This window comes from Pristis pectinata, chromosome 11, assembly GCF_009764475.1.
Source record: "Pristis pectinata isolate sPriPec2 chromosome 11, sPriPec2.1.pri, whole genome shotgun sequence".
NCBI lineage: Eukaryota > Metazoa > Chordata > Chondrichthyes > Rhinopristiformes > Pristidae > Pristis > Pristis pectinata.
Genome location: NC_067415.1, coordinates 26316135 through 26797987, shown reverse-complemented (window position 1 = coordinate 26797987; position 481853 = coordinate 26316135). Strand labels below are relative to the sequence as shown.

The 481853-nt window shown below is 39.9% G+C and overlaps 3 protein-coding genes across 20 annotated transcripts; 1 reads left to right on the top strand and 2 right to left on the bottom strand.

Annotated features, from left to right (window-relative positions):
* Positions 1–10064: 10064 nt before the first annotated feature.
* LOC127576263 (solute carrier family 46 member 3-like) lies at positions 10065–31608 on the bottom strand. 3 transcript variants are annotated; one of them, XM_052026749.1, is made up of 6 exons: positions 31413–31604; positions 24364–24570; positions 17635–18502; positions 14229–14312; positions 13707–13863; positions 10065–11625 (listed from the first exon to the last, which is right to left on the bottom strand). In XM_052026749.1, exons 2-6 carry the CDS (start codon positions 24547–24549, stop codon positions 11556–11558), a joined length of 1365 nt encoding a protein of 454 aa, XP_051882709.1. In that variant the 5' UTR covers positions 24550–24570; positions 31413–31604; the 3' UTR covers positions 10065–11555. The 3 variants fall into 3 exon arrangements, with proteins under 3 accessions (XP_051882709.1, XP_051882708.1, XP_051882711.1); XM_052026748.1 differs by lacking the exon at positions 10065–11625 and adding an exon at positions 11645–12590 and having other exon boundaries at positions 31413–31608; XM_052026751.1 differs by lacking the exon at positions 10065–11625 and adding an exon at positions 12396–12486 and having other exon boundaries at positions 31413–31605.
* A 14097-nt stretch (positions 31609–45705) lies between these two features.
* Positions 45706–380481, top strand: LOC127576243 (microtubule-associated tumor suppressor candidate 2-like). Of its 7 annotated transcripts, none has more exons than XM_052026687.1 (16): positions 45706–45839; positions 46394–46461; positions 177490–180499; positions 200088–200328; positions 225343–225549; positions 295917–296063; positions 307290–307385; positions 316516–316733; positions 341376–341442; positions 355273–355487; positions 357110–357215; positions 358237–358310; positions 363698–363796; positions 366047–366166; positions 369940–370037; positions 375247–380481. In XM_052026687.1, the coding sequence occupies exons 3-16, from the start codon at positions 177884–177886 to the stop codon at positions 375452–375454; spliced, it is 4512 nt and encodes a 1503-aa protein (XP_051882647.1). In that variant the 5' UTR covers positions 45706–45839; positions 46394–46461; positions 177490–177883; the 3' UTR covers positions 375455–380481. The 7 variants fall into 7 exon arrangements, with proteins under 7 accessions (XP_051882647.1, XP_051882643.1, XP_051882650.1 ...); XM_052026683.1 differs by having other exon boundaries at positions 307287–307385; XM_052026685.1 differs by lacking the exon at positions 45706–45839 and adding an exon at positions 45896–46030 and having other exon boundaries at positions 307287–307385.
* An 810-nt stretch (positions 380482–381291) lies between these two features.
* On the bottom strand, positions 381292–437770 carry LOC127575771 (high affinity cationic amino acid transporter 1-like). Of its 10 annotated transcripts, none has more exons than XM_052025843.1 (15): positions 437512–437763; positions 436887–437082; positions 434676–434732; positions 423253–423424; positions 416354–416756; positions 413740–413898; positions 412099–412273; positions 410296–410426; positions 408200–408422; positions 403617–403756; positions 401477–401579; positions 396173–396387; positions 392064–392230; positions 391843–391951; positions 381293–389127 (listed from the first exon to the last, which is right to left on the bottom strand). In XM_052025843.1, the coding sequence occupies exons 5-15, from the start codon at positions 416721–416723 to the stop codon at positions 388925–388927; spliced, it is 1995 nt and encodes a 664-aa protein (XP_051881803.1). In that variant the 5' UTR covers positions 416724–416756; positions 423253–423424; positions 434676–434732; positions 436887–437082; positions 437512–437763; the 3' UTR covers positions 381293–388924. The 10 variants fall into 10 exon arrangements, with proteins under 10 accessions (XP_051881809.1, XP_051881807.1, XP_051881803.1 ...); XM_052025844.1 differs by having other exon boundaries at positions 436887–437070; XM_052025840.1 differs by having other exon boundaries at positions 436887–437054.
* Between the last annotated feature and the right edge of the window lie 44083 nt (positions 437771–481853).

The window sequence follows — 481853 nt, the reverse complement described above, 5'->3', positions numbered from 1 at the left end:
ACCTTCTTAACGGTTGCATCTGTGTGCTGGGCCCAGGATAGATCCTCTGAGATGTCGACACCCAGGAACTTGAAGCTGCCAATCTTTTTCTCTCCTCGTATTGATAGAAGCTTTTACAGTCAGTTTTTCAGATGCCCTGCAATCTTATTCTCATACTCCCATTTTCTCCCTCTTAATTAATCCCTTGGCCCTCCTTTGCTGTATTCTAAACTGATCCTAGTCCTCAGATTTGCTGCTTTTACAGGCCAAGATTTATGTCTTCGAATGTAATTTAGTTCCTAATCTTTGTTAGCTGTGGTTGAGTCACCCTTTCTGTTTTATTTTTGTTCCAAGACAGGAATAAACAACTGTTATAGTTCATCCATGTCTCCTTGCTATTGCTGATTCACCAATGATCCCCAGTCTCTCTTAGACAGCTCTCATCTTGTACATTATATTTTCAGTGGTTCAGGAGGGCCCGTTCCCAAAGAACAGTAAAAACTGTTACCTGACATATCCCAGACTTGGCAGATGCCCTTTAAGCCATTATGCCGGTAAACCAGATGTTGACCCAGAGGCTCCCGCAGCATTGCCCCGATGTTGGTACTATGGTGTCAGTTACTAGAGCATATAGGTTAATAAAATGCATAGACAACTAGGCTATGACTAAATAAGGCATTGCTTTTTGTTTGATTAGAGTCATAGAGTAATACAGCACAGAAACAGGCCCTTTGACCCAACTTGTCCATGCCGAATGTGTTGCCCAGCGAGCTAGTCCCATCTGCCCACATTTGGCCCAGAGCCCTCTAAAACTCTCCTATCCATATAGTTATCTAGATGATTTTTAAATGTTGCTAATGTGCCCACCTCAACCACTATCTTTGGCAGCTCATTGCAAATACACACCACCCTTTGCATGAAGAAGCTGCTCCTGATGTTTTTAAATCTCTCACCTCTGATCTTAAACCTCTTGTGTTTAGCACCCCTTCCCAGAGGAAAAGACTATGTGCTTTCACCCTGCTTATGCCCCTAATGATCTTATATACCCCCATCAGGTCACTCCTCAATCTCCTACATTCCAGGGAATAAAGACCTAGTCTACGCAACCTCTCCTTGTAACTCAGGCCGCCAAGTCCAGCCAAGATCCTGGTAAATCTTTTCTGCACACTTTCTAGTTTAATAACATCTTTCCTATAACAGGGTGACCAAAACTGTATACAATATTCCAAGTGTGGCCTCACCAATTCCTTATATAACTGCAATATAACAGCAACATAACTTACCAACTCCTATACTCAATGCCCAGACTGATGAATGCCTTCTTTCCCACCCTATCTGTGACACCACTTTCAGCGAACTATGCACTTGTACTCCTCTGTTCCATAATAATCCTCAGGGCCCTACCATTCACTGTAAAGTCCTATCCTGGTTTGATCTCCCAAAATGCACTTATCTGGATTGAAAGCCATTTGCCAGTCCTCAGTCCACATATCTAGCTGATCAAGATTCATAACCTTCTACACTATCTACACCACCACCTATTTTAGTTTCATTATATAACATCACCTATTTTAGATTCACTCTGGTTCCAAGGCCAATTTGAACCGGCCACAGATGCTCATCAATCTATAGACCAACAGTGGAGTCCAGCAGAAGACAGTGATATTTTCCAAGTATAGAGAAGTTTTTACCTGACCTCCTCCACTGTCTGGAATCATCTTATGCCTGCATTCTTTCTGATAGTCTCAGCAAAGATAGATTGCCTAACTCCAGATTTTATAAGAAAGCTCTTTGTTTCCAACACATTAATTATGACTACTACTGACATCTGTGCAGAGCAATTGTATCCACCAGCTCCATTACCATATCCATCAAATGCATTCTCCTGATCTAGGCTGACTGAGCAAGCCCTGACTGTTGTTTATGTGGGCAATCATACGCTGGAGTAGTGCAAGATTGTCAGAAGTCTTTCTGCCAAGTGACACCAGGTGGATCACCAGTCCCAAGAGAAAATATGATTCAACAGATAATGACCTGGGACAGCATCTGTAATCCACGTTTCCAGCAGGTTTCAACCAATGCAGTCCCAGAAAGCCAAAAACAACTCAGTTAGCAATAAACCTTGTTTACTCATCCAGAGTTAGTGGGTGCTCCAGACATTCCAAATAGAGGACAATAAGTTCTGGAAGGCTGTGCTGTTTGTGATCTTCAAATTTTATAGCCCAGAACAAAATGATAATCAGATTCTTAATATGTCAGCAAGGAGTCATCCATGTCCTTCAGGCTATAGTTCACAGAGCTCCCTCTGTAAACCTTTCGGAAGAAGTGAGTGCATCTCAGTTTGTTCCACCAAGCAGACACTGGAGGACTCTGCTCTTTACCTCTTGGAGCTCCTTCTTAACCTCCACCACCAAAGACTGCAGCATCAGATTCTGCCTTGAAGTTGTTACAATTCCCTCTAATTCTCCCTTGCTTTCTGAACAGCCCCAACTGATGATGTAGCAGCTCCTCAATCCACTACCTGGCTATTAGCTGAGATTCTGTGGGTACCAACAACCCTCTGACTCAGAGGTGAGAAGTGCAATTAACTGTTCACTCAGTTCAACAGTAAGAAATTTTTTTACATAGCTTTCCAAGTGAAAACATGTTCTAAGGATTATATTCTTGTCATATTAAATTAAATGGTTTTGCTGTTTTATTTGGCGATTCAAGTTTGTGTTTTATTTATGAATAGTGAATCAGCCCTTCACTGTTTCTCTATGGGTTGTTGGGATCATTATCTACCCTATTGACCTTGCTCACAGTGTGTAGGAATACCAATCAGGACTGAGTAGTACTTCAGAGGTAGAGCAAAGGTGACCCCAGTTGTCTTTACTCTAAATAACAAGAAAATCCTCAACTGCCAAAAGCATATATTTTTAAATGTATAATTTCACATTTATACATGCAGAATACAAACTATTCAGTTTCTGCCTTTAACCATTTGGCAAATTTGATATTATAGCAAATGTATATAGATATCAAATTTACCAAATGGTTAAAGGCAGAAACTGAATATTTTGTATTCTGCAGTGGCATCTTGTGGTTAGGATCAGTAAAGCAATTATTATGGTTATTGGTAATTTGCTGTTGATGAAAGCAAAATAAACCCAAGAAAATAACATGGAAAATAAAATTGAAACCATGCAAAGAGAGCAACTGTTTATAATTAGAAATATTTGGCTTCGGTTAGCAGTTTGTTTTAGATGAATAATTGAATAAATCAAGGAAGTAACCTTAACCAGTGATCAGAGGACTGGGACAATTTACAAGAGATAAGATATCTTTATTAGTCACATGTACATCAAAACACACAGTGAAATACATCTTTTTGCGTAGAGTGTTCTGGGGGCAGCCTGCAAGTGTCGCCACGCTCCCAGCGTCAACATAGCATGCCCACAGCTTCCTAACCTGTACGTCTTTGGAATGTGGGAGGAAACCAGAACACCCAGAGGAAACCCATGCAGACATGGGGAGAACGTACAAACTCCTTACAGACAGTGGCTGGATTTGAAACTGGGTCGCTGGTGCTATAAAGCGTTAGGCTAACCACTACACTACTGTGCCTGCCCAATGCCTTATTTTCCAACCAGAGAAGCTTTTGTCACTTTATTAAAAAAATGGAAATCCTTAGAATTCCATAAGATGCCTGCCAGAATTATTTATGTTTCAAAGATCACCTCTTATTCTTCCAAATTCTGGATAATACAAGCCCTTTCAGATCAACCTTTCATAGTTAATGATAACTCTCTCATCCCAGGAATCAATTTTCAGGTCCAGCATTTGTGTATAGAAAGTTGATCATGAAGTGTTATTTCTGCATTACATATTTATAAAGGAACATTTCCCAGGTGTAATAATGAATGTTTCCTGGTTGTTAGCATCACTGTGTGACTGAGTGGGCAGGCTGTATTGACAAGGCTCCCATGTGTTTGCTGCCCTTGTCTTCCTTGGTTATCACTTTGCAGGCTTGGAAAGTGCTGCTGGATAATTGCTTGCTCAATCACCCTATCAAGCCCCATGCTTATGAAAGATCTTGGCATGGTGACTAAGGAGTAACCATTTCTACTTGTGTATGACTCTATAAGAATGGGACACATATAGCATGGAGTCATGGAACGATATAGCACTGAAGAAGGTCATTTATCCATCATATATGTCTATCGATTCTTTGAAAAAGCTATCCAACTAATCCCATGCCCCTCTTTATCCCAACAGTCCTGCAAATCCTTCACTTCTGACTTTTATTTCCATTTTGAAAATCACTAAGAAATTTCCTTCCACTACACATTCAAGCAGTATATACCATATTAGAACAAATTGCTGTGTAAAAAAGTGTTTCCTTGCATCCTCTCTCATTCTTATATCAATCACCTTAATACCTCATACTTTAGTTAGTGATCCTTCTGCCCCTGGGAAAATTTACTCCTCTTTCAGTATCATGATTTTGAACCTTTATCAAATCTCTCCAACTTCTTTTGCTCGTAGAACTATCCCAACTTTTCTATTCCTATGTGAAGTTTTTTATTATGTTACGGACTCAGTGAAAGTCCCTTTAAGATAGAGAGTGCGTGTGTATGTGTGTGTGGGGCGTGCTTACGTCAATAGAAGATAAAGGACGTAATGACGTTGTTGAAGAAGTCAGAAGAAGAAGGAGAGAGAGAGAGAAGGGAGAGAGACACCAGCCTGCTTGTTTTCTCAATCGATGGATGAGAAACAATAACTGTGTTTGCCATAGAAATCCATGTATGGAAGTTGGAAGTAATCCGGTGGAGTTCACTTTGTTGCTGACCTGTAGAAGGAAACAGGTATTTATGTGTGGACGACCACGGTTCGGATGCTTTTCGGGGTGAGGAAGTCACTACCGAGTAAACACTGAAGTGTCGTTTGGGTTCCATCGTGGAACATTTGGATTTCGTATTTACTCTCTCTATGTTTCTCTACGTCTATGTCTTATCTTCAGACAACGGTGGTTGTTGAAGAAGCCCTTGCTCATGTTTCACCTTATGGCTTGCGGAACTGAACTTTAAGAACCATTCCGGAACTTGGAGTTTGGGACTTTGTCACAAACACACACGAAGAGTTTAGTTTTGGGGTTAACGTTCAAGGTTTAACATTTTTTGAATTCTAACATACTAACATTTTTACTTTTATTTTACGTATTATCATAAGTAGTAATTAATAAAATAGTTTTTAACACTAAATCATGCTCAGTGTGTTTTTTTTGTTGCTGGTTCGTGACAAAATTGGGGGCTCGTCCGGGATAGTTCCCAAGGTTAACGAGATTTGTCCGGGATCCAATCCAAAGATTAACGAGTGTCGTCTGGGATCGTTCCCCAGATTGACGAGATTTGTTCGGGATCCAATCCAAAGATTTTTGAGGGAGGTCTGATAAATTCTTTTTAATTGGCTTGTGTGTGTGGAAACCAGCAGCAATGGATATTAAGGCATTTTTGGAGTCACCAACCCAAAAGGGATTGGAGGTGGCGAAAAAGGATGATCTGATAAAGATTGCTACAAGGTTAAACCTTACAGAAGTAAAGCAGTCTATGAGAAAGGCAGATATTCAGAGACTGATAGCTGGCCATTATGTGGAAAAGAAGGTGTTTGAGAAGGAAGTGTTAAAACAGTTTCCTGGCAGTGAAATAGCAATTTCTGAGGCACAGGTGCAGCTGGCAAAGATAGAGGCTGAACGAGAGCAAACCCAGTTAAAGATAGAGGCTGAACGAGAGCAAACCCAGTTAAAGATAGAGGCTGAACGAGAGCAAAAGAGATTAGAGGCTGAACGAGAGCAAAAGAGATTAGAGGCCGAACAAGAGGAAAAGAGATTAGAGGCCGAACAAAAGAAATTAGAGACTGAACAAAAGATAACTCAGATGAAGATAGAGACTGATCTAGCAATGAAGCAGATGGAATTGAAGAGGATGGAGCTGGATAGTGAGGAGAAGGAGAAACAGAGGCAGCATGAGTTACAAATGAAGCGAAAGAGTTTGGAATCTGATTCTGATTATGGTTTTTCAGCCAGCAGGGAGGTTCGATTAGTCCCTCCTTTTGAGGAAGATCAGGTTGATCAGTATTTCCAACATTTTGAAAAGGTTGCTGTGAGTTCAAACTGGCCAAGGAAAGGATGGGCTCTTATGGTACAGAGTGTGATTAAAGGTAAAGCTCAAAAAGCTTATTCTGCTTTGTCTGCTGAGGATGCAGCTGATTATACCAAGGTAAAACAAGCTATATTGAAGGCCTATGAATTGGTACCTGAAGCTTATAGACAAAAATTTAGAGACTTGAGGAAATCTGCAGATCAGACTTATATGGAATTTGCCAACGGAAAGAGAATATGTTTTGAATGATGGTACATGGCTAAAAATGTAGATGGGGATTTTGATAAATTGAAAGAATTGATATTAGTGGAGGACTTTAAAAGATGTGTTCCAGCTGAATTAACAACATATTTAAATGAAAAGGCAGTGGAAACTTTACAAGAAACTGCTAGGTTGGCAGATGATTATGCTTTAACCCATAAATCCAAATGGGGACAACCTAAAACCTTTCAAAAGAGTTACAAGGACAATCCAGGTAAACCGGAGATTAAATTGGGAGGTAATCAAAAAGGAAAGGATGAAAAGAAGCCAGGGCTGGAGAAACCTGTTGAGCGTACTTGTTATTACTGTAGGAAACCTGGCCATGTGATATCTAATTGTGCCCTTTTGAAGAAAAGGAAGGAAGCTGTGCCCAATGCTTGCTTTCAGGCAATTAAAAATCGAAAAGGTTTAGGAGATGCTGTTAAAGATCAGTCCTTGCAAGAGGTAAAAGCGGAAAAGTTGGAGGAGGTGAGAAAGGAATTCCGTTCTTATGTATCAGAGGGTTTTGTTTCACTGAATGATGAGTCACCCCAGGTGCCAGTGAAAATTCTTAGAGATACTGGGGCTAGTCAATCTCTCTTGCTGGACAGTGTTTTAAATTTTGGTGAAGAAAGTGACACTGGTGAGGTAAATCTAATACGAGGCGTTACAGATGACACCATATCTGTCCCTTTACACAGGGTGATTTTAAAGTCAAAGTTCGTAGAAGGACCAGTCGAGATAGGGATAAGACCTAGGTTGCCAGTGGAAGGAGTTTCTTTGTTATTGGGAAATGACCTTGCAGATGGAGAAATTGTTCCTGTGGTACGGTTAACAACCAAACCAAGGATTGATGAGTGGTGACCCCGACATGATTCGAACACGTTTTGCCATTTGGAATGAAAAATGCTCCGGCAACATTTCAAAGAATGATTAATTCACTGATTCATGGGTTAAAACATACTGATGCCTACATTGACGACTTAGTGACTGGGAATGATACTTGGGAAGATCACATCTCTGCATTAGAAAGGTTGTTTGAAAGACTTTCCAAGGCTAACCTTACAGTTAACTTGGCTAAAAGTGAATTTGGCCATGCCACTGTGACATATCTTGGTTATGTTGTAGGTCAAAGCAAGCAAGCTCCTGTTCAGGCAAAAGTTCAAGCAATATCTGAGTTCCCTATTCCCACAGGTGCGAGGGCTGTTAGAAGATTTTTGGGAATGGTTGGATATTATCGAAAATTTTGTAAAAATTTTGCTGATATTGCTCTTCCCCTAACTAATCTTCTGAAGAAGGGAGTAAAGTTTGTTTGGACAGATTCTTGTCAAGGAGCATTTGAGAAGCTGAAAGCCATTTTATGCTACCATCCTGTGCTCAAAACACCTGACTATGAAAAGCCATTTTCATTAGCAGTAGATGCCAGTGATGATAACGCCAAGGTCGCGGGTTCGATCCCCGTATGGGCCACCAATTTTGTCACGAACCAGCAACAAAAGAAACACACTGAGCATGATTTAGTGTTAAAAACTATTTTATTAATTACTACTTATGATAATACGTAAAATAAAAGTAAAAATGTTAGTATGTTAGAATTCAAAAAATGTTAAACCTTGAACGTTAACCCCAAAACTAAACTCTTCGTGTGTGTGTGTGACAAAGTCCAAAACTCCCAGTTCTGGAATGGTTCTTAAAGTTCAGTTCCGCAAGCCATAAGGTGAAACATGAGCAAGGGCTTCTTCAACAACCACCGTTGTCTGAAGATAAGACATAGACGTAGAGAAACATAGAGAGAGTAAATACGAAATCCAAATGTTCCACGATGGAACCCAAACGACACTTCAGTGTTTACTCGGTAGTGACTTCCTCACCCCGAAAAGCATCCGAACCGTGGTCGTCCACACATAAATACCTGTTTCCTTCTACAGGTCAGCAACAAAGTGAACTCCACCGGATTACTTCCAACTTCCATACATGGATTTCTATGGCAAACACAGTTATTGTTTCTCATCCATCGATAGAGAAAACAAGCAGGCTGGTGTCTCTCTCCCTTCTCTCTCTCTCTCTCCTTCTTCTTCTGACTTCTTCAACAACGTCATTACGTCCTTTATCTTCTATTGACGTAAGCACGCCCCACACACACATACACACGCACTCTCTATCTTAAAGGGACTTTCACTGAGTCCGTAATAATTATGGTAAATCCCTTTTGTATCCTCTCTAAGGCCTGAGCATTCTTTCAAAATGTGTTGACAGAATGGAACAAATTAATCCAAAGTTGAGCTAATCAATGTTTTATAAATATGTAGCATAAATTTGTTGCTCTTATGCTCTGTACCTCTATTTATAAGGTAAGAAAGCTCTTTACAAAATGTGTGATGAGAATGTGGAAGCTGATGGCAAAATGTTTGGAGCAAATCAGGTTAGGATCAGATGACAATCAGATTAGCATGAGGTTCATGAAGTACAGAAATCAGTTTATAAGATTGTTGGTAGAATGGTCTACAGCTGTATCATACATTTCCTATGATTCTGCCTGTAATTCTGGTACAATTTATTTTGAGTTGTGAGTAAATATGGTAAATAGATCCTACAACCACAAAATTTCATCAGTCAACATGGTTTAGACAAATATGAGCCTTAACTATGTTGGCAGACAATGCCATTGTGGATGTACCACAGTTGAACTGATGCCATCTTTACTAAGTCAATGTGTGCAACCTTTTGGCACATTTCAAGATTGGTTCCTTACCGAGGAACACAAGATAACTGTACTCTTGCCAACTAAGATTAGCAAACACACTATGGACGAAAATAGTAAATCCACTTGTTGAATAAACAAGCTCAGGTCAAGAAATTGCCACATCACCCATCAAGGGAGAAATAGAACTGTGGGTGCAGTGAACAGCAAGATCTTAAATTTAGCTTCTTCAAAATATATACCCAGTTTCTTGGTTTTAAATTATATTCTGGTCTTGTGAGTTCCACAAGAATGCTTACCCAGGAAAAATACTATTAAGCCAACTGGTAAGGTCACACTCAAAATGCTTCAATTGAGTTTAAAAAAAACACATAACCTTGATTAGGGAATTTTGAATGCAAGAGGATTTAGTATGTTGCTAGAATAATTTCCTGCACCCAAACTGGCAACTGTAGAAGATGAGGAATCTCTGGAGAGAATGCATTATTCATGCATTTGTGTGAGTATCATTAGGTCTAGTGAATTCCATAAACTCTATTTAGAACTTCAATTTCAGGCACAGAGGCAACAGCTCCTAGCTAGTTTCTGCATCAGTATCAGCCTGTGTTATTTTAATAATCCATAATCAATCAGCCTAACTTTATCACCCCAAACTATATGGGTTAAATGAGGAAAATAATTCAGAGCATAAGAAAAATAAAACTATCATATTCTGAAATATTATGTTGAACAATATTTAAGTCATCTTGTTTTTGGAATTCACTTTCTCGAGAAAAAAAGATATTCCACAGTTGGCTTTTAAAATTACACCATTTACATCATGAATCAAGGGGAATCACTTTTAGATGTCACTATTCATCTCTTGCTGAGGTGCAATGCATTGCAACTTAAAAAAAATCTTTTATGGTTTGAAAAGTATAGTTTATTTCTATAATTATTCATGATTTTGTTGCTTTATTTGTGAAGTAGTAATGTAAGAGATTTTTAAACAAGGAAGAAGTTTTGGTGTACTGTTGATAAATATTTTAATTTGAGAACTGCTTAAAGTGAGCAAAACAGAAACCATTTTACACAAGTTTATCAATGAAAATTTGCAATCAAGGAACTAACATTGTTTTTTGAAAAGAACTTTAGTATTGCATTTTTGTTTGTAAAAAGTCTCCTATGTCTATTAAAGTAGAAATAATCAAAACTGTTGCATCTTGGTTATTATTAGAACAGCAGCACTGCTGCACACAGACACAGGAGCAGAAAATTGTCTAAAACTCTGACATGTTTAAAAGAGATGAATTTTACATATATCCAGTCAAAATGCCTTAACCAGTGATATCTTGACAGCCAGATGATCAGTAAAACATGTACTTCTTAACACCCGATTACATCATCAGCACTCATGACACTTTGTAACTTCATTGCAATATTGTTGTGGTTAGTGAAATACTCAAAAATATCATGCATTTCACAAAACTGAGAAATGTTTGTCCACACATAGAGCTTTACCCCATCTCTCAATTATTCTGTTTTTGTTGTACTGGTTGGGGGGGGAAGGACTTCATCCAGAATCGAGAATATAGACAAAATTTACAATATGGTGCTGTAGAATCTTGGATATTCAGTTGACTAAACTGAGATCCATCTGCTCAATGAGTGATCCAACGCTGCAAAATTGACCTGGTTTATGTTCCAGACTCTTGAAATTGGAATTGAACCTACAGCTGTGGAGTTTATGGACAAGCAATGGTTGTGCTTGAGGTTCTTCAGATTACTAACTGGCTTGCCCAACCTTGTTACTATGATCATTCATGCCCTGAATTTATTTCAGATTATTATTTGATTATGGCCAATTTTTAATGCAACAACATTTAACATCCTCTTTTCCATATCCCTTGCTATTCAGTTTAGATTTGATTAATTGAAATTGATCCAGTATCTACACCCTTTTAGGCTAGTCTGCTGCAGGTTTCCACTATGTTGTGTGGAAAAACTTTCCTGATTTCACAACTAACTGGCCTAGATTCTGCATCTCAGATACAATCTAGTTCTGGATTCAATTACCCCTCAAACTTCTTAATCAGGCAGATGCTTCACTTCAAGAAAATGGCTCAGGGCTACAAAAGATCAAAACCCTAAATTCAGCACTACATGGTCTGCCTGACAATTACATTTTATAATACGAACTTAGTGACAACATTTATATCCATTTTTCACTTTTCTACAAATAAGACTTTTTTTCAGATTTCTAGCATCTGCAGTATTTTGCTTCCAACCTGATGCATTATATTTTATTTACAGGGTCCTAGGAAGTTTATGTATTTCAAAACAGGTTGATTATTTAACTTTTTGTGTACCTTCCATTACCAAAAGGATTGTTCCAGGCAAGTAATTATATTTCTAAAAATAGGAACATACAGATATCCTGAATCGTAATGAGGCTCTAAAAGTGGTAAATCATCACATAATAATTTTTGTAATCTAAGTGAAAGAATGCATGAGAACTAACTGCTTTCTTCTTCTGTAATCAGTCTGGTGTACTCTTCCTCTTCAGGTTTCCACCAAAACAGAACACTTGGAGAAGGAACAATGTACAGAAAATTAATCAATTTCACTGTCACACAAACTCATTCATCAGAAATGTGGTAGAAGTTTGTCCATGAAAAATACAATTGTGGCTACATATTCTGCTTCTAAGATTAATTTCCACCATCTTCAATGAAACAGACTTTCAGAAGTGGATTAAAATTGGCAGTTTATACATCTAGCACATACAACCAAGGACAAACTTCTATCTTGCTTCGGTGTTTTGTTAGAGTGACAACTATAATTTAATAGATGTTGTATTTTCATCTGGGTTGGCAGCGTATACCTTTGTGATACCTCCTCCATGTTTACCAATTGCATACAGGGTTCCTATGAAACAGCACTGATCATATAGTGTTTAATTTTAGTGCATGATAAAGAGGAGTAATTTTGGGAGACCTGCACAACAGCTGAAACTAACTAGTGTTGATTAAAGTCATACCTCCATCTATTAAAGAGGTTATCAATGACTACAAAGCCAGCTGCAGGTCACTGTATAGTTTGAAAATTGAGTAAAAAGGGGCACAAGTCTGATGGAGGAGCTGGTATCTTTCTTCACAGACAGTAAACGGGGCATTCTTGTGGAAATCAAAGGAGAAGGTCTGCATGCATGGGGCCCAGGAAGCCATCCAAGACTGAGATGAAGCAGCAGAGGGATCACGTGAACAGAGAGATGCTCTAAAGAACATGTTTCAGTGCAGAACAAAGTTTAATGACTTTGTATGCATGTTCAAGATTGGTGAAAACAGCAACACTCCCATTTCATTTGGCCTAGCTGATCAGTCAATTTATCAATGAATGGCATGATACTGTAGCGCAAGACCCAAGGGGCAATAGTCAAAATATACTCTGTAAGAGAGAATTGAAGATAACAACTTACAAGCATTCCAAGAAGGGCTGGAGATTTCCATGCCACACAACACAATCCCAACATATGGTCAGCAGATATATCACTACAAGCAGTCATGGGGCAGAATTATCCTAGGATTTGTATCATCTGTTAGATGTATTCTTTCATTATATTCTTTGCACCTGTGAACTCCTTAAAAACACTAAAATACACAATTTCAAGAAGAGCTCCATTTTTTTCCTGGGTCAAAGCTAAAATCTATTTCACTGCTGGTTTCTGTAATCAGTACCTTTGCTAATACTCTTTATCAAGTTTGTATTTTCTGATGGAGTGCCTCTATTCCTATACCCAATTCTCTCTTGTAGTCTAATTTTTCTTCCCTTAAGCTGTAATTTTTAATTTTATGCTGTAATAAATCCTAAATCTACCTGCTGACTCCAGCACTGCTAAATGATCTGCATTTCTACTTCTAACTCTACTGATCACAGAACTTTTCTGCCCCCTACCCCCCACCACGATCTAGACCATCTTCGAGCTCCTACTACTATTTCTGATCATGTGCACTCCTCAGTCCCTTCAGAAGAGTTTTCCCAATCTGCACTGTTCCTTTGACCATTCAAAAGGACAACAAACTGCAGATGCTGGGAATCTGAAGTAAAAGCAGAAAATGTCCGTGGAGTTCCCTGCTCTCAGTTCTCGGTTTTCGTTGCTTCTAGTACACACTTCCTTACTGGTACATGTCTCTCCTAGACCTCTGGAGCAGCCTGTACTGGTCCGTGGTTAAGTACCTGCGTCATGGCACCACCCCCAGCCTTCCCAACAGCTAAATATTTTCCATTGTAAACATAGCGATAGGAATTTATCATGGAATTAGTTGATGTGAAGTGTAGAAGTCATTTCTAATTGGGAACTTTCAACTGAAAGAAAGGTAGGCAGGGACATCTTTAAGATTATTGATAAAAGAATCAGAGGGCAATAGAAATTTTATTAATGCAGAAAATTAAAGTAACCTGGTATATACTACCCAAACGTCTGATAAAGTAATTTCAATTGTAACTTAGGAGACTTGGGAGCAAATCTACAGAATGTGGAAAGGAGCAAGGAGCAGAGGATAGGACTAATTTGGCACTCCCCTCCCAAAAAAATGACAGCACTGACACAATATTGCCTACCAGTGCTGTGCTTAAATCATAGAATCTTACATTATACCATGACTTACCACAAAATGCCAAATGGAATGAGGCATAAGCAAGCCGCCAGCAAAAAGACAAACCCTGCAAATTGTTCAACAGTTGCAGCATAAACATTATTGAAAATTGTGGTGGAAATAGTACCACTTAGACTTTCAAGGCAAGCAACTAAGGCAAAAAGAGCACCTGCAAGAAGAACAAAAAAGATTCAAATAAATTAATTTACACAGCTCCAATCTCTTGAAAATCATATTATCAGACATTTTTGATATTAAAATAGTTATGTGGAGTATAAACATGGACACTAAACAAAGACCAAATGGCCTGTTTTCGTGCTGCAAATTTAAGGAAGTGAGGAAGTTACCATCAACAAGCAATATTCTCTTAAGCTAAAGTTATAAGTACAAATTTGGAATAGATACAAAATGGGAGAAGATATGACCCAGTAGATCTCCCAAATTCCTGAATGGAAAAAGTGACCCAAATCTGGAAATTCAAAGGAGAACTAACAAGTATACCCAAGGCAGAAAAATATTTTGAAATTAACCTACCTTGATCACTGGGCAAAACTGACTTGGACAGCATTGATCTTAGGACAGGGAATGGCATGAAAGCAAAGAGAGAAACCAGTCTCACTATATTAAAAGAAAGCAAGATAATCAGTCACAAATAGAGAACAGCCAGATTACATTTGTTTTGGAGTTCAAACCTAACTTCTCTTTAATTATACAGATCTGTTGTGACACCATCAAAGTGAATTACAAAGTTACTTGCAATTCCCCCCCCCCCCCCGGGTTTTAATATGTTAATAGACTGTTGACTTAACCTGACATTAAATCACCCAAAATTTGAAGAAACCAGAGACTTTGCTTAAATTACTTGGTCACAATGTTTACCAGAGGTTAAATTAAAGGGAAAGAATAAAAAAATTCCACTTGCCTCACACACGTTAAAAATGCAAAGTAACAATTTTTTTTTCCTCTGCCCATCAGGACTTTTTTCTATCATATCTCATTTCCAAATTTCCTCAAGTGCTAATTTAATCTTTGTTTCAGCAGCAATCAGACATTTCCATCCTTTAAGAATGATTGGTCAATAAAGGATTATCTTATCAGCTTTTTGTTCTGTCTTAGATCTACTGATTCAAGGGCCTGGAGATGGTTACGTTAAAGGGAAAGTGATTACAAAAATCAGTTTGAGTGTAACTAAAGGCGGCAAACCTCTGAAAAAGGAAAGTGGTATCTGGGCATTAGCTCCTGTATCCAGTCAACGTTTTCAGAATTATCAATTGGGTTGGTTTTAGTCTGAGTGAATGAAGTGCTTAGAAGTTTTAGTCTTTGGCACTTGGAGGTGAAGGACCATGCAAATAGGCAAGCAATTATATACTACATCTGGTTTGCTTTTTCATTAACTTCAGTGGAAAAGAACATCATTATGTTTTATTAAATGGATTGGTAATTTGCTATTGTCTTACTCCAATTTGGAATGACCTTGGGGGAAAAAAGATGCAAAGCATTCATCCACAAATCCACTCCAAGCATAAAATTGTAGAGAGCCTTCTCTAATTTGGTGTACTGCATTTGGTGCTCCAAGTGTGGCCTCCTCTACATTGGCAAGATGAAATGCAGACTAGGTGATCGTTTCGCATAACACCTGTGCTTCATCCGTATCGTGATCTGCATCTCCGTTGCCAGTCACTTCAACTCCCCCTCCATCACAGATATGTCAGTCCTCTGCCTCCTCCACTGCCAGAAGTCCAAGTGCAAACTGGAGGAACAGCACCTCATTTTCCATCTTGGAACCTTGTGGCCTAATGGCATGAACATTGAATTCTCCCACTTTAAGTAATCCCCACAACATTGCCCCCCCACCAACCATGCCTCTTCTTTTCTTCCCTTTCCTAGCCTCTCTCTTTTTCTACCCCCTCTTTTTTCCTCCTTACCTTTGACCCATCCCCCAGTGGATCTGCTTTCCACTCCTCCCCTGCACCTGCCTGTCACCATCTCTTACCTGCATCTACCTATCACCACCTTGCGTCCACCCTACCTCCCCTCTTTCGTCCACCTATCACTGTTCTGCTTTTCCCTCCTGTATATTGAGCTTCCCCTTTTCCTTTCTTCAGTCCTGAAGAAGGGTCCTTACCCAAAATATTGACTGCCTGCTTTTCTCCATGGATGCTGCCTGGCCAGCTGAGTTCCTCCAGCATCAGTGTTTTCCGTCTAGATTCCAGCATCTGCAGTCCTTTGTTGCTCTGTTGTGATATCATTCCAATATTGGCACAACATTTGTGCTTCATTTTTTAAGTAATTATAAACACTTTGAAATCAGGAAATACATGGATTATTGTTGCAAACAATCAATGCTTGGTTTTAATCAACACATTTTAATTCATTCAATGCAAATTGCTTGCATCAGGGCCAAATCTTGAATGGAAGCTATTGTTCCTAATTCAATTTTCCTTGCCTTTTCTTTTCAAATACCTAATATGTTGTTTTTAATCACCTAGTAAAACTAAGCGTATTTCTTCATTTTTCATCCAATGTAATCAGTGGAACAAAATAACAATTTATCCTCTGAAAACTTTTCATAGTGTTGAAAATTTCTATCAGATCTGCATTAATTTACTGCACAAGGAGTGAAGGAAACTCCAATGTTTCCAGCTCTTAATAATTATAAATGCTCATTCTTGGCAACCATACCGTTGTCAATCTACTGGTGAATCTTTGCATGGTTAACATCCTTCTAAATAGTTTTTTTCCAGTTGTGCCTTAGGCATTGAAAAATAAAAAAAAAGCTGTAGATGCTGGAAATCTGAAATAAAAACAGAGTGCTGAAAACACTCAGCAAGTCAAGTGGCATCTGTGGGAAGCTGTTACTGTTTCAGGTTGAAGACTCCTCATGCCCTAGTCAGTGTTGTGCACAGGTCTAACAGCATTTCATTGTGGAATATAGTGATGTTGTTTGTAAAAACTCACATCTTTTCTAATTTTGTTCCCAAGGTTAAACTTCTATGGAGTAAAATAGGTATTTGACGAAAATACAAAATAGACAAAAGCAAATCAGCATGCCATTTAAAAGTTTGTGGCTGCTGATTTCTTAATGCCAAAAATGTTTAATATAAAAACCATACTGCACCCATTTGTACCTTTCCCTCATTGTCCTATACATGTTACAGCTCCTTTCATTACTGTTTCCTCCTAAAGTGTACTAATCACATTTCTCTGCAATGTTCTTATTACCTCCGTACATAATGTGCACTTCTGCAATAGCCTATAAATTTTCTTTCTCCTCACAAGTTACTCAGCGTCAATTTTTTCCTTCTAGTTGTAATGTGGAATTTGGTGTCTCATCCTTCACCATGCCACCAATAATATTTCTATTTTTGAACTGCATAGCCACAGCAAACTTTATAAAAAGAAACTTAATCTTCCTCTCACTATTCATTAGTGATGTGCTGGAAATTGCATTCGATATCACAAATACAAAAGAACAGATCTTTACGAAAAAAAATTCAGAGGGGTAATTCCTCACCAAGTATACATAGGTTTCAAGGGAAATATTTGGAAATTACATGGTATGTTGATTCATTTTTACCTAATTGAAAGGCAGCAGCTGTCAATTATCTTCAGGCTTCCTGGTGATTTACTGCAGTTTCTGCGTTCCATTTAATTAAAATGTTTAACTTGTGATTTCCATCAGCTCTAAAATCTCTTGGTTTGTATTACATGCTGTAACATTTACACATTTAATTTACACTTTATAAGTTCTGGAGTTGTGACAATGGTTATACCAGAACAGGCTATATAAGAAATCGTACCTTCAAAACAATAGGAATCATGTAGGAACTAGGTGTATCTTAAATATAGTTTTGAGTAGCCACTTTTATGTCTAATTCTTATGTAAATTCTTCTTAGTTATCATCACATTTAATTCTATAAATAAAAAAGTTTAACATACCCAAGAACATGAGCAGAGTAGTTGTGGCAAAGAAAGCCATGATCATTCCTCCAACAAAGGAAAGTATTCCAATAAAAATGATAAAAATGTCTCCAAGATGATAGGAAAATATTGTCACTCCACAAAAACTCAGCAAAAATATGGCTAAGTCAGTTGCAGAGCCAGCTCCAATCAGAATTTCATTCCAACAAAGAGGTGCATTTAATTCATAGAGAGTATAAAGTCCTAAAGCACCAAATTCAGCAAGAGCAAATGTTGAAAGAGCAAGAAGCAATAAACCAATCTGGACACATTTTCTGAAATCAGAACTAGTAAAAATAATAAATATTCTGGATAATATTTCTTTGAATTTGTCAGAGAATGATATTTGGTCTTGCTCAGTTCTTGGCACCTGAGCACTCTCTTCAAAGAAGAAGATGATATAAACAATATTGGCCAGATTAATCAAGGTAATGGTCAAGAATGGCCAATTAAAGCCTGCTGCCTTTAAGTAGTATCCAGATGATAGTGCCCCTATGCCACCCATTACTCCTAAAATCATATCGAGCAACGCCATGCGCATATTCTTCTGCTTATTGGAAGAAACATCTGCCACATAAGCAAAAGCTCCAGCAAATAAAGCTGCGGGACCACCAAAACATGCAGTGAGAATCACTGATGGAAAAAGGATATAAAGAGACCAAGAAAAATAGGCCACTGCTAAATTAGCTAGGCTGTTAATCAGAGCACCAATAGAAGGAAGGAGGACAAATAGTTTGCGTCCATAGCGATCGCTGACTCCACCCAATACCAAGGTGATAATTAGGCCAGGAAAAAACTGTACCAAATTCATAGTCATAAAATAGTGAGAAGATTTTTCCTGGACCACCTAGGGAAAAAAAATCAAAGAATCAAGAAAGTCACAATGCAAACTTTTTTAAAAAACATGGAGAAATATTTCAATTAAATCAAGCGCAACTGCCTCCACTCACTGTTTATGGCATTAATGTCATGGCTGAGAAATTCATTGTTGGTCAGTAGCATGAAATAATCAATATAAACGTATCTGTGCATTCTATTTCATGTCTACAATTCAATTTCCAACTTCAATGGAACCAAACATAGGGAGCAGAGTACAATGTGCAACTACTACCATATAGAGTTTAGTGCTACCAACCAGGGACAAATTTCTAGGCATACACATTTTTTGTCACACAACTAAAAATTAAAATACTAGGAAGAAATCAGTGTTTCCACTAATGCAGAGATCTGTCTCAATATCAAATTTGCACTTATGGAAAGGTACCACAGAAATGTTTCTTCATTTTTTTTATATAATAAACTGAAAATAACTGTTGGCTTCAGTTTAATTTTACTTTTTAAGATTAAAATGCAATTCATAACTTGAAGTGCATAGTTTATCCTAATGTTATTTGTCAGTAAGAGAGGTATGGAATTTGCATTGGCAATGCATATATTTGGCAAGTATAGAATTAGGGTAAATGATATATTGTTCACACAGTGGCTTCCTAGAGTAAAGGTGAACTCGTATAGTGTCACATTTTAGTTAATAGGTTGATTAGCATTCAGGCTTTTGCTGACAAGAGTAGAGTAACATTTGTGTCACTCAAGTGTCCAACAAGAGATCCTATCAATTGACTCTGGCCAATCATCCCACCATCAATGTCCCAGTATTTCTACTGAACAGAACCTCAAAAGAAATAGCCACAAATGCCATGGCAACCCCAGCTGCTCAGAGAATGGCTTATCACCCAACTCTCTATATTATGTTAACTAGAAGGTATGAGTCAGGAGCAAGAGGCAATAGTTTCCATTTGCCTGAGTGAGTGCAGTTGACACCATAGCAGCTCTGCATCACAAAGTACAGAACACTCCACTTGAGTAGTCCTCCATACATTATTTACATATGCACTTCCTCACCAACTGATGTAACACAGGTATAACCTGTTCAAATCAACAAAAAATGTTCACAAGCACACACTTGACCATATTCACCCCAAAGTGACAAACGAATCTGATTCGGACACATATCAGTGTTCCTTCATCACTGAGCTAAAATCCCTAGCTCCTTATCCAACAATAAGACACCTTCAGTGCACCTACATCAATGTTTCACGAACAAACGCATAGGAAGGGGGAAATAATTGGTCAGGTCATCAGCAACACAAATACTCTGAACAAACCTTAGGTAAGAGAACAAGTAATTAGATCCAAATCACTACAACTTAACTGATGATTTTTTATATATCAGTCTAAATTTACATTTTAAAGATACTATACAAAATAACTGGAGCGGAGATTTCATTCATCAGTTTTGGTTCTTTACCCCAAACTACTGATCCTGGTCACTAAGTTTCATTCCTCACATTCAACAGAGTCTGAAAAAGACTATTCACAAACATGGCATTCTACTGACTCAAAGCTGTGGATTTGGTCCCATATCCTCTCCTTAACACTGACTTCCACCACTATTAACATTGTCAGACTCAGCTCATCTAATGCTGAAAGATCATCCTTATGTTTGTTACTTCCAAATTTGATTATTCCAAAGTTATCCTGAGTCAGGATAACTCACACACTTCACACTCTCCATAAACTTCAGATCATACAAATCTCTGCTGCTCAAATTCTAACTTAGGCCAAATCTTATATTCACTTGCCATGTTTTTAAATTGCTGACCTACACTGACTCCTTGTCCAAAGGCACCTCAAGTTTAAAATTTTGCATTTAGTTTTCCAAATCTTTTTCTGACTTTGCCATATTCCATCTCTGTCAAGACCTGCATTTCACAACACACAGAAATCTCTGCATTCCTCCAGATATAGTTGTTCCACCACTGGCAGCTATGCCTTCAGCTTGCAAATCCCCAAGATGAAGATGGATTTTCCTCTCAAAAGGGCTCGCCTTCTTCCTTTAGAAGTTACATTAAAAACTACCTCCTAACTCAGATAAGACAGTGGTTCACTTATATTTCTTCCAGTTTGATGTATTATATTAATTTCTCATTATGTAGTCCACAAGTGTGATCCCTGAGCTTACAGTTGCCTATCCTTTTAATCTTCAATACCAATTCCTCTCCAAGACTCCATCCTGAAGTTCATGGACTATTTCACTGAAACTCATTGGAGAGCATAGTGTCTTTTAACCTTTTCTTCTGTACTTTCCTCCCTCACCCTATTTCTCTGGAGTTGTATTTACTCAAAATCTAGTAATTTTTTGTTACATCACAGACCTGGAATGTTTTCTGTTTGTTGATTTCTAACCATGCCCTCCCACCATCTCCCCCCCACGTTTCCAGAACTCCCCCTATACTTTGAATTTCTAATATTTCCTTATGGATCAAATTTTGTGAAGATTACACATGTGCTTTGGTACATTTACCATGTTAAAGGCATGAAATGAATTTTTTTTAAAAATGTTAGGTGTACCTGTATATATCTTGCAAGAGTTCAGTTTATCTTAGAGTCATAGAGCAACAAGGGATGGATACAGTCCCTTCACCCAACCAGTCCAAGCTGACCAGTGCCCACCCAACTAGTCCCAATTTCCTGCGTTTGGCCCATAACCCTCCAAGCCCCGCCCCTCCATGTACCTATCCAAATGCTTCTTAAATGATACTGTTGTATCTGCCTCAACCACTTCCTCTGGCAGCTCATTCCATATACTCACCATCCTCTGTGGGAAAAAGTTGCCCCTCAGGTCCCTATTAAATCTTTCCCCTCTCACCTTAAACCTATGCCCCCGGTTTTAGACTCCCCTACCCTGGGGAAAAGACTGTTACGATCCACCTTATCTACACCTCTCATAATTTTAAACACTTCTATCAGGTTGCCCCTCATTCTCCTACGTTCCATGGAATAAAGATCTAGGCTGGCCAACCTCTCCCTATAACTCAGGCCCTCCAGTCCTGGCAACATCCTTGTAAATCTTCTCTACACTCTTTCCAGTTTAACTATGTCTTTTCTATAATAAGGCAACCAAAACTGTACACAGTACTCCAACTGCGGCCTCACCAATGACTCGTACAACTGCTATGTAATGTCCCAACTCCTATACTCAGTGCCCTGACTGATGAAGGCCAGTGTGCTAAATGCCTTTTTCACCACCCTGTCTACCTGTGATGCTGCTTTCAACAAACTATGCACTTGTATTCCCAGGTCCCTCTGTTCCATTACATTCCCTGGTGCCCTACCATTCATAGTATAAGCCCTATACCAGTTTGACTTTCCAAAATGTATTACCTTATACTCAGCTGTAATGAAATCCATTTGCCACTCCTCGGCCCACTTCCCTAACAGTTCAAGATCCCCCTGTAATCTACGATAACCTTCTTCACTATCAACAACACCTTCTAATTTCGTGTTATCCACAAATTTACTAATCAAGCCTTGTGCATTCGCATCCAAATTATTTATATAAATAATAAATAACAAGGGTCCCAACACGGACCTCTGTGGCACACCATTAGCCTCCATTCTGTGAAATAACCTGCAACTACCACCCTCCACTTCCTACCTCTGAGCTAAATTTGAATCCACCTGACTAGCTCTCCCTGGATTCCAGACCAGCCTACCATGTAGGACCTTGTCGAAGGTCTCGCTAAAGTCCAAATAGACAACACCCACTGCCCTACCTGGATCTATCTTTTCAGTTACCTCTTCAATAAACTGTAAAACATTCATCAAGCATGACTTTCCACGCTGACTCCACCTAAATCAGACTTTATCTATCCAAATGCTGGTCGATCCTGTCCCTCAGAATTCCCCCTCGTAACTTCCTCCCCACTGATGTCAGGCTGACCGGCTGTAGTTTCCTGGCTCGTCCTCACTACCCTTCTTAAACAACAGAACAATACAAGCCACCTTCCAGTCTTCGGGAACGTTGGTGGCTAACAATGAAGCAAATATCCCGCAAAGGTCTCCGCAATTTCTTCTCTACCCTCCCACAAAGTCTGAGGATGCGCTTGGTCAGGCTCTGGGAATTTATCCACTTTCATGTGCTGTAAGGCTGCAAATACCTCCTCCCTGGTAATATGAATGTTCTCCAAAACATCTCCACCTGTTTCCCTTATCTCTCGAGTAACCATGATTTTCTCCTCAGTAAACAGAGGAGAAATATTTATTGAAAATCCCACACATCTCCTGTGGCTTGAGACATAGGAGGCCCTGCTGCTTTCTAAGGGGACCTACTCTCTCCCTTGCCACCCTTTTACTCTTAATTTATCTATAGAACCTCTTGTATTTTCCTTAACCTTACTTACCAGATCTATCTCATACCCTCTCTTTGCCCTCCCGATTTCCCTCTTGTGTATTCTTAATCTTTTTATAGTCATTAAGGGATTCACTCATCCCCAATCTCCTAAACTCAATGTATGCTTCCTTCTTTTTCTTGACCAGAGCCTCAATATCCCTTGTCAGCCAGGGTTCCCTAAAGTTGCCAGGTTTACCCTTCAACCTAACAGGAACATACTGCCCCGAACTCTTGATAACACACTCTTAATAGCCTCCCACTTGCCATTGGTTCCTTTCCCTTCAAACAGGCTCACCCAATCAACCTCTGCTAGATCCTGCCTAGTTCCCCCAAAATTAGCCCTGCTCCAGTTTAGGACCAAACCTGTGGACCTGTCCTATCCTTTTCCATCACTATCTTAAAACTAATAGAATTATGGTCACCTGAACCGAAGTGCTCCCTGACTGCCACTTCAGTTACTTGCCCGCTTCATTCCCCAAGTAGAGTATTTCACCCTTCTGAGGAGGACCCTCTATGTATTAATTCAGGAAACTTTCCTGGACACATTTCACAAATTCCACCCCGCCCAGGCCCTTAACACTCTGGGTGACCCAGTTAATACCCAGGAAATTAAAATCTTCCACTAACGCAACCCTATTATCTTACAACTATGAGCAATTTCTCTACACACCTGCTCCTCAGGTTCCTGCTGACTATTGGGTGGTGTCTATAATATAGCCTCACTGGAGTGACCCTTCCTTTCTTGTTTTTAAGTTTACCCAATTGGCCTCACTGGACGATCCCCCCAAGAATATCATCTCCAAGCACTGCTGTTACATCCATCCTATCAAAAAAAGCAACACCCACTCCTCATTTACCTGTATCTCTACCACCCCGAAGCAATCTGTATTCTGAAACATTGAGCCACCAGTCATGCTTCTGTTATAACATCCCAGCCCCCAGAGCCAATCCACCCTCTGAGCTCATCTGCCTTACCTGCTAAGCCTCGTGCATTAAAATAAATGCAGTTTAACTGACTTTTCTTCCCTTTACTATGCCCCTAGCTATCCTGATTACTAAACTTACTCTTGCTGGCTGTTGCTCAGAGTCCCACTCCGCTGCCAATCTAGTTTAAACCCTCCCATGTAGCATTAATAAGTTTCCCTGCAAGGATATTGGTCCCTCCCTGGTTTAAGTGCAACTAATACCTCTTGTACAGGTCACCCCTGCCCCAGAAGAGATCCTAATGATCCAATAACCTGAATCCATGGCCCCTGCACCAGTTCCTCAGCCACACATCTTCATTTTCTAAATTATCCATTTTCGAATCTAAAGTGGCTCATTTAGTCTCAACCACATTCAAGTGCAGGAAATTGTTTAATAAAAGATAATCAAGTTGGTGCCACATATGTAAATATAGCTAATAGTGATATTATTACAGGATATTTACAATTCCACTTAAATTGCAGCTTGATAGAATAATATTTGTACACACTGACCTGTTGTTTCGAGTAGATACTGTCATTTTGGTAGCAGTTTGAACTATTTTCATTCTCAATGTAGCTGCTGTTAGTTTCATTCTCCCATATCTTACGATAAATATACTGCTGAATTAAGATAGAACCTGCCACATTAGCCAACATATAAAGAGCAACAATAGGCTCAACAGAAAAAAGCCGTTTCATTGCTCTCAAAGAAACAGGATCCTGCAGACAAGACAAAAACACAAAGAAAATGATTGTTAACAAAAACCTGGAGAAGGAAAAGTAGAATGCAAGGAAATCTGTACATTCATATGATTCTAAATCATTACATAAAACTGATGAGAAAACATAAGTAATGGCCAAACGATCCATTTTGCTTAAATGGAAGGATCCAATACCCCCTACTACTTTTCAATGATTTTCTCAAACTATATCATGTTTAAACTTGGAAAAAATTAGGAGTGGTACTGTTGATCCTTCGCTTAAATTTGAAGATATTTGGAGTCCATTTATTCAATATTTTCACATGATGTAGATCCCTTTCAATAACTTTCCAATTTAGAGGAACAGAGTTGACGACATAATATTGCTCTCTTTCTATTGAGAAATTTTAGCCCAGTTTTTTTTTCTTTTTTTGTTGTTTGTTTTTTTTGAAATATTTTTTGTTTAGTTTAGTTTATATTGTTTACAATTTTTCTTATTGATTTGGGCTTTTTAAAAAAAATTTATATAATAAATCTTTTCCTTTCCTTTCTTTTATATTATATTCATTTATTAAGAGATCATTGGATCTACAGATATTTTATTGTTCTTTATGACTATCTATGCTATGATTGTTATCCTGATCTCTTTGTATTACATGTATAAATATTGATGCTATATATCAATCTGTATTAATTTGAAAACTAATAAAAAGATTGAAAAAGGAAAGAGAAAACATAAGCAAATTACACAATAAAATAATCAACATTTTCTTTGCAAGAGAATACTGCATTGAGAATAGTTTATCCATTATATTTTGTTACTCCTAATGAATGGCAACATTTAGGCAGACAATATGTTTCAAAAGAAAATGGAAGTGGTTGATTTTGGAAAGAGGATATGACAAACTAACCGGAATGCTGGTTATTCTATGATTTTTAAGATGACATGGGTGTATGTAATAAATTGGGGAAGAGAGATATATTTGAGTAACAAGGAGATTATAGGAGGAAGGAAATGAGGACGAGAAGGAAATCTGCAACATAATGTGGAGCAGTAAGGAATGCAGATTTGTAATAAGTAATAAGCAGAGGCAGTACAGGTGGATTGAGGAAGTCAATCTAGAAAAATAACAGATGGTGCAGGCGTGGAGGGTGTTGGAAAGTCTTGGATTCTACACACAGCCACATACAGTATTAAGTGAATGTGGTGACAATTAATTAGTACATTGGATTCCACTGATTCACAAATACAAAATATAATTAATTGCTTGATCAGCTTTATTCACTCAGCCACACCTCAATTCGCTAGATTCCATTAACTGTGTTTGCTTCATTCCAATTTGCTGCCGCTTCACTTTCCCCAACTGACTGTCTAAGCTGTAGCTCAGGTGAATAGAACAAAATAAAACTAGGGATGCTGCCTGCTGCAAACTCACCATACTCATATTCACAGTATTCCACTCAGCATACTGGCATTCCCTTACACTACCAGCATTCCCCTACACTACCAGCATGCCCTTACACTACCCAGTGCCTCAAATATCCTTCTGACCAAATACTCAACTTTTGCCTCTGCCAACTATTCTCAACTTTCTGCAAATTGCTAACTAGCCCCATTATACATCTCACATATCTGCTGCCAAAGTCACTCCCACATATTATATTCCACCTTGTTCACCTACCCATTATAGTGCAGATTTCTGAAGAATTTATACCTTCTGATACTTCTATTTGTCTTGCATCAGATTTTTAACTGGAGGCTAATATATTGATCTTGTTTACATTCTCTGATGCATTTATTACAGTTATAAGTGGAGTTCCTCTCGAATCCAGAGACAACTGAACTCATTACTTATCTACCTTTCAAACTTCACCACAAAGAAAATTCACTTCCTTCAGACACAGACTGGAGCTGGTAATAGCTGAATGACCACAGCTGCAAGTTCTATTTCCTCTTACAGTCAAAGATTTTTTTGTTCTAACTGCTGAAAACAATACTTTTGTTTAACAGAGAGAGATTTGTCTATTCCCAACATGAAACAAATTCAAAAGTTTCATATGCTGGAAATAATCTTGATGCCATTCAGCCATCAGTGGAAATTAAAACCTTCTTCCCAAATCCAAGCATTATTACCCAAGCTAGGTAATAGCCCTCTTTGAATTAACTAAGAAAATAAGAACATAAGAAATAGAAGAAGTGGGTCACTTGGCTCCTTGCATCTGCTCCATCATCCAGAAAGATCAAAATTGATCTTTTACCTCAGTGCCACTTTCCTGCAAGAGCCCCCTTGATTCCACTTCATATCCAAAATTCTATCAATCTGTCTTGAATATACTCAGCTACTGAGCCTCCACAGCCTTTGGCAGAGAATTCAAAATATTCACCAGGCTCTGATGAAGAAATTTCTCCTCACCTACACCAAGGAGTACACGTGCATAGTTTGTTGAAAGCGGTATCACTGGTAGACAGGGTGGCGAAAAAGGCATTTAATGTGCTGGCCTTCATCAGTCAGGGCATTGAGTTTAGGAGTTGGAATATTATAATGCAGTGGTAAAGTCATTGGTGAGGCTGTACTTGGAGTACTATGTAGAGTTTTGGTCACCCTATTTTTGGAAAGATGTGGTTAAACTGGAAAGAGTGCAGAGAAGATTTGTGAGGATGTTGCCAGGACTATAAGGCCTTAGTTATAGGGAGAGGTTGGCCAGGCTAGATCTTTATTCTTCGGAACATAGGAGAATGAGGGGCGACCTTTTAGAGGTTTTTAAAATTATGAGAGGCATAGATAAGGTGATGGTAACAGTCTTTTCCCCAGGGAAGGGGAGTCCAAAATTAGGGGGCATAGGTTTGGGAAGCATAGGTGGGAGTGCACAGATTTAAAAGAGATCTGAGGGGCAACTTCTTCACACAGAGGGTGGTGAATATATGGAATGAACTGCCAGAGGAAGTGATTGAGGCAGGTACAATTGTAACATTTAAGAAGCACTTGGATAAGTACACTAAGGTGCAGGGCTTGGAGGGATATAGGCTGAATGCAGGAAGTTTGGACTTGATGGGTGGACGCCATGATTAGCACGGACTTGTTGGGCTGAGGGGCCTGTATCAGCGCTGTATTGCTCTATAACGCCTTAGTCCTGAATGGACGACTCCTTATTTTGAGGCTGAACCCTGGCTGTAGACACCAGACACAGGGGAGGTGGGGAAAGCATTATTCCTGCACCCCACTACTCAAAGCCTGCAAACACTACTTTCCATTTTCTGTCTGTTAACTAGTCCTCAAACCACATCAGCATACATTGTCCCAATCTCAAATGCTTTAATTTTGTTTAGTAAAAATCACCAAAAACCATAACATTCTGCTTGCTACAACTTCAAAAATTTACAACAGGTCTATCAAACACGATTTTCTTTTCATAAATCAATGCTGGCTATGCCCAATGCTATTATTATTTTCTAAGCATTCTGCTATCACTTCCTTAATAATAACAAATTCTAGCAATTTATCTTCTATTCATGTCGGGCTAATTGATCTGGAGTGGTACAGTCATAGAGTCATTGAATTGTAGAGCAGAGAAACAAGCCCTTTGGCCCACAACGTCCATGCCAACCTTTTTGCCCATCTTGATTCATCATATTTACCTGCTTTAGGGCCATATCCTTCTACACCATGCCTTTTTAAGTGTCTGTCTAAGTGCCTCTTAAACACAGTAAATTATATCTGATTTCTCTGCCTCCTCGACATCATATTCCAGATATCAACTACTCATTGTTGTCTCACCCTCCATTAAATAATGGGGTTACATTTGCCCATTTCCAATCTTAGGGAACTATTTTAGTATCTTTGAAAGAAGACAATCAGTACATCAACAATCTTCATAGGCGTAATGTGCCGTGTAAGAACATTTAAATTACACGTGTGAGGTAGGAAACAGAAAGTTAATAAGGTTTCATCATAAAGTTAAATTATGAGAAAATATAATCAGAGGATAAAGTGGCAGAAAATAAATAGAAAGAATAATTGAAGAGTCAAAGATGAAGTTTTGGATCGGTACAGAGTAAAACTAAGAAAGGATGGATAAAGTAGAAAGAAAAGATCTAGTCAAAATTTAAGATGCAGCAAGGTTAGTGGTTGACAGATCATATGAAAAAGAGATACAATTTTCCTTTCAGAATCAAATTTATTATCAGTGATTTAGATGATGTGAAATTTGTTGTTTTGCAACAGCAGTACAGTACAAAGATATAATATTACTATAAATTACAAAATAAATAGAGTGCAAAAAAAGGAACAACAAGGTAGTGTTCATGTTCCACCCACTTGCTTCCCCCACCCCCCCAAGTCTAATTCCCCTGATCTTAGATAGAATTTTATTTGGAATTTCAGGATGTCTTAAAGCAACTTGCAGTCAATGAACTACAGTTGGTATGTAGTCAGTATTGTAATGTCAGGGATGTCTTAAAGCAACTTGCAGTCAATGAACTACAGTTGGTACGTAGTCAATATTGTAATGTCAGGGAACACAACAGTCAAGGCCTCACATACAGCAAGGAGATGAATGACTAATGGTGTTTTTTATTTAGTGGTGTTGGTTGAGAAATAAGTTTTTACCTGGATACTGGGCTTTTCTTTAAAAATAGTGTCACAGGACCTTTTAAGTTCATCTGAGATGCATGCGTGCTCTTTATTAAATATCTTATCTGAAAGAAGTACTAGACAAACTGATCAGATTAAATTATGCCCCAAAACTCTCTGGAGATGGGTTGAGCCAGGAGACCTCACACTCAGAAGGTGCAAGTGCAACTTGTAAATCAAGGCAGAGTTCAAAATTGGCTAAAAGAAGTTATCACCCCATCGTAAACACTACATGTACTGCAGCGTAGCTTATAAGCTTTTAGTTATGCAAGTTTAGTATTCACAACAAGCTATTTACTTGGTTTCAAAGCAATCATTCTCCTTAAAATTCTAGTATTTGTAATGTTCTTCATCCTAAAATAAATAAAATCTTTTATTTTTCTTAATCATAAATTAACTGCTTTCATCCCTTATTTCACTAGATTCACAAATAGAATGGAAGTTTGGTAAAATGGCTCCCAGCATGAAAAAAAAGCAACACAGTTACATTCTCAAAAACCATGGGGAGATGGAATAAAAAGCACTAATTCACACAACAGCCAACTAGTAGAAGACCTACAAATGTAGTTTTTTTTCCTTGGCCGAAGATCTTTTATTTAAGCACTTATACAGTTAAAAGCAGATAATTCTGAGTTGGTCATGAGTTCTCTACTCTTTATCTTTCAGCACATTGATGAAAGACACCCAGCTGATCATTGAGCAACTTTCATCCAACCATTTTGTTTTTTTACATGAAAACTGGCATCTAGGGAGAAATTCTGGTGTGGAAACTGGATATCCATTTGTTCAACTGCATTTAAATGACCTCCCAACAAACCTGGCAAAACAGATGCAAGGCTGCCCTAATCCCTTGCCACAGATTTCTCTGATTAAAAAACTTTCTCTTTACGGATTTCAGCTGACCTGCTGTTTATTTCCCGTATTTTGAGTGGTTATCAAATTTGTCATTTTTGAGTTGTGAATCACTATTATTTGAACAGATAAGTGCAGTAATTAGAAGTCATTCAAATCTCAGTTTCAATTGCTGTTTTCAAAGTGAGGAATTACAGATCTACCAGCATAAATATCTGATTCAGCTGGTTTCTGCACATTCTGCCTTATTTAATGACTAATCATATTTTGTTCATGGCCTTTACAGCACAGCAAAAGAACCAAAGAAATAAGAGGTTGAAACTAAGAACTGTAAATTATGTTTAATTTTCACAGGCTGCAAGGAAGGATTTCTAGTGAAGAGATGTTATGTGCTATTTCTTCTTATTTAAATTTTTCAAATTATTCCAAGCTATTGTGATGGCGTCATTGCTCTTTCTGCCTACCTTATTTACTGCCTTCCAAAATTAGCATACTGTCAAATTAAAAAAGTAAAGCTCTTTTCAGGAAGTATGAAAGACTATATAAACTAAATGGTACGATTTGAAAAGAATACAGAAACTGTGCATACTGAGGTTGGGAGTAATCTTTGAATGTAGCATGATTAATTGGGAATGTTGTTAAAAAAAGCAGATAGAAAGCTATTAAACATCCCTAAAGCTAGCTCGAGGGCAGACGTCAAAATCTGAGAAGAGAACCACCACAATGTCACTAATTCCACGGAGTGACCAAAGAAATCAGAGTTACGGTTCTTAGAAGAGAGAATATTAAGAAGGCATTTGACTGAGATGATAAAACTTGTAAAGTTTTAGTCAAGTAAATATACAGAAAGTTTCTCTCTGAGAAAATGATTCTGCATATATATTTGACTAAAACTTCCACAAAAGCACACAAGTTGCAAGCTACTGGCAAAAAAAAGGGTGACACAAGGCCAAATAGTGCTTATGCAATGGATTATTGTGATATGGAATGCATTCCTTTTGCGATTGAACCAGTTCCAATCTGAACGCCAAAAAGATGATTAAAATATGTTGGGCCGCAAGGAAAGTACAAGGTAATGGGATTTACCATGTAGCTCCTTCATAGAGTATCGTTCCGTGAAATCCAAATGATTATAAGATTTTTAGTGCAAACTAGCCAGGAGACGCTTGGAATAATTTCAAACTTTGAATCCAAATGAACTGCAGTGGCCGACATTTGCAGCAAACGTCTTCCAGAGCAACTAAACTACATCGACACATCACAACAATCGGATAGACTGTCCTTTTTTTTCCCCCAAAACTAATGTGAACCTGCACCTTGACTATTCAGTAACGTCAATATCAGCATAGATAAAGCTTCGTTTCCTCAGTGTGTTTACCTCCAGGCAATCGTGACTGTCCACTTTATTAGATCGTCTCCACGCCAAAACTTCACGCTCCTTTCACGTTATACAGATGACAACCAGTTTAACCAAAGACTCCGTCCCCCGGACCGTCACCGAACGTTCCCCGGCGCCTATTGGAACGTCGGCCTGAAGTTCTCCATCACCCCCTCGCGTGCTTAATTCGTTGATCCACGACATACGTCCGCCGCCCACAGAGTCGCTATTGGGTGATTTGAATGTCAATCAAGGGGAGGGCGGGATGTCACCGGGGACGGTTGCGCCTGCTGCTCAGTTGATTCAGCTGAATGGGGGCGGGGAGCGTGTGATCAGGTTTGCCTTCAAAGATACGCCGTAGTAACGAGATAAGCGTTTTAGTCCGATTCGCCCGGTTTAAACTTGTGGTGAGTGACACACGGGGCTGTGAGGGCTGCTTTTATTTACATCGAGATGGCAACACGGAAGTTGACCATTGGACCTTACCAGTTAGTGTTGGTGATCGTCCAGTCCTAACCACATGTGCCCACCATCAGCCCATTATCCCCGTGCCTTCACCCACCGTTTTATTTGTAATGTGTGGGCATGAGGTCTAATCATAACTCCAATGAAATATTCCACAGCCGGGCTTGCCAACTTTAGTTCCTCTTTCTGCCAGAAGTGTAACTGCCTCGAAATTGTAGTGTACGCAAATGGATGAGGTGAGATGGTTGTAGCAGCAGAGTCCCAATACCATTTCAGTGTGGCGGTCGACCCACCACCGAATATAACTGAGGCTGTGATTGTAGCTGAAGGGGTAGAAGCAGGCAAAATTTGTAGGCTGAGGATCAAGCTGGGGTTGGGTAGCGGTCTAAGGTATGTCACTGATGAGGGGTCAGCAAGCAAGATCAGTTTTGGAGTGAGGGGAGGGTAATCTACTAAACTGCCAGAGATGATGGGTAATGGTTATAATGAGTTTGGGCTGCATTATGGGTTGGGTTCAGGGAGTTTGGCCCTGGCCTCGGTTTGTGGAGTGGGGATTAAAATTCTTTGCTGCATTGTGAAGTCCTGGTGGTCCTGGATATGTTCAGCTAATGCAAAATTACACTATGTGTGCAAGGTGAGCTGTGCCTGGAAATAAACTTTTTAAACATTCTACAGAGCAAAATAAAGATTGGGACACAAAAATAGATTATGTTACATAAAAATGTAAGGAATAGAAGCAGGAATGAAGCCAATCGACCCGTCATTTTCACTCTGTCATTCAATAGGATCATGCTGATCTACCTCAGTACCACTTTCCTTCATTTATCTCATATCTTTCAGGTCCCTACAAATTTGTTGATCTTCATCTCGAGTACATATGATGACTTAGCCTCTACATCCATCTAAGTTACAGAATTATAAAGATTTAGTGCCTTCTGGTTGAAGAATTTTCTTCTCATTTCTGTCCTGAATGGCTGATACTTATTTTGAAACTGTGACTCCTGGTTCAAGACACTCCAGTTAGGGAAACATCAACTCTGAATTTATCCTGTCAAGACTCGACCCTCCCTCTATTGCAAGCATATTCTTCTTTGAAGAGAGTGATAAGACCTGTTCTCATTATTTCAGATGAGATCTCACCAGGGCTTTATATAATTGGAACAAGACATCTCTACTCATGCAGTGAAGGTCAACATACTTCTTAGCTTTCTAAATGCTTTTCTTCTGACATGTTAACTTTCAGTGATTTGTGTACAAAAATATCCAATCTCTCTGAACGCCAACACTTTTCAATCTCTTACCATTTAAAAAGTCATCTGCTTTTTTTTCCGCTGAATTGGATGACCACATTTTCCACTAAGTATTCCATCTTCTCTCTAGACATGTAGTTCTCCACTATTTCTGGGAGGTTTTCTGTGTGTCTTCTTCCATGAACACAGATGGAAAATATTTGTTTAGTTTATTTCCCATTTCCTTATTCCCTAATGTAATTTCTGATATCTCAGTCAGTAATTTTATTTTATTATTCATTCATTCATTTCATTTTATTCATTCATTCATTCATTCATTCTCATTCATTTCAGCTAATATTATCCTATTTACAAATCTATGGAAGCTCTTATAGACTGTTTTTATGTTTCTTACTAGCCCACTTTTGTATTTTGCTTTTGCTTTTTTTTATTATTGCCTTGGTCCCCCTTTGCTGAATTCTGAAATTTTCCCAATCCTCAGTATTGCGGCTTTTGTTTGGCAGCATTTTATGTCTTTTCATTTTGATTTAATGTTGTTTTTAATTTCTCTTGAAGGACATGGGATTTTTCTTTTTTAATTTTGCTTTAAAGGGATATATAGAAGCTGAATTCCCACAAAGTTTAAAACAGGAATAAAAATTATTACTTTAAAATCCTTGGAACATTATCAGTTATGCAGGGAATGACAATCCATATAAAATGTTGGTTTTCATGGCAAAGGAGCTTGTTCAGTAGGAAATAGGCCAGTTAAATTCCCTCTCACACGTCATTCAACAAAGTATAATATTTTCAGTGTCTTGCAGAGCAAATAGTGAAAAAAATTAAAGCACATGACAATTCATTCTTCTGTCTCACTTGGTGAAAATTGCAGCTGTGGACCACAGAAACAGCTGTGAGTAAATTCTGGATTTCCATGTTTTATTATGCTCGTATGTAGTACTGAACTTGCTGTCAGCTTTCTTCCATTTTGAGTCACAATGGTTTCAGTTTTATTTTATGAAAATTAGTAAATGAACTATTATTACATAGTCCTTCAAGACTGAGGTTCTTAGATAGTCCCTCAAGACTGAGGATTACACTTCCACTCCAGTTTTGTTGGTTTTGAGATGGCTAGTCAGGTCAATGTGGGAACCACACATAGTTCCACAGATGGGGCAAGTGGTAGCTGTTGTAGTGGGCTAGTGGGTAGTTTGTGAGGTGCTACGCATCTTCTGCATGCTTAAGCTGGGCCTCTGTGTACTCTGGATGCGTAGCTTTGAAATTTTCCATACCGCCCCAAATGCTCATTCTCCACTTTGAGCAGCCATGGACCAGAGATCCCCAGCAATTAGTGGGGATGTTGAATTTCTTCAAGGAAGCTTAGAGCACTTCTTCAAATCTTTTCCTCTGTCCATCAGATAATCTCTTCCCATATAGAACTTAGAATATAGTGTCTGTTCAAGAGTATTGTATTCGGCAAGTGAATGACCAGGGCCTGCCCAACATAGCCAACTGTATCTAACCAGGGTCTCTTTACTGGGGGATATTGGCCTGGGAGAGGACAATGATATTGGTTTTTTTGTCCTTCCAGTGAATAGATATTATTTTTCCAGTGCCTGGAGTTGTCTGCTGTAGGCAGTCCAGATCTCAGAGGCATATAGAAGTGCAGGAATCACTGCTACCTGATAGACCATGAGTTTTGTGCTAGGTCTGAGGTCTTGATCTTCGGGTATCCTTTATTTCAATTAATGACACCCTACAATAAGATCATGGCTGATCCAGTACCTCATCCAATTTCCAGGAAAGCCAGGAAAGATATACTGGCTTTGGAGGCAGTGCAGAGCAGGTTCACCAGGTTGATTCCAGAGATGAGGGGGTTAGCCTATAAGAGACTGAGTCACCTGGGACTATACTTGCTGGAATTCAGAAGAATGAGAGGGGATTTTATGGAAACATATAAAATTGTGAAAGGGATAGATAAGATAGAGGCAGGAAGGTTGTTTCCACTGGTAGGTGAGATTAGAACCAGGGGACATAGCCTCAAGGTTCGGGGGAATAGATTTAGGATGGAGATGAGGAGAAACTGCTTTTCCCAGAGTGTAGTGAATCTGTGGAATTCTCTGCCCAGGGAAGCAGTGGAGACTATCTCATTAAATATATTTAAGACACAGTTAGATAGATTTTTGCATGGTAGGGGAATTAAGGATTATGGGGAAAAGGCAGGCAGGTGGATCTAAGTCCACGGCCAGATCAGCCATGATCTTATTGAATGGCAGAGCAGGCTCGACAGGCCAGATGGCCTACTCCTGCCCCTATTTCTTATGTTCATATGTTCCTGCTTGATCTCCTTATTTCTTGATTTCCTTAGTCAGAAAAAGATATTAGTCTCTGTCCTAAATATACTCAACCACTAAACAGCCACAGCCCTCTAGGTCAGAGGATTCTGAAGATTTACAGCCCTCTGCATAAAGAAGTTTCTCATCCCAGTGTTCATTCAGGCTCTGCCTCTTGGTTCTAGAATTTCCAGTCAAAGGAAGTAGTCTCTCTGCAGTAACCCTATCAGTTATTCCCACTTTATTCTGTGGTATCACCTCTCATTTTCACAAACTCTAGTAAATATAATAGTACAAGCCTTCTTGTTGTAAATTGTGGATTATTAGCATTGCCTACAACACTATAACAATACACCACGTGTAGGTTTTACGCTGGAAGCAGATGTCATGTGCTTGTGATTTAATAACAACATAACAGAACTTCAAAAAAATTTCCTTGACTGAAAGGTATGGTATTTCACAAAAATATTCCTTTATCTTGTTCCTATCTTTCCTCCGTGCTCACATTTGCACATTACTAATCTGTTAAGTATGCTGAAAAAAGCTTTAATTTTTCTTACAATTTTAATTTTGTCTTTTTACGTCGAGATCATTAAAATAGGAAAGTTAAAGTAAATTGGTAAATTGGCTTATTATTGACACATGTACTGAGGTACAGTGAAAAACTCTGTTTTGAATGGCATCCATACAGATCATTTCATCACATCAGTGCATTGAGGTCGTACAAGGGAAAAACAACAGAATGCAAAATAAAGTGTTACAGTAACAGAGAAAGTGCAATGAAGGCAGAGAATATAGTGCAAGGCCAAACGAGGTAAATTGTGAGGACAAGAGTCCATCTTATCGTACTTGGGGACCATTCAATAGTCTTAAAACAATGGGACAGAGGCAGTCCTTGAGTCTGGTTGTACGTGCTTTTGTACCTTTTGCTCGAGAGGAGGGAGAAGAGAGAATGTCTGGGGTGGGTGGGGTCTTTGATTGTGTTGGCTGTTTTACCGAGGCAGCAAGAAGTGTAGACCAGGAAGGGAGGTTGGTTTCCATGATGTGCTGAGCTGTGTCCACAACTCTGCAGTTTCTTGTGGCCTCAGGCAAAGCAGTTGTTATTCCAAGCTGTGATGCATCCAGATACGATGCTTTCTATGGTGCATCTATAAAAGTTGGTGAGGGTCAAAGGGGACATGCCAAATTTCTTTAACCTCCTGACGAAGCAGAGACACTGGTGCACTTTCTTGGCCATGGTGTTGACGTGGTTGGACCAGGACAGGCTATTGGTGATGTTCACTCCAAGGAACTTGAAACTCAACCTTTTTGAACTTGACACTGTTGATGTAAACAGGAGCATGTGCACTGCCCCCCTTCCATAAGCCAATGGCCAGCTCCTTTGTTTTGCTGACATTGAGGGAAAGGTTGTTGTCATGACACCATGCCACTAGGCTCTCTAAGTTAGTCAATGAAATCCAATGAACAAACTAAGATATCTTATTATAAATGTTTCTCTTTTGTAAATGGCCCCTTGTTGTTGGCTGCAGAAAAAAAGCATTCAGTAGGTTAAGTCAGTGTATTTTTTACCTAAGGTTGACTGTTTTGGCTTTAATCCAAATTTTATTAGATTTATTATATAAATCATGTGCACTTCCCCTGATAATTAATAAACAGCTGAACTTCTGTTGAGGTTTCAAGTGATGCATGGTAGAATTCCCACTGTCTCCATTAATATGTATTATGAAGCTTGAATCTTGAATACTTCCATATTAAAGTACAAAGCTTTAAAGTGGAATTTGATCGATTGAGATATTTTGTTTTGTTGAATTACCACCTTCCTGTAAAAAAGATAAACACAGTGGGCGGCACAGTGGCAAACTAATAAAGCTGCTGCTTCACAGCGTCAGAGAAATGGGTTCATTTCTGATGCCAGGTGCTGTCTGTGTGGAATTTACATGTTCTCCCTGTAACAGTGTGGATTTTTCCTGGTGGGATAGTAGGTTAATAGCCTTCTAGTGTGGAGTGAGTGCTAGAGTCTGGAGGTAGCTGATAATTAAAAAATGGGAGTTTGTAGAATTAGTGTAAAATGCATGGTTGACGGCCAGGGTGGATTTGATGTGCTGAAGGGCCTGTTTCCATGTTGTATCTCTCTATGACTCTAAATACAGCTGCTTTCACATATGTGCTTAGCCTTCCTGTATCAGATTATTTTTTTTTGTTCTTCTTTAGCATCTGCTTTAAAATAGACCTTAGCAAATTTATCTGCCTCATTTTCTTTATATAATTAATTTGGAGATGGAAGAAATTTCAGGCGCCCAAGCGGAAAATGTTTGAAGAGCTGTCAGGGTCAGGCATTGCAGAAATAACTATTGATTAGACCTGGGAGGATGCTACTTTAGCATTAACACTTTAATAGCAGTATCAAGTTGAGGAAGGATAATAAAAAAAAGCTGTTAAATATATCACCTAACAGTGAATTATTTTGTAAAATGTATAAAATACATAAAAAAGATACATAAAAATACATAATTTAATTGGAAAAACACTAGCCCAACAGAATAATTAATCATAGTTAATCAAAATCAAAATCTTTCTTATTGTCTTGTGTTAGGTGAGGGCAGAAGGTCAATTAACATCCAAGATAACATCCCAATATGCATAAGAAATGCCTCCCTTGACAAAATTGATAATTTAGTTCATTTATTCCTTCCCATATTATGGCCATGGAAAGCTATGATTGATATATTGTAGACTTTATTGATTTATATCCATTCATCCAGAAGCATGTGAAGAGTTCAATTAGATTATTATTCTGAGAACTGAAAACAGTATGATGACATGTAATAATTTGTCACTACTTGTTCAAATACTTGATTTAAATGTACGAATATTTTGTATTTATTAGCTTGGAAGCAAAATTAATGGGAGGAGAAAGTTAAGACAGATAGCAGAACAAGATTAGAGGGTTTGGAGGCAGAGTATAATTGGGGATTAGTCAAATGGCAGGTTGACAGATTGACAAACTCATAGACACCGGAGAATTCTGTGAAAAGTAATTCACTAATGTGGCATGCAAAGTGATGCTGAGGAATACCTAGGTTGAGCTTCTCTGTAGCATCTAGGAATTCAGCAAATCAAAATGACGTGTCTGAGACAGGAATAGAACTTCAATTTAAAATATTTTAACGGAGTCTGATAAAACATAGAAAAGGCAACTCTGTAGGAATAATTAACTGAATACTGCCCTTAGTGCAGAGCTTTATCCACCGTAAAATGCATTTCAGGAAATCAAAAATGTGCTCTCCACAATTTCACAAGTTAAATGTTGTGTATTAGTACTTATCTGTTTATTAAATGAGAAATGTTAGAAATGATTTTAGAATTGAAGTGCAGTGATGGTGTACATTATGCTTACCTTATGTATGCTGCATGTCTTGTGAACTTTGGCAAGGCTTACTAGTTTGAATAATCTTCCTACAATAGATATTTTTCCTTTATACCTGTTATCTGAGTTTGGCCAGAACCCTTCCATATGGGGTAAATATGAGCATAACTTAGAACTTCTTTTGAAATTGATTACAATTAAGTGGACACTTCAACTAATAAGATATAAGATTTCTTTATTAATTACATGTACATTGAAACACACAGTGAAATGCATCTATTTTGTGTAGTGTGTTCTGGGGGCAGCCCGCAAGTATCGCCACACTTCTGGCGCCAACATAGCATGCCCACAACTCCCAACCCACATGTCCTTGGAATGTGGGAGGAAACCGGAGCACGTGGAGGAAACCCACGAAGCCACGGGGAGAACGCACAAACTCTCCACAGACAGTGGCCGGAATTGAACCTGGGTCACTGGCACTGTAATAGGGCATACGCTAACCACTGTGCTACCATGCCGCCTTAATGTAATGCAAATCACTACAAATAATAAAAATAAAAAATTATAGGATACTACATGAAAGCTATCTTATATAAAGTTTATTTCCATCTGTACAGGTGATCAAGCTTGTTAGCAGTCTCTCGCAAGTTGCTTCCAAGCTTTGCTCCCAGTCACACCTTTTTATGATGCAGTAGTCACACCCATGACACCTGATTGGTATGTGCCTCCCTGTCAATAGTACCATTTATATCCAAAGAATTCCATGAAACTCCATAAATTTCTTGAATTAATTGATGTTTGTCATCAATTTTTACAGATAAGTTGTTTTGAGAGTGAAGTACTCTGAGTATATCAGCACCTAAAATGTTCTTGAAAAGTTCTTGCTTCAGTGTCGTGGAAAAATGAGAGGTGATCTTATTTAAACATATAAGATTCTGAGGGGGATTGGTAGGGTGAATGCTAGGAGGATGTTTCCCCTAGGGGACTAGGGGGAATTATAAGTTTCAGAATAAGTGGCCACCCATTTAAGACAGAGGAATTTCTTCTCCGAGCGTTGTGATTCTGGAATTCTCTACATCAGAGAGTTGTGGATCTGGAGAAACAAAGGACTGCAGATGCTGGAATCTAGATGAAAAACACTGATGCTGGAGAAACTCAGCAGGCCAGACAGCATCCGTGGAGAAAAGCAGGTGGTCAAGATTTCAGGTTAGAACCCTTCTTCAGGAACTGAAGACGAAAAGGGGAAGCCCAATATAAAGCAGGGAAAAGCTCAGCAGTGACAGGTGGACACCACCACCTTGTGTCCACCCCGCTTTCCCTCTTTTGTCCACCCAGCACCTTGTGACCATCCCGCCTCCCCTCTTTTGTCCACCTATCACTGCTCTGAGCAGTGTATGTAGGAAAACCTCTTCATGTCAGTAGCTGTCAGTGCTGCTAATGTCTGATAAATTTGAGCAATATTTCACACTTGTTCATATTAAACTTTATCCAAGTTTCATATTGTAAGTCCTAACTATTTAATAAAGCCCCTATAGATCTAAATTAGTAGTAATTGTATAATAGGTTGAGAATCTACTGACTAGGCATTTTAGAAATTATTAAACTAGGTCATAGAATTGGTTTCAAGATTAAATGTGCCTTTTAAATGTGCTGTTAAACAAGAAGTTTAAATATTTGTATTATACTTCATTGACTTCTGAAACATAAATTTTTCAAGGTGGTTCAAGTAGGATCCTTCAACAGAATTGGCATGATCTGCTTTATACCATAGAACCCTAAACATTTATGACATAGTAGTTTAGTCCTACTTTCCAACTTTCAGTCAATGTGCTTCACATTCTCACGTGTTCAAGTGTTTTGAGTGTTTCTCCCTCAACCATCCTTTCAGGTAGTAAGATCCATAAACTCACAAAAATTTGAGTGGAAAGAATTTTCCTCAACTTCTCTCCAATCCTTTTACCAGTGGACACAAATCTAAATCCCTTTATTATTTTCTCTGCCTGGGGGACTAGGTCTTTCATAGATTCATACAGCACAGAAACTGGCACTTCGGCCCAACTGATCCAAATGGGACCAAGATGCCTATCCAAGCTAGTCCCATTGTCCTGCATTTGGCCCATATTCTTCTAAACCTTTCCTGTCCATGTACCATTCCAACTCTCTTTTAAAAGTTGTTATTGTACCTGCCTCAACTACTTCCTTTGGCAGCTCATTCCACATACATACCACCCTATGTGTAAAAAAAAAAGTTGCCCCTTAAGTTCCTATTTAATCTTTCCCCTCTCACCTTAAACCTATGCCCCCTTGATTTCCCAGCTATGGGAAAAAGACTGAGTGCATTTACCCTATGTATGCACCTCATGATTTTATATGATCACCTTTCAGTCCTATCCTGCCCAGCCTCTCTCTATAACTCAATCCCCTGAGTCTTGGCAACATCCTTGTAAATCTCTTCTGTACTCTTTCCAGTGTAATAACATCTTTCCTAGAGCAGGGTGACCAAAACTGAACACAATACTCCAAGTGCAGCTTCACCATCATTTTGTACAACTGCAACATAACCTCCCAACTTCTTTCCTGTTTACTCTGTCTAGAACTCTCATTATTCCCCTGTGAACTATAATTTTATAACCCTGGCCAGCATCTGTACAAATCCCTCTGTTCCTCTTCTCTTTGGAGTATCCAAAATAAATAGAAAGGTGTCAATAATAACACAATGGAAAATGCAGATTCTAAATGATTGTATGATCTGCATTTCCCAACCTACTCATTCATTTCAACACTGTTGTTAGTAGAGAATTACACATGAGGATGATGATGATTTTAACTTTAAGGGACTTGGGGACATGGAGCTAATGTAGTTAATGGTTAATATGCTTGGGAAAGTTGTGGACAGTAGAGTCTTGGATGAACTAAAGTTTACAGAGAAGCAATGGGAGGCCAGAGAGCAGAATACAGGAGATGCCAACAGAAAGGATGAAAGTTTGAGCAGATGACCTGATGTATTGTACATGAAAAAGGCAATGTTTGTAATGCAGAGAATATGGGTTGAAAGCTCAGCTTAAAAACAAATATCAGAATTAGAATCAGGTTTATTATCACTGACATGTGTCATGAAATTTGTTGTTTTGCAGCAGCAGTAGAGTGCAAGGCATAAAGACAAAAAAAATTACCATAAGTTACACAAATGAATAAATAGTGCAAAAAGGAATAATGAGGTAGTGTTCCTGGGTTCATGGACCATTCAGAAATCTGATGGTGGAGGGGAAGAAGCTGTTCCTGAAACGTTGAGTGTGAGTCTTCAGGCTCCTGTACCTCCTCCCCAATGGTAGTAAAGTGAAGAGGGCAATCCCTAGTCAATCTTCATCCTGAGACAGGAGGAAAGAATTGGTGGCAAGGATGTGGAGTTTGTGGTCAAAGAGGAGAGGTAAGTGTGGCTGAAGATGATGGCTTGAGTCTTCCTAATAATTGAAGGAAGTCAATAGTTTATAAGCAGTCTTATCACTCAGAATTAATGGTTAAGCTGATAGTTGGTGGAGGATTGGAGCTGGTGTCACGAACCAGCAACAAAAGAAACACACTGAGCATGATTTAGTGTTAAAAACTATTTTATTAATTACTACTTATAATAATACGTAAAATAAAAGTAAAAATGTTAGTATGTTAGAATTCAAGAATGTTAAACCTCGAACGTTAACCCCAAAACTAAACTCGTTGTGTGTGTGTGTGTGACAAAGTCCCAAACTCCAAGTTCCGGAATGGTTCTTAAAGTTCAGTTCCGCAAGCCATAAGGTGAAACATGAGCAAGGGCTTCTTCAACAACCACCGTTGTCTGAAGATAAGACATAGACGTAGAGAAACATAGAGAGAGTAAATACGAAATCCAAATGTTCCACGATGGAACCCAAACGACACTTCAGTGTTTACTCGGTAGTGACTTCCTCACCCCGAAAAGCATCCGAACCGTGGCCGTCCACACACAAATACCTGTTTCCTTCTACAGGTCAGCAACAAAGTGAACTCCACCGGATTACTTCCAACTTCCATACATGGATTTCAGTGGCAAACACAGTTATTGTTTCTCATCCATCGATAGAGAAAACAAGCAGGCTGGTGTCTCTCTCCCTTCTCTCTCTCTCTCCTTCTTCTTCTTCTTCTGACTTCTTCAACAACGTCATTACGTCCTTTATCTTCTATTGACGTAAGCACGCCCCACACACACATACACACACACTCTCTATCTTAAAGGGACTTTCACTGAGTCCGTAACACCTCCCACCTAAAAAAAATTTTTCCCAAGAAAAATTTAACTGCGCATACAGTTAGTAATGTTAATAATTATCATGCTACACAACTACAGACTATCAGATTAGTACAGATACATGTTTCCCATTTAACATCGGGAAAGACAATCAGCAATCACATTATCTTTGCCTTTAATGTGAGTTATCATGAGATCAAACTCTTGCAAAATTAAACTCCAGTTTAACAGCCTTCTGTTCTTGTTTTTGACTCGGCTCAGAAACACCAATGGGTTATGATCTGTATATACAGTCAATGGTTTCTGAGTGGTGCAAACATATACACTGAAATGTTGCAAGGCTAAAACAAGCGACAGTAATTCTTTCTCTATGGTGGAATAATTCTTTTGATGCTCATTAAATTTCTTTGAAAAGTAAGCTACAGGATGGTCAATATCATCAAGGTCACCCTTCTGCAACAACACAGCTCCTGCAGCTTCATCACTGGCATCTACTGCTAATGAAAATGGCTTTTCAAAGTCAGGTGTTTTGAGCACAGGATGGTAGCATAAAATGGCTTTCAGCTTCACAAATGCTTCTTGACAAGAATCTGTCCAAACAAACTTCTAGAGATTCCACTGGGCCAGCTCCCGCGCGCCGATTCTTCTTCTACAGCATGGAGGAGGGTGTACCACAACAATACAGGGGGAAAACACTGGGTGCCATCAGAGTACACATATAAGACAATTACTTTTCAGTAAAAGACAACACAAAGTGGCAAGGAACTGAAAGGTCCACAGATGAATACTTGATTAATTCTAGAGGTGACTGTACAAGAGTGGGAGAAGAAATCATTGCTGAAGATGCTTTGGCTACCACAGGATGGGCAAGCGTGCAAACAAACAAATGCCTGGATTCACTAGATTGATTACTGGAATGCTGTCATCTGAGATAAAAGTAGGTTGGCCAATGGTTTCTGGACTTTAGTGGAATTAGAAGTGATCTCTTTGATGCTGAGAGGACTTTATGGGATAAATTCTATAAGACTGTTTCTGCTGGCTAGAATGTCTAGAACTAAGGACATTGTTCCATCATTTAACCTCTTTAGATTGTAAATACCTAAAGACCAAGTGCTTATGCTGGTGGTGATGCAAACAATCACTTTACATTGAGTTTCTAGAATGGCAATTTCCCAAGGGTTGCTTTATTTACTTAAATAGATGCTACGCTTGGAATATAGGTGGTCAATTTGAAACATAGACTGGATTAATTTGGGCCACTTGTCTAATGGGGCACAACCCAAAAATAAGTCCCAGAAGGAAACGAATGTACAAAGGGTGTAATCACTGAAGATCTGAAGGAATATTGCTGCTCCACCTGGCTCTGGGTCAAACCTTTAGTGTTAACTGGTTTCAGGCCGCATTCAATTCTGGAGTGGAGGAGGTCTGACATCCTGGATTTTTGCTAAGGGCTCCGAATACCCAATTTTGGCAGTAGCACCAAATATCTAAAAAATGACACATCATTATCATCAGGCATTCATAAAACTCAGAACATGGTTACTGAAATTGGGCATCATTCCACCTGGGTCTAAAACATAAATTTCTGATGTTCCCAGCATGAAGGATCCCCCACTCAAAAACAATTCCTCTCTCAAACAGCACTTTCTTTCATTTAGCTAGATTCTTACCCATTTTATATACAGGAAGTCCCCGACTTACGAACGCCCGTACTTACGAACCGACCTTCTAACGAACAGTCTCAAAAACGGAACTCCTTCGTAACCCGGGGACTTCCTGTATTTCAATAGCTTTGAGTTTAATTACTAGCTTTTCTTGTAGAATTTTTATCAAAAAAAGTCAACTACCATATATTGCATAAAAGGGCTTTCCAGGTCTCTAAATTATCAATTCTTCAAAGCAGTTGTTCGGGTGAGATCTGGAGCAAAAAATAAGCCGGTGGAGGAACTCAGCGGGTCAGGCAGCATCTGTGGAGGCAAAGAGTCTCGACCCGAAACATCAACTATCCCTTTGCCTCCACAGATGCTGCCTGACCCGCTGAGTTCCTCCAGCAGCTAGTTTTTTTTTCTTAAAAATTCATGGATTAGTTTCGTTCCCAGTCAATTTCTTTCATTTCAGACCTCTCGTTTGACTCAACTCTCAATTTTTTTTGCTAATTCAATTCTTAGATTTGTTTCCTTTCTCTCGGCAAGGTGCATACAACCTAATTTACTTCTTGAATCCATCTTTAATGTGCTAATCCAATTGGAATCATGTTTATTCGCTTTGAGTTGTTGGTTTTGCAAGGGGGGATATTCTTCCATTCTTCAAGGTGTAAATGTAATCCATTTGTTAAAATATTGATGCGCCATTGATAAAGTTGTGGCCATTTAAAAAAAGGAAATCTCTAATGAAACCTCTCTGTTTAGCAGTTTTGTGCCAAGTACTCATGCTTTTATAATGGTTGAAGTTGCAAGATAAATATCGTTATATCAATTGCATCAATTTCCATTACAAACAAGAATATTTAGTCAGGGGACTGGCTATTAAAATAAAGCGTTATTGGAGTCCTGCTATGTCGGTAGGAGACGCTGTTGTTTGCGTCTACATTGAGCCATTTGTTTGACAGTGGGATTTGGCGCGGATTGGGAGGCTACAACTGCTACAGGCTTGGTGATTACAGCGGGAGCGCCAGTCCTATTTAGTCTAGTCCGGTCTTTCCCGATCGGTCTACGGAGCGCAGGCCAAGCGGCTACTGTGATTTGCGTGTGACAACTCGGCACCGGAGCACAGGTATCTGCATGGTATTCACACTGATCTCAGCTCGTCCGCGGAGAGAGTATGGTCACGTTGGACACAGGATTGGTAGCCAGAAAAGGGTATTAAACGTTGATTTGCAGGAATCGGATCGAAGATCGCAGTGTGAGCAGGGTAACATCTGCAGAGACGCCACAGCTACCAGCTGGGATGCTTTGTGGACAGATGTGAGAAGTACAACAATAACTGCCCTGTCCTGTCATTTATTGTGGGGAAGCAACATTTGTTTTCAGTTTAATTTACATTATTAGAAGAGTCGAAATGTGATTGATCTTTAAATCTTGGGTTTCCTGGAGGGACCAATATTTTTAAAATTGCGGTTGAATTTCTCCAAATATTGGGATTCGAATGGGCCAAGCAAAAGCATAAAGAGCCTTAAGAAAAATTCAATAAGTGATTATCATTTTGGTTCTTCTTAATAGTGGAGGGAAAATAATAGTAGTTGGCTTGCGAATAAGTTCCACTGGATAACTTTATGAAGTTGTGACCTATTAATTTCTACCCCAATAATGTATTTTCCTTTGTTGCAGGAGTATAACGTTGTTTTTCGATCTGGAGGCTATCCTTCACCAATTAAGTATCCTTCTTACAATTCCTGGTAAGTTGTTTTTTGTGGGTCATGTGGAATTATTTGTACATTAATTGAATTTTGTAAGGTGTAATATATGTGAGCGCTTGAGATATGCGTGGGCTAATTTATTGAATGCTGGAGCAACTTGTGTTTGGGTTGTACAGCTTCCAGTTTCAGAATAGCATATCTTTCATTCTGTTGATGGTCAGTCATGATCTACTTGATGTATACTGTGACTTCAAACATAATGAACTGTTTATTTAATCCATTCGTTCTGCCCTAAGTTTGAAAAGTTCTATGACTAGGGTAAATAACAGAACAGTTAATGTAAATGTTTGAAGATGTTAATTATAGTAAAGCTAAATCTTATTATGTAACTGCAGTAAATTTATAAGATATTGAATTAGAATTCTCAAATTAGATTAAAAAGCCAGCCACTATTTCAGGAAATGGATTTCATTACACAACAGTATTTGCCATGTACTTTTCCAGTTTTTTGATTGCTTTAATTGAACATTTGTGCTATCATAGTTTATTTTCAAGATCTCGTGAATTGTTTTACAAAGTGTGCTGAAATGATAAGATAGTATTTATTCACTGACCACCACATGAACAAAGGCACATGTACATTAAAAGTGATTTATTTTATCCTTTGATTTCTGATAGAGAAGCTTGTTGACTGCTTCTCGGATGCTTATCTTTCACAGCTTTCAGACCCATTTAAACTTAGCGAGGTATGGTGTAATTGATTGACAGTGTAGTTTGTGCCTGATGTTTTTCCACAGAGATAACAGAAAATCAGAGGGTGTGTAATTCTGGGCTGCTCATAAACACTTTGGCATCCTGGTACAGAGATGCATTGGTAAGAGCAGATGCTTCATTTAGGATTACTTAGGATATGGGGCACAGAAACAGGACATTTGTCCCAACTAATCCATGCTGGTTTTTATGTTCCATTCAAGCTTTCTCCCATCATTCCTCATCAAAATATATCTGTTTGCCTTCTGATTCGTGTGCTTGTCCAGCATCACCTTCAGTACATTCATTTTGTTTGCATCAACCATTCCCTGTGGTAGCCAGTTCCACATTCTCACCACTCTTCTGTAACAAGATTTCCTCTGAATTCCCCATTAGATTTCTTGTCTTAGATTTCTTGTCTTAGATTGATTGCTTCTTTTTAAGTTGGTTATGCTCTTCCTCACAAATGAAAACATTCTCTCTGCCTCCACTCTATCAAAAGCCGTTGGTTTAAGAACATCCATTAGGCCATCTGCAGCCTCTCTTGCTCAGGAGAATAGAGTCCTGGTCTGTTCACCTCCCAGCCCACTTTGTTGGTTGGAAATGCAAGAGACAGGGTCTCGACCCAAAATGCTGACCATCTTTCTGCCTCCACAGATGCTGCCTGAGCTGCTGAGTTCCTCCAGCAGTTTGTTTTTTTGCTCCACTCTATTGGTGCTAATTGAATTCGGAGTAACAAAGAAGGGAGGAAAGTAAACAATATGCCTAAATAATGAGAAATATGATAATGGATACAAACTTTGATTTTGGGAACCTTTCCTAAAGATTGGAAGATAGCAAATGTAACTCCACTATTTAAAAAAAGAGAGAAGGTGGGGAACTACAAATGAGTTAGCTTAGCATCAGTAATAGCGAAAAAATGATGTGATCTGTTATTAAGGAATTACTAACAAGGCACTTAGAAAGTAGTAATAGGACAGTGCAAAGTTAGCATGGATTTATGAAAGGGAAATATATAAATCTTTTTGAGTTTTTTGTGATTGTGATGTGGTGTAATTTCACTTTCTGATTGTAACACACAAGATTATTGAACAAAGTAGGTGCATGTGGCAATGAAAATTAAATACAAATGTAGATGCTGGAAATCTGAAATAAAAACATGAAATGCCAGAAACACTCAACAGATAAGGCAGCACCTGTGGAAAGAGAAACAGAGATAATGTTTCAGTTCAAAGACTCTTCATCAGAATAGACCATGGAACATTTTTAACCTGAAGTGTGATTCCATTTTCACATTTCAGAATTTCTGATGACATAGGAGGAGGACATTTGGCTTATCGAATCCAAGCTGGCAATTAGAGCATTCTCATCAGTACTATTTCCCCACAGTTCCCTGTAATGTATACCCTCTCACATGTCCATCATCCTGCTGATTCTCCTGCCACCGACCTACATTGGCAATTTACAGTGGTCAACGATGAGATGTGGGAGGAAACCAGAACTCCTGTAGGAAAACCATGTAGTGAAAGGGGGAATATGTAAACCTCACACTGATAGCACTGAGCCAGGTTCAAACCCTGGTCACTGAAGCTGTGTGGCAGCAGCACTCTATGCTGTGCCATTGTGTTGCTCATCTCTCTTCAAAAATGCTACTTGACTTGCTGAATGTTTCCAGAATTTTCTTTTTTTATATTAGAGGACACGGGGTTGGGTAAAATATTTTCGCATGGATTGAGGATTGGTTACCTGATAGAAAACAGAATAAGTAAAAGTGGGTCATTTTGAATTGTGAAGCTGTGACTAGATGGGGTGCCTTAGGAATCAGTGCTAAGTCCCCATCTGTTCACAATCTATATCAATGATTTGGAAAGGGGATCAAATGTAATATATTAAAGTTTGCTGAGGACACAAATTTGGGTGGCAAAATAAATTGTGAGGAGGATGGAATCAAGGGTTATGGGGCAAGGGCTGGAAAGTGGACTTGAGGAATGTGAGATCAGCCATGATCCTGTTGAGCAGCAGAGTAGACAAGAAGCAGAATGGCCTTCTCCTGTTCCCACTGTGCGGTCTTTGGTCTTATGGAGAGGCTTCTTGGGGAAATAGTCAGAGTAAATGAGTAGGTGAGGAATGTGGGAAGTGTGAAGTCATCCCCTTTGATAGAAACATAGAACAGAAAATTTTTTTTAAACAATGAGAGATTGAAATGATGTTCAGATGGATCTTGCTGCCCTTGTACACAAATTAAGGTTCAAATGCAACAAGTGATTAGGGAGGCAACAGTATGTTGCCCTTAATTATGAGGGTTAGTGTACAAGGGGAAAGCCATGTTGAGACATCACCAGGATTATTGTGTACGGGTTTGTTCTCCCCACCTAAGGAACGTTATACTTACAGTGGATGAAGTCCAAGATGGTTCACCAATCTGATCCAAGTACGGGGGGATTGGACTGTGAGGAGAGGCTGAACAGACTGAGCTTACATTAAATAACCAGAGTTTATAAGAATGAGAGCTGATTTCACTGAAACATATGAGACTCAACTGGTAAATGTAGGAACTTTGTTTTTCTTGGCAAAGGGTCACATGCTCAAAATAAGTGTCAGACATTTAGGACTGAGATAAGGGGAAGTTTCTTCAGCTAGTGAGTAGTTAATCTGTGCAGTTCTCTACCTAAGAGAATTTTGGAGACACTGAATAGCAGAGCAGGCACAAGGGGCCAAAAGCATACCCCTGTTTCTATTTTTAATACACTTGTTCCCTCTTAAAGCTTACACCCTATTCCTTCAATCCCATTCTTATTAAAATGCTGGCTACCCAACTTTCTTAGGTCCCAAAGTGATATTGTAAACTATTCTCTCATCTCAAGTATTGTTTTCCTTCTACCTCTCAAAACTACCATTGTTATTTTGCTTCCTAAAAATAGCATCCTCTTCTCAACTCTATTTGTGGTCTATTGTCTTCCTACATTCTCTATTTCTCCAAAGGCTTGATCATGTTGTTACCTCCCAAAAAATCAGCTTTACTGGATTCCTTGCATTTTGTGAAAAGTCTCTTAGAAGTTTTCTTGGTATTCTCGGTTTTGTCGTTTCACTGCAGGTCTGTAAGTGATGGTGCCTTGTTTCAAAAGCTCCAAGCCTCATCAAGCACTGTACGTTTTACGGATATAAATTGTGGCCCATTATTAGTGCCAGGATGTCTGGTATTCCAAATCTATCTAATGTTATTTGAAGCTCTTTCAAAGCACTCCCAGTTGTAATTGAAATAAGTCTAACCACTTCAATCAAGTTATCGTACTAATCACACACAAGAAGAGTGTGATAGTGTAGCTCACAAAGATCAATCTTTGCCTGCCACCTAGCCACAATGTTGTGTGAATTAAAGGTTCCTTACGTGGTGAATTGTGATATTCCAAACAGCACTTTGAAATGAATTGTTTAATTTGGACATCATCCTCAGCCAGTAGAGACAATCTCAGACTCAGTGAATACAACCGTATATGCAATACGTATCAAATGAGAAACTGACATTGTTTACACTTACATTTATAATCACACAGAAGGACGTCATTCGGCCCATAAGATATTTGCCTGCACCTAGAGGAGCAATCTCGTTAGTCCTGCCCCCTATTTCTCTGCTGTGCCATCAGGCTGCTCTGTTAGCTTTCCTTGTAAAGTGATTTATTTCAAAAATCTAAGTATGGAGACACTTAGGTATCATTGATTAAACCCAATACCTGCAGCAATGTTATTAAGCTGTTCTCATTATGCAGCTTCAAATGAAAGTGCTTCACGATGATCAGTTTCTTTTGGCTCACTTGTAAATTAACCTCTGGTAGGTATGCACTTTACCTATTTTTTGTACATTACTTTCAAAGACAAGTTTTGTAATTTCAACAACATTATGTAAAGTTCTTAAGAGCATTGTGGTTTGAGAACAAGTGTTTGCAATGAACAATGATCTGTCTCAATTTTTGATGTTTTCAAACATGCCAACGGCAAACATAATTGCCTTGAGCCCCCATTTGTGCAAAGCTCAGCTCCATTTCTGTTCATGCCCTTGATACATTGGCAGCTAATTATGGGTTCTGCAGAATTGTTGCTTGATGTCCAGACTGAGATGCATCACATTTTACAATTACCTTTTTCTGAAGATTACAATATTTAAGAACTGGTCTGATGGTGATGACTCTTCAGAACCACTGCATGGAATTCTCCCTAGAACCCCTCTGCATCTTGTTGAGTCTCTAAGAGGTTTCGCATTGTCTGATGGCTGAGGGAGAAAATTACTCAGATATTGAGCAGGTCTCAAGAAATGTTGGACGCCTGCCATATCTGTCTATATTGGCATCTTTAAACCTGCTTTAACTTTGACATGATCTGCACAAAGTCCTTTGCCTGTAGCAATCTATCTAGTAAAAGCTACATCTTATCTCCAAAGTTTAACTTTATCTTTACTCAGCATTACTCTGCACCTTTGAATAAATGAATATACAGGGGGTCCCAGGGTTATGGAAGACCTGACTTATGAGTATCCCACTTTACACAAATTCACCCAGACTCTGCTCTCAGGTACAGTACTCGAATCTCATCACCAGGAAATAATGTCGATATTACCCATAGAAAAAGCCAATGCCTTCTCCAAATTTTCCTTCAGGTAAGATCAAACATTACAAATCCTGAGTTACCGTTAGTGCACGCTTTCATTTATTAAACTGCTGATAATTATCTAGCTGATTAGTAGCTCAGTTGCCCTGTCACTCCACCTGGGCTGCAAACATTTGTCGCAGTTCAATCACTGGTAACAACTCCTATCGCTTACTCTGACCTTCCCCAGTTTACTTTTTGCAAACCCCAAGGGGTCTCGAGGCCAAAGATTTCACGTTATAATTGGGGGGACATTGTTCATTTCTGACTTATGGAAAAATCAGTTTATAGACATTTCTCAGGAATGGAACCATTATGTAACCTGGGCACCCCCTGTAAATATTTATCATGGATTTGGATTTGCTCTTCCAGCTTTCCTCCAAAACCTACAGTGACAAAATCATCAGTAGTGATTTCTACTCTCTGAATTCCTTCTGTCACCTCATCTACTTTTCTCTGGAAAATGTCTGGCCAAAAGCTGATCCCAAATGGCATAAATTTCCAGCACAACTTCCCAAAGGCCAATGGAAAGTTGTTACATGTGATGACTGTTCATCTGAACTCACATGCCAAAAAATATTATGATCACCTACAATTGTAAAACATTACCAGTGGGGTTGAGGAAACCTGGCAGTTCTCTGAATACATACGCTCTTTCTTTTATCTCCATGAGATTGAAAATCTCAGTACAGGTAAGTTTTGCGTAAAACACTATTACTAACATCATTTCGGGGATTTTTATACCAGCAAAAGTGCTGGGAGGTAAAAAGATCCTGTCAAAAAATGAGGAGATAAATTTCTTGAAGGGCAGTAAAGTGCCCATAGATATGCACAAAATTGTACCACTGTTGGTTAATCTGATCTGTCCAGTGCACAGCACTGTTTTTTGGATTTTTTTTTATATGTAGACCCATGCATCTTTTGTAAATTACAGCAAATGTTGATAATATTTTGTTGGTAGTTAGTGATTGGCTGCTTTTTCTTATTTACTCATATGATGCAATTATATCAATTTTGTTGACTCTGTTAAGTTTAAGTTAAACATTAATCTTAAATGCAACTTATTTCAACTTGTATTATACAGAATATGGAAATTAGACATTCATTTTGCATTTGGTTAGCATAAAGTATGACAGGAAAGACCTGTTCCAAACACTTTAGTTTTAAAAAAACTGTTGATAATAGGAAGCTGAAAAGCACTTCTAACTCTGTGTGTGCTGCCTATTAACAGGCATTAATGAACTAATTAACCAGGTTGGCTAGCTAGGAGCATAACCTTTCAGGACTGCTAATTGGGAAGTAAATGGGAAGTAAAATACTCCCAAAATCATCTCTCAGTTTATAGATTTGACTGTATGGACGAAAGAATATTAAATTATGTATTTTTTAAAATTAGGTACAGGGAACTATCTTTCTTTTGACAAACCAGCAATTATTTATATATTTTGCTTATGAATTGTACTTTGTAACCATCATTTGGAACTGTCTTCAGAGTGGTGATGGCCAAATGTAAAATTAACTATTACTTGATGTCTTGATGTACTGGCATTGTACAGGAAAACAGGTGCTGCAAATTAATTTGGAGTTGTTCCTGTTAACTTGTGACATATTGTTTTAATTGATGCAATCTTTTTATGTTATTTATATAACCTATTAATCGTTTTGTATCTGTGTACACTGTCTTGGAATTCTTACTTCCTGTTACCTTATTGTCAATTTTTAGTGTTTTTTTTCCAATATAAATTCATGTCCATTATAAATCCTTATTTACAATGCAAACTGCCCATGTAAACTCATTATAATTATATCCATGCATTAATAATATTGTAGCGTTTTCCTTTGCTTTCACCACCCAGTTCCTCAATAAGTTCTGTTGAGCTATTGTATATCAACCATGTCTTTCTCCACTTCCCAAAGGCCAATCACTTTTTAATTTAACTACAGATAATTTAAAATCAGTGTCAAAGTAAGGAGTAAGCTTGGACTGAAATACATATGGATGTTGAGTTCTTTATTTTGCCTGTGATTTAAGCAACAGCCTTTGTTTATAATGTTATCCATCAGTTGCACATTCTGACCTCTGAAGTTCCAGTTATCTTGTTTTCATTTCATATTTTCCTTTTGTTTAGTAACCAAAATGCCTAATAAGATTTTAAACAAAAAAATTCAAAGACTGAAATACATAATTATACTCGCACATTGAGTTGTCGTTTGCGATTTTTACTTGAAGTCTCTAGACTCTCCCAGGAATTGATTTTGGTGCCTTTCTTAACAGTTGTTGTCTAAATCAATGGTTCTGTCCCTACATTTCCAGGATGCATTAATACTTTTCACTTAGTGGATCTGATTAAACATACCAGTAGTTTTTGTTCAGCTATCTCTCAAGACTATTTGAAAAACTGCCAGAGTATAACATTTAGTTTCATTATGGAAGGGCAAAATAGAACTTCTGTTACTTCTGTTTTCTGTGAGTTTTGGAAAATGTTAAGCTGATGGGTAGAAACCTGGTTAGACAGACCACTGCAAGTGAGAGACTGGAATGTCTTCCTTCACAATGGCTCAGTTTCAAAAAGAAGCTTGGAATTTGAACCTAATTTAATTATTTCATATATGTGTCGTTCATTTAGAATATATAATTGCTGATGACTAACACTTGGCAGATAGAAGGCTGAACTTTAAATCCCAAAACTGTGTGGGTTGCAATCATGGGTCATGTCAGAGTATAAACGACAATAAATCATGAACCATATCCTATTTGAGGCAAGGAGGAGGAAGTCAGTCGGCTTACAGGAAGTTGAACCTTTATTTAAATTTGATGAAGAAGCTGCCTGCTTTTATTCTCCTGGTCCCTCTCTTTTTACTCCAGTTAATTACTTTTCCTAGAAACTTGGCAGAAGAATACTGCTTATGGACAAGGAGGAACATGAATGTTTGGTCTAGGTTCTCAAGGTTTTCCACTAACCGCCACAACCTGTTTACTCCACCCCTCCCCCCAACAACATCTACTTTCACTTCCCCCCCACCCCATAAATTGCTCCCCCATCAAACTCTCTGATCACCACGGGCCCACCACCTCTTCCCACTTACACAATTGGAATCACCCCCAACCCCAAAATCAGGATCCAGAATTTAAGAAGAGGATTCCAAATATAAGAATATCCCATCCATCCTCTCACCACCCTCCCCCCTACTGTTATGCAGTTATTCAGGATACCCAGGATCAATACTTCCCCATAATCTACCTACCTATTGATTTGGCCTTCAATCTTCTGAAACAATCTTCTCACGCAGTAGGCCGCATGGCGAGCAATTAAGTTGTCGGTGGGCAGGAACATCACTTAAGGAAGTCCTGCTTTGAAGTTCTCCAAAGCATTCTGGGGAACCATTGCACTGGATCTCCTGGCCTTTCAGTACTTGCCATTGGTGAATAAGTACTATATGGGAATAGCTGAAGAACAAAAGGCAAATGAAGTAAATGGGGTGGGGGAGTTTTAAGAGAGTAGTTTTAAGGGAATGGGAAAGAGGGGAGTGGGAGTGATAATGGAGAAAGGGATTGAATGGCTGGAGGTAAGAAATGATGGGAGAGTGATACCTCACCAGCAGCAGCTGGTTTCAAGAAGCTGGAGGAAAGCTATGAACAGGAGGAAACAGAAAGTAGAGGAATCATGCATAGAGTGTGAAATAAATAGAGGGAAAGAAACAATAAGGTTGAGATAAAGGAGACAGAAGGAAAAGTTAACAGGAGGTAGATTGTCGAGAGAGTATTGATCCAGGGTATCACACTGGGGCAGATAGGATGGATGGGATGTTCTCCCTATATTTGGAGTCCTAATTTTGGGGATGGGAGTGGTTCCAATTATGTTAAGTGTAGGTTTTGAGGAGGTGTGCACATATTGATTTATTTAAATAAAACAGAAAATGTTGGAAACAGGTCTTTGACCTGAAATGTTAAATATAGTTCTCTTTCTGCAGCTGCTGACCAACTTGCTGATGGTTTCGAGCATTTTTTATTTTTATTTCAGATTTTCAGTGTCTTGTTTTTTACTTACACTTCTATATTTATTTTAATTTGTCTAAACTTTCACTGATAATGAAAATCTGAAGGAATGAGAATCCACACTTTTAAAAGTTCGTTTCGGTGCCATTGTCAATTGTTTGACAGTAATTAAGATTTGGCACATCTTCAAATATTCATTTAGAGTTGAAAGGTTAACCTACTTCTGGTCGGTTTGGCTAGCAAGTAAAGCAACATCAGGCCCATCTATGCTTTGATTTCTGAGTTTTTTGGCAAAATAATGTTAAAGCAAATCTTCTGGAGGAGGAGGTAGAGGGTAACTTGGACAGAAGCTTTCTGACTTTTGCAATAACTTGCTGAGTACAATCACTGGAAATTGGTTTCCAGTCTACCCTTCCACTGTTACGACACTGATAAATCTGGACCAATGTAATCAAAGTGAATTTTGAGGGTTGGTTTTGCTATGCCGATTTTATGTATTTTCATATATTTCTATGATCTGGATGTAGTAACGTACCAGAAAATGAAAGAATAGCACTTACATACATGAATTTATCTGCCAAAATGGTGGGTGGAAGTGGATTTAATTGTGGATTTTAAAAATGAATTGGGGGGAAAAGAACTTGAAAAGAAAACAATTCAAAAATTGCAAGGCAATGACAAATAGTGGTGAGCTGGTAAGAATAATTGGATAGCTGTTATCAAAGAACCAATACAACTATGTTGGGCTGAATAGCCTCTTTCTGAGCTACATAATTCTAAAAAACATCATAATATCATTTTAGGTATAGAACCACCAGCTTCTTCTTGCATCATGCAGTTTATTTAAATCAATGTAGAAACATACTTTCCAGAACAGCAAAATGTTGAATTATATTTTCAATCATTAAACATGTAATCTTTCCTTGCGTTCTTTCAAATTAAGAAACATGTTAGAACAGGTCATAATGTTGAGGAGATGGTAATTTAGAAGTTTAAGTTTTTCAGGTGAAAGGATTATTGGGAAAAAGGTAAATTGTTTTGCTTTTCCTAAGAACAAGTATGTTAGAGAGTTCAAGTTGAGATCTGTAATTTGATTGTTGACTGGGAAGTGAACAATATCTTTACAGATCCCACCATTTGTCTTGTAGCATGAAAATCATGGCAGCTTTAATCTATTTTTGCCATGGAGTTCTTTTAAGCTTATGAGGAGATTATGTTGGCTTTGCACACCTAAAATATTATTTCAAAAAATAAACAGGCAGCCATCAAAGTCAAGATGGTATTTTCATTATCTTCTGTACAATCTCCAGAGAAACAGAAATATTTGTCAAAACTGTGGAATTCTTTCAGTCATATAGTTGTCTGCACTTGTGTTTTGTGTTTATGATTCTACTCCTGTAACCAGTAGGTGCATTGTGATGCACACAAATTATGCTGGCTAAATTCCATAATCCTTTAACTATTATTTATATATGAACACATTAATCATCAGCTGCAGCTTACATGTATAATGCTTTTAATGTAGTAAAAATATTTAAAGGCACTTCACAATAACTTTATCAAATAAGATAGGATACTGAGCTATGTATTGATATCAGGACAGATGAGCAAAAGCTTGGTCAAAAAGAAGTGATTTGAAGGAAAAAAATCACAAGAAACAGAATTAGGAGTAGGTCATTTGACTTTTGGAGCCTTTTCTGCCACTTATCAAGAACATGGCTGATCTACCTCAATGACATTTTTTGTAATGTCTATTCATACTTTGATTTGCTTAATATCCAGAAATCTATCATTCTTGGTTTTGAATGGACTCATTGAATGAGGTGGGGAATTTCATGGAGTCACCACTATCTGGGTGAAGATAATTCTCCTCTACTCAGTCTAAATTGCCTACACCTTATTCTCAGATTGTGACACCTGGTTCTAGATACCTCATAAATTGGAAACAGAATATTTGAGAGACTAGAACTGGAGAAGATTAAAGCTGTGGATAGACTTGAATGAAAAATTAGAACTTTAAAATTCAAATGTTGGACTGATAGCCGACGTGGATCGATGAGTGGGGGATGATGGATGAATAAGGAGATATTTTTATGTCAGAATGAGTGTTGGGTGACAAAGGATCTGAAAGCTGTGTGAATTTCATAGATTTCTGCTGGGTGTAGTTAGAAACATGGGAATGAGATCACACAGTATCTGGTGCTTTTAAAACATTGGAGGAAAAATGGACATGTCCCAGGCACTTCCATTGCTGCTTGTTTTATGACCCAATGAAGTTCTGAAACATATTTGCTGTTAGGTAAATGCTATTTAATCTTGCCATATATGACTGATTATGCCTACAAAATAACAAGAAACATATGTGTGCTTTGGAATTTGAGCAGTGGAATTTCAGCAGCCTGGAAAGTGTGCAATGAGGTTTCTTAGAAGCTCTTTAGTGATACCTATTGATTAAGTAAAGGCAATAAATCATGCTCTTGCATTTACGTTTACTGACACATGATTCTGTGCATGCATATTCTTACATTACCTTATTTTGACTTGTATAGAGTGACAGCATGATATGGCAATCACATGAATATGTGCAATATCCAAATAACCTATGACATGCAATTATCATAAATTTCATGTAATATGAATATTTTGCACACTTTAATATGATAGATAATAAGTGATGATGAAGAAACAAGAATGATAAATTGTGTTAAAATTACATTTACATATGTATGAACTATATGTATATTTTGTACCATTGCAGTGAACATTTTTCACCCAGTGCCCACAGTGGAGGATGAGATTGTGATTAACCCCTGTCCTGTCACCATTATGTAAAGAATGAATTATGTTAACAGGTGGATGTTCAGTTTGTGTGACAGAAGCATCAGTTCATATTTGGGCATTAGATTAATGGATATCTTAAACCATTTATGTGGAGGCCTTGGTGTTTACTCTTTATGCATTCTATGTACAATACATGATTCAACTGTCACCAATGATAAATGCTTTATGTGAGTTTCTGCATGTAAAATCCACCTGCTTAGAAATAAGTTGTGCTTTATTTGTTGGAATGGAATGAGGAATGTACGTTTTTTTGTGATAATTGAGTTGGAAGGAAAATTTAACTTGCACTTCTGGTCCTGTGGCATGCTAACTCCCATCATGTATGTCCCTATTAATAACTTATAGTGATAAAGATTCAAAGAAGACAATGACTATGTGGCCATGGTGAGCCCATGGTGTTCTCTGTGGGAACAGCCAGTACTCATGCAGATGCATGTAGTGAGAATAGGATGATCAATTAAGGATTGTTTACGTGAGAGATTCAGAGATGGTTGAGATGCACCATTTTCTGTGGTCTGGGTTCTGCCAATCACCTTCCTGTGTGATGAAACAGGAAGCCTGGAAGTCAAACAGAAGACATAATTTCTAATTGCAACAAGGGCTGTTCTCCTTGTTTTTTTGTGTGTTGAGCTGCCTGTCTCTGTGTATGGGTGTGAGTGGCTGAGAAGGGATAATGGCATTAGCAGTGCAAAAGAGTATTTGGAGCAACGGCCACCATCGTGGGATAGGTGTGTGTACATGTATTTGTGTTTTGCAGGTGATTGCAGAACAAGTGAAGTCCAGTTGCAATTGCATCTTGATATATTCAGTCAGATCATGGAATTTTTTTTTGCAGCACTGCTCCATAGTGCAGACTGATTCATTTCTAGAAAGTGGCTCTCTGGCTTCCTCCAACGAGCTCCTCTTGATTCAAGCCCTGGATGGAGTCCTTGCGTTGCTGATAGAAAGCATTCTCTTTCTTGTTCATGAGGTTGTTGTCTCTACTCAAGCTCCTCTTTCTCATTCTCTTTTTTTCTTTTTCTTCTTTATCTTTTTTCTCTCTCTCTCTTTATCCCTCACTTTCTTTCTCTCTCTTTATCCCTCACTTTCTTTCTCTCTCCCCCTCTCTTGATGCTATCCACAATGTAGAACACTTGCTGCAGTTTAGCGGTTAATATTCTTTATTAAGGCCGGAAAGTTTTTGTAGATGCACTAAATTGACTCTTTATTGATTCATTTACTGGATGGGAGTATCACAAGTGAAGCCAGTGTTTAATGTCCATCTCTAATTATCCAGTTGCACTAGTGAAGATAACCAGTTACTCCTAGAGTTGAACCTAAGACAATGAAGGAACAAAGATACATTTCCAAGTCAGGATGAGTTGGAGGAAAACTTGCTGGAATTTGTGCCTGCTGCTCTTGTCCTTTTTGGTGACAGAGGTTATATATTTGGGAAGTGCTATCGAATTATCCCAGGAAAGGAATTGCAATGTATTTTGTAGATCTTACACACTGGAGCTGTGGTGTGCTGGTGGGGCAGTAAATGGGGCACCAATGAAGCAAGTGCTTTGACCTGGATTGTTTTCAAGTTCTTGATTGTTGGAACTTCTCTCATCTAGGCAAGTGGAGAATATTCCATGAAACTCTGTAGATGGTGAAAAGGCTTTGTGGTGTCAAGATTTAAGTTGTTTGTTGTAGGATGACCTACTTCTAACTTGCATTTGTAACCATATTTTTTGTTGTGGCTCATCCATCTGATCAAGGTTGACCCATTTCCCATTCCCCTATCCCTTGCCAATCAGGATGTTGGAGGTAGAGGATTTGGTGATGGTAATTTCAAAGGCAAGTAGGTAGACTCTTTCACTGTTAGAAGCAGTCATTGTGTCTTATACTTGTCTGGCATGACTATTGTTTGCAACTTATCAGCCCGTGTGTAAAAGTCAGTATTTTGCTAGATGTAGACATAGGCTGCTTCATTTTCTGAGGAGCTATGAATGCAAATGAACATAATAAAATCAACAGCAAAATCTCCACATCTGATCTTATGATGGGAAGAGGGTAATTGAAACAACTGAAGTTAATGGGATTTAGGAACTCCCGTAATGATGCCCTTGACTGAGATGATTGACCTCCAACAATGACAACAACCCTCTATTGTCCAAGGCATGACTTCTTGATTCCCATTGATGGTTTTACCAGGGCACCTTGATGCCACATTTATTCAAATGTTCATAGAGTCATAGGGTACTACAGCACAGAAACAGGCCCTTTTGGCCCATCTAGTCCATGCCAACCTGATCTTCTGCTTGGTCCTATCTATTTGCACCCAGATCATATCCCTCCAAACCCCTCCCATCCATGTACCTATCCAAACTTCTCTTAAATGTTACAATTGAACCCGCATCTACCACTTCCACTGGCAGCTCGTTCCACACTCGCACCACCCTTTGAGTGAAGAAGTTTCCCTTCAGATTCCCCTTAAATATTTCACCTTTCACCCTAAACCCATGTCCTCTAGTTCTAGTCTCACCCAACCTTAGGAGAAAAAGCTTACATGCATTCACCCTATCTCTACCTCTCATATTTTGTATACCTCTATTAGATCTCCCCTTATTCTCCTGTGCTCGAGGGAATAAAATCCTTACATATTCAACCATTCCCTATAACTTGGGTCCTCAAGTCCCAGCAACATCCTTGTAAATTCTCTGCACTCTTTCAAGCTTATTGATATCTTTCCAATAGGTAGGTGACTGGAATTGCACACAATACTCTTAAGTTCAGCCTCATCAACATCTTATATTACTTCAACATAACATCCCAACTCCTGTTCTCAATCTCTTGATTTTTGAAGGCCAAAGTGCCAAATGCTCTCTTAACGACCCTATCTACCTGTGATGCTACTTTCAAGGAACTATGGATCTGTATTCCCAGATCCCTTTTTCTACCACACAGCTCAGAGCCCTACCATTTACTGTGTAAATCTTACCCTGGTTTGTTCTCCAAAAGTGCAATACCTCACACTTGTCTGCATTAAATTCCATCTGCCATTTTTCAGCCCATTTACCAAGCTGGTCAAGATCACACTGCAAGCTTTGATAGCCTTTCTCACTGTCTACTATACCCCCACTCTTGGTGTCATTCGCAAATTTGCTGATCTAGTTTACCACATCATCATCTAAGTCATTAATATAGATGATGAACAACAACAGACCCATCACCAATCCCTGCGGCACACCACTAGACACAGGCCTCCAGTCAGAGAGACAACCATCCACTACCACTCTCTGGCTTCTCCCACTAAGCCAATGTTGAATCCAATTGGCTACTTCATGCAGAATGCCAAGCGAGTTAACCTTCTGGACCAGCCTCCCATGTGGGACTTTGTCAAAGGCCTTGCTAAAGTTTATGTAAACAATATCCACCACCTTTCCCTCATCGACCTTCTTGGTAACCTCCTTGAAAAACTTTAAGATTGGTTAGACATGACCTACCACGCACAAAGCCATGTTGACTATCCCTAATCAGGCCCCGTCTATCCAAATACTTAAATATCCTGTCCCTTAGAATTCCTTCCAATAATTTACCAACAACTGACGTCAGGTCCATAGGCCCATAATTTCCCGGTTTATTCTTAGAGCCTTTCTTGAACAACACAACAACATTAGCTATTCTCCAGTCCTCCAGCACCTTACCCATGGCTAAGGACATTCTAAATATCTCTGCCAGGGCCCCTGCAATTTCTGCCCTAGTCTCTCACAAGTTCCAAGGGGACACCCTGTCAGGCCCTGGGGATTTATCCACCTTCATTCGCCTCAAGACAGCCAGCACCTCCTCTTCTGTAATCTGGATACACTCCATGACCTCATGACTCTTTTGCCTCAGTTCTATAGTCTCCGAATCTGTCTCCAGAGTAAATATGGATGCAGAAAATTCATTTAAGATCTCCCACCTCTTTCAGCTCCATGCATAGATGATCACGCTAACCTTCAAGAGGACCAATTTTGTCCCTTGCCACCCTTTTGCTCTTGCTATAGCTATAGAAACCCTTGGGATTCTCTTTCACCCTGTTTGCCAGAGCAACCTCCTGTCCTCTTTTTGCCCTCCTGATTTCTCTCGAGTGATTTCTTGCATTTCTTATACTCCTCAAGCACCTCATTTGATCCTATCTGCCTATACCTGATATGCACCGCCTTCTTTTTCTTTATCAGGGCCTCAATATCCCTCCATAACCCAAGTTCCCTAAACCTGCTAGCCTTGCCTTTTATTCTAACAGGAACATACTGACTCTGTATCTCTATTGTACTTTTGAAATCCTCCCACTTACGAAGCATCTCTTTGCTGGAAAACAGCCTTTCCCAATCCACGCCAGCCAGATCCCTTCTGATGCCATCAAAATTGGCCTTACTCCAATTTAGAATCTCAATCTGAGGACCAATCCTATCCTTCTTCATAATTATCTTGAAACTAGTGGAATTATGATCACTAGATCCAAAGTGTTCCTCTAGACACACTTCTGTCACCTGCTCTGTCTTGTTCCCTAAGAGGAAGTCCAGTATCGTGCTGTCTCTAGTTGGGACCTCTATATATTGATTAAGGAAACTTCCCTGAACACATATTTGACAAACTCTATCCCATCTAATCCCTTTGAAGTATGGGAGTCCCAGTCAATATGTGTAAAGTTAAAGTCACCTACTATCACAACCTTTCTCTTGCAACTGTCTGCTATCCCTCTACAAATTTGCTCCTCTAAATATAGTCCCATTAACATGGTCATCCCTTTCTTATTCCTCAGTTCCACCCATATGGCCTCAGTAGATGAGCCCTCCACTATGTCCTCTTTGAGCACTGCCACGACATTTTCCCTGATGAGTAATGCCACCCCTCCACCTTTAATACCTCAGCGGTTAGCATAATGCTATTACAGCGCTAGTGACCCAGGTTCAATTCTGGCTGCTGTCTGGAAGGAGTTTGTATGTTCTCCCCGTGTCTGTGTGGGTTTCCTCTGGGTGCTCTGGCTTCCTCCTGCGTTCTAAACACGTATGGGTTAGGAAGTTGTGGGCATGCTATGTTGGTGCCAGAAGCATGGCAACACTTGTGGAGTGGCCCCAGAAGATGCATTTCACTGTGTGTTTTGATGTACATGTGACTAATAAAGATATCTATCATGTCTAAAGCATCACAACCCCGGAACATTGAGTTGCCAGTCCTGCCCCTCCTGCCACCAAGTCTCATTAATGGCTACAACATCATAATTCCATGTGCTGATCCATCCTCCAAGTTCATCTGCCTTACTTACAATGCTCCGTGCATTGAAATAGACACATCTCAGAACATTAATCCCACCATGCTCATCAACTAGTCGATTTCTATCTTTGCTTGTAGGTTAAACATCTGCTTTCCCCACAGCCACTCCACTTACTGCCCTGCCACTCTGGTTCCCAGCCCCTGAAACTCTAGTTTAAACTCCCTCAAGCAGCACTAGCAAACCTTCCCGCAAGGATATTGGTCCCCTTCCAGTTCAGGTGCAAACCATCCCGTTTGTACAGGTCCCACCTTCCCTGAAAGAGAGCCCAATAATCCAAAACTCTGAAGCCCTCCTTGTTGCACCATCTCCTTAGCCACATGTTAAACTGAACTATCTTCCTATTTCTTGCCTCACTAGCACGTGGCATGGGTAGCAATCCTGAGATCACCAACCTTGAGGTCTTGTCTTATAACTTAGCACCTAACTACCTGAACTCACTTTGCAAGATCTTGTCACCCTTCCTGCCCATGTCATTGGTACCGATGTGGACCATGACTTCTCACCCTCCCCCTTAAGAATGCTGTGGACTTAATCCAAGACGTGTCTGGCCCTAGCACCTAGAAGGCAACATACCATCTGGGAGTCTTGTTCTCGTCCACAGAATCTCCTATCTGTTCCCCTAACCCAGTGGTTTTCCACCTTTTTCATGCTGCGGACCCCCAGAACATGTCCTTGTTAGATGGTGGACTCCCAAAGTCCACAAAATCAAACAATCAATAATTCATGCATACAACACTTAAATTACTGCACATAGGCCCTATTGAAATAGTGACTATTTCAATCATCAATAATTACCAGCGGTGTCTTTCAGTGTTCAGTTCAATGTGAAGGTTGTGCCTGTTTTGCACTGCAGAGTTTGTTCAAATGTGGTGGTGTGTGCGACAAACATACACGTATGTCATCCTCAATATTCAGTCTTGATCTGTATTTGGTTTTCATGGCAGTGACTGCAGGAAATGCTATTTCGCACAAGTAAGTGGTTGCAAATGGTAACAGAACATTGACGGCTTTGCCGGACAGCAGTGGATACTCCTGGAAACATGCTATCCAGAATGACAACAGTGACATTCGGTTGAACTGCAAGCGCAAAGTCCTGTCAGATGACAGTTCAGCCAATTCTTCTTGTTCACGTCCAGTTAAATCAGTAAGCATGCATTCAAATGGATTTCGAATCCAATCAAACATGCTGCTGTCATCGTCGCTGAAATACTCATGGTAATATGACAGCTGTTGAATATGGTTCAAAACAGTGCTCACAGTGGCCTGTCTTGTCTCGTTCACTGTCAGAAAGTCAGCCAACAACAGAAACATACCATAGATGCCTTGCTCGTATCTTCCCTTCCAGATACGGAGTTTTTTCTGGAAGGCACTGATTTTGTCATGCGTTTTCAGAACATTTAAGCCAGGTCCTTGCAATGATAGATTTAACCTGTTCAAAATGTTGAAAATATCTGCGAGGTAAGCTAATCTGGCAACCCACATCTCATCTGTCAAGAACTGTGCCAATGATCTGTTATGCTCATTTAGAAAAATGAGCAGTTCATCTTGCAATTCATATACACGCTGCACAATGTGGCCTCTTGACAGCCATCTGACTTCTGTATGTAGCAACAAATGCTTATGCTCGGCTTCCATTTCATGGCATATGTTTTCAAACAAACGATGATTGAGTGGCCTGGCTTTGATAAAGTTAACAATTTTAATGCACGTGGAAAACACATCTGCAAGATTTTCATCCATATCCTTTGCAGCCAAAGCCTCACGGTGAATCATGCAGTGGGTTGCTGCTACATGTGGAGCTACTTCTTTCACGTGTGACTAGACCTGACTTCAGTCCCATCATTGCAGCAGCACCATCCGTGCATACTCCAATACACTGTGTCCATGCCAATGCCGATCGTACAAAAAAAGCGTCAAGCACATGGAAAAGTTCTTCACCGGTTGTACGCCCTGGGAGCGCCTTGCAAAGCAAAAAGTCTTCCAAAGCCTCTCCTTCCCAGCAATATCGAACTTTTATCGAGCTGGATCGCAAATCTGACTTGAAGACGTGCTATCAGCTGGCTCTGTATATCTTCCGCCATATCGCCAATTCTTCTGCTTACTGTCTTATCAGACAGTGGAATGGCTTTCAGTTTTTGACTGGATTCTTTTCCCAGTACAACTTCACACATATCTACTGCTGCAGGCAGTATAAGCTCTTCTCCAATTGTGTGAGGCTTTCTGGAACGTGCTATTCGTAATGCTACCAAATGTGATGCGCGAAGAGCCTTCTCATTTACAGTGGCACAGGCTGTCATTTTGTCTTTCTGCTTGAGGTACAGCTCCTTTTGCCGCTCAAAATATTCCTCCGGCTTACTGGCAATATCTGGATGCACTGTTGTTAAATGGTGCTTCATTTTCACTGGTTTCATTGCATCGTTGGACAGTGTTTGCAAACACGCAACACAGAGAGGTTGGTCCGCATTTGTCCCCACTGCGATGAAGCCATATGAAATGTATTCTGGATCGTACTTGCGTCATTTTCTCTTTTGGTCACCCTTATCCCCTTTGTCATCAGAATCTTCTGGTTTCTGGTCAGCTTTTCTCTTCAGAAATTTCTCCATACCCAGCAATACACGCTGGACAGTTTAATTACTATTACTGATAAACAAAATTATCAAAACAATCTAAAATTTGCACGCTTGCGCACTTTTCGTTTAAGTGATGTCACTGTGGCGTAAATACACGGTAAGTAAGCAATATTATTAAGGCACACCAATAACGTCACTCAGTCTCACTAACACTACGGTGCACAACAGAATAGTAGTGAGTAGTGAACACTACTGACTACTCTGACTACACAAATCGAATATTAAGCAGCAGCTTACCAGAAGGCAACACCGTCTAAGTCTCTAAGATTGTCGCCTTTAACAGATAAAATAGATATGGCCGATTTCCTGAATAGTGGAAAACTGGAGCAAGCAAGTAAGCTACACCTTTGTAACAGGTCACTTTTCCATTTTTTTCTTGGCTTGCTCGTGGACCCCCGGCAACCTGCCGGGGACCCCCAGGGGTCTGCGGACCACAGGTTGAAAACCTCTGCCCGAACCAATGAATCCCCTCTCACGACTGCACTCCCCTTCCATCCTCTTCCCTTCTGAGCCACAGAGCCAGACTCAGTGCCAGACACCTGGCTGCTGTGGCTTTCCCCTAGTAGGTCATTCCCCCCATAACAGTATCCAAAATGATGTATTTGTTATTGAGGGGTATGGCCACAGGCGTATCCTGCACTCACTGCCTATCCCCTTTCCCTCTCCTGACAGTCACCCAGCTACCTGCATCCTTCAATTTAGGTGTGATTGCCTCTCTGAAACTCCTGTCTATCATCTCCTCAGTCTCCCAAATGATCTGGAGTTCATCCAGTTCCAGTTCCCTAACGTAGTCAGTAAGGAGCTGCAGCTGGATGTACTTCTCACAGGTGTAGTCATTAGGGACACTGGAGGTCTCCCTGACTTCCCACATGCTACAAGAGGAGCATACCTCTGCCCTGACTGCCATTTCACTGATCTAACTGTGGAATAAGAGAAATAAAAGACCACACCTGAACCTCACCCTAGCCTTTGCTCACTGAAGCCTCCTGAACCAAAGCCAAATCAATGATAACAACAAAATAAAATAAAAACCTTACCTATTTTTACCTATGCCTTCTCTCTGAAGCCTTTTTTCCTAAAGAGCCGCTTTCACTCTCCAAACTTGGGCTTCTTACTCCACCCCTTCATGCTGAAGCCTCTTGAGCCAAAGCCTCAGCTCCCCTACTCTAACACTGGCCCACACCAACAATTCCCACTCTGCTTGACCCTAACTTCTTTTTATTGGCTGTGTCAATTAGCTAATTAGCCAATCAGCTATTAGCTAACAATTTGCAAATGTGCCAATTGCTGGGTCCTGCTAAGAAAAACTCAAAAAGTCCTGAGACTTAACTGTTTGAAACTTTTGCCTCTTGCACCAAGTCCTGTCTCCTGCTAAGTGAAATCAACAAGTCCCGAGACCTACCTGCTTGAAACTTTCACCTCTTGCTCTGAGTCCCATCACCTACTGAGTGAAATGTTGTCTCTATTTCTAGATCGGTCATTTTTTTCCTCATCTCTGGAATTCAACTCTTCAGTCCATGTTTGGACCAGGACTGGCAAAGCCTAATCTGAGCATTGTTGAGGTTTGTGGCTAATCACTGTATGATATCACTGTTGATGACATCTTCAGCTGACACTATGATTATGGGGCAGTAATTCATTGATTGGATTTAATGGAAGGCGTCGGACACTGCAAACTGGCTGCACCTTTTTAGGAGTATTGCAATCCAAATTACACGTGGGATGTATACTAATGTATTTGTATGAATTTATTCTGTTTCATTTCAACTGATTCTCTGCTAATTTATGTATAGGATTTGCAATGAATTCATATAGCTCACATCACATAACTCATTTTTTAATTTTATAAAATAAAATGGTCACTCATTTGTGACTTTAATTCAGTCCTTTAATTCAGTATTCAAATTATTAGTAAAAGTCCAGCCATTTTGTGCATTAAAGTTGTAATTTTCATCATTCACTATCAATAATCTCTGGTCCTAAGTCGCTTTGGAAAAGAATCCCAAAGGAAGTGGTAAGTGTTCAATGAAATTCTGAGTCTGCATGGATTTTCCTGTACCAGTTCCTCCATTTTGGTCCATGTATTGTTTTTGCCGGGTAGTACAACATTTTTCAACTTGTTTCTTTTCTGCCTGATTACTCTCTCAAACTCTGCAGTCACTTACAGTTTTTACTGCTCATGAAGTAAAAAATGCTGCCCCTTGGAAAAGGCAGAAATGTAATCCATGAAATTTGATATCCTTCTTTTGTTTTCGAGTTTATTCCACTCTGTCATTTAAATTAGTTTGGACCAGCCTTTAGGAAAAATTCCAGTTTAATGGAAAACGTAGGGAACTGATAAGCTGTCATCTGTGACAATTGATAGTCATGCACTTCATATAATGGTTTCATTTAAAGGGCTTGTTAACGAGAATTTATTTAGCTTGATAATGCAGATTAGGGCTAAGTTTGAGACAGGAGAAATATATTAGTTTAACAACTCAACAATTTATCCCTAGTTTTAACAAGAAATATCTAGCTTTTTACATTTTATGTTCTCCCTGACTAGATAATTCCATTATAGCAAACAGCTAATAGAATGTGTATCATCAAACATACTGAACAAATAATTCAAATATACTTTCCTTTGATGTGGAATTGTGTGTTTCCCCTGTAGTATTATGGATAAGACATTACAATGATAGCAAAAAACTTTGCCTATGCATATGATTACAACACAAAAGCACAAAGGTAGCAATTTTTGAGTAAAAATATACTGTTGATTCAAAGAATAAAATATATTTTACACTTCTTAAAAGCCTTGATCTTTCAAATAATTATTTTCATTTAATTATTATTGTGGATTCCTTTTGATTAAAATATTATACAGCATTGCATCCATTTTCTCTCAATACTGTCAAAAGATGACACTGGCTAGGGATCATTTCCATTCTGCTCTAAGCAGTTCAATTTTTAATGAACAGTAGTGATCAGCACCTGTTTCTTGGTGGTCGTCATACTAATTGGAGGGGGGGGGGAGATGTTTGGTAGTTACACCACAGGGGACTTTGCACATCGCTCCCCAATTTTAACAAATAGCAGAGCTGGTTTAGTTATTGTTTTCTGGGATTGCAGCCTGATGTGATAGTCAAGGATCCAATCGTTAATGTACTACGGCAGGGGCACTAATATAAAACAAATACTGAGTGCAAGATGCTTTATAAAGCTTTTTGCTGATCAGAAGGTAGCTTTGGGACCACTTCTTCAAAAAAATAAGTGATGTAAATATTAGAGCTCTTCCTTGACTTTTTTTTGTTAAAAGATGTGCAATTTTTATTGATCTTGGTGGGCAGGCACGGTAGTGTAGCAGTTAGCGTAATGCTATTACAGCGCTATCGCCCTGGGTTCAATTCCAGCCGCTGTATGTAAGGAGTTTGTACGTTCTCCCTGTGTCTGCGTGGCTTTCCTCTGGGTGCTCTGGTTTCCTCCCACATTCCAAAGACATATGGGTTAGGAAGTTGTGGGCATGCTATGTTGGCACCGAAACCGTGGCGACACTTGCGGGCTGCCCCCAGAACACTACGCAAAAGATGCATTTCACTATGTGTTTCGATGTACATGTGACTAAAAATATCTTTTTGTCAAAGATGATTTATACACGTCATATACCAATGCAAGTTAAATGTCAGAACAAGCATATAGAAATTATTTTTATATGGTGTAGCAGGATAACAGAATTGAAAAGGGATGAATGATTTGCTGCTACATCATATTGATTCTTTACATGATTTTGGTCATTTGTGGTCAAAATCTGATCAATTTCTCAAACTGTGCTGATAATTATTGTCACAAAGGAAGAATAATGCTCACTGTTATTCTTTCAGGTGCTTTTTTAGTTATTTGGATGAAGTAATAATTCACTGTTCAGCTTCTGAGCTAGAAATCAATAGTGTCCGTGAAGCTTTTGTGCTGAGAATGCACCATATACTGGTAGGAGGTATGTTAATAATTTTTTTTAACTCAAACCCTGCTGAGATCATATTCAAGTGCTGATAAATTTTTAAAGAGGTAAAAATCATTAGAATTGAAAATTAGTTTTACAGACTTGAATGACATTAGCATTAAATCCCCCATACATAAAATCTACATTGTCATAAAGTGAGAATAACAAATGATTTGAAAATGCATGTTGTACTTTAAATTGCTTTAGATTATATTTTAGTTATGATTATTTATATGTTGTATAAGAAACTTAACAATTTCATAATATTTTTACAGTTAGATCCATTTGCTCTGCCAAGTATGTTGTATTGAGCAATTGGTAGTTTCTACATTGATAGATGATATATATTGCCATTGAAATATTGCATGATGAGTAATGCAAATTATTCATTTTCTTAGTATAACACAAGCATTATATGGACAGCATGTGCAATAAAGTACAGTAAACAGACTGAATCTGGAAATGCTGATTAGTATGTGGTGCACGATAGAGTCATATGCCCAAGAGGGATCCTTGCAATATGGAAACTCTGGTAATACTTGTTAATAGGCATATGCTTGGGAGTGTCTTAAATGAAAACATTCAGGAGAATATGACAGTACTAATTTAATGAAAGCTACTTCTAAAACTGTTATGGAATCATGTCAGAAATATTACTTGACTATTATGTTATCTGTTTGCAGCTGTTTTTTGCAATGCTTTTTGTACATCTATGTGCTTGACATAGTGCTTTACTGCCTTCACCAGACAATTTTATTTTTGCACACACTATTGAAATTATTTTCAATAGAATAACTCAGCTTAAGTTCCTTTTGAAACAGAACACTGCCTTTTATCGGTTATTTCACACGCAAGATGTCAGGATCACAACTGTCCATTCTCCAAGTAACACTCACTATTATCTCCCACAGTCTCTAGGGGGGAGAAATATGGTTTTAACCCATGACTATGGAAGGTCATCGCTCCAAACCAAACTTCTGAATGAATGTTATTTTGAGCTTCATGAAGGAGGTGTTCATTTGTGCCTTTTGACATTTTCAACAAATGGATTTTGAAATGTTGGGATTGGACAATTGCTCATCTTGTTTAGTTTGCAATAAATTTCATTTCCCTGAAGGACTACAGTTCTATGATTTCTAATATCAGTAATATTTTGATTTTACACATATTACTTTTCATCTCCACTTATACTTTGACAACTTATTTTTTGGATGTAGCTTTTATGTACACCATTTGCTGACTTGGAATATAATGCTTTCCTTGGAGTTAGGAAAGTTTGGAGCAATCTGAGTGATGCTGTGTTGTCTACAGAGTATATGGTTGGTTTTGCACTTAATTTTGACTTTACCTGACTTTCTCCAAAACCATATCTAGCAAGACTTAAGTGACAAAATAATACAAGTGAAGAGGACAACTCCAGGTACAGGAGCCACTCCTGTTTATATGCTGTTGATGATATTGTATGCAATGTAGAACAGTACATCGAGGGAGTAAATTATTTAAAACTTCCTATTTTCCTCAAATACATGAGAAAAAATGAAATATGAGTTGAAAATCATCCCTCTTTACTTTAAGAGAACTTCAATTATAAATAAGTTGTTCTCACATTCATAGACTGATAAGCAGTTCATATTTTAAGAATCGTTGTTGGTGATCAAATATTTATTTTGGTAACTGCTGTTTTACAAGTTAACAAGGTAACGGGAAGGAGAATGGAAAAGGTGATAAGACATGTCTATCTGAGAACATATCAGCTAAGCATTAACTATCTACTTCACACAGAATTTCACAGAGAAAATGAGTTCTCACTGACCTTTGTCAGAGTTGCAGTATGATATTGCCATCTCTAACTCTAGTAGCATTTCCAATTGCATTGAAGGTTACAATTATTGTTTTATTTGGAGATTAATTTTCGATTATCCTTTTTGTTCTTGGCTCTATATATTGAATTATATTTTTTGGGGCCATAAATCAATTATCTTAAATTGAATACGAAAGTTCACTACTCAGGATAGGATCCCAGTACAGATATCTTTCCCAAAGCAGTGAGTAGCATAGAACTTTACACCTTTGTTTAATATAACAATATGTTGTGTTTATTGTTAGTAGTATTTTGCGATTCCATGACAATGACTTTATACTTTTGTGTGTTCATTTTATTTAACATTATTCATTTGTTTAACAGCATTTGGACAACTAAAAAGTCTTTATTATACTAACATCCTGTGGTCTTATTCCAAAGAAAAATGTATAACTATTTTCCTTCTAAATTGATGGCGTAAACATTTCCTTTATTTTTTATCAATAAGAGTTCTCCAGGACCTTTATCTCCATCACAGTCTGCTCCATCTCCATGTAATATTGCCTTTGTTAATTGTTCAATATTATCATCTCTTACGATTATTTGTCCCAATAATTAGCTTCCTTTAGATTATGCATCTTGCAAAGTTAAATTCCTTATAAACAGACAGATTTTCTTTCAGGTGCTAAATTACTTCCCCTTCAGTGGCTGCACTTTTAGGGGTCTTGCAGATCTGAATATCTGAATCTTTTTTGCTTCTCCACAAACCCTAGCTGGTAAGAAAATAAAGGTTATATAATTTGTGTAATGCTTGTGTTTGCCAGAACAGACTTTCAGAATAGAGGAATTTTATTTTGGACTAAATCAGAAACCAAATCCTTTAATTGTTTTGATGAGGTATGGTCTTTTACTGGTATTCCAGATAGTGGAACAAATGAAGATCGTTATGATCCACAAAAAGTGATGCCTATAAAGTGGTGAACTATTTAAAGAATCGTGAATTGCCTTTTAACTTAGTTTGACCCGACAAAAGCCTAACAGGCAAATGACATCTCGTTGCAAGAAAAAAAATAGACGTAATAGTTATAGATATATAACAAAAAGCATTGTGCCATAATTTCTAGAGAAATGCCAATGGTTTTCATGGCATTTACAACATTACTGTCTGGAAGCTCAGGACTACTCTACAAGCATACACAAATACAGAAGCCCCAAACTTGTAGACGAGTATTCACTAGAGTTTGCTGACTGCTTTGCTGGTGGACTCTGTCAGGATTGAAGCAGTTGATTGTCAGTGTGCAAAATCCAGAAATTCATCATGAAGTACACGAGCAGTGTGCCAACATTTTGTAAATCTCCAACATTTAGATTGATGAATTTGTTCATGGAACTTGCACTGGATTAGACTTGGCCTGGGTTCATTGACTTCATCCATTTCACTGAACAGCTGATTAAGTTTCAGGCAGCTGACATTTTTTTTGAATGACTTGAGTTTGCTTAAGTACTTTTAATTGTTTTGAAAGTACTACTAAAGAAAATTAAAACAATGTTTTTAATAATTTGACTAACCTTTGTAAGCTTTTAAATATTTCTGTATGTTCAGAATGTGGTCTTTTCTACATTGCAGAAGCCAAACACTGATCGGGTGATTGCTTTGTTGAGCTTGTGTTCAGTCCACAGGAGTAACTCTGAGCTTTTGGTTGGTTGCTACTTTAATTCTCCATCTTGCTCTCACTCCAATCTATTTGTCTGTGCCCTCTTACACAGTTGCAATGAGGCCGAGTGCAAGCTTGAGGAATAACAGCTCGAATTTTGTTTGAGCATGTCTGACTTAATATTGAATTCTTCAACTTTGATAACTCATTATTTCTGTCTGTATGAGAACTGGCCATTTTTGCCAGTGATCCATTTGTGATTTTGGCTCAGTTTCCTGTCTTCATTAGTATAGCCTGATCTGCTGGGCATGTCGCACAGCCCTGCTATTAGCAACGCACAACACAGAAAGAAGTACAATCATTAACTGTCCACTAACCTATTTGACATGGTCTCACCCTATCACATATGTTCCCTTTGTCTTATCCATTCCTCCCCTGCCTTCTCTGCAATCCAAAACTACCCTTTTTCAATCTCTCTTTCTCCATTCTGACAAAGTGTTTCTGACCTGAACCTTTAATTATGTTTCTCTTTCCACAAATGCTACTTGACCTGTGAGTGTTTTCAACATTTACTGTTTTTGTTTTGTGTCCATATTAGAGCTAGTAGAAGCCACATATATTAAAAGGAGACAGGGATTCTATATTGGGCCTTAAGGAGGCCTGTATGTATTAAGGAGAAAATATTTTTGCAATTTCACTCTTCAGTGCAGTTGGCTGGCATTTTGATTTTTATTATCACTTTCTCTGGACTTAATAGCAGCAGCCTGCCCACCTTGAATGGCCTTGTTTTGGATTCAGAATGCAGTAAACATCTTCAAGAGGAAAGAGTGGCTCAGGGATTCTGGAAGTTAAGGGATAGATTCTCTTGGAGGATGGTTATTGTAATCAATTAGAATGGTATCCTTTCAACTTTGCAGCCTTGACTAATAACTAATGTTTCTTGTTATAATTCTAGGTTATTCCTAATACTCATTTAAAAATATCAAGTTCCTTAGTTAGACTGCATCTCCTAACAACAGAAATTTGAATTAGGCTTGAAATATGTGAGAGATTCATACATATGCAATTTATACACTGTGCTATCCATGCTTTATGTGTAAGCAAAAAAAAATTCACTGACATGATGTTTGTGCCAAAAATTACTAAACAGGTTTAGTGAAAGAAGCAAATCACACAGTAGCAAGAATAAATCCATGACACACAAAATTCCATCTGCTCCAAAGTTCTGATATAATATCAGTTCTTTCCTGTAACTTTTGAACTGTAATTATTGATGAAAGAAATAGATTCATAGAGTGATACAGCACGGAAACAGTTCCTTTAGCTCACTAAGTCCACATCGACCATCAAACACCCACTTTTACACTAATCCCACCTTAATCAACTCTGTTCTCCCAACATTCCCATCAACTCTCCCCAGATTCTACCACTCATCTACACACTAGAGGCAATTTAAATGGCCAATTACTTTTTTTTTGTGCTGTGCCACTGTGCCACCCTAATGATTCTCACTGAAGCACTGCATGTGCAAATTTACAGAAATAAACAAGTAATTGCTTGAATATGGAGCACCAGCCTGGTTTTATGTATATACTGGAAAGGCTGAAATAGCGCAGGGGAAAATAAAGTTACCCTCCCCAATGCTGATCCTTTTTATACTTACACTCTGAAAGTAATTTAAGAGACTAAGGAATCCAAAATGTAAATAATTTTCATCCAACACAGCTCTCTAAATGAGACCTGATTTAATTTATTTAGGTCTTAGAATGTTTCCTCATGTTCTTATGACTTAGACATCAGTCACTTTTTGTAACAAGCTCTTGTATCAATTTGTCTGTAAGCTCACAGCTGAAATAAAAGCATTCTTAACTGCAGAAGCAGTGGCTTCCAGTTTAAACATTCCAGTTACTGGACCAAATTACAAGGTCGTAAATAAAGACACAGCATTGAAAAAATTCTTGTGGACTAAAACCAGCTAAGTCCTAGGACATCCAATGTTCCTCACAACCAGAAATAAAGATCTAGGTATTTCACTATGAAAGTGAATTCTATGCTCCTTAACTACATTTCCTGAGTATTGGCTCTTCAGGGTGGTTGTGATTTTTTTCATTGTTTCATCTTCATACTTCTTTTGCCCTTTTTAAATTGTCTGCATGATATGGTTTGAAAAATTTCATTTCAAAAAATGGGATTTATCTAACTGGAGGTGGGGGTGGGGTAGAATTTTGCCTTTAAACACAGACTAAATTTGATTTCATTGATTTCGCATTCATTCTCTGTGGAGAGAATGAATGTGAAATCAGTGGAATCAAATATCCTGAGATAAGTACATCTGATAGCTGATATTCTCAAACAAATTTAATGCTACAAACCAAAACACAGTGCTTTTCCCTTTTTCTTATAAAATTATGAGTAAGGTGCCTGTAGACATTTCCTCAAGAGGATTTGTGCAGCTTTCGCACAAAAGACACTAATCTAAAAACTAGTATTATGGTTGATGTATCCTCTAGTACTTTAAATAAAAAGTCTAACTGATCAAGAATGCACCTCCATCATTGTAGGATGTGCAGATTGTCTTGGTGATTATAATGCTACAGCTTTAACCAGTAAATATTTATTATGACCACTTGAGTCTAATGTCAAAAAAGTAACAGTTCATCAGATAAATATGATCAACAACATCTGCCTGTACTGACAAAAAGGTACCTTGACTGTGATCTTTTATACCCTGATGTTGAGCTTTTCAGCTTCAGAACTTATTGCATTTGGACATTTATCATGCATAACACATTTACTTTGGAATTGAATCAAATAAAATATATAAACTGATTCTGCCATAAGTTGGAAGATTTAGTGAAATGAAAAACTGAACAAGGTTAAGCTGTCTATTGCTGCAAGTTGTTAACATTTGCCAGATGAGTGATAGTCAACACAATCTAAGGGGTTTAAATATACAAAACCTTATATACAAAAATCATATTCACTAAAGGTAACTACAGTGAGAATCTTAATTTAGTATTTGAAAGGATTGATGGTGTTGCTATGATTAAAAATATTTAATATTCCTCCCAGAATCTCACTTCAGTGTGTAATAGATTTAAAATGTGTAAACTTTACTGAATGCTTCTTAAATGCATTTGGCTTTTTTAATATATGGATTAACAGAACCAAGAAAAATAGTCCAGTTTATATTAGATGCAGTTGCTGAATATGTGTTTACAGTGGATGAAAACTTGCAGGCCTAGAAACTTTAATATATGATGCAATTTATTTTCAATGCTGTGCACTTGGATTTTATCTAAAACCTCTCTGTCTCCATTCACAGTCTCCCTAGAGATTCAGAATCTGCTTCTTGATTTCCTTCTTGCTCTCTCTGAATTTCTCCTCAACCTTTCTCTGTCTTCTGTTTAACTACACTCCCCTCATTCTCCTCTCTGGCTCACTTCTATTTCTTCTCTATGCCATTCCAACATTCCCTTCTCCGATTATGTATATTCCTTGCCCTCAGTGGTCCTCTTCCCAGTCCTCCCAATTTTCTGCCTTTCACTACAGTCTTCTCCCTCTCACCAGTCTGCCTACTGCCCACCTCACAATCTCCTTCTCTGATCATTGTTCCAGCTCCCAAAGTGCTCTGTGCTATTCTGCCTTGATCTCCTCATTTAACAATCTTTCCATGGATGTCTTGGGGAGATCAATTGCAGCTGCGGTCTCAGGACCATGAGAACATAGTGGAAATTAACATTAGAATTCTTGGATATGATTCCTCTATCAAGATCACACAGTGGGAACCTTTACAGTTCTCTCCAGAGAGAACCTTGTGTTTCTTCATCACTGCTACATGTTATGCAGCCTCTCTAGAACAAGGACAGAGCCATGCCCTGTGTGCTGTAGCAGGAGGAGGAAAAAGGTGGGGAGCAACAATGTAGAGAGGCTCTCTTTAGATGTGCTGTCAATATGCACCATTCAGCCTTTGAGGTTCAATTGAGAGAGCCCAACAGAACCTGCACTGAGATGCCAAGTATGCTCAAAAGACCTTGCCACCATTTCTATGTGGAATGATATGTGGCAAGTTACCATTGGACCACACCATTGCCTGTCACCAACCAACTTATTCAAGTGGAATTTTAGTCATTTCTCTTTGACATTCAACGGCATTGCCTTTGTCCATTCTCCAGAGGACATTATAAGACATTAGCTGGATATAATTTGTACAATAAATTTCTTGGTCTTCATCCAACCATAGATACTGGAGAATGACTTAGTATCAAATCAAACCATCTTGCCAAGAGTGGTTGTAATTTGTGCTAGCTAGCTGATGGGCACTAGAGAGGGCACCATCAGAGTGGCATCTTGGGATCATGAATACTAACATCCTGACAGAGATAGCAGATTTGTACTCAACTATAAACCCCCCTCACCACACCCCCTCCACCACACCCCCTCCAACCATCTTTGCTGGTTCCCACAGCAATCCAGGATGGCAGCAGTGAAGTGGCCCCTAGCCTTTCTCTTGTGTCAGTAAGGAAAGAACATCGGAGGGCATCTTCCCTTCATTTGAAATTTTTGAATGTGCCAGGCAATCATGGGTTGAACCCTTTTCTCCTTCCCCATTTAACTCAGATGTAAAGCAATGAGACTCCATTCTTAATCCCTGAGGAAGTCAGAGTGTTGAGGTTCATATCTGCATGGTTCAGTACAAAGCACATGGTGCATTTTTCTTGCAACCATCAGGATCCTGGAATTATATTAGTTATTCTACTATTAGAAATAGTTATTAGAAATAAGTATCTTCAGTTTATTGTTAATGTTCGTAATCTAATTGAGTTTTGAAAGCATTGTTTGTTGGGAACAGAGCCTGTACTCGATCTTAACATTGTATCTCATTCTGTGATGTGCATCATCTGTCAAGTAATAAAAGGAAGACTTTAATTCCAATTTCTTTGTTGTTTAACATTTGTAACAGGATATTTCGAGCATGGAATAAGATAGCTCGTATTTTAATCTCTGCAACTGTAGTGTGCTTATATGGTAGCATGTGGTTGGCAAATTGTCATTAATATGACTTGGCGAAGATAACTGTTATTTTGTTTCTGTAGCAACTCAGAGGCATCGGTTGTGATGGTGTTGTAAATATAATCCTGAGATCATGTATAAATTTTCATATGTTACTGAGGTATAAAATGTTGATACTAATATTGGCTCTTGATAGGGAAGATTCTCCGCATAGACTGTCCTATTCTCTTGCATGTGACTTTAAAAAATATGTTGTAACTAATTTGATTTGGAGGAGAGAGGATGAATGGCTCCTTAAATGCTATAGTTGATTATAACAACATTACCTTTGGTGCTTCTGGGGTTTCATGTCAATATAGGATTGCCAGTTCCTCAGCTCCCATGCAATCCCAAGGAATTAGTTGCCCAGATAACAGTGCGTACAACTGGAAATAAATCAGCGAGGCATTAAAATATGTATAATTTTCTTCATTTTCCATGACTACATTAATTTATTAGTTATTGGAGATGAAAGGCAAAATCATAGGACTCAACGAATGTGAATGTATGGGCAGGGTTCTAGGGACATAAGGTTAAGTGATGAAATCTTTCAGAACAATCATTGTTGGACCAAATATATAAGAGGTTTTAAAGCAAAATGTAAATGTGCAGCCAGAAATAAAATGCACATTGTGCTGCATGAAAATTATTGCACAATGTGCAATGAAGCTGACAACACTTAACAATAATACAATATTACTTCAATCATTATATTATTGTATTGCAATTACATGTTTATATATACAACTAGCCGACTCTACAATGAGAAATCTGAAAAAGGAATAGCTGGAGTCAATACATCTAAGGATCATCAGTATTGTGTGATGATTTATGTTATACAATGGTGAACCTTCCAAAGCCAAGGATATCTCTTCTGCAGCTTTTTAAACAGCCCATTGCTCTCATGTTAGCTGATTTGCATGGAATAGTAAACAGTGAAAGAAATAGCAAACACTGGTAATTCTAATAATAGATTTTGATAGCTTCTTAATAATATGTCTAACATGAAATAGCTAAGCTTTTTATAACAATGTTTCATTGCCTGGCTGAGCAGAAATAGTAATCCAAGCTTTTAAATGTGATTGACTTAATAAGCACAGAGATAGGTGCCAACTTGTCTGGTTTACAGCATAGATCTTTTCATGGAAAGTAGAGCAGTTCTCAGTATTAAATTGCATTTGGTTACAAAATAATGTTGTAATTATAGTACCAAGTATCTATTTTGATAGGAAAGTGTGATGTAATAGATGTGCAGGGAACAATGCAAAATAAGACAATTGTTAAATGATTAAATGGTGATTTCTAGCACAGTTTATGACAGCTAACACAATGGTTTGTGTCTTCAGGTAAAAATAATAGGTCTGCTGTTCCTCCATGAATGTTAGTGATAAAGTAGACATGAGTAAAGTTTAGTGGAATGTTCAGAGAAAGCATCAAAAGAAGCCTGGAATTTCCGCTAGGTTTCACTGTTTATTGTAGTGCTGAAGATCAAGAAATTTAAAGTACAAATTATGTCCAGCTAATAATGAGATCTAGTAACCTTTTGTGCATGTTTAGTAACATTATGCTGAAACTTAGTACTTGCACACAAAATCTAGTCATGCTCTATTTGAATTAATCACTGTGGCAAACATCTAATTGCACTCAATTATGGGGCTTCTGGGAGTCTCTTAAGCAAGTGTGTGTTTTTAAGTGCCACAGACACTTTTCAAAAACGTTTAAAAAATATATATAATTTATTAAGAAAGTGATTGCTGAACACCAGTTAAAGTTCTCTGAATTCAGTTTTCTGGTTCAATCTGGTTTCTCCTAGGTGATGGACTTGACTATGATTAAAAATGCCTATCTTTTGTAATAGGTCCATTTTCACCTCTATTAATAAAACTGCATTGAGTTACCCTTTCTTAAATACGCATTATTTTTGCATGCAACGTAAGTACAAAAAAGACTATTGGGTTCTATAAATATGCCCATTTGCACTGTCCACGGGAGACTGCATTCAGGCTTGTACTAATGGTTTCAGTGTAAACTTGATTTAAAAAAATAACTTTGCAAAATCATGCCTATCAAGTCTTACCCATAGTTGTTACTTGTTTTCAATGTTTTGTAGTCTTACACTTGTAAGGTGAAAATTGTACTGAAAATCATGATGTGCTGCACATTCTAAGATAATAAGCCAGGGAACCAGTACGTGTGTCCTTCTTGAGGAGAGCATGTGGCCCAGGGGAATATTTGTGTGGGCTGTTGAAAGGGAATGCATGTTTTATGGGTGGATAAGCAGTGTAGTATGAGGACTGTGGCAACAAGAGAACCATGGGATCATTGGGAGGGGGATAAGAATGCTGTTGGATCACCGCTTTCTCCCGAGAGCAAAACACTGTCAGACCGCCATCCCCACTAGTCCACTGCCTTAAGGCAGAGGAACGAGAAGGCAAGAGGCGGGAAGGGATGGGGGCGGGGACAAATGAGGGTAGTAGAAAGAGAGGAGTGGGAAAGAGTCAAGGGGGAAGATTGGAATCAGAATCAGATTTATTATCACTGACATATGACATGAAATTTGTTGTTTTGTGGCAGCAGTACAGTGCAAAGATATAAAGTCTATAAAGTACAAAAGTAAATAAATAGTGCATAAAGAAAGGAATAACGAGGTGGTGTTCATGGACTGTTCAGAAATCTGATGGCCCAGGGGAAGAAGCTGTTCCTGAAACGTTGAGTTTGGGTCTTCAGGCTCCTGTACCTCCTTGCTGATGGTAGTAATGAGAAGAGGGCATGTCCTGGTTGGTGAGGGTCCTTAAAGATGGATGCTGCCTTCTTGAGGTACCGCCTCTTGTGTGATGGAGCTGGCTGAGTCTACAACCTCTGCAGCCTCTTGCAATCCTGTGCATTGGAGCCTCCACACCAGGCGGTGATGCAACCAGTCAGGATGCTCTCCACCGTACATCTGTAGAAATTTGCAAGTGTCTTTGGTGACATACCAAATCTCCTCAAACTCCTAACGAAGTAGAGCCACTGGCGTGCTGAGTAGGAGGTAGTCAAAATGAGAGATGGGAGTAAGAGAGAAAGGAGGAAGGGTGAAGGGAGGGAGAAAGAGTGAGGGGAGGGAGGAGGAGAGAGGGAGCAGGGTGAGAGGGAGAGTCAGTGCAGGCAGTGGGGAGAGACAGAGCAGCATAAGTGGGGGGGGTTATGAGAAAATGCTACAAAAGGTGTAGGTGAGAGTACAAGGCAGGGGGAAATGGAATAAGTGGAAAAGGAAGGAAAGGAGGGGTGAGTGGGAGGTAGATGGGGTGTTGATGTGGGAGGAAGGAGAAGGGAGGTAGCCAGCAGTGAGAATGATGTTAGGGGCAGAGATGCTCATTACATTTGTAATAAATTAAATGTGTTAATGAATACAGTAAAAGATGAAACTTTTTTCTAAAGATTTTAGTTAATCACCTGGTCCAAGTTTTGTACTTTTTCACATTATTTATGCTGTGATTGTGTATTCTTGTTATATTTCAAATTTTGTTTTTTCATTTGTAGCCAAATTTCTCAAGGCTTGGAGGAAAATTGGGTTCAAGTGGGTTAAGGGGTATTCAAAAGTCAGCACTGATTTGAGTAGTTAGTGCCTTGTTTGCAAATCTTACACAAAAGTAGAAAATCCACCACTAATTGCTTGTGTTTAGGGATTCTCTCATCTTCCTACCCTTCAAACGTGTTTTACTTTGAAGGATTTTCTTATTAAAAATTAGGAATGTAAAACACTATAGTTACTGAATAATATCTGAAATAAATCGAGAAAATACTGGAAATGGCAGGACAGACAGTATTAATGGAGAAAGAAACAAAAATAATGTTTTAGGATGATGACCTTTTAGAAGTGGAAAAAGTTAGCAATGTAACAGGTTTTAACACAGAACCAAAGGAAAGGATGATGAGAGAAGTAATTAATGGAAAGGAAGGTCATTGATTGGATGAAGGGCTGGAGAAGTTCAATACCAGAAGGAATAATGGTAAAGACAAAAGGGGATGATAATAAGATAAGTAAACAAAAGATAGAGAGTGGAAACAATACAATCAATACCAGCAGTTGCTGTCTGGAAAAAAAAAACAGGGGCAGTGATTATGATTGTAGACCATAGAACAGTACAGCACAATACAGGCCCTTCGGCCCACAATGTTGTGCCGACCTTTAAACCTCGCCTAAGACTGTCTAACCCCTTCCTCCCACATATCCCTCTATCTTAAATTCCTCCATATGCTTATCTAGTAATCTCTTGAATTTAACCAATGTACCTGCCTCCACCACTGCCCCAGACAGCACATTCCATGCCCCAACCACTCCATGGGTAAAAAAACCTTCTTCTGATATCTCCCTTGAACTTCCCCCCCATTACTTTAAAGCCATGCCCTCTTGTATTGAGTATTGGTGCCCTGGGAAAGAGGCGCTGGTTGTCCACTCTATCTATTCCTCTTAATATTTTGTACACCTCTATCATGTCTCCTCTCATCCTCCTTCTCTCCAAAGAGTAAAGCCCTAGCTTCCTTAGTCTCTCCTCATAATGCATACACTAAACCAGGCAGCATCCTGATAAATCTCCTCTGCACCCATTCCAATGCTTCCACATCCTTCCTATAATGAGGTGACCAGAACTGGATACAGTACTCTAAGTGTGGTCTAACCAGAGTTTTATACAGCTGCATCATTACCTCGTGGCTCTTAAACTCGATCCCTTAACTTATGAAAACTACATCCCATGAGCTTTCTTAACCACCCTATCCACCTGTGAGGCAACTTTCAGGGATCTGTGGATATGGACCCCCAGATCCCTCTGCTCCTCCACACTACCCAGAATCCTGCCATTAATTTTGTACTCTGCCTTGGAGTTTGTCCTTCCAAAGTGTATCACCTCACACTTCTCTGGATTGAACTCCATCTGCCACTTCTCAGCCCAGCTCTACATCCTATCAGTGTCCCTCTGCAGTCTTCGACAATCCTCTACACCATCCACAACACCACCAACTTTTGTGTCGTCTGCAAACTTGCCAACCCACCCTTCTACCCCCTCATCCAAGTCATTAATAAAAATCACGAAAAGCAGAGGTCCCAGAACCGATCCTTGTGAGACACCGCTAGTCACAGCCCTCTAATCTGACTGCACTCCCTCCACCACAACCCTCTGCTTTCTACAGGCAAGCCAATTCTGAATCCACATGGCCAAGCTTCCCTGGATCCCATGCTTTCTGACCTTCTGAAGAAGCCTACCATATGGAACCTTGTGAAGTGCCTTACTAAAATGCATGTAGTGTTACGGACTAGGTTACTATTGGTGAATGTCCCTTTAAGATAGAGTTGTGTGTGTGTGTGTGTGTGTGTGTGTGTGTGTGTGTGTGTGTGGGGCGTGATGACGTCAACAAAAGATAAGGACGTAATGACGTTGGTGGAGCAGACAGTGGGAGTCAGTGAGAAGAGAGAGAGAGGGAGAGAGACACCAGCCTGCTAGTTTCTCTATTGATGGATGAGAAACAATAACTGTGTCTGTCACTACAGTCTACATATGGATTTTTGGAGTAATCTGGTGGAGTCCACTTTGTCGTTAACCTGTAGAAGGAAAGAAGTATTTGTGTGGACGGCCACGATTCGAGTGCCTTTCGGGGTGGCAGATACTTCGGAACAAAGGAATGGAGCATCAGTGATTGAGGTGTCATATGGGTTACATCGTGGAACATTTGGATTTTGTAATTACTCTCTATTTTCTCTCTACATTTCTTCTTCAGTCAACAGTGGTTTTGAAGAAGCCTTTGCTCACGTTTCACCTAACGGCTTGCTGAACTGAACTTTGAGAACTATTCCTGTACTTGGAGTTTGGGAATTTGCCACACATACACTTTGAGTTTAGTTTTTGGGGTTAATGTTTAAGATCTAACATTTTTACTTCTAACACTCTAACATTTTTACGTTTATTTTTCTTATTATCGTAAGTAGTTATTAATTAAATAGTTTTTACCACTTATACATGACTCGGAGTGTTTCTTTTGTTGCTGGTAGTGACAAAATTTGGGGCTCGTCTGGGATCGATCCCAAGATTGACAAGGGGGGTCTGAAATCGAACTCAAGACTGGTGCTAGAGGTCTGGGTTTGAACAAATTGGGGTCTTAGTGGACGACTGATTGTGATCGGTCTGATAAAATTCTTTTTAATTGGTTTGTGTGCATGGAAACCAGCAACACTGGATACGTTTTTGAAAAAAACAACTCCTGGAGGATTGCAGAGGATGAAGAAGCCTGATTTGGTGAAAATTGCTGCAGAGCTACATCTTGAGGCAGTAACGCGATTTATGAAAAAGGCAGATACTCAGAGACTGATAGCTGGTCATTATGTGGAGAAGAAGGTGTTTAAGGAGGAGGTGTAAAAACAGTTTCCTGGCAGTGAACCAGCGATTTCTGAGGCCCAGGTTCAGCTAGCAAAGATAGAGGCTGAACGAGAACAAAGGAAACTAGAGTTAGAACAAACTCGGCTGAAGTTTGAGGCTGAGGCAGAACAAAGGAAACCAGAGCTGGAACAAAAGAAGATAGATGCTGAGTTAGAAATGAAGAAGATGGAGGCTGAGGAAAGGAAGAGACAGAGGTGGCATGAGTTAGCAATGAATTGAGGGAGTTCTGAATCTGATTCTGATTCTGATGATGGTTTCATAGCCAGTAGGGAGGTTCGATATAGGTCCCTCCTTTTGAGGAAGGTCAGGTTGATCAGTATTTCCAACATTTTGAAAAGGTTGCTGAGGGTTCAAATTGGCCAAGAGGAAGATGGGCTCTTATGTTACAGAGTGTAATTAAAGGTAAAGCTCAACAAGCTTATTCTGCTTTGTCTGTTGAGGATGCAGCTGATTATACAAAGGTAAAACAAGCTGTGTTGAAAGCTTACGAATTAGTACCTGAAGCTTACAGGCAAAAGCTTAGAGACCTGAAGAAGTCTGCAGATCAGATGTACATGCAATTTGCCAATGGAAAGAGAATATGTTTTGAACGATGGTACATGGCTAAAAATGTAGTTGGGGATTTTGATAAATTGAAAGAATTGATTTTAGTGGAAGACTTTAAAAGATGTGTCCCAGCTGAAATAACAACATGTCTAAATGAAAAGGAAGTGGAAACTTTGCAAGAAACTGCTAGGTTGGCAGATGATTATGCTTTAACCCATAAATCCAAATGGGGACAAACTAAAACCTTTCAAAAGAGTTATAAGGACAATCCAGGTAAACCGGAGATTAAATTGGGAAGTAATCAAAGGGAAGGATGAAAAGAAGTCAGTGCTGGAGAAACCTCCTGAGCGTACTTGTTATTACTGTAAGAAACCTGGTCATTCGATAGCTAATTGTTCCCTTTTGAAGAACAGGAAAGAGGCCGTGCCCAATGCTTGTTTTCAAGTAGTTAAACCTGAAAATCAAAAGGGTTTAGGAGATGTTGTTAAAGATCAGTCCTTGCCAGAGGTAAAGGCTGAAAAGTTGGATGAGGTGAGGAAGGAATTCCATTCTTATGTATCAGAGGGTTTTGTTTCACTGAATGATGGGTCACCCCAGGTGCCAGTGAAAATCCTTAGAGATACTGGCGCTTGCCAATCTCTCTTGCTGGACAGAGTTTTAAATTTTGGTGAAGAAACTGACACTGGTGAGGTAAATCTAGTGCGAGGTGTTACAGGTGACACTATGTCTGTACCTTTTCACAAGGTGATTTTAAAGTCAAAGTTCGTAGAAGGACCTGTTGAGATAGGGATACAACCTAATTTACCATTGGAAGGAGTTTCTTTGTTATTAGGGAATGACCTTGCAGATGGAGAATTTGTCCCTGTGGTACAGTTAATGACCAAACCAAGGGTTGATGAGTCTGAGAATGATCCAGATATTTACCCATCCTGTGCGGTGACTCGAGCTAGAGCTAAAGAATTAGCCAAGGCCGATAGGCCTGTGCAGCCTGATGTTGATCCCTGTGACAGCCCTAAACAGGAGGAAAATTATGATGACTTGTCTGAGACTTTTCTGTCTTCACTGGAGGATCAAAATCCTTGTATTGAGCCTGAATATAAAGATTTGTCTCTGTCCAAGAAAGAATTTATAGCGGAGCATTCAAAGACCCTGAGCTTACTGAATTGAGAGAAAAAGCACTCTCAAGTGATGAGATTAAGAAAGTGCCAGTTGGATATTATGTCAAAAATGGAGTGTTAATGAGGAAATGGAGACCTCCTCATGTCCCTGCTAATGAGGAATGCGAAGTTATTCATCAGGTTGTGGTTCCTAAAGTTTATAGGAATGAGATTTTGAACCTGGCCCATAGTATGCCTTTAGATGGTCATTTTGGTGTGAATAAAACTGTAAGGAAGATTTTGAAACAATTCTTTTGGCCTGGTTTGAGAAAAGATGTGGTGATGTTTTGTTGAACTTGTCACACATGTCAGATGGTAGGTAAACCATATCACCCCCTGTGGCTCTTTTGAAGCCTATTCCTGCTTTTGGTGAACCCTTTTCGAAGGTGATTGTGGACTGTGTTGGCCCATTGCCAAAGTCTAAAGCTGGGAATCAGTGTTTGTTGACCATCATGTGTGCAACTTCTAGATGTCCAGAGGCAATACCACTTAGAAATATTAAGGCCAAGACTGTGTCAAAGGCTCTTTTAAAATTTTTTTACTTTGGTTGGTTTGCTGAAAGAAATCCAATCTGATCAAGGCAGTAATTTTATGTCTGGTTTATTTCAGCAATTAGTCTATGAGCTGGGAGCAAAGCAGATTGTATCATCTGCATATCACCCAGAATCTCAGAGGACCTTTAGAATTGTTAAGAGAACAATGGGTTAATGAGGAAGTGCATTTGAGTTTGTTGGACTATGTCCAAAAATGTAAAACTCGGTTGGAAAGAGTTTGTCAGCTGGTGAGAGAGAATTTGAAAACCAGCCAGATGAGAATGAAGGCATGTTTTGATAAACATGCTTGGCCAAGGTCATTTACGGTAGGGCAAAAGGTGTTGATATTTTTCCCTAGTCAAAACAACCCATTGCAAGCTTGTTTTACCGGACCATATGTTGTTGAATCCAAATTAAATGATTTGAACTATGTAATCGAAACACCTGATAGATGCAAGAAAAAACAACTCTGTCATGTAAACATGCTTAAACCTTATTATGAGAGAAGTTCAGTTGTGGCCATGGTGGATGATGTGAATGTTGTTCCTAGGATATCTGATGTTGATATTGGGGAAGGCCAATTTAGACCAAATATTGTTTCATCGAAACTGAAAAACCAAAATATCCTGGAGAACCTTGAAACGAAGTTGGACCATTTACAAGTTTCACAAAAACAACAGATGAGAGAATTCATTTTAAAATTTAAAAATCTGTTCCTGGATGTTCCAAACAGAATGTCGATAATTACTCATGATGTTGACGTTGGGGAAGCAAAGCCAATTAAACAACACCCATATTGAATGAATGTGGAAAAGAGTAAACTTGTTGACCAAGAGATTGAATATATGTTAGAGAATGATATTATTAGATGTTCCACTTCAAATTGGAGTTCACCCTGTGTTATTGTGCCTAAGCCTGATGGAACTGTTAGATTTTGCACAGATTACAGAAAAGTGAATGCTGTAACAAAGTCTTAGGGTGGATGATTGCATAGATAGAGTGGGAAAGGCTAAGTTTCTTACAAAGATTGACCTATTAAAAGAGTACTGGTGTGTTCCATTACCAGATAGAGGAAGGGAGATTTCTGCCTTTGTAACCCCTTCTGGATTGTGTGAATACAATGTTTTGCCATTTGCAATGAAAAATGCTCCGGCAACATTTCAAAGAATGATTAATTCGGTGATTCATGGGTTAAAACATACAGATGCCTACATTGATGACTTAGTGACAGGGAATGATACATGGGAGGATCACATCTCTGCTTTAGAAAGGTTGTTTGAAAGACTTTCCGAAGCCAACCTTACAGTTAACTTGGCTAAAAGTGAATTTGGCCATGCCACTGTGACGTATCTTGGTTATGTTGTAGGTCAAGGCAAGTTAGCTCCTGTTCAGGTAAAAGTTCAAGCAATATCTGAGTTCCCCGTTCCCACAGGTACGAGAACTGTTAGAAGATTTTTGGATATTATCGTAAATGTTGTAAAAATTTTGCTGATATTGCTCTTCCCCTAACTAATCTTCTGAAGAAGAGAGTGAAGTTTGTTTGGACAGATCCTTGTCAAGGAGCATTTGAGAAGCTGAAAGCCATTTTATGCTAACATCCTGTGCTCAAATCACCTGACTTTGAAAAGCCATTTTCATTAGCAGTAGATGTTAGTGATGAAGCTGCAGGAGCTGTGTTGTTGCAGAAAGGTGACCGTGATAATATTGACCATCCTGTAGCTTACTTTTCAAAGAAATTTAATGAGCATCAAAATAATTATTCCACAATAGAGAAAAAATTACTGTCGCTTGTTTTAGCTTTGAAGCATTTTGGGGTATATGTTTGCAATGCTCAGAAACCACTGACTGTGTAGACAGATCATAACCCATTGGTGTTTCTGAGCCAAGTGAAAAACAAGAACAGAAGGCTGTTAAACTGGAGTTTAATTTTGCAAGAGTTTGATCTCACGATAACTCACATTAAAGGCAAAGATAACGTGATTGTCTTACCTGATGTTAAATGGGAGACATGTACCTTTAATAATCTGATATTCTGTAATTGTGTAGAATGATAATTATTAACATATTACTAACTGTGTGAGCAGTTAAAAAAATTTTTTGATCTTGAAGATAAATTTTTTTTTGAAAAAAATTATTTTTAGGTGGGAGGTGTGTTACGGACTAGGTTACTATTGGTGAATGTCCCTTTAAGATAGAGTAGCGTGTGTGTGTGCGTGTGTGCATGCATGCGTGTGTGCATGTGTGTGTGTGTGTGGTGTGATGATGTCAACAGAAGATAAGGACGTAATGACATTGGTGGGGCAGACAGTGGGAATCAGTGAGAAGAGAGAGAGAGGGAGAGAGACACCAGCCTGCTAGTTTCTCTATCGATGGATGAGAAACAATAACTGTGTCTGTCACTACAATCCACATATGGATTTTTGGAGTAATCCGGTGGAGTCCACTTTGTCGTTAACCTGTAGAAGGAAAGAAGTATTTGTGTGGACGGCCACGATTCGAGTGCCTTTCGGGGTGGCAGATACTTCGGAACAAAGGAATGGAGCATCAGTGATTGAGGTGTCATATGGGTTACATCGTGGAACATTTGGATTTTGTAATTACTCTCTATTTTCTCTCTACATTTCTTCTTCGGTCAACGGTGGTTGTTGAAGAAGCCTTTGCTCACGTTTCACCTAACAGCTTGCTGAACTGAACTTTGAGAACTATTCCTGGACTTGGAGTTTGGGAATTTGCCACACACACACTTTGAGTTTAGTTTTTGGGGTTAATGTTTAAGATCTAACAGTTTTACTTCTAACATTCTAACATTTTTACTTTTATTTTTCTTATTATCATAAGTAGTTACTAATAAAATAGTTTTTACCACTTATACATGACTCGGAGTGTTTCTTTTGTTGCTGGTATGTGACAGTAGACCACATCTACTGCACTACCCTCATCAATCTGTCTGGTCACCTCTTCAAAGAACACTATCAGGCTTGTGAGACATGATCTGCCCTTCACAAAGCCATGCTGGCTGTTCCTGATCAGACCATGATTCTCCAAATGCCCAGAGATCCTATTTCTAAGAATCATCATGAATTATTAAACTCATTGTTGAGTCATTCAAGTTGTAACATGCCTATTGAATTATAAGGTGCTGTTCCTCAAGCTTCCATTCAGCTTCATCAGAACAGAGTAGAATACTGAGAACAAAGTCTGCAGCTGTATCAGTTGGTGTGTGGACCCAAAGTATGTGGGCACCAAGTGTCACTACGTACTGAGGTCCAGGCATGGTAGTGTAGCAGTTAGCGTAACGCTTTACAGCGCCAGCGACCTGGGTTCAATTCCGGCCACTGTCTGTAAGGAGTTTGTACGTTCTCCCCGTGTCTGTGTGGGTTTCCTCTGGGTGCTCTGGTTTCCTCCCACATTCCAAAGACGTATGGGTTAGGAAGTTGTGGACATGCTATGTTGGCACTGGAAGTGTGGCGACACTTGTGGGCTGCCCCCATAACTCTATGCAGAAGATGTATTTCACTGTGTGTTTCGATGTACATGTTACTAATAAAGATATCTTAATCTTACCTGTCCCTGGTGTTGTGGAAGATAGGTGTGGCCCCTCTTCTGTGCAATGTCCCAGTCAGCTGGATGTTGCCGCACTATCTACTTTATGGGAGAGTTCTTCCAAGTAAACACCTTTGGCCACAAGTCCATCAGGCTGTGGTCATCATGGAACGTACTGCAGTCACTGTGGTTCAGGGACACTATGAATTCTGTGGGTTTGTTCCCTGAGCAAATGGTCCAGACCATATGACAGAATGCCTCAGCACCAGATCTGACCAACAAGCACCAAGACCTTGCTCAGCTGGCGGTGAGAGATGCCCTCCCAGTCAGAGCTTTCCTCTACAGATGACATAACATCCCCAATGTATGCTGTTCTTGGGATGGCTGCAGTGGGGGAGAAATGGTTACCCACCTCTTTGCAGACTGTGGATTTGCCAAGAGGGTGTGGAGATGGATGCAAGTGGCCATGTCCCAGTTCATCCCCAGCAGCTGCATAACAGAGGACTCCTGATCTACAGGCTTTCCTGGGGACACACGCCAAGACAGACATCAAGTGCTGCTGAAAGGTCATCAACTCGGTGAAGGACACCCTTTGGTCTGCCCGAAACTTGTTGGTCTTCCAGCACAGCGAGATGTCTGTAAGAGAATAATGCAGACTGGCACAGTCCAGGCTGCAAGAGTACATGCTGAGGGACGCACTGAATTTCGGTGCAACCAATGCTAAGGTTCGGTGGGGAAGGACCACAGCAGAGGCTCCTTCCACTACCACACATGAAGGGGCAGAGTTGGATGGGGAAGCCCCTTGAACAATGAAAGTGATATCACCTCAGGGAGCCACATGTGGCAATGGTCCTATGTTTGTTTTTTTTCAAGTTTACACTACTGAATGGAATGACCATAAACTTTTGTTTTTGCACTGTTTCTTCCTTTGTATTTATTTTTTATTATGAATAAAGATTATTTTTGAAAAGAGAGGTCAAAGTGGGAGTTATGCAGAGAATTAAAATGAAGACTGGAAGCTCAGGATCACACTCGAGGGTTGAATAGAGAAGCTCCATAAAATGATCACGTAGTGTTAGTACTGAAGAATGACAATGATATGCTAGCATTAAAATAAATATTTTGCTGATTTATGTGGAATATCTTGTATTCAAGAAGAAGTGTGGAATTGATGGCAAAGATATAATAATTAGATTTTCAGTCTTCCCAAGGTTTAGCTGAATGCATTTATGGCATGATCGACATTAGATATTATGCAAGTAGTTGAAGAAAATATGCAGTGAAAAAGACAGGGCAGATGATGTAAAGTTAGAGCTGAATATCAAAAAGATGATACATGTAAATTATTTTGTATTTCTGTGTGTTGTGTCAGAGTAGGAATTGATGTGGGCTGAGATGGATGGAGGTTGATGGGGAGCTTAAGAATCTGAGGGTGACAGTGCAGAGTAGGAAGAAATGACATTTCTAGAGATGAAAGTAATTCTCTATGACTGTGGTGCACAATCCCTTCTTGTGCTCCTTCTTCAGCTTTTAAAAATCAATTACACTGTCTTCATTCAAGTATTGTGATTAAAATGTCAGATGTGCACAAAAAGGCTAATGAATGTGGAGTCGGTATAGGAGACTGAGTTTTGAGCATGTAGGAGTAATCTACAGATATACAAAGCCCTGGTTTAGACCACTGCTGAGGTACTGAGTGCAGCTACAGAGCAGACACCTTAGAAAAAATATATTGGCTTGGATGGATACATAGCACAGATGATACCTGGACACTCAAGGTTAAATGAGAAAGAAAGGTAACCCAAACTAGGGCTCTGTTCTTAGAAATTTTAAAATAATTGAGTGATTGGATTGAACATTTCAATATACTAAGGGAACTCAGTGGGGTAAGTAGAAATTATACTTACTGCGAAATGTAGTTTTAGGGGACGTAATCTGAAAAAAGAGCTGGGCCTTTTAGATGTGAATTTAGGAAATGCTTCTACTTGCAGAGGCTGAACCCCTCTTGCTTCAACTGTCTTACTGAATCATAGTGGATTTAATTTATCTATTTTTCCAAAAATAAACATTCAATAAGATGCCACGTGATAGTTTAATGAAAGTGACCAGGGAGTGGAAAACAAGGATAGCTATTCAGTATGGTCGTAAGTTGCATCCCACTACGAGGTGTGTTAATAATTTATAGTAATGATTTAGATTTTAGAATCAAAAGCACAATTTATAACTTTTCACATGACATTAATTTGGTGTTAAGGAAGAGGCAGGAGCTTGTGTTGCTGAAAAGATACGTAATTGGAAAATGAATTTCAACACTAAATTTGGTTGCAAATTACTTGCAAAGTAAGGAATCAAAATGGGGTAGATGAACTGAGCGCTCTGACAGTAAAAGTACATGACACAATGTAACAATGTAAGTTCATGTTATAAATAAAGGCAAGCCAAGCAATCAGTGTTTAAAAAGTACAGAAATTCATGAAACCTATTATATTGGGAGTACTCTGTGCACTTCTGGTTTCTTTGTGATGAAGAAGATGTGGAGGCACCAGAGGTGGTGCAAAACAGTTTTTGCAAGGATGATACCAGAAATGTGAGGTTATATTCACTGTGGAAAAAAATGAACAGGCTCAATCAATTTCCTCTTGAAAAGAGATTGACTGGTGAACCAGTATAAATCTTTAGTAGGCACAGCGAAAGTGTTTCTACACGTGTGGAAGAATAAGATTAGAGGCCAACAATATAAGATAGTCACCAATAATTGAATTAGAGAAATAGAGTGGAGTATCTTTACCTAAAGTGTGGAGCTGCTATCTAGGAAAGTGTGTTAATAGTATAGATCTTTATAGAGGAAGTCTGGGTAGACAGTTGAGGGAGAAAGCTAGATCATAAACAGTGGCATAGACTGGTTGAGCTGAATTGCCTGTTTCTGTTCTGTACATTCTATATTTGCTTTTCACAGAAAAATAGTAAATCAACATGACTGAAGGGACCGATTCACTCATATATTGTAGTTTATTCAAATGTTTATTTAAATGTAAGTTAAGCCCTATTTGTTGGCCGCTGTATACTACATTATTGACCATTGTGCTTTGGCTATATATTAGAGATTATTTTGTTTTTCTAATGTAATTTCTGCTATTTATTTCAAACATGGTATTTTCATAGACTGGTTACAGCACAGAAGGAGGGCACTTGGCCCATTGAATCCATGCCCACTCATTTGTAAGAGCAATCCAGCTAGTCCCATTCCACAACTTCTCCCCATAGCCCTTAAGATTTTTTCCTTTCAGATACTTGCCCAATTCCCCATTTGAATCTGTCTCCACTGCTGCCCTTGGTACTACATTTCCATATTTCTTTATGATATAGAAAGTGGCCATTCAACTCATTGAGTCTATGCAGGCTCAAGCGCAATCCCATTCCCCAATAAATTTCCATGCATTCTTTCCCCCATATTTCTTACAATTCTATCACCCACCACATTAGTGGTAATTTACAGTGATCAATTCAGATAATATCCATGCTATTGGTCCATATCCCTCCATATTTTGTACGTGAACATTATTCAGCTATTTTAATTTTTTTCTGCACCCTTCTGTTAACCATCAAAATGGGTATAGTAGCACTGATTTATAATGGTTAATAATAATATGGTTGATGACATATTTGCATAACATTAATCTATTCCATTGTCTACTGTGACACCAAAGCCATCATTCAACTTGCTAAATTGGCAACTTATTAATTTTTTTTACCTCCTTGTGCATAGTCACAAAAGGAAAGACCATCTAAAAATGAAATGCGCTATACCTGTAGCATTTCCAGTTAGAGTTTGTAACGCAGTAAACGTGCCACCTTTCTAAGGAGCTTAAAGGAGAAAGCTGATTCCTGTAATTGATACGGATGCATCAATGAAATATCTACTTAAAAGATTATGAACTATGCTGATATTACCATTGCTGTGGAATCAATAGGGCAGTCCATACCCATAGCAGCTCTGGCAAAGAGACAGCAGTATGCTCAGAATACTTCTGGTCAGTTGGGCTGCACATTTTGCTAATGATGATCTTTGCTGAGTGGCCATCCAAAAACCTGCTGTTCTGAATGACCTTCGCATGCATCTCTGTAGGTAAGAAATCTCTCTTGCTCACTCACTCAGCTTGGATGGGATGAGAAGGTTGTGAACCTTTGTATTTCATTGTAATGGGGACCTAAGGTACTGGTTTACCCTCAGCTTTCACCTTGTTTTCAAATCGGTACCAAAGCTGGGTAAAAGCAAACAATGCCTGCACTGAACTAGCCTCTTTCATTAAAATAACATATGTTTATAATATACAGTATGTATTTTTGTAGCTTCATCACTCTAGTTTGGTTGAGAAGGAAAACATTTTATCAGATCAATTGGGTAGATACAGAATTGTATATGGCTTGATGAGCCAATGATATTATTTATTATGTAATGTACAGAACTTAAGGTTCCTATTTGTAGCTAATCAGACACATGAGATACAGGCTGAAACCAAATCTAATGCAGTTATTTAAAGCAGATTAGAGATGCTTGTAGCTGTTCCACAAGGAACAAATTTAGAAAAATGTTGTGCAATTTTAATGCATTCTGCCTCACAATATAGCATTTTGAAATTTATCCACAGGGGAATCTCTATTATAATGCGAGATATTAAACAATAGTTCATAGCTATCTTGCAGTTGTCACAATGAACCACAGCATTCTTGATAATGTTGCAATTCTAAGTAAGTTATACTGATTCAGCTTCGATTTTTGTTGAACTGTGGTCAGATAAATTCTTGAAAGGATGTGATCTACTGCCATCAGACAAATATAAAATCAAGATTCAAGATGTTCTGTCAGATGTATAACATAATTTCTTCTGACTTGTTCCAGTGTTCCATTCTTGTCTTAAAGCTTATTTCAAATGGCAGGACTGAGAAAGTGGTTTGCTGATACACTTAACAAAAGTAGAATACTATGGAAGTTGAAATTCAGAAATAAAAACAGAAAATGCTAAACATGGACATCAATCAGATTCCAGTCCTCAGTAACCTGCACATCATTCAGATTCTATTCTTAGCTTCCACGTTGATCAGTACTGTAATTGGTTCCTGTTAGGAACTGCACTCTACTGCAAAACTACTGTCATGACCCATTACCTGCATTTATCCCCTCTGCTTCTACAAGCAGCCATCACATCCCCAGAGACACAAAAATTCTGCAGATTGGTATTGGTTTATTATTGTAACTTGTACCAAGGTACAGTGAAAAACTTGTTTTGCATACCGATCATACAGGTCAGTTCATTACACAGTGCAATTACATTGAGTTAGTACAGAGTGTATTGAGGTAGTACAGGTAAAAACAATAACAGAACAGAGTAAAGTGTCACAACTACAGAGGAAGTGCAGTGCAGGTAGACAATAAGGTACAAGATCTCAATAAGGTAGATTGTGAGATTAAGAGTCCATCTCATAATATAAGGGAACTGTTCAATAGTCTTATCACCGTGGGATAGAAGCTGTCCTTGAGCCTGGTGGAATGTGCCCTCAGGCTCCTGTATCTTCTGCCTGATGGGAGAGGAGAGAAGAGAGAATGACCCGGGTAATTGGGGTCTTTGATTATGCTGGCTGCTTCACCAAGGCAACGAGAGGTAAAGACAGGGTCCAAGGAGGGGAGGCTGGTTTCCGTGATGTGTTGAGCTGTGCCCACAACTCTCTGCAATTTCTTGCGGTCCTGGGCGGAGCAGTTGCCATACCAAGCTGTGATGCATCCAGATAGGATGCTTTCTATGGGGTATCGATAAAAGTTGGTGAGTGTAAGAGGGGACATACCGAATTTCTTTAGCCTCCTGAGGAAGTAGAGGCGCTGGTGAGCTTTCTTGGCCGTGGCATCTACGATATTTGACCAGGACAGGCTATTGATGATGTTCACTCCCAGGAACTTGAAGCTCTCAACCCTCTCAACCTCGGCACCATTGATGTAGACAGGTGCATGTAAACCGCCCCCTTTGCTGAAGTCAATGACCAGCTCTTTTGTTTTGTTGACATTGAGGGAAAGGTTGTTGTCGTGACACCATGTCACTAAGCTCTTTATCTGCCTCCTGTACCCCGACTCATCGTTATTTGAGATACGGCCTACTATGGCAAACTTGTAGATGGAGTTCGAGCAGAATCTGGCCACATAGTCATGAGTATATAGGGAGTAGAGTAGAGGGCTGAGGATGCAGCCTTGTGGGGCACCAGTGTTGAAAATAATCATGCTGGAGGTATTGCTGCCTATCCTCACTGATTGCAGTCTGTTGGTCAGAAAGTCAAGGGTCCAGTTACAGAGGGAGGTGTTGAGTCCCAGGTCTCAGATTGCTTGGAATTATAGTATTGAAGGCAGAGCTGTAGTCAATAAACAATAGTCTAATGTAGGTGTTTTTACTGTCCAGATGCTCCAGAGTTGGTAGGGCCAGGGAGATGTCGTCCGCTGTAGACCTGTTTCAGCGATAGGTGAATTGCAGTGGGTCGAGCTTGTCTGGGAGACTGGAATTGATGCGTGCCATGACCAGCCTCTCAAAGCACTTCATGATGGTGGATGACAGAGCCACTGGTCGGTAGTCATTAAGGCATGTTACCTTGCTTTTCATCGGTACCGGGATGATAGTGGTCTTCTTACAACAGGTGGGAGCCTGAGATTCAAGCAGGGAGAGGTTAAGTATGTTTGCAAATACTCCCGCCAGCTGATCAGCACAAGATCTGAGAACTTGGCCAGGGACACCATCTGGGCCAGATGGAATCTGGAGCAATACACAAAAACTGCTGGAGGAGCTCAGCAGGTCAGGCAGCATCCATTGGAGGGAAATAAACACTCGATGTTTCAGGCCGAGACCCTTCATGAGGACTGGAAAGGAAGAGGGCAGAAGCCAGAATAAGGTGGGGGGGGGGGAGGGGGAGGAACACACGCAGGCAGGGGATAGGTGAGTTCAGGTGAGGGGGGAAGGTAGGTGGGTGTGGGAAGGGGAAAAGATGTAATAAGCTGAGAGGTGATAGGTAGAAGAGGCAAAGGGCTGAAGAAGAAGGAATCTGGTAGGAGAGGGCAGTGGACCATGGAATAAAGGATGGGGTAGGGGAGGAGAGGAGATGGGCAGGTCATCAAGGTGGGGGAAGGGAGCCACAGGAATAAGGGAAGACAAAGGAGTGGGGGGAGGGGGAGAAAAAGAAGGGGTGGAGTTCCAGGAAGTTAGAGAAATCGATGTTGAGGCCATGAGGTTGGAGACTCCCAAGGCGGAATATGAGGTGCTTGATGACCCAATTACATTTTAATTCAATTTCACTAAATCAGAATCTGAATTCACAGGGGATCCCGAGGGTGTCATTCATTCCATCCGGTGCGGCCTCCTTTACATCGGTGAGACCCGACGCAGATTGGGTGACTGCTTAGTTGAGCACCTTCGCTCCTTCCGCCGCAAAAGCCAGGATCTCTCAGTGGCCATCCACTTCAATTCCACATCACACTCCCACACGGCCTCCTCTACTAAGTCCACCTGAACTGACCTATCCCCTCCCTGCGTGTGCTCCTCCTCCACCTTTTTACTCTGGCTTCTGCCCTCTTCCTTTCCAGTCCTGATGAAGGGTCTCGGCCCGAAACGTCGACTGTTTATTTCCCTCCATAGATGCTGCCTGACCTGCTGAGTTCCTCCAGCACTTTTTGTGTATTGATCCCATCTCCAGATTTCCTTTCCATTTCATAGACTTAGGAGATGAAAGCATGTTTGAAGTCCTTGACCGTCCAAATATATACCCACATTTCCGACAATTCCAGGTTTGAATCTTTCCCATTGAGCTTCTGCCCTGCTATTAGCCAAATCAACACCATGAATGACAACATTTGTGGCTGCAACTAAGATGCAACATTCCTCCATGTGTTTATGAACCGTCTGCAACCTTTGATGCAAATCACCCACCATCTTCCGTTAGTGCCTATTCTTTATTCTCACTTCTTTCTAACTTAGCTTTTTCAGTTTCAGTCTTAACCTTTAGCCATTTTTATTGCATTTAAATCAACAGCTTATCTTCACTGCCATCTCTGGAATTCACCAAGGAAGAGGAGATACACCTTGCTGGCTTCCTCTTCCTAGTTTATACACTGCATTAAGGAAACCATGGATGTTATTCATTCCAAGTGTGCTGAATACATTTCTATCCAATCAGAGAGCGGCAGGTGATTTCCGTGGTGCATGGTGTCACTTCTGCACTTGTCCTCCTTTGTGGGCACTCAATGTCAAGCCAGTGGTTGAAGAGATTCCGCTTCTTCAGTGTCCATTCATGATTGACTTCGATATAGCCAACATGGAGGCTGGTGTCTAGTTTCTCAGCAGCAGTTATGATGCCTGAATTGTGAGAGCCAGCATGGACTCAACAAACCAAAAGGACTCCTTCTATATCATAATAAAATCCAATGCCACAAGCCAATGCCTAATCAACATTTCAAACCAAATTTATGAATCTTATATAAATATTCTATAAACATTTCTGGTTTTAATACAATATAGAAGGAGGCCATTTGGTTTGTTGAACCTTTGTTGGCTCTTACAATAATCCCATTCCTGCACTTATTTTCTGTAACCTATTCTGTCTCATATGCCCATCAACGCCAACCACCACCTATACTAGGGGTAATTTACAATAGCAAATGAACCTACCAACCAACACATCTTTGGTATGTAGGAGGGAAACGGAGCAGCTGGGAAAAACTCATGCAGTCACTGGGAGAACAGATAACACCAGAAGTCAGGACTGAATGTGGAATGCTGAAGCTGTGAGGCAGCAGCACTTCCTGCTGTGCCACTGTTGCACCCTAATCACACTTGTGGATTCCCTTTGGTCTCTTTTGAACTTCTCTTCATCCTGTGGCTGCAGTGTTGCTGGTGGAAGACATGATGGCAGCAGTTTGACTTTGAAAGTCAGCAAGCAGTCTGTTGTTAGGGTTGCCTACCATTCCTGTGTTGGAATGGATGGAGTTCAAGCTCTGCATAAACCCAAGCAAGTGTTGTGCTGGACTTCTACAGGCTCCATGAAGTAACATACAGGCTTCTGGTAGGTCAGTCAGTGAATCAGTCAGTATAGTATCATCTTCTTCCATAGGCTGCCCATCAGAGTCCTTATATGAATCATCTACAGCAAAACTCCTTGTGACTTCAACCTTTGGGAACCTGCTTTATCCTTTCCCCCCTTTCCCTGAAGTGCCACTCAGTCCCAATGATTCCCTTGTAGATCCCACTTCACATTTAGCTCAGCTTCTGCATTCCACAATCTGTCAGCATGTGAATTGGTGCCAGCAAGTGTTAAAGCTGCACTCTGTATCTTCATCTTCACTGTCTTCTATCTCTCCTGCCATGCTGTATGTAAGGAGAAAGGCACATTGGTAGGTTTGTGGTCAATCAATGGGGGCAAAGCAAAAGGTGTTTTCCTAATATGAACCCTGCAAATCAGAAGAGACTGTGGGATGATGGGAATTGGATGTGAGAAGGACTTTAGTATGAGCACGTCATCACCTTAATTGGCCTTGGCTTTTTTTTCATTCTTTCAGGAATGTGGGCTTTGCAGGCTGAACCAGCATTTAATTGCCAATTCCTAGTTGCCCTTGAGAAGGTGGCGGTGAGCTGCGTTCTTGAACTGCTACAGTCCTTGAGGTTTGGGTATACCCAAAATTCTGTTAGGGAGGGAGTTCCAGGACTTGAACCCAGCAACTGTGAAGGAACAGCGATATATTTCCAAGACAGGATGGTGGGCAACTACCAGAAGGCGTTCCCATGATTTTGCTGCCCTTGTCCTTCTAGCTGACAGAGGTTGTGGGTTTGGAAGGTGCTGTCTGAAGAGTCTTGGTGAGTTGCTGCAGTGCATCCTGTAGGTGGTACAAACTTTTGCTACAGTGTGTTGGTGGTGGAGTGAGTGAATCGTTGTGGATGAGTTGCCCGCCAAATGGGCTGCTATGTCCTGCATGATGTCGAGCTTCTTGAATGTTATTGAAGTAGCATTCATTCAGGCAAGTGGAGATATTCCATCACACTCCTGACTTGAGCATTAAAGATGGTGGACAGGCTTTAGGGAGTTAGGAGGTGAATTACTCACTGCAAAATTCCTAGCCTCTGATCCGCCCTGCAGTCATATTGCGTATATGGCTGTCCCAGTTCAATTGCTGGTGAATGGTTATCCCCAAGATATTGATAGTGAGGGATTCCATGATGATAATGCCATTGAATGTCAAGGTGTGATAGCTGAATTTTATCTTGTTGGATATCGTCATTACCTCGCCACTTGTGTGGCATAAATGGCACAGCAACTACTCCAGAGATAGGTCTGTCATCCAAGTGAGTAAGTGATCCAGGTTTATTGCACCCCATGATCCCCAGGCCCATTTTCATTTCCTGTTGAAGTTTGCTTCCTGTCACCTTTGCCCACAGCAACCACACCATCCTGCCATTGCCATTTCCCCATCCTTCTCTCCACAATTTGGGATACACAACTATTTTGAGAGCTTTCCTCCTTTAGTGCCAAAAGAATTTGTATTTCTGTCTCCGTTCTTTCATGCATTTATATTTCTTTCCCTTGCAATACAAGGAAAGGAATATTGGGTATGCCCTTTAGTGGGGGCTCAATTTTTTTTTGGATTTTACCAATTCTAACTGAAGAAACATCTCAGAAGACCCATTCAAAAAAATCAGTTTTTACTTTATTACACCATTAAAATTCTGTTTCTTTATAATACTAGCCATGAATTTTGGTTTAAGCATGAAGCTGTTTAAACGTAGATGTTGTGCATAGGCTATTGACCTGTCATATTGGTGTGATGACACATGCTTGTTGACAGAGTGTATGCCAGTCAGTGATGTGGTTGGGTAACTTTGTGGGGGGGGGGGGGGGTGGAATAACCCAATTTACAAAAAATATGGGCATCAGTGATGACTTTGAATGTGCAGTTACTACTTATTACCAAGTTAGTTGCAATTTATTATAAGAATCAAAAGTTGAAGTATTTGCCATAAAAAAAATCTGACTTTGCAAAACAACAATAATAATAACAACTGAAAAACACTCCTGAACTGAACCAGAAATTTAAAAATTCAAAAATTCAAGTTCTTCTTAGATGATGTCACACATCTTAGCATTACTATTCTTGAATTGTCAGTCATTTATTGTTGTATGCACAAGTACGTGTATGCACAAGTGCAATGAAAAACTTACTTGCAGCAGCATCACAGGCACACAGCATCATATAAGTAGCATTCACAAGAAAGACATAAATTAAACATAAATTATACACAATTTTTACAAGAAAGAACACAATTACAAGAACACAATTAGAACAAAAAAACAAAGTCCATTTTAGTGCAAAATGATCAAAGTGGTCATAGTGTTGCTAAACTGTAGTGATTAGGGTTGTGCCAGTTGGTTCAAGAACAGAATGGATGAAGGGAAGTAGCTGTTCTTGAACCTGGTGGTGTGGGTTCTGTGTCTCCTGCCTGATGATAGCTGCGAGAAGATGGTATTGCCCAGATGGTGGGGATCTTTGCTGATGGATCTTGCCTTCTTGAGGCAGTGCCTCCTGTAGATGCTACTGATGGTAGGGAGGGATGTGCCTGTGATATGTTGGGCTGAGTCCACTACTTTCTGCAGCTTCCTGTGCATTTGAATTGCCACATCAGACCATGATGCAACCAGTCAAGCTACTTTAAACAGTACAACTGTAGAAGTTTGTTAGAGTATTTGGTGACAAGTCAAATCTCCTTAACCTTCTAAGAAAGCAGATGCATTGGTGTGCCTTCCTTTTGATTGCATCTATGTGATGGGCCCAGAACAGGTCATCCGATTATGTTAATGTCCAGGAATTTAAATTGTCAGGTTTTATTGTGATCATTTTTACCTCTCTTGATCCTTTTGCTAATTTTCTGGATTGTCATCTGTAAGTGGTAATTGGGTTGTCTTTGAGTTTTAAAATTATTTAGTTTTAAAGAAAATTGTGTGTTGTGATTTAGTACTCTCAGCAATTTCTCATCATTTAGATTTCTGCAACTGACTTTAGTCTTGGAAACACCTCCAGCAGGAATAATCCATTCATAGAATGTTTCTACTCCAAGATCACTGCAAGTCCCAGAGACAATTCAAATATTTGGATGGAAGATCTAATATGGATATGTTAGAAAATTTATTAGCTGCTGCTTCATTTATTCATTTGCTACTTCACTTCTGAACAATGAGCCACAAGGTTCCTTCGAGTGGCAAATTTATGGCAATAACCAGGGAGGAAGTATATATCTACTGACTGTATCATAACGCATTTCTCACTGAAATGTACTAATATGCATGTTTTGCTATATTTCAGGATTTGTTGAGGCAGTGAAGTTACATAATTAACTTCATGTTGTGTAGCCAACCATTTCTTTTTTGTAAATATATCCCTGCCGCACCTTTTGTGCTCATGTTTTAGCTTATAATATTCTTGCTGTGATTTCAGCATAAAGGGTGATCCCTATTGAGCATTATCATTTATTCTCACCTCCTGGGGTGAAAGTTAATTAATTTTTGTAATAGCACAGATCAAGGGGAGTAGATTATCTGAATGTTCTGATGAATTTACTCACCAAATATGACAAATAAAACCAAGGGCTTTGTGCATTTCAGAAGAAATATGTTTCATTACAAGTTTATTACCACTGGAAGTTTATTGGTATTGGTATTGGTTTATTATTGTCACTTGTACCGAGGTACAGTGAAAAACTTGTCTTGCATACTGATGGTACAGGTCAATTCATTACACAGTGCAGTTACACTGGGTTAGTACAGAGTGCATTGAAGTAGTACAGGGAAAAACAATAACAGTACAGAGTAAAGTGTCACAGCTACAGAGAAACTATATACATTCTATCTACATTTAGAATCGAAATGGGAATTTTAATGTTATTCTGTTCCTTATCTCTGATATTTAATACGATTTAATAAATTCATTTGTGGTAGTGAGTGAAAAGCTCTCCAAAAAATTGTTTGTTCAGTAGCTTCAATTCTGATTTGGTTTTCTAATCAAGTTTTTACGTCACCCTGGTGAGTTCTCCTTGGCTTTCAACAGCAGTTTAGTCAATAAATGGAAATTGTCTTTTATCAGATTCTAGTAAGCTTCAGTGCACTTTAATGAACACTCAACTAATTATCATTTTAAATGTTTATATAAGAAAATAAGAAGATTTTATTCTTGTCTCTGTACATTTAAATATTTTCACTATTAAAAGATCACACTTCAGATTTTAAGTGCTTATATTCTGGCTCACCGTTATTCTAACTAGTCTTACCATTTTCCTTCATATGAACTAATTTAGGCTTTAAATAAAATTGACATTTGATAACTCATGAAAAAGCATAGAATTGCACCTGTTTTTACTGTTGCCGAAGATCTTTTTCATCATAGGCTTTTAGGGTTCTAGAGGTAACATAATTTTTCACATGTTAACCCAAATTGATAGTAAATCAGTGAAGCATATTCATCTCTGGCGAATTCTCTGTTAAATCTGTTCTTTTATGAGACCATATTTTTATGCTGATGAGCTATGAATGAATTAGTGGATCAGAAGAATTTCAAGAGTTTACAGTTTCGAGTTCAGTAAATGCAGCCTTTATGCTAAGGGTGTTGGTCCCATGGTAATATTGTGTTTCCCTCTCCTCAGTAATTGTTCTGCCACTTTCAAACCAAACATGTTATTCTGTTCCTTATTTCCATCACTACCATTCTCCTCAAAAATACATGACTGCATTGACCTTATAAATTACCAATCCACCTTCAACCTTCCTTTCCTATCTGGCCCACATTTAGTGTTCCCTCGGTCCTTCTAATCTGTTGTCTGATCCTGCCAAAATATTGAATGTCTGAATACTGAGAACTCATCATCAAAGTCACACATAGCATTCTCTGCAACCTCAACTGTGGTAATGTATTCCTCCTCATTCTTTTTGACCTGTCCGCAGCCTGTGACAGCATTGACCACTCATCTTGCAAAATCTTTTTTTTCAGCAGAGTGGAACAGCTGGTTATATTTGGTTATATATTTATTTAGTGTATTATATTCAGAGAATCATCTGCACTGACCTCTCTTCCAACTCCACAATGAATCTCTGGAATCTCGGAGGGGTTTGCCTTTGGCTCCCTTCTGTTTCTCATCTACATGCTACCTCTCAGTGTCATCATTTGAAAACTCGTCTGGTTCAAGTTGTGTGCTGACAACACTCGGTTCTATTTTACCAACATCTCTTCAGGTTATTCCAACATCTCATATCTGTCATAATTGAGAACTGGCATCTGGCATTGGTTAAACAGAAATGTTCTCAAATGCATTAATTAACAATGCCACTGCACCTTCCCTCCCCTCAACATTACCAGTCTCCAAAAGCTCTTTAAGGCCTATAAACACTTCAAAAACTCTCTGCACATCCAATTCTAACTTCGTGCATAGTCCTGATTTTAATTACTCCATTCTGCTTTCAACTTCCTAAACCCCAGAATTCCACCTTTGTCTCTACCTTGCCTAAGATGCTTCTTAAAACCTATCTCTTGGACCAAGAATTTGGGATGGTAGCACTTTCTGTGGGCAGTTATCAAGTTACAAAGGAAGCTATTGAAAAATATTAAAACTATAGAAGTAGGAGAAATGAAGTTGGTTTAAAAACTGACCTGTGGGGAAAAATATGAAAAGTAGAATTCAAGGACATTTGGTCAGAACAGTTGGAAATAGCTAATGGTGTCGCATTTGGAGCTGATCTGATGGTGCATCTGTTGTCTGTCTACATAAATAAATTAGATTTAAGGCTAGTGGAAGTGTTGCCCAAATTTACGGCTAATGTTAAAAAAGGAGACATGGTCAGTAAATTTGAAACCCAAAGTACTTGCATGGAGGTGGTGGTAAGATAATCAGGCAAGTATGTTGACAGAACTTAATGCAACTTTGAGGTTGTACAAGGTAGTTAAAGAAAAACAATGTGATTATTGTATCTTAAATGGAGAAAACTATATGAGGGAAGAGAATTGGAGTTCAGGTTACTAAAATATTATGGATAATGCCATAAAGTAAAATGTCTTGGAATATTGGGTTTCTCCACATGAAGTGTGAAAATAGGGATATATGGGTGAATCCATATAAAATATGGATCACATCTTGAGTACTATGCATAGTTTTGGTCTGCAGATTATATGACAATAAAGTACTGCACAGATTTAGTAGCATACTACCTAACATTAAGTACAGGTATACAGAAAAATGTGAATAATAGGAGCTGTCATAGGGTGCCATAGAATCATACAGCACGGAAACAGGCCATTTGGCCCAAATTGTCCACACCGAGTAATCGGCACCCTTCTACATCAATCGCATCTCCCAGCACTTGGTCCATAGCCTTCTATGCCTAAGTGATTCATCTAGTCACTTCAGTAATCCAGCTTCAGCCACTCTTTTAGGCTGTGCGTTCCAGGTACTTATTACTCCCTAACTCTCTTCTCCCTTACCCTAATCTATGTCCTCTAGTTTAATATGGGGAAATGTTGCCTGCAGCCTACCCTATCTCTCCCTTCATAATTTTATATACCTTAATCACATTCCCTCTTAACCTCCTCCACTCTAGAGAGGACAGACCTAGCTTCTCCAGTCTCTCTTCATAACTGAACTGCTCCATCCCTGGCAAAACTCCTCTGCACCCTTCTCTAATGCTGTCACATTCTTCCTATAGCATGGTGATCAGAACTGCACTCCAGTTGGAGATCTGACCAACATTTTATAAAGCTGGAGCATAACTTCCCTACTTCTGTATTCAGTGCCCCAACTAATGAAGACCAGTATCCCATATGCTTTCCTAACCATGATGTTCACCTGCATTGCCACCTTTAAGGAACTATTGACTTGTACTCTGAAATCATTGGCAAAGTAGAAAAGGGCACAGGAGATGTGGCAGCAAAAAAGTAGCAGAATGGCAGTCTGCAGAGCAGTGAGGAAATGGTGAGGGAGCAGTGAGGAAATGGTGAGGGAGCAGAAAGAAGGCAGTGAATCTAGCAGTGAAAGAAAATGTTTTTGAAATGACTAAAAATATCAGTCCCTGCTATGCATAGTTAAAATATACATATTTCTTGTTAGTGGGTTTGATTGTAAATCTGTCCCTTCCTTTCTTAAAAAGTTGTGCACTACTAATAGAGTCATAGTGTCATACAGCATGGAGACAGGCCCTTTGGCCCAACTGGTCCATGCTGACCAAGATTCCTGTCGAAGCTAGTTCCACTTGCCCGTGTTTGGCCCATATCTCTTTAACCCTTTCCTATCCATGTACCTGTCCAATTGCCTTTTAAATGTTGTTAATGTACCTGCCTCAACAACTTCCTCTGGCAGCTCAATCCATATATGGACAACCCTCTGGGTGAAAAAAATTGCCTCTCAGATTCCTTGTAAATCTCTTCCATCTCACCCTAAATCTATGTTCTCAAGTTCTTGATTCCCCAACCCTGGAAAAAAAGACTGAGTGGATTCACCCTATCTATGCCCCTCATGATTTTAGACACTTCTATAAGATCACCCCTCATTCTCCTACATTCCAGTGAATAAAGTCCAAGCCTGCTCAACCTCTCTTCATAACTCACTCCCTTGAGTCCTGGCAACATCCTCGTAAGTCTCCTCTGCATTCTCTTCAGCTTACTAGCTTCTTTCCTATAGCAGTGTGACCAAAACTGAACACAATATTCCAAATGCAGCCTCACCAACATCTTGTACAACTGCAACATGACATCCCAACTTCTATACACAATGCCCTGACCGATGAAGGCCAGTGAGCCAAAAGCCTTTTTCACCACCCTGCCTACCTGCGACACCACTTTCAAGGAACTATGTATTTGTACTCCTCAGTCCCTCTGTTTTACAACACTCCCCAGGGCCCTACCGTTCATTGTGAAAGTGCTACCCTCATTTGTCTTCCCACAGTGCAACACCTCGCACTTATCTGAATTAAACTCCATTTGCCGTCCCTCAGACCACTTACCCAGCTGATCAAGATCCCTTTATAATTTCTGATAACCAGCTTCACTGTCTATGACACCACCTATTTTAGTGTCATCTGCAAACTTACTAACTATATCCAAATCATTGATATAGATGACAAATAGTCATGGGCCTAGCACCAACCCCTGGGGAACACCACTAGTCACGAGCCTCCAGTCTGACACACAACCTTCCACCATCACCCTCTGCTTCCTACCATCAAGCCAATTGTGTATCTAATCAGCTAGCTCTCCCTGGATCCCATGCAATCTAACTTTCTATAGCAGCCTACCATGGGAAACCTTATCAAAGGCCATACTGAAGTCCATATAGACTATGTCTACCACCCTGCCCTCATTGACTTTCTTGGTTACTTCTTCAAACAACTCAAATCAAATTCGTGAGACATGATCTCCCATGCATAAAGCCGTCCTGACTATCCTAATTAGCCCCTGTCTTTCCAAATGCATGCATATCTTAACCCTCAGAATCCCCTCTAGTAAATTACCTACCACAGATGTTAGGCTCACTGGTCCATAGTTCCCAGATTTTTCTTTCCAGCTCTTGTTAAATAAAGGCACAACATTAGCCACCCTCCAGTCTTCTGGCACTTCACCCATCACTAACAATGATGTATATATCTCAGTCAGGGCTCCCACAATTTCTTCTCTAGCTTCACACAGTGTTCTTAGATATACCTGATCAGGTCCCAGAGATTTATCTACCTTCATACATTTTAAGACATCCAGCACCTCTTCTCCTCTAACCTAATGGAAAAATTATCAACATCAGGCCAAGCTCACACACTGAAGTAGTTTCTGCTTTGGAGGCAAAAATCTAAGAATGGCAACTAGCTTTAGGCAAAAAAAAATCAATATCCAAATCTATTTTCCACTGAGAAAAAAATTCCTTTTATTCCTCTCACCATTATAAAATCATCCAGAGAAACTATGTGTTCAAGGATAATTAATTACCTCTTAAGATTATTCAACTGGGAAGTAAGATGAAAAAAAAACAAGAAGAGTTTATATTTTATAGTCCCTTTCATAACCCAGATAGAGCACTATTAAGAACCACAAGATGACTGCATAATCTGTTTTGATGGTGGTGATTGAGAGATATATGTTGATGATAAACATTTCCCCTGTTCTTCTTTATCTGATATCATGGTCACTTAAGAGGGCTGACAGACCAGTAGTGACCAGAGAAATGGTATTTGAATGTTGTGAATCATTAGCAATACAATCAAATGTAAATGTAAATTATGTATTTATCTTTGGCATGGGGCTGGAATCTTTGATCTCCTGACTCAGAAGCAAGCATATTTAAATTGAGGAAAAACTGACACTAGTCAAAGGATACTCTTTCCTCTTTTACATTTTGAGTCAAGCTAATGAATCTTGCATTAATAAATGCATAAACCTCAAGGGGTTTGTAATGGGGCCACGGATCTGATGTATCGGTCTTGAAATTTCCTAGAGTTCAGTTCAGTGGGGCTTATGCCTACTGAATTCAGATGATCCCATGAGAAATTCCAGATTAAGAAAATATAGATAATGCTGTCAGAATAAGGGCAGGATACCAGGCAGTATGAAAGCAAATTGCCCAAGAAAGTAAGGAACACTTCTGAAAAGGCAGAATCAAAGACACAATTTCCCTATTTTGGGAAAGCATTACATGTAGCAATATGCAGTGAATGAGGCAAGGTGGCTATATCTGTGAGTGGACTATCCTTAATCAAGACATTTAATGATGCCAGTGGACCAGGCGATATGAAAAATATTTTTAAGTGAATTGCAAGGATTATGGTGTTGTAGCAATAACTGTGGGGAAAAAAAAGACCAGAATGGATTCTAAATATTTCTGGATACGAAGTGTTCAGGAAAGATAGGGAAATGGAGATTGGTAGGATTGATTAAGACCGGCATTGCTGGAGAGAGGGGATGTCCTGGAACAATCAAGAAGAAAATCTACTTACTTAGAGGTAGGAAACAGTGGAGGTGCATTTATACCACTGGGACTTTTCTACAGGATGCCAACTAGTGGGAAGGATTTTGAGGAGTAAATGTATAGGGAAATTACAAAGCCATAAAATAGTGATAATGGGGGGCATCAATTTTATCCAAATGTAATGTAGGATAGCGATAATATAAGGGTCAAGGAGAGGAAATAGTTTCTGAAGTGTTTCCAGGAGAACTTTATTGATCAACGTGCTTCTAAAAAAGAAAGTGGCTTTGTTGGGCTTGGTTTTGGCCAATGAGCTGGGCCAGTATCAGCAGAGGAACATTTAGGAAACAGCAATCATAATATTATGAGGTTTAGAATATCTATGGGAAAGGATAGATAACACTCCGAGGTAAAAGTAGTCAGTTGGAGAAGGACCAGTTTTATTAGTCTGAGGACAAATCTGGCTTGAGTAAATTGGAATCAAAAGTTAGCAGGCAAAACAGTTGTGAAAAGTAGGAAGCCCTTAAAGTGGCGATATTTCATCCATAGTCTAGGTATATTCCCGTGAGGAAGATGTTAAAGCCAAAGCTCCATTGATGATCAAAAAGATAGAGAGTAAAACAAGCAGTAAAAAACATGACATAAGTTTTTAACACGTGTGAGAACCAGACTAATTACAGAAAGTTCAGAGGGGAAGTAAACATGAAAGAGAAGTAAAGAAAGTACAGACTTGGATTGTTTTCTCTGGAGCATTGGAGGTTGAGGAGAGACCTGAAGGAAGTTTATAAAATGATGAGAGGCATAGATAGGGTTGATAGTTAGTATCTCTTTCCCAGGGTAGAAATGCCAAATTCTAGAGTGCATAGCTTTAAGGTGAGAGGGGGGAAGTTTTTTTACACAGAGAGTGGTAGGTGCCTGGAATGGGCTGCCAGGGGTGATGATGAAAGCAGATATGATAGTGGAATTTAAGAGGCATTTAGACAGACATGTGAACATGAAAGGAATGGAGGGACATGGCTCATGTGCAGGCAGATGGGATTAATTTCATTCGGCATCATGGTTGGCACAGACATTATGGGCCGAAGGGCCTGTTCCTGTTCTATGTTCTATGTAAATAACATAAAAAAAACTCTCAGCAAACATAAAAGGGAATCTAAAAATATTTAATGGGCATGTGAACAGGAAAAATGTTATGAGAGGAGAGGTGGAGCCAGTCAGAGACCTCAAATGAAATCTACTCAGATGCAGAGGGCATGGTTGATGTATGAAATCAGTAGATCACTCTTCACGAAGGAAGATGATGCTATTGAAGCTTTAGCAAGGAAAGGTGCAGCTGAGATTTTTGATGGGCTAAAATTGATAACGAGGAGGTACCAGAAAGGCTAGCCGTTCTTAAAGTCAGATACATCCTAGAATGCTAAAGGAAGTAAGAGAAGGAATTGAAGAAGCCCTGGCCATAATCTTTCCAATCTGTATATTTGGGGATAATGCCTAAGGACTGGACAACTGAAAACTGAAATTGTTACACCCTTGAGCAAAGAAATGTGTAGGAATATGCTACAGACTAGTCAGTTTAACCACAGTGGTGAGGAAAGTTCTTGAAACAGTAATCAGGAAAATAATTAGTAACAACTTGAACAAGTGTAGATTGATTAGAGGAGGTGACCGTGCATTTATTGAAAGCAAATTTATCTAGTAAACTCAATAGAGGTTGTCAATAAAGTAACAGAGAGAGTTGATGAGGGGAATGTAGTTGATATGGTATATGCAGACTTCCTATAGGAATTTGATAAGGTGGCATATAATAAGCTCGTATCAAGGTTGAAGGAAACGAAGAGAAGTGCAAGATTGGTTTTTCAGTGTGGAGTTCTTTGACACTGGGACCACTGCTTTTCTTAAGATATAGTAACGTGCAGGGTAGAATTTCCAAAATGAAAATGACATTAAACTTGGAGGCATCATGAACTGTGGAGAGGATAGTTATAGGCTTCAAGAAGAGGCTAATGAAGTGGGTGAACAGATGGTGGATGTATAGCTGAGAAATATGAAATGTTACAAAGAATGATAGGAGCCAATTTAAACTGCAGGATACAAATACAATAGGGGTACAGGAACTGAGAGATCTTGGGCTATGTGTGCATTGTTAATTGATAGTACTAGGGCAAGTTGACACAATGGTTAAAAAAGCCTAGGGGATTCTGGGCTTTATAACTAGGAGCATAGAGCACAACAGCAAGGAAGGCAAGACGAACCATTATATAAAACTGGTTTGGCTGCAAGTGGAACATTGTATACAGTTCTGGGTACCACATTTTGGGAAGGATGTGAAGGCTTTGGAGAGGGTACAGAATTGATGGACCAAAATGATTCCTGGGGTAAGGAAATTTAATTCTGTGCATAGAATGGAGAAACTGGGGTTGTTCTTCTTGGATCGGGGGATCTGATATTTAAAATTATGAAAGGTAAAGACAAAGTAACTTGAGAGAAACTGTTTCCATTAGTAAAAGGGCCAAGAATTAGGACACATGGTCGTTGAAAAAGAACCAAAGTTGACCTGAGGAAAAAAAATTACGGGTGAGTGGTTAGGGTCTGGAATGCACTGCTAGGGATAGTAGTAGGGGCAGAATCAATTGTAGTGTTCAAAGTGGGGCTGGTTATGAATTTGTAAGGAAAGATTTGCAGGGATCTGAGGAGAGGGCCTAGTTGGAGAAAACTAGTAAAGAGCTGACAGGCCGAATAACCTCCTTCCATGCTGTAATCCTTCTGTGATATGGTGGAAAACTGAATCACAGAGAGGTGCACTGGTATTTCCTAGGAGCATAGTCAAATATTGCACTCCAGGATATTACATAGCATTTTATACCTTAGTCCAGAAACTGAGGTTATTGACCTGGAATGTTATCTCTGTTTCTCTCTCCACAGATGCTGCCCAATCTGCTATTTCCAGCACTTTCTGTTGTTGTTTCTATTCTCCCTCAGACTGCTGATAGCCACATTTCTTTGTGCAAATTAGCAGGTGGAACACACCTTGTGAGAGTAGCACAGTGGAACAATGTATCGATTCCCACAGAAAATTTTATCTTTGGAGGACCTGCCACAAATGACCCTGTGACAATGAGTCAGAGATCCTGGGATTTAGAACCTCTGAAGGAAAGGCAACCACCACCCCATTTTGCAGCAATCTCAGATCACAGACCCTACGATTGTTTAAAAAAATTACAACAAAATAGGGATAAACCCTAGGACTGTGCATGGCGACTGAAGAAATAATCTTTTGTAATTAGCTGTATTTAGTTTGGGTATCTTCTGTTGTATGAAAGTAGCTAATGGGTAATGTGCCGATGTTAAGGCACAGAGTTAGGATGTGATGGCTAATGCTGAAAGGTAAGCGATTTTATATTCTCTGGTAGGAGAAGCTGGAGTTTGGATATTTTATTCTCAAAGTAATAGTAAAGTTGTAGCAATATAACCATATATCTCTCTTTCTTTCTCTCTCTGGTTTCTAAAAAATTGCTTTACATTTATGCAGTGTCTTTCATAAACTTGTGTCATTACAAGTGCTTTACAGCCAATGTATTGGAATTGGTTTATTATTGTCACTTGTACTAAGGTACAGTGAAAAACTTTTCTTGCATACCGGTCATACAGATCAATTCATTGTACAGTGCATTGAGGTAGTACAGGGTAAAACAATACAGAATGCAGAGTAAAGTGTCGTAGCTACAGAGAAAGTGCAGTGCAGGTAGACAATAAAGTGCAAGGTTATAAGGAGATCGTGAGGTCAAGAGTCCATCTTATTGTACTAGGGAACCATTCAATCATCTTATAACAGCGGGATAGAAGCCGTCTTTGATCCTGGTGGTACATGCTTGCAGGCTTTTGTGTCTTGTGCCTAATGGGAGAGGGGAGAAGAGAAAATGTCCCAGGTGGGTGGGGCCTTTGATTATGCTGGCTGCTTTACCGAGGCAGTGAGAACTACAGATAGAGAACATGGAGGGGAGGCTGGTTTCCATGATGTGCTGAGCTTTGTCCACAACTCTCTGCAGTCACAGGCAAAGCAGTTGCGATACCAAGCCATGATGCAACCTGATAGGATGCTTTCTATGGTGCATTGATAAAAGTTGGTGAATGTCAAAGGGAATACACCAAATTTCTTTAGTCTCCTGAGGAAGTAGAGGCGCTGGTGAGCTCTCCTGGTTGTGGCGTCTATGTGGTTGGACCAGTACAGGCTATTGGTGATGTTCACTCCTAGGAAAGCATGGTTCCATATGGGAAGTGTGCATTTCTGTGCACAAGTAATTCCAATAAGCAGTATTATCAGTCTTTGTGATGCTGATTAAGATAAATATTGGTCTGATTTTCTTAAAAACTGTTAAGTGGCGTTTTATGTCCAGATGAGAGGATGGATGGGACCTCTTTTTAATGTGTCAACTAAAACTAAAAAAGATTTATTGCTTGTCCAAAATCCTTTGCCCCAACCAATGGGTTTTAAGGTAAAATTTCTCATTCCTTTTTCCTCCTCCAGAGCACATGTAAAATAATTATTTCTCCGGCAAATGTATCCTACCATATTTTACTTCTATACACTGAAAATCTCTCCTTTAATTCTACTATTACTCCTTGCTGTCTGTTTCTCATCTGTGGAATATCTTGGTATGTAGTACTACATTTGTGTGCAATGTAATTACAAAGTGTTGCCAATTTACTAGTGAAATACATGATTTACAAAATTTACCTTAGTGCTAATTCACTTGAGAAACATGGAACTTAATTTCCCATATGGATTGAACATTAAAAAACTGCAGAATCCAGGATTCTTGACTAAATTGTGAATTTTAATAATATGGATTATGTATTTGTACTCCTACTAACATAGGAAACATAATATAATCTCTTTGCTTATTCTGGCAATGCTTAATTTCTTTCGTAATCAAATATTCATCTAGTCCATTCAAAAAGAATGAATATTATAATCTTAACATTTTTTTGTAAAACTTTCCAATTGCTAGTAGAATTAACCCAATGTAAATACAAATTCCTTCTCAGCTCAGGCATACAGAAAAATGTACATTGAAATGACTCCAAAGTTTTTTTTTACACCAAGCTAATTAAAATACTTTTACTCTTCAAGCAAAAATAAAAGCAGAAAATTCTGGTAATGCTCAGTGGGTCAAACAGCATCTGTGGAGGGAGTAACTTAGAAGGTTAATGTACTTCTACCTCCATTTGGAAAAATTAGAAATAAAACAGGTCTAAGTTGCAGAGAAAGAAGACTGGATAGAAACAGCATGTCTTCAACAGGGTGGAATCCAAGTGAGATGGAATGACATGAGTAATTGGTACCAGTTGAAAGCAGATGGTAAGGGCTGATGGATAATGAAATATATGTAAATAGGACACAAAGAAAATCTGAAATTACCAGAAAAAGAGAGAAAAAAGAAACAGATTGCTGAAAGTGTGAGAGAGAAGTTTTGAATAGCTGACTATCTGAAGTTGCTTAATTCAGTGCATTTTGCTGAAAGGAAAATATGAATCTGCTAGTTATTTTAGATTTGTGTTCTGACATATGTTGGGACAATAGTACATATTCATCAGGAAATCCTGACTCTTGGAGTGTATTCTTTATTTTGTAGAATTCCTTGTAATAAAGCTGTTTAACAATTTAGCTTGTTAATATAGGTCATGTTCTGTAAAGTGGGAAAATTCTTGTTTGAACCACTTATGGTGTGTGTTTCTGTTTTTGTATACCTATTTTAGGAAAACAATTAAAATGCCACATCCTCTTGTTCCACATTCCTAATTTTCAAATTGGTAGTTATACCAATTACTACAGATGAACTAAGGTTGTAGGTCAAGGGGGAGAAAAATAATTGCATGAGAAAAATTAATTGCAGTTTTTAGATGCAGGAGGTCTTGAGTTTAAGTGCTCCCAGCATCCATTAAACATATTTGCCACTGGCAAATTACCTGGAAAATTGACACAAATGAAAGTCTCCCATATAAGCATGTATATTCTGTATTTAGTGTTAGCATAGCAATACCTCCAAGACACTTAACAGAACCAGTTCTAAACAAGATTTCACACCAAGTCATGTAAGGAGATATCAGGACAGATTTGTCATGAAGGAGCACCTAAATGGAGGAAAGAAAGGCAGTTGGAGAAGGTTAGTGAGGGAATTCCGGTGTTTAAACAAGCACCCGAGAGGACATTCACCAATGAATGATAGAGTGATTAAAATTAGCAATAACCAGGTGACCAGGATTAGAGGAGCACTAATATCTCAAGGGTTGTAGGACTGGATAGTGCAACAAAATAGGGAGGGGGAAGTCCAGGAAGTGGTTTATAACCATGGATGAAAATTTTAAAATAGAGGCATTGCTGAACTGGAACACAGTAAATGTCAGTAAGCAAAATATTTGGTGCAAGTTAGAACACGCAGGTTACATTTTGGATGGCCCTATATCGCAGAGAGTAGAACAAGGAAAGCAGACCAATAACTGCATTGGAATGGTTAATTGTGGAAGCAACAAAGACAGTGATAAAGATTTCAATAGCAGAAATGTTAAGGCAGTTGGCAGTGTAGGGCTAGCAATAGCCTGTTTTGTGATGGTCCAGATATGTGCACCTTTGCTTTATTTTGTCAGATTTTGACTCCAAATTGCGAAGTTTGGTTGAACATCAGATAGTTGCTCAAAAAGAGGAACCATTCGGTGGCTCAGAAATGCACTTGTGTCAAGGCCTGAAAGTGATACCTCACATCATTATTTAATCAAACAGTGTTCCTTCTCATCTAGAATTGAAGGTTGGGCAAGCAGTCTGACAATTTAAAGGCAGTGAGGGGGCAGTTGAAAGATGTTGGAAGGTGGAGCTAGATATTGCCAGTGTACATGTGAAAATTGTTGCTGTGTTTTCAGATGATTTTTCTGACAGGGAGTACATAGACAAGAAAAAGACGGGGGGTGAGGATAGATCCTTAATCTTCTGATGCAGAGAGAGTGGGAAGAAAAGCCATTGCATGTGTTGCTATTGCTGCAAAAGGATGGTTAAAAATGGAATCAATTGAGTTTGATGATGATGAGGAGACATTGGAAAAAAATGGAGTTATGAACCATAAGATAAGATATCTTTATTAGTCACATGTACATTGAAACACACAGTGAAATGCATCTTTTGCATAGAGTGTTCTGGGGGCAGCCTGCAAGATTCGCCGCGCTTCTGGTGCCAATATAGCATGCCCACAACTTCCTAACTTGTACGTCTTTGGAATGTGGGAGGAAACCGGAGCACCCGGAGGAAACCCATGCAGACACGGGCAGAACATACAAACTCCTTACAGACAGTGGCCAGAATAGAACACGGGTTGCTGGCGCTGTAATAGTGTTATGCTAACCGCTACACTACCATGCCTGCCCTATGAAACCATATGAAAGACTGCAACTGGGTTAAGAATGAAAAAGATAGGATCTGTTTTTAAGGGAATAGCAGGTTTTCACCTAGATGAATTAGATGCATTGTACCCATTTGTCCACACAGTGTTAGTGTCTTAAAGAGTTCAAGGAAAGTTTATTACATTTAAATCTTGCAGGTTATCTGCATATCTTTCATGTGTGGTTCTATACACACACTAAATACTCTATGCCATCTAGGATTTTGCCCCAGGTTTGCTTTTAGTCTGCAAATATTCCATTGCAAATTAAAATAAGCTGCCATGAATGCTTTTCATACATTCCCATATGAATACTTGCAGATGTGATGTGGTAACTTGTAAGTGACAGGTGACTTGGGACTAACATTTCCGAAAATTCTTCACCTCTGAGCTTTTTCTCACATTATGTGTGAATATATTGTAGACTAATTACAAGGGATATTTTGCTATAATTAGTTAATAACACTTTTCTTATCATGTGACTATGAGAATGCCAGAAAGAAAACTAGATGGACTTTAGTTTTTTTTCAACAAGCGATTCCTAGGTTCTGATATTCCCCAAATATATTGTTTTTAGCCAGCAGATGGTAAACAGTTCATACATCTTCATAGAACCAATCTCCTTCTCAGAAGGCCTATCAGAAAACATGTTTGCGTGTTCTGAGAAGCACTTTATTTGTTCCAGCTGGGTGAATTTGATAGTAATGCATTCGTGCTATGCATTTGAAAGTCATGAGTTTTAAGGCCCACTCAGTGATTTGAGCACATTAATACTTAATTGCAGTATCAAGGGATAGGGATAATGCCAGAAGTGTTGCCTTTCTGATTACATATTTAAACCTAGTTCTGGTGGTTATAAAGAATATTTGATCAGGAACAAGGAATGCTTCTCAGCCAACATACCTCCTTCAACCAACAAAGAGTATTCGATCATTCTTTTCACTTGATGTTTATTGGATCTAAATGTGTGACAGTTTTGGAAGAGGTTACTGTTTTTCCTTATTCTGATAGTAATTGCATCTATAAAATACTTAATGTTTATGATTTGAGATTCCCTTTGCATATGATGAGGTTATGTTTCCTACTTTCCACAGCTAACTGACATTATCTATTGATTTGGTCAATGTAGCTCCAATCACATGATGAATCAAAAGATTATGTTTTGGTTCTCAGTGGTCTAACAACATCAAATAAATTTTGGTGTGGAGACCTGAGCTAAGTGGGATTATAACAAAGCTTCTGTTATCCTATCACAACATTGTTGAATCTTTCAATATTAATATAAATGTATCGCACTGGAATGTACTGTATTTAATCTAGAGCACAAAAGTTGTTCCTAGAATTAGGATAGTTCATTCTTACTGCAGAGAATTCTTACTTTCTAAAACTGAGACATTTATCTATGTTCTGCCCCAAGCAGAAACAGCTTATAACCACCCTCAGTGAGTTTACTGTATTATTTCCTGGGATTCTGTCCACTTAGATTTGAATTGAAACTATACCAGCTGATTTTAACTTAGCTGAACATTCGTCAGAGTCTGAAGATTTCACCTAATCCATGTGAACTGGATTCAAATCCAGATGCAAGAAGTCAGAGAGTAATATTCTAGTACTCAGTTGCATTTTGACCATCAATTGCAATTCTTTTTATTTATTATTAAAGGTAAGCTTCATCCGTCTCTAGTCTCAGAAATACATTTGAATATGAATGAATGTTTATGTGAAGGGTAGATTGTAATTCAAAGCATAATCAATCAAAGAGTAAAACAATGTTAACAATGATGTACTTTTGTTGCGCTTATGATTTTAAAACACTTCCGGTGCGGCAAAAGCACATCAATCAATGCCTTTGCACTTAAGCTAACACTATAATGGGCTTACTTAATTTATTCATCAATTGGAGATGACTGGAACAGGCAGTACAGAGAGGTCCAATGACCTAGTGAGTAGTCAGAGGAGGATCTGTGCACGTTATGAGATTGCGTTACTTATTCCTGAGACACAGTAAAACCCCAATAATCTATCATCTGACCATTCAGAAATCCCAATGGTCTGGCATCTGGCTCACCATGTGGTGTTTGCAATTTCCTCTCTCAGAGCCATGGGTCCTGAGTTTCACAACCACTCACTGGGGCTCCAAATCCCACGCTCTGTCACCACTTGCCTGAGTCCTGGTTTCTGTACTCCCCAATCATTCACTGGGTCCCCGATTCCCATGCTCTCTGACCACTCATCAGGGCCCAGGTACTGGTGGTCCCTGACCACCCATTGGGGCTCCAGTATCCATACTTCCTGACCACTTGCCTGGGCGCAGGTTCCCACACTTTGCTTTCTGATCTCACTAGGGACCCTCTCTGCAATTTCTTTAAACTCACTTGGATCTGTTGGCTGCATCCATTGAAATTTGGTTCTGTTTCCCACAATCCCTTTAAAATTATCAGGTTCACTGAAATGTGGCACAGTAGCATAGCGGTTAGCATGATGCTATTACAGCACCAGCGACCGGGGTTCGATTCCTGTCATTGTCTGTAAGGAGTTTGTATGTTCTCCCGTGTCTGCGTGGGTTTCCTCCGTGTGCTCTGGTTTCCTCCCACATTCTAAAGACGTACGGGTAGGTTAATATGGGTTTAAAATGGGTGGCGCAGGCTCGTTGGGCCGGAAGGGCCTGTTACCATGCTGTAAATAAAGTTTAAAAAAAAACATCTTTTAAAAAGGTGAATTAAAAGTGTGTCAGAGTAACATCCAGTAGTCCAGAAATTCTGCTCATTCAGCATGACCAAAGTCCCAAGCGTGCCAGATTAATGGAATTGTACTGTATATCTTTGCTCTAGTCATTGTATTAAAATTGATGCTAATTCATTGTTGTAAATCCTAATGAAATTTGAAGTAATCTAATTTAAACATGGTGGTGCTTTGGCATAGTTATTACCACAGACAATAAGTCTTACCTTGTAAATTCAAGGGCATGATCAAGAATGAGAATTCTAATCCAGGTGTGTTTTAAATCGAGACACAAGAGACTGCAGATGATGGAATCTGGAGCAAAAAACAAACTGCTGGAGGAACTCAGCAGGTCAAGTAGTGTCTGTGGTGGGAAAGGAATTGTTGATGTTTTGGGAGGACACCCTGCATCAGGACTGAGAGTGGAGAGGGAAGGTGGCCGGTATAAAGAAAAGAGGGGGAGGGGTGAGACTGGGGCAGTAGGTGATAGGTGGAAGCAGGCAAAGGAAAAAAAAGGCAGATGGAGTTCGGTGCAGGGTGGGGAGAGTGAAGATGGAGACGGCTGCTGGAGGGTGGTAAGCGGGGACACGAAAGCTACCAGTGATCAAATCTGATAAGTGAGGAAGGTGATAATGTGAACCATTAAGGGAGAGATGAAGGACAGATGGAACCAGATGGGGGAGGGGATCCGGTGGTGAAGTGTGTGGGTAGTCGGTGGGATGGAACCAGGAGAGAAAGGAGGAGGAAAATGGGTAATGGGGGTGCTGGAAGGAGGGGATGGAAAAGGGAACAAAAATGGGAGGACTGGAGGTGGATTGAAAGGAGAGCGAGAAGGGAACACAAGAGGTAAGGGGTACCTGAATTTGGAAAATTCGGTGTTCACGCCAGTGGTACCCAAGTGGAATATGTCTCATGTTCCTCTAGTCTGTGTTGGGCCTCACCCTGGCAGTGTAGAAGGCCAAGGATGGGCAGGACAGTGTGGGAATAGGAAGGGGAGTTGAAAGGACATGTGACCAGGAGCTCAAGATGGCCATTGCGGACAGAGTTCAGGTGTTCTGCGAACTGGTTGCCTAGACTATGCTTGGTCTTGCCGATGTAGAGGAGGCACATTGGGAGCTCCAAATGCAGTAGATGAGGTTGGCGGAGGTGCACGTGAATCTTTGCCTCACCTGATTTGCTGTTTAGGTACCTAGATGGTGGTGAGGGTTTAGGTGTAAGAACAAATGTTGCACCTCCTTCTGTTGCAGGGGAAAGTGGCGGAGGTGAGGGAGGGGTGGGTGGGGACGGATGAGTGGACCTGGGAGTCACAGAGACTCGGAAAGTGGAGGGGAGGGGAAGATGTGCCTAGTGGTGAGATCCCATTGCAGCTAGCGGGAATGATGAAGGATGATGTGCTGGGTGTGGTGGCTAGTAGGATGAAAGGTAAGAATTAGGAGAACTCTATATCTCTGTTCTTTTGGAGGGTGAGAGGATGAAAGCCTTCTCCCTCCAAAGGAAATGCGAGAGAGGGCTCCATCAACCACAGTAGAGGGAAAGCCACATTTCCTGAAAAAGGAGGACATTTCCAGTGTCCTGGAATGGAAGGCCTTGTCTTGAGAGCAGATGTGGTGGAGACGGAGAAACTTTGGGAGAGGGGTGGCATCTTTACAAGGGACAGGGTGGGAAGAGGTGTAGTCTAGGTAGCTGTGGGAGTCATTGGGTTTACCGTAAATGTCAGTGGATAGTTTGTCTCCTGGGATGAAGACAGAGAGATTCAGGAAAGGGAGAGAAGTGTTGCAAATAGTTCAAGTGAATTTCAGAGTGGGGAGGGGGGAAGTTAGTAATGAAGGTGATAAAATTGACGAGTTCTGCACAGGTGCAGGAAGCAGCAGCAATGCTGTCGTATATAACGGAGGAAGAGTTGGGGAGTAGTAGCAGAGAAGGTTTGGAACAAGAACTGTTCCATGTAGCCAAAGAAAAGACAGACGTAACTGGGGCCCATGTGAGTGCCCATGGCTAATTTTTGATTTGTAGGAAGTGAGGGGAATCAAAAGAGAAGTTGTTTAGGGTAAGAAGTTCTGCCAGGTGGATGGGACTGTTGGTTGTGAAGTCAGACAGCATGGAAACAGACCCTTCAGCCCAACTCATCCATGCTGACCAAAGTTGCCAACCTGAGCTAGTCCCACTTGCCTGCATTTGGTCCATATCCCTCGAAACCTTTCCATCTACCTCTCTAAATGTCTTTTAAACATTGTAAATGTACCCATCTCTACCACTTCCTCTGGCAGCTTGTTTCATTTACCCATCACCCTCTGTGTGAGAAAAGTTGCTCCTCAAGTCCCTTTTAAATCTTGCCCCTCTCAGCTTAAACCTATGCCCTCTAGTTTTAGACTCCCCAATTCTGGGAAAAAGACTATGACCATTCACTTTATTTATGCCCCTCGTGATATTGTATACTGCTATAAGGTCACTTTTCAGCCTCCTACGCTCTAGGGGAAAAAAAACCCAGCCTATCCAGTCTCTCCTTATTACTCAAATCCTCCAGTCCCGGTAACATTGTTGTGAATCTTTTCTGCTCCCCTTCCAGCTTAATGCCATTCTTCTTATAGCTAGGCTACCAGAACTGCACACAATACTCCGAGTGCAGTCCTACCAACATCTTGTACAGCTGTAACATTACGTCCCAACTCTTGTACTCAAGACCCTGACCGATAAAGGCAAGCGTGCCAAACACCTTCTTCACCACCCTGTCTACCTGTGTCGCCACTTTTAGGGAACTATATATTTGTACCCCTAGGTCTCTCTGTTCTGCAGCACTCTCCAGGGCCATGCCATTTACTGTGTAAGTTCTGCTGATTTGACTTCCGAAATTGCAACACTTTACACTTGTCCAAGTTAAATTCCATTTGCCATTCTTTGGCCCATTTTCCCAGTTGATCTAGATCCTATTGTCACCTTAGACAACCTTCTTCATTGTCCACTAGATCACCAATCTTGGTGTCATCCGTAAACTTACTCATCATGCCAACTACATTCTTATACAAATCGTTAATATAGATGACAAACAACAGTGGACCCAGCTCACCACTGGTCACAGGCCTCCAATCTGAAAAACAACCCTCCACTGCCATCCACTGATTTCTACCAGCAAGCTAATTTTGTATTCAATTGGCTAGCTGAGCCTGGATACCATGTGATTGAACCTTCTGCACCAGCCCACCATGTGGGATCTTGTCAAAGGCCTTGGCCATGTAGACAATGTCCACTACCCTGCCCTCTTTGTCAATCCTCTTGGTCACCTCTTCAAAAAACTCAATCAAATTTTTGAAACATGATTTCCTATGCACAAAGCCATGCAGAACATCCCTAATCAGTCCTTGCCTTTCCAAATGTGATGGTGGAGTGGAACTGGTTGTACCTTTGTTGCAGAAAGAAGCAGAGGGCTTTAAGACCTTCTTGATGGGGGATGAGGTGTAAAAAGACTGAATATCCATTCTACAGATGAGATGGTGGGGTGCAGGGAATTAGAATTTGTCAAAGTGGTGGTGGGCATGCGAGGTGTCCCGGATGTAGGTGGGAAGCGACTGGATAAGGGTGACAGGATGGAGTCAATGTATGAGGAGATAAGTTCAGTGGGGCAAGAGCAGGCATAGACAATGGGCCTACCAGCACAGTCTTGTTTGTGAATCTTAGATAAGAGATAGCAGTGGAAAGTGCAGGGTTGGGACATTATCAGGTTGGAGACTGTGGAAGGGAGATCGCCCGATGTGATGAGATCTGTGACAGTGCAGGAGACAGTGGACTGGTGTTTGTTGCCGGGGTCACGGTCCGGGGTAGGTATGAGGAGGTGTCCGATAACTGCTGTCTGGTCTTTGCAGAGTAGAGGTCAGTCTGCCAGACTACAATGGCACAGCCCCTGTCTGCATGGTTGATGACTAAGCTGGGATTGGTGCAAAGTGGGTGGAGTGCTATGCGTTCAGACGGGGTGAGGTGGGAGTGGGTGAGGGGAGGGGAAGGGAAATTGAGGTGGTTGATGTCATGATGGCAATTGGAAATGAAAAGGTCAAGAGAAGGCAGAAGGCCCAAAGGAGGTGTCCAAGAGGAAGGGGAGCATTGGAGTGCGAGAAGGGATCATCAGTGGTGGGTGAGGATTCCTTGCCAAAGAAATAGGCAATATGTTTTAAGTCAATTGAAATCAAATCCGCTAATTCAGCATAAACTACAAAACAATATTTGTAGCTCGATAGTACCCAGAAAGTGCAGTTATCTGCTGAACCATCAATGGAATTGTTTTTCACTTTTCTATATTAACATTATTTTCACATTTAGTTGAAAATGAAAGAAACAAGCTTTCACCTCTGGGTCTTGGTTGTCCAGGGATATGACTTACAATTTTTGGTGAGTGCTTGGTTTTAGAACTATGAATTTGTATTTGTTAATTTGTGACTTTCACACCCAGTTCATGGAGTTCTGTGTCAAAAGCTGTAAAGAACTTCTTTAAAAAGATGTTTTAAAAATGCTAAGTTATTTTGTTGCTCAGATATTTAATTCTAGAATGAATTAGGTTTATGGATATTTACAGTTTTTCAAGATCTACTGACTGCAACTTTGAAATGCTTATTACATTTATACACCACCCACACTCACAGCGGATGGTAACTTGTTTTCAACTGTAAAATTGCATGTTGAATTTGTGCTGTTGCACCAGTAGTAGTTTTGATCAGGGCCACAGGGAATGATTTTCCAGCACATGTGCCACCTAATGAGTTGTGCACGAGCTGCATGATAGACCCAAATAGGTACACAAAACATCGCAGGAGCAACCACCATTTGAATTGATGAGATTACCAGGACAGGGACTGGTGATGGTAGGGAGCACCTAGAAAGAAGAACCTACCTTGAAGGACAGCCTTATGACCATCCTGGAGGAATAAAGTAGAAAATTCACTCATAACTGTTTGGCTAAGAGAGTAGCAGGCCTGCACTCTCCAGGAAAGGCCTGCTTCTGAAATCATGTTTGGCCCTGTATATTTGTATTAGAAAATTGCAAGGGTGATGTCAATTGCTATTACATCCACTAGCCTTGATATACAAGCACCTTAATAGCACAACAAATTTGTGCTTCATGATAGAACTTCTAGGCTCATGCTTTTTAAAATGTGGTTGCCGTGGCTCCAGCCATAAACTCAAACAGCACATCCAGTTCTCATCAACATAGCAGGAAAACATAGTGTGGGATATGCAAAATAGGATGGATATCCAGAGGGAGGATTTGGGGTTGGAGTTAAGGGAAGGCAGCCTACCTCTTATATCCAATTTTAGATCAGAACAGGTTCCAATTTTAATTCATTGCTCATCCTCAGTATAAACAGTTTGATTTCAATTCTGGCAAATCTCCACAACTGTGACATTAACCACTACATACCTTAGACTGTAATTTGATATTGTCCAATTTATATTTGGTTTCCTGCCTCATTACCTTCCTAATCACTTCAAAAGATTTGTAAAGAGTAATAAAAAAAGTTGGTGAAAGTTATAAATCCTTCCTTCTATATTCCTCAAATCGGCAATGTTGGCCTTCATTCTTGGTGTAACTCAGGATTTTCAACCTTTGATGATCTATCCTGAGGACTGAATTATTTTAAATCTGGAATGTAAGCTTAGTGCAAAGATGGATTGCTCGTCTTAGAGGTAGGTTGTTGTAGCCAAATTGATTTGTGAGTGTCTGGTTTCATGTTGAGCATTCATTGGTTGAGATGCACAACATGTTTAAATATTTTCACTAGCCAAATATTTAAAGGGGAAATGATGTTCAAGTACATACATTGCAGTTTTTCGACTTTTGCAATTAAAAGAAAATAAAATTGAAAAGTTGAAGCAAAAATGTGATGAATTGCATTCCTATTATTAGTACTCATCCAGACCTTAATATAATACTCCTTTGATGCTTTGCCACATGCTGCTGCCACTGTTTTGTGGTCACTAGGGAGGAGTTAGCATGAAATTTGAATGTCACTATACTTAAAGTGCTGATTTGCTAATTCAGCCTAGTAGCTGCACAAATATCAATGGAGTCAGATTTCCTGCTTCAGTTTATTGTGGATGATAAGCATGGAAAGAGCAACATACCAGTAGTATTCCATAATATCCAACCAAGGTGATTCAAAGGATATAGTGGGTTTGGCTTTTATGGGAGATCACAAATATAAAATCTTGTTTGCAGCATTTGACATACAGCATCAGAGAGAATGTGCCATCGCTGCTGTCTCTTTTAATTTGGTCTAGAAAACCAATACCATCTTTAAAGGGAGGAGGGGAATCTCTGTTTATATCCTGTTGCGCAATGTAAGCAACATATGTTGTGGTGCTAAATTATTCTAGGAGCAATGTAACTGAAGCAGAATTCTGCCTTAGTTCCCATTTATTCTGATTATCAATGAGTGCCAAGGTTATTGTCCATATATCATTTATATTGCTTTAGTTTGACAGGTACACTTCAGGATAAAACTATTCCATGTTCAGAAATCAATGAATAAATTAACTGATGTGCTGAACTGGTGGGAAGTGTGTTAACATTAAACTTCCAAATATTCTTCAGCATTATGGATGTTTCATGATGTCTGTGAACATAATTCTTTGTAATTTTTTCCTTGGCCTGTGTTGACAATTACAATTGAGATGTTACAAACCATAAAATATTAGTCACAAATTTAGCAATAAATATTACAACAAGTAATAGGTACAACAGTTAAATACTCAGTGGAACTTGTTTATATAAATATTAGAAAAATCCTTGGTTATTGGAATAAGCTCTTTCACTGCTAAAATGGTTGTCAGCAAAATTTACTCATGTTTAAGGACAACTTCCCATAATTTTTTATGCCTTTTTCTATTTGGTTACGTTATATTATAATTTCAGGATTCACCAGTATTTCCTATTGCTGCCCCTTTTTTTGTATCTGGGAAACTTTAAATCAGATTAATGGTCGAGAGCTTTTGATGTGCCACATGTGGTGCCAGAATACTTTCTTATAATTTGTGCAACAGTCCTCACAAATATCTGTCCCTAATAAATTGAACATCATGAGGCATGTACTGCAATTTTTCAGAGAGTGCTTTTCACGAAAGAGAATATGCGTTGGGAGTGCATGCTTTTAATCTGGCTCTGTTAAGGCTATATTAGATAATGCAATATTTTAAATAGGTGCATAAGTATCCAGCAGAGGGAGCTACTTGTAGAAGTAATGTTTATGGTCCTACCTAAATTGTGGGATGAACTTAAGAAAAATTGTGACTGAGTTGCAAACTACTCAGATGAAATTATGGGAAAAGTAATATTTTATTAATTGCCATAATTTGCACAAAAAAAGTAGAGAGGGAGGCCAAAGCCCTTGGAGCAGCTGAGAGGAAGGCCAGAGACGCGGACCCAGGCCAAGAGAGAAGCTAGGGACCTTGAGAGTGGGAGTGCTTTTGACCTTTCCAAATGCAAGGATGGGAGATCAGACTATCCACACCACTGCTGTGGAGGACTGGTGTATGTGATACACAATTTCTGTAGTTTTATTAAGGCCAGATGTTTGTTAAAAGTAAAAAAAATGATTGTTGGTACAAATGGAATAAAGAGATGTACTGACTATTGGCATTATTCTTGGTTTCTTCAAAACTTGGGAGCATATAATCTTCACATTTTCATGTCAGTGTGGTGTAGCAGGTGAGATGTTACACTGTCCACCCTGCCTTTGCAGTGAAAATAAATGGTTCCACAGCACTGCATGGCAAAGAGCAGAAAAAGTTCTGTGGGAGTTTAGGGCAAAATCCCGCCCTCAGCCAAAGCCACTACATACCATTAATGAATGTTCATTCCTTTTGCTGCTTGTGAAACTCTGCTGTCTTCTAATTGGCTGCAACACTGAAATATTCCATGAAATATTTTGCTATAATTTTACTCATAATCCAGTCTCACATATGAGAAGAAAAGATAAATTTGGTGAATAAATAGCTTAGTGGTAGTAAGAACATCATATTAAAGCCATTTAATGGAAGTTGTACTGTAGAGAACTGGTTTGTTTTTTGTTTTTTGTGGTAAGGCCAATCTTTGCTATTAAATTCAACTGGGCATAGTGGATCTTTATTACAGTTGATATCAAGTGATTATGCTACAGTGTAACACACAAAATGCTGGAGGATCTCAGCGGGTCAAGCATCAATGAACAGTCGACGTTTCTGATGAGTCCAGATGAAGGGCCTCAACCCAAAATGTCAACTAGCCATTTCCCTCCATAGATGCTACCTGACCTGCTGAGTTCCTCCGGCATCTTGTGTGTTTTTCCAGAGTCCAGCATCTTGTGTGTTGCTCCAGAGTCCAGTATCTGCAGTCTCTTGTGTCTCCATGCTGCACTGTATGTTGGGATGTGAACATTTTGATAAGGTATCACCAATTGTGAGTTTGTAATCCACTGGTGCTCCCAACTGTAAAGTTCTGCATCAGGTGGTTGAGTCATAATAATGTCCTTGGATTCACTGTTGGTGGCTAGCAGCTCACAACTGGCATGTAGTATAAATCTTCAGACCTCACTATCTCCAAATGGCACCCACTTTCACACAGAACAGTGAAGAACAAAGAAGGGAGTTGTGCCACACATCAAAAGCAATCTGATTGCAGCAAACACATCAACAACCCAAGTAACAACCATTTGGCAACAATGGAAGAAAACTGCCTTTCCAGGCTCTGATTCAGCAGGGAGGCATGAACGAACACCACCATCTGTCGTGCCTAGTTAATCTCTGTCATAAGGACATAACTGCCAGTAACAAGTGACTTTGGCCTTCAGATGTTATGCTCCTTCCCTAAAAGAGAGTTAAAATATCATTCAGTTTACTGACAACACACACGTATTTTTCAGTCCTCCTATTTCCTCTTCCCTTGAGCAGTAACAGCAATATGCTGGGGCTGCCCAATTTTACCATATGTTTCACAAATTGGTGTAGTAAAATACCAGTAGCTGAAGGAGATGCACTTAGACATTTAAAGAGAGATGTGATCACAGGAAATCACAAAGTAGTTTACAGTGAAGAATAACAATATATTGATATGGCACTTTCAATGTAATATCTCGAGCTTCACGGAAAAGTAATTAAACATGAGATCTGATACCAGTACATGTAAACCAATACTAGGACAGGTTAGAAGTTTGGTTAAAGTTGCAAGGTTTACTGAATGTCTTAAAGGGAAAAAGAGAGTCAGAGAGATAGAATGGTTTAGGGCAGAAACTCAGCAGCTTGGAGCCATGGCAGCCAAAGGCACAGCCGTAGTTGTAAGGAAGATTGCTTTTGACAATGATTGAGAGACCATAATTGGAGGAGTGTGGATACCCTTGAGGAGTGTAGAATACAGAGATGTAGGGAGTGGTTGAGGCATGAAGGCATTTGAAAATCAGGAATGAGAATTTTAAAACAAAGGCATTGCTTAACTGGAGTCGATGTAGATTAGTAAGAGCACAAGAAATAGAAGCAGTAGGCCTTACAGCCCGTTGAGGTGACTCTGCCATTCAATATCATAGCTGATTCTCTACCATAGTTCTACTTTACCACCTGATCCCCAAAGTCTCCGATTTCCTTAGTGTCCAAAAATCTACTGATTTCAGACTTGAAAATGCTCAATAACTGAGCATCGACACCCCTCTGAAAGGGGAGTTCCAAAGATAGACAACTCTATGAGTAAACAAATTTCTCATTTCAATTCTAAATCACTGGCCTCTTATACCTGAAACGAAGTCTTTTACTGGGATTGGTATCTATCCTGTAAATCCCTCTCATAATCTTGCATTTCTTAATAATATCTACTCTCATTCTTTTAAAATTCCTCATCCCAGAGATCAATTTAATAAGCCTACATTGAACTCATCAAGACAATTATATTGATATGTACAGAGACTTAACACACCACTGAAGCTGTGCAGTACAATTTTATATTTATATTCCCAACCTCCTCACAATTTGTTGGTTGCTAGTCTGCACATTCCTGCTGAGTTCCTCCAGCACTTTTTGTGTATTGCTGCACATTAACTTCCTGCTTTTCATAAACAAGATTCCTTTGTACACCAAAGGCAAGGGATGAACAAGACTTGGCATGAATCAGGATATGGGCAGCAGAGATTTGGATGAGCTCAATATTACAGAGATTAGAAAGGGGGAGGCCAGCCAAGCAGGAGTGTATGGAATAGTCTAGTCTTGAGTTGAAATGTATTTATGTGGGCTTCAGCAGCAGATGATATGAGGCAGAGCTGGACTTGGGCATTGTTATGGTTGTGGAAATAAATGGCCTTTGAGATGTTACGATTTTGTGGTCAGAATCTCATCCTGGGATCAAATTGTTCAGTTTTAGGTAATTGCTAGGGAGAAGGGTGGGGTGGAGGTGGGAAAAAAGGGGGAGAGAGCGAGAGATAGAAAGATGTTTTTGATGGTGATCAAAGATTATCCAAATGTATGGTTGGAAGAAATTTCTGCTTATTCATTTTTTTATTCAGGAAAAACAATCTGATAATTTAGTGACAGTGTTGGGTCAGGAAAGAGCTGAATATTGTCAATTAAAACTATCACCATGTTTTTGGATAACATTTCTCGAGGAGGACATGGCTTTGAGAATTACGAGGGAGCCAAGGATAGATCTTTGCTACAGTGCAAGCATGGGAAAAGAAGTCAATACAGGTTGTGACTGGATGGATAACCATCAATTAAATATCACTTTTGTTATATACTTCAAAACACTCCAGTCATACCTAGACCATACTGGGAATGTTAAGAGAGTTATTTGCAAGGAAAATTGTTGGTAACCTGAGGTAATCCTTCTCAAGCTTACCAGCTCCTTCCTTGTTCACACCCAGTCCACTATTTTCATAGGAAGGATGTCTTAGCATAGCAAATATTGGTGCACTATTTTTCCTTGCTTCCCAGAGCACTAGCTCATGTTTTCCTTCTGGGTATATGAATGTGTGATGTTTAGGACTCAACATTTCATTGAAATCCTTTACCCTTCAGCTACTCGACATTGCCAGTCAGTGGAAAATGTAGCTCCATCTTTGGCCGTTAAGCCCTTTAAAAATTCTTGGCAGCATTTAGCCTGGTCAGACAGCCAGTCTATTGTGTGGGTAAAAAGCTCACCTTGAATCAGTGATTAAGGTCAGACCTGGAAATACTGGAGGAACTTTCTATTCTTGAAATTTGGCTGGTTGTCCCATCAAAGACCACAGTGTTTATAAAACATTTTCATTTAAAAATTGTATTTTCAGCAGAAATTCTTCCTTTACTGAAAAATAATGTCTAGCCAACCATATTAAAAAGGGTTTCTGTTCTTGAACCTGCCAAGAGATTTGTGAATGTTTTAATTATAGATGCACAGTACTGTATTCAACACTTTTGCTTTTCATTTCTGTTAAGCATCACACAGCAAGAGAAAAGTGAAAAGCTGACAAAGAAAACTGAAAGCATTGACTATATGGTAGCGTAGCGGTTTGCGCAATGCTATTACAGTGCCAGCAATCGGGGTTCGATTCCCGTCGCTGTCTGTAAGGAGTTTGTACGTTCTCCCGTGTCTGCGTGGGTTTCCTCCGGGTGCTCCGGTTTCCTCCCACATTCCAAAGATGTACGGGTAGGTTAATTTGGGTTTAAGAGAAAATGGACGGCGCAGACTCGTTGGGCTGGAAAGGCCTGTTACCACACTGTAGATAAAATACAAAAAAATTTAATATATATAAATAAAATGTAACTGGATCGGTAGAACATTATTAAAGAAATCCCCTTTTCAATGTTAAGGTGGTTTGACATATTCCTTTCAATATATGGCAGATAGAGTAAGAATAATCTGAAATATACTACAAAGTTAAGTGGTTGATATGATAAACCACAAATGTAAATTGAAGGCAGCTTGTAGACACCATTTCCGTACTGCCACCTTTATTTCACAGCATGAGGAAGATCTTTTGCATTTCTCACAAATTCCTAATGTCAGGTGTGTTTGATCCTGTAAGCAGACATTTGTATGACTGCTTTAGTCACTTTATCTGCACTGATAGACACTGAATATGAGACAAAGATTGAAGATGGTTTTAAAATTGACTTGGGCAATAAGAATAGGATTAACAGGTACAAAATTTAGAGGCCCTGTTTGCCCTTCCATGAGAGCAGAAACTTTGAGCAGTCATCTGCCAGAGGCTCCTAGGAGTCATTTGCATAATGTCGGAGGTTTGTAGGTGGATTAGTTTCAAAAAGTAAACTCTGAACAGCAATGAGGAGCGTCATTGAACTGAAAAATAAAAATCTGCAGAAGCCAGAAATCTGAAATAAAACAGCTTAAGGTATCCTACAGTGGGGTGAAGTAGGCTGCAGTGTATCCTTTTTGTAGAATTGCTGCAAACATAAGCAAATAAACAGAGGTGGATCTATAAGCAGAACATGCTTTATTCAAAGTAGTAACTCCAAATTAAAGAGTAGTGTCCATGTGCAACAATATAGCAGGGTCATATAACATGGTACATTCAGTTCTTAGAGATACCCTTAAACATATAGACTATATTACAACATCCAATAATCTGGAGAGATGAATTAAAGCAGTAACGGAAGCACAAGATCACTAAAGGCTCTGTGGAAGTTGTGACATGAAGGGAAGCAGATGTAATTTAAAAACACTAAGACACTATCTCTCTTTCTCAGTTCTGATGAAGAGTCTCAGACCTGAAACATTAACTGTTTCTCTTTCCACGGATGCTGTTCGAGTTTTTCCAGCATTTTCTATTTTTTATTTTGAATGCAATATAAGGCAGAAGGGAAAATTGAATTATTACATCCAAGAAGATTGGGAAATGAAGAAATAACAGGAAATGAAATCCATCCTTTTGGAATGAGGGACCAATCAATCTTTTTCTTCTGACACAGTTGTTCAGGATTGTGGATGACTTGCTTCCACTTTGGTTTTGTGGGTTCTGATTGGCTAATGAGACCAATATGGAAACCACAGATTCTTCCACAGATGGGGCAGGTGATGCCTAATGAGACTCGCGGATGGTTAATTTGTGAGATGGTGCATTCATTTCACTGCTTGCATAGGACTTCTGTGTTGCCCATTGCATGGCCTTAAGGTTTTTAATATCATCCAATGCTCCTTCTCCACTGAGTAGTAACGGGCCAGAAGTTCCCAGGAGTCAAAGGAGACATTGCATTTCTTCAAGGAGGCTTTGAGCATATCCTTGACTCTTCTTCAGTTCAGCTGGCAATCTCAACACACAAGGTCGCAGGAGATTGTTTTTGTTCCAGGTCTGAGGTCTTGATCTTCAAATCTCCCTGTTCCTCAGTCGATGAACAGTTTATTGAAGGCAGTGGTGAATTTCATCATTGGTATCCACCTTTGCCAAGTAGTGGCTCCTGAGATATAAGAGGTGGTCCATGAATTCCAGGGTCTTGTTATGAACCATTATTGTCAGACCTGTGGTGCAGCAGAGGCCCATCCTTTCGTAGGCTTGTGAATAAGTCAAGGCTGACTTGGAGCATGGCCTCCAAGCATGTGCAAACACAAATGTTGACTGCATATTGAAGCTGAACGACTGAGGTTTGTGTGACCTTGTTCTGGAGTGCAGTCTTCGTAGGTTGAACAGTTTCACATTAGTTTTGATGATTAGCTCTGCACTTGTGGAATCTTTGTTGGAGGTGAGATGCGAAATGTGACAAGAAAGAATGAAAAACATTCTGGAGCAATGCTGCTGCTTTATTAGACACTGGTCTTCACTAAGATTAGTTCTGTATACTCATTGGTCAACAGTTGCATGTCATTGTGGAACAAACGTAAGATTGAGGTGAATATTTGCGGGCAGACAAATTTGAGGAGGGCATTCCACAATATCTCCTTACTAACAGAGTTAAAGGCTTTAGTGAGGTCAAAAAAGCCCATGTATAGTGGTTGGTGCTATTCCTTGCATTTTCCTTGGAGGTAAAGATCATGTCCTCTATGCCTCCAGATGCATGAAATGCACACTGCAATTTTGGAAATAGCTCATCCGCTGCTGGGAGAAGGTAGTTCAGAAAGATGCTTGTGACGAACATCCCTGCAACAGGCAGCTGGGAACCCCCCCCCCCCCCCCCCCCCCCATAGATCCTTTCTTGAAGATGGTCATGATTATGGCATCTCTGATGTAATCTGGAATATCATTTTCTTCCTACATGTGGATGATGAGATTGTACATTTGTGACTGAAGTTCTTATCCACCAGGTTGTAGTATTTCACTAGGGATGTCCTCTGCTCCCAAGGCCTAAACAGTTTTTATTTGGTATTTGGTCTTCTTGACTTCTTCTCGATCGGGAGTAGTGGCAAAGTAGGCTCAAGTATTCTGCTGCAGATGGAATAAAATGCACTCATATCAAGAACAGAGTTATGGTTGATGAAGTCTTCAAAGTTTTTCTTCCAGTTTGCGTTGACTATCTCTCTGTCCCTGATGAGGTCATCCACTTCTGGGCTCTCGGTGGGGTGGGGTCTTAGGTGTTTGGGCCACAGATGGTTCTTACAGTGCTGAAGAATCCATGTATGCCATGGATGCCAATGAGATGCTGAGACTTCTGCACACTCTCCATCCATGATCAGTTTTTTGGTTCCAGGTTTTCTGCTCTCAGCTGTTTTTTTTTCCTTCGAGGAAAGGTGGAATTTCCAATTCAAAAACCCCACATGTTTGTAGTTAATTATCACTCTGAATTCCTAGTCATCCTCATCAAAACAATCCTGGTTCTTCTTGCTAGAGCAGCAAGGAGTCTCTATGCATTTGCCAGTTATGACGGAGTTCAAGGTAGCCCATAAGCTCTGGACACTTTATGGCTCCTATAGACTGGGATTTGTCAGGTTCTCTGTGAAATGCGAATGAGAAGAGGTAGCTTTGTTGGGTTCTTGAGAGCTTTGACATTGATCTTCTTGCAGCAACACTCCTGTTGACAGTAATGTGTTGGAGACAAAAGAACAGGTAAGGTGATGGTCACTCCAGCAGTCATTGGGTCTGTCATTGTGCAGGTGGTTCAGACATCTTTCAGTTCATCGCTCAAACAATGATATAATCTGATAATTCTTTAATTGATGTACTAGTTTGGTCTCTGAATTTTTGTGTCCAGGAGTGTTTATTGCAGTAGCTAATTCTCCTTATTAATGACACTAATTATTATTTTTTGCTCTGAAAATCTACCTTAAAAACCACATTTAATTTCTGTTCTGCTGAGTTAATGATTTTCCTTTATTTAGTGGTGATGATGTTTTACAGAATGCATGTTTATTTCATTATTAAGATGAAGCTACAAATCTTTTTGGAGTAATTTTAAACTAAAAATCATTTAAAACATTTTTGAGATTTTACTGTGTGGGCATGTGTGAGCACATATGTGTGCAGTTAAGTTGAGGAAAAATTATGGCTGCTGGCTGTGAACTTAATGAAGCTCAAAGTCTACTGTGCCACATAGTAATAGGACACAGATTTAAACTGGTGATACTCTAGATGGTGAATACTTCATCAGAATTTGAGATGGGTGAAGGATGGAAAACTAGAAGGCCGGCCAGTCCATTAAACATCTTTTTCTGGTCAACTGAAGAATGAGATCATTGGAAAGCATGGGGGTATTAACAGATGGCCTTTGAAAAAAAAGAGGAAGAACAATATTGAAAATTAACAGCATTGACTTTGCTAGAAAATAAAAATACATAATGTAGCTAAAATAATGCCAGTAGGGTGGTCTTTAAATACAATTTTTTGTGCAGATTGAGTCACAAATTCAGCTTCTGGAAGAATTGATTCAAAATGAAGTAGGTACTCAGTGAACTGTATTGCACCTCTAACTCATGAACATAAATATGTGCAAGACTGCCCTATTGTACATAACGCTGTTGGTCTGGTGCATTATAGCTTATTCCTTCCAGGGGCCATGGCCACATGCATTATATGCACCTTTTGAGATGTTGAAGAGTTCCTCAACCCAAATGTGTTATTTTAAGGACATGGCCAAATATAGAAACTCTGATTGGAATTAAAAGTAACACTGATATTCAAGCCTCTTTAAGACACCTAAGGGAAATGTACAGAAATAATGTTAGACAGCCAAGAAGTGGGTATAATGAGTAGGGAAGGTGAATGACAAGCTGGAAAATGGAAATACCATTTAGAGTAGTCCAGATAAGAAAAGGAATTTAAGTTAACACTCATGTTCGGCATCAACGTAAAATGCAGTGAGCCACTCCAGCACTGATTAAATCAAAGGACAAGAACCACTTATGACTAGGGAAGTGCAGACACATTCCTTGTGTTTGGGTCTCAATCTGATGACATCAATAATGACACATTGGGAGGAACGCATTAGAAAGGAAGGACAGTCCATTTTTTGAAACTGAAAGTTACTGTATGATCCAAACCATACAGTATGTTGCTAACCATTTGGTGATACCTTTCTAATTTTTTTCAATGGTGTTTAAGATTATCTGCACTTTTTACTAACCTGATGAGAAAGTATTGTTTGGTTCATGATGGTATAATATGTATAGAAATATGGTTGCGTAAAGGGTGATTTGTGTATAAGACAGTATCTCCAAGTTTCCACTCCAAAGCCTCAGAAGATAAAGTAGACAAAGATTAACACTACATAAACTGAAAAAGTGGATTTGAATTTACGTAACATCTTTCAATTTAGTATTTTTGAAGTGCAGTCTCTGTTGTAATGTGTGAATTATAGCAGCCAATATGTACACAATAAGCTTCCGCTAACAATCATGTGAAAATGATTAAATCATTTGTTCTTTTAGATATTGATGAGAGTTAATATCACCCCAAACAAAGGAGAGAACTTCCCATTGTTATTCAGAAAATTGCCCTGTCACCTTTACATCTACGTGAGAAGGCACGCTGGACCTCAGTTTAATATCTCACCCAAAAGACAGAACCTCTGACATCGCAGCAATTCCTTATTTCAGCTCTGAAACATTGGTCTAGGCCTTGTGCTCTGGAGCAACATTTGAATTTTCTCACTCAAGTAAGATCGTGCTACCCATCTAGCCATGGCTGATTACAATCTGAGTATAAAGCTGGAATTTACTCAAGGAAACTCATGGGTTCAACCTCTCTTCTGGGTACTTAAGTATATAATCTGGGCTGGGAGTTCATTGCAGTGAGCTAGCTGCTTAAGAAGTCAGAGTTGGGGGAATATAGAATTCTGGGAGTGTAGTAGGTCTGGTATCAATTGCTTTGATAAAGAAGAGTGGTGCCATGGGGAGATTTGAAAACAAGGATGAGAATTTTACATCAGAGACATTAATGGATCAAGAATCGTAGAGTCATAGAGTTCTACGGCATAGAAGTGGGCCCTTCGACCCCTAGTGTCCATGCTGATCTTATTGCCCATCCCTTTTGCCCATATTAGGACCGTAGCCTTTTATGCCTTGCCTATTTAAGTGTTTGTCTAATGTTGGTTCACAAAGCCAAAGTTGATGGGTGAGCAGTACTTGGTGTGACCTAGGATGCATACAGCAGAATTTTAGATGAGCTCAAGTTTGTGTACCATGGAGTAACAATTGGAACAGGATTGGACTAGTTGAATCAAGAGGCTATTAAAAATTTGACTGAGGGTTTCTGCATTAGATGGGCTGGGGCAAGGCTAGCGAAGGCCAGTGTCACACACAAGAAGTGGATGGACTTTGTGAAGTGAGGAACAGGGGTTTGGACCTAAGTTGAGGGCAAAAATTGGAAGCTGAGGCTAAGTTAAGTTTGTTTTTTTCTGATATTGAGATTGAAGTCGAGTCATTAGGAATATCATGTTATTGGCTTTGTCTCCTTCTTCATTTGCTAGGACTGAATGTCAAACAAGCCACTTTGGCAATATTGGGGAAATGGATAGATTGAGGGTGCTGGTGGGAGGTAGAGTTGTATGTCAAGATGGAACATTGCAACTGAGCAACTTGTTTTCAAAGAAAGTTGCCAAATGGCAGCAATAGATTAGAGGTAGAAGATAGCAAGAAGTTCTGACCAGGAGCAGCAAGGAAAGCCACTGCAGAACATTCTGTGTCCATAGTAAGAACTTACTTATCTCTGGAAAAGTAGGATTGGAACCAAGTGGAAGGAATCTACCCAGCTAAGAACAGAAAAACATCGTAACCTCCTTCAGCCCCAAAATCTTTTGAGAGGAATAAATGCTAGAAATAACTAGCAGTCCAGGCAACACTTGTAGAGAGAGAAACAGAGTTGATATTTCATATCATTGATCTTTTATCAGATGACCGGTAATTAAACTGAAATATTAACTCTATTTCTGTCTCCAGAGGTGCTGCCTGACCTCCTGAGTATTTCCCCAATTACATTTTTTAAAATTTTGCTATTTCCAACTTCTGTAGTTTTTTGGCTATTCTCTGCTGCTCCGCTTCTGTCCTAAGCATTTCCCTGATTTTAATTGCAACACCTTTAGACACCATATTTTCAGTTCCTTGGCCCTAAGCCCTGGAATTTCCTTATTAAATCTCTCCTCGTCTTTACACTTCTCTCCTCCTTTAAAAAGCTCCTTAAAAACTATTTTTAATCAAACCCATGGTCCCTGCACTGATATCTCCTCCAATAGCTTTGCATACTTTTTTTTCTATTGATATCTTGGTGAGTACATTGGGATGGCTTACTACCATAATGGCATTATACAGTGGAAATTCAAGTTATTGCTTAAAGAGTTATGAAGAGGATGATGTGCTAAATTCTGTTGCAGACGGTGGATTCAAAGCCTTTAGAGAGGTGATGGGGATTTGGCCCTAAAAGGGATATTCAGAATTGAAGATGTTTTTTATTCTGCAAGTATTTTGCCTTAAATTAATTCAACAAGTCAAAAATGGATAAAACTAAGAGATCAAGCTTTTTTATATGTTGGGCTCTCAGCACATTAACTGTTTTACCAAATACTGACCCAGCATTCACAATAGTAGTTTTTAAAGGGAAACATAAATATTGGAAGAAAACTTAAAAGGTCTTGGATAAAGGGCATGAGAGTGAATTTTTTTTCAGAGCAGACAATGATCTCTAGGATTGTGAAATGCTAAGACTGTTTAATAACTTCATGCCTGAATATTTTAACTGATCCATCAGTATTGGTATTAGTATTGGTTTATTATTGTCACTTGTACCGAGGTACAGTGAAAAACTTGTCTTGCATACCGATCGTACAGGTCAATTCATTTCACAGTGCAGTTACATTGAATTAGTACAGACTGCATTGATATAGTACAGGTAAAAACAATAACAGTACAGAGTAAAGTGTCACAGCTACAGAGAAAGTGCAGTGCAATAAGGTGCAAGGTCACAACAAGGTAGATCGTGAGGTCAGAGTCCATCTCATCGTATAAGGAAACCGTTCAATAATCTTATCACAGTGGGGTAGAAGCTGTCCTTAAGTCTGGTGGTACATGCCCTCAGGCTCCTGTATCTTCTACCTGATGGAAAAGGAGAGAAGGGAGAATGACCTGGATGGGTGGGGTCTTTGATTATGCTGGCTGCTTCGCCAAGGCAGCGAGAGGTAAAGACAAAGTCCAAGGGAGGGAGGCTGGTGCCCGTGATGCGCTGAGCTGTGTCCACAACTCTCTGCAGTTTCTTGCGGTCCTGGGCAGAGCAGTTGCCGTACCAAGCCGTGATGCATCCAGAAAGGATACCTTCTATGGTGCATCGATAAAAGTTGGTGAGTGTCAAAGGGGACAAACCAAATTTCTTTAGCATCCTGAGGAAGTAGAGGCGCTGGTGAGCTTTCTTGGCTGTGGCATCTACCTGATTTGACCAGGACAGGCTATTGGTGATGTTCACTCCCAGGAACCTGAAGCTCTCAACCCTCCCGACATCAGCACCGTTGATGTAGACAGGTGCATGTACACTGCCCCCTTTCCTGAAGTCAATGACCAGCTCTTTTGTTTTGTTGACATTGAGGGAAAGGTTGTTGTCATGACAACATGTCACTAAGCTCTCTATCTCCTTCCTGTACTCCGACTCATCGCTGTTTGAGATACAGCCTACAACGGTGGTATCATCTGCAAACTTGTAATCAGAGTTATACACATTTCCTTTGTTCATTAGGATCTTTGATATTCCAATTTATAGTACTTCACATTTATTTACTGTAATCTGCAGCCTAACCTCATGCTAAACCCTTTAAATTCTGACTTACTTCCACTTCTCACCTGTTTGCACCATTGGGTGTTGATATTGCCTTTTAATGTATTTGAAATAGTCTCTTCAATATCATTACAGAATAGATCGAGCACAGGATGTTTAGAATAAATCCTTACAGAATGTCACTTTCTTCAGCCAGACCCATCTTCATTTATTATTGATGGGCATTGGAATGTAGCATTGAAAAGGAGAGAAAAAAAATACAAAGGATTGAGAAAGGTAAATAGTATTATTATGTAGGACCAGACTAAGAGAAAATACAAGGAAATCTAAGAAAATGAATGTAAAAACACAAAATTTATTAAATTAGGTTGGAGAAGTGGAGGTGCAAATAGCCACATGGAATTAGAATACTGTGGCATTAACATAAATCTGGATTAGAAAAGGAGTATGATTGATAGTAGGGATCCTCTGATGGTAGGATACAATACTGGCTGATGGTAAGGGTATCCTTTTTTTCCCCTGATCCCTACCATCAGCCAGTGCTCTCCATATTTTCTGTTGGGAGTATGTGTATGGAATAGTATGTGTATACATAACTCCATGAAAATTGCACCTTCTTAGTGCTGAAGTGTTAAATGTGCAGGTCTCTGTTATAGAGCTTCCTGATGCATTGAAATCATGGTGACTAACAATTAGACCTAAGATTGCAGGCTGAAACTAGATATCTAAACATATGTGTCTTATTAGCACCAGTTTTCACTTTCTCCTCCAAATAACACCCCTTGCCTTTCAATGTGATGACAAATGTGAGGTATACTTATCAATCAAACGTGTGCATGTATTTCTAAAATATCTAACCTAAATGGACGCTGGAGTACACCCATGACAAAGTAGAATAAACCATAGGCATACCAAAAATCACTCTCTTTTCAAATTCATTCATGGGGTATGGTGTTGCCAACAAGGCTTATACATTGCCTTCAAATGTTGGTGGTGGAATGCTTTTAAGAACTATTGCATTATAAAGATTTGAATCAAGTGACCATCCAACTCACCTGTTTCAAAGGGCAGTTGTAAACCAACCGCATTACAGTTAAACTGGAGTTACATACAATCTAGATTGTATAAAGATCGCAAGCTTCCTCCCCGTTCTTAAATGACTCTGGTGGATTGATTGGGTATTACAACAGTCTAACTACTGCAAAGTCACTTCTACTCTTACCACTTTTACATATTTCCAGATTATTCTAACTGAAATTGAATTCCCAAAGTGGTATGGTGAGATTTAAATTTGGATTTTCTCAGTTTGTAGGATTTTAAATTATTCGTCCAGTTATAAAACTGCTGTAATAAATTACTAAATATATAACGAATGACTTAGCTGGGTTTTGTTTTTGTGTGCTGCTTCCTGGCACATACACAGATGGCATAAGGCTACAGGAATTTATTCTTATGCCAGAAGTCTGCTATGCAACCCAATTTGACTGCAGATGTCCAGCGAGAACACTGACAGTACAGTTCCTGGGTCTATCAGCGGGGCATTTTCTCAATCTGCTATGCAGGTGTGAAGGAGAGAACTTTTTGTCTTGGACCATTAGTGTTATCTGCTTAGCAAATGTCTTCCCAGAAAGCTGATAGCAATGATCTCTGACAGCTCGTCACACACAGGAATGGTCCAAGAGTAACTGTAATAGTGAGACACTATACCACAGAGCAGTGAACCATCATTTCAAGCTTTGCTATTTTATTAAAATGTCTTTTACAATGACAATTCCAAACAAAATTAGAAATTATTGCAACAATATCCTTTATATTATATATGTTTTTATATCCACACTTTAGAAAAGTGATTTAGAAGTGTCACATCTGAATATTCTCTATGCATAATTTGAATGGTCCGTAATGCCCATGATGGAGGTGATATGTGTGGGATGTCATGTTAGGGTTTTGTGAATGTATCCATCTCCCCCCCCCATGCTCCTGTTAGACTTTATTTCCAGAACTAAAGTTACTCTATACAGTGTAGTCACAGAACAAAAATAACCAATGTTCCTATGTGGAGCTCATCCATATTTTAGCTTGATGAAGGCTAGGGTCACTAGAAATATTGAGGGTAAATTTCAGCAGGGTATAACCCATTAGAGAGAGCTATACTGACCAATGGAGAGATAGATCATACTCACAAAAGAAGTCTGCCTCAACAGAGAGGTATGCAGTGACAGAAAGATAAGGTTACCCATCAAGAGAAAGGAAGACAGCCAAGATCAGTATAGAGAGCGAGAGAGAGCGAGAGAGAGCGAGAGAGAGAGAGAGAGAGAGAGAGAGAGAGAGAGAGAGAGAGAGAGAGAGAGAGAGAGAGAGCTAGCTGTATGTTGAAATGAAGAAAGATCACAACACTTAGTTAAGCACCAACTGAGAGAAAGAGCTAAACAGTGACTGGGATTTAAATGTAAAAGAATGCTTACTTAAGATAACTAAAGTGAATTCTGGGCACCTCATTTGTTTGACGAGATTGTTAATTCAGGAAATTTTACATGCAGGCTAAGAGTTAAAAAGGCATTGTAACTTCTTATGATAACTAAGGTACTGGGTTGTATCAGATGTGCTTCAGGGTATGGTCTTCTCACAGTTGAGATGGATGGTGTTAAATACAATTCCCAATCCAGAGATTTGAGCATAAACATGTGGACTGATTCTCTAGTGAGGTACTGAATGAGTGCTGCAGGGTCAGAAGGGCCAACTGTTAAATAAACTATTCAACAGAGGTCTTGTCTGTTGTCTCATGGGATGTAAAAGATCATAAGGTACTAATTCAAAGAAGGACAGGGAGTTAACCCCATGTCCCGGCCAGTATTTATTCCATTATTTGGTCACCATTACAATGCTGTTAGACATTATACTGCACAAATTTGCTGTCATTTTTTTCAATGTTACAACAATAATAGACCAAAGTAATTTGTTTCCTGAAAAATGTGTTGGGGCATCCTGAAAGGAATGCAATAAAAATATAAGTGTCTCTGTTTCAAATGTAACAATTTTAATCCATTCATTACAAGGTGGGAAAAGTACCACTGTTTACAATCAGGCAACTTATCATGTAACATCCTAAATTACTATGTGTCTAATTTGTCATTGAATCATGAAGCATTTAACTTCTGATCTGTGCACATTCCCTCTTGTCAATCAGTATTCTTCTGCCCTCCCACTATTCAACCACAATTCCATTCATGGTTTCATTCGTAACCATCTTCCATGACTTACTAAGCATTCTCTAAAGAGGATCATTATGGCAGCAGCCCATACTGCTGCATTCTCCACTTTTGTTGACCTTAACACCAGCATTCCCAAAGAATCCTAATTTCACCCTCCTTCCTACTGTTCTGCTCAATCCATCTGCCATTATTGTCTTCGACTCTGCCAGAGGATCAACAGTCATTAGATTCTTGTTATTCCAAATTCATATTGTGGTTGATTAAGTTATCAACCTGGTTTTGACTGAAACCTGGCTTATAGAGTAATACAGCATGGAAGCAGGCCTTTCGGCCCAACTTGTCCATGTTGACTATGTTGTCCAGAGAGCTAGTCCCATTTGCCTGCATTTGGCCCATAGTCTCAAAACCTCTTCTATCCATGTACTTATCTAAATAGCTTTTATATTTTGCTAATGTGCCCACCTTAACCACTATTTCTGGCAGCTCATTCCAAATACTCACCACCCTTTGCGTGAAGAAGCTGCCGCTGGAGATTTGGAGCGGGAGCTTTGAAAAGAAGTGAGTCTCTGTGCATGTGCTTGTGAGTTTCACTTTGCAAGAGTCTAAAAGAGGCACATTTGCAAATTGTTACTAGTTGATTGGCTAATTAACAGCAGCGAATAAAAGGAAGGTAGGTATAAGTGGAGGGGCCATTTTGGGAGCGGGCCAGTGTTAGAGTGGAGCACTTGAGGCTTTGGCACGAGGCTTCGGTGAGAGGAGGCGGAGGCTAAGGAAAGTCTCTGGTAAGTTTCTTTCTTTCTCTGATTTTTCCTTTAGTGTCAGGCTAGGGTAGTTAGAATGGCTCCAGGGCCAGTGGTGTGTTCATCCTTTTGAGATGTGAGAGTTCTGGGAGACCTCCAGCCTGCCTGATAGCTACATCTGCACGGGGTGCATCCAGCTGCAGCTCATTACAGACTGTGTTAGGGAACTGGAGATGCAGCTGGATGACCTTCAGCTCCTACAGCAGAACGAAGAGTTCATAGATAAGAGCTACAGGGAGGCAGTCACTCCAAAGCTGCAGGAGGCAGGTAGCTGGTTGACTGTTTGGAGAAGGAAGGAGAATAGGCAGGTATTGCAAGAGTATCCTTGTGGAAGTTCCCCTCAATGACAGGTATACCACTTTGGATACGGTTGGGGGTCGGGATGACTGACTAGGGGAAAGCCGCAGTGACCAGGTCTCTGGCACTGAGCCTGGTTGTGTGGTGCAGAAGGGAAGGGGGGAGCAGAGGAGAGTGGTAGTGATAGGGGATTCCATAGTAAGAGGGGGCAGACAGGAAATTCTGCGGACATGAAAGAGATTCCTGGATGGTATGTTGCCTCCCGGATGCCAGGGTCAGGGACGTCTCGGATCGAGTCCACAGCATTCTGAAGGGGGAGGACGAACAGCCAGAGGTTGTGGTACATATTGGTACCAATGACATATGTAGGAAAGGAGATGAGGTCCTGAAGATGGAATATAGGGGGCCAGGTAGGAAGATTAAAAGCAGGACCTCAAGGGTAGTAATCTCTGGATTACTACCTGTGCCACATGCCAGTGAGGGTAAGAATAGGTTGATTTAGCAGATGAATGCGTGACTGAGGAGTTGGTGCAAGGGGCAGGGTTTCAGATTTATGGATCATTGGGATTTCTTCTGGGGAAGATACAACCTGTACTAAAGGGACGGGGGGGGGCCAATATTCTTGTAGGCAGGTTTGCTGGATCTGTTGGGGAAGCTTTAAATTAGTTTGGCAGGGGGATGGGAACCCCACTGATAGGTCAGAGGTTGGTGCATTTAGTGTACAAGTAGATGCAACATGTAGAAAGACTGTGAGGAAGGATAGGCAGTTGAAAGGGAAAAATTGCAGTTGGTTGGATGGGCTGAAGTGTGTCTACTTTAATGCGAGAAGTATCAGGAACAAGGGTGATGAACTTAGAGCATGGGTAAGTACATGGAACTGTGACGTGGTGGCCATTACAGAGACTTGGCCATCACAAGGCAGGAATGGCTGCTGGATATTCTGGGGTTTAAATGTTTCAAAAGGGACAGGGATGGAGGTAAAAGTGGTGGGGGAGTGGCTTTGCTGCTCAGGGACATTGTCACAGCTATAGAAAGGGAGGACATCCTGGAGGGATCATCTACTGAGTCAGTGTGGGTGGAAGTCAAAAACAGGAAGGGAACAATCACTGTATTGGGAGTATTCTACAGAATACCCAATAACACCAGAGTCACTGAGGAGCAGAACGGAAGGCAGATTTTAGAAAGGTTCAAAAATGACAGGGTTGTTGGCATGGGTGATTTCAACTTCCCTAATGTTGATTGGCACCTCCTTAGTGTAAAGGGGATAGATGGGGCAGATTTTTTTAGATGTGTCCAGGAAGGATTCCTGACACAGTATGTGGACAGGCTGATTAGAGGAGAGGCCATTCTGGACCTGGTGCTGGGCAATGAGCCTGATCAGGTTTCAGATCTCTTGGTGGGAGAGCATCTTGGAGACAGTGAGCGTAACTCCTTGACCTTTACCATAACCTTGGAGAGGGATAGGAGCAGACAATATGGGAAAATCCTTAATTGGGGGAGGAGGAACTATGATACCATTAGGCAGGAACTTGGGAGTGTAAATTGGGAACAGATATTCTTGGGGAAGTGCACAATGGAAATATGGAGGTTGTTTAGGGAGTACTTGCATGGGGTTCTGGATAGGTTTGCCCCATTGAGGTAGGGTAAGGATGGTAGAGTGAAGGAACTGTGGTTGACACGAGATGTAGAATATCTTGTCAAGAGGAAGAAAGAAGCTTACCTAAGGCTTAGAAAGAAAGGATCAGACAGGGCTCTGGAGAGTCACAAGGTAGCCAGGAGGGAGCTTAAGAATGGACTTAGGAGAGCTAGAAGGGGGCATGAGAAGGCATTGGCGAGTAGGATTAAGGAAATCGCCAAGGTGTTCTACACATATGTGAAGAATATGACGATGACTAGAGTGACGGTAGGACTGATCAGGGATAAAAGAGGAAACATGTGCCTGGAGTGGGAAGAGGAAGGGGAGGTCCTTAATGAATACTTTGCTTCAGTATTCACCAGTGAGAGAGACCTTGACACTTGTGAGGATGGCATACAACAGGCTGATACGCTAGGGCATGTCGATGTGAGGATATGCTGGAACTTTTGAAAAACATTAGGATAGATAAGTCACCAGGGCTGGATGGGATATATCCAAGGTTATTATGGAAAGCAAGGGAAGAGATTGCTGAGCCTTTCGTGACGACCTTTGCATCCTCACTGGCCACAGGAGTAGTGCCAGATGATTGGAGGGTGGCAAATGTTGTTCCTTTGTTTAAGAAAGGGAGTGGGGATAACCCTGGGAATTACAGACCAGTGAGTCTTACTTCAGTGGTGGGCAAATTACTGGAGAAGATTCTTAGAGACAGGATTTATGGGCATTTGGAGAAGCATAGGCTGATTAGGGACAATCAACATGGCTTAGTGAGGGGCAGGTCGTGCCTCACGAGCCTGATTGAATTCTTCGAGGATGTGACAAAGCACATTGCTAAAGGTAGAGCAGTGGATATGGTGTACATGGATTTTAGTAAGGCGTTTGATAAGGTTCCTCATGGAAGGCTCATTCAGAAAGTCAGGAGGCATGGGATTCAGGGAAACTTGGCTGTGTGGATTCAGAATTGGCTAGTCCATAGGAGACAGAGGGTGGTTGTAGATGGAGCGTATTCTGATTGGAGGTCGGTGACCAGTGGTGTTCCACAGGGATCTGTTCTGGGAACCCTGCTCTTTGTGATTTTTATAAATGACTTGGATGAGGATGTGGAAGGGTGGGTTAGTAAGTTTGCAGATGACACGAAGGTTGGTGGTGTTATGGATAGTGTAGAAGGTTGCTGTAGGTTACAATAGGACATTGATAGGATGCAGAGCTGGGCTGAGAAGTGGCAGATGGACTTCAACATGGAAAAGTGTGAAGTTTTACACTTTGGAAGATTGAATTTGAAGGCAGAATACAAGGTTACAAGAATACAAGGACTCTTAGCAATCTGGAGGATGGACCCTCAAGGTTGCCGCACAAGTTGATAGGGTTGTTAAGAAGGCGTATGGCGTGTTGGCCTTCATTAGTCGGGGTATTGAGTTCAAGAGGCGCAAGGTAATGTTGCAGCTCTATAGAACTCTGGTTAGACCACACTTGGAGTATTGTGTTCAGTTCTGGTCGCCTCATTATAGGAAGGATTAGAGAGGATGCTTTAGAGAGCATCCTCTAAAGCTTTAGAGCGGATGCAGAGGAGATTTACCAGGATGCTGCCTGGATTGGAGAACATGTCTTCTGAGGATAGGTTGAGTGAGCTAGGGCTTTTCTCTTTGGCAAGGAGGAGGATGAGAGGTGACTTGATAGAGGTGTACAAGATGATACGAGGCATAGATTGAGTGGACAGTCAGAGGCTTTTTCCCAGGGCAAAAATGACTAATACAAGGGGCCATAATTTTAAGGTGACTGGAGGAAGGTACAGGGGGATGTCAGAGGTATGTGAGTGGGTGTGTGGAATGCACTGCTGGCAGAGGTGGTGGAGGCAGATACATTAGGGACATTTAAAAGAGTCTTAGACACATGAATGATAGAGAAATGGAAGGCTATGTGGGAGGGAAGGGTTAGATAGATCTTAGAGCAGGATAAAATGTCGGCACAACATCATGGGCCGAAGGGCCTGTACTGTGCTGTAATGTTCCATGTTCTAGGATGTTCCTTTTAAATCTCTCGGCTCCGATCTTAAACCCATGCCCTCTTGTTTTTAGCACCCCCTCCCTGGGAAAAAGACTGTGCTTTCACCCTGTCTGTGTCCCTCATGATCTTGTATACCTCTATCAGGTCACCCCTCAATCACCTGCGTTCCAGGGAATAAAGTCCTAGTCTACACAACCCCTCCTTGTAACTCAGGCCCCCAAATCCAGGCAACATTCTGATAAATCTTTTCCACAGCTCTTTCTAGTTTAATAACATCTTTCCTGTAACAAGGTGACCAAAACTGTATGGTGGTGACATCTTGTCTCTGTTAAATCCTCCTTGCCTTATTACACTTTCCATGACAACCCTCCCTCCCAACACTAACCAGCACCCTGTACCTCACTTCCCCATTGAAAATCCTACTTGCTCACTGGCCCCCTAAAGCTCTAGTTTGAATTTCACACCTCGTTTTCCTCCTTTTCCACCTTGAAGATTCAGACATCGGTAATTTTGTTCAGTGATCTTTTATTCTTCCTAAGTGCCTCCCCTTATATAAACTTTTCATTGTAAATAATTACCTAACCTCAAGCATCAGTCTTCTCCCTTTAAGACATAACACCATCAGACCCCATGTCATAAAACCCACTCCTGAGGCCTTTGTGAAGATGGTCACCTCATCTGCCAACCTCCCCTTCTTCTCCAAAATTCTTGAAGTTGTTGTCCCCTTGCACTGCCAACTTTGCTCACCATTGCATGTTTGAATCTCTTCAACCACGTTCCTGCTCTGCACCAGCACCAGATTGGCTATCTAAAATCTCAGATTACATTCCCTTTGACATTGACAGTGGTACTTACCTCTTCTCATTCTCCAAGACCTCTCTGAAGTGTCTGGAACAGTCAACCATATCATTCACTTCCTCCACCTTTCCTCTGTTCTCTGAGTTCATTTACCCCACTTTGTTTCAAGTTTTCCTACGTGATCATAGCCACCAGTCAGACTAAGTCTCTAAAAGTCTAAGTCAGACTAAGTGTATTTTCCTTCCTAGTATTATTAACTCCAGAATCTGTCAAGGACAATCTGCAATTAGGACTTAAACCTAATTATTGCCAGTACTAGTGCCACGAGTCTACAAACTTCATAATAAAGAAGGCCTTAGCTGTGCAGCTATACCCTTTCGGGGGTAGGCTTCATTCAGATCAGGAGTAGTCTGGAACTTGTTTACATGGCATGCATTACATTATCAAGCTTCCAAACTGAGACATAGCACTCATGCAGTGATGCTAGCACTTCCCACAGATTTTCAGTTATATCCCCGTGCAATAACAGGTGCAGTCAGAATGTAGGAGCAGATTTCAATAGTGTTGGTTTATTTGTGAGACTTTATAACAATAAGAAATGAAACCAAACATAAATATGATATAAAAATTTGTTTTGAAATTAACCACCCATTGCCACTTGCTTTTTGCTGCCTTATTTGTGAGTTTACAAATCCTAGCACTACATTGCTGTGCATTCTTTGTGGCTGCAAGCTGAGGACTGGAAGGCTGATCCCTATCAATTAGATTCCACACAGATGGCATAACTAACTGAAGTTCTTGCACTGTGGGGCTTGTTCTGGGTTGCTCTCTGAAACCAAAGTGGAGCAGTCTGGAATTGCAAGCTTGGGGTATGGTTGGGGGCACTGCCTGAGATACAGCAGTGCTAGGTGACTTGGAAGGCATCAGTGTATTGAACCTAAATACCAGGCATCCTCTTGCAAGACAATGGGTATAAAATGGTGTAACAATAGGTGGTAACCAGTCCACTCCAACTTTGTATCAACCTCCAGACAAGGAGCTGATCCATCTGACAAGACCCTGAAACATAGGTGTTTAGTTCCTGCTATCTTCCCCCCTCTGCACAATCAAAGCAGGACTCTGCTGACAATTAAGACTTGTGTGCATTGAAGGCATGCATGTCTTCTCCTGCATGTTAGGGAAGTGGCTTCCACAAGCCACTTCTCACCTTCTGGAGAGGGATGGGTTTAATTTGCTCATGCGTGGCATCTCTTTACTCATGCTGGAGAGTCATCTGCTGATGAGCAGCATCTCTTGTGCAGAAAAGCAAGCTGCTCCCAGGTGCTATCCATTTGCTTCTGAATAGGGCAAGCCTCTCATGCTCAGGGATAACATCCCTGTTTAGTCTGAAAGCAGCAATCTGCTCATGAATGACCATGAGAACATCAATCTGCTGATGTGTGGCACGTCTGCTTCAAAAGGACATGAAGCTACATGCAGATAGCATGTCACTGTTCCCTGCTCCGGTGTGGCAGAAATCTGGGCAGAAACACATCGATGTATTCGTAACCTCCACATGTGCCTCCATTACAGTTGTCACCTGTACAGGTTGGTGCTATGTGAGGGGATTGATTCTGTGTCTTTGCGTGGTAGTATTCCCAGGAGGTTATATGGAGCCTCCTGATGTTATCTCCTGCATTCAGTCATGCAGGCGTGATAATACACTTATAATCCAATATAAAATATCCCAATGATAGCCCTCATTTGAGTCCTCCAGGGCAGTACAGTTGTTTGATTAATCTCCAAACCCATTTTGCTTTAATTTACCATTTTCATCCCTTACAAAGCCAACCTCTGAGCTGATGTGTATTGTCACCATCCTCATCCTCTTCTCCTTACTGATTCTCTCCTCCCTCTTGAAATTTTCAGTAGTATATCTTGTAACCTTAGATTCCTGATCTCTGGGTACAAATTCCATGGACAGACTCATAAGCTGCCAGTTTGCAATTGCAAATTTGATATCAGCCCCACGTTTAACCTTCTCCACCTGACAAAAATAAGGTGGATAAATGGTGAGAATTACTTTTCACCCTCACCAGTTCCAAAGTTAAAGCTATTTTTGTGGGAAATACATCTGTGAAATTAAAAAGAGGCCTAATCTGCTTTTGGATAAATTTAAAATGAAATTAAATTCACCTGCTCAAAATTGACCAAGAATTAAATGGGGCCACAACTTTGCAAGAAGTAGCTCCTGCCACAGCAGTATAGTTAGTCAACAGAACTGAAAACAAAGACAAGAGGCACCAACATGTATGTAGGGTTTTCATTTTTAATTCATCATGCAAATATATTGCTCTCATTGTAGCTGCGAGGTCCAAAGCTGTTGAGCTTTCTCAAAACTGAAGGAAAATGATCTCCCAGCTAGCATTTGTAGAAACTTAGATGTACATCTATCTTTGCAATTGTTTGCATGGCTTGATGATACAAAGGTGACTAGATGAGGAAAAGAAAGGATTTGTTTCCTGTAAACCTGAAAATATTCAACAAATGGAAAGCAAGTTTAGTGCATTTCATTTTTATTCATAATAAGAAATGGCAATGTCTGTTTAATGTTAAAAGGCCTCCATAGAACTTATTACAGTAACTAAATTTTAGCTGCACAATGAGACCACTTTATTTTTGTATTTGTTCTTAGGTTTTGGAAGGATTACCATTTATTTTCCTTGAGAAGATGATGGTGAGCTTTCAAACACCACTTCAGTCCACTGCAGGTTTTTGATGCGACTGATAGGGCATTTTATAGGGCACAACATTGATCCGAGAATGGAGATAAAGGCCAAGCTTGGTTAAGTACAGCAGTTTTCCTTCCCTCAATGATATCCATGAACTAGTTGTGTTTTTATGATAGAACAGCAGTTTTGTGGTCACTTTTACTGAAACCAGTTTTTTTTACAGCTTAGTTCAATTTTTCAGTCTGGCCTGGTGGGAACCGAACCCTTGTTCTCTGTTATTGGCCCATTACTCTGGATTACTAGTATTATCCTGTACACTATACTGCTATGATGTAGTATTTCAATGAAAGAAAATCAAGTTGAATTCTAAAATGACTGATGATTGAGATTGATGTTGGTGATATACAGGCAACTGAGGACATAAATGCTCACACCATGCATAAAAGATTTAGGAAAGAAAACCATAAGCAGAACTCTCCTCTTTTTCAATGATCTGATGTAATTTCATGACATCATTAGGCAGCTGAGTTTCCTTTTATACATTAATGTTTAGTTAAATTATAGATTGCTATGTAATTAATTTTAAGCACATTCTTCATTTTTAGTTTTGTATAAATAAATTGGTGGAGAAAACAATTTTTTTCTTGTTGGGGGAATAGTCTTATATCGAATGTAGAATTCTTCAGGTAATTAACTGAAGACTATTTCCTCATAAGTAGTTAATATACTTATTTTTGAGCACAATTCATCTTGGATATGGAACACACACAAAACAGTCGATCCCCACACCATCAGATGCTGATAGCATTAGAATTGACCAAGGCAGTCTACACATGATAATTAAAACCATATATATTGTGTACTTCAGAGTGATGACAAGACTGTAATGTAATTTGAGTGTTTAGATGACATTTCTAAACACTTTAACTTTCTTTTGGCTTATGATCTCATATGAGTCCCTCACTTAGGTTGTGATCATGCCTGCTTCCCCAGATATCTATTTTAACTTTATTGCACATGAGTTATGAGTCTTCCTTGGAAGCGTGGAATGAATTTGGCATTCTTTGTTGATATCAGCAGGCAGTCAGGGAATATGCTGATCTGACAGATGGTCCTTTCACCTAAATGAGAAAGACACAGAGCAAATGTAACTCTCACATTTTTCCTATTGGCTGATAATAAAAGCTGATTAAACAAAGACTTGGAAGCAGATTGAATAACTAACCTCTGGAAAGGTGTGTGCCTAGAAAGGAACCCAAGAGAACTAAGAAACAACATAAATGGGTGAAACAAAACCTGCAGTGTGCATTGTGTGCTCCAGTAACTTCTATATTGTGTTTCTTCATGATTAATGATTCCTATATAATACTGGAAATCAAAATTACTGCTTGTACTGCTCTATCTTACTGCTTTAATTTTTCATATTTGTCAATCATATTTCAGAAACACATACAAATTTCTGTTTCTTACTTTAAAAAGTGTACGAAGACAATAATTTTATGCTGATCATTTCAATCTGCAGATTTTGTTCATTAATGTAATTACCTTAAAATTAACTTCAGATATTTCAATTCACAGCATTCAAACTGTGCCCCATTAGTTGGATGGGGTGGGTTGAAAAATGGCGGAAAAGTAAAACACTGCTGGAAATCTGAAATATAAAAAACATAAAATGCTTGGAAATACATGGGCTTTTTAATAGGATAATTTGCTAATTATTACATTGTGTAAGCATATCGTTTCTATAAAATAAGATAAATATTCTTTTTACTTTAAAGTTCACTGGTTTAATCAAGCAATTGCTTGAATTTTCTAGATGCCTAGCAAGCATTATTTTAGCTGAAATAAGAACAGAATGCTGAAACTACTCAGCATGTTAGGCAGCATCTGTGGAACCGCTGAAAAGTTTGGAGAGAGGTTAAGAAGTAGGATGTCAGAGATGGAAATCTCTTCTTTACTCCAATGAATATATTCAAGCTGGAGATCAATAGGATTTTAAATATTAGAGGAATCAATTGGTTAATGCAGCTAAGTGACAGTGAGGCAAAAGATCTGGCGTGATCTTATTGAATTCCAAAGCAGGCATGAGGGGTCGAATAGTTTACTCCTGCATTTGTTTTATCTTCTTACAGTATGTGTGCAGATGAAGAAATGCTGCTGGAGGGAGTGATTTAAATTCTAGAGGCATTGAGACCAGTTTTAGGGCAGTTGGGATATGTTACGGCTGGATGGATTGCATCCCAGCTCAGCTGAAACCAGTGTCCCTTGGAGATATTAGTTGGTGCTTTGGGGAAAGGTTTAAACTAATTTGGTAGGTGGCTAAGATGGCAGATGAGGCCAAATTGGGATTCAGAGATTCTGTCACAGATGGGCTAAGAAGTTTTGATGGATAGTTTGAGAGGTAGTAAACACTGTCATTTACACTGGGCTTCTGATGAATGGCCTCAAGGTTTTTAATGCCACCCACTATACTCCTTCTCCACTTTGAGCATGGATTGCTGACCCTTCTCTATCCCTCTACGCCTTTCCTATCCAAGTGTCTGTCCAGATGCCATTTTAAATATTGTAAATGTATTAAGATGGAGATGTTTCAGCACTATTTAAAGTATATTGCCATGAGAAAAAAGGGTAGGGAAATTAAAGCAGGAGTTCCTAAATGACAGAGGGTAGAAAAGGAATAAAACAGCTACCAGTGTCTTGTGTGGTGCGGGGGAGGTCTTGGAGAAACTGTAGTTTGGATCACTAAAAATAGTAAAAAGTTTATTAATTTGCAGTTGTTTTTCTAGGGGAGAGAGAAACCTGCTAACCATTTACCAACTAGGTTTCCCATCTTTTGGTCCCATGTGTTACTACAAAGTCAGCACTGGAATGTACTCACAGGTGTATTTTGCCCTAAGTGGCAAGATGATGGTGCCTGTAACCTCAAGACCAATCACTGTTTACAACATTGGTTTGACTTCTGATTTTTGAAACCCATTTTGATAGTTGCAATCAATTTTCAAAGCTTTACTTCAATTAATTTAATGTTTAATTGAATTGCACCTTCATAATTGACTGTAGTGCTTGGTCAAAATTCCAGGGTGGTGCAATTTGACTAGAAAATGGTCATGATCCTGCTCCACACTGGAAATAAACTATTTTCAGACTCGCAGTACTGGAGGGAGAAAGCTCCACACAACCAGGTAGCAGAAACACTGCAGAAGTCAAGACAATAAAATTTCACCCGTAGTCAATAAGTTCATTTAATTTTAAAACACAGAACAGGCCAAATAAATTCAGAAATGGTTGCTAAAGAAAGGGACATGGCTGTGGGATTTAGAGATTGATGGATTCTGAAGGCATGGTAGTGTAGCGGTTAGCGCAATGCTATTACAGTGCCAGCGATTGGGGTTCGATTCCCGTCGCTGTCTGTAAGGAGTTTGTATGTTCTCCCGTGTCTGCATGGGTTTCCTCCAGGTGCTCCGGTTTCCTCCCACATTCTAAAGACGTACGGGTAGGTTAATTTGGGTTTAAAATGGGTGGCACGGACTCGTTGGACCGGAAGGGCCTGTTACCATGCTGTAAATAAAATTTAAAAAGAAACATAACCATAAATTTGAATGTGATTATAATTTACAGGGAACCAATGGTTCTTATTCACCAGTGTAGATCTGTTATGATTTGAATAACTCCCAAATCATTAGCATGTGCCCCTTAACACACAAAGTGAATTGGTTTTAAAATTTTAAGTTAATGTAATCACTTTTAGCCTCATTGCACCATTGTGAGATTTTCATGTAAATTTAGGTCCTGTCTGAACTTAACAGAAGAAGAGGAACCAGTTTCTTGAAATACACAAGATGCAAATTCATGCCAAGTTATGATTCATTTACCACTAAAAAAAAGTACATAATCTACATTGACATGTTTATGTTAGTGAAGGTGCAGAATATGGCATGAAGACAAGTGACCTATTTTCTAACATACCAAATATCCTGCCAGTGACTGCAGAACACAAACTACATATTCCTGTTAAAACATACTTGGCCCAAATTTCCATGTGATAAATTACTCTGCTTTTAGAAAAGAGCATCATCAGCTGAGAAAGTTTATTTAGGGATTTTGTATGATGTTGCCCATTAAATGAAATACTGATTGCCATAAAACTTCTGAGAAACAGATTTCTAGTGAGTGCATGGATGTTTGCACCTTTCTGACTGAAGATTGTATCAGGTGATTAGGGGAGCACCACATCAGGCAAGGAAGGGTCATTGAAGCATTGTTAGAGAAATTAAATCAAGTTTTTTCTAAGGAGTGGGTGTAAATGGGCAGCGCGGGCTTGTTGGGCTGGAAGGGCCTGTTATTGTGCTGTATAAATAAAAGTTTTAAAGAGTGACTGTTGTTGGTTACTCCTAAAAGAATCTAAAGGCAACAATTTAAGGGGTTGTAATGGAGCAGGTGGCAGCCTAGGTTATTTTTTAAAAAAAGCCTGCACTCTTCATGGCCCTCCTGTTTCTTGCCACCTCTGCAAATACTTCCCAACGACCCCGATTCTCAAATCTCAGAGCCCAATTACTGGGCCTTTCCCTCTCACCCTCCCAACAAGGCCCTGATTGGGCACCCTTTTTCTTGGGACCAGTCTCTGGACTCACCATATTTTTCCTTACACACTATGTAGAGTGCAAAGGAGAGTGTGCAACATATGATCAATTGTGCCTAATGCTTTGGTGTTCAGGGTGCTGCTGAAAATTGCTGCAATGTGCCTATGATCAAAAGATGGCATACTGCACAACAACCTTTGGAATCCTTTAAAACATGGAAAATAAATTACTTGGCCTTCATGTGTGCCTTTTGAGGAATGCAGTGCTCTGTGTACGGCAGAACAAATAAGTAGCAAATAAGTATTAGTTCATGTCGTTCGAACTAGAATGTTAGAAAGATGGATTTGTCGGTCTGGAATGTAATTGTACCAAATTGCTTTGTCAAAGCATTGAGGGATACTGGTTTACATGCATCATTAACCCTTAGGCTGTTGATGAAAGATGACTAGCCAAGATTGACACAGGATTTTTGAACATTATTCATTCTAAGACATCCTCATTCACTTCCCAAAGTCCAGATTATAAATAGATTAACAGAAAGACGTTGTTCATTTATTCAAAACAGATAATGAAATTGAGAAATTAAACTGTATGCTAAAAACTAGATATAATCATGGATTTTAATATAAAAATATTTTAATTTGTGAAGGGATGCATTCTCTACAACAACAGATGGTCTCAGTGGCTTAGATCAATATGATGTAGTCTCTCAGAATCAAAGATAACATCTCCAGCCTGGTTTTGTGGGTTCTAGGTTGACTATTGAGGCCTATGTAGGAACTGTAAACTCTCCCATAGATGGGGCAGGAGGTGCCTGAGTGAGAGAATGGGTGGGTAGTTTGTGAGGCGTTGCGCTCCTTCCACTGCTTCTGCAGGATTTTTGTGTGCTTCCGATTATTGGTCTTGAGGTATTGGTTTATTATTGTCACTTGTACCGAGGTACAGTGGAAAAAACTTGTCTTGCATACCATTCGTACAGATCAATTCATTACACAGTGCATTGAGGTAGGACAGAGTGCACTGAGGTAGGACAGGGTAAAAGCAATAACAGAATACAGAGTAAAGTGTCATAGCTACAGGGAAGCGCATTGCAGGTAGACAATAAGGTGCAAGGTCAAACAAGGTAGATTGTGAGGTCAAGAGTCCATCTCATTGTATAAGGGAACAGTTCAATAGTCTTATCACCATGGGATAGAAGCTGTCCATGAGCCTGGTGGTATGTGCCCTCAGGCTCTTGTATCTTCTGCCTGATAGGAGAGGAGAGAAAAGAGAGGGTGGGGTCTTTGATTATGCTGGCTGCTTCACCAAGGCAGCGAGAGGTATAGACAGACTTCATGGAAGGGAGGCTGGTTTCTGTGCTGCACTGGGCTGTATCCATAACTCTCTGCAGTTTCTTGTGGTCTTGGGCAGAGCAGTTGCCATACCAAGCTGTGATGCATTCAGATAGGATGCTTTCTATAGTGTATCAATAAAAGTTGGTGAGGGTCAAAGGGGACATGCCAAATTTCATTAGCCTGGTTATCAAACTAACTCAAATGCTCCATCACCACTTTGAGTGCCATGGGCCAGGGGTACCCAAGAATTAGTTGGGATGTTGCATTTGAGCACATCCTTGAATCATTTCCTCCAGCAACCTGATAGTCTCTTTTCATGACAAAGTTTGGAATAGAGTGTCTTTATCTAGAGTCTGGTATCTGGCATGCAAAAGTCATGGCCTGCCCTATGTATCCAGCTGTGTGTGGATAACTATGGCCTGGGGATGTTAGCCAGGGAGAGTACACTAACATTGGTTAACTTACTTTCAGTAAGTCTGGTTGATTTTGCAGAGACAGCTTTAATGCTACTGCTGGTAGTATAGGTCTCAGAAGCATATAGGAGGGCAGGGATTACTGGTGCCCAGTAGCCCATGAGTTTTCTTCCAGATCTGAGATCTCGATCTTCAAATACTCTTCTCCTCATTGTGCTGTGTTGGTGCATTGAAGGCAATAGTCAATTTCATCATCGATGTCTGCCTTGGACAAAAGTTAGCTCCCAAGATATTGCCTTATTTTCCCATATTTCTTTGCAGCATGAAAGGCATCCATTTTGACCCATTGAGTCAATGATGGCTCACAGAACAATCTCATTCCCCACAAATTTTTCCATTAACCTCCGCAAATTCCCATCAGCTACCCCTAGATTCCACCAATCACCTACAAAATTGGGGCAATTTACATTGGCCAGTTAAGCTGCCGACCCACGTCTTTGGGATGTGGGGGGAAGCCAGGGTACACAGGGGAAATCCACCCAATCACAGGGAGAACAAGCATTCTTTACACAGACTTCACCCGAGGTTCTCTACTAGTTGTGCCACTGTGCTGCCCTCAGTGGTACAAGTTTTCCAGAGTCTCTCAGTTGTTTTCTGATAGGTCAGTTATACTGTTTGCTTTATGTTGCTGCAAGGCATACTGCCAGGAATTGCTACCCATTCATGTAAAATAAAATAAGTTTAAGCTGTACTCTTCTGTCTCCAGAAAGCATAATTTGATTGTGCTCAGACTCCGGGGTATGAGAGCCTGTGCAGATGCAAGTTGTGTGTGTGTGCATTTGTTACTTGACTACACAAAATATATTCAAATTTGTGTGATTTATAAAGTATCTCTTCCTGCCCCCACCCCAACGTGTTGAGTGGGGCGTTATACATGGAAGAGCTATCTGAAACCCAATTGCTACAGTTCTACCGAGGCACAAATGATGGGCAGATGGCCAACACACTGTCTGGAGAAGAACAGGTCTGTTTTAAGGAGGCTGTTTGACACTGGATTATGTTATAATGGCTGCAGACTTGTTTTCTCGGGCCTTGGGAAGCCCAGAGTTGAAGGGCAACATGAACACTCTTATCCATCACTATTTGTTGGGCAGTTGAAGCAGGAGTGTTTCCCCATACGCTGCAGTTGCTTGGACTGTACACCAGCCTTTGCATGACAGCTCCCCTAATGCCCAACTCCAGCAACTGGAACCCTTGTGATTGGGTTGCCAACTTCTCACCCCCTGGTCATGAGAACATTGCAGTGTTTGACTCTTGTCCCTTGTACTGGACTTAGCTCTGCCAAGTTCCTTCCCTTCCCACTGGCTCACGAATCTGTCTAGCTGCAGTTAACCAGTTGAAAAGGTCCTGCCATGAAATTTCTTCTGCAGGAAACACTTTTAGATTTTCTAGCCTCTTCTCACTCCATTCCTGCTTTGCAATTATTATCAGGGCAATTTTTATATTTCTTTAAATTTTTTGTAATACCTCAATATAGTTAGTTCTTGTGATTTTTAAAATGCTTTGTAATAAATGGTAAATTGGTTTATTATTGTCACATGTACTGAGATACAGTGAAAAAGTTTGTTTTGCATGCCATCCATACAGATCATTTCATTATAACAGTGCATAGAGGTAGTACAAGGGAAAACAATAACAGAGTGCAGAATAAAGTGTTACAGTTACAGAGAGAGTGCAGTGAATATGAGTAGTATTATCATGGTTGGTCGTAAAACTTGCTTCTATTTCTATAAGTTAACACTCAGTGTTTGCTATTTAGACTCCTAACACTAGTCTGGCTTTTTTGTGAGTCAACAACATTTCCTCTATCCTCACCAACCACCCCCTCACCACCCTCCGTGCAATCAAGCACTCTGTTTATCTCAATAAAAACTGAGTTAAACACATACATAGAAACATAGAAAACATAGAAAAACTACAGCACCATTCAGGCCCTTCGGCCCACAAAGCTGTGCGGAACATGTCCCTACCCTAGAAGTTACTAGGCTTACCCATAACCCTTTATTTTATTCAGCTCCATGTACCTATCTAACAGTCTCATGAAAGAACCTATCGTATCCGCCTCCACCACCGTTTCCGGCAGCCCATTCCACACACTCACTACTCTCTGAGTAAAAAAACTTACCCCTGACATCTCCTCTATATCTACTCCCCAGCACCTTAAACCTATGTCCTCTTGTGGCTACCATTTCAGCCGTGGGGAAAAGCCTCTATCTACTCGATCAATACCTCTCATCATCTTATACACCTCTATCAGGTCCCCCCTCATCCTCCATCTCTCCAAGGGGAAAAGGCCGAGTTCCCTCAGCCTGCTTTCATAAGGCATGCTCCGCATGCCAGGCAGCATCCTTGTAAATCTCCTCTGTACCCTCTCTATGGCTTCCACAACTTTCCTGTAGTGAGGCGACCAGAACTGAGCACAATACTCCAAGTGGGGTCTGACCAGGGACCTATATAGCTGCAACAATACCTCTCGCCTAAATTCAATTCCCCGACTGATGAAGGACAATACACTATATGCCTTCTTAACCACAGAGTCAACCTGCGCAGCCGCTTTGAGTGTCCTATGGACTCGGACCCCAAGATCCCTCTGATCCTCCACACTGCCAAGAGTCCTACCATTAATACTATATTCTGCCAACATATTTGACCTACCAAAATGAACCACTTCACACTTATCTGGGTTGAACTGCATCTGCCACTTCTCAGACCAACTTTGCATCCTATCTATGTCCCTCTGTAGCCTCTGACAGCCCTCCAAACTATCCACAACACCCCCAACCTTCGGGTCATCCGCAAACTTACTAACCCACCCCTCCACTTCCTCGTCCAGGTCGTTTATAAAAATCACAAAGAGCAAGGGTCCCAGTACAGACCCCTGAGGTACACCACTGATCACCGACCTCCACTCAGAATACGACCCTTCAACAACCACTCTTTGCCTTCTGTGGGCCAGCCAGTTCTGGATCCACACTGCAATGTCCCCTTGGATCCCATGTCTCTTCACCTTCTCCATAAGCCTTGCATGGGGTATCTTATCAAACGCCTTGCTGAAATCCATATACACTACATCTACTGCTCTCCCTTCATCGATGTGCTTAGTCACATCCTCAAAGAATTCAATCAGGCTCGTAAGGCAGGACCTGCCCTTGCCAAAGCCATGCTGACTATTCCTAATCGTATTATATCTCTCCAAATGTTCATAAATCCTGCCTCTCAGGATCTTCTCCATCAGCTTACCAACTACTGAGGTAAGACTCACTGGTCTGTAATTCCCTGGGCTATCCCTACTCTCCTTCTTTATCTTTATCTTATCTTTATCTTAACATCCACAACCCTCCAATCTTCCAGAACCTCTCCCGTCTCCATCGACGATGCAAAGATCATCGTCAGAGGGTCCGCAATCTCCTCCCTCACCTCCCACAGCAACCTGGGGTACATACGAGGACACATTTTACCCATATTGTCCTACTGTGCATTGCATTGGCTGGGTACAGCACTCAGAGAAATGTTGGATTGAACAATTGATTATCCATGATGGTGCCCACCTAATTTTCTACCCATATTCCTAAATATATTAACTTGTATAGGCTCCCTGCTTTTCAGTGAAATCTTTGTCTAATCCCTTTTACTTCCAAACTCTCAACCTTCAAAATTGTTATCAGAGGTCACATTTACATAGAATTGGTAATTGGTGATTGGTTCATTATTGTCACATGTATCAAGATACAGTGAAAACCTTTTGTTTGCATGCCATCCAGACAGATCGTTCCTTACATAAGTGTATTGAAGTAGAACAAAAGGAAAACAAAAATAAAATGCAGAATAAAGTGTTACAGTTACAGAGAAAGTGCAGTGTAGGTAGACAAATAAAGTGTAGGGGCCATGACGAGGTAGACTGAGATCAAGAGTTCATCTTTATCATATAAGAGGTCTGTTCAAGAATCTTTTGATAGCGGGATAGAAGCTGTTCTTGAACCTGCTGGTATGTGCATTCATTTCCATAGGAAATTTTGCTGAAACGCAAAATGAAAACTTCAGTGTATATGTAAAACATGGGTGTATTCGGAGAGGTGCTGACTATATAAGCTGGGCACCAAGCCTATGGCACTGAGGGTGAGGCACCATCACACACCTTCCTGCTGGCAGCGACCAACTCAAATGCTAACATGATATGCAATTTAAAGGACAGTACAGAGGTGGAATCTGCATGTGATGATTTGCAATACCTGAGTGGCCTGCAGTTAGGACGGGGGTCAATGACTCAGATTACTGAAGAAGCCAATTACTATACACAATGAAATGCTTGGTGTATTTGGAAGCCAATCTAAAAGTTGCTGTGCAGTATCACATATCAGGGAGCAGACCATCATCAATTTGATACAATAATTTGTGCAGACCTTGAACCCTTTCTGACCAGCATGCCAACTTGGCACACTTGTGGGGACACTGTTGGTACCATCTTTGCTGGCCAGTGCCCCAGCTTCCATTGGAGCTTAAGCAAACTCCACTCAGTGCTTGAGTGCTGCACCAGAAGCTTATACATCTGTCAGACAGAGTGAGCTCTTTTCACGCAGGCTGAGAGTACAGATAACAGTGTACGAGGGGTATCTGCAAGTTCTTATATATGTATATGTATCAAACAAGTTCTGAATAAAACAATTTTAAAAGCAAACAAATACAATCAAGTTGTTGCTTGCCAAAATTTTGCTCACAGAATTGTCAGTGTGAATTACTGGCATTTTGGAGCCCATCCTTTCCTGATTAGTGTTGTGAATTTGATCACAGTAAGAACACCATAGCTTTAAGTGATGACTGACTAGGAAAGGTAGGTGACAGGCTATCCATATTTGAGATGGATGTCACATAATTGTAAAATATGAATCTGAGGAGATTTTATGGATTTGTATTTCATATTTTTTTTACAACACAGGAAGAGGCCATTCGGACCATCAAGGCTATGCCAATTCTCAGTCCCATCAATCCCATTTCCCGATTTACTGACCTATTTTCCAATTTGCTTCCTTTTTTCTCTCCTACTGCCTCCCTTGCCCACCCCCCCCCCCCCCCAATCTACACTAGGAATAATTTACAGTATTCAATTAACGTACCAACCATCACATCCTTGGGATGTGGGAGGATGTAATTAACTCCATTGACACAACCTGCTGCACCAGTATGCAATCTAGAAAATGTTAAACTAGTACTCTTCATTAAAATAAATAGTGAGTAGGACATGGGGATACATTTCATGCTGGTAACAGTTTAATTTAGGGTATATGTATCATTTTAAAAAAAAGGAAAGATATATTCTACGAATAAACCATTATGCACAGTCCTTTATGCAAAAATCTCAGAATCATTGAAGTAATGATTTGGTATTCCACTGAGGACAATGCTGGGTTGTTCTGGATGTAAAGCTTAAGATGAGCTGAACAATCTTCTTGATCTGTACGCATCTAGAGATCTTGTAAATGCTGACTGAATTCAGAGTCAGTACCTGTCCTGACTCCAGGAGAAGCAATCTCACTCTGCTTTGTTTCCATTTGAGCATGAGCTGATTTGAATTCAGTGTGTATCCAAAACACCTTTGTATCCGTGCTGAGCTTACAGTGTGATTTCATTATAGTTCACTTTTCTTATAAGGATTAAGTTTAATATCACAACAACACACATTTTTCCTGGTTGTGAAGCTACCTCTTCAAGGTGACTTCTGGCGATGTGGAAAAAGTGCCATTTCTTCTAATGATAACTGAAGAAAATCTGTGATTATCAGAATACCCACGTCAGCATGGGGCAGTAAACCCTGCTTTAAGCATGGACAAGTTCTCACAGCCCTATGTAATGGAGGCAAATTTCTACTCAGGGAATGCAGTTAAGTTATTGCTAATGTCCAAAACATTACAATTTAATGAGTGAAATTATATATTGCCATGATTTCAGAAGGGTGAAGGTAATTGCACAGCCATTTGGTTAATAAAACTTAATACTTTCATTGATTGAAGGCAAAGGAATGAGGTACAGTATTTGTGGCAGTAGTAACCATTGGCTAGTCGCTGTAATCTTTGGAGGCTTTCATTTTGAATAATTGTCATGCGATTAAGCACAATTATTACAATCCATCTTTCTGAAATGATTGACAAAATTTCATTCATTATTTACTAGCAAAAAATGTACATTTCTTCTTATCAGTGCACTGAGGAAACAAAATATTTTATGTTAATGCAGTTGCTGTTTACACTTGAGCTGAGCAAGAGTGGTGATACAGATATATATTAGCTTGTTCACAGAAAAGCTTAATGGACAGTTTCCTTACTTCGGGCTCTCAAGTGCTGCTGAGAAGTTTAATTTTGCATTCCATAGTTCATATATTGGAGTGTACAGCATTTATATTTTCCTGAATGTTGGATAGCCATTTGTTATTCTTGATTTATGGAAAAAACTGCTACAGCTACAAATATAATGTATTTGTTTTGACAGTTCATACAACTGATGCTCTGCCATAAACCTCTAAATAATAAATTAAAATATACTGTAGGAAATGAATGTATTTGTTGCTGTGTAAAATTACAGTGTGATAATGTGCAACCTACAGACTGATGGTAACTTCTGTGTTGGCTGGCTGTAAGGATAAGAGGAATTTGCACAGACTCACTTCCTAGGGTCATGTGTCATGAAACAGACACTAATTTCACCTCACTTAAGAAGATCATAGGACAACTGCTGTGCAAGGTGAATAAAAGTCATTGGTGCAGTGGGGTGTTTTCCCACTGAAAGGGTAGATTAGAGAAGTCTGACTTTTTTTTTCTGTAGCTATTGTGATTTACTGATTGGCCAAAGTTAATGTTAAGGCAAACACCAAAAGATTGTGAGAATAGATGAGAGACTCAGTAATCTGCTAAAATGAGTCCAGTAAATATCATCAAATATGCGTTTACCCTTGGGAGACAGTTCTTTTCAAATTTTATGGTCATTTCATCACTTCCACTTTAGATTGTTCCACATGACTATTTGTAAAGTTGACCCCTCAAAGATGTGATTCCCCTGCATAATAATCATTTAACCATGTAAAAAGGTGGTTGCGAAGTGACTTGGCTGTAATTTTATAATTTGTCTATGCACCTTTAATGTTTCAGGTCTGCTTGCAGAACAAAGTAATAGAATAATAGCAGTACATTTAATAGAATTTTAAAAAAACTGCTCTCATCTTGTAGAAATGGCAAGCAGAGCTCTGAGAACTAGTGAGTCATTGAGGCATCTCCAAACCTTGATGTTTTTTTTAATATTGCTTCCTTTATTCACTTGTATTATGCCAGGCCATCATGATGCAATTTAATTATACATTATATCTGAGGAGATACTTTCCAACATATTCTTCTGTATCTGAGTTGTTGCCATAGAAGAAACCTCATGTCGAGTGACATTCACAAACCCAGTATCTCACACCAGTCAGTGTCAATCACAATCTCAATGAGAAACACATCAGATTGTAATGGCCTCTTTGATTTAGATACACTGAGTGAATCAGAGAATGTGTGAGCAGCAGCAGGTGGCGGAAGCACAGGAGAAATCTGCTCACATCCTCAGTTCAGAGCCCCCAGGATTTGGATCTCATGGGATCAACATTTAAAAAATGTTTTGGCTGAACAATAGACTTTCTGCTGTCCAGTCATTAAACAAGTGAGCCAAGCGTCTCTCAAACTAGTAATGAATGTGACAGAATACACTAACCGCATCACCACAATTACATAGAAACTGCAACATGGAAATAGGCTGGTTAGTCAATCAGACCATGTTTGTGATTATCCTTCATATGTACAGTTGCCCAGATTCATAAATCTGCTCTTTTTCCACATCCTTGTATTTCACTTTCCTTTCTGTTTATAAAATGTAGTTTTAAAATAGTGATGTGGTCTCAACTTGAATCACGTATTCCAATTGTTCATCCTACAGCTTCACATTCCTGTGTGAAAATGGTTCTCCTTTCTGTCCTAAATTTTTGATATTTAATCATATCTATATCCCCTTGTTCTACACCCATCTATCAGTGGAAACAATTTGTTTTCATCTGCTCTTATCTATCCACTCGAATTTTAAACTCTTTTCATTCACTGCATTCTTCTTTCGCCTTGTGAAAGTATGGCTAATGCTCAGGTATTTTTGTTTCCTGATAAGAGTTAAATTTGTAACAAATGTGTACTATACTCTCTCTCTATTGCCTTAACATTTTTGTTAATGAAACCCAAGATAGCACAGTAATCATGGAGTCATGCATCACAGGAAAACAGCCATTGCTAAGTTTATGTTGGGTCTAAAAGTTATCCAATTGGTTGCACTTCGATGATCTCTGCAATGTTTTTCTTTTCAGTTATTCTGCAGTGGGAGTCTCACTAAAGTTTTATTTAGAATAAGAAAATGTGTTCAACAGAACAGTAATTTCAGAATGAAATACTTGAAGTCTATATTCCCTTACATTTTCTTTCCAAATTGACACTGAGTCCTGAGTGATTGAGGTCCTAGGTCCATTTAGGGCATTTCTTCTAAATTCTGAGTGTGCATACTTTGCTGACCAAAGGTCAGTTTTCATGCTGTTCAATGGCCATAGTTAGACGCTATTCAGTAATTAAGTCATGACTAGAATAGGTACGGTGATGCTACTGTCTCTCTAGAGAATACCATGACCTTAAATTGACCTTCAACCCCAGAATGACACTTGAGATATAAAAGGGCAGGACTAGGCAGCCAACGGAACAATGTAAGCGGTGGAAACAATTACAGGACTGTCTGATGATCAAGCACAAAAAAAACTAGAGAGATAGTGGAATTCCATGGATCTCCCACTGACAGTCGCCAACCAATTATTTCACTTACTACTCCAAAGGACCACTTCTATGAATAATGAGTTTAATTTCTATAATCATTCAGAACATGCACAGTGGACATTTCAAGGCTTTGGAACAAGCATTATACAGATAATCATCTATTGAACATCAGGTTTGGTTATATGTTATCTTAATTGTGCTATGAGGTTTTTTTGCAATGGAATAGAGTAAGATAACATCAACCTAAAAGAAAGGTAGAGTGATCTGTGGCTTATAAGTGTTGTGTATAGTCTAGATAAGTGCAGGATTGTTGCTCTTTGGGATCTGATGCTTGGAAAATTTGAGTCTTATTTGAATGAAGCAAAAGATGAACATAGTTGTTTCAGTGAAATTTAGAGACACGATGAATCTGTAAACTGAAAACTGATTCTTTGAGTGTTATAGAATCATAGCTCTGTGGCAGCTTGATATGATACATGTTTTGAGTTGTAGTGACACTAACAGCACCAATAGTTGTCATTCATTTCTATTTGATTACGCAGTCCCTACCTGCAAAAATTAATTCCTGATCCTGTTCTACATGACTGAAAGATAGAGTTTGCCCCACAGTGACTGGGTCTGAATGTACTTCTCTCCAGTAACAATCCAGAGGAGGTAGCAATGACAGGAGCTGGGCAGTGAGAGAGGAATGGCACTAATAACTAGTACAGGGACTGTGCAGAGAGTGGTATTGGACTCAGTTGGACATTGAAAGATATAGAGATTTAGGGGAGACTGAAATTAGACTGGATGGGATATTGAAGAGCATAGGTATGAGGGGAGGGTGCAATTAAACTGAATATTACAATAAACTGGGCAAACCTCTATTGAGACAAATAAAGAACCAGTATATTATTAGTAGAGAACAACTTTGGATGTCATCTTCACTACTGTTCAGAAGCTCTTTAGGATGGGGTTGGGTGTTAAGGAAGGCAGTGGGGTGACGAACTGTCCCTATTTGTCAAGATGGTCCCATTCCACAAAGAGCCAATCCTGGCCCCATGGTGTTTGAGCACAGGGCAGTATTTCTGCAGAGGCAACAAGCTGAGGGGGCAGGCACAGCAACAGTGACATGCCAGGTTGGTGTAAACAGTGCTGGCAGAAACATTCCCACTGTCCATCCTCACCACCAACATCAGCAACCTGGGCATGGTGTGGCATGAATACTTGTTCCCATCGCTATAGCTTTGAATGTTGCCAATAGAGTTCGAGAAAAGTAGTTATTTGCAAAAATAAATAGTAATACCAGTGGGACAGCTGGGTGGAACATTGCCACAGCTGGTACAGTAACTGCCTTACAACACCAGAGACAGGGGTTCAGACCTGATTTCTGGTTCTGTCTGTGTGGAGTTTGCATGTTCTCCCTGTGACTGTATGGGTGTTGCATTTTCCTCCCACATTCTGAAGACGTGTGAATTGATATGGTAATTGGCCACTGTAAATTGCCCCCAGTGCGTAAGCGAGAGGTAGAATCTGGTGGAGTTGATGAAAATGTGGGCAGAATAAAACATGGGTTTAATGTAGGATTAGTGAAAAATGGATGTTTCCCATGTCTTCATATTGAAAAGATGATAAACCTAGGGTAGAGGGTAAAAGATAGCACAACCTCGGCTTCCCTGGTGAACTGTAGTCTGCAAAGGCAGGATTTCCTCCAGTCTACCAAGGGCTGTTAATATAGTTTCACTGGCAAGGGCTAAAGCATGCTTACTGTGCTGGGAAGCAGTTAAGCACAGATTGCTGTTCATGTTGCTATGGTGACTTGGAACAGATCACTGCAGCTGGACTGCTTTACACTGAACACGTGAACTTCGATTTTCACTGTCTGAGATGTATTAACAGCTGATTTATAATATCCTTCAATGCCATTTATATATACAAAAGCTACCTTAGTCCGCACTTGTAATATTCATAATGTTTGCCTCTGCAGTACTTGTACTGCTTATTTACTTTTGTGTTTTTGAGAGATTAAATCAAAACATTGTGGTACGTTTTCAATTTTATTGATCCTTTAATCCCTTGCGGATTGCAGGACCATTATGTTAAATTCACGATGTTAATATATTTCTGTATTAACAGAAAATTCTAAATATTGAAATAACTTTATAGTGCTGAGAGGATTCCTGATTTTACTCCCAATGGACATAAGGCAGAAAGGCCTTTTCAAACAGAGCTTATTGCATTGCCAATATTAATGGAGTATTATGGCTAATGACAATGTTTTGATGCCATTATTCTCCCTTAACACTAAATGGACGCAAACAACAGCATTGCCAATGTTTCTGGTGAGATGTTTCTTGATGTTAGTAGGTGGATTGTACCAGCTGGCTATGTAAAAATGGCATTACCTGAATAACTATGTGGCCTTAGAGCTTAGTTCACCTGAGGATAATAAAGAGACTACAGATGCTGGAATGTGGAGCAACACACGAGATGCTGGAGGAACTCAGCGGGTCAGGCAGCATCTATGGAGCAAAATGGACAGTCTATGTTTTGAGTCGAGACCCTTCATTTGGACTCAAGACCAGGTGAATACCTGGTCGAAGAACAGCAGAAATCACAGAGGGGGAGCAATGAGAGAGGGTCTCATAGAAATCCTGTCGAAACCTCTTCAAAGTTGGCATACTTTGAAGAGACTTCATAGTGGAGTAGCAAAAGTGGACACTCAAAAGACTGCAGATGCTGGAATCTGGAGCAACACATGAGATGCTGGAGGAGCTCAGCATGTCAGGCAGCATCTATGGAGGAAAATGTCCATTTCCTCCATAGATGCTGCCTGACCCGCTGAGTTTCTCCAGCATCTCATGTGTTAGTCCACCTGAGCCCTATTTTGACTCTGCTTGCCAAATGAAAGCTACTTGATACACTGATTTAAATCAGAGTAAAGTATTGGCTAAATGGACTGACATTTCACTGTGGGAATCATTAAATCCCCTTGGGCAGCTTTCTGCCGGATGTCATCAGGGATGCTGGTTTAAACAGCAATGATATAGAAGAAAAATCAAATGACTAGCATGGAAAAGTCAAACAGATGTTAATGCTTTTAAAAGATCAATGTTGAAAGTAAGTGCTGCAGCTGCAGTTGATTTCAGTCATGAAATTTCAAGGCCAAGTGATTACTGCTTCCACCTCTGCTAAAATGTATGACAATGAGCACTGTATGTTCTTAGATGTGGTGTATAATTTATGCCCACTCAATAGTTTGCACAAATTCTTCAATATGTTTTTTTTTTCTGTGAAGTAGCAAGCACAAAATTTGTGATTAAAAATAAATATTTGATAAGTATTTAATATCTGGCAGATTTCCAGGTTTGCTGAAGTAATAAAGGGGACAAAATAATGACTAATGAAAGAACCTCCAATATTCAAAGGCAACAGCTGATGAGTGTTAAGCAGAAGAGGTAGAAAAGGAAATCAATTTTTCTGCAATGCTGTCTAGCTGTAGAATTGTATTTAAATAGTTATGGGCTTGCCTATCAAGAAAAAAAATACACTGGTGGTAACTGATGATTCCTTTCCCTCCCCACCCCCATCATAGTACGCATACACACAAGTATACACCCATCCATACACACTTCCTCTTTAGAGTTTGCTCAGGATTCAATTAGAAGTCATCACAATAAGAAGAGAGCAGAGTTATTCTCCTACTTAATTTTCTCCTGGCAGTGGAATTACAACAGATTTATTCTTAGAGTAAGGAAGTGATGTAAATCTAAAGCAAAATAATAGTTATTGAGGAAGAATGCTTTCATTTTTTAATAGAAGGAAATCATTTTAAATCTGATCAGAAGCTTTTGAGTTGCTTTATTATCTAAGCAATGATTTTGAACATGGAGCAAAGAATGGAAATATGTATTGCAATGCAAACATATTTTGTGAATAAGTTGACATTGTGAATTCAGTGTCTTTTGCATTTGCTGTGCAGGTAAGTAGGTCTACATGACACAATGGAAAATACATGTCTCTGCTGCAATTATTCTTTTAATCATTAATTTGTGGAAATGTTTTGTATGTGATATTCACTTTGAAAAATGAATTAATTACCATGTTCCTGGATGAAAAACATTATTTTTATGTTTGCAGACAAAAAAATATGGATTTTGCTATTGTCCATTAAACAGAAGAAGAAAATGGTATACTGTTCGGTGTCTGAGATTATTTGAATGCCTGGATCTCATGTGAAATATATCATTGCCATAATTACTAGACTATGCGCAAATCAAAAAGTGATTTTTGCATTCATTGCAGTTTCAGATTGCTCTAATGTATTCTAATGCTTAGATTGTTATTTTTTCAGTAACATTCACGGAAGTCTTGTACACTGTGCCAAGCATGAAGGACTATAAGAGAATATTTCAATTGCAGCTACAGCTTTGGAAGTATTGTTTTGTTCCAGAGCATTATGGTGGTGAAAATTGATTGCATTGGGAAGTTTTAGAATCAGGTTTCTGCACAATATCTCCAGCAAGGAGCAACACCTTTTTATTCATTAGTGGGATGCAGGTGTCGCTGGCAAAGCCAGCATTTATTGGCTATCCCATAAATGCCCTTGAAAAGTTTGTGACTAACTGATTTTTTTTGAATTGCTGCAGTCCAAATTGTAAAGATACACATGTTGATGGATATGGAACTTCAGTGACAGAGGAGATACATTTCCAAGTCAGGATGATTTCTAAATAGTAATGTCCTCATGCATCAGCTGCCCTTGTGTTTTTTGGTAGTAGAGGCTTCAGTTTTGGGTGGTACTGTCAGTATGTCCTTGGGAAATGCCTGCAACACGTTTTGTAGATGATATTGCAATCATGGTGTGCCAATGATGGAAGGAATGAGTATTTAGAAAAGTGAATAACGTATCAATTAATTGGGATGAGTTGCTCTGGTTGACGTTAAGCTTCTTCAGTGTTTTATGGAGCTGACCTAATCCATTCAAGTGAAGATCATTTCATTACATTTCTGACTTGTGCCTTGTTGATGAGGGAAATACTTTTGGGAGACAGGAGGTGAGTCATTCACTAGAGGATACATAGCCCCTGACCTGCTCTTGTAACAACAGTATTTAGATAGCCGGTCCAGTTGATTTTCTGATAAAAGGTGATTTCAAGGTGTTGCTGGTGGGAGACTCGGCAATGGTTGATAAGACAAGATAAGATATCTTTATTAGTCACATGTACATCGGAACACACAGTGAAATGCATCTTTTGCATAGTGTTCTGGGGGCAGCCCACAAGTGTCGCCACGCTTCCGGTGCCGACATAGTGTGCCCACAACTTCCTAACCTGAACGTCTTTGGAATGTGGGAGGAAACCGGAGCACCCGGAAGAAACCCACGCAGACATGGGGAGAACGTACAAACTCCTTACAGACAGTGGCCAGAATTGAACACAGGTCACTGGCGCTGTAAAGTGTTATGCTAACCACTACACTATCGTGCATCAAGTGTAAACTGCTGAGCCCTCTGTTGCCAGAGATGGCCACTCTTCTAGCAAGGTTTTTATTTGCCATTATTATCAGTCCATGTATAAATGTTGTCTAAATCTTCCTGTATATAGGGGTGTGCCTGTTTCATTGTTTGAGGATTTGTGAATGGATCTGACATTATGCAGTCATCATTGAACATCCCCACTTTTGATTTTATGATGAGGGCAAGTTATTGAATGAAACAACTGAAGGCAGTTGGTCTTTGTCTTGTGACTGTGAGATAGACCTCTAACAACCACAGCCATCTTTCTTTGATTCCCATTGGTTCATTTTTACCAGAACTCCTTGACAGCTTCTATCCCACTGTTATAAGACTGTTGAATGGTCCCTAGTATGATAAAATGGAGTCTTGACCTCACAATCTACCTCGTTATGGCCTTGCATCTTATTGTCTGCCTGCACTGCACTTTCTCTGTAACCGTAACACTTTATTCTGCTTTCTGTTATTGTTTTTTCCTTGTATGACCTCATTGCACTGATGGATGAAATGATCTGTCTAGGTGGCATGCAAAACAGTTTTTCACTGTACGTCAGTACCTGTGACAATAATAAACCAATTTACCAATTTAATTTTATTTACCATTACATCCAGTCAAATGCTATCTTCACCCCTGGAATTCAGCTGTTTTGTCCATATTTGGACCAAGGCTGTATTGTGGTGTGGAGCAGAGTGTTCTGATGAAACCCAGGTTGAGCCTTGGTGAGCAGGTTATTGGTAAGTGCTCCTTAATAGCACTGTTGATGACACATTACATCTCTGTGATAAGAGCAAAGTGATGAATTGGAAATTAGCTGGACTGGAATTGTGCTGGTTTTTGTGGATAACCGAGTCCTGGGCAATTTTCCACAGTTAAGGTGGCTGCTTGTAGTTTTTTAACTGTGCAACAGCTTGGATAGAGAAGTAACTATAGTTTGTCTTTAGCATTGTAGTTGTGATGTTATATGGTCCCCCAATCCAGGATTCTCAGCCCTTTCTTGATACCACCTGGTGTGGAGACTGGCTTCTGCGATGAAGGGAATCTTGGGAAGAAACCAAGACAGACCATGCACTCTGACTGGAGATATTTGAAAATACTCCATTCTTGTCTTTTGCACTCACTTTCTTGGCTTTGTCATCATTGAGGATGGGTCTGTTCTTAGTGCCTTTCCTCATCAGCTGAGTAATAGTTCATCCCCATTCCTGACTAGCTGTGAGAGAACTCCAGAGTTTTGGTCTGATCTGATGATTGTGGATGGTTTCGCTCTGCATTACGCTGTATATTCGATTTGCAGTTGGAGCAGATGGGTGTCTAGTTTTTATGTTTGTTCAGTGCTTCTCCCAGCATGCCAATCTGCAGTACACATTGAAGCAAGTTTTATAGCCTAGCTTGATATGCCAAGCTGTTTCTGATGATGCACAGCATCTCTTGTGTCCATTTTTGAGGTGCCAGAGATGTGGGGGTGGAGTGTATGAGTGAGATTGGGTGGGGTGGGAAGGAATTAAAGAGGGAGTGAGTGGGGGAGGGATGGAGAAGAGAGATGGTGTAAGGAAGAGAAAAGAAAGAAGGAGTGTGAACAGAGAGAGACATACAAAGAGAAGAGGAATGCAGCAATGGCCTGAGCACTGGGTCATAATTAGACACCTGGACTCAGCTCCTTAGTTTGAAAGCTGGGGCTTGGTTTAATTCCCCACCTGACCCTCTGTCCACTGGCTTGAGGTAGCAGCAGATTAGCACAGTTGCTGCAGTTCTGTGATGAATGGAAATTGCTTTCACTTTGGGCCTACAGCTGCCCCCGAAATCTGGATCCATTTTCATCCAATGTTTGTTTATATCCTTTGCATTGCTCTGAAACTGCCTCTGGTTCATCTCAGTCCAGCTTAGTCACCAACACTTGGAGAGGTGGAGTGTAAGGGATGATCTCATATCCTCATCCAATGTAGAAAGAGGCCATTTGGCCCATTGTCTTTGTCAGTTTCAGAGTAATCCCATCAACCCCACTCACTCACTTATTTCCCTAGATCCTATTCTCCCTCACTTGCCTACCAACTCCTCCCAAATCTTCTGCTACCTGCCTATAATAGGGGAAATTCACAGTAGCTAATTAATTTACCGCAATGCCTTTGACATGTGGGAGGAAACCAAAGCACCTGGAGGAAACCAGTGGATTCATAGGGAGAACTTGCAAACTCCATACTGACAGCATTTGAGCTCAGGATTCCACTCTGAGCTTAGGACTCCACCCAGGCCTAAAATAAAAAGAGAAATTGCTGAAAGTACTTAGTAGTCAGGCTGCATCTGTGGGAAAAGAAACAGCCAATATTTCTGGTTGGAAACTCTTTGTCAAAACTGAAATGTTGACTCTGTTTCTCTTCCCAGTGATGCGGCCTGACCTGCTGAATACTTCCAGCAATTTTTGTTTTTGTTATAGATCTCCAGCATCCTCAATTTTTTTGATTCCACCCAAGTCACTGGAGCCGTGAGGCATAGCACTAACTGCTGCACCACTGTGCTGCCCAGTCAGACCCAGACATGCCTCCCTAGCTTCTTTGCTCCTCTACCAAGGCTCTGGGCTCCTCGGAACATCTCATTTAAAAAAGAAGCCATTTCTATTGTGTGAGCTTAGTAGTGAGTGTAACCAAGCTAGTTCATCATGGACCACACGATCAACAGAGGTGGGGAGAATGCACAAGAGGTCTGCATTGGATGAACTCAGAAACCTATGGATTGGAGGTGCTTACTGTGATACAAGAACATGCGAGTAGGAGCAGGACTAAGCCACCAAGCCCCTCAAGCCTGCCCCACCATTCAATATGATCAAGGCTGACTTATGCTGGCCTCAATTCCTCTTCTGTACCAGTTTCCCATAGCCCTCAATTCCTTGATCTTCCAAGTATATATCTATCTCTATTTTTTTCCTTGGAGCATAGGAGACTATCTTATAGAGGTATATAACATCATGAGGGGCATAGATAGGGTGAATATAAGGGTTTTTCCAAGGGTTGGGGAATAGAGGGCATAGGTTTAAGGTTTAAGACAGAGTGAAAGATTTAATAGGAACTTGAGGGGCAACTTTTTTTACATTGAGGATGGTACATATGTGGAATGAGTTGCCAGAGAAAGTGATTGATGTAGGTACAATAACAACTCTTAAAAGACATTTGGGCAGATACCTGGATAGGAAAGGTTCAGAAGGTTATGGGCCAAATGCGGGCAAATAGGATTAGCTTGGATGGGCTTCTTGGTCAGCATGGACAAGTTGGGTGAAGGGTATGACTCCATGACTCTTTAACTCTTAAATGTATCTCATGATCTGGCCTCCACCACCATCTGAGGCAGCGAATTCCAGAGGTTCACTATCCTCTGAGAGAAGAAATTTCTGTGCACCTCAACCAACCTCTTATTTTGTAGCTATGTCCCCATGTACGTGACTCTCTCACTAGTGAAAGCATCTCAACAACTACCCTTTCTAGCCCCCTTGGGATCTTATATGTTTGAGTAAACTTCAAGGAACATAGACCCAAACTGTCTAGTCTCTCTTGACGGGAGCTAGAGATTGCCAAGTTCATAAAGAGAAAAACAAGATGAGAATTTTAAACTACATCATTGGAGGTTGAAAAGGCAAAGGACCATTCGAAGACACTGATAACTGTTCAACAGTGCAATTAAAACCACAATTCATTGCAATTAATTTTTTTAAATCATGATTGATTTTACCAAATTGTTCAACAACCTGCTTATGAATTATAGCTAAATTTTGATGGGACAGTGTATGTTTTTTACCACTGATTTAATTTTCACCCTTGTCAAAAGTTCAATGTGATCACATAATATTGCTCTGTTTCTATTGAGAAATTTTAGTCGTTTTTTTTCTGTTTGTTTTTGAATTTTTTTTCTTTAGCTTAGTTTGGTTTGATATATTGTTTATAATTTTTTTATTGTTTTTTTTTCTTTTTTTATATTTTATAATAAATCTTTTTCTTTTATTATATTCATTCACTAACAGATCATTGGATCTACAGATTTTTTTATACTTTGTTCTTTATGATTATTCATGTCATGATTGTTCCCTTGATCTCTTTGTATTACATGTATAAACATTGCTATATTAATCTGTATTAATTTGAAAACTAAAAAAAAGATTGAAAAAGAAAGAAAGTTCCATGGATTTTTATTAGCTGAGCATTTTGACATGACCCATAACTTGGCCATTTTCTGGAATTGAGAGAACACAAGTATAGATTTTCAAGTGCTTAATAAGCACATTGTTAGTTTGATCTGAAGCAGTGCCATTTTCAAGGCCTTTCAACTACTCCAAAAAAAATTGTAACTGCTTTTAATTATTTATCCACTGTGGCACCTCATGTATGTTTTTGCAGTGCAAGCTGTTCTGTACTGTTTTTACTGTGCTGTTTTTACTGTGTTCAGAAATATTTTACATTAAAATAACAACGGCAACTTTGGGGACTATCCTAATACTCAATGGAAATAGCTTAAAAGATATGGAGTGGCATTTGAATGCTGCTGACAATTTGATATTATCAATATTTTGTGGAAAAGAATGAATGTTTGATCTTACCACGAATAGAGGGGAGCCATGGTCCACAATTATTTGTGTTACTAAACCAGTTAAAAGCTTGTTTTCCAGTACATTTAGGCTGAATTTTAGAATGTTATAGAATATTTAGAATATTTGGCATGTTAAATTCCACAGCATTTATCAGTTATTATGTTGCAAGTTGTTGGTTCAGTATGTTTTATGTACTTGGCAAGTATTCAGCACAGAGGGACTGATGGTCTGCTTCTCCATATAATTTTTACAGGTTCAATAAGTCAACTGACAATTGCATCAAGGAATAAACAGCAGAAACAAAGATAAAGAAGCCAATTTGTTGATTTGTTTTCAAGAGTGATAAAATTAATCGATGAATATGAAAGAAAAGAATAATACATGAATGAAGAATACTGGAGTGAGAAGAAGTCAAAAGTACTTGTGATCTTCCAAATTGGCTGAGGAAAGAACATTTATCAATATGTTATGTTGCATGAGGATCTTTTACTAATGAGTTATCAAAGAAATGAATACATTGTCAATGTGATGTTTTTATGTTCCTTTCTATTCTAAAAACACAAAAACATATTTGACGTTTATTCATCACTGACAATTGATTAAATGGCCTATTATTAAAATTAAAGTGACAGAAAGAAAGACAGAAAATGACTTCTTCAGTTATTAACAGCACGTTCTGCACTGACAAAGAGGGCAACAAACAGGAAAAAAAGAATAACAATGAGCAGCCAATCAGAACAGACGACGACACCAATGCAAATGAAATAGTATCCCCGAGTCCTATAACGGAAGAAAACGAAGAGAGACATAACATAGCAGCTGATAATATGAATGAACATCACCAGGCACCACAGAATATAATGCTGCCAACTGAAGTTCTGGATGTTCCTTTGAATCAAGATAGGGCTTCTCAACCAACAGACATAAGAGTTCATTTGCGCAAAAGTACCAATCTGGAGTTTTCAGAACATCATCTCCACAATATAATTGAAAGTACAGAACTCAAACACACAGAAGAAACCATGCACCATGAGAAAGCTTGTAGTCCACAGTGTCTTAACAAGGAAAACTGGAAATTTGCTACAGGTGAATCTACCGATGTTCCTCAAATTCAACAGGAATATTATTCTATAGGAAGGAATAGTTATGCTGCTGAAGCTGCTGTGGAACTACAATGTCTGAAAACAGAGGCTACAGCCAAAAATGAGAGAATGGATTTCAAACATTCATTTGTTCAGGACTCCTCATCTTCCAATTCTCTGGAGAAACCTAATAAAAAGAAGATGTCACCAGAGAATACTGCATCTGAAGAAAGTGGTGTTGGGTGTTTATCTGAGGATGTCTCAATGACTGGTTGTACTGCTGAATCTTTGAATTTTCAAGAAATCTGCATGGATGCCATTGGTACTCGTAATTCACAGCATGCCCCAGCCAATCTGGTCAGAGCCATTTCTCCATCTGATCCATTCAACCTGATCTCAGTTGTATATAATTCTAACTCATCTACCTCAGAAAATATGAAGTCAGTCCCAGAGATGCAAACAAATGTAGAAAGGCAACTTGATATTAAAAGCACAACTCAGTGTGAAAGAGCAGAATCTACTGTGTGTTCAGATGGTGAATTGCTGGTGCCCATTAATACATCAGAAGTTCAGGTAAACCTAAATGCATTATCTAACCAATGTAAAGTAAACGCTGCATACAATTGCCCCCCTGTGAGTGACCTGCAGGAAACAGCTGAATTTTTGCCTGAACTTCAAAACAAGATAAATATTTTTAAGGGAAAGGAGACTACAGGGTCTTGTGATGTTAGTCAACAATCAGCTCCATTTGAAACAGAAGAGAAAGTGCAGCAGAAACATCTACTAGACAGCGCAAAAGAGCAACATATTAAGAACCTCAGTTCTGAAGAACTACTATTGGAAAATTCTACCAATGGCAGCACAGTATCTAAAAACACGTCCTCAGTATTTATGAGGCAGGTTTGCAAAGATGGAAAGCAGGCTGAACTTGGTACCCAGCATTCCATAGCACCAACTAAACAACTTGGGAGTTCTTTTTCAAATGCTACTAATGAATTGACTGGTGCAGTTTCTGCTTCTGGAGTTCCAAACACTACCTGTGAGGCAGAAAACCATGTTGAAAGTGTTAAGCCACCATGTGCAAGAACTGATAAACTTGCTAAGCAAGAATTTGAAATCAGTGGGATTGAAAGAGAAGATGCAAAGCAGCCTTTAGGTACTGACAACAGTAAATTAAAACATGAAACAGGTCAAGTGAAAAACATGACTAAGATGACAGAAAAGGAAGAGTCCGATGAGCTGAAAATCACCAAGTCAGGCAAATCAAAGCAAGATATTTCTGAGCCAGCTTCAGTTATAGATGAGAAAGCATTGTTGGCATCAGAAGGTGGTCTTGGTCAGCACAGCAATGAATGTTCTACCAGAAAGGCACTATGTCCGATACAAAAGGAGGTGAATGAAATAAACACTAATTTAATCATAACTGGGGAAAATCAGCCAGCAACTGTTTCTGAGGACCCTCGACAGTCTGAAAGCCCAGTAATCTCAATGGCTTCAAATCCTACTCGTAGAAATTGCCCACAATTTCAGCAGATAATAAACATGCAAGTTACTGATCACACCTCAAATTCTGCTTTTCAGCAGCCCTCTCTATTACCTGCTGGGAAATTGCCTGAACCTGTACCTGTCCCTCAATTGGGGAATTCATTCTCTAGAGTACCCGATAAAGCTGTTTATAACAGTGGAATCCCAAAGCCAATACTACAGTATCCCAGGACTGTTCTAACAGACAAAGGAGAAGCAGAAACAAATGACCAGTCCAAGCATGAAGGGATGACTGAAGCTAAACTCATTCCAAAACCCAAATATGTAAGACCTAAAATTATAACATACATTCGAAAACCAATTCAGGTGAAACCACTTGATGCTATGCACAATGACATGGGACTGTCTCCAAAACTTTCTACATGGACTGAGTCAATTGCTAAATCCTCTATTTCAAAAGAAGTCAAGATATGTGAAAATAAACCTCTCTCAGTGCTCAATGTACCTGGTTCTCATGACAGATATAAACAAGAATTACAAAGAACTAAGATATATACTACTGGTTTGATGGTATCTGGAATCAAACCACCTGGTCGGAAAACATTTCCCAGGATGATGGGAAAGTCATTTCCTACTTCTGCTGATATCACATTAAAGAAGTCTACTGAAGCACGTATGCAGGAGAGCATTTCTGAGGTAAGAGCAGCCTTTAACATTTTGGATATAGGTATTTGAGTTCCAGATTGACAAAGTAGAATTGGTTAATATGCTGTTTTCCTCTGCAGATTGTCATGTTAGAGAGAAAACGTATGTTATTTATTTACATTTTGAACATACGGAATTCTGACTCATGGAAAATAAACTGTACAAGCTAAAACCAAATAGAAATGTTTGAAACAGATTAAAATGGTTGATTAGAGGCCTACAATAAATAGAACTCATGGTACAGCACAGGGATTGGTTAAACTGAAATAAATTCAATTTGACTGAACCAAGTGCCTATTACCAGAAGGGAGAAATTCCAACCAATGAGAATCAGAATGCCCAACTCAAGGATAAATTGGAGTTGCTGAGTTTATATGCAACAAGTGGCAGGTGAAGCTTAGTTCAAATAATTCTAAAATGATGGGATAGTCCAAAAGAAGCATATGTGGAATGTACTCAGTGAGAACTTTTTAGAACTGGAGGGAACCCTTGGTGGTATTAAAGAACTTGTTAATATGTACCCACAGTTCTCAGGGAATGGAGGAGGCATCCAAGCTATTGAACTTGACTGGATATTTAAAGTGAGATACTATTATAAGATTTTACAGGGTTATGGTGAGATCACTTTAAAACTTCTAATTAATAAGCTTCGTGAGTAAATGCTTATCACAGATGTCACCACATTCATTTTATTTCCTGTCATAAGGCCACATATTAATATTTCAATGGCAGAGATTCCTGCCCTCATATCTGGAGTATCATGTAGACATGGTTCCCTGTTTTTAGCTGAAACGCTTGTGTCCCATTCTCAAGCCTGGAACTTTCACATGGAACTCTAATTTGTCTTCTAAATCATGGATATTGCATTTATACTTGTATTTATTTTGTGCAATTTATCTGCATGTCTTTTTAGAGTGATAGAGTTGTATAGCATGGAGATGGCCCTTTTACCCAACAAGTTAGTGCTGACCAACAACCATCACTTACATCAGTTCTGCACCAATGCCCTTTTACATCCTCCACATTCCATCAATTCTTCCCAGATTCAACCACTCATTTAAACACTAGGGGCAATTTACAGTGGCCAGTTAACCTACCAACCTGCATGTCTTTGGGATGTGGAAAAAAACCAGAGCACCTAGAGGAAACCCACATGATCAGAGGAAGAATGTGCAAACTCCATGCAGTTAGCACTAAAGGTCGGGATTGAACCTGAGTTGCTAGAGCTGTGAGGCAATAGCTCTTCGAAAGATCTAACGGATTCACCATTTTGATGACCATTACAATGGTTAGAATTTGATTTGAAGAATAGATTTTATGAAGTAATTTTATTTTGCAGTTGTAATCGTCAAAATTTTAATCTTTAATGAGCCATTCAACTTGTACTGTATAATTTAATTTAGAGTTACTGAAATGTCATTTTTAAAGATTTGTAGTACTGTAATTATGAGGAGAGAATGACTAGGTTGGGGTTGTTTGCTTTAAGAACTTTGAGGCAAGATTTCACTGACATGCATAAGACTAGGAGGGTTGTCAAGAAGGATCTATTTCACTTGTTAGAAAGGACAACTGGGAATACAGATTTAACATAAGTATGGGAAGCTGTGGGATGAATATTTGAAGACCTATATCCTCTCAAACAAGGGACTGAGAGCTGGGAAATTGGAGAAACTTAAAGAAACATATCTAATTTTTGGCCATCTTGAACATAATGGGTTGAATGGCCTACATCTGCAATGTACATTTCTCTGATTTTCTCTCTCACCTTTCCCCCCCCAATCTTCCGTTCACCTACACTCTTTCTCCCTTCCCCCCCCCCCCCCATAAAATTGGCTATATACTGTATTCTGTCCAGTAGAACTGCTTCCGATAATTTGTACATCACTGATGTTTGGCTTGTTGGCTTATGATTACTTGGTCTATGCATTTTCCCTTTTTTAAACAAAAGTATCACATTATCCATACTCCTGCCCTATGGCAATGTCTGTGGCCAGAGCGGATTGGAAAATGACAGTTGGAGTCTGTTCCATTTCCTCCCTTGGTTCTTTAAAACGAATGGGGCACAGTTGATCAGGGTCTTTTGATGTAACTACTTAGAAAGAAGTTGGGCCCCATAATATGGTCCCAGAAGGTTTATCATTTCCATTGCTTAACGCTGTTTGTTAAATTGGTTTATTATTGTTACATGTACAGGTACAGTGAAAAACTTTGTTTTGCATGCCATCCATACAGATCATTTCATTACAACAGTGCATTGAGGTAGTACAAGGGAAAACAATAACAGAATGCAGAATAAAGTGTTACACATACAGAGAAAGTACAGTGCAGGCAGACAATAAGTTGCAAGGCCATAACAAGGTAGATTGTGAGGTCAAGAGTCCACCTTATTATAATAGGGGATGGTTCAATAGTCTTATAACAGTGGGATAGAAGCTGTCTTTGAGCCTGGTGGGATGTGCTTTCAGGCTTTTATGTCTTCTGCCCGATGGGAGGGGACAGAAGAGAGAATGTCCAGGGTGAGTGGGGTCTTTGATTATGTTGGCTGCTTTGCCAAGGCAGCGAGAAGTGTAGACAGAGTCCAAGGAGGTGAGGCTGGTTTCCGTGATGTGCTGAGCTGTGTCCACAACTCTCTGCAGTTTCTTGTGGTCTCGGACAGAGCAGTTGCCATACCAAGCCATGATGCATCTGGATAGGATGCTTTCTATGGTGCATTGATAAAAATGGTGAGTGTCAAAGGGGACATGCCAAATTTCTTTAGCCTCCTGAGGAAGTAGAGGTGCTAGTGAGCTTTCTTGGCCATGGCATCTATGTTGTTGGACCAGGACAGTCTATTGGTGATGTTCACTCCTAGGAATTTGTAACTTTCAATCCTTTGGACCTCAGCACCGTTGATGTAAACAGAAGTGTGTGCACTGCCTTCTTTCCTGAAGTCAATGACCGGCTCTTTTGTTTTGCTGACATTGTTTCTCCTTAATTTCAATGACTTCATCATTCCTCTTCTATTAAGTCTGATAAAAAGTGCATAATCAAAGACCCCACCCACCCAGGACATTCTTTCTTCTCTCCTCTTCCATCATGTAGAAGATACAGGAGCCTAAGGGCACGTACCACTAGACTTAAGGACAGCTTCTACCCCACTGTGATAAGACTATTGAATGGTTCCCTTATACAATGAGATGGACTGTGACCTCACGATCTACCTTGTTGTGACCTTACACCTTATTGCACTGCACTTTCTCTGTAGCTGTGACACTTTACTCTGTACTGTACTGTTATTGTTTTTACCTGTACTACATCAATGGACTCTGTACTAACTCAACGTAATGGCACTGTGTAATGAATTGACCTGTATGATTGGTATGCAAGACAAGTTTTTCACTGTACCTCGGTACAAGTGACAATAATAAACCAATACCGATACCAAGTGTTTATTGAGAACTATGCCCACATCTTCCAACTTCACACAGAGATGACTGTCTTCACTTCCAATAGGATCTTTTCTTTCCTTTGATTTTCTCTGTCCTTTATCTTCTCTTTCCTTTCATGTATTTAAATCATATATTAGTGTTTTTCTTGATCTTGCCCTGCCAATTTACTTCAGAGCTCATGATGAATCTCTGACCTTCCAAATCCTACTTTGCCTCTTCACCCTTCTGAAACTGTGCACAGTTTCTCATGCCCCTGCCGAGCTTCCAAATTTATCCTGGACCCAATTTACAAGATTCTGTATGGCACCAGGATACATTTGGAAGCTTGGCAGGGGCATGAGAAACTTGACAAAAGTGAGCCATGTAAATGGGTCAATAAAACTGCCGAGAACACAGCGAAAGAACTTGGCTGTGTTTAATAATATATACACTTGGGAGTTCAATCAGGAGATGCACAGCCACACTCCCAGCCTTGTCATTTGTCAATGCTATTGGAATGCTTGATATTCAGAAGCTTTCAAAAACTATTGAAAATGAAATACACAATTTAAAAAATCATTATTTTATTAGAAGAATAAGAAAATAGATCAGCTAAGAGCATGTAAAAACTTTCAAATAATTAACAATAACAAACACAGATAATTAAAATTGGAATTTAACTTATTCTTTACTTTCTTCCTTGTGTCATAAAAGCTGAGTTGAAATGAATTGGTTTGAGCATCCACTTCCAGGCCTAACTTGGCACAGAGTTTGAGCAGATTCTTCACATAAGTGCTGGGGAATCTCAGCAAGTTCACACCCCCAGTGATAGACTTACTGACAGATTTGCCACAGGAATCTGTCAGCAAGATTGGGAATTTTGCATTTGGTGCAAGCACACTGTCCCTTAACATGCTGGTGTTTATATGAGTATAAACGGGAGCAGTTTGCCATGGAGCTACTGAAGTTTCCTAGTAAGATTCAATTGAATGTTTTCTTATGGAGGAACTATGGCTGCACAGTACTAAATGTGCAAGTAATTCAAATACATTAAATAGTAAAGCAGGAACTGGAGAGAATCCTTCCCCTCCCAAAAAAAAATGCTGCAAGTTCCGGAAAGCCAGAAACAATCAGCAGGACATTCCACATCAGAACTATCTGAACTTCTAAAATTTCCTTTCCTGCTGCAGATGCTGCTCAATTTACAAAATATTTGCAGGATTTTCTGTATGTTTTTTCAATTATGGGAATTCAGTAATTATTTATTGCCAGAACAGTGTCACGTCTTTCTGCCATGGTTTGGAAGGAATGTTCTGAATTTTTGGATCTGTTGAAGCATCCTCTTAGGCCAGTTGAATCCCCAGTAAAGCCAATCAAGAAACCACAGGATAGAACACAAAGAAAAAAACCCACAAATACTGGAAATTTGTAATTAAGAACAGAGCATTATGGATATTCAGGTTATTATGCAATTTCAGTCCATCTGCCTCTTCAGCATTTCCAAGGGTTTAAGAACAATGGCCATTGGAAGTTCTGTGGAAATGCATCCTGCTGTGCACAAATTATATTTAATTAACTTTATGTGGTATTAAGGCCCCACAAATTAGTGCACCTAGTTGGTTCAATCCAAATCCCTATCACATTTTGTGTATAGAAATGTTCCCCTATCACAGAGGCTAGAAGTCCTTCATGTCCACTATAAATGCCGTGGTAATAATTCAGTCTGAGTTTTCTTGTGACTTATATGAGAACATCAGTGTTAACATGTGAATAAATTTTCAATGAAGAAATAGAAGGCTTTTCACTGTCATAGTTATACTTATGAAACTATGCACCTGAGAAATGCCACAGACATAACACATTCACATGCTCTGCTTCTGCAGTCCCTTGAAGGTATTCAATAAGTGTAATTTTTGACTAACAAATAGTAAACTTCGCCTGCATAATTGGGAAAAGTTGGGCCAAAGTCAAAAGAAGAATTCTGTGTCTTGAGACCGATATAATAAAACTTAAATTTAGCATCTATGGTTTAATTGTAGTTTGAGTCATCATTCTTTCTGACCCTTTCTTGATAACCAATAGTGGTCCAAAGTTGGATATTGCATGTTGAAGTATTCCATCCACACAGAATATGTTCTATTGGTTTGCATTAATATAAATCCCTTAAAATCCCTGGTTGAAATTTAAAATGCAATTAATGAATATTTAGTTTACCAATCCAAAATACTGGCAAAATAACCAACATTAAAGGGTTTTTTTTTCAAATCATCCTAGAGCAACAATTTTATTTGATCAAAGATTGCTTTATCCAGGGTTTGGTCCTTTGAGATTATGGTAATATGCAGCTAAAGATTACAGGCATGATTGCACAGTGAAGGATGCCTCTGTAATCCTTTTGAAGGCTGGTCGAGAAAGCACTTAGGAAGATAAGATCACACACAAAACACTTTAGCTGTTTTACTTTACAGCAGGTGTATAATATATAGAGCAACAGTTAGCTTTTGCGTACTCACATTGTACAAGCTACATATAGATCCATTTACTCCAGGTGGTGAAACTTGTAGTTAATAAAAAATGAACATGCCACAATTCTCCACGATGACATTGAGTGTTCCTGGTGATACACTTATCCAGACAAGTAGAGTGTATTCTGTTATGCTCCTGACTTTGCCTTGTGGATGGTGGAATTGCTTTTGGGAGCAATGAGGTGAGTTACTTGCCACAGGATATACAAGTTCTGACATGTACCTTAATTGCTTCATTTAAGTTTATGGGTGAATCCCCCAGAATGATGATGGTGAAGGACTTGGTGATGATAATGCTATTAAATGTCAAGGGTAGATATTTACATTCTCCTTTGTAGGAGCTGGCTGTTGTATGATACTTGTATAGATGTGGAATGCCACTTACCCACTCATGCTTGACTGTTTCTAAGTCTTGCTGCATGAAGGACTGCTTCATTTTCTTTGGAGCTGTGAATGGAATTTAATATTGTTCAATCATGAAGGAACAATGCCATTTCTGAACTTAGGGTGAATGGGGAGTCATTAATAAAGCAGTTGAGAATGAATGTGCCTAGCACACTGTTGTGAGACACTTGCAGCAATGAGCTGGAGCTGAAACAATTGGTCTCCAACAACTATGATCATCCTCCTCTGTGCGAGGTATGACTTCATCCATTCAAGTGTTTTTCCCTTGATGTCAGTCTTACCAGAGCTCCTTGAACAAAACTCTTGTCAAATTCTGCTTTAATGTTAAGAGCACGCATACTTGCCTGTCCTCTGCAATTCAACTCTTTGGTCTGTTCTTGTACATAGGCTGTGATGAGATCTTGAGTCAAAAGGTCCAGGCGAAACCTGAGCTAAGCATCGGCGAGCAGGTTATTGATGATTAAATGCTACTTGATTGCAATATGAGTGAGATTTTCCACTGCATTGCTGATGATTGTAAGTGAGATGACTGGACAGTAATGAATGGAATGAATTTATCCCGCTTTTTGCAAACTAGACATGCCCAGGCAATTTTTGACATTGTCAGCCAGGGGCCAGATTTGCAGTGGAACAGTTTGGATACAGGTGCACCTAGTGTCAGATGTTTGCCTGGTCCATATAGAATCAGAACCAGGTTTATTATCACTGACATATGTTGCGAAATTTGTTGTTTTGCAGCAGCTGTACAGTGCAAGACATAAAAAAATTACTATAAGTTACAAAAATAAATAAATAGTGCAAAGAGAAATGATGAGTTAATGTTCATGGGTTCATGGACCATTCAGAAATCTGATGGCCGAGGGGAAGAAATTGTTCCTGAATTGTTGAGTGTGGGTTTTCAGGCTCCTGTACCTCCTCCCCGATTGTAGTAACGAGAAGAGGGCATGTCCCGGATGGTGAGGGTCTTAATGATGGATGCACCTTCTTGAGGTGCCACTTCTTGAAGATGTCCTCGATGGTGGAGAGGGTTGTGCCTGTGATGGAACTGGCTGAGTCTATAACCCTCTGCAGCCTCTTTTGATCCTGCACATTGGAGCCTCCATTCCAGGCAGTAATGCAACCAGCCAGAATGCTCTCCACTGTACATCTATAGAAATTTGCAAGAATCTTTGGTGACAAACCAAATATCCTCAAACTCCTAATGGAGTAGAGCCACTGGCATGCCTTCATGATTGCATCAATGTGTTGGGCCCAGGATAAATCCTCTGAGTTGTTGCTGCCCAGGAACTTGAAGCCGCTCACCCTTTTCACCGCTGACCCCTCAGTGAGGACTGGTGTGTGTTCTCCCGACTTCCCCTTCCTTAAGTCCAGTTCCTTGGTCTTGCTGATGTTGAGTGCGAGGTTGTTGTTGCGACACCACTCAACCAGCCGAACTATCTCACTCTTGTACACCTCCTCATCACCATCTGAGATTCTGCCAATAACAGTGGTGTCATTGGTGAATGTATAGATACCATATGAGCTGTGCCTAGCCACACAGTCATGAGTGTAGAGAGAGTAGAGCAGTGGGCTAAGCACGCATCCTTGAGGTGCATCTATGTTGATTGTCAGCGAGGAGGAGATGTTATTACCAATCCACACTGACTGTGGTCTGCCAATAAGCAAGTCAAGGATCCAGTTGCAGAGGGAGGCACAGAAGCCCAGGTTTTGAAGTTTATTGATTAACAATGAGGGGATGACAGCATTGAATGCCAAGCTGTAATTGATAAACAGCAGCCTGATATATATTTTGCTGTTGTCTTAGTGCTCCAGAGTCGAGTGGAGAGGCAGTGAGATTGCATCCGCTGTAGACCTGTTGTGGCAGTAGGCAAATTGCAGCAGGTCCGGTTCTTGCTCAGGCAGGAGTTAATTCCAGCCATGACCAGCCTCTTAAAGCACTTCATCACAGTACATGTGAGTGCTACCAAGCGATAGTCGTTGAGGCAGCTCACTCTGTTCTTCTTGGGCACCGGTGGGATTGATGCCCTTTTGAAGTAGGTGGGAATCTCTGACTGCAGCAGTGAGAGGTTGAAGATGTCCTTGAACACTCCAGCCAGTTGGTTGGCACAGATCTTCAATATTCTGCCAGGTGCACCATCGGGGCCTGACGCCTTGCAGGGGTTCATCCTCTTGAAGGATGTTCTGACATCGCCAGATGCTGTGGGGATCTGCACAGGTGTAGTGTTATTCTCCCTTTCAAAGCGTGCATAAAAGGCATTGAGTTCATCAGGGAGTGAAGCATCACTCTCATTTATGCTGTTAGGTTTTGCCTTATAGGAAGTAATGGCATACAAACCCTGCCACAGCTGTCGTGCATCCGATTGTATCAAACTTCACATAGAATTGCCCTTTCACTCTCACGATGGCCTTCTGTAGGTCGTACCTGGACTGCTTGTAGGGTTCTGGATCACTGGTCTTGAACACCACAGATCTAGCCCTTAGCAGACTGTGAATCTCCTGGTTCATCCAGGGCTTCTGGTTTGGGAAAACTTGGTATGGTCTGGAAGGCACATGCTCATCCACGCAGGTCTTGAAGAAGTCAGTGACAGCCGTGGCATATTCATACAGATCTGAAGATGAATCCCTGAAGATGGTCCAGGCCACCAATTCAAAGCAGTCCTGTAAATGGTCCTCCACCTGCTTTGACCATACCTTCATGGTCCTCACCACTGGTGCTATGGTCCTCAGTCTCTGCCTATATCCCGGGAATAGAAGTACAGCCAGGTGATTGGAAGTGCGGGCGTGGGATGGCACGGTAAGCATTTTTGATGCTGGTATAACAGTGATCAAGTGTGTTGGCTCCTCTGGTTCCACAGGTGAAATGTTGGTGGTAGTTGATCAGAGACATCTTCAAGCTAGCCTGGTTGAAATCCCCCGCGATGATCGGGAAGGCATCAGGGTACGCTGTGTCCTGACTGTTGATCATGGTGCTCAGCTCCCCCAGTGCCAGCTTGACATCTGCCAGGGGTGGAACGTACACCACTACCTGGATGATGCTGGAGATCTCCCTTGGCAGATAGCCTTTGCTTTCATTCAGTGCTTTCATCTTTTTGTTTAATTCCATGTGGTCGAAATTGAATTGGCAGATTTTGTGATAGTGGAGATAAGTTGACCCTGTCATCACAGAAACCAGGAGAGTTGGTCAGAATGGAAGTTGGATCATTCACTTGTTGTTTCTGGCTGACAATAGTTGAAAATACTTTGCCCCGTCTCTGCAACTCACATGCTGTTCCATCATGGAACATACAACACTACAGCACAGTACAGGCCCTTCAGCCCACAATGTTGTGCTAGCATTTTATCCTGCTCTAAGAACTATCTAACCCTTACCTCCCACATTGCCCCCCATTTCTCCATCATTCATATGTCTACCTAAGAGTCTCTTAAATGTCCATAATTTATCTGCCCCCACAACCTTTGCTGGCAGTGCATTCCACACACCCACCACTCTCTGTGTTTAAAAAAAAAACTTACCCCTGACATCCCCCTTATACCTTCCTCTAATCATCTTAAAATTATGCCCCCTCGTATTAGCCATTGTCACCCTGGGAAAAAGTCTCTGACTGTCCACTTGATCTATGCCTCTCATCATCTTGTACACCTCTATCGTCACCTCTCACCCTCCTTCTCTCCAAAGAGAAAAGCCCTAGCTCTCGCAACCTATCCTCATAAGACATGCTCTCTAATCCAGGCAACATCCTGGAAAATCTCCTCTGCACCCTCTCTAAAGCTTCCACATCCTTCCTATAATGGGGCGACCAGAACTGAACACAATACTCCAGTGTGGTCTGACCAGAGTTCTATAGAGCTGCAACATTACCTTGCGGCCCTTGAACTCAATACCCCAATTAATGAAGGCCAACACTCCATACGCCTTCTTAACAGCCCTAATGACCTGCGCAGCAACCTTGAGGGACATTGTGTCGCTTTGTCAGGCTGTAGGCTTTTGTCAGATCCATTGTCTGTGTTGGTCACTTAGCTCTGTGTATGTTGCACTTGCTGTTTGCCATGCCTAAACCTTCACCAAGTTGACACATCATTTTTAGATCTGCCTGGTGCATCTCCTGGCATGCCCTTAAACACTACTCGCACAGAAGGAAGCTGCTCAGCCCATCAGATCCATGCTGGATCCCTTCAGTCCGGTTCTCCCTCTTCTTATTTCCCTGTAGTCCTCCAGCCTATTCACTCTTACATGCCTTTGATTCCTCTCTGATTCTTTTGCCTAGTAAGAATTCACAGTAGCCTTTTAATCTTATCAATATGACTTTATGCTGTGGGTGGAAACTGAAGCAGCTGGTAAAAACTCACGCAGTCTCACAGATCATCCAAGCTGTGCTGAGAGAGCACTTGAGGTGAAGATCAAACCTGGGCCCCTGGAGTTTTGAGGCAGCAGGACTAACTGCCATGCCACCGTACCACCCTTAAAACAGGGTTGGTTTCCTGAGGGAGGGATTTGCCAGACCACGAAGTTATAGATTGTGAAGGAATACAATATTCTACTGATGGTTCTCACTGCATTGTGGAAGCCTTGTATTGAGTAGATGGTAATCAGGACATGATTTCCTTGCCCACATTTGACTAGATACCGTGAGACTTCATGGAGTCAAGAGTTAATATTGAGGGTACCCAGGGTGACTCACTCCTGCTTGTATATCATTGGTGAGTCTGTCCTGCCTGAGGCACAGGGCATATCTAGGGGTAGTGGTGCAGAAACCTGGGACTTAAGCTATAAAGTTTGGTTCTTGAGCAAGTATATATTTGCTGCTCTCAGAGATCAGTGCCCAGATGTTTATTAGGAGGACTTTCCGAGGTCAAGTGAGCTGTTAGTAGCTTAACTATGTCCAAATACAGTGTTGCAATTGATACTAAATACAGTCCAGTTTTATGCTCATTGTGTTTCAGCATTTTGGTTTGATACAACTGAATGTCTTGCCAGGCTATTTCAGAGAGTAGTTAAGAGTCAAGCACATTGCTGTGGGTCTGAAACCAAACCAGATGAGAGAGTACATGGAACATAGAGCAGTACAGCACAGTACAGGCCCTTTGGCCCAGGATGTTGTGCCGACCTATATAAACCCATTCCACAATCAATCTAACCTTTTCCTCCTACACAGCCTATAACCCTCCATTTTTCTTACCCACGATTCTCTGTGTAAAAAAACCTACCTCTGACATCTCCCCTAAACTTTCCTCCACTCACCTTAAATGGATGTCCTCTGGTATTGGCCATTGCCGCCCTGGGAAAAAGATGCTGGCTATCCACTCTATCTATGCCACTCATAATCTTGTACACCTCTATCAAGTCGTCTCTCATCCTGTGTCATTCCAAAGAGAAAAGCCCTAGCTTGCTCAACCTTTCCTTATGAGACATGTTCTCTAATTCAGGCAGCATCCTGGTAAATCTCCTCTGCACCCTCTCTAAAGCTTTCACATCCTTCCTATAATGAGGCGAACAGAACTGAACACAGTATTTTAAGTGTGGTCTAACCAGAGTTTTATAGAGCCGCAACATTACATCGCAGCTCTTGAACTCAATCCCTTGACTAATGAAGGTCAGCACACCATACGCCTTCTTAACCACGCTATCAACGCGCGGCAACTTTGAGGGATCTATGGACTTGGACCCCAAGATCCCTCTGTTCCTCCACATTGCTAAGAATCGTACCATTAACCTTGTTTTCTGCCTTCAAGTTTGATCTTCCAAAGTGTATCACTTCACACTTTTCTGGATTGAACTCCACCTCCCACTTCTCTGCCCAACTCTGCATCCTGTCTATATTCCATTGTAATGAAACCCAAAACACGCCACTCCCCTCCTCCAGAGTACTGATTTCTCCTCACTTACCAATCTCCTTACTAACCCATTTTGTGTCATCTGCAAAAGATTTATTTTCCTGAACCAAATGGGTTTTTTAGTGATCCCACTCTAACTTCAAGTTCACCACTAATGCAACTAGTTTTGAAAAAAAATCAAAGTTAATTAACTGGATTTAAATTTGGACTGATTTCTCAAGATTGTTAGCCTAGAAGCGTCGATTACTAGTGCAGTAAGTTAACCATTAATCTATTATTCCCATTAAGATCACAAATATGATTTATAAAGAGTGTCGAACCTGGGAGTTTGAAACCTGGAAGCACTATCTCATGGAATGCGGACTATTCCGATTCTGAAGACTCAGTGAATGTTCGCTAGATGAACAGCTGCTCATTGAAAGTTGATTATATGCATCCTGATTCAGCAAATGGTCATGGCATAAATGATGACTCTAAGTTATGAGTGAATTAGTATCATTGGATGCTAGCACAACTGTCGCTGACCACATGTATGATGATTCATTGACTACTGAACCATTAAATGCATCATCAGTTATTGCTGACAGTGAACAGTAGTTCTTTGATGCTGAACTATGGAAATCTACAAAAATTAATTCTTTTAGCCCATCCAGACACAAATAACAAAAAGCATCGCACCTCATATTGAACCCTGTAGAACCTCACTACAGTCACTGAAACTCATTATCCATTGCATTCTATTACTGAGCCAGTTACTTTCCTGATCAATTTATCACAATGGACTTGTGAAGTGCCCTGCTTAGATTCCTGCAGACTACAATAAATGCTCTACCTTTATTGCCCCTCCTCTAAAAAATTTAGTCAGGTTAGTTAGACCCAAACATAGATCAAATTCCTGATGATCTTTGTAGGTTAACCTTTTCCCATCTAAATATTGAGTGGTACTGATCCACAAGTGCTTTTTCAACAATTTTCCCACCACTGTTGATGTTGGGCTGTCCAGGCAGCATTTACTTGTATTTTTAGAACATCAAAAGCTTTTCCTGAATTTGGCTGCCAGCAGTTTTCCTTATTTTAAACAATGGGTCCACATGAGTAGTCTTCCATTCCTCTGGAGCTAAGAGGAATGGAAAATGATAACAAGGCTTACACTAATTCCTTTTATGCATTTTTCTGTGTGTCTAACCACTCTCATCTATGTTAATTGGTAATTGGTTTACTATTGGTATTGGTTTATTATTGTCACTTGTACTGAGGTACAGTGAAAAACTTGTCTTACAAACTGATCTTACAGGTCAATTCATTACACAGTGCAGTTACATCAAGTTAGTACAAAGTGCATTGATGTAGTACAGGTAAAAACAATAACAGTACAGAGTAAAGTGTCACAGCTACAGAGAAAGTGCAGTGCAATAAAGTGCAAGGTCACAACAAAGTAGATTGTGAGGTCATGAGGTCATAGGTCATAGTCCATCTCATTGTATAAGGGAACTGTTCAATAGTCTTATCACAGTGGGGTAGAAGCTCTCCTTAAGTCTGATGGTATGTGCCCTCAGGCACCTGTATCTTCTACCCGATGGAAGAGTAGAGAAGAGAGAATGTCCTGGGTGGGTGGGGTCTTTGATTATGTTGGCTGCTTCAACAAGACAACGAGAGGTAAAGACAGAGTCCAAGGAGGAGAGACTGGTGTCTGTGATGTGCTGGGCTGTGTCCACAACTCTCTGCAGCTTCTTGCGGTCTTGAGCAGAGCAGTTGCTGTACCGAACTGTGATACATCCAGATAGGTAAAAGTTGGTGAGAGTCAAAGGGGACAAACCAAATTTCTTTAGCCTCCTGAGGAAGTAGAGGCGCTGGTGAGCTTTCTTGGCCATGGCATCCACGTGGTTTGTCCAGGACAGGTTGTTGGTGATGTTCACTCCCAGGAACTTGAAGCTCTCAACCCTCTCGACCTCAGCACCATTGATGTAGACAGGTGTATGTACACCGCCCCCTTTCCTGAAGTCAATGACCAGCTCTTTAGTTTTGTTGACATTGAGGGAAAGGTTGTCATGACACCATTCCACTAAGCTCTCTATCTCCTTCCTGTACTCCGATTCATCACTGTTTGAGATACAGCCTACAACGGTAGTATCATCTGCAAACTTGTAGATGGAGTTAGAGCAGAATCTGGCCACACAGTCATGAGTGTGTACCGATTATTGTCACATGTACCGAGATACCATGAAAAATTTTCTTTTGCATGCTATCCATACAGATCGTTTCAAAACATACCTGTAAGTACATCGAGGTAGTACAATGGGAAAAGCAATATCAGAATGCAGAATATGGTGTTATGTTTATAGAGAAAGTGCAGTGCAGGTAGATAGTAATGTGCAAGGGCCACAACAAGGTAGATTGTGAGATCAAGAGTTTATCTTTATCGTACAAGAGGTCCGTTCAAGAGTCTTTTAACAGCGGGATAGCAACTCTCCTTGAGCCTGATGGTGGGTGTTTTCAAGCTTTTGTATCTTCTGCCTGGTAGAAAGGGGGAGGAGAGAGAATGACTGGAGTAGGAGGGATCTTTGATTATGTTGGCTGCTTTCCCCAGGCAGTGGGAAGTGTAGGAAGAGTTCACGGAGGGGAGGCTGCCTTTCATATGGACTGAGCTGTGTCCACAACTCTCTCTGCAATGTCTTGCGGTCTTGGCACAGCATTTGCCATACCAAGCTGTGATGCATCTGGATAGGGTGCATCCATAAAAACGGGGACATGCTGAATTTCCTTCATCTTCTGAGGAAGAAGAGGCACTGGTGTTCTTTCTTGGACAATTACTAATTACATCATATCCCAGCCTGGTAAAATTGGCCTTATTCTGATCTAAAACTTTTATTCCTGTCATATTTCACCTTTTCCATAATAATACTAAATCTAACTGAACTGCCAGAGGAGATAGTGGAGCCAGACACAATTCCAACGTTCAAAAGGCATTTGGATAGGTACTTGGATAGGAAAATCATGGAAGGATACAAACCTAATGTGGGCAAATGGGATTAGTGAGGATAGGCATCATGGTGTGCATGGACAAGTTGGGACATGAGGGCCTGTTTCTATGCTGTAAGCTTTTATGATTCTCCGAATAATGATCACTGCCTCCAGTAACAACAACATAACAACATTGGATAACAACATAAGAAATAGAAGCAGGAGTAGGCCATTCACCCTGTGAGCTTTCTGTGTTATTTAATAACATTAGGAGAGAAGACTGGTGATGTTGGGTGGGAGGGGGTGCAGTCAGAACCTGGATCCATAGATAGGGCTTGAGGTTTGAAGATCAGTTAATAGGGTTGAGGTTTGAGGCCTGGGTACATTCGTGGGTTAGTAAGGAGATTGGTAAGTGAGGAGAAATCAGTACTCTGGAGGAGAGGAGGGGGGTGTTTTGGGTTGTGGAAGTGGAGGGAGTGCTTAATGTCTGAAAGATAAAACTATGGATGGGACTTAGCTAAGTGGTATTCCAGTCAGACATCTGTCTTATGAGATATTAAACTGAGAACCTTTTTGCTTTCTTAGGTAGGCCTAAAGGATCCCAGGGCTCTATTTTCAGGTGGAGAGTTATAATAGCCGAGTATAAATTAAATGCAAAAACCATTTTAAATATGTGACTGGTAACTTTAATTTGGCTATATTCCTTTTGATGTCTTAGCACTCAATGAGAAGAAACGTTATTTTTGCTGGCAATGACCTATCTTCTTCTGGTATAATATCTTGAGCTGACTCTGTGACCCAGATTCTTGTGTTTAATGTAATTCCCTGCATTGAAATATGTTGCTTATTCTTATGAAGCCACCCGTCCAATTGCTGAACATTATAAGGAACTTATAATTCTGTTCACTTGCTGACATTTGGAGCATTGCTGGGCATATAGGAAGGCTATTACACAATATTTAATGTCCTTTTGTGCATCTGTGGATAGCAGTATTATTTTGTGTTTAAAGGAAACCATATAGTATGAGTATGTGCAAATGTGGCTGATTTACTTAATCTGTAAACCAAATAGATAAAACAACAGCATAAGGAAGGCCACAAGGATCCAGAATGGAAGGGGAAAGATTTGTACATAAGAAACTACTTCTAATTGCGTTTCTAATACATTGATAGAAGGAACATTACCTTCCAATCTTACGTAACCTAGATGCTGCTTCTGTCAATATTCCTTTTCCTGAATTAGAAAGAAAAGCTCATTATTCTACCAATCTATTTTTTTTCACATTCTACACTAGTTGTACATAAAGAATCTCTTAAAGTCCTGCAATATCTTTAAGCATGATCACATAGGGACTCATTGAATAACCAGATCTACTTCATCTCCTTACATTCCATCTATTTTCCTAAATAAGGCCTTCCTTCCTGCCAATATAAATCATTAAAAAAATCAAATTGGAAAAGAAACCAATTGACTGTCATTCTGTCTATTTGTATTTTCTCTCTCCTTGACTGTGTGATAAAATTAGGATATTTGCCTCTCAGATGTGAGTTGTTTCTAATTGTTGACTGAAGAGAAGCAAAGTAATTAGCTAGCTTCAAAATTCAATCTTTTTTTTCAAAAGTTGAAGTGTGATGCACTTTTTTCTTCTGATCATCCCTTTCTCATTCCATTGTCTATGTCCAGCCCAGCCTCTGTTTTTCCCTTTCATTCTCCCCTTCTTTGCCCTTTCTCTCTGACACCCATCTCTATAGATACACACAAACACATGGAACTCTTTGGTTTAGAAAAGAAACACAATATAAACTTTACATCAGTGAAGTTTTGTCTTCTGAAATTTCTTCAGTAAATTTTGAAGAACCTTTTGAAATAGAAGCTGATGTATCCCAGGACATGAGATAAAAGTTGAGCTCAAACTGCACAATCTGAATTTAGAGTTTCACGTCTCCAATATCATCTTTTTGAGATGGAATGAGGCCTTTGGGTGAAATTTTTAATGAAAATGTCAAAAGATGCACTAAAAAAGGAATGCCTTTAATCATATTGGGAAATGCAACTTTTTTATGGTTTGGATTCATCATCATTACTTCAGATACTGTGATTTAAATTAATGAGGAAAGAATGGAGATTGGTAAAAAAATTAAGAGAGGATATGAGAGAACTGAAAGTTCAGTGCCAAACCAGGAAGCTGGATTATGCAGTCAGAATTGTGAGGTCACATAGTTCACATAATTGATGTAATGAGGACAAAGAAATTTATAATGGAAAGTTGTCATGAATATTGTGACTACAGGCTTGCATTGTTAATTTTGTATTCTGTCTGCCCATGGGGTTAATTTTAAAATACTCTTTGCCACTGCCCACGAGATTTCCAACCTTTCTGAACATTTTAAGACTTGATCAAAATTAATCTTATATTGCTGAAATCTCAATCTGGAATATAAATCTGAAATTTTAGGCGAGGTTTAAAGGTCGGCACAACAATACGAAAAAAGAACAACTTCAAAAACAAGTAGTAAAGATCTGAACCAGTGTTAATGTTATTACTTTAATTAATCTTCCATATGTTGTAATGTTGTCTGCTCATGCTTAAAAATAATCAACAATTTGTGAAATGTCTTACTGATGATCTTAAAAGCTTTATGGAATTATATTATTTTCTGGGGATGTCAAGACTTGAAGTTCAGTTAGTTCATTTTCCAAACAATAATAGTTCCCAGATAAGTAAATCATCTGTCTGATAGTAGAATGGTTATCAAATATTGAAGGCTAATTGAGTATAAAATTATGATATTTGAGAAGACAGTAATATTTATTAGTTCTGGACCTGAAATGTAACTATTTCTCTTTCCACAAATTCTACCCGACTGTTAAGTGTTTCCAGCATTTTTGGTTTTTATTTCAGACTTCCAACACCTGCTGTTTTTTTGATTTTCAATACTTACTGATGCAGATACTGACCTGTTTATCTATTTAGCTAACACGTTAAGTAAGTCAGCCACATTTGCACATGCTTATACACTGTTGTATATTAAACAAGGAATAAAGCCCTGGATTTTAACTATCAATTGATTATTTTCCCATCTGCCAATGGGAGAATGAACCCAGGTCAATTTTACAGGCTCGGTCTCATAAAATTGACTTCTCAGTCATCTGGCATAAAGTGGGAAAGAGGTGGAAGAAGTTTGCATGACCTGGAGGTTGCTCACTGAAACTATTTAAGTGGCGATTTGGGCTGTTGGGACTATTCTTTGGGAGATTGGTTGAAAAAAGATATGAGTCCTTGGTAGGAAGTCTAAAGTTTCTTTGAAAGGCCCAGAGGAGAATACCTATTTGTCATGATCTAGGATTGGAAACAGCCTCCACTTACCATAGAGTCATACAGCTGGAAACAGGCCATTCAGCCCATTGAGTCCGTGCTGACTATCAAGCACTATTTACCCCAATCCTATGCTAATCCCATTTTATTCTCCCCACATTCCCATCAACTCCCTGCAGTTTCTACCACACAGCAACACAATGGGGGCAGTTTGCAGTGGACAATTAACCTACCAATTTATGTCTTTTGTATCTAGGAGAAAACTGGAGCACCCGGGTGAAACTCATGTGGTCACAGGATTGAACCCAGATCACTGACAGGACTCCAATTTTCCCATAAATCCAAAAGGGGCTATGAGGCAGGGCCAGGAATCCTCAGGACAGTCACAACTCCTTAAAAGGAGTTGTAGGTAACATCATCACCCAGTTTATCATAATGATGGGGGAGTGTACAGTGGAGGCTACAGCTGAAGTAAGGACTCAACTCCTACGCTGTCTACCTGGAGCTCACCTAATGCTAGACCTGGATCCTTGGACCCCACATGATGCTGGACCCAGGGCTTCCCTGATGCCAGGCCTGGGCACCAGGGGACTAGCCGGTGCTTGGGACTGGGATGAGGGAGCAGTTTGGGTCTGGGTATCAGTTATCAACCTGGTCAGGGAAGATCTTGAGCTGTCATTGATCACATTCAAAGAGCCCTTTTAAGGACCAAATATGGGTCATAAGATTGTTTGAATTAATATCCCTGCCCTGAGCCCCCTCCCAGAGATGGGCCAACTTGAAGGATTCCCAGTTCAGTTGATGCTGCAAGCAAAAGTAGTACTGAACTGAGAAACATTTGCCCTTAGAGCTAGTGTTTTGAATATAACACTTCATTGTTAAAGTTTTCTTTTCTGAATGTTCTAGAGTGTTGCCTTCAGAGGTTAATGGTCAACTTTTAGATCAGGTAACTACAGTTAAAATTGACTTCGTGTGTTCCAGAGTATTATTCAATAGTTTTTTGCACTAAATGTTGATATAATCTGATGTATTGGTTGTTAAATATATACCAACCACATCTTGCTTCTTCATTTAAACTAATGTACTTATTATATGACAATGGATTAGATCATTTATTTTTGCTCATTTTCAGGGAGAGTCCCCAGCTGCTGGTCTGATTGGTTCTGAACAGGATATGGCTACAGTTACTGAAGAGTGCTTGAATCCTGTACCAAGTGTCTGTAGGTTACCCATGACTATCAGGCCTCCATTAGGTCTGGGAGCTATCTCGAGACTACCTGCAGCCAAAAGCAGACTTGCATTGCAGAGCCAGAGAACACCGATAAACTCCACAGCACTTCAAATTCAAGCACAAGTTGGCCAAGAAATTGCAGGTAATTAACCAGTAATTGAAATATTATATCATGAATAATTTGGGCATGTAAGTTTATGGCTACACCCATTTTGATCAATTCTCATCATAACATGTGAAATTGGTAGTTAAGAAAGATGAACTTGATAAAATTGCATAGAATTTACAGTGCACAAACTTCATTGAGTTTATTTATGATGGAATAAATAGAGAGAGTTGATGAAGAGGGTGAGTGCATCTGGACTTTCAAAAGTTGTTTAACAAAGAAGCCAAGTGATCTGTTTTCAAATTGAAAGTTTATGGTATTGGAGGGGCAGTGGCAAATGAAATAAAAACTTGAAAATATTGCAAACAGTAGGAAGGATGATAAGGGAATTCAGGAAAATGTGGGAAAGAAAATCAAGGTAGAATTGCTTGAGGTGATCATTCTGGTAGGAAGGATCAGGATAGGCAACATAAACCTAAATAGTCCACGAAGATAGTTGGAGGTTTATGTACACAAATCTTTTCAGAATGCAGATTAAGCTGATAAAGCTTTTTAAAAAACAGTTGGGATTTTTGACTTAATAACTAGAGACAAAAGTACAATGGTATGGATGTTATGCCTAGCGTTTATGGCTAGGCTTTGGTTCATGTACTGTGTGTAGTTCCAAGCATCACAATTAGGAAGGTCGTCGCTGTGTTAGAAGATTTACCTCTTCTATGTTGTGAGAAATATGGTAAATAATCGCAGATAGGATTAAATTCAAACTGGATTTTCTCTTCAGAGAAGTAAAACCTATGGGAAGATTTAGTGTAGTTCTTCAAAGTTGCAAGGAGCTTCAACAGAGTACATGTGGAGAAACTGTTTTCACTAGCCAGAAGGTTGGTAAGCAAAGGATGCAGATTTTAGGTAGTTGGCAAAAGAACTCGTAGGGTGATAAGAAGTTATTTTACACAACATGCAATGAACTGTAATATACAGTCTGAATGATCAGAGGAAATAAACTCAATATATCTTTACAAAGAAAGTTGAATATATAGTTAATTGACATGTTTTTGTGAAAGAGCAGGAAGAATGGTCTAACTAGATAGCTCTTTTTTTGGTTGCTTCCTCATTGAAATTTTACAAAGAAAGGCCAAAAAAAAGACTTTCCCTGTCTTCAGTTAAAATAAGTGGGGTAGGGTAAGAGAGACAGTAGAGACTGGGTTAGAAGGAGAGGAGAGGAGTGGACAGTGGGTTGGGAGGGAAGAGGAATGGAGGAAGCGGGGAATAAGCTGGTTGGGAGGGGAAGGAGTAGTGGTAGGGTTTGGTGGGGAGGGGGGAGGGGGCGGGGGTGTTGCAAGAAAATTGGGACACCCATTCTTTTCCTGTCTAGATTTGACCAACTACAATTGCACAAGGCAAGAATATTCCTCACAAGTCCTGGGACGGCTTTAAAGGTAGAGGTTGGCTGATTGGGATTGAATATAGACTTTATCTTGAGATCTGAGAAAGGATATAGTAATATTTTCCAAGGCTAAGTCTGGTCCCTGGTGGCTACCTTTGACTAGCTCAATTTAATGACTAGTAGCCTGCTTCTCATTAATTTTCTTGCCATTTATATCTAGAATTGGCAAGCAGCAAGCATTTGATAACTGGCTATTAAAATCAGTCAAACCTGCTTGCAGCCATATTCCAACAGGCATTTAAGCTCCCTTTTTGAGGCATTCCCACCGATGTTGTGCAAAATATTTAATCAGTGTTCCTGAGCCAACAGAAAATTCTGCAGATGTTGGATATGGAGCAATACATAAAAAAGTGCTGGAGGGAACTCAGCAGGTCAGAAAGCATCTGTGGAGGGAAATAAACAGTCGATGTTTTGGGCTGAGACCCTTCATCAGTACTGGAAAGGAAAGAGGGCCAGAAGCCAGAATAAAAAGGGGGGGGAGGGGAGGAGCACAGCAGGCAGGTGATAGGTGATTTCAGGTGGTACGGCGAGTGGGGAAGGTAGTGGTGGGGGGGGGGGGGGGGGGGGGGGGAGATGTAATAAGCTGAGAGGTGATAAGTAGAAGAGGCAAAGGGCTGAAGAAGAAGTAGGAATCCGGCAGGGGAGGGCAGTGGACCATGGAGTAAAGGATGGAGGAGGGGAGGAGAGGAGATGAGCAGGTCATCAAGGCAGGGGAAGAAGAGCCACAGGAATAAGGGAGACAAGAGTTTGGGGGGGGGGGAGGGGGAAGAAAAAGAGGGGTGGGGGTTACCAGAAGTTAGAGAAATTGATGTTGGAGACTCCTAAGGCAGAATATGAGGTGTTGTTCCTCCAACCGGCGCCTGGCCTCGACGTGGCAGTAGAGGAGGCCATGGATGGACATGTCAGTATGGGAGTGGGATGTGGAATTCAAGTGGGTGTCAGGGTCCCAGACGATCCTTCCAGGTGAGGCAGCACTTCACCTGTGAGTCCAAGGGTGTCATTTATTATTTCCAGTGCTCCAGGTGCAGCCTCCCGGTGAGACCTGACACACATTGGGTGACCGCTTAGTTGAGCACCTTCGCTCCGTCTGCTGCAACAGCCAGGACCTCCCAGTGGCCACCCACTGCAATTCCACATCCCACTCCCATACTGACTTGTCTATCCATGGCTTCCTTTACTGCCATGTTGAGGCCAGGTGCAGGTTGGAGGAACAACACCTCATATTCTGCCTTGGGAGTCTCCAACCTGATGGCATCAACATCGATTTCTCTAATTTCTGGTAACCATCCCCCCCCCCACTCCTTTGTCTCCCTTATTCCTGTGGCTCCCTTCCCCTGCCTTGATAACCTGCCCATCTCCTCTCCTCCTCTCCTCCCCTCCTCCATCCTTTATTCCGTGGTCCACTGCCCCTCTCCTACTGCATTCCTCCCTCCCTCCTCCAGCTCTTTTGCCTCTTATACCTATCCACTCTTCAGCTTATTACATCTTCCCCCCCCCTCCCCACCCACTTACCCTTCCCCACTCCCAGCCTAACACCTGAACTCACCTATCACCTGCCTGCGTGTGCTCCGCCCCCTCCCCCCACTTTCTTATTCTGGCTTCTGCCCTCTTCCTTTCCAGTCCTGATGAAGGGTCTTGGCCCGAAACAACATTGACAATTAGTATTCCTGCTGTGTCAGTAACATATCCCGTAAGTTATTCTTTTTCATTCTTTATTGGTCCTCTCCTTGTGTCTACTTTTGTTAATTCTTATAGTCTGATTTTTGAACTTTCTATGTCTCCATATTTCATGTTAATTTATATCACCTCAATATTTTTCACTTCCTCTTCTCTTCCCAGTTATCTATGTGCCTTCTCTGTTAAAGGATTTGACTCTTTATTGGGGTAAGGTTCTATGGCACCAAGCACCCTCTGGTTTCTTGACCTAATGCCATTAACATGTGATCATTGTTCATGTGAATTCTAGCACATTCCTACCAGGTGGTTTGTTTTAACTGACATTACAACCAAGCTGTTTTGCTGTTACTCAATATTATTATACACATACAGAGAAACGCACAAGGAAACACTGATATACCCACACAAGTACAGTTGCATAAATACACATGCCCACACAAAAACAGACATGTAAGATAAACACAGTTACACACACACATACATTGTTCTTTAACACCATCCCTGCCCCCCTTCCCCCAACCCCAAAGTTGGGACTCATTTTGTTCTGACTGGTCTTGTCTTACCAGTCAGAAGCTTAGAGATTTAATAAGAAACTTAAGCACTTGTGGACAAATGGATAGTACAAAAGGATGATTCTACAGTACTGAGAGAGTACTGCACCATCAGAAGTACTTTTGGATGAGTTGTTAAACAGAGCCCCCATGTGCTCTTTAAGGTGGATGTAAAAGACCCCATGCCATTATTTCAGAATCATGGGACCAGTCTTAAACATCTCGGCCAATAGTTACCCCTCAATTGTCATCTGTAAAATAAATTATCCGTTTAATATTGTATTGCTGTTTGTGGGAGCATGCTACGCACAAAGTATTTACTGCATTTTCTACATTACAACAGGATCTATATTTAAGTGTACTTCATCGGCTGTAAAGTACTTTGGAACATCTAGTACTTAAATAATAAGCTTTTTTTAATAGTCCTACTCCTAAGCTGAACTAACTCAGCTTAAATCTTGAAACTCTGCTTTGGATGGCTGAGAAACTCATTGAATTAATTTGCTTAGCTAACAGCTTTACAATGTACCTTTCTAAACTTATACCAAACTTGACATTGCAGTTTCCCGTGAACTGCCATCAACTGCTTGATGTTATTAATGTAGGTACATATGATTGGTAGCTGATTAAGTTGTATGAAGTGACCACTTACAGTTAACAATAGTTTTGTTCCAGTTCCATCTCTATCTTCAAAAGAGTTTTTGAGTATAATTAGCTGAACTTTTATCTTTTACATTTCAGGATTCTGGACTGTGTGAAGATAGGGTGGTATTTTGAAATCTCCTTTTATATTAGCTGTTTGTAACACTTGTCAATTTTGTTGCCTACATATGGCAATTAAAGCTCTTAATATGTTATCAATTAGGTGCAACACATTACGGGACAGATTGAGATTATAAAATAATATAATTTCGTGTTTTTTCTTTGGCAGGGCTTGGTTGAAGCTATTATAGGTAAATAGACTGGTTTGAAATACATTACGCACATTGATCAGAAATTTAGAGACATTAAATGAGTTGAAGTAGTACATGTTTGCTTACTATAATTATCAGAAAATTATGAAGTTTTAGTGGGAGAAATAACTTCTAATTGTGATTTATAATGAAATTGTAAATATGTGTAAATAATGGCTGTAAAATTGCACTATTTTATGCCATCTTCTCGGTGATGCATGCCATTTTGCTTCCAACATAGATATCTTTATTAGTCACATGTACATCGAAACACACAATGAAATACATCTTTGCGTAAAGTGTTCTGGGGGCAGCCTGCAAGTCTTGCCACGCTTCTGGCACCAATATAGCATGCCCATAACTTCCTACCCTGTATGTCTTTGGAATGTGGGAGGAAACCAGAGCACTTGGAGGAAACCCACAAAGTCACAGGGAGAACGTACAAACTCCTTACAGACAGCGGGCCGGAATTGAACCTAGCCGCTGGTGCTGTAATAGTGTTACGCTAACCGCTACACTACCATGCCTGCACTACTGTGCATTGCTTGTCAGTCACAAGCTGACAATTTTGGTGCAACTCCCAATGTTTGGAAAATTGAACAACATGTCTTTTAACTTATTCAGCTTCTAGTCCAATTCCCATTTCTTCTGTTTGCCTTTTTGTGCAATGAATTATCATTGGATACTAGGAACATGATCTTGATTTTAAATACATTCACTGATTGGGCAGCCACAGTCCACTAATAATTGCACCAGATTTACATGTAGCATCTGGTCCTAGAGGGATTAGGTGTGGATGGTACTATCTTGTCATGTTAACCACCTGAAAGGAAAAATGAGGAGACTATCTGAGTAGCAAAGGCAGAGGCATGAATACGGTCATTCTGAGAGAGTCCAGTATATTCATAATCTGTGAAGCTACTGACATTCTCCTGGGCTGGGCTATTAGATAGCTTTGCATTCTGCCGGACAGTGGATTGCCGGCAACAGTGGTACCCAGCATCTTGATGGCAACTATCTAAGCTTTCACTGCAGCACTGAGGAAGTAACTGACCTCTGCCTATGCTGCAATGAGATCTTTGCCACCACACACTAACCCCAGTTGTATCAATGACTACAGGTCAATGATTACCACTTCCAGCTGAAAATGATAGGCTCTAGATTCCTCTGTGCTTCTTGAACACCTCACGCAGACTTAAAGCTGGGCAGGATATTGTCCTAAACATCTCCATACGCTTTTGGTATTAGCCATCAGGGATATTAGCCTGGGGGAGGATGCTAATGCTGATTCGCTTATCCTTCCATTGAATTTGAAGGATTTTGCAGAGGCAGTTCTGGTGGTATCTTACCAGTGTCTTGAGATTCATGGCTGTGGATAGTCCAGGTATCAGAAGCATTTAGGAGGGCAGGGATCATTCCTGCCTAGTTTTGTGCTGGGTTGGAAGTTATGGTCTTCAGACATCCTTTCCTTAATTGACCAAAGGCTGTGCTGGCCCATGAAAGGTGATGGTCAATTTCATCATGAATTCCTGCCTTCAGAATCAAGTTTATTATCGCTGTCTTATATGATATGAAATTTGTTGTTTTACGGCAGCAGTACAGTGCAAAGATATAAAACTACTATAAATTACAAAATAAACAAATACTGCAAAAAAAAAAGGAACAATGAGGTAAGGTTCATGGACCGTTCAGAAATCTGACGACGAAGCAGAAGAAGCTGTTTCTGCATCATTGAGTGTGGGTCTTCAGGCTCCTGTACTTCGATGGTAGTTAAGTGAAGAGGGCATGTCCCGGGTAGTGAGGGTCCTTAATGATGGATGCCGCCGCCTTGAGGCACTGCCTCTTGAAGATGACCTCCATGGCAGGGATGTGCCCATGATGGAGCTGGCTGAGTCTACAACCCTCTGCAGCCTCTTTTGATCCTGCGTAATGGAGCCTCCATATCAGGCGGTGATGCAACCAGTCAGAATGCTCTCCACCACACATCTGTAGAAGTTTGCAAGAATCTTTGGTGACATGCCAAATCTTCTCAAACTCCTAACAAAGTAGAGATGCTGGCGTGCCTTCTTCATGATTGGATCAATGTATTGGGCCCAGGACAGATCCTCAGAGATGTTGACACCAGGAAATTGAAGCTGCTCACTCTTTCCACCGCTGGCCCTTCAATAAGGACTAGTGTGTGTTCTCCTGACTTCCCCTTCCTGAAATGCACAATCCATTCCTTGGTCTTGCTGACACTGAGTGCGAGGTTTTTGTTGCGACACCACTCAACCAGCCGATCTTTCTTACTCCTCTATGCCTCCTCATTGCCATCTGAGATTTTACCAACAACAGTGGTGTCATCTGCGAATTTATACATGACATTTGAACTGTGCTTAGCCACACAGTCATGAGTATAGATAGAGTAGAACCTTTGCTCAGAGGGTTCAAGTGAATTTTTTTGCATTCCTTTTTCAAATATGGGCATTGTTGGCATTTATTGCCCATCTCCAATTGCCCATGAGAAGGTGGTGGTAAGCCTCCTGTTTCAATTACTGCAGTCCTTTTGGTGAAGGTACTCCCACATTGTTTTTGCATAGGAACTTCCAGAATTTAGACCCAGCGATGAGGAAGGACTGGTGATACATTTACAAGTCAGAATGGTGTGTGACTTAGAGGGAGACCTGCAGGTGGCATGTTCCCATGTGCTTGCTTCCTTTGTCCTTCTTGGTGGTAGAGGTCATGGATTTGGGAGCTTCAGATGGAGCAGCCTGGGTAAGTAACTGCAGTGATTTTGTAGCTGGTACACACTGTAGCCAGTGAGTGCCAGTGGCGTAAGAAATAAATGTTCCGAGTGCCTCATGCGGTACCAATCAAGCAGGCTGCTTTGACCTGGATGGTGTCAAGCCTTTTAGGGGATTAATGAAACTCCACTCATCCAGGTATGTGGAGAGTATTCCATCATGTTTCTGTCTTGTGCTTTGTAGATGATAGAAAGGCCATGGGGTATCAGGGTGTGATCCATTCACCGTGGGATACCCAACCTCTGATCTGCTTTTCTAGCCAGGGTATTTATGTGGCTTGTCCACTTGTACTGCAGGATATTGATGGTGGGGGACTCTTGTGCAACCATGCCCTTTAAGGACCTGGTATCTGGCCTACCCATTCCCTCTGCCCAGGTAATAGGCCACTTGCATGTGGTGACTCAGTATTAAGATACCACGTCTACTTTGTAGAAACTTTCAGTATCTGTGTTACCAGCAGTGAGTAACAGAGTGCCACCTTCTTCATTCTCCCCTGCTCAATTGCTTCCACTGACCAGCTCCTAGTTATCTGAAAGGAGAAAAGTACAAGGGTATAGTGGTTGTAAGGGGGAAAGTGCAAGTAAGAGGTATATGCTTAAATGACATGCAGCTTATAAATCAGTAGAACTGATGGGATGAGGGAGAGGTGGAAAGGATGGAGGATTAGGTATAAGAATTTTCAATGATCTTTACACCATCCCTGTCCTTGGACTTGATTACCACTACACCAATACTTACCAATGCTCTGTTTTCTAGGTGGTAGGAGTGATGGACACGGGTGGTGCCAGTTACATGCTGTCTTCTGCAAGACAGATGGAGGTATATTTTATTGGTTGAGGTGCAATGTGTCATATTTTTGCTCTGGTTGAAGAGTTGGTAATAAGTTTAACTGTGAGGTAAAATGGGTGAGTTTTTGTAATATTTGTCCTTTGAGAGGATGTGGTGGGGAATATGACTATAAAATGGGAATCCAGACTGATAAAGGTCACCATTAGGTGAATGTGGGGTAGCATTGCATGGAGCAGTGTGTAAGACAAATGGTTAGAAGAATGGAATGTGATGATATCACTGACCTTGACCACACATCTGAAGTTATTAAATTTCTTGCTGCACAACATCCATCCTGGGAGCTCCACTCCTGGCATTCATCCTGTTAACCGCCTCTTTCCACTCATGTTTCAAGATCTGGACCTTGGATCCTTGCAAACATAGGAACTTGTTTCTCTCAACCTCAATCGATTAGCCACACAGAACTGCAAATGAAAATAGGAATGTCTGTCTCTTTGGTGCTGCGAGATGATTTCCATCATCCTTTCCAAATCTGTACAATGACATCCTTCAGCAATTGTGATACCTAATAAACCCTTGATAGAAGTATATAAAATTATGATTGGGACTGTCAGAATCTTTCCCCCAGGGGGAAATGTCAAACACTAAAGGTCATGAGTTTAAGGTGAGAGGGAAAAAGTGTAAAGGAGATGTGTGAGGCAAATTTTTTACACAGAGGGTGGTTGATGCCTTGACCATGCTCCAAGAGAGATGGTAGAGCACATACAATAGCAACACTTAAGTGGCATTTAGAGAGACACTTGAACAGACAAGGAATAGTGGGATACAGACCATCTGTAGACAGATGGGATTAGTTAGATCGTATCATGGTCGGCACAGATATGGTGGCTGAAGGGCCTGTTCCTGTGCTGTACTGTTCTATCATTTATGTTCTCAATGCATGCTGTGAGCATTTGCATTTTGAGAGATGCAAGTGTATCTTGAATCAGCTTCAGCAGGCTTCGGCTGCTGCCAGCCACACACATTTGACCTGTGGAAATGCTCTAAGGCATTAACTGCCACGGCTAGATTTGCTGAGATATAGAAATCATGATAATGAGGTGGGAGCCAATATTTTTGTGTGTTCTACACTGTCTTAAGCAGGTATGTGTGAATTATGCATCACAACTCCACTGCATGTTTTCTAAAGATATTCAATTTACCCCTAGTCTGTTGACTATTGACCTATAAATAATGAATAGGAAATATTTCTCCAAAATTATCCACACCCACATATTGGTTTTATAGATCTCTTTACTGAATATGACCATACATAGATTGCAGAGTAGGCTCAGGCAAATGTTATCATTGTTAGCAGTTGTAAAATGCTAATAGATGCATTTTCTATGAGTTTCATTTCTTTCAAACACAAAACTTTGAATCTCAGCTTTTAAATTACTGTATCTGTGATAGAGACCATAGTGAATAACAGATGATTAGAGAATGTGAGCATTGCTGAAGGCATGCTACTTTAATGCCTTTGGAGACTCTGAAATTGTAATATTCGACTTAAAGGTTTGCATAAATCAGAAGCACAAATGAGAAGAATGTGCATATATTGCTTTATGACTTCCAACTCTTGTTCGTTTGTATCCTGGACCAACTTTCATGATACTGAGTGAAATAGAGATAATCAGAGCTAAGCTTGCACTATACTGCAGATTTAACCATGAAAAGACACGTACATTGTAAAAAAAAGTAAAATTGTATTGCCTGCTAATTCAGTCTGTTGTTTCCTAGATCACAAATTACATATTACCATGAGAATTAAGAGCAAATACTTATTTGATACTGTGCTATTTTGCAGGCATATAACAGGTGTATTGGTATTGGTTTATTATTGTCTCTTGTATCGAGGTACAGTGAAAAACTTGTCTTGCATACTGTTTGTACAGATCAATTCATTACACAGTGCATTGAGGTAGTACAGGGTAAAAACAATAACAGAATACAGAGTAAAGTGTCACAGCTACAGGGAAATGCATTGCAGGTAGACAATAAGGTGCAAGGTCATAACAAGGTAGATTGTGAGGGCAAGATTCCATCTCATCGTGTAAGAGAACCATTCAGTAGTCTTATCACAGTGGGATAAAAGCTGTCTTTGAGCCTGGTGGTATGTGCCCTCGGGCTCCTGTATCTTCTACCTGAGGGGAGAGGGGAGAATGACCCGGGAGGGTGGGGTCTTTGATTATGCTGGCTACCAGCATATTCATAATGGGTAGTAAAAGAGGTTTACAGGGCCTCGCCCTTTGTGTATGCAAGTAAGAACATGAAGCTTGTGAGCTCCATCCAGTGTTCCCCCAGTATGTTTTGACAAAGCAGTCTCTCATGGTGACCTTCATGATATCCATGCAAATTATGCCCAGTTTCTGCTATTCCTCAGATGAACTTGCTTCTATTGCCAGCAAGTTTCTATCTGTACTGGTTACTTGTTATCTTCTACAGTCCTTGCTGAGGAGGCAGCTGGATTATCTTCTAGTTAGATGATTTCTGCATTATTTCTTCTCTTATGACACTTCCTTGCAAAAAAGGAACTTTCATAGTGACAGACCTTTGGATGCACAGATTTTTCAATCAAGGTACGCTCAAGCTGATCTTAACATCTGTAGGCTAGAAATAAAAGCATTTTGTCAATTGTAACACAGAATTTTAATAGTGATAGACATAGTGAGAGGGTGCAAAATGATATTTGGGTCGAATGATTATGGAAGCTCTCCTTGGGGCTCTCCTGGTTTTGCCACTGGCTTCATCGTGCTTTGAGGTTCATGAATGGTCATTCAGCGCTTTTGTATATTGTCAGGCATTGCTGAAGATTTTCAGATGACTGCACAAAGAGTTTTTGCTGTATGTAGCATATGTGTTCTGCATGGCTTTAACCCTCTTCTTTGTTGCTGTTTCTGTTACATCCATTTGCTATTCCTTATTGATGCTTCGTGCTTCACTTGAGTGTCTCACCTAATTTCCCCTCTTCCGTTCACAGAAAAGCCTATTGCTACCTCCTTTTACCAACTACTGTTATGAGAACAGGAACATGTATTAGTACAGGCTGTACATTCAATGTGCATCTACCCACACCAAAGAAGGAGCCTTGTAGTGTCTCAGAGAAGTGAAGCAAATGTGTGCCTTTGACTTTGAGTCTAGATGTTTAAATGTAGAAGAATTTAAAGCAAACTGGAACAAAAATGCAGATCTCCTGCCTAGACAGTTCAATCCAGACATCCTTCTTTGCCATTATTTGGGAGACTGCTTCTTGGACTTTACACAATTGGTTCACTTCCTACTAATATGCTGTGTTTCATGATTAAGTGTAGCCTTTTCCTTTTAAAAGAGAACAAACAAGCCAATTAACTGTGAAGAAGTAATATGGGATACATCCAAATGAGTTGCCCGGTTTGCCCTAAACATGAAAAGTAGAGTGAACAGTGTTCAAGAAGATCTAGAGCCATTTAGCACAATGGTGAGTAGATGCCACCAAACTGGAGATGTGTGCTCATATGTTTACATGGCAAAAGCAGTTAAAGTAGATCCATTAGTTTGCAGGCTGCTTTGCACATGTCACACCATTCTGTCAGTTGAGTACTTATTGTGTGTGTACACAAGCATCTCTTTGCTTTTAGTGGACATCTATCATTGGACATCAATGCTATCTTTCAATAGCATTCTTTCTTTTCTGAAGAACTTCCTTCTCATCTGTTTCCCTGAGCAATGTGCTGTAAAGATAACACTTATCCATATGATCTACCATGATTTCTAAACACTAGTTCTTCTTGGGGGATTTCATTATAAACATTTTTTATTGCCACCTTCTCCAGGAAAAGCTCCACACTCCTTTTGACAAGAGCAATTCTGGGAACTGCACTAGCTATTCAATTAAAATAGGTTTGTTTTCAGTTCATATTTTGGGATCTGGGCATCTCTGGCAAAGCCAGTATTTATTGCCCATCCCTAATTGTCGTTCAGAAGGTAATGGTGAGCCAGTTTCTTGAAACACTATAGTCCTGCTAGTGAATGTTCTCCTATAGCACTGTTGAGGAGAGAGTTCCAGGGATTAGATCCAGTGTTGATGAAGGAATAGTGTACATTTCCAAGTCAGGATGGTGTGTGACTTAGAGGGGAACCTGCAGTTGGCAGGATTACTATGTACATGCTGTCCTATTTATAGAGGTTGCTATTGGAGTCATCGAAGTAAGTAAATGCAGTGCATTTTGTTGATGGTACACTCAGCAGTCACTGTGTGCTGGTAGTGAAGAGAATGAATGTTTAGGGTGGTGAATGCAGAACCAATCATACAAGCTTCTTTGTCCTGGATAATTTCAATTGGCTTGAATTCTTGGAGTTCCATTCACCCAGGCAATTGGAGAGTATTCTATTACACTCCTGACTTGACCCTTGTCAATGGTGGGAAGGCTTTAGGGTGTCAGGAGGTGAGTGATTCACATAGGATATTCAGCCTCTGTCCTGCCTTCATAGTCTTTATCTGGCTGGTGTAGTTAAGTCTTTTTCTAAATAACGACTACCTCCCTTTAAGATTGAAGCAAACCTTTAAGAACCTCTCTCAATTCTTCGCTCATAAATGCATGGAACTTTTCCTGCATCCTTGAAAACCACAAGGGATTTATTAGTTTTTTCTATTATTAACCAACTCAACAGAATTTGATGAAGAATGGGTTGGTCTTTTACTTGCTTAGTACATGTGCATTGTTTATGCTGGGAAAGCGGACAATTAAAAACTATTTTAAGCACGGTAGTGTGGCGGTTAGCGTAATGCTTTACAGCGTCAGCGACCCGGGTTCAATTCCGGCTGCTGTCTGTAAGGAGTTTATACGTTGTCCCCATGTCTGTGTGGGTTTCCTCTGGGTGCTTCAGTTTCCTCCCACCTACCAAAAGACATACAGGTTAGGAAGTTGTGGGCATGCTATGTTGGCGCCGGAAGCATGGCGACACTTGAGGGCTGTCCCCAGAACACTACGCAAAAGATGCATTTCATTGTGTGTTTTGATGTACATGTGACCAATAAAGATAAAGGAATTCTTAAAGGAAATGGTTAGGATCTGGAATGACAACCAGGGTAGTATTGGAGAGAGCTTCAGTTGTGGCATTCAAAAGGAAGCTGGATAAGTATCTGAAATAAAATAATTTTCAGGTCATTGGGGATGTTTGGGGCAATGGGACTTACTAGGTTGCTCTTTCAAAGAGTTGGTGTGGACTTGACTGACAAAATGGCCTTTTTCCATGCTGTAACTTTTCTGTGATTCTGTTGGTTTATGGCTTAACTGTAGAATTGCCCCTGAGGTCGCGTGCTACTGAATATTCACGTAGCAGATATTTGTCAGAAAACAAGCAAAGTTATCAGAAATCTAAATAGAAGTTTATTTTTGGGGTCACTGAAATAGCACTGCTCTTTTTAAATTAAAGGACTATTTTTAGAAAATGAACAGATGACGCCAGGGATAAGAACAGAAAGCTACCAGCTGCTCTGCCAGAAACTCCAGATAATGACTTAAACTGTAAGACACAGCTTGAACAGTTTGAAAGATCAAATAACCAAACCAATCATAACTCCTAATGTTCTGCTTTCAAACCATTTTTTGTATTAATATACGAGCTATTAATCTTGTACAACAACTTCTTTTTCTTGTATAACTCTCTGGGTTCTGCACCATACCCCAACTAGAAGAAAAGACAGGCAGCCCCAACAGCAGGCTTCCCCTGAACCTGACAGGGTTGACTGTAATGAGATTTAGAAGAACAGCCCCCAGTGAATCACTTTCTTGTCTTCATGCGAAAAATGTCTGGTCTCCACTTCATGCTTTCTGCTGACAATGCAGCTCAAATTAGGCATTTGTGATATGTGGATCTGTAGCATACTTCATTAGTTTGTAGCAAAGGGTGTTTAAGGAGCAATGTTTTTTGACTTGAATTTCTATTTTTTATAATACTTAAGTTGCTTGCTTATAAAAATATGTAAAAGTCACAGCTAAGACTAAGAATACTGAATATAGATACAAAAGACTGCAGATGCTGGAATCTTGTTCATCTACTAGATGTTGTACAACATTCTGTTTTACTAATACAATTTTGAGAATATTTAAAATGAAGAATTCCTAAATATTCTAATGTTAGTGTGTTGTACATTGTTCTTCTAGCGAAGTGAATCACCAAACTGAGTTAAGTACATGGAAGACTATAGGCTTTTTCATTGAAATCTATGCCACCTTTTATTCGTCAACCAACCACCTTGCCATTATCTATTCATGGCATTTGTAGGATCTTGAAGTATGCATTTTGACTGTCATATTCCCTACATAACCAGCTACATATCAGAACTAATTAATGGCTGTAACGCTATTTGGGATGTTTGAATTAATTGGGGAGGCCAACAAGTGGCTTTGTCATCCTCCCCAGTGTTTTAGGTATATTTCTAGCTAGATTTTTTGGCTAGATCATTAGAAATATTTAAGATGGAGATAGATAAATACTTGAAAGATTGAGGGATTGTTGGTTATGGGTATCTGACACAGAAGAGGAGTTGAGGCAAGCATGGATCAGCCATGATCATCTGAAAAGTGGGGCAGGCTTGAGGAGCCTGATTGCCTACTTCTGCTCCTATTTTCCTGTGCTCTTGTGTTCAATTCGATCATTTCTGGCTTTGAAGGTCTGAAGGGAGTTGAGGTCTGGCATTTACTGTTTAGGCTTATTGAAAGGACTGCATTCATAACAGACAAAGGTAATTGATGCTGGAGGGAATTGAATGCATTAAAAAAAATGCTTGAGTCCCTTTGGGAACTGAGGATAAAGCAGAATTTTCTGCTTTGTTCAGAGATCATGCTTTACCATGTGTTCAATTTATTGTGGAAAAACAAGCTTATAATTAGAAAGTTGTGATTATGGTGTTACATCCCTTCTTATTCTTCTTTCATCTCTCAGCAGAACTTGACACAATTAATTTGGCCATCTTCCTCCTGAAATGCCTCTATCAGACTTCAGAAACGACCACTTTCCAGCACTAGACCCCCAAGACGACTTGGTTCAATTTTCCCTGCAGTACTCCAAAAGAACAATTGCATGGGGAATGACATCATGCTGTATGCAACTCGTGGGAATTGCACAGTCATGCATGGGTGACTCAGGCCAATTGAATTTTTGAAGTAATGCAAAATGACCCAGAAAATGTTATGTTGTTTCATTTAAGGAAATTTGTTTTTTTAGGATTGCATAATACTGAAAATTGCAGTGCTATGCATTTGAATTTCTAAGTCTGACTCCATCCAGAGCCACAATGTCAGTCGTCTGATGTCAACTTTCTCTGTCAAATCTTCAACTGCTCACATGCTATTAGGATGCTTGGCTGACTTCCAATTGTGATCAGTCATCACTCAGATCAATGCTGGAAAAAACAGCATCTTGCAATGATCTCTACTATGCCTGACAATCAAACCCTTTGCTGTTTGTTATTGCAGCATTTGCTCAGACTGTACAATATCTTATCTAAGATTATATGTTAAGGTTCTTTGTATGGAACTTAAACCTACAAACTTTTGACTTGGAAGTGAAGAGCATCATTACTTGAACCAAGATGACACAGCCTACCTTCAGTTTCGTATTTCTGCAGCAATGCATTATATGATAGAAAGCTTGTAGAAGAACTGAATCAGGATAAAATAATATCAGGTGATAGGTCCATCATGTTTTATTAAAAATGAGTGTGTGTTTATTGAGGCTGTAATTCTGTAGGCATTGTAGAATGCTGCAGAAGAGTGCTTGCTTATGGAGTTGGCATTTATTTTTGTATTAATAATTATATAACCGTTGTTAATTTGGGGTTAATAATCATAGTAGCATTATTGATAGATAAACAATAATTGCAAAAAGAAATAATATGGCTGTATTTAGTTTGTAAATTCTGAATAAAACTGCTCACAGGAAATGTATAGATTTTATCAAAGGGATTGTAATTGAAATTTTGATAAAATTGAAAGAGCATCGAAGAACAGTCAGATAATCAGAAGCACTGAAATGAGTGGTTAATAAAATTACATCATGATTTTGAGAAAGTGAGTGGCAGAAGGGAAGGCAGATAGCTCCTTTCATGTGCTGGCCAATTAACATTCTAAAGTGGGTGTGTAATTTTTTTGACAGCACAGCAGAATGTGTGAGATAACTGTAGATCATTGAAGTCCTTGAATATGTGTCTATTGGTTCATGAGCTTAACAGTTTCATTGAAGACATGAATTCCTGCTCCTTTCTCAGTCTTGTCTGAATATATACTTAGATAAATTTTATGTCACTCATATTTTAATCATATTTGCTTTTAATTATTTTTACAGTCCCATAGAGAATCACCTTCTGGATCCTGTGCCAGATCTAACCTGGATCAGCCTTCCACCCATGACACAATATTACCATCTGAAGCCAATGCTCCTAGGCCTAAGGCTGGTTTAGGTTGTCTTCCAGAACTCTGCAGCGAAAGTCAGCAGCCTTCCACCAGCCATACCACAGTCATTAAGTTGCACCATAATTGACATGCAGAAGGATAATAAGTTGACTTCTTGTGGAATATTACATGGTTTCATTTACAAATTTGAATCAGAATGTATATTTTGTGGTGGCTTTTGTTTTTGCACAGGGACCCAGCAGAAGCTATATAAGTGATGAAGGAAGGGTGTGAGTCTGTTGGTGAAGGGAGAATTGGTAATGTGGTTCTTGGAATTGGACTTAAAATACATTCTTGAAGGCAGCCTGACCAGAAAGGCACTTTCTAGATTGACCTCATTTTCCTTATTCTCATCTCTCTCTTTTCTCTTCTCTCCTCTCCCTCCTCCTCTCAGCTGCCTCCATATAGCTGTGAGCAGGTGCTAGGCCCTTATGATGAGAAGGTTGCGCAGCATTTGGCAGGCACCACAGACCTTGGAAACTGCCCTTTCAAGTATTGGAGAACCCCTCAAAAGTTTAAGGCAGTGAAAGCGTTATTTCATCATGTGAATTATCTTCTCTATTACATTTGGTGTGGCAGTATAATTTTATTCAAGTGCATAGTAACTACATGTATGTAAATGTGAACCAGGATTATGGGCATACTTTCATCAGGAATCTTCATCCAGTAGCTACACTTTTGTTTGCAACAGTGATTCAAATGTTGCTGTCAGGTTACAGTGCCACAGAATAAAGGTGTGATTATTGCAGCCAGGATACTGGGCATTGATTTGCATAACTGCTGAATGTTGAATGTATAGAATCAGTAAAGAACAGTTCTAGTATGGAACGGTGTTGACATGTAATGCCTGCAAAGCAACATCTGTGCAATCATTACCAAACTGCACTATGGGGAAGCCTGTAATCATGGCAAAGCTCCAATTTCTCCAAGTCTCCTGGCCTCTGCTCAGGGATTATGAAATTGGCTGACTTTGAGAGAACATGAATGATTTCCCTTCGGCAACTGAAAGATGTTACAAGTATTTCCAGCTCCACCTTGGAAGGAAATTCATCACCACAATTACCTTGACAACTGCTGGGAATGTTATTCTTCTCATTCTACGAGGGTTGCATTTATGGCTGCAGCAGGTAGGTAGATTGGGTAAAGGCACCCTCATGGATACGCCATTGACTTGCATGTTACTCCTCGCTGAGATTCAGAAAGGAAATTTGCTCCTGGAATCTGTGGACAGAAATTGCATCTTACTGAGAGCTCTTCTCCATGTCCTTCTCTTCTAGGAACTTTTTTGCTAATGCACAGCTTTAGCTCATTCTCCCAAACATGTCATATAACAAAAGAAATCCCTACTTGTGCATCCAACTCATTTGTGTAGAAGCCTGAAGTCAACTCTAAGCTTAACAGCACCTGATACACCACTCTCTATAGACTGACAATGAAACTCAACTCTTGAAGGCATCAAGGATTTGTAGAGTTGCAAAAATATCAAAAAGAAACCAGCCTGGAAGAAGTTGATGATATCTTTAAACAGTACCTTTAATCATTGGCAGCACAGCGGCATAGCTAATAAAGCTACTGCTTCACATCTCCAGCAACCTGGATTCAATCCTGACCTCTGATGTCTATGTGAAATTTGCACATTCTCGTTGTGACTACGTGGGTTTCATCCTGGTGTTGCAGTGTCCTCCCGTATGCCAAAGACGTGCTGGTTGATAGCTTAACTGGCCACTGTAAATTGTCCCTAGTGCATAGGTCAATGGCAGAATTGGGGGAGCATTGATGGGAATGTGGTGATTTGTGTAAATGGGTGCTTAATAGTGCTTACTTGTTGGACTCTATGAGCACTGATGACAGATGGTGTGGTGGAGTGGAATAAGGTGTGGAGGTGGTTGAGCGGTAAGGGATGCCTCTTGCTGCTGAATATATGTTCAGACATGCTTCTTTAAGGGAAGATGTAAGCTGGAGCATTGAGCCCCAAAATTGCTGTGCTGGCATCAGATCAGTGTTGCATGATAGTGATGTACTATTAATAGAATGATCTGACTACTTTGCATAGATCTGTTGGGCATTCAGAAAACACATGCTAGCTTTGCCATCTGGCACAACTGGTACCTCAAGTATGCTCACACTGCAGATCCCATTGGATCTCTGAGGCTTCTAAAAGAGTGAATATAGCAGAGATCAGTCTTATCCCCATGAGCTCATAATCCAAGCAACTCATTTCAGGTCTTTGATTCAGCACAATTGTACTTTAATGAGCTGTGGTGCCTGCAGCTAATTTGTAAGCTATCCTCATTAATGGCTTAAGACTGAAACAGAGAAAATAGCAATATAGGAAAGTACCTATTCAGAAAATACCCTGCAAACTGACTTTCCAATTCCACTGATTAATATTCATCAGTCATTCATTTCTTCAAGTTTTATTCAAATGTTTAAAATGAGGATCAGCTGTGGTTCATCCTTGAGTCTGAAGTTTGTGGGTATGAGTTTTATTCAGAAACAAAATATGTAGGTTGATATTCACTGAGCAATGCTGAGGGAGTGCTTGATTTTCAAGTGAAACATTAAACCAAGGCTCAATCTGCTCCCCCAGGCAAACGTAAAAGATCCTAAAGTTATTTTGTAGAAGTGTTTTGGAATTAAACTTAAGTGCCATGGCCAATATTTAGCCCTCATTAAACATTCCCTAACATGAATTATTTGGCTGTTCTATCATTGCTGTTTGTGGGACATTACACTGTGGAAATTGGCTGCCATGCTACCTACATTACAACAGTGACTGCATTTCAAGAGTGCTTCATTGTCTGTTAAGCATTTTATGATATCAAAAAGTCACAGAAGGTGCTATAAAAATGTTTTTTTTAGATGATTTATTCCATAATTCTGTCAAACTCATTTTCACTGCCCTCCTGTACATTGCACTCAAGAATATGATTAAGCTGGAGAGGTGCAGAAAAGATTCAGAAGGATGTTGCTGGGAGTGGAGGACTTGAATTATAAAGAGAGACTGGGCAGGCTAGGACTGTTTTCCCTGGAGCAAAGGAGACTGAGGGTGACCTTTAGAGGTTTATAAAATTATGAGGGGCACAGATAAAGTGGATGGTCACAGTCTTTTTCCCATGGTAGGAGAGTCTAAAAGTAGAGGTCATGGCTTAAACCTATGCCCTCTAGTTTTAGACTCCCCTACCCTGTGAGAGGGGAAAGATTTAAAGGAGATTTGTGGGGCAAGTTCACACAAAGGATGGTGGATATATGGAACAAGCTCCCACAGGAAGTGGTAGAGGTGGGTACAGTTACAATATCTGAAAAATATTTTGACAGGTTCATGGATAGGAAAGGTTGAGAGGAATATGGGCCAAATGTGGGCAAATGGGGCTCGCTCAGAAGGCACCTTGGTCAGCATGGAAGACTTGGGCCGAAGGGCATGTTTCTATGCTATGTGACTCTATAATTTGATTTGCCATTTGCAATATAAAACAGTTGGATTAGAAATTTGTCGTGGATGCAAAACATTTAGGTGTATTAGACTCCACTTTAGAAATTTGATTTGCTTGCTAATTAGAAAGGAAGCAACGGAAACACGATGTAGAACAGAGATTCTATTTGTCTTTATCTGTTATTTTCGCATCGCTGTCAGTACTTTAAGTGGAATTGTTTGTAAGATGTTATTTTTATGCAGAAATAAAAACAGAAAATGCTATTAAAACTCAACAAGTCAGGCTGTAGTTTGGAGAGAGAAACAATCAACTCTTTCTGTTGATTTGTCAGTTTTCCAGTATCTGTAGATGTTTTTACTTTTGTATAATAGTATATATACATCTGAAATAAACATTTTAGAAATGTTTCAGAGAATACATTTTTAACTTCTCAATGTGTTTGTTTAAAAGCATATGCGTGGGGTGATTGAAAATAAAGGGGAGCATGACAGACCATATTGGCAGTCCTTTGCTTGTCTTACTGTTAGTGACTTACAACTACCAATGAGTCAGCAGCAGAAAACAGCCATCTGCAGTATTGGCAGTAATATCATCAGTCAGTATGTTATATTGGAATGACACCACCAGCAAGGTCATCTCTGCTCTTAATAGTAAAGTTTAGGACTGATACGGTAGTGGGTAATGAGCAGCCCACATACAAATCAATCAGGTTAATGACCATGGCTCAAACTATTATCACCTTTATAACTCAAAAGCTGGCCAGTAAAACCATGCTGGACTATTTTCCATAGTGTAGGTTCACCCATTGTAACCATATGCCTAACCTAAAACACATCTATGGTGTTGGTAAATGATTTGTGGCTGCCATATGTATAAGCCTTTGCAGAATGTTATAATATGGGGCTATGTCAACTGTGCATTCCAAATCCGTACTCATCGGGTGCCACAGAGTTCAGTGTTGAGGCCTGAACTATTTACAATCAATATGAATATCTGAATATACTGTTGCCAGATTTGCTGTTGATACAAATATGGGTGGGCTAGCAAGTTTTGAGGAAGTCACAAAGAACCTGCAAAGGAATATGGATGGGTTATGTGTGTGAGCAGTAAGTTGGCAAATGGAGTACAGTACAGGAAAATGTGAGGTCACTTCCAAAGGAAGAATGAAAAATCAAATTAAGTAGGGTGAGATTATAGAATGTTGCAAAGGGATCTGGGGTCTCTAGCTCATGAACCACAGAGGGTTGGCATGCAGGTACAGCAAGTAATTAGGAAGCTAAAGGAATATTGGCCTTTATTGTAAGTGGTATATACTATAAAAGTCAGGAAGTATTAATACAATTTAACAGGACTTATTAAAGTCCTGATAAGACTGCACCTCATAGACTCATACAGCACAAAAAAAGGTCTTTCAACCTCCCAGCTCCATCCCAACCTTTTAATCCATTTACACTAATCCAAGTTGCCTGCATTAGGACCTTATCCTTTCACATCTTGCCTATTTAAGTGCCTGTCTAAATGTGTCTTGAACTTAGTAATTATATCTGATTGCACCACCTCCTTTGGCAGTGCATTTCCAGATATAAATCACACTGTATAAAAAAAAAACTTACTCCTAAGAACCCTTTTAAACCTCCTACCTCTCACCTTCAATATATACAATCTAGTTTTTGATACCCTTGCCATAGGAAAAAGACCTTGACTATCAATTCTATCTATGCCTCTCATAATCTTGTATACTTCAGCCTCCTTTCCTCCAGGGAAAACAAGCTCAGCCTGTTCAATCTCTCCTTATAACTAAGGTCCTTACATCTAGACAATATCCTGGTGAATCTTCTCTGCAATCTCTCCAGTGCAATCACCTCCTTCCTATAGTATGGTAACCAGAACTGCACACCGTAATCCAAGTGCGGCCTAACCATGCAGTATTGTGTATGGTTTTTGGTTTACGACTTAAAGGATATACTTGCATGCAGGCAGTGAAGAAAAGGTTCAACAGATTGATTCCTGAGATGAAGGGATAAACATATGAAGAGAGATTGAGCATGTTGGGCCTATACTTATTAGAGATGATCTTGCTAAAACATATAGGATTCTGAGAGGTTAGAAATGATGGATGTTGAGAGAATGTTTGCCTTAGTAGTATCTAGAACTATGGGGCATAGTTCCAGAATTATGACTTGCCCCATAGATAAAGAGGAATTTCTTCTCTCAGAAAGCTGTGGAGGCAGAGTCATGGAGTATATTCAAGGCAGAGACTGACAGACATTTGAACTATAAGGAAGCCAAAGGTTATGAGGAATGAATGGGAAAATGGTGCTAAAGGTAAGACTAGATTAGCCATAATCTTATTGAGTTGAGGAATAACCTTGAGGGATCAGTTGGCCTACTCCTCCTCCTATGTATTATGTTCCTATGTTCTTGTACTCATTTCCCCTTTAATTTTGAATGGAAACTCTTTAAGGACAGGGGTCCTCCATTAAGTGCAAGGTATGATGCACAATTGCACAAGCTAGGGTTTTCAAATGATATTCATAAATTGGCTTCCCAGCATCTGACAAAGCCATTTCAGCTGAGTAGAGGATTTGGGCCACATGCAACAGTGACATTGTAGCCAATACGTTACATTTTTAAAATTAGATTAATTCTAATTGAGCTTAGACTGTAAGTGCAAAATGAGGTATTTATTTATTTCTTCTACTAAAAAATGTCAGAACTTTGAGGTCCCAGTTCTGAAGTCTTGTGTCAAATTCTTGAACTGAGTTGAGAGAGTTATGGATTACTTAAGTGTGAGAGGTTGTACAGCAAACCTTTTGGCAACTATGGCCTGAATCTTCCTTCAGATAACTTTTTGCTGTAGTCCATTTCCAATAACTGAAATAACTAAAGGAAAATTATAATATGTTTCACTGTTTCTCTTTGCTGTTTTTGCTGAAAGCAGCTACTTTTTCCTATTCCTTCATTCTTTGCAAAAATCATGAATTAATGGTTATGCTTTACTTTCTGAGATATCTACATTCTTCCATTTCTGGCATCATTAACATTCCAGATTTTAATTATTGCACCTGTTTCAGCTGCCAAATAATGGAATTCTCTGTCATTCTGCTGAAGAATCTTCAACCTGAAACATTGCCTCTGTTTCTCTTTCCACAGATCCTGCCTGACCTGCTGACTGTTCCGGCATTTTTTATTTTCATTTCATATTTATAGCATCTGCAGTAATTTTTTTATTTTCAATGGGATTCCCCTTATAAACCTTACTATCTTTCAGCTGCTCCTCTAAGTTGTTCTTAAAACTTAGTTCTTAATTCTCTTAATATGGCTTTTCACAAATGAATTTTGTGGAAAGCAAGCAGGGTTGCTCCTTTGAAATAGGGATATCCCTGAGGTCCAGGTCTTGAGATCCCGGTGTATTTGGTGGCAGGACCTGTTTAGGATTTGTTGATCTATGTTTTCCAGACACAATCAAATTTATTTCAGAACTCTCCAAGTTGGAGCTGGAGTCTACAAACTACTACAATGGGACTTGCAAGTGAACTCTGGATCTTGGGATACTTTTCTCTTCTTTCCCTTTAAATCATGGGCAGAAAGGCACCCAAAGCAGTGATTCCTTTTAAAATTCATTTTTGGGATCAGTTATGTTGTTTGTAGCAATGGTACCAGTGTCCAATTAATGAGATCCCCAAATAAATGGGCGGGGGGGGGGGTGAGGTGAGGGAGGGAGGGAGGGAGGGATGGATCCAGATTGCCACTTACTCTGTGAATGCTTTACTGTCACGTGACCATCTTTGAATATCTTTTTAACAATGTTAAATCAAGCTTGTTTCTATGATGTAAAAGATTTCATGGAAGACTTTAGAGCTAAGCAGAGACATTCTCTGCATGTTCTAGCCACTTTTATCCTTTGATCAAACCCATCAAAGGGGATTTGCTGATTTATCCAATTGCTTTTTGTGGGACCTTGCCATGCCCAAATTGGCTGCTGTATTTTGCTGCATTATAACTGTGACTGCATTTCAAAGGTTTTAATTGACTCTGAAGTGTTTTGGGATTCTTTGATGACTTTGAGTTCACTTTACGGATGTTATGAATGTTGGAGTGTGTTGGATTTGATTGTTTTAATTAGTTTTTTAACATGTATAGTGTTTAATGTACCTCAAGTGGCTGCACAAGGAATGGCTGCTTACTAGCTTATTGGTTCGTCCATCAAGTGAATATGTGGTTTTTTCATTGGTTGGTTTGGCCACAAGTATCTAATAGGTTTCCTGATTGGACTATTGTTAGCTAAAGGAATACCTCTTATCTCAGGTTTAAAAGCTGTTGCTTTTTGTTAATCACTCTCTTGCTCTCCTCCCCCTGGCCCGAGCTCCTATTTTGTTCTTTTTGTCTCGGCTCATCTCCTTAGTAGGAAAGCTAGTGCCATGTGCTCTGTGACTGTTTCTTTGTTTTAAACTTTTCCAATAAAACTTTGTGAAGCACCAAGTTGTTTTCAACTCGTTCCTGGACTCCTGAAAGAACCTGCAGATTCAAAAATAACCGGATCCGACAAGTGTATGTGGAATGATTCTGTATTTATAATAAAGATAGATTATTTGTGTACTCAGCTCTGTGTGTTCTTCATGACCAAGGAAAACTTTAATTTCTCATAAATCATGAATGTGTAGTTACTTTGAATTATTAGCATATAATTATTAGCATTATGAATTGATCGTAGAGCTCTTTCAGTAATATTGTTTTCATATTGTTGTGATTTATCATTTTGTAAATCCTCTAACAATAACTTCTAATGAAATGACTGACAGACCTTCATGTGTCAATGATTGACACTCACATTCTAGAAATTTCCAATGTATGGATTTCTGTTATTTGATGCTTTATTTTTTTTTGAGTTTATTATGTCAGTTCATCTTTTAAAAATTATTACTCTTTTTTTTCTGTATTTTAGTGGAACAGAAGAAAAACACCATACCAATTGTCCAAAGATCAAGTCTACCCAAACCTGGGCACTCTGGACTTCGTCCTCCTGGTTACTCTCGATTGCCAGCAGCTAAACTTGTGGCTTTTGGATTTGTCAGAAGTTCAAGTCTGTCATCAGTATCAAGCAACCAGTCAAATGATAGTGTGCATAGCGACCACAGCAAAGCTGCAAATCGTAAGCGACATTTCAAATATTTTTTCATTTTATCATGAAAATGTCTCCTATTTTATTCATCTTAAAATCTTAAAGGAATCAGAATGGTCACCCTGAATTTTGATTAAACTGACATGAACTTCAGACTTCTGAAACAGGTAAAGTGGGGAAACCATTATACAGAGAGTTATTGGAATTAAACTTAATTATTTATTGGTATATCACTCTAAAATTTGATTCCTTAACATCTTAGGGCATTCCATATGTAACATTATGTAATATTAGTATTTTGGAGACACACGTTCCAGATGAATATTGTACAGAATGTTGTAAATCATTGAAGATCTTACAGACAGGGTTCAATGACCCTGCTAAGGACATAGTGTTGGAATTCAGAGACTTGGGTTGCAATTATATTGAATTCTAGCTCCAGTTTCAGGCTATTATCTATGAAGTGCATTGCTTAGCCAAAAAAAATCAAATTATGCTGCTGATTGTGCATTACTGAAGGATTGCTGTGTTTAGCCACAGAAGAGTTATGTGCATGCATAAAAGCCTTGAAGTGTAGAAATATGGTCCTGATTGTCCTGGCAAAAGAATTAAAATTAAATTAGATTTAAAATTAAATACAACTTTACGATGTCTAGATTATATTACACCTGTTCTGAATTCAAATCAAAATGAGACAGCTTCAGAAGATAAGCTAACATTCTTGCATCAATGCTAAATTGAAACTGCTCTGAATTGATGTGGAAATGATTAATTAGCTGCATTCTTGAATAAATGCACACACAACTAATGTAAGCAAGAGAATAAATTGTGGAAATGTGGAATTCACACTTTTATCTTTAAAGACTGACAGTAAACTCAGTGTCGATATATTTTATTCTCTAATTTATGAAAGGGAAGTATAAAGTATAATGTTTGTAGCTGAGAATTATTGCTGGTAATCAACGCACCTGTCTAGTCCGAACTTCAACCTTACTCTCATCACATTGTTAAAGTGCACGAATCAGAGACTCGCAAACATCAATTGCCCAAAAATTCATCCCTGGTAGTAACAAGAAATAGATGTAATACAAGAGACAGAAGCACAGAGAGGTCATATGTCTCCATGCAGCTTGTTCACCATTCAGTAAGACCATAGTTGATCATTTACTTCAGTACCACATTCCTGTATTCACATGTTCCTTTAGTCATTTTATATCCAAATATCCATCACTATCTAGCATATATTCAGCAACTGAGCCTCCACAGTCCTCTTGGGTAAACAATTCCAATGATTCACCACCCTCTGGGTGTGACCTCTGGTTGTGACATTTTAGCTAAGAGGAGCGTCATCCATGCTTTTACCCTGTCAAGCCTCATAAGAATTTTGTGTGTTTCAGTGAGATCACCTCTTATTCTACTAAACTTGAGATTATAAGTCCAGCCTGCTTAATCTCTTCCCATAGGACAAACCTATGAATCAATTATACTCCCTCCATCCTAAGCATATCCTTTCTTAGAACGGCAGATGCAATATTCCAGAAATACACTGTATAGTGTTGTCAGTCCATTGCAGCCTGCCTCTGAAATTTATTCAATTTATGGTAACAAATGGTATAGAATTTGCGGGGATAAATTTTACCCTGGATACTTAACACTAAATGCATATGTACAGTATCTGCTGTGCATTGTACTCTCGTTCTATAATTTAGTTCCATTAACTCAAATGGAGTCCAATTTCAGAAATGGATTGCATCACATAGCTGCTATTAGAAATGCCTACTTACCACAGACAACGGAATGAACATCTTTGAGAAGAAAATGTGCTTCAGCAGGATATCATATTTAAGAGTTTATATAAGTGTTTCCTCCACTGTGCTTTTTACATAGTTTTGTACATGATGAGCATAGTTTTATATTGAGAAAAATTCTGTTGCAAAAACTTTACCAGTGGATTTTTGTATGTAAAACTGTTAGGAAACCTAAGACAGACATGACTTTAACCCATTCATGCAAAGTTTATGAAGAGAAAATCTTGCATTTACCTGTATATTCTGTGATTCATGGTTTCTGGAGCCCACAAATTATTTTACAGCCAATTAAGTACTTTTTGAAAGGAAACTGTTGTTTTAATGCAGGAAATATGGCAGCCAATTTGTATACAGCAAAGTCCCATATATGCAAATTAGATAAATGACCAGATTATCTCTTTTAGGTTTAGACTGCAAGAAAGCATATGGTTTAACTTTCCCTCTGAAATACGTTAAAATAAAGGATAAAACTAGATTGTGGTGCTCTCAAGCTATCCGTTTTTTTTGAAGTATGACAATAGCAGTTTCAGGATTTATAGCAATGTAACTTAATAGCCAGAGTGTGCATCAGTTTTACACACATAGCTTCTGTATTTTCTGTATGAAAGAAATAAAGGACTTACCATCTTATTATACTGTTGGGAATATTCCAACATGCTTCACAACCGAAACTTACTTTTAAACTGCAGTTGTTATTGTATAAGAAAATATGGCAGATAACTTTTTATACAACAAGCTTCTATAAACAGCACTGAGAAGGCATGAACAACAGATGAATCTGTTTTTGGTTTTGATTAGGGCACCTGTAGAACTTCCATTCCTTTTTTTTAAATGGTGATGTTTCTTCTGTCACCTTTACCTGATTGGACTGACAAGCTTAGCTTAACTTCCCTGAACCAAAACACCCCCAATAATGCAGCACTCAGTTAATATTTCACTGAAGTGTCATCTTATGTTATGTGTAATAGCTTTAATGTGGGGAGTGAATGATAGCAGATTGCTGAACAGCTTAGGGATACAATTTTAAATATTATCCTCCTGCCAAATCTCTCAATTTACAGGAAGTTGTCCTGTGAAGCACACCAGCTTTTTGTGAACAACAAACTATCTGCTGGAGGAACTCAGCAGGACGCTCAGCATCTGTGGGAGGAAGGGAATTCTTGATGTTTCAGGTTGAAACCCTGCATCAGTGAGGTACCTGATGCACGGTCTCAACCTGAAATGTCGACAGTTCCTTTCCTCCCACAGATGCTGCACGACCTGCTGAGTTCCTCCAGCAGATTGTTTGTTGCTACAGATTCCAGCGTCTGCAGTCTCATGTGTCTCCAGCTTTTTGTCAATCCTGTTTAATGAATAGAGGTTGTAGGAGATAGGAGAGCTTGATTTGCTTCTGGATATTTTTTAGGTTGTCTAGCAATCAGCTGACATATGCAATGGAAATGCTAGTGAGAAAGTTTACAATAGTTCTGTGTACAGCTTTGCAGAAGAATCTCAGAACCACAGTAGGCTATTTGGTTAATTGATCTTGTTAATTGTGACAGCTCTATCTTTTTAATCTTAATTCTTTGTCTTTTCTCCATTATTTTAAACATCTCAGTTGATTTTGAATCAAGACCTTTGTAGTCCATTCTCAGAAGACTTTATCTTTGTTTTGGTCTTCATTGCAAAGGAATTGAAGTTCAAAAATAAGGAGGTTTCATTGCAATTATACAGAGCATTGGTGAAGCCTCATCTGGAATACTGCATACAGTTTTGGTCCCCTTATCTAAAAAAAAAGATATTCTAACATTGCAGGCAGTACAAAGGAGATTCACCAGACTAACTTCTGGGATGAGAGGATTGTCCTATCAAGAGAGACTAAATAATTTGGGCCTGTATTCCTTGGAGTTTAGAAGAATGAGGGTTAACCGGTTTGAAATATATAAGATCCCAAGGATGTTTGACAGGTTAAATGTTAGGATGTTTTCACTAGTGGGAGAATCTCAAATTAGGTGACGTAGCTACAAGATAAGGCACCGATCATTTAAAACAGAGGTACATAGAAATTTCTTCTCGCAGAGGTGGTGAATTTCTGGAATTCTCTGAGAAATGGCATGGAAGAGGAGTTAAGGCCAGCACAGATGATCCATGATCATTTTAAATGATGGGGCAGGCTCAGCGGGCCTGATGGCCTACTCCTTGTATTCTTTCGTGTTCTTGTATGTTCTTAGATTTTATTTCCGTTTAGCTCAAATATTAAGATAAGAATTACTCATCTGTTAGTTTCCTTACTTCACATGCTAATTATCAATTTTTTTTTAAAGTATAAAAAAATACTGGAGATACTCATCAGATGAGGCAATATCCGTGGAGATGGAGACACAGTTAACGTTTCGAGTTGATAATCTTACACCAGAACAAGAAATACTTTAAGATAAAATAAAGTGGAGTGGGCAAGTGAGATGTTTGGAGAATGAAAATGTCTGCAAAGATAAAAGCAAATTGAATGAATGGGCAAGAAGGGGATAATTCATTGTAGAATATGGGAAAGTGTGAGGTTATGCACTTTGGTTGGAAAAACAATTTCTTTCACACTTTGAGAAAGTAGTAGATACTGGGTGTACAAAGAGATCTTTGTGTGCTGGTTGGTAGGATTTGAACTCGTATCCCTAGATTGTTAGTGAAGGCTCCTGGCTTGCTACTCAGTAACCTAACCGCGAGAGTATGGTGAGGTTGGGTTGCAGTACAAGAGTGCTACAGTTAAAGAGGGTGGTGCTGAGACTATGCCTCGAATATGGAGAGCAGTTTTAGTCTCTGCACCATAGAAAATGATATACTTGACTTGGAGGTGGTACAACATCAATTCACTCAAATGAGATGAGGGAGTTGTCTTTGGAAGAAAAATTGAGTAAGGTTGGCCTATATTCATGGGAGTTCAGAAGAGTAAGAGTTGATCTCATTTGGAAGTACAAGATTCAAGAAAATGATTGACAGGAAAAATGCAGAGAGACTATTTATTCAGCCCCGAGGATCTGAAGCTTGGGTGAAATGGTCTCAGGATAAGAGTTGTCCATTTGGACTAAGATGAGAAGAAGACGGTCATGAATCTTTGTAATTTCAAACCTTAGAGGATTGTGGATAGTCCGTTGTTTAGAATATTTAAAGCTAAGATTGATAAATTTTTGGACTCTGAGAGAATCAAGGGACAGAGGTATTTAACACCTAAGAAGACATGACATAGAGGACCAACAATGATTTTAATGAACAATGGAGATGGCTTAAGGGGTCTTATGTCTACTTCTTCCTTTAGTTTTGAGGTCTTCAGTTCCAGAGTATTTATTGACAACTCTGTATCAATTGGTGATTTGGATCCTGGCAGCACATATGTCTAGAGTCAGGGCAAACAGTTGATCAATAAAGAGCATAGAAACAGAACTTATATTTCTAACCTAAGGAGGATATTTTCACCACCAATGCAAGGAATGGAGGATCGTTACACAAAAATTACTCATTTCATTCTCAGTTACTTACAACTATGCATGTAGTAGACGTGACTGACACTGATATTATTCAGTCATGTGCACGATGTGCTGCCTTTTAGGTTTTAAGATGCAGGGAAGAAAGGAATAGGGAGATGTAACAAAATGGAAGATCTTTGATAAAATGGGAGGCAAGAGAGATTGAATGATACTGAAAACCAAATAAAGATTACAATACTCAGCAAGTCAAGCAGCATCTAAGGAAAGAGAAAAATGGTTAGCATTTCAGGTTGATAACTTTTCAGAAATTCTGATGAAACTTCATTAGCTTTAATCATTACCACTTTTATTCTCTCCAGCATTTTTTGTTTTAATTTCAGATTTCCAGCATCTACAATATTTTGCTTTGTATTTGAAATTAAAAAAAGAAAAGAAATGATGGTGTAAGATAAGGGATGTTAATGTAATATCTAAAGATGATCTCGTGGAGGTAAAACTGGGGAACAAAGGCTTTTTATTTGAAATTGTTAAACTCAGTTTTGAGTTGCAGGGCTCTAATGTGACCCATAGGGAACTAAATTGCTGTTTATTGAGCTTATTTTAAGCCAGCATCTGCAGCATTTTGATTTTGTAAGATTTTAAAGATCTTAATCAGTTTATTCCATAATCACTTTGAGACCAGGCTATATAATACATATTGTCCCTAAGCCAGCATAACCTTCCTAAAACGGTCATCCAAGACTGAACGCCAAATAAGATCTGTTCATAATTGCATTGGTGTTTTGTTTTAAAGTCTGTGACCCTTGAAATTCTACCACAGCTCTAATAATAAGCAGTGCGGAAGTACTATATATCTATTATGCTGAAGCCAGCAACCCATTAGCCCTTCTGATCCTTTTTTCCACCTATGTGCTAACATTTAATCGCTTAATTACTCAGACCCTAAATCTTTGTTCATCAGCTCCCTGGAGTATATTGAACGCTGTGTTTACTATTCTTACAGAATGCACTGCTTCATGCTTTGTCACATTAAATTGCATCTGCTGTTGACAGTCTGTTCACTTCATCTTCAGTATACTTTTACAATTTGTTCTGTGCTGTAGGTGTAAGGCAAGTTAGGTTTACAGAAAGAGATGAGGATAAAAAAACGTGTGAAACAAATGCTAAACATCTTCAACAAAATAATTGAAATATAATATACAATCACTTTGATAAAAATACTTCTTTGTAGGGCATAACTTTTCTCTCTTTTTTTACATTCTTTGTGTGGAAAACAGGAGATAGTCATCTTACCTATCTATCATAAAATGAGATGGTTTTCAAGTTCTCCAAGTTACTTACTGACCATCAGTCCCAATTCTAATGAACACATGCAGGAAAGCAGCTAAGCTGTCTACCCAAAGCAGGCAGGGCCCTCGTTCACATAAGCTAATCAGGATCCAATAACACCATCAAACTTCGATTAGTTCAACTTGGCTGAATGAGGAAGTTTATAGTCAAGTTGATGTTCAGAGTATCATTTGACTGATATTATTCTTGTGAATTATTAATTTTTCTTGTGGGCTCTTTAAGAGGACCTGGAGTGTTCCTTCTGGTCCAACAAAGAAAGCTCCAGCATCCTTCTCTAGTGCCTTCATTGCCACATGAGAACATTTCAATATCCTCCTTACTGTGAGAGTTTAGAGCAACAAACACAAGTGTTCTCTTGTCCTGGCTCATGTCAGTCATGCTGAAGTTCTTGTTAAAATATAAACTCATGTGAGAATAGCACTTGTGTGCAGCCAACTGAGAGACCCTGCAGCTTCTTCCAGTGGAACCCTAGAATGATTCTGAAGCATTGAAGTTGACAGTAGTGGCCACATTGCAACTGGAGGCAGTGTATATCCACTGGGTCCACAAGGCAACAGACATTGGTCAAAGGGGCTGCAAAGATCTACCATAACCTTGTGTAATATTGTGAGCCTCCTGAGATTTTTGTATTGACATTCTGAGAAAACTGTATCTCTGTCTGTGTGCATCATGTGCAGGGTCTGGTCCTCTGTGAGCTGCTTCTGTCTTCTGAAATATTGTCTGTCATGTGACAGAAGATGGGTTAGCAATGGGCTGCTGTTGGTCCTTAGACTCCTGCAGTTGCCAAGTTTGCAGCGACACTGGGTTCACAGTATTCCTGCATGAGCAACAACCATTCTCTAATCTAGGTGGATATTTTGTTAATCTCAATTATTCAGTAGGCAGCTCCAGTAGTGGAGAGCAAAGTTAGCATCAACTTTCTTCCAATTTTTTAATGCATTGAATCGTGTGAAGAAAATCATTTACAAACTTATTCAGGAAATCAGAAAGGAAGCTGCTGTATCCATTGTGGATTTGCATTGTCAGTTGCTCAGCCCCCATCTAAAGCTCTTCTGCTGTCTCTGGGATTTCATTTGCCTCATTTCATTGATAATAAGTGATTAATATATTTCATTTATCAGCCTGCTTCTTCCTTGAGGATTTTGCCATTATTGCCTGAAACACTTGAGTTACATACAAAATCAATAGGTGCCCCTCATATTTCAAGCGTACTGTAAGTGAATTTAACCTTTACCCTCATGGAGGATTGTGTCTAAGGAGTATGAGACTCAGAATTTTGGTAAGTGGAGGAATGTAGTGCAGTGATGCGATGAGGTGCTCTTTCTTCTTTGTGAGTTAGCTGTGTACCCATGGCCGGCCATCACAAATCCATAGAAATGACATCCTGTGCCATGCGAGAACGTCAGGACACTTCTCTTGTCCCAGACAACCACAGGTACAAAAAGTGTCAGCAGCTGGAGGAGCTCCAACTTTGGAGCTTCAGTGAAACATAACATCGCTGCAATCTATCCCTGAAACAGATTGTTTAGTAGCTCGCATATTTCAAGAGGTGAATATACAGCCAGAAAGGGATTGAGTGACTCCAGTACTGTATATAATTCATATAAAGTTGAATATATGCAGTTAAAAATTGTTCTCTTCTAAGCCAACAGGGGGTCATGGTGCTTTTGGGGGCTTTCCTTCATCTCTCTTTTGATCTTTGGCAGATGCTATTTTTGTTGATCTTTGCAAGGATTGTGTTAGCAGACATGTACTGAGCAGGCTTGAAAAAGAAGATGAAACTCAGCATCCATCTTAACTTGTATGTTAAGATATAACGTATTGGTAATGAGGAAAATGTTCCTGAAGTCAGGTAGGACCAAAGAGAAACTCTTTTTCAATAAAAAAAGGTAAAGTGGAAAGTCTAACAATTATCTTATTTCTTGTTAATTTCACTTTTCCTGGAATCAGGAGCTAAGAGTGAGAGCGGGAATTTGTAAAAAGGCAAGTCTGATTGATTGGCTAATTGGACGGCACTTTAACCAATAAGAGGAAGGTGAGGTTAAGTGGAGCGGCCATTTTGAAGTGATCATTGGGAGAGTGGGCCAGTGTAAGAGTGGGGAACTGAGGCTTTGGCAAGGAGACACAGGTGAGGAGTAGGTAAGATTTTTATTTTCCTGTTAATCCAAGACCTTTGATTTAGTGTAGAAAAATGGCAGTCAGGGCAGTGGAATGCTCCTCCTGCAAGATGTGGGAAGTCAGGGAACTTCACGGTCTCCCTGATGACTACATCTGTGAGAAGTGCACCCAGCTCCACCTCCTGACAGACTGGGTCAATCAGAATCAGGTTTATTATCAGTGATATATATCATGAAGTTTGTTGTTTTGTGGAAGCAGTACAGTGCAAGACAAAAATTACTGTAAGTTACTAAAAAATAAATAAAATAGTGCAAAAGAGGAATAATGAGGTAGAGTTCTTGGGTTCATGGACTGTACAGAAATCTGATGGCAGAGGGGAAGAAGCTGTTCCTGAAACCTTGAGTGTGGGTCTTTAGGCTCCTGTACCTCCTCCCTGATGGTAGTAATGAGAAGAGGGCATGTCCTAGATGGTGAGGGTCCTTAATGATGGATGCCACCTTCTTGACGCACCGCCTCTTGAAGCTGTCCTAGATGTTGGGGAGGGTTGTACACATGATGGAGCTGGCTGAGTCTACAACCCTCTGCAGTCTCTTTCAATCCTGTACGTTCGCACCTCCATACTAGGCGGTGATGCAACCAGTCAGAATGCTCTCCACCGTACATCTGTAGAAATTTGCTAGAGTCTTTGGTGACATACCAAATCTCCTCAAACTCCTAATGAAGTAGAGCCACTGGCATGCCTTCTTTGTGATTGCATCAGTGTGTTGGTCCCAGGGAATATCCCCTGAGATGTTGACGCCCAGGAACTTGAAGCTTCTCACTCTTTTCAGCACTGACCTTAATGAGGACTGCTGTCTGTTCTCCCGACTTCCCCTTCCTGAAGTCCACAATCAATTCCTTGGTCTTGCTGATGTTGAGTGTGAGGTTATTGTTGCAACACCACACAACCAGCCAATCTATCTCACTCCTGTACGCCTCCACATCGCCCTCTGAGATTCTGCCAACAGTGGTGTCATCGGTGAATTTATAGATGGTGTTTAAGCTGTGCCTAGCCACACAGTCATGAGTGTAGAGAGAGTAGAGCAGTGAGCTAAGCACGCATCCTTGAGGTGCGCCTGTGTTGATTGTCAGCGAGGAGGAGATGTTGCTACCGATCTGCACTGACTGTGGTCTCCCAATAAGGAAGTCAAGGATCCAGTTGCAGAGGGAAGTACAGAGGCCCAGATTTTGAAGCTTGTTGATTAATAGTGAGGGGATGATGGTGTTGAACGCCAAGCTGTAATTGATGAACATCAGCCTGACGTATGTATTGCTGTTGTCTAGGTGCTCCAAGCTGAGTGAAGAGCCTGTGAGATTGCATCTGCTGTAGACCCGTTGTGGTGGTAGGCAAATTGCAGCAGATCCAGGTCCTTGCTCAGGCTAGAGTTAGTTTTCTCAACCTCTCAAAGCACTTCATCACAGTAGGTGTGAGTGCTACTGGGCGATAGTCATTGAGGCAACTCACCCTGCTCTTCTTGGGCACCTTGATGCCCTTTTGAAGCAGGTGGGAATCTCCAGCTGCAACAGTGAGAGGTTGAAGATGTCCTTGAATACTCCATCCAGTTGGTTGGCACAGGTTTTCAGTACCTGGCCATATACACCATCGGCACTTGACACCCTGCGGGGGTTCACCCTCTTGAAGAATGTTCTGATGTCAGCCTCCAAGACAGAGATCACAGGATCACAGGATGCTGTGGGAATTCATACAGGTTTAGTGTGATTTTCCCTTTTAAAGCGTGCATAGAAGGCGTTGAGCTCATCAGGGAGTGAAGCATCACTGCCATTTATGCTGTTAGGTTTTGCCTTGTAGGAAGTAATAGCATGCAAACCCTGCCACAGCTGTCATTCGTCTGATTGTGTCTCTAGCTCCAATGAAATTGCCTTTTCGCTCTCTCGATGGCCTTCATGTAGGTCATACCTGGACTTGTAGGGTTCTGGATCGCCGGTTTTGAACACCACAGATCTAGCCCGCAGCAGACTGTGAATCTCCTGGTTCATCCAGGGCTTCTGATTTGGGAAATCTTGGTATGTTCTCAACGGCATACATTCGTAAGGTTTAGGAAACTAAAATCAGACTGGTCCTTGTGGGATATAAAGGTAGCAAGAAGGTGCTCAAGCAGGCAATTAAGAAGGCCAAAAGGGGCCATGAAATGTCCATAGCAAGCAGGGTCAAGGTTAATCCAAAGGCATTTTATACTTGTGTTTTTTTTAAAAAAAGAGGATAACTAAGGAGAGAGTAGGTCTTCTCAAAGATAAGGAGGGAATTTGTTCATGGAGTGGCTGAGGTACTAAATGAGTACTTTGCATCGGTATTTACTGAGGAGAAGGAATTGGTGGATAGTGGAAACAGAATGGGGCATGCTAATAGAACCATAGAACAATACAGCACAATACAGGCCCTTCAGCCCACCATGTTGTGCCAAACTTCAAACCATTCCTAAGTCTATCTAACCCCTTCCTCCCACATATCCCTCTATCTTAAATTCCTCCATATGCTTACCTAACAATCTCTTGAACTTGACCAACGTATCAGCCTCCACCACCACCCCAGGCAGCACATTCCATGCACCAACCACACTCTGGGTGAAAAACCTCCCTCTGACATCTCCCTTGAACTTCCCACCCATTACCTTAAAGCCACGTCCTCTTGTTTTGAGCATTGGTGCCCTGGGAAAGAGGTGCTGGCTGTCTACTCTATCTATTCCTCTTAATATCTTGTATACCTCTATCATATCTCCCCTCATCCTCCTTCTCTCCACTGAGTAAAGCCCTAGCTCCTTTAGTCTCTCCTCATAGTCCATACTGTCTAATCCAGGCAGCATCTTGGTAGATCTCCTCTGCACCCTTTCCAATGCCTCCACATCCTTCCTATAATGAGGTGACCAGAACTGGACACAGTACTCTACACTGGACCCAGTGTGGCCTAACTAGTGTTTTGTAAAGCTGCATCATTACTTTGCGGCTCTTAAACTTAATCCCACGATTTATGAAAGCTAACATCCCATAAGCTTTCTTAACTACCCTATCTACCTGTGAGGTGACTTTCAGTGATCTGTGGATATGAACCCCCAGATCCCTCTGCTGCTCTACACTGCCCAGAATCCTGCCATTAACCTTGTACTCGACCTTCTCTGGATTGATGTGGATTTATTCTCTGGATAATGTGCTGCGACATTTTGAGATTAAGGAGGAGGTAGTGCTGGGTCTTCTGAAAAGCATTAACGTGGCTAAGTCCCCAGGGCCTGGTGGTATATATCCCAGAATATTGAAAGAAGCAAGCGAGGCGATTGCTAGTCCTCACTAGCAACAGGTGAGGTCCCAGAGAACTGGAGAGTAGCAAATGTTGTGCCTTTTTTCAAGTAGGGAAATAGGGAGAATCCAAGTAATTATTGGCTAGTGAGCCTCATGTCAGTGGTAGGGAAGATATTGGAGAGGATACTAAGGGCTAGGATTCATGCACATTTGCAAAGGCATGGCCTGCTTAGAGACAGTCAGCATGGCTTTGTGCAGGACAGGTCATGCCTTACAAACTTGATTGAGTTTTTTGAGGAGGTGGCAAAGGTGCTTGATGAGGGTGAGGCAGTGGATGTTATTTACGTGGACTTCAGTAAGGCATTTGATAAGTCCCTCATGGTAGATTGATTCAGAAGATAAAGATGCATAGGATCCAGGGTGAATTGCAAGTCTGGATTCTGAACTGGCTTGCCAATAGAAGACAGTAGGGGTGGAAGGCTGTTATTCTGGTTGGAGTGGTGACCAGTGGTGTTCCGCAATGATTGGTGCTGGGACCTCTGTTGTGTGTGATATATATCAATAATCTGGATGAAAATGTAGATGGGTGGATTAGCAAGTTTGCAAATGACACCACAATTGGTGGAGTTGTGGACAGTGTAAAGGACTATCAAAGAATACAATATATAGATCAGTTACAGATATGGGCAGCAAAGTGGCAGATGGAGTTTAATCAGGTCAAGTGTGACGTGTTGCAGCTTGGAGGTCAAATGAAAGGAGAAAGTATACAGTTAATGTAGGTCCCATATAGCATTGAGGTACAGAGGGATCTTGGGGTCCAGGTCCATGGTTCACTGATAGTGACTACACAAACGGATGAGATGTTAAAGAAGGCATATGGAATGCTCGCCTTAATTGGTAGCGGTGTTAAGTACAAGAGTAAGGAAGTCATGCTGCAGCTATATAAAACTTTGGTCAGACCACACTTGGAGTATTGTGTGCAGTTCTGGTCATCCCATTATTGGAAGGATGTGGAGACCGAGGAAAGGGTGAAGAAGAGATTTACCAGGATGCCGCCTGGATTGGAGGGTATGAGTCATAAGGAAAGGTTGGACAAACTTGGGTTGTGTTCTCCCTAGAACATCGAAGGCTGAGGGGAGACTTGATAGTGGTTTTTAAAATTATGAGAGGCATAGTTAGGGTAGACAGTCAGAATCTTTTCCCCAGGATAGAAATGTCAAATACCAGAGGTAATGCTTTTAAGGTTATGGGGGGGATGTTTAACGGTGATGTGAGGGGCATGTTAATCCTTCCCTCCCATTTCTCTATAATTCATCTGGCTATCTAAGAGCCTCTTAAATGTCGCTAATGAATCTGCCCCCACAACCTCTGCCGGCAATGCCTAAAGTCAAGCAACATCATGCAGAGGTTTGGTTAGCATTTGAAAGGCATCCCATCTACAACCATTCACTGACTCTATCACTAATGCACAGCAACAGTAGCAGTTTGTACCAGCTACAGGATATACAGCAGCAACTCACCAAGCCTCCTTAGACAGCACCTTCCAAACCCATGGCCTCTACCAGATAGGGCTGGGTTGGGCAAGGACAAGGGTAGCAAAAGCATGGGAACACCACCATCTGGAAGTTGTCTTCCAGGCCACACACCATTCTGACTTGTAAATATATTGTCTTTCCTTCACCATCACTGGGTCAAGATACTGGAACTCCTTCCCTAACAGCACTGTGGGTATACCCACATCTCAAGGACTACAGTGGTTCAGGAAGGTAGCTCAGCTCAAGGTCAGTTAGGGGGGGGGTTAGTAAATGTTGGCTCAGCCTGCAAAGCCCATATCCCTTGAATGAATAAAAAAAGTTAAGAAAACCTAATGAAACATTGCTGAGTATGTAGCTGAACTGATGAAATTATCACAAAGCAGTAATTATGCCAACACATTTTCTCAGATGCTTAGGAACAGATTAGTGTGCATGATGAGTAATGAACCGATTTAGAAGTGATTGCTATCAGAGGTGATTCTGACCTTTGAGAAGGCACTGAAAATTGCCTGAGCAGTTGAATTGGCAAGTAGAAACGCAAAGGACCTGCAAGTGAGACCAGCTCTTTCAAATAACAGTGTACAGGTGGGACAAGTGGCACAACACACTGTTCGGAACCAAACCAAATGTTATTTTAGAAAGGTAAATCTAGGCTTTTGCCAGTGCAGAAGGAAACCTGTGCCAAGAGACAGATGTGTTGCATGGGGAGCTAGACTTATTATTCCCCCACAAGGCTGGGAATTGCTTCGGTATTAGGCATTCCCAGGAATTACTAGGCTGAAGGGACTAGCCAGATCATACAGATGGTAACTTAAAATAGACTCTGACAACAAGTTAGAATTGTAGTCTTGCACCAGGTCTCAAGAAAACAGAAATGTATCTGCTTCTGCACTGCTGCACCTTAGGGAATGGCTCAAGCAGCCATGGAGTAGACTCCATGTTGTTAATGCTAGAACCTTCTTGGGGAAGATGTTCCTGCTGATAATTGATGCCCATTTGAATTGGACGGACATATTATCAAATGAATACTTCAATGTACTACAATTGAAAAGTTCAGACAGAGTTTCAGTGATCATGGATTACCTTACCTATTAGTCTCGGACAATAGATATTGCTTCACAAATCCTGAATTTGAGGGTTTCATAGAACTAACTGGCAAAGTCATGTGACATCTGTCCCAGTTCATTCTTTCTCTAATGGATTAGCAGCGAGAGCTGCCAGGATTCAAAGAAGGAGTCGTATAAATGAAAGGTGGCGGCATTAAAATCAAATTGTCTCGGTTCCTGTGGGGTTATCATGTTAAAGTTCAAATGCACAGTCTCTTGCAGAGTTGCTCATGGCAAGGAAATTGAGGTCAACTCTATTCATAACCTGAGAACTAAAATTCAGAAAGAGTAATTAGAAATGAAAGAATAGTAAGAGAGGAAGTATTAATTAATTTAGCAACACAGTGCTGCTGCAGGTAGTACAGCTGTGTAATAGCTCCAGCATCCCAGTTTCAATCTGACCTCCAGTACTGTCTATGTGGAGTTTGCATGTTCTCCATGTGATCGTGTGGGTTTACTCCAGGTGCTCCAGTTACCTCCCACATCCCAAAGGTTTGCTGGCTGTTAATTGAATTGGTGCCTGTAAATTATCCCTAGTGCAGGTGAATAGGAGAATCAACAAGTGTTAATGGGCACATGAGAGAATAGGTTACAGGGAAATAAGTGGAGGAATTGCATTGATGAGATTGCTCTGGGAGCTTGCATAGAGTCAATGGACCGAATAGCCTCATATGTTGTAAGGAAATATGAAATATTAAAATGGAAAAATCGACAGGTCCAGATGAAATGTATCTCAAACTGTTAAAAGAAGCAAGGAAGGAAAATACAAAGGATCTGAGTAAATTTTTTGATTTTCCCTGTGCCAGAGGATTGGGGGACAGCTGATATTCCATTTTTTAAAGGTGAGAAAGGGATAAACTGAGTAAGTGTAGGCCAGATAGTTTGAGTAAATTATTGAAATCAATTCTGAAGGGGTGTATAAACCTTCATTTATGAAGGCACAGATCAATCAAGGTCATTCAGCATCAGCTTGTTAGGGAATAGTTGTGATTGAATTTTTTTTTGAGAAGGTAGCACAGAGGGTTGATGAGGGCAATATGTTTGATGTAGTCTGTGTATTTTATCAAGGCTTTTGAGGAGATCTCATACAGCAGGCAGATCAAAGAAGGTAAAACCCCATGAGGTCCTAGGGAGAGTGACAAATTGCATCCAAAATTCTCAGTGGCAAGAAGCAAAGGGTAATGGTTAATGTGTGTTTTTGTTACCACAAAACAGTGACCAGTGGAGTTTCACAACACTCAATACTTAGTTCCTTGCTCTAGTAATACATATTTAATAAGTTAGACTTAAATACAGGGAATATGATAGAGGTTTTCAAATGATACAGAAAAGGCTGTGAAGTTGACAGGAGGAAAGTTTTGATCTGGTTTGTAGGACAGAAAAGTGGCAAATGAGGTAATTCATTTGAGAGGTGCAGTAAGGCAAGGGATTATATAATAAATGAGGGTGAGGATACAGAGTGGCGTGGAGAAACAGTGAGAGCTTGGATTGTGCGCCAGTTGATTAAAGGTAGCAGGACAGGTGAATAAGGGTGTTACAAAGGTAGTCAGGATGCTTTTATTAGCTAAGGCATAGCATATAAGAGCATGAAGGTTATGCTAGTATAGTATGCAACATTAAGTAGTCCACATCTTGGATACGCCATACAGTTTAGTGAAGATGTGATTGCATGGGAGAAGTGCAGAGGGCATTTGTTGTTGTCAAGACTGGAAAATGTTAGCGTTGAGGGAAGGTTGTATAAGCTAGGGTTGCTTTCTTTGGAATGGATGTTGGAAATGATTTATGTGAGATATTTAAAATTTTAACAGGCCTAGATGGAATAAATAGGAAGGACTATTTTCCTCAGCAGGGGGCTCAAAAACCAGAGGATAAAGATTTAAAAATAATTGGTAGAAGGATTAGTGCAAAATGAGGGGGAAAATCTCACCCAGCAGTTGGTAGGAGTTGAAGCTCAGTGGTTGAAAGCTGGGTAGTTCTTTTTTGATTTGTGCAGAATCAGTGCATTGAATGGCCTCCTTGTGTCTCCTCCTTGTGTCTCAGAAATTTTCTGTGATGCTCATTAGCAGAAATTGGCAAACCCACATATTTCCTGGACCGATGGTAAAGTAATGGAAAATAACAATATTCTGGCAGAAACTCGCTGCCAGTTAAAATCCCAGACCAGGAAGTAAGTCATGGTTTGATATCGTTGAAAGCTTTGGATTTGCACCTAATTTTAACATCTTTTCTGGAATATAACAAAAAAGTAATAATGTTTCAGTGAAAACTAACATACATTATATATTCAAAGATCTACCACATGCTTAGAATGGGACCTGGAGTTCCTCTGGTCAAATAACCTTCTTGAATCATTGGGAGTTAAAAAGTAACTGCAGATGCTTGAATTCTGAAATAAAACAGAAAATGCTAGAAGCTCTCAACAGGTCACGCAGCGTCTATGGAAAGAGAAATAGAGTTAATGTTCCAGGTGAGAACCTTCATCAGTTCTGAAGTGTCTCAGACCTGAAATTTCAACTTTGTTTCTCTATTCACAGATGCTGTCTGACCTGTTGGGTGTTTCCAGCATCTTCTGTTTTAACTTTTTGTCAACATTCTATATTTCCAACTTATAACTTTTCAGAATAATGATTCACTGACATTTTATTACATTTCAAGATAACTTGTGAGATCATAATAATGGAAAATATCTATCTTCAGCCCAAACTTATCTTGTACAACATTTTACCTTGTAATTACAAACTTATGACTTCATCTGAATCCATAATCTCAGATACTAAGGTTATACTTCTACATATTGTATATCCTAATGTGTAAAGCTGGTAGAATTTTAATTTTAAGACTTGAACTGGGAATAGAAAATAGTGAATGCTGTTTATCAGATCTGGGTATGAACTGCTAGTTTATACTGTAATAGAACCCAGTGGACATACCACAAATGTAAGGACATAAAATTAGAGGAATTTACTATTTTACTGCATGTTTTCAGCTGTAGGGACTGGGTTTAATTTCTACAGTTTCCTCAGTCCCTTAGCTTGCATATTCGTAGCTTCATATACCATCTGTTTACATGATTTGACACAAAGCCTGCTTAGCTTTCTAGTTCTGAGTTTCCAGCTGTATTAAGAAATAATTATGGTTTGTAGAGTTTCAATGTGGAAGTGAAATGAAACACAGAAATATAATATTTGTACTTGCAATCTCAGCAAGTCTAGTTTTAAATTATGTTTTTGTTTTACATTAGTTGCAGATTGTATTGAGCTGTTTAAGCACAAGAACAACTAGTATTTATATAACAAATACTACATAGGAAAATATCCCAGAATACATCATAAGGGTGCAATCAGAAATAAATGGATGTTGCTTAAAATATTGGAAGGTGCGGTCAATGAGTTGAGTTTTAAGGAGAAGTGGCAGGTGAAGACGTAGAGATGTTTAATGAAGAGATTCCAGAGTTTAGAGAAACCAAGTATGGGAGGGCGACTGAAGACAGAGAATGGTGAGGTCCTAGTGCAGTAACTTTCAATGGCCTCCTAATCTGACCTGCAAATTTTGCCTTGTATTGCTTTTTCCAACTTGTTTAGCGCCACCAACATTTATATTAGTATTATCCGTACAAAGTCCAACAAGTTTTCTATTGAGATAACTTTTCAGGATCAGTTAAGGAAGAAATTCACATCACAAGTCAAGCATCTCACTTGGTAGAGAAGTAAATGCTATGATTTTTGTTTTCACGTCAGTCATTGGGGAAAAAAATAATGCATCGGAACTGGGAACAACTTGTGGCTGTATTTGTTTGATGCTTTCAAGCTTAGAGAATAAATCACCCAATAGTTCTTTGGTTGACATTAGTGCCAATACATTGCAAATAAATGCCTCAGATTTTGAAAATTGTGATTGGTTAAGTTTTTTAACTAACTGTGATATACAATGACTAAATCCTAAACTTTGTCTTTAGCACCCAGAATGGTAGGCAAACTCTCACGTGAATACAATTAAGTTATGTATTTTGCTTTACAAAATAATGTGAAACACATGGAAAACATGCTGGAAATACTTAGCAGGTCAAACTACATCTGTGGGAAGAGAACAGGCTCAGAACTTCTCCAACCTGAAACATTTGACTCTTACTTTTCCCACAGATGCAGTCTGACCTGCTAGGTATTTCCAGCATTTTCTGCTTTTATTTTAAGATTTCCAGTATCAGGAAATTTTTTTGATTTTTCACTGAGTTGTACATTTACCTTGTTAAGCATTTTTGTGTTCTTTTGTTCAAAGGTGCTGAGAAATATCACTTTAGCTGTCCTGCAAAGAAAAACATTTTCTGTTCTCATTTTTGCTTGGAATGAACTCAGGTGCTGGAAATCTTAAATAAAAATAGAAAATGCTGGAAACACTGAGCAGCAGAAGCAGAGTTGACATTTGATGAAGGGCCTTTAACCTGAAACGTTAACTCTGTTTCTCTTTCCACAGATGCAGCCCTTTTTGTATTTATGACAAATTATATTTTTGTTGTCAGTAGCTGACATTTTTTTTAAATACTTAAATTCTTCATGGAGGTTTTTGTTAAAAGAACTGGTATACTTTTGTGACATGTTTGCAGGTTTACAATGCCCTTCACCTGGCACAGTGGTTTCTTTCAACATGGGATAGTGGTTGCACAACAGTTAGCATGCAAGGTCTTCACTTTGAGTATCCTCTTCCACTTCTGCTGTTTGACCTCTTCCTGCCTTCCCCCAGGCTCCTTCCTTTCAGCCCTTGTATCTGACTCTCTCTCTAGGCATATGGGCCCACATTCCTGGTCCTACTGCATCTGCTTACGTTCACCTGGCCCTGATTCTAGCCACTCTCTGTCCACATATATGGCTTTATTCCATCCATGCACCATCTGCACACTTGGCCACATTCTCATTATTCTCCGGCTGCAGACCTGACCCCACTCCCAGCTGAAGGCCACACTCCTGCCCATGTTTGCAGCCCTACATCCAGCTGCATACTTGACCCTGCTCCCAGCTTCAGGCAATTCTCCTCCTGGCACATTCCTGGTCAGGCAGTATCTGTGGAAAGAGAAACTGAGTTAATATGTCAAGTTGAAGATAGCAGTTTCTGTTTTTATTTCTTCTTGGAATGAATTCAATGACTAAACCTCCACAGCCCTCTGGGGTAAAGAAGTCCAAATATTCATTACCCTCAGAAATTTCTCCTCATCTTACTCCTAAACCACCTTCCCCTTATTTGCCACCGTGACCCCTGGTTCCAGACTCGTCAGTGAGGAGAATCATCCTCCCTGGCTCCAACCTATAAAGCTGTAAAGGAATTTTGTAAGTTTCAATGAGATCTCCTCTCATCCTTCTAAACTCCAGAGAATATAGGCTTGGTCTACTCAATCTATCCCTATTTAGCAATTCTGCCATCCCTGGAGCCAGTCCAGGGAATCTTCACTACACCCTCTCTATGGGAAGGACATCCTTTCCCAGGGAAAGAGACCAAAACTGTGCACAATCCTTCAGGTGTGTTCTCACTAAGCCCTACCCAGTTGCAAGAAGACTTTCTTCCTTCCATATTCCATATTCAAATCCTCCACTAATAGATATGCCATTTGCCTTTGTAATCACTTATTGCACTTGCATCTTGGCATCCAGTGACTTGTTGCAAGTTGTACTCAGGTTCCCTGGGACATCTGAGAGTGGTGGAAGCAGAACTGCTAACAGCATTTAAGAGGTGTCTAAGTGAGCACTTGAATCTCCTTGGCTTTGAAGGCTACAGCCCAAGTGCAGGAAGATGGAATTAACACGGGCTGATATGGACATGATGGGTCAAATGGCCTGTTTTGATGCTGTATGACTCTGACTTTTCTGTTTGTGCATTGCACCAGAGTAGACAACCTCACATTTTTCCATGTTATGTTCTTTATACAATGTTCTTGCCCACTTACTCAGATTGTCTTTATCCCCTTAAAGCCTTTTCTCTGTACTTACAACCCAGATTGGTATCATCAGCAATGTCAGATAATGACCAAATAATCAGCAATGTTAGTTGAGAAATAGATGTCCTCTTGGAAATCAAGAGGGGTCTCTTACTTTTCTTGAACTATTTTTAATATTTGCCTAAGTGGACAGAAAAAAACCTATGTTTAGCATCTGATCAAAAGCAGCATCTCTGATGATGCATCACTCCCTCGTTGCTGCGCTAGAGATGTTGGTCTAGATTATGTGTTTAAATCTAAGGAGAAGAGGTAATAGTACCACCAGTGAGCCTGAGATCTTGCAAATAAAAGCACAGGTTATCATTCAGTGATATCAAGACTATTTGGCATGCTCCAGGTTTCTCATCCATATATATGAACATCTGAATTTGGAGCAAGAGTATGCTATTCTGCCCTGGAGTGTGCTCTGACATTCAATGAGATCATGGCATTGCATTCTTGCCTACCCCCAAATAAACTTTCACTCCTGCTTTTCTACTTCTGCCTTATTTATAGACTCTGATTATGCCACCCTTGGAAGAAAAATTCCAAAAGCTCATAACTCTCAAATAGACAAAGTCACCACATCTCTCTCATAAATGGGCAAACTCTTATTTTTAAGCAGTGATCCCTGATCCTAGATTCTCCTACAAGAGAAAACATCCTCTCCACATCCACCCTGTTAAGACCCCTCATAATCTTGTGTTTTAATCAAGTAGCCTCTCACTCTTCTAAATCCCAGCAGATACAAATAAAAACAGAAAATGCTGGAAAACTCAGAAGGTCATGCAGCATCTATGGAAAGAGAAAGAATTGAGAATTTGGGTCCAGAACTCTTCACAACTTTCTTTCCTATCTGTCTTTGTGCAAACAGCAAATTTGGCAATAATACTTTCATCCAAGTCGTTTCAAAGGTGAGGCCCCAGCACCAGTCTCTGTGATACACTACTCATTACATCTTGCCAACCAAAGAAAAATCCATTCATGCCTACACTTTGCTTTCTGTTAGCCAACCTATCTTCTATTCATGCTGGTATGTTTGGCACCTGCGTAACTTGTTGACTTGGCACCTTATCAAATGCCTTAGGAAATCTAAGTATATTATGTCCACGTGTTCTTCTTTATGCACAATATGTTACTTCTTCAAAGAACTCCAATAAGTTGGTGAAGCTTGATTTCTCTTTCACAAAGCCTTGTTGACTTTGTCTGATCACATTAATTTTTTCCAATGTCCTGTTATAATGCCTTTAATAACAGCTTCTAACATTATATCTGTGACATATCTTAAACCAGCTGGTCTGTAGTTTCCTGCTTCCCCTCTCCCTCCCTTTTTGAATACATGTATTAGCTCCACGGAATCAGGTTTATTATCACTGACGTATGTCGTGAAATTTGTTTTGCAGCAGCAGTACAGTGCAAGACATAAAAATTACTATGAGTTACAAAATAAATAAATCATGCAAAAGAAAGTAGTGCAACTAGTGCAGTTTTCTGATCTAATAGAACCTTCACTGAATCTGGGGAATTTTGGAAAATTAAAAAAAAAAATCATCAGCTATATCATCAGCCAGCTCCTTTAAGAACCTAGGATGAAGTCCATCCAGACCTGGGGTCTTGTCAGACCGCAGCTCCAATAATTTGCTCAGAACCACTGCCTTGGTGATTGTAATTTTCCTGACTTCCTCCCTCTCTAACATTTCTTGATTTTACAGCTCCTTTTGGGATGTTACTTGCATCTTCTAGAGTGAAGACTTACTTCTCCCTTTTTCTATTATTTTCTATACTCATTTTCTACACTCACTTTGTTAATTATTTTAAACATATGAAGTTCCTACTATTTGCTTTTACACTTCTTGCAGGCTTTTCCATATTTTTTACTCTTTTAGTCATTCTTTATTGATTTTTGTATTCTGTCCAATCTTTAGACCCAGCACTGGGTATACTCAGGTGTACCATGCCAGAAATATCAGAATGAAACACATAAATAGGTCTACTTTTAACAGCTTCATCTTCAATCCGGAGTTCAATCCGGAGAAGTGTGAGGTGGTACACTTTGGAAGGACTAACTTCAGGGCAGAGTACTGGGTAAATGGCAAGGTACTTGGCAGTGTGGAGGAGCAGAGGGATCTGGGGGTTCATATTCACAGTTCATTGAAAGTTGCCTCACAGGTGGAAAGAGCATTTAAGAAGGCCAATGGGATGTTGGCTTTCATAAGTCGCGGGATTGAGTTTAAGAGCCGCGAGGTGATGATGCAGCTTTACAAAACTCTAGTTCGGCCACACTTAGAGTACTGTGTTCAGTTCTGGTCGCCTCATTATAGGAAGGATGTGGAGGCATTGGAGAGGGTGCAGAGGAGATTTACCAGGATGCTGCCTGGATTAGAGAGTATTGAATATGAGGAGAGGCTTAAGGTGCTAGGGCTTTATTCACTGGAAAGGAGGAGGATGAGAGGAGACATGATAGAGGTATATAAAATATTGAGAGGAATAGATAGAGTAGACAGTCAGCGCCTCCTTCCCAGGGCACCAATGCTCAAGACGAGAGGGCATGGCTTTAAGGTTACAGGTGGGAGGTTCAGGGGAGATGTCAGGGTTTTTCACCCAGAGAGTGGTTGGTGCATGGAATGCACTGCCTGGGGTGGTGGTGGAGGCAGATACATTGGACAGGTTCAAGAGCTTGTTGGATAGGCATATGGAGGAGTGTGGGATGGGGGGATATGCGGGAGGAAGGGGTTAGATAGTGTGAGGGTGGTTTGAGGGACGGCACAACATGGTGGGCCGAAGGGCCTGTTTTGTGCTGTATGGTTCTATGGTTCATAAAGTTCAACAAGATTAATTAAGTACATACTTTAATCTCTTACAGACATTTGTTTAATAAAAACAGGAAATGCAGGCATGTTCAGGCAGCATCTGTGAAAAGAAAACCTGTAACATTTCAAGTCAGGAATCCTTCATCAGAAGTGGGATTGACTGAGAACAAGCTAGTTTTCTCATACACCTCTGACCTTCCTCCCCTTCTCTTTCCTCTAACCCTATCTCTCTCCCCAGTTCTCTTTCATCGAGCAGAACATACAAGAGCTTGAAAGCACGTACCACCAGACTCGAGGACAACTTCCATCTTGCTGTAATCAGACACTTAAACGGACCTCTCAAATGCTAAAGATGAATTCTTGATTTCTCAATTTACCATATTGTGGCCCTTGCACTTTATTTGTTTACCTGCACTGCACTTTCTCTGTTGCTGCTATATTCTGCATTCTGTTTTCTTTTCACTACCTTAGTCTACCTATGTATGCTATGATCTGCCTGGATGGCATGCAAATAAAATAAAACTTTTCACTGTATCTCAGTACATGTGACAATAATAAACTAATTCCTAATTCCATCCCTTCTGATCTTCCCCTCTCTGATCCTATATGATCAGTCCACAGCAGAGGTCTCAGCTTCTTCCTCCTACATCTCCATCTTAACTAAAATTAACTTGTTTTCTCTCTGTCCCAGTTCTGATGAAGGGTCCTAGACCTGAAACAAATTTTTTCTCTTTCCACAGATACTGCCTGACCCACTGATTTGTTTCCAGCATCTGCAGTTTTTGATTTTCAGACATTCCTGTTTCTTTGGTAAACAAAACAGCAAATTTAGATTTGACACACACCTAGAACATACATCCTCTTATTTCAAAGCATCCAGTTTTCTTAATATATGTTAGCAGCTACAGAATGTTAGACATTTGAAAATAATACTTTTCTTACAGTTGAAGGCACCTACATTCTAGATGCGCTATTAGAAAACACTGAATAAATTCTCTGTAGCCATTAGTGCTTGTCTTGATTAAGATATAACTTCTCCAATTTTCTGCATTAAAGTAACTGACAAAGTATGAGATCTAATAAGTGCAAGAAACTTAAATGTATAGAGCTGCAATATCCTGAGATGTGAAAATGGCTAAAGGCCATTCATTTCATGAAGAATAAAAGCCTTACAAGGCAGTTAATCCAATGGAAGGACTTTGAAGTAATGAACCAAAAGAAATAAACTTAAGTGAACATGTCTGAAATTCATTATGGAATTACTCTCTTTAACTCAGATGCCACACATTTAATTAGTTTACTTTCAAATCAGGGAGCTCTGAAGATTTAATTTTGTTACTGAAGATTTAACTTTCATAACATCATGATGAGAGACGTGAGGACCTGACTTGGATTTTTACTTGGCTAATTTTTAAGCTGAAATATCACAACGAATGACAGATTCTGGATATTAAACAGAGTGATGGGTCAGTGGGTGGGGGTTGTATGGTGCTTATGGAGAATTTTTCTCATTAATGATGGACAAAAGAAACCTTTCCCCCAAGCAAATGTACTGAATTCCTGTTAGATTGAAATAAAATCTGTTATCACTGCTGCTCAAAAAAGATGCTTTACAAAAAGGAAAAGTAAACTAAGAATGCAGAGTTTGTAGAGATGCTTTTATCCTTTCTTATAAACCAAGAACAATATGTTTGAAGCAGCTGTGTCATCTCAGGTCTCAAATGGTTTTTGATAAACCAAGCTCTGACAATTTCTGAGCTCATTGATGTACTGGTGTCACATTACAAATCCCTGTGAAAAACTCTGTGTAATATTGCCTAGAAATTCATCTCCAGTCAACATCAGGAAATGCAATATACAGGCTCATCGGCTCACTGTGCTGTGTGTCTGAATTTCTTAACATTGATATACACTGATGGAATCCATCTCACAAGGCTATATATGAAGTGCATTACATAATTCTTATTAAGATATACCTGTTGTATGATACAGTTATTGGACATGGATGCTTGAATCTTGCTACAAAACAGGATACATAGCCATCTTTGCCGAACCACATCTCAGGTGAACACCAATATGACTGTTAGGACTAAATTGCCTGTTTCCATGTTGAAATTCCATGTAACCGTTTATCATCTGCTGTATTCAGTACTCTGCTTTATGTCTGCTACCGTATGATATGCTCTAATAGAGAAACAAAGAAAACAGGAGCAAAAGACCATTCAGCCCTTTGAGACTATCCTGCTATTTGATATGATCATGGCTGATTATCTGCCTCAATATCATATTCTCCCTTTCTCACCATACTCAATGATGCCTTTTGCATCTAGAAATTTATCTATCTCCTTCTTAAATATATTCAGTGATTTGGCTTCCACAGCCCTTTGCAATACGAATCACAAAGGTTCAGCACCCTCTGAATGAAGAAATTTCTCATCTCAGTCCTAAATCTCTTGCCCCATAACCTGTGACTGTGACACCTTGTTCTCAACACCCCAGCCAGGGGGAATATCCTCACTTAATCCAATCTAGATCTATCAGAATTCTGTAAGTTTCAAATAGATCTCCCCTCATTCTTCTGAACTCTAGTGAATGTAAACCTAGTCAACCCAATCTCTTCTCATACAGCATTCCTGCCATCTCAGGAATCAGCCTGGTGAATTTTTGTTTTGTTCCCTCTGTGGCAGCTACACCCATTCTTTGGTGAAGGGACCAAACCTGTACACAGTACTCCAGATGTGGTCTCACCTAGGCACTTGATAATTGTAGCAAGGCATCATTATTCCTGTACTCAAATCCTCTTGTTATAAAGACCGACATACCACTTACCATGTTCACTGCTTGCTTCACCTGCATGATTTGTCTCAGTGACGGGTATGCAAGAACACCATGTCTGTTTATACATCAATACATCCCAATGTTACCCTATTTAAAGGCTTTACCTTTTTTCCTACCAAAGTGGATAACTTCACATTTATTCATGTTTTCCTGCTTTTCCATGGTTTTGCCCACTTGCATAATCTATCTGTCACCTTGAAGCCTCTTTGCATCCTCCTCCTAATTCACAATCACACGATCCCTTCAAACTTTGAAATATTACATTCTGTTTCCTCATCTGAATCATTTTATATATAATTTTTTTTTTAAATATCTGGAGCCCAAGCGCTGATCCATGTGGTACCCCACCCTGCCTGCCCTGCTGAAAAGATTCATTCATTCCTACTCTCTATTTCCTGTCTGTCAACCAGTTTTTCAGTACATTCCCCCCAATACCATGCACTTTAATTTAACATACTAAGTTTCTTCAGTGGACTTTACTAAAGGCTTTCTGAAAGTCCTTTCACAGCATATCCACTGTTTTTTCCCTTATCTATTCTATCTCTTACTCCTCAAAAAAGTCTAGTAGGTTTGCCAAACGTAATTTCCCTCCCAGAAATCCATGTTGACTTTGTCTAATCCGATTGATATTTTCCGAGTGTCCTATTATCTCATCCTTTATAATAATCTCTAACTCTTTCCCCACTATGAATTTAAATGAATTAGTCTGTAATTTCCTGTTTTCTCTCCTTTATTAAATAGTGAGATTATATTTACCACCCTCATATTTTCAGGAACTATTCATAATCTGTAGAATTCTGGAAAATGATAACCCATGCATCCACTATTTCCACAATTATCCTCTTTAGTCCTCTGGGGTGTAAATTATCAGGCCCTGGGATTTGTTGGCTTCCAGTGCCATTACTTTCTCCAGCACTAATTTCCTTTAGTTCATCATCTGTGTTAATATGTCATTGAGCTGACATTGCCTTGTGGTGTGAGGTAAGATAGCACTGTATTGTCATATAGCACAGCATCTGAGAATCAGTCTTCCAAGCACTACCACTGCCTAGTACTTAGAAGACGATATGTACTTGGTCTTAACTTTTCCCTTGCTAGTGATAAGAAGAAAGCAAAGCTCAGTGCTATTCTTTTGATAAATAATTAATGCACCACACTTTGAAGAGAGAATTGTAGGTCTGTATATTTGAAGCAGACTGTGAAATTTGATGTTATTGAGAAACTAGATTATTTGTATCTAGATTTTTTACATAAAGTACCTCATCTATGTATCTAGAATCTCTTGATCTTAATTCTGCTGCTTCTTCACTAAATGTGACATTTGGATCATTAGTCTGGCAGAATGACTAACAAGTATCAATTTTCATACCAAAATCTTTTGAAATCCTTGATGCCAAGCTCCCATAGTTGATAAATGATGGCTTCCCAATTAAGGCAGAAAGAATAAAATATTTTGATGAACTTGTGCATATTCTACCACTGATGTTGGTAGCCATTGAGCGTTACCGGGCTATTTGGTGTTACTGATTGTATAATGTTGAAATAGAGGAGAGTGAATATAATCATTTAGATTTTCTTTCTTTTAATCAAATGGCATTAAGCATCTTTGGGTGGAGGGCAGAAATTAAATTGCTCAGGAGGATCACATGCTCCTTAAAAGGTTCACTGGATATTTGTGGCTTACTGGGAGCAATCTTGCCCTTGTGTCAGAAGGTTTTGGGTTCAAGGCTCAGTCCAAAAATGAGCACAAAATCTAAGTAGGCACTCCAGTGCCATAGTTAGGGAGTGCTGCATTATTTGAGGTCATTTCTTGAGATGAATATTTAAACTAACCACAGTTGAACGTAAAAGATTCCATGGGACGTTTGCAGAAGAGCACAGGCAATACCTTCAGGGTACTAGCCAATATTTATCCCTCATTCAACAATGCTAAAAACAGATTAGTTGGTTACAATCTCATTGGCATTTGAAGGGTTGTATTATACATAAATTTGCTGCTTCTGTTTCCCATATAACCCTTCTTTGAATGTTTAGAATATCAGAAGATTTCTGAAATATTTTATAACTGTTTTGACAGCTAGTTTAGCCAGGGATTTGTTTCACCAGCTAACAAAGTTTTCTTCAACATTTCTGTGAGCAGGGCTATGTCTGGCCTGCTATGTCATGGGATTTACAGCCTGAGGGCCTCATGCTGTGCAGGATTCAACAATGAGCATCAGGACAGCTTCTGCTAGGATGTTCTAAGTAATGGAGTTGCTCAAGTGGAGACTTGTGAACATGAGCAGTGGATACAAGGAGATTGCACTGCCAGGAAACACTGGATCAATACATCAAATATTTTGAATTAAGCAGGTATATGATAGTCCTGAGATGTGGAAAAGCAGTGCTGTCATGGGTTTGGGATTCTTTCAACAGAGTTCTGAATAATCCAATTAGCAAACATCCTAAAAGGTAGACATACTGGAGATCAGATGTGGACACATCTGATCAATCCCTCTCCCCCCTGGACTCAGCTCTGTAATCTACTGTGCTTAGCATCTGGCCCCTCAGCTTTACAGCAGCTAAAACTGGTACACCTAGAGTGGCCTCATCCATTTAAATATGGTTGCTGACCTGGATGGAAAATTTAAGTGAAGATAAGCGGTTTATATTTATTTTGCCTTTAATTTATTTTAATATTAATGTCTTTGATTATAATATCAAATATGTTTTAAAGGAATTTATCTTTTCCATTATTTATTCATTATTAATAATTTGAATTTTTAAAAAAATATTCAGAGAGCTTCTAATTGCTTCTAAGTGTCTCTGATCATTAAAGGCATTCGGAAACAGTGGAAAAGTTTAGTTTCTGCTGCATATGGCTAGTCATTGCTCCGGGAACACTCCACCTATAGTACAGCTGCAGCAGTGAAGCCAGCAACAGATGAGTGTAAGTTTTGAATAGCCATGAGCAACCTATGAGAGGCAACCTATGAAAATCAGGTCAAGCACAGTCAGGCCCATTAAAAAATATTGGCAGTGAAAAATTTTCCTGAGATTGTAGCAGTAATCCAGAATTATTGGATTTCTTATATGTGCTGCACTGAGCTGCTTTATTCACTAGTTGGAGCTCATGATTGTTCATTCCCATGGAGACAGAGTATTACACTGCAAGGTTAATCCTGTTTAATTTCCAAGCATTCCAGAATCAGCACCCTTTTTGAAGTGTCAATTAGATTTCATATTTTTAAATGCTTGTGACATTCCAACAGATTAATTTTGGTGATGTTATCCTACTCAATTATGTGTGGAAAATTAGTTTATTGAGTTACTATGGAATTATAGAGCAAATTCCAATCTTCCTGTCTGTAATTTGGAGGTTCAGTTTAAGTTTACCATATACAATTTAAGTTAGTAATTTGCTTATCTTAAAGATCCTGATTGTTGACTGAAAAATTACTTACCTGTAGATTATGGTGGCAAAATAATATTCTTCAGAGATTTGCAAAATTTACGCTTTCTTCTGCAATTATGGTAATTTCATTATATCCAGTTTGATGACATTGCTGATAAACTATTCTGATGACTGTGAAGTGCACTGGGGCAGAAGTATATTTACTTTCAAACTGTGAGATCCATTTACGTATTTTCAATTTGATGCTTTAAAATGCAATTATATCTTTTTCCAGTGATGATAATTACCAAAAGTCAAAGGCATGGGAGTGAAGTCACATAGTTGCTATAATATTATTTTAGTGAGAGGGCATTATGGGTTTACTTCTTTCCATGGTAACTTAGGAACAAGAGTAGACTATGCAGACTCTCAAGGTGTTGAACCTCCAAAAAATTCCATTTCTGAATTGATCCTTATTTAATATGGGTCTTGTAATGGCTAATTATGGATTTGCTGGATAGCAACAAGAATAGACCTTGGTTAGGTCATTGAATTGAATTAGGTCATGGTTGACCTGTCTCTTCCTTTGCTGCCTTTGCTCATTATGCTTGGATTCCATCACCTTAAAAAAAAACTATCGATTTCAGTTCTGAGTATTTTAATGACAATTTGGGTGACAGATTACCACTATCTTTTATCAGAAGGAGTCCTGCCCGACTTACTAAATAGCCTAGTTCTAATTTATTAAATTAAATCCCTTTATTGTGGATTCCTTCAGCAGAAGGAATAGCTTCCTAATTTTTGGTCTTTATCATTTAAGTTCACCTCGCAATCTTCTGAACTCTGTGGAATACAAATCAAATTTATTCAACCTGTCCTCAAAATTTAATTCTTTAGGTCCTAATATAAATTTGTGGTCTACCTTTCCAAAGTATAACGTGTAGGCCCAAAACTGAAGATAGTAACCAAGGTGGATTTGACCAAGAGTCTGTACAGATGAAGGATTGCTTCCTTTTGTCTTAAGATACAGGCCAACATTCCATTAACATTTCTGATGACTACTTGAAACTATACATTTGCTCTAACTACTTCAGGTACATGGGCATCTAAATTTTTTGAAATAAAAAAAAACTGCAGATGCTGGAAATCTGAAATAAAAACAGTAAATGCAGAAATACTCAGTAGGTTAGGCCACATCTGTGGGAAGAGAAGCAGTGCTAACGTTTCTGGTTGAAGTATTTCCAGCATTTTCAGTTTTTATTTCTTCTAAATCCCTTTTCTTTTTGACAACTTGATTCCTATCACCATTATGAAAATATTCTGTGCAGGCTTTGTTACTTTCAAAGTCAATGACCTCACACTTCTCCACATCGAACTTCATCTGCCACAGTCTGTCTACCTTATGAGCCTGGTCTGTTGGCAATGCATTTTATTCACAGCAGAAATTATTGCCATCAAAAATAATTTCATTGATTGGGAAAAGTTCAGTGTGTGAAATAAAACAGTTCTCAGCAGGTTCATTCTAGATGATGAGTGGATTTTTTTCAAATATATGTCATAAATCTGTCAATTATAAATACTGGAGAATGGAAACAGGAGGAATTAATTTTAAAAATAAGTGTTCTAGTCAGGTTAGATTGTTAGACTGCCACAGTAATTGTAGAACCACTCATTTAATTTTTAGTAGTTCTATTACAAGAATACTAATCCAAACATGGAGTTTTTGGCCTCAAAAACCATTGATTCAGTTTATCACATAGCAGCTGATGCAGAAAAATTATGATTCCAGTTTAAAATAGTTTAGCATCAGGGTTGTAACCACCTTCAGTTTAGGGCCATGGAGGACTTTTGGGATCCCACAGAAGTGAGGAATGGGTGTTTGTGGGAACAAAACCATAACGTTCCATGTGGAGCCCAGAGATGCTCCTCTGGGATTCACAAAAGAAGTTCTGTGGCTTTCCTAGAAAACTTTCATTCTTGCCTCATAGGAAAGCTGCAGAAGTTTACTTGCTCATGCTCTGATTAACATGTCAATAGGACTCCAATTTGCATAAAGTCATAAGGCTTTCATCTGTTTTAACCAGGTGCCTCATTCACAATTAATATTTCTGATAGTCAGAAAGGTCATATTTCGAGTGAGTAAATAGTTTGAGATAGAAACAGAAAATGTTGAAATATGCAGCAGGTCCAGTCTTCAACAACTTATTTTTACTTCAGATTACCATCGTGCCCAGTATTTTGCTTTTGTGGGAATAATCTGCTTGATCTCAACTGTCACTTGCCACCCATAAAAATGTATGTATTTTCTCTTGATAAACATTCTGCTGTAGTGTCAAATATGAAAAAAATGATAATGCGGACAGTTATAATGCCCCTCAAAAAACAATGTTTCTAAATGCAGGAAGACATTTTTATTGCCTAGCTTGGCAGTTTTCCAAGAGAATTGTTTTTATCCTCAGTAGATTATGTGATTGCCTTGTAAAAGGTACAAGAAATACCAGCATTCAGTGATAATTTGGTTCAGTTGTTACTCATGTCTGCTTTAGAACTCAGTGGCCTTCAAGCCCAAACAAAATCAGAAAGGAAATGAAGATTGCTTTCATGCATAATGTAAGAATTCTATCATTAATAATATGTAAATGAAATTATTATGAATATGTATTAAAAAGCTCAAGTTTTGCATGTTAAGGAAGTAAAGCAGCATGACTTGGCCCTATTTCAGGCTCATTATCTTGGTCCTAAGCCAGTAAAGTTAATGTAAATTCATACAAGCATTTTATCTGCAGTGTGACCCAGTTTCCCTGGCAACATAAATAGGGATAGATTGTTACACTAGCCATAGGCACATATTCTTTAACTTTTTCTTTCATTTTCATGAAACTATCAGGCATCAGGGTTTATTTTCCAATTGGATTCCTTCAACAAAAGAGCATAAATTGTGCTTTTGCAGCCAAAATATTAAAGCATCTTAATGCCAACTCTTAATTTTCTTCATGTATTTTGTGGCTGAAACTGACCTGTATCTTATTATAATATTTAAATGAATTTAGCCAATATATTTTTAATGTATACCCAATCCCCTAATGTTCCAGCATATATTATTCCCCACACCTGTGAATAATACATCCCAGGGATAATGGCCTTGCATGTTAGCACCCAAGACATTTAGTATCCACTTTTACATTCAGCCCTGCAGAATAGAGCTGTGAAAGACTGTGACAAATCTGATGGCACAAGTATAATATTTGAAAGCTTGGTTAACTCCATTTTGGGTGGATAATTACAGTAGGTAGTCCATTATATACTACCACAAGATAGCAGGTATTTTAGCATGAACAAGAGCCAGCAGAGTTTGACTGACAATCTCACCATGATGAAACCAGCCGTAACTGGTACAACTAGTGCGATGAGCTACCACTGGCTCCAACTGCAGAGTCATGGGGCCTGTTGAGAGGATAACACAGCAAGCATGCATCATAGAGCTAGTGAACCTTGAAGAAAGCTCCCCTCAAAAATATCATGATCTCTCTGGCACAGACTTCTCTTCTTTCAACAATGGTTGCTGCTTGGCATCAGTTCAAGAAATCCTTGGCATCCAACAGCTGTGATGTCAATAACTTTTAAAGCATTTTTCACTTAATAAATATTGGGCATGTATATGATTAATATAGATGTTGAAATGGCATGAAAACATTACTTAAACAATAAAATACATCATATTTTGAAATATTTATGTGAGGGAGTTACAACTAGACAAATATAAAGTTAGGCTTATAGGGCCAAAGAGTTTACTAAGCAGTAATTTTAAATTAAAACAACATTAAAAATTCACTTACAATTCAGGAAACTGAGCACATCATTTTACAGGTGTCTTACTATGAGACTAGTTTGCAAATATTTAAATTCAATTGATTTTATTTTATTCCATTGACAAATGAGTTACAACAATTTGGGATTTTCATGTTAAACTATATATGTGGGAAAATGTTTTTATGATATGATGACATCAAATGGTGATTGTTTTGTGATCATTAGAAGCTAAACATTTGAGCCAAGATAATAAGACAGTAGTATCAAGCTGAAACAATTTGCAGCACCCAATTTATTTATTATGTATGTTAGTGGTACACAACATTTTTGTTATATGTCAAACTGGCAATCTGAATCCCTTCTAAAGGTTGCTTAGATGAAGTGTTGGTCTAGAAGTAGTAATGCATAGTTATAGGGGAGCTGCATACCGAAGACTGTTTGGGTTTTGGGCTCATGACATGCTTTCCTGACCTGTGGGGAGTAATCAGAGCCATGAACAGATGAAAAGGGTTGGGGGGGGGGGGGGCGTCAGCGATTAAACATTCAGAGGATTGCAGCTAGGGAGAGCTGGAATTTGGTTTTCCATTGGGGGTATTAGGATCAGGCATTTGGGACATTGGGGTATTGGAAGACAAGTTAGCTGCAGAATGGAGTCTATCAAAAAGTGGACATGGGTGATGATGGGGCTCAAGGCTATGATTAATGTGAGAATGGGTGGAGGTAGTTGGTACTGCTCTGGTTAAGGGAGCTGAAGGATAGAAACTTAGTAAGGAACATAACTTGAAATGCAGGCAGAGTTCATACAGGAGAAACGTGTAATGACAGTCTGGTCCTAATGACCATTTTGGACATTCAAGTGTGGATTGAAAAGTGGTTTCTAACAGGCCAGATGTGGCCCATCGACATAACATTAGGTACCAAGGCTGTGTTGATCCTTTAATGGCAGTTCTTTAATCCTTCTAATGTTTTATATTACAGGACATGCATTCAGATTAAACTCCCGAATGTATGACACAAATTATCCCCTAGACTTGAATGTTTTTCTGAGTTCGGCCTTGAGAATAACTACATTTCTTTTTCCATGTTCATAATGGGTCTGCTTGATAACTACTCAGTTATCTGACTTTGTTTAGAGGCTTAAAGTAGTGATAAATGGGCTATTCTTTGTGTACATGTTGTGACTGTGGAACAATTAAAATTCCTGAACTAGTTCTGCATATGAAATAATCTCAAGAGTGTGAGACGAGGTATTAATAAACATAATGTGAGCATTAACATTATGTAAGGAAAGATTGTTTATTGTCATTAAAACCCCTGCACTGCCAAGTGTGAAATTCTTTAACAAAAGCATTATCATAAACTATTTCAGAATCTTAAAACAACAGTCACTATATAGATTTAAATTCTAATGAAATCTTTGCATTATCACATTTCCTTAGTATGTACATAATCCTCTTTTCCAGGCACTACAAAGTGCCATACATTGAAGAAAAACTCTATGTTAGCAATCAGTCTTAGTTGATATTGGTGGTGTAAGACATTTTTATTGGTAACATCCAGACAATCATTAAAGCTCATTTTTTCACTAAACTACTTTAAGAGCAGACTCACTTACATTGATAGATAGCATAGAGGAAGTTGCTGTCAATTGTGATTTTTTTCATATATACTTCATAAAGAAGTGGGATAAATTCTTTCTAATCTTTTTCTGTATAACGCTGGCAAATGTTTCTCTCAGTAACTGAATATGTCATGATGTTTTTTGACATGGGCTGCTCATTATTAAAGGACTTATCCATTGTAGATGTTATCATTACCACAGTTACTGATTAATCAGAGAGAATTAGTTGCAGCTGTATCTTGTGTTTGAGATGACTGGTTATTGGCAGTTCAGACCATCACCTCATAAGCTCAAGTATGATTTCAGGCCCTAAGGGGTTTTCAATTGACCTCATTGTCATGATTCTATATGCCATCTGATGTAGTGAGACTTTATAGGGTGCAAAATCAATGTTAAGAAAATTACCAGGGCTATGCCCACTTAGTTGATAACTATGTTGCCTTCACATTTTTGGATCTACTGTATAGTGGTGTAGTATGTAAGCAAGGATTATGGTAGAAAAATGTATGATGTTGGATAAAGCTATGATCCTCAGAGCACTGTTGTGTTAAATTATTGCTTGATTATTCTTTGGGACAGCCCTCTCAACTGGGGGCCAATTTCCAGATGTTGGTGAGGAAACTCCTCAGGTTAGGCAGAGTTGGAGATTGTGAATCCTCCTGAGCTGATGCCTATAATGTTGAAATTATGTGTGTATGATATTTCTTTTGGTTTTCTCTTTTGTGGTGGTCATTTTACAGCAAACCCAGACTGCATTATTGAGAGACAAAAGTACAAATCTGCTCTCAGGTTGATATATTATTAAATTTTAAAATAATGCATTTGAAATAAAAAGGTTAGTACTCAAGTTAAAATATAAAACAAAAAAGTATCATACAATCAGTGTGAATATGTGCCTCTTAATATCAGGAATTGCCTTATTTGTGCAGTGATTCAAGAAGCTAGATAAGAACACCAGCAATATGAAAGAAAGAGCCTCACTTACAGTGATGTAGAGCCCGGTTATGATTTTCTATCAATATTCACTCTCGTATTGCCTCTTTTATCAGTGAGAGAGATCTATCATTTTGCAGGCCGAGAAGACTTTAAGTGATTTGATGTACGTGCTTGGAAAAAAAACTCAACAGTTTTATGGTCGTGAACGTATATCAGTCATTTGATTTCATTCCCGAGATGAATGTTGTCATAAGATACCTCCCAGGTGTCTGCTCTTGAAACAAGAAATGCGATATGGAAAATTGATACCTGTAGGATTTAAAATGGTAAAAATGTCCTTTCATGCAAGGTGCTTTGCTGCATCCTAGAATTAGTCATGGCTGAGTCCCTATTTGGATTTGAACATCTAACTTGATTATGCAGTTTTGCTTCTGGGCATGTGATTGACAGTCTGATAATGGGAGGCCTTTTCAGATCTGATCTTTGTGCCTTGTTCCAATATACATGATTCCCAGAGATCTTCGTAGCAAGACCTGACCTACAACTAAAGCATGGTATTCCTACCCTGCCACACATGTTGTATGACAGCTGCCTGAAGAGTTTTAAATTGGCTTGCCTTGTCATTAGCTCTCAGTGTTTTCCTATTTATAATTATGGTATTTGAAAATACAGATAACTTACTAGGTTACTAGAGAATTGACCTCCTGCAGGGCAGTTTGTTTAGAAGCCTGTTCTTTTCATTGGCTAATTTGTCCTGGTTGTTATGCTCAACACTTCCTGACTTCACCGTGTACATTCAATGAATGTGACCAACAGATATGGCAAGGAACAAGCCACTTCAAAATTTATGAGGAGCAAATTAAGGAAGATTGGAATATGATTGCTATTAATGTCTCCACCAATTACTTTTTGCATGAAATACTGGGCATTCTCATTTACGCAATATGCTGGTATGGTGTGAGTTTCCTTTCAGCATTTTATGACAGAGTTTTTTATGGAAACAGAAAGCTTCAGAGGAGAAAATGTAAGTGTCAAACAATGGAATTGCCACTAAGTGCCATTGGATTAGTTTCATGATTAAGATTACTGTTTTATTTTGTCTTGCTGTGCATCAGAAGTTGGTTGCACTTTTTGTGTCCTTTGGTTCTTTTTAATTGTTACCTTATTCATTGCTGATCTTTTTAAACTGTGGCTTGTTCACTTATAATGCCTTCTACTGGATTGTTTATGCTTGCATTTCCAATATGTTACTGTACAAAATCAGGTAATGATTAAAGGTATGTGTAAAAGTGTTGCTTTACACTGTTACTTAAACATAGCACAGATGCATAGCTGAAAGCTGAATAGTCATAAATTTTAAAACAACAATTTGCACCACTTAAGAATCCTCTTAATAGAACTATGTTCATTCTTCACTACCTCTTAGCGTTTTCCTTCCCCTTCCTCTCTCATTGTTGAAGATACTAATGCAGACCAAAGGTTTACAAATGGGTCCAGGGATTCTAGGAGTCCACAGTATCAAATGGATTTCTGCCCTTGTCTGATCTTCTGTTTTCAACCATTTAGGAAATTTAAGAATTATCTTCCTTTTTGTGTTGACTACACTGCATTTTGGCAGTTAGCGATTTTTTTGGAGTGTATCATTGTAACAGTTTCTCTTGCAAAAAAGCTGGAATAATTCAGTTCAGAATGTGATTCCATTTTAGTGTTTTTTAGGCAGAGGACAAGAACTGAAAACATAATTTTACATGCTCTCTTCCATTTCCTAAGGGTATGTAAGATGCATCCAAAGCTATGTTGAGTATACAAGCTTCCTAGGCAGTTACCTAAAACAGGCATTAGGCTTCTTGCATATTATGTTAATCAGAGCCTAACTCTCGTTTTTGCATCTCCTGATGGAATGTTGGTAGGAATGATTATTCACTGTGCTCAGGTTTCTCATTCTTCAGTGGGTCTAAGCAGTTCTAGAAGGAGAATTGGAGATCATGATGCAACAGATACAGTGCAACTTCAATAATGACGCACCTTGTAATATCCCATTTTTGGATATACTGAGCATATTACCATGTCCCCAAGACAATATGCATTTTTATCCCAAGGTCACAGGGAGACGATAGTATTTCCAATAGAATGCAACAGATCTTTGTTTGTGAAAGTCCCTCTGATAATCAGTGCTGAGGAGGGAGCAATGGATTCTGGGAAAGGATCGGTAATCTAGCGATAGGGATCTGCTCAAGAAATTGTAGCTGTAGGATCTAGCGATGGAGAGAATGACAGTGGACATCAGGGAAATCTGTTCAATCTCTCTGATAAAAGGTCTCAGACCTGAAAATGTTAACTGTTTCTCTTTCCACAAATGCTGCCTGACCATCTGAGTTTTTCAAGCATTTTCCATTTTTATTTCAGATATCCAGCATCTACAGTATTTTACTTTTTTTTTACTTGCACCAAATATCTAACCACTGACCTCTTCTTATAAACACAATATTCGTATAGCTCATCCAACTAATTTTATGTTCAGTGGTGACACAAGTACATTGACACCAGCAATGCTGATGCTAATTAGGAGAGGGCAGTGTTTAGCATTTCTTTGTTGGGCAAGGCCTTTATGGAGCCAACTAACACCATTTGGGTTTCCAAGAAAACCCAGCCTACTGTTGTGATACAAATCAAACCATCTTGTTAACAAGTGCTTGTCAAATAAATACAACAGCAGACTCCTTGAGCTACACTTGGTCACCAAGTATACTTTTGCTTGGCTTAGAATACATGCAAATATTAAACAAAATTGGTTGGTTTAGTATGCATGAATGTTACTTGCCCATATATTAGTGCATCCCTGAATGTTGTTGTTGTAAGGTGGCATGGTAGTGTAGCAGTTAGCATAATACTATTACAGCGCCAGCGACCTGGGTTCAATTCTGCTGCTGTCTGTACGTTCTTCCCATGTCTGCGTGGGTTTCCTCCGTGTGTTCCGGTTTCCTCCCACATTCCAAAGACATACAGGTTAGGAGCTGTGGGCATGCTATGTTGGTGCCGGAAGAATGGCGACATTTGCGGGCTGCCCCCAGCACATTCTCAGTAATGCAAAAGATGCATTTCACTGTGTGTTTTGATGCACATGTGACTAATAAATAAATATCTTAGTATTTAGTGTTGCTGCATGTAGGCATGATCTCTTTCATTTTTTGAGCAGTTGTGAATGGACTTGAGCATTGACAAACGTCAGTGAATTTCTCCTGACCTTATTTGGGGGGAGCTTCAACATGTTCAAAGACTTGAAGAAAAGGAAATTTGAAATGGAACAATAGATTGAAAGGCAGTGAGATTAAGGGTCTTTTTAGATAAGGAATGATAACTGGACACTTGATCAGGAGAGAGTGCAGATTTTAGGACCTCAGTACAGTCAAAATATGTACCTTTGGTATTTACAGTATCTTCACAAAATCAACTTCTCTGATATAAAAGAAGTATAGCACTTGAAGAGAGGGAACCATTAACAATATGAGCTAATGTGAAGCAGGGAAAGGAAAGTGGGTGGTCCATATTTTAATTAGAATTGTTTCATGGGAGGAGAAGATGGGTCTTATCAACAAAAATATAAGAATGTAAGAACTAGAGTATGCCAGTTAGCCCCTTGAACTTGCTCTGTTGCTCAATAGGTTGCTTGAGCCAGACCTAGCTTCAACACCTCTTTCCCATCTCTACCCATACCCCTTGACTCCCTTGTAATATATAGTAAGTACAGGCTCAACCTGTTCAACAATTCTGGAATCAATTCAGTGAACCTTCTCTGCACTGCCTCCAATACGATTACTTCCTTTCCAAAATTTGGGGATCAAAGTGGTATACAATACTCCAGCTACAGTTTCACTAGCATCTGTTAAGTTGCATCAACATTACCCTACTTTTATACTTAATTCCCCTTGCAATAAAGACCAACATTCCATTGGCTTTCCTGACTACTTGCTGTACCTGCATGCCAATGTTTTGTTTCATGCAAAAGGCCTGCCCAACTTTGTACCACAGCAGTTTCACTCCAGTTGACATAATCAATATACTCTCTCATCCTTCCTTCCAAAATGGATTTTCCCACATTATGCTCTGTCTACCAACTTCTTGCTCAGTCACTTAACTATATCGTTTTCCATGTTCTTTATGTACTCATCACTATTTGAAGTGGCTAAGAGGTCAGATGGAAGAAAATTGAGAGAAATGAACTGCAGGATGAAACCTTAAAAGATGTTTGAATAAAAGTGCTAAGGCAAGGAAGGAGCAGAGGCAACTAGTGGGTTAGTCTTAGTCAAAGATGGGATAGTTGTAATTTTGAAAATTCAGTTGTAATGAATTTGGAAAGAGCTTTTCACAAAGACTTATAGAAATGGAAGTAGGGGTGGGAGGAAGAAGACAAATGGGGGTGGAAAGCATGTGAGGAAATGATCAGCGATGGCTTTTCTATGATTGAGAAAATGAATGTAGTGAAGTTATATGAGATAACAAGGTCAGGAGACTGGCTATACCTAAGAATTTATAATGCAGGGAGAGATTGAGGAAGGACTGAAGGGCTGTGAACTCGGGGCTAAAACCTATAGCAGAAAATAATGAGGTAGGAAGTTCAAGTTGATATACACAAATACGGTGAGGTACCAGTATAATGAGAAAATCGTTTGCAGCAGCATCGCGGACACAAATTCAGACAACATAAATTATACATGACAGTGCAGAAAAGACTGTGCAAAATAAGACATTAGTGCAAAAAAACCACAATCATGTTAGTGCCAGAGGTGGTCCATAGTGTTCCGTTGCTGAGGTAGGATTAGAGTTGTGCAGGTCAGTTCAAGAACTGAATGGATGTAGGAAAGTTGCTGTTTCTGAACCTGGCGGTGTGGGACTTCAGGCTTCTCTACCTTCTGCCTGACAGTAGCAGTGAGAAGAGGGCATGACTTGGATAGTGGGGATCCTTAATGACAGATGCCGCCTACTTGAGGTAGCACCTCATGTAGATGCTTTCAATGGTGGGGAAGGTTGTGCCGGGCTGTGTCCACTACTCTCTGCAGACTCTTGCGTTCCTGTGTATTGGAATTGCTGTACCAAGCCATGCTGCAACCAGTCAGGATACTTTCAACAGTGCATCTGTAGAAGTTTGTTAGAGTATTTAGTGACATTCTGAATCTCCTTAAGCTTCTAAGAAAGTAGAGGCACTGGTACGCCGCCTTTGTGATTCTCACAGTTTGTCAAAGTTCAAGACATTTTTCAGCACTACTGAACAGTGTCAATGCATAAGCAACATTTCTACTACCTCTCAAATTTAAAAAAATATTAAAAACAGAAAATGCTGGAAACACTTAGCAAGGTCAGAAAGCATCTGTCGAAAGAGAAAAAGAAAACTTCCAGATTGAAAACCTTTCATCAGAACATTATTGTTTATTTTGTTTTTGAGAATCATATTTTCCCTATTTCAATTTTTCCTTCAACCCTTTTTTTTCTTGGCCATTATCCAGCAAATGTTCCAAGGCCACTGTTAATATCTGATAGTTGTTGATGAGAATAGCCATGATTCTTCCTTGACCTATTTACATTAGGTAAAGTGATTGGCTTTTGTTCGACATCTCTCCATGGAGAGATTACATCCACTCATGGGCACAAACCCATCTGCTACCATTGCATTATGCAACTTGCCCCTGTGCTTTCCAGAATTCTGAAACATGGTCTCTAATAATAACATTAAATCCTCAGAAAAAGCAATTCAAATCATCAATATGTAGAGCAAATTATGATCCAAGTATAATCTACTTTCATACTATTTTTACCTCCCTAGTACCTCAGCAAATGTCAATGTTTCCAAAACACAGATTCCTCTCTATTCAATGCCTGTGTAATTTTCTCCTTTATATTCTTGTGGTAGTGATATATACCTCACATGGTAGTGCTATATATCTCAAGGCATGAAATGTGTCAAATTGCTTCATAAATATCTTTGTTTTTTTTCTACATCTTCTCAATTCAATAAAATAGGTGAACCTTTACTGATATACTCAGCAGTATATTTTATACAGTCTTTACAATTTTTCATGGCTAAAAGCTTATGTTTCCAAGATGTGTAGATTATGCTGTATTATTTTTAAACAGTAATGAGGTAGTTATTGTTTACTTTCTGCAGACCTGCCAGTTCCAAAGGATTTTGGCCCTGAAAATCCATTGGGGTTCAATCTCAGCAGCTAAGCCAGAATCAGTGCTAGTGGCCTCAAGCATGACTTTGTTGGTATTTATGTGATGGGTGGGAAGGCACCTCATTTGTATGGGCCTCAGGCATTATGGGAATATTTTCAGTGTTTGCCAGCCTATATGGTGGTTAACCTTGTTAAGTCAACATCAGGCAGGGAAGGTGCACAAGCTTTCCCCCATCTTCCACCCCCCCCCCCCCCCCCCCCCCCACCACCACCACCACCACCAACTAGATCTTTCTCTGCTCTAAACAAGCTCATGGAGGAACTCAAATGCTGATGCAGGGTCTCAACTTGAAACATCAACCATCCCTTTGTCTCCACAGATGCTGCCTGACTCGCTGAGTTCCTCCAGCAGTTTGTTCTTTGCTCTAGATTCTGCAGTCTCTTGTATCCCTCTGTTCTAGTTGCTCTTGTAAGAGGGTCAGTACAAATTTTAACCTTATTTTAAGCAATTCGTGTTCCCGACCATTTCCCTTTCATGGAATTCCAGCTAATGCCCATAATGCTTATCTTGTCTAAAATGAATCTTCGCTTGTTGTGATTCTTCTGTACAATACCAGGTTCTTTCTGTGCTGTGCATGTGCCTATGAATTCTTTGCACTGGGATTACAGTCCCGATTTAAAACACTTCATCTTATTTAGTTTAAGGTTAATGTACAGAATTTATGCCTGCTCTGGGCAAAAGTAAAGCCCAAAGTCAACTGAGGTCTTAATTTCTTTCCAATGAATTCTGCTGAACTGCTTGAGCTATAAGAGAAGTCCAGGGATAATTTGTGTAAAGCAAAATGATCTTTAAAGTTTCTATTTATTTTAAAATAAATTCCTTACTGAACAGAATATATAATCATCAATCATTCTATTCAAATAGAAATGCTTCTTGTGAACCATTTAAATTGTCTTTTTTCTTCTGTACTTAAATGCTTTTCCATATCTGTCTTTGTGTTACACTTCTTGCATTAATATGGAACTAAGATTTTCATCATGCCCAAGTAGTAGTATTCAGCACTTACGAGAAGTCTGATGCTCCCTCTTCCCTTCCTCGCCTCAAACTTCTCAATTTCTTTACCTCTGTTTTCCTTCTGGAAACCTATATTTTTTTACCATGATTATGGCTGTTTGTCCAAATATCTCTTTTGGTTTAGTGTCAAAATATGTTTGATGCTGCTTTGGTGAAGTAGTTTGGATTATTTTGGTACATTAAAGGCATTATCATTGCAAAAAAGCCCAACAAGGTGCCAGGTTTATACCCATATTTATGCAATGTTGGCTGTTCTCAGTAGTACTGCTATTTTAAAAGTAAAAGGTAAATACAGAATGACTCCTGGTGTTGTTTCATATGAACTACACCTCAAATCAAAATTAAGAAATGTCAAGAATATTTTCATGGTATTGGAGCTCTTGCTATTTTGTTCAAGATAATGAAGATCTGTTTATTATAAGAAGTATTATTGCTTGGGAGATATGTCAACAACTCATCTACTAAATGCAATTAATGGTTGTATAAACACAGAACTTAGAATATAGAACAGTAGAGCACAGGAACAGGCCCCTCAGCCCATGATGTCTGTGCTGAACACAATGCCAAATTAGAATACAAGAATGAAATATTGCTGTAGATAGAGATATCAAGGGGTTGAATGACATTATAGATTACCAGGTATGCCACATTGCAGCAATACTGATATCTTCATTCACGTTCCCTGTGTATTACCAGTCAAGACCATCTGTTAGTGACATTCTACAGCATATATATTTTCATTTTGATACTAGATGCCACATTAATAGCTTCTAACAGATCATCATACTGTTGAAAAGGTAAGATGTTCTAGTAGAAGAATTTGTTCACATTTACAGTGGAAATAATTATTACTTAAATCTGTACATAACAACATCTAACCTCAAAATGCCCCCTTTGAACAGAGCTTTGTACCAAAATTCATCATGAAAGCGGACTTGGAATCTTCCAGCAATATCACTTATAACACTCACTGTTTTATTGAACAGATCACAGGATGGGTATCCATAGCAATTGTGGAAAAGACTGCTGACGTATTACACAAACATGGCACATGGGTCTCTGCCTCATTTATGCCACCCTCCTGTGTTATACTTACTATCTGCAGCAGTGCCTTTCTGTGCCTTTGGCTGTGGGTGGGCCTCTAACATCTGCACTGTTGTTTAGTCTTTGGTTTAAAAGTTGTGAGACATGCAACAGATAATGTTAGAAATTATGGAGAAGCTGTATTTGAAGACCCTGCATGATCTGCAAAGACATCTGAAGCATTTCCTCCTGATACCTGCATTGTTTTGATGTTTTTCCTTTTAGCTACATCGTCTGTGTAGCTTTTCATGAACATCTGAAGCATTTCCTCCTGATACCTGCAGTGTTTTTTCCTTTCAGCTGCATTCTCAGTGTGTGGTTTTTCAAGGTTATCTCAATAATGCCATTCACAATGGCTGATTTAAAAAAAAAATAGATTTTGTTTTCTGAAGGTTGGCTTCTTATTCAAAAGAAGAGATCAAAAGAACTGACTTAAAATGAAGGTGTGCTGACTGCCATCCAAGGTGGATGGAACTCTTAGAAATAATGCAAATAACAGTCTTTAAATAATATATTTTTCCAGGTGGAGGCCGAAAGGTTAGGAATACATCTAGCAATATTACATAATTATTTTGGGTATCTTATGGTACTGTGAGGAAAAATAAAGTTGTTCCACGGAGTTTTTTTTATTTGATGTAATTTGATTAAGCAATTGTGGCAACAATTTATTACTCCAACTTGCAAGGTTGTTGAGATTTTCCAGTGAGTGACAGGGTACATGGAACCTAAAAAGGTTGCATTTCTTAGTAATCAGTAGTTGATGCAGCTAAAATTGCTCAGCTATCTGAGTTTTGGAACTTTCCCATTTTACAGAAAAAAAGCAGAAATTTAACATTTAACTGTAGTAAATGCAACTATTGTGCCAACATACAAACTGGTTTGTTGTTGTAATTTACACTCCAGGAATGTCTTTTCATTTGCCAATTGTTTCCAATGAATGTGGTATTTAGTATCCACACAAGTACCTTTTTTAATGTTTGGTTTCAGAGGTATTAAACAATAAATCTCTTACAGGGAAGATGAAGGGTGTTTTAGTAGCAGTATGCAAAATTGTGATGGGTTTTAATAGAGTAAATAGCAAATACACCTTTCACTGATGGACAGTGTCCTTAACCAGAGGAAATAAGATTTAAGATATTGGTTAAAAGAACAAGAGGAAAATTTAAGAGATTTTTTTTTAAAAACAGTGAGTTATAGCTTGGAATGGACAGTAGAGAAATTGGACTGGCATTATGGGGGAAGGACTGCCATCTGATTTGTTTTCTTGATTGTATACGTCGATTCCGAGAACATTTAATACTATGGAATAAATATAATTTTGACTGGCCTTCCCAAAGTAGTCACTGCACTCACTGACCAGGGAAGTCTGGATTAAATAATTTTGACTGGCCTTCCCAAAGTAGTCACTGCACTCACTGACCAGGGAAGTCTGGATTATCTATCTCTTCTGAGTTAGCTGATCTCAGCTGGATAGGCAATGAATCTGCTATAGTTTGCTAAACTCTGCTTGACCAGAAAGAAGATAATCCAGTTGGGGATTGCACTCAGGATAATGATCGATGAGCTGCAGAAGGCTCGACTACTGCTGTGCAAAGCCAATTTGCTGCCATTATTTTGTATTACAGTGTGCAAAGTGGCTTCATTTTCACAACAGCTCAGAAATCTGTGCTCCCATTAATTACTAGAGTTGGAATAAATGGATCCTTATTAATCTGGAAGGAGGTAACTGGTGGAGAACTGCAGTGACCAATTCTTGTCCCACAATTGTTCACTATTTACATTAATGGCCTGGAGAAAGAAACAGTATGTAAGGTTCCAAATTTGCTAATGATACAAAAATAGGCAGAAGGGCATTTTGTGATGAGGATACTGTGATTCTGCAACAGGATATAGATAGATTGAGTAAATGGGTAAAAGCCCAGCAGATGAGATTTAACTGTGAGGTGACTTCAAAAGGCAGATTATTATCTAAATGGAGAGAGACTGCAAGTGAATGACATACAGAGGGATCTAGTTGTTCTAGTGCCTGAAACACACAAAGCTAGCAGGCGGGTCCAATAAGTAGTTAAGAAGGTAAACAGCATTTTGGCCTTCATTGCAAAGAGTTTAAAAGTAGGGAGGTTCTGTTGCAATTGTACAGCATGATAGTGAGGTCTCACTTGGAATACTATGCACAGTTTAGGTCCTCTTACCTATAAAATGGTGTAGTAACTTTGGAGATGATACAAAGGAGATTCACCATGTTAATTCCTGAGATAAGAGGGTTGTCCTACCAAGAGAGACTAAATAGTTCAGGCCTGTATTCCTTGGAGTTTAGAAGAATGAGGGCTGACCTTACTCAAACATATAAGATCCTAAGGGACTATGAAAGGGTAGATGATGGGATATTTTTACGAGCAGGGAAGTCTCGAACAAGGGGAGATGACTACGAGATAAGGAGCCAGTCATTTAAAACTAAGGTACGTAGACATTTCTTCTCAGAGGGTGGCGAACCTCTGGAATTCTCTGCCGCAGCTGATGGTGGGAGCTGGATCATTAGAAGTATTTAAAGTGGAGATGGATAAATATTTGATAGATCAAGGAATGGAGGGGTATGGAGGTATGGCAGAAGAGGAGTTGAGGCCAACATAGATCAACTATGATCATATTAAATGGTGGGGCAGGCCTGAAGCCTATTCCTGTTCCTATTTTCTTTTTTTTTCTCTCTGTACTAGGATTGCTCACACGCCATCCTGTGAAATGTCAATGATTTCATGGATCACCCACCAGTTATCCTGTCACAGGAGGACAGCATTCACTCTCCTGCCACTGCTGTTCAGTCAGTGCCCTTGCACTTTGCTATCAGCCAGCTGGACTTCACTGCTGTCACAAATTCACACTGATATGAAGCACAATATCAACAGAGCCTTGTAGACCAGAATTGCTCAAGGTTGATTTCCAAAACTAGGTACAGTTTTGTCCAAAAGATCAACAACCTTCCACTAGACGTGCTGTACCCACTGCATTGGAGCACCAGGGTGCATAAACATACAGAACAGTAAGACAAGGAATGCCATTCACAATGGGATTAGTTCAATATAAAAGGAATGTGGCATAAATTTCATGCATAAATATGATTTGGTGTATTTATTTTATGGAATGCTTTTATTTTTTGCAACATGGCTACAAGGACTCTGTGATGCTCAGGAGTGAAGGCAGGCCAGCTGTGCAACCATTGGTGAATGGGAAATTTGGATTCTGTTTGCTGGGATTGCATTTGGATGAGTGCATTGACAGACTGGGAAGAAAGGACTGGTCTGGGTTACCTCTTCCTTTCCTTTCCCCTTCATTACTCAAGCTGCTGTTCAGCTGCTTGCTGTGTGCCTGAAGGTGAGGTTGTACAACATGCAACAGACCACCAAAATTTGTGTGCACCACAGGCTCCTCAGAGCATTGAAAATCAAAAAAAAGAGCTGTAGATCCTGGAAATCTAAAATTAAAACAGAAAAATTCTGGAATTACTCAGTAGGTGAGGATCTGCCTGACTTGGCGGGCATGTCCGCCTGCTCTGTATTTAACAATCCTATTTTTTTTTGCCTATGTTCTTTTGTCAATATTTTCAGTCTCTAATTGTTCCCATTCACTCATTTACCAGATAAACTTGCTTAAAGCTTATCCCAATCACCTCATTTTACCCTATCAGAGGCAGCCCCTCTGCCACCCTCCCTGCAGCTTAACAAGCTTTTTTCTCTCCTTCCCAGTTCTGAAACTCCATTTTTCTTCTCCAACTTCAAGTAACTTCAGTCTGTATCAGTCATCCAACTGTGATATTGGCTCTGCTTGTTTGTGTTCTTCCCCCCCCCCCCCTTTTTATCTATCTTCTAGGGGTGAAGGGCATACATAGCCTGACCTACTTTGTCTTCCTGCTCTGCATTTTGCAACTCCTATATTCTTTCCTGTACGTTCTCACTCTCTCTAACTGCTTTCATTCACTCAATGACCAGGTAACCTTGTTTACAGCTTATCCCCATGATTATACTGGTTTTACCCTATCAGAGACATCCCCCATCCTCCCTGCAGCTTAACAAGCTTCCAGTTCTGATGAAGGGACCTGAAATATTAGCTCTTTTCCCACAGATGGCAGGCTGGTCTGGAAGGTAAGGTTGCATGGGATCCAGGGCGAGGTGGTTGATTGGATTCCTAATTGGCTCAGTGGTAGGAAACAAAGGGTGATGGTCGAGGGCTATTTCTCAGATTGGAGGTCTATGTCCAGTGATGTGCCACAGGGGTCAGTGCTGGGACCTTTATTGTTTGTAATTTGTATAAACAATTCGGATGTAAATGTACAAGGCATGGTTAGTAAATTTGCAGATGATACTAAAATAGCTGGTGTGGTAGACAATGTAGAACGTTATGAAAAAATTACAAGGGGATAGTGATCAGCTAGGACTGTGGGCAAATGCCTTTCAATCCAGATAAATGTGAGTTATTGCATTTTGGGAGATCAAACCAGGGTAGGACTTGTACAGTGAATGGTAGGGCCCTGGGGAGTGTTATGGACAAAGGAACCTAAAAGTGCAAATGCATAGTTTGCTGAAAGCAGCATCTCAGGTAGATAGGGTGGAGAAGGCGGCGTTTGGCATGCTGACCTTCATTGGTTGGGCATTGAGTATAGGAGTTGGGAAGTTATGTTGCAGTTATACAAGACATTGGTGAGGCCTCACTTGGAGTATTGTGTACAGTTTTGGTCACCCTGTTATAGTAAAGATGTTATTAAACTAGAAAGAGTGCAGAAAAGATTTACCAGGATATTAACCGGACTTGGGGGCCTGAGTTACAAGGAGAGGTTGCATAAACTAGGACTTTATTCCCTGGAATGTAGGAAGTTGAGGGGTGACCTGATAGAGGTATCATAAGGGGCAGAGACAGGGTGAAAGCACAGTCTTTTTCCCTGGGGGGGGGGGGGGGTGCTAAAAACAAGAGGGCATAGGTTTAAGATCAGAGGAGAGACTTAAAAGGGACATCAGCTCCATGCAAAGGGTGGTGCATATTTGGAATGAGCTGCCAGAAATAGTGGTTGAGGCAGGCACATTAGCAACATTTGAAAGCCATCTAAATAAGTACATGGGTAGGAGAGGTTTAGAGGGCTATGGGCCAAACATAAGCAGGTGGGACTAGCTTGCTGGGGAACACAGCCGGCATGGACAAGTTGGGCCAAAGGGCCTGTTTCTATGCTGCAAGTCTGTACAACTCCATGAGATGCAGCCTGACCTGCTGAAAATTTCTTCCAGAGCATTCTGGGCTTTGTTTTGGCCTGGTAAGAGTTTGCTCCATCACTTTGTGTGGCAGTGTGACCCTCTTTGTATGCATGCCTGTGTCTACATGGCTTACACACAAAGGAAATCATCCATGCCATCAGTAGATAGCATATGTTGACAAACAACTCCCCTTTTTGGTTTGGGTTTGCATCTTAAATGCAAATGGATTAATGGACTGTCACAATGTGAATGTATTGCAATTATTGCTAGTATACATGTCATTCACCTGTATAATTTGCTGCCTATGGTTCCACACCAGCTGGATGTTGAGAAGTTAGAATTGTGTTCAGTTCTATTATTGGATGGAACTAATGTGGACATCCACTGTTTGGCCTGGCCTGGGAACATTCTTTGTCTCCCCCCAGAAAGGATTTGGGACAGAAAAATAATCATACACACTGACTTGAAAACTTGACTACTGCTTGGGCAATTCTTATTTCCAGGTTGATGCAACAGGGAGGTGGGAGAGGGTGCCATTTGTGAATTTCCCCACTTCACTTCAATACTTGTGTTGAGTCTGCACCTGTAGGAGATGTGGTGTCCAGTTCTATCAAATATCTTTGCCTATGCTACAAGTTTGATTAAATTCAGCATCTCTCATTTAGCCCAGTTAATCAATGCAGTATTAACTGTGCTCCCAAAGCAACACTGTAGGAAAACAGATGATGCTGGAGGAACTCAGCAGTGGAGAAAATAAGGCAGTCAAATGATGCTGCCTGGCCTGCTGAGTTCCTCCAGCATCATCGTGTTTTTCATCTAGATTCCAGCATCTGCAGTCCTTTGTTTCACTGTAGGAAAATATCAAATGTAAAAGTTCACCATAGCACTTTCCTTTTCACTATAGCTGAAAGCTGTTTTTGTCAGGTGCGGTGAGAAGGACACTCCCAACAACAACAATGTGCATTTGTATATGGCTTTATCATTGTAGAATACTCCAAGGCATTTCAAACAAGAATTATCAAATAAAATTTGGTATGTAACCACAAAAAAGACTGCTTAATCAGAAAGGAAGGTTTTAAAATGCATCACGAAACAGTTTTAAAAAAAGGAAGAGAGGTTTAATGGGAGAATTCCAGAACTGAATGCATGGCCACCAGTGATGAATTTGTATGTTTTTCAAGTTCTTGTCTCACATGAGGATTGCTGTTTATCTGTCATCCTCTGTTCAGTGCCTGCTTGCATTTGTTTGGAATGGTGTTCTTGCAGCAAGGAACTTCGTTCAGTAATAGTGAATTTGGGTGCATAAAGCTAAGCTTTCCAATGATTAAATGTACTGCTGAAAGACCAATGACAGAATGAAAGATCTTTCATTAAGTTCTCTTGTATCTTCCTACGATTTCTATGCAAGTCACCCCTTGGATGACTTGCTCTTTTTTTTTTTGAAGGTCAGCTTTTATTAATGATACCTGGATTAGGTGAAGGTGTCTGGAAATGACTGTCTCAGCTGTTTTTGCGTGCCTTCCACCTTGGTTTCTTCCTCACTGATAGAGATCGTTGCAATCCTGTGTGCTGTGACGTATTGTGATGGGCCCTATTATGCTAGAGATGTTAAAGTCACTCTTCACGTCTTAGTAAAAGATATCAAAAGAAAAGTGTGTAAACATATTCTGCCTGACAAAGTGAAATCGAGACTAAAGATATTTAAAGCTTCTGTATGCTTCTTAGTTTTGACAATTTCTTTCCATATATTCTAAATGACTAGAGCAGTAGCCTTCATACCATAACATTACATCCTCCTGTTCAAAGCATTTGTAACTTGAATTGTCTTTATTGCTAATTATGCCGGTTCTTGAGCTACTTTCAATAATGGGAGTAATAGAGACTCCCTTACAGTTCATTGTGATTGAAAAGACAAAAATTGTTTCCATGGGAATTGATCTTAGAATTAAAATGAGCAAGCTCCCACAATATTTGAAGTCAAATATCAGCACTTATGAACCCATGCTAATTCAAATTTAAATTATAGAATAGAAATAGAGCTTCTATAATTATCTTAATGTTTTCTAAGTATTGTCATGGCATAACTGTGTTATTACAGAAGGGAAAGCACAACGAAGAAGGAAAGAATTTGGCATTTCTTATCCAAAGTAATTATATTATTTTTCTCCCCCCACTAACGTCAGTAGCTTGCAGCTGCAAAACATAAATACTTCTGGGGATATGCTTTCAATCCATAGTTGATGGATGGTAAAGCTTGTAACAGGTGGAGCACAAAAAAACTCTTCCTGGATAACATGTAGATGAACAGCAGAGACAAGATATCACATAGTGCTGCTGTACTTTTTATCCTCTCTAATTTTGCCCAGCACAAATCCCAACTCATCAAAACTCTAGCATACTAAAAACCCAATAATCCATCTTCCCTATTCTTGCCAGTCTCATAACCATAAAATGGTTGCTTGTATCTTTAAGTACATGAGCCTCTATAAAATTGTGGCATTAGGGCATAAATGAATGGAGAAATTATACAAGAATATTCAAAGAAACTGCACAATAATTAGAGTTTTATGCAGATGATTATCAAAAGATGATATTTAGTCCAAGTCTTTTTTAAAATTGGGTAGAAAATGTGGATGGTCTTAATAGATTACCAAATAATCAGATATAAAATACAGGTTGAGAATTTGGCATCCTGGCATTTATAAATCAAAGTATTGAGTATAGGAGTTAGAATGTTTTGTTGAGGTTGTATAAGTCATTGGTGAGACCAAATTTAGAATATTGTGTGCAGTTCTGGTCGCCGAACTACAGGAAGGATGTCAGTAAGATTGAAAGAATGCAGAGGAGATTTACAAGAATGTTGCCGGGTCTTCAGGAGTTGAGTTACAGGGAAAGATTGAGAATATTAGGACTTTATTCCTTGGAGCGGAGAAGAATGAGGGGAGATATGATAGAGGTTTACAAAATGATGAGGGGCATAGACAGAGTTAATGCAAGTAGGCTCTTTCCACCTAGATTAGGAGAGATAAGTACGAGAGGACATGGCTTTAGGGTGAAAGGGGCAAGGTTTAGGCGGAACATTAGAGGGAACTTCTTCACTCAGGGTGGTGGGAGTGTGGAATGGGCTGCCATCTGATGTGGTAAATGCGGGCTCGCTCTTAACTTTTAAGAGTAAATTGGATAGATACATGGACGAGAGAGGTCTGGAGGGGTATGGGCTGGGGGCAGGTAAATGGGACTAGCAGAATAATGTTTCGGCACAGACTAGAAGGGCCAAATGGCCTGTTTTCTGTACTGTAGTTTTCTATGGTTTCTAATTATAGGTAATTCAAACAGATGCAAGTCTAATATAGCAGTAATAATTGGAAAAGCAAATTATCTAGGGATAGACTGGAATATTACCATCAAAAGGTACTCAAAGTGGAGAGGTTTCATAGAATACATTCAGGGAAATTTTCTAACTATAGTACATTAAATGCCCAGTGCTGAACTTATTGCTGGAAATAGACGAGCAAAGAAAATAAACGAGAACAAAGTGAGAAGTACATTTTAGGGCCAAAAGTCATAATGGGCTCACTTTTCACCTGATGCTCACACTCTGTTTGCACTCAGAGCTTAGCTGTTCAAAAAACCATAAAGCCAATCTTGCCAGCCCAGATGCCCTGGAGCCAAGCATTTCAGAAGTGTGAAGCAACCAAAGGAAAGAAAAGGCAATTTTGATGTAAGGAACAGCAGTGACCATTGGTTGTGCAGTACATTGGCATTTGATGCCAATACTTATATCAACTAATGCGATGAGAAATTCTGTTGCTATATGTGTACTTCATGCAATGAATGTGAATAATATCCATGTAGTTTCCAGTGACCATTCTTACAACACACAATTCTAAATTTGTATAGTTAGAAAGCTGAATGGCTTGAGGAAAATAATAAAAAATGTCACATTAGTTCTTTAAGGCAGTTATTTTCAAAATGGGGACTGTGACCCTTGGATATGAAAAATTGGGATACTAACCCTGTTACTGTAAATGCTGGTTTGCAGACTGCTGAACTTATTATATTTAGGTCACGTGGGTTTGGTTAAAATGGGTGGTCTGAAAAAAGGTTTGAAAGGTACTGTCACAGGGATTCTCTTCCGAGATCCACGGTTTTCATTTTGCTGGAGTTCAGACAACAGTGTTATTCCCTCAGAGGGTGACATACCCGACTTGAGAGCAAAATTGTATCCAAATTAGAAAGTGTTTTATTATCCAACACTTGCATCAGTTAACTTGATGAGCAGAAACAATTGAAAAATAATATTTACAAAGACCCTAGAATATCAGCAACAAACAGAAATGCCTGTATTTTACAACAGGGAAGATTGTACCCAAGGGGTATTTCTTAGTGGGGGGAGGAGGAGGAAAGATGAATGAAGCTGAGCGAGTGGCAGAGGATGGCTGGGGTGTTCATGAAAGGTGAAATGGTGATTGCTGTGGGAGAGAATTGGCACTTGTAGATCTGGATGCAGGTAAGCTTTGAGCTAGGAGAATTGTTCCAAATATTCATGACCCAAGAGCAATACTGTAAAGATCTAAATCACTGAATTTTTGTATCTAGTCCTGCTCTCCTCACTTTCCTAGTCAGTATTTCCAAATCTGGCTAAGATTGCTTAAAAATGGAAAACTTTAAAATGGAGGCATGTTGCCTTGATTAAAAATGTTACTGACCAATTTGCCTTCTAGTGGTAGATTGGTCATCTTTCCAGTTCCCATTCCTTCAAAAATCAGATTTGGACAGGTTCAAGACATTTGGCATTGGATTGATGGTTATTATAATTTTATACTTCACTTTGAGGGATTTAAAGTATCCCTAATGTGTTTCACAATGTGTTTTGTTCTCTTTGTGTAATTATGAAAATCTCTAATTTTTATAAATTCACCCAGTAAGAAGTGTTTTTTATGCCTTTGAATTTAAATTAACAAAATTGTGAATCTTCTTACAATTTTCTTACAAATTTGTTTACTTGAAGGCTTCCATTTTTTTTTACTTGAGTGAATTAATCCATTATTTGGTACCATTTACTTTTATGAAGGGTGTTGTCTTGTGTAATTTGATCTTTGAAACCCCCACATTAATAGCAGTACAAATGTTACTAATTAACCATGACTAATTTGGTTGTGCCAAAACCTAGATAAAAGCAAAAAACTCAATGAAACCTACAGTATTGTATCTGAAGTATTCTGTACTAGGTGCCCACACAACGAAGGCTTTTAGCTCTTGAGACCTTTCTGTCAAACTTACTTGTGATGACACTCTTATCAGTAAAGGGCCCTTTTTAAACATCAATCTGCTGTTTGAAAGAAAGTGTCAGTGATCGTCAAGTAACAAAACAAATGATTGAGAGTGAAGATAGATTGCCCCTTTTTCCATTCACTGACAAGTTAGAATGTTGTGTAGCTGGCATGCAGCTTTGGTTTGTAATTTTATCCATGTAAGCTTCCAGTTGCTAAAACAGTCCAGATATAATCGTCACGCTATGTGCAACACAAAAGCTTTCCATAGCATATTAGGACTATTTATAAAATAGGTTTCTGTCAGACTAATGCAAGGATAGTTGGAGTTTTACTGAGCCCTAAAGTCAAGTGCTGAGGCCCACCACCATTAATGTGAATATTTAGTTTTTTGTTAAAGCAAAGAGGTAGCATCATGTTCTTTTTAAAGTTGGAATAAAACTTTGATTTAAAATTTCAGAGTGCATTGTAATCTTGTGGAACACATTGTTGATACTGGATATGAAAGCAACATTAAAGCAAACTGCAGGATTTGTTAATTTTTGATTAATTTGGGGATCATATCTTTGTTGTTTCCAAAACATAATATCAATAAAATTAATGTTAATGGAAACAGCATCAGTCAATGATTTGCTTTAAGATAATGCACATAAACAGGGGAACTGGGGGTAATTATGAATAAGAGTGAAACGGGATTAAAAATGATTAGCGAACATACCTCAAGATCACCAGTTGAAGTATGGTGAAGACACTGAGGACCTGTGGTATTGTTTATGGCTATACAACTGCTAAATGCTTGTATTCACTGGAACCAGTGCCTCTGGCCAAAACTGTCACATTGGTATGAATATTGTATTGACCAAAGAGGCCAGTGAAAGTCCAAAGAAATAAGGACTAAATTGAGGAAATAAGGTTGATCTCACTCTCAGTTTGATCAAACTATAACCATGGTTATGGAAAATGAAAACAATATTAATAGGCATACAGCTGCTGCTGGAGGTTTTTATTAATGATTGTAAACATTATATGGCAAACTCAATTTGTTAAAGTATTACAAGTAGTTGGAGATGTTGGATTAGGTGATTGGGGTGCACAGATTTGCATTATTGCAAAATATTTTGCAAGATTGTTCAATAGCAGGGTGACTTTCAGAGATGATGATGAGGCAAATAATTAACATATTATTAGTGTTTCCAGTTTGTCTTAACTCTTTCTGAATAAAACTTAAAATATTTTAAATGCTTCACATTTATGACAATGACTTCAGGACAATAGGTGTGGGCAATAAATGTGTTTGCATCCCAAGAGGGTTGTCAGATATTCTTCTGCCAGGAATTAAAATGATAAGTCTGTGTGTGACAAAATAATGCTTTTGATATTTAGTTATATTTCTAAAACTTGAAACTATATATTATTTTGCTTTTGAATACCCTCTTTTTCCACATAGAATGCAACTGACAGAATGTAAATGACAGAACAAAGTTTAGTGGGAAAAAAAAATTTCACTGAAGTAATTTGGGATTGCCATATGGAATCAATCTAGTGCATTATGCTACAGAGTGAATGGATACAGGTGCAGTCCTTGTTTGTCATTCAAGAAAGTAGAAACATCAACTATCCCTTTGCCTCCACAGATGCTATCTGACCCACTGATTTCCTCCAGCAGCTTGTTCATTTTTCCTCCAAATCCCAAAATCTGCAGTCTTTTGTGTCTCCAAGTAGAGAACTTGTCTTGAGAAAATGTAGTGCGTCAAACTGCAACATTGGTACATACTGTAGTCGCTTGCAGAGAATAAGTGTAGCCTGAGTGACACAAACCTCCTTTGATATCTGGATTGAGGAGGGGAACATTATGGCCCAGAAATTAGTGTGCGCCATAACTCTTATCCATAATCTGTAATCCTTGCACAGGGTGCATACCTGGATTTTCCATCCATGATACAAGTATGCTGAGAGGTTGTTGAATTTGTGACACAATGTCATGCAAGTGGAGCAACACTTGTTTTGACATGAAAGGTGGTTGGGTATAAAAGTGTAGAAATCTTCCCACAAATAGTCAAGTCATTGGTAGACCACGCCTGGAGAACAATGTATAGTGTTGGTACCTTATTTATACTGTACTTGCATTGGATGCAATACAGAGAAGGTTCACTATGTTGATTCCTGAGTTAAGGTAATTATGAGCACAGGTTGAACAACTTGATCTACACTTTGTGTTTTAGAAGAATGACAAATAATCTTTCTGAAATACATAAGGTTCTGAGTGAGGTTGAAAAGGTATATGTGGAGAGAATGTTTCCCTTCATGAGAATCTGAAACTAGGGAGCATAGTTTCAGAATAAGGTATCTCCCGGTTGAGACAGAGCTAGAAATCGTGAATCTTTGGAAATCACTACCTCTGAGCTGTGGAAGTAGTGTCATTAAATATATTCATGACTATGACAGATTTTTGGACCCTGTCCTCATTGCACTGCTTAGGGTACATCTACTGAGATCTCCATTCTCTGCAGTGGGAGGAGTTGCAAAAGAAAAGGTTTTATTTTTGGTCCATTTGTGTGTGCAAGGTTCATTCTATTCTATGTGACACTTTTGACTTCATATACTGTATGATGGAATATTGGAGCTTGGCACCCTACACAAATGTCAAGAGGCTCCTGCACAGTGTCACATCAGTCCGTGTTTTCTTGTGCAAGAGAATTTCTCGGTCCCACAAGTAGAAATGGGGAATAGAGTAAAGAATCTACCGTGTTTGGCTCTATGCTACTAGAACTATTTAAATTGGCAACAGGGAATAATAAATTATCAAAACAAAAGAATCAAGTGTGCAGAAATATCAAAATCAACAGTTCCATTCTAATTCACAAGCAAAAGTGAATTTAGCTATCTGGAAGAAATTTTGTGTTTGTAAAAATTTGTGCAATATCATATGGATTGATCAAAAATACTAGAAATTAATACACTGAAGTTGGTAGATTTAGCTTCTGTAAGATCTTTAAATCAGTATGGGAGCTATAAAGTGCTCAGTCTGGGCATGATTCTTGCTTTGTTGTAGAGTATTTAAAATTAGCTTTGCAATGAATAGTGTCTTTCAATTAGCCAACAGAAACTGCAGTGTACTTTAGTTGCTGAGTTTCAAATTACAATATCTTCCACAACACCGATTCTACTTAAGCCTGTGTATAGCTGAGCTTCAGCTTGATTCCCATGAAGGTTTTTAGGAAATCCATCCAGGTTCATTTGATTTCTGTTTGCACATTTTCTCAGTATTGTAAAATGTGATGTAGAATCAGAAGTATGGAAAAATACAGCACAGAAACAGGCCCTTTTGGCCTATCTCACCCATGCTGACCATGATGCCCATCTGTACTAACCCAGTTTGCCCCATCAGGCCTCTATCCCTCTCCTATACAAGTACCTGTCCAAAAGCCTTTTAAACATTGAAATTGTATCTACCTCCATTACATCCTCTGACAGCTCATTCCAGATATTCACCACCCTCTGTGTGGAAAAACGTAATCCTCAGTTCCTTAAATTTCTCCCCTTAAACCTGTGCCTACCTAGACTCCCCTGCCCTTGGGGGGGGGAAGAACTGCCCCTCAGTTTTATAAACATCTACAAGGTCGCCACTTGGCCTCCTATGTTCCAGTGAGAATAAACCCAGCCTATTCAAGCTTTCCTTCTAACTACAGCCCTCCATTTCAGGCAACATCCTGGTGAATCTCAACTGTTACCACATCCTTCCTGTAATATGATGACCAGAACTGTACACAATACTAACTGCAACATTATGTTCTAACTGGTATACACAATGTCTCAGCCTATGAAAGCAAGTATACCAAATGCCTCTTCCACTACCCTGACCACCTGCATTGACACTTTCAGGGAGCTCTAGACTTGCACCCCAGGGTCTCTGTACATCAATGTTCCTAAGGTACCTGCTATTTACAAGTCTGAATCCACTTCAGATTTGCTTATGGTCTCATTGTAAGCCTCAGAAGTGATGATCTTGTTTTTATCCAGATTTTACACTTACTGAAGGTTTCTTTATACAGATCAGTGTACTCAATTATTTATTTGGTTGATCTCTACAAAACAAATTGATTGCCAATAAAACAAAATAATGATATCATTAAAATTGCTTCATACTGAAACATCCCAGAGTTTACCTGTTTTGGGTGGGAGGTCTACAGAGGGTGCTACACTTAGCAGGCCAGAAAGTGACATTGGAATCCCACATGTACAGATCAGATACATTTATGCATTCCAAACTTTTGATGGGTGGCTGACAATTTTAGAAAAGCTGGAAAATTTATCCAGTTTGGTAACAGCCCATATAACTGCATTGTCAGGTGCAGGATGCAATTGATGATGCCCAGCTATAACCCATTCAACTTTCTTATTCGTAAACAGTGCTCCTTGATAAATACCTAGTTTGTGTTGCAGTTGAAATGAAAACAAAAATGCTTAAACTCTTACTTTAGTGGTTTTAATGTGGAGTGTTATATATTCATAAACATTGCAACAAGCAGACTACACACGAAATGAATTTCTGGAGTTTGTTCAGCATTATTTACTGCAACAATATGTCCTGGAATCTATAAGGTGGTGAATCATTTTAGATTTGGCAGCAAATGGCAAGTCAGATTTACTTAATAGCCTAACCTTTATTTAAAGCAATGATTGAGTTTAATTTCATATTTGAAAGGGAAAAATACAAAACAACTATTGAATATTCTAGACGTGGGTAAGGCTACCTTCCACATGATGTGATCAAGTCTGCCCATGATACATCTTTTACTAAGACAAGTGTAGAGCAGTGGAGCATTCACAGCATAAGCACAAAAAACGAACATGATTAAGAACACCTTATAGCCCTAAGGAGCAGAAGTCTGTATTAAAACAAAGCCATGAATAACCAAAGAGGCAAGGAACAGTATTAAACTATACTCAAAAGTGCAAAAAAGACAGAAACTAGTGTAGATCTTAATGACTGGGAAGGATACAAAAATGAAAGGGTGGCAAAAGACAGACAGTAATATCTATAATATGGGAGTATGGAAAGTTGCAAGAGGCATCAAAATCAACATTTTTACAAATGTGAGATATTCCAGATGCTGGAAATCTGAAATAAACACAGAAAATACTGGAAGTACTTTGCTGGTCAAGCAGAAGTTTAATTTTTCGGATCTTTCATCCAACTTGGAAAAAGTTAAAAGTTTTAAAATTCAGATAAAGGGGCAAGCAGAAGAGGAAAAAGGGGGAAGATTTGTAATAGGATGGAAAACATGAGTGATTAAATGTTGAAAAGGGGATGAAGAAAAATATTGGCCTAAAGGAAGTATAAATGGGAATACATGAAATTACAAAGAAGTCCTGTGGTTGTTGGTGATTGAAGGAAAGCAGATTTGTTGGGAATTTGTATTATTTGAAATTGTTAAACTCAGTTTGAGTTCAGAAAGCTGTAATATAGAGTTGAAAGATGAGAAGTTGTTCCTTAAGTTTACACTGACTTTTGAAACAATGTAGGAGAGGAGTTCAAGCTATCTATCCAGGATTATCTAAATTTTGCAGTTTTTTTTCACAATTATTTCAAAAGTTCTGGTGTAATATGACCTCATCAAACAGGTAAGTGACTGTAAATGAAAGCAAGGAAATGGCAGATTCATTGAATGCTGATTTTGTGTCAGTATTTTCATTAGAAGAAAATGACAGCATCCCAGACGTTCTGAGGAAAGTAACATTGAACCTTAAGCAAAATAACATGAGTGAAGAAAATAATAGCATAAGTGTATGTCCATGTCTAAATAGATTTCAGGTTTTAAAGTATGTAGGTGAGCACATTCTAGATATCAGAACAATACAGCACAGTACAGGCCCTTCGGCCCACGAAGTTGTACTGACATTTTATCCTACTCTAAGATCTATCTAACCCTTCCCTCCCACATAGGCACATGAATGATAGAAAAATGGAGGGCTATCTAAGAGTCTCTTAAATATCCCTAACGTGCCTGCCTCCACCGGCAGTGCATTCCACACCCACCATGAGAAAACCTCACCTGACATCCCTTTTATATCTTCCTCCAATCACCTTAAAATTATGTCCCCTCATGTTAGCCATTGTCGTCCTGGGGAAAGGTCTCTGACTGTCCACTCAATCTATGCCTCTTATCATCTTGTACACCTCTATCAAGTCACCTCTCATCTTCCTTTGCTCCAAAGAGAAAAGCCCTAGCTCACGCATTCTATCCTCATAAGACATGGTCTCCAATCCAGGCAGCATCCTGGTAAATCTCCTCTGCACCCTTTCTTTAACCTTCCACATCCTTCCTATAATGAGGTGACCAGAACTGAACACATACTCCAACTGTGGTCTAACCAGAGTTCTGCAGAGCTGCAACATTACCTCACGGCTCTTGAACTCAATAGCCCGACTAATGAAGGCTAACACACCATACGCCGCCTTAACAACCCTATCAACCTGTGTGGCACTGTTGAGGGATCTATGGACATGGACCCCATGATCCTCTGTTCGTCCACACTGCTAAGAGTCCTTCCATTAACCTTGTATTCTGCCTTCAACTTCAATCTTCCAAAGTGTATCACTTCACACTTTTCTGGATTGAACTCCATCTGCCACTTCTCATCCCAGCTCTGCATCCTATCAATGTCCTGTTGTAATCTATAGCAACCTTCTACACATCCACAACACTACCAACCTTCATGTCATCAGCAAACTTACTAACCCACTTTTCCACATCCTCATCCAAGTCATTTATAAAAAAAATCACAGAGCAGGAGTCCCAGAACAAATCTCTGCAGAACACCACTGGTCACTAACCTCCAGGCAGATTGCTCTCCATCCACAACCACCCTATCTTCTATGGGCGAGCCAATTCTGAATCCACAGCCAAGTTTCCCTGGATCCCATGCCTCCTGACTTTCTGAATGAGCCTTATATGAGGAACTGTATCAAACACCTTACTAAAATCCATGTACACCACATCCACTGCTCTACCTTTAGTGTGCTCTGTCACATCCTCAGAAAATTCAAATCAGGCTCACGGGGCATGACCTGCCCCTCACAAAGCCATGCTGACTGTTCCTAATCAGCCTATGCTCCTCCAAATGCCCATAAATCCTATCTCTAAGAATCTTCTCCAATAATTTTCACACCACTGAATTAAGACTCACTGGTCTGTAATTCCCAGGGTTATCCATACTCCCTTCCTTGAGGAAGGGAACATTTGCCACCCTCCAATCATCGGGCACTACTCCTGTGGCCAGTGAGGATGCAAAGATCATCGCCAAAGGTGCAGCAATCTCTTACCTCACTTTCCTTAATAACCTTGGATATATCCTGTCTGGCCCCAGTGACTTATCTATCCTAATTTTTTTTTAAAAGGTTCCAACACATCCTCTTTCTTTATGTCAAGATACTCTAGCATAACAGCCTGTTGTACGCCATCATCACAAACATCAAGGTCTCTCTCACTGGTGAATACTGAAGCAAAGTATTCTTTAAGGACTCCCCTACCTCTGACTCTAGGCATGTTGCCTGTTTTATCCCTGATCGGTCCTACCCTCACTCCAGTCATCCTCCTATTCTTCACGTATGTGTAGAACGACTTGGGGTTTTCCTTATTCCTACTTGCCAAGAATTTCTCATGCCCCCTTCTAGCTCTCCTAAGTCCATCCTTAAGCTCCCTCCTGGCTACTTTGTAACTCTCCAGAGCCCTGTCTGATCCTTGCTTTCTAAACCTTTGACAAGATATTCTATGTCACTTGTCAAGCATGGTTCCTTAACTCTACCATCCTTACCCTGCCTCAATGGGACAACCCTATCCAGAACCCCATGCAAGTACTCCCTAAACAACCTCAACATTTCCATTGTGCACTTGCCCAAAAACATCTGTTCCCAGTTTACACTCCCAAGTTCCTGCCTAATGGCATCATAGTCTTGTGGTAAAGGTCAAGGAGTTATGGTCACTGTTTCCAAAATGCTCTCCCACTGAGATCTGAAACGTGTTCAGGCTCATTGCCTAGTACCCAGTTCAGTATGGCCTCTCCTCTAGTCGGCCTGTCCACATACTGTGTCAGGAATCCTTCCTGGGCACACCTAACAAACTCTGCCCCATCTATCCCCTTTACACTAAGGAGGTGACAATCCATATTAGGGAAGTTGAAATCACCCATGACAACAACCCTGTTATTTTTGCACCTTTCTGAAAACTGCCTCCTGATTTGCTCCTCGGCATCTCTGCTGCTATTGGGGGGGTCTGTAGAATACTACCAATAGAGTGATTGCTCCCTTCCTGTTTTTGACTTCCACCCATACTAACTCAGTAGATGATCCCTTCAGGATGCCCTCCCTTTCTACAGCTGTGACACTGTACCTGATCAGTAAAGCCACTTCCCCACTTCATTTACTTCCATCCCTGTCCCTTTTGAAACATCTAAACCCTGGAATATCCAGCAGCCATTCTTGCCCTTGTGACAGCCAAGTCTCTGTAATGGCCACCACGTTGTAGGTCCATGTACTTATCCATGCTTCAAGTTCATCACCCTTGTTCCTGATAGTTCTCACATTAAAGTAGATACACTTCAGCCCATCCGACTGACTGCAATTTTTCCCTTTCAACTGCCTATCCTTCCTCAGTCTTTCTACACACTGCATATACTTGTACAGTAAATGCACCAACCTCTAACCTATCGCTCAGGTTCCCATCCCCCGCCAAACTAGTTTAAACCCTCCCCAATAGCTCTAGCAAACCTACCTGCAAGAATATTGGTCCCCCTCCAGTTCAGGTGTAACCCGTCCTTTTTGTACAGGTCATACCTTCCCAAGAAAAGATCCTAATGATCCACAAATCTGAAACCCTGTCCCAACTCTTCAGCCACATATTCATCTGCCAAATCAACCTATTTCTAACCCTCAGTGGCACATGGCACAGGCAGCAATCCAGAGATTACTATCATTGAGGTCCTGCTTTTCAGCTTCCTATATTCAACTTCTCTATATTCCCTCTTCAGGACCTCATCTTTTTTCCTATCTATGTCATTGGTACCAATATGTACCATGACCCCTGGCTGTTCACCTTCCACCTTCGGAATGCTGTGGACCCGATCCAAGACGTCCCAGACACTGGCACCCAGGAGGCAACATACCATCCATCCAGGAGTCTCTTTCACATCCACAGAATCTCCTATCTGCCCCCTTTATTATTGAATCCCCTATCGTTACTGCTTTCCTCTTCTCCCCCCTTCCCTTCTGCGCCACAAACCAGGCTCAATGCCAGAGACCCAGTCACTGCAGCTTTCCCTGGAAGGTAGTTCCCCCCCCCCCCCCCAACAGTATCCAAAGCGATATAACTGTTATTCAGGGGAACGGCAGTACTCTGCACTACCTACCTATTCTCCTTCCTTCTCCTGACAGTCAACCAGCTATCTGCCTCCTGCAGCTTAGGAGTGACTACCTCCCTGTAGCTCTTGACTATGAACTCCTCATTCTTATGTAGGAGCTGTAGGTCATCCAGCTGCAGCTCCAGTTCCCTAACACAGTCTGTAAGGAGCTGAGCTGGATGCACCTCATGCAGATGTAGCTATCGGAGACTGGAGTTCTCCCAGAACTCCCACATCTCACAAGATGAACACGCCACTGGCCCTAGAGCTATTCTAACTACTCTAGTCTGGCACTAAAGGCAAAATCAAAGAAAGAAAGAAACTTACCAGCGATTTGCCTTAGCCTCCACCTCCTCTCGCCAAAGCCTCAAGTGCTCCACTCTAACACTGATCCACTCCCAAAATGGCTGCTACGCTTATACCTACCTTCCTTTTATTCGCTGCTGTTAAATGGACAATCAACAGGTAACAATTTGCAAATGTGCCTCTTGCAAAGCGAAACTCACAAGAACACGCACAGAGACTCACCTCTTTTCAAAGCTTGTGCTCCAAATCTCCTAACTGTAATCTTTCAAAATTCTTAAAATTCCACCCACTATCATCTCTGAATCAATGACAGAGTGGATTTTCAGGGACAGTCTCACTTTCCTCTTATTGTTTGTTACTTGTTACCTATATTATTTCCACCCCATCTGTTGTGAGCTCCTTTTTAAAGATGTGAACCTATTCAATACTTTGTTGCATCGCTAAATGCTGCTCTTTCAAGCTTTTCCTCTGTAAGAATGAAATCCACTTAATGTTCCTTAATTTATGTCTCATTGTTTACGAACCATTTGCCTATAGTAAGTTCAGAATTTTTGAGGAATTATCCCCAGCCTTTTTGTTTGTTTAATTGTAAATTTTACAGTCCTTGGGTTTACAAAGCACACTAAGTGCTCAAACAGTAAGTGAACTACAATTAGAGATCCCAAAGAAACATGAAGTTCCAGCAGGCTGACATGAAGGTGTGTACCAGGTGGGCATTTTTCCAGAACACCTGATGAGACCTTACTAAGTGCTGGTGTAATCATTTCAAGAAACCGCGAAGTACCAAAAGGTCAGAAAATCACCTCTTGAAGTCTGACAGCTGGCATCTGAGACTCTATATATAAAAATTAATGAATTAGAAAGCACAGGTTATTGGTAGCAGGAGGACAGTTTTAGCTCAAAAGCTCATGAAACGAATCAGCAAAAAAAAAACAGTTTAAATCAGCATTCTCTGTAACATGAGGATTAGTAAACACTGACCTGAAATTTAAAGAGAAAAATAATTTTGTCGCTATCGTTATTCAGTGTTATAATGGAGAAATCTGATAGCAACTTCTGGAATATGCACATGAGCCAATCAAACATGGAAACATGAATGTTGCTTCCCTGGTCTTCCACTTTCATTTGTACCCTACAATATCCTCAGGCAAGGGGAAAGTGCCGGCATCTGCTTTAGCAGTGCTTCATGATGCACTGATTTGTTGGTCTTAACTCAATTCTGCTCCTCTGACCTGGAATATCTATTCATAAAATGCCATCCTTTTTACTAACCAAGGGAATTCACCTCTACCATCTTGTCAGTGGTTTACATAACACCTCAAGCGAACATCAAGGTGGCATTGGACGAATTATATTTGACCATCAACTCCCTCAAGACAGCAAACCCTGATGCCCTATTCATCATCACTGGGGAATTCAATCAAACAAATTCCAGGAACATACTCCCTAAATACCACCAGCATACCTCCTGCCCCACACATCAAGAAAACACATCAGCTTATGTACTTTCTTAAGTGTCAGAAAAGATTTGGCTTGTCCATGAGGATTCTCTCAAACTTTTACAGATACACTATAGAAATTGTCCTGGCAAGTTGTATCTTAGCCTGGTATGGCAACTGCTCTGGTCTGGACTGACAGAACCTGCAGCGAGTGGTAAACACTATCCAGTCCATCACAGGCTTTTCACTTCCTTCCATCAGAAAGGCTAATAGTATCGTGAAGGATGCTGTCACCTTGGCCATTGCCTTTTCTCTCTTATACTTTCTGGAAGAAGATACAGGAGCTTGAAAGCCTGGGTGACCAGACCTATGAACAGCTTCTTCCCCACTGCTATCAGACTTCTGAAATAATTACCTTAATTCTAACTCTCTTGGTTATTCTGTTATTGTCACTTTAGCATTTCTTTATGCACTAGTTGAGTTTGCACTACTGTACTTTGCTCCATTCTGCTGTTTTGCGCTCTTTGCTCTATTTATTGCTGTACTTATTATTACCACGTATATTGTTTACTCTGTGAGGTTCACATGAACAAGGAATTTCATTGCACCCTGGTGCATATGACAGTAAACTAAACTGAATCTGAATGGTGAGTTGTTTTGCAGCTGCTTCTAATGTAATAGAAACATAGAAAATAGGAGCAGAAGTTATTTGGCCCTTTGAGCCTGTTTGGCCCTTCAATATGATCGTGGCTGATCCTCAGTATGATATTTCCCCTCTCTTCCCATATCTCTTAATGACTTCTGTGTCTCAAAATCCATATATCTCCTTCTTAAATATATTCAGAATTGTAAGATATTTCCAGTATTTATGAGTAACTTTTGCTGCCAAAAAACTGAAAATGATATACTTTGCTGCAAAGAGCATACGTTTTAATGATGTAGCAAACCATAATTAACTGCTTAATAACCACTATGGCTCTATAAAAGTAAACGTTACACATGAATAACTTTTTGCTCAGAGAGTATTTTAAAATTTTATAACTGTTTCAGATGATGAATTGTCTTATTTTAAAAGGTTGTGGATGTTTTTTGAGCTTCTACCTTACAATCTTTTGTGCTGTATCATGTGTACAACATTGGTTAAAAAAAATGCATGTACTTCCTTATTTGCTTTCAATGTGATAGGCTGCTCAACTTGCTTGATGACTTCATTAATATGCACCAGGGATCCCCCGCAAAGGTGAAATCTATATCAAAGAGATTGCTAGATCTTTGTGAGCAGCATTCTTCAAAGCCAAATCCAGGCCATTTTATTTTACTATTGTCACTGCTTCTGATGTTATGGCTTGAATTTGGGTTTGACCACCATCACCATGGGCTTGTGTAGCTAAGAGGAGCTTTTTCACATCTACATGTTATGGTAGTACCCATTTAACGGCAAAGTCCAATTTCTGAGCTAACATTCTTACAGATACTTGAACACAAAGAATGAATAGATATTTCTAATAGTTATCAATGAACAACTTATTTGATAAATTATTCCTGTTGTTTGCACGTTAAATACCTACATTTGTACTGGTGTATTAGCAGAAAATCCTAGGAGTACAATGGAAGAATGTGAAGCAGGCTGTGAACTCTCCGCTCCTGTGCAGTTAGGACTGAGGACCTCTGGATATTGCCTTTACCAACAAATTCATCAACTTTTGCAAACTTTGTTTCTCAAATATTGTATTGCAATCATTCAAAAACCATAAATACTGCTGTTCTTGAAAATGCAACTCAGGAAACTTCACATTTGTGTGTAGGAATTTGTATAATCCTGTAAAATGCACCCTTAGGAAAGAATTTTACATTAAATTTGAAAGTGATGTAGTTCCAGGATATTCCGTCTAAACAAGGGAAACTATAAGGGTATCAGGTGCAGGTTGGCTGTGGTAGATTGGGAAAATACGTTAAACATATGATAGTGGACAGGTAGCATTTTAAAGAAGTACATGATTTGCAACAAATGTACATTCATTTAAGGTACAAAAACATAATAGGAGTAGTATTACAACCTTGAATTGCAGCTGAAATTCAAGATAATATTAAATTTAAGGAAGAGGCTTATAAAGTTACCAGAGAGTAAAACTGTGTGCCTGAGAATTTTAGAATCAACAAAGGCTGACCAAGGAATTGATTTTAAAAAGGGCAAAATGGAATATGAGACTAAAGCAGCAGGAAACATGACAAAAGACTAAGTTCATCTATACATATGCAAGGGCAAATATGAGTCCCTTATAGGGAGATTTATAATGTGAAATAAGGAAATGGCAGATGAATTAGATAAATACTTTGTGTTTCTCTCAGAATAAAACAGAAAACGCCTCCCGGAAGTATTGGAGAACCAAGGGTTCAGCGCAAATGAGGATGCAAAAAAAACATAGAGAAGTTAATGAACCTGAAAACACAATCCCAAGGATATGATGATCTAGATCCCCAATATGTGAAAGGTGGATATTGAGATTGTGGATCCTCTGGGTGTTATTTTCCAAAATTCTGTAGATTCTGGAAGGTTTCTGCATGATTTGAGGATTGTAAAGTGATCCCACTCTTTACTAAAGGAGAGAAAGGAGTACAGGAAATTACCCTTAGCTTGACATTAAGAATCAGAATCAGATTTATTATCGCTGACTTATATGACATGAAATTTGTTGTTTTGCTGCAGCTGTACAGTGCAAAGACATAGCATTACTATAAATTACAAAATAAATAAATAGTGCAAAAAAAAAGGAATAATGAGTTAGTGCTCATGGGTTTATGGACCATTCAGAAATCTGATGGCGAAGGGGAAGAAACTATTCCTGAATTGCTGAGTGTGGGTCTTCAGGCTCCTGTACCTTGTCCCTGATGGTAGTAATGAGAAGAGGTCATGTCCTGGATAGTGAGGGTCCTTAATGATGGATGCCACCTTCTTGAGGCACCACCTCTTGAAGATATTCTCGATGGTGGGAAGGGTTGTGCCCGTAATGGAGCTGAAAGAGTCTATAACCCTCTGCAACCTCTTGCGATCCTGTGCATTGGGGCCTGCATACCAGGCTATGATGCAACCAGTCAGAATGCTCTCCACCATACATCTATAGAAATTTTTAAGTCTTTGGTGACGTACCGAATCTCATCAGTAAAGTAAAACTGAAGTAAAACTTCATGCCGCCTTAGTGATTGCATCAATGTGTTGGGCTCAGGATAGATCCTCCGAGACGTTGACACCCAGGAACCTGAAGCTGCTCAGAGTTGAAGCATTCATAGTTGGGAAAATGTTGTAATCTATCATAAAGGATAGACACTTTGAAAATGATAGTAAGATTGAAAAGAGTCAACATATATTTATGAAAATGAAATTATATTTGATTAATCTATTGGAGTCTTTAAAGATTCTATCTAATAGAGTAGATGAGAGGAGTCAATAGATATGGCGTATTTGGATTTTGGGAAGGCTTTCGATAAGGAGGTGGTTCGTGAACAGTGTTAGAGCACATAGAATCAAGGGTAATATACTAATGTGGATTGAGAGTTATTTAATATAAAGAAAACAAAGAATAGGAATAAACCAGCCCTTCTCAAGTTTGAAGGCTGTAACAAAGTACAATAGGGTTTGATGTTTGAGTCCCAACTATTCACAAAGGGATGCTTTTTCAATGCTTTTTAATGGTGAAACATGTCATTGTCTGAATGTGCTTCACCTAGTTCTACAAGTGAGCTAGTGGAGCAGAGGCCCTGGAATTTTAGGCCCATATTGTAACAACATTTTCAAAAATCCCAGTATGTGAAGTGCAGTTTAGCATTCATTGATCCAAGTAAAGCTGTTTCATGAGCTGTGACTGATCCATTGTGCTCTTTAATATAGGAAAAATTATTCATAAAGGATTCTTTAATAGGGTTTTTATATTGTAGCTGTTTCAAGAAGTGACTATTTATTCACTTTACATTGTAAAGCTGAGGTTAAACTTAATGCAGCATTAAACATTCATGTACAACAAATGAAGTTGCTGGATCGATATATTTAATCGTTGTTACAATAGAACTTTTGGAAACCATGTGTTTCACAGACTCCATTAAACAATATGCACTAGTGAGATATTTTCTGGGCAGAAAATATAACCATAAATGTCAACAACAGCAGCAGCAAACATGAAGAATTTTAACACAATAAAATTGAGTTCTTTTAATACTTAATTTCATGAATTGCTTTAATTGGTATTTAGTTTATCAGAATGAAAATTAGGGTACTTCTTAGCTTCTTGTGTTTGTTAATTTTTTCCTGTGTATTAATTTAGCAATTTATCATTAACCAACTGTAGAATTTTGAGTGCTATCTTTATTGTGAAATTATAAGAAACAAATAATGGAATTTTTGCAGGTTCCAACAGTGAAGAAAAAATTAGCTCAAAAGCAAAAGCCTCAGTAACTGATGTTTCCAATGGAAAGACTGGACTGCAACCTCCGGGCAGTACATCAGCAAATCGGTGGAGTTTGCTTTCTGCACCTAAAACCACCACAGCAGGCAGTGAGTATCAGCAAAAAGCAAAAATTAGCACAAAATGTCTTATATTATCTACATGACTTATGCTCTTAAATATTTCAGTCCTAAAAATGAGCTTAAGGGATTTTCAGCCCCACAGAGTCTGCTTTAAGCACCAAATGCTAAATATATTAAATTTCTTTGACAGGAAGGTATATTAGAAAGGATGTATTTACTAAATATAGAGTACTTGAAATATTTAGTTGTAAATAAATGTGTTTCACAAAATTTTATTTCAAATACACATATTAAATAAAATATGAACATCAGTTAGACTTCAGTTCAGACAGCTTGACAGTCAAGATATCTTTGTGTAGACCTGGTGTTTATGGCAGGTACCTCGCTGCCAGTGGCATTCTTTGGTCAGCACAAAGGCAAAGGGATGCTTCTTCATTTTTATTTAATGGAATGTGCTTTACCTGGTGCTACAGTGGAAAACTGAATTATAAAAATGATGAAGGTGACATTTATGCCCTGGAAATAAACAGCTTCATCTTATACCCATCTGGTTCTAATACAACTGTCAAAACATACATTTGAGTTTAGTCAGTTGCTAACTAATCAATCGTCATTCATGAGAATCCAATGTATAACATTCTAATTGCACACCATTTTCTTTCAACTGGTAGTGAACAAAATACAATCAAAGCACTGGAGAAATTGTGATTTTTTTTCTTCGAAACAAGTTACAGATTTAAGTGACATTGATATTTCTGCAGTAAAAATGTACAGTGTGGATATCAATCTGTGAAAATGAAGATGTTTACAATATCCAGTGTTCTGTTGATCAAAAATAGCATTTCCTTGTATAGAGAGTAAATAACCTAGAGTTCTTCAAAGTATGTTTTAATGGCCTAGAAATTCTTCAATGCATATTTTCATAAGCTGAAGGCAACACAGTGATGGGAGCATGTATCCATTTACTATGAGGCTGCAGTTGTCTAATGTTCTAAGGCACATAATGCTCTAATTTGTTGTATGTAGGAAATTGCGGCTTTGGTTACACATTCACATATAATCTATGGGAAAGCTTTGTCTTCACAAACTCCCATCATGGTTGAAGGAGGAGATCAAGGCAAGGATAATGGGAAGAAGATTGTAGTGAGAGGTAGTGGTGATTGAGATAGAGGACCAGATCTGAGAAATGGCCATAAGGTCACCATAGGCAGCAGACGAAAGGGGTGAGGACGATTAGGACAAGAGCTGGAGGGTAGCCAGTGAGAATATTTGTAGTGGGAGATCAGAGTAGATGGTGAGAAGCCCATGGCATTCTGGTAAGGTAACCAGATAGACTAGGAAAGAGATTGGTGGTGTGGAGGACATCATTGTAGAGGCAAGATATGATAGGTTTGGAGAGAGATTTGAGAAGGAGATTGGGGGAACAGAGGGAAGATTGAGGGTACCAGGAGGAAAGATGTGTCAAGGGAGTGAGAATGCTAGAATGGAGGTAAGTAGAAGATTGAGCTGGTGCCACAAAGTGATTTCAGTGCCTGTGGAGGACTAATAAGGGAGTGGTTGGGCATATATTGAGTGATGATTGTTGATCACTAAGGCAAGAACTCATCTGAAGGAAGGTTGCCCCATACTCTTATATGCTTCATTCTAGGCAGCTGGGTAGCTGCCCAGATAGGGACAACAGCTTTAGAGGACTCAGGAACAGGCTTTGTCACTTCTGTGGTCACAGTCCATGACATTCTTAAATCACATATGTGGTTAAAAAAAAATCATTCAGATAATATCAATCATTACTGTACACCAGGTGATATTGCATAGAGTCCACTATGCTTCCTAGTGAATTCTGTGCTTTCGCGCGTAATATACAAGGATTATAAAACCAATGTACTGTGCAATAGAATTTCTGGGCCAATTATCCTCAGTTATTATGTCAACTTCCCAGGAAAGATATTTTGTACAAACTTACATGTTGAACTAGGACTCCTTAAGATACTTCCTATCACATTCATACACCATGAGCTTTCAGTAGGGCATAAGGAAGTACTGCTTGGCAATTCTGGATCCCATCTATTTTTCTACTAGTTTATACAAAGAATGTGCCCCAGGCCCAGAGGCCAATGCCTGTCACCAAAAAACTTAATCCTTTTGGCGTTGTTTGATTCCATATAATCCAGGCCAGAAATAAACTTGCAGCCAACAATTACAATGAAATCCACTTATCATTGCCATACAGGTTCAACTAAAAGGCCTAGAACAATTGGTCTATTACTCTAAGTGTGACTATTGTCATGGACCCCTGAAACAGGCCCTTTGGTCCGCCATGTCCATGCTGACATCATGTACCCATCTATACTAATCCCATTTTCCAGCACTTTTGATGCTTTGGCGATTCAAGTGCTTGTTGAGATAATTCTTAAATATGGTAGGAATACCTGTCTCCACTACCCACTCAGGCAGTGCATTCCAGATTCCAACCAATGGTGAAAAGATTTCTCAGATCTCCTACAAATCTTTTCTCTTACCCTAAGCCCATGACCATATAGCGTTGAAGTTAGGTAGAAACCAATTGTCCCTTAAGAAATATGTTAAAAGAAGCAATAGACAGTTGGAGATGGAAAAGGGAAAATTTTTTTTAAATATTGAAATTATTTGCTGTGGATATAATTTTAACTGTCGAAGTATAATGTAGATGAGCAGTTTCCATAGAAGATGGTCAGTCTAGAAGACCAAGTAATAAATATCCTGCTTTATGTCATCCTGCTCCATATTAGCACATAATTAACAATGATATCCTACATTGTCCTTCATGATCTCTCCTTTTCATCACTTGTACTTTCACCTAATGTCAGCTCTCCCTCTCTTTACCCTGTGGCTGCCAGACCAGTTAACCAATATTAAACTGCAGATAAGCTTACTCTGACTAAACCCTGGGAGAACCAGAACCATTGTTTTTATCCCCATCATAAACTCAACTGCTACTGATCCTATTCCCAGAATCAGACACTTGAACAGTAAAATGAGCTCTTGTGAAATCCTTTTCAGCACCAGACTCCACATCCCACTCATTCCCAGAACCACCTATTTCCATCTGTACAACAGTGCCCATCTCCTTCCTGTCACGACCCAGCAACAAAAGAAACACACTGAGCATGATTCAGTGTTAAAAACTATTTTATTAATCACTACTTATGATAATACGTAAAATAAAAGTAAAAATGTTAGTATGTTAGAATTCAAAAATGTTAAACTTTGAACGTTAACCCCAAAACTAAACTCTTCGTGTGTGTGTGTGTGACAAAGTCCCAAACTCCAAGTTCCGGAATGGTTCTTAAAGTTCAGTTCCGCAAGCCATAAGGTGAAACATGAGCAAGGGCTTCTTCAACAACCACTGTTGTCTGAAGATAAGACGTAGATGTAGAAAAACAGAGAGAGAGTACATACGAAATCCAAATGTTCCACAATGGAACCTAAACGACATTCCAGTGTTTACTCGGTAGTGACTTCCTCACCCCGAAAAGCATCCGAATCGTGGTCGTCCACACACACAAATACCTGTTTCCTTCTACAGGTCAGCAACAAAGTGAACTCCACCGGATTACTTCCAACTTCCATACATGGATTCCAGTGGCAGACACAGTTATTGTTTCTCATCCATCGATAGAGAAAACTAGCAGGCTGGTGTCTCTCTCCCTTCTCTCTCTCTCTCTCTCCTTCTTCTAACTTCAACAACGTCATTACGTCCTTTATCTTCTATTGACGTAAGCACGCCCCACATACACACACACTCTCTATCTTAAAGGGACTTTCACTGAGTCCGTAACATTCCCCACCTCAGCTTTTCTCATCTTCATTGATGATCATCCCAGTATCCTCCACAAAGGTCAACTGGTTCAATATGCATCAGCTCATATCCAGCATTGCTCTAAGTCTTGCTTATCACTTCTGTTGTTACTAACCTAAATTCATTTCTTATCCTCCAAAATGTTGCCACATCTTAATTTTGCAATATCTTCAAATTCACAATCTATTCAACAACAAACAGCAAAACTTTGCATTTGTATATTCCCATTAAAATAAAAAAAAGAGAGGTGAAGGCTGTGTGCTGGAGGGGTGGGGAGATGGGCAAGGGGATAGGTAGATTGGAGTCTTATGTGCTTAGCCTTGATGACTACTTGTTTATTGGTAGCTAAGGTGCTTTGAATGACAAAATGTTTAGTATCAAATGATTATGAAGTGCAACTACATAAGTTGAGTGGGATGAATAATAGGTGATGTGTAAATTTGGGAATTCTGTGATTGTAAACAGCTGATGTAAAAAAAAAGTTTATTATACCCATATTGATTTGCATTTATAATTTGTCCTAACATGTAAATTGGTGTAAATGTCTTATGTTTGTCTCATGTTAAGAAAATCTTCTGTGAAATGCATCTATACATCTCAGTACACTTTTAGAAAAATCACATCAAAGCCAGCAGTTCTACAGGAATTGCTAAATCCATCTCTGCTTGAAGTGCTAAATTAATTATCCATGACTTGTGGATGCAATTAGCTGCTTCATTATTTACCACAGACTTTACATTTGTTTCTATTGAAGGAATAACTACACAAGAATTAGCTTTGTGCATTAACAATATCAAGGGACGCCTCAATGGTTAGGGCAAATGGTTCACTTGCTACTTTAGTGCTGATGGCATCATAATTCTGTAAATTACTCAAGGGGATATGACTTTTCAGACCCACCTGTTCCGTTGCAGATCAGAGTAATTTCAGTCAACCAAGTTAATTCAAAAGTGTCATCAGACTATTTGATCGTAGAAGCCACTGCAGCTGAGCACAGATTTTCTCCTTATTCAAGTGCCCATAGTCTGGCTGGGTGGATCATGATCAGTAGTAGCAAGTCCCCCTCATTGACTGATCTCATCCAATTATTATCACCCCCATTGATGTCTTCTGTCAGAGCTGCTCAATCAGACCTGGGATTCAACATGATGCAGGTTCACTTTATTTGATTCATAGAGATTCATCAAGTTCTAGAATATGGAAAAAAGCCTTTTGGCCCAGCTTGTCCATGCTGACCAAGATGCCTACCTATGCTAATCCTATTTGCCTGCATTTTGCCCACATACCTCTAAACTTTTCCTATCCATATACCTTCCCATGCGTCTTTTAAACATTGTAATTTTACCTGCTTCTACCACCTTCTCTGGCAGCTCGTTCCATGTACCCACCTATGTGAAAAACTTACCCCTTAGGTCCCCTTTAAATCTTTCCCCTCGCATCTTTAATCTGTGCCCTCTAGTTTTAGACTTCCCTATCCTGGGGGAAAAAGACTGTGACTATCTACCCTATCTATGCCCCTCATAATTTCATAAATCTCTGTTAGGTCACTCCTCAGCCTCCTTTACTCGAGGGAAAACAATCCCAGCCTATCCGGTATCTCCTTATAAGTCAAGCCCTCCAGTCCAGGAACATTCTGATGAATCTTTTCTGCACTCTCCCTGGTTTAATCACATCCTCCCTATAGTGTGGGGACCAGAAGTGTCCACAGTCCTCCAAGTGCAGTCTAAACAACAATTCGTACAATTGTAACATGATGTCCTATACTCAATGGTTCGGCTGATGAAGGCAAACATACCATATGCTTCTTCACCACTCGACTTATGTTGCCACTTTCAGTGAACTATGTACTTGTATTCCAAGGTCTCACTGTTCAATAACACTCCCTGTGGCCCTGCCATTCACATTTGAGATTTAGGTAAGTGAAAATATCTTTATAAATTATTTCCTATATACAGGAAGTTAAAGACCACTGACAAAATTAGAAACCTTGAGCAAGTAAACCGGACTGAGCAGATTGATCCTATGCTCCTTCATATTCATTCCATTTTAGATGATAGGCTTAGGAATTCTATCACAATGTGTAGATTTTTTCTAGGATTATGCAATTGAAAATTCACTTCACCCAAAATGAAATGTGATAAGAACCATTGATAGGGTGTTTTGCATTGCCATGAAAATTTGACAGCATGTCCTGGAATGGCTCACCCTTATGTGTCTGATATGATTTCAATGTCAGACACATATAAGGTTTCATCATTCCCTGTGGAACATTCCCAGTGGATAATTGCAAGGGAAATTAGAAAAGGTTGTCTGGGAGCAGCCATCAATACACATTCCCAGAACAAGTCTATTTTTGTCAGCTGCTCACCTTTCCAATCCTCAGCTTTTCATCTCTCCACCCAAACCACAGGCACCAATCCTTGTCCACTTACCTCTCCATCTCTGACCCTAGGTCCCAGTCCTTTTTTCAGAACTCCAGCCCCACCCCCAACTCTTCCTGTCACCAATCCAGCTCTGATTCTAATGACAGATATTTTGTTTCTTTGACTTACTTTACCCAATGACCTAATCTCCAGGTCTCAATGGGAAATTTCCCAAGGGGCCTGGGCTCTACTGAAATGTGCAGTCCACAACTGAAGCAGTCATTAGTGCATCACAGTAATCCTTTTTATGTACAGTGCTATTTCAGGTAATTCTTAAGAAATTCAGAGCTGAATTAATTCAGTGCAGTTTTGAGAAGATATAAATTGTTTTATGAATAAAATCTTACAGTGACTAAGCTGTTGGCTAGAATTCAGTGTTTTGAGCTCAAGAACTGGTCTAGGCCCAAATTGTGCCAGAAATTGTGCCTGTTTTGAAGTTTTTTCCTCTCAAGTTTCTTGTCAAATTCATATCTATTTTGAATCAGTACAGTTGGTCAGAGTTTTAAAATTGTTTTGTTTTGAAAACCAAAAGCTTCCAAAAAATGTCTTGTTATATTTAAGAATGGTAATGATGCTGTTAATGTAGTTGAATTAGCTGTGAATTTGTCACAATAAGTTGGCAGTTTTACTCACAGAATTTAACAAAAATAGTCACTTTTCATAATTATGAAGGAACAAAGTCAATTTCTTAGTAAATTAAAGTATCAACCCAGAAGTACCTACTTAATTTTTACAGTCCTATAAATGGAAACTCCCAGAGGACAGTCTTACGAGCTGGGTCAGTTTTTAATGCAAAATCTCTGCAGTGCTTGTATATGGTTTTTAGAGTTGATTACACCAATTTTAGATTTATTTCTCTCAAGTTATCCAACAAAGCTGACCAAAAACTTCATTTCATCATGTTCATTTACTAGAACATTGTAATTTTAATGATACTTTAAGTACGAAGGGTTCTTCTTTATATTTAGCAACAATATAGTGAGTACAAATAGGGAGTAGGATAGGGGTGGAGTTGGGATATTCCTTGGCTATCAGCGGATGCTACCCCGATAAACCTGTGATGAAATTAATCTGCTAAAACCAGCAGGTCTAATCTCAGTTTAGCGTAGATCCCACCATTTGATCTGTTATCATTTGAGTGGCTCTTTGCTTCCTTCATAAGAGAAGCAAAAAATGAGTGCCTCTATTTGATGTGATATAAATCTCTGACTTCCCCATCAAAATGGGTGACTACCGACCTGGCAACTTTTTGGATTTTTGTTGTTCTGCTGCAGGCATAGACAATCACCCTATGATTGCCTGTCAGTGACTCTTATTGCCTGACAATGAATAATAAAAAAAGATAAAGTGCACAATATGTGAATGTATATGTTTAGGGAGTTGTAGAGGCAAATATAAATTAGCATCATATGATGTTATTGTACATTCAGAGCATCAAGTGTTGGTGCATGTGACATTCATTCCAATATAATCACAATTGCAGAACCATAAAGAGAAAATAAAAGGAAAATTCCAGGAGAGAAATTCTGCAGTAAGCACTAAATTCCACTGCAATTTCCATACTATAAAACTGCAGTGCCATGAATGCCTTGTTTATAGTGGACTGTGATGACATTTGATTTTTATAGGAACAGGATTATTGCTGCTGGTTCAATTGCAATGCAAATAACTGAGAATTCACACTTCAGGGCCCTGTGTGTACAATAAATGTTGACGCAACTATCCTTTATTTCCAAATCTATAAGAAACATGGCTGAATATTTCCAAAGATTAATGGAAATCTGTGCTTCAATCATGGAAAATTCAAATCTAGAATAATGTTTATTGCTTTAACGAAAACATTAATACAATTATTTTAAATTCTTCTAAAATTTCTGGCAAAGAAATTTGACACAATCAAGTTCCTCATTTGTAGAACACTAATGTTTAGCAAAGTTTCCAACCTTTAATACAATACATGTGTTAACTAATTATCTAACTTCAACCTAAATTTAGATTTATTTTTGCTCTGTCTAGATTTTAATGTGTTCTGTAGTATAATCTGAATCAACAGGCAACAAGCTGACCTTCTCCCAGGCACCCACACTGAGCTTGTTGGTACAAAGTACAGGGATACCCAAAAGGTGGCATTTAATCAGATTTGCATTTCTTCTGGAAATAGTGGGGTTCCCATTAGTTCTTTCTGGAGTATTGCAGCTGATACTAGAAATGCATCTGAGCAGGAAACTGGGGACTTAACTACTTTTTTTTAAAACTATTCCTCATTAGAAATTGTAAACGGCAGAACTTGAGATCCCAATCATTTTTATTTGTATACCTACTCTCAAATAAGGACAACATCTGTATGAAGCATAGAATGCAGTACTTTGGATAATCAAGTCGAAATCACTTTTTGAATCAATTTCAAGAGTGTTGTTGGGGGGAAAAAAAACCCGGTGTCACCAGTTTTCCAGATCCAAGGTCTGTTGCATCTCAAAAGTAAAATGTGCGAGGTAAGTTTTTTTTACACAGAGAGTGGTAGGTGCTTGGGATGCACTGCCAAGAGTGGTAGGTGCTTGGGATGCACTGCCAGGAGTGGTGGTGGAAGCATACATGATGGTGGCATTTAAGAGGCATTTAGACAAGCACATTGACATGCAGGGGATGGGCAGATATGGATCATGTTCAGGCAGATATGTTTAGTTTAATTTGGCATCGTGGTCAGCACAGACATTGTGGGCTGAAGGGCTGGTTCCTGTGCTGTACTATTCTTTGTTCTATGTGAGTAATTGTATATCAAACAGCTTTTTATCTATTCTTCCTTAGTTTTCCAATGTTGTCTGCTTGTAAGAAGTGATACCTATATTCCACAAGAACACAAGAAGATAGGAGCAGGTGTAGATCACCAGGCCCCTCAAGCCTGCTCCACCAGTCAATATGACCATAGCTAATCTACCCCAGGCCTCAACTCCTTTTCTGCGCCACTTCCATGTAGCCTTCAATTCTCCAATATTTCAAAAGATTTCTACTTTCTTTCTTAATACCTCCAATAATCTGACCTCCACATCACTCCAGGGTCGAGAACTCAAGAGATTCACCATCGTCTGTGAGTGTGAGTTTTAAATGACCATCCCCTTAGAGCTGACAAATTATGTCCAACAAATTCAAATAGCAATTAAGGTTGGAACTGATTTTTCAGATCCTCCAGACAGCTCTGGAAGCAAGAGCTGTAAGGTGTTCCATTTACGAATGAAACCATTAGCACTTTCTGAAGAAGCTAACGTTTCCACCATTCGAATTTAATCAAGTCCCACCCTTCTGGGAATGCACTCAGATCTGGAAATCAAACTTTGCAAATGCTGCCTGAGCTAGTTTCACCCTTGATTTAATTTTCTGATTTCTAACATGGTATTGTAGAAGCAAACATTAATGCCTAAAATCATGATTTATTGTGCTCTTCCTGATAACTCCAAATCAGAATTTCTTATTTATTCATTTACTGCCACCATCAACTCTTAGATCACAATAACTGCTTTGACTTCTTTAAAAGGAGCAAAAGAATGCACGAATTGTAGGGTCTTAGAGTATTGAGGTCCCTCAGTCTTTTCAGTTCAAGGATACCTGAAGCATAAGTAGATATGATGATGAGGAAAGCATATGGGATACTTTCATTAGTTGGGGCATAGGGTACAAGAGCAGGGAGCTTATGGTACAACTTTATGAAACATTGGTTAGGCCACAGCTGGAGTACTCTGTACAGTTCTGGTTGCCACACTGTAAGATTATACTGGAGGAAGTGCAGAGGAGATTCACAAGGATGTTGCCTAAGATGGAGCGTTTCAGTTATGAGGAAAGATTGAATAGGCTGGGTTTGTTTCCTTTAGAGGAGAGGAGACTAGGGGGTGGGGGGGGGGGGTAGAATCTGATGGAGGTATACAAAATTATGAAGGGCATAGATAGGGTAGATAATGGTATACTTTTCCCAGTAGCAAAGGTAATCTAAAACTGAAGGGCATAGGTATTGGGTAAAGGGTAAGAGGTTTAGAGGGGATCTGACAAAGAAATTTTTACCCAGTGGGTGGTTGCAATCTGGAATGCACTAACTGGTGGGTGCTGAAGGCAGGTACTCTCACAACATTTTAGATCTGGACTAACATGCATTGAAGGCTACGGACCAAGTGCCAGTAAGTAGGATTAGTGTAGATAGGTAATTGTTGGTCAGCATGAAATGATGGGCCAAAGGGCTCGAACTCTATGAATGCACAATGCGATTAATTCTATGTATTTGTTTTTCTAAATTACTTCATCTATTTCATATATGGAAGTCTTTTTTTAACATTGTTCTATGAATCTAAGGTGACTGAGTGTTGACGGTCTTAAATATTAGCAGAAGTTAGCATTGTGGGGCCATTACTGAAACTTGATTGCCTGCTTTGTGTTTTGACAGTCTCAGCCAACTTACAACTATAGAGCAATACAGTGATGGAACACTCCAGTTTGGGAATAAAGAGACTATGATGATAACAAAATCCATTTGATAGCTTGTAATGGAGTATAATTGGCCAAAAATCTAGAAATGTATAATGTAATCACTCTCCCCAGTGACTGTAAATTGTTTAAGTTATTATGAAAAATAGTGCCATTTGTGGTAATAAAAGACATTGTTTATGGAGAATCCAACAGTGGGCTGAAGATTCCCTGATAAGTTACCCTTGTAAACAATTTTAATATTACAGTATAAATTAGATCTTTGAAAATGTTGAAACATTGCCAAATATTTTGAAGAAGTGTCTGTAATTATGTTTATCACCTTCAAATGAAGAAAATATTTATCCTGAATGAATTACCTTGCTAGTCTGTACATTCTCTTAACAAGTTATTTTTTAACTGCTTTTGTAGATAGTTCTGACAAGAGTTTTAATGCCTGAATTTTGAGTTATCAAAGTATCCTGTGTAGAAAAATGTAAGGATATATTATTTAACAAATTTATTGTTAAACTCCTAAAACAGCAGTGAAGAAGGAGGTCCAAAAAGATCATGATATTCCAAAATCGATTACTTCATCACCAAAAAGATTAGTCATACCTGCCAGCAAGCTTCACTCACCAGGTACGTAAGTATTCTGTAAAACATATTCCTTAAAGCATCAAACATTGCAAGGAATGTAAAAATATTATGTTATTATTACTACTTGATTTCAGCATAACCCTATTTTCAAAGTTTCAAATGATGGACAACAATTTATGTTGACATCTGTTAACATAATTGCATGCCCAACGGGCACAGTGGCTTTGAAAATAAAGAAAAAGCTATTGATGCTGGAAATCTAAAATAAAAACAGAAAATGCTGTAAACACTCGGGTCAGATTGCAGCTGTGGAAAGAGAAGCAGAGTTAGTGTTTCAGATTGTAAAATCTTCATCATTTGGAAGCTGCAATAACAAATTAGTTTTAAGTTGCAGAGAGGGTAGAGGAGGGATGGCTAGAACAAACAGAATATTTCTGATAGGGTGAGGGGGTGTTGCCAACAAGATAATTCCAATGTTTATGGAGTCATCTGGTTAATGGATTAATGAGGGTGGTTAGAGAGGGAAAAAACAAAGAGACATATTAATGCTCTGAATTGTAGATGGGAGCAGATGCTGAAACTGAAACCAAAAGGAGAATGCTGGTAATACCCAGCAAAGCAAGCAGAGGCTGTGGACAGAGTAAAGCTGTCATGTGACAGATGGCAGAACTGAGAAGTTTTCATAAAATAGAAAAAAAAATTACCTGAAATTGTAAAAGTCATGTTCCACATCTTATATTGAGCCATGCTGGACGATGCAGGAGGCCATGAACTGTTAGGTGGAGTAGGAGTGGGATGGAGAATTAAAGTGACAGGTGACTGAAAGCTCAGGGTTACACTCACATAATAATAGTATTTTGCAAAGTGGTCACACAATCTGCCAAGAGAATTCCAAGCACAAACTGGAGGAACAGCACCTCATTTTCCATCTTGGAACCTTGCAGCCTAATGGTATTAATATTGAATTCTCTCACTTTAAGTAATCCTCAGCCCCCCTTCCCCACCCCCCCCCCCAACCATGCTTCTTCTTTTCTTCCCTTTCCTAGCCTATCGCTTTTTTTTTTAAACCCCTTTTATTTTCCTTTCTCTTCTTACCTTTGACCCATCCCCCGGTGTATCTGCTCTCCTAACCTCCCCCGAACCTGCCTATCACTATCTTTTACCTGCATCTACCTATCACCACCTTGTCCCCACCCCGCCTCCCCCCTTTTGTCCACCTATCACTGCTCTGCATTTCCCTCCTATATATTGGCCTTCCCCTTTTCCTATCTTCAGTCCTGAAGAAGGGTCCTGACCCAAAACGTTGACTGCCTGCTTTTCTCCACAGATGCTGCCTGGCCTGCTGAGTTCCTCCAGCATCATCGTGTTTTTCATCTAGATTCCAGCATCTGCAAGTCCTTTGTTTCTATGCTTTTGGTTTGCCCAAAGTAGAGGAGACTGTATCATTAGCACCAAATGTAGTACCATAGATTGTAAGAAGGATAAATAAATCACTGGAGTCCTCTTCAGGTCCCTGAATGGAATAGAATCCTTTCCTTTCCTACCATCCAGGAATTCAATCAATCCTTCCAAGTGAAATAGTGATTCACTTGTACCTCTTCCAACAAAGTATACTTCATTCACTTCTGACAATGTGGTCTCCTCTACACTGGAGATACCAAAAGCAGATTGTGTGACCACTTTGCAGAGCACCTCCATTCAGTTTGCAGGGTAATCCTGAGCTTCCAGTTGCCTGTCACTTTGATTCTCCAAACAACTCCTGCTCTAACCATCTGTCTACAGCCTCCTATGCTGTTTCAATGAAGCCTGAAGTAAGTTTGAGAAACATCACCTTATTTTCCACCTGGGCAAATTGCATCTCTTAGGTCTTAATATCAGACACTGCCTGATATTCTGGACAGTTCCAGTATTCTCCTTTTCGTTTCAGGTTCAGCAACAGTTCTGACCTACATTTCACAGCTTAAAACATGTTTCCTCTAATTGCCCTCAGTTATCTATTAATTAGAGGGCTCTGAAAACACTGGAATCATCTTGGCAATCTTGGCCTCATCCTATCAGATGTTGCCTATGCCCCATCCACCCCTCCCCCACCCTCTCTGCAATGTAAAATTAACTTGTTCTCCCTCTTTTGCAGTTCCAGACAGTTCTTTGACCTCAAATGCTGCTTGATCTCACGAGTATTTCCAGCAATTCCTGCTTTTAATTGATCTTGTTTTGTTACAAGTGATTGGAGAAACAAATTACTTCCTGTAAGAAGAAGTGAATTAACCACAATCACTGTAATTTTCTCATGTATTTTTTTAAGTTTCATTAAATTAACATCTTAATTCTTCAACATCATTCCAATTATCACTCACACAATGACTACTCGATCTGATTCAAATAACATATCAATGAAATACTACTCATTTCAAATATGTGATTCTCTCTTCATTGATTACCTATTTAGAGCTTTCACCTTCTTGGGGAAAACCAGAGATGGTTTGCGAGGTATCAGTTGCAGCATTCACTGAATACCCTACCTTATTTAGATTGCCAATAGCCTAAATGACCAACTAACTTGGACAAATATGGTTGTTATTAGAAAAATAGACCACAAAATATATCTCTTGTTTACCAACTTTTTTGCCATTTTATCAGATTATGATTATTGGAACAATCGATACCTTGTACTTTCTGAGGAACTATTAGAAGGCCAAAGCAAGCAGGTGGTGATATCTAGTCAAAGAACCTCTAAGCAAATCTGTCAATGACACAAGTCATCCTTCTACTCCAGGTATAGTAGAAGTTGCACTCTAGAAATACAATATACCTCTAGAGGTTTTTTTTACCACAAACCTGATCTCAATTTCCAGAGATTAGTAACCAAAATCTTTGTTGGACTATGTTGTCAGAGCCAAACCATTATAAGAAGAATAACAGCTATTCCCATCTAGATGGGGAGCTACTTCATATTTTTCCTTGATCTTTTCTGCAAAACCAGAATAAGACAGGATTAAAGCATTGCAAGGAACTTTGGAATACCATGATGTATTAGATGGCAACCCATGTATGTTTATGAAACCAGTGGCAGTCTGAGTTTCAATTCAGTTTCCCAATCTCATTTCTGTGATCACAATGACATTATTCTTTAATTGGTTGCTCAGAAACTTCAAGATCATTCAAGTATTCATCATCTGATGAGATTACAAAAAGCTAGCACTCAAAAGAGATATATTTTGTGGTTCAAAATCAGCCTGCTTCTCTGCCAATTTCTTCTAACGATGAAGAACTTTTGCCCAAGTTAGTTGGTCATTACAGTAATGATAATCTAAGTGGTAGAGAATTCAGTGAGTACTCACTTAGCAAAATGTTCCTGATTTTCCACGATAAGATATTAGACGAAAATTGTAACTGGACAACCACTGAAGGAAGAGTTGTTTTTTAGAAATGAAAAGTATTTTATTAGAAATGATTTACATCAAGTTCTACAGGCAAGTGATAATTCTTTTTATATTGAATGTTAAATTAAGGTAAAGATAATATTGTGCAAGGAACAGGGATTATAAGTAAAAAAAAATTGCCAAAGTTCAACTACAGCCAATTCCAGTGACATTAGTAAGGATATGGAAACAATTATCTCCAGCTACTGACCACAATAAGGGAAAGCCAGGTAGGGCATCATACTAGAGTGTGTGGTTAATTCAGAGAAGGATTAGAACAGGGAAATTATAAATAAACCTGTAGAATAAGCACATATGAATTTTAATATAGATATATGCAGTAGCACATTTTAGCAAGAAGGAAAAGAAAGCATATAGTCCGTCCTTCCTTTTAATTTTCCAAGTCAGGTACCTCAATCCCAAAAGTGAAATTAGTAGTGACTAAGATCATGGGTGTTTCTTTATAAGTACAGGGGCTCCCCGGGTTACGGAAGAACTGACTTACAGAAATTTGACTTTGCACAAATTCTCCCATAAATTTTTAAAGAATTTTTCAAGATGGGAAAGGTAATTACAGAAATGCAAGCATCTTCAGGAGTTGTGGAATACAGGTGGCATCTATTTAATTGAAAAGACAACCAGTCTTAAAAAAACTGTTTACATGTAACCTCCCCGTAAAAATCAGACAGACACCATTGTCTGTTAAGAATGAGGGTGCCAGTTCACAGTGGGAGGCCACTTAAGAAATGTGCTTTGGAAAGTGACAAGGCAATTTCTACTATTGACACTTCTAAAATACTTTATCAAACAATGTAACATCCATTGACATCAAAACTAGGCTGTTTCAAGGAAATCAAAACTAGCCACTGGATGTGGGATACCCTAATTCTGTATCTTTGTAACTACATGGGGGAAGACAATAAATAACTGTTCATGTCAATCAACACTCAATGAAATTGTTCATTTCTGACTTATGGGAAAAATTGGTTTATGGACAGTTCTCAGGAATGGAACCCTTACATAATCCGTGACTGCATATACATTTTTAACTCTCACAGCTGGCAAGTGTTTATGAAAATCAAGAAAAAACACACAGATGCTGGAAATCTGAGATGAAAACCAGAAAATGCCAGAAATACTCAACAGGTCAGGCAGCATATGGGGAAAGAGAGGCAGAATTAATGTTTCATGTTAAAGACCCTTCACCAGGTCTTTGATCTAAAACATTAACTCTGTTCCTCTTTGCTTGACCTGCTGAACGTTTGATCCACTGGAGAAGGTTCCAAAAAGAGTTGGTCCTCATGCAGGGTCTCGACCCGAAATGTCGACAATTCCTTTCTTACCACAGATGCTGCTTGACCCACTGAGTTCTTCCAGCAGATTGTTGCTCCAGATTCCAGCATCTGCAGTCTCTTGCGTCTCCAAAAAGATTTACTAGACTGGTACCAGACCTAAGAGGTTGTGCGTATATGGTCAGATTGAATAGGCTAGAGTGCCAGCAGGCAAATTAATAATTTCCATAGGAAATTTACCCAGAAAGGGAAACCCATTACCTCAAAGAATAAGAATTAAGGCAGAAAACATGGCTTCATTTAAAGAGAATATAGATAGACACGTGATAGAGAAAGGAGTATAGGGAATGTTGATGAGGGTAATTAAAGATGGGTGGGAAAAGACACATGGAGAATAAACACCTTTTGGTTTTGTAACACTGGGATGAAACTGTGGTTAACAATGGATACAGGAAATAGTTTAAAATTAATGTGTTGTGGAAACTGTTCTTATAATACCTTTCCTAACCACTTGCTTCTAGCTCCTAGCTTGTTTTTTTCATTTGTGTTCCCTCAAGAAACTTACGACATAACTAGGATGCAGTGATATGTTCTCAAAGACTTGAAGAAGCAGAGCAGTTATAACATATATTTAGATGGTACTGAAAGGAATGGATTGTGTAAGTTCATTTAGTAAGAATATTGCTTATGAGATAGATTATAAATGGCAACAATAATATTGTACAGTGAATTCAATGTCTGAAAGTTGGCAAATTATTTCTCCTTTCAGAAATTGATGAATGAGCATACCAATTTCCTTTGCAACTCAATAAAACAGAAGACTATTATTACAAAGAGTTGGCACATTCATTTTCAAGAACAGAAGTTCTGAATACCTTAACTGTGTTTAGAAATTAAAACCTAATCTATTGTTCATGTGCCAATAATGAAGTCAAAATGGTTTGTGGTTTGCACTACATAGTATCAATAATTAGTCTTGTTACTTCTTGACGAGCAATGTATGAGACAGTTCAATGGGAGCTTTCACAGAAATATACTCCACAGAAATTGGATTAGTATTTGAAACAATGAAAAAATTGTTAAAAATACATTGATTTTATTATAACTATGTTAGTTATTTAAAAACTCCAACTTGGTTGCTGATTATAATCAGTCATTAGTATAATTCTCTCACAATGTATGCTCTGATGTGTACTTTCTGCAATCTAGTTAAGGAGATTAAACTTGATAGTGGTCAACTGGATAAGTTTTCATCATTATTCTAAGCCAGTGATATTTCCAAGTGTGGCTGCATATTTAAAGGTGAGAGTCAGGTTTGGAAATATGTAAAGGGAAACTAAGTAAAGTTTAATCAACAACTATTAAATTGAATTCAAGCCCAGAATGAAACTTATACTGCAAAATTATATGGTTTGTGGACTGTTCTTTTCATACTCAATTTGATTCAAGAGTTGCAATGTGGAAAATAAAGCCTCTACCTTTACAAGCAAATAAGTAAGCATCAGCAGCTTTAGAATCGGGGGATGTGTAGCAGACCAGGGCTTCCCCTTTCCTAACTACCAGATTTTTGGAGGTTCAGATTTCTGAAACATTGATAGCAGCGCTTTAGATCACCCACTTCAATCTAATTGTATTATATTGGAATTTATTAGGTGATAATATGTTCTGGTCAGAAAAGGAGGGTAATTTGAAATGGGCAGTAAATGTTGGCCTTTTGCAATTCTGTAAATTAATTTTTAAAAAATGTAATTACCAAAAAATCTTTAGCAAGTAACTAAACAACAGGCAGCTTTAATGAATCCGGTGGTGGGAATCAGGGGGTTATTCAGCATTCAGATCAGTCTCCAGTAAGGTCCACAGAGATCAATATTAAGCTTGTTACTGTTCACTACCTTTTTCAATGATTTGGATCAAGAAAACTGGACAAAAGTTCTTAAATGCAAATATTAGATGCTAAGGTGAGGCAAACAGACTACAGGCTGATCTAATTGTTTTGCACAAATTGGACAGCATTTGTTTGCAATCCAGGGCTTTGTTTAAATTATTGCATAAATTAATATTAAATCCTGCTGAAGATAATTCACCCTATTAAGAAAATCAGCAAAGAAAAACTATGAGTTTCAGCCAACCTCTGTATGTAATATTATAATCAGAAGAAGTATGGGAAGCATTGTTATCTTGTTGACATCATCAGGTATTCCTCTATACAAATGTTCTATTTGCGACTTTTATAAAGCAATTACTCTAATGGGTGCATGACCTTGACTTTTGAGGCTTCTTTGGCAATATAAAACAATGTTTAATATTAGCAATGGGTGGCAATTAAAGTTACGGTTGGGTCAAGAGCGACTTCTGTTGCCAGAAGGGCAGTGGGTGGGGTGGGGTGGTGGTGGGTGGATGGATGGAGGGATAGATAAATAGGTCCAAGTAGAGTGGGAGGAGAGGGTAGGGAAGGGAGACTGGGAGGGTGCAGGGTTCAGGATAAGATTAGCAGGGGAAAAGAGATAGCTGGATTCAGGCCAGAGGGAAGAGTAGATGACAGCCAGAGCTCGGGTGGGGAAGAATGCTGCTGAGAGCCAGGGGTTGTGGTGCAGGTGACGGTGTGGGGGAGAGTGATGGTGAGAGATGGAAGAGAGAGACATGTTGTATGTTTCACTTGGTGAGTACACTGATCTCTTTATTATCTTATTTGAAAATACAATGGTTAGTAAAAAGGATATATTGTTATTTCAGAAACTTGATTTCATGTAGTTTTAAGTGTTTAGGTGTTCTTGATTGGAATTCTTGAGCTCTGGAACACAATCAGGCTCTTTACATTGAAACTAATGGAAAATGTTCTTTCAATTTACAAGTTTCTCCTTAAAGCAATGCTTTCCCAGAACATGTTCTTTCTTAAGTCAAAGGATACCTCGAATAAGACCTTTGGTCAAAGAAGCCTGCAGCCTATTCTTGAAGCCAAGGGCGAGAAATCTTAGTCAAATTTCCACGGCATTAAGGGGAATAATAAAGTGAATTCTACAGCTCAGATCCTATTGAGGACTATTCTGTGTTTTTTTTTTCCTGACTTTCTTTTGGGCAGGAGAGGAGACAAACTGACTTGGGGAATAATTTGTTGTTGTCTGGTGGTTTCAATTCAATTGATGAGTAAGGTCACTAATCTCTCATACCCATGATCCCCTCTAGTTTTCACAAGTATTTAAAACACACATGTTACTATTCTGTAAGGAACATTAAAATTTCAAATCTTTATTCTGAATCTTAAAAACTATGTTATTACTCAACAACCAGAAAATACAGGCAATAGCCTAATACCAAGGACTATTATAGTACAATTATACTATTATATTATACTATTATAGTATTGTAATATTGTATTATACTATTATAGTGCAAAGCCAGATAGAGATGTTTTGCAGTTTCTCAGCAAACATTATTTTTTCACTGATAATGATAATTATTATAGAGCTTTATATAACTACCTTGTGACATTGGCAGTAACACAAGTTGAAAAATCCATAGAGTTGTTTAGGCTAGATAGAATGCCATACCACGTACTAACAGAGCAATGGAAGATGCTGCAGTCATTTTTTTTTAAATTATTCATTTAACAATGTGGGCATTGCTGGCAAATCCAGTATCTCTATTTTCCCTTGAGAAGGAGATGGTAAGTCTCTTTCTTGAATTGTTGAACAGGGAGTATTACATTTACCAGTCTGACTTTAGTTTTTTTTTGGATTCTCATAATTTGTATTGGTTTACCTCATCATAAGGTGTAACCTGGTAAAGGATTGAATATGTAAATCTAAGTGCAATTTTTTTTAACAGTAAATGCCAGTGGCAATAATTTGAGACAATGGAATACAAATTGAATTAAGTCTCTGAGGATAAATGCATCCATTTAAGTGTTAACCCTCATTCAAAGGATGAGTACGACTCCTTCAGGTGATTTAATGTAATTTTATTATATGCAAACAAATTCTAAACATCAAGAATTCATAGGGGGCACAGTTACACTATAAGACATCTGAGGTACTGAAGGTTTGAAGTCTTTGACTCTTATTTCCACTTTGTACTATTTGCTTTGATAATGAGTCTGCCTATTCATGAGTTTAATCTACCCTGAATAACTAATCTAGTGGGTACTGCATTTAAATCACATTCTTCCTCAGCTCATTCACTTGCCCTATCTTACTCAGCTGGAGACATGTATGCTGTACACTTTAAACAGACCATGACCAATGAAATTAATTACATCCTCTGTTAAAATGACTTCAGTTTTAATGATCACTGGCATTTAATCTTATCTAATTAGATGCAACTATTAATGAAATCTTGTCTATACAATCAATGCTAGATGATACAGAATAAAGATGATTTTGATTATACATGGATTTGTCTCTTAAACTTGATGAAAGTCTTTGTCTAGGATCTCTAATGTTTGTTTCACCTCTCCCCAAGGACTAAGCAAACTAAGGAGTGCTACAGCTGTTACAAGAAATGGATTTTCAGCAAAACCTGACCTCCAGTCACGAGAATCTGAGCGCCAAACCATCCAGAGACTCAAGGAAAGATGTAAGGAACAGACCAGACAGCTGCAGTCTCTCCACGAGCAATTGAAACATGCTAGTCTTGGTATTGAAGTTCTCGCTATAACAACACAATATTTCCATCATAAAGTGAGTATATCATATGTATGAAAGGCTCCTTCATTTGCCTTCTGTAGAAACTTGCCAAGCATCAACAATTATTTTCATAAAAAGAACCCTGGATTTTGGAATGATTTTGTTTTATTTACACTCAATGGGTCACAAACTTAAGAGCAATGTCATACCAAAAATTCACGCAAAATTGGGCTGAAAGACATGCTAGCAGAATTTATTTTAACCGTAATTGGTAAAGCGATTGGTTAGAAGTAATATTTATTACAGATTGAATTCAATACTATGGCCATTCTGCAAAATTAAAAGAGGTTAGTGCCATTAATACTAAATTTGTTATAAATTTGCAATTGATTTGCAATAAAATTGCCAGGGCAAAAGTGCTAGTTTCACAGTGAAAAGACCTGACCACCAATGAAGAAAATACACTCTCAATACTTCAATTTTCTATCATTTGAACTGTGATATTTAGCTTTGGTCCATATTGCCAAAGTCCAAAATATAATTAAACAAAATGGACTTGAAGTTGAGTTACAGCCAAATTAGGGGATGATCTCAGAGCAGAATATGGCTAGTGAAGCTGGAGGCAGAACTATGCAAAATTGCTTGCTATCATTTAGTACTGTACAGCTGTAGGGTAGGAAGCAAACACATAAGAACTTAACATTCAGGTAGCTGATTCCAATGGGTCTTTCAAGAACACTGGTATTGTGCTAAATGTCAGAGAGTACTGACCTCAGCTTATTGGTATAGTCAGATGAATTTTGTCAAAGGGGATGCTAAACATCTAATGCTGCTTTCAGGTCTTCTCCGCAATAGTTTAAATGGAAGACTTTCCCAATGTGGCACTTTCACTACAGAATGCGCTCATACGTATACCCACCTAATTGTTTAGGCACTGACTTCACAGCTGTAAAATCAATGCAGTTCCAACAGTTGCACTGTTCCACTGTCAGTCAGTACTGCACTGAAAAGTTAGCCTGGATTTTGCACTTGAATTTGTGGAGGTACATCATAGCCTTCAGAACTGGAGGCAGGAGTGCTACTACCTGATCCAAGACTGGCACACAATACAAACATAACATGATTTTTCATTTCCCTTGTAAGTAGGGATTAATCTATTTTAAATTTTAACAGCACCATACAGTTATCAACTTTATCAGTTTTTAAGTGGCTATTATGCCATCTGCTGTTTTTCAACATAATTACATGCAATTTGTTTGGGTTTACTGAATGACAATCTATATATTGCTTTATAATTATAGTGTAAGCTAATTAGTGAGAAAATGTGATTGTAATGAACAGATTAATTCTGCTGATGTGCTATTAGGAAAAAAAACTAGTGTTTTATTGTGGGGATATTGACTAATTTACTTAATCAAAGGTAAATTTCTATTCATCTCTTTCTACTGCTACCAAAATTTCCAAAAATCTTTTGTTCCCTCCCAGAATTAGATTCTGATTTAGACAATATGCACTTTGCTTGATCTCTCTCCATCTGTAATTTTGTTACAGTGCATTTCCACTTTATTTGCCCCTCAATGATAAAACCAACCAATTCAAGATGACCCTAATAAGAATCTCTTGAACAGCAGTGAGAGAGTGCCACAATAAGGCAATAAAATAAATGTCTGTACAAGAATGGTCACCAGAAATTCCTTCAGTGTCTTAAAGGTGCGCTTTCACTTCCTAGTCAGGTTGGAAGTAGTCTTCAATAGAGTTCGCATTACGTGTTATGCAGTGCTGTTGTCCATTGGGTCTTTTACCGCCTTGACTAAAATGGCATCGCTGAGGAGGCACTGTTGCTGGAGAAGAATTTTTAAAATAATTTTTAATCATCTTACTTTATTAAATTATTGTTAGATATTTTGAAATGTTTCTGAGTGTCAGAGACAAAACACTTAAAAACCCTGACCACTTTGATGACTGACAAAACTGGATTGCTGTAGGCCAGCAGGATATGTCTTCCACATCCAGGTGAGTTTGGGAGGATGGTGATTATAGGTGGTCGGCTCATGCTAACAAAGTGCAAAGATATCATTCATGCATTTTATTATAAAGTTGAAATCTTTTTTCTAATGCATTCTGCCAAATAGGAACATCTTTCACCTGTTCTGATATTTACCCTGGTACAGCTGGGCATATTATGGGAGGATATGGCCACTCATGCTCTATAGAAGTCTGATGAGGCTGAGATTGGTCAAATCTCAGGAGAGTTTATTTCTGGTCAGTCTGGTATCATGTTGCTTATTCCTTAGATATGTGGCTCTGAAGTGAAAGGCCTTTAAAGGTTTCAGTTACCTTTGATTAAGGTGGAAACCTGTAAATCCCTATCCATGCGTATGGATTTCAATGCAAATGTGAACAATAGTTTTGTGTTAGTTTCTCCTCCCCCCCCCCCCCCCCCCCCCCCCCCCCCCCCCCCCCCCCCCCCCCCCCCCCCATAGTGCAAGAGGGAACTGAGTAAAAATCAGCCATGGTCTAATAAAGTGACAAAACAGATTCAGGTTTGAATGGTACATTTGCCATAATTAATGACTGTTCCTCTTGTGACTAAAATGTTGTGGAATCAGCAGACACTTAATTAATTAACACTACATCATACCATCATTTTCTTCAGGTAAAACATGTTCACAATTTTTAGAAAAAAATTCACACAAATTTCATTAATGTCAGCTTTGCCTGCACTTGCATATCACGTGTGAGACCCATGAGAGTATGCCTTTATAAAGTTATGTAGAAAACTGACATTTGAATTTTCAAGGTGATACAACAGTTAAATAAATATAATCATAGGAAGTATAAGGTTTTGTCAATACTCTGCTCACTATTTCCATAACAATGACATCAAAATCCACACCAGCCATATACCAACTGTGTACAAAAGAAGTTCACCATCTAGTACATTAATATCAATTCTGTCATTCACCTTCTCGCCTGACCTGGTTTGCTTTCCCAACATCCACTGCATCCTTCTACTGCCTGACCCAGGTTATTCTCCCAACCATTTTCCTATACTGTGATCTTAACTGCTGTTACTTATCACCTGCCCCACTGCCCCACCCTTGCTGTGTTTTCATCTATCATCATTCACTTGAAGCTACTACAACCACCTAAGTTTCTGTCTCTGTTGCCTCTTGTCAGTTCATGCTGTGGATGTGGATATCTCTAGTCTGGCAGTCATTGCCCGTCCTTGTTGCCCTGGAGAAGGTTTGATTGTGGTGAGACACATTCTGGACTGTAGTTCACTGAATTTGCTTCCACAATGCTATTGGAAGGAAATTCTGGGATTTTGACCTAGTAACAGAAAAGGGTTGGATATATATTTAAGTCATGATGATATGTAATTTGGATAGGAGATGGTAGTGTTTTCATGTGTCAACTGCATTTTGTCCTTCCATGTTTGTGAGATTGCAGTTTTGGGAGATGCTATCGAAGAAGCTTTTCACAAGCTCCTATAGAACATGGAGTAGCTGGTAAATATATATCAGTGTAGAGATAGTGCTTGTGTAAGGGTAACCAGTCAAACAGGCTGCTCTGTCTTGGGTAGTGAGGTTTCATGAGAGTTGTTGGTGCTAAAATCACCTAGACAACTGGAAAGTATTCCAGCACACTCCAGACCTGAGCTTCATAAATGCTGGAAAGACTTTGTAAGGTCAGAAGTGTGTCGTTTGCTACAAACTGTTCAGCTTGTAGTGAATTACTGATGAGTATGTGCCCACAATTGTCGACAAACCTTCATCCCTTTTGTTGATAATTATAAGTAGACTGATTGGGAGGTAACTGGTCAGATTGTTTTCTTCTGCTTTTAATTTACAAGCTATACCTGGGAAGTTCACCGCTTTGTCGAATAGATGCCAGCATTATACAGTATTACATGTATACTGAAACAGCTTTGTTAAAGTTAAAGCTATTTCTAGAACGCATCTTCAGCACCACAATCCATTCTGCTGCTGCTTCAAATCCCTTGCAGTTACCACCTATGGCTTTAATATGGATAAGATATCCCCCTTGGTAATTTTCAGTCCAACAACGCCCCTACCCAAAGCATATTCATAAACCAAAGTGACCATTGACTCAAAAACAAATCCCCTCCCATTTACTGGCTTGCTGTGTGGGCAAGTTGGCAAGAGAGGAAAATGGGGCAGGTCAGGGTTGGGGCAGGTCAGGGTTGCTGCATCAGATGATTTGATGTGCTCTTTGGAAACTGCAAAGTGACAATAGCCATGAACTTATTCAAGGTTGGAGTCATTTCAGGGATGATAGTTGTAAAGTAGAAGTAGGGTTGTAGTTGATGTACTTGGTTCCAGATTATAACTACTTCTTACATTATTGTTTTTCCTATGTACCCTTGCCCCTGTATCTTTTGTCTATCACTTTAAAGGGGGCAGGCACAATAGTGTAGCAGTTAGAGTAACACAATTACAGCAACCCGGGTTCAATTCCGGCCACTGTCTGTAAGGAGCTTGTACATTTTCCCTGGGTTTCCTCTGGGTGCTCCGGTTTCCTCCCACATTCTGAAGACGGATGGGTTAGGAAGTTGTGGGCATGCTATATTGGCACAAGAAGCATGGCGACAATTGCGGGCTGCCCCCAGAACATTCTACACAAAAGATGCATTTCACTGTGTGTTTTGTTGTACGTGTGACTAATAAAGATATCTTAAATCTATATTGCCAGTTGTTGAACCATCGGCTAATAGGAACAGCCTTTCTCTGCTTTGCCCATCTAAACCTATCATGATCTTGTACACCTGTATGAACTTTGCTCTCAGTCTTCATGACTAGAAGTCGAAAATCCTAGCTTCTCTGGTCCAACCTTTTAGCTGAAATCCTTTGCCTCTCAAAACATGTCTGAAATAACAGCCAACATGCACTCGTTAGGATATGGAAGAATATAAAGGAAGTAGGTTTTAATTGAATGACTAATTTGTGTGATTGCTTCAGTCTGTGACATAAAAGAGTTTAATTATTTAGATTAGTCTACAGAACATTAGAATGCAGGGCAATTAGTAAATAAATCTGGATTTATACATAATCAGATCAAAAATATATCACAAAAAAGAAGCCATATCTCAACAAAAATATTCACTTGCTTATAAGCATGATATTAGAGCCAGTGTTTTTATAACTATGTAGCTTGTTATAACTTTTGACCTTATTTATCTACAGTATTTTGGATGATTTTCATCTCTGCACTTGAAAATAATCATTAGTGGGAGCAGTGTCAGAGAAAAGAATTGCACTGACTTAACACTTTCCAGTTCTGGGGATATCTTAACTTAGGGGAGGCATCACTACTGCTTTTTTTCTGTTGTAACCCTATTGTTATCGCTAATCCTCAAATTGTCCACTGTCATGGATGTACAGTTCAAAAGCCAAGCTTTTCTATCAGTATATAACTCCTCTGCTGGTAATGTCTTCATCCATACCTTATTATCTTGAGATCTGACTTTTCTAATGCACGGCTGCCCAGCTTTTCATCTTCCACTCTCCATGAACTTGAGATCATCTAAAATTTATCAGCCAGAGTCACAATTTCCATGCAGTTGGTCTGCCCTAATATCTTCTAATGTGGATTGGTGTCACAATATGTTTGATGAAGTTGTGAAGGACATTGCAATTGTTACAGTGGTATATCCTGTGTTGGTGGGGGAAGAAAATAGAATCAAATCAAGTTGCCACCTCTTATGTGTTTGGAGCCATAAGAATTCTAAGAACATAAGAAATAGAAACAAACATATCCCATTCAATGACTGAGATTCCATTGCCCTCCTGCATAGAGAATTCCAAAATTCACTACCCTGTAGATGAAGAAATTCCTTCTCATCTCAGTCGTGAGTGGTCAGCCCTTGTTTTGAGACTGTAACCCCTGGTCCTAGACACCCCAGCCAAGGACATCATCATTCCTGCACTTACTCTGTTAAGGCCCATAAGAATTTTGTACACCATCTTTCATTCTTCTAAATTTTAGAGAGTATAGGCCTGATTTGCTTAATTGACAATTATTCTATTCTAGGAACCAATCTGGTGAGCTGCCTTTGCACTCAATCACAGATATATCTTTCCTTTGGCAGGGAAACCAAATCTGTGCACAGTGTTCCAGCTGCAGTCTCACCAGGGATCCTTTATAATTTCAGCAAGATGTCTTTATTCCTGTATTCCAATCGTCTTGAAATAAAGACCAACATGTCTTTTTGTTTCATTCTTCCTAATTGCTTGCTGCACCTGCATCCTAACATTCAATAAGTTGTCTATAATGACACCCAGGCCCCTCTGAATACTTTTAAATTTCTAATCTTTTAAAGGATAATCTGCTTTTCTATTTTTTTTTACCAAATGCTTCAGCTGCTTCTTCTGCTGGATGCTCAGGTGCTATGGAAACTTCCCTGTTGGTGAAATCTGTCATTCCATCTAACAACTGATTTCTTTCACTGCTTCCCATTAAGGCCTGTGGCAGGTCCATAAGGATCAGATGTCCTTCTTCTGAACAGTGGGCTTCCTACCAGCAGCATGATTAGCATTATCAGTTCACCCAGGCAATAAAATGAGGAATGATCACAGGCCTCCCAACAACATTATCAAGCAGATACAGTATATCCTATCTTTTAGTGGTTCCCTTGTTTTCTTTGCTGCATTCCACTTCGAGATATTTTTATTTTCTGTCTGCCCTATGTTCCATTGTAATTATAAATATTGAATAAATAATTGTTTCCATAACTAAGTCCTGCTAGCATGCTTCTTCCTAAAATATTAATGTGGTTCAGTCAACATTTAGGGTGCAGGTAAAGCTCTACTAGTCTGGTTGATGATTTTATTAAGTTGGAAAAGCTTAGAGTTTATATGAAAAGAGCCCTCATTAGATGACAGAATATGAGAGAATTTAATTATTCACCAACTAATATGTTTCTAAGACTTGCTTCCCTCTGAAGCACAGTCTGTGATTATACTGTAAGCACATCATCTATGAATGAATATTCAACCACAGAGATGAAATACTGAATATACCACAGGCGATAATAATGTTCAATTGTGAACACGGCAGTTGAGCTACATAAATGATTCTGTCAATATTAAATAACCTTACTGTCCAATATTTTTGAGGGCTTTGTAATATATGAAAACATCAGATTTGATTTTCATTTGTAATTCAGATCTCATTAATTTTAGTAGATGTTGGTTAAACACAAGCTTTGCATTGCTGACACCTTCTGGAATTGTTTGGCAAGTTCTTCCATAAAGACTAATGTGGTTCAATCAACATTCAGGGTGCAAGCTCTGTTAGCCTGGTTGATGATTTTATTAAATTGGTCCTTGCATTAACCAAATCCTACTTGATTTATGGATCAACAGAGCTTTTTGTTTGATTTTAAAAGACAATATTTATGAATATTTGTTCAAACTAAAGCAGGAATTGGAAACTATAATAAAAAAAAATGACAGGCGTAAGCTGTCAAATTGTTATAAATCCTATTGTGGTAACTTTATAACTTTAGCAACTTTATATATAAATTATGAAATGTGCTGCTCTCTACTTTTTATTTAATGGTCATAAACTTAATTTAACAAAGATGATCAGGCTTTATGTAATGCCAACAACTAGGTGCCTCCTAATGCAAAGACCATCACAGAAGATAATTTCTGTTAAAATAATTCCTTTTTTATATCATTTGTGAATGCAATAGAGGCCTGTTATATGCACACTTATAAATCTTCAAATAGAATAGAGCATCAAAAGTGTTTTATTGAAGTGTAGTTTGAAAAGGGAAATTTATCACGGTGTAATATTTGATTTTCCAGTCATGTCTGGTGTTTGCCATTATACCAATAAAGTAGGATTGCCTAAGTGGGTGCTTGAAGTTCAGCATGGCCTTGGTAGGCCGAAGGGCCAGTTTCCATGCCTTAGAACCTCTATGATCTCTATTCATATCAAGAATATATTCTTATAGCTGTAAGATATATTGAGAGATCTGCAAATAAATCTTTTCTTTTATATTTATTTGCTTTTACTAAAATTCCTGGGCTGTTCTGAGTTCATTTTAGTAAATGTGTCAATGGAGTTGTCCCAAAAAAATCAAGAAATGGGGAGTGAGATGGGTGGTTAATATTCATGAAATAATTGATGAATCAATATAAAAGTTCTCATGTCTAACAACAAGATTATTCCATTCATATTTCTTTCAAGTTACAATTTTCAAAATGTGAGGATTCTCGTAAAATGCTGAACAGAAAAAGTGATTGAAAAACATAATTAAGATGCCAGTGTACTTAAGCTCACACTTCCCATTGTCATTATCTTAACATACAACCCTGTATGCTATTTATTAATCATTGTCTTAAAATAACAGGGGTAGGAAAATCCCTGTATTTATTGTCAATGTCATTTATTAGGCAATATCAAATGGTGCTGTATTCTAATTAATGCCATTCTGATTATTAGGTATTTAGTATATTGTTTTATTGTTTCCCATGCAATGAGTTCCCATGCAACCTACTGCAAACCAGTTTTGATTTGTATATCTGGTTATCATCTATTGCTCTTTATCTATGTGTGGCTTAGCCAGCAATGAAAGGGAAAGCTTGCAAATGTCAGAAATTGACTACACATAAGGATATTGTGCTAAGCTTATCACTGCTAAATGTAGACCCCAATCCATACATACTGTACATATCCTTTCATATTTGCTAGACTTTTGCAACTTCCTTCCAGCCAATTCTAACAAAAAAAGATATATATCTCACCATGATCAGGTGCTACTTTATAATAACTGCTTGTAGTTACAGAACCCAATGAAGTACATTCCACATCTATCTAATGTGTTATCAGTCAGCAACATTCATAATGTTTCACATGATTTCCTGAGTGCGCCACTCTGAACAAGATTAAAATCTAGGTGGTAAATTGAATTCTCTGTGACAAGGATTTGGGACCAGTAATATTAATTGAAAATATTATCTTGTTTTATTGTACGTCAGATGCAAATGCCAAATAAACACTTGAGTAATACAAATAGATATTGATGTTTTTATATCATTTTTAGTATTTCTAGCAACAGTTGCATGCCATGTATAAAACTAAAAATAGTGTTAACAAGTTTTTAATCTTTACATTGAGAAGAAGAGTTAACAAACATTCAAGAGATTATGTTTGAAACACTTGACCTGGAGCACTGGCAAGTTACCATATAATTCTGAAAAGTCAGGGAATTCTGGTTAATTCTGCATTTTAAAACAATAATAAATTCTTAAATGAAAATTCAAAGAGATCACCTGTTGGCTGGATTAGATTTCTTTCAAATTACCGAATTCTATTGTCTGTTAGCTTCGGACACTACAGATCTTTGAGTTGTATAGTACCAGTTTTCAGTGGATGATATGGTGATTTGCATCTCATTCTGTTCATGGATTGGACTTGCATACCTTTAATGTGACTTGTGATGCTCATCAAGCTGAGTATTGTGCTCGGAGCTATAATACATGCATGCGTGCAACTTGGAAGAATGGCGGATAGGCAATTAGTGATATGAACCCTCGTACCATATTGGCTTGTGATAGTGCAGTTAATGCCAAATGTTTAGATACTTAGCAACAGGAGGAGCACCAAGCTCCACCCGCAGCACTAATCCAACCCCTCACCCCCACCACCTATGCTATTTCAAGAGATCCTTAAACATGTCTGAGCTTGCTGATGATAGATTTGGAGTTGAGTTGGCTGGAGAGAACTGCATTTGGTAATTTGACTGAGTAGGTAACATTTTCTGAAACCTGCATAAAATGCTTTGAGTGGAATTGAGGGCACATTCTGAATTATACCATTTCCTTTGCTTTATCAAGAATCTGTTTATACCTACCTTAAAAATATTCAAACTATCTGCTTCCAGCACCCTTTGAGGAAGTGAGTTCTGAAGTCTCTCAATTGATTGAGAGAGAAATTTGGCCTCATCTCTGTCTTGCATAGCCAACACCTTATTTTTAAACAGTATTCCCTAGTTCTTAATTCACTGACAAGAGGAAGCATCCACTCCACATCCACCTTTTCAAGACCCCTCAGGTTCTTATGCGTTTTAATTAGGTCATCTATCAATCTTCTGAACTCTAATGAATACAATTATAGCCTGTCCAGCCTTTCCTTGTAAAATAACCTGTCTTCCGGTTATCAGCTGATTAAACCTTCTCTGAAATGCTTCCAAAGCATTAATATTTTTTTTCAAATAAAGAGATTAATGCCATACACAGTACTCTAGATGTGGTCTCATGAATGCCCTTTGTAACTGAAGCATAACCTCCCAACTTGTGTTTTCAATTCTCTTACCAACAAATGATAACATTCTTTATCTCTCCTAATTATTCATTTCTAATTCATGGTTTACAGCTGTTTCTGGGACTTTACTTGTATCTCCATAGTGAAAACTAATGCAAAATACCTGTACAGTTCATCTGTCACCTCCTTATTTTCTATTTTTAGTTTTGCAAACCTACCTTCCACAGGACCACAGTCACTTTGTTGACTTAGTATCCGTTTTAACATTTCCAGATAGCTTTACCTCATTCTAATTTTTCCTTCTTTATTAATCATCTAGTCATTCTAAGTTTTATTAAAGTATTTTGTCCACAGTTATAGAGTCAAACAGTGCAGAAACAGGGTCTTTGGCTCATCAAGTACTTATCTACACTAATTCTATTTTCCAGCACTCAGCTTGTAGTCTCACATGGCATGGCATTTCAAGTCTCATCTGAATACTTTTTAAATTTTGTGATATTATCTTCCTCCACCACCCTGTCAGGCAGTGCACTCCAGTGTCCTGACACTACCATTTGTCTTTATGACATTATGTTTTTTCTTTGTTTGATACTATCTTTTAAAATTTTTAGTTGGCCACAGATTGTGCATCTTCCCCTTGAATTTCTTCTTTCTCATTGAGATGTATTTATTCTGTGTATTGTGAAAAGTGCCCTTAATTATCTGGTTGGCTGTTCTGAGAAACTATCCTGAAAACACACCATGAGCTCCTCAACTAGACTACCTTTGCCCATTTTTTCAATTTATGTGTAGATTAAAATCCCCCCAGGATTATCACATTACAATTTTAGACTCCATATATAAGGTATATTGTACTCCAAGTGCAGTCTACACATAAAAGATGAATTAATTTTAACCTCTATATTCTGTCCTACCATGTGGTTACTTATATTTCTTATCTCTATTGAAGTACTTCTACGTCCTAGCTTCCTGAATTTAGGTCAACTGTCTCTGTAACACAAAGGCCATCATTAATTACAAAGCCACCCCCCAAGTTCACGAAGAGGTCTTATTAACCAGGAAGGGTTGTAGGAGAATGGTGAACCAGGAAATCTTATCAATGGGGATAATTCATGAATATGTCTTCTAAATAAGTTGTGAAGCAGGTTTCTCGGGAGGCTGCATTTTACTAAGGTAATGGTCAGCAATATCTGCAGGCACAACTGTGGCCGCAAAGTTGAACCAGAACTGCCTTGCCAGTTAAAGATCTTAGTGGCTGTAAATTTCTTTGCCACAGCATCCTGCAGCTTTCAACTCCTGATCCATTAGGGAGTTCACCATGGCTCTGATTGTCAGACAAGCCCAAGTTCATCTTCTCTTTTCAAAGGAAGGAGCATCCAAGACTCATGAGGAGCTTTGCAAGGATTGCAGAGTTCTCCAAGATCAAGGAAGTAATAACCTGCACCACATTTTAATGAAGGCATCTCATTGGAACCAAGATGTTGATATTAATCATTCTACTCGATTCATGATCAGTTGGTCTACAACTAGTCTGAGGATCATGATAGTTAAGTTAATGAACTTCGAGAGCAACTATATAATATTATAGGATGGGTGGGTTAACAAGTTGCAAGGAGGATACAGAGATCCTGCAAAGGGATAATGATAATTTAAAATGATTGGTCATGAAGTGGGCAGATGATGGTTGTTTGGAAGGAAGAATGGAAAAGCAAATTATTATTTGATTGAAGTGAGAGCTGCAAAATATTGAGTTGGTACAAAGGGATCCAGTTCTAGTACATGAAACAGAAAGGTTTGGCATGCAGGGTACAGCAATTAATGATGAAATGTTGGCCTTAACTTCAAGAGGCGTAGAATATAAAAGTTTTAATGCAACTTTACAGGGACCTGGTGAGACTGCATTTGGAGTACTGCATACAGTTTTACTATCCACATTTAAGGAATGATATACTTGCTTTGGAGATATTGGAGAGAAGTTCCATTGGGTTGATTACTGCAATGAAGGATTGACATAGCAAGAAAGATTAAACAGGTTGTGCATTCACTCATTGGAATTTTGATAAAATTCTGAAGCAAATTGACAGGTTGATGCTGAAATCATGTTCCCCCCGCCCCCCACCCCTCCAGTGGGGTTATCTAGAAGTAGGGGATGTTATTTCAGAATAGGTGGTCACCCATTTTAGATGGAGATTAGTTTCTTTCTCAGCAGGTCATGAATCATTTGGTTCTTCACTGGAGACTCCCTTTAACTTTGAATTGATGCCATAGAATTCTCTACTTTCGTCTGAGAGGCTGCTGGAGCCTCAGTTTAACTTTTGACAGACAGATTTGCTAATTCAGAGAACAGGAGTAAGTCGTTCATCCCCCTTGAGCCATAAGATCACAGTTGTTATCTACTCCTTGGTTTTAAAACCTTTAACATCCTTGCCCAGTAGAATTTGGAAGATTGTGACTAAAGCATCAATGATTTCCTTGCCCATTTCTTTAATACTGTTGGGTGGAAACCATTGCTTATCTATAATACTCCAGGACAGAAGCCATTGGGTTCTGGAATTTAACCATCTTTAGTCTGATTTGTTTCCTTTTTCTAATTTATTTTTCAGGATCTGAGGGTTGCTGGCCTACATTTATTACATCCCTAATTGCCCCTTAAGAAGGTGGTAATGGGCTATCCTCTTAACCCACTCTGAATGTAGCGATGATGGTACCAGAATGACAGCATATATCCTCCTCTAAAACATGGTAGTGAACTAGAAAGATGATTATATCAATCCAGTAGTTTTTGTGGTTATCATTACTAAGACTAGTCTTTGTTGTACAAATCCAGATTATTAATTGAAGTTAAATTCCACAGCAGCTGTGTTGGGATCTGTACTTGGATCTCTAGATGTTTAGTCCAGGCTTCTGAATTGCTAGTCTGGTGTTTTGACCATCACTGTTCCAAGACAATCTTCATCACAATATATTTTAATTCCATTTATTGTACTTAGTTTCTTCCTTAATTATTTTTGTTTTTTTCTTACTACTCTATTACTTTATCCTCATGGGCTATAGTATCAATAACTATTGTGTAAGTGATTTCCAATTACATCACCTGTCTTTCAGAAAGGGGCCCACATTTTCCTAAGTCACCCTCTTTTTCTTCAGTGTTGCCCTCAATAAATCTCACAGACCTTTCCTTGCATTCCTTTTGCCGTTCTTACCAGTGGTATCTGTTTGCTGTATTGTTTTTTTGCATCTCTAACTTCAGTATTACACTGGAGAATCAGCCTACATTATGTCTCTGGAGAGGAGCTTGAATCCAGACTTAGAGGTAACCTGAAACTACCACTGAGACAATTTGAAACTATATTGCACTGTGACAGGAGAATGACTAATGCATAATTTATGGAAAATATTAGGAACTTTGTAAATCTGGAATTTCAAACCCAACATCATATTTGAATCAGATTTATGATGGATTTGAAATTTTAGAAGTGAATTGTGTTGGGAATTTCATCAGTACATTACTGACTCGCTACTCTGAGCATTTTTCCCCTGGTAACATGTCAAAAAGAGAAGGCAATGATAAACTAACTACTTCTTCAAGTTGCTATAAGCAAGGAAGGAAATCATTAAAATCAGCCATGTAAATGTGGCTCTATGTTGAGACGTAGGACTGAGTTTTAATTTTCAAACTCACTGGAAGCAGGGGATCCCACCAGCATCCAGGAAACTTGAAAGATACTGCAATGGGCCAGTCAGGAGTATTTTAACCTTATCTCTGTATTAACATATTTTCTCTGTATTAACATATTTTCACTGTATTAACAGTATTCCCAGATTTCACTGACGCAGTCTTGCTGCTTGCAATTGACACTTGTAATCGTTGCTCTCCATAACTCACTTAATCTAAGTACTAAGGACTTATCTCACTAGACTAATGTGTCCCAAAGTTTGCTGAAAAGGCTCTGAATGGTGGTAAAGTCACAATGATGCAACAAAAAAATCCTGCTCTGAAAGTCCCCTGACCAATTTACAACTGGCAAAGCCCAACTCCCAACTTTGTTGGTTGACAAAGCTGTTTAACTGTTTCTGAATGTCCCTGACAAAAACTTTAAAAAAATGAAATAAGCAATTAAAAAGAATTAAAATATTTTTAAAAGTTAAATTATTTAAGGCATTAATTAATTAAAACATCAAACAAACCACAAATAATTAAAAATAAAGTAATTACCTCCTTACCTGCCTTCCCTGCAGCTATACAATCCTTTTCAAAATCAATGAGCTTGTAGATTCTGGCACAGGATCTGTGAGCCGATTAAACAGAGTAAATACTGCAGAATTCAGCAAGAATTCCAGCTCCACAACTGAATTCCATGGATGTGCAATAACAGAAATTATTGAAAAATATGGAACCAATCATAAATAAGGAAGTTTGAGACTTCCAGGTTTGACTGCATATAAACAAGTGCGCCAGACTTGCTGTTGTTTACCAGCAAAACCTGGATCAATATTTCAATATTTAGATTCAAAGGTGTGATGATGACCTGTGTCAGTCCATTTAGACTCCACTATTTAAAGATTTATAGAGTTGCAGGGAAGAAACAAATAAATGAAATGTCCAAAGACAGCTCTTTGTTTTGGTGGTGTCTTGCTTTGAGCTGTACAAACATAGCAGAGATGTATTGTTCCCTACTGATGGGGAAGCAGGCTGCCAGTGAAGCTATGGCTGGAGGTTGTTGCAGAAGTTACCAGCAGGAACTTACTACTGTGTGCCTAGATAGTGTCTAATGTGGTTCAATAACCTAAGCAGATCAGGAAATGATCAGGGTTGGGGACAGGGACATGTAATCGTGACAAAGGGACATACTGTACTTATCTATATCCTGCATGCACTTTACTCCAAACCTCTCATTTTGACTACTCAAACCTAGACGAGCACATCACACCTCACAAAAATTCCACAACTGTTCCTCTGTGTTTATGTACTTGAGTACAACCCTTTCTGTTCCGACCACCTCCAACAGTCAGCCTCTTCTTCATGCAAAGCTATATCACTCCTTCATAGGTGGCTTCAACAAGGACACTTCCTCTGTCTGTGTACCACATATCTGTACTCTCATTCATAGGTCTCTTTATCACCATCCCTGTATAAGAAGGACCTCAAGGAAGACAGAGAACCAGATCTTGTCCTCAAACATCTCTCTAATCACAAGTAGGGGAAGCACTGGAGCTAAGTGGAGTTTAGAGTGCTTGGCGTTAGATGGAGCCTCTCAGCAGGGAATTGGGAAGGTGATGGGAATGTGGGAAGAATAAAATGGGTTAGGATATAGAACAGTACAGCACAGGAACAGGCCCTTCAACCCATGACGTTGCTGAACTAATTAAACTAGTAATTAAATGTCTAACTAAACTAATCCCTTCTGCCTACACAATGTCCACATCCCTCCATTCTCTGCACATTCATGTACTCATCTAAGAACTTATTGAACACCGCTATTGTATTTGCCTCCACCACCACCCTTAGCAGCACATTCCAGGCACCCACCACTCTCTGTGTAAGAAAAAACTTGCCCCGCACATCTCCTTTGAATTTACCCCCTTGAACTAAAGGTAAGATGATGAACTTAGATGGGCCGAACCTCATAATGGCCTATAATGACCATGGCCTATAGGATAAAAGTCGTAAAGAAACATAATCAGATGTTACATTAACAATGGTTATATTATTAGAAGTAAAAAATACATTGGCCTGGACCTTGTAGTAAACTTGCAGCATTTCTCCACATAACCGCCTCCAATTTGAGAGTCCAAAAAACTTGGAAGTCCCAAACTTGTTGGCACCTATTTGTCAGCATTTTCCTGACTGCACAGTGATGTTGGACTCAACATGAACCCTAATGACAAAGCACAAAGTTCCAGCAATTCCTCAGCACTTTGGCTGTGGAATCATCCAAAAGCACCTGTGCCAGGTCAGATCTGGCACAGTAACAGTGTGTCTGTGCTCATGAACTTCTGGTAAATTGGTTTATTATTGTCACATGTACCAAGGTACAGTGAAAAACTTTGTTTTACATGCCATCCATACAGATTTCATTACAACAGTGCATTGAGGTAGAACAAGGGAAAACAATAGAATGCAGAATAAAGTGTTACAGTTACAGAGAAAGTGCAGTGCAGGCAGACAATAAGGTGCAAGGCCATAATGAGATAGATTGTGAGGTTAATGTCCATCTTATCATACTAGGGGACCATTCAGTAGTAATATAACAGCAGGATAGAAGCTGTCGTTGAGCCTGGTGCTTCATGCTTTCAAGCTTTTGTTTCTTTTGCCCGATGGGAGAGGAGAGAAGAGAGAAGGTCCGGGGTGGGTGGCTGATTATGTTGGCTGCTTTACTGAAGCAGCTAGAAATGTAGACAGAGTCCATGGAGGGGAGGCTGGTTTCCGTGATGTGCTGAGCTGTGTCCACAACTCTCTGCAGTTTCTTGCTGTCTCATGTAGAGCAGTTGCCATACCAAGCCATGATGAATCCAGATAGGATGCTTTCTGTGGTGCATCGATAAAAATTGGTGAGAGTCAAAGGGGACATGCCAAATTTCTTTAGCCTCCTGAGGAAGTAGAGGTGCTGGTGCACTTTATTAGCTGTGGCATCTACGTGGTTAGACCAGGACAGGCTATTGGTGATGTTCACTCCTAGGAACTTGAAGCTCTCAACCCCCTCGACCTCAGTACCGTTGATGTAAACGGGAGCATGTGCACTGCTCCCCTTCTTGAAGTCAATGACCAGCTCTTTTGTTTTTCTGACATTGAGGGGAAGGTTGTTGTCATGACACCATGCCACTAGGCTCTCTATCTCCTCCTGTACTCCGACTCATTGTTATTTGAGATTCTGCCCACTACGGTGGTTTCATCTGCAGACTTGTAGATGGAGCTAGAGCAGAATCTCTCCATGCAGTTGTGAGTGTAAAGGGAGAAGAGTAGGGGGCTGAAGACGCAGCCTTGTGGGGCACCAATGGTGAGGATAATCGTGCTGGAGGTGTTGCTGCCTATCCTACTGATTGCAGTCTGTTGGTCAGGAAGTCAAGGATCCATTTGCAAAGGGAGTTGTTGGTCTAGGAGTTTGGAGATGAGTTTGCTTGGAGTTATAGTATTGAAGGCAGAACTGTAGTCAATAAACAATAGTCTAACGTAGTTGCCTTTACTGTCCAAATGCACCATAGATGAGTGTAGGGCCAGGGAGATGTCATCCGACATGGACCTGTTTCAACAGTAGGTGAATTGCAGTGGGCCGAGGTTGTCTGGGAGGCTGGAGTTAATGTGTGCTATGACCAGCCTCTCGAAGCACTTCATGATGGTGGATGTCAGAGCCACCAGGTGGTAGTCATTAAGACACGTTACCTTATTTTTCTTTGGTACCAGGATGATAGTGATCTTCTCAAAGCAGGTGGGAACCTCAGATTGAAGTAGGGAGAGATTCACAATGTCTGCAAATACCCCCACCAGCTGATCTGTGCATTACCTGTGGACACAGACGGGGACACCATCTGGGCCCGATCCTTTCGGAGTGTTCACCTTCTGGAAGACTGTTCTGACATCTGCAATGGTGACTATGGGTACAGGTGCGTTGGAGGCTGTCGGGGTGGGTGGTGACATACTAATTCCCTTCTGTTCAAAATGTGCATAGAATGCATTAACCTCATCAGGAAGGGATGCGCTGTTGTTGGCAATGCTGCCCGACTTTGTTTTATAGCCTGTTAGAGCATGTAAGCCTTGCCACTGCTGACAGCTGGTCTGGGACTCAATTTTGGACTGGTATTGTCTCTTGGCATCCCTGATAGCTTTATGAAGGTTGTATCTCGATTTTTTTGTATCGGTCAGGGTCACCTGATTTGAACTCAGCAGTCCTGGACTTCACTCTCCAAGTTCATCCATGTTTGGGAACACGCAGATTGATCTCTGGTTTGCAGTCCTCTACACACTTATTGATAAAGTCTGTGACAGTGGTGACATACTCATCTAGGCTGGCTACTGAGTCTTGAATATGGACCAGTCTACTGCCTCAAAGCAATCGATTAGAAGCTCGTCTATTTTCTCAGACCATCACTCTATGACTTTCTGTACCAGATCTTCACGTTTAAGTTTCTGTTTGTACGCAGGGAGAAAGAGCACAGCCTCATGGTCTGATTTACCATAGTGTGGGTGGGGGGGTGGCTCGATGGTCGTCATTGATGATTGTGTAGCAATGGCCAAGGGTGTTTGGGCCCCTGGTGGGACAGGAGACGTGCTTGTAGTATTTTGGTAACACATCTTGAAGTTGGCCTGGTTGAAGTCACCAGCTATGACGACGAGGGCCTCAGGTTATCCCATTTCAAGGCTGTTGATTGGGGTATATACTTCACTGAGTGCCGGCTTCACGTCCGCCTGGGGTGAGATGTAGACTACCGTCAGGATAGCAAAAGTGAACCCCCACGGCAGATAGTATGGGTGGCACTTCACCATTAAATATGCCAAGTCAGGTAAGCAGGAACCCACAAGGACTGTCACATCCGAGCACCACAAGGAGTTAATTAGGAAGCAGACCCCTCCGCCTCTTGCTTTGCCTGAGGACGTCGTATGGTCCATCCAGTTTCTAGCCCATTTTGTTGATTTCTTTTAGGGAATGGTTAATGTAACCTCATCAGAAAAATGATTCTTCATCTAAACAAGAGTAGTTTTGCTAATTTAAGCCATACTCCAATTGTATAGGACCTTGGTGAAATTGAACCTGGACTCTCTACCTAAGGAAGAATATACTTACAATTGAGGTGGCACAATAAAGGTTCACCAGATTGATTCCGGAGATTCCTATATTCTCCATAGTTTTCAAGAATGAAAGGTGACCTCTTTGAAATTCTCAAAGGATTTGATAAGGTAGATGTGGAGTTGATGGTTCCCCTGGCTGGGATGTCCAGAACCTGGAGGCGCAGTCTCAAAATAAGGGTTTGGCCACTTAGGACAAAATCGAGAAGAAGTTTCTTTACTCAGAGGGTAGGGAATCTTTGTAATTCTATTCCCAAGAGGGCTGTGGAAGCTCAACTGCCCAGTTTATTCAAGATAGGTCAGTAGACTTGGAAAAAGAGCAAACGTTAGTTTTAAAATTAGGTTAAAACTAACATTTCTCTCTTTCCCATTTCTGAGGAAGGGTGTTTGATCTGAAACTTTAACTCTGTTTTTCTTTATATTGATGCTGCCTGATTTGCTGAGTATATCCAGCATTTTTTGGTTTCATTTCAGATTTCTGACATCTGTAGTTTTTTGATTTTCCTATTTCATTGTAATTGTAATTCTGTTGTGTCAATACTTATGAGAACAACCACTCTTATGATTTATGATGTATCCTACATCATAACATCACTTATGCTCTCACTGGATATCCACACTTTCTAGATTGTTCAAGAACAACAACCCAGCCAAGTTTTGTTTCCCTAACCTAAGAGCATTGAAGTGAATAAAAATGAGAAAACATAAAATACTGGGAATTAAATTTAAGACTTTCCTTAGAAGAGCACATAGTAGCATATTTCAAACAGAAATTTCACCAAGGATTGCAGTAAAGGCATTCCGGAATTTAGCTATGGTAACATTATAATCTTTGTAAAATTGGTATTGGTTTATTATTGTCACTTGTACAGTGAAAAACTTGTCTTGCATGCCGATCGTACAGGTCAATTCATTACACAGTGCAGTTACATTGAGTTAGTACAGAGTGCATTGATGTAGTACAGGTAAAAACAATAACAGTACAGAGTAAAGTGTCACAGCTAGAGAAAGTGCAGTGCAATAAGGTGCAAGGTCACAACAAGGTAGATCGTCAAGTCATAGTCCATCTCATTGTATAAGGGAACCATTCAATAGTCTTATCACAGTGGGGTAGAAGCTGTCCTTAAGTCTGGTGGTACGTGCCCTCAGGCTCCTGTATCTTCTACCCGATGGAAGAGGAGAGAAGAGAGAATGTCCTGGGTGGGTGGGGTCTTTGATTATGTTGGCTGCTTCGCCAAGACAACGAGAGGTAAAGACAGAGTCCAAGGAGGGGAAGCTGGTGTCCATGATGCGCTGGGCTGTGTCCACAACTCTGCAGTGTCTTGCAGTCCTGGACAGAGCAGTTGCCGTACTAAGCCGTGATACATCCAGATAGGATGCTTTCTGTGGTGCATTGGTAAAAGCTGAAGGGGACAAACCAAATTTATTTAGCCTCCTGAGGAAGTAGAGGCGCTGGTGAGCTTTCTTGGCCGTGGCATCTAAGTGATTTGACCAGGACAGGCTGTTGGTGATGTTCACTCCCAGGAACATGAAGCTTTCAACCCTCTCGACCTCCGCACCATTGATGTAGACAGGTGCATGTACACCGCTCCCTTTCCTGAAGTCAATGACCAACTCTTTTGTTTTGTTGACATTGAGGGAAAGGTTGTTGTCATGACACCATTCCACTAAGCTCTCTATCTCCTTCCTGTACTCCGCCTCATTGCTGTTTGAGGTATGGCCTACAACGGTGTTATCATCTGCAAACTTGTAGATGGAGTTAGAGCAGAATCTGGCCACAGTCATGAGTGTATAGGGAGTAGAGTAGAGGGCTGAGGACGTAGCCTTGCGGGGCACCGGTGTTAAGAATGATCGTCTCAGAGGTATTGCTGCCTATCCTCACTGATCGCGGTCTGTTTGTTAGAAAGTCAAGGATCCAGTTACAGAGGGAGGTGTTGAGTCCTAGGTCTTGGAGTTTGGTGACAAGCTTGCTTGGAATTATAGTATTGAAGGCAGAGCTGTAGTCAATAAACAAAAGTCTAACGTAGGTGTCTACACATTAATTCAATTTAGATTTTTGCCTGGTTTGATTACTTTGTGGCACATGCACGATAGGTCAAATTGTCTATCGTTTGATAAGGCAATTTACTGAGATTTCACTGAACTCTTATGAAAAGAAAGCAAATGATAAAGGCTTGGATGGACTAAAAAGATTTTCTGTGTATCATTAGTTCCAAAGATGGTGATTACCTACTATTCTGCAGCAGGTGTATGACGATGATGGTTCCTTTGCTTGGGTTGGAAGATGGAGGGATCAAAGGTCTTCTCCAGGACTTGAGTACAAAACCCAGGCTGAAGCTTCAAAGCACTTTTGAGGGAATGGTGCATTGTCAGAGCTGTTGACTTTCAGACAAAACTTTAACAATGGCCCTGTCTGCTCAGGTGGTTGTGAACGATCCTATGGCACTGCTTAAGGCCAGGGAATTCTCCTGGTAGCATTCCTTCCTTAAATAAAGGTTGTCATTTTTTCTTAGTTGCTTTTGGAAGGTCTTTTGAAAGGCTATGCACAAAGCAGCTGCTTGTACATGACAACAGGAAGCTAATATACAAATGTAAACCTTTCTCAGCACCGGACATTGAGCCAAATTAAATCCAAAGAGAACAACCAGCGTTCAGACTGTAAACTTAGCAGTGGTGCATCTGTCAGTCTGTGTGATTGCTGAATTCCCCAGAAACACCCTGCAGATTCCTTACCTGCAGATTACATTGAGCAAAATAATTAGTTATCTAATTCTTGTACTCATTTAATGTTATTTTAATATTTTCCTTTGTTTTAATGTATTTTCAATCAATTTTATGTGAGGCCACACCTGGAATACAGAGTACAGTTTTGATCCCCTTATATAAGAAAGGATAAACTGGTATTGGAGGCAATCCAGACAAGGTTTACCGGGCTAATTCCTGGATTGAGAAAGTTGTCCTATCATGAACAGCTAAAAAAATTAAATCTGTATTCTTATGAGTTTAGAAGAAAAAGAGAAATAGAATCACAAATGATTCTAAGGGAGCCTGACAGGGTGACGTTTTCAATACTGGGAGAGTCTCGAACAAGGGAACATGGTTACAGGATAAGGGAGCAGTCATTTAAAACTGAGTGCATAATCTTCTTATAGAGGGTGGTGTATCTCTGGAATTCTCACCTTTGAGAGTTGTGGAGACCAGATCACTGAACGTATTTAACATGGAAATAGATACATTTTTCGAAGATTAGGGAATTGAGGGCTGTGGGGAACCGGTACAGAAGAGGAGTTAAGTCTTGAGGCAGATCCACCATGATACTACAGAATGACAGGGCAGTTCTGTGAGGCCAGGTGGAGTAGGTGACCTACTCCTGTTCCTATTTTATTGTGTTCCAGTGTGTATTTTAATTGTTCACAGCATTCTTAATAGCTTTTAATGCTAGCTTATTAGACATGGGCCCAGATCCTGAAAATGAATCTTAAAAAAAGTTTCTGAAGATCAAAAATTGTTAAATATGCATTCCACACTTGGCAGACATACCTCTAACCTTGCCTCCTGTCAAATGCTATCCGGGCATTAGGAGGTTGGGGCCTCGGGTATATATTAATTGAGGCCTCACCATGCATCACTGCCCATCCCCCTAGGAGTAGAGAGTCACATGTTCAGCTCTTCACATCTGGCCGTGGTGGGAGCTGGTGGCATGAATGCACCTCCATTCTGCCCATTATTTTCTCCTGATCCCGATTTCTTCCTTTATTATGCTGTACCTTTAAAGTTAATTTTCTTTATCATGATGAACATTTATTTCAGTATTACTATATTCAGCTCAGCTGGAGATAAAGAGAAATAAAGTATGAATGTTGTAGATCTGAAGTAATACATCAACATCTGTAAAAGGAAAAGACAACCTGATATTTTAGGCAGAGGTCAATTATAAGAAAAGGATTCTGTGAGACATTAGCCTATCTTTTAATTTCTCTAATTCTGATGTATTGTGCTTTATATTTCCATTATTTTCCCTTTTATAACCTTAAAAGGGACACAAAGTGAGAGAACAGAACTGAATTGATTTACTTACTCTGCAGTACTGCTTTATTTCTTATTTACAGTCTAAATAGAGATATCTTGAACATATCTGGGTTTGAATTATTGTAATCCCACCCATTACCACAATAAAGCTAGTGGCTGCACAACAAAATGTGACTTAAAAAATAAGATCTATTTTAAACAGCCAGATAGCAGCTTCAACCAGCTACCAGGAATGTAGCTATGCTACGATGGTAGTGAATCATTTCCGTAATATAATTCATTTTTACACTGCAATAGATTTTCTTCATTTTTCTGTGTGTTACATTAACAAATCGCCACAGTGCCATAATGTTGTCAGCTTTAAGAATGATGGAATCAGCATCATACCCATAGTGTGAGTATTGATCAGCCTCATTCTGACGCAGCTTACACTGGCACAGTAACTTCCCCTTCAGCAGGATGTTGATAATCTTCCTGTATCCTCCTCTCCCTCTCTGTGTTTCTGGAAATATTAAGAAGAATAAGGTAGTTCTTAGTGTCACATACAGGTAGGGGTAGCTGTTGCCAGTGTGCAGCATTTACTAAAAATCATTGCAGCAAAGGACCTGTGAGAAGACCGATTGAATGAAGCAGGCTTGTGTATCACCAAGCCTGCTAGGATGGGCCATTGCTGTTGCAAGCTGCATTACTGCTTTGGTTGTCTGGACAAGAGGGTAATTTAACTTCGATTCTTTCTTGTTGTGCAACTGTCACGGAGTGGCAATTAAAGTCAATGTGCTTCCGAAGTTAAAATGATTTAGGAACTGGTGTTATGATTTTCAAAGTGTTTAATGGCAAGAAAATGTATTTATTTTGCAATGGCCTTGTAACTTAACATTATTATATTGTGAATATTGAAGCTAGAGGAGATACTCGAAGGTGCAGTTCAGTTCACAACTCTGACCAAGGTAATAACTTAAACTGGCCATTTTCTGCCTTAAAGAAATGGCGTTATAATGAGGAGCAACCCCAATTTTTTTTGTTTAGTCACAGTTTTAGTCTATGTATTAGTAATGTTGCACTGCCACAGCTGATTTTTATTTGAATGAGAGAGGGAAATAAGTGAAGTAGCTTTTCAATACCTCTTGAAGTTAGGTTCTCACTCTCAGGTTGCCAGCTTTCCATGGTAACACAGCGTCATTTTGGTTGATTTTAAACATGAAAATAGTTATTAAATTTGTAATTTATTAACTTTGTGCAATCATTAAATGTTTCGCAGCACTGAGGTAATTTTGCATACACATTTTTCAGAATAGATACCTTCAGATTCAATAAAAAGTAATTCCTTATGCTTTTCTCTTATGTTGAAAATTAGGTCACCAAAATCAATGCAGATAATGCATTAAATAAAATCTTCAGGAAATCGTGTTTGTAATTAGTTCTAAGCTTAACTCAGAATAGAATACAGAGGGTTAAGTTTTCATCTCTGCTAGCCTGTGAATACTTGTCTGTTATAGAAAGTACCATTGTGTTTACTGAGCATGCTGAATTAAAATTGCTCTCTTATGGCAGTTCCTCACTTTTTTAAATTTTCTTATCCCTATTTGCAGAATGAAAGTGCTCTTATCAAAGAGAAAGAACTCTCCATTGAGCTTGCTCATATCAGGGATGAAGTAGGTAAGCTGAACAATATGTAAATTAGCATTACTGCCTATATCTAAATGGATATTTTGTATGTAGAGGTCCTACAAAAGCAAATTTACAGAAATAGTTTTATTTGCATGGGAGCTATTTTGGTTCCAGTGGGACAGTAAGGAGCAATAACTTATCCAACTACCTATTCCTGCTCCTGTTTTCTTATTGTCATAACTTAATTTGTTGGCATGATGATGGAACAACAACTTGGTTCTGTCATACCTGAGTGTCATCAGACAGATCCATTCTCTCCCATTACATTTCCTAAGGATAACTAACATTGTGTGATAAATATATAGTTTTGTTCCAACTTTCTTTGTGTTAGGGTTTTTTTTCAGGTGTAGTTTGCTAATACAGCTGATCTGAAGTAATTGACTGAAATGTTACATACTACTTGAGTCATTCTCATTTATTTCCAAATAAGGTGTCATTCCATTAGGCTGAGTGCAGACAGGACAAAATATACTGAATACACAGGATATAATAAACTGAACGAAATAAATATTTTGGAACATCTGAAAGTTATGTATATAAATTTTCCTTGCACTATAAAGCAGTGAGAGATGGAAAGCACTTAGATAAATTGTTTACCCATTTATGTGGTTTGGTAGAAAACAGCAATAAAAGCTTTACTAAGAAACATTAAGAATTGATTATTGTATGATCAAGTTTAATTTGGGAGCTGTACAATGTGCACACTAATATAAAAACATGGTGACTTTTATTTAATTTTTATCCATTGAGCTTTAAACACTCTGTTTCAGTTTAGAGGGGCCTGGCCACTAAATATAGCACCATATCAGGTTTCAGCTGAGGAGGGAGGGAGTGAATGGTACAGATTTAAGCACACTCCTAATCAGTTGATAATGGAACAGTATTAACATAGATTGTAGATTAGGCTGCAGTCAGTATGCTCTATCCTGTCAGATGGTGGAAACTGCAGACCTTGGCAATATAGCTCATGATAACATGCAGAGATAAAAAAGTCTTCAAATAATCAATTTGCATTATCTTGAACGTCATTTAATTTCATTTCTATACAAATGCTGCATGGTGGCACGAGGCCTTTATAAACTTGTTATCTTTAAACACCAAAGGAATTATTATAGAGACATAAAGTCATGAAGTTTTACAGTGCAGAACCAGGCCCTTCGGCCCAACTTGTCCATGCCAACCAAGTTTCCTTTCCTATCCATGTGCCTGTCCAAATGTCTTTTAAATGTTATAATTGTACCCGCCTCTACCACTTCCTCTGGCAGTTCGTTCCATATACCCACCACTTTCTGTGTGGAAAAAGTTGCCCCTCAGGTTACTTTTAAGTTTTCCCACTCTCACCTTAAACTTATGCCCTCTAGTTTTAGATCTTCCCCCCCCCCCCCCCAACCCTGAGAAAAAGACTGTGACCATTCACCTTATCTATGCTCCTCATGATTTTATATATAAGGTCATCCCTCAGCCTCTTACACTGCAGGGAAAAAAGCCCCAGTCTATCCAGCCTCTCCTCATAACTCAAGCCCTCTAGTCCCAGTAACATCCTTGTGAATCTTTTCTGCACTTTTTCTGGCTTAATGACATCCTTCCTATAGCTAGGCAACCAGAACTGCACACAATACTCCAATCATGGTCTCACCAAACTCTTGTACAGTTGTAAGATGACATCCCAACTCCTGTACTCAATGCCCTGACCAATGAAAGCAAACTTGCCAAATGTCTTCACCACCCTGTCTACCTTTGTCACCACTTTCAGGGAACCATGCACTTGTACCCCTAGGTCTCCCTGTTCTACAACACTTTCCAGGACCCTGTCATTTACTGTGCAAGTCCTGCCCGGTTTAACTAAACAAGTGCAACACTTCACATTTGTCTGAATTAAATCCCATCTGCCATTCCTTGGCCCACTTTCCCAGATGATCCAGATCCTGTTATAATCTCAGATAACCTTCTCCACTGTCCACTGAACAACCAATTTTGGTGTCATCCACAAACTTACTAACTATGCCAACTACTTCCAAATCGTTAATACAGATGACAAACAACAATGGACCCAGCACCGATCCATGTAATCCATGGCCTCCAATCTGAAAAACAACCCTCCACTACCACCCTCTGACTCCTACCACCAAGCCAATTTGTATCCAATTGGCTAGCTCACCCTTGATCCCATGTGATCTAACCTTCTAGACCAGCCTACTGTGCAGGACCTTGTCAGAAGCCTTGCATGTGGACAATGTCTACTGCTCCGGTCTTGTCAATCCTCTCGGTCACCTCTTCAAAAAAAAAACTCAATCAAATTCCTGGGACATAATTTCCCACACGCAAAGTCTTGCTGACTATCCCTAAACAGTCCTTGCTTTTCCAAATGCAAGTATATTCTGTCTCTCAGAATACCCTCCAGTAACCTTCCCACCACTGATGTTAGGCTCACTGGCGTGTAGTTTCCTGGTTTGTCCTTGCAACCCTTCTTAAATAAAGGCACAACATTAGCCACCTTCCAGTCTTCCGGTACCTCACCAGTGCTAAAGCTGATCTCTGCCAGGGTCCCAGCAATTTCTTCCCTACAATGGGGGACAATTTCCACAATGTCCAAGGATACATAGGAAAAGATAGTAAAAAGAAAAAGATCATATTTTAAATAAATCTTCGATAGCCACTTAGGGAGAACTTGGAAAAACAATAGCTTAAAGAATATGGCCCGTTGAAATGAAGTTGATGCACTGATTTTTGCTGTGCACTTAAATGCAACCAGCACCTCGAGGGAAGGGCATTTTGGCTGCTGATGGCAGTGAATATTCTGAAGAAAGAAATACTGGTATAACTGGCAAATTGGAACCCTCCATCCACCTCCCTCCCCTAAGTTTCTCCAGTACCACTTTGGAGGCCCTGGTCCAGGTTCTGGTCAGGAGTTGGACATTCTGTTACCCAAAAGAGATTTTAAAAAAAGCACTCCAGATAATAGCACAACCAAAGAGAAAGTTACTGCCAGGATCTTAGCTCCCAGGATATAGCTGCAATGCAAGATGCAGTTCTGTAGCTACACTGAAGTTGTCAAGATATGGATACTGCTCTCTTACTCTGATCACATCATCAATAGCTTAACTATTCACAGCACCTCCTTCAATGCTTCTATTCACTCTCCTATTAATCAATGCAACCACAACACTGCACTTTTTTCACCTCCTATCAAGGAGTCTAAACTTTCTGTTGTCTGCACAATTACATCAGCCGCTTCACCATACATCCTCCACTCAATCACTCAACTCTGTTTAACCAGGACAGGCACATTTTCCAAGCATCTTAGAAGGGAACAATAAACAAAATCTCTTCTTTCTTGAGGAAAAGATCATGTACAACATGAAGCAAGAGTTGGTGATTATCGACGGCCAAACCTTCTTCTAGATCCTGTCCTCTGTGGAAAAGCTTGTGTTGGTCCTTACTGACAATGAGGGCAGCCATGGCATTACTGGAAAAGGAGTATGTGGTGTCTCTTCATGGAAATTTTAGAGGATTCATTATACAGGGGTTCCCCAGGGTACCAAATGACCTGACTTACGGAAAACCAACTTTGCACAAATTCTCCCGTGCATTTTTAAAGTATTTTTCAAGCTACTAATAACAATTATAAAATATTTCATGCTATTCATTAGTGACTGGATACTGTAGATGTAGTTCATTGGTTTAATTGTGGGTAGTGTTAGGGTGATTATTCAATGAAATGAAAGAATTATAGTAGGTGTATGTAGAGCGATTTGAGATAGATAGCCATAGAAAATGGACGTTTTTGACTTATGAAGAAATCGGCTTACAGACAGTTCTCAGGAACAGAACCCTTATGTAATCTGGGGATTGCCTGCACTGTTTTTCTCTTGTCTCTGTCTCACCCAGAATTCTCTGCATGACAAACCATACTTTATTTTCCCAGCCACGGACGTCTTTCTTGTTCCCTTCACCCTAACCCTTACCAATGTCTCCCATTTCAGTTCCTCAAAATGTGGATTTATCATGGTTTTCACTCATTTTAACTCAGTGTCTTATAACTATCCTGATTAAGTATGCTGTATTTCTTATCTACTAACCTAGTATAAGGTAATGCTATATAAAAAAAATAACCGGAACTATTTTAACAAAAATGAATTAGTTTCATTTCTCAGGTACTCTGAACTGTGCTGGGTAGTCATTTTACATTAATATTGTGGCATCAAAATATTATGCACTTATGATTATTACTTTGTTCTTAATCATTGGTTAAGAACTATTAAGGATGAAGCTGAGAAAACTTCTCAGAGTACATTTGTTAAATGATACATCCATCTTACATTGTAATTAGGTATTTACCTGAAGGCCATTCTGAACCTCAAAGGATTCCATGACTAGTTCAGCTTCTACAAGTGTTTATTTCTGGCCTGCCTCCATCAAATAGCTCACTGTATTTAGTCTAGACATTATTGGAAGTAATTTTCAAGTAGAAAAATGGAATAGACAGATTAGAAAAGAAAGTTGGTGGAGAACATAATAGGTGACAATGCCAGTTTTAAAATTTGCATCCCTGGTTTCAAATCCCTTCTTGCTTTGTCCTCCTTATCTCTGCTATCATCTCTAGCCATTTAGATAGGATGAAAGGTCCAAGCTTGCTCGAGTCTTTCCTTATAACTCAAACCCAACTCGCGAGAGTAAAATCATTTGAACCTAACTTGCCTAGCGAGAAACTGACAGGATCATTTTGGGTAAACCTTTTCTATTTAGCTAGGAAGTTGTATCACAACACCACTAAAGGTCAAACTTTTCTCCAAACTCCCATCAGACTTTGAAGACTTACTGCTCACCAATTATTGTTTTCTGATATGATGGGACAAAGGGATAATGGATGCAGAGTCAAAAGATTGTAAGTTGCTAAAGCCAATGTATGTCTGGAGGAGATGGTACAGATTGGACAGAATGAATCTGTGACGTATTGAAAGATATGGATTTGAGATTTATTCTGTTGGAGGACAAGGACAAGTAAGTTGACTGTGAGGGACATTACGGGGCTATTAAATTTTGGATAAATAGATGTTGGTGTAGAATGGAAATGCTGCAGATATCTAAGCTGAAGGTGCAAAAAGATGCAGGGAAGATTTACTAGCAGAGGCTTAGACTGGGGTGAAGACAGGTAGATACAAGAATAGACTTGGTGATGGTAAACTTCTGGAGGTTGAAGCTTAGCTCTGAGTTGAGGAGAACACCAAGTTTTTCAGTGTGTGATTATTCAGGGAGGCACAAGGAATCGATGAAAAGAGAGTAAGGTTTATAGCCGGGATCAAATATGACTGGCTAAACCTTAATATTGTTTCAGGGTTCTGGTACTACTTTGAAAGCCCAGTACATGTGACAATATCTTTTACTGCAGTAACTGTATTAAGATATTCTTTCTGGGTTTCACAGCCTGTTAGGTACGTCAGGCCTCTGACAATGTACCCAACTGAATTTCATCTCCACTATTTAAAGAGACATTGCAAATACAGTAATTAATGGATTCTGCATTAGCTACACAGCAAAAGGAATGAAGAAAGTGCCTTGTGGCAAAGTCAAAGGTGCACCTAGATTTAGTAGTTCCTCACTGGATTTCACACTGTAGGCTGTGAGAAGTTGCAGGAACACCATCTTCCAGCAGACAGAAGGATAAAGCATGATTAGAGGGAGCCCTGAAAGTTAGCAGTGGAAGCATGATCCTGCACTCCTGGATTCAGTACCTCATGAGAAAAGGAATGGTGAAAAGAGTCACACATTATTAACCTGATCTAGTATTGAATATTATGTAATTCCTTTGGTCTGCCATCATAAACCCATTCTCTAGCCTTCTCACACCAACTCACTTCGCAACTACACCCATTGCTTGTCAATCCCTCTCCAGAAATTCTTTGAACAAAACATTTATAAGGTTGCATAAGGAATCAGCTATGTAGTTGTATTTCTCATTCTTAGATTTGCTTGACACCTGTTCAACACCCTTTGCTTTGACTGATGAGTTCCAGGAAGCCTGGAAACCCATGGACATTCAGTTAAAGTTCAGAACTCATGCTAATGTTATTCTTAATGAACTATTAACAAATTGAAATTGATAATCGATCTTTCCTGAGGTAATTGCTGCCACACAGTCTGATGAGCCTGAGCTAGATACGGGTATCAGCGGGTTGAAGATCGCTTCCTGATATGGTCACTTTCAACAGTTAATTTCCCATCCATTCCTAAATCCCATAAAGGAATTAAAATTCATCTCCATAATTTCAGCCTTTCTGATGTTAAACGGCGTTAAGTTTCAGTGCTGAACACATGCTACACAAGCATAAAGGTGGATTGGGACTGGCAGAAAGTGTGGAAAGAAAGAACTAGATGTCATCAAATTCCATATCGAAACTAATCCTATTAAATGGCATCACTGAAGTGTAGGATAAGGATCAGGAAGAGGCGGAGCTAAGAACAGAATTTATGATGTAAGGGGAGGAATAGAAACCATGCATTGGCTACATTCAGATAGGTAGGACTGGAACCACAAAAAAGCAGCATCATTAGCTGGTCATTTGAAGAGAAACAATGGAGCAAAATGGAATTATCAAAACCTGCTGACACGCATCTTGGTGACAGTCACAGAGAGGAACTTTCTCTATCAATGTGTGCAAATCCTAAGGAAAATACATTTAAACAGCCGAACAAATGTTTGGAGTTTCCATAGCCTAAAATGCAAATTTATTTATATTTTAGAAATGTTACAAATAAGCCCATAAACTAAATTACTGTAGGAAATAGGAAGGTTCCCTACTGCTTTGAGAGTGAGGCTGCTTGTTGACTTGGAATAAAGGTAACTATGTTCTAAATACCTGACCTACGAGTTCCTTATCTCGGAGTACCTCGTGTCAGCACTGACAGCTTGCATTTATTTTGCCTTGAAAAATCTCAAGATGTGTAATAGGAACATTATCTGAAAAAAAATTTAACAGAATTTGACACAAAGCCATGAAAGGGTTATCCGGATAAATGACCAAAGGACGGGTCAAGGAAGTGGATTTTAATGAATATATTTTAAGAAATGGTAGAGAGGTTTAGGATGGGAATTCCAAAACTTAGGGTCAAGGCAGCAGAAAATATCATTGATTATCAATGGTAAATCAATTTAAATTGCAGAGACACAAGAGACCAGAACTGAGGTATATCTTAAGGAAAGACAACTGAGGAACTTAAAAACAAAAGGTTGAGAATCTTTATGTTGAGACATTGTTTAGTAAGAGCCAGTGTAGGTCGACCAGCACAGCCATTTTGGGTAAACAAAACTTGGAGTCGGTTAAGAGTTGCAAGCAGTTTTTATATGAGCAGTTTTCTGAGGTAGGAGGTGGCAGTCTTATCCGGAAAGTGTTGGAGTATTCTCAGAGACATCAAAGGCAAGAATGAGGGTTTCAGCACCAGCTGATATGAAGGTGAGCAATAAGGCTGAGATGGAAATGGGCAGACTCAGTAATGGCATGGGTACATGACTGAAGCTTCAGCTCTGGGCAGCTACAACATCAGAGTTGCGAATGGGCTGGCTCAGCTTCAGGCAGGTTTCAGGAATGGAAATGATAATCAGGGAGCACGGACAGAAGACAATGACTTCAGCCTTTCCCATATTTAGCTATAGAGAATTTTTTCTTATTCAAAACTGGATATGAGATAAATGATGTGACAGATCTGAGGTAGCAGAATGGTCAAGTGAGGTAGGACTGAGTGTCATTTGCTCACATGTATAACCTTGTATTGTGACTCTGTACAAAATGTACACCAGAAGTACAGTAGAAGAGGGCCATGAATGGATCCTTGGGGTACTCAAGAAAATGTTGCAGGAGTTGGAAGACACTGATAACTCACTGACTATATTTCAATAAATAAGAATAGAGCTAAGAAAGAGAAGTTCCACCCAGCTGTACAACAGGAGAGAGATTTTAGATCTGGAAAGAATGGATAATTGGGTCAAAAGCTGAAGGTAGATTGAGGATATTTTAAACACTATTGTGTATTAACTAAACATATTTTTAAAGCAATTTGTAAAACATTGTCAAAATAAAGAACAAGACTTTTTCCCATCCGAGAAGAGGCCATGCCAGATACAGGAAATATTTGGCTTTGCGGCTTTATACCAGCAATATGAGGTGTATCTGGCCCCTCAGCTCAAGATGATCTGGAATGGCCCCAAGACTTGTTGGGGAGACTGAGGTGGAGGGAGATGTCAGAAGTGCTGGCATTTGACCTCCAGCAGAGTCCCGAGTTCCACATCGCAATGCACAGGCATGGGAGGCAGGGATAAACTGATCTGCATGCCACAATTAGTCAGTGATACATGAACACAGAGTACACTTTAATTCTGTATATTTGTGTTTACCATTTTTTTTCATAAAATTATAGCTTATCCTGAGTTTAAGGAGGTTCAGCAAGTTATCCATAATCACTTCATTCAAGGTACATTATTATATTAGTAGGTCACATGAAATGACCTACTTTTAAATTAGTCTCTGTAAGTTGTTCATAAAACACTGGAGATTAAATACTGGTTTTGTAGATGGTCTCCCTTGGTCTTCCATCCTTCTTAAATGTTATAAGTGGTACAAAAAACTCTAGATGCCCAGATGTAAATCTCTCTAAAATATTTTAAATAATAAGAATCTTCTGTCTTAACCAATTTGCAATCAGTTTTGATTTGAGATGAAGATGTATGCTGGTGGCATTTTATCGAAGAATCTATAAAGTATTGAGCATTTGATCATAATTGATGAACCTCATAAACTACAGTTAGAAAGTGAAAATCAAAGTACAATGATTTCTAGTTTTAAAAAATCTAACTCAAGAACTACATAAGAATCTTTGAAGAAGAAATTAAATTGCACGACTGCAGATGTGGGGTTAGTCATTCTTTACAACATTAATGAACTGTATCTTCAAAAAGCAAGAGATGACCATTCCTTCAGTGTAGTTTATAACACATTAGAGAAATTTGTGACTTGGATGATGACTGAAAACTGGACGTTGAAATGCATCTGCAAAGTATGTTAGCTGCTTTTTCAGCTTTCTTGTGCAGCTGCCAAGACACTTAACTGGCATTAATATTGAAAAAACTTCCTAATGAAGTTTTACAATGAACAACAATCATACTGACCGAGTGGATCAATATTGAGAAATCTCTGCTTCAGTAACCAGGTCCTGTACACATTGGATATCTTGTAATGGAGTATCATAGTAAGAGTTTAGTGTTAGGGAAACTAGATGCAAGATTCGTGACTTAATGTAGAATGCAAAAGACACTTGCTTAATCTATATATTTCTAGTGCAGCAAGGAAAGCACTGATTCAGGTCTGGAAAATAAAAAATGCTGCAGAAAAACTAGTGAGAACAGAAGAACTATTTGAAAATATTGTAAGAGCAATCAAGAGTCAATAGTAAGGGAATCAGAAAATGGTGGTTCAGTTGGTTGAGAAGGAATATGACCCAAACTAACTGATCAGAAAGGTAAGCAAATTGATCGATACATCAACTGTACAAAGTAACACCTTCTAATTAAGGCAGTTGAAGATGCATCAAAGTATTGAATTTGATAAAAGCATAAAGTTAAGCAGATAAGATGGAAGATGAGGTGTTGTTCCTCAAACTTGTGCCTCAGTGTGACCATGCAGGAGGCCACAGACAGAAAGGTCAAAATGGAAATGGAACAGCGAATTTAAGTGGCAAGCAACTGGAAGGTCAAGGTCACGAATGCTGTGGACTGAATGCAGGTGTTCCACAAAGCAATTACCCAATTGCATTTAATTTCTCCAATGTAGAGGAGACCATATTGTGAGCACCGAATGCAGTATGCTAGATTGGAAGAAGTGCAAATCAATTACTGCTTTACCTGAAAAGATTGCTGGGGTCCCTGGAGGGTAGGAAGGAGAGAAGTAAAATAGTAGGTGTTGCATCTCCCGCAGTTGCATGGGAAAGTGCCAAAAGACAGGGAGTGAATGGGTTAGGGTTACAGACAGAAACATGGACTAGGGGAGTGTGAAGTGTGTAATCCATTTGAAATGCTGAAAGAGGAGGTAAGGGGAATATGGACTAGTGGTGAAATTTTATTGGAATTGGTGGAACATATGAAGAATGATCCATTGAATAAAGAGGCTGGTGGAGTGGAAGGTAAGGACCTTGCACTATTCAGAAGAGAGGGTGAGAGCAGAGGTGCAGGAATATATGAGATGTGGTGGAAAGCTCTGTCCACCATGGTAGAGAGAGAGCCACAGTTCAGGAAGAAGGAAGACATCGCAGAGGCAATGAGTTCCCAAGACCAATAAAGAGTTCACTTTTATTTTTGATGTCATGATGATGCTTTGATCTTGGGTATAAGATCACAGTAAGAACATTTTTCTAAAAGCACAGAGGGAGGAGATTCAGAAAAAAAAATGATAGGTAGGGTAAAAGCCTTAAGGAAGCCTTTACATTTGTCTTTAAGCAAATAGACAACGAAGAGGAGAGATGTTTAAATACTTTTGATGTAAACATTTTTGTGAGAAAAAAACATTTTTGGGAATGTAAGTTTAATGGAAAGACATTGGAAAGAGGAGTTTAGCTCCCCTCTGATGTCATTTAGTAGGTAACCTCAGCAGTAGATGACTTGTTTCATAGTCTGTTGTTTTCCCACAGCTCACGACTAATCTCATTAGCTACTTCAATTTAATCATGTCTTAATTTACATAGAGACCAAAAGACCACAAGAGAGCTACAGTCAACTAATAACACATCTTGTGGTCAGTTAGTAAATACAGTATTATTGCCGCAGGCCAGCTCACAGAAACTTCTATCAAAAAGTGTTTAAAATCCCTCAATATTTGTCATATCTGTGAATGTACGTGTGGTGCAACTATGTGTAGTGCAGGGAATGGAGAGCTGCTGGAACATGTGTATCTTGTTTATTCAGCTGTCAGATTACACTGTGATTACACTGCTCGTGTGTCTCTGTGATTACACTGCACATGTGTATTTTAATGCATTTATGCACACTGCACCGCTTTCCATTTTTGAAATTAATGATTCATATATTCTCATTATTGACAGATTTAATTTATTCATGGGTTTTCTAAATCTCGCTGATCATCAAAATGATTTGGTATCATTGGTGTTGTATCCATTCTTGACTGGAGAGGGATCCCACTACTCGTCTCAATTCAGCAGAATCCTCAGTCATTTCTTCCTCAGTCATTTCTTCCACAGTCTCCACTGGACCAGTTAGTTAATATCTTGGAAACACATAACACTTCAAAATTCTCTTTCATGTCTTTTTTTTTCCCTAGAATTAAGTGACTTATGAATACACCTCCAATTTTATCTCTTATTTTTACAAGATATCTCCTTATACCAAAGATTTTAACTATCACTCCAGTATGCCATTTTTGGGTATCAAATTTGCTAGATGGTGTCAACAAACACACTTTGCCATGTTGTTTGATTTATGTCTCTCCACAGCATGAGTCATAATTTTGTTTCTCTTTTATCTGCTGCTTTTCCACTCTCCCCTCAAGATTTGGCTGAACCAAGCTCCATCATGTTCTGAGTACTCTGTGCATCAGTAACTCAGATGTGTATAACGTGCAATAGGATGAGGCATTGTTATGGAGTTTAGATGACCAATATCTCATTGTTAAACTTAAGTGTCCCTGTAATACTTACTTCCTTGCCAATTCTCACTTATCTTTCCACTGCACCATTTGATGCTGGATGATATGGTGAAATAAGCAAGCATTTAATACACTTAAAAAAAAATTTCTCACTCTTCATCATTTTACATGAGGTGAAATTGTTTTCTCTTGACCACCGTCCATTACATGACTGATTACAGTAAGTCGGAGCGTCACACACATGTTTTAACATAGTGTTGCATCATAGTGAACTAACAAGGACTCACTTGGTTAAATTTAGGCTATATGGCCTGAGATTAAAAGCTAAAATTAACTAGAAGTTTTAAAACTAATGTGTTTAATTAAACTGCTGAATAGTTGTGTACAATGGCAGAAGGCAAAATTCCATTAATTTTTCACATTCTTTCAAAATACTGCAAAGTACTACTTTTATCAATGAACTAGTTAACAGTACAGTTGAGATGTGATAAAATTGGTTTTCAGGTTTTAAACCAGCTGACTATTATTACATCTAAACATGGTTTTAAAAATTCTAAGTGGATTGACAAAATCCTTGACATCTCCTTGGTTATAAATAATATATTTTATCTACATTGCATCAACAGTGTTGTCTCTCAAATAGGTCACTGATTTATTCAAGTAATTTTGACCGAAGTTCCATTGTGCTTGAGGAACAGTCAAGGCAAAATCATTCACCTTCTTGGGAAAATACATCATGTGGGGCCTTAACTGAATGTGCTAACAGTTTTAACTGTTCACATAGATCAGTTTTTGAAGGACCACTAACTAACTTGCTTTTATGAGTATGAGAACAGGTATACTGTCATGATGCTTAAAAATCTCAAGCACATGGTATATTAACTTCATGCTAAAATCATTATGGTAACTCTTTCTGCTGTCATCACCTCTCTTCATTCATTATTGCACAACTTCCTTTTTCTGTTGTGGATTTACAGAGTGGATTCTGCTCTTCTCACAGTGGTGATAGTGCTGGGCAGAAGAGCTAGTATATTGATTAAGATCATAGAGCAAATGATTCTATCTTGCCATGCAGTTCCAAGACTACTGCTTTAATTAACAGCAAGAAAAGACAGCAACCACTACTTTAACATAGAGTCATACAGCATGGAAACAGGCCCTTCAGCCCAACTGGTCCATGCCAACCGAGATTCCCATCTGAACTAGTCCCACTTGTCCGTGTTTGGCCCAAATCATTCTAAACCTTTCCTATCCATATGCCTTTTAAATGTTGTTAATGTACCTGCCTCAAGCACTTCCCCTGGCAACTCATTCCATATACTGACCACCCTCTGGGTGAAAAAATTGCCCCTCAAGTTCCTATTAAATCTCTCCCCTCTCACCTTAAACCTGTGCCCTCTAGTTCATGATTCCCTAACCCTGGGGAAAAGACTCTGTGCATTGACCCTATCTATGCTCTTCATAATTTTATACACCTCTATAAGATAACCCCTAATTTTCCTATGCTCCAATGAAACCTGCTCAACCTCTCTCCATAACTCAGTCCTTTGAGTCCCGGTAACATCCTCATAAATTTCCTCTGCACATATGTCGATGTTAAACATATGAACATATTATTAATTACTGTGAACATATTAATTAGCACACTTAAAACAAATCAATGAAGTCTTCTTTGTTTTGTTGATGTCAGTACCTGATATAGTCACGGTTCGCACTGAGATCTAGCAATGCATGGCTGTTGATTGAATGGTTATTATCAGGGTGTATTGAAGCAAATTTATGTCCGTAGCCTGTACAAATAATAAAAAATACACTACATTATAGCCATTGTACTGATGATTCTTTTGTGATGGTCTGAGTTCTTCACCTCAAATGCCACTTGCAATGAACACAAAAATGTAACAGATCTGCAACCATCAGTACTTCATTCTTTTTGGGTACCTAAAAATATGTGCTCCAGATACAAGCCATGTTTGGAATTAATATCATTTACTTTCACCATTGCATTTTGCTAAATATCACTGTAATGATTGCGCTGATTGCTGTATTCAAGTTTTTTTAAAAAAGTTTTAGACTGATATTATACCCAAGATGGTCTTAGTACACTTTCCTGCCATTGTATATGGTCCCAATGTAGTGATGATCTTTAGTGGTTTCATCATGGTTGTTTCAGCCCTTAATACAGCACGATGTGAAAAGCTGCAAAAGGAGAAGGAAGAGCTGGAAAGGAGGTTTGAGATCGAGGTACAGAGGCTCCAACTGCAACAGCAAGCAGAGATCCGGGACCTTGAAGAGAGGTTGAAGGCTCATTACACTACAGAGAAAGAGCACCTCATAGAGGAACACACAGAGTACCTCAAGAAAATCCAATCTCAGCACAAGGAACAGGTCTGTATCAACATCTTAATTAGTAATTAATTTAAAGGTTAATTGGATTGAAAATCCACAACTATTCTGGCTCATTAATCTGGCAGGATATGGCTGAAGAGTCACCAATTTAAATCTGTTTATATGCAAGGGACCCATTTTTTCCTCTTTTATTCCTCTTTTGCACCATTTAATTTATTTATTTATTGGTAACTTATTGTAATTTTTAGATTTGCACTGTTCTGCTGCCACAAAACAACAAATTTCATGACATATGTCAGTGGTAATAATTCTGATTTTGATCTTTTTCTGGTGAGGGAAGTGAAAAGACCAAGAGAAGGTACTGCAAGGCGAGTATTTTTCTGCTCAGCCTCCTAAAACAAGAATGTATGAGTTTGGTATGGCAGGACTGAGTTGCAGCTTGGATCATAGAAGATGAAGAAGTTTCTCAATCATTTTCATTTTATTTTATTTCCGTGTCAGGGCTGGCCTCAAGTCTTTTTTTCTCTGAGCTTCTGATTAACTTTCCTCCTCCAACCATTCCACCCCACCACCAAGAACAACAGTCTCCAATCTACCTCAACCTCATGGTCACCATCCAATTTACTTTTAATTAGTTGATCTTTCCCTGACCTCACCTGCCTTGGCAAGATCACACCTGAGGACCTGCTGGCACTTAGATCTGATTATGGAGCCTGAGTATTTTCAGGCCTGTTGTCTTTAAATATACAAATAGGCAACATGGTTTATTGCACCATGATTTCACTGAGAATACCTGGATATAATCCAGTCTGAACATTGTCCATTTTCCATTTACCTATTAAATTTTCCAAGTAAGCTTACTTCATATCACCTGAAAAAGGGTCCAAGTTTAGGTTTCTGTACAGTATTGACCGTAATTTGACACCAATTGAGCAACTTCATTGATTGCTACCATGAGAACATAAAACTGGTAATATAAGAAGCCATTCCTTTTAAGATACTGCAGAAGCATAGTGTCAGTGAGAAGAGCGGAGATGGAGAACAACATGGAACAATGTTTTATTGAGTACTACTTTACCTTCTCTATTATAGTCAAGATGGTATCTGAGCACTGTCTTGAAAAATTAATTAGAACCTGAAAAAAATATATTGTTTTGAAAGTCTTTTAGCTATAAGAAAGTCTAATTGTGAAATAACTTTATTTTTCTTGTTCTCATTGAAAGAGCAACATTTCCATGCTATGCAAAATGTCTTAGAAAGTGAGAGCACAGATTAATAATCTCACTGTCTTTGATCCCAACAGTTGGTTTTAGCCTTAGCTGCAGATACATAACCCACTGAAGTGTTATTTTAATTATCTCACGTTTCTTGCTGTCTTCCAGTTTGACTTTGTCATGTAGTACCACTACAGGAACGCTATCCTAATGTTTTTCATGATTGGTATAATCATTGTGTTATCATATTGAAATATTTCCAATTATTCTTTTGAAATTTCAGATGTTTTGCAGGTTTTATAGGAAATTTTGGTGAGATAATGACAGTATTAACACTTTTATATCCATATTACAAATTAGTTTAGAAAGTTTTACAGATAGAAGGTTGTACTCGAAGGAGGAATTGTTTGTGGCAGTCACAAATTGTTTTTCTTTGTATTTTATCAGGTGGAAGACATGATGGCTAACCATACCAGTACAATCACAGAACTAGAGAACAATCACACTGTTGCAATAACTATTCTTCAAGATAAGCATGAAAAGAAACTTGAAGGTACTACTCAGGATTGATATAAAGAAAACTACCTTGTGATATATTGCTGAATGTACTGATAGAAAGAATGGTAGTACAAGGAAACTCTATGGGAAATCTACAGTAAGCAATTGCAGAAGGAAGCATTAATGAAAAGAATGCATTGATATCCATATTCTGCAAGTATATTTTGTATCACTATGATAACAACCCTTCTTGCTGATCTTATTGAAGTGCATTCCTTGATCAAGTCTCATATAGTTTGTGTTCATTTTTATTGCATATTTATTGAGTGATTCAGTAAGTTTCTGAAACACTTTGTTCATCCATCTGCCTCTGTCTCCCAACTCCAGCCCTATCCGTCTCATACCTATCTCCATCTGCCCATCATTCTTTACGCATCCTCATTCCACTAATCACCTACTGGCCCCTGTCTCACCTCTCCCCCTCTCTTTTTACTGACTATTTTCCCTCTCCACACTCACTCCTGATGCATGTCTTCCACCTGACATGTCACAGATTCTTTTCCCCCTGCAGATGCTGCTCGAGCCACTGAGTTCCTCCAGCAAATAGTTTGTTGATCTCCCATGCAAACTGCCACTCACTGGTATTAATAGGAAATGGTATCACTACCACTTGCAGTACCTGCTCTAACTGACCATTGAGGTAATCTTAATTGAGCAGCAAATCACAAATTTTCAATTGTTCCCAAGTCTTAAGCAGTAGGGAACTATATTTGGATCAATGATGTTAATCGTCTAAAAGGTATTAACATATTCAGGAAAGAGCAGAAAATGGCAGAAAAAAAATGATCCAGAGACCTGAAACAAAAGTTATGAAGAAGATTCACCAATTGAGTTTGTTATAATTGGAATACAGAAGATTTTTAAAAATCCTACTTCCAGCTGTTGAAAGATATGTAAGTGTTAATTTGTCAAACTATTTTCCATGTGCAGTTTGTCTTGCATTCCTGCTTCTAGGGGATTTGACTTTCTCAGTGGTACTTACAGTGAAATTTCATGCAGCATTTTCTTTTTTTCAGAACTAAAATCCATACATGAACTTGAGAGGATGACTTTAGAAGAAGAATTTGAAAAACTAAGACTCTCCCTTCAGGTTAGTACTATTTCGGAACATAGAGTTAAGACAAAATCTAATTAGGACCAGTCCTTTGACAAAAGCGTCATGCAAATCATTCATTTTGTTTACAAATATGTAGTTGCTGATAAATTTTTATTATTTTGTATGTGATATTGTGACAAATATCATTTTTATGTTAAATACTTTTTTTTGCCAAAAGCATGAGGTGCATGGGACAGATGAGAAGAAGGTGGAAAAAAAAGGAGTAGACCACCTGGCCCCTCAAGCCTGCTCCACTATTCAATGTGATTATGGCCAGGTCATGATTCCTTCTCCGTGTCAGTTCCCCATAAGCTTCAATTCCCTGATCTTTCAAAAATGTATCCACCTCCTCTCTAAGTACCTCCAGGAGAATTCCAGGGATTTACCACCCTCTGTGATAACATTCCTCTGAAGGAATTGGGCATGTGTGGTGACTCACCGTTTAGTCGGGCGAACCAGCTCAGCAGTCGGGTTGCGCGGCGTTGGAGCGACGAGGCCCAAGATGGCGGCGGGCCTCGTCTTTCCCGAGCGACGGGGAGAACCCGCGCGCGGGAAAGTCTTGATGACGTAGTACTTACGTCATTGCCGGTTGCTTTGGGCGGGAACAGTCTCCCTTAAAGGGCCCGCGCAAGGCGGGAAAATAAACCACTTCTTGTTCGACAATCCTCCGACTAGCGTCTTGTTTTATTTCGCGGTAGCAACCGCTACATTGGTGACCCCGACGGTCCAAACGGATTTTGGACCCGCGCAATGGCCGACAGCACAGCAGCCAACGCAGTAGCCCTCAAGCTGCCCACCTTTTGGACACTTCGGCCCAGTGTCTGGTTTGACCAGGCCGAAGCACAATTCCACCTTCGGCAGATCACCTCCGACTCCACGAAGTACTACCATGTGGTTAGCTCTCTGGATCAAGAGACAGCTGCCCAGGTTGGGGACTTCATCCAGTCGCCTCCGGAGGAAGATAAGTACCCGGCTTTCAAAGACCTTTTGATTCGGACCTTCGGCCTCTCCCGTCGTGAGCGCGCTGCCCGCCTGCTTCATCTGGATGGCCTGGGGGACAGATCCCCATCCGCCCTAATGAATGAGATGCTGGCATTGGCCGAGGGGCACAAGCCATGCCTGATGTTCGAACAGACCTTCCTCGAACAGCTCCCCGATGACATCCACCTGTTGTTAGCTGACGCCGACTTCAGCAACCCCCGTGAGGTGGCTGCCCGGGCAGATGTCCTGTGGAGGGCCAAGCATAAGAGTGGCTCGTCCGTCAGTCAAATCACCAGGCCGCAAGCCCAACGCCCGCCTCGCCCGGCCTCAGCAACCGAACAACCGCACCCCAGGAACGCAGACGACGACACGGGTGACCAGCTGTGCTTCTACCATCAGAGGTGGGGTGCGGAGGCCCGTCGATGCTGCCCACCTTGCAAGTTTCAGGGAAACGCCAGGGCCAGCCACCGCTGATGGCTACGGCGGCTGGCCGCCGACAGAGCCTCCTCTTCGTTCAGGACAAGAAATCTGGACGGCGTTTCCTCGTTGATACTGGAGCGGAGGTCAGTATTTTGCCCCCGACCGGCCGCGACACTCGTAACAGGCCACCCGGTCCTCTACTCAATGCCGCCAACGGTACAACAATACGGTCTTTCGGCACCCGTACACTTCAATTACAATTCGGCGGCAGACAGTTTACCTGGACCTTCACCCTTGCCACGGTCGCCCAGCCACTCCTAGGAGCTGATTTCCTTCGGGCCCACAACCTGTTAGCCGACCTGCGAGGGAAGCGGTTAGTCCACTCTAGCACCTTCCAGACCTATCCCCTGGGAGAAATCAGCACGCCAGCCCCGCGCCTGGACTCCATTTCCCTTTCTGGCAATGATTTCGCCAAGCTCCTAGCCGAATTCCCATCAATTTTGGCACCTTCGTTTACGAATTCTAGGCCCAAACACGGGGTACGACACCACATCATTACTACAGGGCCACCCCTTCATGCCCGAGCACGACGATTACCTCCAGACAAGCTCCGCCTGGCAAAGGAAGAGTTCCGTCACATGGAGGAGCTGGGGATTGTTCGCAGGTCAGACAGCCCCCGGGCCTCCCCCCTGCACATGGTCCCCAAAGCCACCGGAGGGTGGAAGCCCTGCGGCGACTATCGCAGGCTGAATGACGCTACCACCCTGGACCGCTATCCCATCCCTCACATCCAGGACTTCGCAGCGAACTTACACGGGGCCCGCATCTTTTCCAAAGTGGACCTCGTTCGGGGATACCACTAAATCCCGGTCCATCCAGATGACATCCCCAAAACTGCAATTATCACCCCATTCGGCCTGTTCGAATTCCTTCGGATGCCATTCGGCCTTAAGGACGCCGCGCAGACCTTCCAGCGGCTGATGGATGCGGTAGGCCGAGACCTGGACTTCGTGTTCATTTACTTAGATGACATACTGATCGCCAGCCGTAACCGCCAGGAACACCTTTCCCACCTCCGCCAGCTGTATTCCCGCCTCCGCGATTTCGGCCTCACGATCAACCCGTCCAAGTGCCAATTCGGACTTGACTCTATCGATTTCCTCGGCCACAAAATCACCAGCGACGGGGCAACACCCCTACCCGCCAAGGTGGACGCTATCCGCCATTTTGCCCGCCCCGACACAGTCAAAGGCCTACAGGAATTCCTTGGGATGGTCAACTTTTACCATCGGTTCATCCCTGCAGCAGCCCGTATCATGCGCCCTCTGTTCGCGCTGCTGGCTGGTAAGGGCAAGGACATCACCTGGACTGACGAGGCTGCGGCTGCTTTCGTTAAGGCCAAAGACGCCCTGGCAGACGCCACGATGCTTGTACACCCTAGGACTGACATCCCGACTGCCCTCACGGTAGACGCGTCCAACACCGCGGTGGGTGGGGTACTGGAACAGCTACTTGAAGGCCGCTGGCAACCCTTGGCATTTTTCAGCAAGCACCTTAGACCGCCCGAACTGAAGTACAGCACTTTTGATCGGGAACTTCTAGCACTGTATCTGGCGGTCCGGCATTTCCGATACTTTCTAGAAAGCAGGCCTTTCACCGCTTTCACCGATCATAAGCCTCTGTCCTTTGCCTTCTCCAAAGTCTCCGATCCCTGGTCAGCTCGTCAGCAGAGACATTTATCCTACATTTCCGAATTCACAACTGACATCCAACATGTCTCCGGAAAGGATAATGTCGTTGCTGATGCACTTTCCAGACCAACCATCCACAACCTATCCTTGGGTGTCGACTACACGGCCCTAGCTGACGCACAGCAAGCTGACGACGAACTGCCCAGCTACAGAACCGCAGTCTCGGGTCTGCAGCTCCGAGATTTCTTGGTTGGTCCAGGTCAGCGGACCCTACTTTGCGACGTTGCGACTGGTCAGCCCCGCCCTATAGTCCCTGCAGCCTGGCGGAGACGCGTTTTTGACTCGGTACATGGGTTGGCGCACCCGTCCATCAGATCTACTGTCCGACTGGTCGCCAGCAAGTTTGTCTGGCATGACCTGCGCAGACAGGTCAGTGAGCGGGCCAGGACTTGTCCGCACTGCCAGATGTCAAAAATCCAGCGACACACAAGGTCCCACCACAGCAGTTCGAGCCTACCCGTAGGAGGTTCGACCACATACACGTCGACCTCGTGGGCCCTCTGCTGGTTTCAAGAGGAGCCGGGTACCTCCTTACCATCGTGGACCGGTTCACGAGGTGGCCTGAGGCAACCCCCCTGACTGACATCACAACTGATTCCTGCACCCGGGCGCTGCTCACAACTTGGGTCTCACGTTTTGGTGTTCCGGCCCACATTACTTCAGACAGAGGCACCCAATTCACTTCCAGTCTCTGGGCTGCATTAGCGAACCTGCTAGGGACGCAGCTGCACACCACCACGGCCTACCATCCTCAATCAAACGGGTTGGTGGAACGTTTTCACCGCCATCTGAAATCAGCCTTGATGGCCCGCCTGAAGGGTCCTAACTGGGTTGACGAGCTGCCTTGGGTCCTGCTCGGCATACGTACTGCCCCCAAAGAAGACCTCCGCACTTCGTCAGCTGAGCTTGTGTACGGGGCGCCCCTAGTTGTCCCCGGGGATTTCATACCTGCCCTTCGGGACCAAGGGGAACAACCCCCAGCAGTCCTACAAAGACTGCGCGAGAAGCTTGGCAACTTGGCCCCGATTCCCACCTCACGGCACGGTCAAGCCCCATCCTGCCAGCCCAAGGAACTACGGGACTGTAAGTTTGTTTTCGTTCGCAGGGGCACACCTCGGGCGCCATTGCAACGACCATATGAAGGGACCGTTCCGAGTCATACGGAATAATGGATCCACCTTTATTTTGGACATTGGAGGCAGGGAACAGGTTTTCACGGCGGACCGCCTCAAACCGGCCCATTTGGATCTGCAACAACCTGTTGAGGTTGCAGCGCCGCAACGCAGAGGCCGGCCCCCTAAGCGGCAGCTGGCACAGCCCACGGACCTTGGGGACTGTATCGCCGGTTCTGGGGGGGGGGGGGGGGGGTTGTGTGGCGACTCACCGTTTAGTCGGGCGAACCAGCTCGGCAGTCGAGTCGCGCGGCGTCGGAGCGACGAGGCCCAAGATGGCGGCGGGCCTCATCTTTCCCGAGCGACGGGGAGAACCCGCGCGCGGGAAAGTCTTGATGACGTAGTACTTACGTCATTGCCGGTTGCTTTGGGCGGGAACAGTCTCCCTTAAAGGGCCCGCGCAAGGCGGGAAAATAAACCACTTCTTGTTCGACAATCCTCCGACTAGCGTCTTGTTTTATTTAGCGGTAGCAACCGCTACACATGTTTCATTATATTAGATGTGCTAAATAACTCTTAACTTATTGTCCTTATAGGAAGTCGGAGCAAAAATTCTTAAAAATAGGAATAAAAAGTGGACAGTGCTAGGCCTTTAATGTTGAAGGTTTGGGGTTCAGTGTTGCAGAGGTTTGGACAAGGTAGACCAGCCCAAGTGAAAGATTTAGATGTAGGCTGAATGGAAAGAGTTGTCCAACCAAATTGATGTGTGCAAATAAATTTGTGCAAATAAATTTGTGCAAAACTTCACCTTCCTCTTGAAGCCAGCAAATCTTTCTCGTTTAGGCCCATCTTTGTGGTATATCCTAATATAAGAAATTTGCTGGTGTCAAGAGGAAGGTAATAATAAACTCACTTTTGCCAATGTTTCATTTTTCTTCATGATGCAGCTTAGAGAAGGAAAGGCATCTGGATCGTCATTGATTGCAATTCCAGCTGTTAATGGTCAAAGCCCGAAAAGGACACTTCAGAATTAGGAATCATTATTTTCCTGATAATCATTTTAAAATAAAATAGTTTCCACAACTTATTAAACCAATTTTTTGTTTCTGTATTCAAGGATCAAGTTGACACATTAACATTTCAGAATCGTTCACTGAAGGATAAAGCAAGACGATTTGAAGAGGCCTTAAAAAAAACTACAGATGAGCAAGTTGAGGTAAAAAAAATACCTGGAATTTGTGTGCTATAATTAATTAATGCCTGAAGTGATAAATATTGCTTAATTTAATTTTTCATTTTTCTCATATAAACCAATTATATCCACAAAAACAGATGTGTAATGTGTCTGTTTTTCATAATTGTTCTCAATTCAGCTCCATATAATCTCTCAGCAAGCCGAAAACAGGCTCTACATGGGACATGTGGCAAGGGCTCAGTACACCAGAGCCTCTCTAGTTTATGGAGATAAGAAGCCCACTGATTATTTTAGGCCATTTTGTAAAATTAGTTTGCTTTGTTGCACAGCAGCCAAGCAAGTGATTATTGAGGCTGTCACTATCATTTTGTACTTAAATGTGGAACTGTGCTTCCTCATTAAAACTGAAAGTCACCTTTGGTTTCTAATTTCTCTTCACCTTCCCCATAACTCACTTTAGGCCTTGGCTGCCACACCTCAAATGGCAAGCTGCCCGGGAGAGTACATTTGGTACATTGTGGTTTGCCAGTAATGTATATAAAGAATTAGTGGATCTATTTTCCATGGTGCAATCCAATTTCTAGGGCCTCAGTTCCACACATAATATCTCCCCTGTGGTGTGGCATATATTGAGGACTCAACAGATCCAAGTGGAGTTGTAACTTTCTATTTAATGACTCTACACGTTCAGACACACTGCACAATGCATATGCATGATTCCTGATTGGATGAAGTTATACATAGGTAGTGAAAATCAAAAAAAATGCAGATGCTAGAAATCTGGAATAAAAGCAAAAAATGCTGGAAATACTCAGCATATCAGCCAGCAACTGAGGAAAGAGAAACAGAGTTAACGTCCAGGTGCAAAGCTTTGAATGTTATCTCTGTTTCTCTTTCCATAGATGCAGCCTGTCCTGCTGACTGTTTCCAGCATTTTATGTAATTATTATACATAGGTAAACCAGTAAGTATTGATGGACAAGAATTATCCTGCTGGCAAAATCATTTTAGTGTGAATTGTAACTTTATTTCTTCATGAAATCTGAGGTTTTAAATTCTGGTTGCTCTTTATAATTTCCTGATCTCATTTTCCCATAGCTTAAGAAACCCGTGCAAGTGTTTAATTTGACAGGCAAATGGGGATAGAATGTTGCAGATTTTAATTTTTGTTCTGTTTGGAGATCTTTTTTTTCAGTCTTTATTACTGTTTGGCAAAATTGGAAATTTTTGGTTTCTATAAATCACAACTAAATCAAATTCAGTCATTGCAATGGATAATTTGAGATACAATTTGTTTTTTTTGTTGGTTAAGACTGAAAAATTCAACCCCACGTGTATTGATGAGTATTACACTGGAGGAGTTTCTGCCTATACAGCAACATAGGTGGAAGCTATAAAGATCAAATGGCATAATTTGAAAAGGAGCAAGGAGTTCTCCGTGTGTCTTTCTTTCCCTAAGTAGAGTTGCTAAGAATAATCAGTGCCTCAAGCACCTAATTGCTCTTTGTACATCTTGACCAAATGCAAATGAAAGTTTATTCTTTGACTTGCCAGAAGCTCACAGAGACTAATACATTGTGTGTAGAGTAACTTTGAAATGTTTCTGAGAGACTTTGTGTTAATAGTATCCTCAGACACAAAGTTGTGATTTGTAGGTATTGAGGAATTCCATTCAATTATTTTGTAGCTGGTCACTATTTGCTATCCAATCAACAGTCCTAATCCTTTTAAGAAAGGGCAATTGTTGTGTCAATATTATCTGAAAGTAAGGATGGTACCGTCAAACTCAAAACTGCCTTCTTGAGGGATGGTAAATGATAACACACTGTTGGACAGGGATTGATATGTACAGCAGAGAGTGGAATTGCTGTTTAGGCAGTTTGAGCAGGATGCTGGACCCAAACTGGATGGACTTTGGCAGTCTTTCAGATACTGCTGCATAGTGAAGCTCTATTTGTGTGGCTACTAAAAGTATGGCTGTTAATGCTACCACTGATTTTCAGAACCAGATTGCTATTTGTTCTGGCAAGTTATTGTAACCAGCAGCAAGTGTGTGTGTGTGTGAGTGAGAGAGAGAAAGAATGAGTGTGAGAGAACCTATCTGTGTAATGTATATATACCTGGGCTCTGTATTGGTGCTTTTTACTTCAGTGTTATAAGATGTCCCTTCAGATAATAATATCTCACATGTGATCATATATAGTTCAATGGACTGAAGTAAAAATTGAATTTAAATATTTTTATCTGTTTTTTTTAAATTATATTTCACAGATTGCCTTGGCACCTTACCAGCACTTAGAGGAAGATATGAACAGTTTAAAACATGTTCTTGAAATGAAAAATCAACAAATCCATCACCAAGAAAAGAAAATTATGCAACTGGAAAAACTGGTTAGAAAAAAATTAGATCTCTATTCATAAAACTTGCATGGTTGAGAATCAGATTTGTCAATTTGCTAAATCTGCGTGGTTTTGATGGAAGTGTCATGTTAGAGCAACAACATAACTGTGTTTTAGAATAGTTTCCTATGGCTCAAATTTCACTAAAATCTGACAATCTTAAAATTGAAGCATTCTATTGAAGTTGTACGGAATATGCAAAATTAGTTTGTGCTGTGCCTTTAGATTAAAAAGTAAAGTCCTTTAAGTTTTAACTATCAAGAGTTTCAATTGCATAACTCCATTTTTATCAGTGTTACACTGATAAAAATTGATGTTTCTCTAGTTTGAGTTACACAAATCTAGGAAATTCAACTGAGCAGTTCCTATTGTTAAAAGCAATGTGCAGTCAGCTTTATTTTGATAAGGGATGATCCTATCTTATCTTACTTAATGGTGTCATTCCCACTGTAACATTTGTTTAGAGTACTGCTGAATGAAATTAGACATCCCACTGACTGCACTATTAGTCTCAGTCACAGTGCAATCTGTCCCCCCCCCCCCCACCCCAGCTTCTCCCACCTTTCCTTAGATCCACCTCCCTCTAACATTTGCAACCATCCCTCTCTCTTGCAACCTACGGTGCAGCACAGTGGCACAGCCAGTGGAGCCACAGCCTCACAGCTCCAGTAACCTGGGTTCAATCCTGACCTCTAGTGTTGTATGTGTGGAGTTTGCATATTCTCCCTGCAACTGCAGGGGTTTCCCCTGGGTGCTCCGGTTTCCTCCCACATCCCAAATACACCTGGGTTGGTAGGTTAATTGGCCACTTTAAATTACCCCTAATGTGTAGGTGAGTGATGGAATCTGGGGAGAGCTGATGTGAATGTGGGGAGAATAAAATAGAATTAGTGTAGGTTTAACGTAAATGGGTGACTGATTGTCGGCATGAACTCAGTAGGCCTAGAGTCCTGTTTGTGTACTACAGCTCTCTGTGAACCATCCCTGCACTACAACCCCTCCCTCCCTGCACATCCTCCTTTATCCTGTAACCCTTTGTTACTCTCCATCTGCATCACCTCCTTTGCTCCAAGTCCTCCCCCATGTTCATCGCTCAGTGGAGTTCCCTCACCAGTGGGTGCGGGCCTACTGATGGCAATGGCTCAGAGTGGTGCGCATGCTACCCTCCCCAATCCTTGCTCTTACTCTGGGCTGAATTCCTGCTGCCCATTCCTGTCCCCACACCATCTCCCACCTCCAGCTACACTCCTGCCTCTTCTTCCAGGTGGCGGGTGGGGAGACTCACACAGGCATCTGTGCCTGTGCCCTCCTGTATGTGTGCTGACAGGCACCTTGTCTCATGCCCATCTATGTGTGCCCATTCATGACATTGCAGCCTGAGCTCCAGTCACCTTGGATCACCTTGCCACTGGACCAAGCCCCTGCTTTATTAGGCCCAAGCCGTAGCTAGTGTGAATGGATAATCATGTTAAAGGAAGTCGCACACAGGCAACTTCCACTGCTCAATGTGAAGTTCAAGATTTGGAGTGTCAGGACCCTCCTGGACAGCTCAACATTGACAGACATGAACACAGCCCAGGAACTCAGACACTTTTACACTGACATCGCCACCCAGGGTTCTACACAACAGACAGGAGGTGGGCAGCTCAAAGAACACAGCAGGGGGTGAGCCTCTTTCTGGAAGGAAACCAGAAGAAGAGCTCCATGTTCACAGGATGGGTTCTGCTGTTGAACAAACAAGTCTGGCATCTCATCATGATCGGTGAACTTCTCTCAACTCCCTGACTCACTCCAGTGTGGAGCCAGCATGCTACAATCATCAAAGCATCAGCCCCAAGCCCAGAGGCTGTGGATGCAGCCTAGGAGGATTTCTGTTCCATCCTTTAGAAAATCCTGGCCCATATCTCAGATGGAGATAAGCTGATCCTCCTAGGTGACTTCAATGCCAGGGTTGGAAATGGCATCGCCTTATTGCAAGGCATGATTGACAAAGACAGCTAACTCCAGTTGAATTTTTCTCCTGACAAAATGCTTGGAGCATTGTCTTATTACCAATACTCTTTTGCCGGAGGGACAAAATCTTATGACAGCAGCTTCGATCCAGGAAATGGCATCTGTAACGTTATACCATTGTCCAATTGATCGCAAGGATATCTACATTGCCCATGCCAAAATAGGTATCAAGCACTGTTGGACCGAGCACCAAAAATCCTCTGTTATCTCCATCAGCCAGGTCCCAAAACAATGACAGCAACATTGCTGCAAGAAAATTAATGTCGAAGGTCTCAGGGACTCTACAAAGAGAACTCTTCTCAGACAATCTAATGATGACTCCCAACTAATAAAAGCTGCAAAAAGCTGAATTTTGTATGTGTCAATGATACTATCCCTCTCTCCCTCCCTCCACTTTATCCAAGGTAGAGGAGCTGCTTTCAGTTTCAGTCTGTGGGGTTGCCTAGGTTTTGTCCTCCTCCACTTGTTTTCCTTCTCCCTCCTATTCTTTCACTTTCTGAGGGAGAGATCCTTTTCAATTCCAACATGTGACTAAGTTGACTGCCCCCAAAGTGATGGAGTCATTGTCCCCCAACATAATGAGGTTAGCTGTCTTTGAAAAGAGAGACTCAATGACCTCCATAACACAGCATCATTGAGATATAGCACTGAACTGGAGGGAGCCAGTGCCACGCTCACTCTAATTCTTGCTGTGCTCTGAGGGTTCAGTTATGCATGCAAAAGGTACCAGAATGCAGTGAGCTTGTCCTTATTTAAGTACCGATGTCTTGCACATTGTTCCTTGTTGAGGTTTGGGTAGAATCAGCCTCCATCGGCTTGTCTTTACTCTTGCAGCAGCAAGGTGCTGCTCTCTGCTCAATCTCCTGTGACTGCAGCTTTTTGTACAAGTGACTTGTTTCTGAAGAAGCTGAAATCAGGATGAAGTACATCATTGTCTGCCATTTCACTCCCTGTAGTGGTCTGAAGCTTGAGCGACACCAAATATTTGTAAGGTTATAGCAACAGCCAGTGTACATCAATTAGCAATTAACCTTTAAGGATTTGATGATCTATTTAAATATTTTTGGTGGTGGTGGAGAATGGTGTTCTTCCTGAAAGGTTAGGAAGGGCCATGAATTGAAATATTGAGCTCCAAATGATAGGCCTTTATCTATATGGCCTCCATTGAACACCCATAGCTCTCAAACAACAATACTGCTGGTGCCAATCGGATACCCCTGATTTCCCTTATGACATAACCATAAAGGAAAAAGCATGAATAAAAACTAAGGGAGTAAACAAAAACAGAAGTAGAGGTATGAGACCAAAGGTTTTATTACTTTCAACAGAGCATTTAGAGAATTTCTATTATTGAACTAAAACTGGAACATGTAATGGCAGTATGGATTTGGTCTCATGCTGCTAATTTCTAAGCGTGACCTCCCAGTGCAGAGGATCAATATTGGAAACTTATTGGCAGTTTCCGTGATTTACCAACATAATGGATAGAAAACCATGCCAATCGCACACAATTTCCCAAGATGAGGTACCAGGCAGTGAAATTTTCAAAGTGAATCCTCCATATCTACATACTTGGTATATTTACCAAGGCAGTGTTCTGAACACTTTCCATCACATATTAAGAGTCAGAACATTTGTTTCTTTGTAATATTGTTCAACTGTAAGACTTTGGCAGCCATTACATTTAACAAATATTCACAATGATGCATCTATTTTCTTGAAACAAAGTCATTTTTATGTTATCTGTGCAGGCTGAGAAGAATGTGGTACTGGAAGAAAAGGTTCAAGTACTTCAACAACAGAATGAAGATCTGAAAGTCAGGATTGATAACAATGCTGCCTTAACAAGGTTAGTTAGTGGTCAAATGCACACACCTTAATAAAGAGAATTAATACAAAAATCCTAAAGGTAACTGGCAGAACATTCGGCAAAAGGAAAAATAATTTCAAGTTCTTAGTGCTTTCATAGGAAATTTTAAGTGTGTAAGCTTTCTACTTATCTCAAGGAACAGAAGGTCATATCCATAATTTGCCTGAATGGGATGCTTAAGAGAACTACTTCCCATTAGGAGTGTGTGGAATCTTGACAGTAATTAGTTTTGAAAATCTCATTTTTTGTTTGCACAGGGAGGTACAAATGCTTCAGGGAGGTAGCCTCGTCGAAGTTGCAGGGGCCAGGTAGCTGGGTGACTGTCAGGAGAGGGGAAGGGAAGAGGCAGGTAGTGCAGAGTACCCCTGTGGCCGTTCCCCTCAATAACAAGTATGCCACTTTGGATACAGTTGGGGGGGGGGGGGGGGGGTACAGACTACCAGGGGAAAGCCACAGTGGTCTGATCGCTGGCACTGTGTCTGGCTCTGTGGCTCAGAAGGGAAGGGGGGAAGAAGAAGAGAGCAATAGTGATAGGGGACCCTATAGTTAGGGGAGCAGACAGGAGATTCTGTGGATGTGGAAGAGACTCCTGGATGGTATGTTGCCTCCCAGGTGCCAGGGTCAGGGACGTCTCAGATCGGGTCCATAGCATTCTAAAGGGGGAGAGTGAGCAGCCAGAAGTCATGGTACATATTGGTACCAACAACATACAGTGGCATTCAAAAGTTTGGGCACCCCTGGTCAAAATTTCTGTTACTGTGAATAGCTAAGCGAGTAAAAGATGACCTGATTTCCTAAAGGCATAAAGTTAAAGATGACACATTTCTTTAATATTTTAAGCAAGATTACTTTTTTATTTCCATCTTTTACAGTTTCAATATAACAAAAAAGGAAAAGGGCCCAAAGCAAAAGTTTGGGCACCCTGCATGGTCAGTACTTAGTAACACCCCGTTCGGCAAGTATCACAGTCTGTAAATGCTTTCTGTAGCCAGCTAAGAGTCTTTCAATTCTTGTTTGGGGGATTTTTGCCCGTTCTTCCTTGCAAAAGGCTTCTAGTTCTGTGATATTCTTGGGCCATCTTGCATGCACTGCTCTTCTGAGGTCTATCCACAGATTTTCAATGATGTTTAGGTCAGGGGACTGTGAGGGCCATGGCAAAACCTTCAGCTTGTGCCTCTTGAGGTAGTCCATTGTGGATTTTGAGGTGTGTTTAGGATAGTTATCCTGTTGTACAAGCCACCCGCTTTTCTTCTTCAGCTTTTTTTTAAACAGATGTTTGCTTCCAGAATTTGCTGGTATTTAATTGAATTCATTCTTCCCTCTACCAGTGAAATGTTCCCCGTGCCACTGGCTGCAACACAAGCCCAAAGCATGATCAATCCACCCCCGTGTTTAACAGTTGAAGAGGTGTTCTTTTCATGAAATCCTGCACCCTTTTTTCTCCAAACATACCTTTGCTCATTGTGGTCAGAAAGTTCTATTTTAACTTCATCAGTCCACAGGACTTGTTTCCAAAATGCTTCAGGCTTGTTTAGATGTTCCTTTGCAAACTTTTGATGCTGAATTTTGTGGTGAGGACACAGGAAAGTTTGGAGAAAAAAGGATGCAGAATTTCATGAAAAGAACACCTCTCCAACTGTTAAGCACGGGGTGGACCAATCATGCTTTGGGCTTGTGTTGCAGCCAGTGGCACGGGGAACATTTCACTGGTAGAGGAAGAATGAATTCAATTAAATACCAGCAAATTCTGGAAGCAAACATCACACCATCTGTTTAAAAAAAAGCTGAAGATGAAAAGAGGGTGGCTTCTACAACAGGATAATGATGCTAAACACACTTCAAAATCCACAATGGACTACCTCAAGAGGCACAAGCTGAAGGTTTTGCCATGGCCCTCACTGTCCCCTGACCTAAACATCATTGAAAATCTGTGGATAGACCTCAGAAGAGCAGTGCATGCAAGGCGGCCCAAGAATCTCACAGAACTAGAAGCATTTTGCAAGGAAGAATGGGCGAATATCCCCCAAACAAGAACTGAAAGACTCTTAGCTGGCTACAGAAAGCGTTTACAAGCTGCGATACTTGCCAAAGAGGGTGTTACTAAGTACTGACCATGCAGGGTGCCAAAACTTTTGCTTCGGACCCTTTTCCTTTTTTGTTATTTTGAAACTGTAAAAGATGGAATAAAAAAGTAATCTTGCTTAAAGTATTAAAGAAATGTGTCATCTTTAACTTTGTGCCTTTTGGAAATCAGGTCATCTTTTACTCGCAGTAACAGAAATTTTGACCAGGGGTGCCTAAACTTTTGCATGCCACTGTAGGTAGGAAAAAGGATGAAGTCCTGAAAAGTGAATATGGGGAACTAGGTAGGAAGCTGAAAAGCAGGACCTCAAGGGTAGTAATCTCTGTGACACGCACCAGTGATGGTAAGAATAAGTTGATTTGGCAGATGAGTGTGTAGCTGAGAAATTGGTGCGGGGGCAGGGTTTCAGATTTGTGGATCATTGGGATCTCTTCTGGGGAAGGTGAGACCTGTACAAAAGGGACGGGTTACACCTGAACTGGAGGGGGATCAATATTCTTGCGGGCAGGTTTACTAGAGCTGTTGGGGAGGGTTTAAACTAGTTTGGCAGGAGGATGGGAACCAGTGATAGGTCAGAGGATGGGGCAGTTGGTGTACAGGTTGATATAGAATGTCGAGAGACTGCGAGGAAGGATAGGCAGTTGAAAGGGCAAAATTGCAGTCAGTTGCTTGGGTTGAAATGTGTCTATTTTAATGCAAGATGTATCAGGAACAAGGATGAGGAACTTAAAAGCATGGGTAAGTACATTGAACCATGATGTTGTGGCCATTACAGAGACTTGTCTGTCACAAGGGCAGAAATGGCTGTTGGATGTTCTGGGGTTTAAATATTTCAAAAGGGACAGGGAGGGAAGTAAAAGTGGTGGGGGAGCGGCATTGCTAATCAGGGAGAGTTTCACACCTGCAGAATGGGAAGGGATCGTCTACTGAGTCAGTGTGGGTGGAAGTTAGAAACAGAATACTCCCAATAGAGCAATCACTCTATTGGGAGTATTCTATAGACACCCCACCCCCCAATAGCGACAGAGACACTGAGGAACAAATCGGGAGGCAGATTTTTGAAAGGTGCAAAAATAACAGGGTTGTTGTCATGTGTGATTTCAACTTCCCCAATATTGATTGGCACCTCCTTAGTACAAAAGGCTTGGCTGGGATGGAATTTGTTCGGTGTGTTCGGGAAGGATTCATGACCCATTATGTGGACAGGCTGACTAGGGGAGAGGCCATTCTGGATCTGGTACTAGGCAATGACCTGGTCAGGTGTCCGATCTCTCAGTGGGTGAGCATTTCGGAGACAGTGACCACAACTCCCTGATCTTTACCTTTACCCTTACCTTGGAGAGGGATAGGAGCAGACTGTATGGGAAAGTATTTAACTGGGAGGGGGGAAATTATGATGCTATTAGGCAGGAATTTGGGAATGTAAATTGGGAGCAGATGTACTCAGGAAGAAGCACACTGGAAATGTGGAGGTGGTTTAGGGAGTACTTGCATGGTGTTCTGGATAGGTTTGTCCCCTTGAAGGAGGAAAGGGATGGTAGGGTGAAGGAACTGTATTGACAAGGGATGTGGAATATCTAGTGGAGAGATAGAAAGAGGCTTACTTAAGGTTTAGGAAGTAAGGATCAGACAGGGCTCTAGAGAGTTATAATGTAGCCAGGAAGGAGCTTAAGAATGGACTTAGGAGAGCTAGAAGGGGGTCATGAGAAGGCCTTGGCAAGTAGGATTAAGGAAAACAATGATGCGGGAGGAACTCAGCAGGCCAGGCAGCATCTGTGGAGAAAAGCAGGCAATGTTTTGGGTCAGGACCCTTCTTCAGGACTAAAGATAGGAAAAGGGGAAGCTCAATATGTAGGAGGGAAAAGCAGAGCAGTGATAGGTGGACAAAAGAGGGGAGGCGGGGTGGGCACAAGGTGGCGATAGGTAGATGCAGGTAAGAGATAATGATAGGCAGGTTTGGGGGAGGAGGGGAGAGCAGATCCACTGGGGGATGGGTCAAAGGTAAGGAGAGAAAAAAAGGGGGGAGAAAAAAGAGATAAGCTAGGAAAGAGAAGAAAAAGCCACAGAAGTTGTCAAGGGTTACAATGGGACATCGATAAGATGTAGAGCTGGGCTGAGAAGTGGCAGATGGAGTTCAACCTGGACAAGTATGAAGTGATTCCCTTTGGAAGGTTGAATTTGAAGGCAGAATACAGGGTTAATGGCAGGATTCTTAGCTGTGTGGTGGAACAGAGGCATCTTGGGGTCCAAGTCCATAGATCCATCAAAGTTGCCATGCAAGTTGATAGGGTTGTTAAGGCATATGATGTGTTGACTTAGAATATTGTGTTTGGTTCTGGTCGCCTCACTATAGGAAGGACGTGAAAGCTTTAGAAAGGGTGCAGTGGATAATTTACCAGGATGCTACCTGGACTGGAGAGCATGCCTTATGAAGATAGGTTGAGTGAGCTAGGGCTTTTCTCTTTAGAATGGAGGAGGATGAGAGGTGACCTGATAGAGGTGTACAAGATGATGAGGCATAGATCGAGTGGACAGCCAGACTTTTTCCCAGGATGGAAATGGCTAACATGAGGGGGCATCATTTTAAGGTAACTGGAGGAAAGTAAAGGGGGGATATCAGAGGTAAGTTTCTTTTTTTGTGAACACAGAGTGATGGGTGTGTGGAACATGCTGCTAGGGGTGCTGGTAGAGGCAGATACATTAGGGACATTTAAGAGACTCTTAGATAGGCACATGGACGATAGAAAAATAGAGGGGTATGTGGGAGGGGTTAGTGATCTTGGAATTAGGTTAAAAGGTTGGCACAACATTGTGGGCCAAAGGGCCTGTACTGTGCTGTAATCTTCTGTTATTTTTTTTAAACTGTATGTGGTCTTTCATGCAGTCTTATTAGTTCAGAAGCTTGGGCTATCATTGAGCCAAGCCCAAGAGGAAATGCCCTTTATCTTCTGATGAAAGTATTTTCAAATTCAGTTTACCAGAGAAAGGACAGCTAAAAGTACCTTGGCAGTAAAAATGGCTCCAGTCAATGACCTAATTTAATTCTTTTTACACATGATTTTCATATAATTTAGAAGGAAAATACTTTTTTGCTTGTTCTTGCAGACAACTCTCTGAGGAAAATGCAACACTTCATGAATATGTTGAGAAGGAAAGTAAGGAAAAGAAAAGGCTCAGCAGAACCAATGAGGAGCTGGTTTGGAGGCTCCAGACTGGTGAGCCTGTTAGTCCAATCAAAATATCCTCCTCTTCAAACTTCCAGTCTTCTCAGGGCACCCTCCCACCTCCAGCAGTGAGTGCTAACCCAAGATGATGAAAGAGCATCAGAATGAAAGAAAATACATGGGCCACCTTGATATTATTCATGCTATCTCTGACGCTCAGCTATAACTGCTGAATATTATGCTTGGTTTTGCTCAAAGTCACCATTTGTGATTTGAGCACGCTTGTTAGCATATAACAATAAGCAAACGGAGTTGCTTTTCAATCTCCAGTAGATCTTGCTGTTGAAGTCATTGACAGTAATGCACTTTGAGTGCATTGTTTCTTCTAAAGTTGTACTCTATGGAGTTTGATATGAGGAAGCTCTTCCAAAACTGTCCCAGGCCTACTGTTTATGCCTCTTATTGAACAGGTATGCAAAAATCATATTTTCTTTTATCATATGGGCTTTTAAAATATTTGTACCTCTGTCCAAAATTATCTTTTAGTGTTCCCTTGAGTAACATGTTAAAGAGTTCAGGATTTTGCTTTTTGCTGTTAGTATCTGAATGTGAAAAGTTATATTTTTACACAATTGTCAAAATATTTTGGCTTGTTGCCTCTTTCAAAATGTCCCAAACAGACTGTGGTGATCCCCGAGTAAATCTCCCACCGTAAAAATCACTGGCTGGAGGAAAGGAAGATCGTCATGCAGTGTACTCACACTAGGTGGTGGTGCTGATCACAGAGGTGTACCCCAGCAGCTCAAGGTGGAACGCTACGATCTTCAACACTGCAACAGCTTTTAAAGTACACTTCAAAGCTGCCAATTCTAATTCAAAGAATCCATTATTGTATAGAAAAATGTTTGTATTCAGTAACCGAAGACCCATTTCTGCTGTTGATATTTTCTTACTCCTGGAATATTGGTCAAGGAAGTGAATGCACTGCTGCTTGTAAGGCTCCTACTTGCAATGAATGTAACTAAATGAAAACCGAGGATATTGAAACAAAGGCTCAAAATAATTCTTAAGTATTTAACACCTCAAGTATTCACCTAATGACCATTACTAAACACCACATTAATAAACAGATTATTAAGAGACAATTGTCCCTCAAAGTATTCCCAAGGATCACTAAAGCAAAACCAGTGATCCAATCTGAAAATTGATGTCTTATACAGCTGGTATTACACACCCAGTTCTAGGTAACCCTCCTGTGTGAGCTAAAGAATTTTTTAATGTTGTAACAAAATGTCAGCATGTTTTTAAAAAGGTTACAAAAGAAATCAGTAACATTCAATACAGCAGCTGGGGCTGAATTGGAGTAAATCAGTGACATTAGCAGCTGTAGATAGGAATGTGGTTAGAGAAATTCTGAAAGAGAGCTACAGATTAAAAAACAGCTTACATTCATTTTATTAAGCTGATGCATTAAAATTCTAAGGGGCAGAATTTAGTCATGTGCAAGTTGGGAAACAGCAACAGACAAGAATAAAAGAAATACATTTGTTAAATAAAACAGAATTGATATATTAAAAGTGATTAATTAAATAATTGTCCACTCTTTGAAACTAGTGTGGTTAATTTTCATCCAGTCCATGTAAACTGGGAAATTGTACCAAAATATATTTAAAGGAAATACACATTTACATTGTCTCATCACATTAACAATTTTGTGAAGCATTTCCAGAGAAATATGATTGAAATCAGTTTTTGTTTCACAGTCAAATTGATAGCATAATCATTACAAAAGAATACTTCACCATTTTGCAAATTCAGAATTGAACTTGGGCAATGCAAGGACAGCAAGAGAGCAGTGGGTGAGGTGAAAACTGTAATTCAGATGTTTTATTTGCCAAATGAGAATGCTTAATGAAAAACTTAAATTGGAGCCACTGCAATTTAGCTGGAATGAGTTATTTATTCTTTTCCACATTTATTAACTGAATGCATAACACCATTGTCCTTTTGTAATTCTTAAATGCAGAATAAGTCCGGAAGAGACTGTAGCACTCTTTCAATTCCTTTTGGGTTACTCCACCAGATTCACCCTTACCTGATCTCAGTGAGGCTTTGCTGGCGATTTTCACTGTGCCTTTGCATACTCGTATAGTGCTAGGTACATTCTTTCAGTGGCACACTGACATACTCAATAGTGATTAGGGATTATACATGCAGAATGTGTGACGAGAAGCAGAATGTAAGATACAGGTAAATCACTTTCAGAACCACCACCATAGAAATTTACATTCAGTGCATCCCAGTTGTGTGATTCATTTAGCATTATCCATCACCCCAAGGGTTTGTCCAACCCACAATATTAACACTTTGTTAATCTTACTAACCCACTTCAAATAGGGAAAGGGGCTACATAAGCATTTTGAGTTTAGGATATTCAAGGTTCATTATCAGGAAACATTGCAGCATAAAGTACACAAGTGTCCTTTTGATGTTGGGAAAAGTCTTAGGTATGATCAAATTGAAGGAGTTTTACTTTGTATGTAAGCATGCTATATTTGAGTTTGCAATCTGTTCAGTAGAGTAAATCATTATGAAAAGGGAGCCAGTTTGTAACAAGCTTTGTACTATCTACAAAGATCCTGTACCTTACCAGAAACAAATGCCCCAGGAATCCTATGGAAGCTATTCTTCACGGTCAGGCATCATAGCTGAGGCAAAATCCTTTTACTTGATGGCAATGCACTCATTGAGTGAGGTGCTTGCAGAAAGCCCTCTCAGTACAGGTAGGTCAGCAGTTTCCAAACAGTAATTGCTTATTAAAAAATATTTTAAGTTTAGGACTAACTCAGGTTTACTGAAATTTACTGACGAAGCAAAGATGGCAATGATTGCAAACCCATGATATGCCTCACGTCTGAACTACATACTGCCATCTCTGGCCCCTTGATCATCTCATCTCGCAGACTCAATGAGGGTCAACCATTGAGTGGATGTTGCCAAGTATACAGGTGATCACTGTGTTCTTTCTGCCTCATTGCTGGTCTGTAACTGCCATGAGGAAGAGTTCCTTCAAGGACACCCTTCACTGTGACTAGCACAGCAATAACACAGCAGCTATGAGTACATAGGTCTGACTTTAATACATACTTCCACATGTAAACTGATAGACCTCTGCTTTAAGTATATTTGCGACAAGTTTTACTAATTTTTGTGGAGAATCTAAAGGGATGTTAGCACTGGGTCCAGTAGACATGTGGTGCATATAAGGCAGGTGAAATCTGGGCATTTCCTCCATTAACAATGATCTTAAGGAAAGAAGACACATTACTCTAACCTTGTGCAAACCATCCACAAAAAAACACACCTAGAATGTTACCCTTTGTTTTCCTGAAACAGCTGGTGCTTCTGCAGAGGGGAAGGCAGACTGTTTCTTTGGTGTCTGTGAGGGACCCACCATAAACTGCTCCAACTTCATCTGCAGGGACCAACTCAGCTGTAGGGATACAAGGCAGCAATGTGGGATGTTGGGGAGGGTTGCAGGCAAGGTGGAAAGTGTTTTAATCAGAACCCTCTTCTCCCATCATCCCTCCGACTAGCCTCCTGCACTTCCTCATTAGAAGTGTGCCTTGCATGCAGACTAGCAGCCAATGAAGGACCAAGGCTCAGGTAGCAGGCATTCATAGCACAGGGAAGATCTCCATACACCTCATGTCATCCCCACTATTAATGCTTCATGCAGGTGGCCACCCTTCCCGGAGCCGACACTAACATTGGAAACATTGTGCCACTTGAACTCATAACTGAATTCTGCAGTCTCTGTGCAGGAGTACTGGCAGCAGCAATGTATATCACATGTTGCAGCAGCTCCACATCTACCCTTATGCCCTTCTACATAAATGTCATTGCTGTTCTGTTTCACCAAGCTGGTCATCTCCAGGCCACAAGGATAGAGGGTCAGCTCGGTTTTCTACCTCACCCCTGTGTCCTGGGGATCCTGTTCTGCAGGGAGGAGACTCAAGTGAGAACAATGGCACATGTTGGCCTCATGAGGGATGGCAAACATCTGTTAATACTTATGCGGGAAGGAAGTTGATAATGAATAAGTGACTGGATTGCTGGCAATGTGAGGAAATGCACAGGCAGGCAAGGATAGATTTGTAAGGTAAGCTAGTGTTAGAAATGATATTTTAGAGTGGACTTGAAGGGGGAGATTCACAGGTTAGACTAATATGGCGATCGGGATGTGTGAACCTTTCTGCAGATAAAGACAGGAGCAAGGGACTACACTCCTGCTGCTCATTTCTACAGCAACTTCCAGCCATGCCTTTCTCCAGTTAGCATCCTTTTAGGATCTTACAGCCCTCAATAGGAGGGCACCAATATTATCCATATCATATTTACAACATACTATTAAATAGTAGAAACTGGGTAGTGGGCATTGCAATCATATCATACAGATTACAGAAATTAGTCAGTCAACTAGGGTTGACAGGAGGCCCAAGTTAAAATTTGGGTCTAGAAGTGGTAACTCTGACATAATTTACTCCTCTCTCAAACCCAGAATTGCTAATACCAATTAGAGGGCTACAGCACCTGTTCAAAGAGATCCATCAATTCAACCCAGCCTGGTGCTTTAACAAGACAACAGTGAATACAAGGCCTTCCAACAATGAAAATGTAATCATCTATCAAGTCATCAGGGACTGTAAGAGTGCTTTAATTACAAATGGTTTCTGTTCTGTGACAGGTTTTATTGAAGCAGCAACATGGAAGCAGCAGTGCATTGTGTATTTCTTAACCACTGGAGATCAGAAACTAGGTGATTATTTATATGCAAGTTAAACTGACATTTCTGGGCAATTTCAATACCGAGTCCTTTCTATTTAACAAAAGTGTAGATCTAATGAGTATCTGAAAGAAAAATGTATAAAGTAACAAAAATCAGGTATTTATAAAGTCCACACTGATTGGGTGTGTGTCCTGTGGACACGTAAAACACAAGTTTGATATGAGAATAAACAGTGACATTTAGTTCTAGTGTTTAATGATCTGTGAATAATTTGTATTTATTTCTGCTGGTTGAGCTGGATTGTGTGAGAATTGAGTGTAATACAGCACTGTATTCTGTACGTATACATGTTCCTACACAATAAAAGATGGAAGCATGCAAACCCCAGTCCTGAGAGGATGGTGCTGTTTATGTTTGACTTGTTAAATGACAAACATCAGGTAACTGAATGATTGATAATTCATAAATCAAAGACTAAATCTCCACTAAAATTACATTGGAAAGCAAGTGATGGCATACTGCTTTAAAATGAATCATGAATAGCTTGCTCCAAAAACCCATTTGAGTAGGATTAACTGCCATAAGATGGTCAGTTACAAGTTAAAAATATCTTGTATGTGACCAGACCCATAGTTACCTCTATTCCAGCCAGTCAGATCAGAAGCCACCCACATGGCAGCAAGAGATATCATTAAACAAAACACTGACATCAGCTTTGGGGTCAACCACCACATCTCCTTTTCCTCTCAAAAAAGAAAGCACTGCATGTACAGTGAAACTCTAATAATCATCTATCCAATTGTTTGGAAACCCTGAGGGTTCAGTATTTGGCTCAGCAGGCCCCAGTTCCCACATCCCCATTAACACACTGCAGCCCCAGTTCCTGCATTCCCTTTAAAGTTTTGCTGGAAAATTTATTATATACAGCATAACAGCTAAAAAAAAACAAGTTGGGGTATTAATTCAAATAACATCCAATACCCAGAACACCTACCAGTCCAGTGCGAAAGGCCCCATGTGCCAAACTAATGGAGTTCTACTAAAGTTCAGACGACCTAGAAAATGTGTTCAGAGGAAACATACCAGACCAGAATAGCAGTAAGCACAATGATACAAATCAAATCATATGGATACTTTGCAGTAAATTCAAGAAGTAAAATCAACATTGTTTTTTGATCTGTTATCAATTGTAATATCTTTACCTGTTTACAGTCAGCATCTGAATAATGTACACTAAATAATGGCCAAATTGCCATTAAAAAAAGCTGTTTATTTACAATATGTAAGACACAAAAAGTCAGCAAATCCCCCCAAACAATCCATTTGTTACAGATAAGAAATGCAAATACATATTTTACTATATAGTGCTCAGAGACTTCTGAAAAATGATAAAAAATTAATGCATTTTTAACACCCGTGAACAAAAGCAAACTGCGCCAGCCAATAACTTACTGAAAGGCAAAACAAAGAAAAAACATACAATTTAGATTTTTTTTTACATAAGTACAACTCCTCCCACTTCTCTGGACTGAAAATCACTAGGCTAGTTACATGATATCACTAAACAATAACATTTGGAAAATGTACAATGCTTAATTTATTTCACCTTTGTTAGTTTACATATTTTTAAAAATCCACAAAAATTTTACCTTAACAAATGCCAAGTTGGGAATTAGATAAAATATAGAAAATTAACCAATGGTAAGAACCATTATCATGTTAAGATATTTGTAACAATTCATCCATTAGCATTTGTTATACTGCAATATCCTGTAAACTCATCTATAGTGGCATGCAAAAGTTTGGGCACCCCTGGTCAAAATTTCTGTTACTGTGAATAGTTGAGTAGAAGATGAACTGATCTCCAAAAGTCAAAGTTAAAGATGAAACATTCTTTTCAACATTTTAAGCAAGATTAGTGTATTATTTTTGTTCTGTACAATTTTAGAGTGAAACAAAGGAAAGGAGCACCATGCAAAAGTTTGGGCACCCCAAGAGATTTGAGCTCTCAGATAACTTTTACCATGGTCTCAGACCTTCATTAGCTTGTTAGGGCTATGGCTTCTTCACAGTCATCGTTAGGAAAGGCCAAGTGATGCAAATTTCAAAGCTTTATAAATACCCTGACTCCTCAAACCTTGTCCCAATAAATCAGCAGCCATGGGCTCCTCTAAGCAGCTGCCTAACACCCTGAAAATTAAAATAAATGATGCCCAAAAAGCAGGAGAAGGCTATAAGAAGATAGCAAAGAGTTTTCAGGTAGCCGTTTCCTCAGTTCGTAATGTAATTAAGAAATGGCAGTTAACAGGAACGGTGGAGGTCAAGTTGAGGTCTGGAAGACCAAGAAAACTTTCCGAGAGAACTGCTCGTAGGACTGCTAGAAAGGCAAATCAAACCCCCCAGTTGACTGCAAAGACCTTCAGGAAGATTTAGCAGACTCTGGAGTGTTGGTGCACTGTTCTACTGTGCAGCGACACTGCACAAATATGACCTTCATGGAAGAGTTCATCAGAAGACCTTTCCTGCATCTCACCAAAATTCAACAACAGAAGTTTGCTAAGGAACATCTAAACAAGCCTGATGCATTTTGGAAACAAGTCCTGTGAACTGATGAAGTTAAAATAGAACTTTTTGGCCACAGTGAACAAAGGTGTGTTTGGAGAAAAAAGGGTGCAGAATTTCATGAAAAGAACACCTCTCCAACTGTTAAACACGGGGGTGGATCAATCATGCTTTGGGCTTGTGTTGTAGCCAGCGGCACGGGGAACATTTTCCTGGTAGAGGGAAGAAGAATTCAATTAAATACCAGCAAATTCTGGAAGCAAAATCACACTGTCTGTAAAAAAGCTGAAGATGAAAGAGGATGGCTTCTACAACAGGATAACGATCCTGAACACACCTCAAAATCCACAATGGACTACCTCAAGAGGCACAAGCTGAAGGTTTTGCCATGGCCTTCACAGTCCCCTGACTACATCTGGGATAGACCTCAAAAGAGCAGTGCATGCAAGACGGACCAAGAATCTCACAAAACTAGAAGCCCTTTTGCAAGGAAGAATGGGCGAGAATCCCCCAACAAGAATTGAACGACTCTAGCTAGCTACCGGAAGCGTTTACAAGTTGTTGATACTGCCAAAGGGGGTGTTACTAAAATACTGGCCATGCAGGGTGCCCAAATGTTTGCTTCGGGCCGTTTTCCCTTTTTTGTTATTTTGAAACTGTAAAAGATGGAAATAAAAAAGTAATCTTGCTTAAAATATTAAAGAATGTGTCATCTTTAACTTTACGCCTTTTGGAAATCAGGTCATCTTTTACTCGCTTAGCTATTCACAGTAACAGAAATTTTGACCAGGGGTGCCCAAACTTTGGCACGCCACTGTACTTTCCTTTCCACTCTATGGTGGAAAGTGACATTTTTGAATTATGTACCTAGTCCTGGAATTATTATAACACCAACATTGCTTCAGAATTCATCACACAAAACATTTATGAACAGTGATTTCAAGTAAATAGCCTAATACAGCCAAACTCAAGTGTTTGAAAATATTTAAGAGGTCCTTTGAAAAGAAGTAACATCTTGTAAACACTGGTCAAACATTTATCGTCGGAGTAAAGCTATTGTATTGCTATATGGAAACAGCCAAGTTGGTACCAGATGTTCAAGCTGCCTAACTGTTTAAATATCTTGGGAGTGCAACATAAGAGTAGTACCTGAGACAGCAAAAACCAACTCCAAGATGGGCCGCTTAACCTAAACTTGTGCAAGCCCATTGGTTCTCATCATTTTAAGAGGCCTGATAATCACCAGTGAAGTATTATCAATCCTTACTCAAACAGGCAGTGACAGCTTACCTTCCTTTTCCATTTCAAGGAGGATTGACTTCGAACTAAAGAGGAATTAAGCCTCCACAATAAGTATGAGCAGCCTGGATGCATGGACCAAGGCTTAATGAGAGTGGAATAAACAGAAAACATTGGCAACACCGATTCCAGCAATTCCCATTTTTATTCTGGCTTTTAATTTTTTTCCTTTTCATCTAATGTGAACAGACATCTGTTTGAACCTCTCTGCAAAGTGCACACTAGGACAAATGAGGCAAGATAGATCATGACATTCCCTGTTCATTTATGCAGCTTTACCAAAGCACCCCTTCCCATTCTCCTCCAATAATACCCAGGGAGTAATAGGGAAATAGAATCAATACATTTTGGCTTCCCACACTTTACCCTCAACTCCATCCTGCTTTAGAAATGGAAAATAAATATGGCTTTAATGCAAAATTGTTTCCACAAAATCAGCAAGTGTCCCTTTCTATTGGGCGCAAGTGGTTTGGGGGGGGGGGGGGTTGGAGAGAAGTGGGAGAACATGGAGGCAATGTTTTCAACAAAGCATTTCCTCCATGAGCATCTCATTAAATTCCCAATGATACATCAGTGCATTGCTCTCTATTTACATGTTTGTACTGATTATTGGGACACCATGATGATGATGATAACCAAGAAGGTAATGTCACGACATTCCCAGCTCATTTGGGTGTTACTTCTATTTCCATATACTTTAGAAAGACACTTGTTTTCATTTTTGATCTAAAAAGTTATACTCTCACTGAAAAACAGATCACTTTCTTGCCAACTTTAATGATGATCGAACAAGAAATTCTTCCACAATATCAAGGAGTCAGTGTCGTTTTCTCCCATTTATTTAATAGCTTTCTAGTAAAAACCATAAAGCTGGACCGTGTTGTATGTTGTGATATTCAAAATCCTTTAAAGCTTAAGGCAAAACACAGCAACAGCCAATTACAAGCTCTTCTAATGCAAATGAAAAGTTGAGCATCAAGCAAAGCACTGCACCCTTCGGCTAAATTAGGGGATATCTTCAAATAATGCCTTATCACACTTGGGTTCTTTTCTTTCCTCCCCTTTGAAGAATCTTATGTAATGATTTTGCCCACTTAAACTCCTCCCTGGGGAGATTCCAGAGATATCCTGACATAAACGCACGTAAATAGCTGATAATTGTTACTTGCGTTTTTCACCTGTGGCTAACTGACAGTTTTCATAAAAATAATAAAAACAAAAATACAGATAATGTGTGGGTCAGATGTATTATTTGTTGGTTAAGTTCACTTGGTACCAATGACCCACCCTGCACAAGAGACCCACCGGCTGTGGTGTTTTATATAATTTGTCTATTATTAAAGCTTCAAAAACACTGAAAAATATCTATTAAATCTGAGTCAAAGTGATATAATCCAGACAAATGCCAAATATATGTTACCCAAGGCATTGCAGTAATTCCCTGAATTTTTTTTACATTTTAATTGAGAAATCACATCCAGCTTATGTTATTAAAGGAAACCATAACTTTCCTTGCAAACAATCAAGCTTGAGTTTACTAATTTTGTGCACCAGAGAAATTGCTCACACCATTTCAGGACATGCCTTAGAGATTGACAAGCACCACTGTAGCTTGAAGTGCAGGTGCTGTTGTGATGTAGGAAACCCAGCTTGTGCACAAGCCAGACAGCACCAACATCGTATTTTAACCACCAAACAGCTCCACTATTGTTGACTGCCACCTCTCTTGATATCTAGCATTTTCCTGTCTTTCAAATACATATCTAATTACCCACTAAAAAAGCTGTGATGTACTCCATAGCAAAGCCTTTCATGCTCCAATAGCCTAACGATCAATAAAATTTCTCTCAAGCACTTGACCATCATGATTTTAAATTGCTAATATCTTTGTCAATGTCTTCGCCTAGAGAAATAGTTATTTATTTATTCTTCACTTGAGGATTTTAATAATTTCTTTTCCATTTATGTTGTAGTGCAAACAATCCTGATATCCTAACATTCATAATTATGGTTTCCTATTCCTTGGCTCACCTGATGAATCTACACTTTATGGCTATAAAATTCCTTCTAATAACAGGCTGCAAAAACTTGCACACTTGTGTGTGGTCTCACCGTTGCCATGTTAAACTTGGAAAGAAATTATGTACTTGCTACTTTAAACCCCATGTATAAAACATAAAATGCTAATTTAAAGATTTCACTGCCATTTCCTCTATCCTCACACCCCCTTCCTCCCCCACAACCCAACCCCAGCTTTACATATCCCCTATTCCAAAACTGCTGTTATACCTGTCTCTTCAGTATCCTCCCATTTCTTTGCTCATTTTTAGTCACTCATATCTCACATTCTTGAATTACTTCCTTAAAAAGGTCAGCCAATCCCTTGTGATGAAACACCAGGGGGCATTTCTCTACTTGAAGTGAAAATATCAACAGCTACATCAACACCTCAAGACTAGTTTTCCTGTGTTTGATAATAGTGAAAAATCTGTAACCTTGTACAGCTCCATCTTATAATGATGGGGAATTATTTACCAGAAGTCTACCAATTTCATTCTTTAAAATGGAGCTCCACTTGCCTTTATGGATTTTCACAATTGATTCTGCCAAAGCAGTTGCAAACTCCCTTTAAATCATGCTTATAGGACACCAGCATCAGTTTAGAACTGGGGTCTAGTTGTTGCTACATTTACAGCAAACCCACAGGTCACAGCTGCAAATCCCAACATGACATGAGATTTTGAATTTGATAAATCTTGACACTTGCAGTCAGGCACCGAATACAATGACCATGACATCATTTTCAAAGATCATCTGCAATCCTTATGTGACTCTGGTGTGAAATTATGGACTGGTTTTAAATACTCTTAATAAATTCCCACCCAGTGTAACCCTTGACCCAAGAATGTGATGCATCACAAACTGCAGCAGACATTGTACCATCCATAATTAAACTGGTCTAATACAGTGATGAGGAAATGGCATTTTGTTATAATCAATGGCCATCCTTTGATTATAACAAAATGCCATTTCCTCATCACTGAATGAGGACCACCTTTTATTCGGGGTTTAGTATCCTGGCTAGTCAAACTCAACCAACAGTGTATAATAACCAATGTGGTCTCCAATGAAAGCCAAATGATGTAGGTGTTAATTTTGTTATGTCCTAAAATTTACAATAATGTGCCTTAAATTCTGCTGTTATATAGCTTTCAATACAGTTAATTATGTGATCTGTTGTTGAGGCAAACTGGATACAACTGTGTACATTGTTTCCTAGTACTTCCATTGCTGGTTTTTCTAGAGTTAAAATTCCTGCATTCCAGCAAATTCAAATCAATGGATGAAGCTCTGCAGTAACAGTATGTGCAAAATAAAACTCCTTTTTTTTAAATATATATAAAAGCACATGCCTTCACCTTAAAAGCCTACACTACCAATAGGAAGAATATTCACACAAATGATACTTTGGCTTTACTTAAACATAATAGCCCAAGTTTCCTGATAACAATGCCCACAGTTGTCCCTTTACTGCAAGACTTAGGCTGACATCTCTTGGTTGGTTAAATTTTTAATAATTTATTTCATTCCAATAATATTTTCAAAAGGTCTGCAAGCCAGCAACTAGAAGGCCTTTGTTCTTCTAGCTTTGTTTCCTATTTGATCAGTGAAAACAACAGCATTCCTCACTGATTGCATCCAAGTCATTCAAACTGATTTATAGTCATAAACTTATGATATTCGATGCTTAAGAAACTATGGACCTTGAAAAGCCACTTATTTCCAGAATTTAGGTAAAATCAAAAGCCCACCCAAGGACACTCTACTCAATCCCCTAACTGTGTGGGAATTGCTTACATTTTTGTTAATCTGTCCCCCAACTGAAAATCAAACATATTGAGTTGTCAACATTGGATCAGGTAATTATCCAGTTGATTTTAAAAGTTTTCACTATTAAAACTAGAAGTGCTTTTACTGAAATATATTCAACAGAAGCTGCTCCTCTCTGGAGGAGAAATAATTGACGAGGCAGATGTGAAACCTGGACAACTTCATATAAAAACAATAAAACTGCCTCTGTTAAATTACATCTACAATGAATGGTTAGTACAATTAAACACTGTAGGAAGAATGGTAATGTAACTAATTCATCCATGTGAATTTTGTTCCTACAGAAGAATATGTAAAGACAACGTACCATTCCCTACTGGAAATATTACGTAAATCTGGACGATAGAATCAGACCAATTATAGGGTTGATAAATGAAATTAAAAGGTCATAGCAAAAGCCACACTTAGCAAGAGCACCAGCATCAGAAAAATTCTTAGAACTGTCCCTACACGATAGATTTCTTTCTTGATTACAGTGTTTCATTAAGCATCTAATTTAAAAAAGGTCAAATAGTCTGAAATTAAAGCAAAAGGACAGGAGGCAAGAGTATCCACATTGTGATATTCAGCATCCTGTACTATACCTCAAAGTAGTGCAACATAGAGATTCTAAGCCCAGGGTAAAAATAGATACTATTATACTAACAACTTATTCTACAAGTGCTTACTTGACCAAAGAAAGCATTTCTTTTGGAAAAATATATATCCACCTACATTTTGTGTGCATAACCACAAGCTAAAAGTTCAGCATTCCCGACACTCATTGCTAAAACTCAATAAATAGTTCTAAAACCATTATCATTTTGCTTGAACCAGGTATTCCATTGTGTGAATAATGCTACCATTGTTTTGGAGATTTTAAGAAAATAAGGAATTGAAATAACATAGCAGCAGTGCCACCCTCAGGCTCACAAATGCTCAACAGCACTCAAAACCCTCACCCGCATGTGCGAATAAAAAGATATTCTCCCTCCCTATGTGATGCAAGTAGCATTCATTCAGCTGTGCTTCTTTTCTTAAAAAAAGGTTCAAGTTAGATGCCAGATACATATTTGGAAGAAAGTGAACTTCTATTGGTTTAAACATCATCCTCTCTGTTCCTATTATCTGCAGCGTACTCGTCGATATCATGCAGGAAAGCTTCCTTCTCTGGAGGTACTGCCTCACCATTTGGCGCACTCACTGTGTCCTTAAAGACCCTTGAAGTTCTATCACTTGGGAGGCTCAAAGAACTGGACTCTGAGCTGTTCCGTATTCCATAAGCAAAGTAAATAACGCATCCTGTCAGAGAAAGGAAATAAAAGGCTCTTATTTCAAATTTAACTTCCTGAAAACTGAAACCTTACAAGCAATAAATTTCCTAACCAATTTTTTTTTAAATGATCTGACAATTGTTTCTTCATTATCACAGCATTTCCTCATTTATACATATTCAATCAGGTTTAAAATAAAAACTTGTTTGATAGAAGTTATATACATACAACAGGCTGTTCAGCCCAACCTGTCCATGCTGACAATCAAGAGCCCATCTACATGAACCCCATTTTACCAGTTCTTGCTGCACAGCCTGATTTACCGCCTCAACAGCATCCACAACACTGAACTATGCAATCTTTTATCTTTACATTTATTACAGAAATTCTTTTCCCAATAAATAATCCTAAAACCACTAATCATTTTGTTTGAACCAGTTATTCCTTTGTGTGAATAATGCAACAAGCTGCAGTGGTTTAAAAACTTCTTTTGGTCTTGCTGAAGATTTTTTTTGTCCATTGCCAGGTAAAAACAATTTATCTGGCAACATCCTGATGCACATCATTATAACATGCAATACTGAACAGAATTTATGCCTTCTACAGATTTTGTTTTAATTCTACCAACTGTGGAACTTGCTACATTTTAAAATTCAGAGTACATGGATATCGCTAACAAGCACAACACTGATTGGGCAATCACTCGAAAGTGGTGGACCTTTCTCACAATGGTTAGGTGCAAATAAGGAGTTTCAGGAGTAGCTAACAAATAGTTATGGCCATGTTTGTAGGTCCAAACAAAACAGGGCAAGAACAGATTCCCATCCTGACAAGGGAAGTGAACTAGACATTTTTATGCAACATTGTCAGTTTCATGATTGATATTACAGATATTGGCTTTTTAATTCCAGATCTAACCGGATGCAAGTTCAGTAGTTTAATATCTCCAGATCATTTGTCCAGGAATATTAGTTCAGTAGGTGTGGCAGATGACAGTGTGCGAAGATGGATGTGCACACAAGGAAGAAAGAAATGGGAGAGTTAAATGGAGGAGGATGGTGGATGCTCAGGACAAGTACAAGCAGAAGCCATTTGGATACATGGCCTGCTCCTGTGCTATTTTATGATCACAGTTAAAATAAATATACTCTTATTGCTCCACACTATTAGGAATTAATAGCACTTAGACCTTGAAACTAGACTCTGATGTATTTCAGCCAGTCAGTTATAGATAACAGCGCCAGTGACCCGGGTTCAATTCCCTTCACTGTCTGTAAGGAGTTTGTACATTCTCCCCGTGTCTGCGTGGGTTTCCTCCGGGTGCTCTGGTTTCCTCCCACATTCCGAAGACGTACGGATTAGGAAGTTGTGGGATGCTATGTTGGCGTCGGAAGCACGGCAACACTTGCAGGCTGCCCCCAGAACACTACACAAAAGGTACATTTCACTGTGTGTTTCAATGTACATGTGACGAATAAAGATATCTTAAAAAATCCTACAGGACGATTAGCTGACTTTATTCAGTGTTTTTGGACAGGGAGTGCCAAGATGAATTCATGGTAATATATGGAAAAGTCAGGAGGATGCTCAGTTTGCATGGGAACCTGCAGGTGATGCTGCTCCCATATAGCTGCGATCTGTTTCCTTCAAGATGCAGGTTTGGGATGTGTAGAGGAAACCTTGGAAAGGTGCAGCAATACATTTTTTTTTGTTTTAAGATGGCCATGGTGCAGCAGTAGGAGTGAACATTTAGGGTAGAAAATCAATATCAAATCAAGCAGGCTGCTTTGTCCTGGATGGTGCAGAGCCTGTCGAGTGATGTTGCAGCTGCACTCAAAGAAATGGAGAACATTCCAACACACTCCTGTCTCGTACCTCGATGAAGGCAAGGAGTCCACTGCAGGACAACCAGCCTCTGAACTGCTGTTGCAGCCAGAATTTGTGATCTAGTTAGCTCCCTGGTCAATGATGGAAAGGTGGGGCAGAACAATTGGGGAATATGCAAAATGAAATGCATGGTACACACTCAGGCCTGTTAGAAGTCAATGTGGACAAGGCTTAGTGCCCATTCCTTCCATCACCGAGTTGTGGTGATTGTAACTCCATTAACCCTCGCAAACCCAGAAATAGCTCAGTGCCGCAGGGGCCTTGACAGCCAGTGTGACCCCTGCCCTGCTGATGTTGAAGATGCAATACACTTCAGCAGTGGAGTCCTTTCATGCAGGTGGATAGAAAGATAGATCAAATGTTACATTAAGTCAAGTTAGCTGAACAAAACTGATCCAAATGCACTCCTTAAAGAGCAAGGCTAGTGGCCTGACAAGCATTAATCCTCAATGTCACCAAAACAGAGCAACGTGTCATTTCCCTCAATCCTATTTCTGACATAACTACAAAACAAGATGAAGAAACTTCAAAATATTAATTGTTTATACAGGTGACCCCCATGTTACAGCTATTAGGGTAACAGAAATTTGACCTCACGGAATTCACAAATCACTACCCAAGAAATTAAGAAATGGAACAAAATTCACTCTCATCCAACTTAGCTAGGTTTTTCCCCCCAACTCAGATTTCTTGACACATGCACAGGTGACGCGACTTTACACGACTGAGAATCGTGATACAGGCCGTTTCCTAGAAACGCAAACCCCCCACAATATCATAGGAGTCGCCTTAAAGTGTTTTCACCTACAAAATGGTGAGAAAAGCAAATCTAAAAGATAAATATTTTCTTTCTCACCTATTACCATCCAGATAGCAAAGCGTATCCAAGTGCCTCTGTCCAACTGCATCATTAGGTACACGTTCACAAGAATGCTCACAACAGGTAAACAGGGCAAGAGAGGTACCTGAAAATCATAACAATGAAATACACACAGAAGGTACATTTTATAAAAGCTTTAATCAAGAGAAGTCAGTCAAGCAACTCAAGCTGTAACAGAAGCAGATCAGGAAGCTTACCTTAAATGAGAGTATTGCTTTGCTTTCTGGTTGTCTCCAAATGATGAAAGTGAAAATCGCACCGAGAAGAATCACTACAAGCAGCAAGCATATGGACCAGGGTTTCCCCTCCAACAAAGCATCTTTTGCATAAACAGTCAATAGGCACAACATCACGATAAAAAATCCTGTAACAGAAAACATAGTATATTAGTGTTGTTCCTTCTGGGAAGTTGTTTGCAGAGAACTCGTGGAAGTCTCCTTTACTAGCTTAGTAGGGAGAGAAAAGCAAGAGATCATTTGCTACTTTATCATCAGTAAAAACATTTCTTTTAAATCACAATTCTTGTCTATTGTGCATTCTTAATGCTAATTCCCAAGCATCTGAGTCCCTTTTAAAGTCAGCAAATTGACATTCTGGACTCAAACAAAACATATTCCCTCAAATTACATTTAGTTGAGATTTTAAGGTTGTGTTCCCTTGTTCTCGATTCCACTGAGTGGCAAGAACTAGCCCCCATTCTACATTCTTCTTAGTCAACTTGCTCCTTGATTTAATTTCCATTAAAAATAAACAGGCTTTCCTAGTTTCTGATCAGAGTCAAATCCTTGTTCACTATTTTCATGACTGTTATTTGACTTCCCCCAAATCCAGTAATCTTCCCCAGGGTAAAAGCCTGATATCTAAAACATACTTCAAAAGGAGATGGGACCAGCTCTTTCACAGATGCAGCTGTAGGCTTTTGTACATTACATGAGGTATGACAACTCATTTTTCTGTAAACTAATTTTTGATGACTTGCATACTAGTATTCAGAAGTCTCCCTCTCACATCTGTCTGGACTATGTCTCCATTTGCCTTTCATGGGCAACATTTGAGGATTATTAAAGTTATGATTTGATAAATGTACCCTACAAATTTCAGCATATTTTCAGTTATTAGAGAAAGATTCTCACTATTTTATACCTAAATAAACAGAACTCCCCCAGGTCCCTTCAATGAAAATCAGAACAAAATTTGCATTTTTCATGTTCATTGGCACATATAATGTACACGTAGCAGTGCTGTCTATTTCATAAAAGCAAGTTGCATGGATTTCAAGAATCATTTTTCAAAGCCAAAATCATCAAGTGAAAACATGGATTTGGTTTTCAGAGTTTCAAAGCGAGCTGGGGTGTCCTTTCTGCTTTTCTTTTCCTTTATCCACCATAAACAGCTTGCAAAAGAAGTCAATTAAAATTTTTGAATCAAAGCTAACCTGATCACTTCATAAACTTTTTACTCATGCGATTTCTTATCTAGATTGAATAGTTTTAACATGTTGGATTACTTGAATTAATATTTAAATAACTGCAAACATTTCTTAATTTAAAAAATCCAAACTGAGCTCTGACTGATTCTCTTTCCCACAACTCCCTCCCCTCCAAAATTCTCTCAGGATCTTTGAGCTCCAATCTCAACTCAAAATTAAAAATGAGAAAAATACAAGCTTTTTAAAACCAGAATTAAAAGTTAACTTCAGCAAGTCTCAAGAGCAGTTCTGTTCCTTTGCAATTTTCTGCTTCCTTTTAAATACACAGACTATTTTTTCCCTTTATCACAACCAATTCACTGAGAATATTCCCCCCAAAGAGAGCTGGGTTGCATGATTCTAATCAGTTAAACATGGACCCAAAGCCATTTATTTTTAAACATTAGGAACTCCCTGCATGGATAGAGTCTGGTGCTAAGTGCTTGCTTACTGCACATTTAGCATCTCCTGCACAGCAACAACTAATAAACAATTGGTGCAATTTAAATGAAGAACTTAGAAATTTGCATGACAACATCTTGTAACTATGACAGGGTTTGTTCTCTTATTGAATAAAGAAACTAAAACAAAGCAATCATATGGTTGTTTCAAGAATCGTTTCTGCAAATAATGTTTCAAAACAGAATTGCCTTGGGGCAAAGCAGCTACTCATATTGTGCAAGATGTGGAGGAGGAAAATGTTACATAGTATTTCTGAAATGCAAGACTTGGAACAAATACATTGGAAGTTGGCAGCTGCAAGAAAATTGGTGCCCATGCCACGGGGAATTTACTCTCAGGGGGACAATGAATGCTGTGTTCAAAAACATCACAAATAGTTGTTTCAGAGATACTTTACCCCTTATGCCAAACTGTTTTAATAAAACTACAAAGAACGAACTAGTGCAGTACAGAAACAAGCCCTTCAGCCTTTTATATCTGACCCGACCACAATGTCAATTTAAACTAATCCCATCTCTCTTCTGTGTCCACATCCCCCTATTCTCTGTCTATGTCTGTCTAAATGCCTCTCGAACATTGCTGTCACATCTGCTTCTACCACCTCCTATGGCTATGCATTCCAGGCATATACCATTGTGTAAAAAAAAACTTCCCTCACAAATTTCCTTTAAACTTCCCCCTCCCACCTTAAACCTATACCCAACAGTTCAACCTTGCGAAAAAAAATTGATTATCTACCTGATGCTTCGTGTATTTCTCAGGTCGCCCTCAGCCTCCGACACTCCAGAGAAAACAATCCAAGTCTATCCAACCTCTTCTTACAGCTAATGCACTCCAATCCAGGAAACATCCTAGTGAACCTCTTTTGCACCCTCTCCAAAGCTTCCACATCCTTCCTATAGTGTGGCGACCAGAACTGAACACAATACTCCAAATGTAGCCTAACTAAAGTTTTAAGCAGCTGCAGCATGACTTGCCAACTATAATACTCAATGCCCTGACCCATGAAGGCAAGCATACCATACACTTTCTTTACCACCCTATCCACTCGTGTTGCCACTTTCAGGGAGCTACGGTCTTGCACGACAAGACCCCTCTGTATATCAACACTCCGAGGGTCTAGTCAGTTACTATATGATTTCCTCTTGCATTTAGCCTCCCAAAGTGCATTACCTCACTTGTCCTGATTATACTCTGCCAGTTCTCCACTCAAAGTTCCAAATGGTCTATATCCCGCTGTGTCCTTTGAAAAACCTTCTCTAACCATAACTCCACCAATTTTCACATCATTTGCAAACTTACTAATCAGACCACCTACATTTTCATCCAAATCAATAAATATCACAAAGAACTGATCCACTGGTCACAGGTAAACATCTTCCCATCAGTACCTTGTCTTCTGTGACCAAATTTTTTTTATCTAACTTACCCTGTGGATCCCATGTGCCTCAATCTTCTGGACCTGCCTACCGTGAGAGAACTTGTCAAATGCTTTACTAAAGTCCATGCAGACAACATCACTGTCCTAGCTTCAATCATCTTCATCACTTCCTCAAAAAACTCAACCAAATTTGTAAGACAGGAGCTCCCCCGCACCAAGCCATGCGGACTATCCCCAACAAGTCCATGCTTTTCCAAGTGCAAATAAATCCCACTTTTAAGAATCTTCTCCAATAATTTTCCTACCAATTTCCCACAAAAGAAAGATACATCCTTCATTTCACTCTGTAGGTAGGTAGGATGTACCGAACCTAGAGTGAAATGAAGGATGGACACATGGGTACAAACTACAAGAGCATGCATTTTAAGGAGAGAAACGGCACCTGGGAAAAGTTACATTTAAATGTTTCTGATGATTTTCCATAATGGAAGAATGTACTGTGAACAATCTACCCACCACTTGCTGGAAGATTTGAAGCACACGGAATTTGCCTTGGGGCATTGATATTGAGCATGATAACTGCCCACACACTTAATGTTACTGGACAGAACTACAGAAATCAAAAAAATTGCAGACACTGCTAATCTGAAATAAAAATTAAAAATGCTGGAAACACTCAGCAGCTTAGGAAACATCTGTGGAAAAAGGAGTTCATGCTTCAAGTCAAAGAGCCTTCATGTGACAGCCTTGGTTGTATTTAAGGAGCAAGGACAGATCTCCTTTGTCAAACCCAAGAAAGTCATCTGTTTACAGACAAGTTTTTTTTAAAAAGGCAAAGGGAAATAAAGGTAGAATTTTTGGAGTAAGCCAATCTACCCATGACTGTTCCACATGTATATTTCTTTAACTGCAGAGTCATTTCCTATATAATGAAGGTCTAGATTAAAAAGGGCAAAATTTGAATGGAGAAGCAATTTGCACCATGATAAACTTACCAACTAAACTCACACACACATTAACTATAGATCCTGACCGTTGGGTAGGGAGAGTATTTTCAGGAAAAAGCAAAGCATTCAATGAGAATTCTTCTTCAGTTCCTGGTAAAACCTCTGCTTGAGATTCACTTGTGCTGGTTGATTCAGTCATATCTGCATCATCGGATGTGTTTGCCATTTGATATGTTGCATTAGAAAATTGGTCTGGCTGATATCTGCAATGAGGAATTGGTCATGTTATTCCTCTCAAAATTCTTTTGAAGCCAACCTTCTTAGACAATAGGAATTTGTTGTTTATAAAACTGACCAACTAAACTCAAACTGAAATGCTATACAAGAGTCCCTCAGCACATTAATGGAAAATACATTGGTTTGTCTACCATGGAGTCATCAAGATTAAGGAATTGTCAACACTCCTTTCAGGTCAGATTCCTTCAACTGGGACAGCAATGAGGCAATGCACAGATTTTAAACGTCCCCAAGGAGCAAAAGCAGGTTTTCTGTAATCTCTCAATAGAAAGTGTGCAACCCAACTGTCACATCCCCTTCTCCCACAGACCCGACAGCACAACCATCAGATATCAGAAGCTGGTCTTGCTTGAGAAAAGTAATAGAATACAGAATAGTACAAAACAAGAACAGGCCCTTCAGCCCACAATGTTATGCTAAGCTAATTAAATTAGTAATCAAATGCCCAACTAAACTAATCCCTCCTGCCTACACAATGTCCATATCCCTCCATTTCCTGCACATTCATGTGCCTATTCAAGAGCTTCTTGAGCACCTATCATATTTGCCTCCACCACCACCCCTGGCAGCACATTCCAGGCACCCACCACCCTGTAAAACAAAAACTTGCCCTGCACATCTCCTTTGAACTTACCCCCCTCACCTTAAATGCATGCTCTCTGGTATCAGACATTTCAGTCCTGGGAAAAAGATACTGGCTGTCTATTCTATCTATGCCTCTCATAAATTTATAAACCTCTATCAGATCTCCCCTCATCCTCCACCGCTCCAGAGAAAACAACCCAAGTTTGTCCAATGTCTCCTTACAGCACATGCCCTCAAATCCAGGCAACATCCTGGTAAACCTCTTCTACACTCTCTCCAAAGCCTCCACATCCTTCCTGTAATGGGCCAACCAGAACTGAATGCAATACTCCAGAATTTATAAAGCTGCAGCATAACTTCCTGACTCTTGAACTCAATTCCTCAGCTGATAAAAGGCAAGCAGGCCATATGCCTTCTTTACCACCCTATCAACCAGTGCAGCCATTTTCAGGGAGCTATGAACTTGGATCCCAAGATCCCTCTGCATATCAACACCATTAAGAGTCTTGCCATTAACAAGGCACTGTCCCTTCACATTTGATCTCCCAATGCAACATTTCACATTTGGCCAGGTTAACCTCCATCTGCCATTTCTCCACTCATATCTGTAACTGATCCATATCCCACTGTATCCTTCTGCAATCTTCCATACTATCCACAACACCAATCTTTGTATCATCTGTGAACTCTCTAACCCACACATCAATGTTTTCATCCAGAGGCATTTATCACAAACAGCAGAGGTCCCAGTACGGATCCCTGCAGAGCACCACTAGTCACAGACCGCCAGCTAGAACAAGTCCCATTGACCACTATCCTGTCTACAGGCAAGCCAATTCAGAATCCAAACAGCCAACTCACCGTAGATCCCATGCATCTTAATCTTCTGGATGAGCCTATCAGGAGAGACCTTGTCAAATGCTTTACTAAAATCCATGAAGACAACATCCACAGCTCTACCTTTGATCACCTTTGTCACCTCCTCGAAAAACTCAATCAAGTTAGTAAAACACAACTTACCCGACACAAAGCCATGCTGACTCTCTCTAATTAGGCCATGCTTTTCCAAATGCTCATAAATCTGATCCCCAAGAATCCTCACCAATAACTTCCCCACCACTGACATGATACTCACCAGTCTATAGAAACCATAGAAAACTACAGCACAGAAAACAGGCCATTCAGCCCTTCTAGTCTGTGCCAAAACACTATTCTGTTAGTCCCATCTACCTGCCCCCAGCCCATACCCCTCCAGACCTCTCTCGTCCATGTAGCTATCCAATTTACTCTTAAGTTAAGAGCGAGCCCGCATTTACCACATCAGATGGCAGCCTATTCCACACTCCCACCACTCTTTGAGTGAAGAAGTTCCCTCTAATGTTCCACCTAAACCTTTCCCCTTTCACCCTAAAGCCATGTCCTCTCGTACTTATCTCTCCTAATCTAGGTGGAAAGAACCTACTTGCATTAACCCTGTCTATGCCCCTCATCATTTTATAAACCTCTATCATATCTCCCCTCGTTCTTCTCCGCTCCAAGGAATAAAGTCCTAACATGCTCAATCTTTCCTTATAACTCAACTCCTGAAGACCCGGCAACATTCTTGTAAATCTCCTCTGCACTCTCAATCTTACTGACATCCTTCCTGTAGTTCGGCAACCAGAACTGCACACAATACTCCAAATTTGGTCTCACTAATGACTTATACAACCTCACCAAAACATTCCAACTCCTATACTCACTTTGATTTATAAATGCCAGGATGCCAAAAGCCTTTTTTACAACCCTGTCTACCTGTGACTCTACTTAAGGAATTATGTATCTGAACTCCCAGATCCCTTTGTTCTTCAACACTGCTCAGTGCCCTACCATTTACTATGTATGTCCTCCCTTGCTTTGTCCTTCCAAAATGCAACACCTCACACTTGCCTGCATTAAATTCCATCTGCCATTTTCTGGACCATTTTTCCATTTGGTCCAGATCCCTCTGCAAGCCTTCCTCGCCGTCCACTACACCTCCAATCTTAGTGTCATCCGCAAACTTACTAATCCAATTTACCACATTATTGTCTAGATCATTGATATATACAACAAACAACAATGGCCCCAACACAGATCCCTGAGGCACACCACTAGTCACAGGCCTCCAATCTGAGAAACAACATCCCAACCACTCTGTCTTCTCCCACTCAGCCAATTTCGAATCCAGTTTACACCTTTCCATGGATACCCATTGACTGAACCTTCTGAACTAATCTCCCATGTGGGGCCCTTGTCAAAAGCCTTACTAAAGTCATGTAGACAACATCCACAGCCTCACCTTCATCTACTTTCTTAGTGACCTCCTCAAAAAACTCCACAAGATTCATTAAACACGATCTACCACACACAAAGCCATGCTGACTATCCTTAATCAACCCTTGGCTGTCCAAATACTTATATGTCCTCTCTCTCACAATGCCTTCCAATAATTTACCCACTACTGATGTCAGGCTCACTGGCCTGTAATTACCTGGTTTACTCTTCGAGCCTTTTTTAACAATGCGAACAACATGAACTACCCTCCAGTCCTCTGGCACTGCACCCGTGGCTAAGGACATTTTAAATATATCTGCCAGGGCCCCTGCAATTTCTACACTAGTCTTTCTCAAGGTCCAAGGAAATATCTTGTCCAGGCCCTGGAATAATTTCCAGGATTATCCCACATTTCCATTCTTGAATAATGGAACAACATAAGCTACTTGCCAGTCCTCCAGGACCTTGCCTGTGGCTGGAGAGGATATGAAGATAATGGTCAAGCCCCAGCAATCTCATTCTTGCCTCTCTCAATAACCTGGGGTATATCCCATCAGGCCCTGGGGACCTTAATGTTCTTTAAGAGACCTCAACTCTACCTCCTCCTTTATCTTGAAACGCCCTAGCATTTTAGCACCCAACACAGATCTCACTATCCTCCACATCCTTCTCTATGGTAAATACTGATACAAATACTCATTTAGGACCTCTCCTACATCTTCTGGCCTCCAAGCACACGTTCCCTCCTTTATCCCTAAGTGGTCCTAGCCATAGTTATCCTCTTGCTCTTGATGTATAGAAAGCTTTGGGATTCTCTTTAACCCACTTGCCAAGTACTTTTCATGGCCCCTCCTGGTTTCCCCTAATTCTCTTCGCGTTCTTTTCTGGGTTCATATAATCCTCAAGGGCTCTATTTGACTCCTAAACCTTGCACTTGCTTCCTTTTTCTTCTCGTCTAAATCACCACCTCTCTCATCATCCAAGGTTCTCTTGTCATCCTTGTCCTCCTTCTTACTGAAGATAACTATTCTATACTCTGTGCAGTTGGTCCTTAAACACCCTCTACATGTCAGATGTAGACTTGCCCAGAAACAACTGTTCCCAATTAACTCTCCCTAGTTCCGGCCTAATGCTCTCATAATTTGCCCTGCTCCGATTTAATACACTCCCCCAAAGTTCATATGTATCCTTATCTTTAGCTATCTTAAAACTTAGGTCACTATTCCCTAACTGTTCTCTCACTAAAAGGTCAGTTTCCTGACCAGGCTTGTAACCCAACACCAGGTCCAGTACGGCCCCTCCTCTTGTTGGACTATCTACATATTGATTTAAGAAGCATTCCTGGATGCACATAACAAATTCTGCCCCATCTAAACCTCTTGCACTGAGAAGGTCCCAGTTTATATTAGGGAAGTTGAAGTCACCCACTACAACAACCCTGTCGTGTTTCTTTCCCTAATCTGCCTGTATATCTGTCCCTCAATGCCCCAGTGGCTATTTGTGGGGGGGGGGGGGGGGGGGGGGGGAGTCTGTAGTGTAATCCAATCAGAGTGATTGCACCTTTATTTTTGAGTTCTGCCCTTATCGACCCAGTGGATGAGCCCCCATTACGTTCCCTCTGAGTGCAGCTGTGATATTGTCCCTGATTAATAGTACAACTCCCCCTCCCTTTTTTACCTCCTTCTCTATCTTTTCCAAAAGATTGAAACCCTGGCACATTAAGCATCCATTCCAGTCCCTCTCCCAAAGTCTCTGTTATGGCCATAACATCATAGTTCCACGTTACTAATCCATGCTGTAAATTCATCACCCCTTACCCCATAATATAAACCCACTTCAACCCATTGTGTCTATTACCTTGCTCCTGCCTGTTCTACTGGTCATGATATCCACATTCCTCTCAATCACTGCACTTCTGACACTGGTGCTCTGGTTCCCATCCCCCCTGCCAAACTAGTTTAAACCACCACTCCCACCCATCCCCCCCCCCCACCCCACCTTCAAGTAGCACCAGTGACCCTTCTGGCCAGAGGATTTACCTAAAGGGCTAGAGGTCTTTAGTGTCATTAGCCTCATTGCTTTGGGTACGAGTCTACATTCAGGACAGCACAGAGGAGCATTAATACAAAAGGACAACAGATCATTTGCCCCTGAAGAGAAAGACATTTAAATTACCTGAGCACCAAAACACAAGCAGCCACCAGAGAGTAGGCAAGAAGAGTCCCAATTGACATCAGATCCACAAGATCCTTGAGGTCAAACAAGAACGCCATGATAGCTGCAGCAAAAGAGTAATGCAATTCCAAGTTTCTGCAGACAGATCAATAACTTTATCAAAACACTCAAGAGAATTAGTGCGTGGTTTTCGTAATATCACAAGCAGTTTTTTCCCCACCATTCTGCAGGTTAATTTTACCCTTAGCATAAATCATATAATAGCAATTGTACAAGCTGCCTGCACCTTAGACACACTGCAAGCAAGCCTTCCAAGATCTTTGATTGGGAAATCAGGCAAACAAGGGACATTTACATTATCAAAATGAAGGCCATTGAACTCTCATCAAAATTTTATAGCCTACAACATTAAATAGTAATTATACTTTAACAGAAGCTTAAGCCTTTCTATCATGAAACTTTTATGCCAATTACTATTGAAATGTGTGCCTGAACAATTCTTTATTCACACCACAGCAAGCACTCAGCATTACTAAACACAGGTAGCAAGAATACTTGTGTTTATTAAGTAGTCCATCTCACTAGGACTCTCATGATATGCATAATTAATTTATTTTTTTTTTCTTATAAGAGTTCATTTTTCATTTTAACCCATCAAAAAAGACATTATGTAATAACAATATCTTTAAAACAGCAAAGTTAGATATGCCCTAGTATTTTTGGTGGAGTTGTTGAACATTGGCCAAGAAGTCATTAAGAAGTCACTTGGTCTTCAGTGGCAGCAGCTCTTCAACATTTGACATTCAATTGAAGAAGCAGAAGTCCATCCTCTGCATTACAATTGAAAAAGCTACAAAGCTCATTTAAAGTATGTAGTCAAACTTCCCAAAAAGATTTGTGATATAAAGATACAATCACCAATTATTACTGTGTGAGGAAAAAATTCACTACATCCAAGTGGGTATCAGAAAATTTATGAACATGCCAATCCCAACTGGTTAACCATAAGCAACACAAACAACCAAACCACAAAAGATTACACAAAAAGAATAGTTGCCATCAACATGCATACAGGTAGCTGTATGCAAGTTAGTTCAAAAGCCCAAACAAGTAACTAGTAATTAAGAATCTATTATATTTTAAACTATCACTGGTCAGATTGGATTTCCCCACCTACTATGTGAAGTGTCCTTACTGATACCAGCTAAAAGGCACTGACTGCTTCTGGTGAAAATCATCACTGTGCAGACTTTTCTGCCTTCTCTGTTAAAGGAGGCTGCCTAGAAATGAGCTAATCGCCAGGAAAAATAGAAACAGGAATTTTTTGTTTAAAAAATGAATAAAATGAAGCCAACACCCACCTCTGCACAAATTCCGTTTATAAAGCTTATCTGCATACTCACACAGGTTAGTTATGCAGTCACAGTACAATGTTATTGACTCAAAAATCCACTGCAGTCTAAGGCTTAGAACTTTGAGTGCTTACCAGAAAGTACCCCAGCTGCAATGGTTGACACTATTGGGGCTTTTCTTTTACTTACACGAGACAAAAATCTGAACAGCAGACCATCCCGTGCCATTGCAAACACGACCCGTGGCAATGGAAACATTGAACCTAATAGGCTGCAAGGGAGAAGTTGATTGTAAGAGAGAATGATTTGGATTTACAGGGAAAGTAAACACATGGATACCAAAAGGTATCAGGACTCTGACATAATAGAACCACTTGACTTTATAATAGCATTTCTTCCAACTTTTGCAATGAGTCCAATCTCAGTTTTTAAGATTGATATCTTGGTAATTCAGAGGATAGGATGGTGACAGACACAACATTCTGGTCAAGTAGCAAAAATGTGAACTGGTGTACACTGTCAACTACTCTAATACTGCTGTGAAGAGATACCAAATAAAATCAGACACTTCCACCCTCCCCCCATCCACACAGTGGGTTGAGGGAGAATTTTACAGAGGAAGTGCTTCATTTGTGCACCAAGTGACTCCAAGGTAGAGCTGGAGGAAGCCACTGGACAATTTTGAGGAAAAGCTCCTAGCAGTTCAATTAAACCAGAGACCACTGAATTACACATTTGGCACAATCCATTTACTTTCCCTGACATTTGTGTTTGTAAGAAACCCTTACCTGCTACCACCCCTGAGACTACTGTAGCAATTAGTGGTGTTTTGGTTCTTTCGTTGATTCGGGCCAACACCCTGAACAGCAGTCCGTCCTCTGCCATTGCAAAAATTACTCTCGGCATTGGAAATATGGAGCCAAGAAGACTAATAGAGAAACACAGTCCATCCTGCGTTAGTATCGTATTATCGGACTCACAAGCAATTAATTGCAAACAACATCCATGAAACAGCCACCTTTAAAAGGCATCAAGGAATGTTAAAATACATTATCCATCTAAATTCAAAATAAAGATTCTCAAACATGCTGAAAAAATGTCATCTTGCTGGTCAGACAGCATGGAGTTCTGCGGCTACTTTAAAAGAACACACTGTGATACCAGATTGCCTCTTATTTTATGCCATTACATTGAAACTAGCCATATGCTTGCCTTAAATTAACTGTCTCATTTAGGAAGCTAGAAGTGATTTCTCACGTCATGGAAAATAAATTATCCACAAGCTACTCAGTGATCAGAAACTTGAGCCAAATGCAATGACAGCTTCCATTATACGCGACACCAAAGGGAAATGAACAAACTTGCAGGCATTATATATAAAGAATGGATTGCTCTTCAGGAACTCAACATTAATTGCTGTACTCAGCAGAAATAAGTTTTCAGATCCTCAGCATAGCAGAAGCATGAAGAATTTGGAATAACAAAACTGGGCAGCAACAGAATAACATTTTACACATTCTAAACCTCATTCTATTACAAATATACGTAAGTAATTCAATTTACAACCAAGTACTCATTTTAATTGCTCACATGCTGAATTGTTGTCTTAATTCAATTTACAACTATGGGATGGAATAGATCAGTGATAGTCACAGCCTGGACAATAAATAGTGTTCCCCTTCTTTAAATGAAACAAGAATGTTCTAATTCCCTCAACATTGGTCCCAGCATAGGAATCAAGTCACTGTAGATGACAGCACTCCTGCCACACTGGGGACACCATTGCCCACATGCTCCCGCCACAATGGGGTTACATAGAATTTGTAGCAGTGTACAAACTAAAACTGAGCTGAGACTTTACAGCTGCTTTTTCCACCATGTGTATCTCAACTTTCAGTGAAAATGGCCTTGTGTGCCTAAAGCAGAAGCTGAAGTATCCACTACCCAAGGAGCACATGGGCCATACTAGACTGCATTTCTACTGAAACAGTCAGGCTGTAATTAAAAACACCGGCTCACTAATATCCAAGCCTGTAGGAGTTCATCCTTATCCCATAAAGTCCTCCTGCGGCTCTAGTTCATTACTGTGGGTCGTTTATTTGTTCAGAAAATGTGGACCTCACTGGTAATGCCAGTGTTTAGTGCCCATCCTTAATGTCCCCGAGCATTAGCAAATTTGAACTACCATAAAGGCCAGATGGGCAAGACACCAGGTTTCCTTCTGTGAAGAATATGAGTGAATCTGATGGGTTTTTACAATTAGTGGTTTCATGGTTAGTTATAAAGGTCCACTTTAAAAATTTCAGACTTAATTCCTGAAATTCAAATTTGTGGTTCTGGATCATTGGTCCAGAAATCTGTTAGTCCAGTAACTATCACTGTATCCTTGTGGCTTATTCATAACTGGAACCCAAACAGTTATGCCAGCATCTTCCACCATCAACTGCAGATGGATAATAAATGTCAACAAAGCCCAGACTTCAGAACTAACATTAAAGCACATGTTTCTCAGGCCAGGGTGAAGGATGCTCCTAACTTGCATGTACCCTACTGACCACACAAATGCTGACCTGTGAGAGTGGAAGGAGGTTCCTTCACAAACAAGTCCTTGATGTTACCCAGGAGGTCTGGATTCCAACCCATTTTACAAGCCTTCAGGCCTTAAGATGGAAACTTGAAATAGCTATATAAATCAGCAGATATCTAAATACACTATTAACTCATTCTATGCAGCAAGCAGTTTGAAAAGCTAAAACAAAAATGCAATGAAATACATCTGCTGTTCAAAAATTGCAGAGTTTGAAGAATTTTTCAATCAAGTACATTAGAATAACAAATTTTGGAGAATCCAGAACTCCAGATGTAATGCCAATTCCATACAAAAAAAAATTATCAAGATCACATATGGAATAGGCAGCACATTTTTTGCACTATTCCCCCACAACCATATTACAGGAACAAAACTGTTGCAAAACAGGGTACATCAAAGAATCTCCAGGAAGCTACCTGGTGAGGTAAGCTGTCTTCATTAGAACCAGAATTTCAAGATGATATGACACAGGTTATTTAAAACTCAGAACGTGACCAATTGCATATGGACTGACTATTTCATGGTGTAAAATGCAGAGCAAAGATGACATCTGCAAGCATTAGGGCAATGTTATTGAATCTTTTACACAGTCAGTCCAGAAGTTTGTACGTGTCTCTGCAAAAGGATTGCCAGCCGAAGAAAAAACATGAATTTAAAGGGAAAAAAAATCAAAAAATAAAGTTACAGATGCTGAAAATTTGCATTATATAAAAACCAAAAACAGGTCAGGCAGCATCTGGAAAGACAGTCAAACGCCTCAGGTCCCAGACCCTTTGTGTGACTGATGGCCTTGGTTTCGTATATGGAGCAAGGAGAGATTTCCTTCAACATACCCAAAGAAAAAGGTACACCCCTGTTTACAGAGTTTTTTTTAAATAAAAACTTTTCCCCTTCTACTGACACTGCATAACCTACTGAATTTAAAAGGATCGTATAGGAAAATACCACAGTTACTGGAAATCTGATAAGAGAGTCAGTGTTTCAGATCAATGATTTTTTTGGTCACAATTGACTAGGATAAGGATAGGGAGTGGGAGTGTGGTTGTGGTCCTCTGGGGTTAGGATTGCTAATGTTGAGACTGAACACACATTACATTATACTGACCTGAAGGTCAGTTTCCTGTTGTGTTGCTGCAAGATTCAAAATGTACTAAAAAGTTGACTTCCTGAATGCAAGGAGCTGCATCCACTGGGAGAACAAAAAGAAAAAAAGTCTATGTCTTCAATCTTCTGGTTTGTGTCCCACTACAGAGCAGAGGTCAAATCAGCCTCAAAGTGTGGTGAAAATACTTTCCAAATGAGCCTGTTCAACAATGTATTGATAGGTGATGACTACAGTAGCAATTATCATAGTCACAAAGTTAGAGCACAAAAGGCAGCCATTCCGCCAATCGTTACCACTTCAATGAAAAACAGGCTGCCACACCCAATCCCACCACTGATGCAAGAGTTGATTTCACACAAGGCATTAGAATTCATGGTCAACTCATAACTTCTTTAATTCCAGCTTGCCATCCCTGGTGCAGAACATATAGGAGTTAGATGAAGCTTAATTATCCAAGTACCTTAACTGCTGTTATCCACCATTTGAGGGGAACTATCTGAAAATGTTTTAATGGCAGAAGGAAGGCTCAATGGTGGGAGCTCAGCATCAAAGATGCTGCTTTGGAAGTAGTTCAGAAAGAGGTGCAAAGAATGGAGTTTAAGGGGCATTCCCCAAAAGACAAAACCATTATCAGAGGTGCATGGCTAAGGGCAAGAGAGCGAGCAAGCAAGCAGAGTTGGTGCAAGTTCAGCTCTGGGCTGAGTGAGGAACTAATGAGAAAGGAATATTTGGGACAACCTAGATATGGCAAGTGATCACGTTACAGAGTGAATCAGCATCATCTTACACAGCAATTTATTACGCACTGTAAGCAGGATACTGAGAGACTATGCCCAGCTGTGTAGTAAGCAGTGGGCTGTTACAGATCTGCCACGCTGAGCAACTGGCCAGCAGAAAGGCAAACATGATTACAATATCAATTGATGCTACATATCTATAACTGCAGATATCCTATTCAAATGAACACTAACGAATACAGGCACCAGGTAAACTGGTGGCACGCACTACAGCCAGGTTATCTACAGACTCATTACGAGAGGGGAGTCAGCTCCATTCGTAGAAGCAGCCAATAACATACAGCATATCAAACATGCTGAGCTTCTTGTTGAAATTCCTGATGTGCACCCCAGTGCTGTAAAGCTGTACACTTATAGATCTCTGGAAAGAAACTGCAAGATTTTACCTTAAACAATTAGTCCTAACATTTCACACTAGCACGGTGCCCAAAAAAAGCCCAAATAGATTAAAGAACTTGACTGCAATTTGTGCTCATCAATTCTATGCCCACTCTGCCAACATTAATTGTGCTGGAACATATACTAACAACATTCTAAACACAAAAGAAATAAACTAAATAAAATCACTAAAACGTGCATCTGAAGTGAACTTAATGCCAACATGGCCAAACCATTCAACTGGTTTCAAAGTCTTAACCACATGAACACTTGATTAAATAGAAAAAGTCCATTCAAGACTATAGAGTCTATAACAAAGCAAGTGTGTGGTCGTGAACGCAAAAGATTCCAAGTGTAAATTATTCAGCTGTTTCTTTGTAAATTTTCCATGCCAACAATGTTTACTTATTCTTTCATGCACACAAAATGTCAAAGTTTCAAAAAAAATCTTGCATCTATGCAAGCAATGACCAGTTTAAGAAAACAAGATTATACAAATACCTGGTGGAGAGCGCACAGAGCGAACCAACTGCAACAGCATACTTTGCCCCATCCCATCCAACATATTTGAAAGCGACCGGCAACGGGCTGTTCTTGTCCAGTAAGTAATACGGCATCATCAAAGTAAGGGCAGCAGACACTCCAAAATAGGCAATGAAACAGATCAAAAGGGAAGCAACGATTCCAAAAGGAATGGCTCGTTGAGGATTTTTTACTTCCTCACCTAAAGAAAGTGAGGGGTCAATAAGATTCATAAAAATCTTAGAATGTTCAATTCTGTGCAATGTCTCTTACAAAAAAAACACCTTAATGGCCATATTCAAGTGAAAAGAAAGCCCAGCTAAATCATATTAACTGTTCAAAATGTTACAGTTTAATCCCTAATTTTCCTGCCTTGCTTCCTCCTGATATCCTGCAATAAATTTAGTTGCATCAGGTGCAAACATCTTGAATTTAAGGTGTAAGGTGAGAGAGGGAGAGTTTAAAAGGAGTTGTGCGAGGCAATTTTATTTTATTTTTTTAAATATTACACAAAACAGAGTGGTAGCTGCCTGGAACACACTGCCAAAGGAAGTGATGGAAACAGATACAATAGCAGTAAGTTTAAGAGGCACTTTGACAGGCACATGAACAAGGGAATGAAGGAATATAGATCATGTGCAGGCAGATGGGATTAGTGTGGATTGGCAACATGGTTGACCAAACATTGTGGGCCAAAGGGCCTGTTACTGTACTGTACTATTCAGCGATATGTCCAAATACTTAAAGCAGCCTTTGGACTTCAATCAAAGTTAACCTAAAATACAGAGACCACTAGAAGTGGTCAGCATAGTTTCAAAAGAAAGAAAATTCCTTAACTACTTCAGTATTTACTTCAGTAATGTTCAATATATCCATAGTAAATCTTAATAAGATAATAGCTTTGGCAGAGAAGATAAAGAAGAATCCAAAAGAGATTTCAAAGGAAAAAATAACTAGGGAGAGAATAGGGCCCCTCCAAGACCAAAGTGAAAATCCGTGTGTGGAGCCACACAAGATGGGCAAGGTCCTCCACAAATATTGGAGGGCATAGGTTTAAGGTGAGAGGGAAAAGATTTAATAGGAACTTGAGGGGCGACTTGAACCCAAACACAGAAGGTGGTACATACACGGAATGGTCTGCCAGAGGAAATGGTTGAGGCACATATATTAACAACTTTTAAAATATAGTTGGACAGGTCCATGGATAGGATATGGGGCAAACGTGGGCAAATGGGACTAGCTTGATGGGCATCTTGGTTGGCATGGACTAGTTGGGCCAAAGGGCATGCTTCCATGCTGTATAACTCTATAACATGCTAGAAGGAAATAAAATGCTAATTGGGAAAGGCTTAAGGCTGTTTTAAAAAAAAGGCTATAGATTTTGGAAATGAACAACATGGCTGTACTACTACTTCACACATTTAGATCATACGATAGGGGACAAATTTCTACCCCAATATGTGCAACTAACTATTCATGGATTCTGATCAGCCAATCACAAAGACACATACAAGGTTTCACTTAGCCTGACACAAACCTATCAGATTTTAATTAAAGCTAATCACTTACAAATTATCCTACTACCCAACCTTAAATGTTTACTATACTTAAAAGGAGTCCTGTCATATAAGAGTTAGAAAGCATACTGAATTAAGTATGCCACTGCAAAACACATGGGTAGCTAATAATCTCGGGGGGGGGGGGGGGCTGGGAAATGGCTCCCTCTTGGACTTTTGCTTGGTGACTTTACTTCCTCAAAGCGCTCTGGATGCTTTGGTCAGTTTTGAAGCAATCTCCTTAGACAGCTACTGACAGAGCTGGAGAATCTCTACTTAAAATATTGCATTCCACTTTCTTTTTAAAAAGAGAATGCAACCCAGTGTCCATGCTTGTAACTTGAGTGCTTCTAGCATCTTTGTGCCTTACTGTCAGTACGTCACACAGCATTAGTTTCTAGACTAAAGCAGCTTTTGTTCAGATAGTGATCAGAAATTTGCAGCCAGTTTAAAAATAACATCACCCTAAACATAATGACTTGGTTTTTCAAGATGAGGTTGCAGAAAATTTTCCCTCACCTGTAGTGGCAATACAATCAAATCCTACAAAGGCATAGAAGCACGTAGCTGCACCTGAGAGCACTCCTGAGAAGCCATAGGGCATAAATCCCCCAGAGCCATAATTCCAGTTACCGTTTCCTTTAGTCACACTATAGGGAAAAACAAGGAATTTAGTTTTATGAATGAGCAGTCTGGAATCCAGATTAATATAATAGCTGTGCAGAGCATTTAATGGTTTAGCAACATTATACAGTAAAATTCTGATAATCCTTTATCCAACTGTTCAGAAATCCCAATGCTTCAGCATCTGCTCAACAGGCTAAACCAGCTAGGCCCCATTTACCCCACCACACTAAACCTCCCTGAAATTGTACAGGATTCTAGTCACATTAAATCTTGTGCTCAATTCAAGCCACTGAGACTTTTAAACACTGGTACAGAGAAGACTCACATGTCTGATATCCAATTAAAACAGTTCAAAAATCTTTGATCCTGTAGTCCTGAAAAATCTCCAATACACAGAGGAGTAGAGGTGGCATATCCCGAGTACTCAAGTTATAATAAACCACAGAAATGTATAAACTCATGAAAACATAACAGTCTTCTGCTTAAGGTGGTAAATGCAAAATTGGAGTCGTGATGCTGTGACCCAGCTGGCTTAGAAGGAGCATGGCAAACAGTGCCTGTTGAGCAGATGCTGAAGCATCGGGATTTCTGAACAATTTTGTGTAGGGTGGTTAGTGAATGGATGAACTAGTGGGCAGAACAACCAGCTGCGTTTATTCAGTCACTTTTGAAATCCTGGAGTTGCACTTGGTGACCTGATAAAAATGACAAGTCTGCTGCCAAATTGACTCAAAATACTAAACAAAATTTAATTGCTTGTAAAAAAAAATCCAAGTTCCAAACAAGAATGGGGTTGAACTTCGTTGACAGCTCACTTTTATTGCCATTATATATTTCAAGTGGCGATGGAACCAACTATACCACCTGCCATTAGACCACCAAGGCTGTTCATTCCTCAACGACAAGGACCATTCCAACATTCAGGTACGTCTAATCCTGGCCACCTTCACGCTGCCATGGCAACACTATTCTCTTCCACCTCCCTTCCCATTCAGGGGACCACTGCTAGACCATCTCCCAGCTATCAATTTACTGCCCACATTTCCTGGCAGTCAACTTCTATCCCAGCTCAAACCCTCACCCTTCTATTTCCCAGCACCTCCAACCCATTGACCTCTTTCTCCACAACCTCAGATCCTTTGCAGGATTCACAAATGGTAACAGGCACAAAAGAAAGGCTCCTCCAAGTGTGCAAGGCCTGTTCAGTACAGTGCTACCCACTTTGGCCTTCTGTGTTACAGAATTTCCCAGCAACATGTCCCTGAACAAGGTACTCATTGGACCACTGAAAACTGTCCCATACACCTTTAGAGATGCCACCAATTTCTGGCCAATGAATTTTAGGAATCAGTGTTGTATAATGCAACACATTTTATAGAGCACAAACTGATTTATTCAGGTTTCCTGATGTCACAGAATTTAGTCTTCCTCTAACATGTTGTAGTATCCTCATTTGTGGTTCTGCATACTGTAATTCATTTTTTCTCTCCCTCCCCACTTTACTATTAACAGGTCTTGTGTTTCGCCCTTCACATCTGCTATTGATTTGTCTAATAGCATCTGTAACACTTGCTCCTCTTCATCAACCTCCATCTCATTTGTACATTACTCCTCGTCACTCTTACTGGCATGACAGACCAGAAGATTTCACCATTTCAAGTTAATCATCATGAAAATTGGTATTTCTGCACTCACTTCTCCAAGTCAGTACCGTTTGTCCCATTTATCAGGGAATCCTCACTGAGCTGCCAATTCTTCAGTGACCCTTTTACAAAGCCGGACAGCATGACGAAACAAAGTACAAGTATGTTGATGCACGTGAAGATTTTGTTCACTAGTGCAGACTCTTTCACGCCAAATGATAATAACCCTGAAGAAATAAAAAGACATGCATCATAAACAGGGGTTCTTGTATATAACTGTTACATTATTATAAATATATTCTGAAAAAAGGTTTAAGTTTCAAGCTGGATACAAAATTCAAACAATCTGATAGCAAACCATTTGTCAAAAGGCCAGAAACAAAAATAGAGATCTTAAGTGTAAAACCTGAACACAGTCCATGAAAAGTGCTACAAGCTTGCAAATTAACAGATCATCTCATCTTAAAAATGCACTTCTCATACCCCTCTGAACACCTAATACATACTCAATGTATATCCAAAAGAGTACACAAATTAATGTAATTTCTAAAAGCTTGAATTGTAATATCCTTGACATGGAAACTAAGGAAAATAAATAAAACTGCAGTTACTGGAATCTGAAACAAAAACAGAAATGCTGGGAGAACTCAGCCGGTCAAGCAGTATCTGTGGTGGGAGAAATGCTGGTTAATATTTCAGATCAAAGAACCATTCATTAGAACTGAAAAAGAGAGAAAGCAAGTTGATCTAAATAGCAGCGAAGTCGGGGAGAGCAATGAGTGGAACAAAGGGAATGACTAAAACAGGGTGAAATTAGTCATAATTATACTTGTATCTAGTATGATTATATAGTCATTGAATCATTCAATAGTTTCCCCTTCCACAGATGCTGCTTGACTGACTGAGTCCATACAGTCTTTGTCTGTTTTTGATGGAAACCAAGGATATTGTTGAGTGCTCAAGCAAGTATACAAATGGCCATTTTCATACTGATTTCAGTCCAACAACCCTTCAGAGTGGAACCAGACAGACTGCAAGGTTAATATAGTAACAACGGTGGAATACAAAAACAGGAATCTCACTGGGTGTACCCAATGCCAGCTTCACGCAGAGCCTTGTCAAAGTTGGGGAGGCAATGAAGTACAAAACCAAAGAGACTTTGCCTTCTTTGCATTACTGGTTTTGAAAGGGTCAAGTGGAGTTAGGGTCAAAATCCTAGAACTCCACATTCAACAGCACCATGGAAGCACCTTCACCAGGAAGATAGCAGAGGCTCACCATCATCATCATCATCAGGCAATTGTGGATGGACAATACATAGTGGCACTGCCACCAACACACATGCCATAAGTGAATAAAAACAAGTTTCCACTTCCAGAACAGCTAAGTAAATTAGTTTCTTTAGGTTTAATCAAAGCTTGCAGTGACAAAGCTTGCAGTGACAATTTAGCAGGATCTACTAATGCAAATGGATACATGATTGCAATATTCAGGAATTAAAAGACCTTTGCTTAAATTCTATAGAACATTGTACAGTTATATTTAATTATCAGAAATCTGAATGTCCAATCAAGCCCCATCAATTGCATTTGTAATTACTGAAGGGTAGGTTGCTTATGGGTAGGTCACTCCACCATTAAAGTAGCTAAATCAATATGACGACTGTAAATTACTACTGCAGAAGGATACATGCCTGTTAGCAGCAAGATTATAAATACAGCAAAGATATCCGGATACTCTGCCAATATTCTAGGTGCCTTCATTGCCATATGTTGACGGCAGAACATTTCAATGTGTTTACCAATGAGCTCATCAAATGTCGCACTCCAAGCTCTCGCAACACTTGACGTTCCTGCATTGACAGAGAAAATAAGTTATTTAAATATTGTTGGTTATCACATCAGAAACTTGAATTAATGTCCTCTTATGGGAAAGGAAAGTTAAACAAATGGAAATTATGTCAATAAATTCAGATATTTCAATTAAGCTGCTTTTCTGCCTAATTCAACATGTTCACATGGAGGCTACAATAGTTGAAGCAATATTTCAGAGGAAGTAGACAAGCTGACCTTTGGAAATACATTACTGCTGCTTCAGTTCTTTTTAAAAAAAAGAAAACCACTTATTTGCAACATTTAAGGAAAAAGTGTGACATTAGACTAATGCAAGAAAAATGAAGAATAAATTGAAACCATTATTCAGAACCAAATAAGACAAATTGTAGTTTGCACATTGCGTTAATGTACTACACACTAGCAAACTTAAACAATTACTTCTTACTAAAATTTCTGGTTATGTAAATGGTTTGAAATAATTATATATGCCAATTATTCACAAAAGAATTCCAAAATGCCTCAACTTTGGAAAAAAATCCAAATTACAAATCTCACAAGATCACAAGACAAAAGAACAATCTAGCTTTCTACATTTGAACTTGCAGTTAACAGAATGACATCTCATAACATGCTCAAGGAAACTTAACCCCAAGATGGCCTGGACCAGGATATAACAGATCAGTACAAGTTACATCAACTTCAATTTCCTGTTGGATGATCTTATCTTCCAACAATATTACACTAGTGGCTGATACCATCCAGTTAAAATACTCAAACAAGTGCCATCTATCTATAACCGGTGTCCCAATTAAAGCAGCTGCTATCACATCCAAAATAAAGTGATGAGCAAGACTACAGAATCCGAGCAGTCTATCAAAACATGCAGGAGGTGCTGCCAGTCCTCAGCAAAGGCCACACCTGCCATGCTGGCCAGGTGCAGGCCATAGCTCTGCACCTCAGCACAGAGGAACACACTGCTTGCCCCAGCAGCAACACCCCCCCACCCCAGTCCTCAGAGGCAACCTCAACACACCAAGCCACAGGGCGATTCATTGCCTGGGCAGCACTGGATTTCTGGAGCAGCAATGAGGAAGGCAAGAATTTTACCAATTTCATTAGTACACTCGTCCTTGGTAACATGCTGAGAAGCAAGATACCAGTGAGCTTACAGTCATCAACCAATTAATACCAAGTCTCTTCTGAGAAGTGTCTGAGATTCCCAACTTCACACACCGCAGTAATCCACTTCTCCAAGGTTAACTGGCTCTTCCTGAAAACCAAATCTATATTCTCCATATAATACAAAGTCTAACAAATACTAAAAAAGCACAATGTTGGCCTGCCATGTCAGGCAGCAGTAAAATAAGTTTGAATTTATCAATAAATTGAACTGTCTGGTCCCAAGCATTATTCTCAATGTTTTACTTAAAGCCCCAGTCTGACAATTTACCAAGATGCAGGAATTCAGCATCACCATTCTTCACTTTCACACATTATTGGATATTCTATTACATCTGGACAAAGCCTTGCAGCCCATCCAGCCTTCATTTACAGTGAGCCAACACCAAATGCAAACAAGCCTAATCCCTGAAGTATTAACTAACTCCAACTGAATTAAATAAAAGCAGCAAAATGTCATAGGTATACCAAACCCATCATTTTGGTAATCACACAACAAACTTCAGATTGCAAATAAGCAAGTGTCAAAACACCACCTTTCTCTTCTCTAAACTACTAAGATAAAATTTCAATTTTGGTCCAGGAGCCACCTGAAAAGCTGCAAACTACAAACAAGAAACCTGATAGTCAAGCACGAAAGACTAGTTACATTCAACTCCAGTTCCTGTCTCCTTCACCCACTCTACATAATCCACAAAGAAATACTGGGATTAGACCAATGGCTTTTGTTAAAGTAAGGAAGGACACAGAACACAAACATTTAATCCTATGCAGCCACCTTGAAAGGCAAGCATTGCCTTTGAGCAAAGCAGCAAGAGGATGGAGCAAAGTAAAGAGAGAGGAAAGAGGAAAGCAAAAAGGGAGGTTTCAGAGAGAGGGCAAGGAAAGGGTAGAGTGGAATAAAGGGCAAGGGAAGGATAAGGGACCCCAAAGACAACAGGAGGGATATTTATTGTGTGAAACTTAACAATGAGTATTGGCAAATACTTATGTGAAAACACCAGTCATGATGAATGTACTTGCATCAGATTCACTCACATTTACTCTTTTCTAGCATCAGTCACTGAGCTGCCTCAGTTTTAACTCTGATCAGCCAGTGCCCACTCAACAACTGAGACCAGATAAGTAGTCCAAGTACAGCACTGGCATCAAACCCAAAATCTTCACCCTACAGGCTTGCCGAGAGAGTCACTGTTCTTCTTTCACATAAATATCAAATCACCACTCTTGAATACAATATCAACACTGGTGAAAGGCTCCGTTTGTACATTTTTAAAGCAATGCTGCACTTACCAATTACATAAGCAAGGATTAGATTCCAGCCAGTGATGAAAGCACACAGTTCCCCTACTGTAACGTAGCTGTAGAGGTAAGCAGAACCTGTTCTGGGGACCCTAGCACCAAACTCGGCATAACAGAGGCCTGCAAGTACAGATGCCAGAGCTGCAATTAAGAACGAGATTACAATGGCAGGCCCAGAATTTTCCCGGGCCACTGCTCCAGCCAACACATAGACACCCGCTCCAAGGGTACTGCCAACACCAAGCGCAACCAAGTCCAGTGTGGTCAAGCATCTGGCAAGTCTGGTTTCTTCAGTACTGCAGTCCACATATTTACGGCGGAAGAGCTGTCGTCCAAAATAAATAAGTGGTTTACAATCCATCTTTGAAGATCAGGTCTGCCAAACAATCCAAACCTAAAATACAAGAAAATACATTGATAAGGGCAAGAAAATCTTCTTTGGTGTTCAACATATTCATGGTTACAAAATAAAAATTTAGTTATACTTGTGATCTATAGTTAAGCCAACAAAACATGTCAATACAATGTGCTGCAATAACACTGTGCATTTTTAGAAATAAATCATTCATAGTAGTTTACACCAGTGCAGGTTGTTACATGCTCCAACTCCAGTTCAACCAAAATAATTTGTTTTCCTTTTGAATTCAAAAACCATTCCTAACATATCTGCCCAACAGTTCAAACAAAGATTTTTGTAAAATATACACATCTGAATATGCACCAATACCCTTGCAGGGAGGTTTGTGCGCGCTACTTGGGAGGATTTAAACTTGTATGGCAGTAGGATGGGAACTGGAGCAGTAGGTCAGCTGGTGAAGCAATTGAGAAGATAGAGGTTAAATCAGGCAAGCCTAACACAAAAAAAAAACAGGCAGAGCTAGGATAATGAACCCAACAGGAATGAAGATCTGAAGTGCATTTAGGAGAATTACAGGTAAGGCAGATGAGATTGGAGCCTGGATTTGTACGCGGATCTATGATATGGTAGCCATTTCAAAAACTTGGGCAGAACTGCTGTTCAATGTCCCAGATATGACAGACAGGGATGTAAAAAGAGCAGGGGGAGTTACATTACTGATCAGGGAGAACATCACAGCTGAACTGAGAGAGGACATCTTGGAGGGATCATCCAGTGAGGCCGTATGGGTAGAGCTCAGGAAGCAAGAAGATACAATCACTTTGATGGGGTTATACTGCAGGCCTCCTGATAGCCAACAGGAATAGACATGCAAGCAAATCACGGAAAGATGCAAAAACAGGGTTACTGTAGTGAGTGATTTTAACTTCCTGAACTTCCTCCGTGCTAGAGGCTTAGGTGGGGCAGCATTTGTTAGGTACACCCCGAGGGGTTTCTAGAAATATATAGATAGTCCAATTAGGGATGGGGCTGTACCAGACTATGTATTGGGTGGGGGGGTGGGAATGAGCTTGCCCAGGTCATCAAAGTTACAGTGGGGAAGCATTTTGGGAACAGTGACCACAAATTCATTAACTATTTTAAAACTTATGGAAAAGGATAAGACTGCTCCTTGGGTGAAAGTGCCAAACTGAGGGAAGATGGAACTGGGGAAAGTAGATTGGGAGCAGCTGTACAGGAGTAAATCCACAATTACTTAAACAGTGATAGTGCAGGGGTCACTTATAATAAATACATAATTATACCCTTCTGACTTTAATAAACTTCTCAACCAGTTAGCCAGGAAGTGATCAGAAATTTGCTAAAAGACAAAGCAACACAAATCTAAACCCCATTATTCAGTTGTGAGCAGTTGTCATTGGTACGCGAATAACTGGAGCTACATACATTGCTTGCCCCACCTCAATTTAGGTTGAGAATAACTTGGGAAGGGCCTTGTTAGCACTTTCCTGCACCACCAACAACCATCTCTATTTACTTAGCATCTTTTTCCACACAAAAATAAGATTCTGCTTAGTGTGAGGAAAACACAGAAGCCAGAGCAAGATTGAAAGGGGTAATTAGATACCAAGCTGAAAGGGTATATTTTAAGGACTGTAAAAATTCATATGGATTTATGGACAAATTCCAGAGAATACAACAAAGGCAAGTGAAGCCACAGCAGCCAACCCAAATACATATTACAGCTTTCTGGAATAAAAAACAGAAAATGCTGGAAATACTCAACATTCTGCCTATAATCAGAACTGGTCATTTCTGCTGCAAGTTATTCAGCTTTCAAAATCCAACTTTATCACATTGAAGTTTTAAGCATTAATACACACACAGTCGGTTGTTCCTTCCTCCATTCATACAGCCTGACCTGCATAGCACATTCCACAGCCCAACTATTTCCAACGTATTACACATCTTGTCTGTAATATATCACCTAATAACTGTCCCATTAACCCATTCGACTGGAGGACATCCCCACAGCAACCCTGGCCTCACTATCACAGGTAATCCTTTTGTCCTATCTACCCTTTTCTATATACACATAAAAATCCTTCTTTCCCAATCCTGACAAAGGGTCTTTCACCTGAAACATTAACTGCTTCCCTTTAAACAGATGCTACCCAACTTGCTGAGCTTCCAACACTTGTTTTTGTTTCAGATTTCCAGCATTTGCAAATTTTTGATTTTCATTTAGAGCTTTCTAAACTCTTAAAAACACTGCAGCCTTGCTTCTCACACTTCCTGCACGTGTGGTTGTTTTTTGTTCCTGTCCTTTCTTCCAGTAATTTCAGATTTGTGTCACATTAAAAGCTCCCCGAGATGAACCTTTCCATTCACAGCGTTCGCTAGCCTCTTTCAGCTAGCACCATCAACACTACTGTCACTCCAGCTCACCACTAACATTCCTTTGTTCTCTCCTTTCCACCCTTTCTCTGCAACTTAAGGACAACATCTCCAACTTTCACCAATCCTGATGGTAGGTCATTGACCAGAAACATTAACTCTGTTTCTGATCCTGCCTGACCTGCTGAGTTTTCCAATATTTTCTGTCTTAGCATGCAGCCAATGTTGGACAGAGGATGGTGATGCTGGTCTAGAACACTAGTCTCAATGCCACAGTAGTGGCTACATTTCAAAACAGCGAATTATGGCTAAAGTGGTTTGAGACACACAGGTCATGGAAGTTTCTACTTAAATGCAAGATTTTCTTTCCTTATCCCATCTCTCTATCATTCTTTCAGAATTTTATATACCACAAAATCTGCATTACTCTTACAAAAAAACTTTCTCAGCATGAGCATTCGCCAAAAAAGTGTTATTTTTATACTTCAAACCAAAACAGATCTGGCATTCATGATCTATCCACTGCTACTTAACTTGCCAAATACAATTTTAGTTGACATAAGGACCTAATCCTTTCTTCCTTAAATTTCAATATTCACCTCACCTTTTTACCAATCTCAACACACTGTGCATCAGAGCCACTCAAATTTTACTCCCAGATTTAGAGAGAAATCAAAACACTTTAAAGCAAATTTCAGTTTTATTCTATTACTAACTAGCAATTTACCGCAGCAGGCAAGAAAATAATCAGATGAATCATCCCAAATTACTCATGTACTCCTCCCAACTTCTAGTAAGCCTTACAAAATTAATTGGCTGGAGAAGTTATCATGCAAAAAAAGATAGTGTTTAAACTAAACTGTTCTCAGGCACCCTGCTTGTGATAGCATACACAGGTTTTATCTGGCTGGCCTTGAGGCCAACTGTGAGAAATCTATAACCACCAGTGCATATAATGTGCTTTCAGCATGGAGGAGGATAAAGAGCAACAAACAGGGCAAACACAAGACTTACAATTGCTCAATTTCCCATAAACAAGGAGTAGATATCAGAGGCACTGCACTTAACTGGAGTTTTTCCACAGCTGGAAGCATTTACTTTATGCAAAGTTTACCAGGGTCCTACATTTCAAGAAGTTTAATTGTAGTTGAATTCCTGTATAGGATTTCCCTTGCTGCCTCGAATTGACTGGTTAATCATAATTTAAGATCACTAAAATGAAGTTGTTTAAACACACCAAATCTAACACTGTTTACTACAAGCATTGTAGGATTCCATACAGACAGCACCCAAAGTCAGGATTAAACCCAGGTCTCTGGCACTGCGAGGCAGCAGCTCTTCTAGCTATGCCACACCTGGGGATTTTAGCTCCTATGTTAATGCCTGCACCCCACACTAGTTTATGGACCAGTGGGACTCAGCAGCTGCAGACAGGCTGGGAGCATATTGCTTTGGAATATAGTCATCACTCAATATCAATGGTGACCACCTAGAAGCACAATGCCAAGTGATCATCTTTCACTGACAAAAAATGAAGACCCGACTAGCTCCACATGAATACACATCTAGATTCCAAGAACATTTTTGCAAAAACAATGGACTGGCTTTCAAAACAATAAGGAAATTTCAGAAGATTGGCAATGGAAAACCCCAAAGGCAACCAAAACTAAACTGCAACCATCCAAATTTAATCCACAAAATTTGGCACAGGCAGAGGATTTTTTTTTAAAACCAAAAAAAAATTTTCATCCCAAGTCTTAAGACAAACTCAAAAATTAACTTCCTTAGCTGAAATGGTATAAAGAGGGTTCACTGTGGATTGCATCATTTCAATTGTAATGCCACCAGTGTGTTGCTAGTAACATTACTACAACTCCTGCACTTCCAAAGTCTCTCACACTACTGCAGAGAAATGTTTTAGCCCATTGCACATCACTAATTGACCCAAGGTTGACACAAAATACCACCCTGAATTGCAACTTGCATGAAGGTGCTCCTGCAATCCTGTTTAGGTATGGGATTCCAGGATCTTGACACAATGATGATAAAGGAATGTCTTCATGGGTCAAGTCAGAATGGCAGAGGCTATGAAGAACTCAAGGCTAAGAAATACCTTATAGCTATCTCCCATAGCAGATTGTGGGTTTGTCAAAAAAAGTTACTGAGGAAGCTTTGTGGATCTACATCCTGTAAGATTGAATATACTGTAACAAAGGTGCATTGTTTGGGAAGAGGACAAGTTTTAACTAATCATGAAGCCTTTATCAATTAATAAGCATGTCACCAAATGCATCAAATTACATACCATTACAGTGTATGTTACACAGAACCAAGTCATACTACCCAACCAATCCGTGCTGGCATATATGCGCTTCACTCAAGCCTTCACCTAAAATTCCACATTTAAATCAAATCAGCATAATCTTGTTTCCTCCTTCCTTGTACACTTGTCCAGCCTGCACTTAAATGCATGTATACCATCTGCCTCAGAAACGGAGGTGAAAGTTTTTGGGTAAAGAAATTTCCTTTTAGACTAGTTGGTGAGTATGACAGATTGATGGTTATGCTCTTGTGCACAAAAGTATTGTGTCCACCCTATTTAAACACTCAATTAGTTACCCCATAGCCTTCCCCAGAGAAAAGAGACAGTCTCTTCATCTGCTCGATATACACACAGATATCATCTTTGCAGTTCTTCCCTGCATGCTTTCCATTGTTTCTATATTCTTTATAAAATATCATGACCAGCATCATATGCAGTACTGAGAGCTGTCTAACCAAAAGTTAGATAGAGACTTTCCTACTTTTCAACCTTACCACTCCAGTAATAAAACCTACAGCTTCATTTGCTTTTTTTGTGGCTCTGCTAACCTGTGGTACAACTTAAGTGATGGGTATGATTGTAGTCTGAGACTGATTCATTCCACTAGACAAGCACCTTCCGAACAGTCAGACCCTTCGGCCAATTCGCCCATGCTAACCAAGGTGCCTACCTAAGCTAGTCCCATTTACCAGCATTTGGCCCATATCCCTCTAAACCTTTCCTATCCATGTACCTGTTGAAATGTCTTTTAAATGTTGTAATTGTACCCACCTCTAGTACTTCTTCTGGCAGCTTGTTCCATATACCCACCAGCCTGTGTGTGAAAATTTGCCCCTCAGGTGCCCTTTAAATCTTTTCCCTCTCACCTTAAACTCGTGTCCTCTGGTTTTAGACTCCCCTCACGTTATCCATACTCCTCGTCACTTTATAAACTTCTGTAAAATTTACCCCTCAGCCTCCTATGGTCCAGGGAAAACAGTCCCAGCCTACCCACTCTCTCCTTATAACTCAAGCCTTCCAGTCCCAGCAACACCTTTGTGAATCTTTTCTACACCCTTTCCAGCTTAAGGGCATCCTTCCTAAAGCTAGGTGACCAGAAATGCACACAATACTCCAAGTGCGGGCTCACTGACACATGTATCAACTAACTTACACAATCTTCCTATAAAATATTAACTTATTCCAATCTTCCTATATTTGAATGTTGTGTTGTATTACTCGATCATTTAGCTTCATAGTTCCTTTTCTTTCAAAATCTTCACTCGTAATCTCTTTGTATTGTTACTTTAATCGTGGACTCCTCTGCTGCCCATGCACTTAATGTATGCCTCGTCCCTTACCTTCAAATGTACCCTTATATATTCATTTATCCATGGTGTTTTACTAGCACCTAGTTTCTTTCCTTTCAGCAGAACACATTCCCCAAGTTGAACACTTAAATGCTTCTCATTGTTGTTCTACATAGTCGTTTGTCAACATTGTTGCCCATTTTATCTTCCCTAGTTTTATGCTCAGAATGGCAAGAGCTGGAGTGAAGCTGATTTTGTCATACTTATGTCCTTCTCAATTATCTTAAAAACACATGTCATATCCATTATTACCTGGATGTTCCCTTACTTTAATTTGCTTTGGACCTAATAATGTAGAATGAACCAATACTGTAAAACTTAATAATTCAGGGGGTTAGAAAGGAGTCCTATACTTTCAGAGACTCCAGTCCCTTGCCACACAACTTATCTCTGCGATTCATTTAAAATTAATTGCATTTCCAATGGGAAAAATAAGAGGATGGGGAAAACTGAAGACACTTACCGAAACAGCTTCAAAAATCCTCCCCTCAGAATGTAGTTGTTTAAGAGATAAAGTATCTTCTCAATACAAAAGTTTTGGTTTCAATCAAGGTAGATTATGACGACTTATATCCCAGTTTCTCAAATCTTGATTCTTGTATGCATGCACACACAAATTTAAATATCATAGGATTCTGCAAGGAAAGAAATTACTCGCCATTAAATCCTGGTACAATCAAGGTTGGCCTGTTACCATCTGCCAACTTACTGAAACTGTTCTAAGACACTTAATTGCTTCAAAGAAAAATCTATGTGTCTTTATTCCTCCCAACTTTTAATCATCACCCACACCTTCCTCCAACACCTCTTCAGTGCCAAGCGGTAATAAACTCACCTGGTTCCATTCTTATCTATACAGACATACACAATATAGCATTTGCAATAGCTTCTCTTCCTTCTCCCACAGTTACCTTGGCTTTGCTCAGGATCTATCCTTAACCATTTCCTCATATACCACCCATCAGCAACATCTGAAAATGTGTCATTTTTCCCCCACACACTGGTAACACCCAACTCCAGCTCCACCTCACCAGCCCCCTCCACTACCTCTACAAAGCAGAATGTTGTCCAGCATCTAATCTTGGACAAGTGGAAGCTTCCTATAATATTAGGAATGAATATTAGGAAAACTGAAGCTAATATCTTCAATCTATTGCCATCAACTCTATCCCACTTCCAAGCACAGGCCACCTTGGTGACATACCCAACCCTACAGGAGCTTTAGCTGCTCATTTGTGTTACAAGATGACCTTGCATAATAGAAGTCAACATCAATGGGTACATGACATGAATAAAAAGGGTTAATTACAGACGAGTTCTTTATGGTCAGTACAGATGTGGTGGGACGAAAGGCCTGATTCCATGATGTCTGACCGTGACTCTAACGTTGCTTAATTCTATCCCTGCCTCAGCTCATCTGCTGCTGAAACGTTCACTTATATCTGTAGACTTGACCAAGCTAGTGTACTTCTGGCTGCCCACTCTTGGCCTTCCATCCACAAACAAGCACAACCAAAAGCCTGCTATCTGCCTTCCTGATCATTCTAACAGTGGGTGTGCCTCCAGCCACGAAGTTCTGGAATTCCATTGTTAAACATCTCTATTTTGCTCGCCTTATTTCCTTCTAGATGCTCTTTAAAACTTACCCATCAAGTTCTGGTTGTCATCCACCCCATTTCATTTTTATGCCTCAGTGAGTAACTTTATTTATATAATGCCTTCACAGGGGTGTGATCAAACACAAGTTGTTGCTTTCATGACCCACTGCAAGTTACAGGCAGTAACTGAGTAGCCAGATGTCAACATTTGAAAGGGGAGAACTGTGACATTGAAAGCAAAGTCACTGTGTGACACAGCAGTTAATGCTGCTGCCTTAGTTCAGGGACTCTCATGCTGTCTGTTTGGAGACATGTTCTCCATGACTGTGTGGATGACTACTAGACATCCAGTTTCCTCCCACATCCTAAAGATGTGCTGGTAGGTTAACTGGCCACAGTACTTTAGTTGCACAAGTGACAAAAGAATCAAAGGAGCAGGGATGCACACAAATGAGAAAAGGTTGCAGGGTAAAAGGAAGGCGAGTGGGATTACTCTGCCAGACCCAAGGGGTTGAATGGCCTCTTTCTGTACTGCAAGTAGGAAGAAAACATCTTGCATTTTTGTAATTTGCCATTACCACAAGCTGGAAACAAGAAGATATTTAAACAGTCAGACAGTCAGTCATTCCACAGGACTCGAATGGTGATTTACTAACACCAGAAATTAAGGATTTAGTATATTAACAGCACCAATTTTCAGTCCTTTATTACAAGTCGTTCTGCATATCAGTAGTAGGTGGGCTAAGGCAGCTTAATAACTCCTATTTAATGGAGAACAAACACTAAAACTTCACTTCCAATAACTGAGATGATAATCATCTGCAATGTAGATTTTTCAACCACTGATTTATGAGACATGAACAAAGAATACACTAATTTTGCTTACATTCTTTCCGACTATAGGGTTCCATGGGTGCCAGCTGTAACTTTGCTACCACATCCAAATAGCTATTATTAACTCACACCTCAACAGCAAGTCAGGTTATTTAACTGCTGGTTAGACAGGGTGTGGTGAAGGAGCATTAAAATAGATCCCATCCCCAACTCTAGTCAGGTAATGGGTCACCTGATACAGACCAGCATATTGCCTGATAACTACTTTTTTTCCCCCCAAAAGCAAACAGACTTACTGGAACAATTTATGATTTTCTAACAAGTAAAAAGCGAGGTACAACCTGCAGAAAACTGCTCTGGTGTGGGCTAGTGTCACCCCCGTTCAAGGTGCCCCCTGTACACAGGGGCAAGCCAAGTTTCTTCCTTCAGCTTCTTCAGCAGATTGCAGGGCACTGACAGGTGCAGCTTCCCAAATCCAGGGCTGCTCCTCCACAATTGGGAGCTTGCTGGCATTGTACATTAGCTCTGGGGCACAGTGAGCCATTTGAGATAACCAGATGTTAGAAACTTCCCATCACGTAGAAGCTGGCTTTCTGGCAAACTGCACTGGAATTCACTCCCATAAACAAGAGATACCAGCAAGGATACTGGTAGGGTTCTTCAAAATCAGTGGGAGTTTTTTTTTAAAAACACATCTAAATCAAGGAGAAGACAGGGTCAGAATTGCTGCCTCATCTGATTGAAGGCATCAACAGTGCAACAATGTGGCTAAGCAAAGTGTTGGTCTAAATAGAGCACTCAGATTTCTGGACTGAATTAAACCTCTGGCCCTCTGACTGGGGTGTACAATATTATGGAGTCTGTATGCACCATTTTTGGAAATATTGTTTGTTTATATTTACCCCTCCAGTACAAAGTTTCCATATACAGGCAGTTGTCATTGATAATTATCATCTTCCTTCATTAACTGAAGTGAGCCTTTAACCCACTGGCTCAAACAAGACCTCCTTCCTCTCCCCAATTTAACCCTGAAGTTGCATCAATGAATCTGAGTTTCTTGCCTTCCTAATAACTTTAATTCTACTGCAAACCTCATTTCATGTGGTGCCCCTTTAACTTTTCTTGAGACTTTGCAATTCAGAGCAGTGCATGTCAATGTGGCAAACACCATCACCCAAAACTCTCAGACATGGAAATTAGGTTCACGTTTTAACGAGACTACACGTGACAGAATCGTGCTGCACCACAGCCACACTCTGAACACCAGAGTGGAAAAACAGCAGGGCAAAAACGCAAGGAAAGATCTTCCAATTGCATGCTGTGATAAAAGGTATTTTCTTACAGAAGGTTACTCACTATAGATCCATTGAGGAATCTGTTATACATTTCAGACATCCAGGAATAGGAATTATGAAACTAAGTGAAAAATCAGAAGTATTATCCCCCACCTAATGTTAATCATTCTCAAATTTAAAAATGGAAAACTCAAAACAACTTTACCTGCAATTTACAATAGCTCATCTAAATGTCTGACAATAGAGATGGAGCAAATCTAAATTAGATTCAACTTTGTATAAAAGTTTATGAAACTTGCAGGGATCCAAGGAAAATTTATAAACAATCCTGCAATTCAAATAGGTTTACTCATGACATTACAACAACCTTTGAAACTGAAGAGATTTAAAATAGCCAGAAGCTTAATCCAATCTTCCCAAACAGCTCTACATTCCTAAAAGATTCTACAACACAGCTGCGTGATTTATTTGTTTACTTGTGATACAGGCTCAACTTGTTTTAAAAAAAGTGGGATGGACAGGGGTGTAAAAGTTTGTGCCAATCAGAATGCAGCCAGATAAAAACATAAAACATTGGCATGAGGCAACAAAAACGCGTCAAATGACCACTACAAATAGCCTGACTGGAACAGTAGCACGGAAAAAGAAATGATTCAAATGCTGTCATCACTTAAAGCTCTAAGTAACCCTTCGTCTTTATATCAATTATAAACTGCAATGTCACATCAATATTAACATCCAATGGGGCCCCAGAACTAGGAAGGCATGGGCAGTGTGGCATTTGCTAGGTGGCTTACCCAAAAGAAGACCTCAGAGGGAGGCTTGGCTAATTTTAAGATAGGCATGCCATGCCTGGGCAAATTGAAATTCTGCTCGGGCACAAAGCCAGATGTTTACCTCTCCTGCACAATTCCAGACGCTAGATCCACAGCAACACGTTTCAAGAGTGAATGCACAACTGAAATTCAAGACCTCACCTCTTGCTGACATACATGAAAAAAAGAGAGAGAGAAAGGAGAGAGAGAATGCAAGTTTCAACCCTGTTCAATGCAGGGAGATTCAAATTCTTCACCAGGTCAGAGAAGTACAGCAGCCCCCCCACCTTGTCCATATACAGTTTTGGTTAACCTGTTATAGGAAAGAGATGGTTAAACTGAAAAGAGTGCAGAAAAGATTTAGAGGATGTTGCCAGGGCTAGAGCTATGGAGAGGTTGGCCAAGCTAGATCTCTATTCCTTGAAATATAGGGGAATAAGGGGTGACCTTATAGAAATGTTTAAGATTATGAGAGGCATAGATAAGGTGGACGGTCAGTCTTTTCCCCACGGTAGGGGAGTCCAAAAACTAGAGGGCAGAGGTTTAGGGAAGAGGGGAAAGATTTAAAAGGGGCCCAAGGGGCAACTTTTTCCATGCAAAAAGTGGTGACTATATGGAACGAGCTGCCAGAGGAAGTGGTTAAGGCAGGTACAATAGTATCATGCAAGATGCACCTGGATAGGTACACAGAAGGGTGGGGCTTAGAGGAATATAGGCCGAATGCAGGAAATTGAGACTAGCTGGGTGGGCACTATGGTCGGCATAAACTGGTTGGGCCAAAGGGCCTGTATCCATGCTGTATTGTTCTATGACTATGTTCCACGATGCAGCAGATCACAGGCCTTCCCCTTCCCTCTCATCCCTAAATACAAAAGCAATGACCACCTTTGCATCACTAGAGGACTGTACCAACTCATGCTGACTACAACAAGAATAAAACCCCTTGCAACTATGCACAGGTATGGTCAGTGGGGCCTGGAGCTCAGCCATTACTGCAAATCACGAAGCACACCTATTTCGGCAGTTTCCACCATCAGTTATGTATCTGTCTAATCTGGCCAAGACAGAATATGGCAGTTGCTGGATATGGGTATGGGCCACCAGTGGAGCTCCAGTTTATCACCTGGTTTAGCGAGTAGAAATTCTTCATACAGGATGCTGTTATGTGGGGTTATTTCCAACTGAGGACAAGATTTGCCCAAGATTTACATGGCTTCCACCAGTCTATCCATAAGAGAAATTCTCCACCATCCCACACAAAAATCACTGCAGCCTGCAGTAACAACTAAACCCTCAAACTTAAAATCTTCATTTCTGTACTTGAATTTAATTAGACTTGTCCTTTCTGATCTCTCTACATTCTCCAGACTTTCACGAAAGCTGCATTCTCTGGCCACCTCTGGACACCACCCACCCCCACTTCAACTGCATACCACAGATAACCATGTCATTGGTTGCTGAAGATCTACATCCCAAAATTTCCTCCCTCTACCGCCCTTGCTACTGTTCACTAAGGCTTGCCTTATAAACCATCTCTGACCTTTGGATTATCTAACACCTTAACTCAATGTCATTTGACAAATGTTCCTGGAAAGCACAGGGAAGTCATTAAAAACCACTTATAAACACAAGCACATGTTGATGAAAGCAGTAATCTGGTTTTACTTCAAGGGAGGAGACACCTGTAAAATCAACTGCAACAACTGATTACTCCAAGGTCAATGTATCCAAAACTCAATGTGAATTGCATCTTGTAAATGGCCCACACTGCAACAAAGGTCCTTTGCTGGTGAAGCAAGAGAGCATGAAAGAGAAGACGCAAGTCAGGCAGTTTGTCCTTGAAAGAGGACATTTCATCAGGCCCTTGACTGGTACTTTGTGGATAGTGGGCAAGCTTTGGAGTCAGGTGGTGAGTCACTCACCACAGAATACCAGTCCGTGCAGATGCTTCAGTGCAATCTGCTGCAGTCAGGAGTGCCATCTTTCAAACAAAATGTTAAAAAGGTTTACCTTTCCAGCAATAAATAATCAAATAGCTCTCCCTTAACCCACATCACTGAAACAGACCCCTCTGATGTTCGCGAAACCTTGCTATACAACTCTTTCCATTCCCTATGGTGGTGTCAGTGATCCAGGAAACAAAACACTTGCTTTACCCCAGCGGTTTTCCCAAGTACAGTTTCACCTTCCAGATCTGACAAACCCAATACAAATAGTTAATAATCCAAGATCACCATCCGAGATCCATTTTTAAAGGAAAATATTATCCCTGATCCTCTGAAATTCCCTTAATGGGCACTCATTGTTTTTCTTCCTTGGGTCACTGAATTGTTGTGGTTCACTTTGGATCCACACTACCCTCTTGACATTCCTTTCTCAGAGCACATCTGCACTCATTACCAGTCCCTCTTAAATGTTGGTTATCATGGAGGATGCTTTTTTTAAAAACTGAAATAATATTTTAAGTATCCATTCTACAAGTACAATAAAATTCTTTGATTACAGTTTATATAACAGCATCCATGCATGCTTTACATCAGAATACGAGCCAGGAATGCTGCAATGATTACACTCATGCTGATCATTTATCAGCATATTCTTGTTTTAAAAAAAAGACAATTACATTAAACATGCAAGGTTCAAATCTCACCGTTCCATAATACAGCACCGACAACTAAAAGCAACAGGCCTGTATGTCAGCGTTTGGATAGAGAGAGAGAGAAAACAAAAAACTCACAGGTATAGAGAACTAAAGACTGGTAAGGCCCATCAAGAGTATAAGAAATAGAGTCACAGAGCAATACAGCATGGATACAGGCCCTTCGGCCCAACGAGTCCATGCCGACCATGGTGCCCACCCATGTCCCAATGTGGTCCCAGTCTCCTGTGTTCGGTCCATATCCCTCTAAGCCCCGCCCCTGCATGTACCTATCCAAGTGCTTCTTAAACTATACTATTGTACCTGCCTCAACCACTTCCTCTGGCAGCTCGTTCCCTATACTCACCATCCTGTGTGAAAAAGCTGCCCCTCAAGTCCCTTTTAAATCTTTCCCCTCTCACCCTAAATCTATCCCCCCTGGTTTTTGATTCCCCTACCCTGAGGAAAAGACTGTTACCATTCACCTTATCTATGCCCCTCGTGATTTTATAAACCTCTATAAGATCACCCCTCATTCTCCTAAGCCTCAAGGAACAAAGACCTAGCCTGGCCAACCTCTCCCCGTAACTCAGGCCTTCTAGTCCTGGCAAAATCCTCATAAATCTTTTCTGCACTTTCCAGTTTAACTACGTCCTTCCTATAACAGGGTGACCAAAACTGTACACAGTACTCCAAGCGCAGCCTCACCAATGACTTGTACAACTGCAACATAATATCCCAACTTCTATACAGTACCCTGACTGATGAAGGCCAGCATGCTAAATGCCTTTTTCACTACCCTGTCTACCTGTGACACCACTTTCAATGAACTATGCACTTGTACTCCTAGATCTCTCTGTTCCATTACACTCCCTAGTGCCCTACCATTCATAGTACAAGTCCTACGCTGGTATGGCTTTCCAAAATGCATCACCTCACGCTTGTCTGTATTGAAATCCATTTGCCACACCCCAGCCCACTTCTCTAACTGATCAAGATCCCCCTGTAATCTACGATAACCTTCTTCACTACCAACACCTCCTAATTTCATGTCATCTGTAAATTTACTGCTCAAACCTTGTGCATTTGCATCCAAATCATTTCTATAAATAACGAACAAGGGTCCCAACACCAACCCCTGCAGCACACCACTAGACACCGACCTCCATTCCGAGAAACAACCTTCAACCACCATCCTCTGCTTCCTATCTCTGAGGCAATTTTGAATCCACTCAACTAGCTCTCCCTGGATTCCATGGAACCTAACCTTTCAGACCAGCCTACCATGCAGGACCTTGTCAAAGGCGTTGCTAAAGTCCAAATAGACAACATCCACTACCCTACCCTCATCTATCTTTTTGGTTACCTCTTCAAAAAACTCTAAAAGGCTCATCAGGCATGACTTTCCACGCACAAACTCATGCTGACTCCTCCTAATCGGACTCTTTGTCAATCCAAATGCTGGTAGATCCTGTCCCTCAGAATTCCTTCCAGTAACTTCCCCACTACTGATGTCAGGCTGATCAGCCTGTAGTTCCCTAGCTTGTCCTTGCTACCTTTCTTAAGCAATGGAACAACATTAGACACCTTCCCATCTTCAGAAACTTCACTAGTAGAAGAGTAAGGTAATGCTTAAAAAGGTAATTAGGAAGGCAAAAAAGGGTCACGAAATATCACTGGCAGACAGGATTAAGGCAAGTCCAAAAGGTGTTTTATATATTAAGGACAAAAGAATAACCAGGGAAAGCGTAGGACCCATTAAGAACAAAGGGGGTAATCGAGGCATGGAGCCAGATGATATAGGTGACATCCTAAATGAATAATTTTCATTGGTATTCACAGGGAAACAGACTTCATAGTTGGAGAACTCAGATGGCAAGGGTAAAGTTCTGGTGCAAGTTTCCCCAAATCAAGAGGAGGTACCTGATGCCTTGGTAGGCATAAAGATGGATAAATCCCCTGGGCCAGATGAGATTTATCCCAGACTGCTGTGGGAGGCAAGGGAACAGATTGTCATGGCTCTGGATGAGATCTTTACATCTTCACTGGCCACAAGTGAGGTACCAGATGACTGGAGAATGGCATATGTGGTCTCCCTTTACAAGGAAAAGCCTGGCAATTACAGACCTGTGAGCCAAACATCAGGAGGAGGAAAAAAATTCTGAGGAACAGAATTAATGATCACTTGGAAAGTCATGGACTATTCAGAGATGGTCAGACACAATAGCAGACTAAGCTGATTGAATTTTTTGAGGAGGTAACAAAGTGTATTGATGAGGGCTGAGCAGTAAATGTGGTTTACGTGAACTTCGAGACCTTCAACAAGGACCCACATGGGAGACTAGTCCAAAAGGTTAGGGCCCATGGGATCCAGGGCAAATTAGGAGACAGAGGGTGATGATAGAGGGCTGTTTTTGTGATTGGATGCCTGTGACTACTGGTGTTCCACAGGGGTCAGTGCTGGGACCCTCGCTGTTTATAATATACATGAATGATTGATGTTAATGTAGGAGTCACGATCAGCAAGTTCACAGATGAGATTCGTGGAGTTATTGAGAGTATGTAGGGTAGCCTTAGGCTACAGGGTGATACTGATGTATTGGTGATGGCAATGGAGTTTGATCCTGATAAATCTAAGGTATGCATTTTGAGAGTACCAATGAGGCTAGGACACACACCATAAATTGTAAAGTCCTAGGGAGCATTGAGGATTAGAGGGATCTTGACATGCAAGTCAAAAGATCCTTGAAGGTGGCAGCACCAGTAAATAACATTGTTCAGAAGGCATATGGAATGCTGGCCTTCATTAATTGTGGCACTGAATATAAGAGCAGAAATGTTATGCTCCAACTTTATAAAATGTTGGTCAGACCTCAGCTGGAGTACTCCATGCAGTTCTGGTCAACACACTACAAAAGAAAATGTGATAGCCCTAGAAAGGATGCAGGAGATTCACCAGGATGTTGCCTGGGATGGAGCATTTCAGTTACAAGAAGAGCCTGCAGAGGCTAGGTCTGTCTTCTCTGGAGCAGAGGAGGTTAAAAGGGGACATGATTGAGATTATAAAATAATGAGGGGTACAGAGAGGGTAGACTACAGGAAAAATTCCCCCTCAGAAGTACACAAAACCAGGGGACATAGACTTAGGGCAATTATTAAGGGATCTAGTGGTGATCCGAGGGGGACCCTCTTCACCCAGAGAGTGGCAAGTACCTAGGATGCACTGCCAGAGACACATCTGGAAGCAGTCACTGACAGCATTTAAGAAGCATCTAGATAAACATTTGAATCGCTTAGACCTTTAAGGATTATAGGCCAAGTGCTGGAAGATGGGATTAATACAGGTGTGTGGGCACAGTGGATCGAATGGCCTGTTTTCATGCTGTACGACTCGATAATTGCCTAACATGCAGCTTAACGAGACCCTCCTGTTAGGTTCAATACAGTGCAAAATTACTTGAATTTAATGTCATCTCATTAAACCCACCTTTTCTACATCAATATTGCTTAAAGAAAAACCCTCTTAATATTCAAGATTAATGCAGAAGCAGTGCACAGAAAACATACAATTACGATCACTCACTTCAGAGCTCTATGCTGTGCTTCCAGGAACATTCCCTTACTGGCATGTCATTCAAGGCTCCATGGATGGGCCACATGGGCAGACATTCAGAGATGCTCCGATGGAGCAGTGCAAGGCACCCAGCTCCTGCCCGGATCAAAGCAACCAGGGCAGGATATCACGCTCCGCACTGTGGGGGGGGGGGGGGGGGGGGGGGGGGGAACAGACTGGCAAAAAAGGCAATTTTAGCAAACAATGTGCAAGAGTCACCCCCTGCTACTTCCTCCCTTTTTAAAGGTTTTGTTTTAAAAATTCTTGGCTGAACTCCAAGCCTTACGAGTGAAACCTTACCAACCATTTCTACAACCCAAACTGATAATCATTCAGAACCAACAGAATGAAAGATTCTATTAGCTCCTGGCTGTGAAATCACATAAAGTCATCATGTTTGAAAGAAAGTAACACAAGTGCTCCGAACTTTCCTGCGCCCTCACCACAAAATTCAGTGTCAGAAGTTCGTAAAGGAACATCTGAACAAGCCCGAAGCATTTTGGAAACAAGTCCTGTGGACTGATGAGGTTAAAATAGAACTTTTTGGCCACAATGAACAAAGGTATGTTTGGAGAAAAAAGGGTGCAGACTTTCATGAAAAGAACACCTCTTCAACTGTTAAGCACGGGGGTGGATCAATCATGCTTTGGGCTTGTGTTGCAGCCAATGGCACGAGGAACATTTCACTGGTAGAGGGAAGAACGAATTCAATTAAATACCAGCAAATTCAAGCAGCAAACATTACACCTTCTGTAAAAAAAAAGCTGAAGGTGAAAAGAGGATGGCTTCTACAACAGGATAATGATCCTAAACACACCTCAAAATCCACAATCGACTACTTCAAGGAGGTGCAAGCTGAAGGTTTTGCCATGGCCCTCACAGTCCCCTGACCTAAACATCATCGAAAATCTGTGGATAGACCTCAGAAGAGCAGTGCATGCAAAATGGCCCAAGAATATCACAGTACTAGAAGCATTTTGCAAGGAAGAATGGGCGAAGATCCCCCAAACAAGAATTGAAAGACTCTTAGCTGGCTACAGAAAGCATTTACAAGCTGTGATACTTGCCAAAGGGGGTGTTATTAAGTACTGACCATGCAGGGTGCCCAAACTTTTGCTTCAGGCCCTTTTCCTTTTTTGTTATTTTGAAACTGTAAAATAAAAAAGTAATCTTGCTTAAAATATTAAAGAAATGTGTCATCTTTAACTTTAACTTTATGCCTTTAGGAAATCAGGTCATCTTTTACTCGCTTAGCTATTCACAGTAACAGAAATTTTGACCAGGGGTGCTCAAACCTTTGCATGCCACTGTAAATCAAAGGTTATGGGAATGGAGTTCAGGACAAAAAAAAAACAGATCAGCCATTGACAGACAAGTTTGAGAGGATATATGGCTTATTCTTGATCCTATTTCTTATGTTTCTGATGGCATGGGTTTATAACACAAAACTGTCCCTGATTCAGCATTCTCAACTGTATGGGAAATAGAAGTCTCCAACACTAGTAGCAACACCAGGTTATTGAATAGAGAAGAGGGAACATTATTCTGCACTGACTATACCTGACCTTAGAGCACCACATGTTTGAAATGGAAAGATTCCCATCATAATTCCTCATGCTGACACACATATAAAAAGCAATTACTTCCAAGCCATTTTCTTGTACCTCAGGCAAAGCATCCCTCTGATTGTCAGGATTATGATATTTATGATTTTTCAGATACCCCAACATATACAATGCTTGTGCCAATTCTGCCACTGCTTCCTTTAGTTGGCTGGTACTCTTTAATAAAAAAGTTCTTCAATACTCTGCTGGGAATGCATCAGTTTGAGAGTAGCGCACCAAACAGGCAAATTTGCGATTTGGCGATCAGTTTTGAGATGAAATATCATCAATCAAGCCACACCTTGCTACTAATAAATGTGGCCCAAGCCCTGTTGCTTCAGGGTAATTACTGCAATATACACTGAAAATTACAGCTACGACTAGTATAGATTTACATCAGTTTAGGTCCCACACACAGGTATGACACATAACAAAATACCTTGTTTGTATGTGTGGGGTTGTTGAGGGATATGAATAAATGTTATCCAGTTTGCATGTAACAACTGAACCTAATTTGAAATTTCAATATCACATTTGATACTTGGCTTGCAAGCTTCAATAATTAATGCTTAGAATAGGTTATAACCTATTAGAGTCATACAGCATGGAAACAGGCCCTTCGGCCCAACTCGTCCATGCCAACTGTGTTGCCCAGCGAGCTAGTCCCATCTGCCTACATTTGGCCCATAGCCCTCTAAACCCCTCCTATCCATGTACTTATCTAGATGGCTTTTAAATGTTGCTAATGTGCCCGCCTCAACCACGATTTCTGGCAGCTCATTCCAAATATGCACCACCCTTTTCGTGAAGAAGCTGCCCCTTTTAAATCTCTTGCCTCTAATCTTAAACCCATGCCCTCAGTTTCAGCACCCCCTCCCTGGGGGAAAGACTATGTGCTTTCATCCCGTCTATGCCCCTTGTGATCCCTCAATCTCCTACACTGAAGTCCTATTGTGTGCAATTCTGGTTGCCCCATTACAGGAGGAATGAGGGAGGCTTTGGAAAGGGTGCTGAAGAGATTTACCAGGATGCTATGTCTAATAGAGGGTATCAGCTATAAGGAAAGGTTAGACAAACTTGGGTTGTGGTCTCTGGAGCATCAGAGGCTGAGGGGAGACCTGATAGAAGTTTGTAAAATGAGAGGCATAGATAGGGTAAACAATTGGGACTTTTTATCCAGGGTAGAAATGTCAAGTATTGGAGGATATGCATTTAAGATGAGAGGGAGAAGTTTAAAGGAAATCTGTGGGGCAAGTGTTTTCCTTACACAGAGTGATAGGCGCCTGGAACGGGCTGCTGAGGTAGTGGTGGAAGCAGATACGATGCTGGCATTTAGGAGGCTGTTAGACACATGAATATGCAGGGTATGGAGGGATATGGATCACCTACAGGCAGAGAGATTTAGTTTAATTCGTCATTGTGTTTGGTAGACATCGCGGGCTGAAGAATCTGCTCCCGTGCTGTAATGTCCTAACCAATACCAAAGCAAAAGCCTGATTACAATGTTTGTTGGGGATTTTAAAAAAAAAAGAGGTTAAATGTAATTGTACAATGTCACCACTATATCCAGCATTAGACATCTGTGGGGAAAAACATAATTTGGAGTAGCCAATTATATTTACATTCGCAAAAAAAATGGCGTTTGCCAAGTTACTTCCAAGTCCATAATTTAGGAAAAGTGCCGATGCTGGAAATCTGACCTGGAAGGGTCTTCAACCTGCAACGTTAACTCTTGTTCCTCTTTCCAAAGATGCTGCCCGACCTGCAGAGTATTTCCAGCATTCTGTTTTCTTTTCGAGTCCCAACTGAAACGCCTCGTGGCATCCTGCCCCCGACATGCGAAATGCAAGTCTCACAACCCACTGCATCTGGAATGCAAGTCAGCTGCAAACAGGGCTGAAAGTGCCAAAATATGGAACTACAATCCAAATGACTTTTTTTTTAAAAAATCTTAATAAAAAAAAATAAAAGTTACAATTTAAATGCCTCAAAGCCAAGAATGGTCAGACCGGAGAAAGTGCTGGCGAAGTCTACTCTTCTGTTTACATCGGTTCATTCTTGCATCATCCTTCTCCATGGGAGCACCATCAGCCATGTGGCCCCTGCAACTGCTCCACTCAAGGACCGGCTCATCGCAGACCGCAACACCGTGCTCGGTGCATACACCCCACCGCTTCTGCACCCCCTACCCCCACCACCCCCAACCCTTTTCACTTACCGAGCCGTCAGCCGGCTCCGGGTCACTGCCAAACCCCAAAGCGCGCGCGCACACACACACACACACAGCAACATAAAGGAGAGGTCGAATTAAAACGTGGCGCTCACCTCGAAGGGAAGCGGGGATTTGGGCGGCAGGCGCCTCAGGCACGGCGGCTGCCGGAGCCGGGAGGAGAGCAGAGCGGGACCCGGCGTGTGACCGGACTGCAGTGGCGAGGAGACTCCCAGTACTGCGGGTCAGGTGCACGCTATTGCATTAGGAAGGACACTGCCTGCCGCTAATGCCGCCAGCGCCCGACACAGAGAGGCGGTTCCCCCCGCCAAGCCTCTGCATGACATAAATGGCAACGTGACCTCATCGCAACGTATCGAATCGAGGAATGCTTTTAGCAGCTTGTCCATATCTGCCTATGTTTGGGCACCTGAGCCGTGTGCATTTCCAGTTCAAAGCGGATTAGGAAGGAATGAGGGAGAGAGAAAGACGTGCATTGCTATAGCGCCTTTCGTGGGGGTTCCAGCTCGTCCCCAAACGTGTTGTCGTCAGTGGAGCAACTTGTAAAATGCACTGCCTGCTGTATTGTCGGGAACATGATAGCAAATCTCACACGTCAAGCTCCCACAATAGCCATGTGTTAATCAAATGAAAATCTATTTTTATGATGCTGGCCGAGGAATAACTATTGGCTGGGGCACAAGTGTAACTCCCCTTCTCTTGGCAAGTGTGTTGTTGGATCTCTTGGAGAAGGCAGACCCCACCTCGGTCAAATGTTTACATCCAAAAGGTTGTAGCTCTGACGGCCTGGCCTTCACTGTACTGCAAGATGCATCAGAGAGAAATGGAGTTAAACCTAAAGTCCATCTGTGGCCAGCAAGGACATGGATGTCCGTTAATTTCTCTTGCTTCTGTATTATTTTGAAGTGGAATTTGACTCTCAAACTTCTGACAAAGGCAAGAGTGCTCCCAGTTGAAATGCAGCTGACTGCTCCTGACGCAGAAGTTGGAGTTCTGATGAAGAAGAAATAAGTAAATCATTGCCCAGATGACCCATTGGCTTCACTATCAATAAATTATTTTGAAGTTGAGCTATTGCTCTGGCCGAACAAACAGAACACCTGAAAAGTCAACAGAAAGCTTGCACCCAAGACTGAGTTAAATAACCAGATAATCTCGATAGCCAATACGATTTGGTAATCTAAGGGCATTAGCTGTAGGGTAAATATTTAAATAGCGCCATGGGATCTTTAACATCTCATCTAAAAGACAGCACTTACTGCAATGCAATATCCCCTCAAAATTGCACTGAAGAATCAGTGATTAGGTGATGGACCCAAGCCTCTGGAGTGGCCATTAAAGATCTGACTGCATTGATCATTTTTCTTATCACAAACCAAGAGATGCCGCATGTTGCAGTTAGAGATTGACCTTGCATATGTAGGACTTGGGTTCAAAGTAAATTAGTCTGATGGAATAAAATAAATTTAAAAATGCTTCCATGCATTTACAGCAACCATGTTAAGATTAAATAGCAGTTCAGGCCTAGACTGATTATGGGTTTTCATTGTTCCATTATCAATTATATTTTTAACTGTGATTCCTTGTAGCAAACATTCAAGTCATTTGAACTAATCTTTTTACACTGTTTGCAATACGTGAGCTTCAGATAAAATATTAATATAAGTGGATGGTTTCTGAAGGTCACTGTTCTAAGTAAGGTTATTACCTAAAGAAATGAGAGGTTTTTAAAAACTTTCTGTTATTTCCAAAAAACTTTCTGGTATATGACTGTGGATTTTCTTATATAGCAGTACATTTTCTCTAACAATGATTGCTGGTCCTTTTTTGAGGTAGAGAAGCAATGAGTAGATTTACAATATTTGTTTGGGCATTTCAGTTGTTGCACCAAGAAAATGTTCAGTGATGGAAATAAAGTGGAGAATGGCATTGGAATGACAATGGTTCCTACTGATTTCAACATTTTGTAATGAGATTTCCACCTTTAATGTGGTGCTGGACACCAGTCACTTGTCTGCGTGTATATTGCAGTGTCTATCAATAGGGCTTAAGTTTAGTTAATAGTAAAAGGAGTGGAGGGGAGCTGAAGAAAACGTTGCTCACACAATAAGTAGTAAGAGTTTGGAACTCACTTCCTGAAGGGGTGGTGGAGGCAGAAACCTTCAGCACATTTAAAAAGTAGTTGAGCAACCACTTGAGGAGGCATAACTTGCAAGGATATGGATCAAGACTGGAAAGTGGAATGAGACTAGTCCACTTCTGTCTGTCATGAACATGATTTGCATAAATTTCCATATTCTTTAACTTCATTCTGTTTTCCCTTTCTCTATGTGTCATTTTACTACCACATAGTGACTGGGAATCATTAACAGAGAAATGTGAGGACTATTGGTAATCAAGAAGGCCATGACAATCAGAAGACTCAGACCTGGGAGCAATCAATTTGTTCCTCCTAAAAGCTCAAATTTTAACCTCTTATATTTTTTCCATAAAGTCAGGGCGGGGGGGGGGAGCGGGTTAGAACTGATAACAAAGAATGGAATAAGGGCGGTATAGCGAAAGGATCTTAGCTCAGAAAATCAATAGGTAGAATCAGTTTTAGTGGATCTAAGATACAGCAAGAGGCAGAAAACATTATTGAGAGTTGTCTATGGACCTCCCTACCATATTAGTAAAGTAAATTGGTTTATACAGTGAAAAACTTGTCTTGAATACCATTCATACAGATCAATTATTACAACAGTGCATTGAGGTAGTACAAGGCAAAACAATAACAGAATGCAGAATGAAGTGTAACAGTTACAGAGAAAGTGCAGTGCAGGTAGAGAATAAGGCGCAAAGTCATAACAAAGTAGACTGTGAGGTCAAGAGTCCACCTTATCATACCAGCAAACATAGTTTAAATCAGGAACTTCAAGACACATGTAACAAGGGTAATCATGGGGGATTTTAATCTACCTTTAGACTAAGCAAACCAAATTAGCAGCAATAATGTCGAGCATAAATTCATGCACAATATACAAGATGGTTTTCTAGATCAGTTTATTAAGCAACCAACTAGATAATCTAGTATTATGCAGTGAGAAAGGGTTAATTAAAGAACATTAATGAACAATAAGGGGACTTCTATCATAAAAAGTACATAAAAATTGTAAGTGATTTAATTCAATCTGAAACCGGAATCAGTAATCTAAACAAAACTAACGATGAGGGCATGAAAAAGGGTCTTCGACTTCAAACGTTAACTGGTTTCTCTTTGCATGGATGCTGTTTGACTGTCTGAGTTCTTCCAGCATTTCTGTTTGTTAAGGCATGAAGCATGAGTTGACAATGAGAGATTGGTACCTCACATTAAAGTTCAAGTTTATTGTTGTCATAGGCATACATACACTGGGTATAAATGCCATTAAAATTAGCTTTGGCAGCAGCAGCACGGTACATTACAAGCATAGTACATTGCAAAAGTTATGAGGGTAAATAACCAATAACTAACATTTTAAAAATTAAATATAAATTACATCAAAATGATATTCCTTTTAAGCACACAAAATCCAAACAAGAAAAATGGTCCAACTGTGGCTAACAAGAGGAGTTAAAGATATTATTAGATCAAAGGAAAAGTGTTATAGGAAAGGGAAAACAGATTACCACATTTTCTGGTGACAAACATAAAAACAGACTGTAAAGTTCCATAGGTATATAAAAAGAAAAGATTGGCAAGGTTAACATTTGTTGCTTACCAATTGAAATGGAAGAAATTATCTCAGGGAATTAGGAAATAGCAGAGAACCAAATATTTTGTATTTGCCTTCACAGAAGAGGACACAAAGAACCACCCAGAAATAATGAAGAACAACAGGTCTAGAGTGAATAAAGAGCTGAAAGAAATTACTATTAGTTATAAAATAATACTAGAAAAATTAATGAGACTGAAAGCTGATAAATCTCCTTGATGTGACAACTAGGATTTTAAAATAAGTGGCTGTGGAGGTAGTAATCATCTTCAATAATTCCAAAGCATCAGAATGTAAGAAATGTAATACCAACATTTAAGAAAGGAAGGAGAGAAAATTAGGAACTGCACACCAATTTGCCTGACATCAAGAGCAGTGAAATGCTAGAATCTATGATTTAAAAAAAAAGTTTGCAGGGAACTTCGAAAATAATAGCTTTGGGCAAAATCAACATAGGGATATCATGGTTGACAATTATAGTTAGGGAAGAACCAGGGGATTTGTTGTATTAAGACTTTCAGAAGACATACAAAGTATCATACAAGAGGTAATTAAACAAAATTAGGCAATCAGGGTTTGGGGGTAATTTATCTACATGGTTGAATAATGGACAGAAACAGTGAGTAGGAATTAACAGGTCAGAATCAGCATAACTGAAGCATCATTTCCTCACTATTTTAGTTCAGCCTGTTAAAATAAGAATTTTGTATTGTTGATTATTTTCTGTGCACTTACTTTTAAAGAACCCCTTTGCGTCTCCATAGTTTCTCACCATCAGGATTTCTGTTTCATCTTTTTCATTTTTCTCAGAGCTAAAGTGATGATCCCACACCTCACTATGTTGAAAGTTACTTAAATGGCAAAAAATTGAAACATTAGTCAAAAAACAACTTGATACATCCTGCCAATCAAAGAACCTTTCCTTTATACCTACTCCCCGTTTTCCTCAACCAATTACCAATCCATGTCACAAGGCATCTCCTGATTTTGGGCAATCTTAATTTCATTAATAATCTTGTTTTGGCAACCTTCTCAGATACCTCTGAAGGTCCAAAATAACAAAATATAAAGTTATCATATATCCATCATGTTAATGATCTCCTCTAAAAGTCCAACTGGATTAATCAGACTATTAGTCATGTCTATGATCAGGCTTTGAAAATTGCACACTGAATCCAAAAAATGTATTTGATTAGTCTATTCTTGTTCAATTGCTCAATTGTACTATGTCCAAGCTTAGTTGCAAGTACTTTTTTCAGCTGATAGTTGTATAATTATATCCAGCACCATCCTAGGGAACGTTGAAAAATTATGAACAATGCATCCACTATTTCCTCACCTATTTCTACAAAGACTGCAATCAATCGCCCATATGGTCTAATCAATCTCCCATATGGTCTAATCAGTCTCCCATATGGTCTAGCAGTTAGGATTCCTGGTTTTCACCCAGGCAGCCCAGGTTCAACTCCCGGTGTGGGAATTTAAACTTTTAGGGCAGGCGCGGTAGTAGGGCAGGCGCTGTAGTGTAGCAGTTAGTGTAACGTTTTTACAGCGCCAGCAACCCGGGTTCAATTCTAGCTGCTGTCTGTAAGGAGTTTGTACGTTCTCCCCGTGTCTGCGTGGGTTTCCTCTGGCTGCTCCGGTTTCCTCCTACATTCCAAAGACGTACGGGTTAGGAAGTTGTGGGCATGCTATGTTGGCGCCAGAAGCATGGTGACATTTGCAGGCTGCCCCCAGAACAGTCTGCGGAAAAGATGCATTTCACTGTGTGTTTCGATGTACATGTGACTAATAGAGATATCATCTTATAAAAACAATTGCTTTGAGTCATATAGATTCTTCTATGTTATGTTCCAACATATATCACTATTGCATTACGGTTGCTTTTGCCAGTTGCTTCACTGTTTGCTTCTGTTTTTACAAGGGCCACATAACACTTTCATTCTCTTAATATCTCTATAAAATCATTTGATATCAGCTTTAATACTACTTCCAAGACTTTTTTATTACAGTCACAGTCTAGCTTCTTTGCAGATGCCTTTCCTTTCTCTACATTTAATTACTCTAAACTCTCCTTGTCAGCATCCAATCAGATAACTCATACAAAACTTTTGCTTTATCCTACAATGCAATTTCCTTATGTCCTCCATGGTTGGCCCCCAGTCTCATTTGTTTACATTGTTTTAAAACCCTCCCTCTAGACCTATTCCCCTTCCATCCTGCAAATTCTTTATTCCTCTGATTCTAGTCTCTTGTTTATTTACCTTCCTTCACATCGTCATTGGTAACCATGACTTCAGACATTTCAGTCTTTCTCCTTGGAATCCCCCTCCCCACCACCCTCCTGCATCAAATTTAGGGGAAACAAAAAACAGAAATACTGGAAGACAATCAAGCAGCATCCGTGGAAGGAGAAACCAGTTAACATTTCAGGTCAATGATCCTTCCTCAAAACCAGGGGTGACGGAAACACTCAGTAAGTCAAATAGCATCTCTGGAAAGAGCTGGGTGTAAGAGAGGATGATAAAAGATTAAACAAAGATAGGTCAAAACAGATAAGAAGGAATTTAGGAGAAACTTACTTACTCAAAGAGTGAGTAAAGTTTGGAACTTGCTACATATGGATTAGTTTGGGGAACAGCACCGATGTGTTTAAAAAGAAGCTGGATAAGTACAAATGGGAGAAAGGATTAGAGGTTATGATGATGGGGTTGAATGAAGAACACAGGGTGGGGGGGGGCTCATGTAGAATCTGTTGGGCTAAATAAAAATCAAAAGGACTGCAGATGCTGCAAATCTGAAACAAAAACAGACAATGCTGGAAAAATTCAGCAAATCAGGCAGCACCTGTGGAAAGAGATTGTTTTGGGTCTGTGACCCTTCGTCAAAACTGGGAATGAGAGAAATGCAAATACATTTTCAGTAGAAAAAAAGCTGGGGGAGGGATTTGTAGAACAAAGGGAATGTCTGTGATAGGATGAAGTAAAATTTAATGGGGGCAGATAGCAGAACATTAAACTACTGGGCCCATGTATTGAGTTGTTAATGGTAAGAACATAAGAAATAGGAGCAGGAGTAGGCTATCTGGCCTTTCGAGTCTGCTCCGCCATTCAATAAGATCATGGCTAATCTAGCCGTGGGCTCAGATCCACCTACCTGCCTTTTCCCCATAACCCTTAATTCCCCTACTATGCAAAAATCTATCTAACTGTGTCTTAAGTACATTTAATGAGGTAGCCTCTACTGCATCCCTGGGTAGAGGATTCCATGGATTCACTACTCTCTGGGAAAAGCAGTTCCTCCTCATCTCTGTCCTAAATCTACTCCCCTGAATCTTGAGGCTATGTTCCCTAGTTCTAGTCTCACCTACCGGTGGAAACAACCAGTGGAACATACAGTTGCTGAATTTGCTGATGACACAAAGACAGGTAGGTTGTGAGGTGGACATAAAGAGGTTACAAAATGGATAGATTAAGGAAGTGGACAAAGTTCTTTTAATCAGAGTATAATGTAATAAAATATGATATTGACCGATTTGCAGAAAATATAAAAGGGCAAAATATTATCTAAATGGTGAGACATTGCAGAGTTCTGAGATACAGATCTGGATGTCCTTGTGTATTATGTTGAAAAGACTAGTATGCAGCTACAGGAAATAATTCAAAAAGCTAACCAGAATGTTATCTTTTATTTCTAGGTAAATTGAATACAAAGTAGGGAGGTTATGTTTCAGTTATATAGAGGATTGGGGGGAACGACACCTGGAGAATGGCATACTGTATTGGTCTCCTTATTTAAGGAAGGATGTAAGTGCATTGAAAGCAATTGATAGAAGATTTACTAGACTCATTTCTGAAATAGGTACATGGAGGTTTAGAAGAGTGAGACAGTTCTTGATTGAAACATAAAAGGTCCTAAGGTGGATGTGGAGAGGATGTTACCTCCTGTGGTGTCAAAAAGTCATAGTAAAATGTAAGACCTGGACAATGTCCAGACTTGGGCTGATAAATAGCAAGTACACTTTGTCTGTAAAAAGATACATTTTGAAGGCTATCCTTTGAATCTATGAGTCCAAATTCCTAGCATACTTTGGAATTCCAGTTCAACAAGGATTTGGAACTATTGCAGGAATAACATGGATATACTGGCAGATGTATGCTAAATGATCAGTGTCAGGGAATTTTAACAATGTCTGTTAGTTACTCAAATCATTCAGATCCCTAAGTCAATCCAATTTCTGTATTAAAAACAGAAAATCCTGCAATGCATGGCAGGTCAGACAGTGTCCATGGAGAGAGAGAGAGAGAGAATTTATGTTTCAGATCGATGACCTTTCATCAAGAACAGTTCAGATCATGTCGTGTGTGTGTGTGTGTCTCTCTCTCTCTCTCTCTTTTCACAGATGTTGCCTGACCTACTGACTATTTCCAGTATTCTATGCTTTTATCTCAGCTTTACAGTATTTTTTTGTTGTTGAATCAATGTTACTTCTTACTGCCCTTTGTTTCTTTCATGGCACTTCCCTTTGCACCATTTGCAGAAAGCCCATGCTGCAGGACCTGACCTTGCACATAAATCATTGACAGAAGACTAGGAAGTTCAGGGTGGCGATGCCCTTTATTTCTAAAGACAGAACTATCTAGGTGCAACTGAAAAACTAGAGCTCTGCCCATAGATGATGACTGATTTACAGATTTAGCATTTGGATGCACTGCCTTTAGGACACTTGGAGAAAGAACTGGTCTCCTGTGCACTCAGGTGGATATAATCCCCACTCATGAGCTCTTCTTTCCACCTATCTGGAAATGTCCACCCTGCACATGATGCTTGTCCTTCAGCCCTAACTCCAATAGTAAACCCCGAGGGACCAACCCATAAGCACCAAGGTAGGAGGGTAATAAGACCAGAAAGTGCATCTCATGTGAAATCACTCTGGCTAAAAGCAGGAGCTTCCTCAATCACCAGTATGCTCTGCAGCAAATTGCAGAAGTATGTGTATAGAGGCTAAGTAGCCCCTTAAATGCTGTAATGAATGGAGACTTCTTTTAAAATTAATTTTTTGAGACCTGGGCATTGCTGACATGGCCAGTATTTATTGTCCTTGAGAAGGTAGTGGTGAACTGCCTTCCTGAACTGCTACAGTCCTTTTGGAGAAGATACTCCCACAGTGTGGTTGGGTAAGGAGTTCTAGGATTAAGACCCACATCGTATTTCCAAATCAGGATGGTGTGTGACTTGGAGAGAAATGTGCAGCTGGTGGTGTTCCTGTGCACCTACTTGTTCATCTTGTGGTAGAGGTCACAGATCTGGGAGGTGTGGTTGGAGTTGCTTAGGTGAGTAACTGCTGTGTATTTATAGATTGTACACACTGGTCTACTGCTGATGGTGGAGGGAATGAATGCTTAGGGTTGTTGATGGGGCATCAATTCAAATGAGTTATTTGTCTGTATGATGTCAAGCTTCTTTTCTTGGAATTGCTCTCTTCTAGGCAAGTGAAGAGTATTCCGTTATGGTTCTGACTTGTGCCTTGTAGATGGTGGAAAGGCTTTGGGCTGTCAGGCAGTGAGTCACTCACCACAGGATACCCAATCTATGACCTACACTAGTAGCCACGGTATATTTACGTGGCTGGTCCAGTTGAGTTAGTAATCTCCAGTATGTTGATGGTGGGGAGCTCAGTGAATGTTATAGGAAAGATGTTATTAAACTAGAAAGAGTGCAGAAAAGATTTAACAGGATGTTGCCTAGACTTGGGGGCCTGAATTACAAGGGGAAGTTGTGTAGACTAGGATCTTATTCCCTGGAATGTAGGAGATTGAGGGGTGACCTGATATAAGATCACGAGGGGCACAGACAGGGTGAAAGCACATAGTCTTTTTCCCAGGGAGGGGGTGCTATAAACAAGAGGGCATAGACTTAAGATCAGAGGTGAAAGATTTAAAAGGGACATCAGGGGCAACTTCTTCACACAAAGGGTGGTGCATATTTGGAATGAGCTGCCAGAATTAGTGGTTGGGGTGGGCACATTAGCAATGTTTAAAAGTCATCTAGATAAGTACATGGACAGGAAGGGTTTAGAGGGCTATTGGCCAAATGTGGGCAGATGGGACTAGCTCACAGGGCAACACAGTCGACATGGATGATTTGGGATGAAGGGCCTGTTTCCGTGTTGTATGACTCTATAACTCTATGTGAAGGCTTCCTTGCCTATGTTTGATCTGATGTCATGAGACTTCATGAGGACTGGAGTCAATGTTGAGGACTCCAAGGCCTACTCTCTCCGTCCTGTCTGCCACTGCACTGTCACCACTGGTGGGTTTGTCCTGGCTGTATGACCAGATGTATGCAGGAACTGTGATGGTTGTGCTGGTATATTACAGTATCTAGAAAGTGTGACTCAATGAGTCTGACTATGTCAGACTGTTGTTTGATGACTCTTAGGCAGCTGTTCCATGTTGGACACCAGTCCCCACATGACTGTGAGGAGGTTGCAAGGTTGATTGTGATAAAAGCAACTTAGCCATATCCAAGCTCAGTGCCTGGGTTGATACCAGGTAGTCCATTGGATTCCCTGTTTGAATTTGGCAACAATGGCACAAATAAGTGGTTTGTTTTGCCATTTCAGAGGCATTGAATAGTCCCCTCTATTTTCTGCACCTCTGCTCTACCTCTTCTCCCAGCCAGAACAAGGATAGCGTTCCTCGTGTCTTCACCTTCCACACTACCAATCTCCACATACAGTGGGTTATCCTTCATAATTTTCGCCACTGCCAACGGGATTCCACTGTCAGACACCATCTGCCACACCATTCCCCTGTCAGCATTCTGAAGGGACCATTCTCTCCACAGCTTCCCAGTCCACTCTTCCATCTCCCCCAAACACTCCCCTTCTCACGGCACCTTCCCATGTAAACATGAGAGATGCAACACCTGGTTTTTACCTCTTCCCTTCTCACCTAAACAGTCCTTCAAGGTGAAGTGCAATATACTTGCATTTCTTCCAGATAATGCATTCTGTGCTCACAATGTGATCTTCTCTACATTGGAGAAAGCAAATGCAGGTTGGGTGACTGCTTTGCAATGACATCGCCATGCAGTCCACAAGGGCAACCCTGACTCCAGTTCTTCATCCCATTCCTACTGTAACCTTTTTGTCTTCTGCCCCTACATTGCTCTTATGGTGACTAATGTAAGCTCAAGGTACTGAACCTTACTTTTGGTCTTATTGTTTCATAACTATCAGTACTCAAAATTGAATTTAACCATTTCTGATAACCCCTCCCCCCCCCCCACATTTTCTCTCGCTCTTCATGGATATGGCTGTACTATTCTGTTTTAATTTATTTTTTTATTTTCCATTTCATACTACTGGTTCTTAAAATAATCAATAACGTGAAATCTTTAGTCTACCCTAACTCAGATGTTCCCTCTGTTCTTTCCCCCTTTTCGCAACTTATAGCACACGTCTTCTCATTTTTCTAGTTCTGATAAAGGATTCTTGACCAGAAACATTGACTCTGTTTCTCTCTCCATTGGTGCTGCCTGACCTGCTGAGTGCTTCCAGTATTTTCTGTTTTTGTAACCTTTTTACAGTCAAACTACAAAAATCCACCCTCCAGTTGTTCAGAAATCTCAATGGTTCAGCATCTACTTGCTGGGGCTCCCTTTAAACTAACCTTGGTGTTGTTTTCCATCCGACACTCTCTTTAAACTAACCAGGGCCCAATTTTCTACACTCCCTTAAGTTCACCAGGGCTCCATTTCATTCCCTTTAAACACACTGGGGCCACATTGTCTCCTGCCCTTTCTTTAACACATTTGGTTCACTGCAAAATTTATTATGCTACTGCGCAGTATCAAAAAAAAGTGAAATAAAAGTGTATTGGGATATTAATAGGAATAACATTCAATCGTATGGAGCATCTGCCAATAGGGCACCATTAAAATTCCCAAGCATGCCAGATGATCTGAGTTTTACTGCACATATTGAATCTTCAATCTCATTGCTGTACACTATGTGCTATATTGTTGCAAAGCAGGCATTCTGCATGACTCTCCTCTTCAATAGCATTATCATATGGCTGTCCACATAGAAACACAGAGAACAGTATGCCCATGCATATAGATACACTATAGGTAGGAGGGAAAAAATGAGAGAACAATGGAAGGGAATATTGAAGCAATGGCAGGACCTTCGATGCTGGGGACTGCCAACAGAAACATGCCCTTCATTATCCATCCACATTTATAAACTCCAGCCCAAACAGATCTAATTGTAGTAATACAGTTAGCTTGTTGTATTTCATGAGCAGGAATCAATTATCCAGGTAAGGACTGTTTTTATCCTAAGAGGTTGATGTAAAGCAGTGTTCTCATCTCAGTGTGCTAGAGCTTAACAGAAATGCAAAAAAACAGATCTGGTGAAAATTTAAAAGGTCATTAAGGGAGTGAGTGCATGGAAAGAACGCTCCAGTCATCTTGTATGTCTTGTTGTAAGAAATGTTAACATAATGTTTCTGATTTTTGTTCTTGAAAATAAAACTCTTGGGGCATGTGCTTATAACAAATGTAGAGTCCTGAAGATCTGTAGATAAGTAGCATGACATATCCCAAATATCACAGATGCTTGTACATTACAGATGTAGGTTTCAGTATTGGTAGTTTTTCCTCTTCAGCTCTGAATATATTTGTTTTGTCTGTAACGTGTTTAAATTCTGTAGCAACCACAGACTAGATAATCAAGAATCAAATTGAAGTATGGCATTTACTTTTCACAGCATGGCATTAATTTGTAATGAGATTTCTTCCAGCAGCTAACAATCTGAAAAATTTACCTCCATTACATGTGTTTTCTGTGTGAGTGAAATTGAGGATCTGCAATGGCATCTGAGGCAAGTACATGCCCCTGTTGTGAAATATACATAGTTTTGGCAAAGTTGTTAGTGCACTCAAAATTAACAGCTGCATGATATTTTTGGAGCAATGATATGGTGATTTCAGTTAACTTCCAACATTGACTTGATGCCAGAGCTACCATTTGGAGCTCATTGTTCCAGCAGATACTTTCTCTTATGCTTGCACAGTTGGACATTTACTAGGCTGTATGAGGAACCTCTCAAAGCAGTATGAAGGATCTTTTTAAAGTGCTCATTGACAAATTACCAGTTAGTTTTTATTTGATTTCTTCTGGCTGTTGCTATAACTCCATGGAGGATTTGTACCTTCCCATTGCTGTTTCACATTTTAGTAGAATTCTGGCTGTGGTGTTTGGTAACCTAAAGATATATAACAAAATAAAATGCCCATGTGTGCCATGCAAAGCTCATAATGAAACAAACTAGGAAAATGAAACTCTGCATAAGTTAAATTTAGTATCAAGATGTGCACTACACTCTTATCTTCTAAAACCCCCATAGGAAGCCTAGTTACATTAATGGCCAAACGATCCATTTTGCTTAAATGGAAGGATCCAATACCCCCTACTACTTTTCAATGGTTTTCTCAAACTATATCATGTTTAAACTTGGAAAAAATTAGGAGTGGTACTGTTGATCCTTCGCTCAAATTTGAAGATATTTGGAGTCCATTTATTCAATATTTTCACATGATGTAGATCCCCTTTCAATAACTTTCCAACTTGGAGGAACGGACTTGACGACATAATATTGCTCTGTTTCTACTGAGAAATTTTAGCCCAGCTTTTTTTTCTTTTTTTTTGTTGTTTGTTTTTTTTAAAAAAGTTTTTTTTTGTTTAGTTTGTATTGTTTATAATTTTTTTATTGCTTTGGGTTTTTTTTAAATTTATATAATACGTCTTTTTCTTTCCTTTCTTTTATATCATATTCATTTAATAAGAGATCGCTGGATCTACAGATTTTTTTTATATTTTGTTGTTCTTTATGATTATATATGCTATGATTGTTATCCTGATCTCTTTGTATTACATGTATAAATATTGATGATATATATTAATCTGTATTAATTTGAAAACTAATAAAAAAGATTGAAAAAGAAATGGAAGCCTAAAGGGACCTAATTTTAATTTTCCCCCTTGAAAATTGTTGAGTTTTTTTTCAGATCTATTTTTCACCTACATTTCTGAGGTTTTCTTTAGATCCGGTTGTTTTGAAATCAGGTTTATCTGTTTCAGTTCAAAATTATATCCATTGTTCCCTTGACAAAAAAGAATGGGATACTGTAGGATGTCATAAGAATAATGTGTATGTCCTGAAACAACCTGGAAATGTGAAATTTTGCATGAAAGTTGGGTTTAGTATAAGGATGTGCATTTCACTCTTAACTTTTCTGAAGCCACCTTAGGAAGTCCTTCGTTGCCCAAAGGGGACCTACTTTTAATTTTCCCATTGAAAATTGATGAGGTTGTTTTCAGATCAATTTTTGAGGTACTAAGTATTTGAGTGGACCTGACCTAAGTACTTTTGATCTACCTGAACCATAAAGAGAAACTGGAAATTCGTGCACCAAATTTCTGTAGGAGACTAGCTACAATTTAAACTGGTTAGACGAATATATCCAGGAGAAAGAACCAAGTTTAGGGAGACACCAAAGAAATGTCAGATACTATTACAGAAGCTGTTACAATGACCAAGGAATCATATATTTTTCAGATGTTTCTGGTGGAACAGGAAACACTTCATAATTTACCTTTGGCTAAAGTTCAAAGACAAAATCTGATTGCCCTGGCTGTGACATCATCAGGAACTGCTTTAACACTTTTGATGGGGGGAAAGCTTCACATTTGACTTTCAAACATCCTTTAATATGGATAAGTGTGGAGACTCTGACATGTAATCTTGGTTGGGGAACTGCAAAGGAAAAAATTCTAAAAGATTGTAAACTTATTGTCTGGGATAAATGTATAATAGTTCACAAAACAGCCATTGAAGCATTAGATTGTACATTGCAAGATCTTAGACAAAATAATAAATTAATGGGACGTGTTACTTTATGCTAGCTGGAGATTTTCGTCAAACGCTACCAATAATTCCATGAGTTACTAAAGCAGGTGAACTGATAGCCTGTATTATAATATCATATATTTGGGAAAATGTTAAACGATTACACTAAAAAGCCAATATGCCAGCACATTTGACAGGCGATCCATCTGCAAGAAAATTTTCTTTGAATTTACTCAAATTAGGAAATGGGGAAATTAGACATGAGGACTCAATGGGAATATTTTTGATAAAAATCTTGGGCTGATTTGTGACACCACTTCATGATCTGAAGCAAATGTCACACAACACTATTTGAATTACCAATGGTTGTTTGAAAGAGCAGTTTTAGCACCAAAAACTGATGCAGTGCAGGCCACAAATAAAGACCTTCTTTCAAAGCTTCCTGGATATCCTGTACAATATAAATTGTGTGACAGACATTAATGAGGCTGTACATTTTCCTATTGAATTTTTAAACTTGTTGTCACCATTTGGTGTGTCATCACATAACCTTGAACTAAAGGAAGGAGCTCCAATCATGCTACTCAGGAATTTTGATCCACCAATATTATGCAATGGCACGACATTATCAGTTCAAAAATTACTGGCACATGTAATTGAGGCTACAGAAATGACAGGGGAAAACATCTTCAATTCCTCAGATACCAATTATCCATATCTGATCTAACTTTTCAATTCAAGTGACTTCAATTCCCTGTTCAACTTAGTTTTGTCATGAGCATTAAGGACAATCACTAAAAGTTGTTGACCTTAATCTCGAAACTCAAGGCTTTTCCTGTGGTCAGCTATAAGTAGGTTGCCCCAGAGTTGGAGACAGAACTAATCGCTAGATATTTTTTCAAAAGCAATAAATATAATGTATTCTAAAGCACTTCAACATTGAAATCAAGCAAATTTACACATTGTGCACAGGTACATATCTACCTAAAGAGAACTATATTAAATGTAATTTTTGTACACATATTTATTTTCAGTATGTATTTTTTTATTGGTAATTTTAGGTAACCTACATAATGTAACCCCCTAATTATATTATTCATGGAATAATTATGTACTTAAGTTAGATTTTATTTTGTTTACAAGGAGTATAAAACTCAATTGTATGGAAATAAATGCAAACATTATGATTGCCAGCATAATAACCTGAGCAATGCCAGGTAGAGCAGCTGATATTTAATATAAAGAACTCCAACACCTGGACAAACCGGTTGATCACAAATTTGGGTGTAATATTGTGCTGACCCTGTCATTTGTGATTAAGACATTATTTTCCATTTTTGGCATATGATTTTTACTTGCAAAGCAAACATCTATTGCCCATCCCTGATCTGAGATGATTAGTGGTGATCCAATTTCTTGAACCAAGAGGAAGGGAAATGAGCCAGATTGCAACACTTTTGCCAACAGTTCCAATTAGAATCAGTGCAGCTCATCCATTTGTAAACCTGGGACTTCCACACACATACTTGCAGGTGTGAATGTCCAGCCTTGGTGTAGGACATGAGGAAGCTTAGTCCCACTGGGATTCCCCAGCATTACACTTAATGGAAACTTCACTCAGAGCCTGTGCAGGTCAGACCTAGTGCAAGATTTGAAACCCCGTTGATATCAATGGGAATTCCAGGTCTATGGATTCAGAAGCAAAGAGGAAATTAAATTAATATTTTCAAATTATTTTGCTTTTATTTTTGTGTTCTTAATTAACTTTATTCTTTATATTAACATTTTATAAATAGTTACTTCAGTCTTAAGTAAATTAGCTGACAAAGCTTCACCCCCAGATTTGGAGAAGAGGCATTGGAGTGATTAGTGGCGGGGGTGTCCGTAGTTTCCTGCCTAAGGCCCAGATGTTGCTTGGACCACGCTGCTGGACTTGAGGTTACAGAGGGGATTGGGACTGACCCAAATCCAGCCCCTGTAAGTGCAGGAATGTGGGGACCCTGGGCAATTATTCCAGGCAAGACACATGGTCCGGCTTATCCAGCACAGTTGGTGATTTGTTGGACATAGGTTGGCAGTGTGTTCAAGCTGTGAGTGTGAATCTTGCAACAATGCTAAGTACTGGATGGTGGGATGAAGCACATGTGTGTTAGTGGTGAGTCGTAAATGATAGAAAATGTCATCATGCGAACAATGTGGTGCATTAGTCAGGTGTTGAGACTGGAACTGTACTTGGTAGGATATCAGATATCATAAGAAACAGGAGCAGAGCTAGGCTGAACGGCCCCTCAAGCCTGCTCTGCCTTTCAATAAGATCATGGCTGATCCAATATTGTATTACTATGTGCTGTCATCTGCATTTTGCAACCACATCTTAAAGCTTATCGCGGTTGATTTCTGGCTTTCACCTCCATGGTTATCTGCTTAGTAACCTGGTGCATCTGGAGGCACTCTTAGCCCTCTGTGGAAGCAGCGATTCACTCCTCCTTTCTATCTCCCCCACAAAGACCACCATTGCAACATAAGAAATCTCAAGTCCCTGTTCCTTCCCATGTTCAACCAACCCGCACACCTTGTCAGGTTAGATTTAGCCAACAAGGATTCTCAGCACTCATCCACAATGCTCCTCTCTTTTAAGGGGCACTGACAAGCTTTAAATTGTGCAGAGTAGCTGTAATTAGTGCCAGGCTAGTGACCTACTTAAATACAATCAGTGAAGAGTGCTGTTACCATTGGCTGACACAAGAAACTGCAGATGCTCGACCTGGAGTTAAAAACAAACTGCTGGAGAAATTCAGCAGGTCAGGCAACGTCTGTAGAGGGAAATCAGCAGTCAATGCTTTGAAAATGACCTGAAGCTTCAACCATCCATTTCCCTCTACAGATGCTACCTGGCCCACTGAGTTCATCCAACAGCTCATCTTTTGTTACCATTGGCTGCCTACTGAAACTATAGATGTGGGAAAACAATACAAGAAGCCACACTGTCCGCACAACATCAAATGCGTGCAGGGCAGTCACACTCCACAGTTACCAAGCCTACTATTCATTCAGTCCCTTAAGACTCTGAATTTCCCTAAGACAATGCAAGAGAGCAGCTTTCAGAAGCTGATCCTCTGATTTCCTCTGGTTTCCTGTGGAGAGAGGCTTGACATCAGTATGGCACTCTCTCACAGCAACGTGTCCAACACGAAGATCTCAGAAGGAATGGTCAGCTTTTGAACCATTAGATTATGCCAGAGGTTATAAATACTTTTTGCTATATGTTGTTGTTCAGAGGGACATAGGGAAAAATTTAACAATATTGGAAAGCTAAGCAGGAAAGGTAAGAGCTGAGGCTCAGTGAACAGTGAGAGATCAATGGGAACAATGCATGATCCTAAAAAGAAAAATTGGAAACCTGGATTCATGACAGAGGGGAAATAATGTGTGTAAGCTGAGAATTTAACCATCCTAAATGTGAGTTTATGGTGTACATCTTTGTTGTTTTCAATGTAAGGACATCTGTGTTTTCAGTCACCAGACCATCCTCTCCAAAATCTCTCCACTGTCACCCAGCTGGGAATGCATTTGGCTGTTCCATTCCTACCTACTCAGTCATAGCCAGATAATCATCTGTAATGGCTACTCTTGGTGCTCTTGCACTATTATCTCATTGGTGAATCTGTTATCCCCTCTCATTTCCCATCTACATGCTTCTCCCTGGCAACATCATGTGAAAATGGACCATTGCTTTCCAAGTAAATGTCAACAACACCTAGTTCTGTCACACCAACAGCTCTCTTGATCATTTCATTCCATTGCCCCAAAATTGAAAAGCTACCTGATCAGCAACCTGTACTGAATGAGCAGAAGTGTCTTCCTACTAAATATTGGGAAGGCAACAGTCTTTGGTCCCACCTTGAATTCCCATTACTTTTACTCTGATTCCATCCCTGTCATAGCAACTATCTGAAGCTGAACCAGACTATTTGCAACCCTTTAACTTAATTTTTCCCTAGATGAGCTTTGAACAGAGTAACTAAACCATCACAAAATTCTTCCGCTGTAACTGTTGAACTACCTTTGCCCCATATCATCTCCCGGAACCCTCATTCATGCTCTTGTTACCTTTAGACTTGTCTATTCCAATACACTTCTGACCATCCAATCATGCTCTACCTGTTGTGAGCTTGAAGTCATCAGAATCTTTGCTGCTTGTGTCCTAAATTGCACCAGGCCCCATTCGCCATCGCCCATGTGGTTGCCAAGCACATTGTCTCCCAGTTAAGCAATGCCTATTTTAAAACTCTCATCCTTGTTTCCTTGTCCAGCCCACCCTATCTTTGTAACCTCTTCTAACTCCATTGCACTAGAAGATACCTGCACATCAACAATTCTCTCCTGAATTCCTCTCCCTTTAATCTAAACCTCCCTCTTCAACCAACCTATAAATTGTCCACCCTACTACCTCTGCCATGCCTCTGTGCCAGGCTTAACTTGCAACATTCCTTTGACATGCTTTGGTACATCCAAAAGCCACTGAGTTGATTTAGTTCTAAGACAGGATTTATTGATTGTGAACAATCAATCAATGATTTCCCTGTTGCAACAGCTACCAATGGCTGGACGTAACTAAAGGTGGAAACATCTTTCTCTGTTCAGACTATTTGTGTTTCCCAGGAGTTACTGAAACCATGTGAAACAGCAAGACATCAATGTGGAAGGTGACCCCAAGCATTAATCGGGTGTAGTTAAATGGGCAGCTTTGCAAAACAATCAGGGTCTACTTCAGCCAAGCAAGACAATGGGGAGTGTTAATTTGCCCCATCAGACAAGATCCCAGGGCTTTGTGTGAGTTCGTCACAAACTTTTCTTGGCTACACACTCATGGAGCCACCCGCCCTCTAGAAGATTGTAATTTTTACCTGTTCATTAACAGTGGAATTTTTCTGCACTAATGACTGATGAGACTCTCGAAAACAACGGGAAGGTTTAGCAATGGTGTGGAATCCTTTGTTTTGCTAGGACCAAACGGGGCACAAAACCCTCGACTATAAAGATGCGCCCCACAAGAGAGTCCTTCGGATCTTCTTCACAGGTTGGCTCGTGGCCAGTACCTGGCCACTGTCAAGCCCCTTTCAGCGATAGACTGAGTGGCAGAGAACACAACATTGCTAAGAAGATACAGGAGCATGAGGGCACATACCACCAAGCTCAAGGACAGCTTCTATCCCACTGTGATAAGACTATTGAACGGTTCCTTTTTTACAATGAGATGGACTCTGACCTCACAATCTACCTTGTTGTGACCTTGCACCTTATTGTCTTCCTGCACTGCACTTCCTCTGTAGCTGTGTCACTTTACTCTGTACTGTTATTGTTTTACCTGTACTACCTCAATGCACTCTCTAACTCAATGTAACTGCACTGTGTAATGAATTGATCTGTATGATCGGTATGCAAGACAAGTTTTTCACTGTACCTCAGTACAAGTGACAATAATAAACCAAAACCAATACCAATACCAATACTGGATGCCAATAAGTGTCATTGAGAACTGCATGCAAACGTGAGCTCAATTTTACCAGGGAAGTGTCAAGTGAGAGAGTTTGGGTTTTCAGTCTTGTTTCTTTTAATTTGGGTTAGATTAGATTTGTGATTAGAGTTGTAGTTTCCTTTGTGTTTAGTTGTTTTTAGTTGTGTTAAGTAAAGTTATTCAAACTTTTCGTGAAATTGTGGTGTCTTTATCGATTCTGTTGTTCAAAAAGAACCCAAAAGAAGCTGAGTCCTGTTTTAATACAGGGAATTAGCGGTGTGGAGTTGTGGGACAGAGTTGAATCTGGGAGATTTACAGAGCATGGGAAAGCTCTGTACAAATTTACAAATTGAGACAATGGAACTAACAGAGTCAGATGGATTTGAAGAGGCAGGTGTTTACAGATCTGATTAAACCCGTTTTACAGGTTTCACCTTGGCTGCCAGGTTTCACAGACTATGAGAAACTTGGTAGCTGGAGCCAGGAGAGAACCCTCAGGCAGACAGCACAAGAATGCTTCCTCCCTGTTCCCAAAGTTAATCCAACATTAGATCTCCGCCTCAACCTAAATTCCCTTGCACTGGATCGAATGTTTCTTCAAGTTGAGATCAGAACCCTGAAAGGGTTGGCGATTGGGACAGGGGATCAGAAATCTCCCTCACAGCTCCAGGATCGAAGAATAAATTTCTGGAGGTGGGGATCAGATTTCCCCCTCTTACTCTGGGATTGGAGTCCACAGACCAATCTCCCTTGGGCCCCCGCAAACACATCATTAGGGATTGTACCCTTCCTCCTGGGTTCAGATCTATGGGATAATGCCTCACTCCTGTGGCTGGGGATTGGACATCTCTGAGTACAAGATCTCAATACCCAGGGTTGGACCTCAAGAGTTGAGATTGTAATCCCAGAGTTGGGTATAGGTGACCCCCATGTTACAGCTGTTTGGGTTACAGAAATCTGCCCTTACCAAATTCACAAATCACTACCCAAAAGTTTGAGATATGGAATAAAATTCATTCTCATGGAATTTGTATGATAAAACTTAAATAAATCAGCACAATTTTTTTTCAACTCACATTTCTTGGTGCATGCACAGATGACGTGTCTTCACGTTAATCACAATACAGTTTATTTTCTAGGAACACAAACCCTGTAATGCAGGGGTTGCCTGCATTAGAATCTTTCCCTCAACAACCCTTATCTTGGAATTATACTGCCCCCAAGCCTGTGTCAAGGATCAGATCAACCTGGTCCTGCAGCCTGCTTCAGGGCCCTTCCATCCAATTACAGCCAAGCTAGTCAATGAGGCTGATTTCCATTTGGGGAACCTGTCGAGGCTGAAAGGCACAAGTTGTGGAATTAAAAGTCCACAGCATTTGGGAAACAACAAATCGTGGATCTGTCGTATGACCCAGTAAATATCAGGCTGTAGCGACTCACTGTCCGGGTAAGCGAACTGGCTCGGCAGTCGGGTCGCACGGTGTCGGAGCGGCGAGGCCCAAGATGGCGGCGGGACTTTGTCTTCCCCGAGCGACGGGGAGAACCCACGCGTGGGAAAGACTTCATGACATAGCATATACGTCATTGCCGGTTGCATTGGGCAGGAACAGTCTCCCTTAAAAGGCCCGCGCAAGGCGGGAAAATAAACCAGTTCTGTTCTGAAACTCTACGACTCGCGTCTCGTGTTCATTCCGCGGTAGCAGCCGCTACGTTGGTGACCCCGACGGTCCAAACGGATTTTGGACCTGCACAATGGACGGCAACGCAGCATCCAACGCAGTGGCACTCAAGCTGCCCACCTTTTGGACGCTTCGTCCCAGTGGCTGGTTTGACCAGGCCGAAGCGCAATTCCACCTTCGGCGGATCACCTCTGACTCCACAAAGTACTACCATGTGGTCAGCTCTCTGGACCAGGAGACAGCCGCCCAGGTCAGTGATTTCATCCAGTCCCCTCCTGAGGAACAGAAGTACCTGGCTTTCAAAGACCTTCTGATTCGGACCTTCGGCCTCTCCTGTTGTGACCGTGCCACCCGCCTGCTTCATCTCGATGGCCTGGAGGACAGATCCCCATCCGCGCTAATGAATGAGATCCTGGCATTGGCTGAGGGGCACAAGCCCTGCCTAATGTTCGAACAGGTCTTCCTCAAACGACTACCCAATGACATTCACCTGCTGTTGGCCGACGCTGATTTCAGCAACCCTCGTGAGGTGGCTGCCCAGGCAGATGTCCTGTGGAAGGTCAAACGCGAGCGTGGTTCGTCCGTCGGCCAAATCACCAGGCCGCGAGCCCAACGCCCGCCTGAACCAGTCCCAGCAACCGGGCCACCACACCCCAGAAACACAGACGATGACACTGCCAACCAACTGTGTTTCTACCATCAGAGGTGGGGCGCAGAGGCCCGTCGATGCCGCCCACCCTGCAAGTCAGGGAAACGCCAGCGCCAGCCGCCGCTAACAGCTACGGCGGCTGGCCACCGACAAAGCCTCCTATTCGTTTGGGACAAGCAGTCCGGGCGGCGTTTCCTTGTCGATACTGGAGCAGAGGTCAGTATTTTGCCCCCGACCGGCTGCGACACTCGTAACAGGCAACAAGGTCCGGTACTCAATGCCGCAAACGGCACAACGATATGGACTTTCGGTACCCGTACACTTCAGTTACAATTCGGTGGCAGCTGTTTCACCTGGACCTTCACCCTTGCCACTGTCGCCCGACCACTCCTAGGAGCCTATTTCCTTCGGGCCCACAACCTGTTAGTCGACCTGCGAGGGAAATGGCTAGCCCACTCCACAACCTTCCAGACCTACCCCCTGGGAGAAACCAGCCTACCAGCCCTGCGATTGGACTCCATTTTCCTGTCTGGCAACAAGTTCACCAAGCTCCTAGTCGAATTCCCATCAGTTTTGGCACCTCAGTTTACGAATTCTATGCCCAAACACAGGGTCCAACACCACATCATTACCACAGGGCCACCACTTCATGCCCGAGCTCGACGCCTACCTCCAGACAAGCTCCGCCTGGCAAAGGAAGACTTCTGTCGCATGGAGGAGCTAGGGATTGTTCGCAGGTCAGACAGCCCCTGGGCCTCCCCCCTGCACATGATCCCCAAAGCCATAGGCAGGTGGAGGCCCTGCAGCGACTACCGCAGGCTGAATGACGCCACCACCCCGGACCGCTATCCCATCCCTCACATCCAGGACTTTGCAGTGAACCTACATGGGGCCCGCATCTTTTCCAAAGTGGACCTCGTTCCGGGATACCACCAAATCCCGGTCCATTCGGATGACGTCCCCAAAACTGCGATTATCACCCCATTCGGCCTCTTCGAATTCCTTCGAATGCCATTCGGCCTTAAGAACGCCGCACAGACCTTCCAGCGGCTGATGGACGCGGTAGGCCGAGACCTGGACTTGGTGTTCATTTACTTAGATGACATACTAATCACCAGCTGTGACCGCCAAGAACACCTTTCCCACCTCCGCCAGCTGTATTCCCGTCTCCGTGATTTTGGCCTCACAATCAACCCGGCCAAGTGCCAATTCGGGCTTGACTTTATTGATTTCCTCGGCCACAGAATCACCAGCGATGGAGCAACACCCCTACCCGCCAAGGTGGACGCTATCTGCCATTTTGCCCGCCCCAGCACAGTCAAAGGCCTACAGGAATTCCTGGGGATGGTCAACTTTTACCATCGGTTCATCCCTGCAGCAGCCCGTATCCTGCGCCCTTTGTTCGCGCTGATGGCTGGTAAGGGCAAGGACATCACCTGGAACGACGAGGCTGCGGCTGCCTTTATTAAGGCCAAGGACGCCCTAGCAAACGCCACGATGCTTGTACACCCTAGGACAGACGTCCCAACCGCCCTCATGGTGGACGCATCCAACACTGCAGTTGGTGGGGTACTGGAACAACTAATCAAAGGCAGTTGGCGACCCTTAGCATTTTTCAGCAGGCACCTTAGACCACCCAAGCTGAAATACAGCGCTTTTGATTGAGAACTTCTGGCGGTCCGGCATTTCCGGTACTTTTTGGAAGGCAGGCCTTTCACCGCTTTCACCGACCGTAAGCCTTTGTCCTTCGCCTTCTCCAAAGCCTCTGATCCCTGGTCAGCTCATCAGCAGAGACATTTGTCCTATACTTCCGAATTCACAACAGATGTCCAACATGTCTCCGGGAAGGACAATGTCGTTGCTGATGCACTTTCCAGACCAACCATCCACAGCTTGTCCCTGGGTATCGACTACAAGGCCCTGGCTGACACACAGCAAACTGACGACGAGCTACCCAGCTACAAAACCGCAATCTCGGGCCTGCAGCTCCAAGATTTCTTGGTTGTTCCTGGTCAGCAGACCCTCCTTTGCGACATCGCAGCAGGTCAACCCCGCCCTATAGTTCCTGCAGCCTGGCGGAAACGCGCTTTCGATTCGATACATGGGTTGGTGCACCCGTCCATCAGATCCACTGTCCGGCTGGTCGCCAGCAAGTTCATCTGGCATGGCCTGCGCAAACAGGTCAGAGAGTGGGCCAGGAATTGTCAGCACTGCCAGACATCGAAAATCCAGCGACACACCAAGGTTCCGCCACAGCAATTCGAGCCTACCCGTAGAAGGTTCGACCACATCCACGTTGACCCCGTAGGCCCTCTGCCGGTTTCAAGAGGGGCTCGGTACCTCCTTACCATCGTGGACCGGTTCACGAGGTGGCCAGAGGCAAACCCTCTATCTGACATCACGACTGATTCCTGTGCCCGGGCGCTGTTCACAAGTTGGATCTCACGTTTTGGTGTTCCAGCTCACATCACTTCAGACAGAGGCACACAACTTACCTCCAGCCTCTAGTCTGCATTAGCAAACATGCTGGGGACGCAGCTGCACACCACCACGGCCTACCACCCTCAATCAAACGGGTTCATGGAATGTTTTCACTGCCATCTGAAATCAGCCTTGATGGCCTGCCTGAGGGGTCCTAACTGGGTTGACGAACTGCCTTGGGTCCTCCTCGGCATACGCACTGCCCCCAAAGAAGACCTCCGCACTTCGTCAGCTGAGCTTGTGTACGGGGCGCCCCTAGTTGTCCCAGGGGATTTCATACCTGCCCTTCGAGACCAAGGGGAACAACCCCCAGCAGTCCTACAAAGACTGCGCGAGAAGCTCGGCAACTTGGCCCCGATCCCCACCTCGTGGCACGGTCAAGCCCCATCCTGTCAACCCAAAGAACTACGAGACTGTAAGTTTGTTTTCGTTTGCAGGGGCACACCTCGGGCGCCATTGCAACGACCATATGAGGGACCGTTCTGAGTCATCAGGAATAATGGATCCACCTTTATTTTGGACGTTAGGGGCAGGGAACAGGTTTTCACGATGGACCGCCTCAAACTGGCCCACTTAGATCTGCAACAACCGGTTGAGGTTTCAACGCCGCGACGCAGAGGCCAACACCCTAAGTGGTGGCTGGCACAGCCCGCAGACCTTGGGGACTGTATCGCCCATTCTGGGGGGGGCGGGGGTTGTGTAGCGACTCACCGTCTGGGTAAGCAAACTGGCTCGGCAGTCGGGTCACACGGCTTCGGAGTGGCGAGGCCCAAGATGGCGGCGGGCCTTTGTTTTCCCCGAGCGACGGGGAGAACCCACGTGCGGGAAAGACTTGTTGACGTAGCATATACGTCATTGCCGGTTGCATTGGGCTGGAACACTCTCCCTTAAAAGGCCCGCGCAAGGCAGGAAAATAAACCAGTTCTGTTCTGAAACTCCATGACTCGCATCTTGTGTTCATTCCGCGGTAGCAGCCGCTACAAGGCCAATATTTTGAAGCTTATAATGACTCATACTATTTATAGTTATATTAAACTCTGACTTGACCAGAGATGTTAGGTTAATATCAAATAAGATCCACTCAATTTTTTTCTATTCCTTAATGTTCTGACCTCATTACTAAAAAGTTTACGGATCCAATTAATGTTTTCCTTTCTGACAATAAGGTCTGTAAAAAGTTGACAAAACCGAAGAATCCACACTCTTGCTAGATTATAAATAACTGTTGAAGCGTTTGGCATTGTGTGTAGAAGGTTTGATCAAACAGAGCATGTAATGATTTATAAATGGATATAACCTACAAGTCTATGGATTGAGAGCTGGGAAGTTGGAAGAACATAAGTAGGTTGAATGGCCTCCTCATCTTCTATGACAAGATTTTTTTGGAATCCCAGATCATTTAAGAGTTTTCTCTGGATGTATAGATGAATTTAGCTGTGCACAATGACCACCTTCATTCATATTTGTCTTGTGGATGCTTGGAAATCCAGCCAATCGTTTTCTTCCTGGCCTAGAGTTGCTGGATCAGGTATGGCATTAATTGCTACAACAATGGCTTAAAAGGACCAACTCATGAAACACACATCAACTCCTAGCCCACAAGCAGACCAGTAAATGCCCTTAACCTCAGCGATTGAATCCTTTCTGCCACTTCCAACTGCTGACTTTCCTGAGGCCTGGGGAACCCAGACGATTTCGATTTAACAATACAGATGTGGTATCTTCATTATAAAAGGTTCTTTTCCTTCTCCTCATCTCCCTTAAAAGCAGATATGGATGGGTTTGAGTTGATTTGGTTCCTATTTTTGAATTTTGAGCTCTAATAAAGTCCTAACTCATCTTATTTTAAGAGTTAACTTTCCACCTTTTATCTTTACAAAGCAACTCATTATATAGAGATCAGTAAAATGGATTAATGTCCATTTTAAAACAGCTCTGAGGAATTAATGGATGTGTTGAAATGTGTACTAACAATGCTGTGTCAGATGAATTAACCCATTAATGTTGCACTAAGCTAAACCTTGCAGCCATCATATGAAACTCAAAATTAACAAAGTAGCATATGGACATTACAGACTTTATTTGTTTATATTCCACAAACCATGGTTAATCTAAAACATGGACTCTGGATGGTTATTTGTCTTTATCAGTGTTATGTTTAGTACAAAAAACAATTACAGGTATATAGAAGTAAAGTTTTAAAAAATATTTTCAATCTACTCTTGCAGCTGGAAATGTAGGGATCAAAGTCAAAAGAAACAACAATATAGCATTATAGTTGTGTAAGTACCTACAGCTTTAAGTGAGTTCATGATGTGTTGATGCCACTAAAGGTGTATATTATACCCACTAGGGTGAATCTGAGCACTGCCTTACTCTATACCATGCTGAGTGTTTACCTGACTGTGTTTAGTTGTAAATGATCTGTTTACATAATAAAGAGCTGTGGTTCACCTCAACACAGTATAAACTGAAACCCTTTTTTAGCACCACTCTGCAGAACGCTAATTCACTATAGTGCTCTTGTCCTCCAGTCTGAACATTCACTTATATACCTGCTCTAGAAAAAAGACATCCACTCAGGCTGGGAGCTGATATACTGGGAACCTGGTGTGAATCCCTGCCCTTTGCTGACATGTGGAGAGGCTGCCTATGAGGTCTAGTGTTGGGGACCAGGGAGGGCTGCTCAGCACTGAGATGTGGGTTTCATGTCTGGTGCAGTGAGTACAGCTGTTGCTGGGGACTGGCAGCATCTACTCCATGTTTGGACAGACCACCCAGATCCTATGGTCTCTCTCATCATCTTCTGTTGAAGGTGATGAAAGCTCTTTGTTGCCTGCACAGCTCTCCCAGGCCCAGAGATTTCTCTATGGTAACAAGCTCATGGTGGTTGCCGGCTTTGAGCATGTTTCCATGGAGAAATCTCCAAGCTGGGAAGAACAATACAGGCACATTGCTTACCCCAGTCTGCTCAACACTAGCCCTCACAGGCAGCCTCTCTACACTGTGCTGGGATGTGTTAAGATTTATTAGTCACATGTACATCAAAACACACAGTGAAATGCATCTTTTGTGTAGAGTGTTCTGGGGGCAGCCCGCAAGTGTTGCTATGCTTCCGGCGCCAACATAGCATTCCCACAACTTCCTAACCGGTATGTCTTTGGAATGTGGGAGGAAACCCACGCAGAAGCGGGGAGAACATACAAACTCCTTACAGACAGTGGCCGGAATTGAACCCGGGTCACTGGCGCTGTAATAGTGTTATGCTAACTGCTACACTGCCATGCTTATCCATTGGTGACAAGGATTTGTGACAGGTTCCTGGCATTTAGGTTCCCAGCAAAGCAGCACATGGCAGTGGGGAGGATTGGGCAGAGCCATGCTGCCTGTAGCTTTGATAATCCTCTTTGGTTCTAATTCCACTGTACTCTCATTCCTGGGAATGCATCCTGAGTGCTAAGTTCACTATATCTCCACTAGTAAGAAGACTTTGGCATTGGCATACATCACAGCAGCCTCATCTCCAAACTGCACCCCCTTAAATCTCGAGAGCGTAAGTCAGTGAATTTTCACATTCTCTCATGTTCAGGCTGGGGTTCAGATCCACAACCTTGGTTCAATATTGAAACTTCATGTTTTACTACCTAATGTGGAGCAATAGGGTGGGGTGGGGTGAGGGGCTTGACTCCTGTTGCTCCTTGATAACTGCTTGAGTTTCGAGCCTGACTATTTGATCCTACCATGTGTGTTCAGTTCAGATAGCTGGATCCATGTTCCACCAAAATGTTAGGTTAGGTCAGGCCATGAAAGTTCTCAATGACATTGAGTTACTGATGTCAAGAATAATGACTTAATGCTTCTAAAATAGGAATAACTGAAGACATAAAATAGGGACAAGCTAAAAGAGACTGAATATAAGAATATAGAAAATAACAGGAGTAGGCTAGTTGGCTCCTTGATCCTGCTCTGCCATTTATTACAATCATAGCTGATCTTCTACCTCTATCCCATTTTCCTGCACTATTCCCATATCCATTGATTCCATCAAACTTTGTTTTGAATGAACTCAATGACTGAACTTCCATAGCCCTCTGAGACCGAGGACGCCAAAGATTTGCCACACTTTATTTTTCCTTATTTCAGCCCTAAGTGGACCATACCTTTTTTGAGACCATGGCCCCCTGATTCTAGACTCTTCAGTTGGGGGAAACATTCTCCCTGCACTCATCTTGTTGAGCCCTGGAATAATTTAATAAATTTAATAAATTTCAATAAGATCTCTTATTCATCTGAAACCTAGAGAATGAAAGTCTGGCCTACTCACTCTCTCCCCATACAGCAAACCAGCCATGCATGGAACCAGCCAGTCTGGTGAATCTTTAGTGCATTCTCTCTATGGCAATATGCCCTTTTTTCCAATAAGGAGACAAAAGTGTACACAATACTATTGGTGTGGTCTGATCAAGCATAGAATTCTCATCTTTGAGGAAGAAAAGTTGACAACATGGAGCAATGACACACATGGAGAGAACATTATTGGAAAAAGAGACCAAATTATAAAATGCTGACCAGCAAACTACCAGGGAAATTCCAGTCTGTACTTTGTGAAAGCTTGTTGGTGGAATAAATTCACTAATTACTCCTTTCAGTGAAATAAGGGCCTGATGCACTTATGTAACAGTATTTTACCGATCAGTTTAATCCTTGAAATCCTAGCAGGGCACCGTATATCAAACTATAGATGTATTGTGTGCAGATTTAATGTTTTCAAGGTCAAGTGGAGGTTGAGACAGAATCAAATTTAAATTGCAGAAGGTTGGAAGGGATATTAAAACAATTCTTAGCTAAATGAAGACTTTTAACGTTATTTTGAGTATGACCACATTACTGCAATCACACAGCATTTTGTGGATTGAAACATAGCTTGCTGATTAAGACTGAGATCAATAGACATTTTGACTCCTAGTGAACAAAGAATTAGGGGACTGAATGGGAAACTGGATGAAGTACAGAATTATTGATGATTTATTGACTGGCAGAAGAATCTCGAGAGACCTCATGGCCTACCCTTGCTCCAATTTACACAAACTGGGCTCAAACTGTAGCATGTTAAATGGCCTCTATACAGGTCATGAAGAACCCATGTTTGATTTTTTAAAAAAAAATCTGTGTTGTTAAACAAACATAAATGAAAAGTCAATAAGAGTGATAAAATTGGATTCATTATCCCTGGATTAGAGAGTTGTTTCTGTTCCTGACTGTTATCAAGCAATCCTTGCTGGAAGTTTTTATATGTATTGGATCAGGCTCTGAAATATACAATTCCTGAGCAGAAGATTGCAGCCATTTTGTGTATATACTTTCTCAAGATTAATGTTTATTATTTATACATTTTTTGTATATTATATGTTATTCAGATTCTTTTCTTTTGGTTTTCCACACCAAAACTTTTGCATTACATCACTAAAACATAAAAAATGGGAGCAGGAATTGACCATTTGTCCCCTCATGCCTCCTCCATCATTCAATAAGATCACGACTGATCTTTTACCTCGAGCCACTTTCCTGCACTAACCCCATAATCCTTTGATTTCCTTAATATAAGAACATAAGAAATAGTACCGGGGGACAGGCCATCCAGTCCCTTGAGCTCACTCCTCCATTCACTGAGATCATGACTTATCTTATACCCCAGTGCCATTTTCCAACACAATCCCCACATCCCTTTATTCCCTTAATGTTCAGAAATCCATCAATCTTTGACTTGAGTTCAAGCCTCCTCAACAGTCCAGGGTAAAGCATTCCAAAGATTCACCACCTTATCACTGAAGAAATTTCTCCTCATATTAGTCCTAAACATCCTCCCCTTATTTTCAAAATGGTCCATGTTTCATATATCTTTAGAATGGCTATTGTTTGTTCAAATACAAATACATTTTATTATTGTAATACCTTAAGCCCTGTTATATGATGCCCTTATAATATATAATAAACCTTCATTGTTAAGCTATGGAAGATGATTAGTGGATAGTTTTGATCTGTTCACACATTGTACAATACATACCATGTACAAACATTCTCATTTCTACAAGAGCACATATGGAACTGGAGGTCATTGTGTTCAAGTGGAAAAGTGCTCTCCAACAACAGAATAAAAATAGTGAATGATATCTGTGGTAAGTGTGTATTAGTGTTAAGTGTGAATGTTGGTGAGGTTGCTGTTTACCAGCTGTTCGAATGGACCTAAAAGATGTATGGACAGGCTGATGAGAGAATTTAGGTGAAACTATTTATGACAGAGAACATAATATTTGAGGCACCATGTAGAAAGCTGCTGGTATAGAAATAACATGTAAGAACGCGAAGCAGTTTTGCTTTGATGTGATTCTAGAGCACAAGATTCAGGTAAGCAATAGACAATACTAATGGCATCCCTTCTTTGTCAACAACTTTGTGCCACGTGATCACAAGCAGTGACTTCAGCATGAAACTGTGGCAACAAGGACCCAAAAAGGGGGGAAAAAATGGTAAGCCCATGGGGGGGGGGGGGGCGCGTGTGGTGGATGGTGGATGAAGAGATTGCCAGAGCCATTTGTACAGATAATTCTTTGAGGTTAATGAGATATTTCTGCAGGAGATGGCATGAACAGTTGGCAAGTAAAGGTAGCCTAAGTGGAGCTACAGGGTGGTGATTCCAAAGATACTACAGGTGCACATACTGTAGGATGCTTGCACTCAGGAATTTGGAGTTGTTCACATGAAAGTCATTGCCTGGGAATGAATGTAGTGGTCTTGGATTCATCAACGTCCTGACTAAGTCCTTATCAATATGTCAAGGCTGTAAGTACTCAAAGCATAACTGAAAGATAACAGAATTCCTCTTTATCAGAAATTTGAACTTCAATTACATCAAAGCAGTATGCCACTTGTTTTGCCAGAAGAACAACTTCAGCAACATTCCCTGAATCTCTCATAAAATTCCTAACAGTGACATGGCAATGACACAGATTATAAACAATGTGATAATGTAATAATCTATAAACAGCATAGAGGCAAAATTCAGCTCCATAGTGCTGTTTGTTTGGGTATAAAGCAGAAGTTTGAGCTTCCATTGCATCACCCAAGTACTGAGAGGCTTCTGCTCATGCCGCAATGCTGTGCCAATCTTACTCCAAATCCTATGAGGCTGTAACTAATGTAACCACCTTCCGGGGGTAACCTTGTCAAATTTCTGGACCTGCAGTAAATCACAAAACACTAACTAGATGGTAGGTACTAACTTTTTACATAACTGTTAAAAAGTACAAGAAATAAAATTCCCGAACCTCTGTGGAATTCATTTTTTAGTTATTGTCTGTGTAATTGCATATTATCAACAGTGTGAAATGATTCCCAGAGTGACGTGGAAAGTAGTCATGCATGTTTCTCAAGATAGCTGCAAAACAACTGTATTTTCCCCCCGTGTTTACATATCAGATGAAACTTCAGTGGTTTTGTTTCAGGCAGACTGCAAAGATACACCTTCCTCAGCCTCTGTGCAGCTGAGTGTGCATAGAATTGGTCACTAAAGTGTGAAGTTTGTGTGTTTGATTGAAGGTTCAGTTTATCTATAACTTGTTATCAGCAGAAAACAAAGAAACACCCAAGGTACTGAGCTATTGGAGATGTAAAACTGGAAAATGAATCAATATTCAAGGAATATTGGTCAGATTGGGCATATAAATGAGGTCCAGGTGTTAAGGCTGGAATCTTGGCATACGTTGGAGGCCACATGTAAGTGTGCAAGGAAAAACCCTTAGGGTTGCTGCCTACATTGTGGAATAGGATTATAAAAAAGATGATGCCAAGGAAGTAAATGATAGTGAATGTGTGATGGTAAAGGAATGTGTACTCAGCTGCAAAGGTTGGACAGAGATCAAAAGAGGAAATTGATTCCATAGTCAGAACCGTGCAGATATCATTGGTGACTCTGGTAACAATGGGTTGGAAGAAAACAAAGCTGAAGAGATTTATATTGGGAGTGACAGGAAAAACAGATGTATTCAAAAATTTCAGAGAGTTGGGAGAAGTTAGAATTACAGTGGTAATAGAAGATTTGAGGCAGAGGCTGTAACATCTAGTAACTAATGTTCAAATAATGTTCTGAGATCTTTAATGTCTACCTAACCTAATGACTAGAGAGGAGCTCAATATGCAGTCCTGGCTTTATGGAAATCTACTGGTGAATGCATAGCTCCTCATAATTCTAGAGCAACACACAAAAAGCTGAAGGAACTCAACGGGTCAGGCAGCATCTATGGAGGGAAATGGACAGTCGACGTTTTGGGCCAAGACCCTTCATCAGGACTGGAAAGAGGGGAGATAGCCAGTATAAAAAGGTGTGGGAGGGGGAAGGGGTGGAGCAAGAGCTGGCAGGTGATCCAGGTGAGGGAGGGGGAGAGTAGGAATGATGCAAGAAGTTGGGAGAAGATAGGTGGAAGTGACAAAGGGCTGAAGATAGAATCTGATAGGAGAGGATAGTGGACCCCGCCCTCTTGATCTGCCTATCACCCACACATTCCTCCCTCCAGTTCCCCTCCTCACCTCCTTCCCTTCATTTCATGGTCGACTGTCCTCTTCTATCAGATTCCATCTTTTTCAGCCCTTTATCACTTCCACCTATCACCTCGCAGCTTCTTACAGCATTCCCACTCTCCCCCTTTCACCTGGATCCACCTATCACCTCTTGCTCCACCCCTTCCTCCTACCATTTCATACTGGCTATCTTCCCTTCTTGTTTTCCAGTCCTGATGAAGGGTCTCAACTCAAATCATCAACTGCCATTTCCCTCCATAGATGCTGCCTGACCTGCTGAATTCCTCCAGCTTTTTGTGTATTGCTTCAGATTTCCAGTCTGCATTCTCTTGTGTCTCCTCATAATTCTAGCCTTAATCCATTCTTACATACATTGCTTTTGGCGAAATTCTATTAAAAGAACAATGAACACTACAGTACAGTACAGGCCCTTCGGCCCATGACGTTGTGCCGACATTTTATCCTGTTCTAATATCTACCTAACCCTTCCCTCCCATATAGCCCTCCATTTTTCTATCATTCATGTGTCTAAGAGTCTCTTAAATGTTTCTAATGTATCTGCCCCCACAACCTCTGCCAGCAGTGCGCTCCACACACCCACGACTCTCTGTGTAAAAAACTTGTCTCTAACATCCCCCTTATATCTTCCTCCAATCACCTTAAAATTATGCCCCCTCATGTTAGCCATTTTTGCCCTGGGAATAAGTCTCTGACTGTCCACTCAATCTACGCCTCTTATCATCTTGTACACCTCTATCAAATCACCTCTCATCCTCCTCCTCTCCAAAGAGAAAAGCCCTAGCTCACTCAACCTATCCTCATAAGACATGCTCTCCAATCCAGGCAGCATCCTGGTAAATTTCCTCTGCACCCTCTAAAGCATCCACAGCCTTCCTATAATGAGGCGACCAGAACTGAACACAAGACTCCAAGTGTAGTCTAACCAGAGTTCTATAGAGCTACAACATTCCCTTGCGGCTCTTGAACCCAATACCCCAACTAATGAAGGCCAACACTCCATACACCTTCTTAACAACCCTATCAACCTGTGCAGCAACCTTGAGGGATTCATGGAGATGGATCCCAAGATCCCTCTGTTCCTCCACACTGCTAAGAGTCCTGCCATTAACCTTGTATTCTGCCTTTGATCTCTTGAAGTGTATCACTTCACACATGTTCTAGAATAATTTTCAGTGGGAGTTGTGTTTGAGGAACGTTAATAGGCCTTACAGACAGTAAACTTTATTCTCTCCAAACAGATTATTTCCAGAACATTTTGAACCCTGTGGATTGCAAAGGCAATACTGTCTGGCACAACATGCTTGCAGCTCATAGTAAAAATTTCTGCAGTCTCTGGAGAAGTCCTAAAATATAATTCAGTGGCTCTGTTTCAGAGTATTTCAGAAATAAATGTCTTTCATTATGACGATGGCAGTTGTAATCTCTCCTCAATCTTATCATATATTACAGACCTTAGCATTGCAGTGTTGTAAGTTTACTTGTATGTAAAATTTTCAACTGAATTTCTTGCAAGCCATAGCTAATTGAATCCCTGTTTGGAACTGAACAGATATTGTTCACACCTTCTCTGAAAGCTGTTTACTCAGGTTAGCATCATGTTCTATTCAATAATGTTACCTTAGTATAAATTACTAACCCACAATAGAAATATCTGTTATTATCCAAGAAAATTCCCTGGTTGTTTCTTGCTTTGTTCTAGCAACCATATTCTGTATATTTGCCTCTGGGAGTTTGATTCAGTTCAGCCCAAACTGATGGGATGAAACCCCCATTGAGAGCTTTAGCATTCAGTTTCCTTTGGGGCATATTCCTATACAACATTGCTTTATTCAATACTAGAAATCTCACCCCAAAACATGACCTAATTTCCAAGTGCTTGGTGCTAAGATCTGTGTGCAAAATGTGAAGAATGCTAATCTTTAGGACCAACATTCACCACCTTGCTGGATACAGAAACTGCAACAAAAAAAGCATATTCTGTGGTGAGTTATAAATGAGGTATAGACAGGTTACTACATTAATATAAGAATGTAGGTTCAGAGCAAATAAACAATCACAACTTTTTATACAATGACTTTAATGTGGTAAGGCACTTGACAGAAGTGTCATCAAACAAAAGAACTGATGACAAGCAACATAGAGATATTAGGATGGATAAACAGAAGATTGGTTGAAGTAATACACTTTGAGGAGGATCAAGAGGGGTAGTGAGACGGATAGGTTTAGCGAGGAATTCCGGAGCTTAGGGCTTATGGTACAGCTGCCAATGGTGGAATGGTTACATTTGGGCTTGCTCGAGGAGCCCAGATCAGAAGAATGCAGATATCTCACAATGTATAAGTGTTCAGCTGCAGGAAATTACAGACATAGGGAAGAATGAGGAGATAACATGAAAATAATTATAAATGTTTTGGAATTATGTAACCAAGTAATGCAGTTAAAACTACATCACCTATTCAGAATATAATTAGATGTCATATATGATATATGATATAAATGGTGGGGCATGTCTCAATTGATATATGGTATGAAACAGAAGAAAAATTGCATACAGTGGAATTAATGAGCATTCTCCTTGTGAAATATTATAAATGTCCATACTTGTTTGAAAAGGAAAAGTGCTTGAAAATAGTCCAGCATTTTGCCACAATGGTATTGCACCTAAATCACATTCCCTTGAAGAATACATCCCAATATTCCAAATAAATCGTTACTTTCCAAGATACTTCCATAGCTGTCAAATGGTTCAATTCCACCTGAAATTTCTCCATGATATACAAAACTCAACCATCCTTGTTCTTCCTCATTGTTTGGTTCCCTATTTGCACTTCCTCAAGTCAAAGGATGTATAGATACGGCCGAATCAAATCAAGTAATATTGGGTCCTTCTTTTGCAAAAGAAATCTGCTAACTATTCAGCCTGGAAAATAAAATAGCCCCAAACCTCTATTCTGTGTAACCAAACAATTCCTTAAACTACTTGTCCCATCCCTTAATGGGATATTTTGGCACCTGCTGCAAACTACCTTCCTCTAGTCCATGGTGCTAAATTGTATTGTAGCGTCACCTCACTGTTAGGTATGCCTGAATGCTTTTCTGGAATAGTACTGTGTCACCCATCCGGTTGCCATGCATTAGGCAGGATGTAAAAATCTTAGAGCAGACGCAGAGGAAATCTACCAGATCTGAGGGACTTCAGCTACAAAGTTAGACTGGAGATGCTGGAGCAAAGCAGCATGAGAGGATATTTAATAAAGGTTTTCACACATTTAGGTCAGGTAAACAAAGGAAAACAGCTTCTATTGGCATATGATACAAGGATCACTGGAACCAGATTTAAAGTAATGGATGAAAGACACAGGAGAACAAAGATTTTTTTTTAAAGAGTAGTTATGATCTAGAAATCAGTCTTTAAGTGTGGTGGAAGCAGATTCAACCCAGATTTTTGAATAGGTACTGGATAGCCACTTGAGGGAAAAAAATTTGCAGAGCTATGGGGAAAGAACGGAAGAATGGAATGGAAAAGATTGTACAACAATGAGCTAGACTCAATAGGTGAGCTGACTCCATCTATGATTCTATGATTTTATCCACCTTCTTAGTAGCGGAAATTTCACAATGTAAAGAGAAGGAAACAGAAGAAATTAGTTCAAATAAATTTTACTGGATAAAATACTATTAGTATTACTGGATTCAGTTTTATAGTCCCTGTAAATTTTACACTAAACTGTATAAAAAACATGTAAAATGTTATCTTTGGCCACATGATGGTGCTATCTCCTCAGAAGTGTTGTAACGCACCACATCACACAAATACTCCTTGTACACAGATGCTCATATCATCATTTTAGAGACTTCTGGACAATCAGTAGTCATCCAACAAAACAGGACGTGGGGGCGGGGGGGGGGCGGGAAGAGGGGCAAGGAGAATATAAGTACGCATAAGGACAACTTTAGAAGGTAGGGAAGGATATGTTGAAGGAGCAACATTGAGAAAGGAGTTCCAGCATCTGAAAGCAAAGCAGCTGAAGGTGCAGCTAACCATAATAGTGGTGAAAGAAAAGGAGGGTTTGAATCATTGGTATATGTAGTTAGAATCACTGCGTAAGAAATAAAGAGGCAAAATCACCATATTTACTCCTAGCAAAAATCCACCGATCTTGTTGCATTGACTTCCACTTTTCTGACATTGCTTGCAGTCAGGTCCATGGGATCTAGGTCCTGGAATGTCATCATGCTGGTAAAGCAGCCGATTACTTTAGAGAATTCTCACTTACAACAAACCAGGAAGAAAGAAGCAGAAACTTTTATCACCTTTTTAAACACACAATGGAGTGCTTAAGATCTGTTCAAACATACCCTGGAGTGCTTAAGATCAGAGTATATGCATGTGATTAAGGTAGAAGCTGAAATATAAATACTTTTTTAAGAAAATGCCTGATGGAATAGAGGATAGATGCAAATGAATTAATGCTGATAAACGTAAAGTGTTACATTTTGGCAGGAAAAAATGAGAAGAGGTACGATGAACCGAAGGGCACAAATCTAAAAGAGGTACAAGAGCAGAATGATGGGGTATATGTGCATTCTTCATTGAAAGTGGAAGGTAAAAGTGCAGGCTCAAGATGGCAAGGACAAGGTTAAGAATTTTGATGGGGGAAAAAAAGTAGCAGAGCAAAATAGAAGTGAAAGCAAGTATTGTAAGATTAAATATGGGGGTGAAAATATGTTCAGGAGTCTGGATTTCACTAAGTTTTCACTTAAATTATGAGGTAGTTGTATATGTAGAGAAGAGTCAAATTGAGTGCTGAATTGATGATTGTGGGAGTCAAAGATCTGGATCAATTACAAGAACAATTATTCCTAAGGACTGGAATTTGTAAAAATATAAAAAGTGAACATTTGAGTCCATAATCAATAACCTGCAAACAACCATGTTCTTATAAATTGCATATTCAAGCCTCATTCCTTATTCATCCACAAATTGACTTTGGATGGCTTGCTAAAAATACATATGACCATAGAACCATACAGCACAAAACAGGCCCTTCGGCCCACCATGTTGTGCCGTCCATCAAACCACCCTCACACTATCTAAACCTTTCCTCCTGCATATCCCTTTATCTCACATTCCTCCATGTGCCTATCCAACAAACTCGTGAACCTGTCCAATGTATCTGCCTCCACCACCACACCAGGCAGTGCATTCCATGCACCAACCACTCTCTGGGTGAAAAACCTCCCCCTGACATCTCCCCTGAATCTCCCACCCATAACCTTAAAGCCATGCCCTCTCGTCTTGAGCATTGGTGCCCTGGGAAGGAGGCGCTGGCTGTCTACTCTATGACGTTTATCCATAACTCCTTGATGAGCTTAGCTGGCTTGCTACAAAGGAAGCTTCTGGTTCCACATTTAAGACAACTTTTTGCCAATCCAGGAAGAGACAGATATACTGACAATTATAAGTCAGAGCAGAAGGACCCAATTTTCATTCTTGAGCTTCACAGTGGTACTATTTAATACCACAGAAGCAATAAGTAAATTGATTCAGTGTCATGGGGTCTGAAAAATTGACAATAATCCTATAAGGCTCCCAGTAAAAATATGCATTTATCAACAATGAATGAATTGGATTAGAGCAGCTGTTGGCTAGTTATTCAACTGTCAAAGCTAACAATCAACAAGCATGAAATAAGCTTTGCATTTGCACATATCTTTTTTCATGAACTCGATGTCTCATAGAATTTTACAGCCAATAAAGTAGGTTTTCAAGTCCAGTCACAGTAGTAATGTAAAAAATGCTGACTTAGTCAAAATATTGGAAGGGGGGGTGGGGGGGGGGGGGAAATGGAAACAATAATACAATGACATGTGTGGCCCTATCCAAGAAAGAAGCCCATGATTAGAAGGGAAAAGATTAGTATGAGTAATAATCTTATTACAAGATTTTATTTATACTTTTTCATGAGTACACTGTCCTACTTGATCAGAACAATTGGATGATCTGGTGTTTAAAGCAGAATATGAACTAAATTCAAATATATAAGAATGAAAATTCGAATTTGGTTGATTCCTGATTCTCCAAAAGGACAACATATGAATGAGAATCTATGTGTACACTGCACTATTGCCTCAATACTTTCCTCATCCTTTTCACCTTAATGTTGCCCCTCACCTCCAACAAGTTTCCCTTAACCTTCAGAACTAATGGGAATGTGTACACTCTATAGCAACTACATTCCAGAACCAAGGTCAACAAATCTTCAACAGATGAGCTACAGTAAGCAGTGACTCTCAACATCCACACAACCAATATTCTCTACCAACCTCCCCAATGCATCACACTGCCTCTGACACTGAAGTTCCACAATGAGACCTTCAAAAACATGGATCACTTCTTCAGTGCAGTGATAAAACAGACAGTATCTTTTGAGCTCTGTCATGGGAGGAGAATACCAGGCAGACAGAGAAAAAGATTCAAGGATGTGCTCAAAGCTTTTTTGAATAAATACAACATCCCCACTGACCCCTGGAGACCTCTGGTCCAGACAGCTCAAAGTTGAGCATTTGAGAATGTTTTGCAACCCTTGAGCCCTACATAGGTGCAAGAGCATACCACCTTCAAAGTACTCACCTACTTGTCCTGACCACTATCTTCTGACCCATCTGTGGAAGAATCTGCCTTTGCCACATTGACCTCATTAGCCACCTCAGAACCCACCAAACCTGAGTGAAAGCAAATCATGCTTAGTCTCAATTCTACACAAGTAGTTGAGAAGGATGTTAGGGCAAAGGTGTGGAGAGAGCACAATGTGTATGGGGAAGAGTAGTGATGGGGGACTGTCCTATCATCCAAATCCTCCTTTCTAAAAGGACTAGTAGTCCCTAAATTACTGCATAATTTGAGTTTTTGTAATGTAATGTACAATGAAAAGAATGCGAGGTATGAATATCCTAATTTAGCTTTGATGTTTTAAAATATATCAGCAAAATAAGCATTGTGAATCTCTAACGATGTGGATGTACTGGTAAAATAGGGGGAAACACTGAGAAAAGCAATCCTTCTACTCGAGAACAATATACAAATACAATGATGCACAAAGTTACATCATTACACCACTGCAAATACACACCAGCATTCTGACCTACATGATAGGTGTTTCATTATCACTGGACAGACTTAATTTTGTTCATCCAGGGTTTCTGAAGACACTTTTTGTACATTTACAACATCATGACTGAAGATTGTATAGCTCAGGTACAACAATATTGACAAGAATATTTGGAATAGATCTCTCAAAGCTCAATTGACAAATCAAAAGTCTTAAAGGATAGACAGCACCCTTCAGTGGTGAGAGTCCTCTACAGATTACAGTTCTTTACAGAGAATATTTAACCATAGTTCAAAGATTTAACACATTATTAATGTTGGAAACAATGCTGTTGATAGCTCCACTTTCTCTGGGATTGCCGAAAGTGGTCTTCTGTGAAATCACATGCCTCATCGCATAAACAACAGAGCACCCTTGATAATACTCTGACTGGGCCTGCAGTCTGCCTTATGGCTCTGCTGCCATCTAGTGCAGAAATATTAATTATAATGCAGACTACATTCCTAGAAAATGGTCCCTACTGCAATTTTCGATAAACTATTGAACGGTTCCCTTATACAATGAGATGGACTATGACCTCACGATCTACCTTGTTGTGACCTTGCACCTTATTGCACTGCACTCTCTCTGTAGCTGTGACACTTTACTCTGTACTGTTATTGTTTTTACCTGTACTACATCAATGCACTCTGTACTAACTCAATGTAACTGCACTGTGTAATGAATTGACCTGGACGATCGGTTTGTAAGACAAGCTTTTCACTGTACCTTGGTACAAGTGACAATAATAAACCAATACCAATGAAGCTGTGTCAATTGCACGTGTCAAGAAATGAGAGTTTAAAAAAAATCTTATGTTGATTTATTTACTGTTTTTCACACAAATTCTGTGAGCAAATTTATTTCATAACTCAAATTTTTGGTTAGTTATTTATGAATTCTGTAAAGGTGAATTTCCATAACCCAGATGGCCATAATGTGGGAGTCACCTGTTCTGGAAGTGACATGCCTAGTTGTGGGAAAATCCAAAACACTGTGCTTTAACACTGTTGATTTGTAGCAGACAGGGTTCAAGTACTACTTAAAGGCATTAGATTTATTTCTTAGTGTCTAAGCAGATGGAATTTGCCTAGATACTGATTTGGATCACTCTAGAAGATTTGCTGGGAACTGGGGCTGTCTTTGTGTGGGGAATTCCTGAAGTGTGTTGGGTTGATCACCATTAACTGCAGAAATGTTGCCCTTTCCCTTTTTTATTAGTTTGCATTTCAGTTGTCACAGTGATAAACTAGCAAATTTTATGACTAGCAGTTATTGTCTATTTCACCAGGCTACAGTTCTACTCTGATGTTTTTCTCCAGACCACATACATTCCAAACTGGAAAATCAACAAAAGCTGACAATTTAACAACAGTGCTGAGTATCAACCCTTGACTTGAGGAAACAAGTAAATAGGTTGAAAAGCTGTGTAACATTGACTTATAACTTAGATTGCAACATTTGATGTGAATTTACTGAAAGGGAAAATAACAGGATACACAAAAGTGCAGTTGGAAGCACTTGCAAACTTGAGTTTTTGAAGGAGATCCAAGTTGTAAAAGCATGGGATATTTTACCAAGGGGATCCAGGATTGGACACATCTCTCCTCTTCACTCATCCTCACTCCAAAAAGATTTCAGCATTTATTTGTTCCATTTTACAATAAGTTAAAATCTGTTTTATTGATGTCTTCAAACTTAGAAAAAATGGTGCTACTACAGTTAAATACTTTTATGAAAATAGTTGCAACTTCAATCCAGGATCCAGTTCCTTATTCTGGGAATTTAACTCAAGCATTTTTTTGTTTATGCCACCAGTGAAACTCTTGCAGCATATTTCATATTAACCTGTAGCTCCTTGCGATAGATCCTATTGGCAGTCCAGGCAAGTGGGAAGTGAAAGGGGCCAGCTAATTTAAGGGTACAAACACAACCAATCTAGGAAATACTGATTTAGACTTAACTACATTTATTTTATTTTAATGAATCTATACAAAGGATAAACAAGTCAATTAAATCAACAATCAACCTCCTTGACAAATGTTCTCTTTTAGAAGTTGCTCAGATTGTGGTGCATTTCGATTAATTTCTGAATTCTCAGAATAGAGACTTTTTTTGATTTTGTCATACAAGAATCTTTAAAATATTGGAAATAAAATCTATGGTAAACAATGTCTTTTTAAAGAAATTAATTAGATACTAAAATAGCATGCAACACGGAGCCAAGTGATCCTACAACCAGTGGATCAAAGCTATGAAGTCCTATCGCATTTAATTGTGAATGGTAATGGACAATTAAACTACTCACTGGAGGTTCCAAGAATATCCCCATCTTCAATGATAGCAAGGCCTAGCAAATCTAAGCATCTACAGCTATGTTTAGCCAGAAGTGCCAGTATACAGCCAATTCATATTGCATCATGTAATGATATCAAATTATGCCTGAGCACACTGGATACAGCAAACAGGACAAATCCATTCCAGCTAATTACTGCTCAACCTGCCTACTCTCAATCAAGAAAGTGAGAGACGATGTCGTTGACACAGCTATCAACATGCAATTACTTATGAATAAATATGCTCAGTATAAGTTTTGTCATAATCACTCAGCTGTAGATCTCATTCACAATCTTGGTCTAAGTGTGGACCAAAGAGCTGATTCTAGGTGAGATGGCCTTGACATCAAGGGTCCCTGGTAAATCGGAAGTCAGTGGTATCAAGGGGATAACACTTCAATGGTAGTAGTAATACCTAGCACAAAGAAATACAGTTGTGCTTTATGAAGGTCAGTCATCCAGCTTTAAGACATCACTGCAGGCATTCCCCAGTAAAGTGCCTCAAGCCCAAACATCATCACCATCAATGGCTTTACTTCCATTATGAGATTGGAAGAGGGGGTTTTCAGTGATGATTTCACAAGAAGCGAATGAACCAATCCATACAACAAGACATTCAGGCCTGATAGTGGTAGATGACATTTGTTACACAGAAGTGCCCAGCAATGACCATATCCAACAAGATAGAGTTTTGATGAGCTTTGTTGATATTACCATTGTCCCTCACTATCAACATCCTATGGGTTGGTACTAACCAGAAACTCAACTGGACCACCCACATAAATACTGTGACCTAGAGAGCAGCTCAGAGGCCGAGTATCATGCACTGAGTGACTCATCTCCTGATACCCCAAAGCCTTTCCAAAGCAAGGCACAAATCAGGAGTGTAATAGAATATTTTCCACTTGCCCAGATGAATGCAGTGCCAATAACTCTCAAGAAGCTTGGCACCATTCTGAACAAAATAGCCTGCTAGATTGGTACCCCATCTACCATCCTAAATATTAATTCCCTCCACCACCAACAAACAGTTGGTGCTGTATTATCTACAAACGCACTGTAGTTATTACCTAGGCTTATCCACTAGTACTTCCCAAACCTGAAACTTGCATCACAAAAGGAGGTCAAGGCCATTAGGAGCATGGGAACACCATCAGCTGCATGTTTCCTGTTAAGACGCACACTATGTCTTGGAAATATATCAACACTCCTTCATCGTCACTGGATCCAAAGTCTGGAACTCCCTCCTAACAGGAATACCTTCATCAGAAGGACTGCAAATGGTTAAAGGGTCCTAGATAGAAAGTGCTGGCCTTGCTAGATCCCGAAAAATGAATAAAAGGAAATCTAAAGTGCGATTCTTACCAATCATTAA

Excerpts from the sequence above, each read along its gene's own strand:
- LOC127576263 (XM_052026748.1), bottom strand. The coding sequence starts at position 24,549 with ATGAAACGGCTTTTTTCTGTTGAGCCTATTGTTGCTCTTTATATGTTG. Across the intron at positions 18,503-24,363 it reads GTATCTACTCGAAACAACAG|GTGGTCCAGGAAAAATCTTC; the intron begins GTCAGTGTGTAC and ends TTTTTTCCCTAG. Across the intron at positions 12,591-13,706 it reads ATTCCATTTGGCATTTTGTG|TGATATATCTGCTGACCATA; the intron begins GTAAGTCATGGT and ends GACTGCTTGTAG.
- LOC127576243 (XM_052026683.1), top strand. The coding sequence starts at position 177,884 with ATGACTTCTTCAGTTATTAACAGCACGTTCTGCACTGACAAAGAGGGC. Across the intron at positions 316,734-341,375 it reads CACAATATTTCCATCATAAA|AATGAAAGTGCTCTTATCAA; the intron begins GTGAGTATATCA and ends CCCTATTTGCAG. Across the intron at positions 355,488-357,109 it reads AATCTCAGCACAAGGAACAG|GTGGAAGACATGATGGCTAA; the intron begins GTCTGTATCAAC and ends GTATTTTATCAG.
- LOC127575771 (XM_052025847.1), bottom strand. The coding sequence starts at position 416,723 with ATGGATTGTAAACCACTTATTTATTTTGGACGACAGCTCTTCCGCCGT. Across the intron at positions 396,388-401,476 it reads GCTTGTGTTTTGGTGCTCAG|ATATCAGCCAGACCAATTTT; the intron begins GTAATTTAAATG and ends TCCTCATTGCAG. Across the intron at positions 389,128-391,842 it reads TGCTATCTGGATGGTAATAG|GATGCGTTATTTACTTTGCT; the intron begins GTGAGAAAGAAA and ends TTTCTCTGACAG.